Raw genomic sequence first — 553478 nt, forward strand, 5'->3', positions numbered from 1 at the left:
AGGGAAGCTCAAGAATACTGGTGTGGTTAGCCTATCCCTTCTCCAGCAGATCTTCCCAACCCAGGAATCAAACTGGGGTCTCCTTCATTGCAGGCAGATTTTTTACCAACTGAGCTATCAGCGAAGCTTATCCAGGTGAGTCTAGTGTAATTACAGGGATTCTGACAAGTAACAGAGGGAGGCCTCAGAGTCAGAGTCAGAGAAGGAGATGTGATGACAGAAACAGAATTTGGAGTGATGAGCAGAAGGGAACCAGGAACGTGGGCAGCTTCTAGAAGCTGGAAAAGGCAAGGGAATGATTCACCCCAGGAGCCTCCGTAAAGCACACAGCCCTGCCAACCCATCTCAGACTCTGACCTCTGGAACTGTAAGCCACCAAGTTTGTGCTAATTTGTTACAGAAGCCATAGGAAACTAATACAGCCAGCAAGTATTCAGGGGGCAGTTGGAAAACTGGGAGCATTGAACCCCACTTTTCTTTGCTAGTCCTTCCCCCTTTGACTTGTCATCCACCAAAGGCAAATGTTCCAAAGCTGGCAAGACAAGAAAAGCTAACCTATTAGTAAAACCTTTAGCTGTCAGATCTTTTATTTAAATATTTATTTCATCGTTTTAAAAGTTTTCTATCCAAACCGCAGCAGTAACTAGAATCCAGCTGTCCCAGGCAATAGAGATGTCAACTGGAGGTGTCCTGAGAATCGCAGATTGTGGATTGCCAGAGTCAAAAAGAGAGTGTCCAGTCCAACCCACCCACTTGGCAGATGAGGAATTGTGGCTGGAGGGAGGGTGGGTGTCTGAGAATAGGAAGGGTTAGCCAGGTGCCGGGAGCCACTGCACAGGCATGGCCTCCGTGCCTGGCCCCGCCTGGCCACCCCCATCACGGCTGCTGTTGGTACTGGCTCTCGGTGGCCGTGTAGAAGTCATCCAGCACACTCTGGATGTATTCAAAGGTGGGCCGTTCCTCAGGTCGGTTCTTCCAGCAGCGAGTCATGATGTTGTAGAGCTCTTCCGGGCAGTTGTCTGGTCGAGGCATCCGATATCCACGCTCCAGTGCACGGATCACCTCGGGGTTTGACATCCCTGAGAATGAGCCACGGAATTAAAAAGGGAGGGACTGGGGTCGGCCTGGCAGACAGTCACTGCCTCCCCAACAACCATCCCTCCCCACCTCCTCATGGGAGCCGAGCTCCTCCCATGATGCAAGCCAGGCATCTCTTCCCCCACTTCCCCTGCAGTGAGGGCAGGGGCCAGGTGCCCAGTTTTGGCCACACCCTTCCTCCTTTCTTTTTTTTTTTTCTTCTTTTTTTTCTCCTTCCTCCTTTCTTTGGACACTGACACAAAGTGGTCTGTGGAGCTGCAGCAGCCATCTGACCACATGGGGAAGACAATCACAGAGGAACCAACCCAGAGACCTGAGAGTCATTGAGCAGCTGAACTGACCTGTCTCCAGTGTCAGACTCCTTAGTCTGGGTTGTAACAATTTACCTATTGTTTCCACCATTCAGTCTGTTAATTTGTTACTTGCCGCCTGCAGGGTTCCATAACCCCCTGCCTGGTTTTTATCGGTGAAGCCTCAAGATAAAACAAGTCAGGTAGCCGACTCAGTGTCACCCTATGAGTGGGAACATTTCTTTGTTCAATTAAAATTTATGTTAGTTATCCTCAAGAACAACCATTTAAACATCTATGATCCCTCTTTCTTTAAAAAATTACTTGGCCATGCTGTATGGCATGTGGGACCTTAGTTCTCTAGCCAGGGATTGAATCCTTGTCCCTTGTATTGGAAGTGGTATTCTTAATCACTGGACCACCAGGGAAGTCCTATATTACCAGTCTTGAGCTCCAAAAGTATTCATATATTCAAGTGCTTCCTTGACATCTTGGATGCTATGCTAAGTCACTTTAGTCCTGACCAACTCTGTGCGACCCCGTAGACGGCAGCCCACCAGGCTCCCCCGTCCCTGGGATTCTCCAGGCAAGAACACTGGAGTGGGCTGCCATTTCCTTCTCCAATGCATGAAAGTGAAAAGTGAAAGTGAAGTCGCTCAGTCATGTCCGACTCTTAGCAACCCCATGGATAAGCCACCACAAATTTAACAGGGCTAAACAGAACTCTTAAATTTTTATCCGTAGACCATCAGACATCCAGTTGCTCAATCAAAACCAGGAGACTCATCCTTCATTCTTCTCTCTCCCTCGCTTTCCACATCAGCAAGTCACAGCCTTTCTTCTTTTAAAACACAGCACCAGCTCATCAACTTATCAGGTACCATCACCCCTGTCTGTGCCACAGCTGCAGCTCCCACCGTCTCCCCAGCCCTGATCCACTCTCCACACTAAACCAAAGCATCACTTGCATGTGGAAATCAGACGATGCCACTTCCCTGCCTATAATGCTCCAATAGCTTCTTTACACTTAGACTAACACCCACAGTCTTCACCATGACCATGGATCCCGCCTGATTGGGCCCCTGCCAAGCCCTGCTTCACATACCATCTGCTCTTATTTCTTGTCTGCATCTACCTTGCTTGTTTGATATTCTTCAGATACAACTCAGGCCCTAAGAGCTGGCAGTGCCTTCTATCTGGAATCCTTTCCCTAATCCTCACTCTGCTCACTTTCAGCTCAGATATGACCTGCTCTGACAGTGCTCCATGCCCACAGGAGCCCTAGGTCACTCTCTCTCCTACACCCCTGCTTAATTTTCTGTTCCAAGTGATCTCCACTGAGAAGTGCATCTATTTAGTGCATGTTCCTTCAGGCTATAATGTGAGTTCCTGCCAAGCAAGGGCTTTGTCTCCTACTGTATACTTCATGCCTAACACACAGTAGGAATTTGATACATACTGATGAGTGAACCAAGTGTCTGCACCTTTTATTTCTAATTTTCAGAACCATTTCTGCAAGGTGGTTGACTTAATTACCTATATTTTTTACAGAGGAAGACCTGGGGTAGAAGTCAAGTGAATTTCTCAAAGTGTTGATTAAACAGGAACAGGATTAAAGTTCAGGACTATTTACTTATAAAGTCAGAATTCTCTTTATATCCACCTTGCCTCCCGCCCCAGGGTTCTGGCTACAGATACCCTAGGAAACATCCCAACTGAAAAGCAACAGAGAAAAACTTTATCTGCTGAGTCCCAGGCACTCTACATGCCAGATATATCTTTGTATACCCCATGGTCTACTCAGTGTAGAGTGCCGCCCACAGGCATGGGGATGAATTCATCCATTTGACAAATAGTTACTAGGCACCCATTACCAGCCAAGCACAAAGGTAGCAGTCCAGATGCACCAGTAAGGAATACAGACATGATTTCTGGCCTCACAGAGCTCAGAGTTTGATGGAGACAATACCAAACAAATATAGTTATCAATGGTGATGAATGCTGTGAATGAAATGGCATAGGGTATAGCGAACGAGAAGCACAGGGACGTGTATAGTACTTTAGATGACTGGGTGGTGAGGTATAGCATGACATGAAGGGAGAGGAAAGAAATAGGCAGGGGCTGGATCATGCCGGACCTGCAGGCCACAATTAGGAGTTTGGGATTTTGTTCTAATTATGCTGGGAGGCCTTTAAAAATTTAGAGGTGGAGAAGGGAAAAGTTCTGATCCACAATTTTAGAAAAATCCCTCTGGCCTCAGGGAGAGAATGGCCTTTAGGAGAGAGGGCAGACTGCTTAGGAGGCCACTGTACCAGTGAGATGATGGAGGACGTTGGTCTGGTGTGGGTGGAGGCTGTGGAGTTAGAAGTGGACAGACTTGGGATGCTTTGTAGTCCAATGGCTAGAACCCTGTGACTCCTTGAACGTGGAAAGGGATGAGAGAAGAGGAAGGGCCAAGCAGGCTTCCAGATTCCAGGCTTAAGAAATTGGATAGATAATGATGTTATTAACTGAGAGGCTGGGGGTGAGGGTCAAGAACTCACTGAGGGTCAACCAACTCAGGCTGGTGGTTGCCAAGGGGAAGGCAGTTGGGGGAGGGATGGAGTGGAGCAGACATAAACTTTTATGTAGAGAATGGATAAACAATAAGGTCCTACTTTATAGTATAGAGAACTGTCTTCAATATCCTATTAATATGTATATATATATAACCGAATCACTTTGCCATACAGCAGAAATTGACACAACATTGTAAATCAACTGTACTTCATTAAAAATATTGATAAAAAACAAACACAATAACAAACAAACAAAAACTCAGTCTGAATGGACACAATAACAAGAGAAAGGAGCCAGGCTGCCCTGGAAGCAGCCCCAAGCTGATGCCCTCTCTCTTACCTGGGTAAGGGATCCGGCCATAGGTGACAATCTCCATCAGCAGGATACCGAAGGACCAGACATCTGACTTGATGGTGAAGGAGCCAAAGTTGATGGCTTCAGGAGCTGTCCACTTGATGGGGAACTTGGCCCCTGTGGTTTGAACAGAGCAGAGTCAAGGAGAGCCTGGGGAGCAATCAGAGCTAGGTCTCTGCTAGGGGGAGGGAACAGGACATCAGTACAGCTGCCAACATCTGTCCCCTGCAGGACTGTGACTTCCCTCAATCTGGCCCCCATGGAAGCAAGGAGCATCCATTCTGAAGACCAGTGGCTAAAGTAGGGAGGAGTGAGCCCAGGTACCTGGGGTGTGGCAGGGGATTCGCCCTCTTGGGGCCACCTCATTGATTCAGCTGATGTCCTGGTGAACTACAACTCCTGAAGAGTGGAGTCCTAGAGGTCACAGGACCTTTGGGGACAGCAGAAATTCAAGGGACTTTGAGTCCAGGTCATACCTGCTACCTCGACCCCCTAACCCCTGTGAGGGAAGGGAAGATTTCGGTTTCCCCCAGTCACTGGGTGTCTCTCCCTCTAGTCCTCCTCTCCTTCCATCTGGTCTGGGATAGGTTGAGTTAACCTTTAGTGAGTAATTTCTATTGCAATTCCACTGTAGTTGGGAATGCAGTGTAAAGGATACATGTTCTTTGGAATTTGTTGAGACTTGCTTTATCATCTAGTACATAGTCAGGTTTTGAAAATTCTCTATGTGTTTCCTGCTCCCGCCATCCCTTCCTCCCTTGGGACTGAGAGAGTTTTCTTTATTCCTGCTTATCCTCTCCTGGTTTAGAAATTATACATTCTATTCTTACGCTTGTAGTGGTTCCACTTTTACTGTGTCATACGAACGTGAAATAAAATATACAAATCTTTCCTATACAACTAGATGCCTTTTATATATGTATCCCCCCTTGTAATCACCGTTCAGATTAAGATATAGAAAATTTCAGCATCTCAGAAGGCTCCCTCCTGCCTCATCTCAGTCAATACCCCTGCAATCCAGGTTAAGTATTATTCTGACCTTTAGCACAATAAATGAGTTTTGCCTGTTTTTTTAAAAAAGTTTTATTGAGATGCATGCACAGACCATATAATTCAGCCACTTAAAGTATTCAGTTCAATGGTTTTCTTAATATATTCACAAGGTTGTGAATTTTAAAATATTTTCACCCTACGCTTCCCCAGACCATAACAGTCACTACCCATTTTTTTCTAGCTCCCCACTCCAGCCTTGGCTGGAATTAATCTACTTTCTGTCTCTATAGATTTGCTTATTCTGGGAATTTCATATAAATGGAATCATACAATACATGGTCTTTGTGTCTGGCTTCTTTCACTGAACACAGTGTTTGCAAAGTTTGTCCATGTTTAGGGTATATTAGTACTCCATCCCTTTTATGGTCAAATAATATTCCACCACATGTCTAGATCTCATTTTGTGTATTTGTTTATCAGTTGATGGACTTTTGGATTACTTCCACTTTTTGCCTGTTAAGAATAATGCTGCTGTCGACCTTCACATACATGTTTGCCTGTTTCTGAATTTTATATAAGTGGAACTATCCAGCATCTACTTTTTTGGTCTGAGTTCCCTTATTTTGATATTATGTCTGTGAGAGTCATCTATTTTCTTTTGCGTTTGCATGTGTCATTGGTTTGTAACTTCTCATTGCTACATAATATTCTGTGAATAAACCACAATTTAAATATCATTGTACTCTTTATGGACATTTAGATTCTTCCCTGTTTTTGTCTATCACACCTAAAGTCGCTCTTGCCCTTACCCTTAATTCTAACATGACTTGAGTGACCCAATCTACAATTGATCCCACTTACTGGGGGAGACTGGAGGCCAGAACTCAAGATGGAGCCCCTCCAGCTTAATAACACACAGCTGATACTGGGACAAACCTTTGCATTTTGATTAATATCACTTTCACAGGTCCTAATGCTCAGTACACACAACCCACCCCAGTGGGCCCCACAGGGCCCTCGACACCATCCCCTACCTTCCCGAGCTGTGTACTCGTTGTCCTCGATGACCCGTGCCAAACCGAAGTCAGCGATCTTGCACACCAGGGATGCAGACACCAAGATGTTGGCAGCTCGAAGGTCTCGGTGGATGTAGTTCCTCCTCTCGATGAAAGCCATGCCTTCTGCAATCTCCACCCAAAACAGAGACACCCTTACCCTCAGATTTGGCCCAGCCCAAGGTGGGTCTCACCCAAAAGCAGAAGACAACTGTCCAAGTGTGAGAAAACTGGAAAATATGTGCGCTGGCCTGGGTCCTGGTCTCAGATTGGCATTTCTCTGTCTACCTAACCAGGTTGGGGGGATCCTCATAGCCTGGGCCAATCTGTAGCTTCTCTAGGGTTCCAAGACTTCCAGAAAACACTTTAAGGAAAAAGCATTATTTCTCCAAGGACCTACACACACACACACACACACACACACACACACACCAGGATACTTTGAAGGGCTTTCATCCCCAATCCCCTTACTGGGAACAACCTAGGTTCACATCACATTTTGTTGTATCTCTTACGCCTTCTTCACTCCCAAGCCTGGGTAGGGAAAATTCCTTTGCTCATTCAACAAACATCTACTGAGTGTCTTGTGGGCACCAGACATGTTACTTGGACAGGTCGGGAGCCAGGCAAAGCCCCCACAAGGTGGTGATCAGCACCATAAAGAAAGGGGAAAGCAGGTGCTAGGACATGAAGTGTAGAGGGCTGTTTTGGATTGGATGATCAGGAGGTGAAACTTCAGCAAATGCTGTCAAAGAAGAGCATTCCTGGCAGAGAAGATCATGTGCAAAGGCCCGGAGGTAGGAAGCAGCTTGGGTATTCATGGAACAGGAGGCTGAGCAGAAGTTGCCCAAGGGAAAGTGGGGAGGAGAGAGGAGGTTGTGGGAAAGGCTGCTGATGGGGAAGAACCTTGTAAGTTATGAGAGGGGGTTGGGTTGTATTCTGAGCACAAAGGGAAGTGGGAAGTCTTAGAGCAGGAGAGTGACATGGTCTGATGTATATTTTAACGTCATCAGGGCTTCTGAGTGCATAGTGGACTGTGTGGAGAGTTCTTATTCACAATGGGACCTGGGAAGCCTGACAGAAAGATGTGGGATTTTTCTGTAAAGACGTTTTCCTCTTACAATAGTTTGTGCATTACCCCTCATAAAGAGGTTTATGATTAACCCTCAGAAACTCAGAAAATAGCATTTATAGTTCATAAACTGGTCTTTGATGTCCTTGAACCAGGTGTTACCACCGTCTCTTTTGTTCAAAGGAGGGACACCTTTGTCAGATCACACCCCCAGGATTTGAATATCCACCCCCAGGGCCTCCATGCTGCCTTTAATCGCCGAGAACTCCAGCACTTTGGAGGACTGCAGCTGGCTGCAATCTGGTGAGATTATTTGAGGAGGTAGGGTGTCTGGCCAGACTAAATCAAGGTCTGTTTAAGATCTGAGGCAAGTGGATGGTACGCTTGTGGAAAGTGGCCAGCAGGGGGCACCCATGGCCATTGGAACCGAGGTCTGAGCCTCCAGACTTTTCTAACCAAACCAGGAGACTGATTTTGCTTGTCATCGCCTGCCAGGAGTGGGTGAGGCAGTCTTGGCCTCATGGGTGTGGAAAATTTATAAGGAGTTCAGATGAACAGTTAACAACAGCCATAACATTAACTGTAGACGTTGTAGCTTATTCATTAATCGTAATATGATATTTAATACTTAAATACCATTTGCTCTCTACTTTGGGGTAGGTACTATTGCTTCAGCACTATTATTTCACAGGTGATAAAACTGAATCCCAGAGAAGTAACTACCTGGTCCAAGTGGAGACCAGGACTGGAAATCTGACAGCCCTGCTTAGGGTCTGTGTCCATTACCCTACCTGAATTTTTGGCACAGAGCAGGCACTAACGCTGGTAGTTAGCATTTTTCAGTGCTCAGGGCAGACACTCATGTTATGGATTTGCACATGAGCACATGAGCTCAAGGGGGCAAGTGGGACTAACCCCACTTAGAAGACAGCAGATAAGAATGCCTAAGTGACTCCTGGGTTGGGCCAGCTCAACTTGAGCCCCACATCTCTGTGATCTCCAAGCAAACTACTTTACCCTCTGTGCCTCACTTTTCTTCTCTGTAGAATGGGACAATAGAATCTTCTTCTGAGGGTTCATGTGAGGATTAATACTCTAAATCTACATCAAGTGTTTAGAACAGAGTCTGGCATATAAGTATTCACTTCAACAGTCCCTGTTGAGGAAAGTAGCCCTCAGAAAGGTTAAACTATTTGCTCAAGACTACACAGGGAGCCCTGGGCTCAACAGCAAAACTCTGTACGATTCCTAAGTCCATGCGTATACAGTGTTGCTTCTCAAGGGTTTGTCAACTGAACGAATAGTGGATAGGTTGGCTGGGTTCAGGGTTGGTCTATAAATTGGGAGTTGATGAGGTGGTGAGATTTCATGAGCACCAGATGGTCTGCCGTGATGTCAGTCATTGGCACATGGGTTTGCTTCTGAGAGAGTACCAGGGAATCACAGAATCAGCTGGAAGGACCTGTAGGGATATTCCAGCTCAGGGCTCTTCACATTGAATCTAACTGAGGGGCAAAAGAAAGGTCACCCCTTCAATCAGAGCAGCTCTGTTTTAATCTATTTTAAAATGATCAGCTGCTCCATAAGATTCATTTGACCAATATAGTTGTAGCTAAAAAAAAAAAAAAAAGCTTACAAACTTGAAAAGCACAAAGATGGTCCAGTTCCTTCACTGACAAATGGAGGGACCCAGGGACCCAGAGTGGATCTGAGGTTACACAGCCAGGTGGTGACGGGGCAGTCTCTGCTGCGCCCACCCACCTCTCTAGGACCGGAGGTGAAGACCAGGCCCCAGGGTGGCTCCTTTCTGTGCCTGGGCTCTGAGGCCACCTTTGCTCCTGGATGTACAAGGGCCTGGCTCCTCTTTCCCTCCTGTGGTTTCTGTCTTTACCGTTTGTACCACGGGGAGAATTGTTCTTGCCCTGGTCCATGACCCTCCTCCCAGCAAGGCTTCTGCCAGTGTGATGGTTACAATTTAGCAACAGGCCAGACTCCTGTTTCACTAGGAAGAAGGGCTCACTGAAGAGAAAATGCCTCTTCTGGATTTCCCTATGCCTCTGGTATTGGAAGACTCTGAAAGGCAAAGCCTTTTATCATATCTTCCTTTATTATACCCTTCCCAGGATTTGCATATTCAAATGAAAATTGACTGAAATAGCATCTCCTGAAGGCCCTGCCCTGGGCCCAGGTGCCCCTCCCTCTCCCTTAACACCTTCCAGGCTGCAAGCCACACCCCCTTCATTTTTGCCAGGCTCAGGCTCCAACAGACCAGGTTGAGCTCTGGTTTTGTCCTTTAGACTTTGGCATAGACTGTTTCTTCTGCCTGGAATACCCTTCCCTCTCATCTTCACCTGCCCAACTTCTATTCAGGCCTCAGCCCAGTGACAGCTTCCTCTGGGAAGCCTTCTCTGATTGCTCCTGGACTGGGAGAAGTGCTCCAGCCGTGGGTTCCCACCAGTACCCGTTTCCTCCCCTGTTTTCCCACAGACAGGAGACAATGAATGAGAGAAGACAGAAGTGAAAAGCACTCAGGCTGGGAGTGAGAAGAGCTCCATAAAGTGAAGGGAAGATGAGAAAGAAAATGGAGTTTTAAGAAGCGTTTCTGTGATTTCTGGACATTATTAATTTTGCTGGATACTGCATTCTTTTGACACTGAGCCAGGACTACTTGGGTCATGGCTCTCTAAGAGATTTAGTTGTTTAATAAGTGTAAACCCTAGGGGATAGCAGTACTTTCCATTTTGTTCACTACCATATCCCCCCAAAGTAACACAGTCACGTAGGCAAGCTACTTCACCTCCCTGGGCTTCAGTTGCCTCATCTCCTCTTTACTTCCTCTCTAAGCCTTAACTTCCTGTTCTGTAAAATGGGATGACAATTACCCATCTGTGGCCAGACTGTCACATCAGTGGTTCCCTGTGAACCACACCTCCTGGGACTCACGCCTTTTTGCAGTCCCTCCTACACTGACTCTGGGCTAGGTCATGTGACTTGCTTTGACCAACAGGACATTAGCCTGCACAAAGCGAATAGGAGCTTGCTCATGATGGCTTAGTCCCTTGGAAGACTCCCTCTTGGAACCTTTCTGCCATGATGTAAAGGAGCTCAGGTTAGGCTGCTGAATGAGTGATGTGGAGTCACTGGAGACAGACCCAGAGGATGAGCCACCATCCCAGATATTCTAGCCCCAGGGAAGCTCTCAGCAGAATGCATCCTCAAGAGGGGGCTGGGTTTCACCACGCTGAGCAGAGAAATCACCCAACCAACCCCAGTCAACCCCACAGAATCATGGGAAATGATACATTGTTGTTTCAAGCTACTAAACTTTGGAGCAGTTGGTTACAAAGGAAGAGATAACAAAAATCTCACCCTAGAAGGCTGATGTGAAGACTATATGAGTTAGGACTTGTGTGCATGCTTAGTCACTCAGTGGTGTCTTGCAGCCCCAGGGACTGCAGCCCCCCAGGTTCTCCAGGCAAGAATATTGGAGTGGGTTGCCATGCCCTCCTCCAGGAGATCTTACCAACTCAGGGATTGAACCCAGGTCTACCCGCTTTGCTGGTGGATTCTTTACCTTCTGAGCCACCAAGGAAGCCCAAGAATAATGGAGTAGGTATTCTACCCCTTCTCCAGGGGATCTTCCCAACCCAGGAATCGAACTGGGGTCTTCTGCATTGCAGGTGGATTCTTTACCAGCTGAGCTACCAGGAAAGCCCCGAGTTAGGTCATAGAAGGCACAGTTAAAAAGAATACTTTTATCCTGAGCACTCAATATGTGTTAGCTATTATTGTTATTATGATAGCATGTAATCAATAAACACGTGTTGAATAAATAATTGACTTCCCCTTCCCGGACTTCCCCATTAGACTCTCACCTGGGCTGAGAAGTCGATGAGTTTGGGCAGTGGCTGCCTGCTACCTTCTTCACTTTTCAGGAAGTCCAGCAGGCTGCCTGTGTGGGGGTAGGGGGAACAACATTTACTACTCTTATGACTTTAACAAGTGGTTAACACGGTTCATAATAATGAATTTAAATAGAAGTATTTATTTACTGTTCCTAGCATATGAGAAATAGAATCTGAGCATTTTGAGAATGACTTTGTGCTTGCCAGACTGGTTGTTTGATTGAGACAGCTTTCTGAGCCTGGGGGACTGGGGCCATGGTTTTATAAGGCTGGCATAATTGTGTGTTTAGAAAATGATAAAAGCTTTGAGATGTCAAATCCTTCTAAATGGATGTCATGTGAGATGTTTCTGTATGTTGAGAAATGGGCAGGAATTGAACATTATTGAGAAATGATGGCCTAAAAAAATATCCCTGAGACATCCTGGACTGTGTGCCGGCAGGATGGGAGCAGCCTGGAAAGGATGCTTAGCCAATGCATAAGGAATGCTTTGCTGAGTCTCCTGGAGCATTGATCCACCCAGGGAAGATGGCTGGTGGTTGGGGGGGTGGGGGTGGTTGAGGGAGTCTCCCCAGCCTCAAGGGCTCATGGTGAACCCATAGAAGGCTCTTCTCCTATCACCCAGAGGGGTTCTGGCCCCGCCCCCTCTCCTAGAGGTCCATGTGCTCCCCTTCTCCTGGCATCCCCCTAACATGATTTAACTCCCCTTAACCAGGAGAGTGGGGCAGTCAGATACTAAGGTGCTCAGCGAGTTTATGTCAAAAGAGTTCCTGGCCAGGCTGGGGGCATCTTGAAGGGCAAAGAACCATGTCAGAGTCAACTCTGACTCTGCAGGTGACCAGGAGGAGGCATAGTTGGTACCCCAGCTCCCAGCATGTGGCACCTTTGGCCATGAACTCCGTGATGATGTAGATGGGCTCCTCTGTGACCACAGCGTGCAGCTTCACCAGCTTGTCATGCTGCAAAGTCTTCATCAAGTTGGCTTCTGCCAGGAAGGCCTCCACGGACATGCTCCCAGGCTTCATCGTCTTCACGGCCACCTTGGTGTGCTTGTTGTAGGTGGCTGCAGAAGGACAGGAAGCAGAAAATGTGGTTAGGGCCCACTGCTCTTTCCTCACAGGCCCCAAAGACCTGGCTGCAGACCTGCCTCCTCCAGAGAGCCTTTCCTGCCCATCTCAGCCCTTAGAGAAGGAAGGGGAGACATGTGCTTTGCCCTCAGGTAGATGTGGTTTGGAAGGCTGGTCTACCACTTCCTAGCTGTGTGCCCTTGGGCAGGTCACTTAACCTCTCTGAACTATGGTTTCCTCATATGCAAAGGCTCATGTAGGGGTTAAGGGATTAAGACATCATTCTGATTATGCCACTCACTCACACACCTACCTTTGTTTTGTCACACATTCACATACACACCATCTTTGCTTTAAATGTTTATTTAATCTTAACACTGCTCTCAAAATAAATATATCTCATCATGGTCCACAAGGCCCTGCATAAACTGGCCTTGCTCTCTTAGCCTTGTCATCCACCAACACCTCTACCCCTTGCCTTTTGTGCACCAACCCACCTGCATATCATTCAGTCCCTCGAGCAGCCATCTCCCTCTCCCACCACAGGGACTTCGCTCATGCCGTTCCCTCACTTCACCCCACCCCTTCCCTGCTTCATCTTGTTGATCTTGCAAATCTCAGTGTTGCTTGTGTTTCTATTTTTGCCTTGGCTGCCAGGAAGCTCTAACGCAGAGTTGAGGTCTTCCTACAGTAAGAGCCTAAGGCCTTATATAATGTGTGTGTGTGTGTGTGTGTTTTCTAACCCCATCAGTCTGATCTGTCTTGCCTTCCTCACCATACACTTTCTCTGCCTTTTCTTCTTCGGTGCCTGACACACAGCAGGCTCTCAATACATATAGTTGAAGTGAGTGGATTTTAAACTTGTGTTTTTCTGGCTGAATTGTTGGCATCTCTGTAAGCTGTCTTCACTCCCATTTGGAACGTGGTGGAGTATAAACAGTGTGGGGGGCGCCAGGCACTGGGCCAGGCATCGCATCTACCCCCACAGTTCTGCAGGGCAGGCTTTGCTATTCTTAAGTCATTAGAGGCAGCCCAGCAGGGGTGGGATATGTCTTTCTGAAGCCCTACAATGCTCTAGCATGACGCTGGGCACATGGCAGGGGCTTAGAACAGCATGTTCATCAGCTGCCAACATTGAACTCACCTGGAAATCTCCAAGCTACACTTTCCCATTCTTAATTCTCATCATTCTAAGAGATGCTCTGGTTCTCTCAACCCCAGACTGTCCCAGCTCCATGTGAGGAAGCAGATTCCTCACTGAGGACTCCCACTTCTTAGAAGAAAGTTTTTGACCCCAACAGGCCTGACCTCAAAGATTTGCATGGCAGTGTTTGCATGGCAGGACTATTTGCTTTGCTATCAGAGGAATCACTCCTTTACAGTTATTATTCAAATCTCCCCTCTGCCCTGGGTGGCATTCCCATTTGGCCTTGGGCTGTTCTTGGAAGCAAGGACCTCCCTCTCTCCTATCTCCTCTCCTGGCTTTGGCCCTGGGTCCTTACCCATCCAGACTTCCCCAAACTGCCCAGCTCCAAGTTTCTTCTCCATCTTGAGGGACTCCCGGGGGATCTCCCAGGCGTCTTTCTCCCAAGGTTTCTGGGGCTTGGAGGACATGCAGGGCACTGTGAGCTTCTGGCAGAGTCCGTCGCTCGCCTCTGGAACAGAGCCCCCTGGTCAGCCGAGGGCAGGCAGCCCCAAGCCAGCCTCAGGCTTCCCCTCCAGGCCTCCCTTCCTGGTCCACTGCATCTGGCCCCTGTTCCAAAGGGCTGCTCCATTGAAGGTATTCCCAAGAGAACAGAGCATGGTGAGATGGCATCTCTGCCCTCCCGCTCAACAGACCAAAGACTTCAGGAGGATCCAAAGCAACTGTTTGTCTGGGGGGAGGGTCAGGAAGACCTTAGCAGGCCTCAGAGGCAGCAGTGCCCCCTTGACTAGGATTCCCAGGAGAGAGGCCCACCCAGCTGGGCCCCCAGAAGGGAGGCAGCCCCGCAGCACTCACTCTTATAGTGGGCCACCAGTTCCTGCAGGCTGCCGAAGGTGCTCCGGGGCGAGATGTAGAAACCCCCATTGTCCAGCGTGCGGATCTTGTAATGTTTCACCGTGTCCCTGTGCTGGGGGTCGTAGTCTCGCACAGACAAAGAGTAGCTCCCTGTGTGGGCCAGAGAGAAACCACCCGGCGTGAGCACCCTGACAGCCTGTAAGGCCACTGCTGGCACCGTCTTGACATCCGCACAGTGGAGCAGAGGGTAGGAGTGGGCGGTGGAGTCAGGCTGCCTGGGTGCTTGTCAGGCTGTTCCATGTCCTCCTGTGAGACCTTGGACACGTGACCAAGTCACTTTTCTTTGCCTCAGTGTCCTTATCTGTAGAATGGGATTGGTCATCATATCTCCTCCCCTCAGCACACTGCCTGGTGGTAGAAGAAGTAATGCTTGTACTCAGGATGTAAAAGCTCAGCAATGTTGGCTGTCATTGAGTTCATTATTTCTTTTTCTTCCTATTATCTATCTATTTTTCACAAAAACCAAGATACCACACCCAATTTGGTAAAAAAGCAAGGCTGTTTAGTACTATTTACAGTAGCTAGGACATGGAAGTAACCTAGATGTCCATCGGCAGATGAATGGATAAGGAAGTTGTGGTACATATACACAATAGAATATTACTCAGCTATAAAAAGGAAAGCATTTGAGTCAGTTCTAATGAGGTGGATCTGGAGCCTATTATATAGACTGAAGTAAGTCAGAAAGAGAAAGACAAATACTGTATATTAACACATATATATGGAATTTAGAAAAACGGTACTGATGATCCTACATGCAGGGCATCAGAGCAGACACAGATTTAAAGAACAGACTTTAGAACTCAGTGGGAGAAGGTGAGGGTGGGGTGATTTGAGAGACTAGCATTGAAACATGTACATTACCATATGTAAAATAGATGACCAGTGCAAGTTCAACGCATGAAACAGGGCACTCAAGTCCAGGGCTTTGGGACAACCCAAGGAATAGGGTGGAGAGAGAGGTGGGAGGGGGGTTCAGGATGCAGGGACACATGTATACCTGTGACCGATTCATGTTGATGTATGGCAAAAACCATCACAATATTGTAAAGTAACTATCCTCCAATCAAAATAAATTAGTTAATTTAAAAAATAAAAATAGATGATGTTATAGTGAAAGCAGTATGGGTATATCCATAGGTTATTTAAATACAAATACACATTAATTCTGAAAATAAAAGTTAGGCTGTTTAGAAGCAAACAAGCAAAAAGTTTAAACAAACAAACCAATCCAGTTCAACTGTTACAATAGAAACATTGAAATGTAAGTGTCCATATTAAATGTTGTGGCAGGCTGAGTCACTGCTGCTGCTGCTAAGTCACGTTCGACTCTGTGCGACCCCATAGGCAGCAGCCTACGAGGCTCCTCTGTCCATGGGATTTTCCAGGTTAGAGTACTGGAGTGGGGTGCCATTGCCTGCTCCAGACTGAGTCACGGCCCCCCACAATGCCACGTCCTAATCCCTGACACCTGTGTGTGCATCACCTCACGTGGTAAAGGGATTCTGCACATGTGATTCAGTTAAGGAGCTGGCGATGGGGAACTATCCTGGATTCACACAGACCAGAAACACACACATCTTTCAGTCCATGGCCACGGTTCTGCCTTTTGTGAGCTGTGTATCCTTGGGCAAGTTATTCACTTCTCTCCCTCTCAGCTTTCTCCACCACGATAGCACCATGTCATAGGATATGGGGGAGGTTTAAATTGTTGCATGAATTACAGTTGACCATACATGCTGGCGCTTCCCTGGTGCCTCAGATGGTAAAGAATCTGCCTGCAATGGAGGAGACCCAAGTTTGATCCCTGGGTTGGGAAGATCCCCTGGAGAAGGGAATGGGTCCATGGGTCAGAAAGTTGGACACAACTGATCGATTTTCATGCACGCTAGGCTGCTGTGCTTAGTCGCTCAGTCGTGTCCGACTCTTTGTGAACCCATGGGACTGTAGCCCGCCAGGCTCCTCTGTCCATGGGGATTCTCCAGGCAAGAATACTGGAGTGGGTGCCATGCCCTCCTCCAGGGGATCTTCCTGACCCAGAGATCGAATCCAGGTCTCCCGCACTGCAGGTGGATTCCTTCATGTCTGTTGTTTGGTTGCTCAGTCATGTCCAACTCTTTGTAACCCCATGGACTGCAGCCTGCCGGGCTTCCCTGTCCTTCACTATCTCCTGGAGTTTGCTCAAACTCATGTCTATTGAGTTGATGATGACATCCAACTATCTCATCCTCTGTCACCCCCTTCACCTCCTGCCCTCAATCTTTCCCAGCATCAGGATCTTTTCAAATGAGTCAGCTCTTGACAATGAATGAATAGGAATAATAAATAATAAACAATGAATGGATAGGAATAATATTCATTATAATGGACTATAGTTATATGCATTATAATAAGCTATATTGTTCATTACAGTGAATGATTAACCCCACAGGTAGAAGTTTTATATCACCATGTTATGCGTAAGGAAACTGAGGTCCAGGGAGATGAAGTACCTAACCTGCAGTCACACAGCCTGTAAGTAGCAGAGCTGGGCTTCAAACCCAGGCAGCTGGGACCACACTCTTAATCATTCTGCCCAGTCAAGGAGAGGCTGACTTGGCGGGTGCTGGGCGGGGAAGGGCAGAACCCAGGAAGCAGCAGGATGGGACTCAGGGCACTTGTACTACAAGTTTATTAACTCAGTGAGCCCACCTACGCTCACTCTGAGGGCGGTGGGAGTGGCCAGGCTCACCTTCCTGCCCTTGTGTGTAGGATGGCCCAGAGGGAGAAGCCGAGGGCTGTGTATGGCTTTATCTTTTTGCACCATTTCTTTTCCTCTGGGGGCTGGTAGGGAGTTTGTTGGGTGGGAGGAAATAAAGCCCAAACATTCCCTGACCTGAAACACAGATTGTGAGCGCTGTTTCAGCCACATTCAGGCTTCCCCAGTTCAGAAATCAGGGGGCAAGTAGAAGGCCCCCGAACTGATCGTCCAGGGTACTGTGAGGTCATACTCAATATAATGTCCTGATTTCTCTAAACCAGGCAGTTTTGAAGCTAAACCCAGTAGTAAAGGCACACTGTGTGTGAAGTCTGAAATCACAGGACTCCTCCTTACAATCATCCCTTTGGCAAAACTGGCCTTACTTGATACCAGTTTTAGTTATTTGTTGTTTGGGGGCACTACTCTTGCCTCCTATGCAATGACCGGGCACAAAGCCACCCTCACAGCACAGAAGTTTCAGGAAGCAGGTCACTGACATCAAAATATCCAAATACCTCAAAGGAGTTATTTGAAACAGGCCCCAGACAAGGTTGGCTTGGGGTCTCTTCCCACAGCCCGAGCCCATCTCATTTCCTTACGGAAGGAGAGAGGAGTCAGGCTTGTGGACAAGATATATTTTGATGGGTATATAAAAGAATCCAAGCTAATGAAGATCGAGTTCAGCAGGTTGTTGTTCTTCAGGGCAGTAACTACTGCATCTTACTTCCACTGACCTAAGTTGGCAGGTCTGGGGGCTGAGAAGGCTTGAACAAAGAGCAGAAGGAAGCCTGGCAGCCCGGGGAGGGGGGCTGGGTGAGTTGTTCAGACAATGGCATACCCCAAGCGAAGGATGGTGTCCGGTCATGACTGGGACTCCCCTGTGTGGTGGGTGGAAACATGGGGCGAGGGGGACTGGCCTCACCTTTGGTGGTCTCACTGTCCCGGATCATGAAGGAGCCCAGCACGTTGCCAGGGGCCAGGAGTTGGCGCTCTGCATCTTTTCGGCTGATGCCCTTGAAGAACCACCTGGAGGGAAGGGAGGGGGCAGTGTGTAAGCCCGCGGCGGGCAGTCCTGTTTGACTATTGGCACTCTCGCCTGGCATCAGGACTCCAAGGGCCCGGATTCCTCTGGTGTCAGTTTTACTCAGAGATTCTTTGGGGGAAAAGCAGTCATTCCTTTGATACTGACATTTTACCACAAGTGAATCCAGTTCACTGAGGCTGAAACTTGCAATTTAGGGAGCTTTCTTTAAGAAAAATAATAAAGCATTATAAATACTAATACAAAATGTTGCTGGTTATTCCAGTACCACCCAACATGAGGGATAAGGTGATGAGCAAAAAGACTGGGTGGAAAAATACAGCAGTCTTAACCAACTGTGGTCAAAAATCTTCCTTTTGCAGATTTCTCTAGAACGTTTGATCAACCTCTCAGGATCTTAGAGGCCCATATGAGTGAGGGCTGAGCTTTGTCATCACAGTTCATCTTCCTCTGTAGATACAGAGTTGAATATAACATCAGCATGAATTTCTAAGCTCAAATGTGAGATTTCAAATAATTTTATACTTGGCACCACATCCCTGGACCTTTCTTCATCCTCCTTGACTATTTGGGATCTTTAGATCCCCCCCAAAATCTAAGGATAACTTTAAGCAGCAGAAACCAAATTTATTCCCTGAGGAGTGGTTCATGCACTGTGATGGAAAAAGCCCCAGACCAGAGATCAACTGGCCTTGACCCTGCCACAAATCTATGTGTGACTTGGAGCACATTGCTTTCCCTCTCTGGACTTCTGTTTCCTCTGCTATCAACTGGGGAAACAGGCAGTTACCATTTATCAAGCTCTTATTATCCACCCAACAACTCTATGGAATCATTGCCTTTATTATCTCCATTTTACAGATGAGGAAATCGAGAAATAGAAAGAGCAAGTAACTTGCCTGGCATCACACAGCTAGTAAGTGGTGAAGGCAGGATTCAAAGTCAGGCAGTCTAACTCCAGAGCCAAAGATCCTAATCACCCTGCAACACCCCTGCCTTCCTTGCTTTCATTTGGTAAAGTGATTCAAGCCGTGGTAAAATGTTCAAGCAATGTTAAAGGTACACAGTAAGAGCTGTCCTCCTGGCAATCCCACCCCAGGAAGTTATCCTACTGATTTTGCACAGGAAGTAATGACATATACCCAAGGAGACTCAAGGCAGCATGAGACTGGAGACAGTTTAAGAGACCACTGACAAGGGATGGAGGGGCATCTACATGACAGACATGGCAACTGTGAAACGGAGCAACTGTAGGCCCTGCCTGGAAGATCTGAACAAAAGAGGTGGGAGAGTATAGTGTAGAAGCTGCCACTTGCGTAAAACGGAGAGAGACAATCTTCTTTGCAGCATTGTTCACAATAGCCAAGACACAGAAACAAGCTCAACGTCCATCAATAGATGGATGGATCAAGAAGTTGCAGCACTTATATACAATAAATATTGTTGTTTCTGTTTAGTCATTAAGTTGGGTCTGACTCTTGCGACCCCATGGACTGTAGCCCACCAGACTCCTCTGCCCATGGGATTTCTCAGGCACAAATACTGGAGTGGGAAGTTATTTTCTTCTCCAGGGGATTTTCCCAACCTAGGGATCAAACCTGTGTCTCCTGCATTACAGGTGGATTCTTTACTGCTGAGCCACCACAGACATGATAGTGGAATATTAGCCATAAAAAAGAATAACACAATGCCATTTGCAGCAACATGGATGAACCTAGAGATTATCATACTAAGTGAAGTGAGTCAGGAAGGGAAAGACAAATACCAAATGATATCACTTACATGTGAAATCTGAAAAAATTATGCAAGTGAACTTACAAAACAAATAGTGTCACAGATGTAGAAACGAACTTATGGTTAGCAGTGGGGAAAGGGGAGAAGAGGGATAAATTTGGAGACTGAGACTGACACATACATACTACCATACATAGATAACTAATAGGGACCTATAGCACAGGGAATCCGGAGAAGGCAATGGCACCCCACTCCAGTCCTCTTGCCTGGAAAATCCCATGGACGGAGGAGCCTGGTGGGCTGCAGTCCATGGGCTCACTAAGAGTCAGACATGACTGAACGACTTCACTTTCACTTTTCACTTTCATGCATTGGAGAAGGAAATGGCAACCCACTCCAGTGTTCTTGCCTGGAGAATCCTAGGGACGGGGAAGCCTGGTGGGCTGCCGTCTCTGGGGTTGCACAGAGTCGGACACGACGGAAGTGACTTAGCAGTAGCAGCAGCACAGGGAACTATATTTAATATTTATAATGACCTCTATGGGAAAAGAATCTAAAAAAGAGTGGGATATATCTATATGTATAACAGATTCACTTTGCTGTACAGTTGAAACTAACACAACATTCTAAATCAGCTATACTCCAATTTTTTAACAAATTGGAGGAAGATATATGTAGTTTCTTAATCAAGTATAAAGCATTTGGGAGGACTTACAAAAAACTGATTGCTTCTGGAAGGGAAGTAGCTGGCTGGGGATAGGGTGGGGGGAAGACTTTTCACTCTTTAGTCAATGTCCTTCTGCACCATTTGCATTTTGAAACATTTGAGAATACTGCCTATTTCAAGGCAAATGAGGAAGTAAGATTCCGTCCCACGCTGATTTCCAGGCCCCAGCTGCTCTCTTCAGAGGCAGTCTCTGTGAGCAGTCTCTTGATGTGGACACAAGAGCCTGGGAGTGCAAGACTCATATGGGTATTCAGGTCAGTGGTTCTCAAGGTGGGTCCCTGGATCAGCAGCATCCACCTCACCTGAGAACTTGTTAGAAATGCCAATTATGAATTGGACAGTCGAGGAGTGGGGCTCAGAAACCAGCATTTTAACTAACCCTCTAGGTGATGCTGATGCACTCAAGATCGAGAACCAGCCATTAAGTTATCACCCAAATGATAACCCACCATATCTGTCCTCTGCACCTGGCCTTTTCCACTCAGCAGTTATATTGCTTTAAGGAGTAATACCAGCCATGCCTTCTTCAAGGCTGCTGCAAGGTGAGGTATGGTGCAAGAATTGTCTAAGTGTTCAGAGCCTGGAGCAGGGGAGCAGAACACAGATGCCCCAGGAGAAAGCCTGGAAGGACAGAGAAGCAGCCAACCCCGCCCCCCTTCCCGACGCCACAGCATGTGCTGGGGGCATTCCAGGACAGAAGGGTCAGGGCTGGGAGTGAGGGCTTCCTCACAGCCACAGAGGGGAGATTTCACAGGGCAAGGAAAGGGGTGTGCTAGGAAAGGGGTGACTTTAAGATGGGAAGAGCCCGTTTTAACAGGTAAGCATCCCAAACCATTAACACCATCTAGCCAGAGGGAGGAGGCAAAGGAGATAAAACTGTGGTGACCATCAGGTTTCAACTTTTTTACTGGCTGATTCTGAATTGAATCTATTGCCGCCCTGTAGTGTGGCCATCTTCTTACTTGTCAGTGTCACCCTACACACTGTGAACATCTCCAGGGAGGAAGCCTGCCTGAGTCATCTAGTATTCCTGGAATAAGGACTGGGAGTTCAGTGGATGCTCAAGGGTCTGTGGAATGATTGAGTGGATGGATGGATGGATGGATAAAGTACAACTGTCTGTTTTCTGAGTCAGATCAGATCAGTCACTCAGTCGTGTCCAACTCTTTGCGACCCCATGAATCGCAGCACGCCAGGCCTCCCTGTCCAGCACCAACTCCCGGAGTTCACTGAGACTCACGTCCATCGAGTCAGTGATGCCATCCAGCCATCTCATCCTCTGTCGTCCCCTTCTCCTCTTGCCCCCAATCCCTCCCAGCATCAGAGTCTTTTCCAATGAGTCAACTCTTCGCATGAGGTGGCCAAAGTACTGGAGTTTCAGCTTTAGCATCATTCCTTCCAAAGAAATCCCAGGGCTGATCTTCAGAATGGATTGGTTGGATCTCCTTGCAGTCCAAGGGACTCTCAAGTAGACACAAAGAGCCCGCAGTAAAGAATGAGGGGTCACAGTGATCTCCTTGAGGATGGGGGATGTCTCATTGGCTCTGTGGCCCCCAGTTGGCACAGGGCTCAGGGAGGCACAGGCACAGGCAGGCTGAATGAGTCATGTGAGGAGTGACTGGCCAGGTGCGGGCTGGCTTGCCTCTCAGAGGACCCTCCTTGGCACAACTGTTATACTTCACCCAACAAATATGCATTGAGCACCTACTGCATGCCAGCCTGTGTGGAGGGTGCAGGATGCAGTAGAGGACAGACCATGTCCCTACCCTCATGTGCTCCCATTCTAGTGGGGGAAGGCAGACAGTGAACTGGGGACAACCAAAGAAACAAGACTGTTTTTGCTAGTGAGAAGTGTTCAGAAGAAGTAAAGCAGGGAGTCACAGAGTCACAGCAGGGCCCTGCTTGAGACTAAGTGGCCAGGGAAGGCCTCTCTGAGCCCCAAAGGATGAAAAGGAACCAGCCAGGCAAACAGCTCTAGGAAGTGTGTGCCAGGGAGGGGAGACGGTGAGCACAAAGGCCCTGAGGCAGAAGCAAGGCTGGCTCAGCTCATGCTTGCTTCTGGAGGGCAGGGAGATGGCATACTCACTCCTCCGTCTCCAGAGAGTTGACGCGGGCAACGTAGTTGCTTGGGATGTAGCCCTCTTTCCGGGTGGCCAGAGATCGCGCTCTCCACCACTCCCCAGACCTAGGGGGCAGAAGGGAGCAAAGGGGTCAACCCCCCAGCCGTGGCCTAGAATATCCCAACAACAGGAAGCTGGTAAGGTGAAGGGCAGGGCCACTACCGTCCCAGCCCCCAGCCTGCACCCCATGATGAAGGTAAATATCTTTACAACAACCCTGGGGCTAGAATCAAGCCCTGTCCCTACATTCACAGTCCACAGTCCTAGGTCTTTGGCCTCACCCTCATTCCCTGGACTTGTGGCCTTGACCTTATCAACCATATATTAGGCAGGGCCCTGTGCCCATGGCAGATTCACAGTGTGCTGGCCAGAGGGACTGGGCTCAGGAGTCTGACCAAGCATAAGCAGTCCCAGCACATATTAGATACTCCATCTAGTGATGGTGAGGATTATAGGAGATTGGAGGTAGCAAACTCAGAGATCCATGGATCTGAATGCAAAGTCACCTTAACAGGGTCTGTTCCATAGGTAAGCCTGCCACTTAATCATAGGAGTCCAAGAAAGGCTTTCCTAGGAAAGCACTGTCAGCTGTCCATCCTTGCCTGGATGTACACCATTAGCCAGCACACAAGCCCCTTTACTGTGGCTAAAACCTAGATTAACAGCAAACCCTTCTTCCTTTATTATGATCACATTCTCATCAGTCATTTACACTCTAGTATAATATAGCCTATCAGGTTCTTTATTGAAACACAAGAGAGAGCAAAATTGAGTATTAGAGATAGCTATGTCTTAGGGATGGGGACTCACTCCTCCAGGACCACCATCTGGTCCCCCTTTTGGAAACTGAGGTCTTCATGGTGAATGGCATCATAATCATACAGGGCAACCACAATGATATCCTCAGAACCTGTTGGGAAGGGAGACACATGGGATGGTGAGGCTTTATCTGAGCACACCCACAGCCCTGGGTGTTTCCCACCCCAAGACCTGGCACCCAGCCCTGGACCCCTTGATGTGTGTGTTCAGGATACAAGTAAGCACCTTGCCAAAGCGCATTCTTGAGTTCAAAGCTAATGGAGTTATGTTCATGCTGTGAAACAGCGCTATAGAAACACAATGGCCTGTACTAAGTACATTGGGGGCAAATTAGGGGATTTTCAAGGGTGGTTTTGACTGTTCTGGGTTTTTGCCTCAAGCTCTCACCAAGCACCCAACCTAATCCTCTACAATCGCCAGACTCCACTGCACGTGCCTGCCAGTTACTTACCCTCTGTGGACCCTGGCGGGTTGCCGTTGCTGCTGTCAGGCCACTGTGGGGAAGAAACGGGAGAAGAAAATGAATCCAACAGTGTGTGTGGAGCCATGGAAGGTTTGTGTCAAAAAAGGATATCCCAACCCCATGTGTCATGGGGGGAGGCCCAGAGGGGGCTGGGGAAGTGCCCAAGGTAACACAGCACATTAGGGGCACAGCTAGTACAAGGATGCAGATCTCTAGGGTTATAGGCTCTGCCTTAGACATACTGGGGGACACTACTTGTCTCTTCCCCTCAACATACAGTGAGGGGAGTTGGTCCAGATCAGTGTTCTCCAAGCTCTGTTTGAAGAGATCCTAGGTCTACCAGCAAGCCCATGAATAAAGGCTCCACTACATAAAACAACCTAAGTGTCCATCCAAAGGGGAATCGGCACCAAATTAAGGGAGCTGCTCTAAGCAGCTCTAATAGGAAGGAGGCCACTTCATTCCTGACACAGCGAGACCTCAAAGGGACATTGTTGAGTAAACAAAGCTAGTTCTTCAGAATGGTAAAAATGATACGCTGGTATAAAACACATTCTCACACATCCTAAACAGTTTCTGTGGACACATACTGTACTGCTACTGCTGCTAAGTCACTTCAGTCATGTCCGACTCTGTGCGACCCCATAGACGGAAGCCCACCAGGCTCCCCAGTCCCTGGGATTCTCCAGGCAAAAGTACTGGAGTGGGGTGCCATTGCCTTCTCCGACATACTGTACAGGTGTGAGTAAATTCATGGAAAGAGGTTTGCAAGGTTCCCTGCTAACTGACAACAGCTGTCATCTCTGGGCTGGGGTGTGGTATTTCTAGGGAGGAGGGCACTGGTCAGCAGACACTATAGTTTTAACTGTAATTTGTGATTTTTATTTTCAAAGAGAATGAATTTGTGTGTCACACATGTAAGTAAATGCTAATTTAAAGAAATAGCTTTGGGAAACACTAAGTATATCCTTTTTGGGGAGATGCGTAAAGCCCATTACAAAGATTCATAAAGGCTCTGGGAAGTCCTACAGAAAGGAGTGTGTGGCCTGGTGCTTTGCAAGCTGATTTGACCTGGGAATCCTTTCTCAATTACTACATTACTGCTAAATCAAAGTTCTGCATGAGCAGAGCAATGAATGGCTGATAATAATGTCCCTTAAACTTGATGTTCAGAGAGAACGGGCAAAAACTGATGGGAGAAAACCTCTACTTCCCACTACGGACAAGTCAGGGGGCCTCAGAGAACCTGAGACTCTGGAGCCCTGGCCACAGAAAGGGCCCCAGGCCACGCAAGTTAGGAGAGAAGCTGACCTGAGAGTGACTTAGGGTTTAGGATGTCACCTCAGGACATCACCAGTGTGGGAAGTTCTTCTAAACTCAGGCTGTATTAATGGAGGTCAAGTGTCAGAAGATGGGAGGTGCCTATTTCACTCTTCTCCCATTTCTAGAATTAGTCCTGTTCTAGGCATCATGCCTGGAGAAGGGCAAGCAGGTGAAGAGAGACCAGGAACCCATGTTGTGTGAAAAATGATTTGGAAGGAAAGGGTGGATTGGGATGAGATCTTCGCCTTCCATCTCTACAAGCTCTCATGGGGTAAAGGTAGTGGATGTGTTTGGGGCAGGACTGAGAGAGGAGGTATAGGATCCAGGAGTAAGGGTTATGGGGTAATAGGCCTCCCTTCAACACGAGGAAGAACTTTCTAAAGAGCACCAGGAAGAAGTGTACCCCTGTCTCTGGAGGCAGTGCTTGCTGGGATAGCTTCAGATAAGGGGATGGACGAAAGGAACCCAGAGGAGAGAGAACCCCAGCGCTGAGTTTAGAATGACCCAGCTCTGCTGCCTCCCAGCACTATGAGCCCAGGGAGCCTTTTAACTTTGAGCCTCTGTCACCCTGGCCATAAGAAGCATTAACTCCAGCCTCACAGCTTTTGGTGAGAATTAATGGCCACCTCATGCAAAGAGTTGACTCATTGGAAAGGACTCTGATGCTGGGAGGGATTTGGGGGCAGGAAGAGAAGGGGACGACAGAGGATGAGATAGCTGGATGGCATCACTGACTCGATGGACATGAGTTTGAGTGAACTCTGGGAGTTGGTGATGGACAGGCAGGTCTGGCATTCTGCGATTCATAGGGTCGCAACGACTTGGACATGACTGAGCGACTGAACTGAACTGAACTGAACTGAATAGTATAGAAACAGCTCACTCCAGTGCCCAGACCACAGAAGATTTCCAAAGAACAACAATGCTTGTTACAACTGTTACTGCTGCTCTTAACAGCAGTAACAGTACTCTCAGCCCTATTACTAGCACTATTACTGTAACCACCATATGACTATTGTTCTTGCTCTTCGAACCATCACAACTACCATGACTAGCAGGGTGACTTCTGTGGCGACTACCGCCCCCAGGCCCCCACTAATGCCGCATGACTACTGCTCCTGTCACCAGCAGCTGGCGCTGCCTCTGTTACTTTGTTCCTGCCACTGGGACACTGGAACATGCACTGAGTTTGAATCCCTACTAACCATGTAGCGCTCAGCAAGTCATTTAATGTCTGCGTCTCATCTCTAAAATGGGTATAAAACAAGCTGTGGCCCACAAGAGCACTATTGTGCAGATTAAAGGTGTTAATAACCATCATGCACTTAGGATGGTACTTGGCTCATCGTAAGCTCTGTGTAAGTGTAACAGAGGTGAGCAGATACCTCTGCTAGTATTACCACTTCTCTCAGAGACTCTGTGCTGGAATTTCTACCTCCATTGCTATTATATTCCCAGCAGTATTGTTGTTACTCTTACTACTACCATTGTTATTACCGCTATCGCCATGATACTGATGCTGTCTGTCATCAATACCGTCATTTCTTCAACTGCTGTTGTGACTAAGCTGCTCGTTCACTACCTTCAGCACTGATTATGGTACTGGCCCGGTGGGACGGCTGGCTATGCCCCTGGGACCTGGTCACCCAGGCTGAGGGGCCAAGGCGTGTATCCTGGGGAGTCAGGGTGCTGCTGGTGACTGGTCAGCTGCATTTCACCCCAGACTCAACCTGCTCACCCTTGGGATAACAGGGAATGGTGAGAGTAGTTTGGGGCAGCGTGGGGCAGCCCCGGACAGCCGCCAGCGTCCCCTTTCTTCCCCCACTCACCCGCTTGCCCGAGGACGTGGGATCCGGCACGTACAAGGGGCTGTGTGGGTTGGTGTTGGGCTCGGTTTTTGAGACCTTGCCTCCATTCCGGAGGAACTTGGACTTCACGCATCCCATCCTGTGGTAGAGAGAAGGGAGATGAGCCCAGCTTGCTCTGATCCCTGAAAGGGGGAGTCTTTGATGCTGGGCTTGAGACCCTCTGTTGCCAGGCTGGCTCCCGTCCCTGTGTCAGCCCCCCTACCTCACCCTCACCGTACAGAGCTCACTCTGCCCTTGTCATCTCTGGGCTTCCCCATATCCACATCTGCCATGCACCCACACAGAGCTGACAAGTTGTCAAAGTCACGCTACCAAGGACCCTGGCGATGGGAAGTTTATTGAGAGAATAAATCGTGATGATCATTGAAATTCAACACACTCTGGGGTCAGAAAGCCTGAGCTGATACTTGGTCCCTCCCCCCTGCCCCCACACTAACTGCTCACTTATCACTCCCCCTGCTCCCTAGTCTTGGTTCCTCATCAGCGAAATGGGGATAATAATACAGCCTACTCTCAGGGTGTTGGGAGGATGAGAAAGTACGTGGGTGGGGAAATAGTCTAGAGTCAGGCTCTGAGCAAACAGTAAGACTATACTTTCATTATATAATAAGTTAATATTTTATATTAAATGATAGAGATCAGGGCACATAATGTGGCTCAAACAGTCAAGCCACCAGACCCCTCACATCACTTTATAATTGCCTTCTAAAGCTTCCTTCCTTCTTCCCTCCCTCCCTCTTTTTCTTCCTTCCCTTCTTTCTCTCATGGACTTATTTGGTCATTCATTCGTTCATTCATTTACTGGGCAAACATTTACTGAGCACTTTTCTTTCTTTAAATTTTTAGTTATGTATTTATTTTGGCCTCACCACATGGCATGTGGGATCTTAGTTCCCCAGTCAGGGATTGAACCCATCCCCGCTGCAGTGGAGGCATGGGATCAAACCACCAGGAAATTCCCTACTGAGCACTTTGCTAAATCATGACTAAGACAAGCAAGGTCACGGCCCTGTTGGAGCTCACCCTGGAGGTGGATGGGAGACACAGATAAAGATCAGGTAACAAATAATTAACAGGATAAATTTAGCTAGTGAAACGTGGAGGATGCTCAAAGAGGATGTTGATAGGGAACAAGCGCGCGGGGCCTCTCTAGACAGGGTGGTTGGCGAAGGCCTCTCTCAGGAGGAGATGCTGGACCTCAGGCCCAACTGACACAAAGCAGTCAGTTATGTAACACTCTGAGGGAACAGTGTTCCGAGCGAGTGAGGAAAAGGTGAGTGCAAACAGTGAGTGCAGAGGCCCTGAGGCTGGAATGTGCTTGAAGAGAATCAGGTACTGAAAGGAGGCCGGTGTGGCTGGGGTTCACAGGCAGGAGGGAGCAGGTAGTATATGACGAGGCTGCCCCATCTTTACACTGGTGAGGAATCTGGATTGCATTCTAAGGCTGATGGGAAACCAGGGCAAGTTTCATGTAGAAGAATGACAGGATTCAATCTACACTTTAACCCTGTCAGCTATTCAGCTGCTCGGTGGAATATGGCCTTTAGAGAATAGGTCAGAAGTCCAGGCTCAAGATGCTTGATGGTGGCCTGGCCTGGGGTGGTGGTTACTGAGTGGGTAAGCAGCAGAAAGGGTCAGGGGACATTTTGGTATCCCTTGCATTATCAACTTACATATTTTGGAGGTAGAGCTGACAGACTTCGCTGATGGATTAATAAAATTTAAAGAAAACACACTGATCCATCAGAGTCAAAACTTCATCGTTAAAGTGGTGGAAACATTTTATTCTTTTCTCAAAATGTGCACATGTTTGCTGAGAAGTCACACAAGGAAGTAATTGTGTTCCTCATCTCTGCACAATTGCAATTTTCTTCTAAAGCAGTTATACTTATCTTGTTAAAATGAACATGTGTTTGTGGCTTAAGAAAAAAACCCAAACTCCTAGGTTTATGGGAGTTATTTACTTACTTTTTTAAAAAGATTCTTTTCATTTACAAGGATATTTCTGTCTATCCTGGTGGGAATTGGGAACAGTTTACCACCTCAAGACTTAAGTGGTTTCTGCTTCATTCTCCTTTTGTGAATAAAGTCAGTAACTGATCCAAACTTCTGGAGTGCTGGATCATTAATTTGAGAATTTATTGCAATTAATTACTGTTTTATAACATACTCATATGAACTGAAAATGAAAACCAACACCTCTCTGGCTTGTGATAAATATGTATTACAGTTGTGGGAAATAAAACACTTATTGTGAGGTTTTATAGGACAGAAAATCATATTCCTATATATTTTGATTAAGTTAAGGGTGATCTGGGAAGAGGATGTCTGTGGGAGGTAGGGCAGCTCTCTCCACCTCTCTGAGCATGTATTTGGTATTCATCATCAATTTACATATTCAACGTGGCCACAGGGTCTTGAGGAGTAGGTCTCCTAACACAAAAACACGTGATCCAGGGTGGTGGTGAGCACAGAGTGAGTTGAGAAGTCTGAAGGCGTCTGCCACACAGTTAAGTTCTACGGAAGTGCTAATCGTATCATTTCCATTTACTGGCAGACGTAGCCCTGCCCTGGGAGAATACTGTTTGCACGTCCTTTGGCCCTCAAGTTTAGAGATCTCATAACACTTGAGAAGTTAACTTCTTAAAATAGGGAATTCCTGTTAGTTCAGCTTTTGCACAATGAAGTATTTTTTTTAAGTGGTATATGGGCAAGAGTCAAATTTGCATAAAACGTGATTTCCCCCTAAACCAAGAGAACCACGCCACTGCTTGGCCTAGAGTGGCCTCTGAAATGCTCATTTTCATGACCACTAGACACAGCAATGTAATGTGAGCCACGTATATAATTTAAAATTTTCATAGCCGTGTTTTTTTCAAAGTAAAAGAAACAAGGGAATTAATTTTCAGATGTATTTACTTTCCCCAATATGTCAACATTGTTATTAATGTGATCAACATAAAATGATCAATGAGATACTTTATATTCTTTTTTTTTTAAATGTTGAGTCCTTATATCTCAGTGTGTGTGTTACATGTCCAGCCCATTTCAGCTAGGACTTGCCATGCTTCATGTGCTCAAGAGCTGTCTGTGAGGACTTCCCCTGTGGTCCAGGTCCACATTGGCTAAGACACTGTGCTTCTAATGCACAGGGGCCTGGGTTGGAACCTGGCCAGGGAACTAGATCCCACATGCCACAGCTGAAGATCCCCACATGCTACCACTAAGATCCTGCATGCTGCAACTAAGACCCGACCAAAGAAATAATATTAAAAAGAGAGCGAGAGACCTGTCTGTGGCTGAAGCTACTCTACTCAGCAGTGCAGATACAGAACATTGCCATCACAGCAGCACCCCAGAGACTGGTCCTGCTCATGTCTGTGTTCCTTGGTGCTCAGCTCAGCACCTTGCCGGCACACAGTAGGAGTGTAACACATGGTCAGTGAGCAAATGTGTGCCCAAAGCCCATGCTTTCTGTAGTCAGTCCAAGGTAAAGGCATCTGGACCTGGCTCCTGCTCCAGCTGGGATGCAAAGACTGGGCACACAGAATTACATTCCCAAGGAGCTGTTAGGTATTGGCAAAGACAGTCAGAAACATGCAAAGACTTCTAAAATACCTGTTGAGTGAGAAAAACAACCTGCAAGACATATATAATATCAAGCCATTTTGTGAATCTAATATATATTCAGGTTCTTCCACTAACATATATGTTACATTGTTCATAGTAAAAACAACCTGTGTATAATAATTGAACAGCAGAATAATAAATCGAATTTTGAAGAGAGGGAGGGATTTCAATAAAGATTTGGGGAAATTCAAGAATGTTTCATAAAAGCACCGTCTTTCAAAGGGAATTTGAGGGAGTTTATGATAGTAAACCATATACAGAGCACTTCAAGACTCAAAAAGGGTTCTGTTGCACCATTTGAAAGGAAGGATGATTGAATCAGAAGCCTGGGTCCCCGTATTGGAGGCAGATTCTTTACCACCTGAACCACAAGGGAAACCCCTATATATTGACAAGTGGTTCCCAAATGGGCTTCCCAAATGGGCTTCCCAAATGGGCTTCCCAAATGGGCTTCCCTGATAGCTCCATTAGTAAAGAATCCGCCTGCAATGCAGGAGATCCCAGTTCGATTCCTGGGTCAGGAGGATCTGCTGGAGAAGGGATAGGCTACCCACTCCAGGAATTCTGGCCTGGAGAATTCATTCCATGGGCTGTATGGTCCATGGGGCCACAAAGAGTCGGACAGGACTGAGCGACTTTCACTTTTTCCCAAATAGATGATGCTGGTGTTTGGCTGGGTTTTGGAACCATGGGATGAGGTAGGGAGAGGGCGAGGGAAGAAGTTTATATAACCCAGGGCCTCTCTGCAGGATGGAGACCACAGAGTGACTCGAAGTGAGTTAGAAATGTAACAGAGTGCCTGGCTACTTGGAGCATGGCCAGCATGGAAACCAGCAGCATCATCATATTTGAGCTGTTGGAAATGAGGAACCTCAGGCCCCACCTCCCAAATCAGAATGTACGTTTTTACGAGGCCCAGGTGATTCGTGTGATTATTCTAGTTGAGAACTGGGCATGGTGAATATTTTTTGCTCTTGCTTCCTCAGCTGCTGCCGCTGCTGCCAAGTCGCTTCAGTCGTGTCCGACTCTGTGCAACCCCATAGACGGCAGCCCACCAGGCTCCCCCGTCCCTGGGATTCTCCAGGCAAGAACATTGGAGTGGGTTGTCATTTCCTTCTCCAATGCATGAAAGTGAAAAGTGAAAGTGAAGCCACTCAGCCGTGTCTGACTCTTAGCGACCCCATGGACTGACTGCAGCCTACCAGGCTCCTCCATCCATGGGTTTTCCAGGCAAGAGTACTGGAGTGGGTTGCCATTGCCTTCTCCATGCTTCCTCAGCATCCATCCCTTTTCTGATAACCGTGCCTGGATATTCCTTAGGAACCCAGCCTTCAGTGGGGCTTCTGGGGGCTAACCCCTCCCTTGTCTTGAGGGATTGACAACTTGATACAGGACCAGCCCATTAGGGAATTCCATGTCTTCCTGACAACCAACGGTGGTTGGTTCAGTTATAGGTATGTATGTGATTCTATCTGAGGCAGTCTGCCCTGGGGTTTTGCTGGGAAAATTAGGGAAAAGGTACTCTCTTTCTATAAGCATTGTTGTAGATGTGGGTGTGAATGTGGACATAGCTGTTGATGTGGACATAGGTATAGATGTAGGTATAGATGTGGATGTATGCGGCCATGGATATGAAAATGGATGTAGACGTAGGTGTAGATTTGAGTATAGATGATGTAGGTGTGAATGTAGAAAACTGGAGCTCTTGGGAGCCATTCTGACACCATGAAGGGAGGGACTGCCTTAGAGGGAAGCCATCACAGAGGACAGCAGAGCTGAGCAATGGGGACAAAGTGATTCCTGAAGACATGTTTAAACACCTGGATCCAGCTATGCCTAAAACTTTTCAACCTCGGAATTTTTCTAATTCGCGAGCAAGTAAATTCTCAATTTTGCCTAAGGCAGTTTGAGTTGGATTTCTGCCACTTGTACCCAAAGAGTCCTCACTGACTCTTGACTATTCCAGGCAACACTCTGAATTGAATGAACTAGGGTTTCTGGGGATGAAGGCATAGAATCTGCATTTCACACAAATCTTTAGGAGAGTCTTATCACACTGAAATTTGAGACCCACCAATGTATAGTGGAAGGAAGGCCAAGCTTGGAGTCTGAATACTTGGCTTTGGATCCCAGTTCTTCCACTGACTGCTGTGTGACCTTGAGTAAGGCTCTTGCCCTCTCTGAGCCTCATTCTCGCCACCACGACCACCCCCACCCCCACCCCCGCCCCTTTATAATAGGAGGCACTTGTTTCTCAGGCTTGGCCTGAGGTCCTGTGGGACAGGGATTTGAAAGGCTCTTTGAAATTTCTGAAAACACATGTTTCTTGTCTAATTTGACTCAAAACCAGGCTCTGAGAGCAGAAGTGGCTTGCCTGGCCCCACATTAACTTAGAACAGCTGATCCCCAGCAAAGACACTTCCTCAACTCACTGCTGAAACCCCTGGAACCTGGAACCTGAAACCAGCTCCCTGTCCCCTTGGTTTCTGTAGGCACTGCGTGGAAGGGAAACAAGAAAGTTCAGCTTGCTTGGCCTGTCTGCTTCCCATGGTCACCGTGCTGGCCACAGAGGCCTCAGAGACTCCTCCTGAACTCTCAGAACACTGCCTGAGCAGCCTGTGGAGTGGGCGGGAGGTGGTTCACTAGGAGCTTTTAGGCTCAAGCAGTGGCTTCTGGGGGCTGGAGGCAAGGAGCCCTGGAATTTAGTTCCACCTCTGCCACAAACTCACTGTGTGACCTTAGGCAAGGCCCTTTCTCTGGGCCTCAGTTTCCCCAACTATGAGATGAGATGTCGGGTGATTAATTCTCCGAAGGGGACAGCTATAGTTCTTTCTTGTGTAGCAGCTGCTCCTCCTCCTTCTGACAATATCTCCTCGATTTTTTGGGGGGAACTACCCCTCTCCCATTCTCAATTCCTGGACTGTGGCAGAGCTGACTTCAACCTCTGGCTGTAGGGATAGGTCTGCGACGAAGTCTGGCCAATCAGACTTGCAGTAATAGAAGCAGAGGTGGGCATGTGACTCAGTTCTGGCCAATGAGAATCACCCATTTGGCTGGAAAATGGGTGTTGCAAAGCAGAGCCTAGTAATGAAGAAATACAGATTCTTCAACTCTGCATAAAGCAGATATGCTCATGGACTTTCCAATATCCTTCTTTTTCTGCTTGAGCCAGTCTGAGTTGGATTTCTGTGCCTTTGAACCTCAAAGAGCCCTGCTGAGTGCAAAGGAAATTCTTACAAAGGATTGCAATTCATACTCAGGTGTAAATGGTTTACGGCAAAGATTGCCTAAATAGGAAGTTTTGATAGAAGAAAGTAAAGGGGGTACTAGACCCATTAGAGTGGGTGGGGGTGTGTGTGGAGTATGGAGCTGGTGGCACTGAAGCCATGCCTAGAAAGGGCCTGACATGGATTAGGCTGTCCATATACATGAACCCATCTGTCAGATGGGGAAATGGAGGCCCACAGCAGAGAGGATTCCTAGGTGGTCAGTGGCAGGTAGAGCAAGAACCCAGCTCTCCTGCCTCCCATTCTCCACTGGGTCAGGCTCAGAGGCTACAGCAGGGAAAGTGGGAGGAGAGGGGATGAGTAACCCAAACAGGAAGTTTAGGAAAGCAGATCACCAGGGGCCCAGGGCTCAAGATTATCCATTTAGAGGAACTTTCCCTTCTCAGAATAGCTCAGCCATGGAGGCAGGGGACAAACCTTCCACTGTCAGGGACCAAGTCCCTGAAGAGTTTTCAGGAACACATAGCTCCCTCTCTTCGGATTCCTTGACTCTTCTGAATGAACCAGCCAAACCTCCAAGTGACTGCTATCGATGATGGACATTTAGGGGTCACCTCTGACTCTCCATCTCTTCCCTTTTCCAACTGTCAGCTTCTTTCTGATCAAGAGCTCAAAACTTTGATTTTGCAAATACCCAGAGGGAGTGGGTGTCATGCCCTGGTTTACACAACAGCAAGTGACCGAGCAACATAGGAAAGAGGAAGTCAGGTCTTTGGTCATTTGCCTGACTCAGCCAGAAGGTTGACTCTGAGATGTATGTGTTCCAACCACTTGCTCCAAACAAGTAGTAAATTTTTAGCGTGTTCAATGTTACCTCTGGGTCACCTGATCAACTCCAGAACTCAAGGGCACTTGTAAGCCTCCTTAGAATACTTCTATCTTTAAGGTAGGCAGAGGGCAGGGAAGTTTGGAAAAATATAGGGTCCAGAGGATCCTCTGGAGGAGGGCATGGAAACTCACTCCAGTACTTTTGCCTGGAGAATTCCATGGAGAGAGGAGCCTGGTGGGCTACAGTTCATGGGATTGCAAAAAGTTGGACATGACTGAGCAACTAACACTTGAAACCAGAAAAAGCTGGGTTTGAATGCCCTTTCTGCTTCTTACAGATAAGTGAGCTTTTTAAAATATAAGTCAGATCACATCCCTCCTTTGCTCAAAATATCCCGGGGCTGCCATCTCACTTGGAGTAAGAGTCCAAGTCCCCTCTGGCAAGGCTGGCAAGGCTCCATGACCTGGAGTCCCCTCAACCTCACAGTCCTGTCTCCTCCAGCCCTCCCTTGATTTTTTCACTTCAGCCACACTAGCCTCTTGCTATTCCTCAACTCACCAACCATGTTTCTACCTCAGGGCCATTGCACAGGCTGCTTTCTGGAACATTCATCACCCAGAAAGCCTCTTTCTCTTCACCCAGGTCTTCTTGCAGATCTCACTTTCTCAGCAGGGGCTTCTCTTATCACCCTGGCTAAAACAGAAGCACTGTCCCCAACTCCTATCACTTTCTGGCCCCTTCCCAGCTATATTCTTCATGGCTTTAGCCACCACCTAATATGATGACCACAAGGATGAGCCTCTCAGATTTCCAAAGGCAGAGAGCAGAATTGACCAGTGGCCCCAGCTGTCATGCTGTGAAGAACATCACTGTTTCCTTGGGCTGCTCCCACCCAGTGACTGAGAGTGGCAGACATACCAAGGCAGGACCATGCCAGGGGGACCTCTGATGGAACCTCCTTGGCAGCCTTGCCAACCTTCCTTAGAACTGCCCTGCAGTTTAAGACATTTCTACCTTCCTTTCCTTGCTTCTTCCCTTCCTTCCTCTCTCCTTTCATTTGGAGTCAGACATGCCTTGCTAGGTATTCATGTATGGATGTGAGAGCTGGACCATAAAGAAGGCAAGCCCCGTTGGAGAAGACTCCTGAGAATCCCTTGGACAGCAAGGAGATCAAACCAGTCAATCCTAAAGAAAATCAACACTGAATATTCATTGGAAGGACTGATGCTGAAGCTGAAGCTCTAATACTTTGGCCACCTGATGTGAAGAACTGACTCATTGGAAAAGACCCTGATGCTGGGAAAGATTGAAGGCAAAAGGAGAAGGGGACAACAGAGGATGAGATGGTTGGATGGCATCACCGACTCAATGGACATGACTTTGAGCAAGCTCCAGGTGATAGTGAAGGACAGGGAGGCCTGGCGTGCTGCAGTCCATGGGGTCACAAAGAGTCAGACACGACCGAGTGACTGAACAACAGTGCCTTACTATCTTATCTGATGCCTCTCGTAACCTCTCCTAGCTGCTTCTACAGGCATTCCCTCTAATCAGTTTCTGAGAGTCACCTTCTCCAAGGACCTGACTAACTGAATGAAATGCCTTTAGCTGCCAGGGTGCCCTAGATTTCTCCTTTTAAACAATAGTCACAAATGTGTGTTTAAACTGAGAAGGACTGTCCATGTTTGTTTATCTTTGCTTGGAGATGAACAGTCTTTCCTTGATTGGAGCTGAATGAAGGTGACCCCCTTCCAAAAGGACGTGGTGGCCAGTTCGCCCAAGGGACAATTTTTTCACTTCAACCTCCCACCGTGCTCCAAGGTCAGCTGCCCCTAAATCTGACCCCCTCAAGTGGAAACTTCAAAGTTTCCATCGTGTGCTCTGACCCTTTTACACTTTCTTTTTTATTGTTGACAGAGCCAGTTCTTTTCTGTTTTGGAGGGTATGCATTTTTGTTTTTAAAATTACCTTTCATCACCTAGTAAAACACTACATTGTCCTTGTTAAAAATGAAAACAATAAAGCTAAATCTAAGGCACATTTGGAATAAGGCCAGTAAGATACCCTTTCCAGGCCCTCCATGGCCACCCCTCCATTCACCACCCCCTCCCAGGTAGCCTCTTCTTGTACATTTGCATATTATATTAAAGCAGATATGTCAGTGCCCCGCCCCTTGGCCAGCTGTTCACCCTTCTGAACACTCGCTGGACGTCCAACTGCCAGGACCTGCATCTCTTCATCTAGGAGATTTCTCTGTAGTCCTTGGCGCCTCCTCTGCCTACGAGCCTGGTAAGTGGAAGTGCTAGAGGATTGTCAGCCCGCGGGAGCCAATCTCATCCCCATCAGCTGTGACTGACAGGATCAGGCAGATAAGTATCCCAGTTCCTCTGCCTTTTGAGCTGGCTTAGCGGCTCCCAGCACTCCCAGTAGAACTGAGCTCCAGGTGCCGACAATGGGATTGACTTGATCACATCTTTATTGTCTGCTGACCTGGGTTCGATCCCTGGGTTGGGAAGATCTCCTGGAGAAGGGAAAGGCTACCCACTCCAGTATTCTGGCCTGGAGAATTCCATGAACTGTATACATGGGGTTGCAAAGAGTGGAACAGGACTGACGACTTTCACTTTCACTTCTCTTCTCTGTCTTGCTTCCCCACTCTCCTACAGGGTTTTCTGGGATCGAATCCCAAATAAACTAAATAGACATTTGACATGTCTTCTAGGGTCCGCTTCTGGGGAAACTCAGACTGACACATATACACTCATAGAAAATATGGAGTATCACTTTTTTGTGTGTGTTAACATAAAAGGAATACTGTTTTGCACGAATTGTGAGGCAGTAGTCATCTTATCCTCATTTTTTAGATGAGGAAATTGAGACTCAGGGAGTGAAAGAATTTGGTGCGTCACAACTTGTATGAAGCAATGTTGGCACTCACACTCAGGCCTCCCATGCTCTGTCTGCATGCATGTGTGCTGAGTAGCTTTGGTCATGACTGACTCTTTGCAACGCTATACGACCGTAGCCCACCAGGATCCTCTGTCCATAGGATTCTCCAGGCAAGAATACTGGAGTGGGTGGCCATTTTCTTCTCCAGTGCTCTGTCTATGGTTCTTCATTTCTCTGGCAGAGTAGAGGGAGGGTCTTCTATTCTTTTGGCTGCACCTAAGTCTCCTGGACCAAAGGATTTCATGGTGATGGTGGGAGCTCAGGTAGGTGTCGTAGTTCAGGATGAGGACTGTCACAAGGCCCAGTGCAGGGCAGGGCCACCCAGAGGGTGCAGCCTGTGTGGCCACAGCCACTGGCCAAGAACAGGACACATTTTACATTCAAGCAAGGGTTTCTTCTCTGTCATTACCCATGCCTCTGGAATTACACACTAAAACTCCCAGTCCTGGGGTGGAGGAAACTGGAGAAATGGCATGGGGTATCAAAGCGCTGCAGTGGGGGTGGCTTAGACAGGCTAAGAGATTGTACCATTAACTTACTCTGTAACTTTGGGAAAGTTACTTACCCTCTCTGGGCCTGACATTTCTTTTCTATAAAAAGGGAGGCCTTGTCATGATTTTAGGACTGGATTTGAAAACTCAAATAAGCTATAGGGGCCCACAGGGCTATCCACATGGGGCAGGTAGTCCAGGCAAGGGTACTGCAAACTGGACAGTTTGGGGGCAGTCTACAGGGCAACCCCACTCAGCATCACCCACATGAGTGAAGAGCAGCAGAGCACAGGAGACCAAGGTTCTAGTCCCAGCTCTTTCAGTGGTTCAAGAGAAGACAGAAATTCACATTTCTATGAGCTCTCTTGACTTTAAATATTAGCGCATATTTAAGAAGAATCATTGTGTGAGGCCAGAGAAGGCAATGGCACCCCATTCCAGTACTCTTGCCTGGAAAATCCAATGGATGGAGGAGCCTGGTAGGCTGCAGTCCATGGGGTCGTTACAAGTCACACACGTCTGAGCGACTTCACGTTCACTTTTCACTTTCACGCATTGGAGAAGGAAATGGCAACCCACTCCACTGTTCTTGCCTGGAGAATCCCAGGGACGGGGGAGCCTGGTGGGCTGCCATCTATGGGGTCACACAGATTTGGACACGACTGAAGTGACTTAGCAGCAGCATTGTGTGAGGCCAACTGAAACACACATATTTGCTGAAATATCTCAGGCAAAGGAGGGGAGAGAGTGTTCAACACCCCTCAATTCTGTATTTTTGAGGCCCTACTATGTCTCATTCCTATTGGAATGCAAAAGTAGGAAATCAAGAAACACCTGGAATAACAGGCAAATTTGGCCTTGGAATACGGAATGAAGCAGGGCAAAGACTAATAGAGTTTTGTCAAGAGAACGCACTGGTCATAGCAAACACCCTCTTCCAACAACACAAGAAAAGACTCTACACGTGGACATCACCAGATGGTCAACACCGAAATCAGATTGATTATATTCTTTGCAGCCAAAGATGGAGAAGCTCTATATAGTCAGGAAAAATAAGACCAGGAGCTGACTGTGGCTCAGATCATGAACTCCTTATTGCCAAATTCAGACTTAAATTGAAGAAAGTAGGGAAAACCACTAGACCATTCAGGTATGACTTAAATCAAATCCCTTATGATTATACAGTGGAAGTGAGAAATAGGTTTAGGGGACTAGATCTGATAGAGTGCCTGATGAACTATGGACGGAGGTTCATGACATTGTACAGGAGACAGGGATCAAGACCATCCCCATGGAAAAGAAATGCAAAAAAGCAGAATGGCTGTCTGGGGAGGCCTTACAAATAGCTGTGAAAAGAAGAGAAGCGAAAAGCAAAGGAGAAAAGGAAAGATATTCCCATTTGAATCCAGAGTTCCAAAGAATAGCCAGAAGAGATAAGAAAGCCTTCCTCAGTGATCAATGAAAAGAAATAGAGGAAAACAACAGAATGGGAAAGACTAGAGATCTCTTCAAGAAAATCAGAGATACCAAGGGAACATTTCATACAAAGATGGGCTCAATAAAGGACAGAAATGGTATGGACCTAACAGAAGCAGAAGATATTAAGAAGAGATGGCAAGAATACACAGAATAACTGAACAAAAAAGATCTTCATGACCCAGATAATCACAATGGTGTGATCACTGACCTAGAGCCAGACATCCTGGAATGTGAAGTCAAGTGAGCCTTAGAAAGCATCACTACGAACAAAGCTAGTGGAGGTGATGGAATTCCAGTTGAGCTATTTCAAATCCTGAAAGATGATGCTATGAAAGTGCTGCACTCAATATGCCAGCAAATTTGGAAAACTCAGCAGTGGCCACAGGACTGGAAAAAGTCAGTTTTCATTCCAATCCCAAAGAAAGGCAATGCCAAAGAATGCTCAAACTACCGCACAACTGCACTCATCTCACACGCTAGTAAAGTAATGCTCAAAATTTTCCAAGCCAGGCTTCAGCAATACATGAACTGTGAACTTCCAGATGTTCAAGTTTTAGGAAAGGCAGAGGAACCAAAGATCAAATTGCCAACATCTGCTGGATCATCAAAAAAGCAAGAAAGTTCCAGAAAAACATTTATTTCTGCTTTATTGACTATGCCAAAGCCTTTGACTGTGTGGATTACAATAAACTGTGGAAAATTCTGAAAGAGATGGGAATGCCAGACTGCCTGACCTGCCTCTTGAGAGACCTATATGCAGGTCAGGAAGCAACAGTTAGAACTGGACATGGAACAACAGACTGGTTCCAAATAGGAAAAGGAGTACGTCAAGGCTGTATATTGTCACCCTGCTTATTTAACTTATATGCAGAGTACATCATGAGAAACGCTGGACTGGAAGAAGCACAAGCTGGAATCAAGATTGCCGGGAGAAATATCAATAACCTCAGATATGCAGATGACACCACCCTTATGGCAGAAAGGGAAGAGGAACTAAAAAGCCTCTTGATGAAAGTGAAAAAGGAGAGTGAAAAAGTTGGCTTAAAGCTCAACATTCAGAAAACGAAGATCATGGCATCTGGTCCCATCACTTCATGGGAAATAGATGGGGAAACAGTGGAAATAATGTCAAACTTTATTTTTGGGGGCTCCAAAATCACTGCAGATGGTGATTGCAGTCATGAAATTAAAAGACACTTACTCCTTGGAAGGAAAGTTATGACCAACCTAGATAGCATATTCAAAAGCAGAGATATTACTTTGCCAACAAAGGTCCGTCTAGTCAAGGCTATGGTTTTTCCAGTGGTCATGTATGGATGTGAGAGTTGGACTGTGAAGAAAGCTGAGTGCTGTAGAATTGTTGCTTTTGAACTGTGGTGCTGGAGAAGACTCTTGAGAGTCCCTTGGACTGCAAGGAGATCCAACCAGTCCATCCTAAAGGAGACCAGTCCTGGGTGTTCATTGAAAGGACTGATGCTGAGGCTGAAACTCCAATACTTTGGCCACCTCATGCGAAGAGTTGACTCACTGGAAAAGACTCTGATGCTGGGAGGGATTGGGGGCAGGAGGAGAAGGGGACGACAGAGGATGAGATGGCTGGATGGCATCACCGACTCGATGGACATGAGTTTGGGTAAACTCTGGGGGTTGGTGATGGACAGGGAGGCCTGGTGTGCTGCAGTTCATGAGGTTGCAAAGAGTCGGACACGACTGAGCGACTGAACTGAACTGAACTATGTCTCAGGTGCCAGGAGTTAGAGATACAGTAGTTTTGGAGACAGACATGTCTGTGCCCTCATGGGACTTACATTCTAAAAGAGTTTAAAGTTCAAGCCCTGACCAGTCCTCTGAATGCAGACAACTCTCTCCTCACCCTCTGGGGTAAGAGGCCCCCAGAGAGCAGCCTGGTTGAGGTGAGATTGAGACTCATGCTTAATGAATGATGGTTTTAATAATAATTTTTGATAAGGAAAATAGCAAGTGTTGACCACAGGGTGGAGAAACTGGAACTCTTGTACATTGCTGGTGGGAATGTAAAGTAGTGGAATATAATTTGGTGATTCTTCAAAAGTTAAACATGGAGTTACTATATGACCCAGAAATTCTACTCCTAAGTATATACCCAAGGGAACTGAAAACAGGTGCTCAAATACATGCACATGCATGCCCATAGCATTGCCATTCACAGTAGTCAAAAGGTGGAAACAACCTAAATTTCCATCTACAGATGAGTGGATAAACAAATCATAGAATATACATACAATGAAATACTATTCAGCCATAAAAGGAATTAAATGTGTTAGTATTTAATGTGGATGAACCTTGAAAGAAGCCAGTCACAAAAGGTCACATATTATGTAATTCCATTTTTATGAAACATCTAGAATACATTAATCCATTGATACAAAATGCAGGTTGGTGGCTGCCAAGGGCTGAGGGGTGGGAGGAAGGGGAATAACTGACCATGGCGTTTCCTTCTGGGATGATGAAAATGTTTTAGAACTACACAGAGGTGCTGATCACACAACCTCTGAACGTACTGAATGCCCCACTGCATTGTTCACTTAAAAATGCTTCATTTTATAACGTTATATGAATTTCACCTAAAAAAAGTTTTAGAAATTGAAGACTATGGACTTCATAGTGGTTAAAACTTCACTTTCCAATGCAGGGGGTGCAGGTTTGGGAAGCTAAGATCCACATGCCTCGCTGCCAAAAAAACCAAAACACAAAACAGAAGCAATAGTGTAACAAGTTTAATAAAGAATTTTAAAATGGCCCACATCAAAATATTTTTTTAAAAATTGCAAGCTACCTAAAAGTGCTTTGCTAGGATGGTTAAAACAAATTATAGTGTCTCCAAACAGTGGACCATTACTCAGTCATTAAAAATTTGAGGATGTTTTAATGACATGGAAAAATGCTTGCAATGTAACACTGAGCAAATAAGTGGGATAAAAATTGTATATGTAGCATTTTATTAATTATGTTAAATAAAACGTGCACAGAAAAGAAGACAATAAAAATAAACTAAAACATTTGCTACCCAAACATTTTTTTAAAGGATTCATGCTTCTGGGAATTTCCTGGCTATCCATTGATTAGGGCTCTGCGCTTTCACTGTTGAGGGCCCAGGTTCAATACCTGGCTGGGGGACTAAGATTGCTCAAGCTGTGAGGGGAGGCAAAAAGAAAACCAAAAAAACTGAAAAGCGAAACAAAACAAAAAAAGGTGCCTGCTCCTATTGTTGGAGCATATACTAAATGTCAGGCGCAGTGAATAAGGCGGAGGAGAATCTTTGCCCTCCTGCAGCTGAGAACAGGTGACAGGGGCCCTGGATCTAGAGGGAGCTGGAAGGTCAGCAGAGCCGATTCTTTCTTGTCTCTTCTCTGCCCCAGACCCCCGGGTGACATTTCCACGCCTCAGTCCTCCTCATACACAAAAGCTGCCCCTTGGGAGAGCCACTCAGCCTCTCGGTGTTTCCCCCTAGAAACACCTGTACGTGAGCCCAAGACCACACGTCCAGGCTGGCCCCAGCAGTGCTGTTTGTTGTCATGAAGCCCAGGATCAACCTGAATGTTCAACATCGGGGGGAATGAGAAGTAGGGCAGGACGGTACCCTCCTGGAATCCTCCACTTAGAATAAAGTAGAGCTCTGTATCTTATTCTGGCTAGATTCTGACAACTTAATGATAACAAGGCAGGGAAAATGAAACTGCCGCAGAATCTCACAGTTAGACAGCATTTATGTAGATCTTTAAAACACGAAAGACAATTTTATGTATTGTTTATGTACCCACATATATATGTAATGCATTTTTAAAGGCACAGACAGGAAGAGCTACAATTCATGATAGAGATTGTCTCTGGAGAGGGAGAGAAACAAAACTAAGATGGATATCGGGTAGGGAGGCTTCAATGTTATCTGTTACTTTTAGTAATTTTATTTTTCAAAAAATCTGAAACAAACGTGACAAAATGCAAACATTTGTTAATTCTGGGTGCTGGGTTCCTGGGATATTTAGTATATTACTCTCTTCACTTTTCTGTATTTAACGCCTCCCCCCCAAAAAAAGGATAGTGCAGAGAAAGCAATGATGAGAACTGATATCTTTTGAGGCCTTTCTCTGTGCTGGCCAAAGTGGTTCTCAAAGTGTGGCCCTTGAACCAGCAGCAACAGCATCATCTGGGAATAAAAATTCTTTAGGTCCTGTGCCAGATCTATTGAATCACAAACTCTGGGGTCAAGACCCAAAAATCTGTGTTTCAACAAGCTTTCCAGGTGATTCTTATGTACTGTTTAAGTTTGAGAACCACCAGGCTAGACTGTAATAGCTATAGTGAAAGTGAAGTCGCTCAGTCGTGTCCGACCCTCAGCGACCCCATGGACTGCAGCCTTCCAGGCTCCTCTGTCCATGGGATTTTCCAGGCAAGAGTACTGGAGTGGGGTGCCATTGCCTTCTCCGTGTAATAGCTATGACAGTTGTTAATGGATATTAAGCAGTTAGACCTGTTAGGCAATAAGCAGTTAGACCTGTCAGTAACTCAATCTAATCTTCAAAGCAACCCTATGGGGACTTCCCTGGTGATCCAATGGCTAAGACTCTGAGCTCCCGATGCATGGGGCATGGGTTTGATCCTTGGTCAGGGAACTAGATCCCACATGCTGCAACTAAGACCCAGCGCGGTCAAATAAATAAATAAATACATTTTTAAAAAGATCCTCTGAAGTAGCCATTATTTCAAATATCCCCATTCTACAGTTGTGGAAACGGAGGCACAGAATGGCCACATCCTCTGCCCAAGGTCCAACAGGCAGGTTGGCCACCCAAAACCCCTTACTCAGCCACTGCACTAAAGTGTCACTTGAGTGCATGCTCAGTCGCTTCAGTTGTGTCCGGCTCTGTGCGACCCAGTGGACTATAGCCTGCCAGGCCCCTCTGTCCATGTGATTCTCCAGGCAAAAATACTGGAGGGGGTTGCCATGCCCTCCTCCACCCTCCTCCAGGGATCTTCCTGATCCAGGGAGCAAACCCAGGTCTCACATCTCCAGCACTGGCAGGCGGTTCTTTACCACTAGCGCCACCTGGGAGACCCAAACTCAGTCACATGACCTCCAATATACTCTCTCTCACCACAGTCTGGGAAGACAGACCTAAGAGCCTTCTTTGACAGATGAGGCAATTGGAATTTAAAGAGGGAGAGTGAGTGACTTGTCCAAGGTCTCACAGGAGGAAAATGAGGGGCCAGGCATCCTCCTGTAGTCTGTCCAGGAGGTTTCAGGGTCCTACCTAGACCGCCTGGGGATCAGGGCGCAGCTGGGAGGAGGAGGGAACCCAGCGAGCGAACCGACCCAGCTGCAACCTTGCCTGGGTGTGGCTCGCGCTGTCACGCCTACGGCCAGCTGTCCCCTTCCCCACCATGGCTGCCAAGCCGCCGTGACTGTGACCGTCACCCAGCCCCATCAGGAACCGTAAGGGCTTTTCCCCTCTCGGGCTCCTTGAAGCTCCCCACCCCCCTTTTTTTTTTTTGTCTCTTGAAGAAGAGGAACCTGGACGGCCCAGGGAAGTGGCGGCTCAGGCAGAAAGTCACCCTCCGCGTTCCCAGGTTTGCAGCCGGGCCATTCGGCTGTTCATGCGGACATCCTTCCCCGCGGGTCGGTCCCCGCATCCCGCCGCCTGTCCGCCGCTCCCTCGACGGTCCCTTTCCGCTGCGCCCCAGCCTACGCGGCTCACCACCCTGGGTGCCCTCAGCAGCCCGAAGACCCGACCGTCAGGCCGAGTTAGAGGGCCGGTGTCCCCTGACCCCCGGATCCGAAGCACTCACCTGGGCGCCCGCTCCTCTTCCGGCGGGCAGCCCGGATCCTCGCAGCTCGAACGCCCCCCCAGCTCGGCAGCCCCCGGAGTCCCGGGGCGCTCGAGAGCTAGGGGAAAATGGATTGACTTTCAAGAGGAGGCTGGGGATGCGCTCCGAGGGGCTTCGGTGCCGTGCGTCTTTAGGGGAGGGGGCCCTCTGGCGCTGGACTGTCCGCGTCCCCTTCCACTCGCCCCTAGGCCTCGGCGGTGCGTCCCCGCCGGAACCAGGGACTCGGTGGCGCCCACAGACCATCTGGGCGCCTTAGCCGCGCCCGGGGCGATGCTAACCCCGCCCCCAAGTGTCCTAAACCCGCCCCGGAGATTCTGACCCCACCCCAGGGACTCCAATCTCTGTCCCCACCTACCAAGATCCTAATCCCGCTGCCTAAGGATTTTTTTAAACACCGCCCATCCAAGGTTTCTAACTCTGCCTCCAAGAATCCTTACCTCGCCCCCGAAGGGCAACCCGCCCCTAAGAATTTTAACCGGTCCTTCCAAGGTCCTAATCCCCAAATAAACTAACACCTCCTCCAATGTATTCTAATCCCGCCTTCCAGTGCCCTAACCCTGTCCCAAACGATTCTAAACCCCACCCTCCCGAGAACCCCAGCACCCCATCTTCTCCTCCTGAGATCTTAATTCTGCCCCAAAGGATTTTGAATCTCACCTATGAAGGAATTTTAACCTCACCTACCAGAAGTTTCTAATTCTGCCCCCAGGATTTTAATCCAGCAAGTGAAGGATCCTAGTTTCTTTCATAAAAAGATTCTAACCCAGCCCTCAAGATTTGTTACCCTAATCCTAGGGATTCTATTCTAATCTCACTCCTGGGTGATCCCAACCTGTTCACATAGGATTTTAATCCGCCTCTCCCCTCAGGATTCTAATCCAGCCCATTCAGAGATTCAACGCCCGCTTTCCAGGTTTCTGATCCCACAAGTCAAAGGATTCTAAACCGGTTTGGGAGGATCCTAAGCCTACCTTCCCCGTTCTCACAGGACTCTCCCCCTCCTCCCCCAAGCATTCCGATCCATTTCCCCACCATTCTAGTCGCCTCCTTCTAGCCCAGTCCCCTCCCGAGCACCGTGTCCCAAGCCTGCCCGGCCCTTCTGTGGTCTGCGGTTTCCATTCCTCAGGCCCTGGCTATTCAAACTCCATGCAAAGTTTCTGCCCGCAGGAACCAGCCTGACTCACTCCTGGCCGGTTTCCCGGTAGCTCAGAGGAGCTTGAAAATTGAGGGGGCAGTAAATAGCGCTGGAGGGTACAGTTTGAGGCCGCAGATGAATGAGAGGTGCCCAGGGCCAGACAAGGGCAGAGCCCATCTCCTCCTGGAAATGGACTGTCACCCTAAATCCTGCTGAACACACCTCCAAAAATGTACAGAAACACTACAGTGTCTCTGTAGCCCCACCCACTCCCACCATATCCCATTCACTGGTTCATTCACTATGCTGGGGCTGAGCTACATAGAACTTTTCAACCTCAGCACCATTGATTGACATTTGTGTGCCTGCTCAGCCGCTCATTCATGTTCGACTCTTTGCGATCCCATAGACTGTAAGCCTGCCAGACTCCTCTGTCCGTGGGATTATCCAGGCAAGAATACTGGGGTGGGTTGCCATTTCCTCCTCCAGGAGATCTTCCGCACCCAGGGGTGGAACCGGCAGATGGATTTTTTACCACGGAGCCACCTGGGCAGCCCCACTATTGACATTTAGGTCCTGAAATTCTTTGTTGTCGGGATCTGTTCTGTGCATAGCAGGGGTTTCAACAGAATTCCCCGATGTCATCCACTCGATGCCAGTAGCAGCCCCATTCCTCAGCTGTGATAGCCAAAAATGTTTCCAGACATGACCAAAGGTCCCCTGTGGCAGGGAGGGGGGATGGCAGGTGGTGATGGAGGGGGACAGAACCATGAATAAGAAAGAGAATGACCCTGCTCTTATGTGTTTGGTTTATGTGCTTAAATACATGTATGCCTTTTAAAAAGCAGATATTGTTTTAACTGTGTGTTTAATTTTCTTGGATAGCACCTCAATTTTGTACTTTTTTTTTCACTCCATCACTAGATACTATTTATATCTAGCCATGTTCTGAAGGTCATTGTCTATATTCCCCACAGTCTATTTATCCATTCCGCTAGTCACAGACACCCAGATGGCACACAGCTTCACCCTACCATAAGCAGTGCCACTGTGAACATCCGGACATGAGTCCCCTTATGAACCTATGTGAGCATTTTGTTAAGACTTGGCTTTGCCAAGAATGACAGAAACTTACCAAATGGCTGCTGCTTGGATTCCTCTCCACCATTTCCCCGTGTCTTGACTGTACCTTAGGTATCGTCTGCTGGTCTTAATCTGAGTCCCACAGAAGTAGACCCTAGACACAGATTAAAGTGAAAGTTGGTTATTTAGAAGGTGCAGAAAACATGGGTAAAGGAGTGGGTGAATGAGAAGGGAAGAAAGCCACTCAGGAAAGCATTACCAAGCAAGCTCCAACTGGGGGCTCCTGGAGCTCAATCACGCCCGGGGAGTGAACCCACACAGAGTTATCCCACCTGAGACATGAGGCATTCCGGGCATTTATACACCAGCTCCTGTCAGACATTGGATGAGGGCTGCTCCTGCTGCTATTTAGTCACTACCAAGTGTCTGACTCTTTGCAACCCCATGGCTGCTCCGGGTGGGGCTGGATATTAATTCTCCAACATTTCTGGCCTGCCCCATGCATGCTCTAGTCACCAGAGAGAGCCTCTAAGGAGACAGATGCAGGTTCTGGGGATGTTAGAGTGTCATTGCCAGCATCAGCTACATCTTCTGAGTTTGCCACTCTGATGGCAAAGGACCAATGATAGCAGAAACATTCTCCTTTTAATAGCCAATTTCTCCAATTTCCTTTTTTGCTATTAAAGTAATGCTGCAGTGAAAATCACGTATGTGTTCCCAAAGGCCCTATCAACTTTACTGCAGCATAATTTTATAAATAAAATGTGCCATTTAAAATACTCAGCTTGATGAGTTTTGGCAACTGTAGACATCCATGTAACTACCACACTGATCAAGATATAAAGTATTTTTATCACTCCAAGAAGTTCCTTTATACCCTGATACATTCAACTTCCCCACTCATTTCCTCAGGTAACAGTTGTTTGGCTTGTTGTCACTATAGATTAACTTTGTCTTTTCTAGAATTTCACATAAATGCAATCATACAATATGTTTCTTTTTGTGAGTAAAATGGGCCTTCATTTTACTCACATATTGCTTTTAAGACTTTCCACGTTGTTTCGTATTCTAGTATGTTTTCCTTTTACTGTGCTGAGTAGTATTCCATAGTACAAATGTATCACTATTTGTTCATCCATTTACTTGCTGGTGAATATTTGGGTTGCTTCTGTTACATGAATAAAGCTGCTATGAACATTCATGTACAAGTCTTGGCGTGGATACATTTTCATGTCTCTTGGTTAAATGGTTTGGACTGGAATTGCTGTATCATATAGTAAATACATGTTTAACTAAGCTTCCCACTAGGTGGCTCAGACAGTAAAGAATCCACCTGCAATGCAGGAGACCCGGGTTTGATCCCTGGGTCGGTAACTTTATAATACAAAACTAAAGTGTTTTTCAAAGTAATTATACCACCTTGCATTCCCACCAGTGATGGAAATCACTATGGTTTCCAGTTTCACCATGTCCTTGTCAATTTTGTATTGTTGTTCTTTGTGATTAAAAAAATATTTCCCCTCTAACTCATATTAGCATGAAAGAACATTGATACAATTACAAATTTTACCCCAAAACACTGCCTTACTAGTATTTGGGATAGCAAACATTTTGTCTACTCAGGCATTCATTCATTCATTGTCATGGGGAATATAGCTGACCACAAGAAATTGTGCTAAATACTGCATCTTTGAAGTCAGACTAGAGTTCAAACCCTGACACTGCCATTTATCAGCTCAGTGATCTTGCACATACTGAGTTACCTCTTGGAGCCCATCTCCTCATCTGTCAAGTGGGAATAGTAATAGTATTTACATCAGTGAATCATTGTGAGAGTCAACTGACATCTTATGTCTGAGGATGGTAAGGATTATAAGAAAAATAAAGCAAAGCAAGCGGCAAGGTAGCAGGGGTGGGGAAGGAGTGATGGTGTGACCCAAGACGGAGTGGCAGGGAAGCCCTTTCTGAAGAGGGAGCATGTATGCAGATACCTGCTGAATTGGGGGAGTGAGTAACAGAATAGTCTGGGGAAATGTGTTCCAGGCAGAAGGAATAGTAATGGCTAAGGTCCTGAGGTGCGACTGCACTTGATGTGCTTAAGGAACACAAGGAAGTCAGTGTAGTTGGAATAGAATGGGCACAGAAGAGAATGATGGAGAGGATGTTGGAGAGGGTGTGAGGTCAGACTGTAAGGCCATGAACATCCTGATATTAAACTTTAATTGACACAGGTTGGGAGCAATCAGAGGGTTCTGAGCAGAGGAATAAGCCACAACTGGCTTGTATTTTAATGGGATCTCTCTGGCTGCTTGGAGGAGAATGAATTAGAGGGACCGGGGGAAGCAGGGAATCCAGTCAGCAGGCTGAGGCTATGCTCCAAAGGTGAGATGATGGTGGCACGGGCCAGGGTAGTGGCAATCGACAGTTGTAGATATTTTCTCAATCATTTTCAGATGCCTTAAACTTCATGGATATGCACAAGAAAAGTCATTGCAGCACCACTTTTTACCAGGAAAGAATTGGAAATAAGCTAAATGCCTATCATTTGAGGGCTGGGAAAAAATGATAATACAGTAATGGAGTGCCCAGGAATTGTCAAAGGAATAATGATGTTTAAAAACTACACACTGGCAGTGAACAAACTGAAAATAAAGCTAAGAAAACAATTTCACTTACAATATTAATGAAAAGAATAAAATATTTGGGAATCAATTTAACAAAAGAAGTGCAAGATACTTGGAAAACCAAGAAACATTCTGGAAAGAAGCTTAAGAAAACCTAAATAAAGTCATCTCATGGGATGGAAAAGACATCCCTTTGTGGACTAGAAGACTTAATATTAAGATGGTGATACTTCCCCAAATGGTCAACCAAATCCCTATCAAAGCCCCAGGTATCTTTTTAAAAAAATAAAAATAGACAAGTTCACCCTAAAATTTGCATATAAATGCAAGGAACCCAGAACAGCCAAAACAATCTTGAAAAAGTAAACACTGAAGGACTCACTCTTTTTAACTGAAAAATTAACTACAGTAATCAAGATAGTGTGGTTACTGGCATAAAGGTAGAAATATAGATCAATGGAACAGAATTAAGAGTCCAAAAGTAAATCCTCACATTGACTGCCAATTGATTTTCAACAAGGGTACTGAGACAATTCAATGGGAAGAAAGAAAAGTCTTTTCAACAAATGGTTTTGGAACAACTGGATATCCCCATGCAAAATAATTAAGTTGAATCCCTACCTCACACCACCCACAAAATTTAGTTCAAAATGTATCATAGACCTAAGTGTATGAGCCAAAACTATAAAACTCTTAGAATTAAATCTTCATGACCTTAGGTTAGGCAAAGCAATCTTAGATGTGGCAAAAGTGATAAAAGAAAAAATAGATAAACTGGACTTCATCAAAAGTAAAAACTTGTATTGCAAATGATACAACCAAGAAGATGAAAAGACAACACACAGAAAGGGAGAAAATATTTGCAAGTCATACATCTGATAAGGTACTGGTAGCCTAAATATTTAAGCAACATAATTCAATAATAAAAAGACAACATACTTGAAAAGTGGGCAGAAGATCTAAATAGGTATTTCTCCAAAGAAGCTATACAAGTAGCTAATAAGCACATAAAAACACTTAGTAACATTAGCCATTCAGTTCAGTTCAGTCACTCAGTCGTGTCCGACTCTTTGCGACCCCATGAATCGCAGTACGCCAGGCCTCCCTGTCCATCACCAGCTCCCAGAGTTCACTCAGACTCACGTCCATTGAGTCGGTGATGCTATCAGCCATCTCATCCTCTGTCGTCCCCTTCTGCTCCTGCCCCCAATCCCTACATTAGCCATTAGGGAACTACAAATTAAACCACAATGAGATGCCATTTTATATCCATTAGAATGGCTAATAAGAATAAACACATAATAGCAACAGTTGATAAGACCACGAAGAAGTTAGAACCTTTACGTATGTATCATGGTGGAAATGTAAAACGGTGCAGCCCCTTTGGAAAGTGGTGTGGCAGATCCTTAAAAAGTTACCATGGAGTTACCATGGAACCCACTTCCAGGTGGTCCCACTTTCAGGGTGTCTACCAAAAAGTACTGAAATGTATGTCTACACCAAAATTTGTAAATGAAATTTTCATAGCAGTATTATTCATAAAAAATAGCCCCAAAGTGGAAACAACTCTGATGTCCATCAGTGGATAAATAAAATGTGCTATATCCATTCAATGGACTATTATTTGACAATAAAATGGTATGAAGTATTGATAATAAAATGGTATGAAGTATTGATATATGCTACCACATGAACTTTGAATATTTGTTAAATGAAAGAAGTTGGTCACAAAATATCACACATTGTATAATTCCATTTATATGAAATATCCAAAATAGGCAAATTTACAGAAACAGAAAGTAGGTTAATGATTGTCTAGGGCAGGAGTGGAAAGAAACAAGGACTGACTGCTAATGGGTACAGGGCTTTTTGTAGGGGGGGAGTAGGTAATGAAAATGTCTTAATGGCTGCACAACTCTGAGAACATATGAAATATTACTAGATTGTACATTTAAATGGATGACTATGTGGATTTTAATTCAATAATACTTTTTTAAAATGAAGAAAGTTCTATGTACTAATAGGGAACAAGTGTGTAAGTGGAGGGGAGTGAGGTGCACAACAGCTTCTATTATGTTTTTCTATGTGTGTAGAACAAGAAAACAAAGATATGGGAATTTACCAGCACATGCCGGGGCTGAGTCAGGAAGGGCACACGTAAGAAACAGCCCCTGTGGTTTCTTCCAGGGAAGGGAACTATGTAACTGGATGAGAAAGGAGAGAGGGAGGCTTATTGGTCCTAGTATACCCTTGGTACTCTTGAATTTTGAACCACCTGAATATATTAATTATTCAAAAATATTAATTATTCAAAAGTAAAGTCATTTAAAATATCAGAGATTTCATGGACAAGATAGAACTGAGGCTGGGTAGGATTTTTAGGGGATGAAGAGTCCCAAAAGGTTCTGTCTGTGCACTTGACACTGGGGCCAGCAGGGCAGGAATGATGGAAGCAAAGGCACTTGAGACTGGACTGACTGCTTCTCACTAGCTGTGACTTTGGTCAAGTTACGCAACTCCTCTCTGTCCATGCTTCTTCATCTGTGAAGTGGAATGGTAAGAGTGCTGACCTCACCAGGTCACTGAATCATTGCATTTCAAGCTCATTACTGTGCCCTCACTTGCATCATCTCATTTAATCTCTTTGAAACAGGGATGATTATAAGAGGATGGCTCAGAGGGGTAAAGACACTTGTCCAAGGTCACACAGCCAAGAACAAATTCGAACCCAGGTCTTTGAGCCTCCAGTGTGCCTCCAAAAGCTGTGCTTGTAACAACTACACAAACTTAGTAAGTGTGCCCTGGAGACTGAAGAGCAGAGAGAGAGAGACGCTGATGGCAGGACATGACACAGGGCTCAGTCTTAGAGAACAGTGAAGGCTTCACTTTACAGAGGGTCAGAGGGCTGCTCTTTCAGAAATATATTTTCCTATTTCCAGGAATATTTGCATTTTATTTATTTCAGATGCTTTGGGAACTGCTGATTATTCTACATTCAAAGCAGGATAGGGGATGGGGAAGAGAGCCACAATGATTATTTCAGGGCCCAGATATTTCCCCTTTTAGTTGCCAAGTAGCCAGTGTTCATTTCACAGCTACACCCTCCCAGGCAGGAGGTCACTGTTGCCCTCATTTTGCAAGAAAGGCAAATGAAAATCTGAGAAGTTTAGCCCATGAGAACTTCACAACAGCCCCTAGCAGATCCTTGACTTCTCTTCTTAAAAAACTCCTCCAGTCTCCACCTTCTCTAGCTGCCCCCGCCAAGCCCACCTCTTCCCCTGCCCTGGCTTATTTTTCTCCAGGGAACTTGTTGTCACCAGGCACTCTAATACATATCTATGTTAACCTGTTTGTTGTCTATCTCTTCTACATTTTTTTGGCATGTTCCATGCAGATACTATTCATGTACACTGTTTTATAGATGGAGAAACTGAATGAATGAAACAAATAGAATGATGAATGACAGTGCCTAGGATCCAAACCCATTCATTGATTAATTCTATTAATATTTATTAAGGGCTTACTATGTGTAGCTTCCAGGCTTATCTTTACATATTTACATACAAATACAGGTAGGTGGCACACTGGTAAAGAATCTGCCTGCCTACACCGAAGCTGCAGGCGATGTGGATTTGATCCCTGGGTGAGAAATATTCCCCGGAGGAGGAAAAGGCAAGGCACTCCAGTATTCTTGCCTGGAGAATTCCATGGACAGGGGAGCCTGGCGGGCTACAGTCCACAGGGTCATAAAGAGTCACCCACCACTGAGTGACTGAGCATGCACACACACATAGGTAAAAAAAATAACCATGTTATATTTTTAAAAAATTAATGTACTCTCTGTACTATTCTACAAGCTTGTTTTACAGCTCTCTCTATGTTAATTCACCTGAGCAAGGCTGGGGCCCATGTCCTTTAATCTCTCCGAAAGCAGCCAGGAGCTGGGAGGACAAAAATTTACAAGATAGTCTTGGCCCTCAAGCAATTCAGTTAGGGAGACAGAAACTTAGACCAATAACTTAGACACAGAAGTGGAAAATTCTGTGGTAGAGAGGCACATGACGTTGTAGAACCAAGTAGGAGGGACACTGGCTCTGCCTGGGGTGCATCATGGAGAACTTCTTGGAGAAGGTGATCCTTTGAGGTTTAAAGGATAACAGTGGAAGGTCATGGCAAAGGGTCCTCAAGATAGAAACTACAGCCTTTCAAAGACTGGAGACTGGCCTGTTTGAGGAACCACAAACCTTCTTTTTGTTGGTGTCTGAATGAAACTCCAATACTTTGGCCACCTCATGCGAAGAGTTGACTCATTGGAAAAGACTCTGATGTTGGGAGGGATTGGGGGCAGGAGGAGAAGGGGACGACAGAGGATGAGATGGCTGGATGGCATCACCGACTCGATGGACGTGAGTCTGAGTAAACTCCGGGAGTTGGTGATGGACAGGGAGGCCTGACGTGCTGCGATTCATGGGGTGGCAAAGTGTCGGACACGACTGAGCGACTGAACTGAACTGAAGCCCTAGGCAAGACAAGGCACATCCGGAGGCTGGAGATGGCAGCAGCAGCAGCGGATAAGGAGCTGGGACTTTCTCATGAGGGTGACCAGGGAGATTGCCCTATGCGGGTCTTGGAAGCTCACCTACCCCAGGTACTACCCTAGCGGCAGCCGACCTCCTGCTCAGGGGTGTGGCGGAGCAGAACGGGGACGGGGGTGGTGGGGGTGTCCACGGAGTTGTTTTTCTGCCCCCAGCTGCGTGGCCACCTCCAGCTGATGGATCTCCCCCGGGGAGGAGGGGTAGGAGACAGTTCGGTTTCACAACCCTACTCCCTTCCCCCGGTGTCTCCGGAGGCCAACAAAAGAGGAAGCGCTACGTGGACTTCCTCCTGGGTCCGGGTGCGCGGGAGCCCAGGGGGCTCCTTAGGTAGGGCGGAGGGATGGGCGGAGAGATGGGCGGAGGGATGGGAGGGGAGATGGGCGGGGCAGAGCATGACCTGCCCGCCAACCCGCGCTCAGCCTGGTCTAGCCCCGCCCCCTTCACTCGGTGGCCGAGCTACGGCTGGGTGAGTCCAGGCCTGGACCCCGGGCAGGAGGTTCGCCTCCTGGCAGTCTTAACTCACTATTCCTAAAAAAGACCTCTTTTCTAAGACTCACATCTTGAATGAGAGGGCACATCCTACCCAGAAATTTAAAACTGAGGCGTTGTGTATGAATTAACATGGAGATAGCCCCAATATATGCTTTCAGAATAGTATAGAGAGCATTATTCATTAAAAAAACAAAAACAAACGGGAAACACATTGTTTTGTGTCTACCTATATACACAGCCGACAAGAACAGAGATAGTCACTGAAGAAGAGTGTACCATGGGACCAGAGAATTTAACAAATTCCCTCTAGTTGTTAAAAGTAGACTGTATTTGTTTTTATTTGTGTAATTAAAATAATAATAAATGAGAGGATTGGTATGTATGGTTATGGAGGGTCCTTTCCCTAAAGTTTCTTATTGCGAAACTTCCCCCAAATACATCAAAACTGAAAGACTTTTACAACAAAACCCCTATACTCACCACCTGCATCTACCATGAACATTCTACTTGCTTTATCACAAGTCTATCCATCTAGCTGCGCATCAATTCCTCTTTAAAAAGTATTTCAGAGTGAATTAGTTCAATCTTTGTTTACAAATTTTTGATATAAAATATATGTACAACAAACTGCATAAGATTAAGTGTTCATTTGCTGAATTTTTGCAAATGGATTGTACATTTATATAAATTCAACCCCATTAAAATAGACATTGCCATCAATCCTGAGAGTTCCGTTTTGTCCTATTTTAATTGCCAGCATTCTGTGAGTCAGCATTTCACACAGGGCCAGGTATATAGTAAGTGCTCAATAAATGTTGGTTGAAGGATGAATGTGCACATGGCCTTCTCCCCTGAGGCCAGGATCATGTCTTTTTTTCTTGTACTCCCCACAGAATGGATACACAGTGTAGCTCAGATGGTAAAGAATCTGCCTGCAATGCAGGAAACCTGGATTAGATCCCTGGTTGGGAAGATGCCCTGGAGAAGGGAATGCTACCCACTCCAGTATTCTTGCCTGGAGAATTTCCTGGCCAGAGGAGCCTGGCAGGTTACAGTCCAAGGGGTCGCAGAGAGTCAGATACGACTGACATACTTTCTTACCTTCCTAGATGCTTAATGAAGACCATTGACTGTACTATTTACACATTGCTGTGTAAAAAATTGCCCCTAAATTTAGCAGCTTCAAACATTGTAAACAGTTGTCTCATGCAGCTTCTGTGGTCAGGAATCTGGAAGCCGCTTAGCTTAGTGGCTCTGGCTTGGGGTCTCTCTGAAATAGGCAAGGTAAACTTGGTCTACAGTCAAATGAAGGATTGACTGGGGCTGAAGAGCCATTTCCAGGATGATTCACTCATACAGCTATTGGCAGGAGGCCCAGAAGCTCACTACGTGAACCCCCCCATAAGGTTGCCTGAGTGTGCATATGACATGGTGGCTGGCTTCCCCTAGAGCAAGTGATTGGAGAGAGGAGGTGATGCATCACGCTGGTCACACAGGTCATCTCCATTCCATGTGGGAGTGGTCCACACAAGAGCAGGAATGCCAGGAGGTGAAATTACTTGGGGGCTTCTTGGAGAGGGAAGTCATTATGAATATGGATTCAGATTCTCTGAGCCCTTGCTTTGTGTTGGATGCTGTGTTGGGCTCCAGGAGGGAGTATAAGTCACAACCAATTCTTCCCATCCCCCTCACAAGATCAAGATCTGTGTGTGTGTGCATGTGTTGGAGATGGAGATGGGGAGGTCAGGTAGACATTGAAACACATGGGGTTGTAGAGTATGATAAATACTGCAATAACAGGTTTTTACTTGTTTTTCTGTAATTCATATTCATGGCACAATATTTAAGATACATCATGAAAAGAGAGTTTCTTTTCCTCCATATTTTACAACTGTACATTCCTCCAGCTCAGAGACAACAACTATTACCTATCTTGTATATCCTTCCAGAACTATGTATTCCATGCGGAGACACAAAGACATTCTCTGCCCTCTTTAAAGAAAAGGATAGCACCATCCAAAGTGCATTATTCTGTATCTTGCTTTTCTTTTTTCCAGTTACTTTATCCTAGAAACAATTCCACATCAGTACACAGAGAGCTGGGCTTCCCTGGTAGCTCAGCGGTAAAGAATCTGCCTGCCAATGCAGGAGATGCAAATTTGATCCCTGGGCTGGGAAGGAAATGGGAGGAAATGGCAACCCACGCCAGTATTCTTGCCTGGGAAATCCCATGGACAGAGGAACCTGGCAGGCTACAGTCCAGGAGGTCGCAAAGAAGTCAGACATGACTGAGCAACTAAATGACAACACCACTACTACTTCATTCTTATTTATGGCTGCATGGTATTCAGTTGTCTGCACGAGTCCCAGTTTATTTAATCAGTTCTCTATCACTGAACATTCGATTTGTTTCTAATCTCTTGTCCTTAGAAGCAAAGCTGCAGTGATTTTCCTTGTATATTCATCATTTCCATGTTGTGAGTATGAATGCAGGAGACCTTCCTGGCAGTGAAACCATTGCATCGGAGGGTGTGTGCATTTAAAATATTGCTAGATATTGTGAAGTAGGGTTTATACCAACTCGCCCTCCCACCCAAAACATGTGAGTGCCTGTTTCCTCATACCTACCCACACTGTAAGTTGTCAAACTTTCCAAACTCTGCCAGTCTAGTAACTGAAAAAAAAAATGACTTCTCAATGCAGTTTTAATTTGCATTTTTCTTATTAGAGTGAGGTTGAACATTGTGTCACAAGTTTCAGAACCAATTATCTTTTCTGTGAACTGAAAAAAATAATTTGCTTATTTTTCTGTTGGGTTATGGGTCCTTATTATTTATTTGAATGTTCTCTTTATACATCGAAGACACTGTCTGCGTGATAAGCTTCAAAAATAATGTTTTGGAACAATTTGCTTCGAGACAGAAATGAGAAGTTTCTACCCCACGAGCTGCCAGGTTCTTCTGTCCATGGGATTTCCCAGGCAAGAATACCAAATGGGTTGCCGTTTCCTTCTCCAGGAGATCTTCCTGACCCAGGGATCAAACCTGGGTCTCCTGCATTGCAGGCAGGATTTTTTACTGTCTGAGCCACCAGGAAAGCCTGAAGTTTCTACAGGTCACATCATTTTCTGTGCATCACTGCAGGGCCACCTAAGGGTTAAGGGAGCAGCCATGCCATGTAATGTTCTAGAAGGTGATGCTAAGACCCGGTGGTGGGGTTGCGGGGAGAAGGGTGGGCTAGGAGGCAGTTGTGAGCCCTTGTCCTAGATGGAAAGAACTATCTCAGAAGACAGCAAGCTTTCCAATGCAAGAAGTAGACAAGACAGGCTGGCTTGGCTCTAAAACATTTTGCCCTTCATCTGGAATGTCTGCGAATAGGCAAGTCAGAAATAGGAGGACACAACAGTGCGTGCGTATGTGGTAAGTCGCTTCAGTCATGTCCAACTCTTTTTGACCCCATGGACTGTAGCCCGCCAGGCTCCTCTGTCCATGGGATTCTCCAGGCAAGAATATTGGAGTGGTTTGCCATGCTCTCTCCAGGACACAGCAGTGGGGCTGTCAATTTCTGATCATTTGCTGGTTACTGCATCTGGAACATTAATAGCAATATAAACTCCTTAGAGAGGAAGCCCCATGAGGCCAATGTTCAAGTGCTAAATAAGCAGTTGTAAAGAATGAGTGAAGGAGGGAATGAGTGAGTCTAATCAAAGGATATGAGATATTACTGTCTCTCAGCTGATAGGAAGCCCTCTTTCCCTCCCTCCTTTGAACCTGCCCTCCCTTCTTCCTTCCTCTTAGCGCATCTGAGCCAGTTCTTAGCATCTCTCCTCTGGTCCTTGTCCCAGCCCTCTCCCTAGGGCCCCAGGGCCCAGGTTTTTCTCCCCTCTAAGCAGCTAGATTCATTTTGAGAAAATGCAAGCCCATTAGCTCACTCCCCACTGCCTATACTTCCCAGCCTGCCCTTCTAGGGCCATCTCAGCCTGTCCATTTCTCTGATTTCCTCCCCTACAAGCCCTGCCCCTCACTGCACATACCCCATGTACCTCCCAAATAAATCATGGTCACATTGATTAAGCACTTACTAGATGCTTTTGGGGTTTTCCTGATAGCTCAACTGGTAAAGAATCTGCCTGCAATGCGGGAGACCCCAGTTCGATTCCTGGGTTGGAAAGATCCCCTGGAAGAGGGCAAGGCAAACCACTCCAGTATTCTTGCCTAGAGAATCCCATGGACAGAGGAGCCTGGCAGGCTACAGTCCCTGGGGTCACACAGAGTCAGACAGGACTGAGCGACCAAGCAGCAGCCGCAGGTGCACTTTTATGTGGATTATCTTGTTCACGCCTCACAGCAATCTACGAGACCTATGAGGCCAATGCTGTTATTGCCCCACATTATAGATGAGGAAAACAAGACCTTTAGGGGCTTACCCCAAGGTCACCCAACTGCAGATGACAGAGTTGGGACTCAAAACCACAAGTCTGACCCTGGCGCCAGAGTGTTTAAGTGTCTCAGAGGGTGCCACGTTCCCCTGTCTACACTCATGCTGGGCCCACCTGAAGGGCTCTCCCTGCTCTTGTCAACCTGCCAAAACCCACCTTGTCCTTCAAGGTCTCACTTGTAGGTCACCTCCTCCAAGCAGCTTTTTCCAGCTTCCCCAGAAAGAGCCAGTTTTTCACTCTTTGATTTTATAGTTGAGAATTTTGTGTAGTGATCATTTGGGGACCATCAGCCTAGGAGCCCCCAGCAGGCAGAGATTATTCTGTATCTCCCTCTAGTGTCTAGCACAATGCCTGGCACAGAGTGGGGGCTCTCTAAATGACAGTGACTGGATGATAATGGTGCCAGACCCCATCCCCAACATGCAGTTGCAAAGGATTGCTGGGAGTCTCCAGGGCCCCAGGTGGGAGGGACTTCAGTGGCAGTGGCAGTTGGAGACAGTTGGAGTGCCAGGCAGTGGATGAGTGCCTGGCACTCATCCACGGGGCAGGAGTGTCCTCAGGGGATCCAGCTGGTCGGGGAGTTCCATCCTTACACCACCCCTACATGTCTTTGGGAATCAGCTGTCCCTGCCCAGGGGGGTTTCCTGTCTTGCAGTGCCAGGAACTGAACCATGATGGGAAGTGACCCTGGCAGGGTTTCTGAAGGCTACAGGAGGAAGTGTGGCCAGAGTCCCCATGCTCAGAGCCTGGGTCACCACAGCCTTCAGAAACCAAAGGGTTACATGGCTTTAGTAAGAGGATAGTTCCGGGCTGGCTAGGGACTTCCTCAGGGTATGAGGGGAAGTTGCTCCATCCTCAGAGCTGTGGGGTAAGAGCTGTCTCAGTGCCTCTCAGCAGTCCTGACTCTGTGCCAGGCTAAGACTGTGGCCAATTTCCAAGCCTGATCCTTTTGCAAAGCCCTCAGGCCTTTAAGAGGGACCCCTATCTCTTTGGTCTCTGCCCCTTGTCAATGGACTTCCCCCTCGTGGCTGCCTCATTCAGGAACTTACCAGGACACCTCATGGCCTCAGGTCTAAATACCTCAGCCTCTGATCAATGTATCCCAAAAGTAGGTAGACAGGATAGCAGAGCCAGTAGGAGCCTGGGCTCTGGGGTGAGCCGGATATGGGTCCAGATCCCAGCTCGCTGTGGATCTTGGGGGTCATTCACTTCACCACTTTGAGCTCCAGTTCCCTCATCCATAAAATGAAGACAAATAAATTTGAAAATATAAAAATTAAAAATTTGTTCAGAGGAAGATACCACAGACCAGTGGTTCGCAGTATGGTCCTTGAACCATTACCATCATCCGAGTACTTGTTAAAAACAGAAGTTCTTGAACTTCCCTGGTGGTACAGTGGATAAGAATCCGCCTGCCAATGCAGGAGACATGGGTTTGATTCCTGGTCTGAGAAGATTCCACGTTCCACAGAACAACTAAGCCCTTGCACCTTGACTACCGAGCCCCAGCTCTGGAGCCCATGAGCCACAACTCTGAGCCTGTGTATTGCAACTACTGAAGCCCGCGAGGCCTGGAGCCTGTGTTTCACAACAAGAGAAGGCATTCCAATGAGAAGTCTGTGCACAGCAACGAAGAGGAGCCCCCATTTGCCACCACTAGAGTAAGCCCATGCCCACCAACGAAGACCCAGTGCAGTCAAAAATAAATAAATAAATAAATATTTTTAAAAGCCACAAGTTCTTAGGGTGTCCCTGGTGATCCAGTGGTTAAGACTTTGCCTTCCAGTGCACAGGGTGTGAGCTCAATCCCTGGCTGAGAGCTAAGATCCCACAGGCCTCGTGGCCCAAAACCCAAAATGTAAATCAGAAACAATATTGTAAAAAATTCAATAAAGATTAAAAAAATATTAAATAAGTAAATGCTAAAAACACACAAACACACACAAGTACTTGGGCCCCATCTCTGTTCTATTAAGTCAGAAACTCTGGGGTGGGGATCAGCAATCTGTGTTTTATAGAGCCTTCCAGGAGATTCTGATGCATGCTAAAGTTTGGCAACCACTGCCATAAATAAACTTAATAGATGGGCAAGGGACTAGGAAAAGATGTTTATAAAAATATCCAACAAGGGATTAAAACCTAAAAGGTATAAACTACTCCTGCAAATCAACAAGAAAAAGACAGGGAACCCAAATGATAATGGGGAAAAGATATGAGCAGACAATACTGAAGGGGAAGCCTAAATGCCTGACAACTATAGGAGAAGGTTCTGAATCTCAGGGTCAACAGAGAAACGCAACTTAAAGCAACCTGATGCCACCTTACACCCAAATAGGCAAAAGGTTAGAAAGTCAGATGATGGAAAAGTCGCTGATAACATGGGGAGACAGTATCCTTCACACACTACTGGTGTAGTCATTCTAGCGAATTTTAGTGAAAATGAAAACATATATACCCTATGATCTACTCTTGGGTATAGAGCCCAAAGAAATTTTCGCACAGCCCCACAAGGGTCATGCACAAAGATTTTCATCACAGTGTGGTTTATGCTAAGAGGAAATCAGAAACAACCTGAGCGTCCATCAGTGGATGCTCAGCTTGGAATATTTTGCAGTGGTTGGATGTAATAAGTTAGGTTTTTACACAGGAAGGAAACAACAGAATGAGTTTGTTACATAATACCATTTATGTAATGTAAACACACACACAAGACATTATACATTTTGTGTCCGGGGACATATATCAACACATAGAGATGGGTACCCATGGTGGGGAGGAGAAGGATTTCGGGGATGTGTGGATGAAGTCTGGGGAATATAAAACGAAGTAAGACATCAGTTCAGTTCAGTCAGTTGTGTCCGACTCTTTGCGATCCCATGGACTGCAGCACGCCAGGCTTCCCTGTCCATCACCAACTCCTGGAGCTTGCTCAAACTCATGTCCATAGAGTCGGTGATCAGAAGGGCCTTTTGTGGGTCAGTTATGATGGGACAGTCATTTGCCATGAACTGAGAATGAATCAGGGAACTTGCTGAATCCAAGCCCTAGTAATATTAATGATATTACTTTAACAATGGCGATAATAGTACCTACCTCATGGTAAGTACCTTGTGTCTGGCCATGTAAAGTTCTACAGATAAATTTTAGCTCTTCTAGGCAATTCTCTTGCCTCTTCTGAGGGCTTCTTTCAGCCTCTGAGCCTTTCCTGAGGCTGTGCAAGTTCTGTCTTTATGCTGACTTTTCTCCCCCTCCAATTCTGTCTTTGGATTTCTTTGACTACCTGAGATGCGATGGCTGGTCTGCAGAATCTTTTCATTTGAACTTTGAGCATGAATGGAGTCGGGCTGTAATAGAGCTGTGAGGGGCAAGTTCTATTTTCTCCTCCCAAACTGTGAGTTCCCTGAGGGTCTTCCTACATCTCACCCTCACCTCAGTTCGTGTCCCGTTGCACACAGCTAAAGACAGGTTAACTGAGTCAGAAAGTGTTCGATGTGGAAGGGAACAGCATTTATTGATCACTTATCATGTGTTAGACCTAGCACTAAGGTCTTGACCTTCAGTAATCCCTATGACCCCCTTGTGAGGTGGGTGGGGTTAGAAGAAAAAATGGGAGAGGCAGAGAGGCTAGGACACCTATCAGACAGGGAGCCCAGCCTGTCCTGCTCCAATTGCAAGATCTGAACAAGTAACTTGTTCATAGCCTTAGGGTGGGGGCTGGGACCCAGATCACGCACCTCTGGGTCGACTCTTGGTAGAAAGAAACCTCTATTCCACACTAAAGATCTAAGTCCATCTGCAAAGGGGAGACCCTGCCTCTTAGAGCTTCAGAAAGACCCTTTGCACGATTTAGTATGGCCAGCGTGAGGTAATATCTAAGGGGAATCAGGAGACTCCCTCCAGTTTCTTCTCTGGAACCTCAGTTTCTCAAACTGTAAAATAGGAAAAGAGGTCTTCAGGCTCGGGGAATTCTTTTCTCAACCGGCCAGCAGGTGGAGCACACTCTCCATCACTCGCTTGGCCTCCAGAAAGTTGCGGAGTCTCGAGTGTCCGTCCAGAGGCCGAACCTTCGGGCTATCGGGACAGAGAAGTTCGCCGCCCTCCCCGACCGGCAGAGGGAGCTACTGAGCCCCGCTTAGGGTCCCGCCCCTGCAGGACATTCTCCGTCCTGCAGGGACCCGGGGCAGGGGACCGGTAGGGACAGACCCCCGCCCCCGGAGCGCGGAGCCCCGGGTTGGGGTCTGGGGAGGAGATCCTGGGGATGGATCACACAAACGCACAGACAAGGGCGCATGAGACTCAGAGGCGGGAGCGCGGAGCCACCCGCTCGCCCGCCCTCTGCAGGGACGGCGGCACAGGCTACAGGTAGTTGTCCTCGGCCGCGTCGCCCCCGCCCGGGGAGTCCCGGGCCTCTTCATCCGTGCTTTCGTCATCGTCGGGGGCCAGCGCCTCGATGTCGTGCGTTATGTCTGTCAGCAGCCGGTGGAAGGCCTGCGCCTCCGGCCGCTGGGCGCCGTCATAGCTGCGCACCGCTGACGCCGACGTGGAGCTCATGCTGCGCTTGATGCGGCCGAAGCTGTCGGTGAGGATGCCGCCCTCGCGGATGCCCACGCCCTCCAGGAAGCCTTCGAAGTAGCCAATGTCCTGGTCCGGAATGAAGGGCCTCATCCCTGCGGGTCGGGTCGAGGGCCAGGGTGATTCCTCGGGGTCAGCCCTTCCCCTCCCACCTTCGCTGGAGGGCGGAGTTCAGATCCCCGGCCCTGCCACTCGCTGGCTGTGTGGCTTGCACAACTCCTTGACTCTCTGAGCTGGAGAATAATGGTACAGTGCCCCGTACACATTTAAATGCTCACTGCATGTTAGCTTATTCTTGTTATCATTATTATTTCGATGGTTATATTCCTATTTATTCGTTATGTGCTGTGCTTAGTCGCTCGGTTGTGTCCCACTCTTTGTGACCCCATGGACTCAATAAGTAGCCTCAATAAGTATTCTGAGCCTTACTGTCCTCACCTGTAAAGCGGAGGTAATTGCACCTGTTCTCCCGGGCTGTAAGGATTAAATAAGGTTCTTAGCACACACTGGGCAGCCCATTTGACTTCTGTTTTACTTCTGTCACTACTTACTGGCTTTATGACTTATGTACTTTGTTTCTTTCAGCCTCAATTTTCTCATCTGCAAAATGGAGGCAAGTCATAGTTTCAACTTTCAGTACCGAGGGCCTTCAACCAGATGATCCTTTGGCACATGTTAACAGCCAAGTACATGTTAGCTTATTAAGAATCATCATTCCTGGGACTTCCCTGGTAGTCCAGTGGTTAAGGCTTGGCCTTCCAATCAAAGGAGTGCAGATTCAATTCCTGGTCTAGGAGCTAATATCCCATATGCCTCAGGGCCAACAAAACCAAAACATAAAAGAGAAGCAATATTATAACAAGTTGAATAAAAACTTAAAGAAAAAAAGGATTATCATTCCTCTTACTGTTATCATTAGCCCTCTTCACTAGCTCCATGACCTTGGACGAGTTCCTTAGCCTCTCTGAATTTTGGATGCCTCGTGGGGTAAAATGGGAAGTGTCATGCCCTCTTGCAGCTTTGCTGTGAAGGTGAAATGGTTACACCTGTGCTCTCTTTCCCGGCTCCGTGACTGCAGACAAGTCCCTTCCCCTCTCCGCACTTTGGTTTCCTTGTTTGTCTTGTGGATCTCATGATGTGGCTTTCAGTTCAGTTCAGTTCAGTTGCTCAGTCGTGTCCGACTCTTTGCGACCCCATGAATCACAGCACGCCAGGCATCCCTGTCCATCACCAACTCCTGGAGTTCACCCAGACTCACGTCCATCGAGTCAGTGATGCCATCCAGCCATCTCATCCTCTGTTGTCCCCATCTCCTCCTGCCCCCAATCCCTCCCAGCATCAGAGTCTTTTCCAATGAGTCAACTCTTCACATGAGGTGGCCAAAGTACTGGAGTTTCAGCTTTAGCATCATTCCTTCCAAAGAAATCCCAGGGCCGATCTCCTTCAGAATGGACTGGCTGGATCTCCTTGCAGTCCAAGGGACTCTCAAGAGTCTTCTCCAACACCACAGTTCAAAAGCATCAATTCTTCGGCGCTCAGCCTTCTTCACAGTCCAACTCTCACATCCATACATGACCACTGGAAAAACCATAGCCTTGGCTAGACGGACCTTTGTTGGCAAAGTAATGTCTCTGCTTTTCAATATGCTATCTAGGTTGGTCATAACTTTCCTTCCAAGGAGTAAGCGTCTTTTAATTTCACGGCTGCAGTCACCATCTGCAGTGATTTTGGAGCCCAGAAAAATAAAGTCTGACACTATTTCCACTGTTTCCCCATCTATTTCCCATGAAGTGATGGGACCAGATGCCATGATCTTCGTTTTCTGAATGTTGAGCTTTAAGCCAACTTTTTCACTCTCCACTTTCACTTTCATCAGGAGGCTTTTTAGTTCCTCTTCACTTTCTGCCATAAGGGTGGTGTCATCTGCATATCTGAGGTTATTGATATTTCTCCCAGCAATCTTGATTCCAGCTTGTGCTTCTTCCAGCCCAGCATTTCTCATGATGTACTCTGCATAGAAGTTAAATAAGCAGGGTGACAATATACAGCCTTGACGTACTCCTTTTTCTATTTGGAACCAGTCTGTTGTTCCATGTCCAGTTCTAACTGTTGCTTCCTGACCTGCATACAGATTTCTCAAGTGGCAGATCAGGTGGTCTGGTATTTCCATCTCTTTCAGAATTTTCCACAGTTTATTGTGATCCACACAGTCAAAGGCTTTGGCATAGTCAAAAAAGCAGAAATAGATTTTTTCTGGAACTCTCTTGCTTTTTCCATGATCCAGCGGATGTTGGCAACTTGATCTCTGGCTCCTCTGCCTTTTCTAAAACCAGCTTGAATATCAGGAAGTTCATGGTTCACATATTGCTGAAGCCTGGCTTGGAGAATTTTGAGCATTACTTTACTAGCGTGTGAGATGAGTGCAATTGTGCGGTAGTTTGAGCATTCTTTGGCATTGCCTCTCTTTGGGATTGGAATGAAAACTGACCTTTTCCAGTCCTGTGGCCACTGCTGAGTTTTCCAAATTTGCTGGCATATTGAGTGCAGCACTTTCATAGCATCATCTTTCAGGATTTGAAATAGCTCAACTGGATTCCATCACCTCCACTAGCTTTGTTCGTAGTGATGCTAAGGCCCACTTGACTTCACATTCCAGGATGTCTGGCTCTAGGTCAGTGATCACACCATCGTGATTATCTGGGTCATGAAAATCTTTTTTGTACAGTTCTTCTGTGTATTCTTGCCATCTCTTCTTAATATCTTCTGCTTCTGTTAGGTCCATACCATTTCTGTCCTTTATCGAGCCTATCTTTGCATGAAATGTTCCCTTGGTATCTCTCATTTTCTTGAAGAGATCTCTAGTCTTTCCCATTCTGTTGTTTTCCTCTATTTCTTTTCATTGATCACTGAGGAAGGCTTTCTTATCTCTTCTTGCTATTCTTTGGAACTCTGCATTCAGATGCTTATATCTTTCCTTTTTTCCTTTGCTTTTCGCTTCTCTTCTTTTCACAGCTATTTGTAAGGCCTCCCCAGACAGCCATTTTGCTTTTTTGCATTTCTTTTCCATGGGGATGGTCTTGATCCCTGTCTCCTGTACAATGTCATGAACCTCTGTCCATAGTTCATTAGGTACTCTGTCTATCAGATCTAGGCCCTTAAATCTATTTCTCACTTCCACTGTATAATCATAAGGGATTTGATTTAGGTCTTGCCTGAATGATCTAGTGGTTTTCCCTACTTTCTTCAATTTAAGTCTGAATTTGGCAATAAGGAGTTCATGATCTGAGCCACAGTCAGCTCCTGGTCTTGTTTTTGCTGACTATATAGAGCTTCTCCATCTTTGGCTGCAAAGAATATAATCAATCTGATTTTGGTGTTGACCATCTGGTGATGTCCATGTGTAGAGTCTTCTCTTGTGTTGCTGGAAGAGGGTGTTATGACCAGTGCATTTTCTTGGCAAAACTCTATTAGTCTTTGCCCTGCTTCATTCCGTATTCCAAGGCCAAATTTGCCTGTTATTCCAGGTGTTTCTTTGCTTCCTACTTTTGCATTCCAGTCCCCTATAATGAGAAGGACATCTTTTTTGGGTGTTAGTTCTAAAAGGTCTTGTAGGTCTTCATAGAACCGTTCAACTTCAGCTTCTTCAGCGTTACTGGTTGGGGCATAAACTTGGATTACTGTGATATTGAATGGTTTGCCTTGGAAACAAACAGAGATCATTCTGTTGTTTTTGAGACTGCATCCAAGTACTGCATTTCAGACTCTTTTGTTGACCATGATGGCTACTCCATTTCTTCTGAGGGATTCCTGCCCGCAGTAGTAGATATAATGGTCATCTGAGTTAAATTCACCCATTCCAGTCCATTTTAGTTTGCTGATTCCTAGAATGTCGACATTCACTCTTGCCATCTCTTATTTGACCACTTCCAATTTGCCTTGATTCATGGACCTGACATTCCAGGTTCCTATGCAATATTGCTCTTTACAGCATCGGACCTTGCTTCTATCACCAGTCACATCCACAGCTGGGTATTCTTTTTGCTTTGGCTCCATCTCTTCATTCTTTCTGGAGTTATTTCTCCACTGATCTCCAGTAGCATATTGGGCACCTACTGACCTGGGGAGTTCCTCTTTCAGTATCCTATCATTTTGCCTTTTCATACTGTTCATGGGGTTCTCAAGGCAAGAATACTGAAGTGGTTTGCCATTCCCTTCTCCAGTGGACCACATTCTGTCAGATCTCTCCACCATGACCTGCCCATCTTGGGTTGCCCCACGGGCATGGCTTAGTTTCATTGAGTCAGACAAGGCTGTGGTCCTAGTGTGATTAGATTGACTAGTTTTCTGCGTGTATGGTTTCCGTATGTCTGCCCTCTGATGCCCTCTCACAACACCTACCGTCTTACTTGGGTTTCTCTTACCTTGGGCGTGGGGTATCTCTTTACGGCTGCTCCAGCAAAGCGCAGCCGCTGCTCCTTACCTTGGACGAGGGTAGGTACCTCTCCTCACTGCCGCCCTTCCTGACCTTCAACGTGGGATACCTCCTCTAGGCCCTCCTGCGCCCATGCAGCCACGGCTCCTTGGACGTGGGGTTGGTCAAAGGGTAAAGAGTGAACACTCCCAGCCTGGGCAGGGGGCTCACCAAGCAGGAGGAACTTGCGCCGGTCTCCGTAGAGCTTCAGCAGGCCTGCGCAGTAGTCCTGGATGGGCAGACCTAGCCGGTACTCCCGAAGCAGCAGCGCAAACTGCTGGATCTCTGGGGGCCCCAGCTTAGTCCGCAACTGTGGGTGCACCATTTGAAATTACTCCCCTGCCTAAAATACCCAGAGCTGGATGTATCCAGCCCAGCCCTCCTCTGAAAAGCTGGCCTCCTGGGGGACATCCAGACCCCTTGGGCTGCATCTAAGAGTGGGATGTGGACTCAAGCTGCCTAATTTAAAATCCTGGCCCCTTTACTGACCAGCTCTGTGATCATGAGCAGATGATAACCTCCTTAACCCTTGCTTTCCTCATCGCAAAGTGAGAATAATGATGGCACTTCCCTCTTGGGTTGTTGAAAGATGAAAGGAGATGATAGATTATAGGTGCTCAGAACAGTGCCCGGTATAAAGCCAGCACTCACTGCTAGCTGTTCATTAAGGTCTTTCATGGCTGACTCCGTTTATTCTCCGAATGTCATGCCCTGCCCTGACCTCTGAGGTCTTACACTTCAGTTATGCCCCGGATTGTTCATGATTCCTGAAATACCTGGCCACCCTGCCTGCCCCAGCTCACCGTGACCATGTAATCCTGTAACTGCTCGAGGCCCAGGCCGCTGTGGTCGCTGCTGCTGCAGTGGGAGCCATGGAAAGAGGGTGTGGACGTGCCGCTGTAACAGGCTTCAAATGTGTCCTGGGAGCTGTTGCTGCAGGAACAGAGGGAAGGGGCCTCACTCCCTCTCTCCAGCTCCTCACCATGCGGTAGGCTGAAGGTGGGAGGGAACAGCCACCCATACCCTGGGACTGAGCCCTCCTCCTGGACCCCATTTTGGCCCTCGAGGTCTCCTGTGATCTGGCCCTGCACCACCTCTTAAGCCTTGCCTCACCCTTGCTGCTTAGGCTCAGGCCACCTGTCTTCTTGCTTTTCCTCTAATACTCCAAGTACCTCCTCACCTCTGGGCCTTTGGCCATGCTATTACCTCGGCCTGGAATGCCTCTCTTTCCCTGTTGTGTGCTCAGCTAACTCTTCCTCATCATTGCATTTTAAAAGTCACCTCCTCGGGAGAGTTCTCCCTGATCCCTCCTGACCAAGTTAGACCCTCTGTCCAATATGATCACAAAGTCTATAAATCTACCCATGACATGGAGGCCTTTCCAATGCCCCCGCCAAATGTCCTTTCTAGCCACTCTGTCCCTCACATCCTCTGTCGCAGTCTCAGTGGCCTCCTGGCTGCTCCTCAGCCTAGCCAAGCATATCCTGCCTCAGCCTCCTTGCACTTGCTGTTCTCTCTACCTGGAGTGCTCTTCCCCTTTTTATCCATCAGGTCTCAGTTCAAGTGTCGTCACCTTGGAGAGGCCCTCCTGACTCCCCAGATGAGGCAGGGTTTTTGCAGCCACTCTCTGAGCTTCCCGGTCATGTTTCTTACTGTTGATGCTTATTGCTACTAAATAATGATTTCCCTGTCCCTTTGCCACACTTCAAGCATGCATGAGCAGAGACCTTGGTTTTCTCTGTTTGCTGAGTACCTCCTCTGTGCCAAGCACAGGTCTCATTCTTGCCCTGCTCCCCCTGTATCCCTAGCACACAGCACAGCACACAGGGATGCTGAGGCAGGATCTGCACGGTGAGTCTGAGGAGCAGCCAGAAGGCCACTGTGGCTGCGACAGAGGGTATGGGGACAGAGTGGTTAGAGAGGACATTTGGTGGGGGCATCAGAAAAGCCTCTGTGTCATGGGTAGGTACAGAGTAGGTACTCAATAAATATTGCTTAAATAAAAGTCAGCCTTGGGCTCTGCCTCCTGGTCTCTATGTTGTTCCAGAACCATCGTCAATGATTAGCTCTATAGAAGCACTGTACGTTTAGTGTGGATTCTAAGCCTACTTGGGTTCAAACCCCAGGCCAACAACTTACTAGCTTCTTGACCTTGTGTCAAGTTACTTAACTTCTCTATTTTCCAATTTCTCTAGCTATAAAATGGGATGGTAAAAAATTGGTGTCGTGAGAAATAGAGTTTTTAAATGAAGTGCATTATAAAATAGCCCTTGGCACATAGCACATTCAAAAGTTACTCATTGTCCTGACTATTGTCTCTCTAGCATACAGCAGATTGTTTAAGGACTGGCCTAAGGGCACACAGTATTAGGCAAATACATTGCTGCTAAAAAGTTGGTGGGGGGGAAGTAAGGCATATATCACCGGCAGACACTTGCCCTTGTCCAAAGGCCTTAGCAACAGAATTACGGTGACCAACGTGTCTCACTTTTCCTGGGACTTTCCTAGTTTTAGTACTGAAAATTTCATGTCCTGGGGAACATCTAAATCCTGAGCAAACTGGGGTGGTTGATCATCCAAAATAGAACCCTAGACAATGTTCTGCACTGAGACTTTTTTAAAAACCCTGTGTTTTCCAGTCCTGCTTATAGCTAGTTGTGGCTATGAGACCACGTTCTGGCCAACAAGATGTAAGCAGAAGCCATCAGGTGGAAATTTTAGCAAAGAATTAAAGACCTGCTGTGATGGTTGGAGCTATTACCACTATTTTGGCCCATGAGGTGATTTGGAGGATGAAAGCAAGTGTTAGGGAGGCTGGAAAGATACGTCTGGGTCCTTGATGACCACAAGGCCATGAACTCCTGGTCTACTTTATGTAAGAGGGAGGGGGAGGGGGAGGAAACTCTTGTTTAAACGGCTCTTTTTTAGAGTTTTCTATTCCATGAAGCCAAAATGATTTTTTGGCATTATTTGTGATTTTGGCCTCTGCAGGCCATTGAGTGTCTGGATGACTGGGGAAGAGCGGCAGGGTCCTGTGGACCTAGTTCTGGCTTCTGGCTGCCTTGTCTCTCTCTCTGGGGTTTGGATTCTATCAGCTCACTAGAGCCTCAGGCTCAGAGACCAGTGTCTCAGCACAAATCAAAGTGGAGTCACTTTCCCCCATCTTCTCTTGCCCACAGGGTCTCAAGAGTGCCCAGAGGACCAGTCCTGTTTGTGCAGGGACAGAGGGACCAGAGTGGGATCCCTGGCCAGGGCAGTACCCACAAGGAGCTGCAGCAGCTGAAGTCCGCGTCGTAGGCATAGGTCCCGTCAGTGCGGCAGCTCTCACCTGGGGGCAGCAGAGAGAGGGCAGTGAGTGGTGGCAAAGCAGGGACCAATATCCCCGGGTCCCTGAGGCCCCAAGCTCAGCCCCACCCTGGAGTAAAGATGGCGGCTGGAGCAAGGATGGCCTTGTAAGCAATCGTACAGGAGTTAGCTTACGCACTGAGTGAAACGGGCAGCCACTGGAAGATTGTGACCAGGATTCCTGCCCCCACCACCAACACAGAGACAACCTTGGGCAACCCACCTCTTCCTCCTGGCCCTCACCTTCCCCAAGGTTGGGACAACACCACCTTCCTGCCTACTCATGGGGACCTTGGGGAGAGCAAGCCAGGGACCAGTTGCTGTAGGGTTTGTAAGCCATATATGTTTGAGAGAGAGAGACAGAAAAAAAAAGACCTTTGGAGGGAAGGAGGTCAAAATCATGAGGAGAAAGGAGCACCAGGTACAGAGAATTTGCTCTGTACCTGACCCTGGTACAGGTACTGGCCTCCCCCTTGGCTCACTTAGTGGCACTTCCTCAGGATACTCCCCTGACTTTCCAGGTCAGGCTGGTTTCTCATTATATATTTTCCTACAAGAGTGTGTGGTTGCATTTTATTTGTGTAACTATTTCTTTTAAAGTAGGTTATTTTTCTTAAGAAAACAAAAACAGGATTTCCCTGGTAGTCCAGTGGTTGAAAATCCACCTGCCGATACAAGGGACATTGGTTCGATCCCTGGTCCAGCAAGATTCCACATGCTGCGGGGCCACTAAGACCATGCACCTTGAAGCCTGCGCTCTGCAACAAGAGATGTCATCACAATGAGAAGCGTGCGCACCACAACTACGGAGTAGCCCCCGCTTGCTGCAACTAGAGGAGCTCCACAAGCAGCAGTAAAGGCCAGTATGGCCCAAAGAAATATTTTTATTTATTTGAGTACATCGGGTCTTCCTTGTGGCACACGGGATCTTTAGTTAAAGCATGCGAAATTTTGGTTGCAACATGTGGGATCTAGTTCTCTGGCCAAGGATTGAACCGGAACCCCTGGCTTGGGAGCATAAAGTCCTAGCCATTGAATCACCAGGGAAGTCCCTGTGTAACAATTTAATTACTGTCAGCTGATTTCAGCAATGCAAGCCTCCGAGGGAGGACCATGTCTGATTTTAGTCACCAGTGCATCCTGGGGATTAGCAGGATCCAACACTCAGGTGTTCAAGAAATATTTGTTGAATTATCTTATTTATTTCTCCATCATCCCTGGGAGAGTCAATGAACTTTCCCAGATTCTCAACAACCACAGTTGCCACAGATGGGAGTGCCTCCAGGAGGAAAGAGCCCACTCCCTGTTGCTGGAGCTATGCAAACAGGGACCACCCTGAGGGAGCTCTGGCTGAGGAAGTTCACTCTGGGGCCTTGAAGGAGGCATGTTGCAGATGGAAGCTTTAGAATCAGGTGCACTTGGGTTTGAATCCTGACTCTGTCATTTGCCAGCTGTGTGACCTTGAGACATTTATTGACCGCTCTGAGCCTTAATAGCCTCGTCCATTAAAACTGGATTCATAAGGCCTCAGTTCTTTCATCCATTCAGAAAATACACCTTAAGCGTCTGGCCCTGATCCTCCACTAGGAACAGGGGACACAGTGGTAAACAGGACAGATGAGGTTGTTATGAGGATTATAAACATGTGACACGTTGGGTCTGTGCTTGGCACATAGCTGGTGCTCAGCAAATCTCTGTTGATTTCATCTGCATTCCAGCCCTTGACAGCATTCAAGGACCAGTCTTGAAATCTTGGTTTTGACCTAGAGTCCTAGTAGGGCTAGATGGCTCAGTAAACAGACAATGCCCCTGGGATGCCAAAATACAAAAGGGAGAGAGAGTTCACCTCTAAAGGGCTTATTATAAAGCTAGGCTTGAGGTCATTATGAAATTGGACATTTTATTTTAGCTATATATTGGGGGTACACTGTAATTGCTGTAGAAGTCAGGACCCCTAAAGGCTTTTGTTGGCCCCAGTCTTGGGACATATCACCCCCTACCCTGCCCCTGACCCCCACCTCCTCTGGCCTTTCAGGATGATTCGCAGGAAGGTTGGCCAGGAATTGGAATACTCACTGCGGCTACAGAGCCACGGCCGTTCAGGCGTGGATGTGTAGTGGTAACCGGCCCGGTCCACGCACTCAATGCTTTGGTCCCCGTAGATGATCTGGAAGACCTGACAGATGAGGGCACAGGACTCCTCAGCAGCATCCTTGTCCAGAGAGAAGGATAGAGCTCAGTCCCTCTTCTGTGATCAGGATGCCCCTGCTTCCTGAAAACGCAGTGTGAGCGGGCACACAAGGGCACACACTCAACTATGGGCGACTTTAGAGCCACTCTAAGGTCATTTTCCATCAAAATTATCTAGCCATGCTCTGGGTGGCTTCTATAGAAATAGCCGTTTACTGGTCTTTCTAGAATCGTGTGAAAACTGTAACTCTCATGCTCTGAAAAGTACACACAGGTACCCCCAGTTTATGGGAGAATTATGGGCCTTCCTGAAGCTTATGCTAAATTAAACATTAGCATGCTTATGCTAAATTAAATTAAGTTTACACGTAGGAAGCTGAAACCCAGAGACTAAAGTGATTAGCCAGGGCTAGAACCCTGGTCTCCTAATACCTAGTAAGAGGAGGAAGAATTACATGTATGAAAATGTTAGGCTCAACATAGTTATTGTGCCATATTTAGATGTGAGCTTCCTGGCACCCAGGGCAAAAATGGAAGCAGGATGAATATATAAACTTCAGTCCCTGATAGAAGGAAGGTATTTAGCTTCTTGGGTAACACTTTTTTGAGATGGCGAATTTGAAGAGGAATTTGCCTTTTTGGTTTACCTCTTTAGTAAGAGATATAGAAAGACAACTAATAAAGAGTCCATCTTTATGAAGTCATTTCTCATTTTGTGCTTCTAAAAAAGTCAGCCCAGGGTGTAAATTAAAATGTAACCTTAGGACAGGCATCTTGGGATGAGGGAGTAAAGTTATCATTAAACCAGGATTGATCCTTATAATAACCCTATTAAGTGGACAGAGAAGACGGGATCCTTATTTCATGACAGTGGATAAGTGACTCACACAGCAGGCTCATGGCTTTGGTTAATATTGGCACCCAGGTTTTTTGACTCTAACTCCTGTACCCTTCTTGGGACCATGATGCCTCAGATTGGAGGCCAGAGGCTCAGATACTCCCGGAAAAAAGCCTTATTTATTTACTCATTCTACAAATTATTACTTATTTCCACTGTGTGGCAGGCACTGTGCTGGGTTATGGAGTCTCAGAGGTGAATTAGGTAAGGCCTAAAGCCCTCTCAGCCTAGAGGAATAAACAGGGCACACTGGTGCCTATGCCTGGAATGGACTTTCTTGGCTCTTTGCCCTGCTGCTTCCTTCTCTCTTCCACATTTCAGTTTAAAAGGCACAAACTCACTTTCCCTCTGAAAAATGGATCTCCTTCCTCCTTATCATTTCAAGTTGCCTGTTTTTTTCTTGGTCCCTATCACAACATATCCTAATATATTATGAACTAATCCATCTACTCAATATATTTATTGAGCAGCTAGGAAATGGCAACTCACTCCAGTATTCTTGCCTGGAGAATCCCGTGGACAGAGGAGCCTGGTGGGCTATAGTCCATGGGGTTGCAAAGAGTTGGACATGACTGAAGTGACTTAGCATGAACGCATACATATGCCAGGCACTTTTCTAGGTGCCAAGGATAAATGAGAAAGTGTTTCGAGTCAGCTCCATAGCCTGAGTTTACTGGTTACTATCCACCTTTCTTTCTAAAGAGGCACCGTGTCTATTTTGTTCACCACATGGGATTTATACATAGGGGGAGTTCAAGACCCTGGGTCAGAGAAAAAGCTTACAAGTCTCAGGGTTTGAAGGTGTCCGCTAGACAGTGAGCTCCCTAAGAGAGGACACTAATTATGTCTTGTTCATTTCTGTATCCATGGCACCTAGACCAATGCCTAGCAGAAGCTGGTACTCAATGAACATGGTCAAATAAATAAAAGCAAGGGTGAATGTGGAGGATAGAGGGTGGAGCAAGAATGGCGGGAAATCTTATGCTTTGGGTGATAACCGTTGTTACCAAGAACACAGGCTCTGAACTTTTGGGTCCCAGTGTTGAAATCACTGCCTGCTTCCTGTGTGACCTTGCACAAGTTGCTTAGCCTCTGTGTCTGTTTCCTTCTCTGTAGAATAGGAATGATGGTAATATTTGCCTCTAGGGGTTAACGTGAGAAGAAAATGATTAATACTGGTTTCCTGTCTGGCACAGGTCGGGCACTCAATTCGTGCTGGAAATTACTGTCCTCATGATTCTTACTGTGGTAGTGCGGAGACTGACGACTTTGGGGAAAGAGGAGGGCTGGAGGAGAGATTAGATCAAGTCTGGGCCATTTTGAGCTTTCATCCCTCCGGGACAAGTAAGGGGACGGTGTCCCTGAGGTGTCCCGGAGCTGGAGGGTAGAAGCCTTTTGCCGTTATGGGCACACAGTACCTGAAATCCTGGAGAGTAGGGCCAAAAGAGGGAGATGAAAAGGGGCGAGGGGACGGGGGAGTGAGGGCGGAGGGTTGCGGGGGTGGGGGCGGAGGGATAGGGGGAGGGGGTGGCGGGGACAGAGGGATGGGGAGCGGGAGGGGGCGGTGCGGAGGGATGGGGGCGGGGGTGAAGACATGCCCTGGAGGCAGGGTGCAGGGACTCAGGGTGCCCTCGGGCTCACCCTGTTGGCCACAGCCAGAATGACCAAGTTGCAGTAGGCGTCGGGGCTGGGGTCCTGCGGGTCGAGCGGGTTGGGGCCCGGGTGACGCCGCTCCCAGCTGCCACCGCCGCCACCCGCCTGCCTCCGTTCCCAGCTGCCGCCTGGCTTTCCTGTGCCGCCGCCGCCGCCGGCGTGCCGCCGCTCCCAGCTGCCGCTGAACGTCTGCCGCCGCTCCCAGCTGCCCGACGCCCGCGCCCCGGCGCGCTGGCGCTCCAGGCTGCCGCCGCCGCCGCCCCCGGCCCGGGCCTCGGCGCCTGCGCCGCCGCCCCACGCCATCCGCCAGTCCAGGCTGCAGATGGTGTGGCGCCGCTCGGTGGTGCCCACCCGCCGCTTCTCGGGCGACACGCCCGGCGGGCCCGGGTCGCGCCCCGCCCCGCCGGGGCTGGCGTCTACGCCGGCTGGCACCGGATCCACGCCCAGACCTAGGAGAGGTCGTGTGGCAGTCAAAGCAGGAGATCCAGGCTAAGCGCCCCCTCTCCCGAGGCCAGCTGGGGGTCCTGACCCGCCGCTGCGGGATGGGGATTTGGGAGTGAGTCCCCCGGCCCCTGTGCTCAGGACGCACCCCTGGCTTCAAAGTCAGGAGGCCCGACCCCGCCCCATTCCGGGTCCCTGCTTTTGGACCCCGCCCCACCCCTCAGGCTCCACCCCTGCATCTGGCCGTTCCCACCCATCCCACCCCATCCAGACGACCCTCGCCTCGGACCCTGCCGTCTGATCTGAGTAGTGGTCAGGCTATCGCCTCTCTCTTTACTGTTAATCTGACCCTGTTCTTGGTTTCGGGAACCTGTCCTTGGATCCAAGCTTCCCTTCAGCTCCGCCCCTGGCCTCAGGCCCCGCTCCTAGGATACCTCACACCTCCCACCGGGTATCTCAGCCGCGAGCTCCGCCCCCCAGTGTACGGCTCCGCCCCTAAGTGAGACTCCGCCTCTTGCCCCAGGTACCCTCTTAGCCTCAGAATTTTGCTACCCATTAATCACGCATTCGGGCCTCAGGATTCTGGCTTCTCCATCATTTCCGAGATGGTGGGTCAGGCTTCCCTCCTTCAAGCCTCAACACTGGGCTCCCTTTTCTTGCAAACAGCCGTGCCCTATCCCTAGTCTCGGGGTAGTTTGGTCAGGCCTTTCACCCCATCCTCCAGCCTCAGGCCCCGCCCCTGCCCCAGGCCACGCCCATTTCTAGGTGACGGGCGCGTTCTCTACCCCTTCCCCTCCCCGCCCTGCCCCGCCAGGCCCCGCCCACCGTACCGGTCTTCAGCACCAGCAGGTGCAGAGCGTCGTCCTGAAGGTAGGAGGCGGCGGCAATCTCGTGCGTGGGGATACGCAAGATAAGCTCCTCGTTGTCGCGCCAGGTGAGCAGCAGGCAGCGGGCCGACAGGCTCAGGATGCTGTCTTGCTCCGCCGTGGTCTTCAGCGGCAGCTCCTTCAGCTGCTGCAGGGTGGGTCGGATCTCCTGAGTCCCGGTGGCCACGGGTGGGAAACGTAGGGTGGGAAACGTAGGGGACCAGACCCTGTCCTCCCCTCTCCCGGCGCCTCACCCTGGCCGTGTCCAGCAGCTGCAGGAGCTCGTCCCGACTGGAGGGGTTCAGTGAGGAAGTGACCCAGGTGAGGTGGCCCAGGAACTGTATAGAAATGGGACGGGGGTCGGGGGTGTGGGAGAAGGGCAGAGAGAGGTCACCTTGAAGCCGCGGAGGACCCTGACCTCACTGACACCGTAAAGTTAGACTGAGATAGAAATATCTGAATTAATAATAATGGCTTGGTTATAACTGTTATTAAAGCAATCCTAGGAGCCATAGTCCTGCGAGTTTTAGGCACTCATTCATCCTTACTTTGAGGATGAGAAAACTAAGGCACAGTCAAAATAAATAACCTGCCCAGTATTATCTATAACATAAAGGGTGGAGCTGGACTCCACACACCAGAACCCACACTCTCACTGCTCACTTATTTTTGCTAATATAAGCTTACTTTATGAGCATACAGTTATTTAACTATGGCAGAAGCAAAGGTCACTGTAATAGCTTGAAAGAACAGGCCACTTGCAATTTCCCACTTGGCCTGAGTGGCTCCTGTTCATCCCAAGTACCCATGTCAACAGGTCACTGGCCTTCTTTATGATCTTGTTGCAGAAATTAAGTGGGAAGGAAAGAATATTGTATCAAGTTAGTATATAATTTTGTCAGAAAAATAAGTAAATCATTCATTCTTACTTATAGCTTAATGTTATCACACTTAAATGTCATTAAGTGTCTTCTTTCATTATTTTTAGTCTTATTCTTACAGGTGAATTCTACCAATCATATCATTTCTCTTCTTTTTATTCTCTATAAAGTTTCAGTCCCCAGTTTTTTAAGTGACTTTGTTAGCTTTTCCCTTTATAGGGTTGCCAGATAAAATACAAGATGCCAATTAAATTTGGTTTTCATGTAAACAGCTACTTTTTTAGTTTGTTTTTAAAGTAATTTTAGTCTCATGTAACACTGGGTATATATTAATACTAAAAAATACTCATTGCCTACCTGAAATTCAAATTTTTAATAAAAACTTTATTGAAGTATAATTGATTTACAATGCTTCAGGTATACAGCCCAGTGATTCGGCTGTATACATATATAATATATATATATATTCTTTTTCATATTCTTTTCCATCATAGATTATTACAAAATATCAACTATATTTCCCTGTGTTATACAATAGGTCCTTGTTGTGTATCTATTTTATATATAATGGTGTGTGTTAATCCCAAACTCCTAATTTATCCCTCCCCCTACCAACCGGGTGCCTGTTTTTGCTAAATCTGACACTCCTACCCCCATATCGATCTTTGTTGGGTAATGAGGATTCTCCACTGCTCCTTCATGGTGTGCATGAAATAGAAGTAGAGCCCTTGAGTTGGCCCAAGTCCCTGTGACTTGCAGAACTGGCTTCCTTTAATCTGGACACCATCCAAGTAGCAGTAATGTCACTGCAGTAAAATCTCACAAGACGGACTGGCTTTTCGGTGCACAGGGCACCTTCCCATCTGCTTTGCTCTTGGGGTATAGACTTTGAGCCCCGTGTTGAGATGGGAACACTGAGGCTGAGCAGATGGAGGTCACTTGCTGAGGGTTCCCAGCAAAGTGCACGTGCAGGGCTGGGTTGACTCCATGCCTCTTTCCCCTGAGCCTCCCCTGTGTAAGATAAGGCTGGTCATAGGTTGGTGTGTAGGAGAGGTAAAGTCTTTCCTGATGGGGTCCAGAACATGCCACCCTAAAATATGGCACCTCAGCACATTGACTATTTTAAGCTGAGGGAGTCAGAGGAAATGACAGCAGCAGGAAGGTCATTCAGAATTCCCCTGCATCATCCTTCTTCCCTGAAAGCAGGAGATAAATCTCCCTGGTGAAAGGTACCTTCTTTTCAGAGTACTAGCAGGAAGGGAGACCTCCTTATCACCAGAGACAGGGAACTGAGGGCCGAGAAGTCTGTATAAACAAATCTTGTTCCTCCTTTACCATGTACTACCCCTACTCCGAACCCCTCTGCCTTGTCAGTTCTTCACAGATTTATTGTTTCTTTGTCCAAAATGTATTAAAGTTTCCTCTAGTCACTTCTCAGGGTCTTCCATTCTCTCCCTGAACGTTCTCACGTACATGTGAAAATTTAATAAAATGCGTGTGCTTTTCTCCGGTTAATCTTTGTTCAGTTTAAATTTCAGACCAGGGGGAACCTAAGAGGGTCGAGGGAAACTTTCCCCCTAATCTGTTGTCCCCAGATCCTTCCCACCCTTCCCCCCTCATCCCACGCATACCTTGACCTCTTTCTCCAGATAGTCACAGAGCAGAATCTGAGGGTCGATGAGGTAGTCGGGGGGATAGAGGGGCATCGAGTGCAGGGGGCGGCGGCTCACACTGCTCCGACAGGCTGCCCGGCGCGCAGCCTTGGGGAACACCAGCCTCCGGATGGGGGACACAAAGCCCTGGGGGAGGCAAGGGCATGGGGGTAAAAGCCACTGACTTGGTCTTCTCCAGCACCAGCACTTATACGCAGCCTTGTACTTATATTATCTAATTGCATTCTGACAAAAACACTGCAGGGAGGGACAAGTTACCTCTGTGATTTCCATTTTACAGATGGAGAAACTGAGCCTCAGAAAGAGCTAGTAAGGTTACCAGCTAGTGGCTGTAGAACCAATATTCACCCTGGGCAGTCTGGCTCCAAACCTTCATTCTAAATACCCAGGTGAGGGAGTTTGAGGGAGAATGGATACATGTCTATGTATGGCTGGGTCCCTTCCCTGTTTGCCTGAAACTATCACAACATTGTTAATTGGCTAACCCCAATACAAAGTAAAAAGCTAAAAAAAATAAACACCCAGGTGACAGTAGGAACTTACCTAGGCTGGGGCAAGTACAGAAAAATATTAACATCCAATCTGGCTGAATGGTAGGTGCATAGGTATTTATTAAGCTATTTCCTATGCTTTCCTCAATATTAGAAATGATTGATTTCTAACTAATGATACCATAGTATAATCCAGTGGGCACCTGCATTAAAAATGGCCTGAATCTAGATTGAAGGAGCAAATTCTAGGGCTTCAACTCAGCCCAACAGAATTTAAACTCTCAGGAAAGTGTGAGCACTGATCTAGACCAGTGGTTCTCAGTGTGTGGTTCCTGGGTCTCCACCACCAGCAGTAGCAGCATCACCTGGGAATTTAAGAGAAATATACATTCTTGTACTCCATCCCAGACCTATTGGACCAGAAACTGGGATGAGACCCCCATGATCTGTGTTTTAACAAGCACCAGGTGATTCTGATGCCCAGTTCAAGTTTTACAATCAGTATCATGGAGCCTGGATTAAGTACAAGGAAGCTCTGAGGAATGAGATCAAGCAATCTGGGAACAAACATTCCAAGAAGAGGGCACAGCATGTGCAAAATCCTGGGGGCTGCAAGGGCTGGATGAGCACAAGCCTGGAGAAGATATGTTATAGCCATTTTGCTGTAGCCAAATGATGAGCTGAACAAGTCATAGAGGGCTTGAATGTTGGCTATGGAGGCAGGACTTTATCCCATGTATGGAGTATGTGTGTATGCCTAAGTGGACCGGGAAGGTAATTGTTTTGTCTGTGGCCCTGAACGGTCCAGCCTTGACCACTTCTCCAACTTCATCTCACTGCCCCTCACACCTGTCCTCTGGGTCTAGGGCCATATTTCAGTTCTTCCTACTTGCTATATTCCTTCCTCCCATGGAGGGGCTTTGCACACACTGTTTCCCTGCCTGAAACATTCTTTCCTACTCCCTTTCTTTCCACCTATCAGCTCAGGCTGACCAGTCTAAGGTTTAACATTCTCCCAGCACTGCATATGGAGCCTTTTGTACAATTTTACATTAATGGCTTTAAAAAACATTAATAGCTGTCTTCCCCACTAGACTGTGAGCTCCAGGGAGGGGGCAGGGACCTTGTCTGACTTTATTCACAGTGCATCATCACCAGCACCAGGCATGGTGCCTGGTATATAATAGGTACTGAATAAATATCTGTAGAAGAAAGGAACCAAGAAGCAACAAGCACCTATGTCTTGGCTCCCTTTGGAGCCCTCATAAGTCACATGGGAGCCTTTTCAAACAGTTGGATCTTGGTTTCCTGGGGGAAGAGGGCTCGGTGGGGATGGGGGTGGGAGTTGGAAGCCCAGAGGCTTCCTGGACTGCAAAGACAAACAAGTGAGATGCCCAGAGAACCAGACTAGAAAATTTCTGAGAGTCAGGAAGAAGTAAAGATCTAGGGGTTTGGGGAGTGACCCTCAGGCTGAGGCCTTTGGAACAGAACTGGTCCCTGTATAAAGATGGGGAGAGGCCAGGCTCAGCTAGAACCTGGCAGGAGGAGGAGGTAGGTGTCCCAAGCCCAGATAGGCAGCCTTGTAGCACAGACTTCCCCTGCCTGAGGTCCTTCTCCCTGATGAGGCAAGAATCAGGGGAATGGGTTTGCTTGGTGTCTGTTTTTCTGTCTGTCCTTCGGTCTGAGAAACTGCAGAGGGGAACCCCCAGGAACACCAGGGAAGCAGGTTGGGAGTGTCTCCCAGACTAATCTGGCTGGCTGGATTTTCCTGGAAGGTACCTGTCCTTCTGTTCTTTCCTGGGATGGCAGAGGCCACTAAGAGTAGGGAGACTGGTTAGAGAGTTTGAGCCCAAATGTCTGGCTGCCCAAGGGTGGAGAGAAAGGTCTTTCCAAACAAGAAGAAAGGTGCTCCTGAGCACTCACTGCCCATCACCCCACCCCCAGGCTTCTCATTTCTCCAACTCCGGGTACACTTCTCTACCCCGAACCCTTTCCAAACCCCCACCTACCTTTTTCCCTTTCTTGACTTCATATTCCATGGTGAAGCGTCCCCTCCGCTCCTGCCACCCTCCTAGCCACCCCTCCACCTTCTCCCCCCACACAGTTTCTTTGTTCTTTTTCCTGCCTGGTCGGAAACTCCACCAGCCCTGGAGTTCCTGCCCCTCCCATCTGATAGTGAGCGGCCGGGTGAGGGTGGATGAAGGACGCAGCCTTGGAACCCTCCAGCTGAACAGTGGAAGCCCAGTCAGAGCAACAGACCAGGGAGAAAACCCCAAGATCTCCAGCCCGCAGGCTTGCTGCTGAGGGGGCTCGGGAACTGACTAAGGCTGGGAAGTGTCCTCTGAATTTAGAGGCAGAAAATCCCAGATCCACCCACTTCTGCCACTAACCTTGCTGTGTGACCTTGGCAAGGCAGGTGAGTTTCCCCTTTTCACAGCCTGTTTCCCCCTCCATTTTATAAATTAGGGGTAAACATTGCCTTCCTCTCTAGGCTGCTGTGGTGAGAAAAAAATGAAAGAGTGGGTAGGCAAATGCTTCATAAACTATGGAATATTGTGTGAAAGCAAGTTATGATTTTAAGAATTAATCATTACCAATTTTAAGGGAGGCAGTATGCATGGGCTTCAGAGATAGGCCGCTTGAGTTTGAATCCTGGCTTTGCCACTTACTAGGATTATGACCTTGGGTCTGTAACCTCTTGTGCCTCCATTTCCCCATTTGTAAAATGGGTACAATATCAGCCTGGCCCTCAGAGTGAACTTGTAAGAATTAAACTCACTTAGAAAAACTCCTGGAACACGTGAAGTACTCAATAAACATTAACTCTTCACCTATCTGTGTATCTGCGTGTTCTGGGCTGTTTTACTGTCTCTTGAGAGAATACTACTAGGGAAGCGGGGCTCATTTTGTGGTTCTGGACTGAGCCCTTTATGTATTTCATCTCACTTATTCTTCACAATACTGGTGTGCCATTATTATATGTGTTGTGTTTGTATGTATATTAGTCGCTCAGTCATGTCCAAGTCCTTGTGACCCCATAGACTGTAGCCTGCCAGGTTTCTCTGTCCATATAATTTTCCAGGCAAGAATACTGGAGTGGGTCACCATTCCCTTCTCCAGGGGATCTTTTCAACCCAGGGATCGAACCCAGGTCTCCCACATTTCAGGTGGATTCTTTACCATCTGAGCCACCAAGGAAGCCCTATATGTGCTACCCAGATTTTTAAAACAGACTCAAGTGCAGAGGTGAACCCAAGGAGGGCACACAGTAAACGAGACGAGGGCCTGGAGTTTCTGCTTGGTCTGGCTCTGATCTGAAGCCTGGTTACTTACCTCTTGGGCCTATGCCCTCTGCGTGGCCCACCCAGAGCAATGGGAAAGGTTCTGAGTGATCCCTCCTCACCTTGCCCCGACCACTCGGTTCTGGAGAACTAAGTCCTGGAACTGATTTGCTATATGATGCAAGCAGGCTGCTTATTGCAACCTCTCTGGGTCTCAGCTTCCTCATCTTTCCACTGGAAACAATAAGCCCCCAAACTCTGTCCTGCAGTCAGAGGTATGACAGGAGAGATATCAGGCCGTGGATGAGAAGGCAGTCGGAAACTGTGAAGTGCAGGGGCCCATGCATAGGATTGTTTGGGAAGTTTTTTTTAAATACCCCAGTATGCCAGGCCAGTGCCCGTGGGAGCAAAGCTCATAGCTCCCTACTGCCTCTGGGTGTGAGAGCTGCAGAAGACTCTCAGACACCAGCCTTCCCTCTGTCTCTTCCTCCCTCTTTCGGAGGTGGGGAAATGGTCCAGACTGCTCAGTGATAGCTCACACAGCCACCCTCCCTGCTCCCTGACATCCTGCCGGTCATGTCCCTACAGCAGGAAGTGAAAGCCTCTGCCTGCGGGCTAACAGGAAGAGGCCAGGATGTACTAGCCAATCCCTGACCGCCCTGGACATCACCCTCCCAGTTAACCCCTGAGCTGGTCCCAAATTCCCACCCTCAGATGGCAGCTGGGAATGAGATGTGGTCTCTTGCTCTGGCACCTCCATGATGGCTTTTGCAAGCCTTTTCTTCTCTCTGAGCCTCACATTCCCTCTGTGTAAAACAGGGACGTCTCTTATTCCTGGATTAACTCCAAACATCCATGAACTTCTATGGAGCTCGAACATGACCAGTGTTCTGAATGCCACTCAAAACAGCAAACCATCTCTGTGTTCTCTGCAGTCCCAGCCCAGGACCATGAACAGATCAGGTGCTTAGTACAAGTCAGTGGAAAGTGTGTTAGTTGCTCAGTTGTATCTAACTCTTTGTGACCCCATGGACTGTAGCCCACGAGGCTCTTCTGTCCATGGAATTCTCCAGGCAATAATACTGGAATGGGTAGCCATTCCCTTCTCCAGGGGATCTTCCCAACCCAGGGATGGAACCCCTATCTCCTAGATGTTCTCCTACATTGGCAGGTAGATTCTTTACCATCTGAGCCACCAGGGAAACCCAAAGACAGGTGGACCTAGGTTCAAATGTGTATGACCTTGAACAGATAGTTTCTCTCTTGGAGTCCCAGAATCTCACGCATCAAAAGCAGAATAATGATACTTGCCTCAGGAGGCTGCTGCAGGAATTAAATGGGATCAGAAGCATACAATGGTAACACTTAATAATAAAGCTGCTTGTGAATCAAAGAAGAGGCGAGTAAAACAAAGTCTGTGCCCTGAAGACTTGACAGTCTTGGCAAATAGAATTCACGTCTTTTGAGGCACCTCCAATTGATTGGCAGGGGCTGCCCTGGAGTGCTGATTATAAAAACCAAATCTCCCAGTGGAAAGGGGATTGCCAAGGGATGGTGAGTGGGTGGGTGGAGGATGTGGCAGCCAGTGCATATGCTGACCCTTGATCTAGTGAGAAAGAAAGACAGACAGGCAAAGAACTCTGACTCAAGGCAAGCAGCTTGTTTGGGGAAAGCAGAATCGAGAGCCATTCACCAAGCCTGTGGCAAACGGGGTTTGAAGGGAAGCAGGATTTGAAGGGTGTGTGTACAGGAAGGTCACTCCAGGCAGAAGGAATGGTGTGAACAAACAGTCAGTGCCTGAGATGTGATGCTCTGAGCTGCTAAGAATAGACTATCCGATCAAAGGTGGCTTATACATAAAGAACATTTATCATCTCCCAAGACAAAGCCCAATGGTAAGTGATTTCAGGGCTGGTTAATTGAGCAGCTCAAGAATGATTTCAAGTGGGAGGGGAGTTTAGGGGAGTTGAACTGTGGTGTTGGAGAAGACTCTTGAGAGTCCCTTGGACTGCAAGGAGATCCAACCAGTCCATTCTGAAGGAGATCAGCCCTGGGATTTCTTTGGAAGGAATGATGATAAAGCTGAAACTCCAGTACTTTGGCCACCTCATGCGAAGAGTTGACTTATTGGAAAAGACTCTGATGCTGGGAGGGATTGGGGGCAGGAGGAGAAGGGGACAACAGAGGATGAGATGGCTGGATGGCATCACTGACTCGATGGACGTGAGTCTGGGTGAACTCTGGGAGTTGGTGATGGACAGGGAGGCCTGGCGTGCTGCGGTTCATGGGGTCGCAAAGAGTCAGACATGACTGAACGACTGATCTGATCTGATCTGATCTGGGTATAAATATACTTATGGCTGAGTCCCTTCACTCTTCACCTGAAACTATCACAACATTGTTTGTTAATCAGCTATACCCCAATACAAAATTTAAAAAAACAATTTTTTTAAAAAGAAAAGATCAGGCTTAAGAGAGGAAAAAGTAAAATACCATTAACACCAAACCAGTGAGAGAGAAATTCTACCAGGAACGTACACAGCCTCGGAGCTCACTCTGAAAAGGCAGTACACATTATTTCTAAATGGGTTTTTTAAATCCCTTCTTCGGTTTAGTGTTTGTATTACTTTATATAATTAAAAGATTTCCTCATGCGAAAAAAGAAAAAAAAAAAAGAATGGCATCAAGTTTCTTACATCTTCTGCTTTGTTGGTGTTACAGGCTGAATTCTGTCCCTCCCACATTTGTATGTTGAAGCTGTAACACCCGGTACCCCAAGGGTGGCTGTTTGGGGAGATAAGGCTTTTAAAGAGGTGATTAAGTTGAAATGAGGCCACAGTGTGGGTTCTAATCTAATCTGACTGGTGTCCTTATAAGAAGAGGAAATTTGAAGACACAGATACCAGGGGCGCATATACACAGAGGAAAGGCCCCGTGAGGACGCGGTGAGAATGCTGCCATCTGCAAGCCAAGGGGAGAGCTTTAGAAGAAATCAGTCCTGCTGACAGCTTGATGTTGGACTTCTAGTCTCCAGAACTGTGAAAAAATAAGTTTCTATTAAATTGCCCAGTCTATCGTGTCTTGTTACAGGAATCCTAGCAAACTAGCACAGCTGGAGAAAGGGTAGCAATACAGACATCACACTCTTCATCATTATTCTGGTTTTGATGCTATCAACTATTGAGGAGGCCTTCTTTCTGTTGAGAAGGAAACCTTTCCCAGAGATTCTTCAAAAGACTCCCCTTAGAAGTCCAGGGGTCAGATGTATTAGCCAGGATATATTTCTGCTGTCATGAAGACCCCCAAACAGTGGCTTAAAGATGATAGAAGTTGATCCCTTCCATCACATAAGCAGTCTAGGGCAGGTATGGCAGATCCATGTGTCCAGGACCCAGGGGCTTCCTGTCTCACTGCTCCACCATTCTAGGATTTTGCTCTCAACTTTAAGCTGCCAGTAGGAAGGGTAAACTGAGCTAGAGGAGAGCACAGCTCCTCCCTCTAGGGGGATGACCTGGAAGTAGCACAGTTCTACTGCTCATAACCCATTGGCTGGAACTTGTTTCCATGGCAACAACTAATTGCAAAGGAGGCTGGGAAATACAGTCCTCTGCTCTACAGTGGCCATGTGCTCAGCTAAAAAGCCCTTTATAGAGAAAAGGGTGTGTGGATACTGAGGACATACAGCAGACTCTGCCTCACTGAATTGGTCACATGCCCCTGCCCCCATCAATCCTCAATCAGGGGAATTATCTTGGACCAGTGGTTCTCAAACTTGGGTGTGCATCAGAATCACCTGGAAGGCTTATAAAAAAAATGCTGCTCCTCATCCCCACACTGGCTGATTCAGCAGGTCTGGGGTGGGCTCTGAGGATCAGCATTTCTAACAAATTTCCTGGTGATGCTGGTCTGGGGTCCACACTTTGAGATTTCTGTCTTAGGCCAATTCAATCGTGACTTGCATCCTGAGGCCAGGGAGAGGCTCTACGCCCTGAGCACTTGGGCTGTGGGCTCCTAGGAAATGGGGCTGTACCTGAGACCATGGTGAGAAAAGCCGTTGGGTGGCACCCAAGAGAGGCTCATAGAAACAGGAAGGTGGAGGTTTGGAGAAGCTATAAGACTGTGAAGCTATGAGGGCCAGGTATGATAATGTTGGAGACAAGGATCAAGAGATATTTTGGGTCTAGTTATGAAAAGTCAGCATCAGGCAAGGGGTTTGATCTTACCTAAAGAAAGTCACCAGCTATCTGGCAGTACAAAAATTGAGTCATTAGCCAGTGCAGTCACTGACCTTTAATACACCCTGAAATGAGGTTAGGAATGAGGTACTCTATGCTCTGGGAAAACTGGCAAAACAGACTTTAAGATAGTTAGATATTTTCAGGCGAAATTTTTATGAATTTGGATTCTTGCATCTTCTCATACTTAGAAAAGCACTAAGACCGTTAACTAAGATATCTGTTCCTTAAGTCTAACGGCAACATTCTACAGAGTTGTGTACTTGGTTGCACATATCCTCCCAATGCCAAACTAACCCCCAACCCCACTTCTTCGGACAGTTTCTCAGAGCTAGCTAAGGGGCTGTCTCCTGGGCTATAGTCCTCAAAAAGATGCTGAATAAACTTGACTCACAGTTTTTGCCTTGTACATTTTTTCAAAGTTGGCAATCTTTATCCTGAAGGCCCTGGGGAGCCACAGGAGATTAAAAAGTCAGGAAATGTCATAATCAGATTGGAGGGAGAAGGCATTAAAGCAGTGTCCTCAAAGAGAGGTTCTCAGACCCCCTTGCACCAGATCTGCTGGAGAGCCTTTAAAATTCATATTCCCAGGCATGCTGTATCCACCCTCCAATCATGGAGATGGAACTCTGCATTTTATTTATTTTTTATAATAATTTTAATTGCAAACTTTGCCCCATGTTCCTTTTTATTTATTTATTTTTGGCTGCGCTGAGTCGTCATTGCTGTGCCTGGGCTTTCTCTGGAAGCGGTCTGTGGGCTTCTCGCTGAGGCAGCTCCTCTTGTGGAGCACCGGCTCTAGAGCTTGGATTCAGTAGTTGTGATGCACCGGATTAGCTGCCCCGCAGCATGTGGGATCTTTTGGGACCAGGGATCAAACCTGTGTCCTGGAGCACCAAAGAAGTCCAGAAATCTGCATTTTAAATAATCCCCCTCTACTCCAAGCATTTTAAGGTTTGAGAACCACTGGATTAGAGGGTGGAAACACTGGAGGTAAGCAGATCATTTAAGGGCAATACCTTCTAGAATGTAAGCTCCATGAGGGGAGCGATCATGACTGTTTTATATCTTTCTTATTCACTGTGTCTAGAAGAGTGCCTGGAACATAGTAGGTACACAATAAACATTTATTTTAGTGGCATCAGGAACTTCGGTCTAGGTCCTGACTTTGTCCATGGACTCATCCTGTTGCCTCTAGCAAGTCTGTCCCCAGTCTCTTTTTCCCCTTATCTGTAAAATGGGGAGTTTGGTCCCACCCACCATTCTGGATGTATGGATGTGACAGTTGGACTATAAAGAAAGCTGAGTGCCAAAGAATTGATGCTTTTGAACTGCAGTGTTGGAGAAGACTCTTGAGAGTCCCTTGGACTGCAAGGAGATCCAACCAGTCCATCCTAAAGGAAATCAGTCCTGAATATTCATTGGAAGGACTGATGCTGAAGCTGAAACCGCAATACTTTGGCCACCTGATGCAAAGAACCGACTCATTTGAAAAGACCCTGATGTTGGGAAAGATTGAAGGTAGGAGGAGAAGGGGATGACAGAGGATGAGATGGTTGGGTGTCATCACCAACTCAATGGACATGAGTTTGAGTAAACTCCGGGAGTTGGCGATGGACAGGGAGGCCTGGTGTCCTGCAGCCCATGGGGTCACAAAGAGTTAGACTCGACTGAGCAACTGAACTGAACTGAACCATTCTGGTTGAGTGATTGAGGCTTTGTCAAATCAACAGGGAGCTTTGTGGACTGCCACCAAGTGCCTCTGTCTCTTAACAGCCCCAAGAGCCACAGGGGATGTGGCAGAGGGTATCTTTCCTCCCCGCACCCTCCTTCCTCATCTCCTTTCTCTGGCCCAGAATAGCCAAAACAATAGGACACAAACAGCACGTACTGAAATGACTTTTAATATCTCATGTCGCAGCAAAATTAAAAATATACAAAAAGTTTGTGGTGTACAAAAGAGTCTCAGTACAGAAGTCCCAGCTTGGGGTCCCCTCCCCCTCCTAGGGGAAGGGCAGAAGGGTGAGTGGGGTCCAGGACTGAGGATGGCACAGATGTAGTAAATACCAGGAGGTGGGACTGGAATGGGAAGCACAAGTGGGTAAAAGGGTTGGGGGCCGATTAGGAGGGGCAGAAAGAACTTGGAGGGGAGAATCGCCCGGAATTGTGCTGAAGGAGGGAACTCAGCCCCTCAGGCATGGCTAGTGGTTCCTGGAGTTGGCAAAGAAATGGGAGGGGAGGCATCAGGGCTGGGGTGTTCGGATGGGACCTCAAAGAACCTGGGTTCTGGTCCTACCCTGCTATAAACTCACTGACCTTTCCTCTGGCCGTGTCTTCCGGGCCTTCTCCTTTGGTAAAACAGATGCTGGATGAACAAGCCACTAATTCCTAACTTGGGGTCCCAGAGGCAGAAATGAGGGCCCACAAATGCTCTTGAATATTGTATATTAAACATGCCAACAGAAGGCAGCTATTCCTCCCACCTTTAAGCCCTAAAAGGTAACTCAAGGCTGTGGAAGCATTTATCTGCATTCAGAAGCTCAGCTTGAGTTCATTTAATGTGGGAAAATTATTCTTCAAGAAGTGAGGCTCGTTTGGGGGGGGCGGGGTGGATCTCTCGAACTGTAGGATCCTAAGGGGTGAAAATAATAAAGAGGGCTCTGGGAATCATTCGAGTCCCTTCCAGCTAGTTTATGACTGGTTTAAAAAAAAAACAGTGGATTTGGGGGGCTGTTCAGATAGGGTCCCTCCAAGTTTGATTATTTAGCCCAGTGGAGACAGGTCTGTTTTGGATTCTGGGATTGGGGGAAAAGGGAGATGGAAGAACATCCTTTTTCTACCTGGTGCCATTCTCACTCACTTTGTCTCAAGCTACCCACCACTCTGGAATTATTGCAGGTGCTCCAGGGCCCCCATCCCTTCAGCCTGGCCTGGGGGTGCCCTTACAATGATTGTGCATAGAATAAAGGCCAGGATTGCTGGGAAGAAGGCAGCCCGCTTCTTGCTGGGAGAAGGGAAGGGTAAAGGAGGCAGGGCACAGCAGGACTCTGCCCCTCTCCTCTGCGCTCCCTGTTGTGGGGGAGCGGGGTGGGGGGTGGCGGGGGGAAGGTTTCTACTTCCAGGAACCAGGCCATCCCTAGATCAGGACTTCCTTTCCCACTTCCACAGCTTCCTGTCTTCCTCCCCACCTCTACCTGTAGCAACTAAGAACTGGGAATGTCCTAGCCCCTCCCCAACCAGAAGGGCACATCAGCCCAGCCCCAGGGTCTCAGAAGCCCCTCTGGCTGGGAAGTGGCATCACCAGCCCCATCTCCACGGCTGCCCATGTGGCTTGGCACTCATTGTAATCTTTCGTTGACACATCACGAAGCACAGAAGTACAGAAACGGATAGCTCCTCCGCCTGCAGGCCATACCTGGGAGGGGGCCATCCTCAGGGTGCCTGTCAAAGAGTGGCATGGCCCAGCCCAGGATGGGGGCAGTTGGCTCCTGGCCTTCAGTCCTCTCTGCCTATACCCGAACTCTCTCTCAACCCAGAGCACTTTCTTCCTAACTGGGGGCCCCAAACTGGAGATCCTGGGTTTTACACTGCCCCTCTCAGGCTGTGGAGGGGCCTGTAGCCCTTATTGGTGGATAGTTCCCAAACCAGGGACCTCACAGATGCCCAGACTTCCCTGGCCTTTTCAGCTGAGAGGGCACAGGGCCTGCTCTCACGTGGCTAAGCCATGGGGGTTTAGGGTTGGACTAGAAAAGTCTCAAAGGAGTTTCCAGACTCTTCAGGGCTTCCCAGAACCATATCAACATTTTGAACCAGGTTTCAAACTGCTGGCCCATGGGTCATATAAAAGTGTTTCGATTGGCCAGGACTGGATTTTTCAAAATTCTGAATTTTAGTTGCTATAGGCAGGGCCTACACTCTTTGGTTTCCCAGAGTCCTAGGCATGCTTTACTGTCCATCGCCTCTACATCTCTTCTTTTCATTAATGGGAGGGATTTGAATTTGCATCCCATGCACTCCTGCCCCAGAAATCTTCTCCCCACTGCCTGAGGTTTCTATGAATTCTCAGTCCAGGTGATCTCCAAGGGAAGGGACTTGTGGGACTTTAGCCCTTAGGAGGGCACTGGGGCTGCCAGGCAAGACCTTCCCTGGACACTCCTAGTCCTGCTGGCCCTGATCCTGAGACCTGGACCAGGGCTTGCTCTCCCTGCCCTCTGCTTTCATTAACTCTCATGGGTGACATGTCTCTGTAGGACACAGGTATAGCAGGGAGCTAGCTGGAGGTAAAGGAGATTTGGGGGAGACAGGAGGATGAGACAGATGAAAGGAGAAGACCAAGAAAGACTTCCTTGTTGGGGAGCCCCCTGCAGTGGAGGGATGGAGGTCTCTGTGCTGTCCAACCGGGGTGATAGTCACAAGGCACATGGTACATCAGTGCGTGGGGGTGTGATGAGGGGGTGTGCTGCCTGGAGAGGTTTGGGGAGCACAGTCAGCAGCCTGGGGCATCAGTTCCAAACACCTGGGAGCTAGAAGTCTGCCCTGGGAAGGGGGACATGGTCTCCTAGGGGTTGAGATACTGAGGGCAAGGCAGGGCCCAGCATATTCGATACCTAGAGCATCCTGTTCTCTTCTATCCCTGACAAAATTAAGATAGACCCAACTTGGTTGGATAGCGTCACCGACTCAATGGACATGAATTTTAGCAAACTCTGGGAGACAGTGAAGGACAGGGAAGCCTGGGGTGCTGCAGTCCATGGGGTCGCAAAGAGTCGGACATGATGTGGCAACTGAAAATGACTACCTCTCATCCCCAGGAAAAAACTAACTCTACCATGGACTTCCTGTGTGGTCTTGGGCAAGTCCCTGATGCTCTCCGGGCTTCCGTTTCCTTTCTAGTAGATGTGGAGGATAGGTGGCTTAGGGGACCCTAAAGTCCCCTCTGGGCTGTGGTTCTCACTGCAAGCACCCTCTAGAGCTTCTGGGAAGGACTGAGTCAGGCTAGGGTGGAGGACAGGGAATGGGGAGCGGGAGGCAAGGACCCAGGGTGTCCACTTCTGGCAAGGAAGAGAGACTGGCTGAGGTAGACTGTGTCACATAAAGGAAAATAAAACAGCTCGAATGGGATGGTTCGCCTTCTGCACCTACTCCTCCAACCCAATGAAACCAGCAGACCAGCAGGGACGAGATGAAGTAGGTGACAGGTCAGCAGAGAGAGGGACCCCAGGACTGGGAGGGATGGGGTGCTGAGCTCCTAGGTATGGAGGGAGGGGGGAGTCCAAAAGAGGCCTTTCCGAGGATGAGAAGCAAAAGGTGCCTGCAGCCCCCTCCTTTGGGCCCTTTGACTATGACGGCTTCTGATGCTCAGACAGAAGACAAAGACACTTGCAAGCAAATGCCTTTAAGGGAAGATTTTGTAGGACTGAGATGATGTGGGGGTAGGGATGGAGTAAGATCCAAAACTGAGAGCCCGCAGCCACGAGTTAGCACTGCCTGCTTGTCTCGACTCTGGTTCTCTGGGCAGCTCCTGGAGCTGTCAGCTCCCAGAGCCGTCAGCTCCCAGGGAGGGTCGTTTAAACTCTTCTTTCTAGAATGCTGGGGAATGGGGCAGCCAGATGGACCATTCCAGGACATCGGGGAGTAAGGTAACTTGCCAAGGCTCACCCTCATGTCTCCTCTCTGAGGGGACATGTTTCTTCCTCTGTAAGATGGATCGATAACACCTCTGTCGTCAGGATGTTGCCAGCAGGGAGGAGTCAAAGTGAAACAGTCCAGGGTGAAAACTCCTGGCGCAGACAACCCAGGAGAAGCAATCAATCAGATCTGGGTCCACACCCTCAATGTGGGTGGTTCAGAGGTTAAAAAGCGTCTGGGTTCGATCCCTGGGTCGGGAAGATCCCCTGGAGAAGGAAATGGCAACCCACTCCAGTATTCTTGCCTGGAGAATCCCATGGACGGAGGAGCCTGGTGGGCTACAGTCCACGGGGTTGTGAAGAGTCGGACACGACTGAGCAACTTCACTTTCACAAAGGGCCATGGAATTTGATCTCTGAAAACAGTTGGACAGAGGACAAGGAGGATGACGGAAGCCACCAGAAAGAGTCTGAGTCAAACTTGGGCTTCCCCCAACTCCCATCACCTTGAGGCCTGGCCCCTGAGGCATCTTAGGGATCAAGGAAGTAGAAGGAAGAGAGAAGGGAAAGCACTCTTTGTATGTAGATGGGAAGGAGGTATACACCATCCTGGGCTGAAGGGGGGCTCCTGGGCTGAAGGGGGGCTACGGGGGGAGGGGGGTGGAGCTGAGGTGATGTGTCACGGGGGTGCCGTGTGCTTGTGTGTGTGTATACGTGTGTGCAGTCCTGTCTTCTCTGCCTTTGGAGCTACCCTGCACACCCTGAGTGTGGCCCTCTTCCAGTACCTTCAGCAATTTCACCGTCACCCGTCACTATCTGATGGGCCAGCCAGGAATCTCGGACCTTGTGAGACTGGCTGCCACTCTGGGCCTTACTTCCCATCTTTAACCCACGGGAGGCTGAACTATGAAGGGCTAATTTGCCCCTCTAATTTGCATAGTCTAGGATTCTTACATCCACCTCATCCCAGCCTAGGTCTGCATGTGTCCTTAGTATTGCCTGTCAAGCCCTTGCAGTGAACGTGCCTTAGAGGCATGAGGGAGGAGGTTTTGAGGGGAGGGGTTCCAAGCTTCACCTAGAGGCCCTGGGCCCTCACCCCACAAAACTGCCTTCATCTCGGCTCCCATACCCCACCCCCCCCACACTATCCAGGACCGGCTGTCCCAGGTGGAGAGAAAGGACGCTGGGTTAGTGGTCACAAGGATGCCCTGGGGTGTTTGGGCCATGGGAATGAACCATAGGTCCTGGAGGGTTGTCAGATCTGAGGCAAAACAAGTCAGTTTTACAGCTGCCGCTCCAGGGAGCGTCATCTGCAAGGTGGCTAAAAGCCAAGATTCATGTCATGTCCTCATAGCTAATTTTTCCCAGCTGGAAACCAGCTGGCAAATTGAAATGTCTCAGAGGTTCTGAGGACAGTTTCTTCTTGGGAAGATGGCTATGGACCAAGGTTCATAGGGGCATAGAACTCATATAAACCCTAAAATTCTAGAACTGGGGTACCCATTCCTAGAATATTCTACTCACACAGGGGTCTGGAGCCCCCATTCCCCTAGAGTCCCTGCCACAGAGCAGGGGAAGGGTTCCAGTGCCTGCACCCTTTATAACACAATACAGGTCCGAGTGACTCCCTAGGATATTTTATCAGCTACGTGTCCTAGAACTTAGTCTAGAACTAAGAATATCTCTCTAGAAGTTCCTCTGCTGAACGTGCCACCACCTCATCTACAATCAAACCTGAACAGAGTATCTTCCCAGGCAGTTTATCTGTTGTGTTCAAAACCTTTATCTAGACGAAATGTTCCAGAGGCTCACCTAGAATAAAGAATGGCTCCTTGAAACATTTCACCTGAGGTATCTGGAATCTCATCCGTAACAGCGCCCACAACAAAGGGGGTCTGCTGAGGAACATTCTCCACACTCCGGGTCAGGTTCCTCTCCCCCACATCCGCCACCCCTTCATGCTTCTGCCGGTCTGGACCCCTCAGATGCCTCAGGGTTCTTCTTCCTGTTCACCTCCAGCACTGTCAGCCCAGCCCACCCCAACTTCCCAACCCACCCAACTCCCTCCTTTAATTCCCCTCTTGCCCAGGCTCCAGGCTTCGACCCCCCAGGGCTGTACCAACCTTGTTCACCAGACGCTCCCACCTCACCCCACATCTTCGATGGCCTCTTCCATCCTTCTCAGAGGCAGCCCACCCCCACACCCCCTGAAGAGCATAGGGCCTAGGTCATGAACTCCCTCCTCTGCAAGGGCTGCCAGCTGGGCAACTCCAGACAGGGAGAGGGTGTGGGGCCCCTGGCACCAGCCGTGATACAGAGGCCTCCATGAACGTGGGGCAGCTCAAGAGGAGCGTAGCACCAGTTGGTTCCCTGGGCCCTGGTTCCAAAGAGTTTAGGAAATGGGCCGCAGGGTTGAAAACAGGGCCGAGGACTGGGGCTCCACAAGGCTGTCCCTTCCCAAGAAAGAACCCCATGATGGGGGCCGCTCTACCCTTGGATCAACAGATCCACTCGCCCTCAGCCTGATGGCCCTGCAATTCTGGGCTCAACACTGTGGTCGATGTGGGGTCAGCCAAAGTTCATCCCTTTTCACGGGGAAACTCTGGCCTACACCGTGGTCTCATACTCCAGCAGCTCCTGGGAGATCCCGACGCTTCGGTACTGCAGGCGGGGAGTTGTAGGTGAGGAGTACTCCAGCGCCAGGATGGTCTTCCGGAGCCGGCGGTCAATAAAATGAGCATCCCAGGCGGGGTACTTCTTCCGAGGCAGGTCAATCCGAATGACAGGCCCCTCTGTCCGCAAGGTGCGGGCCACAGGTGTGGGAGGCAAGCCAGGCCGCACCTGGAAGACAGGTGGCGTGGGGGTCCCCGCACGCTCGCCTCCCACGGAGGCCCCATCCCGCTCAGGGCCTGTAGTCCTGGGCAGGGACCTTGGGGGACTTGTGACAGCGTCGGCTGGTGGGCCACAGGGCCCTGGGGCCTTACGGAAGATGCAGCCGGGGGCCTGGGGACTCAGCATGGGCCCGTTGGGGTGCAGGAGACAATAGTAGACACACATGAAGAATACGCCCAGCGCGAAGCTGGAGGCCACCACACAGACCAGAATGAGCGAGTGGAAGTCAGTGGAGAAGTTGCGGCTGGAGTACCAGAAGCCGGTGAGCGCGGCGTTCTCCAGCAGAACGATGCAGTAGTAGAGGGTCACACGGTGGCGGCTGCGGCCCTCCTTGACGTTGAACCAGCAGAAGATGTAGATGATGCCCACTACCATGTTGTAGATGATCTCTTCCCACTTGGACATGCAGAAGTCCGTCTCACCCTGGATGACCCAGAAGGTCATGACACACCAGTGGGCCACGATGAAAATGCCAAAGTAGAGCTTGTAGACACTGGCGAAAAGCGCGAAGGCCAGACTGCGGGCCGCGATGGCAAACAGGTGCCACAGCACCTGGGCCACGGCGCCCTTGTAGGACAGCGGCCGCTTGTCATCCCGCGAGTCCCGCAGCACCTTCTGGTAGGAGGCCAGCGTCCAGGCCAGGGACACGAGTGAGGCGGAGATGGAGAGGGCTGTGGAGAGAGGGTGGGGGTGGGGGGGGCTGGGTTAGGGATGGGTCTGGGTTGGGGTCTGGGGAAAGGGGGAGGGGTCTGGGTCAGGAGCAGGGTTCTGAGGAGGTGTGGGGGGCAGGGTCTCTAAATCAAGAGGGGTGTGGGGAGGGTCTGGGTAGGTGGTCTTCCAGAACATGGATGTAGGGCTGAGAGTGGTGGGGTTAGGAGCTTCCACAGGGGTGGGGACATCAAGGCAGAGGGGAGGTGGGTGATTTTGATCTCTGTAAGGGTCAAGTGCGGGTCTCTAGTAGGGGGCTGTTAGGGTGCAGGGGTCTTGGTGGGGGGTGGGAAAATAGGGTCCAGGACTCTGGGAGTGAGAAGGAAGTGAAGAGGCAGGGTCATGATTAGGGAATGGAGAGCCAGAGGGGACTGTTAGAAGCTATAGGCCACCAGGATGAGGCTGGGGCATGGAAAGGAATATCCAAGCTGAGCACAGCTGAGGGCATGGGAAGAAAATGCCAGGTGGGAAGTTTCGATGGGGGCCCGGGACCCTGGGCAAGTAGGATGTCCGGGGCACCTGAGAGATGGTGATAGAGTCTTTTGAAACACTGAGGGTGTGTCAGACAAAGTCTGGGTGGGAGGAGAGAGGGGAGCCCCAGGGAGACAGGGAATATGGTTTTTTCCTCTGACACAGGTGACACAGTGGTAAAGAATCCACCTGCCAATGCAGGAGACTTGGGAGATACCAGTTCAATCCCTGGGTTGGGAAGATCCCCTGCAGAAGGAAATGGCAACCCATTCCGGTATTCTCGCCTGGAAAATTCCACATACAGAGGAGCCTGACGGGCTACAGTCCATGAGGTCTCAAAGGGTCAGACACAACTGACTGAGCACAGCAAGGTGGCTGTGTGGGGTGACTACCTGGGGGCCAGGACAAAACCTGGGAGGAGTCTCCAAGGGGGCTGAAGAGCAGCCAGGGGTGATGGAAAGGCTCTCTGAAAACGGGTGATGACTGAGAGGGTCTGAAGCAGAGCAGTTCCCAGGAGATGCAGGCTGGGATGGGGACAGTCTAGGGAAAGAAACGGACAGGGAACTTCCCTGAGAGCCTGCAGTGTGGTGATGGGGTCAGGGGCCTCTCTCGACTTGGCAGAAGTGGGGGTCTCGTCTGCCCTGGCAATGGGGAAGGGAAGGCGGGAGGGGGCCTGAGAGGAGGCAAGGAGGTGAGGTGGGCGGGGCATAGGTGTCTCCTAACATTGAGAGTAAGTGGGCCATTGCGGGGGACGTGGGGGGTCTCCAGAGGCCTGGAAGATGGGGAGAGAAGGGGCGGGGCCTCTAAAACCCGGACAGTGAGTGGGCCAAGGGTGCGGGAGTGGACAGGGCCTCCCCAAGGGGCCTTAAGCCCGGGCAGCGGACCAGTGGCGCTGTCCTCTGAATCCTGGAGACAGGTGAGCCCCCGGGGGCGGGGCTCCGGGGGCGCGCAGGCGCGGGGCGGGGCTCACCGGGCAGCAGTTTGGGCGCGCCGCCTTCGTGCACCACCAGGCTGAGCTGCAGCACGAGCTGCGGCGCGCTGCGCAGGAAGGTCTCCAGCAGGCGCAGCATGCTCACGTCGGCGCTCTCGAACAGCATCCGCCAGTAGAAGTGGCGCCGCAGCCGCTCCCCGCGCCAGCGGCTCTGCAGCCCCAGGTACATAGCGCGCAGGTACCTATGGGAGGACGCGGTGCTCAGGATCTCGGGCTCGCGTGCGCTCGGCCCCCTCGCCCTCTCCCAACCAGCCCCTCGCCCCCGCCAGCAAGTGCAAAGGGCCGGGGCATAGTATAGCCCTGGGCACGTCACTGCTCTCAGCTTGTTTCCTAGGCTGTGAAACGGACATAGCAAAAGGATAGCCTCTCAGAGCTGTTCCCAATGGGTTCACTAGCTTGAAGCACTGGCACACAGCAAGCCTTTCATACAGCATTATCAACATCACATTATTGCTGTGACGAGTTAGGTCCTGCTTTCTTTGCAGGATTCCTGACACTGTACCCTGAGCTTACACTAGCTCTATTATTGTCCCCATTTTATAGATGAGGAAACTGAGGTCTTGAGAATTACGTCCCTTGTCCAAGGTCACACAACTAGGAAGTAGTGGAACCAGGATTCAAATCTGACCATTAGACAACACTGCCTCTCACTGTAAACCCTAAGGAGTTGCCTACATACAGGTTCAGGCGGCGTTCGGGTACCAGCCTTCAGTTCTGTTGCCAGCTTCCTGGCCTTTCCCCCAACCCCACCTCTGAGTGCCCAGTTCTCCCCATAGGGAAGCTGCTCAGAGATCCCCTGGCATTTGAAACTTGGCTGCTTCCTCTGGTGCCAACTGCTCACAACAAACTTGACAGCTCCACCTGCTTTGCACTCATCACAGATGCTCACGATGCTCACGTTCATCTTCGTGGAACACCTCGCCTTGCCCTTCAATCCCCACCTTAGCCCTAAACCTGGACAGGTCTTGCTTTTCATCCAAGGCTAAGCTATTAGACATGACTTCTTTCAGGCAGCCTCTGCTGACCACCCCCATCTGAGATGAGGGGCTTTCTCTAGCATCCCTCCAAGCATTGCACTTGTCACAGGAGTTGTAACTGCCTAGTTATGCATCCATCTCCCCCAGACTGAACTCCATAAGGATGACTGGTTGGCTTGCTAACTGCTACACCCTCAGTTCTTTGCACATGGTAGGTGCCAATCCATGTTGGCTGCAGTATTGCAAACTTGTTTAACTGAATGGAACTCTGGTGACCCTATAGAAGGTATGGAAGGGAGCCTGAAGACTTGACTTCAATTCCTGACTTTTCTAATTTGCTGGGTGATTTTGAAGAAGACGTTTCTCTGAATCCTAGCTGATCCCATCTAAAGTGGCTGTGAGGATTAAATGGATGAGAGACTTTGCAGCTATAAAGTGCAATCCCCTTTAGGGTCACAAAGGACCTGTCCACACAGATCCTGGCCCTGGTTCCTTGCCCAGCAGATTCACTCCTGGCAAACTCAACTCCCAAATTCTGAAGCACAGGACAGGTGTGCCCTCTGCTGAAACCAGAGAGGGCTCCCCTAGGAGTCATATTCCCCCAGATCAGGGGAGAAAATCCCACCAGATTCAATGGCCATATCACCTGAATCTAGAATCAGGGAGCCAGGGATCTGGGGGTCTATTCCCACATGTGAAGTGCTGACATTTCCAGGATGTTCTGTAGTCAACTATGTGTCACCAGCCCAAGGGAGGAAGCACAGTGCTCCCTGGAATTTGTGCTCAGCTAAAACCCAGAGTTTCCCCAAATGAGTGTCCTGGTCTGAGCAATGGTGTGGCCCTTTCTGGGGCTCAGCATTGCCATCTGCCGACAAGAGGGAAGACGTTGATGACACTGAAGATCCTTTCAGAGCTAATGTTCTGGGACCCAAAGTGTCCCCCCCAAAACATGGCCAGAAACACCCATATAGGGCTCTCCTTCCCATCCCTGGGTCTTTCCAGGACCAATGGGTGGGGTAGACGCACCCTCAGTGTGACACACTAGGGGATGGCAGTAAGGATAGGGAAGAGGGCTGTTCCCTCAGAAGCTGACTCAAGAAATGCAAAGGCCCTGCAGTCTAACTCTCCCGTCCAGTACTGGAATCCCTCTGGCAGTTCCCAGCCTGTGCATTTACCCCTCTGCTCACACACTTCTCAGAACAGGGATACTCTACCTCCTGAGGCAGAGCCTTCGGTTCTGAGCCGCTCAAGAGCCAAATTGAGTTTCTTCTGATTGAGTAGAAATTTGCCTCCCTCTGATTACTATTCTTTGGACCTCTGCCTACCACCACCCGCCCCCCGCAAGGATCTCTGCAACTAGAATATTCACTTACATAGCAAGGGTATCTTGACCTCTTGCTGTGTGCTAGGCCCTGTGCCCTTAAGTATCTCATAGTCACATGAGAGAGAGAGATAAGCTAAGAGCTGAAATAGATGCTCTAAGATGCTGTGGAACTCAGAGAGGAGACGGATAACTTTAGTTGGGGAAGGGGGTCAGGAAAGATGTCCTGGAGGAAGAAACATTTGATCTGTTTTAAAGCAAGCAGGAAGGTATACAGGAAGCACAGAAGGGCATTCCATGTGGAAGATCCAACTGAAGTGAAGGTACAGAGGCACAAGAGAACGTGGCTTTTTAGGGGAATGGCCAGTGTTTTGCCAGGCCTGGAAGTAAGGGTTTTCCTGGGCTTTTGAAAGACTAGAATTGTGAAGGGCATCGAATTTTTGGAATGAAGGGTTCATACTTCATTCTAAATCTGAATTTGGTCCCAGAATCAGGGGTGATATGATCAGCTCGGTGGCTTAGAAAGCTCACTTTGGAAGGTTGGCTTGGAGGACGGCCAGGTGAGCCTGGGGTTTGGTCCAGGCATGAGATGACAGGCCTGAGTTAAAGCAGGGCACAGAGGAAGGGGCTGAGCACAGAGCTGGAGATGCCAGAAGTGGGGGCAACTAAGAGAGAGACCAAGATGACCCCCAGAGCTTCTGAGGCCCCCCAATGCACACCAGGTGTCCCAGCCCCTGTCTCCCTGCTCCCCATTCCCTCTCCCATTGGCTCTGGCTTTGGACAGGAAGGAGAGACCAGCTGGTCCAATGTGAAGGGGCCTGGGGAGTTGGGGGAGGGCAACACCCTGGAAGTTTCCCTCAGGCTGGAAGACCATCTGTTTCCTGGCCTAGGTCAGCATGAGGGAGGCCCCGGCCCGGCCAGCATCCATCACCAACTGACAGGCTGCCTGCCCAATTCCCCGCCCACTCCTGCCCCCTCCCGTGCCAGCTCCCAACACCCATGCCCCAGCGAACCGCAGACAAAGGGCTCACCCAGCCCAGGGCCACTGTGGGCTGGAGTAAGGAAGCAGGAGGGGAAGAGAAAGACTTCTGAGACCCAAGAACACTGGGTCAGCGGGGAGCATGGAAAGATCATGCTACAGTCTGGGGATAAAAGGGTCTCCATTTAGCCTCATTCTGCCCCTTTTGGCAACAGGACCAAAAACCATGGCTGTCCCTTCCAGTCTGCCTAAACACTCATTGCCAAAAGCCTGCAAGGTTTTCATGGGCCTGGGAAAACGTCTGAAGCCAGGGGGAAAAATTGGCTCTAAAACACAGGGAAAAACTGTAGAATCAAAATTAATAAATGTTTAATTAAATGTCTGCAAAACAGAACATCATATCAGCCAGTCAACTGCAATTTGGCTTTCATCTGATTATATATAACTTACACTTGATGTTTGATATGGCTGCATTTTAATATGCTTGATAGATAGATGTAGGGCCCATAAAGGTCTTAAAACAGCCCAGCCCAGGACACGTAACCTAATTTCCCTGGGCCTCAGTTTTACCTTCTCTAGATGGGGCCAGCACTTGCCCTCCTGTCTCCATCATAGCCACTGGGGCGAGGATCAGGAGGCAAGGTGGATATGCTGGGTTTGGGGGTTTGCCCTGGCCCTGGGTGCTGTGTGGCCGTGGATATTCTCTCTCTCTAAGCCTCATTTCACACCCTGTTGTGAACATTTGTAAACTGTAGGGGGATGTGCACATAGTCAGGGGGAGCATATGCTAGGTGGAGGCCTCTGGCTCCTCCTGATCACCAAGCAGCCTCTCTTTTCATTGCAATGTGGTTGACGTACTAGCAGCCTCCCTTAAAACCTCCTCCAGGAAGCCCACCCAATTCCATTCTATGTGGAAGAAGTTCACCACAAATGGGACTGATGCCATCCACACAGGACATCCTGTCTCGGGGAAAGGAATCCAGCCTCGGGGCAGTGCCTCTGGTCTCCTGCAAAACATAGCCTCAGTCTGTCCATTTGCTGCCACCACCCTGGTCCAGGCCATCATTATCCTCTGCTTTCTCAGACCTATATTCATTCCTGCCCCCCACCCCTGCCTCCTGCCCCAACCCTGTTGCCGTAATCCATTATCCACATGGCAACCAATGGAATATTTTAAAAACTAATCATGTCAGATCATGCTATTCCCCATCTCAAACCCTTCCAAGGGCCGCCCTCCCACTTGGAGTAAAATCCAAGCATCTCCCCTTGGCTTGCAGGCCCTAAACCATCTGGTCCTGCCTGTTTCTCTTACCTCATCTCAAACCACTGTTTCATTTGTGCCCTGGAGGTTCCTGGAACCCAGCCCAATTTGTTCCTGACTTCCGACCTTTGCACTTGCTGCCTGCTCTGCCTGGAGCCCCCTTTCCCCAGATCCTCCTATGACTCCCAGGTCACCTTCTCAGAGAGGCGCCCCAGGCCACCCATCCCATGTCGCCCCTCCACTCTTGCTGAATCCCTCTCATCTCTCATGTCACTCTGTCATTTTCTTCTTAACATACCTTATGAAACAATCTTATTTATTAATTTACACTACTGTGGTTCACTGAGGGTTGGGACCTCATCCATCTTGGTCCCCACTATATCCTCAGCATCAGTACGTGTAGTAGGCACTCGATAAATATTTGTTGAATGAATACACGTGCATGAGTGTTTGCAAGCATCTCCATCCTGACCTTGGCAGCCCTGGGGCTTCTTTGCCTGAGTCTGTATAGAGCTGGAATATCTGTCCTTCCTCTTCCAGGAAGCCTTCCCTGATGTTCCTCGCTAACTCTGACATCCCCCCTTCCCCACAGCCTTAAACTGCCTGAGGCTGGTGTGCGCTGAACCTAACAGACAGTTTCTACCACCCTCATTTTACCGGTGAGGAAACAGGTGCTCAGAAGTCTTATTTTAGATCTAATTTGCTGACTCCCAGTCTTGGGCTCAGAGAAGAAGACTGTCTGGGAGGAAATTGGAACAGTAAGTGTTTATAGTTAAGACTGGGGTTGGGAGCAAAACAAGCAAGCCTGGAGAAAAGAGAAATCTGCAGTGGAGGTGTGACATCCCTCCACTCAAGGATCCAAAAGGCTGTCCCCCGCCACGAGCAGGCAGCTGGGCAGGAGATGGACAGAGCTCATTCCCTTCTCCCTAGGCCCAGCATACCCCAGCACTGCGGGCTCCTCTCTAAGAGGCAGAAGGGAGAAGGATGCGGGATCCCACATCCCTGAGAAGCCCGGAAGCTTCTGGGCCCAGTGTCAGGGTCACCCTGTCTGTCTGCTGTGCTCCTGGGTTACCCGAGTCTCTGGCACTAGTCAGGGTTGCCGGCATTGGCCTCGGTCTCCGTGCAGATGGTCAGCCTGGACCCGTCTCTCTGTGGTCCTCAGTCCCACTTCTTTGTGGGTCATTGTCTCCGTCTCTGGCTCAGATCAGCCTGTTGTTGTGTCTGTCCTGTGAATGCAGGGTCAACCATTTATGTGTCTGTTCTTCCATTACCGTCAATCAATCTACTTGCCTGTCAGTCAGTGTCACCCTGGGACCTTGGGTCAGTCCTTGGACTACAGGTCACCTAGTCTTTCAGATACCATGTCCATCTACAGTCAGCCTATCTGTCTTTCTGTCCCTTGGATGTCAGGATAGTCTGTCTGTCCCCTTGGATACCAGGTCTGCTCTTCTGTCTGTCTTTCTGGCTGTTTCGTGGCTACTGCCTGTTTGTCTGTCTGTCTTTCGGTCTCGCCATGGCTTGGTCCATCTGCTGGTCTGTTGCTCAGCTCGTGGCTCGCGTGACTGCCAGTTTTCCGGCCGCCCTCCCCTGCCTGCTCCCCCTCTCCCGGCTCCAAGGCTCTCTCTGTCTGTCTGCGTCTCTCACATCCTCGGCGCCTCCATCTGTCGATCTCGGCGTTTCCGAGTGTGTGTTCTCGTCCCTCTCCACGCCCCCTCACAGCTCTGGGCCAAAAAACACAGCAGCTTCCAGCGGCTCCCCCGCTCCTGCTCCATCCAGGAACAGCCCTGCACCACAGCCAGCTCTCTGGTCTTCAGTGTGGGTCCGGCTTGCAGGCTCTGGAGGGCGACCAGGCAAGGCTGATGGAAGGAACAGGAACGCTGGACCAACTGAGCTCACTGCCGCTCTGGCAGTCTGTATGGGGATAGTGTGCAGGCATTAGTAACAATAATAGCTCACACTTATTGAGCACCAACTGTATGACAGGCTGTGCTTTGTATACATGGTGTCCATTCCTCACAGCAAATCTTTGGAGTGGACACTATTATTATCCTTATTTGATAGTATCCCTATTACTATCCTTATGAAGAAGCTGAGACCCAGAAAGGGATGGCGACTTGTATAAAGTCACCCAGCAAGTTTGCACCAGACCTAGGACTCAGACTTGGCTCTCCATGGGCCCCAGCTCCAGGGAAGGTGCTTCGGTTGCCTGGAGGGTATGCAGAGTGCTGTCCGGGAGGACCCATGTCGGACGGGGCTGGACCTAAAAGCTTTGTCTGGAATTACGTGGGTTTAGAGAAACCTGAGGGGGAAGAAACAATTTTGGTTGGAGAGTCAGGAGACCCAGACTCAAGGCTGGGTCTTTCTGGGAAAGTCCAGCCCCTCTGTGGGCTTTAGTCTTCCTATAAAATAGGTTCCAGAAACCTGATTCTTGCTTGCCCCAGGGAGTTTTCATTAGGCCCATCTCCCCACCAATCTAGTTCTGATAACATTAAGACCCCACTGCTGTGTCCTGAACCCAAGCATTTCTCTCCATTTCTGTTATTTCTCTGGTCCAAGCCACCCAACCCCAAGCAGCGGTAGCCTCTGTCCACCTTGATCTCCTTCCCTCCATCCTTGCCCTCTTAGACCAGATACTTCACACAGCAGCCTGAGGGGTTCTGCAAAACCCTCCATCAGGTCATGTCACTCCCTACTCCCCTTAGAATAAAATCCTCACCATAATCTTTGGGGCCCAGTGTGATCCAGCCCCTGCCCACCTCTAGGACCTCATCTCCCTCTACCCTCCCCATCTCCCCCATCACCAGCTACACTGGTCTTGCTTCTTCGTGAATACCCAAGCTCTTTCCAGCCTCAGGGCCTCTGCCTAAAAAGGGCTTTAACAACACCTGGCAAATTCTATTCTTTCCATCTCAGCTCAGTGTCCCCTCCTCAGAGAGTCCTTCCCAGATCTTCCCTGCCCCGCCTTCCAAAGCACTTCTGCCCCTCTGGCCACTTTCTGGTCAAGTTACCCTATTTTCTTAATAATATACATCACAACTGGAGATGATCTGATTTACTTGTTTACATATTTCTTGTCTGTCTCTCCATGAGTGTGGGCACCATGCTTGTCCTCTGCTATGCCACTAGTGCCTGGCACATTGTTAATTCAGTATATATTTGTTGAATTCTTGAATGGGTGAATAAGGAGTATGAATGTATTTTATAAGCCCCCAATTGAAGGCTGTCAAGTGCAGAGGGAAAGAGTCAACCTTGAGAGTCAGGGAACCCTGGGTTCAGATCCTGATGCCGTCATTTATTGTCTGTGTAGTTTTGGGCAAGTTGTGTCCCTCTCTGAACCCCTCCGCTCAATGCTCACCTTTTCTGGGTAGCTATGAAATCAGAAAATGTTGAGACTTCCATGGTGGCACAGTGGCTAGGAGTCCACTTGCCAACGCAGGGGACATGGGTTCGATCCCTGGTCCGGGAAGATTCCATATGCCTTGGTGAAATTAAGCCCATGTGCCACAACTACTGAAGCCTGCGTGCCTAGAGCCTGTGCTCTGCAACAAGAGAAGTCACCACAATGAAAAGCCCGCACATCACAACCAAGGAGTAGCCCCTGCTTGCCGCAACTAGAGAAAGCCTGCACAAAGCAATGAAGACTCAGGGCAACCAAAAATAAAATAAATAAAAAACATTAAAAAAAAGAAAGAAAGTGGTGATTTGTATAAAATGCCCAACCCAGTGTGGAGCACTCAACCAATAAGAAGTTTTAAGAAGCAGACACTCAGAGGCTCCAGCAAGAAGAGGAGGTCTTGTAGTTTCTGGTGGGACTGAAACCTATTCCTCGCTGACTTTCCCGGGTGCTGACTCAATCTATCCTCAGAAGACAGAGGGCCAGGGAATTTCCTTCAGGACAAGGTATTCTTTGGGGCGTTTGCCCTCCTCCAGAAAATAACAACCACTCACCGAAGACCTTCTGTAGGTACTTTGCTAACATCCTCAGTGCAGCTTATGACATTTTGTGGGCATGATCCCCATTTTCCAGATGAGGAAACTAAGTCTCAGAAAAGAGGAGGTTCACTGACATTTATTCACTCAGCATTTTTGAGTACCTACTGTATGCCAGGAGCTGTACTAAGCACTCTCAGGAGCGAGACAGACCTGATCCAATGGGTGCTGTCTAGTGGGGGACCTGGACGTTAATGAAATCGTCATGTAAACCTGAAACAACAGACATTCTGCGGCTTCTACACGTGCTCCAGCCAGCTTTTGTGCTCCAGCACTGAGGAAGGCAGTGCTATTAGAGAAGGGCCCAGCTGGGGAAGAGCGTGGCAGTCAGGGAAGGCTTTCTGAAGGAGGTGGCTACTGAGCCATGATCTGAAGCAGGCACAGGAGTTAACCAGGTAAAGGGGAGAAAGGGGGTTTCTGGCAGAATAACAACATGGGCAGAGGTCCTGAGTCGGGAGGGAGAAGTAAGTAGTCAGAATGGCCGCCGAAAAGGAGATGAGGAAGCAAGGGATGAGGGGTCCATGGTGAAGCATTTAGTCTTTATCTGAAGTCAAAGAGAGGTTTTAAACAAGAGGATGAAGATCACGTGAGATAGCACTTCTACATTTTAGAGGGAGTACCTAGGCTGTAGGGAGCAGATTGGAGGGAGGCAAGGGTGGAGGTTGGGAGACCAGGTACCAGGTGAGAGGTGAGGATGGCCCAGACAGAAGGGATGAGCCTCAGAAATGTTTAGCAGGCACTTGGAGAAGTGATTTGCCCAGAGTCAATAGCCAGAAGCATCAGAATTGCACCTCAGGTTAGGGATGGACAACTCCCCCGTTTCACTGCCGGACACGGATCAAGCTGAGGACCTAGATGTGATCTGTATGTTCCCTGGGAAACACTGGGCCTCCAATTATATAGCTACCTCACCTGCACTGTGGCCAAGTGCGCTCTTGGGGGGAATGGCCTTGCGGCTCCCTCCCCATCTGTCCACCCGTCAATGCTGTGTGCTCCTGCAAGGATGCAAAATAGGACCTTCCTGGAGCTGGCAGCCAAATGAGTCATAAATGTCAGTAAAGGATGCGATCTTACACGTTTGGCTCCCATTTCGTTTGGTGCTGCGAGCGAGGCTGTCTCCTTCCTCCTTAGCAGCCCCCTACAGAGACACAGCACTTTTTTTTGCTGGGCTAAGGCCAAACATCTCCCTGCCACTAATTTTAGGCTCTGGCTGAAAAGCTGAGACCCTCTCTCAACCCACCCACTGAAGTCAGCTTCCAACCAGTGCTTCTCTCTTTGCCTTGCAGAGAAGCAGGTGGCTCTTCTCCAGCAAAGTGTTTGGGACCAGGTTCCTGCCTCATGTCCTTCACTGTTTGAGCACAGCCAGATCTCCTTCCTTCTTGGGGCCTCACTTTCCCCATCTGTGAAATGGGTGCACAGCAGAGACTAAAACCCAGGACTCCATACTCTAGCCCAAGGCTCTTTCTTCCCCCTTTTCCTGAAATCCTTGTGCAACATTGGGATGATGTGAGCCTGTGAGGGAAAAGGAGTTAGATTCTGGTCTCCTGGTGACATTTGAAGGTGCTTGAAGATCAAGGCAGGGAAAAAAACCACCATTTTGTTTGTCTGGTCTGAGGGATCCTAGATGGTAGATGGGCTGAGCTGATATTATTAGGGACTCTGGGGAATGATAGAGTGGTGTCCTGTCTAAAAAGGCAGCTGTCCCTCAGCTCCAACTGATTGCTGTTGTGGGAAGGGAGAATGTGAGGCCAGTATGGCTGGAATTTCAATTTTTCAAGAAGAGCTGGGAATTAGGATACTTATGCAAAAAAAACAAAAAACGAAACAAAACTCAATTTGGAAATGTTGGCAACTAATTTTAAAGCTACCACATGAATTTAAAAGAAATTATTATTTCTTTTTTAGGTATGGTGACAGTATTACATACTTTAGTTAAATTTTAAAAGTCTATTTTTTAATGTACTGAAATATTTATGGATGCAATGATACCACACACACAAAAAGTTTCCATCACTGCAGAAAGTTCTTTCAGATGGTGCTGGCCAGGAGTTGATCATTCTTGGAACAGGCTGGTGGTACACGGACGAATCATTATCCTGTTCCCTCTGCTTTTATATACTTAAATTATCTCCATAATAAAGTTTCATTAAACAGGAAGGGAAAAAATACCATGTGGGCCAAATGAACACAATCTTAGGCTGGACTTGCTGTTGGGCCACTGATTTGCAACCTGTGGTCTGGCAGATAAGTGTCACAAAGCCCTCAAGTCAGATCCACAGACTCAGAACTGTGAGGGGCTGTAGAGATGACTGGTTTATCCTCCAAACTGAAGACAGGAGGCCCTGCTCAGCTCCCCTGCCAAAGTCAGCCACTTCTGTCTGCATCCATGTCTGGTGATGTGGAGTTCACACCCTTGGGGCAGCTTGATTGTCAAGGTGATCTTCTTTCTTATCAAACATCTTCTGCCTCCCTTTAACCTTCTGTCACCTATCCTCACACTGTCTCTGCGTCACAGCTAAGTCTCCTTCCTTGCAAGAGAGGTCCGGGGGTGAGAGGTAGTGAGCATCAGGTCCCTTGATGCCCTTCTCCCAACCCCTGTCTTGTTACTAAGCAAGTAGGATGGGCTGCTACTTGGGCCAATAATAATTGGTGGTAAATATTTTCTGAGAAAATAGTATGTGAAGGCCCATGCATTTATATTATTTCAAGACATCTTTTTTTAAAATAAGTGAATGTGGTCATTTAAGGTAATGATGGTTCCTTAAAAAAACATTTATTTATTTATTTATTTGGATGCACAGCATGCTTACTCCTTGGAAGGAAAGTAATGACCAACCTAGATAGCATATTCAAAAGCAGAGACATTACTTTGCCAACAAAGGTTGGTCTAGTCAAGGCTATGGTTTTTCCAGCGGTCATGTATGGATGTGAGAGTTGGACTATGAAGAAGGCTGAGCGCCGAAGAATTGATGCTTTTGAACTGTGGTGTTGGAGAAGACTCTTGAGAGTCCCTTGGACTGCAAGGAGATCCAACCAGTCCATTCTGAAGGAGATCGGCCCTGGGAAGGAATGATGCTAAAGCTGAAACTCCAGTACTTTGGCCACCTCATGCGAAGAGTTGACTCATTGGAAAAGACTCTGATGCTGGGAGGGATTGGGGGCAGGAGGAGAAGGGGACGACAGAGGATGAGATGGCTGGATAGCATCACTGACTCGATGGACGTGAGTCTGGGTGAACTCCGGGAGTTGGTGATGGACAGGGATGCCTGGCGTGCTGCGATTCATGGGGTTGCAAAGAGTCAGACATGACTGAGCGACTGAACTGAACTGAAGAGCATGTGGGATCTTAGTTCCCTGACCAGGCATCAAACCTGTGTCCTCTGCTTTGGAAGCGTGGAGTCTTAACCACTGGACCACCAGGGAAGTCCCTCAGAACATCTTCACAAGAACCTTAAGGGGTGGGTTCTATCATCCCATTTCACAATGCAACTAGAGCTCCAGCTGGTGAGGAAACTTGCCCAAGGTCACCTAGTGAGGAAGCCATGGTGCCATGGACTGTACCACTGCTCCAAGCTCTTAGCTACTTTGCTCTCTTGTATGAGTCCTGGGAAAACTCATCCAGGATCCCCAAGGCCCCAGCTGAACTTTACAGATGGGGTAGCTGAATCCCAGGCAGTGAAATGTCTTGCTCAAGATTCTGATTTTAGAAACAGATTCACAGAGTTAGAGAATGAACTTTTGGTTACCAGGGGGTAAAGATGAGGGGAGGGATAGATTGGGAGTGTGAAATTAACATGTACACACCACTATATTTAAACTAGATCATCAACAAGAACCTACTGTATAAGTCAGGGACCTCTCCTCAATATTCTGTAATACCCTAAATGGGAAAAGAAATTGAAAAGGAATAGATACATATATATGTATAACTGAATCACTTTGCTATACTCCTGAAACTAACACAACATTGTTAATCAGCTATATTCCAATGTAAAATAAAATTTTTTTAAAGCCACGTTACTAATAGTACCTTTTAGTCAGAGAAGAAGAACCCAGAATATTAACAGTGGGGGAAAAGTTCTGATTTTCAAGATTCTATTCAGTTCATGTGAAAATTTATTGAGCACTTACTGCATACAAGGAACTTTACTTCTTCTATCTCCTAAGTCAGCCGCTTGCGCATCCTCCTGGGAACTCAGCCTCAGGGTTGCTCCTACTCTATCTTATACTAATACATATGTATTGCCCTGAGCCTGCATTTCTTCACTGACAGTTTGGAGGGCTGCAGCTGCAGATGAAGGCCTAAGCAGACCCCAGTGTCATGTCTGCACAGGGAAGTGCTCCCACATGGCCTTAGTGCTCCCCTCTTCAGCCGCAGATGCAAACCTTGCTTCAACAGACTTCATGTTCTGAGAATCTCCAATGCAGGCTCAGTTGTTTCAGATGTGTCTGACTCTTTGTGGCCTCATGGACCATAGCCTGCCAGGCTCCTCTGTCCATGGGATTTTCCCAGTAAGAATACTGGAGTGGGATGCCATGCCCTCTTCCAGGGGATCTTCCTGACCCAGGGATTGAACTCGCTTCTCCTGCATTGCAGGAGGACTCTGTACCACTGAGCCACCAGGGAAGCCCCAAGAATCTCCTATAGACCTCATCAAAGCTGGCTGGGTACAAGGCCACCAATAGTAACAGAGGGTCTGCTTGGAGTCACTCACCACGGGGGACAGAGAGAAGAATGAACAAGGCTTCAACTCCCCAGGGGCTTGTAATCTGTTAAGAAAACCAACCAGGTGGGCAAGGATTACAACAGAATCTGATCAGGACAGTGGGGCTAAGAGGAATGAGTAATTGTGCCTGGGGGGAAAGTCTAAGAGGAAGAACCCAGAATGTGTTAACAGTAGGTATTTTATACTAAAATAAAATTTAAAAAATACTTTTCTGACTTTTTCTCTTTCCAAAGCAATACATGATTATTTGTTTTCTAAGAATACGCTTAACTAGTAGAAGGCAGAATATTTTGGTAGTTACACATGTGGGCTTGGGAGCCCGACTGCATGGCTCCCCACGCACTGGCTTTCCTACTTATGTACTGAGAGGCTGTTATCTCTCTGTGTCTCAATTTCCACATCTGTAACAATAAGCCAATAACTCTAGCTAACACAAATCGAGAACGTATGATGTTTTGATTACTGTGCAAAGCAAATTCCATATATTAATTCAGTAGCCTTCACAAGGGCCATTTGTATAGGCATGTTATTATTCCACTTCACAGATAAGGAAATAGGCCCAGAGAGGTTAAGTAATTTGCTCAAGGTCACACAGCTAGCTCATAAGTGGCAGAGTCAGAGTTTGGGCTCAACAATCCTTATTCTACATTATCACACTCCCAACCTGACAGGATTGAAGAGGAATGGTTTAATCTAAGTCTCTAAAATTATAGTTATAATTCTTAATAACATCTGATTTTTTACAAACAGATTTTTTTTTACAAACATGTTTTTAAAATGTGTATGGGTAAAATGTATATATGTATTTCTTGGTTAATTAAAAGCCAGAGTAAAACCTTCAAGTGATATAAGAAATACCTAGTTAATAAGGGAAAGTCTCTCCTAACCCCACCTCTCAGCCCCCAGAGATCATGAGCAAGGACAGTCTTCTTTGGACCTCTCATGCGCTGCCTGAAGTTTCAACGAGCACTTACAGTTCCTTTTTAAACAGACAAAATAAGCAAGCAATTTCCATTTTAGATGAAAGAACAAACAACAGTCTGTCTGATTGAGGGGGTGGGTGTTGGGGTCTGAGGGGTAGAAAGTGGCACATGGTGGGTTTGCTCAAGGAAAGCTACTCCGAAGAGGTGGCTCTTTTTTGTTTTTTTTTGGTTGCACCTTGCAGAATGCAGAATCTTCATTCCCCAAAGAGGGATGGAAACTGTGCCCTCTGCAGTAGAAGTGTAGGGCCCTAACCACTGGACTGTCAGGGAATTCCCAGAGGTAGCATTTGAGCTTGGCCTTGAAGGGAGTGCAGAGTTTCACTGGGTGGAAGATGCAGGGCGAGGGAGGTGTTGCTGAAGGAAGGAGAGCAGGCAGCTGCTCAAGGCACGAAGGAAAAGAGCGTGTGGCTTATGGGGGGGGTGGGCATCAGGGGTGGGCAGAGCGCTGAGGAGATGAAAGGGCAGGAGGTAAGGGGCTGACACCAGGCTACAGCTATAGGCTACAGCTATAAGACTCGCTCCATGGACAGAGGGGAGCCAGGGCAGGCCCTCTGGCTACAGTATGGCAGGCTCAGCTCTGAGCTTTCGAATTATCATTCCGGCTGCAGGTGGAGGCAGGATGGGGAGGGGTAGGTTGGGGAGGGGAGGGACTGGAGGCTGATAGGATTTCCCAAGGGAAGAATTCCGAGGCCCTTACAAAGGCTGAGTGGTGAATGGAGAGGCCAGAGTAATCCCAGCCCATCTTCCTTCCTCTCCCTAGGGACCTTCGCCCCAGCAGCCGGGGGTTCAAAGCCATTTCCTGGCAGCCCTCCCTCCTCCCCCAGGGCTTCTCCTGTGTGGTCTTTATAGATCAAACAGGGGACACTGGGCCCAACTGCCGCCACTGTGTCTGTTAGGGGCTGCTCTAATGGCCTGTTGCTGCCAGCTGGGCAGAGAGGGGAGGACGGTGGGGTGGAGAGCATCCTGGAGAGGGGTCTCCCAGGAGGTGGGTGGTGAGGCTCGACTGCCACAACCCTGCAAGGTCAGAGCAGGGAGGGACCTTGCGGATAGTCACAGAGTTCAAGGGGTTGTAAAACATGTTTCAGTTGTAGGGCTGTCAAAACAAAATCTTAGAAATGCAGTCATCATATCAAGAAAAGAGAAACTTGAGATGCTCAGGCTGAAATGATGGTAAGAGGTGAAACACAGTTTGAAAACCACTGTGGAATCCAACTCCTGACCTGTTTTATAATAATACAAATAGTAATGGTTACTGAGAATTGAGCACTTCCTGTGTTCCAGCTCCTGTGCTACACATACATTCTTTAATTCACTCCTCCTCCAGATCACACATGATAGATATTGTTAGGAAGAATGTCCAGTTTGCAGATGAGAAAGTTAAGGCACAGACAAGTTATACCATTTGCCCAAAATCACAGAAATCGGCAGACACAGGTAATAAGGCTGATTCCAGAGTATGAGTTCTTAACTGTTAACTGGCCCCAATGTGGTAACTGACCAAAGAAGAAAAGCTGTCCTGTCTGCTATGCTTGAAACAGGTCCCTCCCTGCTTTGCTACTGCCCAGGTCCAGCTCCCATCTTCTCTCACCTGAATCATTAAGCAGCCTCTTTGTGGGTCTCTGGACTTACCCTGGCCTCCCTCCAGTCCATTTTGCATCCAGCCGCCAGAGTGATCGTTGTAAAACCTAAGTCCAGATCCTGTTCCTCCTCTGCTCAAATCTTCGTGGGCTCCCCACTTTGTGCAGAGTGAAAACCCCAAACCTCCCCTTGGCCCTGCATTGTCCAACCCCAGCGAACCTGCCCCACAATCATTTCTTACACTCTCCCCTCAGCTCTCTCCTCTGCCCCAGCGACTTCTTCCTCTGCTCCTTTCCTATGCCTGGAACACCCATCCCAAGATGTCTACACAGCTCCCCCTCACTCTGTTCAGCCCTCTGCCCATGTGCCCACCCCTCACAGAGGCTGCCCTGACCACCTTATCTTGAAGGACTACCCTCTCACCCATTTCACTTTTTCCCTAGGGCTTACCACTATCTTGACCCATTATATTTTATATTCTGTGTTATATTTTTATTAAATATTATGTTTATATTAGGTAATTTATATTATGTTTATTGGTTTCTCCCACTAGAGTTTTGAGCTCCAAGAGGGCCAAGACTTTGTCTTGTTCACCACTCTGTTTCCAGCACTTAGAGCAGTGCCTGGTAGACAGCTGGTGCTCCATGTGTTTGTGGAATGAATGATTACAGATTAAGTGCACAGCTGCCATGTCCCTATGGCTTCAGGGGCCTTCTAGGCCCTCTTACCTTCCTGCCCACTCCCAGACCACTTACTCAGTGAACAAACCTCTTTCCACAGGGAATAAAGCTCAGGCTGATGGTATGAACCACTGCCAGCGGTTCTGAATACTTAATGATGGGCCAGTTCTTTGCTAAACCCTTGGTATATTATCTCGTGAGACCTCGAAACAACCCAAGAGGTGACACCATTATGGTCTCGTTTATAAAGGATGAAACTCAGGCACAGAGAGATTATGTGTCTTGTCAAGATCACATATATAATGTGGTACAGTCATGATTTGAATCGAGCACATTTGAATCCAGAGTTCATGCTCTTAACCATTATGTGAAAAATAGAGTTTCCCTGAGAGGAAACCCAGAGTCTGGTTTTCACACCAGGGAGGTCACTAATGCATTTCCAAACTTTTCTTGAGTGCAGAGCTTGTGAGGAGGCTGAGGGAGCAATACTGGGACCTAAACATGGAGGAGGTGTTAGAGGGAGGGCTTTCAATGTCCAGTTTGCCTCCTTCCTTCTTCTCCCTCCTGTTTGGGGTCCCCAGATCCCGACAGCCTGGGAGGAATCCCATGCCAGATCGTCTCCCACTAATTGGCTTAACAAACCATGCTTATCTGGGCAAAGCTGGGGCCCAGTGAGTTTAAGATTAGGGAAAGCAGGATTCATGGCTTACTGCTCTGCTGCCCACGGGGTCAGAGGGGACAGGGTTAGGACTTTAATTGGCTTAACAGTGCTGAGTGGCTTAACAGCTCAGAGGGTTGTGCAGGGCGGGGAGGAGCGCTGGGCAGAAAGGGATGAATACACAGGTTGGTGTCCAGCCCACAGCCAGCTTCGTGTCTGACCAGAGGATCTGTGTGTTCTCTCAGGGATCAATCTGTTTCTGTGCTGGGCCATTGCTCTGGAATCTTCTAATGCAGCCAGTGTGATGGTAGCAGGGATAGAGCTTGGGCTTGGGAACTGGACAAAAGCAGGTGGACATCTCACCTCTCCCCTGCTGCCTCGATGGTTAACCTTGGGCAAGTTACTTTACTTCTCCAAGTCTCACTTTTTGTCTTATAAATGGGTAAATCAACTGCCACCAGAGGGAAGGTTTCAGGGCAAAAAAAGGATCACGTTCCTCGAGCACCTCACTTGGGGCCTGCTGAGACTTGGAGGGTGAACAGTGTCTGTGAATTCCTTCCTTTCCTCTCCCACCTCAGAGCCCCATTTTGCATTTAAAATAATAATACCCATTGTTTGAGAACAGAAAAACAAAGGACTTCAATCAACTGTGAGGAGCTGGTCAGAAGTTACAAGGAGGATGGGGCCCACATTTATTTCATGTAGTTAACATTATTTTTAAAAACCTTAATTAGTAGTTAAATACTGGCAGAATTCAGCTCCCCGCGCCACCGCCCAGCCCCCCCCCCCCGCCAAAAAAAGACCCAATTTCTGATTCCTCAAGAGAAATCAAGACAACGCCTGGTCCATGATTTCACATGGCACCATCAGCTGGAGCTGGGTAGTAGCTTCATCTTCTCTAGGCTTGCCTCATACTGTCCCTTGACTGAAACCCATGTACTGACACAGGTCTATGTTATCTAGCTCCATTTTTTTTTTTAATCTAGCTCCTTAAAGTATTCAAATTTCGATTTAGCATTGTATCAGTACAAGCATGAGGAGTTGAAAAACATCTTTAGGTTTCAAAGTAATTTATTTGGATTAATTTATTCAAAATTTCAGGAAGTAAATGACTGGCCAATCCCCAAGCTTTGATTCTGCAGGTCACACACACACATCTCCTTCCTCATTACCCCAGGTTCCACCCGTGAGAACATCTGCACCAAGTCCCACTGAACAGTGAAGTGGTTCTTTGTGGGAACCTTTCACATGGTAAGCGAACACGTTGTGCCCACATTGCTTAGTTTCTAGGAATACTAACCCTGCTGGCTTCTCGTCTGGATTTGCCTCCATTTAGCCATATCCTCCAGAGAAGGCAATGGCACCCCACTCCGGTACTCTTGCCTGGAAAATCCCATGGATGGAGGAGCCTGGTAGGCTGCAGTCCATGGGGTCGCTAAGTTGGACACGACTGAGTGACTTCACTTTCACTTTTCACTTTCATGCCTTGGAGAAGGAAATGGCAACCCACTCCAGTGTTCTTGCCTGGAGAATCCCAGGGACGGGGGAGCCTGGTGGGCTGCCATCTATGCACAGAGTCGGACACGACTGAAGTGACTTAGCAGCAGCAGCCATATCCTCAGTCATTTCAGAATCCAAAGCTTTGGGGACAGGGGCCCAGAGGCTTCAGCCCTGATAACTAGACCCAGAGTCAGAATTCCAGAAAACGGAAGGCTCTTAAGGTCATCAAATCTATTATTTTCATTTTACATACAGGGAAACTGAAGCCCAGAGGTGGGAAAAGCCCTCGCCCAAGGTCACCTAGAAGCTAGTTACAAACCCGCATAAAGTCTCCTGATCCCCACACTACCCCCAATCCAGCACTTTTCTGACAATATGCACTGTCTCCCCATCCTTATCCACATAGTTCAACTCCCTCCCCCTCCTTTCCCATTCGTATCTCAGTCTAGCAGAAGCCCTGACTTTCTATCATCCTGGAATCTTGGGATCTCAGACTCATAATTCTTTGAGCCTGGGGGACACTTTAGTGGCAGAATTGCAGGGTAAATAAATTGAACTTGAGCTTTGAAGGCAGAGAGTCTTGAGTCCCAACGCTTCTACTTACTAGTAGTGTGACCTTGGGCAAGGATGTCCCCTTTCTGAGCCTCCATTCCCTCATCTGCTAAGTAGGAATGATAATACAACCATGTTACAGAATTCCTAGGAGGGATACAGGAGATGAAGCAGGTAAAAAGGCAACCAATAGGCTGATGCAAAGTGAGTGCTTAATAAAACAATTGTTACAGAACTGTAAATTAGGGGTCTCATGTCCAGATGTGATCAAAGAGAATGGAACTGGACAAACTGAAGCACAAATATCCTGTCTAAATTGTTCCAGGCCTAGAACTGCTAGATGCCTTTTTTTCCCAAGGGAAAGTGAAGACTCTAAATTTTTGAAATACTATACAAGCTAGACAAAACACTACTGTAGCCCAGGTTCAATCAAGAGCTATTAGTTTGTCATCCCTGCAAAATCACCTCATCCCAACCCCCTCACTTTACAAATAGGGTTGAGTAGAAATTGCTAGCCCTTTCATCTAAGAAACCATGGAGTTCAATGGACTCTCAGCCATCTGCGGCCACTCTCCTGAGACCCCATCCTCACCCTGTTGTCATTTTTTGCTCTGTTTGAGGGAAATTCAGTTTTATGTTCAATAAAAAACTATTCATTTCTTGTAAGTAGATTCTGAGCATAGGGAGAAGGAGGTTTTGAGGTAGCCAGTGAGTCAAGGGGCAGCTGGCCCACTTTAGGCTGAAGGGAAAGGGGGATGAAGCTTTGGCTACCAAGAATAGGAAGTTACCATTTCAGAATCTAAAAATATCTTTCACCATCTGTCCACTCGGGCACAGAATGATAAATGCAGATTAGTTCCTGGATGTAGACATGAATATTTTTATGTATCAAGCTAATAATAATAACACCACCTTGTGTGGATAGAGTTCCACCCACCTCTTCCCCCAGGGCAAACTAAATGGAATACACAGAACATCTAGGCAAAGCATAGATGGGGAAACCAAGGCAGAGAGCGATTTGGCAACATAACAAGGGTGACACAGCAAGTGAGCAGCTGGGACAAACCCTGGGAGTCCTGTTTCCAACCCTCAGCCCAGAACTGAATCTACTAGTTAAGCAGAACATGTTAACAAGTAGCAGAATAAACTTAACAACAGCAATAATCACCCTTTACTCTGAAGTAGCATTGACTTTTTCCATGTTTTCCCCACATCTGTGATAATCATGATAATCTACTGTATTCCTAAAATACGTTATAGTCTGCAGGGCTTTTACAAAGACCTTTCCTCACTGGACCAACCCAAAGAGGTAACAAAATGTGATGGTAAGTCAATGAGATGAGAAAAAGAGGGAATCTCCCTCATTTCACAGGTAAGGAAACAGGCTTGGAGGGAGGAGGGGTTTGCCTAAGTTCAAATAGTAGGCAAGTTCATTCTGTCAGTATACAGTACAGCCCAACTTACTAGAGAAATACAGACTCAAGGGAAACCCTAGGTTCAGAATTCCCCCTGTCTCCAATTAATTCAGCTCATCTCAGCAGGCACCCTCAGTCCTGGCAGAGGAAGAAGCCTAGAATTAGGCTGCTGTGCAAAGCCTCAGTTTTGTCTTACTGTCCTGAGATGAAAGAACAGCTAGTGGCTATCTAACCTCAGATTTAAGATCCCATATCCCCATGGCCCTGTTTCTTTTGAGGGAAAGGTAGAGACACTGAAGAAATCTTAGGAAGTCGAAAGAGCTAGACACCTTCTCAGCTGGGTCCAGCACACCCTTTCCCATAAGTCCAAAAAGTTTGGGGAGGATATTCATTTAGTTGCCTCAAATTCTGTTTCTCATGGGAGGTTGGGAATGGACTGCAATTCCAAACTGAGAATCTTTGAGAGCAGGGAAGGACTTCTGAGATCTTTCCTAAGCCCAGGCTCAGACTCAGGACTCAGGCAGACTGGAGTAGGACAGGGCTGGATGGAGCTCTGGGGCCCTGTTCCAAGCTTCATATTCATCTCCGTTGGCCCTGGGCCCTCCTCATTCACACACCCCTGATGATCTCTTTCTCTTTCTTCTTGCCCCATTCCCTATCTTTAGTAGCCAGATCCGAGAGGATGGAATTGAAGCTGGTCAGAGTTAGAGGGCAGAGGTCAGTGAAGAGCCGGCAGAGAAGGAATCAGAACTGTAATAGGGTGGGGCGGGGCGGAGGTCAGGACTTAAGGGGGCGTGGAGGGTAATACAAGGACTGGGGCGGTGGGCAGCCCCTTACCACCCCCACTCCTCCAACTCGGTTCTCTCCACCTGAGCTTCTCCTACCTCCAGACCTGGCCGAGCTGCAGGAGGTGGACGAGGGTCTGCAGCAGCCAGATGCAGAGGCGGCAGCAACGGCGGCGGTAGGTGCTGGCTGAGGAGGGCGCGGGTCGGGAGCCCAGCTCAGGACTGCCTTCTTTGGTCCGGAAGGCGACGGCGCTGTCCTTGGTGCTGATGACCGGCCCGCCGGTACCGCTGTCCTTGGTGCTGACGGCGGGTCCCGGGGCCCCCGCGGGCTCCGTATAGTCGTAAACGAACCAGCGAAAGCTGAGCAGTTGCACGACAAGCGAAGGCAGGAGCACAAACAGCAACGTGAGGCCGAAGTAGGTGTGCTGACCCTCCAGGTAATAGGAGGCCGCCAGCCACAGGTCCGTGGCGCCGTCGGAGAAGAACACGAGCAGCGCGCACAGCACCCAGCAGCAGTCCCGCAGCTCGTAGCGCGGCCCCGGGCCCCCAGCCCCCGTCACCCCGGGCCCCTCGGCTACCTCTGCCGCCTCCCCGCGCCCTCCTGCACTGCCCCGGGCTCCTCCGGCCGCCTCCTCCGGCCCCGGGCCGGCCGCGGCCACCGCTCCATCCGACTTCGCGGCCATGTTGGCGGAGCAGGAGGCGGGGAGCGACTTCCGGGCGGCGGAGGGGGGGTGGGGTGCGGATTGGGGAGGACTCTGTGCAGGCGGCTCCCGCCTCCTCTTCTTCTTCCTCTTCTTCTTCCTCCTCCCTAATACTTCAATTATTCATTACCCTCGGCGCCGCCCCTGCCTTCCCCCACCCCGCCTGGGCTGTGGCTGGATGGGGGCAGACCTCCGGGGAATGAAGAGGGGGAGGGGTGGGGAGAGCATCCCAGGTCACCCTCTCCTTCCTTCCTCAGAGGCGTGGGGCTCCAGCCACATGCTTTCTGCCTCTCGGCCCCCCTCCCCACTCCACTTCCTTCATTCCTCTTGTCTTCACCGGTCCTTTCTCCATCCTTTCCTCTTCATCTCCTCTGTTTACCTTTGGTGGTCAGGGTCTGAAGAGGGTAGGGGACCAGGGACTTTGAAAACAAGGGACTTTTTAGGCGGGCACCCCGATAACCCATTAGTAATCACTCCGTGCTCACACACCACTTCCTAGTTTCCAAAGTGTTCACATATTGTTCCATGCCTTTCTTTGATCTTGAGAGGTCTCTTTTCTTATTGTCTTTTTCTTACTGCTTTGAAGCTGAGTAAACTGCAGCTCTGAGACTTGCTGTCTCTTCCCACTCTCCCTTGTCCTCCCCCAGGGACTGCCTTCATCTGGCCACAGCCTTAGTTAAATAGAGGCTGGGAAGGGGGCAAAATCAGAGGGAAAGGGATGGGAGGAAACGCCAGGTGGAGGAAAGAGCAAATGCAAAGGCCTAGAGGCATGAGACTGGAGGGCATGTTTTCAAGGAAGTCTGGGTCACAGATCCGAGGAGGTGGAAAGCTAAGAAAGATGGGGACTAGAGAGTTCCAAGGGATGCAGTCCTAAAAGGCCAGAAGCAATGGGCAACCATTGCAGAATTTGAGCAGAGAAGTAATATGATCAAATCAGTATTTGGAAAAAAACATTTTGCAGCCAGAGGAGAGAATTGCTTAGAGGGAAGCAGCCTGGGGATGGAGAGACCAGAGACAGAGAGAGAGAGGGGTAACAGTAATCCAGGAGAGAAGTAGGGTCCCTCATATGTCCTGGGTATCCCTAGCTCCCCAGCCCATCTCACCCTGCTTTGTTCAGATTGGATGTACCAGGGTATCTATGATACAAAGACTCATGTAGCAGTTTCTCTTTGCTCAGGACCATTCCAAACACTGTACATTTACTAACTCTTTAACCTTACAATTTGTGAGACAGTGTTTGTTTTCCTCCCATTTTACAGATGAAGAAACTGACTCACAGAGAAAGTTATTTGCGTGTGTGGAATCACACAAAGTGCTTACAGTTAGTAAACACCAAGTCAAATTCAAAGCCATCATCCAGTTCCAGAATAAGAACCTTTCTACCTTCCAAGGGGAGGATAAGAATTAGGTGAGAAAGGGAGGAGAGAGGAGGGGAGGAAAGGAGGTTTGACAATTGCCCTGCTTCAGAGTGGCAAGAAAGGGAAGATGAAGGGAAGACAGCTGCCTTGGGCTGGGAAGCCCCAGCCATCTGCAGCCCTTCAGCCCAGCATCCCTTTCACATCCAGGGACTGTTTTGGTCCCAGCAATGTTCAGGAGGTTGGAGTGGCAGCTGTTGTCCAACGCTGAATGTGGAGGAGGAAGAGTTAGGGATTAAGGGAGTTTTTCAAGCTGGATACAAAGCTGACAAACTCCCCATGGGCCTGTGTAGACTGGTAGGAGTTTTGATGGGTTGGGCTGGAGGGGAGTCAGAATCCCAATGTGATTAAACAAGAGCAGTGTCTCTTCCTTTCTCCTCTACGACCCTAGGTAGGGAGATTCATGGGGCGCACAGAACCAAGAGCAGAGGGAAGATCTGACCCCAGACCCAACTGTGGCCCTGGGCCAGTTCTACATGTGTCTGATAGGGCCTGACAAAGTCAGGTTCTTGGCCCCACCCAATGAAGACAGGCCCTCTACCTTCCATGCTTCTCCACATCCCAGGATCAGCCTGTTAAAACAGGCATTAGAAGACACACTTTTGCATCTGAGACTCTAGAGTCAGGAAACCTTGGTTCCAAACCTTCTCACTCCTTCCTGGTTCTGTGACCTTGGGAAAGTCACTCAATTTCTCTTAGCTTCAGAAAAGAAAGTAACATGATAGACATGGGGGATAACCAATGCCTTCCTCCTAGGGCTGTGGTGAAGATAATTAATGCTCATCATTAGTTGGGGTGTTGCCTCCCTCTGGAAGCCCTCCTGAATCTCCCACCCAGCTGTGCCCTGGTCCCTATCCCTCAGAGAAATATCCCTGACCCTCCCTTGTTAAGAGCTTCCATGACACTTTAGTCTTTTCCTTCTTAACACCAGTGCACTGGAAATTTATCTTTTTATGTCTGCCTGTTTGGAATTGCCTGGGAGTCCCACCAGAGTTGGAATAATTCATCTATTTTCTTCACTAACAAATCACTGTTCCTGGCATTCAACAGATATTCTGTAAAAATCATTGAATGAAAGTATGAATGACCAGCCCTGTGAAATAGGTTCTGCTATTCTCTGTATTTTATAAACAAAGTAACTGATTCAGAAAAGGGCAGTGACCTGTGTGACTATAAACCTTTCTGTATGTCAGAAGCTGTGTTAAGAAATCTACCAAAATTACCACATGTTATCTTCAGACCATCCATTTTGGAGGGGGTGAGGAAACTGGGACTCAGGGAGGTCCTGTCATTTACCCAAGACCATTAATTAGGAAGTAGCAGAGTTGGCATTCAAGAACTCTAGTTCAGGTACCTGGAGTGGCATAGGGAACAGGTGGGGTGCCTAGAGTGTGGGTCAGATGGAAGAGACTCACCTGTCGGTGGTGCTATAGTGGGGACGCTGCCCTGAATGAGTTTGGACTGGTGTGTTCTGAGTGGCCTGAGATCAGAGATCAGGGATTCAGACTGAGACCAATAAGGAAGTACAGGGGTGGTGTTCCACTGGGGGCTGAGGCAGAACAGCTTAGGCAAAGGCTCTCCAATGGGACTGAGCCAGGCTCATTCAAGGGCTACAGTGAGGCTGGGCCTGGCTGATGTGGAGGCAGAAGGTGGACCAGAGCTGGTCAGAAGTAGGTAGGTCCTTTGACATCTCACCCAGTTCCCTAAGTTCTTTCATTTTACAGGGACACTGTAAACAGAGAGAGAAGTACACATAACAAGTGGCAGAAGCAAATATGAGAACTTTTTCTTTGTGCCCAAGGACATAGACTCTGGGTTTGGTGGGAATCACTCTTGGGAACAGCTTTTATCACATTTCCTCAATTAGCCAAGAGCTCAGTTCGTGTCAACCACACCCTCTGCTTGGACCAGTTTCTAATACCATTCCTTAGTTCCTGTGCAAATTATGCATGAGATAATTGACACAGCATTGTTTATAACAAGCAAAATTGGGAATGACCCACTTGCCCATCAGTAGGTGGCTGACTAAATAAATTGTGGACTTCCTGACAACAGAATGGCATATGGCAGTAAAGGGGCTTTTTAAGCACTCTGTCTCCTAATATAGAGAGATGTTCATAAGGAAAAGCAATGGACAGAACAGGTGAAAAGTGGGACTAATAATTTATATTTGTAATTGTTTGCATATGCATAAGGAAACTTCGGAAGTCTACAGAAATGAGATTACTGGGGAGCACTGGGCAGAAGGGAAACAAGGATGGGAGGGAGACTTTATTATATAACTATTTATAATTTCTTGAATCATGTGAATGTATTTACCTATTAATAAAATGAAATAATAATGGGGACAGCTGCTAGTCAGCTACTGCTGAGTGCTGTCATATGGGAATAGGCGCCCAGTATGGTCACATTTTCCAATTATTCAAGAGAAGCCAGAAATCCAGATTTTATTGTGAAATCTCTTGATTTTTAAACCTTGGCTCCATTTTTTTCTCAAACACTTTTCAGGCCAAATAAATAGGTCAGTGGGTCAGACACGGCCTGAAAGCCACCAGTTTTCAGCCTCAGCTCAAATGGCTTCCGGCTCCCAGAGCTGGGAGTTCTCAGCACCTGAGGTCCCTGCCCCCACGTGGGTAACTACAGACAGAAACAGAAAAGCGTCTTGTCCTTCCCCTTTTCTGGCACCCTCCAATCTTTGTCCCTTGGGGCTGTGACATTTGGGGCTTTTAACTCAAGATCTGGAAGGCAGAGAGGGGTTATGAACGCTCAGATAAATCCCTCCCCTGGGGCCCTGCAGGCATCGAGGCCCAGCTGCCTCCTGCTGCCCACCCATCTGTCCCTGGGAGGTGGGGATAGGAGTGGGACTGGCAGTGATGGGGGCGGGCAGAAGTCTCTGCTCTGAGCCTCAGATCACGGGGCTCTGTCTAGACTCAGCTTCTAAGAGATTGCAAGAAAAGAAAAACAGGAGCTTCCCTGCACCTAGTCAGTGTATGCTGAGGTAATTTGACCAAATTACAAGATGTCAGCGCCGGAAAGGCCCTAAGGAGACTATCTCATCCAACCCGCTCGTGCAGCTGCAAAGACTGCCTTTTGGTCCCCAACACCCCACCCCAGACTTTTTAGCCTTGTCACCTCTCTCCTGGATACCTGGACCACACCAGCCTTCACTGGGTACCCCACAGCCCTTCTTCCTCCACCTATTGATCAATTTTCACCATTAGCCAGAGGGGCCTTTTTGTTTTATTTTTTAACAGATGTATACATGTGTATATATATATATATTTTTTTTTTTTTGACTGCGCTGGGTCTTAGCTGTGGTAAGCAGGATCTAGTTCCCTGACCAGGGATCAAACTCTAGCCCCTTGCATTGAGAGGGTGGAATCCTAACCACTTGACCATCAGGAAAGTCTCCGGTGGGGGGTGGGGGAAGGGGGCTTTAGAAAAGGGAAATTTCATCAGACCCCATTCTGCTTAGAACTTTCTGACTACTTCCTTCCTCGCTTTGTGTCTGAGTCTTCAGCCCTGCCTACAGTCTTCAGGCCCGCCTCCCTGACCTCACCTCTTTCCTTCCCTCTCACATTCAGTTCCAGCCACACTCTTTGCTATTCCTTTAACATCCACCCTCTCGTTCCCACCCAGCTTTTGTTCCTGCTGCTCCCCTAGGTGTTCACAAGTCTCTATCTCTCTCTTTTCTAAAATACTGCCTCTTCAGAGGGGTTTTCCTCATCATTTCCCCTAACACTCTGTCCCCTCGCCTGCCTTACTTTTCATTCACAGCATTTATCACTACACAACATGTATGTTTCTTATCTAGAGTATAAGACCTGTGGAGGCAGCAGTCACACCCATATTGTTCACCTCTGTATCCTCAGCACTTAGCAGAGTTTGGCACATAAATGCTTAGTGATCCTGAACCAGCTATGACATGAAAGGGCACAGTCTAACAATTCAGGTGACAGCCCATCCTGGTTCTGCCATTACCTGCTTCGTGACCTTAAGGAACTCACCGCACTTCTCTGGGCCTCAGTTTCCTCATTCAGTCACTAAAAGACATCGTCACTTCAACAATCTGTCCCAACATCACTTTCTTCTCCAAAGGAATCTGGAAGTCCTTTAAACAAATGTAATTGTGTTTATTTATTTATCACATAGTTAATACATTCACATGACTCGACATCCAAAGGTACAAAGGAACACATGTCTCTCTCCTATCTTGTGCTCCAAGGTTCTTCCTGGATGCACGCAAGTTTCCCCTTCCTTCCTTCTTTCCTTATTCCAACCCCCCCCAACTTTATCTTTATATTGTCCTTCACCATTTTGAAGCAAATCATAGCTTAATTGTACACAGTTTTGTACTGTGCCTTTTTTCACGACAGTGATTTGGGAGGCTGGCTTACTTCAGTGCACAGAGAGCACGCCTGTTCTTTTTGTGGCATCCCAGTCTTCCATTGCTTTGATGTGCCGTAATCCACTTCACCAACCCCCACGTGGTGGGCAACTGGGTTGTCAGCAGCTTGTAGCAGTACGTCAGTGAACGACGTTGTGGACACACCATTTTGGATATCTGTAGAATAAATGGCCTTGCTGATTGAGCAGTAGGTGTGTTTGTAATTTTGATAGATGCCCCCTGTAGGGACTATACTAATTTATCCCACACACATCAGCATTGAGTAAAAGTGCTCATAAAAGGCCTTTTAAAATGGACTTCAGTAAGTCCTCAAGACACCTTGCAGATGGATAAATTGTTCAGACTTGCTAAGCCTGTTTCCTCATCGATAAAATGTGGTGGTGAAGATCAGTGAGGTAGTGCAGGGGAAGTCCTTAGCACAGCTCTTGGCACATAGTAGGGCCCCTCTGAAGGTTAGCATTTCTCCTCTGCTGGATGCTATCTGCCCCTAGTCTGCGAGCTCTGTGGGAACAAGGGCCTTGTCTGTTTTGTTCGCTGTTAGAGCACAGCCCTGGCAAATGGAAGCTGACCAAATAATTATTAATTAAGTGAATAAGTCCAATTTCCAACTTTGCTTTGCCCACTAGGCCCTGTATTATGACCTAGCTCCTGCCTATCTATTCAGACTCATTCCCTATCCCTTTCTCCCCTTATCCTTGGGCTCCATCCACATTGCCTCCTGCAGGTTCCCTCCTGCCACAGTGCCTTTGCACTCGCTGTTTCCCCTGCTTCAATTGATCTATCCTGCCCCCCACCACAATCTCTCTATTTGCTTAGTTTATTTCTACTCATCCTTAGGCCCAGGTCAAATGTCACTTTTTTAAGAAAGCTTCCTCTACCTCTATTCCCTGATTTAGGTTGAGAGACTCTCTATACAATCTTACTGGACTCTGAGATTTTCATTTGAGTCTCATCACAATTAGGAATGGTACCTGCATGAATGTCAATCTTATCTTTGTGACTGAAAGTCCATGAGACTCACGACTAGGCCTGTCCTCTTAAGAGTTGGATCCATAGGGCCTTGCACAGTGTAGGCACTCAAAAACCATGAACTTGAGGGAAGAGTGAGTGCCAACACCTATTTTACAGAGGGGTTGAGCCACGCATCCCCATGCAAGACAAGGGAAGTCTGGATTCCAAGTTCCACTCTCTTTCCAGTGGAAAGAGCAACTTTCATAAGGTTCTGGTTGGTAAAGAAGAGAGAGATTGGACCCTTAATTACCCGCAAAGCATGATTAAATCATGGTCTCACTCATTCAGCAGACCTTTCCTGAGGCATCCTCTGAGGATCCTGGGCAGGCGAAGCCCACAGAGCCCCTAACCTCAGTAAGAAGAGGAGGACCAGAGTCCTTCTAGAAGACCTGAGGGAGAGCCACCCTTCTGAGGCATCAGGTCAGGGACGGGATGGGGTCTTCTAGGAAGATGGGCCTGAAGAGAACAGTAAGCCTCAACAAGTGGAGAAAGAAAGCAAAGGATATTCCAGGCAGAAAGCACAGCCTGAGTAAAGGCTGTGGGCAAGTCAGGGAGTATTTGGGAACTTGGGTTCAAGGAGAGTAGAGGAAGATGAGACAGAAATTGAACTCACAGACAAGTACCAGGAGATGTGTCTCTGAAGGGTCATTGCAGCACTTCTTTTTTTTAATTTGAAAATGTCTTTAGTTTTTATGTTTTTTTCTACAGTTTCTATTTTTCAGTTGAAGGTTAATTGCTTTACAGTATTGTGTTGGCTTCTGCCATACAACAACATGAATCAGCCTTAAGTATACATATGTCCCCTTCCTCTTGAACCTCCCTCCCACCTCCAGCCCCATCCCTCCCCTCTAGGTTGTCACAGAGGACCATGTTCAGCTTCCTCTGTTACAGAGCAACTTCCCATTTTAGGGTAATGTACACGTTTCAACGCTACTCTCAATTTGGCCCACCCTCTCCTGCACCCACTGTGCCCAAAGTCTGTTCTCTATGTCTGTGTCTCTATTACTGCCCTGCAAATAGATGCATCAGTACCATTTTTCTAGATTCCACATATATGTGTTAATATATGGTGTTTTGTTTTTCTCTTTCTGACTTACTTCACTCTGTATAATAAGCTCTAGGTTCATCCACCTCACTAGAAGTGACTCAAATGTGTTCCTTTTTATGGCTAATATTCTATTGTATATATGTACCACACTTCTTTATCCATTCATTTGTTGATGAATGGTTCCATATCTTAGCTATTGTAAAATAGTGCGGCAGTGAGTACTGGGGTGCGTGCATGTGCTAAGTCACTTCAGTCGTGTCCAACTCTTTGTGACCCCAGGGACTATAGCCCACCAGATTCCTCTGTCCACAGCATTCTCCAGGTAAGAATACTGGAGTGGTTGCCATGCCCTCCTCCAGGGGATCTTCCCAGCTGAAGGATCGAATCAGTGTCTCCTGCATCTCCTGCATTGCAGGCAGATTCTTTACTGCTGAGCCACCAGGGAAGCCCGAATAGTGGGGTACATGTGTCTTTGCCAGTTATGGCCTCCTCGGGGTATATGCCCAGTAGTAGGATTGCTGGGTCATGTGGTAGTTTTATTCCTAGTTTTTTTTAAGGAGTCTCCATCCTGTTCTCCACAGTGGCTGTATCAATTTACATTCCCAGCAACAGTGCAGCACTTCTTCTAAACCCCAAAGATGGAAAACAACTGTGTTTATCCAGAAAAGAAAGGGTCAGTAAACGTGATACTTACGACCGCCACGCTAGCAAGCCTTAGGAAGTTATTTAGTCTCTAATGTTGGGAAGGGTGTGCATCACTGGTAAGAGTGTAAATGGGCACAGCCATTCTGGAAGAGAATGTGGCATTGTTTAGGAAAAAGAAGTGTGTGCACGCTCTCCGTCAAGGCAACAGCACACGAGGGTGTTTCTTGTGGCACTGTGTGGCTGGTGCAGAGAAAAAGGGAACTCAAGCACCCACAGCCAAGGGGGAAGACATATGAAATGTCATGGAAGAAGTCTGGGGTTCTCAGGAACGAGAGATACACAGAGGATGTGGACAGATGGAAGGAACATTGAGATGAGAAAAAAAAAAAAAGTGGAAAATTAACACAACAGCACAATGATATTATGTGGATTATCTGTGTCTACTACCTACTGAAACTAAACATACCCAGCAACCCAATCCTTGGTATTCATGCCACAGGAATGATAAGTATGTGTATGTACCCAAAGGCACACACACGACTGTTCATATCTGCACTCTGTAACAGCCCCACGCTGCACACCACTGCAGGGCCAAAAGCAGACTGGTTTAATTGCAATGTAGTCCTCTGATGGAATATGCTACAGCATTGCGTGTACACCATACACAACTACACCCAACGACAGAGATAAATCCAGGCACAAAAGAGCACACCCAGTGTGATTCCATTTGTATGAAGTCCAAAACCCAGCAAAACCCATGTGCAGTGTTAGACGTCAAGGTGGCGGTTATCTCTGGTGGTGGATGGGAGGGCTTGGAGGATTTCCCTAGGAGGGGGCTGCTGATGTTCTGTTGCTTGATCTGAGTGCTGGATACAACAGTGTGTTCAGTTTTTGAACATTCATAAACTATAAAATACTTAAGATTTGTGTGCTCCTGTATGTGTTATACCTTAATAAGAATTTTTAAAACACATAAACATTTAACAAAACTACTGTGTATTTTACAAGAAACCACAAATATTTTAGGTCATATATCACACACAGTAGAGAAGGCAATGGCACCCCACTCCAGTACTCTTGCCTGGAAAATCCCATGGACGGGGGAGTCTGGTAGGCTGCAGTCCATGGGGTCGCTAAGAGTCGGACACGACTGAGCAACTTTCACTTTCACTTTTCACTTTCATGCATTGGAGAAGGAAATGGCAACTCACTCCCGTGTTCTTGCCTGGAGAATCCCAGGGACGAGGGAGCCTGGTGGGCTGCCGCCTATGGGGTCGCACAGAGTCGGACATGACTGAAGTGACTTAGTAGTAGTAGTAGTAGAGAGGGTGGGCTCAGAATTGAGTGGGGGTGGGGAGAAAAAGAGAAAATCATATAAACGTTTAAGAGAGGGTCTTTGAAGACTAACTCATGACCATGTGCTAAGAGCTGAGCGGTGAGATTAAGTCAACCATCTGTGCTTTAGTGTGTGAAAAGTAAATGTAAAATTTTAATTTAGAAAACTAGATAAACAAATGAACTCTGGTGCTTATACACTGTAGAATACTCTGCAGCTGTCAGGGAATAGGAGAGATCTAAATATACCCATCAAAGATGTCCAAGAGCACACGGGCTGCAGAGTGATCATTTGTGTGTGACGCCCTCCTTCCCATCTTCCTACCCTGCCACGCATGTGATAGTCTTACATATGTTCTCTGGGTTCCTAACTATGTCTTTAAATGAACATCATCACACACCCAAACTGGGACTTCAGAGGGAACTGAGGTGTCGGGGCCAGGGGATGTCAAAACCGAACTTTAGTTTTCTCTTTCGTGTTTTCATTTTCAATAAAAAGAATCTATTCATGGAATTTTAAATGAATGGATTTCGTATTAAAGGTAGTAGTAAAGAGCAGCTCAGGGAGGCCTGGAATGTTCTGGGCTTGTATTCTCTTTGAGGTCATTTAAGATTTTTCAAGTCAAGCCTTGGGACCATCTGTTGCCTGATGAAATCAGGGCGTGTGGATTTAGGACGCAGGTCCCCACCTGGCGTCCCCATCTGGCTGCATGACCTTGGGAGGGTCCCATGCCCTTTTCGGGCCTCAGTGTCCTTAACTGCCCAATGGGAGTCAGATTTCTTCATTCCCTGGGGACATGGGAGGATGGACAGAGGGCAAGAGGAGAATCACATGAATATAAGGGATTATTCTCTGGGTCAGAGGAGAGGGAGTGGCGGCCTCCCCTCCACCTGCCAAGCCCACAAGGCACAAAGGAAGTGGAGGGAGGAGTTGGGGACCACCCTGAAGAGCAAACAACACATCTGTGGGACAGGGGCACATTGTCAGCAGCTGGGAGGCTGGGCCTGGACCACTTACAGACCAGAGCCTGTGGGCCAACCACCCAGGCTGCCTGAAAAATTGGGATATTGAGCCAGCTTCCTGCTGCTCCTAACACCGGTACAGTCACAGCCCTGTCACCTCTCCAAGCCCCATCATTATTCTCCCATCCCCAACACACACACACACACACACACACAGGACCACACCATACTCACCATTTTAATCCCATCCTATCGCTACAGCCAGAGAGGTTTCACAAAGGAAACCCAATCATGTCCCATGCTTGCTCAAAATCCTCCAGTAGCTTCATGCTGACCTGAGAACAAAAGCCAATCCCCTTGCCTTAGTGACAGGCCTGGAATGACCAGCCGCTCCCATTCCACCACTTCCAGCATAGGGGTTAAGAGCCTGGCCTCAGTGAGAATCCGCCTTGCTTAGAATTCTGGCTCTTTTCCTCATTCATTCATTCAGAAACGTTTGTTGAGCACCTACTGTGGGCCAGGTAATGTTCTAGATACTGGGGATCCATCAGTAGCAAACGAGACAAAGATTCCTGCCCTCACAGAACTTCCTTTCTAACAGAGAGAGATTAACAGTAAACATAAGTACATTCAATAGCATGCTGGAAAGTGACAAATGCCGTGGGGGAAAAAACACAGAGCAGAGGAAGTTGATCAAGAGTACTGGGGGAGGGGGCATTTTTAAATAGAATGTTTAAGATAGGCCTTGTTAAGAAGGTGAAATTTAAGCGAAGACTTATAGGACCTGAGGGAGGGAGACAAGAGGACTCAGAGGGAAAGTGCAGAAGGAGCAGCCAATCCACAATACCTGAGGTGGGACCGCACGTGGCTGGTTTCAGGAGCAGCCAGGAGGTGGGGAGAGAGATGGGAGATGCTCAGAGGGGTAAGGCAGATCAGGGAGGGCCTGAAGGGCCTCAGGGAGAAGTTTAGCTTTTTCTGGTGAGATGCAGTGCTGAAGGGTTCTGACCGTAAAGGAGTGGGGGCAGGGGAGGCAGGACAGAGAAGAAGAGGAAGCCCGGGAGGGCTTGTGGACATCATGTGGGTGGCTGCTTCAGCCTGATCCTAAGGGAGAACTCCAGAGCGTTAAGCTATACCTCAGAGTTATCCATCCCCACTTCTGTCAGCATTCCATGCAAAGAAGGTGGGTTTCCATACTCCTGAAATGATGAGCCACAGCTTAAAGGAAAGGTAAGACCCTCCCAGGAGGCCCCAGCAGCCTGAGAGTGGTCCTACCTCAGGAGAGAAGTGGGTGCTGGTCACTGAACCCTTAGCCAAGAAGAGCACACAGAAGCAGAAAAGGGTCTCCAAGGGGAAGGGGTGTAGCGTCGTTCTTACTGCCTCCAAACACCAAAGCCCAGTCGTTACAGTCTTTTTGGCCTGGAAGGAAGGGCTTGCTAAAGATGAGGCACACCCCAGTGTGACCAGGTAGACTTTTCTGGTTAAGAAAGACTTAGGGATCACTCCTACATGAATTGCAGAGGGATTCATGGTCTATAATATCCTGACCATACGGCAGCCCAGCCTGATACACCTTTTGGCATGGGAAGCTAGTTACAGTTGGGTTAGTTCTGTTCACCTTTGGATACTTTGGGTTTTAGAAAGTTCTGCCTCATGTTGAGTCCATGACTGAGTGCATACTGTATGCCAGGCAATATCCTGTGTTCTGGAACCCAGCAGTAAACAAGAGAGACAAGATCCCTGCCACAAGGAGCTCTCAGTTGGAGAGGGAGATAATTAGAGAAAAAGATAGTGTGGTAAGTAGAGAGAGGGTACCCCAGGAAGCTCTGGGGGCTCAGGGAGGGAGGACTCTTGATTTTGGGAGGAGTCGCCAAGCTGATAAGTGGGGGTTGTGTAGTAGTTATACATTTAGAGGTGTGGGAGAAAATGAATCCAGGTTGATAGAAGGGTGTGTGCAAAGGCCCTGAGGATCCTACCAGTGCTATCACTGTGGCTACCCTCTGTCCAGCAACTATCCGCTCCTACGTGGATGACTGTAATAGCCTCTTCATGGGTCTCCCACAGAAAGACAAGCTGGGGTACGCAGCCACTAGCTCTTTTCTCTTCTTGGCTGAGGGCCACTCCTATGTGCATTAACTCACCCACATTCCACGCTCAATCTGTATCCATGAGCAGAGAGAAACTGGAAGCCACAGGCCCCTGCTGCAGTACCTGCTGGCCACCTCAAGGGAGGGCCTTGCCGTGTGAGCAGGGCACCTATAGCCCCTCCGATAGCTCCATAGTTTCAATGCCTCCTTCCCTCTATCGTCCTCACTTCCTGTTTTTCCCTTCTTGCTCATTCTGTTCCATCTACACTGGCCTTGCAACTCGCCAAAATGAAGGCTCATCTCTGGGCCTTTGTTCCCCCTGGGTAGAATGCTTGTCCCCTAGATATCCACATGGCTCAGCCTCTCATCTCCTCCACATCTCTGCATAAATGACACCTTTTCAGAGAAGCCACCCCCCGCCCCCGACCACTTTATCTCACATCACCCCTCATTCGTTCCATCTCTACCTTGACATGGACATGAGTATGAGCAAACTCCAGGAGACAGTGAAGGACAGTAAAGTCAGATGTACTGCAGCCCATGGCACGGCACGGGGTTGCAGAGTCAGACACAGTTTAGCAACTATAAAACAACCTTGCCCTGTTCTTTTCTCCATAGTGCTTACCACCCATCACCTGACGTAAGATGTATTTTATTGTTCACGCATTTATTATGTGTCTCTCCCACCAGACTGAAAGCTTTGGGCAAGGACCAAATCTGGTTTTGCTCATGGTGAGTTCTTATAACAGGGCCAAGGCAGTCAATAAATACTTGTTAAATTGATGGTTCTGAAACATAAGCGGTTCTAAAATAGGAGTCCTTCCAGGTATGACTGTCTCAAAGGCTTATGTCCCTCCCATACAATGCCAGTGCCAGGGGTGCCCTCTGAGGGCCAGTCACAGCCAAGAAGCTGCCAATTTTGGAGCCTCCTTCAACCCTTTCCCATCCAGGCCCATCTGGCAGGGGTCAGGGGTCAGCCTGGTCCAGGCCCCTTTAAGCCCCAAGGTGGAGGGGAGATAATCCTAGGGTCCAGGCCTCAGGGATGCCTGGTGAGCCCTGTTTCTCCTTTGGCAAATGTTCCTCCTTCCTTCACAGGGCCTGTGTCTGTGTTTCTGAACCAGAAGGTATTTACACAAAACATCCCGGGTTTGGCGACAGATTCACCCTTAATGAGGAATCCTTAACGAATCTCCTTCTTTCCCCATGCCAGGTGGCTGCAGGGAAAACTAACTGCCTCATCAGTTGAAGGAAGCCAAAGGCCAGGCAAAGACAAGGTGCTTCGAGGACTTTTGGGGCCACAACTTGGTGGAGGGCCTTTTTTTTTTTTTCCAGGATCCAGAAACAGCTGTGGTTTGGAAGTTTGAGCACTCCTGGACCATGTTTGCTCCTGACTTGCTGTGGGACAAGGAGCAAGCCTCAGTGTGCAGCTGCGAGATGTGTAATAACCCACCCATACAAAGATGGTTGTGAAATTCAAGGAAGGCAAGGGGTGTGAAAGGGCTTGGTTACAGTGGCCAAAAGGAGAGAAATACAAGCTGGACTCAGGGAGACAAGAGGTCAGAGCTCTAGTACTGGGTCTGCTGTTGACTTTTTAAAACCCTCACCACCCTCTGAACCTTGGCTTTTCCAGCTGTACAGTGAAGGGTTTGGGTGTGAAGATCTCTAGGGAATCTTCTGATTCAGAAGGGCAGACACTTTCCACCTGCCTACTTCTTCTTGGAAATCTTCCCAGCTCCTACAGCCCACAATGATTCACTTTCCAGCATTCATACAACTCTTCTGAGCTGGCACTTCATCACTCACCGTCCTTCCTTGGGTCTAGGTCAGCTATTTTTGACACTGGGTCCAACACAGGGGCTCAATGAAAGTAGAAGTCAAACAATTTTAAGACTCCTGCCTCCTTCCAATCCTGCGGAAACACAATGAGAAGCATTTTTATTCACTCTCATTTTATAAATCAGAAACTGCTACACTTGCTTCCTTGGTGCTCCTCAGGCAGGGGAAGAATGATTTGATTTCTCCAAAGCCCTATCACTGCCTGCCATGGTATATAATTATTTGTTTTGTGATCAATTGTTTATGTTACCCACTAGATGAAGTTGCGCGAGGGGCAGGGACTTCGTTTTGTTCACTTCCGCATCCTCAGCGCATAAGAACTAAGGCGAGGGCAAGGTTAAGAACTAAGGGAGGAAAAAAAAAAAAGAACTAAGGGAGGGCGAGGTTAAGAGGTTTGGACCTGCAGGGGGCGCTCCAGCCCCGCCCCCAAGCTAGGCCCCGCCTCTCGCGTCCGCTTTCGCGCGAGCTTTGGAGCCTGCGAGCCTCCGTTCTTCTTTTAACTGCGCATGCGTGCCGGAAGCCCTGTGAGAGCGGCGCGTGCGCGGACGGAGCTGCAGTGCAGCAGAGCCGGAGGTGAGCTCGGTAGGATAGCGGCGTAGCGGAGTCGTGACTGGCAGGCATCATGCTGTCGCCCGAGGCGGAACGGGTGCTGCGGTACCTGGTGGAGGTGGAGGAGCTCGCCGAGGAGGTGCTGGCGGACAAACGGCAGGTAGGAGGCCTGTCCGCGGGGTTGGGGCTCGGGTTTTGCGGTTGGGCCTGCGAGCTCCTGGAGCAGCGCCCAGGGTCCGGAATCCGGCTCCAGCTTGGGCTCGCTGTGAATTGACCTAGTCTTGTGGGCCAAGGGCTGTGACGACAGACCGGGCGGTTGTGAGGTCATGTTGGCCAAATGTCGAATGCGTGGCACAGCGCCGCCGTTGACTCCTGTATTTGGCACATATTAAGCCCTTCTGTGCCAGGCCTTTGCTCTCTTGCCATTCTTCCTCTGCCCTTTGCCCAGCTTTCCGGATCCCGACCCATTACCTCTTTGGGCCTTTGGTTTACCTGAACCGCTTTTTGAAAATGCAGTTTCTGGGCCCTCACACCGACCTGGGCTGCACCGCTCCAGTCCAGGCCAGAAGAGGAACAGGAAAGAAGTCCAGGTGGTCTAGTAATCGCGCAGGAGTCGGGACGTGGGAGAAGTGTGGGGCCCAGGCCACCGGAGGGCCGTGGAGACCTGCACAGGGAGTTTAAGGGAGCTTGTGGTGGGAAGAGAGTGTGATATAATGGATTGAGGCTTTGAAAGATCCCTCTGGCTGCTCTGTAGAGCACAGACTATAAGGGGGCAAGGGGTAAATGAGGGGCCAGTAAGGGATGGGTTTGGGCCTAGGTGGTGGTGATGGGTCATCTCCATTTGGAGATGGCCTCCATGATGCTGAAGTATAGGGGTGAGGGAGTAGGAGGGATCAAGAATGATTCAGACTCCTCATCTCCAGTTAGAATGATTGGATGCTTGGTCAGTTGGGTATTAAGGGAGAGCCTAGTAAACACTGCATCAAGGTGTGCTGGCTGACAAATAGCAGTTAAAGTTGAAAGAGTAGTTACTGTGTATCAAGTACTGTGCCGACTTAGTTCCTAGGTTAATAACCTAGGTGATGGGTCCTCTTCCTGTCCCTGTTTTTCAGAGAGGTGAAGTCACACAGCTCATAGCAAGCTGCAGGATTCAAACCTGGGTGTTCCGCCCCAGAGCCTCCACTGCCCGGCAGTAGTACTGCACTGCCACCTCACTTTCTTAGTAGCCGTTTTGCTGTGACCACCGTCTCAGTGCCAATACCCGTGCCTTTCTGATACAATATTGTCGTTTTTCTCAGGATACTCGGTCAGAATCAGCTGGAGGAGCTTGTTCAGGAAGTGGTTTCCACTCCCCTGGTGATTCTGAAATGCCTTGAAGCTTGAGAACTGGTGCTCCCGTGGATGATAATAAAAACTTATCCATTTAGTCATTAGACATTTCCCCAGCACCTCCTCTGGGGGGGGAGGGGGGAAGACACCTGGATGAAGCATTGTCTTTAAGGAGCTGGAAGCTGAGTAGGGGAAGAAGTACCTTCACACATCTGTCCACTTAGGCAGGACATTAGAATTAACCGAGGAACGATGCCTTGTCGTCTTTGTTAGGTTTTAACATCCCCAACATCTGTTGGGAGTACAGACCAGGGTAGGAGGTAACTGAGTTCCCTCCTGCCCCTGTGCTTTTCAGATTGTGGACCTGGATACCAAAAGGAATCGGAACCGGGAGGGCCTGAGGGCCCTGCAGAAGGATCTCAGCCTCACTGGTAAGCCTAGCTTCATTGCTGCAGCCCAGAGGCCTGTTCAGTTTACCTTCTAATGCCTTTGACTTATTCCTGTTAGAGACCAGGCAGGAGGCCACAGGTGTGTGGCACAGCCCTGGAGACGGGAGAGACAGTATTGCAGGTCTGACGTAGACTGTGGCTCAGGGTTTCAGTTTCTTACCTCAGTGGCAGGTTGTTAGCTGCTAGCTTATCAGTTGACACTGGGAAAGTGCTGGGGGTGTAAAAACAGTGAAGCTCCTGCCCTTGTGCTCTACAGGTAAGTCAACAGCATAAATACAGAACTGAAAATTGTAAGAAAGCCGAAGAAGGAAGTGAACACAGGGTTGATCTTGGATAATGGGATGGCAGCTCTTTAGGTGAGGCTAAGTGGTAGTGATAGAGGAAGCAATAGGGGAGGGGCATGTGATCATGCTGGAGAGATGGGCAGAGGCCAGGCCATGATGAAGGGCCTCAGGAACCAAGCACTTAAAGTGCACTGGAAAGCCTGAAACCTTCCAGTTTCTTGTCTCACCAGAGTAAAATTCCAGAGTCCTACAGGACTCTGTGTTAACTGATTTCCTTGAACTCTCCCCCCTTGTCTCCTCTGCCCTCAATGCTCGCTCATCAGCTGCACCCTCACTGCTCTCCTTGGTGTTCTGACACACCGGCACATTACTGATCCTTGCTGTTCCTGGTTCCTCTGCCTGGCTCGCTCTTTCCCTAGATGTGTGTCTGCAGGGCTTACACTCCTCATTTTCTTCAGGTCTCTGCCGGAATGGCACATAATCTGTAAGACCTTCCCAGACTGCCTGGTATAAATGACAAGCTCCTCCTTTTGGCATTCCCCATCTCTCTTTCCCTGCTTTAGTTTTCTCTAAGATACCTTTCAGGGTCTGATGAATCATATCTGTATTGTCTTGACGTTGTTGTATAGTCTCTCTTCTCCACTCTAACATAAGCTAGGAAGGCAGGAATTTCGTCCTGTTTTGCTGTGTTTTCAGCATCTAAAGCAATGCCTGACATCAAAATATTTGTTGAAGGAATGACTATTTGCCATTTCAGAAGACGTGATGGTTTGCTTTGGGAACATGTTTATCAGGATGCCTCACCCTGAGACAAAGGAAATGATTGAGAAAGGTAAGCCTCCTGGGCAGGGGTCAGGAACAGCACCACCCCCCATGCCACACCCTCTCCACCCCCACCCCGGCTTCTGGCAGCTTGATGCGAGGTGGCTGGTGGCTGTGTGCATTTTCATCTTTGCTGTGCCACTGAGTTGTTTCTTCATCTCTGAAGGGGGGTACGTCTACATAGCACAGTTGTTGTAAAAGTTGAGATAAAATAATATATGTACCTAGCTATGGGGTCGCACAGTCGGACACGACTGAAGTGACGCAGCAGCAGCAGCATAGTGCGTGTTTGTCATTGAGGAATGAGTTGGACTGCAAATAACAGAACTCTAGCAGTTAGTAGGACTTAAGGAAATACAGTTCTGTTCATCTCATGTACGAAGTTGTCCAGAGATGGGCAGTCCAGGACTGGCACAGCTGCTCAGCAGAGTCGATGTATTCTCTTGGTTGTTGTGTCATGATTGCAGGCCTCGTGTCTGAGAGCCAGGCTAGAGGAGATGCAGGAGGGTTTTCTCCATATATGGCCTTGCTCTCTAGTTTGGAAATAAGACCGTCCTCCTCAGGGACTTCTGCTGATACCTCATTGGTCAGATCTAAGGCACGTGCTCATATTTTCACATCCCCGGAGTAGCATCAGGCTTGAAGATGGAGGTTTGAGGAGCATGAAGCTCTTGAGTTTGCCACACTAGGGTACACAACAGATCTCACAACCATGATCCTAGAGGCTCTTTGGAGAAAAGTCATGAAAGCAAAAGGTCAGGCTGCAGATGGGTCCTTGGCTGGGATAAGGGCAGGTTACACGTTTTCTCTTCCTCACCCCTGAAAACATGTGGGCCAAGAGAACCAGCAGCACGGTTGCCACTGCCGCTGAAAACAGGGTAACTCTATCCCTGTTGAAACTGAAATTCTGTCAAAGGAAAGTAGATCAGCTTGGAGGAGAAACTTCTGTTGAAAAACATCCACTAGAGACTTCCTTGGTGGTCCAGTGGTTGAGAGTCCACATTCCAGTGCAGGGGACTCGGGTTGGGTCCCTGGTGGGGACCTAAGGTCCCACATGCCAAAGGACAGCTAAGCTTATGCATTGCAGCTAAGACCCAACACAGTTAAATAAATAAACATTTAAAAAAAAAAAAAAGAAGAAAACATACACTAAAATCATGGTTATAAAATTGAATTGTCATTGTACTTGCAGAGGGACTGGAGGCTGCTTAGAGTAAGCTTCCAGAGGGCCTTGCCTGCCTGGGTTGAGGGTCAGGTCCCCAGCTCTCTTGGCCCATGAGTGTGGTCTTGTCACTGACCTAGAAGGGTTCCAGGGCAGCATCTCTTTCTCAGGGATGGACACAGGCTAAACAAAGATCATGCAAGATGGTGGTTACTCATTTACAACGAGAACCGGAGCGACTGCCCAGGTCAGAATGCTTAGCTGGTCAGGGCTTATCACCATCAGAAAGAATGAAGGTCTGTAGGAAAGGCAAAAATGTCACTCATGTGTGGGTGAAAACAGCAGATGGAGTTGGTTGGGTGTCATCAGTTGGTTGCACTTCTCACGATGCATCTGCCTCTGGGCACAGTCCATTCTGTAAGACAGCCTTCTCTTCCCTGCCATGAATTGGTTAAGTGTGAGCATGAGACAGAATGTTGACTGTTCAGGTCACAGTTACCACAATCCTGCTGTTGTGAAAACTCCTCACCTGGATGGATATGGGTTTGTAAACTTCGTCAACCACCTATTTTCCATCCATCTTCGAATAGGCTGTGTCTTTTTATTCTTAAATCTGAATTTTCCATAATTTCATTGTGAGAGGGTGACCTAAAGTCCTGGTATTGCCTTCCCCATCCACTGCCCAGGGTACTTTGCATAATGAAAACAGGCTGATAAACTGCAAGTTGGGAAACTAGTGTGCTCAGCCCTGTTCTGGGCTCACTCAGTGGTCGGGGTAGGCCATGTCCCTTCTTTAGCCTTTAGTTTCTTCCTCAACTGGTCTCCCAAGTCCCATTTTCACCCCCGCATGCTCAGACCCCTGCCTTCAGTGGGGCTGGGCAGAGGCTGGTATCCTTGGGTGTCTGTAGTGTAACCTCATCTTGTTTGCTTGTCTCATTTTTTCAGATCAGGAACATCTGGATAAAGAAATAGAAAGACTCCGGAAACAACTTAAAGTGAAGGTCAATCGCCTCTTTGAGGCCCAAGGTATTGGCCTGGGGACTAAGCGTGGGGCTGGAAACCAGGAGGGGAGACAGTATGAGCTCAGACTTGGCAGGCTGGGGTGGGCAGCTGGTGAGTGGGAAGTGGGCAGGGTTGTCTTGAGCTGACCAGAGATGGAATGGACAGGAAGTTGGTGGGATCTTATTCCTGTTACAAGTTCTTTTCAGGCACAAGAATGGCATGGAGTGTCTCACATTTTATGCCAGGATGTGACTGTGGGGGCCAAGATACCTCTGACTAAGGGTCAGAAAGCCTCAGTCAGGTGGTCCAGGTTAGAGCTGAATTTCTAGGTAAACCTAACCACTCCAAATTGGTCAGTCTGGCACAAATTAGGAGGGTTCTGCACAGCCGTCATGACTCTGCAGGTTCTTGGTAACTCAGGAACAGGTGTTGATGTTCCTCGTTCTGTGCTTTGCAGAATTTGAGGCCCTTCTCTGTCAGATTTCAAGGCCAAGTTTTTGGCAGCATGAATGCAGTGTAAGCTGCATTGCCAGGCTAGACTCCAGGGCCAGTAGGTTGGACAACGGGAGCCCTGACTCACTGATGAATTCTTCCCCTAGGCAAACCGGAGCTGAAGGGCTTTAACCTGACTCCCCTCAACCAGGATGAGCTTAAAGCTCTCAAGGTCATCTTGAAAGGATGAAACCTAAGAACCCAGGTGGGGGACCTAAGACCAGTATCCTCCCCTGGGTCATGGAGGACCCAGAACTCTCCAGCCTTGAAACCTGCAAGGACAGGATCTACCCTGCAAGGGGACAGGTGTGAGAAGTGCAGCCATAGCCATGTACGAAGCTTCTTTGTCTGTAGCACTTGGCTACTTTTTGACAGCAGGAGGGAACCCTCAGCCTACACCAGTATCTGCCGGCCTGACCACTGGGGCTGGATGGACACAAGGCCCATTGACAGGCCCTGGTAGCCACCAGGAGGTGGGTGGGGGCAGCGCCAATGGGGGTGCGAGAAGGACTGCAGCAGGCACTTCTCAACAATGGCCTGCTGTTGGAATGGGCCCTGGAGGGAGAAGAGTGGGAGCCTCATTCCAGCATTCCTCTCAGAAAGAGAGAGACGTATTTTCAAGCAGTGTGTGTAGCAGAATTGGAATAAAGCAGGAGGCTTACAGGGGGCTCCTGTGCTGGATGAAGGACAGAATGTTAGTGCTCTGTGGTTCAGCACAGGCAGACACATAGGCCCCCGTGCTGCCACTGGGGCCCATTTTCCTGCTCACGCCCGGGATGGAGTCCAGAGCGGGTGCTGCTTGTCATCCCGCCTCGGCTGCTCTGGAGTCAAGAAGGCCTTGCAGAGCCCTGCGCCAGCAATGAATGAGGGCCATCCTGCTGTGTTGTGCTTAGGCGGGACGCGACTCCACGGGCTCTGAAAGCAGAACCCGGGCAGCGCTGCTTAGAGCTCCCGTCTGCCTTCAGGGTCTGCGACCCTAATGTGAATGTGCCGGGAGGGATGTCTTCGGTGTGCCTCAAGGGCTCAATACATGTTACCTAAATGAACGAATAGTAGCTTCTAGTCTTTACCTCACTTGTCCTTAATGGAAGGTATGCCACTCCCTTTGGAGTACTGTCTATGAAGGGGCAGTGGTTCCTCCTTGAAATGACATCAGGGCAGGGTGGAGAGGGCACTCCATTTGGTTCTGGCCGATAGTTAAATGCGGGGACACAGGCTGCCATGGCCAGATCTTGTGCTTTCTTTGAAAACCTAGAAATTTAGATTTTTTAAGTTGAATCCTTTGCTTTTTAAATACTGCTGATTAATTCAGAAAATTGTAAAAAGCTTGAATATTGGCCAAACAAAACACTTTATATAAGCCACATTTGGCCCAAACCTCTGGTTTTGCATCCTTTTGAGTTTTTTTTTTTTTAGTAGAAATTGCTGGGGTTTCTCCAAGGTGGCCCTAGGAAGTAGGGAGGTGGAATCGGAAACTAAATGTCCAGAGTAGATGAAAGGATGTGATAACTCCGAATAGTGGACTATTACACAGCTGTAATCAAGAATAAGGAAGCTGAAAACTGATCTGGAACAAGCTTCAAGATACATCAAAGTGAGAAGCAAAGACAGGTGTCTAATAAGCTCATAATTTGTGTGCAGACAGTTATGTGGTTCCCTCAGAATAGAAACTACATGGTTGGGTGCAAGGGAAGGACATGTTGCTGTTGTATTTTTTAAAATAAAAATGTAAGAAAATGGGGAGTTATGGCATTCACTGGTAGATACTGTCTGGATGACTGCTTGGCTCAAAGTTCTCTCTGAATGTTGACCCTGCCTATCTGGCCAGGTGGATGCTAGGCCAAAGAAGAGCCAATCAGATTCTTTCTCCTGGAGACGTGGACCCCATTCCTAGGGTTGTCTGGGCTTTACCCAGTCACAGGGATGAGGGAAGCCCCCACATTCTGGAGCAGGAGCCCCAGAATGGCCTGGCTTCTGGCCTTCCCAAGGTTGGCTGACCTACTTAGATTTGCCAGTATTTTTCTTTGAAAAGCCCTTCCCTTCCCCCTGCAGTCAGATTCTGCTGTTTTCAGTTAAAAGAACTGTCCTGAAGCAGGCGGAGTGATAGAGGAGCTGCCTGGGATCCCTTGAAAGGTTGTCCTGAAGCAGTTAGCCACCAGCCCACTCTTGGTTCAACTCCTCTTCAACCAAGAGGCGTTGGAATGTGGAAAATGCAGACATTCTTACATGTGCCCAACTCCCCAAGCCATCTCTGCCTGACAGCCCAGGGCTTTCTAATCTAAAAAGCTCAGCTCCCAACCTCAAATAGGAAGGCCCAGAGAGGCACCTAGGTCATCTAGCTGACTTAATAAGTGCACCTTCATGGAGACTCACTAAGCAGCTCTGCCTGCCTGATCCTTGCCTTCTCTACTTGAGAAATGGGGATGCTCTGGCCCACTGGTTTTCAGATGATCAGGGAGCTCCATGGGTCCCCTGACATGCAGTCAGGGTATTGTAAGAAGGGCAGGATGTATTTAAGGCTCAGCCCTTACTCGGACCCCCAGTAAACACACAGTCTTAACAACTGCTTGCTTTGCGAACACAATTTAAGAACTGAGCCCTTGCTCTTGGAGGAGCCTATCAACACATCCCCTGAGAGACATCAAAGGGTCAAAACCAGGAAGATGTGGTTGCGGCAACAGCATTCCCTGAGCCAAACCTGGAGCCCAAAGACTCTCCAAATGAGGGCTGTAATGCTTTATTAGATGTGATCTCCCTCAGGTATAACTTGCTGCATTTCTCCTCTTCACCAAGCTAACCAATCCATCAAGGTTAAAATCTATCCAGTCCCAGAGATTGGTTCTCTTCTGGTGCAAAGATATCCAGGGTAGGGTGGGGTGCTGGGCCAAAGCAGCTGCCAGGCCGGAAGGGAGGGCGACTGAGTGCTCTGAGTGCTGCTGTGCTGAAAAACGGGGAGCAGAGAGAGGGCCGTTGTGGTACCAGTGGTTCTCCATGCTGGGGGTTAGTTGGGCGTTTTCTTCTGGCCTTGAAGGGAGCGGAACAGCTGCCTCAGCTGTTCCTTCCGATCATTGACGCAGCCTGGAAGGGAAGTGGAGAGTTGACTGGCATGGGCTGTCCTTGGTCGAGGGGTCTTAGGGGAGTAGAAGGGGCCGGTGCTCCTACTACCTGCAGAAGGAGGGGCCAGCAGAAGCCGGGCAACCACGGATGGTTTCCCAGGTGGAGCTAGTGGTAAAGAACCCACCTGCCAATGCAGGAGATAGAAGAGATGTGGGTTCGATCCCTGGGTCAGGAAATCCCCTGGAGGAGGGGAAGGCAACCCACTCCAGTATTCATGCCTGAAGAATCCCATGGACAGAGGAGCCTGGTGTATCATAGTCCATAAGGGTTGCAGAGTTGGGCATGACTGATGCGACCTAGCACGTATCCCCTCTCAACCGCCATGGCCTTTAGACAGGTCACTTAACTCTTTGAGCATCAGTTTTCTTATCTGTACATCAGGATACCTGCTTTATGGGGTAAATGGAAGGATCAGGTAGTATTCACTGGGGGCCTACCCCAAATCGGGCTACTTCAGGTGAGGATGTAGATTTGACTTGAGCTTTCACAGGCATAATGTATGCAAGAGAAGAGGAGGCTCGGAGAGGTGAAGTAGTTTGCTCCAAATCGCACAATTAGTAGCAGGACTGAGGCTTGAACCCAGGCTGCCTAGCTCCGGAGGCCAAGCTCTTAACCACTCCCCATATTGCCCTGCCTTCTGGCTTTGCTCCGTGAAAATGCGCTTAAAGCTGGCACAGGGCCTGGTACCTAAATTTCGTGTATCAGGCACATTCAGCTAAGAGGTGGATGGCCCCAGAGGTGGCTCCTACTCTTGTGGGAGGCTGTCCCAGGCAGTTCAGGCTGACTTCACATCCTCTCCTAGTGCATTCACAGTGTTTCCTTTCTTTTGTGCTCAGAGCTGATCCTTGAGGCAACTCCATGGTCATTTAATCTTGTGCCAGGTGCACTAATGGCACCTCACAAACAGTGGTTGAATGACTGAATCCCCCTGGGCACAACTACTGACCTGGAGGTGTCTGCCATGTTTCTCAGCTCCCCAGAGCCCCACCCCTGCCTCCTAGGCACTCAACAGCAATCAAGGCTTCCCTGAGCTGTAAGTCCACTAAATGCCAATCCCAGGGGTTTTCCAAAGTGAGTTCCGTGGAGCCTTAGCCTTAACTAAGGTTCATAATTCATTCATAATTCACAAACCTTCGTGTCCAATTCAAATCTCTTGGAGTTCTAGGCTCATCTCTGGGTTATCTGTTGATCTTTTCACCAGATTGCCAACACATCCCTAATTCATTTCATCAATACTCTTCCCACCCCCGGCCAGCTCCTCTTATATTCAAAATCACCCACCCAGATACTCAACTGGAGAACCACTGTTCTGAGTCTTTGCTGCTTAAATATGGTGCAGGAACCATTGGCACTGATATCTGAGGTGGATTGTTAGCAAAGGTGGCTGTGACAATCCTCTTAGTCCTCTATGGACCTATCTGCAAAGTAACTGCCTCTCCTCCCATCAAGAGATGGAGTCTATTTCCTTGACCCCTGAATCTGGGCTGGACAGGCTTTGGCTAACGGACTGTGGCAGAATGACACGTGGAATTTCTGAGCCTAGGCCTCAAGAGGCTTCACTGTCTTCTCTCGCCTTCTTGGAACCCTGAGACTACTGTGTGAACGAGTGGCCACCTGGAAGAAAAGGCAGCTGACAGCCCGTCTTGACCACCGCACATGTGAATGAAGCTATCCTAGGCCACCATGTCTCAGCACATCTGCTAAGTGCCTGCCCCTGTGAGAGACCCCAAGCCACACCTAAAGAATCATAAGCAAGTAAGACAGTCGTTGCAAGCTGCAAAGCTTCAAGAGAATTTGTTACACAACAATAGTTAACTATTAGGGGGCTTTTAGGTGTGCAGACTCTTAGCCCTCTTCTTCCAGACCTACTGAGTCAGAACAGCATTTTAACAAGATTTCCAGGTGATTGTACAGCTTGAAAGCATTGTATAGCCATCCTCCAACAACGCCATGTGGCAGGCCCTAGGGGTCTGCCGTGGGAGAAGCATTCACAAACCGCCTCTCCTCTGCCTTCCTCAAAGCAAACTGCTTAGAACTTGACTTCCCGGGCCTCCTTGCAGCGGAGGCGCCATGTGACCCAGCTCTAGCGGGTGAGATGTCAGCAGAGTTACCTGCTTTCCTTTGGGAACAGTCAAAGCTTGAAGGAAAGCCTTTGGCCCTTGGGCCTGCCTGGGATAAGGACACAGTGTCTGGAGCTGGAGCAGCCATGAGGCAACAAGCATGAGCATCAGGGCTAACAGGCTGAGTGTGGTAAAGAAAGATCTGGGTCCTTGGTGGCACTGTGCATCTGTCACTTATGGCCTCCCCAATGACTTGTGGTGACTCAAGACAAATCAGTTCCTCTCTGGGTAACTATTAGTTTGTTAGTTGTTTGCAGCCAAACCCAATCCTAAATCATACCAAACCCTAAAAGATACTCAAAACTTTTCATCAGAAAAGAAGGAAGAAAAATGCCACAAACAAAAAGGAAAATGACAAACTCATTTTGTTTGAATGGAAATATTCAAACAAAAGGAAAATATTTACAGTAAGTTTGACAGAGGGAAAATATCCTCCATATATTAATATCCAAGGCCTTTACAAATTTAGAAAAATGGAAACCCACTGGGGGGAAATAAGTATGGACAGCTCACAAAAGAACAACTGCAAATTTTAACTCCGGAGCCTCACACATAATCAATGGAATGCACAGAAAACAAGTAAATATTTTTACCTATGAAGTTGGCAAAGGTTTTTTTGTTGCTGCTGCTGCTGTCATTTTAAATTCAGAGCTTGCAAATTTGTGTAATCTTTCTAAGAAAGCAATTTGACTGTAATAAGTCCATTTTTTTAACCCAGTAGTTCTATTCCTAGGAATCTGTCCTAAAAAAAAATAGCCAGTTTCAGTTGAACTTTATTTGAGAGGATGTCCTCACAGCATTATTTATAAAAGGGAAAAACTGGAGTCATGCCAAATGCTCAATTATGTGAAATTGGTTTCATAAATTTGGGGATGTTTTTGCAGCTGTATGGTGATTTTGTTTCTAATTTTGCCAAGGGACAAGTGCTAGCAGCCTAGCTTTCGGGTTTTGAAGTTGGACAGATTGGGTTCAAGGCCTCTCTCACCACTTATGACCAAGACCGTTGGCGCGTGATCTAACATCTGGAGACCCTTTCCACGTCTGTAAAATAATCAAGGCTGCCTAAAAGTGAAATGAGATAATGTATGTAAAGTAGTCTGGACCTGGCCATAGTGTGTTTCCAAAAGAGAGTGAGTGAAGGTTGCTCAGTCCTGTCTGCCTTTAGTCCATGGAGTCTTCAGGCAAGGATACTGGAGTGGGTAGCCTTTCCCTCCTCCAGGGGATCTTCCCAACCCAGGGATCGAACCCAGGTCTCCCACATTGCAGGTGGATTTTTTACCAGCTGAGCCACCAAGTAAGCCCAAAATAGAGGCTCTTACTAATGTTATTGAATGAGCTGGAAAATGCTATGTGGAAAAGTTAGACTCAAAGCTTCAGCCCAATGCCAATTTTGTAGAAAAAAATATGAATATATGCATTTTTATAAAATTGGAAGGAAATACACCAGATTGTTAAAGATGGTTATGTTTGGATGATTTTTTTCATTTCTTTCTTTAGTTTTCAAATATTCTACAATGAGTGTGAATAATTTTTATAGTCAGGGAAATTTTTCACTTTTTAAAAGCCAAGTTTAAGGTCAAGCCCTGAAGTCCTTAATTTCTTTTAGCAACATATCGTGTTTTTTGTTTATGTGCCACCTAAGCTTTTTGAAATCTGCCTCATAACAGATTAATAATATCCTTCACCACATGCCGTGCAGTATTCTAGGCATATATTGAGATAGAAACTATTGAATTTCTGTTTTACAGATGAGGAACAGGTTAAGTCCCTTGCTCAAGGTCACACAGCTGGTAAATTTTAGACCAAATTAAAACATTCTGGGCTTCCCTGGTGGTTCAGATGGTAAAGAATCCACCTGCAATGTGGGAGACCTAGGTTCAATCCCTGGGTTGGGAAGATCCCCTGGAGGAGGGCATGGCAACCCACTCCAGTATTCTTGCCTGGAGAATCCCCATGGACAGAGGAGCCTGGCAGGCTACAGTTCATGGGATCACAAAGGGTTGGACATCACTGAGTGACTAAGCACAGCACAGCACATTAAGTCAATAAAAGTGTACACAGAGAAAAATACCAAACAATAGAAATCTAGTAAAACATTCTAACCTCCATGAAAAGTTGCCTCTCAGACTACTTGCCACCTCCCATGTACCCACTCCCCATCTAGCCCCACATACCGAGATGTGTGTTGGTCACAAAGTTCCCCATCCCCGATAGGTCAGGACCGCCCTCTTCTCTGCTGACAGGGCCATCGTTCCACATGAGGTCAAAGCCTCCTACTCGCTTCTCCCTTCCTGTGAGCCTGGACAAGCAGGAGGTACAAAGGGTTAATGAAGGTTCACCTGGTGGGGTCCTCAGGCCAGGGCCCTGCACGCTCCCAGCACCCTACTGGTGCCCACCCTGTCCGAGTACCTTTTGTCCATCCAAAGTGGGGGATAACCTGAGGGGGTCATCCCCCGTTTGTCCCCAGGCTTCCACACTTGGCCCCAGTAACGTGCTTTCTGGTTTAAAGTCTGCTGTCCTTCCCAGATCAGACTCCACGAAGGCGGGGACTAGGACTGCCGTGTCCTTTATCTACCGTTCCCCAGTGTTTAGCACCAGGCCTGGCACACAGGAGGGCCTCAAGTGTTTGCTGAAGGAATAAGTGATGGTGGATGAGGGTGGTGGACACCTGAGGTTCTGCCTGCTCAGCATCCATTTCACTTCTTTTAGCCTTTGGGTACCTGGGGTTTCCTTTTTGAAAACCAGCCTCACTCTCTCACTCTCATGGTTCAAGTGGGGCTGACCCCAACCCCTGGGAGAGGGCACAAGACCTAGGCTTGGTCAATCAGAGTCCCAGTAATTGATTCAGGGATGGGCATGTGACTCAATCCCACCAGGGAGCAATGAGAGTCAGCCCTCAAAATTTTGCTGGAATAACTGGGGAGAAACTAACAGAGAGGAAAGAGGTGAGAAAGAGGAAAGTGAGAACAGACAAACCAGCCAACACTGTCTGAGCCATTCCTGAAGTCAAACCCTGGATCTTCCTATTATATATACATCATTATATCAATAAATAGCCTCTTACTGAGTACTTACTGTGAGTTAGACATGTTAAAATAAATTACCTTTGTAAATTAATCTAACAACCCTGAGAGTTAGATATGAAATCTCCCACTTTACAGATGAGGACACTGAGGTTCAGAGAGAAGTGACTGGGTCAGGGTCCCACAGTCAGGAAAGGTTGAGGAAATTCTGCGGGACTGAATCTCAGAAAGCTGTAGTTGGCCCTGCTCTGCTGGGTCAGGGCCGAATCCTTGGGCCAGGACCTGATCCTGTGTGAACATCACAGTTTCCCCACCTGTAGAACAGTGGGGCGGGGGAGGGTGGAGGGGCCAGAGACATCTCTGAGGTCCTCTCAAGTTCCAGGGTTCCAAGTTCTCTCTCCTCAGCGGGAGCCCTGATGGGGAGGTACAGGGGTGTATGAGCGAGGCTGCCCTCTCTCACCTGGCCTCCATGTCCACAATGTGCAGGGTGTCTTCCAGGAGGCAGGTCTTGAGCTCATAGTCCTCCTGGCTGCTGGCTGTCAGTGATGGGGACGCATTGACCTCCAGGAGCCACCTGGGGAGGGAAGGGAATGGAAAATCTTAAGGTTGCCTGGTCCCTGGAATTTCACGAGAGACTAGATGAGGTGCCTGGGCCCCACCCTCAATTCAACCAGCGCTGCTGTCTCTACGTTTCCATCTGAAGAAAGGTTTCAGGGACTAAAACTTTTGAAAACAACTGTCACACCTGAAACCCCCACAGGGTCCAGGTGGTGACTTAAATGAAGCAAGCTGGTGAGGGTAAGAACAATTTTGTGCCCTGTGCTTATTACTCCTTTGGCTTCTTTCAGAAGAGCTGGAGTATGAGAGAAACTTTCCTAGTGAACATTTGTCTATAAATGGTAACCAGGGGACTTCCCTCGTGGTCCAGTGGTTAAGAATCCACCTTCTAATGCAAGGGGCGTGGGTTCAATCCCTAGTGGGGGAATTAAGATCCCACATGCATTCTTAACACCTTTTTTCAAACACTGATATTTGGACTTTTCAAATTTTGGAACTAGGTATTTTTGTCTAGTACTAAAAGTTTAAAAATGTGTATTATCTGTAAAAACTTGATGTTGAAAAATATGTTAAAACGTTACTGGCCAATTAAAAAAACAAGATCCCACATGCATGGGGGCAACTAGCCCATATGCTGCAATGAAGTGCAGTTGCAGCCAAATATATCAATAAAAGTATTAAATAAAAGATGGTTTTTAAAAGATGGTAACCAGCCTGCCAAGTCAGGGGGGTGGGGAGTGGCAGGGAGGGGTAGGCCTGTGGTGGGCTGGGAAGAGCGTTCTACCTCTGAAGGGGTGGCTGTGGCAGCTCAAGCAGAGTGTTGCCCTGTGAGCATATGAACCCAGAATTCTAAGACCCTCTGACTCTTCCAAAACATCCCGATGTTTGTGCAAACATCTTCCAGTTATGGGAAATGGTCGATGAAAATCAACCCAATGAAATAAAAACATTCTGAAGGTCAAACTCAAAGTGTCTGCAGGCCAAAAGCAGCCCAAGGGCTTCCAGCCTGTGACCTCTGGTTTTCTGCAGCTCTGTTAGTTGACAGACAGGAATCTGGGGCACAGAGGGCGGAGGGCTCACCCAGCAGGTCAGTGAGAGACTGGGGCCCCCTTTTCCTATCTACTGCCTCCTTCTAAGCTCATTTCCCCCATCAGTGTCCACATTAATGCCTGTAGCACAGCTTGCATCCCAGAGGGCAAAGGAGAGAGACCTGCTGGGGCCTGGCCCTGGTTTCTCTTGAACTTGGGCCTGACTTAGGTTTTGCTCTAGGGCTCCTACTCCTGGCTCAGAAAGGCCCCCAAGAGCGATACAGTGACCCTGGGGAGGGGGCTGGGTCCAGGACCCATAGTGCTGGTGGAAGCTACTCAGTCCAGGAACGTGGACTCTGGGCCCAGCTCAGCCCTGGACTTACTGCATGACCTCAAGCTGCCTGGACAACCCCACTGGGCTTCTGTGCCCTGTTGTATCACCCAAGGGCCATCAGTGTGTTCCCTGACAGCTCAGGTGTGTTCAACCTCCTCGTGAGCACTGCAGGAAGGCACAAAATTCTGGGAATTGACATGGTAACAATACTCCCTTGCCCAGCCCTTTGCATCCTCAAAGCACCAGGATTCACAGAGGGGAAGTTTCTTGCCTAATGGGAGGGGAGGGTTGCTGACTCAGCAGATGCTTGGGAAAGGCCAGTGTTGGGCATGGGGCTCATTTCTTCCTCATAACATTCCTCTCTGCACAGTGACCATTTTACAGCCAGGCAAGTCAAGGCTCAGAGAAGGGAAGCATGCCCAGCCAGGAAGTTGCAGAGCTGAGCTTAAAGCCAGGCAGTTTGGGTGCAGAGGGTATAAAACATCCCCCCTCCCCCGCAACCCCCGTGCTCTCCGGGCCACCAGCCCATCCACTTACGGCTTGAGGTCCTGGTCTATGAGGATGTCATAGCCGTACAGCTCAAAGCAGTGCTTGTCGCTGATGATCACCTTCTGCACGCTCTGCAGGCTTCTGATGAAGATGTTGTCCATGTCGCTGAAAAGTGTCTCTACTGCCTCGGGCCCGTGCTTGGACGCCAGGTACTGCCGGAAGCGCTGCAGCATCCACTTGCAGCCCTGGGCCCCACCACCAGGTTGAGAGAGGAAACTTTAATCAGCCCAGACCTGGCCAACCAGGACGGCCATTTGCCATCAGCACAGACCCTAGTCTTGGACAAGGGGAGCCCAGCCCTGAGTCCTGTGATGAGCAGAACCCTTACAGGGCAGAGAATCTGCACTCCCAAGGAGGTGTGGCCTACCCAGAGCCTGGGCCTCTCTTTCTAGAGCACCACCTGCTATCCGCCACCCCAGAAGTCTCTGCCCAAATGCCCTGCACCGGCCTCTTCCCTGGGCCTGCCCTTTGAGGACAGATTGCACTGGCCATGTGGGTACTCCAAGACCCAGGGAGTCACCCACAGCTTGCTGTTTTGGGTGTGTGCGTGTTTGCAGGAGGCCCCCACAGGGTGGTGGAGAGCTGGGGACCAGTTTTTTCTGTACTCTTCTGTTCTGGCTCTTAACTCTGAGAAGTCTGAGTATGCTAAATATGAACCTGGTCTTCTGGAAGGTTATTAGGTAGGTAGGTAGTAGATAGATAGATAATATCTGTCCAGGTAGGACGACACAACACATATTGTTAAAGGGCGTACTGGTTTGATTTGTAACTCTTAAACATTTAAACACGTGATCTGTGGGCCTCCATGTATACGCTTACCCTGGGCCCTGAAAACAGGCAGTGACCTGACCTCTCTGGAGAACTCTCCTGGGCTCTCCCTCCTCACCACCCCAGCCCAGTCCCAGAGGCCATATCCGAGGGCAGGAGCCCAGCTTCCTCACCTTCTTTGGGTGGTAGTCGGGAGACGTCTTTTGCACAGCGACATTGGTGAGGTGAACGTCTGCAGAGGTCAGTGGTCAAGGGCCAGTGTGGATAAGAAGGGTAGCCCCCAGGGACCAAACAGAGACCCTTGCTTGGGAATCTCTGAGGAAAGGCTACCAAACAGCCCAGAGCTCAGGTGTGTGGGTCTTGGAGTCAGATGGACTCGGGTCCAAATCATGCCTGCATCTATCTTTACTGGCTGTGGGCTCCTGAGCAAGTCACTTAACCTCTCTGAGCCTGTTTCCCCCCTTATTAAATGCCGGTGCCTAGTAGTATGTTGATCTCCCGGGGTTATCTGAAAGATCAGATAAGATGCTGTGTAGAAGCACCTTTTACAGTGCCTGGCATGGCTGATATTATTAGATTAGTTAGGATTGTCCCACTCTAGAGAACCCTTTCTAACAAGTAGAGACACCAAATACAGAACAGCCTTCTCAGGACGTTCTGAGCTCTCTGTCACTAGAGAGGCTCAGACTAGGTGGCTATTTTGTAGGAATATTGGAGAAATGACCCAGCATTGGGATGGGGTCAAGATGGCCACCTTTGAAGTCCCAAACCTGAGAGTCTGCCTTTTGGTATCATCACCATCACCGGTATCATCACCACCAGTAACATCAGCAACATTTCAAAGCTTATAGAGCATGTTGACACACATCATCTCTTTTCCCCAAATCTCTCCCATCTCACAGAAAGGCTCAGGGAGACAGCCACTTGGCATACCCCACCCTCCCCCACATAGCTAAGTAGGATGGAACCCAAAACCTCACGAAGAGGCAAACATAACTTTCTCCTGGACTTGGTAAAACAGGCGGAGTCCTAGGACCAGGACCCTTTGCTGCAGTGCTTGCACCTGGACAAACATCTCCCCCTCAAGCAAAAATACAAAGAAACTATAAGGGACTAAAAAGAACTGCGTGCATGTGCAACTGGGGAAAATTTTGGACAAGATACAAAGAGACCAAAGAGCCCTATTTCCACTTCTGAAGGGCGGGGAGCAAAAGCAGGAAGTCAGGAGCAAAAGCAGAGTACTGCACACAGCACCACCAAAGGGGTGGGCAAACCACCTAAGCCAAACTTCCAGCTTGACCCTGGACACAGCCCTATCCTCACCCCATAGAAATAACCCACTCCTCACACCTCGGTGAGCCCAGCTAGCAAGGGAACCTGTTATTTGTTCTTGTTCCCCTCTGCTGCTGCAGGGACCCCAATAAAACCTTCCTGTATTTCTTGCCTCTGATCAATTTCTATTGACTGAGGTGGCCGAGAACCCTGGCCGGAAACATTGGACCGTTCACAGATGGGGAGGTAAGAGCGTCTAGGTCACTGATCCAAGTCTGACTCCCCTAACACTTATGTTTCTCCGTGTCTGTGGCACATCCGGCAGGATTGCAGCCTCTCCAGAGGAAGTGGGTATCCTCCCTAGCACCATTTTCCTAGAATGTCTTCTTTAAAACTCTTCAAAGACTTTTTGGTCACACTTGTCTGAGAGTTCTTCTGCCTTAATTTCAAGAGAATAAGCACATAATAAACCACTAAATAAGAAGAGAACCCTTACGTTTTTGGTCTATTGATTTTCGAAAAGGGAGCCAAGGCAATTAAGTGAGGGCAAGCATCATCTTGGGTTTCCCTAGTAGCTCAGTTGGTAAAGAATCCTCCTGCATTGCAGAAGACCCCGGTTCGATTCCTGGGTTGGGAAGATCCCCTGGAGAAGGGATAGGCTACCCACTCCAGTATCCTTGGGCTTCCCTTGTGGCTCAGCTGGTAAAGAATCTGCCTGCAATGTGGGAGACCTGGATTTGATCCCTGGGTTTGGATGATCCCCTGGAGAAGGAAAAGGCTACCCACTTCAGTATTCTGGCGTGGAAGATTCCAGGGACTGTATAGTCCAATGGGTTGCAAAGAGTCGGACACAACTGAGCAACTTTCACTTCACTTCACTTCAACCATCATCTTTCCAACAAATGGGGTGAGGATGCCTGGATATCAGTGTGTGAAAGAATGAAGTTACCATATCACAGGCAAAAATTAACTCCAAACAGACCACAGACCTAAATATAAGAGCCAAAATTATAAAATTCTTAGAATAAAATTCAAGAATAAGTCACTCTGACTTTGGGTTAGGCAGAGCTTCTTAGATGGGACAGCAAAAACACAGATGACAAAAAGTAGATAAATTGGACTTTATCAAAATTAGAAAATTTTATGTTTCAAAGGACACTATAAAGAAAATGAAGAGGAAGTGCACAGAGGACTTTTAGGGTAGTAAAAATACTCTGTATGATACAATAATGATGGACACACACCATTATACATTTGTCCAAACCCACAGAACGTACAACTTTAATATAAACTATGGACATGGGGTCATCAATTGTAGCAAATGTAGCACTCTGGTGAGTGGTGTTGATAATGGGGGAGGCCGTGCACATGTCGGGGCAGGAGGTCTATGGGGAATCTCTACCTTCCTCTCAATTTTGCTGTGAAACCTAAAACTGCTCTAAAAAAATAGTCCTTAAAAGACAAATGACAACTGACAGAATGGGATAAAATATTTGTAAATCATGTATCTGATAAGGAAGCAGTATTGGAAATACATCTAGAAACTTACAGCTCAACAATAACAGGGACAATCCAATGAGAAACTGCGCAAAACTGAGTAGAAATTTCTGCAAAGATTCGCAAATGGCCTCATGAATAACATGAGAAGCTCATGAATAACATTATTAGTCATCAAAGAAATGCACATCAAAACCACTTCACATCCACTAAGGTGGTTATAATTTAAAAGGACAGATAATAACAAGTGTTGGCGAGGATGTGGAGCAATTGGAACCCTCCTACCATGTTGGTGGGAATGTAAAATTGTGCAATACTTTGGAAAATAGTCTAATAGTTGTTCAAAAGGTTAAATACAGAATTACCATGTGACTAGCAACTCAACACCTAGTGTATACCCAAGAGAAATAAAAACATATGTCCAAACAAAAACTTGAGCAGAAATGTTCACAGAAGTATTATTAATAGCCAAAATGTGGAGACAAAAAAGATGAAAAAAACTACTGATACATGGTACAACATGATGAACCTTGAAAACATTAGGCTTTAATACAAGAAGTTAAGAGGACTTCCATTGAGGTCCAGCAGTTAGGACTCTGTGCTTCCACTGCCTGGGGCTCGGTTCCATCCCTAGTCAGGGAAGTAAGATCTCACAAGTCATGCAACACAGCCAAAAAAAAAAAAAGTAAGATACAAAAGGCCACATATTTTATGAATCTGTTTACATGAAATGTCTGGAAAAGACAAATGCGTAGAGACGAAAGTGGTTGCATAGGGCTGGGAAAGGGGGTTATAGGGAAGTGGGAAATGACAGATAATTAGTACTGGGTTTTTTTGGAGTGAGTGAAAGTCACTCAGTCGTGTCCAACTCTTTGGGATCCATGGACTATACAGTCCATGGAATTCTCCAGGACAGAATAATGAAGTGGGTAGACGATTCTCCAGGGGATCGTCCCAACCCAGGGACTGAACCCAGGCCTCCCGCATTGCAGGCAGATTCTTTACCAGCTGAGCCACAAGAGAAGCCCAAGAATACTGGAGTGGGTAGCCTATCCCTTCTCTAAGGGATCTTTCCAACCCAGGAATCAAACCAGGGTCTCCTTCATTGCAGGCAGATTCTTTATCAGCTGAGCTATCAGGGAAGCCCTAGAAAAGCTGATTTGGGGGATGGTGAAGCTGTTCAAAGAGGAGAGTGAAAAGGTTGGCTTAAAGCTCAACATTCAGAAAACAAAGATCATGGTATCTGGTCCCATCACTTCATGGGAAATAGATGGGGAAACAATGGAAACAGTGTCATACTTTATTTTGGGGGGCTCCGATATCACTGTAGATGGTGACTGCAGCCATGAAATTAAAAGACACTTACTCCTTGGAAGGAAAGTAATGACCAACCTAGATAGCATATTCAAAAGCAGAGACATTACTTTGCCAACAAAGGTCCGCCTAGTCAAGGCTATGGTTTTTCCTGTGGTCATGTATGGATGTGAAAGTTGGACTGTGAAGAAAGCTGAGTGCCGAAGAATTGATGCTTTTGAACTGTGGTGTTGGAGAAGACTCTTGAGAGTCCCTTGGACTGCAAGGAGATCCAACCAGTCCATTCTAGAGGAGATCAGCCCTGGGTGTTCTTTGGAAGGAATGATGCTAAAGCTGAAACTCCAGTACTTTGGCCACCTCATGCGAAGAGTTGACTCATTGGAAAAGACTCTGATGCTGGGAGGGATTGGGGGCAGGAGGAAAAGGGGACTACAGAGGATGAGATGGATGGATGGCATCACTGACTCGATGGATGTGAGTTTGAGTGAACTCTGGGAGTTGGTGATGGACAGGGAGGCCTGGAATGCTGCAATTCATGAGGTCGCAAAGAGTCAGACACGACTGAGCAGCTGAACTGAACTGAACTGAAGCTGTTCTAAAACTGTTGGTGGTGATGCTTGTGTGAAGATGCTAAGAAGTATTGAGTTGTATGATTTAACCGGGTGAACTGTGTGGTATGTGAACATACCGCAGTAAGTTATTATTTAAAAAATGGAAAAAGAGGATGTTCAGGCAAAGAGAGTTACTGGTTTTAAGGGGGGGGGAAATTGCTCCCTTTTGTTGGAAGAAGTGCTCACATTTCTCGGCATACTGCTCCTACCCTCAGGAAGGAGAAATCAGGGACTTTCCTAGTTTCTCGGAGCAGAGGCTACAGGAGGAGTGTGGGTCAGCTGATTTCCCAGCCTCCTCTCTCCGCGATGGACCTGAAACCAGGTTCTAATGAACCAACGAGCTAAATGGTGAACAGCAAGCAAACAACTGAAGCAATCCATAAAGAAGCAGAGCTGAGTGAGTAGCTGTGAAATCTTTCAAGGGGAAAATCTTTTCTTAGCTTAGAAACAACAGTAGAAATCACAGAGGAAGTCAGTGAATATAGTCAACTATGTGAAAAGGAAATCAGTCAGACTGAAAAGCCAAAAATGACAAGCAAACACGACTAGAGAAAAGATTTGTAACAAAGATGACAGGCTAATGTTTTTCTGTGTGAAAATCACACATAAATTGTTAACAATAAAATTTTATGACCCTCATAGATAAATAGATAAAGGACATTAAAACAAACAAAAAAAATAAAACTGGTAAAAGGCCATCTGGGAAAGTGCACAAAGTTTCTAGTAGTAAACGATACACAATTTTAAAGGAATGTAAATGGAGGGAAATGCAAATTGGAAGAGATGCAAATTCTAAGGCAAAAATCTGCTTCCCCAGCAAATGAGTTACATTTTTTTTAAAACGTTTTTATTTGGAAAAACTCAAAACCCACAGAATACTCACAAGAATGGTATAATGATGCCCATATACGCTTCACTTAGATGTGACAATTGTTTAGGAAACGTGTTTTGTAATCAGTTTTATTGTCCCCAGTGCTGGGGAGCTGGGGCTAAATGGGCCCTGTCAATGGGAGGGTAAAAATATGGGGAAATCTGGAAAACAATTTGGCTGATTCCCTTGACCCAATAGTTACACCTCTGTGAGGCCATATAAAGGAAAAAATTTTAATATAGTAAAAGATTTATGAAAAAAATGTTTTTTTACAGCATTGTCTGTCATTATAGGAAAAAACGGCTGCTGCTGCTGCTGCTGCTGCTAAGTCACTTCAGTCGTGTCCGACTCTGTGCGACCCCATGGATGGCAGCCCACCAGGCTCCCCCGTCCCTGGGACTCTCCAGGCAAGAACACTAGAGTGGGTTGCCATTTCCTTCTCCAATGCATGAAAGTAAAAAGTGAAAGTGAAGTCACTCAGTTGTGTCCAACTTAGCGACCCCATGGACTGCAGCCTACCAGGCTCCTCTGTCCATGGGATTTTCCAGGCAAGAGTACTGGAGTGGGTTGCCATTGCCTTCTCTGAGAAAAAACTGACTACTTCGCAAATGTCTGCAGCAAGTACAATAGGATTAGTAAACCAGTGAGTTTACTCAGTGGAATACTTGGTAACTAATAAAAAATGTCTATAAGGAAAATATTTAATGTTCAATGAAAAAAAAGGTTATACTTATTTAGTGGGATTGTTGCAGGAAGGGGGACCCCTCCCAGGGCCTGAAACTGAGCTCTTGTCTAACACTCAGAAATGAATCGTCCGAGGAGACACGTGCTGACAAGGCAAGAGATTTTATTGGGAAAGGGCACCGGGGCAGAGAACAGTAGGGTAAGGGAACCCAGGAGAACTGCTCTACCACATGGCTCCCAGTCTCAGGTTTTATGGTGATGGGTTGTCTTTAGCCAATCATTCTGACTCAGAGTCCTTCCTGGTGGTGAACACCTTGTTCAGCTAAGAGGGATGCCAGTGAGGATTCGGGGAGGTGGTTGGACATGTGGGGTCTCCTTTTGACCTTTCCTGAACTCTTCCGGTTGGGGGTGGCTTATAAGTTCTGTGTTCCTTACCAGGACCTCCTGTCATAAAATGCAGATGGTTACTATAGTGCCTAGCCAGGGTGGGCGGTTTCAGTCAGTGTGCTTCCCCTAACAGGATCACTCATATATAAAAGGGTAGGCAACAACAAAAATTTCAGAGGAAATACATCAGAAAGGTTATTTCTAGTGTGACTAGAAAAGGTTTCTCTTCCTCCCTCCTCCTTTTTGTACATTTCTCCTGGATTTTCCGATTTGTCTTCAAAGAGCTATACTTTTATTATGAAGGCTATATCCTTTAAATGTTTTATTATCTTTATTATTAAAGTAATGCATATCGGTTGCAAGAATAGTTCATAATATAGAGAAATATTAAAGTTAAAAATAAATGTTTCTTGACCTGAATCCCAGGGACAGGGGAGCCTGGTGGGCTGCTGTCTATGGGGTCACACAGAGTCGGACACGACTGAAGTGACTTAGCAGCAGCAGCAGCAGCAGACCTGATTTTAATCTTCTAAATTTTTTAAAGTTAATAGATTCGTGAACCTCCTTTCATATTTTCTTCTAAACGGAAATGTAAAAGCAAAAGATGGGATTGTAAACACAGCCCGATTCTACACGCACATGTGGTTTCCACCTCACATTCTACCACAGACACCTTTTTTTTCCCCTGGCCGCACTGTGGGATGCTTGTGGGATATTAGTTCCCCTACCAGGGATCAAACTCTGGTCATCAGCAGTGAAAGCACTAAGTCTTAAACACTGGACTATTAGGGAATTCCTGTAGTTACCTTTCCATGACATTTCAATCACCTCACTGTATTCAACAGCTACACAGGATCACGGAAATGCTTTATCATTCATTTCACCATCCCTCTATGGTGGATTAAGCTGTTTCTGCTTGTTTACTATTAGTGTTGAGGTGAATATTTTTTCATTTTGAGTATGTGTATCTGATTTATGTATTTGAATAATTGTAAGTTATATATATATAATATGTATATTTATTTAAAGTCAGCTAAATAATTTTATATATTAATATTATTATTTTGCAATCCAAAGTTGCTTTATTATTTTAAAAGTTGGTGTGTAATATCTGAAGCGAATAAGGCAAAATATTAATAACTGCTAAATCTGGATGGTAGATGCATAGATTTCTGTTACAGCCTTTCCTGCAGTTTTCTATATAATTTAAATATTTCAATATTTAAAAATTAAAAGCAATTAAACAAAGGGATGAAAACTATGTGTATTCACTCACAGTGAAAACAGCAAAGCCTTGTTAAACAGAAACTAGCCGTGGAGAGTCCTCAATTTAATAAGGCTCTATGGTGCCTAGAGGCAAACAAACATTTTAAAATGAGGGCAGGAGGACCAATAATGTGTACTGAGTAGTCACTCTGGGTTAGGCACTGTCTAAATGCTTTACATGTATCGTTTAACTTTATTTAGTTTTAGGTTTTTTCCTTGGCCACATGGCATGTGCGATCTTAGTTCCCTGGAATCAAACCCGCGCCCTCCACAGTGGAAGCATGGAGTCTTGACCACTGGACTACCCAGGGGAGTCCCTCATCTAACCTTAATAAGAAATGAGGTGGCAAAAAATGAAACTAAAATAAATTCAATGAGTTGCCTATGACAAATTCTTGTTAGAATCACAAAATAAGATATACTGGAAATGCTAAAGTTGGCTAAACAGAAGGAAACAAATTGTAGAAAATACTCAGGAAGGCCTAAGCCCTTCTGACATTCAGGGAATGCAAATGTATTACCTTGGACAGACACTTAATTGAATGATGAGATTAAGGCAGAGCGATGTGAATTGGCTAAAAGCATTAGCTGGATTGCCCAAGCCAGAAGCTTGGCAGCATCACTTGCTACTTCCACCTCTCCCATATGAAGGTAACCTAGTCCTGCTGGTTTATCTCCTAAATATTTATTTCTAGACCATTTACCCCTTTTCCTCTGATGCTCATGTCTAAAAGTCTTAAAAACAACATTTGCTCTTTTTATTTTGACCAGATAATAGACTCACATAGTTCAAAAGTCAAAAGTATAAAAATGTATATAAGGAATATCTCCTTCCCCTAACCCCAACCCTGTCCCCTCCCATTCATTTCTCCTCCAAGTCAAATTCTGTTTCTAGTTTCTTGTCTATCCTTCCAGAGATGTCTATGCACAGATAAATGTATATACAGAGACATACGTTTTAACATGAATGCAAGCGTCCTTTCCACAGAGTTCTACACTTAGTTTTTTTCCAATGAACAATACATCTTGGAGATTATTTCATCAATACATAAGTCACCTCCCCTGGTTCCTTTTTACCAGCTGGATAGTATTCTGTTGTATAAATGAACCATTCATTCGGTTATTTCCCATTATTATTTTTTTCCCTCATAACAAGGCTATGCAGTGGATAATGTTTAAATCTCTCTTTTCCTATCCTATATTGTGAGTGTACCTGGAGGATAAATTCCCAGAAAGGAATTGCTGTGTCTGTGCATTTGTTGTTTGATAGAAATTTGCCAGATTGCCGCCTAAGCAGTTGTACAGTTGACACTTCACCAGCAATGTATATACTCCCCTAGCCTTGCCAATACAGCATGTTATCAAAATTTTCGTATCTGCCAATTTGGTAGAAAAGGCACTGTATTCGAGTGAATGAGTGAGTCAGTGACTAGGCACATAAAGGGATGTGAACATTTTCCAAAGGGGCTCAACAAGTCCAATCCTATGAATCAAATCAATGTGAAATGACGATCAAGCAAGGATGCTTGGGGTGAGTTGCTATGAGCATAGCAGGACTGTTTCCCTCAGGTCACTGGGGGATCTCCCACCCCCTCAAGACTGTAAGTTCCCTGAGGGAAGGGACCAGGGCTGTTTTTTTCACTGCTGTATCTCCTATTCCCTGATGGGAGTTTGGACGGGAAGGGCAGGGTGCCTGGAAGATGCTGGGGGCGGGTGGGGGAATCCTAGGATACACTGGTCATCGATGCTGTTCAGTGTGAAGCGGGTGTTGGAGAATCGGGCGAAGCCATCCCGGTACAGCCAGGCCCGCAGTGGGATGTACTATGGGGGAGGTGGGAATGGAGAGAGAGAAAAGGGAAGGAGGATCAATTCCAGCACTTTCACACCTCCTGGCTTTTGCACCTGCTGTTTCCTCCATCTGAAATGCTCTGCCTTCTTTCCCACATCATCCTGCAAGAATCTGCCCAAATATCAGCCTTCTGATTCGACCCCCTCTTTCCAGCGGGTAGGAGTGGGTATGGAGAGATGCAGAAGGGAACAAAATTAACGGGCCTTTCCTCTGCTCCACCACCACAAGTGACACCCGCCAGACGGTGAGCTCCAGGAGGGCAGGGGCCGAGCCTGTCTTAGACACTCCGATGTCCTGTGCCCAGCATATTGTACCATGAAGGTTTAAGTGTTGAATGCATGGGTGGAGGGAGTACAGCAGCTGTTTGGTTAAGAGAGTCCATTGTCAGGATCCGAATCCCTGCTCTGCCACTCACAGCTGTGTGACCTCGAGCAAGTTGCTCAACCTGTCTGATCTATCTCCTTATCTGTAAAATGAAGCAAACAAAAGAACCTACCTCCCTGGTTAATTAGAAGGACTGAAAGAAAGAAAATCTGCTAAATACTGGGCCTGGTACTTAGTAGGTGCTCAATAAATGTTGGCTGTGGTTACCACGGATGACTGAACGGAGAAGGAAGGCAGAGATGATCCAGATACTGCGGCCTCTGAGATGGCCAAGCTTGGATCGGTTGACCACCCCCTGGGGTCTCCCAGGCAGGTAAAACCAGACAGCTCACACGGGTGCCCCCAGAATGGCTGTCCTGTCCCCTGGGCCAGCTGCCCCGCCCCCGCCCCTAGGAGAGAGCACCTGTCTTGGTCACTCACCGACATCACCAGCACGTAGACACGCAGGTCAAACTTGCGGCCTGTCAAGCAAGGGGAGAATGAATTGGCATAACAAATACCGATGGTGTGTCCAGTGCTGAGCTAGGTTTGTGGGAGATGGCAGTGGACAGGCCAATGTGAATCCCAATAAAACCACAGGAGGTGCCACGTGCCTGCCTAGCCCAGAGTAGGTGGGGCCTTCAGGCGGGAGGCGCTGCCTGAACAGAGTTTCAGAGGGGACAAAGAGGGCTTGGTCCAAGGGCAGAGTGCAAGGAGACAAGGTCAGTGAGGTCAGCAGGGGCCGGTTTCTGAGCAGTTTTGGGGTCTTGTTCCAGCAACCATGGGAAGCCACTGAGGGGTGTCTGACCCCCCTGGCGACTGTGTGTGGAATAGAGCAAAGGGGACCAGAGCCATGGGCGTCAGCGAGGAAGGAGAGGTCAGTGGCCAGAACTGGGTATGGAGCCAGCCAGCCAGGTTCAAGAGCTGCGTGGAGCCTTGATGAAGAACCATATGTGGGAGGAGAAGAGAGGGACGTTTCCAGAATAGTCTCCACCTTCTGGCTTGGTGAGGGGAGGACAGTTCTGTCCCCAGGTAGGGAGGCTGAGGGGTGAGCCAGATGGTAAGGGGAGGACAAGGCTGGATTTTAGTCTTGTTGGGTTTGAGCTGCAGAGAGATGCTCGCAAGGGCATGTCACAGACTGTGGGACATCAGGGTCTGTGGTGTGGAGCAAGGTCTTAGCCGGAGACAGAAATCTGGGAGTCACGGGATCTGGGTGGTGATTAAAGTCATGAAGAGGATGGGGGTCACTGGGGGAGGGAGGGGCGGAGGAGAGACCCACGGAAGTCCCCAAGGAAGGACAATGCCTGAGGAAGTGAGAGGGGGCAAGTGATATTAATGCTATTCCATGGGGCCCCTTCAGAGCACTGGCCCCTCTTGGTCAAGACCCTGCAGGACAGGGTTCCATCTTTGCATCCAATCATGCCTGGCAGCAGGCTGAGCCCATCACTGGCTGCTGATCCAGGCTTGTTGACTGACTAACCAACCAACCATCCTGTAGAAGGGCAGGGAGCAGAGACGCACATCTCACCTCCTATCAAGTAGGGATTTTCGATGTAACGCTGAGCTACATAGTTCTCCACGGGAATTTCATCTTTCTGGTCATCAGAACTTCTTGTGTCCTAGTTGTAACAATAATTGTTATTAACATTTTGGGGGGGGAGCATTTCCTGTGTAAGAGGCACTGTGTTAGGCACTCTACTTTGGGTATATGATCTGATCCTCAGATCAACCCTGTCAGGAAAGTACTAATGTTATCACCATTTTATAGATGAGAAACTGAAGCACAGAGAGGGGGAGTGACTTGCCCAAGGTCACACAGCTGATGGGTGGTACAGCTGGGAAGTCGTCTCACACAGGCTGGGCCCAGAGCCTGGGCATTTAACATCCAAATCTGTGCTGTCCAATAAGGCAGCTACCAGTCACATGTGGCTATGTACATTTATATTTTAAATTGATTAAAAGGAAATGATATTACATGTGACAGTAAGGATGAAATTCGGAGGCATCATGCTAAGTGAAATAAGCCAGACCTAAACGGACAAATCTTGTCTGATTCCACTTCCACGAGGTGAGAGTAGTGAAATTCTGAGACAGAAGGTAGGAAGGCGGCTGTCAGGGGTTGGGGGCAGCGGGGCAGGAGTTAGTGTTTAATGGGTACAAGGTTCAAAGTTCCAGAAATGGAACACAGTTTGCACAAAACTATGAATGTACTTAATGCCATTGAATTGCACACTTAAATAAGGCTAAACTGAAAATTTTTATGTATATTTTATCATAGTCAAAGAGGAAATAAATTAAAAGTCCAGCCTTTCAAGCTACCCTAGCCTCATTTCCATTGTCTGGATATTGACATGTCACTAGTGGTCAGGACATTAGAGAGCACGAGCGTGTGCCATTCCCCCCACTGGAGAAAGTCCCATTGATGGTACTGCTGGAGTACCACCCGGGCCTCCAAGGACATTCCTCTTCCTTCTCTTCCTGCGGATTCTTTGCAGCCAGCCCAATTCAGGCCTTTTCACCTCACCATCTGCAAAGCCCTTTCCCACCCATTGTCCCCTTCACGGTAACCTTGTGAGGCCCCAGGGCAAATGTCACATGCTTGGTGAGGTCATCTGGGCCCAAGGGCAGAATTTTCTACATCTACCATCACCCCCACCCTGAAGATTTGCTTCTCCATCAAAACTGCCAGTTCTTCTCTTTCTGGGGTCCAGGGCCACCCACACCTATACTCACATGGCTTCCAGAGGGGTTGACAGTGTTTCGGGCCGGCTGGGCCTCCAGGCTGGTGAGCTTCTTCCCAGCGGTGCCCTGACAGTTTCATGGGAGGAACAGGGACACACAGTGAGGAGGGGCAATTCATTTATTGTGCCCCTGCTGCGAGCCCACTGGCACAGTAGGCACAGGTGGTGACAGCCTGCTCCTGTCACGCAGCCTGCACCATTACCATCTTTCAGGTTCAGAGGGGTTCGGCGCTTTCCCCAAGACCACAGAGCTGCTGAACGGTGGAGACAGGGTGGGCCAGCATTTCTATTATACAGATTCCTGCACCAAGACAGGCTTGGGTTGGGGGGCAGGGAGAGGGCTGCTTCAGGCTTAGTCCAGGAGCCGGAGGAACAATTAGCCAAACTCCCCCAGCCAGATGAGTCAGAGGCCCAGGAAAAGAGCGTACTGTTCTCTTAGACACACTAACTCATCCTATCTTCAACGGGTACTTTACTATCCTGATTTACTGGGAGCACCAAAAAGTGAAATAACTTGCCCAAGCTCACACAGCTAAGAAGTAGTAAGGTCAGGATTTGAACCCAGGCAATTTGGCTCCAGAGACCCTGCACCCATGGGCAGGCCTGTGGGCAGAGCTCCTTTGCCAGCCCTCCGAGCATTGAGTGTGAGGAGGAGGGGCCCCTGATCCTTGCAAGGGGGCAAAGGAGGGTGTGGGGAGGAAGGGGGAGAGGTAAGCTCACCTTCTTCCAGTCCATGATGTCCTTCAGCCTCCGGAAGAGGAAGATGCCCTTCCCCTGTGACCGGGCTACCTGAGGTGGGGGTGAGGGCAGAAAGATTGGCTCTTAGCTCCATGTGGTTCCCTATGGGCCCCTGGACCTGGGGCCCTTCCCCAGCATTTCTCTGACTCCAACTGCTTTGTGGGCCTCGCAGCTGTCCCCAAGGATTGGCCCAGTGCAGCCTTGAAGGGGTTGGGACAGAGAAGGTGTTAAGTCTGGCGGGTGAGAGGGAGGGAAGTAGGGAAGAAAGTGAGAGACTTGGTTCACAAAGGCACACAATTGCATGAATAATACAAAGGAGCAGACAATTAAAAAGCCATTTCTAACAGTCCTGGGAACATATCATCCAATTCTTTTTTTGGAAATCAATTTGCCTTCCTAATTAGATTTTGCTTCAGCTAATACTGAAGTCAGTCTGCCTTTACTGAATTCCAGTATAGATAATTCAAAGCTTCAGAGTCTCAGGGTTGGGAGTATCTTTAACATCATGCAGAGCAGGAGGCACCAAAGACATTGCCCACTCTGCGACATCCCTCTACAGGTCACCTGCCTGACCTTGCACATTCACAAAGCCAGGGAGCTCACTACCCTCCCCCGCCCCTAGATAGCCCATTCCATGGCAGGATAGCTGTATTAGGCAGTCATCCAACAGGTACGTAATAGGTGTGCTTGGCTTTATGCTATAGCAATAACCTAGACCTCATGGACTTTCACAGCTTAATCTGTGTTGGGCTAAAATCTATCTGCCTGAAAAAAATAAATAAATAAAATAAAATCTATCTGCCTGGTACTGGCCTCAAGGGCCTCCTAGAACAAATCTGACTTCTAGACCCCAGAACAGCCCTTTTTAATTATTTGCAGCCATTGAACAGGTGATCCAGAGTCATTTTTCTCCAGCATAAATGCACCCAGCCTGTGCAAATTCTCATTTCGTTCTCATCTTCTTGGAGCATGGCCCAGCTGGTTAAAGAGAAGCTCTTTATACAGTGTGAGATGGACAGAGCTGTCACTGACATGCCTATTCCAGAAGATATCCTCCTAAGGGAAGAATCCTAAAGAGTGGAGAATAAACTTCCTGCATGGTGATTTATCAGGATGGTTGAGACGGGAAATCATCTAATACCTAGCCTGCCGGACTGTCATTTCCAAAAGCAATCATGATATTCCCAGTCCCATATGTCTTCCACAACCTTATTACCCTCCACCTTCCATCAAGAGCAGAAATAGCTGTCCCTTCTCCTTGAATCTGTGTGAGCCTATAGGACTGTCTCAGCTATTTTTGTGTACAGCAGAAGCGATCCTGTGTGAGTTCCAATATTAGGTCATAAAACGCAGCACAGCTTCCACACGCTTTCTCTTGGAGGATGTTCACCCTGGGAACCCAGCCACCATGCTGTGAGGAAGCTCAGGGCACATGGAGAGGCCCATGTGAAGGGCAACTGAGTCTTCTAGCCCTCAACCCTGGCTGAGCTCCCGGCCAGCAGCCAGTACCAACTTGCCAGCTGAGCTAGTGAGCCAGCTTGGCAGTAAATTCTCCAGCCCTCAGTAAAGCTGCCTTGATAAATGCTGGAGCAGCCACAAGCCCAGCTTGGAGACTTGTGAGCTACATCAGAGATGACTGTTGTTTCAGGCCTCTGAGTTTTGGAATGAAGCAACAGAAACCGAAATTTAGGGGAACAGTTCCTAACAATGATAATGTTAGCAGCTAATATTTCTCAGCGATGAACCAGGCACACAGGTTTCACACTCATGTCCTCATTAAAGCGTTTCAAAAAACTTGTATGTAGGCATTAATATCCCCATTTTGCAGCCAAGGAAACCAAGGGACAGAGAGGCCAAGCCCTCTGCTCAAAGTTACCTAGCTTGTAGGTGACAAATCCAGGCTTGTTAAATCTGTTTCACAAGCCTAGCGCTCACTCAGCTCCTGCAAAATGTGAGGGAGTATGCAGAATTAGGTGATAAACATGGTGTCACTTCTGGGAGCATCAGTGCTACCTGATGAATCGGGAAGAAGATATTTTTATAGTATTTTTATTTAAAGATATGTTATTGATTGGGCTTCCCTTGTGGCTCAGTTGGTAAAAAATCCACCTGCAATGTGGGAGACCTGGGTTCAATCCCTAGGTTGGGAAGATCCCCTGGAGAAGGGAAAGGCTACCCACTCCAGTATTCTGGCCTGGAGAATTCCATGAACTCTACAGTCCATGGGGGTCACAAAGAGTTGGACACGACGGAATGACTTTCACTTTCACTTTCATGTTATTGATTGGAAAACAATACAAGTGGATTATTAAAATGAACCTGTTTGATTTTGTATCACCTGCAGCCACTCACAGACTGGAAAAGGTCAGTTTTCATTCCAATCTCAAAGAAAGGCAATGCCAAAGAATGCTCAAACTACCGCACAATTGCACTCATCTCACACGCTAGCAAAACAATGCTCAAAATTCTCCAAGCCAGGCTTCAGCAGTATGTGAACCGTGAACTTCCTCATGTTCAAGCTGGTTTTAGAAAAGGCAGAGGAGCCAGAGATCAAATTGCCAACATCCGCTGGATCATGGAAAAAGCAAGAGAGTTCCAGAAAAAATCTATTTCTGCTTTATTGACTATGCCAAAGCCTTTGACTGTGTGGATCACAATCAACTGTGGAAAATTCTGAAAGAGATGGGAATACCAGACCACCTGATCTGCCTCTTGAGAAATCTGTATGCAGGTGAGGAAGCAACAGTTAGAACTGGACATGAAACAACAGACTGGTTCCAAATAGGAAAAGGAGTACATCAAGGCTGTATATTGTCACCCTGCTTATTTAACTTATATGCAGAGTACATCATGAGAAACGCTGGACTGGAAGAAACACAAGCTGGAATCAAGATTGCCGGGAGAAATATCAATAACCTCAGATATGCAGATGACACCACCCTTATGGCAGAAAGTGAAGAGGAACTAAAAAGCCTCTTGATGAAAGTGAAAGTGGAGAGTGAAAAAGTTGGCTTAAAGCTCAACATTCAGAAAACAAAGATCATGGCATCCGGTCCCATTACTTCATGGGAAATAGATGGGGAACAGTGGAAACAGTGTCAGACTTTATTTTTCTGGGCGCCAAAATCACTGCAGATGGTGACTGCAGCCATGAAATTAAAAGACGCCTACTCCTTGGAAGGAAAGTTATGACCAACCTAGATAGCATATTAAAAAGCAGAGATATTACTTTGCCAACAAAGGTCCATCTAGCCAAGGCTATGGTTTTTCCTGTGGTCATGTATGGATGTGAGAGTTGGACTGTGAAGAAGGCTGAGCGCCGAAGAATTGATACTTTTGAACTGTGGTGTTGGAGAAGACTCTTGAGAGTCCCTTGGACTGCAAGGAGATCCAACCAGTCCATTCTGAAGGACATCAGCCCTGGGATTTCTTTGGAAGGAATGATGCTGAAGCTGAAACTCCAGTACTTTGGCCACCTCATGCAAAGAGTTGACTCATTGGAAAAGACTGTGATGCTGGGAGGGATTGGGGGCAAGAGGAGAAGGGGACGACAGAGGATGAGATGGCTGGATGGCATCACTGACTCGATGGACATGAGTCTGAGTGAACTCCGGGAGTTGGTGATGGACAGGGAGGCCTGGCATGCTGCGATTCATGGGGTTGCAAAGAGTCGGACATGACTGAGCGACTGATCTGATCTGATCTGCAGCCGCTCACAGCCCTTCACCCCCTTCCTCCCCCTGCTATGCCCCTGGGGGCCATTCATCAGGGGTCATATTCAGTGGGTGTTGCAGATGTGGTTGGTGGTCTCCCCAGCAACCATTCTCTTTCCTTGCCAATGGAACCTCATTTGGGTCTCCTCTTCCCTGTGGCCCTGCCCTCTGGGGAGGTCTGAGCTCTCAGAGTGGTTCCATGCCTCTGCCACATGATTGGTTCAGGTGTGAGCTGGCAAGATGCCAGGGGAAGGAAGTCTGCCATGGTGACTTCTGGGAATTTGTGTCTTCTTCTAAAGGCCACAAAACCAGGGTATTCCCTTATTCCCGTGGCAGGTGGAGATGTGAGGGGGTGGGTTAGGGCTGCAGCAGCCTTGTTGTGACTGAGAGGAGCAGTCAGCCCACTGAACTGGGAATAGATGATAATGTAGAACAGCCTAACGAACCAACTCTGGATTCGACCTTCCATCATCAAAGGAAATTCCCTGGGGTCTGTAAATTTGAATGAGGAAAATTTTTCATCTTTATTTTCATTAACCCATGACTAGATTTTCATGTTTCCTTCCGTTATAAATGCAGGCATGAAATCCTAACAGTGTTAGCCAGGCCTGTGATTTGGGTCTCAAAAGAAATCACAGTTACTTTCATATCGCATTACAACTGTCTCCAAATACTGTTTATACTCGTTACAACCTCGAAATTATGGTAACGATCGGGCCTGCTGCTAGACTCTCTTTAATTGTTAATGGACAACACATATACTCCTGCAGCATAAGGAATGTGTTAATAGTTTGTGGCTGCCCGGTGAGAAGTGCCCACAGGACTCTGACTGCAGGACTGCAGTGAAGCCCAGCCCTGTTGGCCAGGCCAGCGATGAGGATGCAGGGACACGAAGGCTGGCCCACTCCTGGGACACAAGGGACTTCTGACAACAAATTGGGCTTGAGGCCTCACTGAGCTCCCCTCAGCCACCCTTCCTTCACTCTCTCCCTCACTGGGGTCAGACGTGGTGGGGTATCAGCACCCCTAGCCTCTCCCAGCTCCCTCCCCCTTGTCCCACAGGCCACACTCTGGCCTGTTGAATCTTGTCTTGGCGTCTATTTCTCAGAGGACCCAGACTAACACAGTTGGTGACTGTTTTACAGCATAGTTGCTTTCTTTTACAGTCAGACACCCTCTATGCCAGGCTTCTAAAAACCCTGTCCTGTGATGGGGTCCACACACTTCACCAGATGCTAAAGAGACACGAGGCATGAGAACAGTTCAGAACCCGTGCCTCCTTGTCTGAGCTGCTGTGAGTTGGGGCTTTCTGTTACCTGCCATCCCAAACACCCCAACTCTTGGGAGAGTTCAGTGAAAAAGTGTGAGAAGCCCTGGTTGGGGTAAACCCACATAAGAAAATGTTAAAACTCGATTTTTACCATCCTATAGTTTGGACAGAGGCCCCCAAAGCCCAGAACAGCCCAGTGGTCACCCCAGATGCTCACAGCCCTTAGTAAAGTGTCAGACCACTAAGTCTCTTTGTGGACACACAGAGAGACTGACAGACAGGGCCCTGAGTGCTAGCATCTGCCCTCCCAGCCACACAAGGGAGGCTGGAGGAGCAAGCATGGTCCCCATGAGCTGGGTCCTGTTCATTTCCTTGTTAATGCAGAGGGCCTGGGCTGGTGGGAGAGAGAGAGTGCCTAGGTGGAAAAAAGTTTGGATTGAGGTGATTTATACACTAGACTGATGGGATGGGAAGACAGATCCCTGTAAGTGTGCACTAAATCGTGTCCAGTTCTTTGCAACCTCATGGACCTGCAACCCCACCAGCCTCCTCTGTCCATGGGATTCTCCAGGTAAGAATACTGGAGTGGGTTGCCATGCCCTCCTCCAGGGGATCTTCCCAACCCAGGGATCGAACCCATATCTCCTGTGTCTCCTGCATTGGCAGGTGGATGTAGTAGGCTGACACGAGGGGGATGTCTGCTCCCTTTGGACTCAGTTCAACCTTCTCCTTCCAAGCCTGCGCTGCCCCCACTGAAAAGGAAGATGAAGGCTCGCAGGCCCCAGGGAACCATGCACAGGAGACACTGGAAGGAAAGGCAGGCTGGTCGCTGCCCGACCTGGCCTGGCCACAGCAACGATGTGAAAAACCTGGTATATGAGTGGATGACAACTGGCTGGGTCACAAAGGCAGGCCTTGTGAGAACAGAGGGATTCGAGGGGCTTTCTCCCTCTAATTTCCAAATTTAGGGCAATGTCCTATTTTTTAACATTTCTCAACACCAAAGAGATCCAAACAACAGGATCCCAGAACTAATGATCTGGCCCACTGGTTCTCAGAGTGTGGCACCCAGACCAGTAGCACCCTTATAACCAGTGTGATGGTTAATTTCATGTGTCAGCTTGGCTGGGCAACGCTGCCCAGTCGTTCGGTCAAACGTTTGTCTAGATGCTGCTAAGAAGACATTTTTTAGAGGTGATTAATATCTACAATCAGTAAACTTTAAGTACAGAATATCATTCTGGATGATGTGGGTGAGCTTCACTCATTCAGATGAGAACTTAAGAGCAAAACCCGAGGGTTCTGGAAAAAGAACAATTTTGCTGCAGGACTGTAACAGAAATCCTGCCTGAGCTTTCTGTCACCACAGTTTAGATTTACCAGCCCCCACAATATCTCATGAACTAATTCCTTACATACACACACACACACACACACATACACCCTAATGGTTCTATTTCCTTGGCGAGTCCTAACTGCCCCATTTGGGAATTTGTTAGGAATGCAGATTCTCAGGCCCCACACCAGGCCTAACTGAATCCAGTAGAGTGGGTGCTTCAATCAACTCTCCAGAGGATACTCACGTGTGAGAATTACTTCTCTACAGTCTCATTACTCAAAGTGTTGTCTGTGAACCAGCCCCAGTGGCATCACCGTGAGTGGTTAACAATGCAGATTCTGAACTCTCATCCAGACCTGCTGAGAGGGGTTCTGCACTTTAACCAGATCCCCAAGGATTTGTGAGCACATCCAAATTTGGGAAGCATGGACCCAGTGCTCCCCAGGGGCAGGGGGAAGAAATGGTGTTGCCTGGACTCTGTGAAATAACAATAAAATGGTCAATTATTGGGCACCTAAGTGCGAAGCACTTTATACAGCTTATACAATTCATGTATACAACCCATGTAACTTCAATTATCTCATGACCCTGTAAGGCAGGTATGTCCATTAAGGCCATTTTACAGATGAAGAAATGGACTGAGGGGGGTTGAGTCACCTGCTCAGGGTCACACAGCTCCTAAGTGGTGGCTCAGAATTAGAACCCAGGCTTCTGACTAGAAGCACCCACTCTCCACGCCCCACACCCTAGACAGGGAGCCTCAGCGATTCAGGAGAGAGGAGACACACACACACACACACACACACAAACATGAAACCAAGATTCCTCCTCTTAATTACAGCTGTCGTTGTGTCTGCTGCTAACAAAGGCCGGGGGCTGGGAAAGGAATCAACTTAATGTGCAGTTGCTTGTTCCCAATTAGCACAAATTACCATGTGTCTGAGAAGATAATATTGGGAACTGGGATCCGCCCCAGTGGGTTGCAGTGTTTCTCTGCTTAACACCCTTCCAAGCCTTTCTCGCTGGCCTTCCCTTCTCCCAGGCAGGGGGATGGGCCTTCCAGCCACACATCAAGAGGCCTGAGTAAATCCTGGCTCAGTCCCCTTTGGGAGCATCCATTGTTTTTTGTCAGTTTCCCCTCCATTCACGTGTGTGTGCCTATGTCGCTTCAGTCGTGTCCGGCTCTTTGTGACCCCATGGACTGTAGCCTCCAGGCTCCTCTGTCCATGGGATTCTCCAGGCAAGAGTACTGGAGTGAGTTGCCATGCCCTCCTCCAGGGGATCTTCCCAACCCAGCGACTGAACCTGTGTCTCCGGCACTGGCAGGCAGGTTCTTTACCACTAGTGCCGTGTACCTGTGATATTAGCTAAATCTGTATCAGCCAACACTAGCCTGTCCTCAGCCACAAGAAGGACTGCCCCCTCCCTACCCCACCCCCAGCTCCCTTCCTGGGGCCCAGCATGTTCCCAAATCCAGAAAATATTGGGGAGCTCTGATAATGCCATTCAAGGTTATGGTGGCATTGTTTTGAGAGTCCAGCCCTGGTATGAGGAAGGGCTGAGGGGCTGACAGGAGCTCTGGCACCCTTGCCCTCCTCTTTTTTCTTGATGCCCCCAAGGACTCCCTCCAGATGCAAGGCCTTTGTGCTTGCAGTTCCCTCCTCTCGGACTGCTCCGACCTCCGCCCTTCTCCAGGCTGACTCCTCTGTATCCTTCAGATTAAAGCTCAATTCTTTTTCTTTTAAATTTGTTTCCTTTCGTTTTTGAATACTAATTCTTACAAAGACAACAACTATCATTCAGTGAGGACCTAAGATGTGCTGTACTTTTGTTAACCCATTTAGTGACACAACAACATTATGCAATCGATAGGTGCTATAGTGATTCTCACTTTCCAGATGGGGAAACCAGGACTCGGAGAAGTTAAGTAACCTGCCTGAGGTCACACAGCTAGCAGGTGGCACAGCTAATATTTGAACCTAAGGGTTTGGCCTCAGAGCCCAATCTCTCACTTCTTCAGAGAAGCCTGCTGAAGGACTGGAGGAAGTCCTCCTGCTGTTTCCTCTGCTGGCACCATTCTCCTGATCAACACTTGCCACAGCTGTAACCACACATGTGTCCTCTACCTGAGAGCTATCTCCCCACCATCCAGTTCTGTGCCTGGCACATAGCAGGTGCTCAAAGAGCATGTGTGGGATGCCTGAATAAATAGGTCTCAGGCTCCTCATCTTTAAAACAGGGCAGATAATACCTCCTCCCAAAGGCCATCATGAGAACCTGGACAACGCAAGCAAAGCCCTTCTCACGGCCTGGCCATTGTTTTCATTCAAATCAGTAAGCGATTTCTCTGGGTTCCCTGCTTTGGGGTCCTAAGGCTCACTTGTTTATCTAGTGAACATCTGTTGAGCATCTACTATACATTTACTGAGCATATACTGTGTACCAGCAGTCACAGGTGCTGAGTCCACACACTGCAGAGAGGAGATGTTGTCAGCCCTTTAGGGAAAATCAGATGGTGCATCTAAGGCTGAATTCCCAGGCAGAGTCCTGTCCAGACATGTGCCAGTGAAGGAGCCCTGCTCCAGTGCCTAGGATGCCCCGACCCCCAGGCCTCAGCACTGGCACTCACAGGCTTCATGATCCAGGTGATGCCTGGGTTTTTGCGAAACTCCTCCACAAACAGGTGATACTCGCAGGGCATCTCAAAGGTTTTGGGGAAGAAGTCGCACTTGGCTGCCTCCAGCTTTCCTGCCTCACGCTCCAGTTGTTTCCGGAACCGCTTCAGGTTCTTCACCATGTAGTTCTTGCGGGTGAGCTGGGCAGCAAGATTGGCAAGCAGGTCACTGGTGCTCATGCTCACTGCCCTGTCCACCTCCCAACCCCAGCATCCCACCAGCTGTGGCCCTCAGCAGACCCATTCTTTGCAAGGTAAGAATAACAGTAAGAGCAACTTTGACTGAGAGTCTGCCAGTCTATAATGATCCTAACTAGGCAGCCAGAGAAACTGAGGCTCAGAAAAGTTGTCAGTTGCCCAGAGCTATCCAGATAACAGGCAGCACAGGCGGGGTTTGATCTGGGCCTGTCTGACTCCAAAGTTCTTGTTCTAACTGCTAAGCTAAACTAACCTTTTCAAATCTCCCACCTTTGTTCCCCAGCTCCTGCCCGTCCCATCTTTATGGTCTGGTTCCTCCCATTTCTTCCTTCCCATCTCTAGACTCCAAACAGATCAACTTGCCTCATCCTGAAATCACACAATCCCTCAAGCATCCTGCTTGCTCCTCCTTTGCACCAGAGGCCAGCTAGCCCATGACCTCAAGCCCCTCCCCAGGGCAGTCTGTTCCTCAGGTCTGAGATCCCTGCTGCCTCACACTAGCTCATCATGGATCTAGTGCACATACCCCACACCTGGCATGCAGCTCCAAATTCCCTTATACTTCTCCATTCTCGTCCCTGTGTTCCTAGCCAGCCGCTGCTCACTGCCATGCCCAGTCTCCAAGCCCACCCGGCTCACCTCGTAGTGGTTCCGGAAGTGACTGATCCGCACGTGCTCGCCCATGTAGGTATGGTCAAAGTTCTCCCGAAGCCAGCTGACATCACACCAGTAAAAATCCCACTCCCCTTCGCTGGAGGTGGGGGTGGGACAGAAGTTAGGACTGAGGACCTCAGCACTGCAGGGGATCTGGGGTGGGATCTGGGGCCCGGGGAGGTGCACCTGAGGAGTGAGCAGCTGTGTGCCCTTCGGGAGTCTCAAGGAGGTTTTGGGCCGCCGCTGCCCACCATGTACTTGGTGAGGCCTGAGAAAACTACAGGCTTGTGAGAGTGAAAACTACAGAAATGTTCCTACAAAAATCCAGGCTGCTGGCTTCCTTTGAACAATCAGCAGATCTCAGATCTGGCCATACTGATCCCAGATGCCTCTGTCCCCCAGCACTCATCACCATAGACAGGACACACCCTCTCCAGATCACAGTCCCCACTATGCTACATGGTCCACGACAACCTGCCAACCTCACCTGCTTGTGCTAACTGCTGGGGTCCTAGAAGCATCCACATAGCCACCTCTGAATCCACATTACCAAGCAGTGGAATTAGATCACATGTGTAAGCCCTTCCCAGTTCAAAAAGCTGTCCTTTCACTGACTCCTCAAAGCAGTCCACAAAGTGCTGTGATCATGCCTGGAGCCCTAAGATGGGGACAGCCTTGCTCACTGAGGACACGGCAGCCTCGGGACTCACACCCAAGCCTGCCTGCCTCCAAATTCTGACCCATTTCTCACCACCATGCCAGAGAGGGGGACAGGAATCTAGACGGAGCTACCGAATTCACATAGCAGAGCAGGGTACACAGAGGAGATGCCTGAAAAAGGCATAAGTGACAAGAAATAAAACACCTTGGTTACTTTCAAGTTTTTTAGTAAAAAAATTAGATATAACCAGAGCCCCATGTATATCCCTGCTTGATTGTACCTCTTATTCTCTTGTCTCAAAAGAAGCCATTAGCCCGAACTTGGAATCATATCTATGAGTGTCTTCATAGTTTTACTATGGATATATGTGTGTATTCATACATGGCACATGGCATTGTTGGCACATGCCATGTATGAATACACAAATATACACAGTAAATGTATATATACATATTAGGTTCTGTTATTATGTCCATTTTAAAGATGAAGAAACTGAGGCACAGAGAGGTTAAGAAACTAATCTATTAAGTGGCAGAGCAGGATTGGAACTCAGGCCATCATGCTCCAGAGTCCAAACTCTGTGGATAGAACCACTCTTGTCTATTTCCTTTGACAACGTGCTTCCCTTTTTTTCTTACCAATCGTTTGTTTTGGGTGAATGAATAATGGATGAATGAATAAATAATGCATTATTCATTCATTCATGTAACAGACAAGTGTTGAGGTTGTCTTGGTGTCAGAGACAATGTTGGGTGCAATGATATAGGGGGAACAAAAACACCTGGCTAGGTGGTAGGGAAGATAAATAAATAAGGAGACAAATATGCAACTCTCTAATGAGGAATTATGAAACATGCCATGAGTAATCCAGGTGGAGGCCATGAGGCAGGGCAGTTGAGGAACCTATGTTAGGTGGAGGCCACCCTGTGGAGCTGATATGTCAACTTATATCTGAAGAGTAAGGAGGGACAGCCAGATCAAGGGCAGTGGGGAGAGGGTTCCAGGATATAGAAGAGCAGGAACTGAGGTCCTGATGTTGAAAGGGCTCATTCAAGGATATGAAGAAAAGCCAGAGTGGAGGGACAAAGGTCAGGGATGACACTGTAAGTGGAATAGGGCCTAACAAGCAGGGCCTTGTATACCTTGGTGTGGATTTTAGATTCTTTTCTAATCCTAAAAGTTTGTTCATTTGTATACCATCTTCATGCTTATCATAATCAAGTTGTTCTTCAATTCCCCGGGAAGTCATTAAACTGCTCAACAAGGCCAAGAGGGATTGAGGGTCCTCCTACCTTCCCATTCTACCATCCTCAACATGTCTTCATGCTCATCCTCTCAGGGTCACAAGATGGTTGCTGCTATTCCAGGCATCATGGCCACTTTCTTTGTGGGAAGCAAGGGAAGGGACAGCTCTGGCCACGTTTGTTCCAAACTCTGACCTAACAGCCTTGTGGTCTGAACTGGGGCCTCATTCTGTCCGGAAATACCAGACTCCAGCTTAGGTCCTAAGGACAAGACCTCACATTCACTGAGCCATGTCTGATGTAAACACCCTGGCCTCTGGCCCTTGATTTGAGGACTCTTGAGGCTATTTGGGATCAGCCAGGAAACAGCCCGTTTCATGGGCTCACATAGATAGCATCAGCACCAGACAAACCCTCAGACCTTTTCCCACTTGACCATGGAACAAGGCTGAGGAGGGACGGGGGCAGCCTGAGGTCACGTGGAAGGTCAGGACAGTGCCTTTTCTTATACACTTCCCTTGCCTCATTCTCCACTGCACCCAGTCCTTCAGAATCCAGGGAAGGAAAGTTCATTCCAAGATAAGTGTGCTACATGAGAGAACCAAGAAGGAAAATCCACAGCTGGAAAATCCCTGTAGCTGCCATCATCAGCACCATCATCACCACCATCACTATTATCACCATCATAACCATCACTATCATCACCATCATCACCATCACTATCATCACCATCACCACCATCATCACCACCATCACCATCACCACCATCATCACCACCATCACCACCATCATCATCACCATCATCACCACCATCATTATCATCACCACCATCATCACCACCATCACTATTATCATCCTCATCACCACTATCACTATCATCACCATCATCACCATCACCACCACCGTCACCACCATCACCGTCATCACCATCATCACCACCATCACTATCATCACCACCATCACCACTATCACTATCATGACACCATCATCACCATCATCACCATCACCACCATCATCACCACCATCACTATCATGACACCATCAGCACCATCATCACCATCACCACCATCATCACCACCATCACCACCATCACCATCATCACCATCACCACCATCATCACCACCATCGTTATCATCACCACCATCATCACCACCATCACTATTATCATCCTTATCACCACTATCACTATCATCACCATCACCACCGTCACCACCATCACCGTCATCACCATCATCACCACCATCACCACCATCACTATCATGACACCATCATCACCATCACCACCACCATCACCACCATCATCACCACCATCACCATCATCACCATCACCATCATCACCACCATCATCATCATCACCACCATCACCATCATCACCATCACCATCATCACCACCATCATCATCATCACCACCATCACCATCATCACCATCACCATCATCACCACCATCACCATCACCATCATCACCACCATCACCATCACCACCATCATCACCACCATCACTATTATCATCCTCACCACCACTATCACTATCATCACCATCACCACCATCACCATCACCATCATCACCACCATCATTATCATCACCACCATCATCACCACCGTCACTATTATCATCCTCATCACCACTATCACTATCATCACCGTCATCACCATCATCACCACCATCACCACTATCACTATCATGACACCATCATCACCATCATCACCATCACCACCATCATCACCACCATCACTATCATGACACCATCAGCACCATCATCACCATCACCACCATAATCACCACCATCACCACCATCACCATCACCACCATCACCATCACCACCATCATCACCACCATCACCATCATCACCACCATCGTTATCATCACCACCATCATCACCACCATCACTATTATCATTCTTATCACCACTATCACTATCATCACCATCATCACCATCACCACCACCATCACCACCATCACCGTCATCACCATCATCACCACCATCACTATCATCACCATCATCACCACCAATCACTATCATCACCATCATCACCATCATCACCACCATCATTATCATCACCATCATCACCATCACCACCACCATCACCATCACTATCATGACACCATCATCACCACCATCACTATCATGACACCATCATCACCATCACCACCACCATCACCATCACTATCATGACACCATCATCACCACTTTCACTATCATCACCACTATCACTATCACGACACCATCATCACCACTGTAATATTCACCCAAAGCACCAAAGAGAGGACTCTGCCATCTTAGATTACCCACACCACAGCTTGCCACCAACAGCCAATTTCTAAATTTTTTGTGGGGTGATTTAGCCAAAGTCTGTCTCCCCTACTAGACTCCAGCACGAGGAATTAGGAACCATAGATTCACCTATTCACTCATTTGTTTCTTCATTTACCGAGAGGCTGCTAGAACAGGGACGATGAGCCTGGGATTCTACAGACAGTTAGACTAGATGCAAACCTTACAAGATGAATGACCTCATGGTTTGGTTTTTTTTTCCAACTCTTTTTGTCCAATTTTTCTCCTCAAGAAAACAGGGATAATAATAGCACCTACTGGAAGATTTTCTGGGGTTATTAAAGAGGTCGTGCATGTTAAGTGCTGAAGAGTGTCCAGCAGGCTTAGCTACTGTTATACAACAAATATTTATTGAGGACCCTGGCAAGGCAGCTGGTTGCCCTCAGCCCACATAGGTATTCTCTCCTTTTCCTACAGTCATAGGATTCTCAACATTTACCTGGGAAAATGTAAGCTTGCATCTTCCAGATTCCCTTGCAGCTAGTTGTGGCCACATGACTAAGTTCTGGCCAGTAAAATGTGAGAGGCTTCTGAGTTGCATCCTTCAAGAGTAGGACATGCCTTTTCTTGTCTCCTTCTTACCTCCTGCTGCTTGGAATGTGCAGGAGCCTCTCACCTCAGATCATGAGGCTGAAGGCCTCATTCAAAGAATAGCAGAGTGGAAAGACGGAAGCAGATGGGTCCCACATTTCCATACCGTCTCTGAACCTCCTACATCTGGACTTCAGGGTGAGGGGTAAATAAATTCTAGTCAGTCAAAGCCTCTTTCACTTTGTGTCTCTGCTATATGCGTCCACACCTTAACCCTCACTAACATTAGCACCTACTAGGTGCCAGGGGTTGTATGCTTATTCATCTCAGTATCCAGAGGGCTCCATGTAGAAGAAGAAATGTAGGTTTAGGGGTCACAGAATTAGTAAGAGGCCAGGACCTGCTATCATGGGAGAATTCACCCTGTGGGTCTGTGATGGATGCATAGAGATCAATAGGACACTGGCTGTGGAATAGTCTAATTGCACTGGGTTTGAACCCCACACTGACATTTTCTGTGTGACCTTAATCGACTAGCGTAATATCTCTGAACATAATCACTTCTTTATGGATAGTTATGAGGCTTAAATAAGACAGAGATGGCATCATTAATGCCCTTGACACACTGTGGATGCTAAATGAATATTGGCCCCTGTCATAGTCAAATTGGAACAAATCCCAGAGGCCACCCAGGGGAACTGGGAGAAAAACAAAGGGAGACAAGGTCCTCAGAGACAAAGGGAAGGAGAGATGAGGCTGGTGGAGGGGGGGATCTTACTCCTTTACTTCCACCCATCCTGGCCTGTGGCGAAGGACGTCCATGAGAGTATTCATAAGAGTGGTCTTGAACCGGATTGAGGCTCTCTGCTCTCTGCAAGAAAAGGCAAGAGAACATTTGCTCAGAATCAACTATTTCCCTAAGATGGGCCAGGGATAGGAAAAAAGGAAAAGGAAGAAATGTTAATTCCATACCTGGAAATGCCAAAACAGAATTACCAAATTTCAGAATTTAGCATCATAGCATGAAACACTTAAAAAATCAATTTGAGAATTACAGAATCTTTGAATCATTGAAAAATCATAGCAGTCTCTTGCTTCAGTGCTTTCTGTGGTTTGGTGGCTTTACATGTGCCACTGCCAACTCTTATATCGAATGGTGTTTGCTATATGTGTGCTTAGTTGCTCAGTCACGTCTGACTCTTCGAGACCCATTGATTGTAGCCCACCAGGCTCCTCTGTCCATGGAATTCTCCAGGCAAGAATACTGGAGTGGGTGGCTGTTTCCTTCTCCAAAGGATCTTCCCAACGCAGGGACTGAACCATGCCTCCTATGTCTTTTGCATTGGCAGGCAGATTCTTTGCCACTGTGCCACCTGGGAAGCATATTAAGTGATAAGTATTTGCAAATCTCCCTTTCTGTTACTCATCTGAGAAGATGGAATGGGTATACTTTTCCCTCTTCCTCCTACCAGGAAAACTACGACCCCAGGACATTAGATATAAAACAAACATAAGAAGACACTGAAAGGTGGACAGAAGAAGGCAGACTGACTGGCTAAGGATCTCAGGACCCAAAGAATTGCATGTGGTAAATTCCCTGGGTTATCTTTTTGCCTCATAGGTCCCAGATGTGGAGAGGAAGAAGCTGGCAAGTCTGAAACACCAATGGGCACAGACGAAAAAGCTCCAATAAAAGCCCCTCTCTCCAACCAGGAAAGGAAGACTTAGACAATAACTTCTGTACTCTGGCCAACTCTGTGGCTTAGCAAAGGCTGAACGGGGAATCTAGACTTCCCGCCAGGTTGTAACAAGGCATCCAGCATCCCCCCCAACAACCTGGGTAGGTTGGTGTCAGAGAAGGTCAAAGATGGAGCCGGGACTTTCATCACTAGCAGGTGGTAGGAAGACGCCCACACCTGCTGTGACAGCGGAGACCATGTACCTGGACTTCCATCCCCACCTGGCAGTAAGGAGGCACCCCTCTCCCTTGGGTTGACTGTCAACAGAGGCCTGGTAAAGAAGCAGGACTTTCACTACCACCCAGTGGTGATGAGGCTGCACCTCCGGTGGTGTTTGAGTAGGTCAGGTGGGGAGCAGGAACAAGGCACTCCCAGCCAGGGTGAGATCAGCAGAGGCCTAGTGGAGCCAGAACTCCCACTCTACCCAGCAGTAAGAAGGAGCCCCTCTACCCTCAAGTGTCAGTGGAAGCCAAGTGGGGAAACCAGACTACCCTATTATGACAATAATGAGATGGTACCATACCCCCTTCCCTGGCCAGAGCAGGGTGAGAAAATGTCACCTAAAATAGGTTTAAACAAGATCCAGAGTTCTACAGCTTAATATCCCAAATGTTCAAGATTCAATTGGAAATCACTTGTCACACCAAGAATCAGGAAAATCTCAATGTGGCTAATACCCATGCCAAAATGGCAGATGTGTTAGAATTATATGACAAATTTTCTAAAGCAAGCATCATAAAAATGTTTCAGTGAGTGACTAAGGACACATTTGAAGAACATATGAGGAACCCAGGAAAAAAATCAAAGATGTGCACTTTCACTACTCGTATTCAACATAGCACCAGAAGTTCTAGACAATTCAAGAAGGCAAGAAAAGTGATGTAGATCAGGAAGGAAGAAAGAAAACTGTCCCTTTTTGCAGATGACTATGTAAAACTTCCCAAGGAATCTAAGAAACAATTCATGAACTAATAGATGAGATCAGTGAGATCACAGGATATAAAATGAATATTCAAAAATTAGTTATATTTCTATATATTATCAATGAGCACATGAAGACTGAATTTAAAAATACAATTTACAAGTTCTTTTTAAAAAGTCATATTTAGGTGCAAATCTAACAAAACATGCACAGAACTTATGTACTGAAAACTACAAAAGCAAAAATTCAAAGATCTAAATAAATGGAGAACCGTACCATGTACATGGATTGGAAGACTCAGTAGACATGTCAGTTCTTCCCAAATTGGTGTGCAGATTTAATATGATTCCTGGGAGCAGAATCCTAGTGAGATTTTTTTGCAGGATACTTCTAAAATATACGGGAAAGGCAAAGATATTAGAAGGGCTTCCCTGGTGGTTCAGTGGTAAGGAATTCGCCTGCCAATGCAGGAGACACAAGAGATGCAGGTTCAATCCCTAGGTCAGGAAGACCCTTGGAGAAAGAAATGGCAACCCACTCCAGTATTCCTGTCTGAAAAATTCCATGGACAGAGTGGCCTGGCAGGCTACAGTCCATGGGGTTGCAGAGAGTCAGACATGACTAAGCAACTGAGCACACACAAACACACAAAGATATTAGAACTAGAATATCTAAAACAAATTTGAAAACAAGAATAAAGTAGGGTCATTTCAGTTCAGTTCAGTTGCTCAGTCGTGTCCAACTCTTTGAGACCCCATGGACTGCAGCACACCAGGCTTCCCTGTCCATCACCAAGTCCTGGAGCTTGCTCAAACTCATGTCCATCGAGTTGGTGATGCCTTCCAACCATCTCATTCTTTGTCACCCCCTTCTCCTCATGCCTTCAATCTTTCCAGAATCAGGGTCTTTTCCAGTGAGTCAGTTCTTCTCATCAGGTGGCCAAAGTATTGGAACTTCAACTCCAGCATCAGTCCTTCCAATGAATATTCAGGACTGATTTCCTTTAGGATGGATTGGTTTGATCTCCTTGTAGTCCACGGGACTCTCAAGAGTCTTCACCAACATAACAGTTCAAAAGCATCATTTCTTTGGCACTCAGCTTTCTTTATAGTCCAACTCTCACATTCATACATGACTACTGGAAAAACCATAGCCTTGACTAGATGGACCTTTGTCATCAAAGTAATGTCTCTGCTTTTCAATAAGCTGTCTAGGTTGGTCATAGCTTTTCTTCTAAGGAGCAAGCGTCTTTTAATTTCATGGCTGCAGTCATCATCTACAGTGATTTTGGAACCCAAGAAAATAAAGCTTGTCACTTTTTCCATTGTTTCCCCATCTATTTGCCATGAAGTGATGGGACCGGATGCCATGATCTTAGTTTTTGAATGTTGAGTTTTAAGCCAGCTTTTTCACTCTCCTCTTTCACTTTCATCAAGAGGCTTTTTAGCTCTAATTCACTTTCCCCCATAAGGGTGGTGTCATCTGTGTATCTGAGGTTATTGATATTTCTCCTGGCAATCTTGATTCCAGCTTGTGCTTCATCCAGCCCAGCATTTCACATGATGTATTCTGCATAGAAGTTAAATAAGGAGAGTGATAATATACAGCCTTGATGAACTCCTTTCCTGATTTGGAACCGTCTGTTGCTCCATGTCTGGTTCTAACTGTTGCTTCTTGACCTGCATACAGATTTCTCAGGAGGCAGGTAATATGGTCTGGTACTCCAATCACTTTAAGAATTTTTCATGGTTTGTTGTGATCCACACAGTCAAAGACTCTGGCATAGTCAATAAAGCAGAAGTAGATGGTTTTCTGGAACTCTCTTGCTTTTTTGATGATCCAACGGATGTTGGCAATTTGATCGTTGGTTCCTCTGCCTTTTCTAAATCCAGCTTGAACATCTGGAAGTTCTCGGTGCACGTACTGTTGAGGCCCCACTTGGAGAATTTTGAGCATTGTTTTGCTAGTGTGTGAGATGAGTGCAATTGTGCGGTAGTTGGAACATTCTTTGGCATTGCCTTTCTTTGGGATGGGAATGAAAACTGACCTTTTCCAGTCCTGTGGCCACTGCTGAGATTTCCAAATTTGTGGCATATTGAGTGCAACACTTTAACAACATCATATTTTTAGGATTTGAAATAACTCAGCTGGAATTCCATCACCTCCACTAGCTTTGTTTGTAGTAATGAAAGGCAGCCATTTTGCCTTTTTGCAATTCTTTTTCTTGGTCTTGATCACTGCCTCCTGAACAATGTCACAAACCTCCGTCCATAGTTCTTCAGGCACTCTATCAAATCTAATCCCTTGAATATATTTGTCACTTCCACTGTATAATCATAAGGGATTTGATTTAGGTCATACCTGAATGACCTAGTGGTTTCCCTACTTTCTTCAATTTAAGTCTGAATTTTGCAATAAGGAGTTCATGATCTGAGCTTCTCCATCTTCGGCTGCAAAGAATATAATCAATCTGTGGGGTAAATCAGTCTAATAAATTTCAAAACATTATGTAGCTACAATAATCAAGACTGTGGTATTCACAGAAAAAGAGATACAGAGACCTAGAGAAGAGAAAAAAGAACAAGGAAATAGACCCACACAAATATGCCCAAATAAATTTTGACAAATGAACAAAATTAATTCAATGGAGGAAGAATAGCCTTTTCAATAAATGGTGCTGGAGCGATTTAATATGCATAAGCAAAATATGAACCTAGACTTAAGCCTCATACTTTATTGTGTGAACTAGTTTTAAAAATTAATTTTAATTAATTAATTTATTTATTTATTTATTTTTGGCTGTGCTAGGTCTTCGTTGCTGTGTGCAGGCTACTCTATATTGGGGAGCACAGGTTTCTCCTTTCAGAGGCTTCTCTTGTTGTAGAGCTTTGACTTAGTTGCTCCTTGGCATACAGGATCTTTCTAGACCAGGGATCGAACCTGTGTCCTCTGCATTGGCAGGCAAATTCTTAACCACTGGATCACCAGAGAAGTCCCTTAGACCTCATAGTTTATATAAAACTTAACTACAGCCCCACTAGGCTCCTCTGTCCATGGGATTTCCCAGGCAAAAATACAGAAGTGGGTTGCCATTTCCTTCTCCAAAGGAGTTTCCTGACCCAGGGATAGCACCTGCATCTCCTGCATTGCAGATGGATTCTCTACTGCTGAGCCACCAGGGAAGCCCAAATTAATAGCACAGGAAACTTAAATGACCAACAAGCATGTTAAAATATACTCAACCTTATCAATAACCAAGAAATGCAAATTATGATAAAAAGGACTTCTGCTTTTAGTTATGATATAAAAGGATGTGAAAGAGTTTCAATACTATAGTAACAATGAGAAAACAATGAATAGAATAAATGTCCCTGTTCATGATGGAGAGCAATAAACAAAAGAAAACTTGACAAACTCATTCCAGAGAGAAACAAGGCCTTCATGGAGGAGCAGAGAAGATGCAGCAGATTCCAGTTCTGGGTCTGGGTTGGACAAGTGAGGGAGCGATGCCAGCTGCGGAAGATAGACTTTGCGGTGCCAGGAGAAATTGGCTGAGCTTAGACAACATGTGGGCTTCCCTGGTAGCTCAGCTGGTAAAGAATCCGCCTGCAATGCAGGAGACCCTAGTTCGATTCCTGGGTTGAGAAAATCCCCTGGAGAAGAGATAGGGTACCCACTCCAGTATTCTTGGGTTTCCCTGGTGGCTCAGACAGTAAAGAATCCACATGCAATGCAGGAGACCTGGGTTCCATCCCTGGGTCAGGAAGATCCCCTGGAGGAGGGCATGACAACCCACTCCAGTATTCTTACCTAGAGAATCCCCATGGACAGAGGAGACTGGCAGGCTACAGTCCATGGGGGTCACGTAGAGTCAGCCTGAGTGACTAAGCACAGCACAGCACAGACAACATGTAGGGTGGATACAAATCTGGAAGAGTCCTTTCCAAAACCAGATGAAATAAAGCCGGATTCTGGCAAATTTGCTTAAGAAAGGAGCACTAACTGTAGAAAACGGTAAAGCTGAGAGAAAACCCAGACTTCCGCACATGGTGCTTGCATTCTAGCAGCCCTGCCAGAGTTGAATCCCAAAGTAAACAAAAACCATCAAACAAACACCTGCAGTCCAACCTCCTCCCAGGTCAGACACTAACAAGCTCAAAATGGCAGCACAGGAGGCAGGCTCGAGACGAAGTCAGTGTATTACAGCTTTGATCCAACCCACGCTCCCAGTGCATGTAACAAGTTATGTTTATACTGTAGTCTGTTCAGTTCAGTTCAGTTCAGTCACTCAGTCGTGTCCGACTCTTTGCGACCCCATGAATGGCAGCATGCCAGGCCTCCCTGTCCATCACCAACTCCCAGAGTTCGCCCAGACTCACGTCCATGGAGTCAGTGATGCCATCCAGCCATCTCATCCTCTGTGGTTCCCTTCTCCTCCTGCCCCCAATCCCTCCCAGCATCAGAGTCTTTTCCAATGAGTCAACTCTTCGCATGAGGTGGCCAAAGTACTGGAGTTAAGTGTGCAATAGCATTGTGTCTCTTTAAAAATGGACATATCTTAATTTAAAATATTTATTGTCCCATTTTATTTCTGGGACTTCCCTGGTGGTCCAGTGGTTAAGAATCTGCCTACCAATGCAGAGTACACGATTTCGACCCCTGGTCTCAGGAGATCCCACACGCCTTGGAGCAGCTAAGCCCTTGATCCACGACTACTGAGGCGCACGTGCCTAGAGCCTGTGCTCAGCAGCAAGAGAAGCCCGAGCACCACAACGAAGAGTAGTCCCCACTGGCCACAACTAGAGAAAGCCCATGTGCAGCAATGAAGACCTAGCACAACAAAAAATAAAATGAATAAATATGTAAATAAAAAAATTTTTAAATAACTTAATTTTTTAAAAAAAATGCTGTCATTTGAGTCTTCAGTGTGGTGTAGTAGTAACATCAAAATCACTGATCATAGATTCTCATCATAAATATAATAATAATGAAAAAATTTGAAATGTTGAGAATTACCAAAGTGTGACACAAACAAGAGCAGAAAACTCTGCTGGAAAACGGCACAATTAGACTTGGTCAATGTAGGGTTGCCACAAACCTTCAATTTGTAAAAAAAAAAACATAGTATCTGTAAAGTGCAACAAAGCAAAGTATAATAAAAGGATGTATGCTTGTACACAAATACATGTACACAAATATATGTGGGTGTGGAAGTGGGTGTGCATAATTTTTTTGGTCTTCACTGTTTTTTACACACAATATGCAGAAGGGAATATAAAAAATATAAGACATGCAATAAGAAAGCAGAAAAATGTAATGCATAATCAAGAGGAAAAATAGCCAATTGAGATAAACTCATAAATGACCCAATTATTGGAGTTATAAGATTAAGACTTTACACAGATACTATAAATATGTTGAAGAATTTATCTGAAAAGATGGATATAATAAGTAAATATATGAGTTATTGCAGAAAAGATATTGAGAGTCTAAAAAGGAACCAAGATGGAAAAATCTAAAACTGAAAATTACAGTATCTGAAATTAAAAATTCATAGGATAAATTTAACAGGCGATTGGACATTATCGAAAAAGGACAGTAATGTTAGTCAAAGGGTACAAATTTCCAGTTATAAGAGAAATGAGTTCTGAGGATCTAGTGTATAGCATGGTAACTCTACTGTATGATATGCTGGAAAGTTGTTAACAGTAGATCTTAAACCTTCTCACCATAACAACAACAACAAAATGGTAATTATGTGAGGTGAAGGATGTGTTGATTAACCTTATTGTGGTAAACATTTTACAATATATATGTGTATCAAATCATCACATTATACACTTTAAATTTACACAATGCTGCTGCTGCTGCTGCTAAGTCGCTTCAGTCGTGTCCGACTCTGTGCGACCCCATAGATGGCAGCCCACCAGGCTCCCCCGTCCCTGGGATTCTCCAGGCAAGAACACTGGAGTAGGTTGCCATTTCCTTCTCCAATGCATGAAAGTGAAAAGTGAAAGTGAATTCACTCAGTCGTGTCTGACTCTTCATGACCCCATGGACTGCAGCCTACCAGGCTCCTCCGTCCATGGGATTTTCCAGGCAAGAGTACTGGAGTGGGGGGCCATTGCCTTCTCCCAATTTACACAATACTATATGCCAATTACATCTCAGTAAAGCTAGAAAACAATTGAAAGATAGTAAATTTGAAGACAGAACAATAGAAATTATTCAATCTGAGTTAGAGAAAGAAAAAATTTAGAAAAACAGATCTCAGGGCCTTACGGGACAATATCAAACAATATAACATACGTGAAATCCATGGCAACATACATCACCAATGGGAGTTGGTGATGGAAGGGAAGCCTGGCCGTTGGTGATGGACAGGGAAGCCTGGCATGCTGCAGCCCATGGGGTCAGAAAGAGTCAGACACGACTGAGTGACTGAACTGAATAAAACAGATGGATGGGTTCTGTTATCAGAAGTGCTCTTTGTTATGTTGAGGTGGGAGCAGACATGTAAGTTTGGGGCCAGGATCTGGAATATAGTGGAATCGATCTGCGTGCAAGAGTGAAAGGTTTAAAATTGGTGGAAAGGAGTCAGTACATATAGACAGAAAGCAAAGAAGATGGGCGCTGCATGAGATAAAGGTCAGAGACCATGCGTGCCCTGCCCAGTAATGGTGTAGTCAGAAAGGACTTTAGAAAAAATAGAAATATCTAAATGAAATAAGAAAATTCTAAAAGAATTGCCATGGTGTGTGCAATGTAACTACCTCCTTAACTCCCCACAGAAATCTTCAGTAAAGTCTGCATTGCTTACTCCTGCTTTGTGCATGTGGATTCTGTTTAAGAAATCCAAAAAGGTGCTGAGTTCTGCACCCAGGTTACTGTTGCAGAGTGGTGCAGAAGTTTAGAATGGATTTGTCATTTGAGTTATCAAGTCCACTTCACATGGTTGTTGAACGAGGCAAGGGAACACAGATACAACATGGTCTGTGGAGTCCAACAAGCTCTGCCACTAACAGATCCTACAGTCTTGAGCAAGTAACAGCTTCTCTGAGTTTCAGTCTCCCCACCTGTAAAATGGACAGAACAGTAGTATCTACTTCAAAGAACTGTGGTCAGGATTCATTGAGATAAGCAAGTGAAGCAACAAGCCCAGGGCCTGGCAAGTGCTTGCTAATTGTTTATTATCATAATCCTTATCATTATCAAAGTAAAGAAGGGGGAAGGGAGAGGTGGACAAAGGGAAGGAAGGAAGGAAGGCAGTGATTAGTTCTGGGTTTATTGGACTGGGTGGGACCACTCACCGTTCTTTTCCTTTTGGCAGTCCATGGCCCTTGTAATTTTGATTCTGCAATGAGAAAATGAAACTGTTATAATTTTATGCATTTCCATTCTGTTTTTCCAGCTCAACTTACTGCAGATATTAAAATGTTCAAACTATCAGACACAGCACTGCACAGATGCTATGACAAGAAGGTTTAGCCTGGCAAAGTTCTCACTGGTTAGCATGTACCCAGAAACTTGGTCCTTAGAATGAACCCTCAAGGATCCAAGGGTCCACGTCACTCTAGGCTTACTCCAGATATGACCGTATAGTGAATACCCAGTTTCAAGTGTTTCAAATGTCCAACCATGATCCCCAGTATGAGGGCTGAACTCAGTAGGATCTGGACCTTCTGTAACATTGAATGTTTGGTTAGACCCATGATTCAGGAGGAGCTGGGTTAATGACTCAGAGCAATGTTAATTGCTTTGACTCAAAATGGACTTTCCAAATCTTCAAAGGGTATTTGGGGTATTATTCTCCTACAACTATGTCCAAAACAGTTTGATCCTCAGTCCTGGTATGACTGATCCCTAAGGCAGATGTGAAAGGAGAATCAGAAATTGGTCTTATGCAAGATGACCTATGCACCTTGGACAGAAGTATTAGTCTGTATTAGTCTTCTATTGCTTCATAACAAATTACCACAAATATAGTAGCTTAAAGCAGTGCAGATCTATGTCCCACAGCTTCCTTGGACCAGGAGTCAGTCTGGGCACATCTTAGCTGGATCTTTTGCTCAGTTCTTACAAGGCTACCATCAAGGTGATGGCTGTGGTTATGTTTCTCCTCTAGGGCTTGGGGTCCTGTTCCAAGATCATCCAGATTGTTGGCAGAATTGTTATTTGGGGCTGTACAACTGAGGTCCCTGTTTATTTGCTAGTCATTGGTTGGGACTCCTCTCAGCTCCTAGAGGCTGCTTGCAGTTCCTTTTGAAGTGGCCCCCTCAGGCAGTTCAAGACATGGATGCTTACTTTCTTCCAGGCCAACAAAAGCATATCCCTCTGATTCCAACCCTTCTCCCACTCCAAGTTGGCTATGATGGAGGCTCATATAACATGGTAAAGCCACAGGCTCCATGGACACTTAAGGGGAGGGCGTTATACCAAGTGTGTACACCCAAGAATCTTGGGGGCCATCTTAGAATTCTGCCTACCACACAATGCTGTGCTGTGCTGTGCTGTGCTAAGTTGCTCAGTTGTGTCCGACTCTTTGTGACCCCATGGCCTGTAGCCCACCAGGCTCCTCTGTCCATGGGAGATTCTTCAGGAAAGAATACTGGAGTGAGTTGCCATGCCCTCCTCCAGGGGATCTTTCCAACTCAGGGATCGAACCCAGGTCTCCTGCATTCCAGGCAGATTGTTTACCGTATGAGCCACCAGAGAAACCCAAGAATACTGGAGTGGGTAGCTTATCCCTTCTCCAGGGCATCTTTCTGACCCAGGAATCGAACTGGGTCTCCTCCATTGAAGGTGAATTCTTTACCAGCTAAGCTATCAGGGAAGCCCCTACTACACAATGCTACCCCTCAAAAAGACAGTAGAAAGGGCTGGAGGTTACTGTTTTACAAAACCTGCAGAAGTAAGCCCCCCACAAAAGTAAGGGTAATTTTATCCTGTTTCAATCAAGCCCCTCTAATTTCCCTAGTCAAGTGTTCTAATCTTTTTTTCATAATATCTTTTATATCCTCACGTTTATGTATGTTTACACAGTTGCTCCAGAGTCTTTGCTTGAAAAAAATTTCCCATTTCTCACTGAATTGTCTTGCCTCTTCTGTCAAAATTCAATTGGCTATGTATATGTGGGTCTATCTCTAGACTCTATTTTATTCTATTGACTTATTTGTCTACTCTTATGTCCCTACCACACTGCCTTAATTACCATAGTTTTCTAGTAAATCTTGAAATCAAGTAGAGTAAGTCCAATCTTTTCAAGATTGTCTTTACAAGTTAAGGTCCTCTGGACTTCAATATTAATTTTAGGATCCGCTTGCTAACTTCTATCAAAAGAGTATATTGGTATTTTTATTGGGATTATAATGAACATACAGATCATTTTGGGAAGAAGTGACATCATAAATGATTGAGTGCATTATTTCATGAATATGATCTATCTCTATTAATCTTAGTTTTCAACTTCTTTCCACTGTTTTCTAGTTTTAAGTATAGAAGTCTTGAACATGTTTAATTACATTTATTTTTAGACATTTGATTTTATGATGCATTGTAAATTTTCACTTTCCAATTATTTGATGGTAAACAGAATAAAGCTCCCTCAAAATATGTCCATGTCCTAATCCCCAGAACTTGTAAATATGTTAGGTGCCTGTGTGTTCAGTGATGACCAATTCTTTGGGACCCCAGGGATGGTAGCCACCCAGGCTCCTCTGTCTACAGAGCTTCCCAGGCAAGAATACCGGAGTGGGTAGCCATGTCCTACTCCAGGGAATCTTCCTGACCCAAGGATGGAACCCATATCACCAACGTCTCCTGCACTGGCAGGTGGGATTCTTTACCACTGTGCCACTTGGGATTGCATGGCAAAGGGAAATTAAGGTTTCAGGTGGAATTAAGGTTTGGAATCACTGACTTGAAAATAGAGACATTATCCTGGATTATTTGGGTGGGCCCAAGATAATCACTTATTTTTTTGCTCTGAAAGTGAAAGTCTCTCAGTCGTGTCCGACTCTTACAGTCCATGGAATTCTCCAGTCCGTAGGTAGCCATTTCCTTCTCCAGGGCATCTTCCCAACCCTGGGAAGAAATGGAAGTGCCATTCTTCGGAGATGGAACACGGGATAAGAAGCAGGCCGGGGTGGGACAGCTGGATTCTTGAGTTCATTCTTTTCTCTGGGTCTAATCTTTCCCAGATTAGAAATCTCTACCACTTTTGAAATGGGGGCGTTGGTCTGTGCACTCCTAGAGGGCAGGGGTTTGTCCGTTTCACCTCTCCATTGACCAGTATTGGGCTGGCCTCAGAAAAAACAGTAATGAGCGTTTGTGGGGTGGATAGATGAGAGAGTTGCAAGCAGCCGACGGGGTAAATAGATTTCTAAACAGCTTTTCCAGATCAGGAAATCCGTAATTCTGAGCTTTCCACGGAGTCACAGAAATCGCTGACTATAGTTTAGAATCCTAGAGTTTCATAAATTTCTGGCTGGCAAGCCAGGTTTCTTACTCGCGCTGAAACTCCGGCGTTGCGCAGGATGCCGGGACTTGTAGTTTTTTCTCTGAACGCGTCATTTTCTTCCTTGCTAACGGGAATCCCTCCACGAGGACTCCTCAACTTCTGCACCCCTCTGCGATTTCTCTCCCTCTCTAGGGACGATGAACCATCTGGATCGAGGGGCATGCCTACCTTCGGTCGTGACATGATAGGATTCCCCAGGGCGCGATCCACACCGCCACTTTGTCTGGCTAGAGCCTTAGCGTCCCGTTGCCAAGGCGACGGAGGGAGGGCTCTGCCGTTCTGATTGGATGAGGTTAGGAAACTCTTTTCCGCGCAACTCACAGACCCCAGCTCAGAAGCCGTTGCGTGCCAAGGCGGCCCAGACCCCTCTAGTCCCTAAAATTTTCTCCCCCAGCCCTATGCCTCCGCGACCTAGCCGGAGACTGGCTGCCAGCCGAGGGCACTCACGCCTCGTGTCTCCTCCGGCTGCACTTCGGTTGACCTAATAGACCTGCATCTGAAAAGTTGTCAGCTTTTGGTCAATGAGATGGTTCTATGTTTCCTTACTCGGTCCCTCACAGTCACCTGGTCAGTTGCTCACGTGGCCAGTCAGTCACTCTAATTCTTAGGCACCAACTCAATGCCAGGACTCACCTCAACGTCTGCAGGAACCTCCTGACCCTCTAGGATTGCCCACTTTGCCCTATCCATTCCAGTTCATTCTTTGCACTGCTGGCAAAGAGCTCTTTAAAACACAAGCCTGATCTTGTCTCTCCCCTGCCTATAACCGAGCCATTTATTCCTTACTGCATCCTGTACTGGCTCCATGTCCTTCCCTGCCTTACTTCCCACTGCCCGGGGATCTATATACCTATATCTATATAGCTGATTAGAAACTATTTTCAAATTTTTGTTGTTGTTATTTTATAGCACTAAAAATATGTAGGAATATATCTAACAAAATATATGAAAGACATTTCATCAAACAACAAATTTTTATTAAACATCTACTGTTATGTCCTGGCTCATTCTTGACTCTGAGGATACAACAGTGAACAAAACTAATAAAGACAAAATTCTCATAGAGAAATTTACAAAACATTATTGAAGGACATTAAAGAAGGCCTGAATACGTGGAGGGATATACCATGTACATGGATGGGAAGACTCAATATCATAAAGACATGTATTTTCCCAAATCTAATCAGAATTTTTGAGAGCGATTGTCAAACCCAAACAACAAAGTTTATGTGTTGGGGAAGGGAGATATTTCTCTGCTTATCAAGTCACATATGGTGCAAAGAGGCAAATATTAATGGAATACGGTAGGGATCCTAGAAACAGACACAGATTTTTCTGTACTGATGTACAATAGAGGTAGAATCATAAATCCATAGGGAAATGGTGGAGAACTCAATAAATGGCACTGAGAAACTGGCTTTCCATAGGAGTAAAAAATTGATGCCTGATTCAAGTAGATTAAAGAATAAATATGGCAAGCAAATATTTCAGACTACAACTGACCCTTGAATGATGCAGAAGTTAGGGGCACCAACCCCTAAGCAATTGAAAAACCACCTATAACATGACACTTGGCCCTTCTTGTAGACAGTTCCACAACCTTGGATTCAACCAATATCTGATTGTATAGTACTGTATTATGCTTTTATTGAAAAATATCTGCAAACAAGTGGACATGCCCAGTTCAAATTCATATTATTCAAAGATCAACTGTGGAGTATGATTTTTTCAATAAACCACAACTCATAAGGGAAAAACTGATCTGTGACTTTCTCAAAATTTAAACTGCCATATAACACTGCTGTTGCTGCTAAGTCGCTTCAGTTGTTCTGACTCTGTGCGACCCCATAGACGAGAGCCCACCAGGCTTCCCCGTCCCTGGGACTCTCCAGGCAAGAACACTGGAGTGGGTTGCCATTTCCTTCTCCAATGCAGGAAAGTGAAAAGTGATAGTGAAGTCGCTCAGTCGTGTCCGTCTCTTAGTGACCCCATGGACTGCAGCCTACCAGGCTCCTCCGTCCGTGGGGTTTTCCAGGCAAGAGTACTAGAGTACTGGAGTATTGCCTTCTCCGACATATAACACAAGACATTATAAACCAGACCAAAAGACAAGCTACAGATTAGGAGTAAAAATCTTCAACCTGTATAACAAAGGGATAGTATTCAAAGAACTCTTGCAAACTGTTAAGAAAAAGACTCTCTCCCACAACCTGCAAAAGAAAAGTGGATAAAATACACAAATGGGGATTTGCAGTAGAAGAAACTGAAATCACTAATAAGTAATTGAGATATATACATAAAAATAATTATGAGATATGGTTTTAACTACATCAACCAGAAAAATATTAAAACATTTATCAATGCGAAATGTTTGTGAGCATGTTGGGAAACAGGAATCTTTATATGCTGCTGGTACATTCACACTTTGGAAGGCAACTTGGCAATATTTTATACATTGAACAGGCGCACACTTCACAACCCATCAGTTCAACTACTGAACATACGCTCTTTGAATACAGCTGCAAGACCTATGAACTACCTTTCATTTTGCAGCTAATGTGCAAGGTGACAACCTTCCCTAAAGAAGTTCTTACACTTGTGCAAGGGTTGTATGTATAAATATGTTCTTTGCATATAATATAAGCTGTTCTTTGTATTAGTGGAAATATTAGAAATGATTTAAATATCCACTAGTATGGTGATGGATGAATAAAATGTGATATAGTTTAATAATAAGATACTATATAGTGATAAAAATTAATGACTCAGCTCTATATCAATATAAAAATATCCCCCAAACTTATTTTTGAGTCAATAAAAGAAAGTTGTAGAAGGATAAATATTTTTAAAGGCTATGATTTGTGTTAAATATAAACACATACAAAAGTATACTCTATATACTACAAGTATATAGGTATTACAAATTTAAAAACACAGATGAAAGATGTATACCCAATTCATGACAGTATTGTCTGTGGGGAAAGAATTAAAGATGAGGAAAGAGAAGAAGAAATTTCAACTATGTCAAGTTTATTTGGAATTTTTTTAATAACCCAGTTGAAGCAAATATGTCAAAATATTCTTATCTGAATTTGTTTTTCAGGTTTTTTTTCTAAGTGAAAAATAAGCCATAGCAATAACAGAAAATCAGTACTATGAGAGATGACATTTAGGATACTTTGGGAATGCACAATGGTGGGGTCTAACCAACTCTACTGGAGTCAGTAGAGACTTTCAAGAGGAAATGGGAGTTCATCTGGTAAAGAAAATGGGAAGGGCATTCCAGGAAAAGGGAACAGCATGTACAAAATCAGAAGAGAGTGAAAACACGTTTGAGGAAGTGAATGCCGATCAGTGACCAGAAAAGAGCAAAGAGAGGGATGATGAGACGGCCAAACCTGTATGTTTTTGTTTGTTTCCTTTTTCACAGATGTGGAAACAGAGCCCTAGTGAGGGCTGTAGAACCCAGGCCTCCTAACACCCTGTCAATTGTTCTGTGATAATAATAATAACAACAATAATGATGATAATAATGGTGATGTGCTGTGTGCAGTCTCTCTAGTAGATACTTTAAATATGTCCTCGTTTTTAATCTTGCTACACACCTAAAGGGGCTTTTTCCCTCCTTGTTTTTTTTTTTTTATGGACCTAGAGATTATTATATTAAGTCAGACATATGATGTCATATTAAGTCAAATGTTTGATGTCACTTGTATGCAAAATCTAAAATAATGGTACAAATGAACTTACTTACAGAGCAAAAATAGGCTCAGATACTGAAAACAGGCTGATGATTACCAAAGGGGTTAGCAGGGGCAGAGGGATAAATTAGGAGTTCAGGATTGACAGATACACACTACTCTAAATAAAATAGATAATCACGGACTTCCTGATGGTCCAGTGGTTAAGAATCTGTGCTTCCAATGCAGAGGACATGGTTCAATCTCTGGTCCAGAGAACTAAGATCCCACAGTGCTATGAGGTATAGCCAGAACAACAATAATGAAAGGCAAGCTCCAGAATGGTGTATGTAGAATTGAAAGGTTGTTGTTGAATCACGCGAAGACACCGGGATTCTTGGCCCCTGGAGGAGAAGAATTCAATCCGGGGCCAGAGACGAGGCTTGATTGCTCAGAGCTTTTGTGTAATAAAGTTTTATTAAAGTATAAAGGAGATAGAGAAAGCTTCTGACATAGGCATCAGAAGGGGGCAGAAAGAGTACCCCCCCTCCTTGTTTTATAGACAGTAAATCTGAGGCCTGTACAAGTTAAGAAATTTGCTCCAAGTCACAGTGGCAGAAGCCTGATCCCACAAGGCTTTGTGTGCCATGCTAAGCAGGTTGGACTTTTCCCCAAGGACATTGAGTGTATTAGGTTCCTACTGCTGCTGTAATTACCGTAAACTGAGTGACTTAAAACAATACAAATGTATTAGCATATAGTTCTTGAGGTCAGAAGTCTAAAATGAGTCTAAGCTAAAATGAAGGTGTTGGCAGGCTTGAGTTCCTTCTGGAAGCTCTAGGAGAGAGTCTGTTTCCTTGTTTTGTCTTCCTTGGCTCATGGCCCCCTTCCATATTTGAAGCCAGAAATCATACCACTGTGACCTCTGCTACTGTCATCACACCCCTCTGACTCTTACACTCCTGCCTCCCTCTTTCACTTACAAGGATTCACTTATGTGAATCCAAGGTGGCTCCATTGGACCCACCCAAACAATCCAGGCTAATCTCCCCATCTCACAGTCAGCTGATAGCAAATTCAATTCCATCATCAGCCTTAATTCCCTCATAACATAACACGTTCCCAATTTTCAGGAATTAGAGAATGGACATTTTTGTCCATTAATTTGCCTACCATGGTGAACCACCGAATGGTTCTAAGCAAGGAAAGACAAGGTTAGAACTGCATTTTAGCATTTTCACGTTATTATTGGTTTTAGAAAACTGTCACTTAGTGACTCATTTAAGGCAAATTAGGCTTTGTAACAACTAACACTTTCAAAGGCTGAATAGTACATAGATATTAAATGTGTTAACTCTAATAACTACATTTTCCCAGGGTTTTTAATGTGATAGAGTTCTTTCCTACATGTGCTTTGAAAAACTCAAATAGAGGAACAGAGGGCTATGGGGTAATTGATCCCATATGAATGAGAAAACAGACTCTGGGGCATTTGGTCACCTGACCAGGTTCACACAGCTGTTAAGGCCAGGGTCATGAAGAGGAACTGGACTTCAGGCCCCCTTTTAGGCATTCCTTTAAGCTATCTGTGGGGTGGGACATTCTGGGAAACTCAAATCATACATCTTTGGCACAATATTTCACGTGTAACCTGCTACTGCTACTGTTGCTAAGTCATTTCAGTCGTGTCTGACTCTGTATGACCCCATAGACAGCAGCCCACCAGGCTCCCTTGTCCCTGGGATTCTCCAGGCAAAAGCACTGGAGTGGGTTGCCATTTCCTTCTCCAATACATGAAAGTGAAAAGTGAAAGTGAAGTCGCTCAGTCGTGTCAGACTCTTAGTGACCCCGTGGACTGCAGCCTACCAGGCTCCTCTGTCCATGGGGTTTTCCAGGCAAGAGTTCTGGAGTGGGGTGCCATTGCCTTCTCCACATGTGTAACCTAGGGCCCAATAAATAATATTTGTTGAATGGATAAATAGCCATGCTTTTACTTCTGAGGCACAGATAGTGATTTTCAAGGCAGGAAAACTAGGGGTCATCCTAGAATTCCTTCCTGTTCCCCATATCTAGTCTACATGCAAGTCAGCTATGCTTCCAAAATACTCATATGTGCTGCATCTGTCCCCTTCTTTCTGTTGAGTCCTGCCCCAAGGCCACAGAAACAGAGTCCAGAATCAAGATCACCTCCGAAGCTGACTGAGCTCCTTTGTAACCTTGCCCAAAGCCCCCTGATAGTCACTAACAAGCTTCCTGACTCCCAATTAAGCAAAGATGCCCATTCCAGTAAACACCCTATTGCACCTCAGTCAATCACCTAACACCAACCATCCAGCAGGAATTTTCTTTGTCTTGAGACTATAAAAATTGGCTATTAACCCATGAAAACTGTCAACTTTCCCTGGTCTGTCAGGAGGTCGCCCCCCTGAGCTTGCAGTGTCCATTTTATCTCTGCTGTTTGTTCTTAATACACTCACTCCATTCTGAAATGCCCTGTGTCTGAAAATTCTTTTCCAAATTGCTCTTTGACTGCCTCAACACTTTCCAGATTCTCAGCTCCCACTTCTCCCAGGGTACTGTATCTCTCAACATCTCTCCTGAAAACCTCCCTTCTTTGCCTCTCTAATCTACACTCCAGTTAGGGGCCAGGATGATCCATGTAAATCAGATGACATGGCCTCTCAGGTTAAAATTTTACTGTGAGGCTTTCCATCATGCTGAGAAGGAAACTATAAACACCCAATCATGGCCACACGTGTTCTTTCACTCTCTCCTCCTTAGCCTCATACTTACCACCTCCCTCTGGCCTCCTCCCCTCCAGTCCTACTGACTCTTCCCAAAGGCCAAGCTTTCCCACCAAAGAGCCTTTGCTTATGCTGTTCCTTCTGCTGGAAACCACTCTTTAAACATCCATGTCCTTCTTACACGTCAGGTCTTATCTCAAATGTCACCTGTTTAGAGTTCTTCCTGTCCCCCATTTTGTTTCTTCCACAGCAAATTTCCATTGTTTGCAAATGTTTTGTCTATTTGCTTATTTTGTTTGCCTTCCTTCTTAGCCCTGATGTCCAATATGCAGCTACCAACCACATATGGCATTAAGCACTTGACATGTGGCTAATCTGAACTGAGATGTGCTCCAAGTTTAAAATACACACTGGGTTTTGAAGACTGAATACAATTAAAAGAATGTAAAACATGTCATTAATAATGTTTAACTATTAACTACACATCGAAATTATTATATTTTTGCTATCCTGGGTCAAATAAAACCATTAATAACAACCTGCTTCTTTCTACATTTTTAATGTGGCTACTAGAGAATTTATGATAACCCATGTGGCTTGCATTGTATTCATACTGGGCAATGCCAGTCTAGGCCATTAGCTAAAAAGGTAGGAACCACCACCACCTTATCTACCTCTGTGTCACTACCATATAGAGGGTTGCTGCTGCTGCTGCTAAGTCGCTTCAGTCGTGTCCGACTCTGTGCGACCCCATAGATGGCAGCCCACCAGGCTCCGCTGTCCCTGGGATTCTCCAGGCAAGAACACTGGAGTGGGTTGCCATTTCCTTCTCCAGTGCATGAAAGTGAAAAGTGAAAGTGAAGTCACTCAGTCATGTCCGACTCTTCGAGACCCCATGGACTGCAGCCTACCAGGCTCCTCCGTCCATGGGATTTTCCAGGCAAGAGTACTGGAGTGGGTTGCCATTGCCTTCTCCAATATAGACGGTACTAACTATCTGTTGGATAATTTAGTTTTTATGAGAACCCTGGACACACAGCTGAGACAGGCAGTTCTATGTACACTACGAATTTGAGGAAGAAAGAAATACCAAAGAAACACTTTTATTTTCCTCCAGTCACTGTATTTCAAACAGGTTCCGTGGACTCGGTCCCCACCTTCCTGCTGCAGTCACCTACTACTGTAGGTGGAGAAGGGCAGGTGACTGCTGGAGGAGCAGAGCTGGTTTAGCGGTTACTATTTCAGTCCCCTAGGAAGTGTGTGCTCTCAATTATTTCGCATTCTCCAGCTTTAGTAACACACTGAGACATACAGTTAGTAGCTGGGAGCCCAAGGGGATTTGCCCAGGGTCATTGCACAGGTCATAGGTGAATGAATAGGGCCTGGAACCTTGGTCTCCATACCCACCTTTCCAGACTCCTGCCTCTAACTACACCCTGTTGCAGTCTCCTTTACTTCAAAGGACCCAGATGACCATAAGGCTCACTCATCTCCCTCCTCACATGTACCTCTGATTTATGGGAGCTCCTAAGTAGACTTATGCCTGGTCCCAGGAAAGCTGACCCAGATGGTACCCTCCTCAGAGGCCCAAGTGTATGAGAGGAAGAGACGGGAGGATGACTGGATGAATGGACAGACGGACCAGTGAATGGATGGAGTGCAGGAGGGGAGGACGGACCAGCTGCAGGAGACGGGGAGGAGGATGACTGGCGGGTAGGATGCCTGCATGGGGGCGGGGCAGGAGGGTGTACAAAAGGAAGGAATTACCCACTTTGCTTGCCTCACACAGAATCTGAAGATCAGAGGACCCCTAGAAGGAAATGGCAACCCCTCCAGTGTTCTTGCCTGGAGAATCCCAGGGATGGGGAGCCTGGTGGGCTGCCGTCTATGGGGTCGCACAGAGTCGGACACGACTGAAGCGACTCAGCAGCAGCAGCAGCAGCGATCCAAATCCAGCCCCCGTCACGTTTCTACCAGAAAACCGACAAAGCCGAAGAAGCCCGGCGTTTTGCCCCAGGGCCCCACAGGGAGGGCCGGGCCGAGCCGGAACTGGGATCCGAGTCTCTGGGCCCCGCGGCTGGGGGGCTCTCTCCGCCCCCATCCGCCGCCGTCCCCTCCCCGAGCCTGACGGTGCCAGGGTTGGGGGAGCGCCCCCACCCCCTACCTCCGGAGGTGGAGGCCCCACGCGGCCCCAACAAGCTGTCGTTGTCCCGCGGGCCCCGGGCCCGGCACACTGGGGCTTTGTCCAGCCCCCCACCGCGACCCACGGGTTGGGGGGGTGCGGCCCACGTGACCGAGCGGGTAGGAGGAGCCTGTGGCGGCCGAGGCGGCTCCAGCATTTCCCTCCCTGGCCGGGGGGGGCGGCGGCGGCGGCGGCGGCTGGGCAGAGCTGGGCCGAGCTGCGGACGCCGGGCCCCCCGATCCCCGCCAGGCTGCAGGCGCCGGGCCCGGGCCGTCAGGGCAGCTGTTACCCTTGCGTTCAGCGGGTGGCGAGCTGGGGTGCTCCCGGAACCCCGTGCCTGGGATCATGGGGAATGGTATGACCAAGGTAGGGGGCCGAGATGGCGCAGCCCGCCCCTGGCCGCCCCCAGTTCCGGCCGGGCGCCGGCCTCTGACCTTCTGGCTCTGGCTGGCTGTGTGTGTGTGTTTCTCCGTCTCCCCGGGTCTCTACGAGCAGACTTCAATGTCTGTCTCTCTGGGGCTGTATCTCTCTCTCTCTCTCTGACTGTGTCTCCGTGTCTCTGTGACTCTGTATTTCTTGCTGTGTCTTTCTGTGGCTCTCTGTCAACCCTAGGCTCTATCTCTCCCTGAGTCCCTTTCTCTGTCTCCATGTGTCTGTCTGCCTTGTCTCTGTCCCCCTGGACTCTCTAGTGCTGTTTCTCCATCCTTCCCCACCCGGACTCCCACACCCGCATGCCTCTGCCTGACTCCCCACCTGTCCCTACTTCCCACCGCCTCCTCAGAATTCTCCATCACCTACCTGCTACCGGCCAAGTCCACCTCTCCATTCGCCCCTCCCCTGTGCTCCTCCCACTCTCTTTCCCTAGGTCTTTGTGCCCTGCTCCTTCTTCCTCTCCCCCTACCCAAGCTGGCATCCCTTGGTGGCCTGCCTCTGCCGCCCTCCCTAGACCCCTCTCACAGAGAGTCCAGGCCCACAAGAGAGAGGACTCTGCTCCTTGAGTCCTGAGGGTCAGACACTCTTCACGAGTCTAAGGGGAGCTGTCATGCACCCCTACCCGTTTGACGCCCTGCCTGTCTCTCCTGTAGGTACTTCCTGGACTCTACCTCGGAAACTTCATTGGTGAGCACTGCCCACTCTGTCCCAAGGCCCTGGCATGCTCCCTGTCCCAGGCCTGTGTCCACCATTCATGCTCTGGCCCACGCACCCTGGACATGCTCAGGAATGGGGCTGGGGGCAGGGAAGTGATGCCAGGCTGGGAGCAGGGAAGAACTCATGAGGTCTAAGGGGGACGAGGGTGGAGGAGCGGCTCCAGTGCAAAGGGCTCAGAACACTGGACGCTGGGCAGGCCTGCACCTGCTGGGAGCCTCAGCGTCTGCCTCAGCACAAGGCCTACCCCCGCCTCTAAGGGTTTTTTGGGTCTTGAGGTTCTGGGCTGAGGTCTGTTTAGAGGTGCTGCTTCTAGCTGGGAAGCTGGGAACACTTCCCTGCACAACCTCCTCCTCAGAGGAGAGGTCTCTAGAGACTGGAGTCTACCTCAGAAACTTCACTGGTGAGCACTGCCCGCTCTGTCCCAAGGCCACGGCACTCTGCCTGTCCCAGACCTGTGCTAAGACATAGGCTGGTCTGGAGCTGGTGAGACCCGAGGCAGGAGAAGTCACTTCCATCAGTGGAGTCAGAGAAAGCTTCGGGGAGGGAGGGACATCTGCCTGGGACAGAGCTTTCTCCACCTACTCCTGTCCCCCCTGGGCTTAGGGGCTCCCCCTCTCCTAAACCCTAGTCCCTTCCTCCCTGGGAGCTTCCTCAGCAGTTCACACCACATTGACTTCTGAATATTTGGTAAGTAAGGTCTGAATCCTCTTTAAGTATGTAGGCTGATGAGGGCAGGGGTCATGAACTTGACCCCACAGTGCCACGCTCAGCCAAGTGTGCACATAGTCAACAGTCAATGTGGTGGATGATGAAGTGGGCATGGAGCGGAGATAGAGTGTTATTTACTTTGATGATAAAAGATCTTCATACGCTGGGAATCCAGCCCCTAGTGATGGTCACTGAGAGCTGTGGGGAGCATCTCCCTTGGTCATGTTTCATTTAACTTTCTAAATACAGATACACTATTTAAAACAAAAAATGGAAGTCTATTCTGCATGCTATTCTGAAGCCTGTGTTTTGCATTTAATATTTTGTGGACTTCCTTGCACGTCAGCACGTAGAGATCCATTTAGTGGCTGCAGAGTATTCAAGTATGAATATACCATTATTTATCCAGTCCCTTTTTGGGTTGTTCCCATTTTTAACTATTTCTGATGTGTTCACGGTCATAAGAAGAGAACATGGTCTTCTCCCACACAGTTTTCCGTGTGAGTTCATTCTTCTGTAGTCAAGATTCCTAAAAGTAGAATTGCCTGGTCAAGAATATGCCAGGAAAGGGTGTTTGCGATGGGAAGAATGGGGGGACGAGGCTGGGGAGGTGCTGAGCTGTTACCTGTGGGTACCCCAGTGGTAAGACTGAAGCCTAGGGGTATGACAGGGGTATGCCCCTGTCATGCTAGGGGCAAGAGGTGGCGAAGGAGCAGGGTGCTGGCTGAGGGTGGGCAAAGGTGGAGAGGGAGGGACCAGGAGGAGAGCAGGGCGGTGAGCTCCTGCCTCACTTGACCATCGGGAACATATAAATCACACCTGCCAGATTGGCTCAGACATCCTGTTTCTTTCAGATGCCAAAGACACAGATCAGCTAGGCCGGAATAAGATCACACACATCATCTCCATTCATGAGTCACCCCAGCCTCTGTTGCAGGTATGCCTTACCCCCACCCCAGGGCTGTGTGCATAGCGGGGGAGGGGTGCTTTACACCCCCACAGCACCCATTTATCAAGTACCAACTACGTGCCAGGTCCTATTCTGGCACATGGGCCTTCCTGAGCCGTGCTAACTCATTTGGTTAAAAACTGATCTGTTTTCCACTAGCATCCCTACTTGCTCCCTCTTTGGCAACTGAGAACCAGAGTGGTAAAGTACCCTGCCAAAGGCCACACATCCAGGAAGCTTAGCTCCTTGGCTAAGGAGCTGAGTTCTCACAGGGGCTTCCCATTGTCCAGCTGAATAGATGATTCCGGGCTCTGCATCTCACTTGTGACCTGGGGCTATGATTTTACCCATCTGGGTCTCTGATCCCTCAGCCCTGTCTGTCGCCAGGGAGCTGCGAGATGGTGAAGATGTTTTGCACACTGGCCTCCACTGGGAGGGTTGGTGCTAGTATTAAGTCCTGGAAAAAACAGGGTAAGGGTTATGACCTAGAGTAGGAAAGGCAGAAATCCAGGCCACATGTGCTGGAGTCCAGCGGTCTGAATTCATATCTTTACCACATTCTCTCTGGAACCTTGGGCCCGGGACTTCACCTCTCCAGACCTCAGTTGTCTGAAAAAGGGGGATTTTATAACAGTTCCTACCCCCACTGGGTTGTTGAGAGCCACATAATAAGTACTCAATAAATTTTAGCTGATATAATAACAAAGTTAATCATATTCTCAACCTATCAACAGAGCCCCTTCCTTCTTATCTGTTAGCGTCTGGGTCACCCACTGAAGGGAAGGAACACTGGGTGGAAAGGGGCCCTGGAGACCTGAGATCCAGACCAGCTTCTGTCACAGATTTGCTCTGTGACCTTGGGCAGGGTCCTCCCCGTCTCTGGGCCTGAGTTTCCCCTTGTGTCAGATTTGATGGTCTCTAAGAGCAACCTCTGATAATCTTTGGTTCTCAGTGTCATTTGAAGAAGAAATTTCCAGGTCAGTGGAGTCTGCTTTTGCTTTATAGGAGAGGCTTGTTTTGGAGTATTTGGAGAATGCAGTCACTACAGTGCCTGGGGAAGCTGTCTAGGCATGACTATATTTACTAATGAAATGATAGCTGGCAAAATGAGTCCTTGCTCCTACAGCCCTCCCCTCTCCTCACCAGCATCTCCCTCTCCATCCATCACAAAATTTACCAGTCAGGGTTTGATAATGCCCAGGAAGTTCAAGGCCAATTGTGTTGCAAACTGAAATTGCAAACCTTGCAAAAGATGCAGGCTCTAGTGACCTTGGGGAAGATGAGTTATAGAGAAGGGCTGGAATTTCACACAAGCCACTAACAGATGAGGACCTGGCCAGGGGGTCCCTTAGTCACTGGCTGGAGGTGGGCCAGGCCCTTGAAAAGAGCCATTTGAATATCAAAGGACGAAGAGAGGTTCTTGAGAAAAGTGCCTCTTGGAATGTGGGCAGAACTCATCTTTAAGATCTTGTGTGAAGGTTGGGTATGATATCAGAGCACGTTTGTTGGAGAAATTACTGACAATTCATACTTGATTATTTTAATAATTAGTACAGAATTGGGAAGATGCCCTGGAGGAGGGCATGGCAAACTACTCCAGGATTCTTGCCTGGAGAATCCCATAGACAGAGGAGCCTGGTAGGCTACAGTCTATGGGGTCACAAAGAGTCGGACACGACTAAAGTGACTTAGCATGCACAGAGTTTATAACCACAGTTCATGAACTAAAAGCTTATCTTCATAGTTTTTGTTTCTTTTCAAGATAATAAAATCTACTTTGCCCTTCTTACTATGTAATTTTGTAATCCTCACATGGAGGGGAGTCACTTTAAGTGACCCTTTCCCAGCTGTTAAATAAAAAGTCCCTGGGCCCATTTTTGGCAGATGCCCAAGCCACCCATGGGGTTAAGATACTATCTCCTCAGAAGGTTCTGGAACCATAGGTGGTCAGACCTGAGAGGCTCTCAGAGAAGGTGTCTATCCTCTGGGCAGAGACAACAGTGGCCCAGAGAGGGGCAGGAACTGGCCTAGGGTCTCGAGGTGCTTGGGAGGCCCAGGCTGGGGTCAGGGGGTGCAGGCAAGGGCTGCCCACTGCCCATGTGTGTTTTGTGCTTGCAGGACATAACCTACCTTCGCATCTCAGTGGCCGACGCCCCTGAGGTACCCATGTAAGTTCCTCTGGACGGGCTGACAAACAGGACAGCTGCCTCCTGTGGTGGGAGGAGGGGAGGTGGGAGGTGGCCTGAGAGAAGACAGAGAAGACTCAGGCCCCAGAGCTTTTCCTGGGGACCCCAGCACAGGTGGTCTCCCAGACTGCTTTGATTCTCAGCCATGTCCTTGCCTATGCCGCTGGCCAAGCCTTAACCTCCCAGAAGAGCTCAGTGTCCTCACCTATGAATGGAGAAAGCACCCTGTCCCTCAGGCTCAGATGCCCTCATGGGTTGGAAAGGGTCAGGCTCAGCCTGTTCCTGGCCTTGGAGTTAGGAATCTGGGTTCAGGCCAGGCTTTGCCGTTTACTTGCTGTGTGACCTTGGACAAATCACTTCCCCTCTCTGAGAGAGAAAAATGGATGTGTGGGGTGTGGGGATCTATCATCATCAAGGAGACTTTCAAGGATCAGATGGTACAGGTTGAGGCTCTAGGACAGGGCCTGGTGTGTAACGGGGGCTCAAAAAGCAAAGATTGTTTGTGTTATTAGTAGTAGGGGCCCCCAGCCTGCGGGGGACCCAGACAGACACTCCTTACCCTTGGGAATCTTGCTCCCAACCCCACTGCTGGCTGTTGTCCCCAGGTGCTCTGATTGTAGACCCCAGAGGGGTGGGACTCCTCCCGCCCATTTCCTTGAAAGATCAAGATGAATCCTCCATGAAAACAGGATCCACAGGACCCGTTGAGGAGGTGCTCCTGCCTCTGTGGTGGGATTTCATCTAAGGCTTCTCTCACCATCTGAAATGCCACCATTATTGCACACACACTTCTCCACCTGTACTGCAGCATCGGCCCCTAGTCACCTCACGTGTCAGCTGACCTGAGGGCCCAAGGCTCTTTGTCTGTCTCTTGCCATCCCAGAAATGGAGGGTGGGGGGGACAGCTTCTTGGAGACCTGTGCCCCCCGACCCCAACACTCAGTACTTTCTTGCTTTCTTCTCTAGCAAAAAGCACTTCAAGGAATGTATCAACTTCATCCACTGTTGCCGCCTCAATGGGGGAAACTGCCTTGTACACTGGTGAGTTAGGAAGGGCGTGGGGGGAGGGGAAGTGAGTGAGTGTCCTCCATCCTGAACACACCCTCATCCTTCGGGGAGTGCAGCCTGTGATCGGGCTTCTGCAGCCTGTCACCATGCCTGACAGTCCACCATTCATCTGACAGCCTGATGGATGACACTCTCCCCAGCTGTGGCCAGATAGCTGTTTCTCCCTGAGACTCAATTATCTCATCTGTAAAATGGGGGACAGACTGTTGACCTGATGGGTTATTGGGAGGAATAGGTGAAGTCATGCAGGTAGTTCAGCATCCTCCAGTAGTTCCGGCTCTTTCTCCTCCCCTCCAGCCTTGGAGGCTATAGTATAGGGCAGTGAGGAGGCCCAGGCTGGGAGATGGGACCTTTTGAGTTTTCCCAGGACCTCCTGGCCCTGTAGATGTCATTCATCCCATGACTTCTCACCACGCTTGCTTCAGGGAAGGTCTGCCTGAGCCATAGGGACACCTCCTCTAGTCTGTCTCTCCCCCTCTCTCCTTTCCTTGCTTCAGCTTCACTGGTCATCTCTCCATTCTTCAAGTCCATCTGGATCCCACTCACATGGTCTTTGTACACTGCCGGAATATTCTTAACAATCCTTACCCATTTTTCAGAATTCAGCTTGTTGTCACTTCTTTGGGAACCCCTTCCCTAATCCTCCATATCCCTTCCACTAGATGAATCCCTCTTCCTATACCATTTCCTAGCCCCTGGACTCATCTTCAAAGCAATTATCACCACCTGAAATTGTCTCCCTGGTTAGTGTCTGTCTCTCCTAACCATCTTATAAGCCCCAGGCTGGCAGAGACTATGTCTGTTTTATTCCCAACTATATCCCCAGTACCTGAAAAATCACAGATGATCAGGAAACATGTGTTGAATGATTGAGTGAAGTGATGTTTCACTCAGGCCTTTGTTGTGGGTGAATGCCAGGCAGAGGGTACAGCAAAGGCAAAGGCTTGGATGTGAGAAGACAGGTTTTGGCAGGTTCCTTGTAGTTGGAGCTCAGGAGGCAAAGGTGGGAGAGCTGAGTGTGGATTCGGTGCCTGGGGGACACAGAGGAGACTGGGCCTAACCTGAAGTTTTGGGGGTATGGTGTCCCAGCTTTGCAGGCATCTCCCGAAGCACCACCATCGTGACGGCGTATGTGATGACTGTGACGGGGCTAAGCTGGAGGGACGTGCTTGAAGCCATCAAGGCCACCCGGCCCATTGCCAACCCCAACCCAGGCTTTAGGCAGCAGCTTGAGGAGTTTGGCTGGGGCAGTTCCCGGAAGGTAGGGGCTGCAGCTCTGTGGTAAAGAATCCGCCAATGCAGGGGACGCAGTTTCAATCCCTGGGCTGGGAATATACCCTGGAGGAGGATATGGCAACCCACTCCAGTATTCTTGCCTGGGAAACCCCAAGGACAGAGGAGCCTGGCGGGCTACACATGGGGTTCCAAAGAGTTGACACAGCCGAGCAACTGAACAACAACAGGGGCAGGGGCTGGGGCAGGGGTGCGAGACTTCTGACTTGAGCTGAGCACTGACTGGAAAGAATTTTGCCTGTGCTTCAGACCTGGCAGATTTTTCTGAGGTCTTGAACTTGTGGCTCTTGAGCTAACTTAGCCCCTAGGTGTATTTTGTTTGGACAGCCAGAGGTTTCCTTCTCCTTTTTAACTTAGGATGTGTATACCCGCGGGCCAGATTATGGACCCTTCAATTTGGCCAGGTGCCAGCAATGCCCACTCTGCCTGCCTGGAACCTGAAGGCATTTGAGCCTCTGGCTCCTTTGGAGAGACCTGTCCAGTCCCTACTCCACCCCTGGGTCCTTGAGGAGGCCAAAGCAATACCTTCTCCTGTGCCCACTGGGCAGATGACACGTGGAGATGTCAGGGACTGAGCCAACCCTCCCCTCTCCCCGGAACAAGAGATGAGAAAGGGAGAGAGAGAAGCAGCCAGTGTAGGAAGCCAGGCTGGTTCCCAAACTTGTCTGCAAGGCTGTATTAGGAAAGAGGCGAGTTGTGCAGGCTGGGGAGGGCTTAGTGTGGTCCCCACTGTGCAGGTGGAGGGGTCACTTCAGTAGGTCTGGAAGTTGGAGTGTCAAAGGGGAAGAAGGGGATTCAGGGAGAGGGAAGGGACTCGGAGGGAGAGGGGGCTCACTGAGGGGGATGGAGACCCCAAGGGAAGCTAAGAGGACGCTCAGGAAGGGGAGGGGCTTAGCAAGGTGTGGGGAGCTAGTAAAAGAGCGGAAGGTCTAAGGATGGAGAGGGGACCCGGGGCCGGGGACCGACCCCGCCCCTCTTCCCGCCCCTCTTCCCGCCCCAGCTTCGCCGGCAGCTGGAGGAGCGCTTCGGCGAGAGCCCTTTCCGCGACGAGGAGGAGGTGCGCGCGCTGCTGCCGCTGTGCAAGCGCTGCCGGCAGGGCTCGGCGACCGCGGCCGCTTCCCCGGCGCCCAACTCCACGGCCTCGGAGGGGACCTTGCAGCGCCTGGTGCCGCGCTCGCCCCGGGAGGCCCACCGGCCGCTGCCGCTGTTGGCGCGCGTCAAGCAGACTTTCTCCTGCCTCCCGCGGTGTCTGTCCCGCAAAGGCAGCAAGTGAGGATCCCGCCCCCGCCGTGGCGCCCCTCGTCCTCCCGACTGGTCCCCCTTCTGGGATCGTCCGGGCTTCTCACGGCCTTCAGGAGGGGCCCAGCGCCCGTGGGAGCCGCGCGGCGGCCTGATCCCTGCCCCTGCCCCTCTGCCCTCCTGGCTTGTCTGCGTCCGCAGTCCGTGTGTCCTCCATCTGTGTGTGTGGCTCTGTGTCTGGGCTGGCCTGCTGCAGCCACCTGGTGCCTTAGTCCTTGGGCTGGGGGAGGGCGCCTCCCCCCCGCCCCGCCCCATTGAAGGCGGCGGGAGTGGGAATGGGTGAGGGGGAGGGCTGGATGGGCCTGGAGGATATTAAAGAGACGCAGAAGCTGCCGGTCTGATCTCGTCTCCCAGTCATTCAGTCCTTGAGCTAAGGTGAGGGGGCGCTGTTCCTGACGCCTGCAGGAAACAAGAATGGGAGGAAGTTTGCATCCCCTACGGCCTGAGGAGCCTGCCATCTTCCCAGCACTGCAGTGGGCTGGGCTGAATTCCGCTTCCTTTATCCTCACAGCTCTCTCTCCCTGGAGCCCTGGTCTCCTGAAAAGGCCCCCAATTCCTCTTTCTCTTTGAAGCCCCTGACCCCTGGCTGAGCCCCTGTCCTCCCTGAACCCCACCTCTTCCTCCCCAGCTCCCTTCCTTTCCCTATCCACAAATCCTAGCTAGTAAAGGTATAGAAGTAGTACCTCCCTCATGCCTGATTTTTTACTTGAATGAGCTCACTTAATCCTCAGGGAGGAAACAAGTTCAGAGAAGTCGGGCAGCTTGTCCAAGGACACACAGCCAGAGTAGGGGAAGCTGGATGTGACGCTGGACAGTCAGTGTCCCATGACGGTTGTTAAAAAGCAACTCCTTCTGGTCTTGAAGGTTACTGGCCAGGAGGACCCACCCCCGCCTACTGGGAATGACCCTTCCCACTTAGAGTTTAAAGGCCAGGGGAGCACTGAGAAGGGAGGGCCTCAGGGCAGCCCAAGATAGCGGCAGACTGGCTGAGGATGAACAATGGTCACCTGAGCTTATTTTTCCTAAACTAAAATTAACTTAGAGTTAAGAGGGATCTGAAATTTCTGTAATCTAATAATCACCTGTACAGGGGTTCTTAGGATGCTCCGAGACCTGCGGGTGATGGGGGAGGCCTAGATTCCAGGATTGAGTGTGGGAGATGGATGAAATAACCTTCACTTGCTGCCCCACCTCCTCGGCATTCACGCAACAACAGTTCATTGAGTACCTACTGTGTGCCAGGCCATGAGCTGGGCACTGAAGACACAGCAGCGAGCAAGCCTCTGCACTCATGTTGCTGACATTCTGATGGGAAAGACCCTGGATAAACAAATAAACAGCTGCTTTGCTGTGTTGGTGGAAGCATTTCAGGCAGAGGGTACAGTACCTGAAGAGGCCTGAGGTAGGAGGGTGTATGGAGAGCGGGGTGGTAGGACTCACCAGAGTGCAGGGAGCCTGTGGTCCTCCTGGCTGGTTAGTGGTGCCACCACCCGCAGGGTTCAAAACATCTTCGTGATTCTGTTGGTGTAGCGCCCTATTTAAAAGCCCCCATCGCCCTCTGGGGTTCCCTGGTGGCTCAGGGGTGGCGATGCAGGTTGGACCTCTGGGTTGGGAACATCCCCTGGAGGATGGCATGGCAACCCACTCCAATATTCTTGCTAGGAAGAACCAAGTGGGCTGCAGTCCTTGGGGTCACAAAGAGTCAGACACACTGAAACAACTGAGCACACACAATTATCTCTGTCATCTCTAGGAGAAAACAAAACCCCTTGATAGGATATTCCAGGTCCTTCATGATGCTCCCCACCCCCCTCATCATTACCTTCACCACACTCTGGCTCAACAACCGCAATAATATTATCACTCATTTATTGAGCACTCTCTGTGGGTCAGGCAATGTGCTGGACACTGGACCTGCATCTCATGGAATCTGCAAGTGGCCCTATGAAGTAGGCTTTGCTATTTGACAGATGAAGAAACTGACCGTCTTGGTGCCCAAGATAGTCAGCTAGCAAGTTGGGGGTGGGGGGCTGGGATTGGAATCCAGGCTGTGGACCCCATCCTCCTCGTTACTATGACTCTGCCCCCTGCCCTGAAAAAAATGAAGAAATTGCCTGACACAATCGAGACTCCTGTTTAGATGCAAGTATTACTCTTGTATTTAACCATCTGAAATTCTCTGTGCCGCTTTGGAGCCCTGCAGTTCCGAGTTTGAATCCTGGCTGTGACTGTAGAAAGGTCAGAACTGGGTGGCTGCTGCCATATGAGGACAGAGAGTGGGGAGCATGAGGAAAGCTCCCTGGCAGGTACACACAAGGGACAGTGCCCAGCCTCTGGTCAGTGCTGGCCCCCATCTTGCTCAGTGCTGGCTGCAGGGAGGGCTGGTTTCTCCCTCTCAGAGCCTCAGTTTACCCAGGTACACAGCCAGCGTGGAGCAGTCTGAGCTCCTTGACCTTTTTCATATCACAATCCCCCTTTGACAGTTTAATGAAAGATACGTGCGTGCTAAGTCACTTCAGTCATGTCTGACTCGGCGACCCTGTGGGCTATAGCCTGCCAAGCTGCTCTGTCCATGGGATTCTACAAGCAAGAATACTGGAGTGGGTTGCTGTGCCCTCCTCCAGGGGATCTTCCTGACCCAGGGATTGAACCCTTGTCTCTTACATCTCCTGCACTGGCAGGTGAATTCTTTACTACTAGTGCCACCCAGAAAAAATATAGAGATGAAAAAATTGCATATACTTCTGGTGGGGGTGGGGTGGGGTGGGGTGGGGTGGGCGGTTGGTATCACAGACCCCACCAGGAATCTATATAAACTCCAGGTACAGCTGTTGGGAGGCCATGTGGGACACTGTTTAGGCTCCTGGACTCTGGGGGCAGAGAGTCCCGAATTCAGATACTGGCTCCCCCAGGCACTAACTGGGTGACCTCAGTCTTCTAATGACAAAATCAGTAATTTTACACATCTCACATGCTGTTGAGACATGTGAGCAATTGAGACACTGCAGGAAAGCCAGACCAAGCAAGCATATCGGGGAGTGGTCAGAAGAAGGGGACTCCCAGTATTTAAGGAAATATTTCTCCAAGGGTGGCTCATGGATCACCTGGATCAGAATCCCATGGGGGACTTGTTTAAAATTCACGTTCCCTGACTTCTTGCCCAGGAAATCTAATTCTGCAGGTCTAGGTTGGAGGCTGGAAGTGTGCATTTTAAACCAGTCTCTGCCTCCCAGTTTTGCCAGGAGTTAGTTTGGTAGGCACTATGCTTTTCCCACCTCTTCAGTCCTGGTCCTGGAAAGAGACTAAGTTTCCCGGAGGCTGTGAAGAAAGGAAAACAGGTGCAGGGATGGAGCAAGGGACACCCTGGGTGCCCGCGGCCCACCCCCCCCCCCCAGCCCCCCGCCCCCCGCCCCTGTCCGGCTCCAGGGACCGGTAGAACCCGGGGCTACTCCACCCTCTACCCTCCAGTGGGTCTTGGCTTCCCACGGTACTTCAGGCTGCCCGCTGTGTAAGGACTGATGCCCTCCAGGCCAGGCGACACAGGGTGGGGCGAAAGGGCCTCCAGGGAGCAGAAAGGAAAGCGAAACTTCCCACACAGACTTTCGCTTTCGCCGCCTCCGCGCTGTCCAGGTGGCCCCGGAGCGCGATCCCCTGTCGCCCTGGGATTCGGTCACCCGCACGCCCCAGACCTGGTCCCCGGAGCACTGCGTTCCCCTATGGCCGGCGACCCCTGGCGGAGGGACGAAGGGAAGGTCTCCGACAGCCGGCGACCCATGGCGGGGGCCGGGGGTCCCCTGCGCCTCCGAGAATGGCTGGTGGCGCAGATCGAGAGCGGGAGCTATGCGGGGCTGCGCTGGGAGGACGCAGGCAAGACCCTCTTCCGCATCCCCTGGAAGCACGCAGCCAAGCAGGGTTACCAGGTGCGGCAGGACGCTGCGCTCTTCAGGGTAAGGGAGTGGGGGCGGGGGTCCCAGGTTTGGTTCCCGGAGGGCTCTGTATGCACACGGTCCCAGCGCCTGGAGCGACCTGATGCGCTGCCACCTCCGGCCACTCGTTCAGCCCTTAACCTCGGCTGTCTCTAGGTTGATGATAATGTTTTCTACATATGGGAGACCCTCCCCTGGGTGCCTGCTATGTCGCTTCAGTGTGTCCAGCTCTTCGGTGTTGTCACCCCATGGGCTGTAGCCCACCAGGCCCCTCTGTCCATGGGATTCTCCAGGCAAGAATACTGGAGTGGGTTGTCATGCCGTCCTCCAGGGGATCTTCCCAGACCCAGGGATCAATGCAGGAGTCTCTTATGTCTCCTGCATTGACAGGAGGGTTCTCTACCACTAGCACCACCTGGGAAGCCCACCCTCTTAAAAGAGCATTAGCCAAACGCTGCATGACTTGCACCATCCTCACCCGCTAGGGTACTTCACCCTCTTCCTGGGGAAATTAGATACCACTGCCATGGGTGGAAATTCCCTCCACTTCCCACCCCTAAACTGTTAACCCCAGCAACTTCGGGACATTTTCTGTGCTTCCCAACCCCAGCCCTTCTCAGGGACCTCCTCCAGGAATGCCTTATCTTTCTTCAGTCACCATTAACTTCCTCCAAACTGTCTCTTTCCCATCAAGGTTTTAACTCGAATCTCTTCCATGAGCAATAAGCAAACAGCCACATCCCAGACCACTGCCACCATCCCAAACACCACAGCTACCTCCAGCTCCTGCTTCTCTGGTCTCCCCTCTACTTTCACAGAGTGTAAAGCATCTAGAAAGGGCCTTCTGATCATCAACGCCCTCACTCATAACCCCTCAGCTCCTCTTCTCCCCACAGCCTGGCTTCTCTTTCTCCTGCTGATGTCTCTAATTGTCTCTAAGAATGCCATTGCTATCATCTTCTTAGACACCCCCTCCCCTGCCTCAGTTGGTCTGCATCTAGTGGTCCCCTTCTCCTCCTTGAAACAGTCTCCCCTGGTTCCCAGAATCTCTGTGTGCCCACTCCACTCCAACCCTCACCTGTTCTCCTCCTGCCTTCCGGGCCCCTGCTTCTCAGCCTCCATCCCCTCTCCTGCTCTTTCGGTGTTCGCAGCACTCCCTCCTGGGCCTCCCTCCTGGTGTCCCACTCTCCTTACACAGCCTCAGGATGGAGCCCAGTGTTTCCCAGCCTCCCCTCCAAGCCCCAAGCCTGCTAGTCTAGCACTCCCAGATCTCTCAAACTCAGCACCTCCTCGGTACCACACTTGTCAGCTCCCCGCTGCAAAATTGCTTTTCAAAATGGGAGATAGCATCACCCGCCACCCAGACTGCAGAGCCAGGCACCTGAACCCTGGCTGCTCCCCTCTCTTCCAATCTCATTCTAACCCATCACCAAGGTGTTTGGCTCTTCCTGCAGAACCGCTCTTTCAGCCATCTACTTGGATCCATTCCCACCATCTCTCACCAGGACAACTGGGTGCCCTGCTTTCCCGTCCCTTGGCTCTCCCCTCTGTCCTCCAGAGGGATCACTCTAAATGTAAATGTTGCCTCTGCACTCCCCTCCTCAGATTCCTTCCATGGCTCCCTGTTGCTCCTGTAATTAAGTCCCAACTCCTCACCAGGACCTCAAAGCCCTGCACGAACTGCTCCTCTCTGGCCTCTGTCCATCTCTCCCCACTCCCTCCCCAACTTCAGACCCAGCCAGATAGTTCTTTCACTTTCCAAATGGTTCCTGTGTCTCTCACTGGGAGACCTTTGTACATTCCGTTCCCCCTGCCTGGAACACCCTCTCCACCTTTACGGGCCAACTCCCATCATGCTCAGCATAAACATCCCCTACTGAAGACAAGCCTCCCCTGATGTATTCATTTGTTTAAAGCATTGAGGAAGCTCTGATCCCACGTCAGCCCTGATCCCTTCTGTTTCCTCCATTGAACAACTTTCCCTATGAATTACAAGTGCCTTGTATGACTCTGCCTCCTCCAGCTGCCCATGGGTTGTGACCCTGAGCGCAGTGCCCGGCTCACAGAAGGAACTCATTAAGTGTCGAACAGGTGGTTACCTGGCCTGTACCTTAAGGCTGTGTGCTGTTCAGAAGTGGGAGATTCTGTGGACTAGCCCTTCCTGTCCCTCTTTGGGGGTGCTTTGATCTATCCTTCAACCCACTAGTGACACACACATGTGACCCCCTGGCTTCACGCCCTCCCGGTACCTCAAAGCCCACAGGATAATGCTTGGCCTTCATAATCCAGCTTCAGTCTGTCTTCTTCCTTAATTCCTCTTTCTCTTTCCCCCAACACATGCAGTAGATCCTCTTTCTTCACAGATAGCATATTGACAAATTCTCTTACTTGCTGAAATTATGTATAATCCCCCGATTGATATTCAAGGTACTTTTGCAGTCATTCACAGAATGAAAAAAAAACAAAAAACAAAAAACTGGGTCACCAGTATGCACATTTCCAGCAGAAGCTGAACAAGGTGACAATCCTAGTTTCAGCTCTTCTACTGTCCTTTCACAGGTATCCTTTCACAGACAATCTTTAGTACCACATTTTTGATACTTTTTGTACTTTCTGTTGGTGATTTCACTGTCTAAAATGACCCCCAAGCCCACACAGTGCTGAAGCTTTGTTAGGACTCCTGAGCACAGGAAGGCTGTGATATGCCTTTTGGAGAAAATACCTGTATAAAGTAAGTTCCTTTCAGATGTGAGTTATAGTGGTGTTGGCCATAAGTTCACTGTTAATGAATCAACAGTTTATATTCAATAAGGTGTCTTTCAACAGAAATACACATAAAACAAGGTTATGTATTGACTAGTTGATAAACAGGATGTATTGACCAGTTGATGTACCAGAGGCGGACAAGGACTTAGCCTTGTATTTCCTTTAGGAGCGATAGTTCAGTGTTCCCTTACTCAGTGTTTCTGTAAATTTTAGGAAACACAAGTACCATGAGTAATGAGAATCAACTGTATACACACCCTCACATACACACATCAGCTCGTCATACCAGGCTGCTCACTGTCCCTTGCGTGCTTCATGCCACGCTTTTGCTCAAGCTGTTACCCTGCCAGGAATATCACTTCACCTGGCAATTTCCTACTCATCCTTTAAGGCCAAATTCAGTCCATCCCACAAATATTTACTGAGCATCTCTTGTGTGCCAAGCACCACTCTGTGTGCTTGGGGGGGGCACAGCAATGTTCCCAAAGATCCCTCTCTCAGCTTGGTGATAGCTCCCCGAGCCTCCAGCCCAGGTTACCTTTGAGTTAGAGCATCATGAATATAATGAACACGTTCTGCAGTAAACAAGCGCGGACTGTGTGCCAGCTGCTGTGCTAAGCGTCTTACCCAGACCACTCAGCTTACACCTGCCACAACCACGTGAGATTAGGTATTATTAGCACAGTTTACGGACCGCAAAATCAAGCCTTAAAGGTCTCACCACTGGCAAGAGACACCAACATGGGAAGTGTGGCTTTTGTCTGGTGTCCCACTAAGCCTGGGATCTCCAAGAGCAATGACTGAGTGCGATTTATCGGTTAAATCACCCCCCACCCCCGTCCACCACTGATTCCTGAATGTGATCAATTCGAGCAAGACATCTCTTGTCTTCCCCTTTGACTTCTCTGCTCCACACTGGCCTTCCTTGAAATCCAGCTCACCCCCATGACCTTTGCCCTTGCTGTTCTTTCTACCTAGAACAGCCTTCCCCTAGTTCTTTGACAGACTCCTTCCTTCTTTTCAATCAGGCTTCAGCCCAAATGCTGCTTCCTCCAAGAGGCCTTTTCTGATAACCCTCTCTAAAGCAGTCCCTCCTATTTTTTATTTATTTAGTCCCTCTACCATAACAGTCAGGCTTCCCAAGTGCCAAGTAGGAGACAGAGGTTCAGTCCCTGAGTCAGGAAGATCCTCTGGAGAAGGAAATGGCAATCCACTCTAGTATTCTTGCCTGGGGAGTCTCATAGACAGAGGAGCCTGGTGGGCTACAGTGCATGGGGTCGCAAGAGTCAGATACGACTGAGCCACTGAACAGCAAACAACAACCATAACAGTCATTCTAATGTGTTTAATGAGTATCTTTGGTTTATATGTGTTCTTGCAAAGTGGGCATTGCTGTTTGGTGTGTGTCCTTATGTACATCATCTTGTGTTGTAGGTCTCATTCTGTATCTTACTTTGATTTCAAGTACTGTGGGTCAGCTTTGGGTCAGCTCTGAAGATCCATTCTTGTTCTCTGTCCATCTAATTTGTTTCTAGATGTTGTACAGACTCTACAGTGGGTATCTATTACACACACACACACACACACACACACACACCCATCTACTTCCCCAGGGATGGACACAAATTTGCTTTCTGAACCACAAATAACTCTGCAGTGAATCTGGTCCCCTCATGAGCTTCTGTGAGAATTCCTTGAGAACTGAAATTTCTGGTCACAGGCTATGCTTTTACTTAACTGGACTAGGCATGCCTGAGTACCCTCCAGAAACTCTGCCCCCATTCCACTAACAGTGTCCACATCCCAACCAACTCCTGGCTTAGCCAACTGGCTAAATTTTGTAAGCTTACAGGTGATATCTCATACTTTTATCTGCACTTCTGTGGCACTAATGAGTCACAACATCTTCTCCTATGCTCGTGGGCTACTGGTTTCCTCTTCTGTAAACCACTCATTGGTGTTCTTTGATAAGATTTTTTTTTTCTTTTGGGGTTGTTCTCTGTTTCTTCTTGATTTGCAGGAGTTCCCATATGTTCTAGATCTTATCCCCTTGCTGCTGATTCAGACTTTGCAAATTTTTTGCCTTATGGTTCATGCCCTCAAAATTTTGTTTATGAAACATTATCTGCCCCCTAGAAGATTTCTTCCTACATAATCTCCTATTAGGTTTATGGTTTCACCTTACTTTTGTTTTTTTGGTCATCTGGAGTCCACTTTGTATGGTGCAGTAGGTGCAGATTTTATTTATGGCTCTCCAGGTAGCAGGTCCAGAGAAGGCAATGGCACCCCACTCCAGTGCTCTTGCCTGGAAAATCCCATGGATGGAGGAGCCTGGTGGGCTGCAGTCCATGGGGTCGCTAAGAGTCGGACACGACTGAGCAACTTCACTTTCACTTTTCACTTTCATGCATTGGAGAAGGAAATGGCAACCCACTCCAGTGTTCTTGCCTGGAGAATCCCAGAGACGGGGGAGCCTGGTGGGCTGCCATCTATGGGGTGGCAGAGAGTCAGACACAACTGAAGCGACTTAGCAGCAGCAGCAGCAGCTAGCAGATCACTGCCATCATTTTTTGTCCCATTGTATTATTTTTTTATTTCTCACAATCCATAATTTGGAATATAATTATTTCTTTTCAGCTGTTTGCAGCTGCCTTCTCCCATTAGACTTGCATTCCTTGAGAACAGGGATGTCTGTCTTGCTCCCCCTTCAGTCTATAATTTGAGCTTGCTCAAGGAGCAGGAGCTCAAGAAATAAGTGTTGGATGGAGGGAGGGAGGAACAGAGGAGCCTAGGGGCAGAGAAAGAGACAGAAGGGTGGACCAAGGCAGTCCTCATCCCTTTGCATGGCACCAGCCCTGTCTCCCAGGTCATTCCTCCCCTATTCCCCTGCTTATCCTCAGGCCTGGGCCATATACAAGGGCAAGTACCTAGAGGGCATTGACAAGGAGGATCCCTCTACCTGGAAGACACGGCTCCGCTGTGCCCTCAACAAGAGTGCTGACTTCTGTGAAGTACCTGAGCGCAGCCAGCTGGACATCTCCAACCCCTACAAGGTCTACCGGCTCCTGTCTGATGGTGCCCACGAGCCAGGTACCATACTGCTCCCTGGAGGTAGAAGCTTAGAATGGCTCTCTAGGCAATAAGGACTCCACCTTGCCCATCTGTAAAATGGGAAAGAGTGAACTTACTGAGCTTAAAATCATGGGCTGGTAAACACAGAAGGATGCTTACAGTTTACCTCCCCATTCCAAAAGGAGGAAACTGAGGCCCAGAGAGAGGCGGGCCTTGCCTGAAATCATGCAGTGAGCTGGGATCATCTCAGACAAGGTTGAAGGGATTCACCTTGGGGCCCAGGAAACCACAGACTATTTCTTGTGCCATCCAGTTACCAGGGCTTGTGCTCCCGGTAAAGAGGAGGGCATTCTTCAGAGCCAGCAGAAGCCCCCGGGAGGAGTGACAGAGCCAGCCTGCAGGACCGAAGAGCAGGTCAGTGTGTCCTTCTAGCCCCTGCAGCCTTGCCAACCCAGTCACCTCGCACCCGTGCCACCCCCGCTACAATCTCCAGTGCATCACCTCATCCTCTCCATCAGGTCTTGGCCATCGTTGTCCCCATCCCTCGATCAGCTCTGCTTCCTGCCTCTACTCCATCTCTGCTATCACTTTCAGTTCCTTCCTTCTATTCTCCTTAACTCCACCATCTCTGTCCCATTGTCTCCATCACCTTCACCTCCATCCCTCATGTGCATCAATCCTATTTTCTCCCATTTCACCGCCTCTCCCCTGTTATCACTGGGTCTATCAGTATGTCCCCACTCATGCCACCAAATCTAGTTCCCTTGTATTCCCTTCACCTTCATCACTTCTAGCTCTCTATCATCTCCCATCATCTCTGTCTCCATCACTGTCTGCATCAGTCTTACTCCACCCGACACATCTCCTCCTTCACTTATGGTCCATTGCTCCATCCCATCACCCTATTAGCCTGGTTCATCCCACTGTCCCCAGTGCCCCATTCCATCCATCGCTCTGTGCCCCCCATCTCTGTCACTCCATCTCCTAATTCAGTCCTAGCACTTCTCTCCCTACCACAATGAATTTCATCTCTGACCCCATTATCTCCAAAAACCTCATCAACTCTCTTTACCTCTGTGGGGAAAAAGAGTCTTCAGCTCTGAAACCTCAAAGCCCCTATTAACCCCAGCTGCCCTCCATTCTGCCCAGACCTCCATCTGCCCCAGTGCAGACTGTCTGGGAACTCCTGTGGCCCACAGGTCTCATCTCCTACCCTTACCACCCTTCCTCCCAATGCTCAGGATGGATCCGGATTAGTCACAGAGGATAAAGACAAGGAGCAGCCCTCCAGGCTAGCCCAGCAGGACTTCCTGCTCCCAAGCCCTTTGGCTGACCACAGTAAGGACTGGGTCTCCTCACCCAACCCTGCCCCCTCCCTGGCCTCTTCTGTGACCTTGATATAGGGGTAAAGGCACCCAGGGTGAGACAATGCCTTATTGCTTCCTCTCCTTCCCCAGGCTACCAGGCACAGAATCCCGTCCACCCCTGGAGCCCTTTGCCGTCTGAGGATTTCAGCAACCCTGGTAAGGAACTGGAAGGCCCTCTCCTCTGACCACTGTGCAGAACTGAGGAGGGCCTAGGATTGAAGCCAAATAGCCTCTGTCTCCCACCCAAAACACCCATGCAGACTCCAGATAACAAGAGCGAACATTTGTTGAGGGCTTAGCTTATGCCAGGCATCCTTCTAAGTCTCCCCACAGCCCTGTAAGATAGATACTGCCATTCCTGGCATTTTACAGATGCAGAAGCCAGACACAGAGATTAAGAACCCTGCCCAAGGCCACACAGTAACCTTGGGAAAGTTACTAAGAGGCCACAGTTCCTAAGTGGCAGTGAGAGATTAGAATCCAAGGGCCTGGCTGCAGAGCCCACAGCCCTAACCACTGAGCATACTGCTAACTGGAGCCTGCTGTTTTGTTGTTGTTGCTATTATTATTATTTCTTCCAGCACTAAAATCCTTGCTGGGAAGAAGCTCCTAGAATTCCAAAAACTGGGGCTAGGAGGGCAGCAGTATCGTGCCCCCATTGTACTGATGGCTCCAAACTCTGATTTTGAAGCTCAACTACCAGTTCCATCCTGGTAGTTCCAAGTATGTATCCGTTGAAAGTAGTTATACTGGAAGCTGTAACTATACACTACCACCACCACTACTGCTAGAATTATTATCACTTAACGGGAGAGAGTGTCAAAAATTCCTGAGGTGGGGGCCGGGAGGACCGCTGGGTCCCCTGCCCGGTTGTGTGGATGGAGAGGGAGCCAGCGCCCGCTCCCTTTCCCGCAGATTGCTGGCTGCACGTGCGCCTCTTCTACCGCGCGGAGCTGGTGCGCGAAGCCACAGCGCTGGCGGCTGAGGGCTGCAGCCTGAGCCCGCGCGCGGCCACCGCGGCCGCCGAGCGACTCCTGGGGCCGCCGCCGAGGGTCGCGCAGGTTCGCTTCCCGGAGCCGCCGGCCAGCGCCCACGTGCTGCGGCGCCTGCTGCCCCACCTGGAGCGCGGCGTGCTGCTGTGGGTGGCGCCCGAGGGCGTCTTCGCCAAGCGCCTCTGCCAGGGCCGCGTGTACTGGCGCGGCCCGCTTGCCCCGCACCGCGCGCAGCCCAACAAACTGGAGCGCGAGCGCACCTGCCAGCTGCTCGACACGCGCCGCTTCCTCGCGGGTAAGAGCGCGACAGCCGGGCCATGGGTTTGAGAATTCTGGGCCTGGGATGGGCCTGGAAACAAAGGACATGACACAGAAACACCGGGAGTGGGAACGAATACGGACGTGAGCCTGTAGGAGGTGGAGGTGTAGGCTTGTGGCGGGCTTGGGACGCTGGGTGTGGGACAGAAACCTAGGACTTGGGCACGTGTTGTCTTAGGGCATTAAGCATAAGGTGGGCATTGGGGCACTGGGCACAAGATAGGCATAGGTGAGTGGCAGTGGGCATGATAGTGAGCCTAGGGCACAAGGCACAGGGCCTGAGAATTAGAAGTGAGACATGAGACAGGCATAGGGATGTGGAAGTGGGCCTGGGCACGTGGGGGATGTGGATTTACAGGACATGGTCAGGGGATATGAGCACAAAGTGGGCACCAGATGGGATCCCCCGACCCCAGACCCCACCATCTTGGTGCCCATAGAACTGCGAGCCCACCTACAAGATGGTTGCCCGGAGCCCGAATACCAGATCCGGCTGTGCTTTGGTGAGGAGTACCCGGGGCCCCCGGACCAGCCCGAGGAGCGGCTCATTATGGCCCATGTGAGTCACTTTCCGCTCCATCGGAGAACCACCCCCCACCCAGCCCCTCTAAATAGCCTCTCGCTGCTCCCTCCAGTCCCAGCTCTACCCCTGACCTGCCATATGACCTCTGATCTGGAAGACCTCCTGTGTGAAAATGCACGTGGAAATGGGTTGTCACTCCCCGCCCCCCAACAAAGTGGGTGGGTAAGGAGAAGGTTGGCTCATTCCTCCACCTCACTCCCACCCCGCAGGTGGAGCCAGTCTTCGCCAGGGAGCTCCTCCTGCACTCGAAGATCCACGGCCAGGTGCCCGGGTGGCAGGTTCCCAGCCTAGCATCCCTGACAGCATCAATCACCTGCTGACACAGCTGAGTCAGCCCTAAGCGGCTTCTTCCTCCTACCATACCCGCTAAAGCAACTCCCCACAGGGTATAGATCCCACCCTAGTCCTGCACCAACTGAGCCAGGGGATTTAAGATAGGTTGGGACAGTGGAAGCCAGTCACGGCCTTCAACCACTCAGCCACCAAGCTGGAGCCTGGGAACCAGGCGCAGAGATAGACAGCTAGACCTGAGGCATCAGGCTTGGAAATCAAACTCAATCTTGAGGCTCCAGAAATAACAATTAGGACAGAAACAAGGCTTGATCTTTTTGTTAAGAGTCGGACATGCCTACACTGGTTTACCTAAAAGTGAAAAGTGAAAGTGAAGTCGCTCAGTCGTGTCCAACTCTTTGCGACCCCATGGACTGTTGCCTACCAGGCTCCTCTGTCCAGGGGATTTTCCAGGCAAGAATACTGGAGTGGGTTGCCATTTCCTTCTCCAGGAGATCTTCCCAACCCAGGGATTGAACCCGGGTCTCCCGCATTGTAAGCAGACGCTTTACCATCTGAGCCACCAGGGAAGTACCTAAAGTGGACTCTAACTGCACTTGATCCATTATAAAGTTTGCTTAAAGCTGAGTTTACTGGGAGTTCCCTGGTGCTCCAGGGGTTAGGACTCTGCACTTCCACTACTAGGGGCCCAGGTTGGAGGGATCCCTTGTGGGGGAACTAAGATCTTGCAAGCCCCACAGCCTGGCCAAAAAAAAGGAGCGAGGGCTGAGTTTACTAATAATTAGACCCTCGGTATGGTTTAGACTGAAGCCCAACCAGTAACAGAACTGTCCCACTTCTGAGGGGTTCTGAGTTTCCAGACCCTCCTTCCACCTGCCACAAGTCTCTCTTCTTTGGAGGGGGTAAGAAGTAGTGGGGGTCGGGGCTCCCAAAACAGAGGACTTGACCTGAACCTGGGGCTTTGAATGCTAACCACTAGACCGCCACCTGTAGATACTGACTTTGGGGAAACCGAGGCAGGCCTAGGATAGGAACCTAAGTGGGAGCCAGGAGTCCATCCCATCCCCAAGCCCCACCAATTTTTGCAAAATGTGAGTTGTAGGGAGTCCGTGAGAATGGTGGAGGGAGGGAACCCCCTCCACCATGAAGGCAGTGACCCTGCCTTGTCAGTTAAGTCACTGTTTTCTACCCCAGATATCAGACCTTTTACCTTTTCTGATTTCTGACTTTATTTATTGGAGTTCTCCTACAGATGGCAATGTAATAAATTTTTCAGTGATATATAAATAAGCCACTTTTACAGAGGAGAAACTGTGTGACTCCGCAAAGGACAGAAGTCAGTCAAATCACTGTTTTTAAAATTCATTCAACAAATGTTTATTGAGCACCTACTCCATTTCAGGCAAATGCTGCACACTGGGGATAGAGCAAACCATGGTCCCTATTCCCTTGGGGGTCACAAACCTGTTCCCAGTGGTGACCCAGTAACTGTCCTCTACCCCTGCCCCTCACAGAAGGAGTAGTATATTAAGGAGTTCCAGACTTCTGAGTTGAAATCACAGCTTTGGTCTCTCACTAGGTGTCAGGCAAGTCACTTAACTTCTCTGAGCCTCAGATTCCTCATCTACTCAAAAGAACCTATGAGGGCCTCTGGAGCAGAGTTGGTCTGAGAAGTAACTGTCGAGAGGGGAGGGGAGCTGGCCTGGCATGTCAGTGGCGCACAGGAGGTGCCGGCTGACTTGGTTGCTTGGGGCTGGAAGAGAACGGTGGAGGTTGCTTCATCCTTCACAAGCCTTGACTGTCCTGGGCTTCACTGTACCCCCAGCCTAAGGCTGCAGCTATCAGAGAAACTCAGCTCAAGGTGACAGTCCTTGTCATGCCCAAACCCTTACTCGGTGCCAGGCTCTAAAAGAGCACTGGATTCTGTGTAAGCTTTGCCACCGCCTGGACAACTGCAGAGTCATCAGCTCCATTTTAGAGATGGGAAACTGAGGCTCTGCCAGAGAATTGGTTGAGAGCCTCTTGGAAGGGGGATGTCTCTGGCCTGAGGTCTGTCCTCCCCATTCTAGTCACTAGAGGGCGCCAGCGCCCAGCAAGCCGGGTTTGGGCTGGCTCTCATGACCACCCCAGGTGCCCACGTCTTGCAGACCCCAGTGCTAGAAGGGCAGGGAACAGTGTGACCCCGAGTGCTCTGCACTTCGGGGAGGAGAAAGAGAATCACGGGCCTGGGAAGAGGAGGAAAGGAGAAAGAGGAAACCAGAGGTGGGGATTCAAGAGGCCCTGAGGCTCTTCTCACAAAGCTCCCTGTGCTTGAGCTCACAGATCCTACCTCTCCTCTCTCCTGAGAGTGTGTGTGTGTGTGTGTGTGTGTCTCCCTCGTCCTGTCTTTGTGGATTTCTTTCTTTCTCTTGTTCAGTGATTCTTTTTCTGTGCTCTGTGCACGTGTGCACGTGCGCACGTGTATGGGGCTGGCTCTCAGTGTCTCCCCTTTTGCTGTCTACTTGCTGTCTCTTGTCTCTGCCTCTGTCTCCTGTGTGTTCCTGTCTCCCTATTATGTCCCCACCTCTCTTCGTCTCTGTCCTTCCTTTCTTCATTCTCTCTATCTCTGCCTTGATCTCTTTTTATTTGTCTCTGTCTCGCCCAGTTGCACATCCCATCCGTCCTCAACCACCACCACCAGGCAGCACATGTGGGCTGAGGGTCTCAGTCCCTTCCCTCCCATGTCTCCTCACCCTGGGCAGCTGCTCACAGCTTCCCAATCCTGGCCTCTCCTGCCCGCCCCTCTTGGGCCTGGGGGGAGGGGAGCGCGGGAGGAAGGGAGGGCAGCCTGGCGGGCCCACCCCTTTTTGCCTTTCCAGGCTGGGAGGCTGGGCCAGTGGGCCTTTTAACCAGCCTGGGCAGGCTGTGCCGGACACCAGCCCTGGACACCGTGCCTGGCCTCTGCGGTTCCGGCAGCCCGGCCAGCCCGGCCAGCCCGGCCAGCATGCAGCAGCCACCCCCACCCGGGCCCCTGGCCCCTGCGGCCGAGCCAACCAAGCCTCCTTACAGCTACATCGCCCTGATCGCCATGGCCATCCAGAACTCTCCAGGGCAGCGGGCCACACTCAGCGGCATCTACCGCTACATCATGGGCCGCTTCGCCTTCTACCGCCACAACCGGCCGGGATGGCAGAACAGTATCCGCCACAACCTGTCACTCAACGAATGCTTTGTCAAGGTGCCCCGCGATGACCGCAAGCCGGGCAAGGGCAGCTACTGGACGCTGGACCCCGACTGCCATGACATGTTTGAGCATGGAAGCTTTCTGCGCCGCCGCCGGCGCTTCACCCGACGGGCAGGTGCTGAGGGCACCAAGGGCCCCACCAAAGCGCGCCGTGGACCCCTCCGAGCCACCAGCCAGGACCGAGGAGCCCCTGACGTCGCAGCTAGCAGACAGTGCCCATTCCCGCCGGAGCCACTGGAACCCAAGGGCCTAAGCTATGGGGGTCTGGTGGGGGCCTTGCCAGCCAGCATGTGCCCGGCCACCACCGATGCCAGGCCTCAGACACCCTCAGAGGCCAAGGAGATGCCCACTCCCAAGGCTGCAGGCCCAGGGGAGCTCCCTGTGGCCACCTCGTCTTCCTCGTGCCCTGCTTTTGGCTTTCCCACCAGCTTCTCTGAGGCTGAGGGGTTTAGCAAGGCCCCTGCACCCATCTTGACCCCCGAGGCCACCATCGGGAGCAGCTACCAGTGCCGGCTGCAGGCGCTGAATTTCTCCATGGGGACTGACCCAGGACTGGAGCACCTCTTGGCCTCAGCAGCCCCCTCCCCTGCACCATCCACCCCTCCAGCCTCCCTCCGGGCCCCGCTGCCCCTGCCAGCTGACCCCAAGGAACCCTGGGTTGCAGGCAGCTTCCCTGTCCAGGGAAGCTCCAGCTACCCACTGGGGCTGACCCCCTGCCTGTACCGGACGCCAGGAATGTTCTTCTTTGAGTGAAGGCCAGCCGGCCTCAGGCCGTCCCTGCATAGCCCCTGCCAACTACGCCCTCCAGGTTGAGCCTGACTCTGGGATCTGGGGAGCTCTCAAAGGATGCGGGCCTGGCAAGCTCACGACAGCTGGGACAGGAAGCCAAGATTGCAGCGGTGAACACTCAGCCAGCCCTAGGGCCTCTGGACAGACTTGGGGGTGAGGGGAAGCAGGGCCCCCTGGGGATTTACTCTGTGGCTCTCAGGGCCAATAAAGCCAGTGTGATGATGAGGGTCAGTCTGCTGGATGGTTGGCAGCTGAATACCAGGACGCCTGGTTCCATGTAGAGTGGGTGTGGTTGTGGGGTTGAATGGCAGGGGCAGGGGACCCCGGATAAAAATGTCCCACGTGAGGCTCTCTACTGCTGGGGACTTTCTCAGGGGGTTTCCCAGGAAGGCAGAGGAAAGGGGAGCAGGGAGTGGGAGAGAGAGAGAGGAGGGATGTAATCAGGAGAGATGCCCAGCAGGGTTGGGGCTGGGCGGCACTGAGTGGCTGACCCTCCAGCCCCAAAGTCTGTGACTTGGCTCCCTCATGATGAGCAGCCACAATACCTGTGACCATTTGTGGTCTTTATCCTGTCCTGGGCTCATATATATCTTCTCATATATATATCTATCTATCTGTGTGGTACAGAATGTTATCCCCATTTTACAGTGGTGGAAACTTGAGGCTTAAAGAATTCGGGGCTCACTAGCTCTGGCTCCAAATGGAAAATGAGTGGCAGAGAAGAAATCCAAACCAGGTCTGTGTGGTTCTACCTGCCCCGCCCCCCCACAACCAATCCTAACTTGCAGTTTGAGTGAGGCTGCAGGCTGGCACATAGGGTGACCCCCCTCAGGGGGAGGGGGGCATTTTTTGAAGCCTGGTGTGCCAGGTCTAAAAAGCCACCCCTCACCCCTAACACAGACAGGGAGCCCAAGGCTCAAAAGGCAGGCACACTTCCCTTGTCTGGATTTCCCACGTGACTGGGAGACCTCCCTGAGCCAACACCTCTCTGAAGTCTCCTGGTGTCTCTTTAAGAAAACATTTCCCTCTTGGTGGGAGGGGGTGGCTATCTAGGGTACAGCTCAGAAGAGACTGAGCCCTGACCTTTGACCTTCTTCAGCTGCCCCCTTGGGTGGAAGCAGGAGAAGTGGGTATATTCATGTCCCCCATCAGAGGAACAGACTTAGGGACCTGAAACCTCTGTTCCCACACCCTCCAACACCAGGCTTGCTGAAGCAGATGCCTTTCTTCCGGGACCTCAGTCCCCTGTGTAGGGAGAGAAGACGGGAGCCAAGGATTCTTTGCTGGAGGCTCTTGGGTCCCACAAAATGATACCCAAGAGGCTAGAGACCCCTTCATCAGGCAGGCAGCCCAGTTCCCTCCAGAAACCCCCCTCTTGGGCAGGCGGCCACGCTGGCTTCAGTCTCTGTGGCTCCCTCCTCCCTCGGCCAGTCCCCTGAGGCCTGGGAGGAAGCGAGCCCGGCTGGACGGCCCCAGCTGTCTGGTTCCCACAGACTCCAGAGCTGGGGTGGAGGGGGGACCTGCAGGGTAGGGGGCTCTGTGGGGCCACAAGGGGGTGGAAAAATGCCTGGCCAGTATGAGGACCCTCCCCACCGTGTGTGCTGGGCCCCAGCCTGGAACCCATGGAGCAGCAGGGGGACGTCCTGTCCCGTTCGGGCGGCCTTGTGGCTGAAAGGGGACAGGATGGAGCCCCACGAGTGCAGGGCAGGGTGAGAAGAGGTTCACACCACGGGGTGTGCCTGTGTGGGTCAGTATGACTCAGGGTGTATGTGTGAGAGAGAGGAGACAGAGAGATGCTCAGAGACAGGGACAGATTCAGGGCGCGGGGGTCCTATCTCAGCTGGATCAGAGAAAGAGGCCGCTGCCGGGCGCTGTTCCCTGTGGTGCATTCCTGTGGAGACCTGGTGACCCCAGTCCCTTCCCAGCCTGTGTCCTGGAGCTAGTAGGAGGATGGGGAGGCCGGCCCAATGGGAGGAGAGCCCAAGCCTCGGCATCCTGCTCCACCCACCCCTGGAGGAGGTTTAGCATCTAACTGGGGTGGGGGCTTTGGGAGAAGAAACTGCACCCCCTGCCCCCAGTTTGTGGTAGGGGAACAGGCAAAGGGGTCAGCCACACCCAGAGCTGGGCAAGTCCCCTCCATGTCCCTCTCAGGTCCCCTCAAAGAGTCCAGAAGTGAAGATGGGCCCCTCAGCCCCAGTGCCTAAGCAGGACCCTGGGCTCAGAGCCTGCCTTGGACTTGCCATGTGAGCCTGGACCGGTGCCCATCTCTCTGGGCCCTGATTTCATTCCTCTTGCCCGGTGAGGGGGTTGCAGTCAGGAAGGCACAGCCTGATTCTTTGAACCCAAATCCCAGGGTGGGGCTGACCTGGGGGACAAACTGGAAGGGATGCCCTCCCAGAGGCGCTGGACCAGGAAGACCAGACACCATGGTCTCGCGTTACCCTCTGCCTGCCTGCTGCCCAGCCCGGGGACCCCACCCACTGGGCCTCCTGCCCTCACATACTTTCCGTGACCAACAGACACCCTCTGGCTCCTGTCTAGCCACCCCCACCTGACGGGAAGGACCATGCTCGGCAGAGACTTGGAATGCCTAAGCTGGGCCGACCCAGAGAAAGAACCTCAGCACAGATGGAGAGACCAAGGCCAGAGAAGGTAAGTGATGTGCCCAAGGCCACACAGCAGGGCAGGAGTACCCCTCTGCTGCCTTAACTGTATAGCTCTTAGGGGGACAGGAGCCTCTCCTGATTCTCCACACTGGAGGCTGGTCTGTGTCCAGGAGGGGCTCCCAACCTCCACTCCTTCTCCTCAGCAGGTCAGAGTGCAAAAGGGTGCTGAGTGGCCTTGTAGAGTCAGGCTAAATCAAATCTAAAACGGTAGAACCAGTGGTACTTCAGAATATTCCAGACTCAGATTCTTGGACTATCAGAGCTGAAAGGGCGTCTCCCGCCCCACTTCTGAATCCCCTCCACACCAGGCAGTGCGTATCACGTGGGGTGACTTCAGAGCTGGCCTCTTCCCACCCAAGTTTGGCAGCTCTGAAGGGCTGTCAGGAAGTTCTTCACCTGCTGGTCCTTTGGTCTCTGCTCTCTCTGCCTCCAGGGAGGCTGCCCCCACCCACAGGGCTGGGCCTTCCTCAGCTGCTTCTCCACCCTCCACATCTTATCTCCCCCTCGCCTCTCCACCCACCCGCTTCCTTCCCTGGTTTACAGCATTCCACTGCCCAGAGTTCCAGGCTCCTTCCCACACCCCAGACAGCGCCTGGGCCAGGGTGGGGAGACCCTCTCCCTTAGAGCGTGGGCCCTCTGGGGCCACCACAGTGATGAGGAGGACGGGGGAGGCTGTGTCGGCTAGCCTGGCATGTCCGCCTACTGGGAGTGTACAAACCCAAGAATCCAAGCCCCAGCCAAAACATCCCCTCCCATCACTCCTAAGAGGCCAGGCTGCCAGAGGCAGTAGGTATGGCAGCTAAGAGCAAGGGCTCTGGACCCCAGCTGTCTGGCTTCAGGTCCCAGTTTTCCTTTCCCAGCTGTGTGATCTTGAGCAAGTTGCTTCCCCTCTCTGGGTTTCCCTCATCTGAAAAATGTGGATTTACTAACAGTGCCAACCTCCATGGGATTCTTGCTAGGATTACATGAATTAATATTTGCAAAGTGCTTTGAACAGGGTCTGGCCCATGGAAACAGCATTGTATGTGTTTAAGCAAAATAAATACGTGGGTTCTGGGGCTTGTCTTCTTAACCTGGTTTACCCCCCAGGGGAGGCTCTAGCTCCTGTGGAGGTGGGGGGGGGGAGGTGTAGGGAGAGGAGAGATTGTTACAAGATGAAGCTTTGGAGTCAGTTCCTGGCGTCTTCACTTCCTTGCTCTGTGACCTTGAACAAGTAGAGTCACCTCTCTGAGTACTAGTTTCTTCATCTGTAAAATGGAGCAAGATTTCAATTCTCAAGGACTTGTATATGGGAAAATCTCATCTTGCACAATATGCGTACAATTCAGTCAACATGAATGAAACTGGACACCTGAAACTCACATTACATGGCCCGTCAACTAGCAGAACACGAAAGAGCCCCGCCGAAGGGCCCTGTACCCTCGGCCCAGGCCTCTCCGCCCCTTTCACTGGCAAGACTGTCCCTGATGGTCCAGACCCTGAGGTGCCTAATCCCCCGTTCCCACCCTGCTGGTAACTGGGTGGTGACTCAGGGAGGTAGCTGGTGGGGCTAAAGGAAGTGGTTCTGGGCTAAAAACAGACCAGAGGCTCATTTAGTCCCACAGTCAAAGTTCCCAAAGCCAGAACCCTGCCTTTGACCCCCGGAAAGGCTGCCTCCTCCAGACCACAGTCCTCAGGGTGCCCTGATCTCTCTGGGAGACCAAGAGGAGGCTGACTGTCCCAAGCGAGTTAAGGCAGCTGACTCCTCTAAGCCTTTGCACTCGCTGTTCCCTCCGCCTGAAGAGCTCACTCCCCATGGCTGACTTCTTAGCAGCCAGAGCCCAAGTTGAATATCACTTCCTGGGAGAAGGCTCCCCTCACCGCTTGATTTGAATGGATGTCTCTAGATTTTTTCCCCCCATCTCTGCATCCCATGTGTTTCCTCCACCTGGTGCCTATTGTAATGTGGAATTATGCATCTCTGTGTGTATTCACTCTTTCCTACATCTCTGCCTTAGTGTCATAAGCCTCTGGGGCCAGGGGTTGGGTCTGCTTTATCCACTTTATCCACTTCTCCACTGACTGGCATGTAACAGGCCCTCAATAAACGTGTGCTGAGGGGATATATGGATAAGTCCATTTGCCGTGGATTAAATCTCAGAGAATCCTCCAGGGGCTCCTGGTCAGACCCAGAGGCCAAGCTCTCAAAGGCCTGTATGATCTGGCTTTGGTTCCTCTTGCACTCTCTCCCACCCTCACTCCAAACAGGCTTTGCACTCGCTCGTCCTTCTGCCTGGCCCAGTCTTCCACGAACACCCACAGGACTCACTCCCTGACCACCACGTCCCCCATCCACCCCACCAACTCATTTTAAGTTCGTTATTGCTGCCCAGTGTCTATCCCCCAAGAAGGAAGTTCCATGAGGCCAGGAGTTTTTGTCTATTGGTTGCTTGTCCTCTACACCTGGAATAGTGTCCAGAACAGAGTAGTGACTGGAGAGCGTTGTGGAACACACGTCAACTCAGCAGCCTGGCCAGGTGCTTGATCTGTACATCTCAGGTCACTTTTGCTTTGACCCTGGGAGGCAGGTACTATCATCCCATTTTACAGACAGGAAACTGAGGCTCAGAGAGGGTGCACAGGTCCACGTGAACCCCATTCTGCCTGTCTGCAGCTCCCTCTTCCTATCCCCACAGTCCTTACAGCCCCCTCAAGCAGTCATACCCCAACCTCCCTCTGGCCTTTCCCTGCCTCCAGTCTCTCTCTCCCACTCAGTGATGTCCCGGACTGCAGCGATCCTTCTAAATCACAGATCTGATCTTGTCCCTCTTTCATTTGAAACCCTTCCATGGTTCCCTATGGCTGGGGTTCAGCCTGGCATTTGAGGCTCCTGCTAACTTCTCCAGACTTATTTCTTGCTTCCTCGTCTGCAAAAGCCCCTTGGGATGCTTCAAGACTAGCTTGTTCTCAGTTCCAAGTCTTTGGAGCTGCCCGGAACAACCCGCCTCACTCTGTCTGGAAAAGGCCTGCTCCGTGTTTGCTCTCAGCTTGGCTGTCACTCCCACTGGAGAGGAGAGATTGGAAGCAAGTGTCTTCTTCCACGCCCTTCTAGCTTCACTACAATCCCCAACCTCCCACCCCACAGGTTCCAGAGACTGTGAACTCCCCAAAGACCAAGGCCATGACTAATTCTTCTCCAGGCTCTGGCTTAAGGCCAGGCCCAGAAAAGGGTCTCAAGAAATAGCAGTGAAGCGATAGGATGTGTCTGAAGTCAGGCCACCTGCTGTGCATCCTCACCCTACTATGTACTGGCTGGGAACCCATGCACTTGTCCGTCAGCTCCTTGTGCCTCAGTTTCCTCATCCTTGAACTGCTGAAATACACACTCACGGGGTGGGATGAAGTGAATACACACTCATGGGGTGGGATGAAGTGACTGCACACGTGGGAATCACTTGGTACGGTGCCTGGTGCTCAGTAAATAACATCCATTAGAGTGAAGGAAGGAACAGGTGCGGGGGCAGCTGCACGAATGGATGCTTGGTCCAGGTGGGCACATCCCTTAGGACAGCCCTGGCCGCTCCACACCCTCGGGGTGGCCCTGTCACTGGCTGAATCTTTTCCCACAGCTGCCCTGCTGGGTCCAAGGTGGCTGGTGGAATTCAAGGCCACTGGATGCCGACAGGAAAAGGCAGCGTCACCAGCCCTGGAGTAATCCAAACCAGATGTGGCCTCAGACCCATGGGGGTGGTCACTGTGGGCCTGGCCAAGGCCCAGAGGCAGGAAATAGTCTTGAAGAACGCTGCTCTCGGCTCCGCTCTCTGGGACCAGAGAGCTGGGACCAGTCGGGAGGAGCTGTCCTGTTGAGGGTGTTAACCCTTCAGAGTCCACGGTAGGGGGAGGGGTTTGCCTACGATGGTGTGCAGGAGCAACTGGTGGCCCTGGCCCCATGGGGCAACAGAGCTCCTTGCAGAGAAGATTATAGCATCAGCATCATGATGGGCACTGTGCAGGGGGAGCCCACAGCACAGGCAGTGGGGTGGGCAGGGCACGCCAAGCAAGGGGCAGGGTCTGCTGCCGGGACTTGCAGAACCCCAGCCCCAGCCCCGAGCTTTGGGCCTGGCTCTGGCTCCACTCCCTCCATTAGGGCAGCTCTGAGGCTGCTGGGGATGGGAGCGCTAGTGAAGGCCACGGGGCTGGATCCCAGCCTCAGACGGGCAGAGATTCAGTCCCACACCAAGGACTGCCACCCCAGCCTTCTCCTGGGTGTGCTCCGTGGCCCTGGGGGAGCAAAAGCTCTCTGAACCGCCCCCCTTCATTGTTTCCATATTGTCGAGTCCATATCCTTTACCTCCAGGGACCAGGGGAAACCTAAAGGAGGCACCCGATGAATCAGAAAGAGCTTTGTAAGGCGTGCTCCCTGGAGGGAATAGAGACAGGAGAGGCAGTGATCAGCCATGTTCCACGGCTCTGGGTGGGCTTCCTTCTCAGGACACATTCATTCGCTGTGTGGCCTTAGGCAGATCAGTTTCTCTGAACCTGTTTCCTCACCTGTGAAATATGGTGATTGAGCCCCCCTGTCCCATCTCTCGATTGTCACCATGGCCCTTGGGATGGCAGAGGACAGTGGTGCTGAGGCTGTCCTCTGAAACTTTGTCCTTTGTCCTTTGTTTCATAGAGGGGGAAATGAGGCCTGTGCTGGGAGTTGGGGTCCTGGGTTCTAGTCCCAGCTTCTCCTGTCCCTGCTGAGCAGCCTGCTATTTTGGCCTTGGTTTCCCCAGCTGGATCCCAGCCCTGGATCTCGGTGCTGGCTGGACCTCATTTCCTTACCCCTCCACTATGGCGGTGACTCATTCCTCATCATCATGCTGTGTGGCCGAGGCTCAGCCTGGGTGGGGGCCAGCACGGCTGAGAGAACGCGGAGGAAACCACAGGCCTGGCCCAGCTAGCAGGTGGCGGGCAGACAGGCAGGCAAGGGATCCACAGCCCTAGGGTCCCTGCCCATTACACATCTCCCACCAAGAGCCTAAGCCAGGCTCCCCCAGGTGGCCCCCCGAGCCCTGAGTGCAAGCCCAGCAGGCTCAGAGCCCAGAGCCCCCCGATCCTGTCCCACGTGGCACCTGCAGCAGGGGAACTCCACACCCATCTGCTGGAACAGGGCAGGGTCGGGTGAAGACCTGGCCTTGCCCTCCTGGCCAGCGTTCATGGAAGCAGGGGCTGGAAGGCTGAGCGGTCAAGGTCTCCATCCAAGATTTCGCAGAGGCAGATAGTGCAGTGGTTCAGAGTGGGGGCTCTGGTCCCAGACTGTCTGGGTACAAACCCTGGCTCTGCCATGGGCTAGCCGTGTGACCCTGAGCAACTGGCATTGCCTCCCTGAGGCTTGGCTGCTCCATCAAGAGAAATGAACATAATACAGCTGCCCACCATGCGGGGTTGCTGGGACCAGAGTCACGGAACACACAGAGCTGGGTCTGGGCCATGCCCCTCTCGGAGCTCAGTGCATAGGAGCTGCTGTTATTGCCATTCCTGCTGAAGCCCCGCTTAGGCCTCAATTTACTCAAGTGTCCTCACAGCCAGAAAAGCTGTACCCTATTAGCATTAAGCTCTCTTGCCGTCTAGGCTGCTCCCTCCAGCAGAGGCTTGGGATGAGGAGGGCTGACGCCCGTGGGTGAGCTTGGAGAACAGCTCGCTCCCTAGGCCTCCCAGGGGACGGCCATCACTGCAGGCCCGAACTCCTGGCTCCACTTGGAGACTCTGCTATCTGCCTATACCTTGTTCTGGTGAGAAGCAGGGAGGACTTGTGGGCAGAGCCTTGCTGTGGGAAGTGGAATAGTCCATTTCAAGCCCCAGCTTCTGACTTGTTGAAAAGCCTTCAAGTTCCTTCTTCTCTCTAAGCCTCAGTATCCCCCCTCTGTATAATATGAATAATACATACCTCGTAACCTCATAAATGAGTTAACAGACATACAAGCCCTTAAATAGAGCCAGACACACAGTGCTGTGCTGTGCTTAGTCACATCCAACTCTTTGTGACCCCACGGACTGTAGCCCACCAGGCTCCTCTGTCCATGGGGATTCTCCAGGCAAGAATATTGGAGTGGGTTGCCATGCCCTCCTCCAGGGGGATCTTCCTGACCCAGGGATCGAATCCAGGTCTCCCGCATTACACGCCGATTCTTTGCTGTCTGAGCCACCAGGGAAGCCCAAGAATACTGGAGTGGGTAGCCTATCCCTTCTCCAGGGGATCTTCCTGACCCAGGAATCGAATCGGGGTCTCCTGCATTGCAGGTGGATTCTTTACCAGCTGAGCTACCTGGGAAGCCCAGACACACAGTAGTCCTGTATAAATGTTGGCTGGTGCTATGGCCTCTCACAGATGAGCACACTAAGGTACCAAGCGGGCAGCCCCTTGCCCAGATCAAGCACTGGGTAGTCTGGCTCCTGAGGCTGCATCAGTAAGCATCACACCATACTCGTAGTGCTGCTGAAGTGACTGGCCCACGGCAGCGTTCCGTGAATGGTGGCCAGCTGTGACTTCACCCAGGTGCATACACATAGAGGGAGGGGGCCACTTCCAACCTGTACATTTATTTACATGGCACAAGCTGAGAGCAGGTTGGGGGCTGCCCGACAGCCTTCCCACTCCTCTGGGCCTGCCGACACCATCCTCTGAGGCCGTGGGTGACCCCTGGAATGGGGGCCGGAGTGGCTGGGTTAGGCTGGCTTGGCCTTCAGGCAAGCTCGGGGGTGGTCTCCCCTGTCTTCCAGGCCTCTCCCCTCCCCCTCCACCCAGGCCTGGGCTGGGCGTCTTCTCTCTCACACAGAGTTCCTGTATGTTGGTGGTCGCAAGGAAGGTGGGCGGGAGCCGGGCCCTGCACCAGATGGTGTGTGCTAAGCCTTATCTGTTGGGAGTGGGGAGACATGCGGGTGGGGACACGGAGGCCCTCCTTCACAAAGCCTGCTCTGTCTCCCCCGGGCAGCTGCGCCTTAGAAACCGGCCGTCTGCCGTCCTGCCCCACCGAGGCCTCCCACCCACAACTGCAGAAGCCCCACATGCCAGGACCCCCAGCCCTCCCACTCTAGCTAGGAACAAGCCCAGGCCAGGGATGCCCCAGGTGAGGTCAAGCAGGGGTCACCAGAGCAGCAGTTTCAAGAAGGGGAGCCAGGCGGGAACAACAGGGCCCCTGGCGTCCGGGCTGTGCTGGGGGCCAGAGCCCTGTCTGGGGAGGCGCTAGCAGGATGGAGTCAGGCCACATCTGAGGCGGCTCATGTCGGGGAAGCAGTCACCGCGCGGGGGCGTGGGAGCCCCGAGCCTCCCAGCCTGGCGCAGCCTCGTCCTGGCCAGCCTGGCCCGGCGATCTGGCCCGTCTGCTCCGGCCTTCTGGGCTGTGTGGCCTCAGCCCTGGCCACTGCGCGGCTGCATCCAGGCCTCAGCTGCTCCCCGGGGCTCAGACCCCCAGAGCCATGAGTGCCCCCGAGCTGCTGATCTTCTTGAAGCGGTTGGCAGCGCTGACAGCAATGAAGTTTTTCTGAGGGATGAGGGAGAGGGGTCCCGGTCAGCAGCGGGGCAGGGGGGAAGCGCTAGGACAGGCTGTGAGTCTCCTAAGGTCCCCTTCGTCCCAGGAGGGACCCTGGCCAGGGAGGCTGCAGTGCCCAAAATGGCCACAGGAGGCGCCATGACACCACAGCCTCCAGGACGCCCTGCCTCACTCAACAGACCCGTCAGCAAACCTGAGTACCGCTCCCCTGGTGGCGGTCTGTGTGTGCATGCTAAGTCGCTCAGTCGTGTCACCGTGACCCCAGGGGCTGTAGCCCGCCAGGCTCCTCTGTCCGTGGAATTCTCCGAGCAAGAATACTGGAGTGGGTTTCCATGCCCTCCTCCAGGGGATATTCCCGACCCAGGGATCGAACCCTCATCTCTTAAGTCTCCTGTGTTGGCCGGCAGGTTCTTTCCCACTAGCGCTACCCACCTGGGAAGCAGTCTGGTTCCTATTTCATTCCAAGAAAAAGCCCCTCACTGTGGCTGAGTCTCTCCACGCCCTGCCTCCCCATCCTCTCGGACACCTCTCCTGCCGCTTGCTTATTCCACTCAGAGGAACTGGCCTCCTACCTGTTCCTCACACTCCACAACCGTGCTCCTGCCTCAGGGCCTTTGCGCACGCTGTTCCCACTGCCTGGGGCCACTCCCCCTCCATACCAGCCTGACTCAGCCCTCATCTCCTCAGGTTTTTGTTCACAGGCTCCTTCTCAGTGTGCCCTCCCTGGCCACCCTATGTAGAAGCACAGCCTCTCCCCAGCACTCCTGACCATTCTTTTTTTTTTTTTTTCTGACCATTCTTATTTTTTCCTAATAAGTGTAAGTGTTAGTCGCTCAGTCATGTCCGACTCTTTGTGACCCCAAGGACTGTAGCCCACCAGGCTCCTCTGTCCGTGGAATTCTCCAGGCAAGATTACTGGAGTGGGTTGCCATTCCCTTCTCCAGGGGATCTTCAGGGATCGAACCTGGGTTGTCTGCATTGCAGGCAGATTCTTCGTCTGAGCCAACAGAGCCCTTCCTTAATTCCTTTTAATAACTCCCCATCCTCTACCAAAAGTAAGTTCACGAAGAGTGAAATCCATTGCTGTGTCCCCAATGCCCGGAGGTGGTAGATGGTCAAGAAGTATTTATGAAATGAAGGGAAGAAGCCTGACATGGGGATCAGAGACCTTTTCCTGAGCCCAGGCCATAAAAGGATGCCCCTCCCCAGGGTGGAGGGGGTGAGTGGAGGGCCACCACCCAGGGCAGGAGCCAGCCCAGGACAAAGAGAGAAAAGCCAGTTCTGTTTTCCAGACCGAACCGGCCAAGACGGGGCCAGTGGGGCCAGTGCCCTTCCCACCCCATATCCCTCTCTCCTCCCCACCTCAGTCCAGCGGTACCTTCCAGCGCCTCTTCATGAGGTATTTCTTAAGCAAGATCTGGGACTTGAGGCGGCGGTTACAGCGCTTGGCCTTCTCTGCCAGGTTGTTGAGCCAGGGGTGGGCGAGGCACTGGGCAGCGCTCATCCGGGCCCTGTGGAGAGGGGGTGGCGTGGTGAGAGGAGGCGGCAGGCCTGGGAGCCGGCCTCCCAGCCCAGTTCCCACCCGGCACACACACGCACTGGACTTTGCACACATGGGGTTCATGTCCTGGGGGGTGAGCCTCACCGCTGGTCCTTGACGATGAGGTTGGAGACGAAGTCTTTGGCCTCGTCTGACACGGCCTCAAAGGTTTCCTCGTCAAAGTACCAGTTGCTTGATAGAACGTTGTTCAGGGTCTCTGTGTCATCGTCTCCCAGGAAGGGGGAGAGACCACTCAGGCTGGAAGGAGGCGATGGTAGGAGGCAGGGAGGTGAGATTGGGTCGGGGATGCAACGGATCCTGAGAAGCAGCACCGTGAGCTGAAAAGACCCCCAGCCTCTCAAGTGGGACAGACCTGGGTTTGAATCTGGGTGGGTGACCTTGGGCAAGTCACTTCCCCTCTCTGAGCCTCACTCTTCTCATCTGTAAAATGGCCATAATCATCCCAGCTTCCCAGGGTTACCGTGAAGAAGAGGAATGATGAGTGCACCCCCAATGCCCAGTAAACCTCAACTGAGGGAGTGGGGAGGTGGAAGTGATCTTGGCCTCAGCTGCCCACCCATGTGCCCCAACCCCATCAACACTCACAGCATATAGGTGATGACCCCCAGGCTCCACATGTCTGTCTTATCGGAGATTTGGTCATAATTCACCACCTCAGGGGATAGGAACTCTGGGGTCCCAAAATTCACCTTCAGCTTCTCGTTGGGGTTATACCTGGAGGTCAGGCCAAGAGCTCAGAGCACAACTCCCAGCCCATTCCCAGACACCTTCCCACTTTCCCCTAGCCCCACCCACCCCGCCCTCCCAAGGTGGTACCTCCGTGCCAGGCCGAAGTCAATGATCTTCACCAAATGGCCCGTGGTGTTGACGCACAGGATGTTCTCTGGCTGAGGAGAAGGGGGTGGCCTGGACTGACCTCTGACCCAGCTCACCCTCCCTCCCCATCCCAGTCCATCCAAGGCCCAGGCTCCCTGGACCAGAGGCCCAGGCTGCTGGAGTGGATAGCCCCCCATCAGAGACTCTCAGATCTACCTGTTCCAGACACAGAGGGGGATCTGGAGGCCCGAGAGGGGCTCTTCTCTAGGCGTCCCTGCTCCCCACCCTCAACGTCTAACAAAGCACCCAGTAGGTGTTCAGCCAAGACTCCTGGAATCCGGCACCCCAAGCACGGGTGAGCATGTGAGATCACTGAAGGGCTAACCCCTCCTGCGCTGGGCCTCCATCTCCTCCTCATGTAACACAAGGACATAGGACTCATCCGAGGTTGTGGGGCAGAAACGTTGTAAGTCGTTAATGATGGCTAAAAGGCAGGTTTTGCACAAGAACCCTGATTTTCAGCACCACCTGGAACACCGTAAGCCCTGGCCATATGGCCACACACGGCTTGGAGGGACTTGGTGCTGACCGCTGAGATGGGCGGGAGTCTTCCAGTTCCCCCAGGGCCTCCACCTCCTGACCCAGCTGGGTTCTGAAGAACAGGGTTCTGTTCTTCATCTGGGCTTTGCGGTATCTGATCTGAGGCCCCAAACAGGAGGCTTTCTGAAGGTCCTTTCACACTGCTGCGCTCAGAGCAGGATGCTAGTGACTTCAACAGCCCAACAGTGCTCCACTGAAACACGGGAAGGATGCAAAGGCCCCAAGGAGGGCTTCCCTGGTGGTCCAGTGGTCCAGTGGTCCTTGCAATGCAAGGACCTCTAGTCCTGGAAGATCCCACGCGCCTTGGAGCAACTGAGCCCATGTGTCTCAATCAATGAGCCCATGTTCTGGAGCCCATGAGCCACAACTACTAAAACCCATGCGCCTAGAGGCTGGTTCCACAAGAGAAGCCACTGCAATGAGAAGCCCTCACACCGTAACTAGACAGTGACCCCGGATCACCGCAACTAGAGAAAGCCCAAACACAGCAGTGAAGACCCAGCACAGCCAAAAGAAAATTTAAAAAAAGAGAAAAAATATTATTAAAAAAAAAAGGCTCCAAGGACACAATTGGCAGGGGAAACCGGACAGATCCAGATCTCCTTTTGGGGGACGAGGACAGGGGACTTCCTGAAAAGCCCTGCAGCTGGGACCCCCGGAAGGGGATTCAGGCTGCGGTTCACCTAGCCTACTCGACCATGAAACCCTTTACTGATGAAAAACTTATTGCTATCCTGAAAAAAAAAATCACATTTAGGACACAGAGATTTAAGTCGAACTTCTCCCCAGGACACTGCATTTTAATCAGGGACCCTGCTCTACCCCAAGGAAAATGGCTTTTACCGGAGAAGGGCAGCCTCCAGTGCCATCACGCAGGCTTGAGTTCTGCCCAGAAACTCGGGAGGCACCTGTACTCTTTGCATTCCTTCTGCCCTCCCACATCCAAACCATCAGAAATCCGGCTGACTCTATTTTCAGAATGTGTCCATCATCTGACCACTTCCCATTCCTCCCCCACTGCTACGGGTTCCAGCCCCATCATCTCTCCTGGCTTATTATGACCACCTCCTAAATTCCCTGCTGTCAGACTGGCCCCTTTGAAACCCATTCCCTTACCCTCCTCGCTCCCTCACTTGTTAGTGGCAATGATAACAGCACACCTGACCCAAAGGGCTGTCGCACACTCTAGACACACCTTGAGTGCCTCTGACCATTAGTAAGCACAGCGGAGGGGTTAGTTCACAAGAGTACCAGGAGCATCTCCTGTATCGGACCTTGAATGCTCCGGCCTTTACCTTCTTCTTCAGTTCTACCTTGTATGTCTCCCTGTTACACTCATACACTTTTTCATAATGCTTTTAGTGGTTTAAAGTGATCTTAGTGACTTCCCTGGCAGTCCTATGGTTAAGACTCGGCGCTTCCACTGCAGGGGGCGTGGCTTTGATCCCTGGTGGGGGATCCAAGACCCTGCAGGTTGAGTGACACAGTCAAAAATAAAAATTAAGAAAAATTTTAACAAAAAAATAAAACGATCTATTCATCGAGTTATTACGCCTGATTCTACCACTGACCTCATAGGCTCCAGGGGATAGGGTCACGTCCTCACCATCCAGAGGGCAACAACCACGCCCAGCACTGTGCACTGTGCACAGAGGCACAGAAGCAGGTGCTCAGTATGTATTTACCAAATGAATGAATGAAAGTACTGTCCACTTTGCCGATGGGCGTTCACCCGCCTCAGTGTTCAGATTTCATCTTCTCCACTAGCCTTCCCATTAATTCCACAAACATTAACGCCTGCCATAAAGATGGAGCTACCTGGCACTCATGGGGCCCCTGCCCACTCCACACCACAGCCACGGCCAGCTGATCAGACTTGGAGGGATTCATAAAATCTTAGGGAAAAACCCAAACTTTTTTGCCAACCCAGTATTTGCTTTCCCTCACCCGCTATGTGCAAGGTATCGAGCAAGAAGAACATAAACGTTCTCTCAGCACACACTTCTGTTAGTGCCTGCCCCGTGCATGCTGCTGTACCGACACTGCACTTTGCTCTTGTTTTAGTCGCTAAGTCGTGTCCCACTCTTTGTGACCCCAGGGCCTGTAACCCGCCAGGCTCCTCTGTCCATGGGATTCTCCAGGCAAGAATACTGGAGTGGGTTGCCATTCCCTTCTCCAGGGGATCTTCCTAACCCAGGGATTGAAGCCGGGTCTCCTGCTTGGCAGGCAGATTCTTTACCGCTGAGCCACCAGGGAAGCCCAACACTATACTTACTGATGCATCTTCCTGATTCCCCTTTTAGAACGTAAGCTCCACGAGGGCAGGCGTTTTTATCTATTTTGTTCACCAGTGGGTCTCCACCACCAAAACTGCCTGGCATCTAGTGGGCCCTCAACACGTGTTTGTGGGATAAGTGAACAGACATTAGCAGTGCCCATCAGGGGCCTACACAGAGGCAGGTGCTCCTGCAACACTGATCAGCTGGTGTTATATGTGGGGCTCACAGGACGGCAAGAGACCCTTTCAACAAGTACTACAACAACTCCAGACTAGGAGAGGGCTGGGACCAAGTCTTTCTTGCTCTCTGACGTGCCCCCTGTTTTGACTCTTACAGCTGGAAGAACTGGATGGAGGAGGAGAAGGAGTCACGGGGGATGGAGGGATGGTTGGCTGCAGCAGTGACCTCAGGTGGTCCGATGCCACCCCGACCCCTCCCAGGAGGCTGCCCACCCCTAGTACCTTGAGGTCCAGATGCAAAACCCTCATCTTGTGCATGAAGAGGATGCCATCGCAGATCTGCCTGACAAACACCATGGTGTCCACCTCAGTCAGCTGGTAGTCCTCGTCCACAATCCTCTCGAAGAGCTCGCCGCCCTCGATGCTGTGTGCACAGACCCCTCTACAGGCTTGCCTCTGGGCCTGCTGCCTTCTGCTCCCCCCCAACACCAGGCCCCCACCCTGCCGCCGACACTCACTACTCCATGAAGAGGACGATCTCATGCGGGGTCTCGATGGCCGCATAAAGCTGGATCAGGTTGCGGTGGTTCAGCTGGTTCATAACCTCAATCTCCAGCAACACCATTTCCTGGGGCCCAGGAGCATCAGGGGTACCATCTGAGCATCATGATTCCCTGCCCTCCATCCTCTTCGGGTGGGCCTGGCCTGGACCGCTGCCCTCCCCCTCCTCGCTGGTCTCCTTGCCTCCCATCTCTCTCCCGACCCTCCAGCCTGTGTCCTTACCACACAATCATTTCTGCTGAGACATCTTTCCTTTGCTTTGCTGGTTCTTTGCCTCCTGCTGGCTGAATCCTGGGCCCCATCCTTCCCGCTCAGCCCTCCCTGCTCTACACTCTCTCCCAGGGCATTCTCAAGTCCCATGACTGGAAATTCCATCCAGATGTGACTGATTCCCAAATACATATCTCCACCCCTAAGTGCTCCTTTGAACTCCAGACACCAGTCCCTCCCCCTTGGATGCCTAATAGGCATCTCAAATCTCTCATGTCCAAAATTAAACCCTTGATACCACCCTTTCCCCGAAGTTGAGTTGCCCGCAGCATGTCCATCAGCAAAAGGCCGTCATTTTTAACCCCAGTGTGCAGGACAGAAAGTTAGGAGCTTTCCAGGGTTTCTCTCTTCTTCTTGCTTCCTCACACCCCCTCATCCAACCAATCAGTAAATCCTTTGACTCCACCTCCAAAGTAGATTACAAATCCAATCATTTCTCAGCTCCCCCATCACTGCCTTCCTAGTTTCAGCTGCCATTATTTGTCACTTTCAGAAAGTCTGCCAGCCAGTGGTCACATCCGTAGCTTGAAATCAACCACAGTAGGAATATTTACACCAAGGAAATTGGCAAATGATCAGGTCTCTCCCTAGATCTGTTCCCCCAGAGCACTGGATCACTGCCTGAACTGTTCCATTTTCCATTATTCCATTCCTTGGAATATCTCACCTTCCACGCCACTTCCTCAGAGAAGCCTAAGGTCACCTGATCCTATCTGAGCGGCTCCACACACCCTGTTCCTTCCTGGCTTTACTTGTCTTCTTAACACTGTCTTGGCTCCGGACACCACACTTTTTATGTTTCAGCTTGGTTTTAGTTGTCTGTTAGCAGTTTGGTTTTAGTTGTCTCTCTAGCATGTTAGGACTTGTTTGATGCCATTTCCCTAGCACCTGGCACAGTGCACAGCACAGAAAAAGCACCCAATAATTAACCAATCAATAGCTGTCTCCAATTAATTTACACATTACATTTGAACATCTCCGCTGAGCCAGGTCCATGATAGAGGCCTGGGACCCAAGCCCCATTAAGTGGAAGCAATAGAGAAAGAGTCACGAAGAAAATCTTTCTGACTTCCCAGCACTCCTCCGGAGCTGCTTCTCCTGCTCCTTCTGGGCTCCAGGCCTCTGTATGTTCTGTCTCTGCTCCCTTGGTCCTGATCTCAACTCAAGGGTTTCCACCTGCCATTTCTGATCCTCAGGGCTTTCTACCCACAGTCCCCTCTGTCTGAAAATCTCTCCCCTGCCTTTCCCATTGGAAAACAGCTCCTCCTTCTTCAAAGCCTTCATTCAGGAGACCCTTTGCTGACCTGCAGGTGAGTTGGGAGACTCCACTGTGACAACTCCTCTCCCCACCCTCCCGCCTTAGCTTTCATAAGTTATATAGCTCTCACCATGCCAGGCTGCTAGGTTGCCATCACCCCCTCACATACCCGACTCCCTCACTCCATATGAGTCTATGCCTCATTCATTCATTCACTCCTTGAATGAACACTGCTCTGAACCAGGCCCGGACTGGTGTTGAAGCCTGTTTCCCTTGCTGTTCTTGGGGGGCAGGGACCACCTGGCTTCCCTCGGGGACCTCCAGTGCACAGCACAGCATCTGGCCCAGAGCCTGTGCTCATCAGCCCTTACTGACTTGAACCAGAGGGCTTGAAGGGGAAGTCCCCAAGATAAATTCACCAACTGTGGGGTGAAGTTTATGGTCAGGGGCATCAGGCCCCTATGGCAGGACTGTCCGCCTGTCTATCTGTTGATCTGTGTGATGTCTTTGGAGCACCAAGCTTCTCACCCCCGGCTCCTGGTGCAGATGTGTGGATGGCGGGAGGTGAGAGGCACCCGCTCCAAGGATCCCCTCGCCCTCCCCACAGCCAGACTGCACTACCTTGTCTTTGGGTGTCTGTTTCTTGATGACCTTGGCGGCCAGCTTGAGGCCTGTGGCCTTCTCTGTGCAGGTACAGACCGCTCCAAACTTGCCGCTGGAGAGAGAAGAGGCTGAGAGTAAGGGAGTTGCCAAGGCCAAGTGTGGGGGGCCTGTGCTCTGTTCCCTGTGAGATGCGGAAATCCCAGCCAGCTCCAGTACCCTCCCCAAACCTGAGCTCTACTGCAGAGACCACAGCTGACCTGCACAAACCACAGCCTCAGGAAAGGTAGGCTCATCAAAGGACAGCCCCTGATGGGCACCTCACAGGCAGGCGAGGGCACCAGGCCCCGGGGGAGGGAACTTCAGGACTTCTAACAAAACAGAGGATCATCTTGAAGGGGTCAGTGTGGTACTCCAAACTGAGACAGACAGGACGGTATTACGTGCTTCCTATGGGAAACACCTAATGACCAATGGTGTGTTTGTGTGAGTGACTGACACACCAGCCATGTGACAGCCTGCACACAGACACATGAGACCACATGGAAGCAGTTGTGACCCTGCGGCTCACATCTGATCGGAATGTCTGGGCCTCCCATGGGGCAGATGTAAGGCCTGGGGACTTCACGCTCTCCCGCCCATGGGCCAGGGGCTCGGGGCCCCAGTTCTCACCCGCCCAGTGCCTCCTTGGAGTTCAGACTGAATTGACTGTTGATGTTCCCGGGCCTCAGCTCCACAATGCGGTGGGGGAAGGGGGCTGGGGGCGGTGGGCAGTCATCTGTGGAGCAGAGCAGAGCCATTTCGGTCAGTGCTGGGGCTGCTAAGGACTCATCCTGACACCATGCCCTCCTGCCTGGCCTGGGCCCCATCCAGGGGCGTTCACCAAGTGATACCTGGGAGACAGTTGGCTCCAGGATAGGGGCTAGGGGCTCGGGGCCCAGTTTCCAATGTCAGCTCTGCCACCAACACTCACCCTCCTTGGGAGGCCTCTGCCTCTGTCAGAGGGGGGCTCAGCTTCTCCAGGCACAACAGTGGGGATGGCTGATTGGACTCCTCAGACCCTCCCACATTATAAGGTATGAGGACTCCAACCCAAAGTTTTTCATTTCCATTTAAAAAAAGGGCGGAGCAGGGCGGGGCGGGGGTGGGGTGGGGGGTTCCTAACTGTGAGCTCCCTGGTGGCTCAAAGAATCTGTCTGCAATGCAGGAGACCAGGGTTCAATCTCTGGGTCGGAAAGATCCCTTGGAGAAGGGAATGGCAACGCACTCCAGTATTCTGGCCTGGAGAATTCCATGGACTGAGGAGCCTGATGGGCTACGGTCCACAGGGTTGAAGAGAGTTGGGTTTGGCAGGACTGAGCTACTTTCACTTTCAACTATAATGGTGGAGCGCCATGCCAGATAGGCGTTACTGTGTCTGAAGGAGTCGAGGATAGGACCTGCCTACCACCCCCTCTAATAACACCACAAGCTCTCACTACCTGTGGAATGGGTATCCCCCGGCCCTGGCCCAGGGGCAGGGGTGGGCGGGGAGGAGCCGGGGATGGAGCTATTTGGTAGAGACTTGCTGCCACCTAGTGACAACACGGGGAACAGCAGGCCCTGGACGCCGACAGGCTGAGTCACCGGGAATGGAAACCTCTTTATAAATAGCAAGAGGCCGCAGGGGAAGCCGGCTGGTGGTAAATCAGACGGCCCTTGGACGTTGTTCAGGTCCGTCCCTCGAGGATGTGATTGCTGGGCTGAGTGGGCCCTGGAGGTCTGTGCCGCTGCTAAGGGGAGGAGGCAGGGCTCCTGGCTGCCGCCCAGCCGCCAGGCCCTCCCACCCTGTCTGGGTGGCACTATGCCGCTCACCAGGCAGACTGGCAGGTCTCCCAGGGCACCTCGGCCTGGAGGAGGGGGGTTGTCAGGACACTCTGGGCTCTCCTGACCCCATCTCACCCCGCCCCCCAGGCCTGCTGCACCCTTGCCCGGGCCCTTTCCCTATTCACCTACGGGCCAAGCTTGCTCATGCTCAATGGCTCCCTTCTGCTCGCTGAATAAAGCATCAGCACTTGAGGCCACTCCGGTCCTGCCCATCTCATGTGCCCAGCTTCCTTGGTCACCGCCTCCCTCCCCCCTCCACACACACACCTGTGCTCCTCAGTTCACAACCCTCTGTGGCTCCCATGACCCTCCCTACCCGTCCAGGATGCAGTTTAAAAGGGCATTTGAGCCCTTTTATAGAGTAACTTCAAACCCCACCGTCCAGAGAACTGGTGGTGCTCCAACATGTCTGATTTTTTTTTTTTTTACTCCATTTTAGCCAACGTAGAAGAAAGTAAACAAGAGAGCTCTAGAGTCAGGTTCATATCCTGCTCTAGCTGTGGATTTGGGGTGCTCCCTTTCCTGAGTCCCCATTTCCCCATCTCTTGAAGGGGACTAGGAACTCAGACTTCCTGGGGTTGGATGACACTTTGATGAATCACCCGGGGTGAGGTGGCTCAGAAGGGTTTAGTGCTCTAAGCGAGGAGACGGGGGAGACACGGAGAGCCCCTTCCCTCCTCCCTGGGCTCCAGGACAGCCCCGGCCTACCCAAAATCTGGAAGCAGTCCTCCTCCTTGGCTGTGGGACTGAGGGCCTGCCCCACCTCCGATCTCTCCGAGGGAACGGCCTGGAATTCGATCCCCCTCGAGGTGTCCCCTTGCACCCCATCCTGGCCAGCGTGGCCTGCAGCCTTCTCTTCTCCTTCCTTCTGGCTGCCTCCCGGGAGGTTCTTCTCTCCTTCTGCTACCTTGGCTGGCTCAGTTTCTGTGGGGCCAGGGGTCACAGGCACCCCTTCAAAGATAAGCTCTAATGTCTCATCTAGGGGCTTCTCGGCCAGTGGCTTCTCAAGGCTGAAACGTGAGAACACAGATGGGTGACACCTTCAGCAGCCACAGCTCCCCCCACACCGGCAGGCCTCCCAAAACCTAGTCTGCAATCTAGAGCTGATACAGCCTTGCCCCCACCCAAACACGTGGGATGGTGAATCCAAATTCACTTCATATAAAATCCGGGGATTTTAATAACACCGTAAATGTCTGTGGTGGTGGTGGTTGTTTCTTCCCAGCTATGCCATGCGACATACAGGATCTTAGTTCCTCGACCAACAACCAACCCATGCCCCCTGCAGTGGAAGTGCAGAGCCCTAACCACTGGACCACCAGAGAATTCCCATGTCTGTGTTGCTATTTTGAGTATCAATGCACTAAGAGATCATTAACAACTGTTAATAGGATTGCTGATTTGGTTAATCATTAGGTAGTGACAATTAGGGAGGTTATGTAGCTCTTGATTCATAAAATTGTGGTGATACAATTGATAATGTATTAATGATACTAATTTATATTACCACATAGTTTAAACTGGTATGGTAAGTGTTATTATTGTGGTTTACAATAAATATATCATTAATAACCTCACTTATATCATTGGCATTCAGGTAAAGCTAACGAATTGCACCTTGAGACTGGTGCTGTATTATAGTTCTAAGAGTATAGTGGGCTTCCCTGATAGCTCAGTTGGTAAAGAATCCGTCTGCAGTACAGGACACCCCGGTTCGATTCCTGGGTTGGGAAGGTCCCATGGAGAAGGGAAAGGCTACCCACTGCAGTATTCTTGGGCTTCCCTTGTGGCTCAGGTGGTAAGAATCTGTCTGCAATGCAGGAGACCAGGGTTCAATCCCTGGGTTGGAAAGATCCCATGGAGAAGGGAAAGGCTACCCACTCCAGTGTTCTGGCCTGGGGAATTCCATGGGTTGTATAGTCCATGGGGCTGCAGAGTCAGACACAACTGAGTGACTTTCACTTTCACTTCACTTTTCACTTCAAGAGTATTAGTAATGATCTATCAGCCTGATTATTAGTCATATTTTCAGATTATACCAATAACTGTATTAAGAAGATGAGTTTTCTTTTCCTCCTGACATCTCAGTCCTGCCCTTGGTGAGATCCAAGTCCATGGGGTAAGGGGGACTCTGGACTCCAGATGCCTGGAGAAGGGGTCTTTGAGGTCCTCTGCTGCCTGACACTCCAGGCTTCTGTGAACTATCACAGAGTTCTGATCTCTGCAGGAAGACCAGGCGGTCAGGCCAATGCCTAGGACAGAGGGAGCTGAACATTGGAACTGCCCAAGCCAGCACTGCACGTGGTGAGTGCCCAAGACAGACAGTAACGCAGACCCCTCCCCGCTCCCAGGCAGGGCCGTTCACCTCGAGATGGCGGCGGGGCAGCTGGGGCTGTGCAGAAAGGCGGGTGAGCCCTTCTTGCTCGGCGCTTGGCCCTCTGCTACCTTCTTTTGCTCCTTGGCTTCTCCAGGGTCCTGGCTGCCGGGGGTCCCCTGCTCAGCCTCGGGCTTTTTGACGCTGGCCTCGGCTGTCGCTGTCTCCTGGGGCAGGGCTGCCGGCTGCCCAGCCGAGCCCTCCGCAGGCTCTCCCTGCAGGCCTCCTTCTCCCTCAGGGCCCTGGCTGCTGGCTGAGGGTTGGGCTGAGGCCCCGTCCCCTTTCTCTGGGGCCGGGGCTTCAGTATCTTTCGTCGAGTCGGGATCAGGTTCTTTCTTTGGGTCTGGGGACTCAAGTTCTTTCTCTGGGTTTGGGGGACCAGCATCCTTCTCTGGATCTGGGGGCCCAGGATCCTTCTGTGGATCTAGGGGCCCAGGGTCTTTCTCTGCAGCTGGGGGTCCTTCACCTGCTGCAGCCTTTGGTGCTGTGTCTGCAAAGAAGGTGAAACACCAGTCAGGATCCACCCTCCTACCCTTCCTTCCCCAGCCAGGCTGGCCAGGGACCGGTTCTGGGCCCAGGTTCCTACCCAGGCCACAGTTTACAAGCACTTGTCCCGCTGAACTTCTGGGGCCATTCCGTGGGCTCCCAATATGGGCTGTCCGGGCCTCAGAGGCCCTGGGTGCAGGGCTCTGGGCCCCTGGTGGGCCTTGAGCCCACCCCCCAACCCTTGCTCTGAGTGTTCAGGCCTCATCCACGGGGACTTCACATTCTCCCGGTCTCTCTGGGGAAGGCTTCCCGTGGGCCCTTGACCCAGTCCTACCCTATCCAGAGACAATTCTGATTTTTGGGTCCTCCACGTGCCACACAAAGAAGCCTTGGGCACAGAACTCCCACTTCAAATCCAGAGCACCGGCCCAGCTCTGGATTCAAACACCCCTTCCCAAGCTCCTCCCTCCACCTCCGGCCCCCACTTGGCACCTGTTGATGAGCTTGGGATTTCCAGCTCCACTGCTCCGTTTTCCGTCGCCATGAGGTAGGGAGGCGTGTGCTTCTGCTTGTCTAACTCGAGTCTTTCCAGCTGCAGAAAGAAGAGAAAGGTGTGTCGGGCTGCTGGATGCCTCCTCCTGTCTGGCTGAGAGGAGGCGGGGGCTAGCCGGCAGAGGGGACAGAGGCACCTGGAGCGGAGAGGGGCAACCTGGTGTCTGTCTGTCTCACAGCGGCTGCCCGGGAGCCGTCCTGGGCAGTTGTAAGGCCGGCGCCTGGTGGGCAGAGGCGGAGGCAGGGGTGCAGGCAGAGGAGGCGGGGACGGGGGAGAGGATCTCTTACACCAGGGGCCATGCAACTCTGACTGCCACCACCTGTCACTCTTGGCCCCCATTCAGAGGACACGGCATTCTTCCTGTGGACCAACCGAGGGGAGAGTAGTGTTGGAACAAGCAGGAAGAGAAAACAGGAGGGGGCACCTGGGGCCCCGGGGGAGCAGCCTTCTCCCAGACCTTGCCTGGTATCTCTGACTTGGAACAAGATAGATGAGGAAGCTCTCAGACAGGGCTGAAGGGCAAGACTATGCTCAGGCCAGGCTCCGGCTCTGCCAACATCTCTTGGGGTTCCCCAGAGCCTGGTTTGAACCACACAGGCCCAGGCATAGTCACCCTGACCCCAGCACCCAGCTCTGTGTCCACAAGCCTTGCACCTGGCCTCCAGACCAGCGTGGAGCATCTTTGAGTAAGAAAAGGTCTCGGGGGCGCTTGCTCAACTTGCCTATGGGCCTGAAAGCCGTTTCTTTTGAAATGTCTTTTTCCTGGGCTCTTGGGGAGATGGATGCTGTCCCAAACAGCTGTGAGAGATGGTCAGTGTTTTTGCTCCCCTGAGCTGATGCATGGCCCACTGGAAAGTGGGGGGGGCTGACTGGTGGAGAGTCTTTTCCAAGGATCCTCCTCCACAGTGGTGACCCAGGGACCACCAGCCCAAGGTGTTCAAGCAGAGATGGGATGGGGAGAGGTATGATCCAAAGGGCCTTCCATCACCCAGGTGTTGTGCCCAGAGCTTCTCTGCAGGCCACCTTGAGTACTAGCCCCAAGCTGAGTGCGTTGGAAATAGTTATGGAGTGGATTCAGGACTGGGTTCAGGTCCTGACTGTGGTGACCCATCCAGTCATTCCAACCCCACTGCAGGGCCCAGCTCCTCCAATGATCAAATAGAGGAAGCAACTCTTGCCCTCCATGGAGACAGGGAAGGGGGAAATGGCTTGAGAATACAGCACATCTGAACAGTAGGAAATTGTGTAGCTGTAAAAAAGATGGAAGAAGCTGTGAGTGAACTGACAAGAAGCAACCTACAAAATGGGGGGACGAAAAGCAACGTGCAGAACGGCGTGTAGAAGGTGCTATCATTTGTGCAAAAGGGGGTAACATTTATAATAGTGAACATAACATATCTAATCAGAGAAGGCGACGGCACCCCACTCCAGCGCTCTTGCCTGGAAAATCCCATGGATGGAGGAGCCTGGTGGGCTGCCGTCCATGGGGTCGTGAAGAGTTGGACACGACTGAGCGACTTCACTTTCACTTTTCACTTTCATGCATTGGAGAAGGAAATGGCAAACCACTCCAGTGTCCTTGCCTGGAGAATCCCAGGGACGGGGGAGCCTGGTGGGCTGCCGTCTCTGGGGTCGCACAGAGTTGGACACGACTGACGTGACTTAGCAGCAGCAGCAATATATCTAATATATACAATTTCCCTTTACAAGCATGAAGTTTTCTTTGACAGGCTAAGAAACTGGGAGCCAGAGGTGGGAGAAAGATGTCACTGCATACTCTTCTACTTTTTTATTTGAACCTAAAATTATGTGAACGGATTACTATTCAAAATGAATGATGTTTTCTTAGGTGAGAAAGTGTCGGGGTTGTCAGTCCAAGGCTAGCAAACGCCAGAGTTGGAGCCCCTTCCCCAGCTTGCTGCCTTTTATTCAGTCTGTCCTCCTCTTCTGACCTGGCCTCCCCTATTCCATTTCTCTCCTTCCTAGCTGACAGCCTGCCTCTTCTAGGAAGCAAAAATACTAGCAGCTATACAGTACTCACCACGTGTGTTGGCCCTTGTTCCAAGTGCTCCTGTGTGATCTTCGGAACCAGATCTTTGGAATCTTCAGTGAGGTAGGTACCATTACAGATGGTGGAACTGAAGCACAGAGAAGTTAAGCAGCTGACCCAGAGCCATTGGGCTTGGAAGGGGCCGAGCTGGGATCTGAACCCAGGCTCCCTGAAAAGATGGGAACTCCCATTTTCTGAGTGCCTCCTATTAGCTTTATCCTTACTGTCTTAAAACATCACCTTGATAATAACTCTGTGAAGGATCTCAACCTGTCTTCTAGGTGAAGACGGCAGAATCCAAAGAGTAACTTGCCAAAAGTCACTCTTCAGGGAAGGGAGCTGGGCCAGAAATGTGCTTCTTTATGGCTCAGAGTTCTCTTTCTTGCCTAAAACTTCCCAGACTGTGTCTCACCCTGGTTCCCTGCCGGGTACTGGTTTTATGGGCCTCCTAACATTCTGAAGGTTGAAATCTTCTTGTCTGTGCCCATAATACGGACCCCTGGCCCTCTGTTTGGTTGTCCCCACAGCATGTTCTGGTTTAGCTCGAAGTGCTGGACTCCCTCCTCTGGTTCCTTCCCGTTCTGGGCTGATCCCACCACCGACACTGTCCGAGCCCCTCGAGGGCAGGGGCTGCATGATGCTCACACATGTCCCTGGCACAAAGTGCACTTGCCAACCGGTGCCTGATGAGTAACCGGGTCCAGGCTCTGGACCACGTTCGTGGGATTACTCTATCATAATGGCCCTTGCTGATGTCTTCTCGTTATGGTCGTGGTTATCAGTACTGACCGTTTAGTGAGTGAGTGCCTGTGAAGGGCCACTAGGGGCTCTGCCAGGGGCTTTGCTCAGTCTGTTGGATCTTCACAAGGGACTCCAGGTGCCAAGTGCTAGACTCTCTTAACGATGCGGAAACTGATGCTGAGAGAGGGTAAGAGGTTTATCCCTAGTCACACAGCTATCGAAGAACTTCAAATCACCCAGATTCAGATCTACAGCCACCTTTTGAGACCAAAATCCAGGCTGGGACAACATAAGGGGCTTTCATTGCTACATTTGTTACTGTTACGATTCCCAAATAATAACTCTTACCAAGTGGGCCAGGCCCCGTCCTCATTCCATCCTTACCACAGTCCTGCCGAGCAGTGGCTGAGGAGGTTGGGCAGTGACACTCTCAGATTAATGACTGTAAATCTCAGGCAAATGCCTTCTCTTGTCTTTCATTTATAGGACGAGCCCCTTCATCACAGGGGAAGTATGTACATAAAGCATTAGAACAGCGCGTGGGTACTTAAGTGCCATATAAACATCAGCTGTTTCATCCCCATTTCACAGATGTGACAGGAAAACTGGGTCACAGGGCTAAGTCACAGGGTTGGGTTTGAACCAGCTAACACAACGCCCAGCTCATAACTACTCTGTCCCATTGCTTCTCTCCCAGGGACAGCTGGGAGCATTTAGCAAGCACGTGGATGTAGAGTGGTTGGCCCAGTGCCTGCCGCCCTATGGGGTCTCCATCATGTGGACACCCCAGGTGGAGGCTTATCTGTCCCTGGAGGGTTCTCCATACTCACTCCTACTGAGACGAGAGCCTGGCCTCTTCTGGATCCACAGGGTTGCCTGCAGCTTGCTCGCCCATCCACCCGCCGGGGCTGAGCTCAGCTTGGCCAGCTGCTCCCTGGGAGGCACAGGGCTGGGGCACGGGGAAACCTCCTCCACCTGCCTGGGGGCTGCCAGAGCCCCTGCCCACCCTTAAGAAGGGGCTTTCCCACCCTGCACCAGCTGTGCAGCCATGCACCCCCAACCCCCACCCCCGCCTCTACAGCGGCAGGACAGGAAGTGGGGCAATGCCAGGGCCAATTAAACCCGCCAGGGGAATTAAGGTCAGGAGGATGCAATTATGCCTGCTGGATTTAACAAGGCCAGAGAGAAGGTTTCTCCAGCCAGAGTTCACGGCTCCTTAGGCCTCTTGCCCTGGAAGGCTCTGCATTCCAGAAGTCTGGGCTCCCAGGCTCAACCATCCCTGGGAGAATTCCTTGGGTGTGGAGGGGTTAACTCCACTTGGGCACTGCTTCCCTGGCTCCTGGAGGAAACAGATTTAGCCAAGAGGCTTTAAAAGGACCGGCTCAGAGGAGACATTTCCCGGCCTGACCCTCTGCCTGCTCGGCTGTGATGGAAAATCCAGGGAGTTGAGCAACGACCTTTCTGACTCCAAAGAGCGCAGCCAACTCTCCTCACGACTTTCCCTCCAGTCCTGATATGGGAGCAACGAAGGGCTGTTTTCTTCTGCCCTCTCCCATCTTGGGTCCCTGAGCCTGGGGCTTTGGCAGTACCTCTCAGCCCCAGGGACAGTCCTGGTAAGGCTGCTGTCCTTACCGCAGACCCAGTCCTTTCCTCCAAGGAGGGTAAGCAGAGATCTATGGACATTCTGTGTGACCAACTAGACGTAGATTTCTCTGAAAGTTTAAATGACACTCATTGTTCAACCCAGAACTGTAGAGTTTTATTGCCAAGATTATTACTAAGTGCTCTACTCTGTGAGTGTTAGTCACTCAGTCCTGTCAGACTCTTTGAGACCCCCATGGACCTTAGCCCCCCAGGCTCCTCTGTCCTAGGATACTCCAGGGCAAGAATACTGGAGTGGGTTGTCATGCCCTCCTCCAGGGGATCTTCCTGACCCAGGAACGGAATCCAGGTCTCCTGCACTGTAGGCAGATTCTTTACCGTCTGAGCCACCAGGGAAGCCCTACTCTGTGGCAAGAACTGAATTGGTCACTTTGGGGACACAGAGATGAAGGTGAGGAAAAGCTCTAGAATCACCATATAGTACATTTTTTGGGAAAAAAAAAAAAGACTGCAAAATTCTTCATGAAGTGGGTTCTTTTTGTTGCTAAAAATATTTGTAGAGAAAATATCTGGGGGGATATGTATGCATATACACATATATACATGCAGGTGTGGGAGGAGAGATTATTTTTATGCTTTGTCTGGATTTTGAGACATTTTTGAAATGACTATTTGTAACTCTTAGGCGATAAATAATTCAAGATATCAATATACACATTTCTACAACTCAACACAGAAAATGGTTAGAGCTACACATGAGATATGAAACACCGTGGGGTCTCAGAGGTACAGTTTTGGGGACTGAGGACAAGTGACTTCTCAGCTAAAGGTATGGCTGCGGCAGGCTTTCTCGGTGCCTAGGCCCTAGAGTTTGTTTAAAATGAAGCCTCCTTCAAATGGGGCCCCAGGAATCTGTCTTTATAACCAGCATTTCAGGGGGCGTTCATGCACTCCTGAAATTTGAGAACCCACGAGTCAGAGGCCACCTTTGAGGCAGTCCTGAGGTGGTCAGCAGGGTATTCCCAGGACACACAACCTTCTAGCCTGGGCTGTATTCTCAACCCTGATGCGCGTGGGAAAGTCTGGAGAACTTTCATGACTTCTAAAGTCTGAGCCCCTCTTGAGCTCAAACCACTGAAGCAGCACATTTGGAGGAGGGGCTCAGTCTTATTTTTCAAACCTGCCTAGAGGATTCCCATGTGCTGTCAGAGTTAAAAACCACTGCTCTGAGGCTCTCCCAGGGCAAGAACTTCACCTGTTTCCCTGGAATGCTTCCACAAGCTAGGGTCTCGCAGTACTCACGGCAGGTATTCTCTTCTGACTTGTATTGGCTGCATGCACTGCCCTAGTACCTGGGGCTCTAGGGATCAGGTGCCAGCTCAGAACAGATCAGGACCATGTCAGTCAACCTTATATCCCAAGGACTCAGTACAAACAGTGGTGCTTCTGTCATTAATAATAATAGCCCCTAATATTTATTGTGCATTTACCCTGTGCCAGACGCAGATGTGAACTCCTCTATCTTCATGGTAACGTTATGAGGTAGATACTATTATCAGTCCTGTTTCCAAGAGGAAACTGAGTCAGAGAGAGGAGTAACTTGCCCAAGGTTTCAGATGTGGGATTCCACTGGGACTAGAATTCAAACCCAAGCCATCAGGCTCGGAGCCCTCACTCATCGTCACTGTTCCACACCACCAAGTAAACGCCTGCTGAACAGTGAATTTGTGGGCGAGTGAAGAATATTTAGATTATGTCACAACTTGGTAGCTGCGGGGCCTGACATTCAGTAGGTGCTCTGTGAACGTTGAAATATAAATGCTCCTATTTTGGTAGGGCCCTGGGACGATGAGAAACCAAGACCGAACCCTCTTTCATGCTTTCTCCCTCTCGCCCATCCCAGCCCAACTTCTCTCCAGCACAAACAGCAAAGCCAAAAATAGCCATCTAATGACGTCAGAGGAACAAGGTCATCTGAAAACTGCCCATGGCCACTGGATACCTCCCTATAGGATCATGTAGCAGGAGGGTACCCCAGGCTGGTGCAGCTGTTCCAAGAACAGGAAATGTCCCAGAAGCAGACTTGGAAGCACCGCCTTCCAAAGGCAGGGCCCGTGGGGGCAGGGGGACAAACAGAAAGAAGCAAGACTAAAGGGCAGAGTGCAGACCCTGGAGAGGAGAGGAATCGGAGTTTACCTGCAGTAAGAGTCACTCCCGGCACACAATCCCAGGAAATGGCTCCAAAAGCGGGGAATGCATGTTCTGTCCTGGTGCACCGGTTGGCTTCCTGGCCTACCCCTAAGCTATTTATAACTCTCCAGGCCCGTCTGCTGAACTGGGTTACCACATGAGCCAGGGGGTGCGTGACAAGCTCTGAGAGACTGCTGCAAGAAGAGGGTCGCATCTGGGATGGTAATGGGGGTTTCAAATAAAGGATGAGTGGCCTGGGACAAAGCACCTTCAGGCTGCACTCACTTGGCACTTCGACCACTCTGGCTATCATTCAGGTCTGCTGAGGCTTGTGACTTAATTGACCGGCAGCTGCCGCATCCCGGACAGGAACGCAAGCATCCAGCTTGGTCTGAGAAGCCTGCTGGGTGAAACTGAGGAGAGAGAACCCCGCCTGCTCCCAGTCTCTGGGAAGCGTAGCAGGAGGTTCCCACAAGCAACATCAAGAGTTCAATGAGGGCTCCAGCCCACAAGCTTGCTCCAAAGTCCTCAGTTGCTGGCCATGGTGGGTGATAGAAACAATCTCTTCTTCACCCATGGGGCTCTTGATCAAGTGTCACTCGGCTCCCAAAAGAGCTAGGCCCTGTCCTCCAGGAGCTCCTGAAATTGTCCATCCATCCTCTCATGGGATGTAACTGGTGTGGTGCAAAAGGCACTTGAGGGCACAGACCTGGGTCAAATTCTGACTCTGCCACTTACCAGCAGTGTGACTTTGGGATAGTAACTTAAACTCAGAGCCTCAGTTTTCCTCATCTGTCTTATGACTTGTTGGAAGGACATATGGAAAAGCATTCTTCCATCTTCTGGTAATGGAGCCTTGGCTAAGGAGATAAACACTCAAACTCAGCAGCTCTCCTGGGTAACATGAACAGGCTGCACAAATGTGACTCTCCAGGGAGCTCAGAGGGGAGGCATGTTCCTACTGTCCACATGGGCTCTAGGTTTGACCTGGATACTGAGGGTCACAGGAGAGAATGGCTGCAGATTTCCTGATTCATAGGGAGCATTGAGTTGGGAGTCCTGTTGTCCACTAGGACATCTCCTGACACAGTGGTCCTCACCCATGGGGGTACCTCACAGCTCTCTGCAGGGCTTGTTAAAACACAGTGCTGGGCTCCATGTCCATAGTGTCTAATTCAGGGGGCTGGAGAATTTGCATTTGTAGTACCAGTGATGCTGATCTGCTGGTCTCCAGGCCAGCCTGAGGACCACCACCCTAAAGAAAAGTTCCCCAACTCTAGTGGCTGAGCTTTCAAGCCTGCCAATTCCTACCCATTTTCCTGGGGCTGAGTAGGAGTGTTTTGGTTTGTGTGTGAGGAAAACACAAAGACCCTGTGGTCAGTATAGCTGCTGCTGCTGCTGCTGCTGAGTCGCTTCAGTTGTGTCCGACTCTGTGCGACCTGAGACGGCAGCCCACCAGATATAGCTAGGGAAATGAACAAAAAGTTGTTTAGTGAAGGTGGGAAGATACTGACAACCCCTCCCAACTCCTACCTGCTATGTTGCTTCACGTATTAGTTTTCTATAATTGTAGTAACAAATTACAAGAGAGAAAATGGCTCATGTGCAAATAAGAGTCACAGAGGCTACAGTATAGACATCAACCTCCAAACCAGTGAGAATGGGATTCTACAAGCTCGACTAAACTTCCTTGCCTCTCTTGCTTATGGCTGACTAGTAGCTGCTGGCCCTGTCCTGTCAGGCTGCTAGCTTCAGGTAAACTGCAGGGGCCTCTGGTGACACATACTGACAATTAATATTGAATATACAACTCAAGCAGGGTCACACTGAATCACGCTGGCCAACACAGGGATGAATGAGTGCCCAATGTGCCAGTCACTATGACGGCCCAGAGTGCTTTCTGGTCATTTTCTAGCTAGGAGCAAATTCTCATTCATGGAGCCGGAGAAGAGGTCCTTTCTAGAAACACTGTTTTAAACTTCTAAGATGGAGAATTGAGACCCACAAAATGCAAATGATACGCTCAAGACCACAAAACCAGAAGCTGTTCTCCCAATCCCCAATCTAGGATTCACTCCACTAAACAATTTTGTACTCCTCCAGAATTCTGTGATAGTTATCTCAAATCCATCCAAGGTCCCTTTGATCACAAACATTATAAAAACTGAATTGCAGCAGAGAGAAATAGAAGAGCAGCAAGGCAAGGTGATATCCTTAAACTGCCTCTAACAATTCAAGAAGCTTACGTCTTGGAAAAGCCAAGGGTGGGAGGGACTTCCTTGTTGTAGTCTGTTAGAATTCATTGAGCATTCTGTGCTGTCTCTAACCAGTTCCAAGGTCAAGAGAAACATCAGAAAATATGTGTGTGTGTCAGAGGACATTATTCAGAGATTAGTCCCCTGGTGTGATCTGGGCTAGATTTCCGCTTCCAGAACAACCCTTGGAAAGTCCTCAACGAGTTAGTGCACTGGTCTGCAACATACTTCACTCAAGTCCAAATGAAATCTAGGGGCAGGGAGCTTGCTAGAAGAGCCCTCTTGCAGTGACTGAGCAGCTGACTATAGAAAAATATAAATGTGAAAGCAGGGCTATTGTGATTAAAACAAATTGCCTAGGAAAAAAATCTGAAAATATTCAAGCTGGGAAGAACCTTATTTTTCTAATTCAATCTCGTCTTTGACGATATGGAAACTGAAGTAATGTGGAAACTGAGGTCCAGAAAAGCAGAATGCCTTTTTAAAGGTCACCCAGTGTGCCTGTGCCAGCAGAGAGATTATATTCCCTGCCTCTACTCTTCCTAAAAGACACCTCATAGCCCAGCTAGTTAAGAAAGACAAAGGCGGTCCTAAGACAAATCTCAACAGCTTTGAGACAATCTACTGGGTAAATCTGTCTTAAGACACAGAGTTCCAAAACTTTAAAATAGCATAACTAGAATTCTCTTGAGAAAGGCTTTGCTAAGGGCCAATAAACTTTTTCACTGGCACCAGGGCCAGTAACATGGACATGTCAGCCAAAAGGAGCTTTCCAATTTGCAAACGTGTGTGCCAGAATGATGTCATTAACTATGCTTTTGGGAGAGACTTATATTTCCTTTGAACATTTTAATTACAAAGACTAAGTGGTTTGAAACAGCCATTTAAATTTTAGAGACAGATATAATACATTAGGGGGACAGAGAAATCTGTCTTATAAATAGCCTAGAAAAATCTTTTGCAAAACAAACATTTTCAATGGGGAGAAGTAAACTCAAGACAATGGAACAGCATGCTGCTATTACGATTGGTATTTATAGAGTATGCAGTAATACAGGAAAAATATTTGAGCTACACTGAAAAAAAAATCAGAATACAAAAAATACATATAAACAGAAAACCACTACAATGTAGAAAAAAATTTTTGTAAGAGAAGATTATACATAGAAACACCAGTGTTGAACATGGGTGATGGGACCACGGATTTTTTTCTTCTGCCATTACCAGGTATTTTCTGAACTGTATATAATTAACAATAAATCCCAATTTTAAAAACACTGCAAAACCCAGGTGAGATTTTTGCATAGAGCAAATTCAAAGAGTAAGTAAGAGAGTACACTGGAACACTGTGAGTGGAGTTTGTCAGTGTCAGGTCAGACTCAGGCTCTTCATCGCTCCTTACCAGCAAAACTTGATAATGCTGCCCCAAAATGCTTTTCAAATAACAATTTATAACCACTGACTATATATTTGACCCACTGAAAAACACCCACCTTGGCTCCTGAAAGAAGCCCTGAGAACAGTGTGTGTGTGCTTAGTCACTTAGCTGTGTCCGACTCTTGGACCCCATAGACTGTAGCCTGCCAGGCTCCTCTGTCCACGAATTCTCCAGGCAAAAATACTGGAGTGGGATGCCATTTCCTTCTCCAGAATACTACCAGTGCTGAAACAAGCTGATGAACAATTCTTAACCCGTTCACACACCTGCCTATGAGGTTCTGGGATACTAGTCCCATAACTACTTGGGTTTTGGCACATCAGACAGGTCAGTTTTTATTTCTCATTTAATAAAATTTTAAGAAAAAGAAAGAAGGTAATTGATGCCCTCAGGCTAGGCTTAATCTGGCAAAATAATTCCTGATAAAATTTAGGATTTTCCTAAGCCCTTCCAACCATGGTTTCTTGGAGTATGTTAGCATTTGTCAAGCCCTTTCAAGAAGCTGATACTTTCAGCACATAAGAGCCATGTTTTGACCAGAGCCCTGCCTCTTATTCTCTTGCAAGAAAGAGAATAGCAAACAGCATCAGACATTGTTTTTGATGTCAGCAATCTTTACCATAGCACTAGAGAACAGAATGGATATGCAGGAAGACAAAAACAAGGAAAAGATATGTCCCCAGGCTTCTTTTTTGTAGCAACTACACAGGCTTTGGTTGAATAACAAATTGTCCTGGAATTCTTGGCATTGAAGCAAACACGTCAGCTCCCTGGTTACGCCCTCGTCACTGCTCAAAGTACCACACACTTTAACCTTCCTGCTCTGTCCATAGGCCTGGGTTTGTCCTGTATCCAGGAAACTTTATATGTTGTCTAAACTGAGCATCCCAGCAGGCTGCAAGGCAGATTCAGAACGCTGGCCAGTTTCTACCTGGATCCACACCACCAAGTTGTTACTCAGCCTGCCTGTGCAGAAGCAGGAGCCCAGCCACGTGTCTGACAGCTTTTTTAACTGCTACTCTCAGCAATGAGGAACTTCCCCAGCAGGCAAGACTCAGAAGGGAACTGAAAAGGAAGCGTATCAAGATTTACCAGAGAGGATACACAGGTTTAACCAGATACTCAGGCCAATAAGCCGTCAAGGTTTCAGCGAAGCCATGAAGAGCTAAAAGGGCAAGTGTTGCTGACCTGACCTCAAGCCCTTGGGACATCAGGTCACTTGGCCAGGATGTCACACAGAACTAGACCCCACTCCAGGTGTGCCTCCTCATCACACTAGATTCTCCTAAGAAGGTTCATACTTTCGCCAGGGAGAAAGCTAGCGCAATGCCCAAGGTAGTCACATCACCCAATGCAAGATACGTATGAGAAGAGCAAGGTGCAGAGTGTAAATTATGATACTATGTGTGGAAAAATAAGAGAGAGCAGGTAGGAATACATCCATGCTGAAGCCATCTCTGCAAGGAAACAAACCTGGAGTACCACCTATACCTGGAGTGGGGAACTAAACACTTTCGCAGCTTTTGAATTTTGATTAATGTGACCTTCAAAGAATAAATTAAAGGCAAATGCATAATGCTATCACCTTATTATTAAAAAAATGCTCTGTGACTGTGTGTGTATATAAAAAACATTCTGGAAGAATACACACCTGTTAATAATGGGTAACTCTCGGGGAGCGGGAGGAGGGACAGTGAGGGAGACTGTCATGCTTCACACAGTTTGTACCTTTTTGTTTCCAAAAGGCAGTCCAGTCAGCCCTCCTTAACTACAGGCTCCATATCTGCAGAGTCAACCAATCACAGATCAAAAATTAAAAAAAAAAAAAAATTTCCAGACGTTCCAGAAAACAAAACTTGAATTTGCTGTATAGGGACAACTTTTTACATACCATTTACATTGTATTTACAACCACTTACATTGTATTAGGTACTGTAAGTAATCTAGGGATGATTTCAAGTACATGGGAGGCTGCACATAGGTTACACCCACTTCATATGAGACTTGAGCATCTGTGGACTTTGGTACCACAGGTCCTGGGACCCATCCCTTGTGGATACTGAGGGATGACTGTGCTACTTTCATAATTTTTACTTAAAAAAGAGACATCTTTAAGGACGGCAATCTCACCTCAAACAAGAATTTCTAAATTCCTGCAGCATTTTTTCTGTTTCCTGTTACTCAGTCACATCCTATCTTGTATGACGTCTATTTGTGTACAAGACTTATCTCTATTAAATGCTGGAGCAAATGCCACCGCAGCCTGTCTACCACTTAAGCTCCACTTTCCAAGGACAAAATTCTGTGGAAAAGAACTGGTAAGGAATGACACAGGAGTCAAAATGGCAATAAAGCAATTACACAAGGACAAAATGATCAAATTAAGAGTGAACAATAATTTTGTATTAATTAGTATAAAACACTATGTAAATGGGGAACCATGACCAAGTCAAAACAACACTGAAAACGAAGAGTCCTTCCCAGAAGGTGTGGGAATTCCAATAATCTGCATGTACACATGGGCTACGAGTTTTACAAAATTGCCAAGCCAAGTATGGCCACCAGATTTCTCAGAAGAATTCAGTACATTCCTATTAGAGGTCCAGTTCTTTGTTTAGGAAAATTCCAGGGTAGCTTGAGTATTAAAAGCAAAGCTCCCTCTTGGACAAGTCTTGAAGGATAAAATAGAACCTGAATTTCTCTGTAAAATAAAAGCAGTTTGACTTTCAGGGAAAATGGGAGCCTTTACTAGAAAAATGAAGGTCACATGAGGTGGTCCAAAAGAAAGGATTCAATACTAGACAGAGAAGAGATAGCGATAGACAGCCACCCAGAAATTCTGGGAAGCAAGGCCATCTTAATTTGAAAAGCTATTTGCTCTGAAGTAATATAATCCCTCCTTGTTGTCTCTAAGGCTGTCACACATTACCACCCTGATGTGGGTTATGTCCACAGGGGGTAATCCAGGCTGGAGCAAATGGGGTGAAAAATCCCATAGGTCCACAATTCTTGATAACACTCTAAAATTCTCAACTTGAGGGCCAGATTTAGTCTTCTATCTGAAACTGAAACAATAAATGGACAAAATATATGAAAAAATGGTTTTAGATGGTACTCTACGAACGATAGCGAACTGTTAAGAGAACTGCTGATACACGGGAAGGAGAAAAGTCGAAAAGAACACAGACAGGGGACCAATATATGAAGAGAGGTAGAAAAACCAGAGAGGTGACAAGAAACAAATGCAAGTCCTCCTCACCCCCTGAGAATCCACAAGAGACACAAGGACTGGGGTAGACCTGATTTTTCACAGCACAAGGCCTGGAGAACTCTATCTCTGTTTCAGGCTGATACCTGAATGCCCTTCTCTACCCTCTCTCCCTCTCCAAGTCCAGTCAGTCAGCAAGTCTTGTCAGTTACAGCTTCAAAATCCATTCAGAATCCAACCGTTTCTCATCACCTCCACTGCTACCGCTCTAGCCCAAGCCACTACCAGTCTCACCTGGACAACAGCAAGAACCTCCTTTCCTTCCTGTTCAATCTCACATGCCCCCCAGATCCCCATCTCAGTCTATTTTCCACACAGCAGTCAGTCAGAGAAACATTTATCACCTGACAGAAGAGGACAGTTACTTGTTTATTGTCTGTCTCCCTTCTAAAAGGTAATCTCCATAAAGTCAAGGTCTTCTATTTCTGTTCATTGCTTATATGCCCAGAGACTAGAACAATGCCAACATATATATAACCAGCACCAAATCAATCTTTTGTAAAGCAACTACGCAAGTTGTTATGGAACTACACACCACATATCTCTAGGAAATAAGCAAAAGAACTGCCCTTTGGATCAGCCTGTGGGCCTTTAGGAGACGAAGGGATCTGCAAATCACACGTCGCTCTGTTGCCCATCACTAAATCTGCAATGGACTGTAAATAATGCTCACCAAATGAATAAACAAAAGGAATATAAAATAGATCCAACATCATATATACTGCTTAGGACTGACTGGCCTCGGCAGAATATGGATACAGTCTTTAACTCGTGGCACAGAATTAAGACTGGTACAGAGTAAGAGTTCATAAACGATATCAAGTCTAAAAGAAAATAAACTATTTCACATGAACCTAGCAAATTCTGTGCCAACAGAATACAAGGAGCACGGATATGATTACCCTAATTTTTATCTTCAAGGAATAACAATTTTAGTTATCTACATCTCTACTAGTTTGTAAACAAGTCCAAGAAACTCAGTGGTTTACCTGTTCTACTAGAGACATATACATTAAGAAACATCTGGGAGGCACAAAGAAGTAAGTTACCATCCTTACCGGATGAGACCACATGGTCAAGGAAAGATTTATGAGAACGATTTCATAAGGAAGAGTTTACCGGATGAGAAAAAACACATTTGGAGAAGAAGGCACAGTCCGTTTTGAAGGAATAACAGTTTTCCAGAGTCGTTCCTAGGAGGGAGTTCAAACAATGGAAGGATTCTGACACAGGACAGAAAAGAGCACTTTCCTTTAAGGACAGAGCCTATACTTTTAAAAGCTCCTGGACTCTTGTCTCAAAGTAGCCACTTCCCCAATAAGATGTGACCTCTAAAGGGGCTCAACAGATGTAGAAACATCAAATAACAAAAAATTGGGGCTGGGGGGAGGGAGGGGAAAAACAAATTTTATTCCAGTCCAGGTCACTGGAAGACTTAACACATGTACTGCTCAGCGTTCCGTTATCATAGGCACCAGCAAGGGAAGAATTTGCCTGAATAGCAGACCTGCCTGAAGCCGGCTGATGGCCGCTTTGAGATTCTGGTCAGTCAAGTCTCTTCCTCGTCAGGCAGTTCATGAGGCCTCCCCACTCATAGTGATGGGCTCCTTAACTCTAACTTCATTTTGCACAGAGAAGAAGAATCTGATGGTTCCATTTAATCCATGACTTAAATCTATCAGTATTTAACTATGTTTATTTTATGATTAAAATAGAAAAAGAGAGGTGGGATAAGGGCAATAGAAATTACACTGCGCTGATACAGAGGCTTAAATTCTAGTCAGAATTAAGGTCCATACTGAAGGTCAACCATCATACTGATGGTTCCAAAGAGTCTGGTTGAGACATACACGAGTTGAGTCTCATTATTAGCCACAATAATATAGGAAAACAACTCTCAATGAAATCGGGAGTCCATACTTGTCAGGCATGCTCTGTAAGGCATGGGTAGGAAAAAACCTTGGAGAAATGGATTCTCTCTATGCCCCCAGGACAAAGGTGGCTCCTGGTTTGATGGAAAAAGCAGCTCAGGTTCCCAGATGGTGTCTGCAGCTCAAAGCCAAGTTTAGCAGTGGAATCGGGTAGAGAACTTGGGTGAGACGGGCACGGTCAGGGGCTGGTCACTGGACTTGACTTCCACACCCTGGTATCTTCGTATTGGATTTGCTTTGTGCACCTGCAGAGAAAAATGTAATTCCCATTGATAAGAAGGTTAGAGAACTACACTTACAGGTGTTTTTATTTTTCTTGAGGACATTTTTGTATAGTATTGCACATCCCAGTCACTAATTAAGAGAAGGGGGAAAAAGGCAACACAGTCTAGCAGCAAAGCATTAAGAACTCTGGAGCCCAAGTAGATTTCATTTCTATTATTCTAAAGTGTTGTTTTTTTTTTTTTTAAATGTGGACCATTTTTTGAATTTGTTACAATGTTGCTTCTGTTTTTCATGCTCTGGTTTTTTGGCCATGAGGCATGCCGGATCTTAGCTCCCCAACCAGGAACTGACCCCTCACCCCCCGCACTGGAGGGCACTGGACCACCAGGGACGTCCCCCAAGTAGATTTCTATTCTGGTCTTGCTGGACTCCTCAGAGTGCACCTATCTCCAGTCTGACTGTTCAGTACTGGGGTATAATGGGGGTGTACTCAATTACATCAGAGGAGAGTTACACCTTAACAATCTGTCAGAGTACAATCTTAAGCTTACTGAGTCTTAATATTCACCTAAAGTATGGACTTTAAAGCAAACAAACAAGCAAACAAAAAACCAGGAAGTGTTGCTGGGAGAAGGCATGGTCCCATCGGTTCTTAACCCTGAATCAAACCAGATTACTAAAGAGCTCTACAATATGGATAAACACAAGAGGCAGGACTCAAGCAATGAAGAAAAGTCAAAACATTTGAGGCTAGCTTTCTGAGTGTATCTGGACTGAGGATTATATCTATGTATTTTTTCATCTAATCAGCACATGGTAGCTTGGTTTTGTCAAGAAGCTATTCCCTTTAATAGTTTGGACTCTCTAGAGTCCTCCTTGGCATTGTCACCTCTACCAACAGCTATATCAACTGCTGGCTTAGCTATTTTCGACAGAATCTCAATAACATGTATTTCCACAGTCATCCTTTTATTACACTAAGCATTTGAAGTTCCATCTAAAATGTTCCTCATTAATGCAGTTCATGTGACTTGCTACTGTTTTAGTGAAAGGGTCCTTAAGGTGAATTAAGCTTTCTTTTTGGATAACTAATATTTAAGTCATTATCTAGTGATAGCATGGAACGTCACCTGGACTGATATGCACTATAACTCCAAGGAATCTGAATCAAGTATTATGAGGAAAATGAAAATACACTTGTCACACAATTCCCATGCCCTTCCTTACCTATATATTCTAATTGTAAAACACATTGGTTTCCTTATTATTCCTTAAGCCTTAAGGCAATAATAAAAATAAGTTAAATAAAGACTCCTGGGACTTCCTTGGTGGTATAGTGGATAGAAGTCCCCCTGCCAATGCAGGGGACACAGGTTTGATCCCTGGTCTGGGAAGATTCCACATACTGTGGAGCACAACTACTGAAGCCCATGGGCCTAGAGCCCATGCTCTGCAACAAGAGATGCCGCCATGATAAGAAGCCTGCACACAGCAATGAAGACCCAGCACAACCAAAAGTATGTATTTTTTAAAGTCCTACAAATGTGTTACTGTGCACTGGCATAGCATGTGATGTTCTCTTCAGGAAGAAATTCTGACTGAATCTAGGATCAAAGATAAATGTACATCTCTCGACCATGGTAAGTTTTGCAACTGACAGGTTGGTTCCCATAAAGGGCCAAAATTATGGTATAAACTTAGGAGATCCATGGATCATAATATATACATCTTCAGCCTCGTTGACTTGTCAACTTTGTCACCACCCTTGGTTTGTGTGACTTCTCATCTTCAATGCATCCTTGGAGGCTGCCTTAGATCCCTCTGGAACAAGGCAAGGTATAGATAAACAAAACAGATGCAATCGTGGGTTAGTCAGTATGTAGGCTGCCCAGTTACCAGTTCTTTTCGTAGTCTGGCCAACTCCTCCTTCTGCTGCTCTTCCTCCTGCTGCCTGGCTTCCTCTAGCTGCTGGGCTTTCAGGGCCTCCACCTCAGCCATTCTTTTCTCCAGCTCCTGCCGCTCCTTGGCTCTCTTCTCTGTTGCCAGCTGAAAAGGTTCCTGAACTAGAGAACCAGAAAGGCCCTCTGAGTACAGAAACAGAGAAAATATTGGTGCACAAGCATAACTTGCGGAACCCTAGCCCCACAGACCCAGCAAGTGTACAGAGATGCGTGGCAACAGAAAGGCGGAGCTCAAAGGAGGCCCAAGGGGGAGAAAGGTGAAGCGTGCCACATACAAAAAGTCCTCAAGTTTTCAGGGTTGTAAGGACCCCTATAAATCATCTATTTAGAAGAAAAGCAAGACCCATACAGATAGTGGCTTGCTCAAAACTACATAGTGACCGTGAGACAGATTTAGGAGAAGAATCCCACTGTACTAGAAACGCAGCTCAGTTCTTAAAGGAATCAAATGTTTTCTATCTAAGACTAGCTTTAGGGTGAAGTCCAGAAAGAAGTCCTGGCTCTTCCCTCCTTACTTGCTACTCTTTGAGCTGGGAAGTAAAATTGTTGAAATGCCAGCTGCCTCCATCCAGACGCTGTTCTGCTACATTCAACAAAGATCTAAGGAAGAAACGCTAGATCTCTACACGCAAATGCTTCTGGTTGACACAGCACTGTACTGACACAACTCAGTTCTAGGAAGTCTCACAATTCTTCCCCAATCCCTCAAGAACACATAAAATACTACCGATAACGGATTTTTTCTCTCGCTTAGGAACAAAGGGCTCCTGGGAGACGACAGTGTTTGGACGAGCCTTGAAACAAGCTGCTTCTTTCTGCTGTTTTAGTTCTTCGTCCAGCTGTAAGAAAGAAAATCTGTCAGCCAAGCAACCACCAACTCTCCATAACTACCACCTCAATTACTCAAGTTCGAATGTTTCTGAACTGTTTCATCTATAAAGACACCAGGTGATTATTAATCAATACCATGGGAACACAATGACCTAAATCCAGATTGTAAAACCTAGATAGGACAAACAATCCCATTTATTCAACATACAAAATGCACATAGAGCAGCCTATAGGTGAAAAGGGATTTAGAGATTTATCAAACCAATATAAAATATGGACCTTTTCTTGATCCTGATTTGAACAATTCAACTGTTTTAAAAATGAGAGATAGGGGATATATGAATGCTATTTGTCACTATTAAGAAATTACTATTAATCTTTTTAAGTGTGATAATAGCACTGGAGTTATGAAATTCTTTTAATCCTTGCATTTTAAAGTTACACATTGAAGTATTTTTGAATAAAATGAGATAGCACCTAGGATTTGCTTCAAAATAATCTTGTGTAGGCAGAAATATCCAGTATAGAGATGAGTAGGTAGAAAGTTAGATGAAGTAAGATTTTCCATGTTTTGAGCACTAGAAAACACGGTGCCAGGTTCATGGAAGTTCATTATACTATTCTTTCTTTTATATAAGTCTGAAAAACTTAAAAAAATCTTTTTATTTTGGAAAATACCCCCCACATTCTATGTCATGACTGCTTTCAAAGCAACAGTCCTAAGTTCTCCTAGAGAACAGTGCCAACAAGGGGCCTAGATTTAGTAACGTAGTCAATCATATCTCTTGGGCTTCAACAGTGGTGACTTTCTATAAAGATCAAGCCTGAGCCCCTTTTGGACAGATTCCAAAATAAGAGATAATATTAATACTGACAAACTTAGGGATTCAGATTTTTTTTCCAGACAAGGCAGAATTAGATCCCAACTAAACCAGCCAACAACCGATTAACTGTTTTAAATCACCTATCATCTATAAAGAGCAAATAGCACACAGTGTGTTGAGAAAACATACTCTATTGAGAATTTATTTTTATCACATAGTTGCTTATTAAAGCAGCAACAGAAAAAAGTGAATATTTAATGAGCAGGTCTAGTAGATGAAATAAATGAGATCTTTAAGAATCTCCTGTCACAAAAAGAGTCTATCAGCTCTCATATTCTCCAGATGATCACTTACAAACTTAAGCTTATAGACCAAATCCAGCTTGCAATGTCTTTTTGTACAGCCCTTAGGCTAAAGATGGTCTTTATATTTTTAAAGAGTTGAAACACACAACATGTGACAGAGACCATATGTAACCGATACAATCTATAATACTTAATATATGGTATTTTATAGAAAAAGTTTTCTGACCCCTGACTACAGTAAGAGTCCCTAAAACAATCTGGTATGTTAGTTCCCAGATGAAGCCTGGTGTAGCGGGTCTACCTACTGCAACAAACCAACAGTCGAGCAATTCACATTTTAACTGCTCTCCCCATCCCCACCTGGTGCTTCCAAGTCTGTGCCTTCAGGGCACCTCTTCTGTCTGTCTCCAAGCAGAATGGCTCAACCTGGGTGGTATTCTTCACCTTCTTTTCTGGCAGGTTAATGGTGTCAAAGTGAGGCAAAGGATGTGCCTTGAACTTGGGCACCTAACAGAAAAGAAAATGTAAGATTTAAGATAAGGTCTTTCTAGTCAGAAAGCCACAGCTGCTCCAGAATATTTGGATGAATCTGAAAAATATGAAAGGCAAGTTTTTCAAACCAGCATGGTACAGAAAACTAATAAGCTCAAAAGGAAATTGAGGTTTTCCTCCCAATTTTGCCAATAACTACCAGCATGATCCTGGGCAAGTCACTTAACTTCCTTGTGCTTAACTTCCAGAATGGCTATTTAAATTACTTGCCCTATTTATACTTCATAAGGTTCTTAGAGGAATCAAAGGAAGTTAGTGATTATACAGTTAAAAGTACAACATAAGGAAGTTCCCTGGTGGTCCAGTGGTTAAGAACTGCCTTCCCTGCAGGAAACACAGGGAACTAACATGTCATGGGGCAACTAGAGAGCCCACATGCTCTGGGGCCCATGACCCACAACTAGAGAGTCCATGTGCTGCGATGAAGATCCCGCAAGGTGCAACTAAGACCTGATGCAGCCAAATAAATATACTTTTTAAAAAGTGCAAGATAAAAGATTACCTTTGAGGGATTAAAGACTAGTATTAATATTATGCTACTTATAGAAATGGAACACCCACCTCTCCTTTCTGGAGTTCTTTTATTTTCTTCTCTTTCTGTAACTGACGTTCTTTGTCCCGGGAATCAAAAGAAAAAGGGCATACTTCCACAGTTCTCCCCACTGGGATCTGGGGCTTAAAAGGCATTCCAAAATATGGCACAGGTTGAGCTCTTATCATTACTGGCTCCTCCTCTTCCTAAGGGAAAAAATTGCAGTTTAGAGACAAGATTTCTCACTCTCTCGCCTCCTCTGAATGTGAAGTCAGAAGACAATATATGAAAGAAGTCATTAAGGCAAGTCACTCAACCTCTCAGGTGTCTTAGCTTCCTTTTCTATCAAAGAGGGATACCTACCAACTCACCAACCTAAGTCATTTATTAACTCACAGGGGTACGATCAACGTGAAAGCATTTTCACAAAAAGTAACACAATTACTTTTAAAGGATCTAAAATTTTTCACAGGAAGGTTGGAAAAACTAAATGAGCTCAAACAGTGTGAGTAAAATGAAGAACAGAAGAAAAGTACTAACCAAGCATATATCCTGGCCTCTTTTTTGACCCAGCCTCCAGACTCTGCTAAAACATGTGACTGGGAGTATTTCCAGTTGCCAAACCCAGAATAGGATCAAGTAAGTTGACTGGGTTCAAGCTGGTAACATAAGATTACTGTGTATTCTAGTTTCAAATGAATCTATAAAAAGGTTTATGCTTGAGATATGCTATAAAATTACCCTAACTCTGGATATTTATAGATAAAAAGGGAGATGTAATAAGAAACTAGCCTGATCAATGACAGTTTATATATTCCAGCTTCATGAACCATCACCACATAGTCACCTCTTTACCCCTTGGGTCAATGGAGATAGGATAGGGCAGATGTAACTACTTAGTGTGAATTTTAAAAGTCCTTCACTGAATGATGACAATAGCTCAGGCAAAATAGAGTATAGGTCTTAAAAAAAGACTGATTTTTCAATCCAATGGAAACAAACATGTTACAACCAGTTACCACTGAAAGCCAAGATGACTCATCATTGTCATTCAGTTGCTAAGCCATGTCCAACTCTTTGAGACCCCATGGACTGCAGCACACCAGGCTTCCCTGTCCTTCACTGTGCCCCAGAGTTTGCTAAGATTCATGTCCATTGAGTTGGTGATGCCGTCCAACCATATCATCCTCTGTTGCCCTCTTTTCCTCCTGCCCTCAATCTCCCAGCATCAGGGTCTTGTCCAATGCATCAGCTCTTTGTATCAGATGGCCAAAGTATCAGAGTTTCCACTTCAACATCAGTCCTTCCAATGAATATTCAGGGTTGATTTCCTTTAGGACTGACTGGCTTGAACTCCTTGCTGTCTAAGGGACTTTTAAGAGTCTTCTCCAGCACCATAATTCTAAAGCATTAATTCTTCGGCACTCAGCTTTCTTTATGGTCCAAGTCTCACATCCGTATATGACTACTGGAAAAACCATAGCTTTGACTAGACGGACCTTTGTTGGCAAAGAGCCTCATACACTTACTACTTTGTTCTTGGAAGAGGAAAAATAGATGACCAATCATTCATACCCACTGTTAAGACAACTTCAGGCAAGAATGACTGCCTTTGAATTCCTCTATGTTTAAGAAACAGTAACATTTAGATTTGGAGAAGGGCATGGCAACCCTCTCCAGTATTCCTGCCTGGAGACCCATGAACAGAGGAGCCTAGTGGGCTACAGTCCATAGGATCACAGAGTCGGACACAACTGAAGTGATTTAGCATGCACGCAATGCTTAAATTGATTATGCAGAAGGAGTAGAGATCCCATCCTAGGGAATCACCTCATCTTCTTTGGTGGGCATTCTGATTCTGTTCTTCAGAGCAAAGGCTGGTGACTTTGGAACAGTGATTGGAAGCTCTTTCTTTTCAGGAACACCCTGAAGGGAGTAAGCAACTCAATTAGATATCCCAGAACAATCTCAACTAGGTTATGTGATGAAATTAATACCTTTCTTAGAAGTTCATGTATCAGAAATCAAAAAAGGCTAGTTGTTATTTATCCACCTAACACTGGTATGTATTAGTACTCAAAAGGTGTATTAACATGATAGAAGATCAACAAAAAACATAGTTTGAGTTGTATATTCAATAAAAAATAAAACTCATCAAAATATTTTTTGGTATTTTTGAAAAACACCACAAAATAAACTAACGTCAATATTTTATTGCTTCTCTCCCTTTTATATCCCAATCCCTTAAAAAAAAAAAAATCAAAAAGGATTTCCAAATGTTAACTAGGGACAGAATATGGTCCATTCTGCTAAACCTATTTCACATACAGCTCTACAATAAGAATTTATATTTTAAAATGTTACAACGGCACCCCACTCCAGTGCTCTTGCCTGGAAAACCCCATGGATGGAGGAGCCTGGTGGGCTGCAGTCCATGGGGTCGCTGAGTCGGACACGACTGAGCGACTTCACTTTCCCTTTTCACTTTCATGCACTGGAGAAGGAAATGGCAACCCACTCCAGTGTTCTTGCCTGGAGAATCCCAGGGACGGGGGAGCCTGGTGGGCTGCCGTCTCTGGGGTCGCACAGAGTCGGACACAACTGACGTGACTTAGCACGCACGCACGTACCCTCAAAAGGTGAATGGAAAAAAGCACTGGGCAAGGTCTAGCTTAATTTCCTTTTGCCAAATAACTGGACAAAGAGCAAGAAGTTAACAAAAATACACAAGAGGCTTAATCTCAAGAATTTTAGAAACTATAATCAGGCATTTTTCATCTAAAAGACTGAGTAATACACTTTAAAGACTAATTAATACCAGTGTTGGTTGGCATGTGACGAGAAGTTGGCAGTCACATACAGTTGGGTGAGGTATAGGACATAAGCTGGTACAATCTTTAGGAATTAGCTATTAAACCTTTAAATGGTCATTCTCTTTCACCCAATATTACACCCTAATATTTGACCTCTAGTTTAGTTTTTAGGTATATTTCAATATAACATTTTTAAAAAGAATAAAAACTGGTTAAATCCTTTCTTAAACTGTGGTGTATATCCACACAATAGAATATTATACGTCATCAAAAAGAATAAAATAAATCTTTATTACTGACATAGAACAGTATTCATAATATTGAGAGAGGAGGGACAAGTGGCTGAAACAAAATATTTTGTGTTTTTAAAATGTACATGTAGGAAGACAAATACATGGTATCACTCACATGTGGAATCAAAAATTTTTAAATAATATAAATGAACTTATTCACAAACAGAAACAGACTCACAGATCTCAAAAATAAACTTATGGTTACCAAAGGGGAAATAGGAGCAAGGGGATGGGGGGTGGACAGGGATAAATTAGGAGCTTGGGATTAACACACACACTACTATATACAAAACAGAAAATCAACAAGGACCTACTATATGGCACAGAAAACTCTATTCAATATTCTAAAATAACCTACATGAGAAAAGAATCTGAAAAAAATGACTATATGTGTATGTATATAACAGAATCACTTTGCTGTACATCTGAAACTAACACACTGTAAATCAACTATACTCCAAAAAAATTTTAATAAGTCAAATCAAAAGATATCTGCATATACACTAAAAATAAAACAAAAAATATATATAATTAATCTAAGCATAGAAAATAAAATTCGAAAAGAACACCAAACTATCAACTCTCACATCTCTTTGGGAGCAGATTAAAAGAGGCATTTAATCTCTATATTCCTTTATTCTTACACATTCAACTCCTTCAAAGATTTTCCTGCTTTGTGATTCCAAAACACTGCCAACATTTCAAATCCTTTCTGACTGAATTATGTGTATCATCATACTATGCACGTGATTCAAACGAATATATTTTAGAAAGCTGTTCCAGAAGTATTTTCTAACTCTGCTAGAGTTTACCCTCTATCATGAATCTGGCAATCTCTAGGGCTGTTGTTCTGCGTATAGTGTATGACCAGATCAATTTCTTAAATATCTTAAAGACATCCTCAGTAACTCCTTATTTGTTACACCCATATCCATATGCTTCCCCCATCAGCTCTCTATTCCACTTCTGTAACTCTTCATTGTTATGCCATAGGCCACACCGTCTATTGCCTGTACCGTTCCACTAGCCCACTAACAACTTTCAGCTTCTCATCTCATTCTGCGAGTCCATCTTCTTATACAGTCAAAAGATCTGATCATCTTACTTCCTGGTTTAAAATTCTTTAATGGCTCCTAATGTCTACTTCGGAGAAGGCAATGGCACCTCACTCCAGTACTCTTGCCTGGCAAATCCCATGGACGGAGGAGCCTGGTAGGCTGCAGTCCATGGGGTCGCTGAGGGTCAGACACGACTGAGCAACTTCACTTTCACTTTCATGCATTGGAGAAGGAAATGGCAACCCACTCCAGTGTTCTTGCCTGGAGAATCCCAGGGACGGGGGAGCCTGGTGGGCTGCCGTCTATGGGGTCACACAGAGTCGGACACGACTAAAGCGACTTAGCAGCAGCAGCAGCAATGTCTACTTAGAACAGTATAACATATTCCTTAGCATGAAGGACTGCTGCTGCTAAGTCACTTCAGTCGTGTCCGACTCTGTGTGACCCCATAGACGGCAGCCCACCAGGCTCTCCCATCCCTGGGATTCTCCAGGCAAGAACACTGGAGTGGGTTGCCATTTCCTTCTCCAATGCATGAAAGTGAAAAGGGAAAGTGAAGTCGCTCAGTCGTGTCCAACTCTTAGCGACCCCATGGACTGCAGCCTACCAGGCTCCTCCATCCATGGGATTTTCCAGGCAAGAGTACTGGAGTGGGGTGCCATTGCCTTCTCCAGCGTGAAGGACAAGATGCTTCATAATTTGATACCCTGACTGACTCTCCAGGCATGTCTCCTGTCCCTCTTTAGACATCACCTTCTAGCCACAATGAACTACTGGCAACTGCCAAAATTTAACACTGGTTCTCATCTCAATACCTTTGCCTATGCTCTCTCTGAAATGCTCCAGCTGCTAGGAAGTATCTAATCTTTCTTTTCAAGCCTCCACTAAAGCATCTCCTCTTTTATAAAACCCGTCAGTAGATCACTCCCTGAACCTACTGACCCCACTCTCCCTTGTACATAGTTTATTATGGTACATACAAAAACTTCATTGCAGGACTTCCCTGGTCGTCCAGTGGTTGAGAATCCACCTGCCAATGCAGGGGACACAGGTTTGATCCCTGGTCTGGGATGATCCCACATGCCACTGGGTAACTAAGCCTAGAGGCCACAACTAGTGATGAACCAGAGCTCCTCAGAGCCCGTGCACGGCTAGAGAAGAGCCCCCATTCACATCAACTAGAGAAAGCCTGTGCACAGCAACAATAAATAAATTTATTAAAAAAAAAAAACCTTCATTGCCCTTGTTGATTTAAGATATTCATCTCCTCCTGTTATGAGTGCTTTGAGAGTACGGACTGTTATTCCATCAGTCCCTAATACCTAACACAGATCTTGGCAAGTATCAGGCATTCAGTAAATGTTTGTTGAATGAATACTGTAAGCATGAATAACAGAATTTATACCTTGAAGACTCTTGGACTCTAATTTGTACCTTGGGAGACTTCTTAATCCCAACAATGCTGCAACTGCTCCAAACATGTTTGGAATGCCTTTCTTGGAGTGGCCTTCAAAGCCAGTTTTAGGGCCATGCAAGGCAGTTGCTCACTCTTTAGTTTTAATTAAGCAATACTGTTTCCAGCTTTACTACTTTGGACTACTCTGAAGTTTTAGTTCTGAATGACTTTAGACCGACTCCTAAAAGCTAATTATCTTTAAAGTATCAAGACCTGGTATTGTTGAAGAGATCCAAAAAACTGTCACAACATCCAAGACAAGTGGCTTTTCCAAAATGCTTTGTACACACTATCAATCTTTGGAAAGAATACATACTCTCTCAAGGTGACTACTGTAAAGGGGAGCTTCAATCTGCTGTGAAAAGTTGTCACACACTTTCCAAAGAAAATCAGAATCACTAATATAGTAAAATTTAATACAGAACTTATAACCAGACTGACAAAAGTTTATGAAATGGGTTTTCATCTAATGCTTACCAGAAAACAACAAAAATCTCTTGTTCTACATCCTGGACAGGTGGACACTAGCCTGGAGCTTGAACACAGCCAGGACAGGTGGAAATGGAAAGAACACTGAACAAGAAGTCAAAGGTCTTATCTAGCCCAGCTTTCATTCTAATCTGTATAATGTATCCTTGGTTTTTTTTTTCTTTTCATAAAAATAATTGAAATAAATATCTGAGAACTCATTTAGTTCTAAAATAATTCCTCATTTCCTACTTTTCCCCTCTGTCTGCATCCTCCCAGCAGAGAGATGTGCATTTTAAAAGAAATCTCTAATAAGTAAGCCAGGAAAAAGATATTTATATGAGTGGGATCAATCCTCATATTACTTGAGGGAGAAGGAATGGTGATTTATGAAAATCAACTTTGCAGCAACTATTTATCCATACCCCATCTCCACTGCAATCAAAGCCAATAGGGGGCTCATTCAGAAATAGAGATAAAGAAACAGAGAAAGCTTCTGTTTTACTGTTTTAAAGTTGTTTTTAGTTATAAGCTCCTTGAGGGTAGAGATACTGCCATTTGCATTCCTCTAGAGCACCTACAAGTAGTAGTAATTGTTCAGGGAACATATGTTGATTAGTATCACTGTCCTTATTTGTCTACATGCCAATCTGCTCTTCTAGACTGTGAAAGCTTTGAGGATGAAGGCTGTTTCTGATTTCATTCGAATTCCCAGTGTCTAACACAGGCTGATGGGTTTCAGCTTATATGGTCTCTCACACAGTTGTTCAATACCCCAGTGTCTATGCTATGCTTAGATGTTGGGGAAGCAGGAGTGAACAATACAGACAGACATAGTCCTTGCTATCTGGGAGCTCACATTCTAGTGGAGGAAAGAAAAGACAATGAAAGAGTAACAAACCAAGTATTTTTTGATTTTCACAAGTGCTCTGAAGAAACCCAACAGAATATGTAGCTGAAGGAATGGGGAAGCTTTGAAAGGAAGCTGAGGGAGGGTATTTCTAAAGAGCTGATAAATCAGTATAAGCAGGCAACGTGGATGGATAAAAGACACATTTAGGAAAAGCAGCCCGGGATGGCATGTAAGGGGTGAGCACGTCTCCCTAAGGCCGATATGCCCCCAAGTGCCCTGGGACAAGTTATCAGGCCTGTCCCAGAGCAATTAGGAAATTACCATGAAGCAATGTTATCTCAGGGACTATGAAAAAAAATTTTCTAAAGCCTGCTGGTGTCCCCAAGTCCCTAAAATATCACTGCTAAAATTACTCACTGGCCTCACTGATATCATATCCACCTCTGTGGAGCCCCAACTCCCCACTGGATGTCGGCACCAAGTTCACATTTCACACCCTGGAGCTCAAGGCTTTCATCACTCCACCTCGGCCCCAAAAGCCCTTTTCTCATCCCTGCCTCAAGGCCCACTGCTGCCCAAGCCCATCTCTCATCAGCCCCGTTGTCTCCTTGCCACCTATCAACAAGTGGGAGAGCGCAAGAAACGCTGTAAGGACACAGGAAAGAGAGCTTCAGCATCAAGGGGACAGAGATGGAGACAACAGTCGCAGACAGACAGCTGCACTCAGGCTCTGGAGGCGTGTTTTTTTGCTTTAAGAGTCCAGCACTAAAAGTTAAGACACCTAACTTCAGTTCTGCCATCAACTTTTAAAAATGTTCCTATGGGCAAGCCATGTTGTTCCTTCAAAGAAAGCCCCCCTTTTCTAAAAAATGAAGAGAGTAGAAGGAATAAATATATCTATGACTCCTTCTATGCTTTGTTTTCTCTAGAATCCAAAAGTTGACGTCCCTGGAAATTTCAGTAGAGAAAGAGCTGAAAACAAACTCAAAACTGCACTTCTCAGAATAAACAATGATAACAGCATTGTGAGGTAGAGAAACACAGTGTTTAAGGAGATGACGGTTCAAATCCTGGTTCTGCATACTAGACACCTCTTAGCATCTCTTTGCTAATCTGAAAAGTAGGGATAAAAATAGAACCTATTTCTTAAGAGTTGTTATGAGAAATCAATAATATAATTATGTAAAACGCTGCACAATGTAAGCATGCAACAGTTATTACTATTAACAGCACAATTGCATACTCTGTGTCAGACGCTAAGGTCTTCATCGGGGCTCTCTAATCTATGCTGCACCTGACAATCAAAACTCCAGGGGTGGGGCCCAGGAACCTGTTTATGTAACAAAATCCCAGAGGACTCTGAGACCCAGGTGATTTGGCAATGACTACCCTACAGCATACCATATCAGTTCAGTAGGTTCTTACTTACTCACCTAGTGTTTTGCTGATCCATTTATCCAGAACTCTCAACAACATATTACCCAGTACAATACTACTCTATGATCTCACTTAACTAACTCCTAATGAACTCTAGCCACCCATCCCCACTTACCACTTCACCACAACATTTCCAAAGTACAACAAACTGCCAAACCAATTTCCTCCATCAGTGTTTCTAAAAATGGAGCTCAGGTAATACTGGTGATATTTAGGTAGGATGTAGACAGCTTTTTAAAAAATAATCATACATTTTCCTAAGAACCTTTCATTTTAAAAGGTACGTCCTATTTTAATACAATAGCATGGACCTTTGAACCACATTACCTAAATCCATATCCCAGCTCTGCCACTGGCTACTTTATGATCCCATACTGGACTTTAAGTTTCCTAAGAGCAAAATCCACCTCTGCCATGTCTCTTTTTCACCCAGAGCGCCTAATACGATGTCCTGATCACAGTATCCAAACATGTGTGACTGGGGGGGATATGTGGTTGTGAACATGACACTTCTACCAGCTCGCAGGGCTTCCCCACTCTTACCACAACATCTTCCAAGATCTTAGTAGGGCAGGGCCTGGAATGAAATTCATAGTGTTCCTCTTCCAATTTCTTCTTTGACTCCCGCTCCTGGATCCTTTTCTCAATTTCTAAATCAAAGCCAACAGGCTGAGTAGGTGGCTTCACAGGCGGTTTCTTAGGCAAGATGGGCCCACCTTCAAGAATTCTGGGATCAAGTTCCTGTGCTTTGAATTTGTATCTGTAAGGCGAGAATTTAAGTGATAACCACAAAAAAAGATTTTTTTAATAAAATGAAAACTAAACAACAAAGTAGGCCAAAACCAGGAAAAAAAAAAAGTAATCATTAAGATTATCCATCATGTGCAACAAAAATTCAACTCTCTCCATAGCCATTATCCCTGCCTCGAGAGCAAAGAAAAAACAAGACAGTCTAACATCCCCACCACTCTAAAGATTGGGGTTTCTCTTGTACTTCTTTTGAGAAAAGAAACTCCCCCTTCCGAAAAGAAGTACAAGAAGGGAGAAAGAAGGCCACAGGAGACAACCCCCAGACTTAACTCACATTAAATTCCAGTTCTCTCCACTGGTAAGAGTTTTAACAATCCCTTGGGTAGCCATAAAAGGGTGAGATTTATCTAAACCTCAAAGGGCCCTCTTTATTGTAATCGTAAATTCTCCCACCCCAACCTCTGATTATTTTTTTTTTTACCAGTTTACACTCCAGGACAGCTCCCTACTCCCACTTTCAATCCTTTCATCACAGAGGCAAGGCAGAGCCTGTAGCTCAAATACCATAATTTCCAAGGCAAGAAAAACAGTAACTGTCCCCCTTACAGAAGTGAAAAGGAAGCAGGCAGGTTTTTGGAACTCTCCCTCAAATACTGCCAGTGGAACTTACTGTTGCTGCTTCTCAAGCTCCTCGGCCTCCAGATCCGCTGCACTCTTGCAGGTCACAGGCCTTGTACGATGTTTGGTTTGCAGCACAGGAGTCTGTGGGTCTCTGCATATTCTGACCACAGATTTGGAGGGTAATGGCACTGTAAACCAAGAGCACAGACATTCACCTAGCTAAGACCCCGTTTACCTGTAGGTGCTGAACTCAGCTAGGCAGCCCAGAGATGCTAAGCCAGAGAGTGGCTGGCCCCTCACACTCAGCTCAGCTCAGCTCACAACAGTCAGTCTGACAAACATTCAGTCCCTTCTCCCCTATCACTCTTTATTGAGAGGTGATGATAAAGGTAGCCTGTGGGTAAACTCTGCTATCATCTTCTGAATCTAAAATCCATTTGTGTCTGATGGATTTCTTATCACTGCCGAGGCCTGCACTGCCTTTCTACTGACAGTGCCAACTATTTTGCATGTTATTGACAAATAATAAAATAAGGCATTTCTGAAGACCAAGTAACAATTTCCACTATTATGAACTCCTTAAAAGCATCTATATCGAAACATCAAGACTATCTCCCACAGAAAGTCAAATGAAAAAAGTAAAAAAAAAAAAAAAAAGCTATGTCAAAGCATCAATATTAAGATCACCATCACCATTCACAGGAAACACTCACAGAAAATACTATTTACCTGGCCAGAAGCAACCTTGTCAATTTTCATAATTACCCAGAATGAATTTTCTAATTTAGACCTTACCACCTAACAATTGGAGATGGAAAACAAATCTACTTATTTTAGAAATAAGCCAGGCTTCAAGTATACATGTAACTATTATTGAGCTATAATAGTCCAAAATTTTAAATAAAAATCGCAGAAAATAATTTTTCTTTCTATTTGCTAGGATCAAGATTCTAAGAGCAGAATACCAGACTCTAATAAGAGTCACATATATTTGGAAAGTCATGGTTAATACTTACATTTCCATCAGAATAAAAAAGATTATTTTCACGATATAAAATTTGACAAATGGGTACTAGAACATGGTAACATTAGGAAATGCTGTCCTTAAAGGAACTAACTCATCTGACTGCCTAAAATAGCACTAAACAGTGCCTAGGCAAAGGCAGGAAAAATTCAGAAACCTTCAAAGTCAAACAACCAGATTTTGCTTTATCCAGAATACTACCCTGCACGGTTGACAACTAGTTTACACCACACCTCCAATCCTCAAACTTCTTTTAGGAGTTATTTTCATAAAGATACACACTGTCAGATTAGCTTCCTCTCGTCGGTTCACCACCAAATCTACAAACTAACCAACATTTGCACTCATTCCTCTCTTCTACTCCCCTTTCAAAGAACAATCACGCCACCTGTGCTAAGTATCCCTCTCCTACCTGTACAGGGTCTTAACCATTGGTTATCTCTTTTCTCTCCTGTATTTCCCTGCCTGGACTTCTCAGCACACAGACCTGCTCTCCCTATCTTGCAGTTCCTTTGATTCTTATATTTCCTTCCACATTCACAGCACTCACAATAATCTGTGATGACCTGTTTATCTCTCTCACTGAATTACAAACTTGATGTTGAGCACCAAGTCTGTTTTGCTCACTTCTATACTGCCTACATCACACAGAGTGTCTGCTTTGTAGCAGTCAACATTTATTGAACCAATGAACAAAAAGCACACAACAGTAAGTGAATAGAAAGCTTTCATTTTCTGTAGGTAAGTGTGCACCTTGACACATGGCAAAGACAGCCTTGATGTGTCATGACATCTCGTGTTACCTTAATTCCCCTCAGCCAATTACTGACCAGGAGGATCAAGGTGGTTGATGGGTATGAGTGGACAGATAGCCAGGTGGTTTGAGAAATGCTCAACTATGGGTACATTTGTTGTCTGCATACAACATATGCCATGCTTTAGTTCAAAAACTAGGATTTCAACTAAAGACAAATTTGTACCTAAGATGCAAGCACAGGGAATTCTAGGGGAGGCTCCAGCCAAGTATGATACTAGAAAGAAACTTACTAATATCATCCTTCCTGTTCCTCAGGTGGTATCTGGTAGGGGTTCGTTTATGGAATGCTTCGACCTGCTGTGCAAGGGGGACATATGTAGAAGCCGTCTCATCAAATGTTCTTTTCTTTCCTTGTGACAGGTTGAAAGGCATAACAATGGTGCATCCCTTAGTCACTCGGGCCTGAAAAGAAAGAATTAATTCCCTAAATGAAATGTTATGGAAGAGCTCAGATCCACCTCAAGCCTCAAACTCAGCACAGAAGATTAAAAGGAAAAGAATCCATGGAAAGCCAAGATGATTATTCTTCTTGTCGGTCCTTAAGCATGGGTTATAATCTGTATACTCCCATCTTTTAAAAAGGGGGAGAAAGCATCTAGCACTTAACAAACTGTCTATTCTGTTACATAAAGTGATTTTTCCAAGCATGCTCATGTTTTGAAGCAATCAAGAGCAAGTTTTCTTAGAATTAGAAGGGGAAAAAAGCTGTACAGGTATCCCACCCCAAGTCATTTAAAAATTTTAACTGGGCTTCTGGATCAGCTCAGGCAGCTACCTGAATCAAATTCTCTTCTCATATCCTACCCCAAAACTGACTAATGAAGAAGCCCACTCCTTGGGTCACTAATTTTTATAAAATTAGTTTCTGACTGGAAGTAAAACTCAAGGACCTACATCTCAAACGAAGAATCACAACTCCAGGATTTAAGTCTGCAAAGGACTGACTTAAACAAGTAATGCTGGTGATTTCCCTGGTGGTACAGTGGGTAAGAGTCTTCCTGCCAATGCAGGGAACCTGGGTTTGATCCCTGGCCCGGGAATATTTCACACGTTGTGGAGCAACCACAACTACTGAAACCCGTGCACACTAGGGCCCAAGAGCCCCAGCTACTGAGTTCATGTACTGCAGCTACTGAAGCCCGTATGCCTAGAGCCTGTGCTCTGCAACAAGAGAAGCCACTGCAACGAGCAGCTCATGCACCACAACAAAGAGTAACCCCTGCTCGCCACAACTAGATAAAGCCACACACAATGATAAAGGCCCAGTGCAACCAAAAACTAATTTTTTAAAAAGAGATTAACCTACTTAAAAAAAATGATGCTGGTGACTGCAAATGCAAGTAGAAATTCTTAGTGCTAGATTTTTAATTTAGGATTATTACTGCTTTTGTTAGCGCTCTGGTAACAAAACTGTATAGGATTTGAGTGGTCTGCCCCAACTTGACTTTCCCCATAAACCCATTATAGTTTGCACAAAACTTTGCAGACACAAGATTTTTTTAAACAAATGTTTAATAGCACAAGCCATAACAAGCCTGTACCTACAATTTGCCACATGTAATTCTATGTGTTTTATGTACATTCTCAATTCAGTTTTCACAGTAATTTGATAAGATGCTTCCCAGAGAAAGTGATTTATTCAAGATCACACAGCTAACAGGGGGCAAAGTGAGGATTTAGATATATTTTAACTGAAAGACACATGCTTCTCTCAATTACATTATCAACAGTGACCATAAATACTACACCAGAATCTTCGCTGAATAACTAACAAGAATATTAACTTAGACAGTCAACTTACAGGAGATGGAGGATGCTTTCGCAGTTCCGATGTAAAGTTCACTTCCTTATACTCCTCCTGGTTTTTAGGATGCTGTTTGACCCGCTCATCTGTGCGGAAGTGGAAGTCAACTGCTTTGGTTACCTGGCTCACTGATTTCTTCACAGGTTGTCCTGAGTAAAAAGTACAGTAAAACATACAGGTAACACGAATAATACAGAACATACATACAGTAAGTCCCTTTTTAGTCAGTCCTTTTGTTATTTCTATTACCATGGATCTAACTTTATTTACTCTCTGCATATAACCCAATTTGAAACAGTCCTCAAGGACACCAAAATATGTGCCTTATTCATTTAGTACTATTGAGTTTGAGGGCCTTCAGTCAGATGCAAATTGTAATAAGGTAGCAGAGGGGAGAAGAATCCCATCTCCCAGGTGTGTTCATAGCTCTGGAGACACAGAGAAACTGGAATACTTTTGACAAGAAAAGCTATGAAATGACTTTAGAAACACACTTAACTAAGCATCTCTAAAAGGGAGACCCCATAAACTCCAAAGATGCTTTTCAACCCAGTAAGCAGAGCTTTACAGCTTTGACTTCACCAATATAATTATGCTAAAGCAAAAAAGAATTCCGATCCTTTCAGCTCCCCCAGTCATACTTTCCTCCCCAGCTACAAGTAGATTCACTCAACTTTCTTCTCCTCTGCTTAGGATAAAATAGGGAAAAAAAAAAAAAAATTGGTCTGTCCAACTGCTCTATCTTCTGTCTTAATCCTAGTTCCTTCTTTTTCTAATACAAAGAAAAAGAATTAGGAGGTAAAAAGAGGAAGAGATTAATTCTACTTGGGAAAACGAGGTAAGAACTCATGGAAAAGACCTCAAAAGATGGGTGTCAAAAAAAAAAAAAAGATGGGTGTGACTTCTACAGTTAGAGATGGAGAGGAACGACAACATGCTCTAAGAAAGGACCAATGTACATAAAACATTCTAGGGAATGATCATTGGGATATGAATGGCACCCATGTCCAGCCTCCTAAATAAACACATCTTTTTACACTGACTACTGACCAAGAAAGACATTTTTGCTTTTGAGACTTTAAAAACTACCAAGGGTATGAGAAGCACCACCTCATAAATCAGACTCAATCAGAACCAAACTGACCTGCTCCTGCAAGAGCAAACTTTTTGAATTCTTCATTCCTTTTCCGCATCTCTACCACTTCCTGCTGCATTTTCATTCTCTTTTCCAACTCTTGCTCCTCAGTACTTTTTAGAATCTTCTGCCTAAAGGGCAAATAAGTAAAGGAGATGAGAGAGGAGAGAAGAAAGAGATTTAATGGTAAAAAAAAAAAAAAATCTAAAGCCATTATATAGATTAGATTTTTAACATGGGATAAAATAACCATCAAAACCAAAAAGTATTATCCAAGAAATCAATACTAACCTAGATAACACTATGAAAAAAAAAGATGCAAAATTTATTCCAAAATATTGAAAAAATTTCAGAAAAAAAGTTAAAATAGACTACAGAGGATTTTACAAAATATCCACAAATTTGACTGTATAATGATTAATTTTCATGCCACAAGAAAAACCAAAAAACCAGTAGTAATATTTTCAATAAACACAGCAAAAGGTTAATATACATAAAATATATACTATGATAAAGAGAAAAGCCTTTGGAGTAGAGCCAACCAGAGTTCAAATCACAACCCTGTTGTTTCATTTCCTTCCTATGTAATCTTGAGAAAACTATTTGACCTCTATGAACCTCAGTGTTCCCCAGTTTAAATGGGTAATACAAATACTCATTTTCACAGAATACTTGTGACTATTAAAAACCAGACAGTTTCTGAAATAATTGACATAGTATAAGTTCAATTTAAAATAGCCATTCTTAAGAAAAACCAATAATCAAGTAGTCATTCTTAGTAATGAAACATCACTAAGACCACTTACAGATAAATAAAAAGGAAACAACTCTGGAAAAGATGTTTACAGCAACAGTAATACAATCCTGTTAGCAAACAAATAAAAATTAAAATAATTTGATGCCATCAACATTACATCAGTGAAATTTGAAACAATTTTAAAGTAAAAAATTCAATACAGGTGAGACTACAAGGAAATAAAAATATTCAAAGTTGATGGCACTAAAAATTCACACATTTATTTCAGAAATAAAACTGACAATATCAATAGCCATAAAAAGGATCATACTCATAGACCAAGGAATTTCTCTTTCCTTATCTTGAGGAGACTATTCAAAGAAAAGAATCTCTCTATAAAGATGTTCACTGATTCCTTGTAACAGTGAAAAATTTGAAACAGTGTTTTTAACAGGAAATTTTCCAATTAATATAAAGAATGTAAACCATCAACCAAAAGGAAAGATAAATGTGAAGATTTTGTAGCAGTACAGAAAATAAGAGTTTCATAGTGAGTGAATAAAGCAAAATCCAAAGACTGCTTAAATACTGACTGTAAAAATAGGTATTTTACTTGAGTAAAGTCCAGAATGGAGCTTGAAAAAGTAAATACTGTTCAATTTAGGTAATTGGCCACGTGATATGAAGAGAGGACTCAGAGGAAAGACCCTGACGCTGGGAAAGAATGAAGGCAGGAGGAGGACACAACAGAGGATGAGAGGGTTGGATGGAATCACTGATTCAACAGACATGAGTTTGGGCAAGTTCCAGGAGACTGTGAAGGACAGGGAAGCCTGGCAAGCTGCAGTTCACAGGGTTGCAAAGAGTCAGACATGACTGAGCGACTAAACAAGAACTTTTACTAACTTTTTTCTATTTCTTTTACATTTGTTTTAATAGTTTATTTTTTTTCAATGTATAAAACTCAAGCACCCACTAGGACATAAACAATGTACCTTACCATGGTGACAGCCTTTAGAGTTTCCCAGGCTCCATGTGCTTCAAACAGACTATAGTTGTACACATTTGTAATTTTACTCTGATTCTAAAGCTGAAATTCAGCAAAATATCATACCTTACAGGTGGGATACAAGGCGCAGTATGTCTGCCCTTGGCTTTTTCAGGGGAAGATTCATTCTTTTCAGAAATATCTTGACAAGCATTGCCTTCTTCCTCTTCTTCTAAATTCTTTTTATTGTGAGAACTTGAGTTGAAAAGGACAAAAAATATCTCAATCCCCTATAGCATACAAATATCTCAATCTCCTCCCCAGATCTACTACTACACATGGCTTAAGTTTTTTCATTCTTTAGGACAACAGCCATACTTCAACAGCCAAGGTTCTTTCAACAGTATCATCAGTTTATATATAACAATAGCTACAACAAGCAAACTTTGCGAACACCAACAGAAGTCAGGTAAGAGTTGTCTGGTGATGGTTCAGGAAGGTGGGAAGAGATTCCAACTGCTCATCATCAAATGAACAAATGCAAGATAGTTTCCTTTCCAAAATTTATGTCGCTTTAAATGGCAACCCACTCGGTATTCTTGCCTGGAAAATCCCATGGACGGAGAAGCCTGGTAGGCTACAGTCCATGGGGTCACAAAGAGTCAGACACCACTGAGAGATTTCACTTTCACTTCTTATTGACAGAACTCTAATTTTGTTTGGGGCAGCCAACATATGACGGTAAAAATATTGTACTTGCTTCAACAATCTCTACTGCAACTAGAGGGGATCTAATTTACAGTTCAGTCAACTACTGTATAAACATAAGCATTACTGGAAAATATTTTACTTTCCTATTATGGATGCTACCCCTCTTTCTTCGCCAGACCCTTCTCTTGAACATGGATATAATACCTAGAGATAGAGAAGCTATCTTGTGATAATGAGGCAACAAGCACAAGGAAGAAGCTAAGAAACACAGAGCAGCCGTCTTGAGCAGCAAGTATGGGGGGAAAAAAAAAACCACTAAGACTCAGAAATGTCATCGAACCAAAGCTAGCAGCAAACTACTTTCAGAATTCTATGAAGCAAATAAATCACTGTTCTTTAAACTTCTCTAATTAAATTGGCTACCATATTACCTTCAACAAAACGCACTCCTAACTGACAAAAATAAGAACAAGCACCGTGTATTCTGCTTGCTATTACCATAGGAGCAAACAGGGGTAAAATCTATGCCAACTGACAGAAGCTGTGGCTACTTACACTTTCATTTTTTTGGAGGGTGGAAATTCATTGATGATTACAGGAGTACCACATCTCTTGGCTTTCATTTTTACATGCTGCTTTTCTTTCTGTTCCAAATTCTTCTTAGCAGAGAGTCTGAGAGATCTTCTATGGTAGAAGAATTGACAAAACTTATCTGTAATGAATACATCTACTAGATATGTTGCAGAAATGTGAAAATACGTCAAACTACAAAGGCTATTTGTACAAACTACAAAAATGGTATTATTTCCACTCTAAAAATCTAATGTCTTATTGATAGCTTTTGAAAATTCACCATAAAATGTTGGTACTTTAAGTGCACTGGTATTTGTAAATCAAACCTCAATAAAGTTGATTTAATTTTGTAAAAAGGCACTGGTACAACTCCTTCCTTTTGAAGGTATCAGTAAAAGTAAAAAAAAAGATGAGGTGACTTGACCCTGTTACACAGCTAACTAGTCAGCCTTGAAGTTAGAAGATCTCCTGGAAATTTACTGAAGTGTTTATTTTCTCCTCTTTTAGTCATGACCCCCAATTTTTCTTAAAATATGTAACACATAACAAAAAGTACACAAAAACCAAGTTAAGTTAATGATTATAAAGTGAAGACTCATGAAATCACCACCCAAACTAAGAAACAAAACACTGGCAGCAGGTGCTACCTTGAATTTTACAGTAATGACTACTTTGGCTTTATCTTTTTTACCATATAGACATGCATTCCATAAACACTGTATGTTGGTTTGAAAAGAAAATAAAAACTTTATACATTTTTGTCTTGCTTTCTGTCTCAATATTATGTTTGTGAGATTCAACCACATTTATTCACGGAGTTCTAATTCACGAATTTTCAATGCCCTGTAACATTCATTATAGGAACATACCACTATTTATCCAATCAACTGTTGATTCTCACATATGTCTCCTGATATACACATTGTTGTTGTAAGACTGCTAAGTCACAGGACTTTGGTTTATTAACTAAAGTTATTTTCCAAGGTGTTTTTACCAACTTATGCTTACACTGGCAAATTTATAAGAGTCTGTATTGCTCTACATTCTCCTAAACACTTGGTATTGTCAATGACTTAATTTCAGTCATACAGATTGGTATATATTAATCATAGAGCCTCACTGTGGTTTTAGTTTGCTTTTCCCAGGGAGATTGAGCACCTTTTCACATGTTTATTGGCCATTTGGTTATCATATTTCATTAAGTACTAGTTAAGTGTCCTGGTTTTCTACTGCATTGTGAATCTTTTTCTGATTAGTAGGAATTCTTTATATACTGTGCATATGAGCCCATTGTAGGTTTTAAGTGTTACAAATATCTCCCGCCAATCTAGGGGTTGGCTTCTCACTCCTTTTTTTGGGGGGTGTGGGGGCGTGGGGCTTCTCACTCTTTATGGTATCATTTGATTAGATAGTAAGTTCAAAAAGCACTTCTTCCTAAAAAGCATGTCAGTGCTTTTCTGTGTGGATTCTATTTAAGAAGTCTTTCCCTATTCCAAGGTCATGAAGATATTCTCCTGTATTTCCTTACTTGAGCTATGTTTTCACATTTAGATCTACAATTCACCTAGTACTGACTGTTTTATATGGAGTGAGATAGATGACAACTCCCATTTTGTTCTATTTGGCTACCCATTGTCCAGTCATTGTTTACTGAAGGGGAAAAATAAAAACATCCTCTCCTCATAGGCATGCAATACCACTTTTGTATATATTGTGTCCATATATGTCCATATATGACAGAGTAAGCTTCTATATGATTCCATTGGTCTCATCATTGGGCAATACCCAAATTAATACAAAGCATTAATTATTGTAGCTTTATAATATGACTTGCTATCTACAAAATACTTTAAAAGTATTTTGACTACTCTTGGACCTTTGCATTTCTGTACAACTTTTAGCATCAACTTATCAATGTCCAAAATGAAAACCTTTGGGACTTTTGTAGAGATAGCATTGAATCTATAGGTTGGGTAAGGAGACTTGATATTTATAGTATTGAGTCTCTCAAAGCATTAACAAGGGGGCTTCTCTGGTGTCTCAGTGGTAAAGAATCTGCCTGTCAATGCAGCAGACAAGCATTCAATCCCTGACTTGGAAAGATTCCACATGCTGCAGGGCAATAGGCTCATGAGCCATAACTATTGAGCCTGTGTTCTAGAGCCAGGAACCACAACTATTGAGTCCACGTGCTGCAACTACCGAAGCCCACATGCCTAGAGCCCAGGGTCTGCAACAAGAGAAGCCTGCACCACAACTAGAGCAGCCTCTACTTGCTGCAATCAGAGAAAAGCCCGCACAGCAAAGAAGACTCAGCATAGCCAGAACAAATAAAACATGAATGTAGTATGTCCTGCCATTTATTTAGATGTTGTTTAATTTTTCTCAACACTCTCAAGATTTATTAGTATATATTCAAATTTTTATGAGTGCATAGAGCACCTAATTTAAAAATCTTTATCACAAAGAATTTAAAACATATTAAAAATGGAGAATAACATAAAGAACCAATAGGTATTCATCATTCAGCTTTATAAGTTATCAACTTATAGAAAAAAAAAAATTACCAACTTATAGCCAATCACATTGTTAACTTTCTTTTCATCTACCCATCTTAGATTTTGAAGCAAATCCCAAATTTCATATCTTTCATCTGCAAGTATTTTCATATTAATCTCTAAAGGGACTCATAAAAACAAAAACATGGAGTAATGTACAGTATATTTATCATGCAAATCTTCTTGCATATTATTACAAAATGTACACAATATACAAAAATACGACTATTTGAGTACACTGGAAAAGTGACCAAAAGCAGGCAGAAAACAGGAATATTTATCCATGAATAGTAACTACAAAGGTTAAGAGTTATGAGTTTTTTGCCTGCAGGCATGCCCCAAATGTGGCAGCTCCAACAGCAGAAAACTACTCTCACTGGCTTTAGATAACAGAAGATAGAATTCAGGCTAGTACAGGAGCTAGAAACCTCAGAGGAAAGTCCTAGAAGAAAAAGAGCTACAAGTCACTCAAAATCTGAGCCAAAACTCTCCACAAGTTTCCTGTTACTATATATGCTAACTATGTGTATTTGGACTTCCCTGGTAGCTCAGACAGTAAAGCGTCTGCCTACAATGTGGAAGACCCGGGTTCAATCCCTGGGTCGGGAAGATCCTCTGGAGAAGGAAATGTGTATTTAGGGGAGACCAAACATGCCCAGTGAAGAAAGCAGAAACTGGTGAGGTGTCCATCCTTAAAAGACAAGTGCAGTAGGTAAGACTGGTGAGTTTGCTGGATTTTTTTTGATTCAGTGCATTACCCAGTGTGCATATAGTAGGACAGCACACAACTCAAGTCTTACTAGCTTGAGGCGTCTGAAGCAAAGCAGCTGGAAATTTAGAGGCAATACTCCAGAAGTTAAGAGAACCACACAGAGGATGAAAACTTAAGCCTGAGTATAAACTCTACTTGGTTTTGGCTGACCACTAAGATCTTCAGGCATAGGGGAGACTCCAAGAAGGCAGATTTAAAAAGCAATTATCAGTTCAGTTCAGTCGCTCAGTCGTGTCCGACTCCTTGCGACCCCATGAACCGTAGCACCCCAGGTCTCCCTGTCTATCACCAACTCCCAGAGTCCACCCAAACCCATGTGCATTGAGTCGGTGATACCACCCAACCATCTCATCCTCTGTCGTCCCCTTCTTCTCCTGCCCTCAATCTTTCCCAGCATCAAGGTCTTTAGCAATTATATATGTAGACATATGAATGGCCAGAAACCACATGAAAATGTGATCAACATCATTAGTCATCAAGAAAATGCAAATTATAAATACAATGAAGTATCAGTAAAAAGACTGATACCAAGTGTCGGCCAAGATATGGAGCAACTGATACTCTCATACTATCCTGCTTATGGAAACGTAAAATGGTACAGTCACTTTGGAAAAATTCTAGCTGTTTCTTATAAACAGTTTGAATCCTGTCTCTGAAATAAATCTGCCCCAGACAAGCAACTTTAGCACCTCTGAGCTCTTATCTATATAAAATAAGTATATTACCTACAACTCATTAATGTTATGAAGATTAAATAAGGTAACATGAAAAGTCTAATGTACTATGGGACACATAACCCTTCTCTGAACATTATTAATATAACCGCCACTTTTGAACACCTCTTACCTCTGAGGCTGAACTGGATTATTTCTTGATGTGGTTTCTTTGACTTTCATAGAGGGACATTCATTTGATGGAATGGACTCTTCCACCAGATTTTCTTTTTCTGCTTGTTTGTTGTAAGTATTATCAACTGCAAGAGAACAAAAACTAGTCTATACTCAAATCCCAAGGAAATACATGTCTATATATACATATGACTTAATACAGAAAATTCTAGATTGAAATATGTGTGTGTGTATCCTCCTAAGCAGTGGAACCTTTTGTTCCAGTGAAATCTTGTGCAGAAGACCAATTTATAAAAGCTACTTTATAGTTGAAGCAGAAATGAAATATCCAGGGCCCTGCCTATTTACTAGTCTAAGGCACCTCAGAAAAAAGTGTCCTAAACCCCTCATGACACTTTTTCATTATTTATTTATCTGGCTGTACTGAGTCTCAGTTGCAGCATGTGGAATTGCTGACCTTTGTCATGGCATGTGGGATCTTTAGTTGTGGCATATGAACTCTTAGTTGCAACATGTGGAATCTGGTTCCCTGACCAGGGATCAAACCTAGGCATCCTGCACTGAGACCAGAGTCTTAGCCATCAGACCACCAAGTAAGTCCCTCTCATGACATTTCAAAAAGATAAAAATTCTGAAACCTTCTGTGAAAAAATGAAATTACCTAAGTAAGGAAAACAGGATAAGCTGAATTTCTCATCAGCAACAAAGGAAGATAAAAGATAATGGAACAATGCCTTCAGAGAAATCAAGAAAAAAATCTTTTAAACTGCAGTTCTATATTAAATCCAACTTTCAATAGTAAACGAAGGTGGAACAATGACATTTTTAGACATGTGAGAACTCCAAGTTCTCTTCCTGCACCTTATCTTAGGAAGTTCCTCGGGGACGTATCCCTGCCTAATGAAGTACAAATGAAAGAATACAAGAAAGAGGACATAAGACCCAGGAAACAAGACGCCAAGAAGAAACTAAGAAAAATAATGCCGCCCTCAAATAAAGCAGTATAGCTTCCAAGGATCATTGTTCAATATGTAGCAAGCTCAAATGTGACAAAATTTTAAGTAATTGATCAAGTTTAAAAATCTACCTGACCCTGATGTCAAGATCATCTTTATGTGGTCAAGGGATTGTGACAAATAACACCAAGAAGAACCAAGAAGAAATGTAGCTGCATCACAGTAACTGACCTGGCATTGAGTAATATTTACATAATCAAAATAATGTAAATATTTCTGTAGTAATCATATGACCAGACATTATAAATACAACCCCCTGCTGCTGCTAAGTCGCTTCAGTCGTGTCCAACTGTGCGACCCCATAGACGGCAGCCCACCAGGCTCCCCCGTCCCTGGGATTCTCCAGGCAAGAATACTGGAGTGGGTTGCCATTTCCTTCTCCAATGCATGAAAGTGAAAAGTGAAAGTGAAGTCGCTCAGTTGTGCCCGACTCTTCGCGACCCCATGGACTGCAGCCTTCCAGGCTCCTCCATCAATGGGATTTTCTAGGCAAGAGTACTGCCAATTAAATTTAAAACAATAAGAATTTTAAAATGTAGCATCTAAGAAAAGGGACTGTGTATGGGGTGGGAAGAAGAAGGAGATATTTTATCAAAGTATTCTGATGTTACTATGGACATCATAAAACAGAAGCAGAAAAAAAGTGCTGAGAATAATGAAAAAGAAACAATCAAGTAACGGCTTCATGGAAAAAATAGCATTTGATAGTACAGCTTATGAATTGAGCCTTGATTAAAGTTCACTTCAACCAGATGACAGGGAATAAAAGTCAGGCCAAGAAAACACATTTCACACAATATTTATTCCAGAGAACAATTATTTAGCTCATTTCCTAAAGAACTTTCTTTCTCGAGGGGAGAAAAAGACATAGGAAAAAAAAAATAGTATGCCATGTCAAAGCTTCAATAATATCTTACCCAATTAAAAGACACAGATGATTAAATTTTAAAAAAGACCTAACTATATGCTGCCTGTAAAAAATGCATTTATAATAATCATGTAAGTGAAAGAGTGAGTTGCTCAGTTTGTCCAACTCTTTGCAACCCCATGGACTGTAGCCCGCCAGGCTTCTCTGTCCACGGAATTCTCCAGGCAAGAATACTAGAGAGGGTAACCATTCCCTTCTCCAGGGGATCTTCCTAACCCAGGGACTGAACCCAGGTCTCCCGCATTGCAGGAGGATTCTTTACCGTCTGAGCCACCAGAGAAAGAATACTGGAATATTCACCAAGAACACTGGAGTGGGTAGCCTATCCCTTCTCCAGGGGATCTTCCCAACCCAGGAATCACACCAGGGTCTCCTGCATTGCATGTGGATTCTTTACTAGCTGAGCTACCAGGGAAGCCTGCCCATAAGGTTATCCACTGACTTTTCAGTAAGCATATGTTAAAGACAGTAATCATAAGGGGAGGAGAGTACAAATTCAGGGCTGTTAAAATTCATTTGAAATTATGAGATCAGCAACATAAAATAATCATGGAGATATAGATACATATATATAAACCTCATGGTAATCACAAACCAAAAAAAATCTATAATAGATATACAGACACATAAAAAAGAGAAAGGAATACAAATATAGAACTACAGATAGTCATCAAACCATAAGGGAAGAGAACAAAGGAACAAAAGCAGATATATAAAAACAACACTCAAACAATTAAAATGGCAATAAGTAGATATATATCAGTAATTAGTCTAAATGCAAATGGATTAAATGCTCCAATCAAAAGACACCAAGTAGTTGAATGGATACAAAACAAGACCCATATATATGCTGCCTACAAGAGACTGACTTCAGATCTAAAGACACACACAAACAGAAGTGAGAGGATGGTAAAAGGCATTCTATGCAAATACAAATCAAAGAAAAGCAGGGGTAGCAATAATTATATCAGACAAAATGGACTTTAAAACAAAGACTGTTACAAAGACAAAGGATATTACTTATGATCAAGGAATCAATTCAAAAAGAAGACATAGCAATTATAAATATATATGTATCCAACATAGGACCACCTAAACATATAAAACAAATATTAACAATCATAAAGGGAGAAACTGACAGTTACACAACAACAGAGAACTTTAACACCTCACTTACCTCAGTGGACAGATTATCCACAGAAAACTCAGGAAGGAAACACTGGCCTTAAAGGACACAGTAGACCAGATACATAGAGAGAGAACACTTCATCCAAAAGCAGCAAAACACATCATTTTCAAGTGCACAGGGAACATTCTCCAGGACAGATCACATTCTACGCCACAATACAAACTTCTGTAAATTTCAGAAAACTGAAATCATATTAAGCATCTTTTCTGACCACAACACTATGACACTAGCAGCCAACCACAAGAAAAAAACTGCAAAAACACAAAAACACTTGGAGGTTAACCGATATGCTACTAAACAACCAATGGATCACTGAAGGAATCAAAGAAATCAAAAAAATACCTGGAGACAAATGAAAAAACACAACAGTCCAAAACCTATGGGATGCAGCAAAAGTGGTTCTAAGACGGAAGTTTACAGCAATACAAGCTTACCTTAGGAAACAAGAAAAATCTCAATCAACCTAAACTTACACCTAAATCAACCAAAGAAAGAACAAACAAAACCCAGTTAGCAGAATGAAAAAAAAAAAAAAAAATCATAAAGATCAGAACAGAAAGAAGTAAATAAATGGAAATAAATGAAATAGTGACTAAAAGAAAAATAGAAAAGATCAATGAAACTAAGAGCTGGTCCTTTGAAAAGATAAAATTGATAAACATTTTAGCTAGACTCATTAAGAAGAGAGAAAGGCCAAATCAATAAAGTCAGAAATGAAAAAGGAGAAGCTGCAAACAACACCACAAAAATACAAAAGATCACAGGAGATTATTACAAACATCTATATGCCAATAAAATGGACAACCTAGAAGAAATGGAAAAATTCCTAGAAATGTACTAATGTCCTAAGACTGAATCAGGAAGTAATAGAAAAGATTAAGAAACCAATTACTAGTAATGAATTTGAATCATTAATTTAAAAAAACTCCCAACAAACAGAAGTCCAGAAACAGATGACTTCACAGGTAAATTCTACCAAACATTTAGAATAGTTAACACCTATCCTTTTCAAGCTATTTAAAAAAACTGCAGAGAAAGGAACTCTTCCAAACTCATTCCATGGGGCCAGCATCACCCTGATATCAAAACCAGACACAGATACTACAGAAAAAGGTCAATGTCACTGATGAACATAGATGCAAACATTCTCAACCAAAAAAGGATCATACACCATAATCAAGTGGGATACTGTATCATCTGTATTCATACCAGATACTTAAGGAGAAATAAACAATCCACAATCATAGTCTGAAATTTCAAAACCTGTCCCTAACTGATGGAACAAGTTGACAGAAAAATCAGCAAGACTATAATAGCCATGCATACGTGTATGTGCTAAGTCACTTCAGTCGTGTTCAACTCTTTGCGACGCTATGGACTGTAGGCTCCTCAGGCTCCTCTGTCCATTGGGAATCTCCAGGCAAGAATACTGGAGAGGTGTTAGATTGGTAACTCTGATAAGCTGGCTCTTTGAGAAGATTAATAACACTGCTAAATCTTTAGCCACACTGATTAGAAAATTAGAGAGAGATGACACAAATTGCTAATATAGGGAATGAGAGAGATGATATCACTACAGAATTTATAAGTATCAAAAGGATAATAAGGAAACATTATGACAACTTTTTGCCTATAAATTAAACAACTTAGATGACATTGATAAATTACTTGAAGGACAAACTACCAAAGCTCATTCAAGAAGCAACAGATAATCTATATCTGCTAAAGAAATTGAATTTTTAGTTAAAAACCTCTCTGCAAAGAAAACTGCAGAGCCAGATGGCTTGAATGGTGAATTCTATAATATTAATTTTACAAAAATTCTTCCCGAGATATGGAAAGGGAGTATTTATATAGTAAGGTGAACATTTACTCTATCAAAACCAAACAAATGCATCACAAGAAAGGAAAACTACAGATTATTCCCCATGAACACAGATGAAGAAAATTTTAAACAAAATAATGTAACAAACTAAACCTAAAATATAAATATAAAGAAAAATACCATCCTGACCAATTGGGATTCATTCCAGAAAACAAAGATTGGCTTAAAATTGGAAAAGCAGAGTAACTAAGCAATTTAAACACTAAAAAGAAAGGGAAGAAAATCATATAAACATCCTAATATATGCAGACAAAGCATCTAAGAAAATTTAGCATATATTACTATAAACATTATCAGCAAAATAGGAATAGAAGAGAAATTCCTCAACCTGATAAAGGACATCTATAAAAAAACTACATCAGGATTGAAATCAAAATAAGAACTGAGGCCTCCAAAAAAAAAGGACTACAGTTAACATTATACTTAATGGTAAAAGCCTGCATGCTTTCCCCTAAAGTTAGGAATAAAACAAGCATGTCTACTTCTCTCCTATTCAACGTCACATTAAAGGCTCTAGGCACTGCAATATGCAAGAAAAACAAAAGGCTTATTTGCAGATGACATAATCACTAAGGTAGAAATCTGATGAAATCTACAAAAAAGGTACTAAAACTAATAAGTGAGTTTAGAAGGTTGTAGGATAAAAGATCAATATAGAAAAATTTATCACAATTATTTGTACTAGCAACACAATAAAAGCTGAAATTAAAATAGAGGTCTAGGGACTTCCCTGATAGTCCAGTAGTGAAGACCGTGCTCCCATTGCAAGGGGGAGTAGGTGTGATCCCTGGTTGGAGAACTAAGATCCCACATGCTGAGAGGCCAAAAAAAACCCCCAAAAAACCAGAGCTCTAAAAAGTGCTTTGTGAACACAAATAAGGGGAATCAGTTAGAGAAAAAAAGATATTTAAGTTGGAAACTGAATGATGTATAAGAATTTTTCAGTTAGATTAAGGGTAGAATAGCACTGATGAGACAGGTGAGAATGTGTACTAAGAAAGAACAAAAACCCTGTGACCGAGGGGTATGCACGAGTGGAATTAATGTACGTGGTTTTTGACACATGATGGGCCAAGCAGAGGCGTCCAGCTCTGGGGCTCACTGTTGACAAATAATTTTAAACTGAAAGTGGTCCAGACAAACAAGGTACCATCACATCCTCTTTCAGTTCAAGAAGAGCACAAAGACCATCAAAGCAACAGAAAAATCTTCGACACTTCTAAGCACCTCAAGTGAAATATGTATACATGGTGATAACCTCTTATGCAAGAAAGATGGATACGTGTCCAAACCCCAAATTCAGTAAGATATCACCTGTGTTTGAAAGACAGCCTAGCAACTGAGACTCTGCAAACTAAACAAGTTCACTGAAAATACAGCGACTGTCTATGGCCCTTTAGTTAGTGCTGCAATTGGGGCGAGTTTCAGATTAACCCATAAGATTAATTCTCAAATGTTCTAAATTGATTATGGTGATTGCGCAACTATTCCATGAGCATATGAAAGAAGACTGAAATATAAACTTTAAGCAAGTGAATTGTATGACATGTGAATTATATCTAAATATAGCTACTATTTCAAAACAATCATTTTTGAGGATTTATGACCTCTTAAAAGAATACTTTTTGTTCTAATCAAACAGACAGTATTTTTTTATATTTAGTAACTATTAGTTAAATGTCAATCATCTTTTAAAATCAGATACAAGACTCAAAGAATTCTTGCATAATTATCAAGCAGTACATTCTTCTTTCCTGCTGTTTTGTTTCCCAGCCAGACTCGGGTTAGGTTACATTAAATCTAGTCAAAAAAGAAAATAGTTATATATCTGGCAATAAAATTCTATGTTAGCTTAATTTCTCAAAGGTTGAAAAATGAAAAGAACATAGCACATCATTAGTTTTCAACTTACCATGAAATGAATAAATGAATTAGCCCATTTCACCAATTAAAAACAAAGGAATACATCATTTAGGTAATTTCCCCAGGTCCCTTGGGTTCCTAATATACTGCTCCACCATTCTGCCAAGGAGCTTTTTTCTAAGATGTTCTTTCTTACCTGGCCTCAAAGGTGTGACATCTCGATGAAGATTAGCCTTCCTCAGAGGTGTTTTGCCCTGATAAAGCCCTCCTGTACCATCCTTCCCAGTAAACTTATTCTCCAGATTAGCCTTCTCATCTGTGAAAAGGTAAAATCATGATCATCTAAACAACCAGCAAGGAAGCAAACAAAAGAGTGTCATACACTTAAAATGAGGCCTAAAGCCTCCTACTGGTACACTTCGAACTCATTTGGCAAGTACCAGCAAAGTTTCAGTGATTAAAAAAAATAAGTACAGGTTATATAACAGAGACAGTAACTGCAAAAACTTATCACTAAAACACTGGTAACACTGAACAAAGTATTACAGAAAAGGAGAAGTGCAGACTCTGCATTGTGAATAGCTCTTTATCTTTGCTTGATACACATTTAGGAACACATAATCATAAACTGGCCTTATCTACTACCTAAATACATCATGTTCCTTTTAAAGAAAACTGTAATCAGTGCGATTGGTAAGGCTTACAAGTGACATCTTGTAGTCTAATTGAGTTGAGGTTCTTCCTCAATTAAGACAGTGTGGAGTGCAAGAGGATGGAATAGAGCTAGGTTCTCTCAGGGAATTATATCTTAGGTTTTGCCATGACCAAAGCCAGTACAAACAGTGAAAAGTGTGTTCTATCAACAGCCTACTGATACAAGTTTTAGGAATGTGCTGAGTCCCACTGTGAATGTATACTCTGACTGCAACTGTGTAACAAGACGTAATTATCTGGAAGAAAATTAAAAAGGAATACATTAGAACTTGTGTGGACCACAACAAACTCTGGAAAATTCTGAAAGAAATAGGAATACCAGACCACCAGACCTGTTTTTTGAGAAATCTATATGCAGGTCAGAAAACAACAGTTAGAACCGGACATGGAACAGACTGGTTCCAAATACGGAAAGGAGTACATCAAGGCCATATATTGTCACCCTGTTTATTTAACTTATATGCAGAGTACATCATGAGAAACGTTGGGCTGGATGAAGCATAAGCTGGAATCAAGACTGCCGGGAGAAATATCAATAACCCCAGATACGCAGATGCCACCACCCTTATGGCAGAAAGCGAAGAACTAAAGAGCCTCTTGATGAAAGTGAAAGAGGAGAGTGAAAAAGTTGGCTTCAAGCTCAACATTCAAAAAACTAAGATCATGGCATCTGGTCCTATCACTTTATGGCAAATAGGTGGGGAAACTGTGGAAACAGTGACAGACTTTATTTTCCTGGGGTTCAAAATCACGGCAGATGGTGACTGCAGCCATGAAATTAAAAGATGCTCACTCCTTGGAAGAAAAGTTATGACCAACCTAGACAGCATATTAAAAAGCAGAGACATTACTTGGCCAAGAAAGGTCCGTCTAGTCAAAGCTATGGTTTTTCCAGTATTCATGTATAGATTTCATGAAATTAAAAGACGCTCACTCCTTGGAAGAAAAGTTATGACCAACCTAGACAGCATATTCAAAAACAGAGATATTACTTTGCCAACAAAGGTTCGTCTAGTCAAGGCTATGGTTTTTCCTGTGGTCATGTATGGATGTGAGAGTTGGACTGTGAAGAAGGCTGAGCACCAAAGAATTGATGCTTTTGAACTGTGGTGTTGGAGAAGACTCTTGAGAGTCCCTTGGACTGCAAGGAGATCCAACCAGTCCATTCTAAAGGAGATCAGCCCTGGGATTTCTTTGGAAGGAATGATGCTAAAGCTGAAACTCCAGTACTTTGGCCACCTCATGCGAAGAATTGACTCATTAGAAAAGACTCTGATGCTGGGAGGGATGGGGGGCAGGAGGAGAAGGGGACGACAGAGGATGAGATGGCTGGATGGCATCACTGACTCGATGGATGTGAGTCTGAGTGAACTCCAGGAGTTGGTGATGGACAGGGAGGCCTGGCGTGCTGCGATTCATGGGGTCCCAAAGAGTTGGACACGACTGAGAGACTGATCTGATCTGATAAAGAAAACTGAGTGCCAAAGAACTGATGCTTTTGAACTGTGGTGTTGAAGAAGACTCTTGAGAATCCCTTGGACTGCAAGGAGATCCAACCAGTCTATCCTAAAGGAAATCAGTCCTGAATATTCATTGGAAGGACTGATGCTGAAGCTGAAACTCTAATACTTGGCTACCTGATGTGAAGAACTGACTTATTTGAAAAGACCCTGATGCTGGGAAAGACTGAAGGCGGGAGGAGAAGGGGACGACAGAGGATGAGATGGTTGGATGGCATCACTTGACTCAATGGACATGAGTTTGAGTAAATTCCGGGAGTTGGCGATGGACAGGGAGGCCTGGCGTGCTGCAGTCCATGGGATCGCAAAGAGTCAGACACAACTGAGCAACTGAACTGAACTGAACATTAGAACTAAGATGATTTTGAAAAAACAGTGGGATCCATTTTTTGCTTCCAAAGTATACTTAAAACTACTGTTGTACTAATATTTCCTTTCCTGTTTTCAAGAAAAAAACTTGGAAAAAGAGAGACAGCCAGCTATTTCCTCAGGGTTTCAGTGGACCAAGGGCATGGAGAAGACCTTCTGTACGGCAGCAGGCTTTCTTATCCACCCTTCCTCCTATACACACCCGACAGACCCACTGGATTTCATTAGAGTCCTTTTCCAAGAGAATGGCATATGCTATCACATCTGGACACTGCACTGTAAGTGTGAAGTACAGCTGCAATGGACTCATTTCTACCCCCCTCACATACTGATTTCTCTTAATGAGAAAGAAGAAAATGAAGAAGACCCAGCAATAACTAGCATGACATATCACTGGTCTCACATACTATCCCAAAGTAATATAAAAACAGAGAACACTTATGGACATGGGGAGAGGGGAGGAGAGGGTGAGATGTATGCAAAGAGTAACATGGAAACTTACATTACAATATGTAAAATAGATAGCCAAAGGGAATTTGCTGTATGGCTCAGGAAACTCAAACAGGAGCTCTGTGTCAACCTAGAGGGGTAGGATGGGGAAGGAGATGGGAGGGAGGTTCAAAAGAGAGAAGATATATGTACACCTATGGCTGATTCATGTTGAAGTTTGACAGAAAAAAAACAAATTTCTGTAAAGCAATTATCCTTCAATAAAAAAATAAATTAAAAAAACCCCTCACATCCTTATTTGTTGACAATATCAAAGTTTGTGTCATATCACCTGACCCAATATCAGGGAATCCTATCTCTATTTGGAGACTGGGTTCTGAGTAGCACAATCCCTCCATTTAAAAATGGCAACCCACTCCAGTATTTTTGCCTAGAGAATTTCATGGACAGAGGATCCTGAGGGGCTACAGTTCATGGGGTCCCAAAGAGTCGGACAAGACGGAGTGACTAACACTTTCACTTTCACTGTGACTTTGGGCTAATTTCATAAATCCCAGAAGCCTGAATTTTAATAACCAAAGCAGTCTTGAGAAAGAAGAATGGAGTTGGAGGAATCAATCTTCCTTACTTCAGATTACACTACAAAGCTACAGTCATCAAGACAGTATGGTACAAAAAGAAACACAGACTAGTGGAACAAGATAGAAAGCCTAGAAATAAATCCATGCATTTATGGGTACCTTATTTTTGACAAAGGAGGCAAGAATATACAATGGGGCAAAGACAGCCTCTTCAATAAATGGTGCTGGGAAAACTGGACAGCTATATGTAAAAGAATGAAATTAGAACACTGCCTAACACCATACACAAAGACAAACTCAAAATGGATTAAAGACCTAAATGTAAGACCAGAAACTATAAAACTCTGAGAGGAAAACATAGGCAAAACACTTGATGACATAAAACAAAGCAAGATCCTCTATGACCCACCTCCTAGGGAAATGGAAATAAAAGAAAAGTAAACAAGAGGGACCTGATTAAACTTAAAAGCTTTTGCACAGCAAAGGAAACTATAAGCAAGGTGAAAAGACAACCTCAGAATGGGAGAAAATAATAGCAAATGAAACAACTGACAAAGGATTAACTTTCAAAATATCAAGCAGTTCATATAACTCAATAACAGAAAAGCAAACAACCCAATCAAAAAGTGGGGAAAAGACCTAAACAGACATTTCTCCAAAGAAGACATACAGATGGCTAACACATGAAAAGATGCCCATCTTCACTCATTATTTGAGAAATGCAAATCAAAGCTACAATGAGATATCACCTCACACCAGTCAGAATGGCCCTCATCAAAAAGTCTACAAACAATAAATGCTAGAGAGGGTGTGGAGAAAAGGGTACACTCTTGCACTGTTGGTGGGAATGTAAATTGATACAGCCACTATGGAAGACAGTATGGAGATTTCTTTAAAAACTAGAAAAAAACCCACCATATGACCCAGCAATCCCACTCCTAGGCATATAGCCTGAGGAAACCAAAATTGAAAGAGACACATGTATCCCTTTGTTCACTGCAGCACTATCTGCAATAGCTAGAACATGGAGTCAACGTAGATGTCCATCAACAGATGAATGGATAAAGAAGTTGTGGAACATATACACAAAGGAATAATCAGATCAGATCAGATCAGTCCGACTCTTTGCGACCCCATGAATCGCAACACGCCAGGCCTCCCTGTCCATCACCAACTCCAGGAGCTCACTCAGACTCACGTCCATCGAGTCAGTGATGCCATCCAGCCATCTCATCCTCTGTCGTCCCCTTCTCCTCTTGCCCCCAATCCCTCCCAGCATCAGAGTCTTTTCTAATGAGTCAATTCTTCGCATGAGGTGGCCAAAGTACTGGAGTTTCAGCTTTAGCATCATTCCTTCCAAAGAAATCCCAGGGCTGATCTCCTTCAGAATGGACTGGTTGGATCTCCTTGCAGTCCAAGGGACTCTCAAGAGTCTTCTTCAACACCACAGTTCAAAAGCATCAATTCTTTGGTGCTCAGCCTTCTTCACAGTCCAACTCTCACATCCATACACGACCACAGGAAAAACCATAGCCTTGACTAGACGAACCTTTGTTGGCAAAGTAATATCTCTGCTTTTGAATACGCTATCTAGGTTAGTCATAATTTTCCTTCCAAGGAGTAAGTGTCTTTTAATTTCATGGCTGCAGTCACCACCTGCAGTGATTTTGGAGCCCAGAAAAATAAAGTCTGACACTGTTTCCACTGTTTCCCCATCTATTTCCCATGAAGTGATGGGACTGGATGCCATGATCTTCATTTTCTGAATGTTGAGCTTTAAGCCAACTTTTTCACTCTCCACTTTCACTTTCATCAAGAGGCTTTTTAGTTCCTCTTCACTTTCTGCCATAAGGGTGGTGTCATCTGCATATCTGAGGTTATTGATATTTCTCCCGGCAATCTTGATTCCAGCTTGTGTTTCTTCCAGTCCAGCGTTTCTCATGATGTACTCTGCATATAAGTTAAATAAGCAGGGTGACAATATACAGCCTTGACGTACTCCTTTTCCTATTTGGAACCAGTCTGTTGTTCCATGTCCAGTTCTAACTGTTGCTTCCTGACCTGCATACAGATTTCTCAAGAGGCAGATCAGGTGGTCTGATATTCCCATCTCGTTCAGAATTTTCCACAGTTGATTGTGATCCACACAGTCAAAGGCTTTGGCATAGTCAATAAAGCAGAAATAGATGTTTTTCTGGAACTCTCTTGCTTTTTCCATGATCCAGCGGATGTTGGCAATTTGATCTCTGGTTCCTCTGCCTTCTAAAACCAGCTTGAACATCAGGAAGTTCACGGTTCACGTACTGCTGAAGCCTGGCTTGGAGAATTTTGAGCATTACTTTAAGGAACACATTTGAGTCAATTCTAACGAGGTGGATGAACTTAGAATCTATTATACAGAGTGAAATGAGTCAGAAAGAGAAAGATAAATACCGTATTCTAAAACATATATACAGAATCTAGAAAAATGATAATGAAGGATTTATTTACAGGGCAACAATGGAGAAACAAACATAGAGAATAGACTTATGGACATGGGCAGAGAGGAAGAGAGGGTGAGATGTATGGAAAGAGTAACATGGAAACTTACATTACCGTACGTAAAATAGATAGCCAACAGTAATTTGTTGTAAGGCTCAGGAAACTCAAACAGGGGCTCTGTAACCTAGAGGGGTGGGATGGGGAGGGAGATAGGAGGGAGTTTCAAAAGGGAGGGGATATATGTATACCTATGGCTGATTCATGTTGAGATTTGACAGAAAACAGGAAAATTCTGTAAAACAATTATCCTTCAATTAAAAAAAAAAAAAAAAGAGCTGGGGAGAGGTAGCAAGAGGGAGGTGCATATAGTTCTAAAAGGGGAACACAAGGATCCTCATGATGTTAGAACGGTTTGATATCTTGACTGTGGTAGTAAATCAATGAACCAACGCAGGTGATAAAATCACATAGAACTTAATACACATGAAAATAAGTACAAGTGAAACTGGGGAAATCTGAGTAAGACTGGTGGAGTGTATCACTGTCAACATTCCAGCTGTGATGTTATACTCTATGCTCAGTGACAACAAAGCAAGTTTTTATGTGACTGCCCTCACTATAGACATGTAGTTGAATTTCAGTCAACTTTTTTCAACCGGATTTTACCATATGTTCATAAAACTTAAATATTCATCATTTTTAACTGCAAAACTTTGATTTCTACTGATAGTCCATTTCCAAAATAGTGGACATTTCAACTATTTCTATCATATTATGATGACAAAGTCTCTGAGTACAGAAAGGAATTTATGTTTTAGCTATCTACAATCCATTCTTCTGAAAGGTGCTCAGCACAAAGCAAGTCACTATCCCTTAAAACAACTAGAAAAGCAGACACTTACCAAACCAGGAATCTATGTGTTGCGTATCTTCCTCATCAGTCAAAGATGAAAAATTGATGAAGTCCGTTGGAGCATCATAGGAATAAGAGGTTGTGACTTGTGACATTGTGTTCCACCCTTGGTGCAAAACAGTAGGTTACTTCCAACGTTTGTGTCACTTTTCTCAACAGGTCACTTCCTAAGGAGATAAATGGTTCAGAAACTTGACTGCACATTTATCTAAGGTATTGGTACCCTATTTTGCTTTTACAATCACATATGCAATTCTGAAAATAACCTGGGCAATAGGCCTTACTTTTCAAATCACACTAAAAGTAAAGTTTACTTTTTCAGTAACTTAACACTCCTTGAAGTAATACATTGGAATTAGAAAGAGGCCAAATTTAATGAATACCTACAAAATGTCATGTACTGTGCTAAGTCTTTTACATTCATTATCTTATTTTCCTCAATCTACCGTTTTCTCATTTCCAGTCTCATCCATATCCAATGCATTTTCTCTTTGCCCTGAATAACCCAATTTCTGAAACACATCATAGCTACCAGCCAAAATCTTACTCATCATTCAAAGTCCAATTCAATCATCTCTAAAATCTTTCCCAATTTTTACCTACTGTTGCCCCTCCAAAGCCATTGTGCTTTTATACCATCTAATTTTATATTAGTTAACTATGCAGATCTCTCTCCTAGTAAACGCTAAGTTCCTGTAGACAAGGATGAATTCTACTCACTTGTGTATAACTCATCCATTAAGGTGCTCAGAACAGTATCTTATACATAGTAAAAAAATCTCAATAGTGTTTTGCCAAGTACAGGTTTCTTCTTTAAAAATACTTTTGTAAAAAATACTACTCCTGGGCATAAAGACAAATATCTTTAAAAATACATAAAAGGGACAACATGCAGATTAGGTTAAAAAAAAAAGATGTGGGCCCATCCTTACTTCTGCATACTTTGTACAGAAGAGCTGCCATGTGTCCTGTGTCCTCTGTCCTGTGGAAACCTGTGTAGGCGTGTCAGCCCCCCACTCCAACCCAATGTGGTTAAAAAAACAGCTGAAAGTAATAGCCTAAAGGCTATACTCACTTGGCAAATAATTTCCCTACGAAACCCAATGAATCATTTGTCTTCATTATGGAATGACATGGACTTAAAGTATTCTGTATCATGGAAGAGAAGTAGACATCAGTTAATGACTTACATACACATTTGCTAATTTAAGTACTTTCTTTAAGCCTTTATAAATACATGCTCATTTTTTAAATGAGATTACAAAAACAGCTTTCATAAAAATCCACAATGCCATATTACTTCACACACCCACACAATTTCTCTCAATCTCTCTCTACACACACAACAAATACACACACTTAACTTTTACTTTTTTTTTTTCCAATGAGATCATTGACATTTTGAATCTGCTTCACATATCGCAAGCATCTTCCATGTCAATATAGATATATCAGCAACTAATGACTGTGTTCTAATTTACTTATCCCCTATATTAGGACTGTCCCGATACTTTCACTTTAAAGATACTAATAAAAGAATATCCATGAAGCTAAGTTTCTGTATATATATACTTAATTCTTCCCTGAAGACAAATTCTTAAAGACAGAATCACTGGCTATTGACACATACTGTGAAAACGTTCCTCAGGAGAGTAATATTCCCTTGCGTTACAGAGAGGTGTGCCAGTTCTCTTCCAGGTACTAATAGCCCTCAGTATTCATTTTCTCTATATTATACCACTATACTTATGCTCTGAGATAAATTATGAGATTAGGTCCACCCAACAATGGCACCCCACTCCAGTACTCTTGCCTGGGAAATCCCATGGACGGAGAAGCCTGGTAGGCTGCAGTCCATGGGGTCGCTAGGAGTTGGGCACGACTGAGCAACTTCACTTTCACTTTTCACTTTCATGCAAGGAAATGGCAACCCACTCCAGTGTTCTTGCCTGGAGAATCCCAGGGACAGGGGAGCCTGGCGGGCTGCCATCCATGGGGTCACACAGAGTCGGACACGACTGAAATGACTTAGCAGTAGCAGCAACCTCATTGTTGCTCGGTGGTTTGGCCAGTGGACTTGGGTAATTTCTCTCAGTGGACTTGGGTAATTCAGAAGGAATTTGTTCTATTTGGTTTACATGGTGAAATCAATCTACGCACCAAAGAACATCATCTTCCCATGGTCTCCCCTATGAACTCACTGAAGCTATACCTCCACAGGTATCTTTACAACAATGCTCCAATTGAAGTACTTAGTGTAGAAATATGACATTTTGGAGTTGGGAGGAGTTTTAAACAACACCTATATTTTTCAGTTTATAGATAAAGATTAAATAAAGCAAAATGAGGTCCTCTAGGATCATACAACACTACTACTAATGATCATGGTAAAAACAAGGTACCAAAGGTGCTTACACATGCCAAGCACCATGAAATAACAATACTAAATACATACAATTTTAATACCCTCAACAATCCTCTAAAGCATCAATCATTCCCATCCTAGAAGAAGAAGCTGAAAGTAAGGGAAATTGAAAAAGACTTGCCCAATATCATAAAGTTATATAAAGGAAGAATCTGATCTAGAACTGAGGCGCCTGACTTTAGTATAATATGTTTTCTACATCATCTGCCCTCACCCTATGAATTAGAGAAGCATGTTAATGTAGTTATGGTCTATATTTGCATAGGAAACAGTACTGTATTTCTTTCCAAGTAGAGACAGTCTTCATAGTCTTTTACCCTGAATAGAGGATTCTTTATTATCCTCAATTCTTAAGTTTTCACACTTCCCAATTTCTACTTTCATTATTCAATTTAACTCAGTAAGCTATGTGTTAGCAGTTCACTCATACTTGCTAGTGGCCATAAATCTGGGCTTGATAATACTGGAGCTCCTTTCTCACTAATATAAGGATGAGACACTGTCTCACACAAAAAGTACAAGATTTAGTCTCAGACACAAAGGAATTCAAAATCTAGACAGGAGGCCTATCAGACTTAAAAGATGTGCTGTGAGTAGTCACTCAGTCGTGTCAGACTCTTTATGACCCCATGGACTGTAGCCTGTCAGGCTCCTCTGTCCATGAGATTCTCCAGGCAAGAATACTGGAGTGGGTTGCTATGCCCTCCTCCAGGGAATCTTCCCAACCCAGGAATCAAATCCAGGTCTCCTGCATTGCAGGTGGATTCTTTACCATTTGAGCCATCAGGGACACCTAGACTTATTTTAAGACTATTAATCAGACTTAAAGATAAGATGGTATAAATATTTAAATCATATAGTATGAACTATAAGCATAAAGAAAATTGGAGGTTAACATGGCTTAAGTCAAGCTATGATTAAATGTTTTTCATTGAACACCATCAAAACAGTAAAAAGTGCTCTAAGACAGAAATCACCCCCTTGATCACCAAGTTTCCAAGCCTGGAGTAGCAGCCATGGGACAGTTTGGCCAATAAGAACAAAGTAGGAATCTGCTGAGGGATTCATAAGAAAACTCATACTTTCCTAATATAGATATACTACAGCCCTTGCTCCTCCCCTTTTCCTTTACCTTGCTTCTTGCCTGAATGCAGATGTAATGGCTAGAACTACAGCAGTCATCATATACACAGGAGTAAATGGCCGAGAGTAACAGATATTACTGAGCTACTGATCAGTGATGATAAAATATCAGCAACCACCTACCTTCAGACAATAAAATTCTCTTCATATAGGTCCTTACTAAGCAATCCCAACATGGAAATACAGAATTCTAGGCCTCTCCCGGGCATTACTTGATGTATATGACAATGGGGAAGTTACTCCACTTTTCTGCCTACCTACTTCCCATAAACAAGAAAGAAAGTATTTTGAGTGCTATGATATGATCACTGCCTTTTGACCTTCTGATACCTTTCCTCTCCTTGACCATATTTCTACTCAAAGGACCCTATTGGAAGATTCTCCAGCAACTGACAGTGGCTAAAATTCCTCTGCTGTAAGAAGAAAGTTTTTCTATTCTTTGAACAAACATCCTAGAAGACATGGGAAAATCTTGGATTCCCATGATCTTAATGCCTAACCCAGGTCACTGGGAAGACTTCCCAGGCAGGAATGTTACAAAGACAAGTAAAGCTAGGGGGAGGGAAGAGGCAGGAATGTAATTGCAGCAATCCCACTTAGTCTTCTAAAAATCATGATTCCACCAAAGCATGCTGCTGAAAACTACCTGGAAAGAATTCAAATTTAACCCCTCACAGCCTTTTTTCTTTTTAAATTATGGAGCTACACTGCTAGGCTCTTTGGAAAATAATTTGCATTTTTCTTTGATAGTTCTTGCCAAAAGTAGAAATTTATCTTATAAACATGTATCTATGCATATATAGGAATATTCACAAAGCATTGTTCATAAAAGCCAAAAAACTGAATATGTGAATTTTACCAATAGATTAGTTGAATAAATTATGGCACAACCACATGTTGAGATATTAAGTAACTTTAATATTAAATAATGTTACATATGTGATTTCTACAGAATGAGCTCCAAGAACTATTAAATAAGAAAAGCAAAATGCACAAGTGTATGCTCTCATTCAAGTTAAAGAGGAAAGAGGTAATGTACACTCATGAATAGAAGACACAAAAGTGTTAACAGCATTTGGGACTGGGAAGAAAGCTGAGAGGTCTGGGTCAGGGGAACACTTTTCACTATATTAACTTTCGTATTCTATTATTTCAATGCATATCTTTGCAGTTTAAAGAGCTAGTTAAGCAGTATTATTATCCCCCAAAATCCATGGTGACAGTCCAGAAGTCATTAGGTTTTCTGGGATTTGTATTATTCTTATAATCCAGCAATAACTGTTAAACCTTTTGATTTTTGGAAATAATGCTTCCCATTTACACGGTCTATAAACTGGATACTAACTTCACATATCCAAATGATAAATATTTTCTTTGTTAATGTTTCTGTATAAAATCCTTTGTATTGACCTAGTAAAAACTTGGAAAGCAAAGTTAAAAATAGTAATAACTATTAATTACTGAATACTTATGACAAGCAGACACTGTGTAGTGTTTTCATGTATTAACTCCACTAAATTCTCACAGTAATTCTATAAAGTGGTTACTATTATTAATTTCACAGATGAGAAAACTGAGGCACAGAGAGATTTACTATTTGTTCATGGTCATACACATAAGTAGCAGAGCCAGGATTTGAACTCAGACAAGCCCTAAAGGGAGTGTCCTTATCCACCACACTATCCACTGCCTCTCCTATCTGCTTAAAGATAGATATTTATGTAGATCAATATCAAATGTCAAGGAGTGAGAGACAATATTATTTAGATAATAACTTCCAAATACTGATTGTGTACTACAGGCCAAGCACAAGCACTTTACTAGGCACTTCATATAAATTATCTCATTTAAACTGTATTAACAAAATAGAAAGTAAATATCATCATCACTGTTTTACAAATAAGGAACTGACTCAGCTACTCCCTGGTGGCTCAGACAGTAAAGAGCCCACCTGTAATGCGGGAGACCCAGGTTTGATCTCTGGAAAATCCCCTGGAGAAGGAAATGACAACCCACTTCAGTATTCTTGCCTGGAAAATCCCACAGATGGAGGATCCTGGCAGGCTATAGTCCACGGGGTCACAAAAAGTCGGATACAACTTAGCGACTTCACTCAGTTCCTCCAGGATCCAAGCTACTGCAGGATCACAAACTGGCAGGTAGCAGTACTGAGTTATAAGACTTGGTCTATAGGATTACAAAATCTGAGGTCACTATAATATACAGGGTTTTCCTATCAATATTCCTTCAAAAATGAGGAGCCTGTTAGACAAATGCAAAAATAAACTATTCTCTACAGAAAAATTAAGCATTTTTAACAAGTTTTGCAAAAAGAACACCCTGGTAAATTAAAAACCCTATTCTAAGTATACCAAGAAAGCTCGGAGCTGAATCTTCTCATAAACTAAAACATCACCCCTTAATTTCTCTTTTTCTAAGTTTGTACTCTTGCATATAAATTTTTGCTATAAACAGATGGAGGTTTGTCTGAATCTCTCAGTTCAGAGTAAAAGGGACTACTCAAGCATCACAAGGAGGGATGTGCTCTGAAGTCTAGAACTGCATTTGATCAGTGTGGGTTAAAAGGCAAAGGGGGCTCAAACTTAAATATGCCTAATTTTTATGTAGGTTAAAAATTTAAAACTAAAATACTAATTTTTAAAATGATCTCTTTTTCAAAAAATCTTCTTTTGAGTCATCTTTTAGTCTAGTACACCCCTCTACCCTACTACCAAAAAAAAGGAACAAATAAATATATATCCATTGAGAAGTTTGACTCTCCTCAATAGAGAGTGACTGCACAAATACATGAACAAAACCAAAAGTAACTACTGGCAACTGCTTGCTTCATTACAGCACCTCTCCCACAAATATTAGGATGTAAAACCTTCAAAAACTAAAAGCCTTGTGGGAAATGAAACAGGCCAAAGCCAACTGTTTAAATGAGAGCCCCAAGCAGGGTGGAACTGGATGCTTTCCTGCACCCCTTAATCAAGATTGAATTTCTGTCAACAGGTTTCACTGAAAAAAAAAAAAAAAGCACATGCGTCAACCACATTCCCCAACACAAATCAAGCTGCCACAAGAGAATCGGCTTCACATTTCAAAATTACCTGAATCCACCACAGCTTCAGACTCCTGTAAAACTAAATATTCTGTGTGAAGAAATAGCTCTTCCTGACCAATAATCCTATGACAGACCTGAGGCTAAGGCTTCTCCTACATTATGAACTAGTTAGGTTCCTTTTAAAACTGCCTATTGAGTGCCATCCATCATATCACATAGCTTATTCTTGTTTCCAAAAAACAAAGTCTGAAAAGATACATATAATCCTTCCCCATAAGGAACTCACAGTTAATTGTGATACAGGGTGAACTGTGCAGTAATGAGGGCTAAACAAACAGCATTGTGGAAGTGCAGAAAAGGGTAATAGACGAAGGAGGGTCAGAGAAGGTTTGCTGGTGGAAGTGATACATAAAAGATACAGACAGACATGCAGAGTTCTGCAGGCTAAAGATGAATACTAAAAGGGAACCCTCTTACACTGTTGGTGGGAATGCAAACTAGTACAACCACTATGGAGAACAGTGTGGAGATTCCTTAAAAACCTGGAAATAGAACTGCCATACAACCCAGCAATCCCACTGCTAGGCATACACACCGAGGAAACCAGAATTGAAAGAGACACGTGTACCCCAATGTTCATCGCAGCACTGTTTATAATAGCCAGGACATGGAAGCAACCTAGATGTCCATCAGAAGATGAATGGATAAGAAAGCTGTGGTACATATACACAATGGAGTATTACTCAGCCATTAAAAAGAATACATTTAAATCAGTTCTATTGAGGTGCCTATTATACAGAGTGAAGTAAGCCAGAAAGAAAAACACCAATACAGTATAATAATGCTTATATATGGAATTTAGAAAGATGGTAATGATAACTCTGTATGCGAGACAGCAAAAGAGACACAGATGTCTAGAACAGTCTTTTGGACTCTGTGGGAGAGGGTGAGGGTGGGATGATTTGGGAGAACGGCACTGAAACATGTATAATATCATATGTGAAATGAATCACCAGGCCAGGTTTGATGCATGATACAGGGTGCTCGGGGCTGGTGCACTGGGATGACCCAGAGGGATGGTATAGGGAGGGAGGTGGGAGGGGGGGTTCAGGATGGGGAACACGTGTACACCCGTAGCGGATTCATGTCAATGTATGGCAAAACCAACACAATATTGTAAAGTAATTTAGCCTCCAATTAAAATAAATAAATTTACATTTTAAAAAAAAATAATAAAATACTAAAAAAAAAAAAAAAATAGGTTAGAATCACCAGAGAGAAATGGGAGGGTAGCTTAACAAAACCTTATTTTCAGACTTCAAGTGAACCAATAAAGACTGTTAATTAAAGATGTGCTATCAAAAATTTTACTCTATTGATCTAGTACGAAATGTTCACTGAATAAATTCTTACAGGATTAAAAAAAAAAAAAAGATGAATACTGACTTTTTCTAGCAGAAGAAATAAATGGAAAAGGAAAACACATACCGGGAAGCATGCAATTGAGAAAGATTATAAAAGAAACAATGTAACATATTTCCACATTCAACTGAAATTAACCTCCATGGCTCCCTGTCTCTCTTCACTCTCCAACCAAAAATAACCAGCCATGACAAGCTCTATAAATCAATAGGTGCAGGTTCAGAGCAGGGTGGAGGAAAGCTGGAAAAGGATGCATTCTAAGCAAGGCTGAAATAGCAGACCAGCAGCTCCTGAGCAAAACAAAGACTTTGGTGTGATAGATGATCTCAAGTACCTCAGAGTTCACTTGTGAACTGTCTTGCCTCGTTATTTTGGAGGAAAATCATGAGTTAAATAAATGGTAATACAACAGAATAAACAGAGGAAGTAAGGACCTCATTAGAAGTGTAGTTAAGTTAAAATGGTCCCATCCCAGGCAGTGCCATTTCCCCAGGGACACCCTCTCCTATTTCCACAAGGGATAAGAGATCTTGTTACACTACCACAAGTTAGAGTTGAGTTATTTTCATCTTACCCAGGGAGAAAATACCTACATTCTTTTTTTCTTTTTTTCCTATACATAGGATTAGCAAGAGACAGCAAATGCCAACACAATCCAGGCTGCAATTTTAATTGTTAATCAAAGTCACAAACCAAGTCTGAAGGAAGTTAATGGACTTTGTGTTTCCACATTTGTTTGCTAACTTCTATGTTGAAATCAGATCTGTTTACAGAAACAGATCTATGAAGCTTCCAAAATTGGGTCAATTTAAAATCCAATGACAATCTCTCACTGTCCAAGCACTTAGAAGTCAGCACAGGACACAAGGACATTTGTTCTAATTCATCACTGTCCAAAAATCTCAAGCAAACACACTTTTCTATCACTTTCCTTCCAAACTTTCATATTTCATTTTTGAATGATTACAAATTCAGTTCCACTTTTTTTATTCATCCACAGAACTCTATAAACCATAATTCACTCTTACATGACTAATAGAACCTGGATAGAAATCAAAGATGCCGTTTACCTCTAGGCCAATTAACAACTCTTACCTTTACCAAAGTGTTCTGATGTTCCAAAAGTAAGTAGCTAAGAGACTTTGTAAGGGCTGACAGTCAGTGGGGCTATAGGAGGTTACAATCCTAGTCAAATCTCACTCAGTCTTACAGAGAATGATATCCCTCAAAAGGTGTCTGGTTTGGAAAGCAGAAGTGAAGTGAAGTGAAGTCGCTCAGTCGTGTCCGACTCTTTGCGACCCCATGGACAGTAGCCTACCAGGCTCCACCGTCCATGGGATTTTCCAAGCAAGAATACTGGAGTGGGCTGCCGTTTCCTTCTCCAGATTGGAAAGCAGACACCTCAAAAAGTGATTACCAATGAGGTGGCAAGGGGTGAGATAGACAGTGACAGAGTTGGAAGATTTTGAATGCTAAATTTTTTTATATTACTTTTATTTTTGCACCTCGTGAATCTAAATATTAAATATTTTAGAAATATAAAATTGTGCCTGTGTGATGTACACTGTCAGTGGATAGGTCAATTTGTTGTTTTGTACGAAGTCTTAAAAACATCCATTCTTTTTGACCAGTGATTCCACTGGATAAAATACTACAGCAGAACCATATAATGAAATAATATATTAGCCATTAAAATTATGTTACAGAAAATTTTAATGAAATGACAAAATTTTCATAGCCTAATTATAAAGTGGAAAAAAATGATAGTTATTAGTGCATGATTTCTTAAAACCAAATATACGTTACCCACCCTGCCCCCCCCAAATTGGAAGGAAATCTACCAAAATGTTAGCCATAATTTATCTGAGAAGCAGGATAGTGGGTGACATTATTTTCTTTTCCATATTAAATAAATTTTCTTCCAAAATGTTATTATAAAGATGAATTAAAATTATTTAAATAATTTTTAAGCTATTAGCGGTCCCCTTATTTTTCAATGTAACACTGTGAACACAGCCTTACCTGTGGTTTAATCTGGTCAGTACCCCTGACTACAGACTTTATTCAAAGATGCAATATACTCTTTCACCTCTCTTCTGAAATTCTGAAGTCCAGAAAATACTTCTTTTCCAGAATCTGAAAGAAGCAGAAAGATGATGAAACAGGTTTAAGTTCTTTGTAGCAAAAAAGGTTAGCAGAGAACAGAAGGGGTGGTATAAAACACCAAGGATAACCATGCTTAAAACCAGAGTACTTCCGAGAGCTAAGGTCTAAATAGCATGATGCCCCCTAAACACCAAACTTAACTATTATTGTTTCTTTAGTGTAAAAGTGTTCTTAAAGTTTTTTAGGATATATGTGCTATGTCCCTGTGTTTTTGCTGTTACATACTTCCACTTCAGAGCAACCTCTCCACAGTCTGCAACTGAGGAACACTAACATCAAGGGGTCATTAGTGTGTGTCCTATTCAAATATCAGGACAAAGTGTAGGCATACTGTATATGAAAAAAATTTACTACCTTTTTAAATTTAAAAAAGTAGAAACAGCATTTTATTTAAAAAATTTCTAAAGTTTGCTCCTACATACAATTTTATACCTTTCTCACTAACCTTTAATTTCCCCCAATCAAGTTTCTTTAAGCAAACAAACAAAAACAGAACCCCTTCCAGTTACCTATACTTTCTTCACAAAGTACCTTGGCAGGTGAACTGTCTCAAACACAGATCTATTCACAGAACTGACTGGGTTGTTCAATGTCCCTGGAGTAAATTCTGCTTCCTACCTTTACCCATGGCAAAGAAAATTCGTTTGCCAAAGGACAATTAAATCTCTCCTCCTGGGGACTTCCCTGGTGGTCCAGAGGTTGGGAATCTGCCTGTCAATGCAGGGAACATGGTTTAATCCCTGGTCCGGGACCTAGGATGCCACATGCCATGGAGCAACGAAGCCTACAAGCCACAACTACTGAAGCTTGCATGCCTTAAGGTCCGCAAGAGAAGACACTCGCACACCACAACCAGAGAAAGCCTAAGCACAGCAAAATGAAGAGCACATGTGCCGCAATGAAGACCCAGTTCAGCCATAAACTAAAGACTTGAAAAAAAAAAAACTCAAAACTTTCTAAAAAAATAAAAAACCATAAAACTCTCCTCCTCCTTTCCTCCCCAACAATTCCAAAAGAATTAGGGAAAGGCTAAAGAAAAAATACACATAGGAAATATGGGAGAACTCTGACCCTCTCCTGGTGCCTAAGAAATAAAGGACCCTTCCACTAATCTTGTCACCTATTGAAACTTATTTGCAGCTACAGGATAAGGTAACTTTATTAAGGTCAGAATGCACAGACTTAAGCATAAGGCTGGCCAAAATAACTGTTTTATTTAAATGACTTGAAGGTTTAAACAAATTTATCAACCTAATTCAATATACTCAGTTTTTCATACCTGAAATTTTGTAGTCAATTTAAGATAACACCTTCTTGCCTTTCCAATTCAACAGATATTGAATTGGTGGTTTCCATGCACCAAGACTGCCCTGGTTCCTAACTGAACTCTATCAAGAGCAGTTTGTGTCCCTCCTGCTCCCCAAAGCTACCTTTGCCTGTTTTAAGCCTCAACAATCTCCCTTACCTCTAAACTGCCAGGTGCTTACAATACAAAAACTAGAATATGCAGATGCTATCTTGTCTTGTTCTAATTGTCACTTGTCAACTTGAATCAGACTTTTGTCCTCAAGCATACCAGAAACCCTTTGACTGTACACACACAGTATCTTACACCAATCTGAGCACAGAGTATAACCTCAAAGATCAATTAGCTAAGTGAGCTAGGAGTCACAATAATTTTTATCCCAAGACTGACAACCTAATACTGAATTGACACGCCCACAGTACAAAACCAAAACAACCAACCAAAGGGACTCAAGTTTGATTTAGGGGTGGCTTGACAGGGGGTGTGATACACTGAGGCTGCAACACAAAAATATCCTTAGTATTGCAGCAAATAGTTCGAATTTTGACATCTCATGAGACAATTTCAAAGACAGGCCATAGATTATCAAGACAAGGTAAGGCTGAATCAGGGCAAACTCCAAGTGATGATCTTAAAGCAAAATCTGTAGAGCACTCAGATGCTATCTTGTCCTAAGCAGGACTGATTGGAAGTTCTTGGTACCTAAGTACTAGAAAATTGTGAGAAAAAGAAACCACTAATGAAGAAAACCGGGGAAGGAAATGGCAACCCACTCCAGTATTCTTGCCTGGAGAATCCCGTGGACAAAGGAGCCTGGTGGGCTGCCGTCTACGGGGTCGCACAGAGCCGGACACGACGAAGCGACTTAGCAGCAGCAGCAGCAGCAGCAATGAAGAAAACAGGGAGAAAAACAATCCTACAATATTATAATCTGGTTCACTTTTTCTTTCCACTCCAATCTGTTAAGTGTTTTAGGACAGGAAATCAGAAAGGCAATAATACCCCGTGATGCACACAAAGGGGGAGAACTGATAAAACCGAATGAATTTTAAATCCCCCAACAGGAAGTTAACTCCAAGTCGAATTACACGCCTTCAATTATGTTCTCACTTCCTTTACTTCTATTTTACAAAATAGTTATGAGATGCAGTTGTTTCGTGGCCACACCTGTTTTCCTCCACCAAACGCCACACGTCTTGAGGGCGGGCTACTGTATCACCCATTTCTAGAAATTTATCTAGATTACGGGCCTCATTTCCCCTCCTATAAAAGAGTGCTAAGACTAGCACCGACTTCACTGGCTTGGGAAGAAAATTAAATGAAAAAACACACAGTGCTGAGTCCAGTAAACTCTAATTGCCTGTGTGCTGGGTAATAATATAATTGTCATTACCCTTAGCCCACAGCCTCGCCCTAATTCCTCCATTTCCCACGCTGGCCTCCGCCTCTACCTGCTAACACAGCCTGCTAGACCCGGTCCGCCGAACTTCACGGGGAAATCCTGTCGCGAAGGGAAGGGAGGCCGGAAGCTCCGCTCCTGCACCGCGGGTCAGGGCGGCACCCCCGCAGTACACGTCCCAGGAGCTGCGCCCTCCACGCGGAGACCTCCAGTCGCTTGAAATTAGGGTGAAGACCGCCGGGCGCCCCAATTGCTCCTCTTCCCTCCTCACTGCTCACCTCAGCCCAGCGCTGTCAACCGACCGCCGCGAAAACCCGCCGCGGGACTCATTCAGTACCGTTGAAAAATTTGAACGCAGACTCTGCACAAATGCACCAATCAGCGTGCCGGGAACCGGCAATCCCAGCCTTCCGATTGGCCCCTTAGATCCTGGCGACGCCGGAAGTCAGGGTGAGGGACAAGCAAACAACCGGCCCCGAAGGCTTCTGGGAAATGTAGTGTAACTGCGAGAGCCGGTTGCAACAACTCGACGAACGAAGTTACTACAAAGCCCAGAATGCTCCGCTACAAACTATTTGGGATAGGTGGTTAAAAATCCCCCTGCGGGAGACAGAAGAGACACGGGTTCGATCTCTGGGTTGGAAAGATCCTCTTGAAGAGGCTTCCCTGGTGGCTCAAACGGTAAAACGTCTGCCCGCAATGCGGGAAACCCGGATTTGATTCCTGGGTCGGGAACATCCCCCGGATAAGGAAATGGCAATCCACTCCAGCACTCTTGCCTGGAAAATCCCATAGATGGAGGAGCCTGATAGGCTACAGTAAGAGTCGGACACGTCCTTTCCTTTCTTTCTTTTTTTTCCCTTCCTTTTTTTTTTTTTCCTTTCCTTCCTTGAAGAGAGCTTGGCAACCCACTCCAGTAGTCTTGCTGGAGAATCCCATGGACAGAGGAGCCTGGAGGGCTAACGTCCATAGGTCGCAAAGAGTAGGACACGACTGAAGCGACTTAGCACGCTCCCTGCAATGCGGCATAGACTGGCCCTTAGATTCTTTGCCAACTGTGGAGTCTCTCAAACTTTTCATCCAAGTCCACGCCCGGATGTTAGTGCCTGAAGCCACGGTTTTTAGAGGATTGTTCTTTTCTCCTTTAATTCCAACATCCTTGGTTGTATTACCCTCGTATTGTAGAAGAGAAAACAAAGGCTTAGAGAAGTTGAGTAAACTTGTTTGAAATCACGTTTTTTTTTAAGTGGAGAAGATGGGATTTGCATTAAGAACATCTAGTCCTATTTATCATCAATAATCACTTAGGAGGTAATAGCAGCAACAAGAACAAAAAGATCAACCTTCACCCCACACACACCCCCCTCGGAATTTTGTTTTAGTCTGTGGCACTTTCAAGTGCCCAGGCAATTCTCATATGCAGCCGGGATTGAGAAGCATTACTCCAAACCAGTAGTTCTCAAAGAACTAGATGATCAGTATAGTTGGAAACTTGTTAGAAATGTAAATTTTAGGTCCCACGTGAGACTTATTGAATCAGAAACTCTGAGAGTGGGCACAGCAATCTGTGTTTTCTATCAGCCCCTCAGGTGATACTGATGCCCACTGAGTTTTGAGACCCCTGCTCTAAACCAAGTGACACTAACAAAATCTCAGGCCTCGGGACCTATTTGTGTTGACAAGAAGGGTTTGAGCCGGATGGTCTTGGCTCTAGATTCTCCCAGGACCCCTGTTATTCCACCCAGCATTCTGTGAGGCTGAGATGCCTGCTGCAGATTCTGGCGCCACGTTACCCGAGTGGCCCAGGAATCCTAGGTGCAGAGGGATGTCCACTCTGTTGCAGCGTGTTACTTCTCCTTCAAGTCGTCTGCGCCCTCCTGGATATTCTCCGTCTGCAACAAGAGCCCGGTGCGTTTTCCAGGAGCCCCTCGCCCACCTAGAACGACCACACACCAAAGGACAATGTCACTGCAACACCTTCCGACTTCACACTGCGCCTCACACTGAGCACAGAGGCTCTGGGGCGCCAAGAACACCTTTCTCATGGCAAATATTATTAGAATTCAGATGTCCCTCTCTAAGAAAAAAGGGAGGAGATGGTCACTAAAGCATAAAATCTGGATATATTTTAACGGCTTTTAGGGCTGGACTTTTGGAGCAAAAAGATTACTCATGGCAGACCATAGCCTCTGTCACAACCATGAGCTTTGGGCTCTCCAGAGAAATTTCTGGCTCCTTAAAGAAAAGTTTCACTGACTTGACCTAGTGTCTCAACATTTTCTGGTCATGGATGCTTTTGCGAAGCTAATGAATTCTCTGGATCAGTGCTGCCCCATAGAACTTTCTGTGGTAATGGAACTCTTCTACCCTGTGTGGGCCAACACAGTGACACCACATGGCTAGTGAACATTCAAAATGTGGAAAAGGCAACTGCAGAAGGGAACATATAATTTTATTTAAACTTAACTAATTTGCATTTAAATACTGTATTGGATAGCTTGGGTCTAGAATTCCATGCACCCTCAAAATATTCATGTGAATATAAACACATATTTTTTAAAATATGTTTTGAGGGGGTTGTGGAGAAGAATGGATTATCAAACTTGGCCTCCAACACCCCTCAGGGTTCTGCACAAGTAGGGAGCGGGGCGGGTGGGAGGAGGGGTCCTCTTCTCAACCTGAGAAATTTCTTTTTTTTAAATATGTTTTTTTAATATATTGGATTTTGTATAATCTTCAGTTTGGAATGGGGATAAACTAACTTTTTCTTCAAAAGGACACAAATCTGAGGAACTTTCTGGAGTGATACAGATGTTCCATATCTGGATCTGATGGTTACACTGATGTATAATAGGTAAAATTTGGTAAGTTGTACCTTTAAGATTTGTGTATTTTACTATATGTAAATTATGCTTAGTAAAAATACATAAAATTTTTTTAAAAGATCAGTGTTCATAATTTTAAAAAGCTACAAAAGTTTTAACAAATAAGCCTAAAACTTTTACAGGAAATTTTAAAACTGAAACTTTGTTGAATAACTATAAAAATAATTAAATAAGGCTTGGGTGTCCCTGGTGACTCAGGCTGTACAGAATCTGCCTGCAGTACAGGAGACCTGGGTTCGATCCTTGAGTTGGAAAGATCTCCTGGAAAAGGGAATGTCTGCCTACTCCAGTATTCTTGCCTGGAGAATACCATGGACAGAGGAGCCTGGTGGGCTACAGTCCATGGGGTTGCAAAGAGTCAGATGTGACTGGGTGACTCACGCTTTCATATATGTTATTAATGAATGGTGCGATCTAATACTGTAAATTCTCCATATTAACAGTTAAATACAATTCTAATGAAAATCCAATACATGTTTGTCATGGAATTTGCCAAATTGACTTTAAAATTCACATGGAAGAAAAAAATAGAAGAATTGGCATCTGAATTTTGAAAAATAATAGGGGGAATTGCCATACCAGATCTCATAAATATTAACATATTACAAAATTATAATTTTTAAAGTATCATTAATTGATTCCATGAGGATACAATCAGCAAAATCCAGTTGGGACAACTAGACAACAAGAAAACAAAAGATCTAGTTTTTTCAAAAAATAAACAGAAAAAAAAAAAAACAAGCAAAATACAGCAAGAGTAGAGTTTTTTGGTTTGTTTTTGTTTTTCAATATTCCTTATTTCTAGAGATACAAATAGAAAGGGTAAGGATGAAATAACTCTAGAATTTGCTTCAAAATAATCTGGAGTATGCCAAGAAGAGAAGATGGGAATATAGCTGAAACAAGGTTAGCCACAAATTGATAATTGTTAAAACTGAGTAACAGGAGGTTTTCCCTAGTGGTCCAGTGGCTGAAGACTCCATGCTCCCAATGCAGGGATCCCAGTTCAATTCCTGGTAAGGGAACTAGATCCCACATGCTGCAACTAAAGATGCCGCATGCTGCAATGAAGATCAAAGATCCCATTTGCCCCAACTAAGACCTAGTGCAGCCAAATAAATAAGTAAAACATTTTTAAAAAACCTGACTGACAGGTTCATGATACATATATACATGCATGCATGCGTGCCAAGTCACTTCGTGCCTGATTCTTTGCGACCCAATGAACTATAGCCCACCAGGCCCCTCTCTCCATGGGAATTTCCAAGTTAAGAACACTGGAGTGGGTTGCCATGCCCTCCTCCAGGGGATCTTCCTGACCCGGGGGTCAAAGTTGCATCTCTTATGTCTCCTGCGTTGGTGGGAGAGTTCTTTACCACTAGCACCACCTGGGAAGCCCACGTATATACATATTCAAACATAAATGCATTTGAAATTTTCCACAGTTTTTTAAAGTAGGATACTGGCATAGAAATTTTGTTAACAACAGCAAAAGATCAGTAGAAGAATTTAAGAGTGCAGACACAGACCCATGGATATCAGAATTTAGTAAATGCTGAGTAGAATTTCAAATCAAATGGAACAAATAATGGATTTGGGACATTTGCTTTTCATTTGGGGAAAATATTATGTTAGATTTTTATCCAGTACTATTTACAAAAACAAATTTCAGATGAATTAAAACCCTAAAGATATAAAATAATTAAAATTTTTACAGCTAAAAATATGACATCATATAGGAAATTTTAAAGTAAGATAAAAGAAAAAAACTGAGACACAAAGGAAAAGACTGACCAAATCAAAACTTTAAAATTCTGTTTGACAAAAGAAAAACAAACAGGGACTTCCCTCCTGGTCTCGTGGTTAAGAATCCACCTGCCAGTGTACAGGACGCCAGTTCAATCCCTGGTCCAGGAACTAAGATCCCACATGCCTCAAGGCAACAAACCCCACTGAGCTCATGAGCTCTAAAGCCCCCTGTTCTGCAACCAGAGAGGCCACCACAGCGAGAAGCCCTTGCACCACAACTAGAGAGTAGCAATGAAGACCCAACACAGCCATAAATAAATAAATAATAAAATTATTTTTAAAAAAGAAAAACAACAAAATCAAATATTTCCAAAACATCTAACAAAATGCAAACAACAACAACAAAAACCCTCCTAAGAATCAGTGATAGGAGAAGGCAATGGCACCCCACTCCAGTACTCTTGCCTGGAAAATCCCATGGATGGAGGAGCCTGGTAGGCTGAAGTCCATGGGGTCGCTAAGAGACGGACACGCCTGAGCGACTTCACTTTCACTTTTCACTTTTATGCATTGGAGAAGGAAATGGCAACCCACTCCAGTGTTCTTGCCTGGAGAATCCCAGGGACCTGGGAGCCTGGTGGGCTGCCGTCTCTGGGGTCACACAGAGTTGGACACGACTGAAGCGACTTAGCAGCAGCAAGAATCAGTGATAAGAGGACAAAAGTTCCATAGGCGTGGGAGTGGGAGGGAAGGCAATTCGTAGAAGAAGTAACAAAACTGGCCATTAAGACATGAAAAGATGCTTGGTCTCAGCAGTAATGCTGAAATTTAATTTTAAGTTTAATGAAACAAACAAGTATTGTCTTTCACCTATCAGATTGACCAAAATTAAAAGTGTGATGATATCAATAATTTACAAGGTAACTCAGAAGATGGGCGAATGGATGGGCTCAGCTGTTTTAAAGGGCAACTTGGCAACATCTATTTAAAATGTCAAACATGTGTGCCCTGCAACCTAGAACTTCTATTTCTAGATTTAGTTCCAAGAGACACACTTATCATCTTTCACATGAAGACACAGTCTCTGCAACATTTATGGAGCGCCTACTATGTGTCAGTCGCTATGCTAAGTGAGGGGATGCAGTAGTGAAAAGACAGACAAAAATCTCTGTCTTCAGGGAGCTGACATACTAGTGGAGAAGACAGACACTAAACAAGGTAAATAAATAAGTATCTCATAAATGAGATCTCATAATATAAATGATATCTCATAATAGGTAATAAATGCAAAGCTGTCTGCTCACCAGGCCCCTAAGGGTAGATGAAAAGAAGAGGAGAAACAGAGGGCTGGACAGAGACAAAGGGAGGACAGGGCTTGCCTAGGCTTTGGCAGTTCACTGACCTCCAGGTACATGCAGGGCCATGGGCAGGGAAGGTAAATGTGCTTGTTTTATATTAGAAGAGAAGGGGTATCAAAGCTGTGCTGTGTTCAGGGCCTACTAGGCAGAAAGTGCTCAGTGAATGAATGAACCAATGCCAGAAGGCTGTGTGCAAGAACTTCCCAAGTCCTCCCAAATTAACAAGAGGTAAGCCTGGCCCCAGAGAGTCCTTCTGCATCCATTAATATGGTATGATGGGTCTCAAGTTCCCATTATTTATGAATAGGAGACATCAAGGTCTGAAATCACCAAAGAATTTTAGACCTGAAAGAAACACAGATACATCCGGTTAGCTTCATCCATAATTTCAGTCATGACTGTTTTGGCCTTATCCATGTAAAAGGGTAAATATAAATAGGGTAGTTCAGGGACATTTGGATGAAGACTTGAAGAAGGAGGAGTAAGTTATGCAGATATCTTAAGGAAGAGTGTTCTAGGCAGAAGGAACAGCCAGTGCAAAGGCAGGAGCAGAGAGGAATGTTTTAGAAATAGCTAGGAAGTCAGGGTGGTTGGTGGTGAAGGGAATGGCAATCCACTCCAGTATTCTTGCCTGGAGAATTCCATGGATAGAGGATCCTGGCAGGCTACAGTCCATGGGTCAAAAAGAGTCAGACAGGATTAAGCGACTAACACACACACAGGGTGGCTGGATCAAACAGAAAGGAGGAGAGTTTCAGGAAATGAGGCCAGAGATATTCCCAGGCAGGATGTAGATCAAGTGGGCCTTAGTAAGGAAATTCATTTTTACTCTGAATAAGGTGGGAGTCCTGGGAGGGTTTTGAGCATTGATTTACTCTCTACTTCTAATGGGATAACTCTGGCTACTATGCTGAAAACAGGGGGATGGGGAACGAGAGTAGAAATAGGGATATCAATTAGTAGGCTGTTGCATTGTAGTTGTGAGAAATTGGAAACTCCCTAACTGTCCATTAGTAGGGGGGCTGTTTCAGTAAACTGTCTATAAGATGGAACACTAAGCATCAGTTCAAAAAGAGTTCGATAGATCTGGACCAATAGGGAGCTATCTTTGAAGCACATTATTGAGTTAAAACACAAAGTGCTGATTGTGGGTTTGTTTTTTCATTATGAAACCATTATGTTTTTTTTTTTCTGGACCTTAAGTATTTTTTTTATTGTAGTATAATTGATCATTATTTTTTTAATATGCAAAACAGTGCAACACTTTTCCCACAGGTGTGAAGAAGTAATAACAGCTAGCACTTACCTGGCACTTACCACATACCAAGCACTCTTTGAAGTACTTTGCGCATAACTCATTTCATCCTAACAATAACCCTGTAATGTAAGTGATGTTGTATTTCCATTTTATAGATTGAGGAAATTGAGACTCAGAGAGTGGGAACTTCAGAGGGAAGGAACTAAACAGGACACATGGATAGAAACAATAATTGGAGATTTATCTTTAATTGGTTAAAAAGAATATATCCATGTATTATTAATATTTGTGTACTTTGAGTTTATTATTTCTTATAATGGAAGAGGAAAGATGTCTGCAAAGGAGAAGTGCAGGAAGCCAAGCTCTGTATTTAAAAAGTGAGAAGGAAAGACCCAACTTTTACTCCTACCCCTTCCAAATCTTCTTCATTCCATGTCTGTCACTCCCTCCACCATCCAACCGGTGGTCACCAGGCTAGAAATCCAGACCTGCCTTTCAGCTCAGTGGAGACCACCTACTTCAAGAATAAACAACAGCTAGTCACTGGCTCTAGGTGGCGGCATAACCCTCAGACACCTGTAGGCGAGTTGGTTGTGATCACCCAGTGACACCCCCTGGAGAAGTTTGCAAGTGTGAGCCATTGGTGACAGTCATCAAAAGGATCTGTCTTCTACAGTTCCCATCCAACCAAACACGGAGCTCTGTGGGTGTCCTGGTCTCTTCCTGGCTGATGTGGAATCCATTCTGGAGGAAGAATTACAGATACCTTGTTGTTATTGTTCAGCTGCTAAGTTGTGTCTGACTCTTTTCAACCCCATGGACTGTAGTCCACCAGGCTCCTCTATCCTCCACTGTCTCCTGGAGTTTGCTCAAATTCATGTCTGTTGAGTCAGCCCATCTTGGGTGGCCCTGCACACCATGGATTATAACTTCGAGTTACACAAGCCCCTTCACCATGACAAGGCTGTGATCCATGAAGACACTTTGTGCGTTAGTCACTCGATCGAGTATGACTCTCTGTGATCCCATGGACTGTAGCCCACCAGGCTCCTCTGTCCATGGAATTTTCCAGTCAAGAATACTGGAGTGGGTAGCCATTCCCTTCTCCAGGGGATCTTCCCTACCCAGGGATCGAACCTGGATTTCCCACGTTACTTGGGGATTTACCATCTGAGCCACAAGGGATGACACCTTGGCACACAGCAAATAAATTAGCACACAGTAATTAAAAGCGATGAACTATAGGAAACAACCAAGCATCCATCAACTGATGAATGGATAAATAAAATGTGGTAAATCCATACAGTGGCATAGTATTCTTTAATAAAAGGAATAAAATACTGATATATACAACAAAATAGATGAACCAGAAACATTATACTAAATAAAAGAAGCCAGACTCAAAAGGACAAATACTGTATAATTCCATCCATATGAAATTTCCAGACTAGGCAAATTCAGAGACAGAGGAAAATGAGTGGTGCCTTTGTATTCTTCACTTCCCTTGTGGCTCAGCTGGTAAAGAATCTGCCTGTGATGTGGGAGACCTGGGTTCGATCCCTGGGTTGAGAAGATCCCCTGAAGAAGGGAAAGGCTACCCACTCCAGTATTCTGGCCTGGATAGTCCATGAGGTCGCAAAGAGTTGGACAAAACTGAGCGACTTTCACTTCACTTTCACTTTTGTATTCTTCTCGAAGTTGGAAAAGGGAAATCACTTGAAATTCCATCCTGTGCATTTGCAGTGGACCCTGGCCTAGGTCAAGGCTTTAATATTGGAGACTTTTTCTATTTTAAAAAAAACTTTCTAAATTACAAAAATTATATATGCTTATGCATCTCTTCAGAGAAGGCAATGGCACCCCACTCCAGTACTCTTGCCTGGAAAATCCCATGGGTGGAGGAGCCTGGTGGGCTGCCGTCTATGGGGTCGCACAGAGTCGGACAGGACTGAGCGACTTCACTTTTACTTTTCACTTTTATGCATTGGAGGAGGAAATGGCAACCCACTCCAGTGTTCTAGCCTGGAGAATCCCAGGGACAGGGGGGCCTGGTGGGCTGCCGTCTATGGGGTCACCCAGAGTTGGACACGACTGAAGCGACTTAGCAGCAGCAGCAGCATGCATCTCTTACGTCTCCTGCACTGGCAGGCAGGTTCTTTACCACTAGCGCCACCTGGGAAGCCCATAAACATACTACTATTTTGTTAATTGTCTGCTATAATGAACAACTGGATAGTTTCCATATTTTTGCTATAACAAGTAGTACTGCTAGAAACATCCTTATACCTGCATGTCACACATGTGTTAAGAGTTATTTTAGAACATATATAAAAAAATAGAATTGCTGGGTCATATGTTGTGGCATCTTCAATTCTACTCTGTAACAATAAATTTTTTTCCCAAAGTTATTCTGTATTCTTTTTTTTTTTAGATTACTTTTTTATTTATTTTTGACTGTGCTGGGTCTTTGTTGCTGTGCAGCCTTTCTCTAGTTGGAGCGAGCAGGGGCTACTCTCTAGTAGAGGTGCATGGGCTTCTCATTGTGGTGGCTTCTCTTGTTGCAGAATACAGGTTCTAGGCACACCGGCTTCATTAGTTGTGGCACACAAGCATAGCTGCCCCATGGCATGTGGAATCTTCCCAGACCAGGGATCGAACTGATGTCCCCTGCATTGGCAGGCGGATTCTTTACCACTGGACCACCAGGGAAGTCTCTATTCCATATTCTTGAATGGAATATTCAAAAATATTCCTGAACCATATTCCTTCCATATTCCTGAACCATACTTGATTTTATCCAATTTTCCTCTGCCAAGGTGAGGGAGATGCTGGCAAGCAGGCAGCACCATTCCCTCCAGTTCCTGCACTGGATTGATGGTTTGCTTTCTGAGAGTTGATTGAAAGGAGCTCTAGAAGTCAGTCAAAGGCAAGATATTTACCAAAATTTAGGACATCATTAAAATAATCTGGAGGGAGGAAACAAGATGGCAAATTAGAAGGACTTGAACTCACTGACTCTCATGAAAACACCAAAAATAAGAACTGGTGTTGGAGAAGACTCTTGAGAGTCCCTTGGACTGCAAGGAGATCCAACCAGTCCATTCTGAAGGACCATCAGCCCTGGGATTTCTTTGGAAGGAATGATGCTGAAGCTGAAACTCCAGTACTTTGGCCACCTCATGCGAAGAGTTGACTCATTGGAAAAGACTCTGATGCTGGGAGGGATTGGGGGCAGGAGGAGAAGGGGACGACAGAGGATGAGATGGCTGGATGGCATCACTGACTCGATGGACGTGAGTCTCAGTGAACTCCAGGAGTTGGTGATGGACAGGGAGGCCTGGTGTGCTGCGATTCATGCGGTTGCAAAGAGTCGGACATGACTGAGCGACTGATCTGATCTGATCTGATCTGATCTGAACAATCATAGACCAAAAAGAAGACAGATTTTCTCATTTGCCAATCTGATGGAATTTCAGATTTGCCAATCTGATGAATGTGAAATGGTATCTCACTGAGGTTTTCATCTGCATTTTCCCTGATAACTATTGGGGTTGAGCATCTACCTCAGTCTCTGTGGTTTATTGGCCACTCGTTTCTGTTCCTCTTTAGTGTCTGCACAAGGGCTTTCTCCATTTTTCTTTTGTCTTTATCATATTGACTTCCCAGCCTTTTTTCTTATGTATGGTATTTAGAGTTGAGATGTCACAAATCTAATTTTGTGTATCTTTATCTTCATTTAACATTATACCATAAGCATCTCATCATCTAAATCTCAGCAAACATGTTTTTATAAACAGTATTTCTCAACTTTACAAAATATAGTCATGTTTAGATAATACAAAAAGTATAAAAAAGAAAATCAAATTATCCATAATTTGACTATGTAGCAATAACCACCTTTTTGCATGCTGGTATAATCTTTTCTACTATATGTTGCATGTAATGTACATTTTTAAATAAATTAGAATAATTCTCAGAATAGCTTTGTAACCTTTTTTCAAACTTCTATGGTTTGAATATTTTTCCACATCATGAAGTATGGTGTGAACTTAATCTATTTAAAGCATCACTCTTTTTACTGAACTTCTCAGTTTTTTCTATCCTGTGTTATAACATTGTATAAATATTTCCGTGGATAAACTTTGGTTGCACTTCATGTTTTTTCTTAAATTCAATTCCAATCAAAGATTATTTTTCAATGATCTTTCCAGAGTCTTTTTTTTTTTTTTTTGATCATGTCATGCAGCGTGTGGGATCTCAGTTTCTTGTTCCCTAACCAAATATTGAACCCTCACCCCCTACATTGGAAGTGTGGAGTCTTAACTACTGGACCACCAGCGAAGTCCCTCCAGAACCATTTTTAAGGATCTTAATAAATTTTGGCAAAGTTCCCTTCCCCAAATGCTCTATCTTCCCCAAATATAAATCTCTTCATGCCTTTCTGTTCAAAAAGGATGGCTGGCTCCTCCAGTGCCTATTTAGTGTCCAGCACCCTCGGAAACACATTTGCATTGCTTCCTCTGCCACCACTTCCTCTCAGTCATCTTGGTTTATTTCTAAGACACATCTGCATCCTCTTGTTAACACTCCACACCTCTGCTCAGGCAGCACCTTCCACCTAAAATGCCCCTCAGCTACTCTGCCCTCTGCTGGGCTCCCAAAGCCCATCGTAGACCTTCAGAACAAAAGTTTCCACGTTGAAATGATTGTGACATCACAAGTTTTAATAAAGGAAATCAGATCATGTCCTGTGCCAGTTTAAAACCTTTCCCTGGAACATAATGAAAAGTTCAGAAATTGACACAAATACACTTGGGAATATAGACAATGGTAATGAGATATTTCAGGTGAGTTGGGAAAAGATAATGATACTGGGGTAACTGGATAGTTATTTGGAAAAAAATTTATGGATTCCTGCCTCACATCTTACACTGAAGGGAATTTATGATGGAACAAAGATTGAAATGTAAAATATGAAACCAAGTAGAAGAAAACAGAGAATTATTTTTAGAGTATCAAGCTGGAAAAAATCTTCATAAGAATGACATAGAACCTGGAAACCACAAAGGAAAAGACTCATACATTTAATTATATAGAAAATAAAAGTTTTCCCATGGCAATAAATAATACGTTGGGAAACTATTGATAACTTATATGTAGGGGAGAAAAAAAAAGGATAAACATTCTACAAATCAATGAGAAAAAAGTTCAACAGAAATACCAACTGAAAAAAAGGGCGAGCAAAATAAACAGAGAATTCATCAGAACAAAACCTCACCCCCCAAAAAGTCTCATATAAATATGAAAAATTGCTCAACTTCACTCAATAAAAAGAAATGAAAAATAAAAGTGCCTCTCAGTTTTTACCTATCAGATTGGTGAAGATAAAAAAGTTTGATAACACTCTGTGTAGCTCAGGATGTGAGGCAATAATCAGTCTCATGCTTTAATGGTGGGGACCAACTGGTGCAGCTGCTATGTAGAGCATGTTGCCAATATCCATTAAAACAAAACAAAAACAAATTCATATATTCAGTTACCGGCAATTCCACTTCCAGGAATTTACTTAACAGATAAACTCCCACATATGCAAAATAACCAATGAACAAGTTATACCTTTATTTATAATAAGATAAGACTGGAAACTACCTAATTGTCCCTAAATAGGGGATTGGGCAAGTGCATTACGGCATATCTTTATAAAGTGTTAGTGTCCTACTCTTCACGACCCCATGGACTATAGCCCACTGTCCATGGACTTCTCCAGGCAAGAATATTGGAGTCAGTAGCCATTCCCTTCCCCAAGGACTCTTCCCTATCCAGAGATCGAACCTGGATCTTCTGCATTGCAGGTGGATTCCTTACCGTCTGAGTCACCAGGGAAGCCCATATTTTTATGAAGTTGTGTGTTAATTTAAAAAATTAAGGGAGAGTTATATGGGAAAAGAATCCAAAAAAGAATGGATATATGTATAACTTTTTTTTTTGCTGTACATCTGAAATTAACACAACATAGTAAATCAATTATACTTAAATATTTAAGAAATAAAACAAAAAATCAGGGTAGACTGAAAACATAGCGCTCAGCAAAAAAAAGCAAGATGTAGAAGTGTTTATAGCAAGTTACCAGTTGTGTAAAACATTTTTACGTATACATTTGCTTGTGAATACAGTGACTGTCTCTGAAAGACTCCAGAAGAAAGGCTTAAGAGTGATGATCTCTGAGACTTGCCTGATGGTCCAGTGGTTAAGACTCTGTGCTCCCATTGCACGGAGCATGGGTTCAACCCCTGGTTGGGGAACTAAGATCCCACATGTCACACAGTCAGCAGAAAAATTAATTAATTAATTGTGATGATCTCTGTGAGGGGAATCAGGGATTAGAAAGCAGGAGCGGGAAGAGGACTTTCTATGCTCTTCGGTATATTTTAATATTCTATTTTCAATCAACTAAATTACCACAAAATAAAACTTTTCAATGTTTAGAATCAATTCCAACTCATTCCCACAGTCAACTTCTCAACATCCTTTCACATAGCATTTGCCCTCCCTCAGTCACAGTGCTTTTCCTTCAGTTTCTGGGACATGCCAGAAGCTTCCTCCCTCAGGACACGTTGTACAAGCCATTTCCTCTGCTAAGTCTGATGTTCTCTACACTCTTTCAACGGGTTGGCATATTCTTACACTTCTGGTCTTGGGTTCTATGTCATTTCTTCAAAGAGGCCATCTCTGGCACCCTACACAAACAATTAAAAAAACCGTTTAAAAAAATGTCTGTTTCCCTCACTGGTCCATTTTAATGGACCACCTATTCCTTCACCCTCTTTATGAAAATACCCTGATTTGTTTTCTTCAGAGCCATAGTCACTATTTGAAATTACCTTGTTTTCTCAGTCGGAGAAGGCAATAGCACCCCACTCCAGTACTCTTGCCTGGAAAATCCCATGAACGGAGGAGCCCGGCTCAGTTATTTACTATCTCTCTCCATCTCAAGGGTTTTAGTCTCTATGAAAGCATGGGTCATGTCTTGTCTTGTTCCTAAGTCTATTTTCAGCAACCCAAACAATAAATATTTGCCGAATGTATTTATGCAGCAAAGACTATGGACTTCACAAATAACTCTAAAATCACCACAATAACTCAAGGAGGGAGGCTGGTTTTTACTCTATTTTTAGAGTTAAGGATAACTGAGGCGCGCAGCAGTTGAGTAACTTGCCAAATCGGCAAGACTAGAATCCCAAACACAAGGTTCTTAGCCACAAGGCAACACTTTTTCGATATACAAACTGATCGGTGGATTAAACTGACCAAAAGAATGAATGGAAATGTGAATGTTTCCCTTGTGTGTCCGGAATCCTCAGATCTATCGCCAGGGGGCGCTCTCGCCCAGTTCTTGACGCCAGTCCTCCAGGCGCGCACTCCCTCTGCGTCTCGGGCTCGCGCGCGCTGCCGCGGCACCGGAAGTGACTGAGCTTGCAAGTTCCCCCGGCCTCTTCAGGGAAACTGAGGCCGGCTCGTTCGGAAGAGAGAGCGCGAGCCGTCAGCCAGGTAGGCCGGCCCCGGTCCGCAGCGCGGAACTTGGCCGCGAAGAGCACTCGCGCCCGGAAACGACCTGGCCGATGAAGGGGGTATGTGGCCCCCCACGGCTCGCGGGGCTCGCAGGTGAGAGCGCCGCCTCTCCTGTGCGTGGCAGGCGCTGCGCCCAATGGGAGCCCTCGCCGTTCTGCTTCCGTGCTACCTGGGCTCATTGATTGGCTACGCCTGGGCGGGCCGCCGGGGGCGAGACCCCACCTCCCAGAAAGGTCTAGGGGGCGCCCCTGAGGGAGAGCGGTTGCCTAGCAACGGGGCGGTGGCCAGGCGGGTACCCGGCCTAGCGCGCGGAGGAAGCCGCGAGGCCGCAGCCCACCCACCCCGGGCTCTAGAAAGGTGCAACCCCGGGCCCCTAAGCCCTCCCGGGGGTGCCAAGAAGCCGACCTGGGCCTGTCCCCAGGAAAACGTAGTCTCAGCTGTGGGGGCTCTCGAGCAGGCCTCGATCCTTGTCTCTGACCGGTGGAGAGGCTCGGCGCCTCACCCTCGCCGGGTCTTTGTGCAGGGCGCCGGCGGCCATTGTGTCCGTGCGGGGAATGGAGGACCCGGCAATCCCCCACCGCCACCGCCACGACCAGGGCCTTTGGGGAATTCAAAGAAAGCCAGCGGCGTTTCTGGGGGGTCTCCGGCTTTCAGCCTCCCAGAAAGACCCGGGGATGGCCTTTCCAAACTCAGACCGCAGATCTAAGGCAGTGTTCCCCTCCCTCTGTTTCTCATCGAAACCTTGAGCCCCATCGAGAAGTCCCTTCAGGGTTTCTTCGGAAGCCTCACCCAGGGCTGATACTGAAATAGAAAAAAAACAAAAACTAAACCTCACACCAGCCACCTCCGAGAGAGTTCTCCTAGCTCCCAGTAGGAGGCGGAGAGCCAAGGGGCGTGCAAGAGCGAGGGGGCTGGGCTCCCGGGTGGCAGGAGGCCGCGGCTGCTAAGCGGCCGCCCTCGATCGGGGCGATGGAGGAGGAAGCAAGCGAGGGGGCCGGTTCTTGAGCTTCGTAATTCCTGTGTCGCCTCCTGAGCTCTCAGTCCGCCGGGTCGCATGATCCCTCCAGCCGGAGCTGCTTTTTTTGCCAGCCGCCGCCGCGAGGCCGGTTGACTTACCGGCATCCCCGCTGCCACCTCCTCTCCCACCTATGATACAAAAGATCTTCCGGGGGCTGCACCTGCCTGCCGTCGCCTGAGACGGATTTGAATGTAGGTGGTGAGGGGGTATGGGGGTGGGGGGCAGACTGCCCATGGGGGTGACTTTTCGAGGAAGACATTTCAGAGAAAAGGGGGTGGCTGGGATAAAAGGGGAGGGGAAAAAAAAGGTCAGTGTGATGATTCAGAGCCCACTGGTGCTTTCAAATTGACTTCATCGAAGTACCTGGGAAGCTAGACCCAGATCTTCATAAGAGCGGCAAAGAACCCAGTTCAAGTACCTGGAGTGGGGAATGGGATGTTGTAGGTAAATGGCTTGCATATTCATTTTTTTACCCCTGAAGCTCTTTCTCTCCCTTCAGAACCTTGTCTTGGCTTTGGATCTTCGAAGAGAACCACTAAGCAGAGACCAGACCCAGTGAGTGAGCAGGTGTTTTGGACAATGGACTGGCGGAGCCCATCCTTATTATAAAAATGTCTCAGAGTAACCGGGAGCTGGTGGTTGACTTTCTCTCTTACAAGCTTTCCCAGAAAGGATACAGCTGGAGTCAGTTTAGTGATGTGGAAGAGAACAGAACTGAGGCCCCAGAAGGGACAGAATCAGATATGGAAACCCCCAGTGCCATCAATGGCAACGCATCCTGGCACCTGGCGGATAGCCCTGCTGTGAATGGAGCCACTGGCCACAGCAGAAGCTCGGATGCCCGGGAAGTGATCCCCATGGCAGCGGTGAAGCAAGCCCTGAGGGAGGCAGGCGATGAGTTTGAACTGAGGTACCGACGGGCATTCAGCGACCTGACGTCCCAGCTCCACATCACCCCAGGGACAGCATATCAGAGCTTTGAACAGGTAGTGAATGAACTCTTCCGGGACGGGGTGAACTGGGGTCGCATTGTGGCCTTTTTCTCCTTCGGTGGGGCACTGTGCGTGGAAAGCGTAGACAAGGAGATGCAGGTATTGGTGAGTCGGATCGCAACTTGGATGGCCACTTACCTGAATGACCACCTAGAGCCTTGGATCCAGGAGAACGGCGGCTGGGTAAGAACCACGCCCCTTACATATTCATTTTCCTTGGCTTCTGGTCAAATCCCCAACAACCTTTCCCCCTGTGTCTGTTGTGCTGGGTGATTATTATTGTTTGTTAAGGAGACATAATTGGCCTCATTGTATCACAGAGATTAACTTCTGAAATACAGATAACCTAGTTCTGTGAGGACCAGACATCTTCATTCTGTCTTCCTCGTGACCCTACTCTGTCATACTTGTGTTCCAGTTTCTCTGCAGAAGATAACATAGCCTGTGTGTTCATTTGGCCCCAAACCTTTGAGAATGCAAAGGTAACAGGTTACCCCTCACCCTGACATAATGGCTCATGATGTTAAGGGGGTGATGAGTGGAATGCCTGGAGAAGATAGTGAGTATCAGTGACCCACCAGCCCCTTCAGTCTTACTCCCTTGAGATGTCAATCCTGTCCTGGGCTTCCCTCCTCTAAATCAGGTTCCCTTTATTTCAGAGTTTGCATGGCCTGGCTTTGCATCCCTCTGGCTTGGATGGCTGAGGATTGATTTTAGGTTGTAAGCTGCGCCAGTGGGCCAGTTGTGTTTGTCCTATGGCCCATGTTTATTGGCTCTAAAGTATGTGACTTTTCTGTGTGGTTGGCCAGTTTGCGGAGCGCTTGCTGTGTCACGCATAAGCCCAGGGACTTTGCACCTCACTGCCTGGGTTGGTTGGGGAGCTCCAGCTGTTATGCTTGTCACTTTTCTGCCACGGCCCTGGGGCCTCTTCACTGAGCACTGTTTGCTGGCAATGCAAGAACCTGGTCTTTGGGGCTCCTTGGCACATTGAGATTCAGTGACAGACTTCAGAAACAAACTGACACGGGTGTGAGTCCCAGCCCCGTCACTTAACTAGGTGTGTGACCTTGGACAGGCCAGTTTACCTTGAGCCTCAGGTTCTTCCACTAAAAAAATGTGGCCAACCCTCCTTGCCTTGCAGTCCTTGTAAATCTTGGAGCTGATGTGAGCATAGCGACAGGAAGTTTGCTCTAGTAGTTATTGTCAGATCCAGGTACACTTTCTGAACCCGAGTCGTGCCTCATTCCTTTGCCAGGGAAGAGAATTCCCTTGCCCTGATATCACCAAGTCAGGATGAGCTGGTGTGGAGGGATTCTTTACCTGTGGTCACTGTCAGCAGCTTTTGCTCTTTTGCAGTGAACTCAGTCATATCTCCCCGCTTATCTCCCTGCCTCAGGGAGGTGTAGGGCTTATGAGAGGTATTCATTCTGTCCTTCAGAAATTGAGCAGGCTGTGGAAAATAAGTCATCTATTGAAGGAGCTGAGGTGGAAAGGGCCACGCACCATGGACTCAGGAATGTTGAGAATGCAATTATCCAGAGGCTGGGCCTAGGGTGTGGCAGCCACTTCAGTTTACCACTGAGCAAGGGACCTCCAGGTACACCACCCCCTGTCTTATTTCCCATTTCTTTGCAACTTCATCAACTCTTCCTACTGCCAGTTCTTATAAAAAGCAGAGTAGAGGTCAGATGACCGGGGTGGGGCTGGGAAGGTAAAGGTGGAGGTCTTTCTTTGGCTAAGACTGACCCGACTTGAAAGCCTTTCAGTAAATGAACTCCCTGGGGGAATAAATGATTAAATAGTTCCTGTTGGTTTGTGTGATGACCTCTCTTATTCCTGCCTGCTTTGATTTTCTTTAGGGGCAAATATTTGTTTAACTTACTACAGGAGGGACAGGATTCCAGTGTTTCCGACGCACCCTCTGAGGCCTAAGTAGGGACTTGGGCCATTTGCCCCTCACTGTTATCTCTGGCTGGTGGTCCTAATACCATGTGGGTTGTGGCCAACTGTTAACAAAAGGCAACATGGGAGAGGTTCCTGGCCTGCCAGCCAGTGTCTAAGAGTGCCACCTGGACCAGAGAGTTGTTAGTCACCCAGTGTTACGTGTGGAAAGAGGTCTTCGACACAGCAACACTGGGCAAGATCATTAGATCACCACTGGATTGACATTCCATCTTCTGCTGTCTCTTTGCCCAAGAGTTACCAGAGCCCGTTGGACAGCATACCATATGTTACTTCCTCTTGGTGGACAGAGAGGATATGTGCAGAAGAGCCAGTTATGTCAGAACCATTTCTGGGCACGTGTTCTTCCCAAGGCCAAGAGATAGAGAACATGTGACATTGGGATCCTTTGGGTAGAAGGTACCCGCCCACTTCCTCTCAGGGACCATTCTATTTGAGCTGCACACTGGCTGCTGCAGTGGCATCTCATAACCTTCCTGGAGGCTGTGCCTGGGGAATCCATGAATGTCAGAATTATGGGCCATTCCACTCTGGGATATGCTCTAAATTTAGCATCCTTGCAGGAAAGGAAAAGGAAATGTGCTTTTATGGAGTATATCTTATGCATGAGGCATTGTATTAGGTCTTTTACTTATGCAGCCAAAATTCACTGAGCATCTTCTGTGAAGCAGGCATGTGCTAGGTATTGGCTATAAGCCAAATATGGTACTTTATCTCATGGAAATAACATGCTATTTCATATACTCCACACAATAACTTTCTAAGATAGGTAGGTTTATTCTCAGTTTATATATGAAGCTCCTGGTAGCTTAAATGACTGGCCCCAAGTATTCCTCAGCCAGTTAGGTGACTGAGTGAGAATTTACCCCAGGTGGGCCTAATTCCAAAGCCTATAATCTCTTCCCCTCCATATCACATTGTCTTAGGAGTAATAATGTGAGCCAGAGACGCTGTTGGGCCAAGCAAAACATGCCTGTGGAGGTGTTCACTTGAGTCTGTGATGCTGGCCTTGTTCAGGAACTGCAGGAAGAACAGCACCTGTGTTGGCAGTAGCAGGCTGCCAGAGGCATGTATGCAGCTTCTAGATTCTGTCACTGGTAAAACTCAAGTCAGTATCAGGATTTTGCCCAGTGAGAGTGGGCTTCTTGTTAATTTTTTGTTAAAACCGTCTCTGGCCCTCCCGGCAGGTAAGAATTACGTGCATAAAGGGAGAAGATGGCCTACTCCAAGTATGTCTGCTTAATTGTGGGTGATGCCCCAAGGACTGGAATTCCTCATCTATATAGCCACACCACTGCCTACCTAGAGTCCCCTGGCGAGGTGCTGAACCTGTTTGTCTCTCTTGTCCATTCATCTCTCCCACCTGTAAAGTGAACTAATGATAGCCACCTGCCATAGCTTGACTCTAGTAAATGATGTAGAACAAAGGCTCTCCTGGGCCCTAATTGTATGGTGGAGGCACTTCTTTTAATGAGTGGGCTACCTGGCTCCAAAAACTGAACTTTGACCCCAGAGTTTCTTGAGACACAAAGCCAGCCCTTGAGGTACTCAACCAGAACAGCAGAGATTGAATGTTTCTGGGGCTTTCCAATGGGAATGTGGACAGTTGGGTGGTCGGACCCAGGTGGGCCAGGCCATTTTGGGATCACTGTCCCTGGGAAACCCCTTAGCTTGATGGAAACACATTGTTGAACAGTTTTTGGGGGGTGGGGGAAGAAAACATCATTTGGCCTTTCCCCAGGCTGCATGGCTCTGTGGTCTTCTAGTTTCTGTAGGTTTCTTCTTGACTGTTCTGGCTTCATTGGCACTGATGTATGCTTTGCTGAAGCACCTCAGCGACCTTTGCAGATCTCAGCAGCTGTTGGCAATTCTGCGGTTTTCTTGGGGAAACCCCATTAGAAACCCCAAACGTGGAAATTTTTAGTAATCTCATTCAGGTCCCAAAGTGAGGTAGAAGTGTCTCAGGGGCTCCCCCTCAAAACACTCGGTTCTTCTGGAGGTACATTTGAAGTTGCCCTTAAAACTCCATCACCATCATAGGGTTTTCCAGGCTTCCTAGGATTGATTTCCGCAGTAGCCCCACAGAGCCCTTCAGCTTCTGGTAGAAAATCACCCCAGGTTTTTTCAGGGGCCTTCAGTGGAACCTGCAGGGTTTTCTCGGTTTTTGTGTGGGCTACCGGAAGGTGCAGTTGTTAGTTATCCCTTCCCCAGCAGGTATCTGTCCTGAGGCTAGAGGCTTGAGCATCCTTCCTGGTTTTTTCCAGTGCCCTCAGCCTTCCATCACAGGGCTTTCTTTCAGCAGCCATGATTTTGTCTGGGTTTACCATGGATAGATTTAGGGGTAATTCCCAGTGAGCTGCTCTTCTACGGAAACATAATCTCCTACTGCCTTAATTAGCCGGGCTCTCTCCCCGCCCCCAACCTAATTCCGTGGAGTCCTCCCCAAGGACTCCCTCTCTTTTCTTTGAAGGAGTCAGTCTGCTCCTGGATCCACTTCTCTTCTGTCTCCCTGGCCGACAGTCTGTCTTCCCTGTTCCCAGTTGGCAGATCTGAGTCAGACAGTCCCAGTGGGTTTTTTTGTTTAGCCTGGGGACAAGAAGACCCAGGAGACCAGGATCACTGGTTTCAAATATCTGCAGGAAGAGGGGCTAAGCCTTTTTTTAGTATGGTACAGGAGAGCTTGGGTAGGTTAATCACACTGATAGAGTTTAAATTAGTATAAAGACATTTCTGACACTACCACACCTCTATTAGGTTTAGGAATTTCCTGAGAGTAGAGTTCCACGTCTTGTCAATACTTGTTTAATTGACATGGAGCAGAGGCCTTAGGCATAGCAGGTATGTAATGAAAGAGAAGCTCACTAAATTTCTGAAGAAACAGACACTTATCAAACCAGAATAATAGTAATGGGAATTGCCCTTTATCTAATTATTTATGCATTGATTCAGATAGTATTAATTGAGCTCCTGTTGTGTGTCAGGCTGTCCTAGGCACTAGTGGTACAGCATTACATAAAATTACATTTCTATGTCGGGAGCTCATATTCTAATGGGGAGAAACAGACAACATGTAATTGTTGTTGTTTAGTCTCTAAGTTGTGTCCAACTCTTTGCGACTCCGTGGACTGTAACCCTCCAGGCTCCTCTGTCCATGGCATTTCCCAAGCAAGAATACTGGAGTGGGTTGCCATTTCCTTCTCCAGGGTGTCTTCCCAACCCAGGGATCCAACCCAGATCTCCTGCATTGGCAGGCAGATTCTTTACTTCTCAGGCACCTGCTGCTGCTGCTGCTGCTGCTAAGTCGCTTCAGTCATGTCCGACTCTGCGACCCCATAGATGGCAGCCCACCAGGCTCCCCCGTCCCTGGGATTCTCCAGGCAAGAACACTGGAGTGGGTTGCCATTTCCTTCTCCAATGCATGAAAGAGAAAAGTGAAAGTGAAGTTGCTCAGTCGTGTCTGACTCTTAGCGACCCCATGGACTGCAGCCTACCAGGCTCCTCCGTCCATGGGATTTTCCAGGCAAGAGTACTGGAGTGCGTCGCCAGTGCCTTCTCCTGTCAGCCAACTGGGAAGCCCCAATTATATACATATGTAACATATATCAGTTGAGACTAAGTGCTATGAAGAAAATAAAGTACATTGAGGCATGCCTAGCAAAGGAGATAAGGCTGCAGTTTTAAAAGAGTGTCTAGGGAAGGCATCACTGAAAGGTAATATTTCAGCCAAGACTTGAAGAAGGTAAGTTGGTGGTTAATGTGGGTTCCTTTAGAGAGTGTGTTATAAGCAGAGGGATGGACTCAGAAGGGAGTGTGCTGGCCAGGCTCAAGGATGAAAGAGAAGGCCAGTGCAGCTGGGGAGAATACAGCAAGAGAAAGAGTGGTCAGAGGGGAGAGGGAAGAGGGGAGAGTGGGTGGAATTGAGGGGGCAGAGTAGCCAGGGGCCAGTCTCTTAGCGTATCACAGGCCGTGATGAGGACTCGACTTTGGCTGAATGAGAGCCCAGGAAAAGATCAGGAGCAGGGATGAGCTCCACAAGTTCTGAATTCCACAGGGGAACCCAGCAAAGAGGCTGGCGCAGCAGTCAAGTGAGAAAGAAGAGTGGCTTGAATCAGGAGGTAGAGGTGGAAATGGTGAAAAGGGACTAAGGAACAAGACCAGACTCACATGGCGTATTGATGGGTCCGACCACCTTGAAAGCCACATTTTTTAACCACTTAGCTTAGCAGTCATAGAATCAGGTTTAAGTATGCTAGATGTTCTTTGGAGATAGTCTCTCCAAATGTGGTATCCTGAATGGCCCTTCCCTCTAGCACTCTTGCTTCTGAATAATTGCACCGCGTCTGGATTGAGGTCCCAGTTCACTTGTGTCTAGCTCTGTGACCTTGGGCAAGCTTCTTGAACTCTCTGAACCTTAGGGCAGGTATTATCTGCTTCACAAAGACCTAACGAGATCTGCCTGAGACGCATAGAGTCTGACAGTAGTTGGTATCGTAATTCTGACCATTTTTGCACAGAGCTTGTGTCAGAGACCTATTCACAGAATCTGCAATATCTGTTCTCCCTTGTTTGGACTCCACAGTGACCTGGCACACCCTTAGGGCAGGCAGGCAGGCCCCGGCAGTGTTCCTGTCCTGCCAGGAGCTCTGTAGTGCTGCTTTGCCATGTTAGTCAAATGCTGGTCTTTGTTAGGATCCCAGTTCTAGTCTCAAATCTGCCTCAGCTCACTGTTTCACCTTGGCTACATCACTTCTAGGCCCCAGTTTCCCATCTATAAGATGGAGGTTTGAAGTTGAGTCTAGGAATCCTGCTTCTCAATGGCCCTAGGCCTTGTGGTGGGTTCCACCATTGTGGCATATTTCATGATAGTTATGCTGTAGGATGGCTCTTTCCAGGGATCAAACCCATGGCCCCTGCAGTGGAAGCTCGGGGCCTAACCACTGGACTGCCAGTAATTCCCCCCACCTTGCCTTTTTGATGCTTATAACCGACAACCCGGGAGGTGAGCAGAGGGAAATCAGGCTGAGAAAGATGAAGTGACTTGCCCATCAGGAGGAAGATGCAGGGTTTGGGCTTTCAGATCTAGATTTGATCACTTGTATGCTGTGTGACCTAGGGCAAGTCTTTTACCTTGTAAATGGCTGTAATAATGGTGCCGTGTTCTGAAGATTTAGTGAGTTAATTCCTGTCGTATGGCTCTGCATAGTGACGGTTAGTATCAGCAGTCACATCCTAGGGTTCCTTCAATCACATTTATTACATACTGATTTTTGTAAATAGTATTTTTGCAGAAAGAAACTGCCTTTGGGACCTTCTGCCTCATGGTTTCACCCCTGATGAGACTCAGGCCAAGCCAGAGCTTTGAGACTGGCTCCCCACTGCAGCACTTTTTGGTCAGACTCCAGAGCTCCCCTCGGAACTAGAGGTTTTTTTCTCCCTCTTCAGGAAATGCCATTGCAGTGACTTCCATGGACTGCTTCCTGTCCCAGCCCTGCAGCCGGATTCTTGCTTGCTAGAGTGTGGAAATTGGAAAGTAATATTCCTAAAGGCTCTCCCCACGCACAGACTCCTTTTTTGCCCATGTCTCTCCCTTTCCTCTTGTCAGTTTCTTTGTTCCCTCCCCTTTGACCCTTCACCGTCTTCTCTCTCCAGCTCACGATCATCCCTTTCAGATTTAGAAAATGCTTTCCACTGAGTTCTGTCACACCTTTCCACCCACCCTTCGAAGGGGGTTGTCCAAACTCCTGGATTCTCTCCTGGCTCCACACTAAGTAGCAGTTAGTAGTAGTCTTGAACTTCCCCTAGAGGGACATGAAACCTGTCACTTGCGGTGCCCTATGTCATCCATTAACCCTCAGGGGTCCCCACCCCACCCCCTGCACAGGCCTGGGACTCCTCAGAGGTTTGGCAGGTAGAAATCCTACCTCTTGGAGACGATTGATGGAGGGTCGAGTGGAGCCTGCCACCCCCTCCCCGCGGTCACCTTTCAGGAGGAAGCTAAAAGATTGAAAACCTTGTTGGACAATCATCTGAGGAATAGAAGCTAGCCTGGGAGGGAATTGGAAGGCAGTCAACTATGCCTCAGATCCTTTGTTCCGCTCTTGAAAGGGAAACATTCCCCTCCCTCCTCCCTGGCCACACACACGTGCCTTTGTTCCCCCGAGTCAGGCGGGGCCGGGAACACTGTGTCCTTCCAAGGAGCCTGACTGGCCTCCCCAGAGGCTGGCCTCTTGGTCAGCAGGACTGAAGTTTTTGCTCAGGAACCCTCAGCCTCATGTCCTTTCTATAGAAGAGTCTTTCTGCCAGAGGCTGAGAACTTGCCTACAAACAGCTGCCCAGGGACTTCCCTGGAACTCTTCCACAGGATGCCCGTGTCCCAGGATTATACAGTCCCTCCCTCTTATTCCACTTGGTGATTAATATTATTGTTAATGTTACTATTAATAGCACCTAACATTTATCAAGTGCTTATTGTATGCCAGGCATTGTTCACAATGCTTTACATGTACTAATTTATTCCATTCGTAGACAATATTCTGAAGTTGTTGCTATTATTATCCCTGTTTTTCAAACAAGGCAACTGAGGTACAGAGATGTTAAGTAGCTTATGCAGGGTAGCACGGTTAGTAAGTGGCAAAGCCTACAAGGGTAATTTCCAAGCTCCCCCTTTTAAACACTGCACTGCACCCCCTTCCCCGAAGGTGTCTGAATGGTTGTTGGCGTTTATCCAGTGCTTACTATGTGGCAGGGCTTTCCCCAGCTTCATTTCTGTGTTACTGTCCAACAACCTCAGCATTACTGGACAGTGAGATTTGGGGGGACTCAGCTAGTAAGAAGCAGAGTTAAGATTTGAAACCACGTCTGGCTTACTCGAAGCCTGTGTTCTTTATCTCTAAACCATCTTAAAAACCCTGCCAGGTTGGTAGTGTCATCTTCACGGTAGAGTTGAGAAGACTGAGTCTCAGAGAAAAGTGGCATGCTCGGAGCCTCGCAGACTATTGTTACCAGGATGACCGGGGATTCAAACCTGAGGTGCTTGTCTTCACGACACTTTACTGCCTTAGTGGTCTGTAGCATGATGATAACCGTTTTTATGTGCATGATAACACTTTATAATTTACGTCTTTGTATAAAGATGATGTGTATACATCATTTCATAGTGAAGTGAGTGATGTGGGTATGTTCAGTTCCATTTCAGGGAGGAAACTACAGCAGGAGTCTTATCCCACAGTAAATGGCTTAGAATTCTTTTAACTCACTCTTATCGATGTTGCTTTTAGTAAGTCTGGATTCATTGCTCAGAGCTGTCCTGAGTTTTGTTTCATTTGTTAAATCAGCAAATACTGGTGCATGCTTTATTTGTGCTGAGTGCTGGGCATGCTGTGGGTACTGCAGTGAGGGGCCTGGGTGCCCTTCCTCAATGATCTGTTTCCATGCCCCACACCCTGGGCCATGCTGGTGTGTTCTTCTGCCATCTGAGTCAGTCTGTGTGCGGCACCCAGCTGTTCCCTCAGCTCCCAGACACACCAGGCAAGGCTCGTTACAGGATGTATTGATCACTTTCTACAAAACCTTAGATAAAACTCTGCACTCAGATTTGAAGCTTAGCTTAATTTCTCGCTGGTGGTGCTGCTGCACTATCCGAATCAGCTTTCCAGCCTCATCCACACATCTGAGAGAATAGTACCAGCCCGAAGAGTAAGCAAGGCTCAAATGAGAAAGTAAAATGCATAAGTGTTCCTTAGTAATAACGACAGACGCTGTGTGTTGAGTGCTTGCTCTGTGCCAGGTTCTATGTTTATGCCCTGACATAATCATCCTCTTTGGTCCTCACAACTGCTTTGGTATGAAGATGGAGAATTCAGAGCTTCAAGAGGCCCTATAGCATGTCCAGAGTGACTCACCTTGTAAGAGGCAGAGCTGGGTCTTGCACTCAGCTGTATCTGATACCAAAGCCTACCCTCAAACCACAGCGTCATTGTTTCTCTGCAGGCCCAGACTGGCTTATTTCACCCCTGAGTACCTGGCACAGGGCCTAGGGTTGGGCACAGGCTTGGCCAGGATTTGCTCAATGAACATGAAGGGTTGTTATTATTAGATGCAGGTTAGGCTACAAACAGAGAAGGCGATGGCACCCCACTCCAGCACTTTCGCCTGGAAAATCCCATGGACGGAGGAGCCTGGTAGGCTGCAGTCCATGGGGTCGCTAGGAGTCGGACAGGACTGAGCGGCTTCACTTTCACTTTTCACTTTCATGCATTGGAGAAGGAAATGGCAACCCACTCCAGTGTTCTTGCCTGGAGAATCCCAGGGACAGGGGAGCCTGGTGGGCTGCCGTCTATGGGGTCGCACAGAGTCGGACACTGAAGCGACTTAGCAACAGGCTAAAAAATGTCCTTAAGGGAGCAAACTCATTTAAAGCAGTAGGAATACACTCACAGCCCTTGGTGAACGGCTCCAGGCAAACGATGCCAAATCTGTAGTGTAGGCTCCAGAAATGGAAGAGGACAGACCCGCTGGCCACATCCCACGGGTACCTGGACCTCCGCCAAACCAGCCCACTCCCACCATCAGCTACTCAGTTGGTGACTCGGCCCAGTGGCCTCCACCCTCAGCCTGCATCATCCTGTGCTCCTTCTCCGTCGCCAGCTGCACTGCCAGCTCAGACCCTCTTCTGTGCCGATAGTGGAAAGTGTCAGGAAGGAGAAAGTTCACTAGAGGCTTGAATGATAGCTTTCCCAGCAGTAGGACTTTTGTGCAGTTCACACCAAGTCCTCGGTTTCCTCGTCCATAAAATGAAAGGTAGTAGTCATCCCTTAATGAAGATAGCAGTGGTGATCTTTTTTGCTCGGGCTTGCATGGATCACTCTTTCCCTAGATCTGATCAGGGCTGTCTTAGCATTTAGGTCTCAACTCAAATGTCACCTCTCCAGAGGCCACCTGTGTTTACCTCCTTACTGTCTGTCTCCTTTTGTAAAACCTAAGCTCCCAGAGTGCAGGAGTTTTGTCTCATGTTTCCTTCATCCCCAGCATCTCTCATAATGCTTGGCACAAGGGGTCCACTCAGCAAATACTTACTGAAGGAGTGAGTGACTAGCCCACCTAGCATGGTGCCTGAATACAGTATGCTCAGTTAGGCGTCGTTACTACCTCCGAGGAAGATGTGGAGCATGAAGGCTTACAGTAGGTGAAAAGAATGTGGCAAGGGCAGCTTTGGTAGGTAAGAGCAGTGCAGACAGAAGTGGAGGCTGAAATGTGTAGGAAGCATTTGGGCGACAGTGAGGGGGCAGACCGGCAGAAGAGGGTCTGGGTTGTCATAAAGCCGGTAAGGGAGAAGGGAATGGTGACTGATGGTGGGAGCCTGTGGACAGAGGGACGGGATAGTTGGCAGTAGAGGTGGGCCAGCTGGGGAGAGGCCCAGCACCAGAGTGATGCAGCCAGGTCCCTAGTCATCACTGGAACAGGATCCCTTGCCAGCCAGGGCTCAGCAGACAGAGCTGCAGGGAGAAAAAAAGCCAGAGGCACCTGCGACCTGTGGATCAGGTAGGCAGTGCTGGTTGTTATTTTGGGGCTCTGGGCCAGGTGCAGATTCAAAGGCTTGATTGAAGCCTTTTGGCAACTCTGGTCTTAGCCGGGTAAACATCACCTGTCTTCTGCCACCTGCGACAGCAATGCCAGGAAGGTACCCTGGGCAGGCCCAAATGGGCCCAGCTTTCTTACTGCCCTCGTGGCAGAAGAAATCCCCCCCGGGAGAGGCCACTCCTTCCCTGCCCCACAGCTTCCTTTCCAAAGGGCTCAGGTAGCAATAAGGTACCTCCTGTCCAAGAGGCCCCTGTGGTTCCGGCCCCTGGAAGGCAGGGGTGGGGCATTGGGAACCGTTGACAGCTGGGCCCAGCTGGGGGGAGGGGTCAGTTTGGGAGCAGGTGCAGATTTCAGGGAGGGCGGGGCCTGAAGGGAAGTAGGGATCTTGGTAGGCTGCAAAATTTCCCTCCCATCCCCCACCTCCCAGTCACAGCTGGCTTCTCCAGGAACCTGATGACCTAGTTACAGTGCTTAGAAATTGTTCACTTAGCTTGCAGTTCAGAGCTGTGCCAGTCTCTCCTCTCTGAGGCTTCTTGGGTCCGAAAGGTAGCCTGGCATTTCCCCTGAGGGGTGTCCATGTGCACCGTATCACATGTGCAGACTTCTTGTCCAAGAGAGGAGAGAACCAGTCAGGCTTCTTCCTAGGTGGGCCTCACCCTTCCCCAAGCCAGGGAAAGGACTCCCCTGCCCCTTCCTCCCCGCCACCCCTGCTTCTGTCTCTCTCTGAGGGGTTAGTGAGTGGCAAATAAAGGTCACAGACTTCTTTCCTGGAGGTTCAGCAGAGACTCATGTTGCCCTAGGGATAGCTTGAGCATACCTAACCTAACGTTACCTGCTTACCTTTCCTCCTTGTACTGATGTTCAGACCTGATAAAAGAGGGTGAGGAAGAATCTGTTGGGGGCTCTTGAGGCCCCAGCCCTTCTAGGAAGCAGCTGCTCTTGGTATTCTTGATGTTTGCCTCTCTATTGCTTCCCTGGGAGAAATTCTATCCCTGTTAAGAGTCAGATACAAAATGTGACAAACCAGTGCTGCATCCTGCTTGCTCTATAGTTAGTTACCCTTGGACAAATTACTTAATCTCTCTCAGCCTTAGTTTCTTCGTCTATAAAGAGGCTAAAATAATGTAGTACTTTTCTTGAAAGACTCTTTTGATCATGAAAATATGTGATAAGATACATGGAGCACTTAGCATGGAGCACGTGTAGTTACTCAGTATGACAGCTACTATTACAGCTGTTACTAGCAGATTGCCATCACAGGTGATCAAGAAGTTGTGATCACAATTGGAGCTACTCTCCAAGAGCAAACTTTTAGGCTAACAGAGTGTGTGGATATGCTTTGAAGCAAGAGCTTGGAGATTTTAAGGTTCCTGAAGCTGGGGACTGCAGCTCCTAACCTTGTTCCTCATATCCTCCACGAGGGCCCCTAGTCATGCTGTACACTGTGGGGGTTTGGCCAGTGTTGCTGACTGGGCATTTGGTAATGGGGCTTATTTTTTTCGATCTTTGCCAAGTATCTCCAGGAAGGCAGGGATCTCCTCCTCTGCTTTATTTACTGCTCTGTCCCTAGATCCTGCCACAGAACCTGAAACATAGAAGACAGGCATCTGTTGACTGAGGCAAGACTTAATGAGTTGAATATTTAAAGAGCATAGGAGCTTGCCTAGCACATAGTAGGTGCCTGACTTGCATCTGAATGATTAAACAGTGTTGTGGGGACTCTGGCATTTTCGAGTGGCCTCACTCCTTATTTGCTGTGTGGTTGTAAGCCTGTTGCCTCATCTGCTAGAGAAAGATAACACCCACCCTGCCTCATTCTCGTGCTAGCTGAGAGGCCCAAGGAGATGATAGATGAAAAAGCACTTTGAGAACTATAAATGTTTGGTCTTGTTGCTGCTCCTTCCTTGACTGAGGTCAAACCATAACTGTCATTCATTCATTCCTTCAACCACCAAGCACTTTTTGGGTGGAAGCAATATCCTAGCTGTTTGGCTTATCTAACTTCATGAATTTGGACAAGTTACTTTACTTCTCTAAGCTTGGACATCTATAAAGTGGAATTAATAATCATTTCACAGGATTGTTGGGAGAAAGATTAAGCCAGGTACTCTGAGCTGATTGAGGGTGGAAACCACATCCCATTCACTGCCATCAGCTACTGCCAGGCTGTGTGTTTAGTGTCCAAGTTGATGAACATTCCTGATGATGAGCAGTGTATATAAAGTGCCCTGGCACAGAGCCTGGTGTGGAGTAAAAGCTCCCCAAATACAGGGTCTTTGCTTTTCCTCTCACTGTGAAGTTTGGTCATTCATTGATTCAGCCATTGGTTGCCTTCTGCAGTCTAACTACGCAGCAAAGCCAGACCTCTGAGTAATAACTCAAATGGGAAGGTGAAATGACTACTAATTCCTCACCCCTGGATGTCCTCACCCACCTTGGCCAGACTGCTGAATGGGAACTCTGACTGGCCAGGATCAGTACTGCTTAAATATAAAACTGGGAGGCACCAGTGTGCCTCACCCCACGCTCACCTCTGATTCAAAACAAGAACAACCACCCCTTGTTCTACCCACTCCCTGTCTGCTACTCAGTGAGAAAAAATTTCCCTTTGCTCACAACACCCACATTCATATGGAACCCTAGGGATTACCATATCAAGGAAGTCCCCAGGGAGTCACTGAGAAATGGCCCTTCGGGGCAGGGTCCCCTGGGACTGGGTCCAGCAGCAGGTGCAGGCAGAGGCCCCAGGCTGGTGGCTAAGTGATGAAACTGAGAGACAAGTAGGGCCAGACAAGAAGTCAGCCCAGAGAAAACTGCCTGCCTGTCCACGCAGGTGTCCAGGCACCTGGGAGCAGTTTCTGGGTCTGATTTAGTGGTGGAAGATAGGGTTCCAAATTAGTACCCCAAGCTTCAGTATGGAGAACCCGTACAACTCCAGAGCAAAGTCTACACTTGGCGCCCAGGTTAGTGTCCTTTGAGCCCTTCTCAAACCCCTTCAAGGTGAAAGAAGTGCTTCCGCTGGGCATCACAGCACCTCCTGCTGGAAGATCTTCAGGAATGATGGAATGGTAACCAGAGACCTCTGCTATGTTCGGGGCACTGTACTGTGTTGGGGGCTTTTGAAGAGAGTGAGATCATTTCATTATCGGAAGTATGGGCTCTAGAGTGGGGCAGAGCTGAGTTTGAATCTGGCTTCTTCACATACCAGCTGTTTGATTTTGGACTCATTCTTCTTTCTGAGCCTCAGTTCCCATCTCAACAATGAAGACGATAATACCTGATTTGTAGGGTTTTTGTAGGATGAAATGAGATCATGTTGAGCTTGGCACAGATGTTACAGTAATTTTAATAATGAAAAAGTGAAAGTCGCTCAGTAGTGTCTGACTCTTTGCGACCCCGTGGACTATAGCCCTCCAGGCGCCTCTGTCTATGGAATTCTCTAGGCAAGAATACTGGAGTGAATAGCCATTCCCTTCTCCAGGGAATCTCCCCAACCCAATGATCAAACCCAGGTCTCCTGCATTGCAGGCAGTTTCTTTACCATCTGAGCCACCAGGGAAGCCCAATTTTAATAATAGCTAACATTTACAGAGCACTTATCCTTAAGTGTTTCGTATGTATTCATTGAATTCTCAAACAATACCATTGAAGTAGGCATTCTTACTATAATTCTCATTTTACAGAGGAGAAAAGTGAGACATGGGGAAGTTAAGGGGTTTGTAGAAAGATGCTAGGTTGGTAAGTGGTGATTGGAACTTCCGTCTGGCAGCAGAGCCCAGTGTTCTACTTCTGGATAAAGAGGGCCTCATCAGTGTTGCTGCTGTTACTCATTGTAGCTGTCTGTGGTTTTGGTCCATCTGCTGAATTCTGAACTCAGTGAAGGCAAGAAATTCATCTTAATCACCTTGTATCCCCAGAGACCCAACATAGTACTCATAATGCTCATTAATATTTGCCTAATGGCTGGGAATATTCCCTTTCATCATTAATCAATCAGTAGCTCTTTATCGACCATTTCCTGTAGGCTAGATTTGAGCTAAATCCTGGGAGGAATGCAAAGTACAATTCTGGCCTCTGTAAACGGAAGATTGGGTGTGGGGGGGTGGGGAGAGCATTCCACAGCACTGTGTCATTGGGCAGAAACTTCCACACAGGAGGCAGAAACAATAAAGGTGGCTTGGCGATGCTGTTTTCCAAGCTGGGATTCCCACCCCTCCCTGATTGGGCCACTCCCTCCATCTGCGGAACAAGGTGACACATATTCTTTGCTTCTGCCCCAGGGCTGAAACTGCTCCTCCTCTTTGCTCCTCTTTGTTGAGGAGGATCAGGCAACCAATTCATGGGAGCCTAGAATGACAGGGGAATCAGATATTGGAGCTAAAAGAGTACCTTAAAAAAAGCACTTCTTCCCAAACCTTGCAGGCAGAATGGTCTTTTGGAAACCAAATTCAGATCTTGTCACATTCTTGCTTACAACCCTCCACCCACTTGGAATAAAACCCAGAGTCCTTACTGAGGCCTTCCTAAGGCCTGCACGATCTGATACTGGCTGCCTCTCCATCCTTTACCACTTCTTTTCCCTCTCTGCTCGCCTAGCTTAGGGGCTCCTGCTGTTCCAGGCTCACCTGTCCCTGCTGGAGGGTCGTTGTAGTTGCTGTTGGGTCTGCCTGGAGTGCTCTGCCCTTGGTGTTTGCCTGCTGGTTCTTCAGGTGACTCAGCTCACAGGTCATCTCCTCTGAGGGTTCTCTTTGACCTTTGATCTAAAGTAGCCAAGCTTTGTACTACTTAATTACTCTCTTCTCTTTTACCTTGTATTTTTATCACAGCACCAACCTCTGTCTGAAATTTTCTTTCTGTTTACTTGATTTTTTTGTCACCCTTCTAGAATATATAAGCCCCATGATTACAAGGACTTTAGTTTGGTCATCATTTTATCTCTAGTACCTAGAACTGTTCCTTACAGGTAGTAAGCATTCAGTGAATGATTTTGGAATGAATGATTGAACAAATGAACAAACCTAAGACATTGTTTTTATTTTACACATGAGAAAACTGAGTCAGCCCAGAGAAAAGAAGCTAGTAAGAATTGTGAGGTTCTTTGAACTTAACCTTTTGAATGCTCACTAAGTGCCACGCACTCTGCTTAGTGATTCAGGCATTATTTTTGTCACTGAGCTGTGTCATAATGAAGTGTTTGGGATGTTGTTTTTGTGTACCATTGTAGCATTTAAAAGAGAAATGGACCAAGTCATATTTTATTAGAGCCTTACTCTGTTTTACAAAAAAGTTGGAAACTTAGTTGGCAACTTAGGAAAATTCATATGATCAAAAGGATAAAATAGTGAGTGGAGTCAAGGGAAAGGAAAGTATAGATAAGATGAGGGCCAGGACTAAGCTTATCTTAGTTCACAGAAGCAGATACCACTAAGTCCTTGGAACTGAGCAAAGTTTCTCTATCATTCTTTATGATTGGTAAGTAAATTATGCCCAGACTTGTGAAAACGATGGTATATTTTAAAACTCCAGTCATGTGCATGACCTTGGGATCATCCCAGACTCCATGTGATTGTCCAGGGTTTATTGGCTCCCTTGCTCCTGGACTAAGGCAGCATGATGATCTCTTCCGCTTCCTTCACCAAAGGGGCCTGGCCAGCAGGCCCTTTCTGGACCCAGCCAGCTTTGTTTCAAAGAGAGGCTTTTCCCCAGATTTATTAATTGAGATATCACCATTTGAAGAGCCAGTTCTACCCTTGAAGTACTTCCAGTTGAATTAGAAAAGATGTTATGAACATGACAGGGACATCTTGAGAAAACCAATAATAAATGCTAAATGCCAAATAAGAGCAATACTTCACAGAAGAGGTGAGTTTGTGCAGGGACTTACTGCAGAGACAGGGAAAAAAGGGGCTTGTGCTCCACCTGACCTCAGTTGTGCAAATTGGGATGGACTCTCAAGGAGGGAGAGACCCATAGGAGTGGCAGTCTGTTTTGGAATGTGTCTGGAAGGGTCGCTTATTAGGTAATAAAGACCGAAAGGTCAGCTGAAGCTAGACTTGCAGGAGAGTCTGAGGCCCTCCTCAGCAGTCCTGGTATCCCAACATATGAGTTATTACCAGGTATGGATGCCCATCCTGGCCACCTGTTGGTCCACTCACTGATTCCCAGGTAGCAATGCCAGCATCTGGAATGAGAGCCAGGACCTGACAGCAGAGGAATAAGTGTGGGGTCCTTGTCAGTTTAGCCTTTGGCCATTGCAGGTACATTCATTCATTTGTTGATTCAGCAGATGTTTGTTGAGCACCAGTACGTGCCAGACCTCTGCTGAGGGCCAGGGATGCTGTGATGAACAGGACAGTCAAGGACACTGCTTTCACAGAACTACTATATTAGCTGGGGAGCCAGCTACCCCAAGAAATAAGATGATCTCAGATGAAAATGAGACTGAGTAATGCAGTCTCAGGGAATCTAGGGAAGCAACATTAGATGAGGAGGTCAAGAAGGCCTCTCTGAGAAGGTGACTTTTGACCAGAGTGTAGATGAAGGAGAAAGCCAGCCTGAGAAGATCTGAAGCAAAGATTTTTGCAAACAGAAAAGCAAGGCTCGTCCAGGCTTGGGGCCCACGTATATATTCGGCTCTCACACTAGTGGGTCTAGTGTGGGCATTGGTTTCCCTTTGTGGTATTGGTATTTCACTCTGACCCAAAGGGAGTAATGGCGACCACCACTTACTATGCATCTTTCCCCAATCAGACACTTTATGTCCATTGTCTTGTTTATTCTCCTACCCGGCCTGTGTGATGAGTGGGCTGTTAGCCCCTGTTTCTTTTCCATGAGGAAGCTGAGGTTGAGAGAGATGACGTTCCATGCCCAGGGTCCTGCAGCTTGGACATGGTGGAACCTGGGTTCAGTTCCAGCATGGTCTGGCTCCAAACCCAGGCTTCTTTCCAGGGCTCCAACCTCGAATAAGTGTTAGTTTGGGATGTGCAGAAAGCTGCTGAGCAAAAGGAGAGTTAGGGTAGTATCCTGGCATGACGGTCTTGAAGGACACCTACTATCCTGTCATCTGTGAGGACTCTTTTTGCTCAACTGCAGGAGGATGCCTCCAGAGCCTGGGGTTACTGTTGGCCTTTGCCAGAAGCATGTTCGGGCTTAGCCAGCTGAGTAGCCTCCAGTTTCCTGCTTTTACCATCTCAGCTGCTGGTCAGGAGGTTTGGGAAGGTGACATCATCTAGCTGAATCAGCTGCTGCTTCTAGACACATTAACGGGAACTGAAAGTCATTGCCCCTTCCTTCCCACTCCGCAAGTCTCTTCAGAATGAGACTGGGGTACGGACATTCCACCTGTCTGCAGGGTGTTAGCTGAAACAGTGCTCCCCATAAAGAGTTGGAAGGTGCATTTTCCCAGATAAAAGTGTCCTCAAGGCTTCTCAAGCTAAAGGAACTGTGCCATCCAGGTGTAGGATTCATAGGAGGGCCCCTCTCCTCCACCTTCATTTAGCCCTGTGACTTTGACAAGAACTCCTGACCCTTCTCATCTCCTTTGCCCAAGTCGAAGGCTCAGGTCCAGTGCTGTAGGATGGGCAAACAAATGTTATTTGTGGGCTTTGACCTTAAGGCATTTAACATCAGGTCAAGGGGACAAAAGACAGCTGATACTTTAGAGCAGAGCATCCACCACACTATGATCTGTTGGGTATCTTCCATTGACCCAGTGACTGAAAAGGAAGAAAATAGAGAAAAAGAAAAATAGTAAAAAGATGGCTCAGTGGCAGGTGAGTAGGACAATAAGCTTACCTGTTCTATGACTTTTGCCTCTCTAAGCTTTGCTGTTCTCATGTGTAGAATGGAAGTCACCAGGGTATGTGACTCCTTTGATCATTGGAATATTACATAACACAGGTACAGCGTTCAGCAATGCACTTAGCGCCCAGGGAGTACTCAGTGAATGGTAGCACTGTAGACAGGTCCTCAAAAGAAGGCCATTGAGCAAGTCTGGGAACTGGGCTTTGGAGTCTGGCTAGGCTATGGATGGATGCTGGCTGGAAGCGGACTGCTGTAGAATCTTGACAGGTGACTTTACCTCTTCGTGCCTTCGTTTTCTTCTCTGTAAATCTTGGGTATTGCTAGAATCTGCTTTACTAGGACTGTTGAGGGGGTTAATGAGGTGCTTTATTCATAAGGGAAATTGCTGAGGAAGTCCCCAGCATGTGCTGTCACTGTTTCTCATTTGGCAGGAGAACTTAGCCTGGTTAAAGGCCGGCAGTGGGAGGTGAGAGGGCAAAGCTATTGCTCATTCCCTCTCCCACCTGGACAGCTCTACAGCCGCCTCCCTGCTTCTGCCCTTGTGTTCCCCCCCCCGACCCCCCCAACCATCTATTATCCAAATAGCGGCCATGATCCTTCTAAAGTAGAGATCAGACCCTGTCATCCTTCAGTTCAGAATCCTCCATTCTGAACCGATGAGTGACTCTTCATTCATGAGAATGAAAACCACCATGTATATAGTGCAGGGACAGTCCCCTAGACACATCCTAATCAGAAGTGGCTCTTCTCCAGCTCCTGTGGCCCAGTGTGTATGTGCATGTGTGCAGGCACAAGCAGATGACACAGCGGTGATGCTCTGCACCCAGGGCATTTCCTAATAGGGAAGGACCTTGACCACTGCCTTGGGGTACCAAAGGTCATCTTGGCTGAGAAAACTAAGGACACTCAGGCCTTCCTCCCTTCTGAATCTGAGTCATTTCCTAAGAGAGGTTGGTCGAGAGGTTGGTCATTCATTCATTTGTTCATTAAATATTTTTGAGTGGCTGCCATGTGTTAGGCATTGCGTAATAGGTTGGGCATACGGCATTAAACAAACCAAAGTCCCTATATTCACTGCATGAGCAAGACGGGGAGCATGAGCCTAGTGAGAAGCTGGGCAGGTGATGAGGGTGGTTTGTATGAGGGTGGAGGCGTGGTCAAAGTGGTGAGCTGTAGTCAGTGCATCAGTATAATTTGAAAGTCAGGTCCAGTGGATCTGCTAAGATTGGATAAGGGGTGTGTGAGAGAGAAAAGAGTCTGGGTTTTTGGCCTGAGTAACTGGAAGAAGCTTGCTGCTATTTATTGAGAAGGCGAAGATATCATCATGGCCAGTAGTTTCTTGCGAGGGCTGCCTGCATGCAAGGCCTCATTTGTTTACTGTTTGACTTTTGGGCAAGTGTTTAAGTTTACCAAGCCTGTACTTGGCATATAGTAGGGCCTCAGTAAGAGCTCTGATCATTATTATTGTGGAAGACAGGGAATCCCATGACCAAGCAGGCATCAGCTCCCACCTCACCTCCACCACCCTCTCAAGGAGCCCACCCTCCAAAAGACAGCTCAGACACCATCTGTCCAGCAGAGAAAAGCCACAGGGAGACAGCTTTTTTTTTGGGGGGGGTGGTGGGGGGAGACATTAGAGAGATGAGCCTGTCCCAAGAAACCTAATCTCATTCTCAGCAGGTGCTAATCCCAGCAGCCTCCGGTGATATCTGAGCCCAGCCCACCCAGTTCCTTGCCCACCCCCACCCTGAGTCCCAGACCCTCGTCCCCTCCTCACCAACTCCGAACTGCCACCAGCATACTTTCTTACCAGCTGGAGGGGCTCCTAGAGGAGGAGGAGGCTACCATCCCTCTAACTGGGCCCAGTTCTTTACATGGACAGGTCATCAAGGGCTTCAGGTGCCACCTGTCCGGAGGCCGTCCCCCCCAACACACACACACACACACAGGTGCCAGTTCCTGGGCGTGGTGCTTGATCCAAGCAGATCTAAGCTGGAGCCAGCTGGAGCCAGGGACTCCCACTGTGCCCCAGCTGCTGCCTGCCCTCCCACTGGCAGGCCAGAAACAGGCTTAACTCTTTGGACACCACACATGTAGTCAGAGCAAATGGTTGCAGTTCTGACTCCAACTATTGCACTGTTTCAGCATACCTTTTTTCTTTTTTAAAAAAGAAATTTATCATAAATACAACAGAAAATATCTTATGCATATGTAAAGTTTCAGTAGGAAAATGATCACCTGTAAACTGGTAACCGAGTTTAAGAAATCAAACTTTTATGAGTACCTCAGAAGCTCCCTCCAGTTACAGCTACCCCCTGCCCATTTTCCTGAGATTTGTGTTTACCATTCCCTTGCCTTTTTTTAAAGTTTGAATGTGTATGTGTGTGTGTGTGTATGTGTGTGTGCTTCTGCATGCTTTTAAATTTCATTTAAATATCATAGTGTGTGTATTCATCTGCAGTTTACTTTTTTCATTCAATATTGTGAGATCCGTCAATGTTACGTGTATAGCTGTAGTTCATTTATTTTCATGTCCCTTTGTATGATTATGTCTCAAATTATCCATTCTATTGTCAGTGGTTATTTGGGTTGTTCCCTTGTTTTTGCAGTTTCAAATAGTGTGATTTTGAACAACATCTGTGTGTGTCTCCCCCTCACATGCACGTGTTCAAGCATCTCTCTTGGGCAGTGGTTCCTACCCCTTAGCTGCTCATCAGAGTCAACTGGAGGGCTGGTTAAACCACAGATTGCTGGACTCCACCCCTGCAGTGTTTCTGTCTGCCTGGACTGGGGCCTGAGAATTTGCGTTTCTAACAAGTCCCCAGGCCATACTGCTGCTGCGGGTCTTTGGACCACAGTGGGAAACGTTGCTCTAAGGATTGGAATTGCTTGATGGAAGATGATGCCCAAATGTTACCCTATGTGTTTGTAAGAATTTATGCTGCAAGCAGAAGCATATGAGTTTCCATTGCTTTACATCTTAATAATACTTGATACAGTCAGACTTCAAAATTTTTATATAGCTGGTGGGTGTGAGATGGTGTCTTGGGGTTTTAATTTGCATTTCTCAGATTACAGGTGGAGTGGAGAATCTTTCCTTACATCTATTGACCTTTCATGTTTCCTCTTTTGTAAAATATCTATACAATTCTTTGCTCTGTTTAGTGTTGATACGCCTTTTTCTTATGGATTTGTAGGCATTCTCTACATATTCTGAACATTAATCTTTTGTCTGCATGTGTTGTGAATGTAGGCTCTCAGTTTTGCATTTTGCCTTTTCACCTTATATGTGATATCTTTTAATGACTGAAATTTCTTTTTTTTTTTTTTTAAAGTCTATTGTATTTGTTACAACACTGCTTCTGTTTTGTGTTTTGGTTTGGTTTTTTGGCCCCGAGGCATGTGGGGTCTTAGCTGCCTGACCAGGGATTGAACCTGTACCCTTTGGACTGGAAGGTAAAATCTAACCACTGGACCATCAGGGAGGCCCCCTAAAATGTCTTAATTTTAGTGTAGTTGAATCTTTTCTTCCACAATTTACACATTTTGTGTTATGTTGAAGAAATCCTTCCTTAATCTGTAGTCCTAAAGACAGTTGTATTTTCTCCTTAAAGTTTTGAAGTTTTGCCTTTCACATTTAAGTCTTTAATAGATCTAGAATTGACTTTCATGTCATCTTAGTATTTTTGTTGGTGGAATACCTTTATTTCAATAGGCTTTAAACATCTATAAATCTGAATTATTTATAACTTCAGTTGTACCTAGAGCTTATTATATACACTGCATTAATATTTCATGTTGAACAAAGGTGCCCTCTTTGGGAGTTTTGATCACATTTAAAACCCTTCCATGACTTTTGTTGGATTTCTTCAAATTTTAGATACAATAATGGTATTGCAATTATGGAATTTTTTTTTCCTTTTTTAGAAGCACATATTAAACTATGTCTAGAATTTGCTTCAGAATAATACAGGGGTAAGGGAGAGTGGGTTTTCCAGGTGGCGCTAGTGGTAAAGAACCTGCCTACGAATTTAGGAGACACGGACAGGTTTGATCCCTGAGTTGGGAAAATCCTCTGTAGGAGGGCATGGCAGCCCACTCCAGTATTTTTTGCCTGGAGAATCCCATGGACTGAGGAGCCTGGCGGGCTACAGTCCATAGATCCTCAGCCCATAGAGTCACAGAGTTGGGCGCAACTGAAACAAACGACTTAGCACGCATGCGTGCAAGGGAGAGTGGAAACACGTAAAATCCGATCGGTATGAAGTTGATAATTGTTGAAGCTGAGTGGGGGTGGTTCATTTTATCATTCTGTCTACTTTTGTACACGTTTAAATATTCTCATAATCAAAAGTTAAAAATATTCAAGGACTATTTTCAGGGTTACTTAGGAAGTAAAGCATCTTTGCTTACATTTGATTAGCCATGTATATTTCTTCCAGAGCCAGTTGGGTCTCCATTTACTTCTAGGAGTCCCTATCTGATAGAGTGTTTTTTAGCATGCAGGCAGATTGTTAAGGAAAACAGGAGGAGAAGGAGTGGTTGGGGGCTTAGGGGAAGAAAGGTGGGAGGAGGAGGGGGTTTTCAGGCCTGCTTGCCAGCCCTCCCCCTAGAGCCTGACTGCCCATGTTCCTCCAGAGCTAGGTCCCCACTTTTTCGTTTTTTCTCCTGAGACTATCAGGGATAATTTTTACTTTAACTAGAACCTTCTTTTCCCCTGGACAAACTTAACCTAGAGGACAGAGAAACTTCATCATGGCTCCTGGTCCTTGCCTGGGGCCAAAGGGTCAGCGATGGGGGCAGCCCCAGTGTAGCTGGTCATACAGTAGTGGTACTATTTTGGTGTCACAGGATGCAAATACCAGAGTTGTCTTTTTTTTCTGATAGTGTGATAACTGGCCACAGGGTCTGTCTTTGGGCAGTCCCAACTGCTGCTTTTTTTTTTTTTTCTTTTTTTTTTTCCAACTGCTTCTTATGGGAGAATTCATTTCTCTTTTTCTCTTCTGTCCTCTCTCAAACCACCCTGCCCTTAACTTTTTATTAGTTTTCTTGGAATAGATAATATATTCATGGGGTTCCAATTTTGAAAGGAACAAATGTCTCCTTCCCACTTTTTTCTCCTAGCTACCCAGTTCCCTTCCTGGGAGAGTGGACTCTGTAGACATAAGCAATCACATATATTTCCCATGATATACAAACAGTTATGTGCTATAAATACTGTTTGGTACCTTGATTTTCTCACTTAACAGTATCTCTCAGAGATCATTCCATATCAGTCCATCAAGAACTTTCTCATTCTTAATAGCTGCAGTGTATTCCGTACACAATACTGTCCTTTATTGAACCAGTTCCTGCTGCTGCTGCTAAGTCGCTTCAGTCGTGTCCAATTCTGTGCGACCCCATAGACGGCAGCCCACCAGGCTCCCCCGCCCCTGGGATTCTCCAGGCAAGAACACTGGAGTGGGTTGCCATTTCCTTCTCCAATGCGTAAAAGTGAAAAGTGAAAGTGAAGTTGCTCAGTCATGTCCGACTCTTCGCGACCCCATGGACTGCAGCCTCCCAGGCTCCTCCGCCCATGGGATTTTCCAGGCAAGAGTACTGGAGTGGGGTGCAGTGGTAGACATTTGGGAGGCAGTTTTTTAGCCCCATTAGGGCTGCTCACTGAACAGCCCTCTATATTTCGTTTGGCCCACGTGTGACTACAGGCTGGCTGTGGAGGATCAATCCCTCAAAGTGCAGTTGCAGGGTCAAAGGGTGTATGCTCTTGTGATTTGATAGACATCACCAACGTGGGCCATTAGCAGCAGTGCCAGCTCACAGGAGCATCTTCCTCCCTGCACCCTCCCACCGGGGCAGTCAGGGCCTGATTCAGCATACTTACTGAGTGCTTTCCCATGGCAGGCTCTAGCTACAAAGATCACACTTTCGTGTATCAAGTGATACTGTTACTATGTGCCAGACCCAGTAATACAGCCAGCCAACACGGAACATTTTTAGATAAAAAAAGCACAGGAAGGTTTAACAGTGTACTATGGTCAGTGACCCAAGCTGTTAGGTTGGTGCAAGTGTAATTGTGGTTTTGGACCATGTATTTTAAATCATTATAAGTAGGCTCAAACATGTCCTTATTAGTCAAAATAGGAACCATTACAATCAACACATTTTTGCCAATGAGAAATAACTTTGTTTATTCCTGTAGCATAAAAATCCATGCTTTGGGATTCCACGAACTCTTAGAAAGCGTTTTCTGCCTCCTGCTGGTTGTGGAAGTGTTTTCCCTGCAAAAAGTTGTCAAGATGCTTGAAGAAGTGGTAGTCGGTTGGCGAGAGGTCAGGTGAATATGGCAGATGAGGCAAAACATCATAGCCCAATTCGTTCAACCTTTGAAGCACTGGTTGTGCAGCATGCGGTTGGGAGTTGTGGAGAAGAATTGGGCTCTTTCTGTTGACCAGTGCTGGCTGCAGTTGCAACTTTTGGTGCATCTCATCGATTTTCTGAGCATACTTCTCAGATGTAATGGTTTCACTGGGATTCAGAAAGCTGTAGTGGATCAGACCGGCAGCAGAACATCAGTGACCATGATCTTTTTTGGTGCAAGTTTGGCTTTGGGAAGTGCTTTGGAGCTTTTTCTCAGTCCAGGCACTGAGCTGGTCATTGTCAGTTGTTGTACAAAATCCACTTTTCTTCACACACCACGATCTGATTAAGAAATGGCTCGTTGTTGTGTGGCATAAGAGAAGACAGCACTTCAGTATGATGGTTTTTTTGATTTGCGGACAGCTGATGAGGAACCTGCTTCTTGAGCTTTTTCACCTTTTCAGTTTGCTTCAAATGTCAAATGACTGTAGAATGGTCAACATTTGAGTTCTTTGGCCACTTCTTGTGTAGTTATAAGAGGATCAGCTTCAGTGATGCTCTCAGTTATCATTGTCAGCTTCCGATGGTTGGCCACCGCGCTCATCGTCAAGGCTCTCATCTCCTTTGCAAAACTTCTTGAACCATACTGCACTGTGCGTTCGTTTGCAGTTTCTGGATCAAATGTGTTGTTGATGTTTCGAGTTGTCTCCACTGCTTTACAACCCATTTTGAACTCAAATAAGGAAATCGCTCAAATTGGCTTTTTGTCTAATATCATTTCCATAGTCTAAAATAAATATAAAATAAATAGCAAGTGATAAGTCTTTAGTGGTGGTGGTGGTAGTTTAGTTGCTAAGTCATGTCCCACTCTTGCAACCCCATGGACTAGCCCACCAGGCTCCTCTGTCCTTGGGATTCTCCAGGCAAGAATACTGGAGTGGGTCGCCATTTCCTTCTCCAATAAGTCATTAGCAAAAAAATAAACAAAGCGCGAAATGCACATTAAAATGATGTATAACATAACCACATTTATTTAGAATGTATTCCAATATTAAAAGGTAAATTTCCATAATGCAAAAACCACAGTTACTTTTGCACCAACCTAATAGTAAGTTGCAGAGCTGGGATTCAAACACAGGTTTAAATTCTCTAACACTTATGCTCTTAAATAACATGCTGACTGCCCCTCAGGAGGAATAACACATGGTCTCAGAGTCTAATACAGATGAGGAATCAGGCTCAGAGTAACTGGCCTGAAGAACACACAGCCAGGAAGCTGTGGAGTCCCCAGAGGGAACTCACATATGTCTGAGCTGAGGTCTCTGGTCTGTTTTGAGCTGAGAGTTCTATAGTTTCCAAATCTAATCAGGATTCTGTCGAGAGAATTTTCTCCATCCAGAGCTCCAGTTGCTATAGAGAGCCGTAAGTCTTACTGGTTCTTGGTGTGCAGTCTCTTGGCTGGAAGAGGGGCCCAATGACATAAGCCATCTATGATGAATGTACTAATGAAACCTAATTGCGGACATTTATTGAGTACCTCTTACGTGCAGGGTGCTTTAAAGTGCACTGTGTTGTATTTTTAAACCCTCACAGTAATCCTGCTTGGGAAACATACTGTCCCTGTTGTCCAGAGTAGTGAACCGAGAGTAAGACAGGTCAGATACTACTAAGGACAGAATCCAAGTGCAATCTAGTAGACTCGGATACCCTCACTCACGCACTCTAGTGTCCATGGATATCCCTTGGCTCTCTGCCTCTTCCGCTTTTCTGTATTGTTTGATGCCCTCTCAGATGGAGAATCTGGCTTCTCCACCTCACAGTGACTGCTCTAGAGGAGAGGGTCTACAGCTCCCCTTTACCTCATACTCCCCACCCCTGTCCCCACCATTCAGGACAGGGTGGCAAAGAGTGGGCTGCAGTGTGATGCCCGAGGATTGGTGAGTGGTCATTGGCGATGGTCTCCCACTGATGTTGCCTCAGAAAGGACCCTTCTCCCAGTCATTTAACAGGTGCTCTTTGCACACCTTTGAGGTGCTCACTGCTCCCATGGGAGAGAAGAGATGTATAAAGTATAGGCATATAGGCATACCTCTTAACAACTTAGGTCATGAGACTGTAGGTACCTATAAGTAAGGACCCTGAGACTCAGAGTTTAAGTGATCAGCCCAGAGTGCACAGCAAGTTAGCGTCAGATTCAGGACTCAGCCCTTCCATAGCCTCTCAGGGAGAGCACTGTGGACTCTGTGCTGGGTGGCCTGGAGACTCCAGGTAAAGGGAGTCTGGAAGGATGGACAGATACAGCTAAGAAGAGAGAGGCCAAGGTGTTCAGGACAGAAGACTTAAAAGTGGAGCTGTTACACCCCTAAGATATTACAGCTGTTCCTTCTGCTTTCCTTCATGCTGTGGGGAAACCCAGGCTTGGGTCACAGCGTAATAGCACAGGGTCATTGACTGAATTTTGTCCAGTGCTGCTTTGCATCCATATATTATCTCACAGGGGCTTCCAGGTGGCTCAGCGGTAAAGAATCCACCTGCCAGTGCAAGAGATGCAGGTTCGATCCGTGGGCCAGGACAATCCCCAGGAGGAGGATATGACAACCCACTTCAGTATCCTTGCCTGGAAAATTCCATGGATAAAGGAGCCTGGCAGGCTATAGTCCAAAGGGTCACAATGAGTCAGACACGACTGAGAACTGAGCGCACATGCGTTATCTCACTGAGCCTCTGATTGTGCCGGGAGGTGTAGAGGAGGTCTTCCTCTCAACCATGAAGGGAACTGAGGTCTTCTGACTCCAAATCCCAAGTCCTTTCCACCATCCATGCCACCTCCACATTTTTGTAGTCGGAGAACACAAGCTCTGCAGTCAGATAGAAGGGGGTTTAGAGGGGAGTTCTCACACCTTCCCTCTGTTTTGTCTCTACGGTCTTATGATTTGCAGGTTGAGGCAATTGCAGGTGAAGAACATGCCCTTTAGGAGGCAGGTGTATGCTAAGGGGTCAGTGACATAAGGGAGGCACAGTAACACTGGAGTTCCTGTAGAGCTTTTTTCAACCCACTTTCAAGTCTTTGATTTACATGTGAAAAAAGTGATGTGCCCCCAGAGTTGCAGTGACTTGCCCAAGACTACACAGTGAGTTAATAAATTGCAACACTGGGTTAGAACTCTGGTCTCTTGTCACCAAAGAGAGCTTACTTTTTTCTTACACAATGTTGCGCCCCTGCCCTAATGGGGGTGGGGTGCAATTCTGCCAGAGGAAGGCCTCGGGGATCGGATCAAAGCACTTTGAAGCTGTAGAGAGAGCCTTAGAGATCCTCTGGTCCCTCCTCCACACTTGACAGATGAGAAGAGCGAGGCCAGGGTGCTTAACTGACTTCTCCACAGCCAGATAGGTCTCTGCCCACCACAAAGCAGTAATAAACACAGCATCCTGACACTGAGGTCCCAGGTTGTTTTCATACTACCTTGCAAAACTGGATTCCAAATTGTCTTTTTTTCTATGCAAACCTAAAGCCTCCTTCCAGATGCCAACAGTTTACAGTTAGAACAAATGTTTAGTTTGGGCAGTTTTTTCCCAAATATAATTTCATTCTCATTTTCTCTTTCTCTCTCAATTCTTATTAAGGGTGATATACTAAAAGGGGGCGCAGGGGGAGCTTCAGTAGATGACCTTGGTAGAAAGAAGGTAAACATTTGATAGATTCTCTGAAAACTAAGGAGGTCCTCAAAACCAGGAAATAATTCAGAGGCCAGCCCCTAGCCTGTGTCAGCCAGCTTACCACTTGTTCCACCCCACTCACAACAGGCCTTCAAAAGGCCCAGCCTTCCCTTGGCAGCTGCATTGGGTGAACACCAACGGAAATCCCTGGTATTTTTCTTTGCATGACCAACCATGGAGATGTAGGTCAGGCGTTGCTGGCCTGGCAGTTATAACAGCTCTCGATCTACCCCCTGCACCTGCAGCCATGTGTGCTCAGCCCTGTGGGGATGGGAAAAGAAAGTTCCCCTCCAAACAGGGGTCCAGTCCTCAAGGGCCCAGGTAGATGGAGCTGGCTAGGACTTAGGAGGGTGCTGGGAGAGACCATCTGGATGTGGGGACTAGGAGGGTGTCCCTGTCTCTTTCCCCCCTAATGTCTAATGCCTGCTGTGGTTAATAGTAGCAGGGTTGGCAGTGCTCTCCTCAGGGCAGCTTGGCCTCATCATTGCTGTTGGAGGAGACTGGGAAGGTCTTGTCTTCCCCCTGGGCTCAGTTGGGCCCCTAGGCCTGCACCCGAACCCCCACGCCTGTCTGGTGTTTACGGGATTGAAGCTACCACCCTTTGGGACCTAGCCTGTTTTCCTTTCTGCTCTCAGCTGTCTGGTCTCCATGGACCTTGCCTACAGGTTTATGCATGCCCGTCCCCCACGGTGCAGCCCCACGAGCCTCCTCTAGCTTGGCCTTTGTTCTCTTCAGCAGAGCTGCCAGTTCTGTGCCTGTGCAAGGGGTGAGCTTTCCTGGCCCTTCAGATAGGCTCCATTGGTCCAGCCTAGCTGTGCCCATCCCAAGATTCAGTCTCTTCGCCTGCAGTCTGGAGGGCAGGGCCATGGTTCCAAGCCAGGGAAAGGGCACCTGTGTGGCTGCTCTGAACTGGCCTCTAATTGACTGGCTGATTTCTTCCTGAGCTTTCTCCACCAGAGACCTCATGTATCTCCTTTATAAAGATGTGGGACCAGGATCGGTACCAATTACCTTCAAGATAACTTACAGATGATATGCAAATAAACATTAAAAATTTTTAATAGTGTTTTTATTTTATGTTGATTGTCATTTGTGGCAAATGATATTAGTTTTCTGTTTATATCAATAATAATATGTTGCCTTTTCATCCGAGTTTTTCATTTAGCAAATACTTACTGAGTGTCTGCCTATGCCAGGCACCATTCTAACTACTGGGAGATATGCCTTCATGGAGTTTTTACATTCAGAAGAGACAGGGAATGGTGGTTGGGATGGACAGTGGCTAGGTAACACTTGGTATTTGTTTGTTTTAATAAAGAGTGATTGGGAAAGGCTTCTCTGAGGAGGAGCCATGCGAGCAGAGATCTGCGTGACCTGAGGGAGTAAACCATGTGACAGTCTGTGGTAAGAACATTCTAGACGGAGGGAACAGGTGCAGAAGCCCCAAGGTAAGAAGGGTGTGCTTGGCATGTTTGAGGAAGACTAGAGATGAGTGTGGCTAGAACAGAGGGCACAAAGGAGGGTGGTAGAAGACAGAGGTTTGTGTAAGCCCTGGTGAGACACAGTGGCTTTTCCTCTGAGTGATATGGGAAGGGTAGGCAGTGGAGTGTTTTAAGCAGACAGGTTCGGATCCTACTGCCTTTAGAGGACTCTTATGCTGGCTCCAGTGTGAAGGACCAGAGAGGGAAGAAACAGAGAAATCAGGAAGGATGTGGTTATAACAACACAGGCAGAAAAATGATGTTGGTTTGGACGGTGGGGGTGGTAAGAAGTGGTGAAATTCTGGATAAATTTTGAATATATATTCAGAGGAATTTTCTGACAGATCAGAGCTAGAGAAGACTTAAGGATGACTGCAAGGTGTTCCAGACTTCCATACCGGGACAGATGAAACCACTATCATTCAGTAAAAGGAGGAAAGATGCAGAAAGAACAAGCTGGGGAGCAGGTTAAGACTTTTCTGTACATCTAAGTGTGTACGGAAAAAAGTACTTTAAAAAATGAATCAAACTTGTGGATACAGCGGGGGAAGGAGAGGGTGGGACGAATGGACAGAGTAGCATGGAAACAAATACACTATCATATGTAAAACAGATAGGCAGTGGGAATTTGCTGTATGACTCAGGGAGCTCAAACCGGTGCTTTGCGACCACGTCGAGGGGTGGGAGGGAGGTTCAAGAGGGAGGGGACATATGTATAACCTATGACCAATTCATGTTGATACATGGCAGAAACCAACACAATGTTGTGAAGCAACTATCTCCATTTAAAAATTTTTTTAAAAGAGTGAACTCTAATGAAAATAAAAATAAAAAGCAAGTCAATTGATAGGAAAATGTTCATAATGATCATGACACATAAATAAAACTCAAACAGTGATGGCTGAAATTGTGTTTAGAGGGGGTCAGACGTGTCTCTGCTTCCTTCCAGCCCTGAAATTCTACTTTGGTGATTTCAGATATCGAAGTCTCCCATTCATGAAGAACGGGAACTTGAGACTCAGCCCATGTAATGGATGCAGAAGGAAAGCCGGGAGAGGAATCCCTTGGGCCAGGCTTCTTTTGTTAACTTAGAAGGACCTGGAACGTTCTTGCACACATCCTGACCTCCCAGCGTTGCCTCATTCACTCACACTGAGCACTTTCTGCCTAGCAGGCCCTAGATACACATAGCACAGCTCTGATGCCCCACCCCTCCCCTTATCAATAAAGCTATGCCCACCCCTACCTGGGTCTGGCTACTCCATGATCCTGCATGTGCCTAGAGGTCAGGTGAGCAAATGGCTTTGACAGCAGAAGTGGTTTTATCTCTTTTTTCCTCCCACAGGGTTCGCGTAGTTATCAAGCTGGGAAAAAAATCCTCAAAGGCCTTTTACCCTGCCTTTTGTAGATGAGAAACAGGGCCAGAGAAGCAAGCAACTCGCGTGGTCCATATCCAATCCATTAGGAAATCCCTTCAGCTTTACTGTTACGAAATAAATTCTGAATCTGACTGCTTCTCTCCAGCTTCCCTGGCACCATCCTGATTAAGCCACCCTCATGTTCTTCCCGGATGGCTGCATCAGGTCATCACCAGTCCCTTACGCCTGCAGGTCTCTACCCAGGAACCGGAGGGCCTTTGTTAAAATCAAAGTCAGATCATGTCTCTCCCCTGCTCAAAACCCTGCAGTGTTCACTCAAAGGACAGGCTCAAGTCTTTAAATGGCCTTCAAGGCCCTGCACATTCTGACCCTTGGCTACTACCAGACCCCGCGCTGTCATTCTCCCCTCATTCACTCAGCTTCAGCCACACTGGGGTCTTCCCTGTTCTCGGAGTGCCCTGAGTGTGTTCCTGCCTCGGGGCCTGGCCCTTGCTCTTCCCCTGCCTTTCCTCAGATCCTTGTAGTGCCTGTTTCCTCACTTCATTCAGGACTCTGACCAGATGTCACCTCCTAAGGAAGCTTTCCCTGACCAGGTTTTAATTCTGCCCTCTTCAGTGTTTCTTTTTAACCCCTTCTCTCATTTAGTTTTCTTTTTAGCACTTAACCACCATCTGACATTTATTTCCTGTCTTGTCCCATTAAATTATAAACTTACACAGGTAGGAATTTTCTTCTAATTTAGTCACTGTTTTATCTCTAGCATTTAACATGGTGCCTGGCATTCAGTGGGCTCTTAATAAAGATTTGTGAAATGAATGAGTGTCCAGAGCTAAGTAGGTAATCCTCCTACAGCCCCACAGGTCAACCCACAAAGAGGTCATGGTCTATCTTGGACCTCAGGTAACAGCTCCACCAAAGCTACTAGGCATGCTTTTGTTTCCAAGATAATGACCAGATGGAGGGAGGGGGTCTCTTCAAGGACTGGCCTTGCAGGGGCTGGGTTAGGAGACAATAGGGAAGCACAGAGCAGCTATCTGCATACTTCTCTTCTTGCCACCAAGAAACCCAGGGGGGCTACCAAGGAACATGCCTCTGCCCTGGCCTCAAAATGGTCTCTGATCCAAGGCTCAAGATCCTCAGCAAGTAGTGGGCACTGGGTGGGTAAGAGGGGAAGGAAGGAAGAGCTTAGTCACATCCTTCTGCATCTGTCCTATTGCACTGGCAGACTTAACGTGCGGTGGAGTCAGACACCCTCACTGGGTAACCAGATCTCAGACAAAGTTTCCTCACCTCTCTGAGTCTTAGTTTCTTCTTTGGTAAAATGGGGACAACACCTACTTGGAAGATTTTGAGAATTCAAGTAGGGGCTAAGGCAGTATGAGCTGTGGGCGTTTTGTTGTTGTTGTTATTTGTTTGTAGCTATAAGTAATGAGACTACAATATGAGAAGCACAAATGGGGACATTCATTTTTAGCTATAAAAAACAACAGCTAACAATTATTGAGCACTTGCCATGGACCTTTTAATCCTTGCTGCTAAGGCTGTGATGGCAGTATTCTCACTTTGTAGACAGTACCCTGGGCTTGGAGAGATAAAGGATCTTGCCCCAGGTCCGGCAGTCACAGAGCTGGGGTTTAGAACCCACACTTGTGTGTGTTAGAACCCACACTGTTGGACTCTAGGAGTCAAGAGGCCTTGCGAGGAGGGGGGTCCCTTTGCCTCCTCAGGTCTCAGTTTCCTGTCTGTTTAGAGGTTGAACATGCTGGTGGTGGTGGTCTTCTGCAGTTTGTTGGTGCTGTGGGCATTGACTGTGAACAGCAAACCTCCAGGTGGCCCCTCCCTCAGTATCATGGCTACAGAATCCTCCAGCTTTCCTGACACCAGTCTCAGGCACCTTGCTATTCTGCACCTTGAGGGGGCTGGTGGGCTGCAATGAAGATGAAATAGGGAGGCTGCAGCCTGAGGGAGCCTTCAGCACTGAGGTTTTGGTTACAAGGCTGTACGCGAGGGGCTTCCCTGGTGGTTCAGACAGTAAAGAATCCGCCTGCAGTGTGGGAGACCTGGATTTGATCCCTGGCTTGGGAAGATCCCCTGGAGAAGGGAATGGCTATCCACTCCAGCATTCTTGCCTGGAGAATCCCATGGGCAGAGGAGTCCATGGGGTCGCAAAGTGTCGGACGCGACTGAACAACTTTCACACGCTGTATGTGAGAGCATTCTTATGTGGTGGGGGGCAGGGAGGGGTTGCAGGGATTTGCTCTGTCCCCAAGTCCTCCAGAGCTGTTGCCTTCTGCTGTGGAATTCCAAACATTTCCGATCAGATAAAGGTGGCTGAAAATACCCGGACTTGTCTGGACTAGTTGGAGGCGGTGCTGGGGTGAGGAGGTTGAGGCCACTGGGGCAGAGCCTGGCAAGATCTGGCCCTCTGAGGAGCTGACCCTGGTCATAGATATGCCCAATGCCCTTTGCCCTGGAATCTGCAGGTTGGACGGCAAGGCTCAGCAGGCTTTGAAGTGGAGGCAACAAGTCCTTCTTGGAGAGAATGTTGCCTCTCACCTTCCACACTAAATGACTGGATCTTTCAAATACACCTGAGAGAGAACACAGGTAGTCAGTTATTTGCCCATGTGTGAGTTATTTTCATCTTCTTCATGCTACAGCACTAATGAGAGCCCTTTGAGATGATCGCCTTCATTGTACAGACGAGGAAAGTCCCAGACTTTCCCAGCATCCCAGACAGCGGAATGGACTCACCCCCAAGCAAGCCAGTGACAGCGCTGGGACACAAAACCCACACCTGCTGACGCCCAGCCCATTGCACTTCACAGCACGCAGCATTGATGGTGTCAGAGTAGGGCAGCCCTGGGCAGAAGGGAGGAGAGAGTGGCTGCTTTGGACCGTGGAGTACTTGGAGGTGCAGACCCCAGAAGGCAGAGGAGAATTAGGAAGGGGGTTGGCCCCAGAGATCAAACCTCTGTTCCTTATAGATTGCTACCCTAGTCCCTCCTGCCTGTTGTGTCAACACAGTGCAGAAGATGTCTTTTCCAGAACTTTCTCCTGAGCCTGGGAGAACTTGGTGTCTGGGGAGCCCCAGGTACCTGCCCAGTCACCTGGTATCTTGGGGCCTCCTCCTAGTTTTTGCAGGCGATGAAGGTGGGGCTTAAGAGAGAGAGGGAACTGGCCTTCTTTCCTTCCCACCACTCGGCCTACTCATCAGCACCTTCTCTGGGCCCAGAACTAGGCTCTCAGCCTAGGAGACAGAGCTCATGGTCAGAAATGGGCAGCTCAGCAAATGGGTGAGAGCTCAAGGAGACTTGGAGCAGGAGAGCAGAAGGCCTCCTTAAGGCCTGCAGGTTGAGCCCTAGGAGATAAGTAGGAGAGAGCTCAGCATAGGGACCAATGTGAGCAAAGATCTTGAGGCTGAACAGATCATGGTGTGTGAGGAGTAAGCAGCCTGGCCCTAGACAAAGCTGAAGAAACCCTGCAGACCATGGAGAAAGGTCTAAGACTCAAGTTGAGCCTTGGTCTAATAATAAGAACAGTAATAATTACTTAAATTACTGCAAATCTACTAGGTGTCACATATAGTTCTAAGTCCTTTATATGAATTACTATTGAATTTTCACAATGTTCTTGTGAAATGAGTACATCTTTAATTCCCATATTATTAATGAGGTCCAAAGCTAAACATCTGAGTCTAATTGCAAGACTTATTGGGTCCCTGCCTGTTCTTTGCTGTAGAAGCCCACCTTGGTGGAGAAAAAGAAGATAACTTGTCACCAGCCTTGGCCTCATCTAGATGGCACTCCTATTTTATAAATGAGGAAGCTGATACTCAGAGAGCAGCAGGACCTGGCTCAGGGCCTTAACCTTTCTCTGCTAGCTCGTGTTACCTTCTTGGTTAGCCCTTGGGAGAGTTGGAAGAGAGCAGCAGAGGAGAGAGAACCGGAACTAAGGCCAGCTAGGACAGGCGGTAGAGGGAAAGAGGCAAAAAATTTTCCATTAGAGCCGATCAAAGGGAAAAGTTTTCCAAAAGAGCTGCTCAAAAATGAAATGATCCACACAGGACGAAGGGAGCCCCTTCTCACAAGTGCGTATGTGTTGTTGTTTAGTCACTAAGTCTCATCCGACTCTTGCGACCCCATGGACTGTAGCCTGCCGGGCTCCTCTGTCCATGGGGTTTCCCAGGCAAGAATGCTGGAGTCGGTTGCCATTCCCTTCTCCAGGGCATCATCCTGACCCAGGGATGGAACCCGCGTCTCCTGCATTGGCAGGCGGATTCTTTACTGCAAGTGTGTAAGCAGACAATGCCCTGTCGATAACTCCATGGTTCTGGACCATCTGGAGTGAAACAGACCTACTGTGTAATCAGGGCGCTCCAGCTTTCCTTTTGTTTTTTTTTTGTCCTTTCAGTTTTATTGAAATGTATTTGACATACGTACTGTAAAAGTTTAAGGTTTACAGCATAAAGATTTGATTTCCGTACATCATGAAGTGATGACCACAGGAAGTTTAGGGAGAATCTGTCATCTCATAGAGGTACAAAATCAAGTAGAAAAAAATTTTTCTTCTTATGAGAACTCTTAGGATATATTCTCTTAAAACCTTTTATATATAACATACAGCAGTGTTAATTGTATTTATTTCGTACATTACATCCCTAGTATCAATTTATAACTGGAAGTTTCTACCTTTTGGCCACTTTCTTCCTCCCCGCTCCTCCCATCCCCCCAAACCCTGCCTCTGGTAACCACAAATCTGCTCTCTTTTTCTTTCTTTTTTTAAAAAACATTTATTTGGCTGCACTGGGGTACGCAGGATCTTTAGTTGTGGCATGTGGGATCTAATTCCCTGACTAGGGATTGAACCCCAGCCCCCCAGTCCTCCACATTAGGAGCATGAAGTCTTGGCCACTGGACCACCAAGGAAGTCCCTATTTGATTTTTTAAATATAATTGACCTACAACATTATGTTAGTTCCTGTTATACAGCGTAGTGATTCAATAATTCTATACAGTGCAAACTGATCACCACAATACGTGTAGTTAAGGTAAGTCACCATACAAAGATGTTACATAATTATTGACTATGTTCCCCACACTGTACATTTCATACTCATGAAGACTCATATATTTTGCAACTGAAAGTTTATGTCTCTTCATCTCCCTCACCTATTTCTTTCCAGTCCCTACCCCTCTCCCTCTGTTAAACACCTGTTTGTTCTCTGTATCTGTGTCTCTGTTTTTGTTTGTTTGTTTTGAATTAGAGTCCACATATAAGTGAAACCATACTGTGTTTGTCTTTCTCTGTCTGACTTATTTCACTAAGCATAATACTCTCTAGGTCCCTCCATGTTGTCACACATGGCAAGATTTCATCCTTTTTAATGGCTAGTATTTAGTGTTGTATATTTGTATTATATTTTCTTTATCCATTCATCTGTTGATGGGCACTTAGGTTGTTTCTGTATCTTGGCTGTTGCAAATAATGCTTCAGTGAACATAGAGGTGCCTTTATGTTTTCTAATTAGCGTGTTTGTTTTCTTCACGTAAATATACAGAGAGTGATATTGCTAGATTCTGTGGTATGTGTGTGTCCGTGCGCACGCTTAATCATGTCCAACTCTTTGTGACCCCATGGAATGTAGCCCACCAGGCTCCTCTGTCCATGGGATTTTACAGGTGAGAATACTGGAGTGGGTTGCCAAGATCCCTTCTCTCGGGGATCTTCCTGACCCAGAGATCGAACTTGCATCCCCTGCATTAGCAGGCAGGCTAGATCATATAGTAGTTCTATTTTTAATTTTCTAAGGAATCTCCATGCTGTTTCCATTCCATAATGGTTGCACCAATTTACATTCCCACCAATAATACATGAGGATTCCCTTTTTTCCACATCCCCATCAGTGATTGTTATTTGTTGTCTTTTTGATAACAGCCATTCTGACAGGTGTGAGGTGTTAGCCGATTGTGGTTTTGATTTGCCTTTTCCTAATGTTTCTTGATGTTGAGCATCTTTTCATGTACCTGTTGGCTATCCGTATGGCTTCCTTGGAAAAATGTCTGTTCAGATCCTCTGCCCATTTTGTAATCTGGTTATTTGTTTTTTGATGTTGCATTGTATGAATTCTTTGTATATGTTGGATATTAACCCATTATCGGCTATATCATTTGCAGATATCTTCTGCCTTTTAGCTTCTAAAAGGCACCTTCTGCCTTTTAGTAGGTGGCCTTTTAGCTTTGTTGATAGTTTCCTTCTCCATGCAAAAGCTTTTTAGTCTAATGTGGTCACATTTGTTTATTTTTTCTTTTGTTTCTTTTGCCTCTGGAGATGTATCCAAAAAATATCGTATTACAAATCAAAGAACATACTGCCTGTGTTTTCTTCTAGGAATTTTATGGTTTGGGGTCTTAATTTAAGCCTTTAATCCATTTAAAATTTATCTTTGTGCATGGTGTGAGAGAAGTGTCCAGTTTGAGTCTTTTGCGTGTAGCTGTCTGTGTAAGTGTGGGTTCACTTCTGGTCTCTCTGTTCCACTCATCTATGTTTCTGTTTTTTCTGCTGGTACCAACCTGTTTTGATTACTGTAGCTTTGTAGTATAGTTTCAGATCAGAGAGCATGATGCTTCTAAGCTTTCTTCTTTTTTCTCAAGATTATTTTGGCTATTGGAGGTCTTTTGTATTTCCATACAACTTTTATGATTATTTGTTCTAATTCTGTGGAAAATGACATTAATATTTTGGTAGGGATTGCACTGAATCTATAGATTTGTTCTCCATCTTTCTGAACCTCAACTGGGAAGTGAGGATGTTAGGGCTGAGCTTGAGCATCACATGGAAGGTTGCTTGGGCATCTTTTAAGGTCACTTTTGAGTTTCTGATTCTGTTTCGAGGCTGAGCCTTGGTCCTTCTCACCCTGGACACTGGGAGAAGAACGAAAGGCTGTGGCCATCTACTCATGAAAGATAGGGAGTTCATACTGAAGCCTGCATACCCTGGAGCCCATGAGCCACAACTACTGAGCTGTGTGCCACAACACCTAAAGCCCACGCACCTAGAGCCTATGCTTCGCAGCAAGAGAAGCCACTGCAGTAAGAAAACTGTGCACCGCAACTAGAGTAGCCCCACTCTCTGCAACTAGAGAAAGCCTGAACACAGCAGTGAAGACCCAGAGCAACCAAAAATAAAATAAGTAATAAATAAAAATACCTAGAAAAAAGTGAATAGGGAGTTAGTTACCAAGGGTAAAATAAGATTGAGATGAGGGGAGTTTCAGACTTCCAGGGAATGAATGCATATGAGCAGGTAGCAGCTGCCCAGGAGCCATTAAGCCTTTGGGCTCTGGAGCCAGACTGCCTGGATTCAGATCCCTGCTCTGCCATTTATGAACTGGATGGCCTTGGGAGGTCACTTGACCTCTCCGTGCCTGTTTCCTCATCTGTAACATGGTGAGTAATGATAGCACTTACTTCATGGGGTTCTTATAAGGATTCGGTGAATTTACATACACAACGAAGCTCTTAGCACCATGCCTGGTGCTTGGTAAGTGCTCAGTAAATCTCAGCTATCACTCCCTGGGAAGGAGATTGAGAGCCCCTAAATGAGCATCTGTGCCCCCAGTAAATGCTTTTCTGAATTACCTCTCTCTTCCTCCAAGACTGGTACCCCGCTTCTGAGCTGAGGTGGTGGAGAGCCTGCGCTACACTGCTGGGCCTGATAGCTTTCTCAATTCCCTAGCGGAGGTGTTATCTCCTCCCGGCACAACCACTTCCTTTTCTGAGAAATGAGCACATCTATCAGGCTTAGCTTCTTAGAACTAATGGAGGGGGAGGAGGCGGGGCGGGGGGGGGCGCGGGGGGCCAGAGAGGCTGGCAGCTGACAAGGGCAGACTTAAAGAAAGATTACCAAGAAGTTTGCTGTGAGGATGCCTCCGAATAGCCCTGACAGCCCAAATGGCTTGGGCTCCGCATGCCACCCTCTTCCACCATAACACCAAGGTCACTTTGCTTTACCAGTGCTTTCATCCCCTTTTCTCACCATCACTGCCTGTGAGGTCAAAGCAGGAGAAACTGAGGTTCAGAAGTAGAGAGGCCCGCTGTGCCACCCACCAGCTGGGCTGACTCAGCTGAGGTGTCAGCCCAGCTGTCTAGCCACCCATCTCTTTGTCCCTGCCCCATGGAGTCACCTCTCTGAGTTGCCTGCATCCAGGCCTGTGGTCCCCAGGGTGGAGGAGAGAGGCTGTGTTCCTCTCATTTTGCTGAACCCCACACACAACCCCTGCCCTCCGCCTCCCACCCCCCTAGGAAAGCCAAGGGAAGTGGATTCCAACCACAAACCTCGCTTCTTCCGAGTCTCCGCCTGCAGCTCCCTGCTGAGCGAGTGATAAGGCCTCTTCGTTTGCCCCACTGCCCACTTGCCTGCCATCTCTGTGAGATCTCCTAGCAAGGCCTCATTTGTCTATTTAGTTGGCATTTGTCAGCCTCTCCCTCAGGGAAACTGAGTCCAAGAGCAGAAAGTGACTCATGGCCTGCCTGTGCAGGGCTTTGATGAGGCCGGGTCAGGTACATTCTTGATGTTCGTGGCACTTTCCCTGGGCTGCTAGGAGCCCCTTCCTCTTCTCCACCTACCTCTTTCCAGAAATAACCAAGCAGGAAGGAAGCAGTGGGCCTGGGCTCTCCAGAGTCACACTAGAGGAAGGAAGGGCCCGTCTGGCAGCGGTGCTTGTTCTCCGCTAAAGCCAGGACGGAAGGGTTTCACTTTCTCTCCTGGCCTTCGTCACATCCTTTTCCTGTGGCACCCAGTTCCCCTCAGCTGGCCTGGGGCCAGAACTCATTCATTCAGCTGGTGCTTCAGGCCACCTTCCTCCTCCAAGAGGGACCCAGGGCTATAGGCCTGGCCCCAGAATATGAACTGGTTCTTCAGTTACCCACTTGAGACAGGTCTCTCAGTATCTCTGAGCCTCAGCCTACCTGAGCTTAGAGTGAGGCCCTCCTTCAGTAATAGTGCATGCACCTGGCCCATGATAGGGCCTTGAGAACAGTTGTCCTTTTGTAAGTGAGCAGAGTCCTGGGTAGAGGTTAGGAGCAAAGGCACTGGAGCCAGATTGTTGGTGCAGGCAACCCAGTCATGTCACCAGACCATTGTGTGACCTTGGGCAAGTCGCACATTATCTGAGGGTCTCGGGTCTATCAGCTGTATAGCAGGTTAACAGTAGAACCCACTGGCCCACAGAGCATAGAGACAGTTTAAAGAACCAATCCATAGAAAGGACCAAGGAGAGGGTCTTGCAAGGTAAGTGCTCTGGAAATGTCAGCTGCTGCTGCCGCCGCTGAGGAGCCTAATTCTCTGTGGGTGGAGACAGCAGGGACCCAAGATGGCAGGATTGGACCTCAGCATGAGCAAGAGGCCAGAACTCAGACAAATCCCAGTCCTCCCGCTTGCTGGACAGAGACTATGGGAGAACACTGAAGCTGCCATCTTGACATCTGTAGAATGAGGCTCCGATAAAAATGTTCTGAGGGCTGACTGGACGTAGTCATTTGTTCATCTCAAATGGATTCATCTAGAACAGCACCTGCTGTGTTCTAGGTACAGCACCAGCTTCTTGAGGTACAAGTGACAAAAACCACACACAGTCTAGTTGGGGAGACAGGACCAAAAACACTCACTCGCGAACGTGACTGTGCATGTGCCCCGGGAATAAGCCCTCCTTGGAGTAAAGTGCTTCAGCTCAGTGCCTAGAGCAGGCAAAACATTCACTTCTGTGATACAAAGGAATATGCCATCATAACATATTATGTGTTTTGGTTTTTTCCTTTTTGGCTGCACTGGGTCTTCGTTGCTTTTTCTTAGACTTTCTCTGTCTGTGGTGATCTAGGCCTGCTCTCTAGTCGCAGTGTATGGGCTTCTCATTGTGGTGGCTTCCCCTGTTGCAGAGCACAGGGGAAGCCACCACAGGACTCCTGGGTCACGGGCTCCAGTGGTTGCGGCTCCCAGGCTCTAGAGCACAGGTTCAGTAGTTGTGGCGCACGGGCTTAGTTGCTCCACAGCATGTGGGATATTCCCAGACCAGGGAGCAAACCCATGTCCCCTGCATTGGCAGGCGGATTTCTATCCACTGCACCACCAGGGATGTCCTGGATATTATACTGTTATTTAGAAAGTCGAGGACACTATGGCTCAAGAAGCGAAGTAACCTGCTCAAAGCCACGCCTCTCAGAAGCATGGAGATGGGGGAGGTGAGAGGGAAGGGTGAATAGTGGAGAACTGACTGGGTTCAAGCAGGAAGTGCGCTCCAGTCCCTGGCAAGGCAGGTGGTCCACTGGCACTTGGACCGCTGCCCAAGGACAATGCTGTGCCAGCCTTTCTCCTGACTTCTGCAGGATTGCAGGTGGCTGCAAGGTAACCTTCATCGTGCAGTTGACTTTCTCTGGGCAGAGATCTAGCTGAAGCCAGTCTGTGCCTGTCTGGATGAGCCCCTGGCTTCAGACACGTCAGTCTTGATCCCTGCCTGTACCGAGTCCCCGGACTGACAGGCGAGACCACCATACAGACAGCCTCAACCTGGGGACGCTGCTGCCTCTCCTTCTCACCTCAGGGTATTGGCACTTGGTACTTCTGCTGGAACGTGCTCTTTTTCACCCAAGAGTTTGTTTGTTTGTTTGTTTGTTTGTTTTTTTCTTTGCATTTGGCTTCACTGGCTCTTAGTTGTGGCATGTGGGATCTAGTTCCCCAAACAGGGATCAAACCTGGGCCCCCTGTGTCGGGACTGCAGACTTAGCCACTGGCCCACCAGGGAAATCTCATCACCCAAGATTTTTGATCCTCCCTTGGCCACTGCCACCTAGTTATTCAGGACTCAGTTTCCCCACCCTCCCCCAGAGAGACCTTCTCTGACCACTCCACCTGTGTCAGTCCACTGGTGTTCTTTACCACCTGCCTAGGATTTACTCTCTTCAAAACCCCATCATATCTGAAATTGTCTTGCTTCTTATTCTTTTTGCTTCTCTCTAGGACTGTGTTTCTCAACCTTACTTTCTCCTCACCACTCCCTACTAAGGAGTCTTTTTAGTTTTTAGACATGTTTATCTTAATTGCTCTGGCATAAGTTTGAATACCACAGCTGTGCTGTGTATCTCTTTCTATGCTATGTCTTCACCCCACCCCCATGGAGAATGCATGGACTAGAACATAAGCTCTGTGAGAGCAGGGACCTTATTTGTCCTGTTCAGTACTGGGCCCAGGGCATGGTAGACACCGAGTAGTTACGGTATGAACGAAGGTCCAAAATCTCTGGGAGTACAAAGGAGATGTTCCTGCTGGAGTTGAAGGAAGGATAAGTAGGAAAGTCTTGGAAGACAGAACTCCAAAGTGGTCACATAAGCTGGGTAGGGTTGGCTGACTAAGGCGGAGGTGGGGAGGGTTACCAGTTAGAGGGCTCAGAGCTGGCAGGCTCAGGGGCCTGAAGCACTCTGGGCTGTGGGGCTGTGGCCATCCCATGCGGGTGGCCGGGACTGATGGAGGTAGGACCTTGAAAGTGGTCCCAGCCTTACTTGTCCTGGGGACCCTGGTTCTTGTCTAATCACTCTGAAGGGCCCCAATGCTAGATGATAGAGCCCAAGCTCTCCCACAGACTGGCTCTTTGAAACTGTAGAGTGGGTGAGTAGGTGGGCCTTGTTGACTGGCGAGTCTCTAGCCTAGGAATCCATGGTTCTCCCATGGAGGTCATTAGCCACCCCTGTCCCCAGTGGTCCTGAAAAGCCCTACGTGGATCCCATGGTAGCGATCACAGCTGCAAAGAGAAGCTCACCCCATTTTGCCCTGCCCCACACTGAGAATGCACACAGTCCCTTAGGCTGGGTCTCCTGAAAGCCTCTGGGACATCAGAGGCTGACCTCCCTGCTGCCCACCTTACATCTGACCCCCTGTCTACCACGGCAGCTCTGGCTCAAACCAGTGGGAGCCACTGAGCAGCAGTGGGGGCTTATCTCTGCTTTTCCAGACCAGGGCAGCTCCGCAATCCTGTTTGTTTACCCAGAGCAGCCGCCTGCCGAGAAAATGGCTGTGTTTGTTTCCAAGTGTGTCGTGTGAACCGTGGGCTAAATATACCCTCACCGCTGCCTCCCCGGCACCCGCCCTGGAACAGCACACCCCGTTTTGCTCCTGCTCTCTCTGTGAAAGCAATCCCCAGGATCCTCTCCTCCTCCCTAGGAGGAGCTTCTGAAATGGAGATGAAGATTGTCCAAGCGCGTTAATGCACGGTGGGGGCTGGGCCGATCAGAGACTTGTCTCCGTGGCACCCACAGGAGAATGTTCCCTCCACCCTGGAATGACTGTTCCTGGACAGTGAGTGCTTTGTGCCCTTGCAGGAACGGGGCCTGTTTATTCCAGCTCAGCCCAGAGCCGAAAATTTCCTGTGGCTGCCAGCCCTCTACTTCAGGAAAGTTCCCATCGAGGGAGGCCTCTCCCACTTTGGCTGCAGCCCAGTGTCCCTGGTTTCTTGTGGGACATTTGGCCCCTTGGGATAATTTCTGGCCATGGCTCCCTCTCCCATGCGCCTCACGGCCCAGGACTCCCTCATCACAGATCAGTCTTTTTTGTGACTTAAACTGGGGCCTCCTTCGCTTACGACCAGAAAAATTTCAGTTCTTGTAAGAATTTTCTGGTCCAACAAGAAACCCATGGAGGCTAAGCAGGATGAAGGCCAAAGATTAAGGACTCTGGCTGCTGCCACTGCCCTTCTCTTCCCAGGCCCAAGGCCCCCTCTACCCCAGGCCCCACATAGGGAATAGTCCTGCTGTAGCAGCACCCCCTGTGGCTCAGCTGGTAAAGAATTCCCCTGCAGTGCAGGAGACCTGGGTTGGGCAGATCCCCTGGAGAAGGGAAAGGCTACCCACTCCAGTATTCTGGCCTAGAGAATTCCATGGACTGTGCATAGCCCATGGGGTCGCAGAGCGACTTTCACTTTCACAGCAGCACCCAGGTTGGGACCAGGCAGTCCTGGGCTTTGATCCTGGCTCTGCCCCCTGTTAACTGAGTGACCCCAGGCAAGGTCTGTCCGACTGTCTACCTCAGTTGTTTCATCTGTGACATGGGGCTCAGATTGCTACATCTGAGGATTCTGATGAAGGTGAAGGGGATGACAGTGTCTGGAACTTAGGAGGCATGTAAAACCTTTGTTCTCCTCATGTATTTATTGATCACTGACTCTGTGCCAGACACTGTTTTGGGTTCTGGACATATAGAAACAGGACAGCCTCTATGCCTCGTCAAACCATGACTACTGCAGGAGATCAATCAAAACAAAGACCCAAAAGAGCAGGCTCTGCTTCCAGAAAGTGCTAAGAAGAAAAATAGAGCAAGTTGAGGGGATAGGTAGCAAGAGATCAGGGTAGGGGGTACCATATTAGACAAGGTGGCCAGGGAAGGTGTCCCTGAGGAGATGGCATTTGAACAGAGTTAGGAGTGAAATGAGGGAGCCTGGGGTCGAGTGCTCCAGGCCACAAGGGCAGTAGGTGCTGCGCTCAGCAGATGTTGCAGCAACAGCCCAGTCAACTAGAGTAGAGTGTGCAGTGTGGAGGGGCTGGGGCCTACTGGGCCTCACTGGCCTTGGTGAAGACTCGATTCTGTGTGTGATGGGGAGCCTTGGAGAGCTTGAGAGCATGGAGTGACAGGGGCTCAGTGGTGGGGTTTTCCCCACCTGCCTGCCTTCCCTTCCCAATGCCTTTTCCCCTTTCTAGAAGGACTCTGCTCTGGCTCACACATCACTGCTGCCTCCTTAATGGCTTAATAAGTATAGAGGATTCTTTGAGTCAGGTTGTCAGTTCAGTTTGTATGACCCTCTGCTGGGTACCAGGGACATGAACGGACATGACACTGGCATTCTAAGTCCGAGGAAAAGCTGTGGGTGTGCCACACTCTGACCTGTGTTTTAAAAAATCTTGGCATGGAGTGAGGGGGTGTCGTCAAGACTAGAAGTAGGGGCTGGCACATATCATAGTGAGCAAACTGTCTGGGTGGGACGTGGAGACAACCAGAAATGGCAGGCATGGTCTGAGGGGGCCACCCCACAGCTCAGCCACTCTGGCCCAGGTAGCGTGTGGGCCCACAGTGTGAGTTCATGGTGGAGAAGCAAGAACACAGTCTCTGGAACCAGCCAGTGGTCTGTTCCCTCCCGGGGGAGTCGAAGCACACTGATCCTAGATGCCAGACACCAGCTTTAGATTCCGGCTCCTCCACAAAGCTGGGTGACCTGATCAAGTTCCTCTGCACTCAGAGGCTGGGCTTCCTGGTCTGCCAGTAGGGAGAGACAGCCCACACTGCAGCATTGTTGAGAGGATTAAAGGACAAATGGGGTGCAAGGCGCCCTCCTTAAAGGGTGCTCCAAGCTCCCCTCCGCCTGCCCCACAGATTGGTTCCACCCTAGGTTGGGTCATTCAGCCCGCAGCCCCTCCTTTGTGGTATCATGTGCTTCCCTCCTGACTAGCTTCAGGGCAGAGGACTGTTGCTCACCTCCTCCTGGGCCCCGGGTCATGCCCCCTGGGGTGGGGGACAGGGCCTCATGGACCCCATCCCAGTCCTGCACTGCTGTTGCCCTCTCTGTTCCACCCTGCTCTGCCCACCCATCAGCCTGCCCTGGTCAGAGGCTTCCTCCAGACCTGCCCTGACCCGGAATCACTCTGGAGTTTCCCCTGTCTCTTTTCTCCCCCTTCCTCCCTCTCTCCCTCCTTTGCAGCAGTGGAAAGGCTGAGGCCTGGAGTTCTGCACTGCCCTCAGGCTCAACTCCCGCTTCCTCCAAGCTTCCAGACCACAGTGGTCCAGCTCTCACTCACCCCTTCAGGCTCATCTCCTCCCCTCTCCTCCTCTCCTGCTCCAGCCCCTTGGCCTCCCTCAGTTCCCTGCCCATCTCTTTCCCATCAGGTTCTGAAGGACCACTTCCTAGCTGGCTGACCTTGGACAGAACTCTACCCCCACTTTGCACCTGTTTTCTCAGCAGTAAAATGGGTTGGTTATCCCCAGCTGGGGGTCAGGAGGAAGAGCCGCCCTTAACCCTTTATCTGGCCTAAAGGGGGCATGGACAGCTGCAGTTTTTCAGCTCAGCAAGGTCATCACACGCCGACCACCCGCTTTGTCCCAGCCACATTCCTGTTTGAGAACTCACACAGTTCCCTTCTCTTCTGTCTCCTGGCAGGACACTTTTGTGGAACTCTACGGGAACAATGCAGCAGCCGAGAGCCGGAAGGGCCAGGAGCGCTTCAACCGCTGGTTCCTGACGGGCATGACTGTGGCTGGTGTGGTTCTGCTGGGCTCGCTCTTCAGTCGGAAATGACCAGACACTGACCACCAACTCACCCACACACCCCCGTCCTGCCCCCACCACATCTCTCCGTCCAGCCACCATTGCCACCAGGAGAACCACTCCATGGAGCCCACAGCCACCCACACATCACAGGGTTGGGCCTAGACCTGGTCCCCCGCAATTAGTTTTCTAGAATTTACATGCTTCTGTGAGAGCCACCTTCCTCAATTGTCGTGGCATCAAAACCCACAAAATTCCCTAGAACCTGCCCCGGTGGAAGCTAACAGGTGTCGGGGGTTGTGACTGGGGGCCGGAGTGCCCCACCCGATTGGTGGGTCCCCTTCCGCATTTGGGGTCCCTGAGCATGCTTTCTTGCCAGGGAGCTGGAAAGTTTTCTGACCCTTTTCCCCAGAAAGAGAGACAATAGATTGCCTTCATTTTGATGTCTGTGGCCTCAGAATTGATCATTTCCTGTCTCCTCCCTCCTCCCGGCCCTGGGCCCCCCGTCCATTCATCCCCACCCTCCAAGAGCCACTTAGGACCCACTTCTGACTAATTAGGGATTCAGGATGCTTGGGATAAAGAAATAAGGACCAGGACCCCCTCCCCCTCTCTGACCTGGCCAAAGTCCCTCCCCCCAATCCCAGTGTCCTCTGGAGGTCTCTGGCTAGAGGCCGGCCTCACCCGAGATGGAGGGACTGTAGCTGTAGGAAGCACCCCATGCCAAAGCTGGGGTGGCCTTGCAGTTTAGCACCACCCCAGTTCTTCCCCTTCCCTGGCTCCATGACCATGACTGAGGGACCAACTGGGCTTGAGATAGGTGCCGCAGAGCCGTTCATGGCCTCAGCTGCCTCACTTCCTGCAAGAAGATGAGCCTGTGGCGTCTTTGCCTTGGGCTGCTGCCCATGGGGTTCAGGGGCCATGGTCCAGAGGTGAGGGGGAGCTACAGGGAGCAGCTGTGGGAGCCCTAGGGTCTTCCTACCTCAGGCAGGAAGGGCAGGAAGGAGAGCCTTGTGCGTGGGGTGGAGCTGGGACTGGCCGGAGGGGCCAGCCCTGCCTGGCCTGAACAATTGGTACCCCACCCCCATTCAGCCTGAGCAGCCGGGCTGCCAAGGTCAGGATGGCCTGGCCAGGAGCTCTTCTGACCTCCCTCTCTCTCCTCTGCTCCACCCACGGCCTGTCTCATCCCTGGGGGTCCAGGCCTAGCCCTGGCCACCCCGGGCTCTCTGCTGTACATATTTGAAACTAGTTTTTATTCCTTGTGAAGATGATATACTATTTTTGTTAAGCGTGTCTGTATTTATGTGTGAGGAGCTGCTGGCTTGCAGTGCGTGTGCACGTGGAGAGCTGGTGCCCGGAGATCGAACAGCCTGATGCTCCCTGCACCCCCACCCCACCCCACCCCCCGCCCTGGTCTGGGGAAGCCAGCCGGGGGTCCTGGCTCCTGAGAGGCACCTGTCCCTCCCCCAACCCCCAGCCCACACTTTTTCCAGCTCTTTGAAATAGTCTGTGTGAAAGTAAAGGTGCAGTTCAGTAATAAAATGTGTTCTTCGTGAGCAAAGGGCCTGGGCTCTTGTGTGCTCTGGGAGGGGACGCTTGGCTAGCAGAAGAGGTGCAGGAGAGCTGGGTACCTGTGCTGACTCTGCTGCCCTAACCTTGGACAAGTCACTTCTTCCTCTATCTGGTCCTGAATTTCTCCACCTGTGCACTGGGTTTTTTTGAGCACCTGCTATGTGCTGGGCACTGACTATGTGTGAACATGACAGACACAGTTCCTGCCCTCAGGAGTTGATATTCTAGTGGGAGGAACAGTCAAGTGGCCACCTGGCAAGTGTTTACTGGGCCCTGCTCTGTGTAGGCACAGTCCTGAATGAAAGTGAAAGTGTTAGTCTCACTCAGTTTTGTCCAACTCTTTACAACTTCATGGACTATAGCCCGCCAGGCTTCTCGTCCATGGAATTCTCCAGGCAAGAATACTGGAGTGGGTTGCCATTCTCTTCTCCAGGGGATCTTCCTGACCCAGGGATTGAACCCACGTCTCCTGCATTGTAGGCAGATTCTCTATCTCAGGCACCAGGCAATCCCAGCCCTGCTGCTGCTGCTGCTAAGTTGTGTCAGTCGTGTCCGACTCTGTGTGACCCCATAGACGGCAGCCCACCAGGCTCCTCTGTCCCTGGGATTCTCCAGGCAAGAACACTGGAGTGGGTTGCCATTTCCTTCTCCAATGCATGAAAGAGAAAAGTGAAAGTGAAGTTGCTCAGTTGTGTCTGACTCTTAGCAACCCCATGGCTGCAGCCTACCAGGCTTGTCCGTCCATGGGATTCTCCAGACGAGAGTACTGGAGTGGGGTGCCATTGCCTTCTCCGATCCCAGCCCTAGGCACCGGGAATTCTGCCGAGAAGCCCTTTCCTTTATGGACCTTCCATTCTGGTCGGGGAGACAGGGAGATGAATATAAGGATGGCTCTGACTGTTGCAGGGCAAAGGTGGAAACAGAATGACTCTGAGGAAGCATGGCAAGACACGAAAGACCTAGTGGGGAAGGAGATAAGAAGGGGTCAGATAACATTTTAAAGATAATCCCAGAAGATCAGCTGATGGATTGGAGAGCTCTAGAGAGAAAGGAACCATGGGTGATTCCAGGTTTTGAAATAGTGACACCATTATAATCCCGAAGTGAAGCACCCATCTGAGGCCAAGAAGTTCACAGTGAATGCTCTAACAGCATGTAATATGGAACCTGAGCTTGTCTGGGAGTCAGGGAGGGCTCCCTGGAGGAAATGATACCAGAACCAGAGCCTTCAAGTCTGTAAGAGTTCTCCAAAAGAAGCGGGGAGGCAGGAAGAGTGGTCCTGCTGAAGAAGCAAATGCTAGGACAAGCAAGAATTCTCTTCAGACTGAAGGAAAGTTGGTGTGTCTGGGGGCTCCTGGGTCAATATGACGCTAGAGAGGTGGGATAGGGGTACTGGATTTGATCCTGAGGGCAGTGAGAGCCAGAGGAAGGTTGTTAGGGAGTGATATACCACTTCGACCCCAAAGCGCCCTCTGGCTGCTATGTGAAGAAGGCTCTGGAAGGAGAGCAGAGTGGAGAAGCCATGGCTCAGTTAACGCTCCAGTTCTGAGGGTGGTCAGCCAGGTGTGTATCCTGGGTCGCCATTCCTGGTCTTTGGTCAAGTAACCTAGTCCTAGCTTTCCCATCTGTGAAATGGGTAGGATTGCAGTACCCATCTCAAGGCTTGGATGAACTGGAAGTTGAGGGGGTATGCAGTGATGACCCTGCCATCAGGAAGACCCTCAAAAGGAAGAAGGAGGTGCTCCTCGGGGTGTTCAACTGGCTGTGGCCGGAGATCCCGGAAGGGTCTGGGAAAAGGAGCAGGACTCCAGAGGCAGGCCCTCCAGATAGGAAGGCAGGCTCTCCAGCTGGCGGGTGAGGGGGCGCTCCTCCCCGTCTGCTTTCAGGAGTGAGCTTAACTGCCCCCTGGTGGCCAGGGGTTTCCACCTGAAAGCCACTCCCACCCCAGATGCCTCCCAGTGCTTCAGAGGATCTGTCATCTGACTGGCCAGCTTTCCACTGTGTCCCCATCTTCTGCCCTGTTCACCAGAAGGACGTCTACACTTCCAACCTTTAGGTACCGAATTCATAGCTTTTCACGGCTCCTGGCTCAGTGTCACCATTCTCCAAAGCCTCCAGGCTTCTATATCTTTAGGCCCAGGATATGCCCGTGGCCGGTAACCTAACCACTCAAGTCCCCTCTCCAGATTCTTGAGATTCTTCCAGAAACGTCTTTTTACATAATTTTGTTGTAAAGCTGCTAAGTCGTATTCAACTCTTTGCAACTCCAGGAACTGTAGCATGCCAGGGTCCTCTGTCCTCCACTATCTCCCAGAGTTTGCTCAAATTCATGTCCCTTGAGTCAGTGATGCTATCTAACCATCTCATCCTCTGCTGCCCTCTTTTTGTTTTGCCTTCAGTCTTTCCCAGCATCTTTTCCAGTGAGTCACCTCTTCACATCAGGTGGCCAAAATATTGGAGCTTCAGCTTCAGCAACAGTCCTTCCGATGAATATTCAGGGTTGATTTCCTTTAGGACTGACTGATCTCCTTGCAGTCCTAGGGACTCTCAAAAGAGCCTTCTCCAGCACCACAATTTGAAAGCATCACTTCTTTCACATAATACGTAACTATATTCTGATCTGTTTTTTTACACAAAGAGTAACAGACACACTGTGCCTGTTTTTTTTTCTGCCTACATAGTTTATCTTATAGAAGTTTCCATGTTCCTACATGAATCCCTGATTGTTATACAGCTTCATCAATTAACTCATGGCAGATTAATTCTTTTTTCTAGCTGTATAATATTCTACAAATGTTTTAACCAGACCCAGAACTCAGTGATTCCAACCTTAAACATGGCGTGAAAAGTGAAAGTGAAGTCGCTCAGTCCTATCTGACTCTTTGCGACCCTATGGACTGTAGCCCGCCAGGCTCCTTGGTCCATGGAATTTTCCAGGCAAGAATAGTGGAGTGGGTTGCCATTTTCTTCTCCAGGGGGTCTTCCTGACCCAGGGATCGAACTCAGGTCTCCTGCATTTCAGGCAGACTCTTTACCCTCTGAGCCACCAGGGAATCCCAAACATGGCATGGCACACACATAAAATATTGGAATTGCACACTGAGGAAAAGCTGGAAGGGATTTTGGACGTCTATGTGGGTCCTGGGGAAAAATTCATTTCCATATATTTTTATGATGAGAAAAATATAGCAATATGACATGTCCTAGGATATGAAGAATTAATTTTGACTACTAATCTAAATATATTATTTAAAATATATTCCTTAAAAAACTTGATCTTATTCCTGTGAATGCAAGTTTTTTTTGTCTAATTCATTTTTTTAAATTTTTTGCAACTTTTATATATAAGAGGTTTTATGATCAAAATGGTTTACACAATTCCTGATCAAGATTAATGATAATCTCTTCAAATTCTTGGTAGTCAGCACTACCAGACTTTGTCACCTCAGGTAAGTGATAAAAGAAAATGTTAAACTATTCCAGAACAATTGAAATTATATTTTTAATGTTCCAATTGTTCTTCCCTTTTTAAAATTGACAAATACAATGTTGTAATCAAGTGAATTTCAAATCCAAATGAACTTTTTCATTCTGGGTATTTAGCAATATAACTGTGAGTTCTAGAACACAGGAAATGACCTAAAGCTTTCAAAGTCTTTTTTTTTTAATTATATAACTTATTAAAACTGAGCAAGGCTGTACAGCACAAAGGAAGAGAAGGAAGAAAGGGAAAGAAGGAAAGGAAAGCAAATTCTAAACCAATTCACTCATGAGCATGCAAGCCAAAGGTCTAAGTATAATATTAACAAATGGAATCCAACAAAATATAAAAAGAATACCTCATGACCTAGTAGGGCTTATTCCAGGTAAATAAGATTGCCTCAGTATAAGAAATCTTTCAGTGTAATTGTACTGAAGCATTAATAAAGAAAATCGTTATGGTATTTTAGAAGATATCAAAATAGTATTTTGTAAAATTCAACACCTATTTATTGCTTTAAAAAATCTTTTATCAAGCTAAGAGTTGAAAGTTAGCTTTCACTTTTTTATACCCTTCTGAATTTCTTAAAGTTTAAGATAATGATTGCGTGCTTTGCTTGTGTAATTTTTTAAAGTTAACAAATCTTAGAAAAATCATCAACTTATGATCAAATTCATTACATAATATCCAGCTCTCCATTTTTCTGTCTCCACCATCACAGCCTTTGTCATGAATCAGGGGGGAAAAAAAAAACAAGAATTTTTTCTTAATCTATAATAAATAATAGAAATGAACATATATGATCCCTACTGATTTGTCTTCTTTGATTTTTAATAGATATCCATGTACTAATGTTAGAATTCAGGGCATATGGAGTATTAATTTCCTCCTAAATTATTTAAACCATCCCATTTCAGTAGGTTCACACATGAATAATTAACTTGAATAATTTCATGATAAAGAGTGTTGTGAATTCTTATCAACTTAAATGGTCTTTTCACAGAGTTTTAACAACTCCGTCTTGAAGTTGGAGGGAGTCAATCTTGAAACACTAAGGTACCGAGAATATGGACATTAAGTTAAGAAAACAGTCTTCTAAGAGTAAAATTTTAAAGTATAACAATGTAGTGGCCTAGTCCACTACATTTGTCTTACATGTTTTTCATGGTTTGTAAATTTGCTGCCGAGTGGGAAATGACCAGTGCCCATATCAGCTTGGCTTAAATTGTGCTGATGTGAAAATGCTGCCCTCAAACCTCAACCCCCTGCACTCACCGAAGGAAAAGAAAACAGCTGTGCCCCCATCCAGTTGCACTGTAAAAATAATAACAACAACAACAATAATAAGGCCCTTATCTGCAAACCATTGATACGGTGGAATATTCCCCAACAGCTAGCTGGCCATCACTTTTATGAACAACAAGCTCCCCCAGGCTTCATGCCAAGCTCCCTGTGCACCTGGAAAGCAGACTCCTCCAGTGGCTCCATGACCTTTGTGAAGGGTGCTTGTGGAGGTTAGGCGGTCCTCCCAGATGGGTGGTTGTGTGCTGTGCAGGTGACCATTGCAGTTAGATGTCCAAGAAAGAAGAGCCCAAACTTGGCCAGGCTCATCTCATTCTGGTGGAGCAGCAGGGGTGGGAGGAGAGACGGGCTGTATAGCCATTAGCAGCAAGACTATAGGAGAAGGCAGCGGCACCCCACTCCAGTACTCTTGCCTGGAAAATCCCATGGATGGAGGAGCCTGGTAGGCTGCAGTCCATGGGGTCGCTAAAAGTCGGACACGACTGCGCGACTGCACTCCATTAGCAGCAAGACTATAGGAGAAGGAAATGGCAACCCATTCCAGTGTTCTTGCCTGGAGAATCCCAGGGACGGAGGAGCCTGGTGGGCTGCCGTCTATGGGGTCACACAGAGTCGGACACGACCAAAGCAACTTAGCAGCAGCAGCAAGACTATAAAACCAGACTGCCAGGGCTAGCTGGGAGCCCTGGGACAAGTGACTTAACCTCTCTGTGCCTGAGTTTCCTCATCTGTAAAATTATAATTATACCTATCTGAAAAGGAGTTTGTCAAGGCTATATATTATCACCCTGTTTATTTAACTTATATGCAGAGTACAGCATGAGAAACGCCGGACTGGAAGAAACACAAGCTGGAATCAAGATTGCTGGGAGCAATATCAATAACCTCAGATATGCAGATGACACCACCCTTATGGCAGAAAGTGAAGAGGAACTAAAAAGCCTCTTGATGAAAGTGAAAGTGGAGAGTGAAAAAGTTGGCTTAAAGCTCAACATTCAGGAAACGAAGATCATGGCATCTGGTCCCATCACTTCATGGGAAATAGATGGAGAAACAGTGGAAACAGTGTCAGACTTTATTTTTGGGGGCTCCAAAATCACTACAGATGGTGACTGCAGCCATGAAATTAAAAGACACTTACTCCTTGGAAGGAAAGTTATGACCAACCTAGATAGCATATTGAAAAGCAGAGACATTACTGTGCCAACAAAGCTTCGTCTAGTCAAGGCTATGGTTTTTCCAGTGATCATGTATGGATGTGAGAGTTGGACTGTGAAGAAGGCTGAGCACCAAAGAATTGATGCTTTTGAACTGTGGTGTTGGAGAAGACTCTTGAGAGTCCCTTGGACTGCAAAGAGATCCAACCAGTCCATTCTGAAGGAGATCAGCTCTGGGATTTCTTTGGAAGGAATGATGCTGAAGCTGAAACTCCAGTACTTTGGCCACCTCATGTGAAGAATTGACTCATTGGAAAAGACTGTGATGCTGGGAGGGATTGGGGGCAAGAGGAGAAGGGGATGACAGAGGATGAGATGGCTGGATGGCATCACTGACTCGATGGATGTGAGTCTGAGTGAACTCCGGGAGTTGGTGATGGACAGGGAGGCCTGGCGTGCTGCAATTCATGGAGTCGCAAAGAGTCGGACACGACTGAGCGACTGATCTGATCTGATCTGATGGGTAGTTATGCAGATTTCATGCAAATTTTTATGCTTGTAAAGTGCTTAAGAAGGGTTTCTGGCACCATAAATATTATATAGACTTTATCAGGCTATGTTGTCAGACCTCCCACCCCTTACCGCCAGTGCTCTAGGGACTGGTGAGAGGACTAGTTTTGGGGCTAAGCTCTAACCTTATCATGGATACCTCCCAAAGGCAAAGCCTAAAATAAGGATTCAGATAGGCTTGGTGGTAAAGGCTCTGCCTGCCAGTACAGGAGGCAAAAGAGGCATGGGTTCGATCCCTGGGTCAGGAAGATCCCCTGAAGTAGGAAATGGCAACCCACTCCAATATTCTTGCCGAGATAATCTCATGGACTTATAGTCCGTGGGGTCGCAAAAAGTCGGACATGACTGAGCATGCAGACTAAGTTAAGTCTAAGTGGTTTAAATGGTGATCCCAGGGCAGTGGGGACAGTGAATCAGGGGGTGATCAGGGAGGGACTTTGGAAATCAACAGAAGATGCAATGATGAGTAACCTGCCACTTCAGGCAATGGGGCTCCTTCTCAGAGGATCCATTGATAGACCCATGGAGCATTCTAGAGGCAAGAACACAAGGTATTTATACACTAACTCCCATCCCTCATCTGCCTAGGGCAGCTCCTAGGTCATTTCTCCTTGGTACTTGGCACTTCCTACTTGCCAAGCATACACCTATGATGAAGAAGACCCAGGTACCTGTTTCTTAAATGAAAACTGTCCACCAAAGCTGCACATGACCTTTCAGGGTGGTCTGAAGACACATGGTGGGACACCATCACATCTACCACAACTTATGAAAAACTTGGTAGCACGTCAGTTGGAAAATTCAGCTTGAGGGAGGCACCACTGGTAGTTCTCCACTTTTGCTAATCCAAACCATACTGCAGTGAACAACGGATCCATCATTTTATACATGTACATGCATAGTAGTAGTAGTAGTGTTAGTTGCTCAGTTGTGTCTGACTCTTTGTGACCCCATGGATTGTAGCCCCCCAGGCTCCTCTGTCCATGGGATTCTCCAGGTAAGAATATTGGAGTGGGTTGCCATGCCCTCCTCCAGGGAATATTCCTGACCCAGGGATTGAATTCAGGTCTCCTGCATTGCAGGCAGATTCTTTACTGTCTGAGCTACCTCACAGATCCATCATTTTGCACACGTGCATGTGTATCCACAGGCTATTTATAGAAGTAGTATTACCAGGCCTTTTGTCACTTTGATGGAGACACCCAAAACTGGCATCCTGTGACTGCCTGTCTTCTGAACCCTTGCCAATATCCTTGTTAACACTCCTTGATCTTTGTCAATCTGGCCGATGGAAAAATAGTATCCCATACTTTAAAATTTCATTTTCAAGCCTCTAATTGAGGTTGACATCTTTTGATAATGTGGAAGCCATCTGTACCCCTAATGAGCTAATGAATCTACACAATGACCAATGAAGGCTGCAAATGGCACACAAAGACGGCGAGGCATCACGTGTGCCTCCTGGCAAAAGAACATTCACGGAATACTCTTGCCAAAAAGTTAAATCTGAATCTGACCAAAGCCTCTAAATGTGACCAGCCCTGAATGGAAGATATAGGGGACAGAGGAGCACAGTGAGTGATACATGGGCAAGCAGACAGTACAATGCAACCTGGAGGACACTCCTCAGGACAGATGACGCCTCTTCTGTACTTCCACTTCCGGGAAGATGGAGAGGCTGCGCTTCCCTCTATTTCTCCTGAGAAGTAAAACTAAAATCCCTGGAAGTTGTATATGCAACAAGCGTAAGAAAGCCCTGAAAGGTAAAAAGAAGGCAGGTTGGATGAGGACCTGAGAACCTGAGGAACAACACAGCGGTGAGTTCTCTGGGTTTTCTGTCTCAGAGATCCCAGACTTAGGGTTGAAGAAGTTGTAGCAGGCTACTCAAAAAAGCCAGTGGGCACAGAAAAGAAAAAACAGCCCCAACTGAAGCCAGCTCTGTCTATTCAAATGATTAGGAGAGGAACATCCTAGGAAGATAGACGTTTTAGATGATTGCAGCTCTACTCCAGCCAAATGCCACTGGGAAAAGAAAAAAACTATGAAAATTATGGCCAACTAGATCAACAAAGGGTGAGTGGGGACCCTAGGCTTCCTCCCTGATTCAAGGTGCCCCGACTACCCACTAGCAATGTGGGGTGTTATGAGATAAGGCCAAGGGAGCAGGACTTTTCATCTCAGCTGGCCAGTTAATGAGCCCTCTCCTACCACCCCTTCTCCCCGCAGTGTCAGTGGAGACCACATTGGGAGCCTGGAATTCCACACCTACCTGGCAATAATGAAAGTTTTGCAACCCCATGGACTGTAGCCTGCCAGTCTCCTCTGTTCATGGGATTCTCCAAGCAAGTATACTAGAGTGGGTTGCCATGCCCTCCTCCAAGGGATCTTCCCAACCCAGGGATCAAACCTGTGTCTCCTGTATTGCAGGAGGATTTTTTACCCACTGAGCCACCTGGGAAGCCCAGTTTCCAGTGTGCCCTGCCTGAACTAACCTACAGAATTGGTGAGCCTAAGGAAATGGTTGTTTCATGCTTTTGAGTTTTAAGGGGGGTTGGAATGTAGCAGTTGGAACAGATGCACCACAGGACTTGCTTTAGCCACTGGAATGTGGTGCTGGCTCTTTGTGTGTGGTTCTGAGCCTGGGCTTTCAGAGTACCATGAGTCCCCACTGTCTCTCTGCCCCTTCAGGAGTCTCTGAGTTCTGTCATGAGAAGAACACATGCTGGGAGCCTGCTGGTGTCAGAACAATAAGACACATGAAAAACCCTAAACCCAAGTGTTATGGGCTGGCTTGTGTTTCCTGCAAATTCATATGTCAAAGCTCTAACTCCCAATACATCCAATGTAGCAGTATTGAGATGAAAGTGAAAGTCACTCAGTCATGTCCGACTCTTTGCAATCCCACGAACTGTACAGTCCATGGAATTCTCCAAGCCAGAATACTGGAATGGGTGGCCTTTCCCTTCTCTACGGGATCTTCCCAGCCCAGGGATTGAACCCAGGTCCCCTGCATTGCAGGCAGATTCTTTACCAGCTGAGCCTTTAAAAAGGTGATAAACTTAAATGACATCATTGGGGAAGGCCTTCACTGATCTCCCTGGTGTCCTTATAAGAAAAGGAAATCTGGGAACTTCCCTGGTGGTCCGCTGGCTCAGGCTCTGCAGTCCGAATGCAGGGGGCTCAGGTTTGATCCATGGTCAGGAAACTAGATCCCACATGCCTCGGCTAAGAGTTTGCATGCTACAACTAAAAGGTCCCACGTGCAATAATGAAGATCAAAGATCCTACATGCTGCGACTAACACCTGGTGCAGCCAAATAAGTAAATAGTTTCAAAAGAAGGAGAGGGAAAAAAAAAAAAAAAGAAGGAGAGGAAATCTGGGCACACGTGGAGACGCCATGGATATGCACACAGAGGAATGACCACGTGAGGACACCGTGAGAAGGAACCCATCTGCACACCAAGGAGTCAGTTCAGTTTGGTTGCTCAGTCGTGTCGGATTCTTTGAGACTCCATGAACCACAGCATGCCAGGCCTCCCTGTCCATCACCAAATCCTGGAGTTTACCCAAACTCACGTCCATTGAGTCGGTGATGCCATCCACCCATCTCATCCTCTGTCATCCCCTTTCCCTCCTGCCCCCAATCTTTCCCAGCATCAGGGTCTTTTCCAGTGAGTCAGCTCTTCGCATCAGGTGGCCAAAGTATTGGAGTTTCAGCTTCAACGTGAGTCCTTCCAATGAACACCCAGGACTGATCTCCTTTAGAATGGACTGGTTGGATCTCCTTGCAGTCCAAGGGACTCTCAAGAGTCTTCTCCAACATCACAGTTCAAAAGCATGAATTCTTCTGTGTTCAGCTTTCTTTATAGTCCGAATCTCACATCCAACATGACCACTGGAAAAACCAAGGAGAGAGGCATCCAAAGAAGCCAGTCCTACCAACGCTTCAATCTTGGACTTCTTTTCCTTTTTATTTATTTTCATTTTTGACCACCCTGCGTGGCATGTAGGATCTTAGTTCCCCAACCAGGGATTGAACCTGTGCGCCCTATGTTGGGGTCTTAACCACTGGACCACCAGAGAATTCCTCAGTCTTGGACTTCTATCCTCCAGAATCATGAGAAAGTACACTTTTGTTGCTTAAGCCACCCAGTCTGTGACTGTGTTACGGCAGCCCTAGGAAGCTAAAATACCAACGGAGAGCCTGGAACTAAACCTGGCAGATCCCAGCAGAGCTTCTGCCAACCCACAAGCCCAGGAAAGACAGAAGTAAATGCTCAAAGTTATAAGCCACCAAGTTTTGGAGGTGTTTGTTACACAGTATTATTGTAGAGGAAAAAATGACTAGGGAAAAAAAATTTTCCCCTAGGCCCATTTTGACAATGTTATTTATTACCCATGACATAATTCCTTAGCAATTTATTAATCTATACAAAGTTTACCACTTGCGTAGTTCAACATCTTCAGTTATGTCCAAACCGCTCCTGCTGCTAGCAAAAGGACAAAACAATGGGTTCAAAACATTCCATCAGAAATTTCTATAGCTCTTATTCCCTTAGTCTCTGATTGGCCAAGTTTATGCCAGTCCTGCCCACAGGCCAGGAGACCAGAAGGCCAAGGCTCCTGTCTGCTCCATGTCTGCATCCCCAGCATCTCTCATGATAAATGACTAAAAGATGAATCCCTCATGCCAGACAGAAACTGGTGGGAAGGCAGATGCCTTTCTCAGATAAAAATTAAATAGATGGGGACTTCCCTGGTGGTTCAGTAGCTAGGACTCTTGTGTTCCCAATGTGGGGGGTGGGGGAGCTGGGGAGAGCATTCAATCCCTGGTCAGGAACTAGATCCCACATGTTGCAGCAAAGACTGGCACAGTCAAATAGAATAAATAAATAAATATAAATATCAAAAAAATCATATGGTACTTCCCTGGTGGTTCAGTGGCAAAGAATCTGCCTGCCAATGCAGGAGACACGGGATCAAGCCCTGATCAGAAAGATCCCACATGCCGAGGAGCAACTAAGCCTGTGCACGACAACTACTGAGCCTGTGCTCTAGAGCTCAGGAGCCGAAACTACTGAAGCCCACACACCCTAGAGCCTGTGCTCTGCAACAAGAGAAGCCGCCAACAGTGAGAAACCCACTCACTGCAACTAGAGAGTAGCCCCCACTTGCCGCAACTAGAGAAAAGCTCCCGTAGCAACTAAGACCCAACACAGTCAAAAATAAATAAATAAATAAGATCATTTTAAAATATAGATGTTCAGGGCTTCCCATACTCTGACCCCCACATATTCCCTCAGCTCCATCCCTTCCTGCTTTCCCCCAGATTTGTCTCTTCAGAAGAGGAAGCAGAGACTCCAGGGCTCCAGGTGAGTCTTCTCCCTCCCTGTCTCCCCTTGTCCATCTCTTCCTTCTCCTCCACCTGGCTTCTTTTATTTCTTCTTCCAAGCCGTGGTCCTCACTAGCACAGGGCATTTGCACGTGCTTTTCTCTGCCTAAAATGCTGATCCACACCCCTTTCACCTAGTTTATACCTAGTCATCTTTCATATTGTAATCAAACAGGATCCCATGAGGCCCTCCCAGAACAGACGCCTGCCTGTGTCCTCCACCTGCCTTTTTTCTGTGGAAAAACTTTAGTCCAAGAGTAAATTTAATCAGAGAAGTGAGAAAATGCAGAAAGAAAAGTCAAGCAAGACAAAATAATAATACTTTATCCATTAAACAAAGTCAAGGACTTTTAGTCCTTCCTCAAGGACTTTAGGGAGAAGGCAATGGCACCCCACTCCAGTACTCTTGTCTGGAAAATCCCATGGATGGAGGAGCCTGGTAGGCTGCAGTCCATGAGGTCTCGAAGAGTCAGACACGACTGCGTGACTTCACTTTCACTTTTCACTTTCGTGCATTGGAGAAGGAAATGGCAACCCACTCCAGTGTTCTTGCCTGGAGAATATCAGGGACAGGGGAGACTGGTGGGCTGCCATCTATGGGGTTGCACAGAGTTGGACACGACTGAAGCGACTTAGCAGCAGCAGCAGCAGCAAGGACTTTAGGTAATATTCTGATCCATGTCCTTCGAGCTGTTTTGCAGACACTGAAACACCCATCAGGTGGAAAAGTTGACTCTGTGCTACCCATAAGCATGTAGATCCCAGACGGGTTGGCATTGGAAGGTTGATGCTGCTGCCTCCCAATTACCTCACCACCAACCAATCAGAACAATGTCCACGAGCACTCCTCACCATCCCCTTCAGGGCAGGTCACAGTCTTGAGAGCATTAGTCCACTGTGGCCCCCCTTTGCCTGTGGAAGCAATAAAGCTATTTCTTCCTACTTCTCTCAAAACTCTGTCTCTGAGGCTTAATCCAGCACCAGTGTACAGGGGCTGAATTTTGGCAACAACATCTCAACATGAAGACATTTCTTCAGGGACGCCCACCCTGACTTCTGTAGATTAGGTCAGTCCAAGTATCAGTACCACATAGCTCCCCTTCTTAGCATTCATTTGTTCTGTAATTGATTAGGGTGACAATTACAGACTTCCAGATTCATGAGGACTGGAACTCATAACACCGGAATGAGGTCTCATTCACTCTGTCCCCCAGAGTCTGCATGTGGTGGATGCAAGTATTCGTTGATTGAATGAATATTGTCCCAGCTGCTCTGCTGAGTCCCTCCATCCACATCCAGGGTGTCCATGGAGGTGTGCTGCTCAGATGTCTCTCAAGAGAACCTGCTGTGAGGAGGGTAGGTGTATGACCATCTCTGGCTGCTACCCTTTCAGAGCTCCTGAGTGTTCCTGCCAAGGCCGGAGTCCCCCAGGCTGCGCCTACCTAGCCAAGGACTGAGCACAAGGGGGCTCTAGGGATGGGTCCATTTTTCCCAATACAAGACTCCTCCTTTTTTGGTCTAAAGCTCCCTATTGACCTGGTCAAGACTTTCTCAAAGATGCTGTGCCAGTTATCAATGTATTGTCTCTCCACCCCAAACTCACCCCTCAGTGCCTGCTCTAAGATAATGAGCCTGACTCAGCGTTGTCCCCTGTACAGTGAGATGCTGAACTTTGCCAGCAGAGGGTGCTGGAGGGGACAAACCAAGAAGAAAGGAGTCTTCTCTTCTTGGTTCTGGGGGGTGTGTGTGTGTGTTTGTGTGTGTGTATTCCTATATAATCTGCTTTTTGCCCCAAGACCAGCCCTCTCCCTCAGCACACCCCTTCTTACAATATTCCAAATCATTCTGCTCCAATCACTGTGGCCTCCTTGATGTTCCGCAGACAAACTAAAATCCTATCTCAAGATCTTTTCACTTGCTGTTTTGTTTTCTCATTTGCCACCTCGTCTAAGAAGCTTCACCTGCTGCTAAGTCGCTTCAGTCGTGTCCGACTCCGTGCGACCCCATAGATGGAAGCCCACCAGGCTCCCCCGTCCCTGGGATTCTCCAGGCAAGAACACTGGAGTGGGTTGCCATTTCCTTCTCCAGTGCATGAAAGTGAAAAGTGAAAGGGAAGTCGCTCAGTTATGTCCGACTCTGAGCGACCCCATGGACTGCAGCCTACCAGGCTCCTCCATCCATGGGATTTTCCAGGCAAGAGTACTGGAGTGGGGTGCCATTGCCTTCTCTGAGAAGCTTCACCTACCACCCTCCAAACCCCTTTTAACTCTGTCCTTTATTCTGCTGTTTTGTTCCTTCATAGCACTGCCTACAGTGTAACACGCTGTGTACTGTACTGACTTATTCCCTTTTCTGTCTCCCCCACCACGTGCACGCGCGCGCGCGCACACACACACACACACACACACACACACATAAAGAAACGCCTCCTCCAGGAGGCCAGACACTGTGTGTTGTGTTCACTGCTGCATCCCCAGGGCCTGGATTAGTACCTGGGACACAGCAGATACCCAGAAAGTATTTGCTAATTGACAGAATAAAGGAATGTCTTTACCTCTGCTCAAGCCATTCCCTCCACCTGGAATGCCTTCCCTCTCCCTCCTGCCATTCCAAATCCCACCTATCACTAAAGGCTCAACCCCAACCCCTTCTCCTCCAGGAAGCCCTCACTGATAAGTGGGGTCCTGGCAAGTGGCTTATTGCCCCTCACTTACTGTCCTGCCTAATCTTAGGTATAATGTAGGCTTTATGGCAGGTAGAGACTGTGGTGGAGACTAAAGGCAGATGAGAGCCACCAGCTTTATTGGGGTTAAGGGAGGGGAGGGGCCTCCACAGGCTCTGGACGAGGGCGGAGCTGCAGGGGGAGCCACCGGGATTCCATGTCACTTCTTCCACTCCTTCCTCTCATAGTCCCACCGGGAGGCCAGACCTTGCACGGGGTTGCCCTTCATGTCCAGGATGCGCTGGAGCTGCTGGGCCTTCCACTCATCCGTCAGGGTGATGGGCTTCTTACGGAACACTGCAGGGAAGGAACCAGGTAGGACCCAGGGCATATGGGACCCTGCCAAGCCCACCCCCTCCCACTGAGTCAGGGTGTCCAGGCATGGGGTGGAGATGCCCTGCACTGAGGACCCCTCTCCACTCTCTCCATCCCCCACTAGACTCCCCACTAAAGCTGCACTCCAGGTTCTGTCCCCAGCTTCACCTTGGACTCACTGGGGGAACTGGGCGAGGTCCTTCCTCTTTCTCAGGCTCAGTTTCCTCATCTACTCTGGGACCCAAGGATAGGAGGAGCACTGGCTTGAAGTCTTTTTGGGTCCAAATCTCAGTTCCACCATTCCCTCACTGCGTTACCTTGAATAAATCACTTCATCTCTGAGCCCCAGTTTCCTAACCTGTCAAAAACAAATCCTGTCCACTAGGCTTGTGGAGACTGAATTTGTTAATATTTATAATGCAATTAGCAGAATGCGGGACAGATATTAAGCTCCTAATACATGATAGCTACCATAGCTTCCCTGGTAGCTCAGTTGGTAAAGAATCTGCCTGTAGTGCAGGAGACCTAGGTTCGATCCCTGGGTCATGAAGATCTCCTGGAGAAGGAAATGGCAACCCACTCCAGTATTCTTGCCTGGAGAATCCCACGGACAGAGGAACCTGGCAGGCTACAGTCCATGGGGTCGCAAGAATCTGACACAACATAGCGACTAAACCACCACCACCATAGTTATAATTACTGAGTTTGTTCCAACTTATTGGGAAGCGTCCAGCATGAAATAGTTTCTTATGCTTCCTCTCAAGAAGAAGAAGATGAGAGCGGCCAGTTTTATTGGGGTTAAGTAAGAGGGAAGCATAAGAAACCATCTTCTATGTTGTTTAAGCTCTTGAATATTGGAGACTCTTTGTTACAGCAGCTGAAACAATATGTTGAAAAGTTCATGGCTAATAACAACAATCAGTAACAACACCGTTCATAACTGTGTGCCTGGCACTAGCCAACAGCTCTCTCATTAAATCCTCACAAGAACCCTGAGATATAGGCACTATTATTCCCATTTTACGGATGAGGGAGTTGAGACCCAGAGAGGCAGAGTCCCTACATTCCAACCCAGGCAGCCATGCTCTGCCCTTTACCCTACATCACTCTGGAGGACTTTTCAAAAACTCTTCAGATGAGTACTAGCTTAGTTCACTTATCAAAACTTGGCTGATGGTTATGACCACAAGGGCATGGCTGAGGACTGTGGCTGGGTGAGGCACTGCCACTCACCATAGACCCGCTGCCACCAAATCAGCAGACCTGTGAATCCACAGAAGAAAAAGACACAGCCCATCACTGTCTTCCACTCGTTGGAGCGTCGGTTCATCTCTGCGAAGGTCTGATGGAACTGGAGCCGGTACACTGGAGGCAGGTGGGCGGAGGGCGGGGGAGGTGCCTCAGATACATCCAATTCTTGGGCCAACTCTTGGCCTCGGGGACTTCCAGCCACCCCCTCCCTGCAGCAGAAGCTGTCCATTCAGCAAATTCCTACTGAGCATCTACTGTGTGCAAAGCATGGCTAGGAGCTGATGATGAGGCTCGAAGCTCCCGGGGGCACTTCTGGTGGGCAGCACTTGGTATCACACATCCTTCCTGCTTCCGAGAGCCAGACCCCTGCTCTCCCATCCAACTCACCTGCCTCTTTCTGCTCCATCCCCCCAACACCACTCAGTGAAGCCCAGGACTCTCCATGCTCTCCAGCTCCCATATCCTTCCCCATGCTGTTTCCACTGCCTGGCAGCCCCTCCCCCTCACCATCCAAGGCCAGCTGGAACAACCCTTCTTGGGAAAGCCTACCAGGATGCATCTCACTCTCTCCTTTGGGTTCTCACAGCCCCATGAACACACCTCACCCAGCAGCATATCCTCTATTACAGCTTTCTGGGTTTGCATTGGTTCCCCCACTGGACTGGGAGCACCCTAGGGGCAGGAACCCTCCCCATGATTCACTTCTGTGTCCCCAGCATCACCTAGCATCAGGCTGTGCTCAAACAGTTGTGTGAATTAAAAACTGAATGAACAAAAGAATGAATTTCACCACTCAGGTATGCATTTGAGTATTTGGGTGAGGGGGTTCTAGCTGTCTTGGCCAGGGTTTCTCCCTGCCGGCTGCTCCCTAACAGGTCAGGCCCTTCTTTGCAAAATCACTCCCATCCCCACCCTGAGACCTACGGGCCACCTTCTCGGCGTGGCTCAGCTGGGTCCAGCTGCCCTTCTCCTTCTCCTTGAGGGCCCGCTGGTCAGCGTTGAGTTCCATGCAGAAGGGCTCCTCGGGCATGGGGTAGGAGCGCTGGGCATGGTAGTTAGTGTAGGGGGGAATCTTCTCCTTGCCGTGGGCTGTGGGCACAGGAAGGAGCTGAGATGAGGCTGCCCCTGAGACATCCCAGCACCAACCGTAAGATTAACAAAGAGGGTAGCACTTATTGCCGGAGAAGGCAATGGCACCCCACTCCAGTACTCTTGCCTGGAAAATCCCATGGGCTGAGGAGCCTGGTGGGCTGCAGTCCATGGGGTCGTTGAGGGTTGGACACGACTGAGCAACTTCACTTTCACTTTTCACTTTCATGCCTTGGAGAAGGAAATGGCAACCCACTCCAGTGTTCTTGCCTGGAGAATCCCAGGGATGGGGAGCCTGGTGGGCTGCCGTCTATGGGGTCGCACAGAGTCGGACACGACTGAAGCGACGCAGCAGCAGCTGCAGCACTTATTGAGCACTTAAACTGTGTGCCAGGAACCATGCCAAGGCCTTTGGGCAGGTTGACTCTGGCTTGGCATGGCTCTGAGACAGTGATATTAGTCTCATCTTACAGAGGAAGAAACTGAGTAGCTAAGGGACTTACTGAAGTTTGCAGAGCAAGAGGGAGCTGGGCCAGGGTGGCAGTTCAGCCCCTCTGGCTCCAGACCCTGTGTCCTCTGGGAAGATCTGGGGTGGGGATGGCACATCAGGCAAAGGCAATGGGCGGGGAAAGGCTCGAAGAGATGAACCTGGGATGGCAGTTGGGAAACTGCTCCGCAAACTGGAAAGTACTAGACCTCTGCCCTTAATGAGTGGTCACGGGCATGGCTTTGGAGTCGTGAGACCCCAGGTCCACCCCGCCCCAGCTCCGACAAGCCCGCTTTACCTCACTGTGTTCCACGTCCTCACCTGGAAAGTGGGGATAGTAAGTAATCCTATCTCACACTGTTGTGGAAGCTTCAAGTTCATGCCCGGGGCCCGAAACACAAAAGTTACACTAATAGAGGTTGGTTTCACGTCTCACTTCCATGCCTGGAAGCTCTCCCTGATAGCCTAGTCCTCAAGGGCTCCGTGTGAGTGTCCAGAACAAGGCTGGGCCCTAGAAGAGTCTCAGGAAAGCTTCTTCTGTTTACTGTCACCTGGGATGCCCTCCAGGAGGGCATTGGTACCACCTTGCCCAGAGAGCATGGGAACTGCTTTGGGAAAAAGAGTCCCAGGTCTGGGACCGTTTGATCATCTGAAAAAAGGAGATAACGGCACAGTGTCCACTTCACGTGGCTGCTATGAAATCCAAATGTGTTAATCTGTGCAAAACATCGATCCCAGCTCAGGGCACACAGTAAGGGCTCAATAAATGTTATCTGTTATTCTCCAGAGGATCAAGAAGGCCCGTCTAAAAAAAAGAAGGCCCGTCTATCTGGCTCAAGTCTCCCCTTCTTTAGGCCTCTTTCTTCCAACTGGCTTGGACACAAAGGTCTGGAAGGTTCTGTCAGCACCCTCTGCCTCCGGACACAATGGCCTTAGGAACCTGAGGTACAGGCGTCAGGCCCTGAGAACACTTCGGGGGAGGGGGCTGCTGTCTATATCCTGGATGAACGTGGCCCCCCACCAAGGACCAGGATTATGGGAAATGGTTCAGGACAGGCCCAGACCAGCATGGAAGGGAGCAGGAGCAGCCTGCACACAGGACCCCTGCCCCAAGCCCCAGAGCTAGGCAAAGGAGGACATGTCCACGTCTTACCGGTGCTTCCTGGGCTGTGGATCCCTCGAATTCCAAGGCCCCCTTGCCTCAGGGTCAAGCTCCAGGCAGCTCTGAAGGTCATCTGGGACGTGGTTTGGGGTGAGTCTTGCCCCCACACTGCCCTCTGCCCTTCCCCTCAGGACCAGACAGAGACACAAGGTTTACACAGGTGTGGTGACTGGGAAAGGCATGGTCTCCAGGATATCAAGGTCATCTCCAGCCCCTGCCCCCTTCTAAGTTTGTATGATGGGGGGTTGATGGGGCTTCTAGACATTGGGAGCCCCCTCCTGGGGCCTCAGTTTGTCATCTGAGAAGTGGGACGAGGCCAAACTCTTGAATCAGGGCCTGAACAGTTTGGATCTGGGAGCCTCAGTTCTAGTTCCAGCCTCAGCTCACAGTGGGTGGCTAGCTTAGACAAGCTCTCTCAGCTGTTTGCCCCCCAGAGGAAACAGGGTGGGAGTCCAGGTCGGGAGGGAGCAGTTCCTGGGATAACTGTCTTGCTACAGGGCCATCTGCCAAGGTCTCCTGCAGATGGCTTGCCCTCCCCCTCTCCTCCCGCTGTAATTGGTTGCCTACGTGCCTGGAAAGCCTGCTCTGCTGGACCTGGTGGGAGAGAGGGACAGGCGAACCCAACCCCCCCATCCCCAGGGAAAATCAGGATTTGGCAATCTGGGGTGGCAGGGGGTGAGGGGGCTGTGAGGAGGAGATTCAGAGGGGGATAAAGACCAACTTGGTCAGAGATAGGAAGAGGGGGCACACATCTGGGGAGAAGAAGAGGGTACCCCACTTCTGGAAACTGAAAGGACCCCTACATCTAGAGAGAGAGAGAAGGGCACCCAATAATTAGATAGAAGGTAGGGTGTACCATATGTGGAAAGTGGACAGACACCCCACATTTGGAAAGGAAAGGGTCCCCATCAGTGATAAGTGGGTGACAGAGCCCCACCTGTGGGGAGAGGGAAGGAGTAATCTACATTTGAGGAAAGAGATAGTGTCCCATATGTGGACAGAGGAAAATTCCCCTCACCCTTGAGCTGCCAGTAGCCCTCAGCCCCCAGATCATCCTCCACAGCAGTGACCCCACAGGTCCTGACGGGGTGATGAAAGCCAGATTCCCAGCCGCATCCCCCACTGGCCGGTGTTTGGGCAGCTGAGGCTCTCCCCAGCCACTCACTCACCTTGCGGCTTGGAGAGAGCCAGAACGCGACCCAGGTCTGCAGAGCAAGCAACAGAGAACAGGCTGCAGAGGGACTGGATCGCTGGCGCCTGCCCGGGGCCCGCCCCACAGCCTTCCCCAGGGCCGCCCCTGCGTGGGAACGTCCTGCCTGTGAGCGCCCAGCCCGCGTCCCTGGGGGCTCCCACCCACAGCCTGGGGAGAGGGATTGCACAGTGACATTGACACCATGCCTCAATTTCCCTGCCCATCCAGGTCTGGCCTCTGGAGACCACCAGCTGATAGAGCCCTGGGTCCAGGCAACTGTGTGTCCTGGACTGGCCCAGCCCTCTGAGCTGGTTGTCCCAGGAACTGGATCTTCTTGCCTTCACACTTCTGCTCACTGCTGTTTCTTCTACCTGGAATACTCTCAGAGGGCTTTTGAGGACCCAAGTCTTGCCAGCTTTCGAGCGCAGACCCAATGCTTCCTGCTGCAGGAAGCTACAAGGATAGAATTTGGGGATGGCCTGTGGTATACCACCTGGCATTCATGCCCCCAATCACAATGACAGGTGAAAATGCCTCCCTCTGGGGTTCAGCTCTTAGCTGTGTGACCTTTAACAAATGGCTAAACCTCCCTGAGTCTCTTTGTGTAAAGATTAACTATGTCAATAGAAAAGCATCAGGCACATTTATTCCAGGACTGTTTATTAAGACCTGTTAGAGCTGGCATTATTGTCTATTGTTTAAACGTGTGAGGATTTAGAGATAAACAAAAGTGAACACAGTCCTTGCCATTACAGGGCTTACAATCTAGTTCCAAGTAGAGAGAGTCCTGGACAAAGACCCAAAGGCAGAAAAACACAGATGTGTTCATAGAATAGAGAGAGAACATCTTGGTCAGATTGTAATGGGTAAAGGAGAAAGTTGGAGAGAGACTAGAACACCAAGCAGGGCTTTGGAAGTCATGGTGTGGATCTCAGATTTTATTTTAAAGACGGGAGGCCAATAAAGGTAAAAGGGGGAATGATGTGGTTACTGGAGCAGAACATGAGTTCAGTAAATGTGGCTTGAGATTGTTAGAATACTGATGCTGGACTGATGGATGAAGGCTGTGAGTCCCTTCTGTGGCCTGGGGCCAAAGCTTTCTAGGTGTCCAAGCTCTGGTCCAGTGAGGTGTGTGGAGGACCCACCCATCCATCAGGGTTCCTGTAGCCCAGTGAGGCCATAGCGACCCACTCTATCCACTGCCTGGAAGAAGGGGCTTACTGCTCCAGAGGCAGATGAGCCTTGAAGAGAGAGATCCTCCAGTGGGCAGGATGCAGGCCCCCTCCATTCTGGGAGATGAGAAGGCAGTGTGGGAGTCTCCTGGATGTCTGCGACCCCAGTGCCCAGGATTGGCCCTGCTTACTCCTGGAGACTGCTGCTCCCCCTTCCCCTTGATCAAGGGGATTCCAGAGTTGAGAGAACCCCAAGAGGATCACCTCACCTCTTGGATGCTGTCAGGATGTCCTGAAGAGTAAGCCTAAGGACAGAAGAAGAGGGAAGACCCGCCTTCAGGCAGCCTGGGGAGGATACACTTGGTGTCTCATCAGAACTTTCCAGGCTGGTTGCACTGGAGTGAGTGGCTGATGTGTGAGTGGCAGCTCTATTGCTGCCTCAATGGCAACCAAGCAGCGCCATTTCTGAGCCTGTTTCCCCAGAGCTCACAAGCCTCCCAAGAGAAGTCATCTAGAGAACTTGACCCTCTGTTCTCCTCTACCATCTCCCACTCCTGCCTCTATGGGAACTCCAGTCTCCAGATGTGGGGTAATGTTGTGACAAAGAACATCTGTTTGGGAAGCTGGCCCCAGGGCTGAGGGTGATGGGGTGATGGCAGGCTCCAGGCGGCTCAAGGTTGACATAGGGCAGCAGGACCTTCTGGGGGGTGATGCCCAGCAGTGTCTCAAGGCCTGGAACCTGGGAATAGTCAGACTCTTCTGTAAAACAGATCTCTTGGAGGTGTCAGGGCCAGGGAGTAGGAGTCCTCCCTGGGAACCTTGGTGGGCACAAGGCGGGCTCCAGGTAGAGTATTACAGCCCACTCAGGGCAAGGGGTCCTCTATGTAAATGCAGGCTGAGATTTCGGAAACAGCTGGAATGGGAGGTGAGAGGCTCTGCGGCTCCAACCCTCCCGGGGGGAGCCCATATTACAGAAAGGAACAGCTCTCACTCGATCAGATTCAGGGAGCCCCTGAGATTCTGCCCAGACACAAAGACCTGAGCCACGACCTCAGTATCCCATTGGTACGACCTTCTCCCCTCACCCAATTCAGACTTCATGTAGGACCACCTTCATTCTCCCAGCTTGGAGGAGATACAGAGAAAGCACCCGAAGGCGAAAATAAGGAGGGCTGTTGCGTTGGACAAAGCGTCGCAGACTCGTATTCCCAGCCCCATTGGGAGCTCCTGGAGCCGATTGAAAATGGGGAGCCTGAGACGAGGAAGGGCGCGGGACGAGGCCAAGGACTGGGCGGGATATGGCGGGTAGCCGGAGCCTGAGAGTAGGAGTGGACCGGGTTTATCCTTAGGGGCGGGGACTGAGAATTAGAGGGGGGCCAGGGAAGAGCAGGGGCGGAGGCACTAGGTGGGTGGGGCCAGCCGGGTGGGGGAGGGGCCAGTGAATAGAGAGGCGTGGTCACGACAAAGAGCCTATCCCTCTCCTTCTCTCCAGCTGGAATGCCGGCTGACGTGCCAACTCCCAGCAGACACTGTAATTCAGGAACTCTGAGGCCTTCAGGGCCCCAGGCGGCTCCGGGCAGCAGCTCAGGCCCGGAGATCGTCGATCGAAGACCCGGAGATACACCAGGAAGCAGTCTAGACAGCGCTTCTGCAACTGTGGACAGGCGGGCCGGGTCTGAACCGACGCCGAACCAGGGCTACCACGGGGACAATCGCTAGTGGCGGGTTTCCTGGCCCTAGGAAAGACCCACGTGGTGCAATCGGAAGCAGGTGAACGCCCTTGGCTGGATTTCATTGGGACCGGTGGCCTGGAAGATCGAAACCTCCTTCCGGCAGGTCTGATGTCTCTGCACTACACCTGGTGCATGAAATACACGAAGCCCTATATGTTCAGCCGGAAGAGCAATTCCTCTCAGAGTTGCTGGGAAGATGTTTGAGGCCGACCCCAAGGGACCATGAGGTTGTCACTCATGGCCTCTTGGCCCCACCCACAAGCGGCCTTTATTCCAGGTCCCGCCATCTGTCTTGTCACTCACACTGCTCACCTACGCCCGTCGTCTCCTCCCTCCTTCCTCGTCCTGGAGCTGCCAGTCATCCTTCCCCGGTCCCTCGAGCAGTCTTCAGGCCCGCTCTTCTGGACTCTACCTCGTAGGCTAGCATTCCACCAAATGACGCCCTGTCCCAGCCGCGTCATTTATCCCTGGCGGTGCCCGGCTCGCCTAGCTTAGCCCGCCCGCCGACCCCGCCCCTACCCTGAGGCTCGTCCTCAATCGCTCAGCCCGGGCCACCCCCTTGCCCAGTCCGTCATTCTGGCACTGCCTTCCCAAGACTCGATAAACCCTCGCCCTGGCTCCTGCCTGGTTCTTTCGGTCATTTGTGGTACCGCCCCCTCCCTAGCCCTTCCCTCACTGCAGTCTCCTCAGCACGCGCCAGCCACGCCCCTACCCTGTCAGTCACTCAAACCCCGCCCCTCAATGCCCCTCCTCCTTCCCCTAGATCCGCCCCCGAGGCCCTGCCAGGTCTGCCACTCCCCTCCAGTGCGCGCCCGCTCGCGCTGACTGTCCCACCGGCTCACCCCGTTGATCCCCGAGGCCCCGCCCCCTCCAGCCTACTCAGGTCCTTCCCCCAACCAGGTGGTCCTTGAGGTGCAAGCTGGAGACCCCACGTTGCAGGCGATCGCAGAAGCAGAGTAGGTGAAGGCGTTTCCCTATCCCGGCACCGAGGCCCTCACACTCTGACCGCAGGAAGGGCATCCGAACTCGCCTTGGGCCAGGAGATGGGGCGCGGGGGTGGGGTTTAGTCAGAACTTGCTGCATTGGAATCCCGGGGCCTAGGGTCCTGAGTCCTCATCACCACCACCTGTGAGCTGGGCAGGTGTATACAAACGACATGCAAAGGACCCTGTGGTTAATATTAGGGGCGGTGAAACTGAGCGCTTGGGAGGCCCACTTCTGGGCTTCTAGTCTCAGATCCATTCTCTGCTGGTTTCAGCCCCTCTTCCTGACTGCCTCCATGGCCTTGGTTTCCATATTTCTGTAATGCCAATCACACCCAAGCTCTGCTTGGGGACCAGGAGGGTGAATGAGATGGTCTAAGTGGGAGCTTCTCTGAGAGGCACCCATGGCAGTGACAAATATAAACAGCATACTAAAAAGCAGATATTACTTTGCCAACAAAGGTCTGTATAGTCAAAGGTATGGTTTTCCAGTAGTCATGTATGGATGTGAGAGCTGGACCATAAAGAAAGCTGAGATGCTTTTGAACTGTGGTGTTGGAGGAGACTCTTGAGGGTCCCTTGGACTGCAAGGAGATCAAACCAGTAAATCCTAAAGGAAACCAGTCCTGAATATTCTTTGAAAGGACTGATGCTGAATCTGAAACGCCAATAACTTAGGCCACTTGATGCGAAGAACTGACTCACTGGGAAAGATCCTGATGATGGGAAAGATTGAAGGCAGGAAGAGAAAGGGACAACAGAGGACGTGATGGTTGGATGGCATCACCGACTCGATGGACATGAGTTTGAGCAAGCTCTGGGAGTTGCTGATGGACAGGACAGCCTGGCAAGCTGCAGTCCATGGGGTCACAAAGAGTCAGACATGATGGGTGGCTGAACTGAACTGAAAGCAGGGTTTTTCTGAGAGGCACCCATGGCTGTGACATATAAGCCAAGCTCTGGATGGAGCTATGGGCAGTGTGGACATTGGCTTGAGGTCCAGCCCAGTGCTCTGCTCTGACCATCAGAGAACAGTCCAACTTGGCAAAGGGCTGCAGCAGTGGGATCCTGGTGGTGCAGGGCGTCAAATCAACTCCAGGGTAGGCATTGGTCCCTTCAGATCCCAGTGGATCTGGGACCCACACTAACGTGGGCTCCACACTAACGTGGAATGGCCTTCAGCTTCTGTTCCTGATCTTCCAGGGCCAAAAGGAGGGTGCACAGGTCAGGCCGTAAGGGCCCCTGGCCATGTCCTGAACTCAAACTCACCAGTCTCACGGTCATGGGAATAAGCCCCCTCGTGTGGGCCGGCCTTTGTGGGGACAGCCTCTTGGCATCCTTTAACCTCCATTACCACCCACTGGCCTTCCAGTAATCTCCTTAACCTGATATTTAAGGCTCCCTCTGCCAAACTCCACACATGGAGCCTCCTCATCAACTTCCCCTCCTCTCCCTTCACACTCCAGGCATGCTGGCCTTCAGTTCTCAGAACACACTCCACTCTTGCCCACGGCAGGGCCTTTGTAACTGTGCCTCCCTCTGCCGAAATGCTCCTCTCAAGAACAAGACTCATTTATTCCCACGTGCCTGTTTCCACGCAGGAAGGCCTTACTGGAGCAACACATCTCACTTCTCACCCGCAGACTTAGACTATGGCCTACAAACAAGCGTCTCGATTATTGTGGCTTTAACAGTATCTCCAATGCCACATGCTCTCTTTACAATGTGACCTGGACCCTCTTGCCATCAAATGGTGGCATCTGTGTCCCCATCCCCTGAAGCTGAATGCACCTTTTTGACAGCCTTAAACATAGGACATGGTAAAAGTGATGCTGTGTGACTTCCAAAGCTGGATCATAAGATGCCATGGACTCTCTCAGGATACTCTGTCTTAAAACCTAGCCACCATGCCATGAGGAAGCCAAATTAATCCATGTGGAGAGAACATAGGGAGAAGTCATATGTCGGTGCTGAGGTGCCAGCCTACAGCCTTCTAGCCATGTACATTTTCAGACAATCCCAGTCCCTAGCCACCAAGTCCCGTTCAGCCATTGCGTCTTCCCAGCTAAGGTCCCAGACATTATGGGACACCTCTGCTGTGACCTTTCTGAATTCCTGACCCACAGAATCCATTAACGTCAGACAGCTGTTTTACACACTGTTTTCAGGTGGCTTGTCATGCAACAGTAGTAACTGGAACCGTAACCAAGTGTTATTTGGAATCAATATTTGCTGTTCAGTCTCTAAGTCGTGTCTGACTCTTTGCGACCCCATGGACTGTAGCGCACCAGGCTCCTCTGTCCAGGGGATTTCCCAGGCAAGAATACTGGAGTAGATTGCCATTCCCTTCTCCAGGGGATCTTCCAGACCCAGGGATCGAACCCGGATCTCCTGCATTGCAGGCAGATTCTTTAACTGTGTGAGCGACCACGGTTTCTTGAATCTGTAAATTTAAGTTTTTCACCAAATTTGAGAAATTTTAAGGCATCTTTAAAATTTTTTTTTGCATCTTTAAGGGTACAGAAATGACATGCATATTAAATCTTTTGATATTTCCCCACATGTCCGTAAGTCTGTTCAGTTTTTAAAATATTCACTCCTCTTTAGATTGGACCACTTCTGTTGATCTAGCTTCAGGTTTACTGAGTCTTTGCTTTGTCATCTCTCTTTACTATTGAGACTATCTTGTGCATTTTTAAGATCTGAGATATTGTATTTCTTACATTTTAAAATTGTCATTTGGTCATTTGATCCTTTTGGGGGTTTTTTAGTATAATTCAATGATTCTTTTGAAAATCGTTTTGTTAAGGTATAATTGACATACAGAAAGCTACAGATATTTAGTGTATACGATTTGATGAGTTTGAAGGTAAGTATGCACCCCTGAAACCTTCACCACAGTAATCAAGGCCATAAATTTATCCATCACCTCCAAAAGTTTCCTCCTGCCCTCCCCCCCCAAAATATTGATTTCCTCTTTGTGGTAAGAGCGATTAACATAAGATCTACCCTTTCAGCAAGTTTTTAAGTATACAAAACAACATTAACTACAGGTCCTGTGCTGTACAGCTCTCCAGAACTTGTTGGTCTTGTGTTATGGAGGCTTTGTACATTTGACCAACACCGTCTGTTTTTTGGTCTTTTTAAATGTCTTTTATTTCTCTGCTGAGAACGTCTGTTTTCCCATTCATTCTAAAGTATCCATTTTCCCTTCACAGTGTGCTCTTATAATAGCTGCTTTGAAGTCTCTGTCTGACAATCCCAACATCTGGGTCTTTTCATGGTTGGAATCTACTGATTGTCTTTTGCTTTGAGAATTGGTTGGATGTGCCTTACTTTGTATTGTATCCTGAACATTTTCAATATTATGAGACTCTAGATACTGGTAAAAGTCTCTGGATTTTTTTTTTTTTTTTTTTTTAGTAGTACGCAAAATCGGATAGGTTCGGACTACGTGTTCTTTATCACCTTCTACTGGCAGTGATTCTAATATCAGTTTTACTTTCAAAGCTTTCCTATGTGGTTTGGTTCTGCCTGATGTAAAGGTTAGTCTGGGACTTGGGCAATGGTTTACATGGTGTCAATACTCAAAAGATTTTCTCACTCTTCTTAGGGTGTCTTCCACATAGGCTCAGCTTGGGGTTGAGCCCAGGACTTGTGCTGGTTCAACATAGAATTGGAGGATTTCCTTTATCCATTCTCTCGTCACCAGGATTATACGTACATTCTCTGGCTCCACAGACCTGTTTTTCTGGTCCTCTGGTCAGAAATATAAAGTTCTCTCAGAATGCTAACCACCAGCACTGTCATACAATTCCTCACCGCTGGGCTTACCTTCGGAGCAAAGCACCAAAAAACCAAAAGACAAAAAAAATGAAGATTTGCCCCACACTATTTACACTCAGCGGTTCTTTTCCAAGTTCTTTTCTCCAGAGGGTGGGTTTTCTCAGACTTTTCTCTCAAAGGCATTGGAACTGTAAAGCAGACTGGGGCTGCCCTGCAGCAGGGCCAGTTGAGAGCAGTGATTAAACAAAAGTAATAACAAGGAGTTTCATTACACCCTCCAGCTTCTGGAGGCCCATTTTTCCTCTTCTCTGACCAGAGTGCTGGGCTTCTCTGTGGGAGTGTGTGCTGCCTGTATCAGATGTGGGGTTTTCTGATTTAAAGTATCCTGGGTCTAAGCAAGAAGATACAGGAAAAAAATTTACCAGGAAACTCACCTGGTAGTGAGTTTTCACTCACCTGCTTTGTGGGTTATTCTTCGGATTTTGACTTTTCACTCCAATCTGCTTTTATTTACTTTACCATGTTCTCTTAAGTAGTTGCTTTTTAAAAATTTGTCCAAAAAAAAAAAAAAAAAGAAAAAAATTTGTCCAGAGTTTTTAGTTGTAACCAGTGGGAGAGATGGGCTGTAGGAGGCTTATTTTAGCTTAGCCTTCATTCTCCCTCTTTATTTTAAGGTGTTTTTTTTCCCTTCCTTTTGAGGTAATTTTAGACTTACAGAAGTTGCAAAAATAGTACAGAGTTCCCGTATGTCCTTCTCCCAGCTTTCCCTTTTGTCAACGTCTTACATAATGATAGAACCCTTATCAGAACTAAGAAATTAACCTCGGTTCATTACTATTAACTAAAGTTATAACAACAGAAGTCATTTAGGTTTCATCCATTTGCCTGTTAATGTCCTTTTTCTGTCCTGGAATTCAGTGCAGGAAGAATCCCATTCAATTGTCGTGTCTCCTTAGTCCCCTCTGTGATCTGTGACAGTTCCTCCTCCCTTCCATCTCTTTTATGGTCTTAACACATCTGAAGAGTACTAGCCAGCTCTTTTATAGAATGTCCATCAGCGTGGGCTTCTCTGAGGTTTTCTCATGATCATATTGAGGTTATGCATTTTCAGGGGGGAAACACCAGAGAACTGACATATGCTTTCCTCTATGCACTGCCCTCCCCCAGGACTTCATGAGGTTGATATGTTTAACTGGTAATGTCACCTTGACCACTGTCTAGGGTAGTATCTGTTGGATTGATACTAAAATTAATATTTTACTCTTTGTAATTGTTAAATACATTAAGGGAGATACTCTGAAACTGTGAAAATATCCCATTTCTGCTTAAATTTGACCCATTAAATTTAGCATCCTTCAGTGGATCATTAGGGCTTCCCTTGTGGCTCAGATGGTAAAGAATCTGCTTACGTTACAGTCAGTACTTTAAGAAATTATAGTCACGATGATGACGGTGATGAAGTGGATCCCAGAAGAGTACTTGCCAGTCATGTACCTGGAACCCGCTTTTCCTCTTGGAATCCCAGCTTTCTTCTTCATAAAGTGAGATGATTATGAATCTGACCTCACTGGATTGTGGAGGCGTTGAAATGAGATCCTGGCAGCAAAACAGCCAGCTGAGGTGTCTTGGGATGGGGCTGACATCAGAGGACTGAACTGTGGGAGAGAGGGCTGTGAGTGCTCCTTGGGAGATGACAATATAGAGCAAGGAGGTGCTCTGCAGGCACAGGGCGGGAATGATCCTAAGAGAAATTCCTGGAATTGTCTGTGATCAATAAGCAGTTGAGGGTACTTGTTTCTGTAGGTCAGGTAGACAGCCTGAGGAGAGTTCCCAAACTGGACCAATTTCGGGAGGAGGTGACTTCAGATGAAGGAGGCTTGGAAGATATATTGGAAGGAACTTACGCAAAGTCCAGAGGCTGGACCACAGAAGAGAGGTCAAGGTGGGTGAGCACTTAATGGAGAGGCCCTGATGCCCTAGTGGGCTTTGGTGACCAAAGCAACTCTCAGTACCCCCTTCCAGAGCTAGGAAGTGGGCTGCCAGGGGATGGTAGGAGCTTGGGTACCCCCTTCCCAATGCCAAGATATCCGTAGGATTGTCCCCAAAACCCCAGCCAGCAGGGTGAATGGAGCTCGAGCTGAGTGTACTGTGCATACATCTATTCATCCATGCTGTCATTTATTCAACAAGTATTTACTGAGCACCACTCTTTGCCAGGCTTTGTGCTGGACAATGGTCACACAGCAGAGAACAAAGCAGCCCATGGAACACCCATCCTAGAGAAAGGAGACACAATAAACAAGGAAACAAACACACAAGATTGCTCTGGTTTTATATTGTTTGGTAACAAATACTCCAAAACTTTGTGACTTAAAAACAATAGCCATTTTCTTACCTCTCACAGATTCTGTGGATCAGGAATTAAGCCACGACTTGGCTTGGCAACTGGGCAATTCTTCTGCTCCCTGTGGCATCATCAGTGGTCACTCAGTGGGACTCAGCTGACCGACAGATTAGTCCAGAGGATCCAAGACAGCTTCACACAGACCTGAATGACTGGCTGAGCTCAGCTAGAAGTGTCTTCAGGAGTACCTGCGCATGGCCTTGCCAGCTGGCCAGTCTCACGGCAGGCTTACCTGGCGGCTGCTCCCTCCAGAGTGAGCGCTGCAGGAGAACCAGACAGAAGCTGGCCTTTCGTGATACAGCCGCTGAAGCCATGTAGCATTACTTCCTATAAAATGTTGGTCGAAACAGCCACAGCATCCCATCTGGAGTCACAGGGAGGGGACAGAGACCCACCTTTCGATGGAAGGAATAACAGTGACCATTTAAAAAAAATGCCACAAGGATAAGTTGTTCTCAGTGCAACAAGTCCAGAGAGGTTCAGCAACTTTCCCCAAGGACAGTTACGGATATGAACGGTGCTAGGAAGGAAACAAAAAACAGGGTGAAAGGCAGAGAATGAAAGGAGATGGTGGGAAACCAGGACCTGCTGTATAGCAGAGGGAACTATATTCAGTATCCTGTGATAAACCATATGGAAAAGGATATTAAAAAATGAATGTACATATGTGTGTGACTCAGTCACTTTGCTGTACAACCGATATTGGCACAACTTTGTAAATCAACTGTACTTCAATAAAAAAAAAAAAAAGGAGATGGTGGAAATTCCCTGGCAGTCCGATGATCAGGGCGCTGTACTTCCACTGCCAAGGGCCCGGCGGGTTCAGTCTCTGGTCAGGGAACAAAGATCCTGTAAGTGGAGCGGCCAAAAAACAGAAAGAAAGGAAGGAGGTGGTATGGTCAGGGAAGAAACGTCCTCTGAGGGACGTTTGGGCTGAGGCCTGAGTAACAAGAAGGCTTATTTGCAGGGCACAGAATTACAGGCAGCAGGCAAGCACATGCAAAGGCCTCCTAGATGGGGAAGAGTAACTGGAAGGTTACCAAGGTGACAGGGTGACTGTGAGGCGAGTGCAGGTGAGTAGCAGGGTGGATGCAGACAGGAGCCAGGCCTCACTGTGCCTTACGAGCCGTGGTACCAGGTTAGGATCTTATTTTAAGAGCAACTGGAAGGCACAGGAGACTTTTAAGCAGGGAAGTAACGTGTTCTGCCTACACTTTAGAATGATGTCTCTGCCTGCCATGTGGAGAATGGGTTTGGAGTTGGGGGCACAATGCTAGAAGCAGGGAAACCAATGAAGAGGTTACTGCAATGTCCAGGTGACAGATGATGGAAACCAGGGGGATGGGCAGAAGTGCAGGGATTGGGGATACATTCAGGAGTTAGAATTGGCAGTGCTTGGACATGGAGTAAATGTGTATATGCGTGTGTATCTGTGGAACAGTTTTCAAGGAGTATCCTTGTCTCTACTTTGTCCAGAATTCTAAAACCAGGCCAGAGGACAATTTTAAAGGTAAATGAATTTTGCTAATCCTCAAAATGGGAAGGAAATATGTTCTCCTCGCCCACGCCCAAAATTACTTCCTAAGTTGTGATCTTAGCCTGAGAGACCAAGGTCGGGGACTCTGGGCAAGTCACTTAAGGTCTCTGGGTTTTCCTTTTCTTATCTCTTACAGTGAGTGTGTTGGGTTAAGTGATAAGTAAGGGACCTCCAGGTCTGGACTCCTCTATTTAATCAGAATAGACTCCAGTCCAACCTAGCAGCATTTAAACTACACGCCCCGTGATGCAGCCATCTCACTGCTCCACACACAGCTTCCCTGGGAGACATGCACAAGGGCACTCAGAACAGTCCTGCTGATAACAGCAAAAACCATGAACCAACCCACAGGTCCATCAGTAGGGGACTGGGTACATAAGTCACATTACAGAGCACTGTATGCAGTGAGAAATGAGCGACCTCAGACCACACATCACTATGGATGGCGCTAATGAAATTTATGTTACCTGCGAAAAGCAAGTGCAGAAAACTGCACACAGTATGATCCCATGCATTTATTTTTTAGTATGATTCTATTTATATAAAATACAAATGATTAAATAACACAAAGTTCTGAATAGTGATAACATCTTACAAGGAGAGGGGGGATTCTACTCAGAAGGGCACGGAAAGATTTAATATTCTATTTCTTACGCAGGGTGGCTGGTACCTGTGTTTACTATTGTCTTTAAACTGTATGCATTTGTGATATGTACCCTTTTGTGTGTAAAATACATTTTGCAATTTTTTTAAAGGTCAAAAATTTGCCTAAAATCTCCTCCTCTTGTGGACGAGGTCACGAGGCTCGGAGGGGGCTGTCATACAGCAAACGAAGATGAGACAATAGGGGAAAGAGTAGCTAAGGCCCTGATCAGAGCAGGAGCTGAGGGTGGTGATTTTTTTGATTCGTTGCTGTATACACATATACAGACATACAGTCACGTACCAGATACAGAAATAACTCATCCAGGACACTCAGGGTCTTCCCTGGTGGCTCAGAAAGTAAAGAATCTGCCTGTAATACAGGACAACCACGTTGACTCCCTGGGTCGGGAAGATTCCCTGAAGAAGGAAATGGCAACCCACTCCAGTATTCTTTCCTGGAGAATCCCATGGACAGAGGAGCCTGGTGGGTTACAGCCCATGGGATCTGAGTCGGACACAGCTGAGAGACTTTTAAGACACTCACAGCCCTGGGTGCAGTTCCCAGACAGTCCACTAGAGGCCGCAAAGGCACCAGCCTTCGCCGCCCTCAGGAATAAGGCCTGATTTCTCGCGGGCGCTAGCGCAGTTCCAAATCTCCCGGAAGGGGGCGCCAGTGGTCCGAGGAAGGCTGGAGATCGGCAGGGCGCCCAGGTTCGCTGTGCACAGAGTGAACTCAGCTGCACTGGAGCGCACTGATCCACAAAGCTCTTCCCTGCCGCTCAGAGCTGGGGCGTCTCATGCTGAAAAAACGAACAGCTGAGTATATATGATTCTGCACCCCTTCCAGCAGCCCTATCTTCAAGCTTGAATCTTATACAGGGGAGACTAAGTGTCAAGGGGCCTAGACCTTTGCAATCTAGGCACATCTTGCACATTTTACAAAAATAGTGGCTCAGACCATAGTCTACCAGCTATGCAGGAGACCTGGGTTCAATCCCTGGGTCAGGAAGATCCCTAGAGAAGGGAATGGCTACCCATTCCAGTATTCTTACCTGGAGAACTCCATGACCAGAGAAGCCTGGACAGAGAAGTCCAAGAAGTCCATGGGGTGTCAAGAGTCTGAAACAATTGAGCAACTAATACTTACACTTTTTCACACACACACACACACACACACACGAAACCACCTCATTGCTGGAGATCTTTGGCTTGAAGTTTAAGCTTAAATTTTTTCAGGGTAAATCCACCTCTGATTATGCTTATGCATATTTATTTACTGTCTTCTTCTACTAGGAATGTATGTTTCAAGAGGGCATGGATTTTTATTTAAATTCTTAGCTTTTGCAACCCGCTCCTAGCATATGTAGAAATTTTGTAACTACAGTTGACCCTTTGAACAATGCATAGGTTAGGGACACTGACCCTATGCAGTGAAAACTTGCATAAAATTTATAGTCAGGCCATCTTATCCTGGGTTCTGATCCATGCTTCTGCATCAGTGGTTTCAGCCAACCCCACATCCATGTGGTCCTATGCATTTGTGTGTGTGTGTGCTCAGTTGGGTCCGACTCTTCACGACCCCATGCACTGTAGCCCACCAGGCTCCTCTGTCCATGGGGTTTCTCAGGCAAGAATACTGGAGTGGGTTGCCATGCTCTCCTCCAGGGGATCTTCCAGACCCAGGGATCAAACCTTCCTCTCCTGCACTGGCAGGCATGATTCTTTACCACTAGCGCCACCTGGGAAACCCAGTCCTACAGTATTTACTATTGAAAAACATCCACTTATAAGTGAACCCAGTGCAGTTCAAACCCATGTTGTTCAAGAGCCAATTGTGTTTGCTGAATGAACTAGTTAGGGCTGGTACAGTTTTCCAGGTAGGGGTGACTGAGGCCTGGCCTGGGTGGGGCTTGAGGAGTGGATGGGCCAAGGATGATGTCACTGAAACCTCAGAACAGTGGCTGTGACGACCCATTTTAAAGCTAAAGATGCTGAGGTCCAGGGAGGTGGCAAGTGTCCGTGAGATGTGGCACTGGGCCTAGAATCTGAGTCTGCCTTCCCTTGCCCGCTCTTGGCCTGCAGCCACCACCCTCCCCGTCAGCTAGCCCTTGCACAAGGCTCTGATGCAACCCTGTAAGGCCCATGGCGCCTCTCTTGGGGGCATCGCTGGGAAACTGATTTTGCAAGAGTTGGGTCAGGAAGCACCAGCCAGGGTGGGTCCCGGGAAGATAAGAACGGCCCACCCCCTTGTGTGCCTCCAGGCCTTTTGATTTCCTCTCTTCCCTTCCCTTCCCTTTCCCGGAAAGCAGAGCCCAGACCCTGGCCCGGCCATGACTCACCTCCTTTCCCTCTGGCAGCCAGGCTGGGCTCCCAGGCCCGCCTGTCATTGGAAAGCCTTGCAGCCTGTGACCTGGACAGTGGGGAGCCCTCCCTGGGCGCAGTCCCTGGGCCTCAATAAGAGTAGCTGGTATGAAGAAAGGTTTCACCCTTGAGTCTTAGTCTCAGGAGGCAATGGGGTGGGGGAAAGGGGCTCCAGGAGCACTCTGAGGTCTGGGTGACTCAGATCGGCAGGTGTAAGGTTGGTGTTTGCCCATGAAGTCCCCTTGCCCCTTGTGGAGAGGGGCTTGTGCACCCAGAGGTCAGAGCCTAGTGATCCCTCAGCCACAGGTGTCCCTCAAGCAGATGTAGCCACAGTTCAGTTGGTCTCTACCTGCTTCAAGACCTGTGCCCGCTGTGCCACCTGACGTCTCAGAGCCAGGTCACATGGGACCTGGCCTAGGACCTCTTAGAGGACAAGAGAGCCTGGGCGAGTTCTATCTTTCTAGGCTCTTGCTAAGATTTTTTAAAGTTAAGAAAAATGTAAATTGCAAAAATTGGGATATACATCGTGCCTTGCATTTTCCCAGTTTATGCATTTAAAACAAGCATACATAATGACCTGGTGTGATTTAAATTGGAAATAAGATGAAAAAGCTAGATTGGACCTCTTGTGGGAAGGTGCAACCCCTCAGAAGCTTAGTTTCCAGAAAGTTTAAGTCAGAGTTCCCACGTGGCCTTGTGTGGGTCACTTCACCTCTCCAAGGTCTCCCTTTTCTCATCTGAAAAGTAGGACTAGCAGTGGGTTTACACACCGAACGGGCTCATGAGCCAGTCCCCTTGGTGAGGGCTCAAACACTTTGCACAAACACGTAACCTAGAGTCTACACGGAGCCAGTCCAGGTGCCAAGCTTCCCATTTGCAGCCCTTCAATGGATCCCTGAGGCTGAGCTTCTGGAGCCCATTTCCCAGATGAAAAAGTGGAGGCTAAGACAGGCAAAGCCTCCAGGGAAGGGCCTCCCTTCCCAGCCTTCTCCTTCCCAGCCTGGGAAGCCTCCAGGCTGCTTCAGAGGCTGTGTTCTACCAGCCTGCCTACTAAAACGTTTATCTTCCCATTACTATTGTGCTGCTGTCGTTGCTATTATTAAAATGAGCATATGATAGCACTGCCCCCATACAGCTGTGAGTAGGCTTAACCAAATTAATTTTAAGAGTTTAGTATAGTACCCGGCACATAATAAGCGCTCTAGAAGTGTCTGTTAAAGAAAAAAGAAAAAAAATCCTTTAGGTCTTGGGGCCCACAGTCTTGGAGAGGCAAGGTCCAGTGTGCAAGGAACTTTGTCCCGGTTTTTCTCTGCGGCCTTCCCCCCACCCAGCTCCTGCCGCGCCCGGTCCAACACAGTTAAGGAGTTAATGATTTCCCAAGCGGCGGCCCAAAAGGAGCAGGGTCTTGTGTGCAGCACACACGCACGCACACACGTGCACACACACCCTCTAGCTCTCACAACCCCCCACCCCGCGGCGGCCCCGTTCCCCCCTCGCCCCCTCCCTGCGCGGGGCCCGAGCCTCTTATGCAAGCCGCCGGCGCCCGCCCGTTCCCAGGCCCGGCTGCAGCTGCGGGCGGAGGGGCAGGGCGGGGGCGGCGCGCTGTTTGTCTAGCGCGGCCGTGCCAAAGGCGGCGGGCCCCAGACAGCCAGGCGCCTCCGTACACCTGGGGATGCTCAGGTTAAATAGCTCCGCATTCCTCGGGCCCAGCTGATGGAAACGCTCCCAGGCCGCCGCCGAGCCGGCCTCCAGATGGGCTGGGCCTGGGCCAAAGGGGAAAAGAGGGAAACGTGGAAGCCAGAGTGTGCCTGCACTGGGGAGGAGGTGGCCCGCCTACCCCCGGCTCGGCACAGCCCCTTCCTCCCCTGGAAAAGGGCCCTGCCGTGAGCGGGTCCTCGCGGGGACACGCCCACGGCCCGGTGGGTGGGCGGCTGGGAAGGGGGCTCGAGGGAGGGAGTGCACACGTGTGACTCTGAGGACACTCCAAGGACGTACAGGCGACAATTAATAATGATAATTTATAGCTATCAAACACTGCGTGCTAAGTGCTCTATTTCATTTATTCTCTACAGCAGTTCTGTGAAGTTGATGCTGTCAAACAGCAGCCCGTGGTGAGCTGAGGGGGCAGTAGCAAAGCACACGATTTACCTTCAAATACTGTTCCCTTTGATAAAGTCTAGAATGTGCTCTGGGAGGAGGTGGTACCTGGCTTAGTGTTAGTGCTCAATAGGCAGTCTTCATTGTTATTGTTATTCGCAATCCTGCTGTTAGCTCCACAAGGATCCACAAAATCCTTTATGTAAACGGCTGGGCGTACAGTCAGGCTCATGGTGCTAGGTGCTATTTATTTTATTGACAAAACATATTAACAGTCCTTGCCCTCTCTGGGACAGGTTCTTTGCCCTTTCTGGGGCTGTTTCTCCCTGTGTAATGCCTGGCAGCTGCCTGGTAGGGGTACTGACTGTTGGTGTCCCCACGGGTCTAACAATTGCCCAGAAAGTTGGTACTTAAACTTCTGAGGAAGCGTTTGCCTATGAAAAGCTCCCCCTCACCGCTATCCCCAGATCAGCAGAGACCCAGGAATGCCAGCCGATCTACAGAACACATTTAGACACCCCATGCGGTTCTTCAGTCCCCGGACGCTCACACCCAACCATCAAGCCGGATCCAGGCAGAGGTGCCACCATGCATTCCAGCAGAGCCCACAAGCCCAAACAGCTGGAGTTGGCTCACTTATCTGCAGAACACATGCGCTCACATTTGCCCTTCTGCACACATCCCCACGTGTATCTTCATCCACACCCCCAAGCCTGCACACCAACAGATGACCCAGCCCCACAGGGTAACTACCAGTTCACTCATGTCACACAGGCCCAGACACTCATGTGCACTCCCCCGTGAGTACAAACCCACACACATGTCCAGGCAGATAGGCCCTTGCCAACGACACCATTTTCTGGCTCAGGAGCTGTGGACTTACTCGCCCACTCCTCCTCAGAGCCCACACAGGAGCCCTGGGCTGCTGGCACAGCCTGGCCAGGGTGAGGGGGCAGAGTCCAGACCCGAGAGCAGGTGGCCCAGCAGCTGTGACTGGTCTGGTTCTGCCAACTTGCTCACCCACTTGGACAAAGCTGAAGCCCTGGGGCAGCCTGCTGGGATCCAGGGTTTGGTGGCCCAGGGGGGAGGCGCCTCCTCCTGGGGAATGGGGCAAGTTGGAAGTCTTGTCCCCGACAAGCTGAGGTTCTCACTATCTCCATTTAAGCCAACATGCAGGTCCAGTGACCTGGTTCTCCCAAGTAACCGACTTGTTGATACTCTTCAACCCAAAGAGGGCCTTGGTAGGTTGATCTGCATTTGACAACCTCCCCAGGTGACCCAGATGGCCCCAGGACCACTTTGAGAAACCCTAAAAGTCTGAAGGATTTAATTTTATGACACTGGGGAGCGGGGAAATAGCCAGGGATGGGGCGGGGTGGGGGGGAAGAATAGATTTTAAAGACACCGGAAACACTCATTTCAGGTCGGTAAAAGCGACGGTCCAGATGTGGCCTTCCCGTCCCCTCCCCCAGCAGCAGCTGTGAAAAGGGTCAGGGGTCACCGCCAGCCCAGGTCCCTCCCATCAATCCAAGAAGTCACTGCAGCTTTATCACCATCTAAAGTATTTGTTTAATAACAACAACCAAAAAAGAAAACACCCCACAGAACTATTGTAAAACAATATTCTCAGTCGGTGATCATTGTAATATACAATACAAAGCAATTAATTTCCTCAGAAATCTGAGAAGCACCAAACGTGACCATTTTTTAAATGTCCGCTTTTCAAAAAATAGAAACACACGAGGGGGACTCCCCCACGTCTCTGGTGGCTGGTGGGTGAGGAGGGAGGGTCAGCCTGCCCTGTCAGTCCCCCAGACCCGGGCTGGATCCTGCAAGCGCCCCGGTGGCCGCCAATCGTTCTTGTTCCTCCCCAGCTCCGGCGAGGCGCCTGGAAGGACCAGAGAGCACTTATTCCTCTCGCCCCCTGGAGGGCTGGGGTCTGCCGGCTCCCAAGGGCGGCGCTTCAGCGACACAGGATACGATCGTCCGCTGGAACACACGCCGCCTGTGAAAAGAGAGAGAAGAGTTGTTGTCGTTTTTTTAACTATCTATTTGGGCATCCTTGAGCACCTAGGTGCCCGAAAGGATGGGGCGAATATAGGGTCAAGCACTCCCTCCCGCTCTGAGCCTCAAGTGTCCCCTTCCGTAGAAGAAAAGTGATCTCCTACTCCAACTCGGACCTCACCTCTGCCGCCAGGGCGCCGATTTCGCCGTTGAGAGTGCTGAGCGGAGCCCGGGCGGGGAGCCCCCGGCCCCCGGGGGTCCCGACGTGGGATTCCGAGTTGAGCTCCAACTCCAGATCCCAGATGTAGTCGATGACGTGCTGGAGGATCTCCACCCTGCTCACCTTGCGGTTCTGGGGCAGGGTGGGCACCAGCTCCTTGAGGCGCGAGTAGCAGCCGTTCATGTCGTAGAGTAGCACGTTCACCGGCTGCTCCTCCAGCAGGGCCGGCAGGCGCGCCCCGGGGCCGCCCGCGCAGCGCGAGATGGCCACGCTCTGCTCGGACAGGCAGCGCACCACCTCGCCCGCGCCGCCCGCCGCCTTGCCGGCCTTCAGCGCGCAGCTGGGGCCCGCGGCGGCCGCGGCACTACCACTGGCGACCTTCATGATGCCGGCGTCGGGAGAAAACGAAGCGGACGGAGGAGGAAGAGGACGCCGGTAGTGGGGAAAAAAAGCCGCGGACGCGAAAAAGACTGCAGTGCAAAAGCGCAACTCGAGTTCCCCAACCCGACTTTTATAAAGATACCGCGCGCCTCCCCGCCCCTTGCTGGGGGGGCGGGCTCAGATGTTCAAAAACAGCCAATGGAAGGCTTAAGGGCGTGGCCTGGAGGGCTTCTGCGTCCCGCCTCCAGCTCCCCTAGAGCACCCTCACCCGCGTGGAAAAGCGACTTGAGTCGCAAGAACAGAGAGAGTGGGAGGCGGGGGACAAGATGGCTAGTGGAGGCGAGGGCTGCCCAGAAGGCGAAACCGGTTATTACTGATCACGAAAAGATTCCAAGAATCAGTTTTCTCAGGGATATGTTTTCATTTCTCCAGCCCCATTTTACAGATGAGGGAAACTGAGGTCCCGATGGAGAAGCAGCCTGGGCTTCTGGACCCTATTGGAAGATTACCTCTGGGACTCTGATCTTCCCAATATTTGAGCTGATATTTAAAGCTGGCCGTCTACACTCTGCCCACCCCCGGGAGGGGTTGGGGGCGTTCTCCTTTCCCAATTCCCAGAGAACGCTGCTGGTGACTGTTCCTGGGACCGGGCAGTCTTACCCAGGCACCTCAGGATGGAAGCAATTAATTCTGGAAAATCTTCCTCTACTACTGGAAGCTTGGGCCCCTGGGACCTGAGCAAGAAAAAGGCACCCAGAGTGGGCTGTCTTCCCTGATTTCTCCCCTGAATTTGCAGCCCCAAATCTGCATCATTAAGTGATTAATTCCCCCCCCCCTTTTTGGTTTTTTTCCCCCAAAGACCGCTGGGATCAGGGTCTCCCTCCCACGGCGCGGCAGCTGCGGAGCTCTCGTCGTCCCCCTCCCACTCTTCCCCAACCCCCCACTCCCGGGGCTGCTCTGTGTCAGCGTCTGAACAAGCTGCTCAGACCGTTAGACGCCAGGCCCGTGACGTCACCCATTCATAAAACCCGGACGGGCTGTCAGGCTGGCGCCTTGAGGGCGGTCGCCATGGAGACGGCAAACCGGGCCTCAGAGCTCCCTAGCTACCCCAGCCCGGCCAGTCACCTGCAGACCTCGGGTGGGAAGCCTGGGAATGCGCTCCTCGCGGGCGCGGTCGCTGAGCAAGGGTCACCTTACCTCCCGGCCCCACACCTGGGAATCTCTCCACCAGGCCCACAGCTCGGGCCGCTTGAGAGGTTTCTTCACCACCCCTCTTTCCACCTCTCTAGTTCCCCGCTCCCGCCTGGGGAAAGACTTCGGATTCCAACTTTGCTGCTGGGTGAATTTAGCTGAGTAACCCTCTCCGGCCCTCTCTGAGCCCTAATGTCTGCCTGGTATTTCGGTAATGATAAAGGTGATGAATTATTCCGTTCGTAAGAATAATATTCCCTTCCAGCCAGGCACTGGGTGAAGAGTTTGCTTTATCAAACTTACCCGATCCCGGCATCTTTATGTTGTTGTTGCTAAGTCGTGTCGGACTCTTTGTGACCCCATGAGCTGTAGCCCGCCAGGCTCCTCTGCCCATGGGGTTTCTCAGGCAAGAATACTGGAGTGGATTGCCATTTCCTTCTCCAGAGGATCTTCCCCATCCAGGGATGGAACTGGGGTCTCCTGCATGGCAGGCGGATTCTTTATGGCTGAGCTACCAGAGACACCTTTGGTTTCTTTATACAAAGAAGGAAACTGAGCTCAAAAAGCTTCCCAGGACCCTGAGCTGTTGTAATGGCTGCATTATGATAACAAGGGCACTTGATTGCCATGCAGTGCTTTCCTGCCAGGGTAGGCAGTCGGCCTCAAGAACCGTAAGTAGGCTAGAGGAGGAGAAACTGAGGCTTAGAATAGCCCTCCTAAGTCACACAGCATTAGCCAGGCTAAAATACTGTGCTCACAAAGGAGAGGATGATGTTATGGCCCCTTCTCCCCCTGCAATTAATTCACTAAGTATCAGCAAGTTTCCTCTTCCCACTGTTTTGGGGGGAGGGGCCGATAAACCAGCTCCCTGCCTCCACATCTGGAAACCAGGAAAACTGATCCCCGAGACCAGCTTCAAAGGAGAGAGATCACTAATTAATTAACTGGACCCCTCCATCCATCCCCTTAACACCCCACCACCACCACCACCACCGCCAAACTCTCCCAACTCCCTAGGTCTTGTTTGTGTGTGTGCGCTCAGTGATTCAGTCCTATCTGACTGTTTGTGACCCCACAGACTGTAGCCGACCAGGCTCCTCTGTCCATGGGGTTTTCTGGGCAAGAATACTGGACCTGGTTGCCATTTCCTACTCCAGGGCACCTTCCCCAACCCGGGGATCAAACTGTGTCTCCTGCATTGGCAGACAGATTCTTTATCACTGTGCCACCTGGAACCCCCTCTAATGATTGGAGAGAACATTTTGCTATGCAAAAGAATTGCTAAAGAATTGGAAGGACCAACCAGAGGAAATTAGAATATTTATTCATTCAGTTCAGGTCAGTCGTTCAGTCGTGTCCGACTCTTTGCGACCCCACGAATTGCAGCACGCCAGGCCTCCCTGTCCACCACCAAGTCCCGGAGTTTACCCAAACTCAAGTGCATCGAGTCGGTGATGCCATCCCACCATCTCATCCTCTGTGGTCCCCTTCTCCTCCTGCCCCCAATCCCTCGAAGCATCAGGGTCTTTCCCAATGAGTCAACTCTTCACATGAGGTGGGCAGAGTACTGGAGTTTCAGCTTCAGCATCAGTCCTTCCATTGAACACCCAGGACTGATCTCCTTTAGGATGGACTGGTTGGATCTCCTTGCTGTCCAAGGGACTCTCAAGAGTCTTCTCCAACACCACAGTTCAAAAGCATTAATTCTTTAGTGCTAAGCTTTCTTCACAGTCTAACTCTCACATCCATACATGACCACTGGAAAAACCATAGCCTTGACTAGACGGACTTCTGTTGGCAAAGTAATGTCTCTGCTTTTTAATATGCTGTCTAGGTTGGTCATAACTTTCCTTCCAAGGAGTAAGGCATCTTTTAATTTCATGGCTGCAATCACCATCTGCAGTGATTTTGGAGCCCCCCAACATAAAGTCTGACACTGTTTCCACTGTTTCCCCATCTATCATGAAGTGATGGGACCAGATGCCATGATCTTCGTTTTCTGAATGTTGAGCTTTAAGCCAACCTTTTCACTCTCCTCTTTCACTTTCATCAAGAGGCTTTTTAGTTCCTCTTCACTTTCTGCCATAAGGGTGGTGTCATCTGCATATCTGAGGTTATTGACACTTCTCCCAGAAATCTTGATTCTAGCTTGTGCTTCTTCCAGCCCAGCGTTTCTCATGATGTACTCTGCATATAAGTTAAATAAGCAGGGTGACAATATACAGCCTTGACGTACTCCTTTTCCTATTTGGAACTAGTCTGTTGTTCCATGTCAAGTTCTAACTATTGCTTCCTGACCTGCATATAGGTTTCTCAAGAGGCAGGTCAGGTGGGCTGGTATTTCTATCTCTTTCAGAATTTTCCACAGTTTATTGTGATCCACACAGTCAAAAGCTTTGGCATAGTCAATAAAGCAGAAATAGATGTTTTTCTGGAACTCTCTTGCTTTTTCCATGATCCAGCGGATGCTGGCAATTTGATCTCTGGTTCCTCTGCCTTTTCTAAAACCAGCTTGAACACCTGGAAGTTCACGGTTCACGTATTGCTGATGCCTGGCTTGGAGAATTTTGAGCATTACTTTACTAGCGTGTGAGATGAGTGCAATTGTGCAGTAGTTTGAGCATTCTTTGGCATTGCCTTTATTTGGGATTGGAATGAAAACCGACCTTTTCCAGTACTGTGGCCACTGCTGAGTTTTCCAAATTTGCTGGCATATTGGGTGCAGCACTTTCACAGCATCATCTTTCGGGATTTGAAATAGCTCAACTGGAATTCCATCACCTCCACTAGCTTTGTTCGTAGTTATGCTTTCTAAGGCCCACTTGACTTCACATTCCAGGATGTCTGGCTCTATGTGAGTGATCACACCATCTTGATTATCTGGGCCATGAAGATCTGTTTTGTACAGTTCTTCTGTGTATTCTTGCTACCTCTTCTTAATATCTTCTGCTTCTGTTAGATCCATACCGTTTCTGTCCTTTATCGAGCCCATCTTTGCATGAAATGTTCCCTTGGTATCTCTGATTTTCTTGAAGAGATCTCTAGTCTTTCCCATTCTGTTGTTTTCCTCTATTTCTTTGCATTGATCTCTGAGGGAGGCTTTCTTATCTCTCCTTGTTATTCTTTGGAACTCTGCATTCAGATTCTTATATCTTTCCTTTTCTCCTTTGCTTTTTGCTTCCCTTCTTTTCACAGCTATTTGTAAGGCCTCCTCACACAGCCATTTTGCTTTTTTTGCATTTCTTTTCCATGGGGATGGTCTTGATCCCTGTCTCCTGTACAACGTCATGAACCTCCATCCATAGTTCATCAGGCACTCTGTCTATCAGATCTAGTCCCTTAAATCTATTTCTCACTTCTACTGTATAATCATGAGGGATTTGATTTAGGTCATACCGGTTTAGTGGTTTTCCCTACTTTCTTCAATTTAAGTCTGAATTTGGCAATAAGGAGTTCATGATCTGAGCCACAGTCAGCTCCTGGTCTTGTTTTTGCTGACTGTATAGAGCTTCTCCATCTTTGGCTGCAAAGAATTTATTCATTACCTAGTAGAAGGCAATGGCACCCCACTCCAGTACTCTTGCCTGGAAAATCCCATGGGTGGAGGAGCCTGAAAGGCTGCAGTCCATGAGGTCGATGAGGGTCGGACACAACCGAGCGACTTCACTTTCACTTTTCACTTTCATGCATTGGAGAAGGAAATGGCAGCCCATTCCAGTGTTCTTGCCTGGAGAATCCCAGGGATGGGGGAGCCTGGTGGGCTGCCGTCTATGGGGTCGCACAGAGTCAGACACGACTGAAGTGACTTAGCAGCAGTGTTTATTAATTGATCCAGCAATTCCACTTGCTGGAATCAATTCCAGAGAAACCTACACACAGGGGCACAAAGGATGTCTGTTGAACATGTTTCACTGAGGTGCTACTTGCAAGGGGGGAAGCTGAAACAATGTAAATGTCCATCAACATGATACAAATTATGAATGAGACATCAAAGCAGTGACCTGGCTGTGCAGCAGGTGGGAAGCATCTAGAAATGTCTGAGACATTTCTAGATCTTACTGTTGGTGGAGAAAGCAAGTTTTAGACCAAGGGTCAAGGCAGGACCTCTTACTGATCCCAAGTACATGAGGATCTGGAAATGAATTTAGAACAAGAGAGAAAATTATGCTATAGAAAAAAAATTCAAACACAACATTGTGTGATTTCTTTTACATGAAGAATAGAATGGAATTGGCACAGTTAATCTAGAGGAAAGAAATCAGAACGGTGGTTGCCTCTGGGAGTGGAAAGTGAGAGATGCCAGGAATTTAGGGAATCTTTCTAGAGGAATGGAAATGGTCCATGTCATGCTGGTTACAGGTATAGGTTACACAGTGTATGTGTTAGTCAAAATACGTTAAATTATATACTTCTATGCATTTCACTCAATCCACCTCAATTAAAAAAATAAGAAAGTTAAAAAAATATATACTAAGGTAGACACTAAATTATTAAGATTACCTGAGAAGGGAAGGGAAGGGAAGCAATATGAAGTCAAAATTTCACTGTAACCTTCACAGAGATATTTCATCCTTTTTTGAATAAAATTAAAAAAAAAATGTTTTTTGCTTGTTGTTTATTTGTGGTGTAGCACTCGGTTCGTGGGTCTTAGTTCCCCAACCAGGGCTTGATCCTGCAGCCTTGGCAGTGAAAGCGCCAGTCTTGACCACTGGACCTTCAAGAAATTCCCTAAAACAGTGGTGTTGAAGTATAACTGACATACCCAAACTGCAAATATTTAAAGTATCCAATCTGATAAAGTCTGACATACACATACATAAACCCATGCATCATCACCACATTTAGGAAAATTATATGCTTCATCCCCCCTAAAAGTTTTAATCTGCCGCTTGAAATCCCTCCCTCCTGCCTCTTCCACTCAGTGCCCAAGCACTCTATAGATCAGTTTGCATTTTCTAAATTTTATATACCCAAGTACAGTATATAATGTACACAGTATATACTCTAATTTCTTAAAGTGTTTTCAGCCCAGTTTCTTTAACTTGGCATAATTACTCTGAGAATGTTTATTGCTTCTTATTGCTGAGTAGTAAGTAGGCTGTGGATATACCAAATACTCCCCTGTTGATGAGCATTTGAGTTGTTTACAATTTGGGGGGTTTGGCTGCTTCTAGTCTTAGTTGCGGCAGGCAGGAATCTTCGATGGATTTTTCTTGTATTAATGCGGTTGTGGACTCTAATTGTGCGAGGGTTCAGTCCCTGTGGGGAGCTGCTGGCCTAGTTGCTCTGAAGCATGTGGGATCTTAGTTCCCTAACCAGGGGTCCAACCTGTGCCCCCTGCATTGCAAGGCGGATTCTTAACCACTGGACCACCAGGGAGGTCCCTGTTTACAGTTTTTGGTTAGTACAAATAAAGTGGCAATGAACTCTTATATACATGTATTTCTATGAATCTATGCTTTCATTTCTTCTAGGTAGACACTTAGTAGTGAAATTAATGGGTTACATAGTAGATATTTATTTAATTTCATAAGAAGCTGCTGGGAATTCCTTGGCAGTCCAGTGTTAGGACTCTGCAGTTTTACTGCTGAGGGCATGAATTCAGTCCCTGGTCCAGGAACTAAGATCCTGCAAGCCTTGTAGCCAAAAAAAGAAAAGCAAAGATACTGCTAAACTCCATAGTGGTTGCATCATTTTATATTCCCATCAGTATCCCATTCCATTCATTTTCCTCCACATCTTCTCTAACAGTTGTATGCTTGTCCATGAGAATGGTTAATAAAAGCTAAAAGCCATTCCAAAAGATGAATTGTGGTGTTTCACTGTGGTATTAATTTGTATTTTCCTAATGACTAAAGATATTGAGCATCTTTTCATATGCCTATATGCTACCCATATATCTCCTTTGATGAAGATATTCATTTCTTTTGCTCATATAAATTATTTTTAGGTAAATGTAGATTCACATGCAATTGTAAGAAATAACAGAGACACCTTATATCCTTTACCCAGTTTCCCTAATGGGAAACTTGCCTACCTACAGTACAATATCACAACAAGATTTCACCTTATTTCTGGTGAGATTCAGATTTTACCTGATTTACATGTGCTGCGGCCATGAAATTAAAAGATGCTTGCTCCTTGGAAGAAACACTATGACCAACCTAGATAGCATATTAAAAGCGGAGACATTCAGTTCAGTTCAGTTGCTCAGTCATGTCCGACTCTTTTCGACCCCATGAATTGCAGCACGCCAGGCCTCCCTGACCATCACCAACTCCCGGAGTTCACTCAAACTCACGTCCATCGAGTCGGTGATGCCATCCAGCCATCTCATCCTCTGTCGTCCCCTTTTCCTCCTGCCCCCAATCCTTCCCAGAATCAGAGTCTTTTCCAATGAGTCAACTCTTCACATGAGGTGGCCAAAGTACTGGAGTTTCGGCTTTAGCATCATTCCTTTCAAAGAACACTCAGGACTGATCTCCTTTAGAATGGACTGGTTGGATCTCCTTGCAGTCCATGGGACTCTCAAGAGTCTTCACTTTGCCAACAAAAGTCCATCTAGTCAAAGCTATGGTTTTTCCAGTAGTCATGTATGGATGTGAGAGTTGGACCATAAAGAAAGCCTAGCACTGAAAAATTGATGCTTTTGAACTGTGGTGCTCGAGAAGACTCTTGAGAGTCCCTTGAACCAGTCAGTCCTGAATATTCATTGGAAAGACTGATGCTGAAGCTGAAACTCCAATACTTTGGCCACCTGATGCAAAGAACTGACTTATCTGAAAAGACCCTGATGAAAATATTAAAGGCCAGAGGAGAAAGGGATGATAGAGGATGAAATTGTTGGATGGCATCACTGACTCAATGGACATGAATTTGAGTAAGCTCTGAGAGTTGGTGGTGGACAGGGAAGCCTGGCGTGCTGCAGTCCATGGGGTCGCAAAGAGTCGAACATGACTGAGCGACTGGACTGAACATGCACTAATGTGTGTGTATTTAGTTCTGTGCATTTTTATTACATGTGTAGACTTGTGTGACCATCACCAGAGTGAATACACAGAGCAGTTCCATCATAAGGCTCCCTCATGCCACCCTTTCATTTTTGTCCATTTCTTTTAATTTGGTTGGTTGTTTTCATATTGTAGACTTTTGAGACTTCTTCATAAATTTTGAACACAGATTGTTTGTCAGATAAATGATTTATGAATGTTTTCTCCAGTGTGTGTCAAGGTTTTTCTATCCTCTTAATAATGTTTTTGGAAGAGCAGAAGTTTTAAATTTGATGTTCAATTTATCAATTTTTAATTATATGAGTCATGCATTTTTGTCTATTTTTTTAAAAATCTCTGCCTAATCGAAGATCACAAAGCTTTTCTCTTTTGTTTTCCCAGAAGTTTTATAGCTTTAGGTCTATGTATCCATTATACCAGGTATGTCTTATATTGGCTTCCCTGGGGGCACAGATGGTAAAGAAACTGCCTGAAATGTGAGAGACCCAGGTCGGATCCCTGGGTCGGGAAGATCCCCTGGAGAAGGAAATGCTAACCCACTTCAGTCTTCTTGCCTGGAGAATTCCATGGACAGAGAGCCTGTCAGCCTACAGTCCACAGGGTTGCAAAGAGTTGGACATGACTAAGTGACTATCACTTTCACATATATGATTTTTTTTGGCTGGGTTGGGTCTTCCTTGTGGCATGTGGGCTTAGTTGCCTCATGGCATATAGGACCTTAGTTCCTTGACCAGGGATTGAACCCACATCCCCTGCATTGGAAGGTGGATTCTAAACCACTGGATCACTGGGGAAGTTCCCTTGAATATATTTTTAAACAGAAGTGTATTCATGTACTACTTTATGTAAGAAAAAAGCCAACTCCAAATGTTTAGTATATCTCCCTCTGACCTGACTGCTGATTAGGACGAGGTAGAATCTCAAAGATCCTTTGCAGACAAACAGAGGAGAGAAAGTCAAGAGACCATTAGGACTCCCAGTAGTTAAGTGTACCTCACATTCACGAGCGTCCTCCTCCTGCCAGGTTCTGTGTTAGCTGTATGGAGACTATATTATGCAAATTGCCTGCTATGTGCATTAGCTACACAAAGAAAGGATGAGTCCTATTTTGGAGGAAATCAGGGAGGTTTCCTAAAGGAGGTGACTTATCCTCTAGGCACTTTATGAGGGAAAAGCACAAGGAGATAAGGCCTGAATGAAGACGTGTAAGGGGCCTGTAAAGGTCTGATCACTTGAGGAGAGACAGTTGGCTACAGAATAGTGTAAAGGGCTAGGGCTTGGGGTCCAGCAGTTTAAGATTTAAAACCTCGTTACACTGTGTGACCCGGACCAAGACATTTCACCTCTCTGAGCCTTTGCTTCCTCATTGGCAAAATGATAGAAGTTCCTAACTCCTTAGGCTATTTCTAGGACTCACTGAGATTAAGCTTTGCAAAGCTCCTACTGTGGTCTTGGTACAGAGCAGATGCTTACTATACAGTAGACAGTAATAGCATATTTTCAAGTCTAGGCCTGGCCTTCGGAACCGTTTGGCTGCAATTATGCTCCCAATTTTTTTATTTTTATTTTTTAATGTTTTGGCCATGCTAAAGGGCATGTGGGATCTTAGTTCCCTGACCAGGGATTGAACCCATGCCTCCTGCATTAGAAGCATGGAATCTTAACTGCTGGACCGCCAAGGAAGTCCTAGCTCCCAGCAGTTTTTAGTGAACTCTGGAAGATGGGCTTTCAGATCCCCCGAAATGTCCCCTTCACTGTGCTCCCTTCAGACTTGCCAGTTGAAATAATGACACTTCCCTATACACACACCTAGGCCTGTGGGGGCAAAAAAATCTGGCTTCATTTCACTCCAGAAAATTTTCAGTACTTCCAGACTTTGGTTTTTATCTCCAGCATTTTTAAGGTCTGACAAGGAGTTGGAATAAAGACTGCTTGTTTATATTTTTGCCAAATGGGCATTTTTTTGTCCCTCTCCTTGGTAGTGTGAATTAAGGGAGTATTTGCCTCCCAACCCCACTACCAAGCCAGCTCAGGAAAACAGACCCAGACCACTCTTTTGGCCAGAAAGCTTGGAGGACTCATTAAATGACCCCCCAACAGTCCCACCCCAGGGTTCCGCTACTAGTCCTTCAGTTCATTTCAGTTGCTCCGTGTGTCTCACTCTTTGAGACTCCATGGACTGCAGCACGCCAGGCTTCCCTGTCTATCACCAATTACTGAAGCTTGCTCAAACTCATGTCCATCAAGTCAATGATGCCATCCAACCATCTCATCCTCTGTCATCCCCTTCTCCTCCTGACTTCAATCTTCCCCAGAATTGGGGTCTTTTCAAATAAGTCAGTTCTTAGCATCAAGTGGCCAAAGTATTGGAGCTTCAGCTTCAACAACAGTCCTTCCAATGAATATTCAGGACTGATTTCCTTTAAGATTGACTGGTTTGATCTCCTTGCAGTCCAAGAGACTCTCAAGAGTTTTCTCCAGAACCACAGTTCAAAAGCATCAATTCTTCAGTGCTAGGCTTTCTTTCAGAGAAGGCAATGGCACCCCACTCCAGTACTCTTGCCTGGAAAATCCCATGGATGGAGGAGCCTAGTAGGCTGCAGTCCATGGGGTCACTAAGAGTCGGACACGACTGAGAGACTTCATTTTCACTTTTCACTTTCATGCATTGGAGAAGGAAATGGCAACCCACTCCAGTGTTTTTGCCTGGAGAATCCCAGGGATGGCGGAGTCTGGTGGGCTGCCGTCTATAGAGTCGCACAGAGTTGGACATGACTAAAGCGACTTAGCAGCAGCAGCAGCAGCAGGCTTTCTTTATGGTCCAACTCTCATATCCATACATGACTACTGGAAAAACCATAGATTAGACTAGATGGACTTTCGTTGGCAAAGTAGTGTCTCTGCTTTTTAATATGCTGTCTAGGTTGATCATGGCTTTTCTTCCAAAGAGCAAGTGTCTTTTGATTTCATGGCTGCAGTCATGATCTGCAGTGCTTTTGGAGCCCCCCAAAATAAAGTCTGTCACTAGTCCCTCAGAAAGCCTTTACACACACCTCTGAGTTTCACAGCTGCTCTCTGGGACTGGCAGCAGCTGTGTGAATATAGTACTCCATTTCACAGATGGGCATACTGGGGCCCAGAGAGGAGACGGGCCCAGCCCTTCACACCTTCAAATCTTGGCTCTTCCATTGATAAACTGTGCCTCAGTTTCCCCAAGTGTAAACTGGATCTAACCCTTGTCTCTGTGGAGCGATTATGAGAATGAAACAAGCTATTCCAGGAAGTGATGAATGGCGAGATCTTTTGTTATTATGTCTCTGTCACCACGGCTCCTTTTGTGCCTTTACTATCCTTCCTCTGGGTTCCAGGGCTCAAGGCAAATGGCTCCCATTTCTTAAGTGCTCACTCTGGGTGAGGACTGGTTCCAAGTTTAATCTGAGAGAGGGAGCTCAGGAGGGCAGGGACCACAGCTGTCACTGTCACTGCTGCAACCCAAAGCAGAGCGCAGTGCCTGGCACACAGGAGGCACTCACTGAGTATTTGTTGATGAGAGAAAAACAACTCATGATTTAGGTGGTAATACTATGTCCCCTTTATAGCTGAGGTCACTGGGGCCCAGAGAAGTTGAGTGCTTTGGATCACACAGCTGGGATGTGGCATTGAACCTAAGTGGTCTGGTTCCTAAAAGAGTGGCTGTGAGGGACTGAGGGACTTGTGTGCGTGTGTGTCTACACTGCCTGCGTGTCTACACTGCAGGGTAACTCCTCAGGGATTTGTGTACAAGTCCGGCACATTCCCCACTGCCCCTCCCAGGAGTCTTGGCCTTGTAGGCTCCAGGGCGGGCCTGCCTGGGCCACGTGACCTGCTCTGGCCCTGGCCCGGCAGCTGTTCCCCAGATGTGCCCGCAGCACAGTCTTCCAGCCGCCAGGCCGGCGCCTCTGGGCTGGGGCTGCCGGAGCTGCGGGGGAGAGACCTTTGGCTCTGGTTGTCCCCGCCCCCCCGTAATGGGAGACTACAACCGTCCCCTGCACACTCTACCCCCAGAACCGTGTGCTCAGCCCACACTTCTCTCTGCCCATCATGCTGAGAAGAGAATCCAAGCTCCTCCTGGCCCGCAGCCCCTGACAGCACCACCAGCCCCACCAACGCATCTCTTGCCCCTCCCTTTGTCTCACCAGCCCCAGGGCCTCCTTTACTACCTAGTGTGGTCCTGCCTCAGGGCCTTTGCCTTTGCTCTTCCCTCTCACTTGAAGGCCCATCTAGATCTTTATAAGACTGCTCGTTCGTCAAGTCTCAGGTCAGAAGTCTCCTCTTGAGAGACCTTCTTAAAACCTCCCTGGGCTATTCACTTTCTTTCCTGTTCACCCGGTCTTCATCATTCATAGAACTTATTACCATCTGAAATGATCATTCTTTTCTTGGTAATTGTCCATCTTCTCCACACCCTTTCCAGGCTGTGAGCTCCTTCAGTCACTGCTGTGTCCCTAGAGCTGAGCACAGGGCCTAACCCAGAGAGGGCAAGCGACTTGCTCAAGGTCACACAGCATAGTACTTAGAATAGCGTAATATTTAGAGTAATATCTGTCAAATGAATGGTTACCTTACAGTCCTCAGTTACCATGTGTGCAAAATGGAGACAAAAGTTGAACTTAGTCTACAAGGTTACGACATGTCAGTTGGAAAGCATTCAGAAATGGGAGCCAGAACACAGCTTTGTGTCTTTCCAGGGTCCTCAAGTTTTCAACCCTTCAAACCAGCAGGAGGCTGTGGATGGGTGCATGAGGGTGTGGGGACTTCGAGCTATCTGTCCTTAATAGCTGTGGAAGCCTCTGCCAGGTCCCGGTCCCACTCTGGACCTCAGTTTCCACATCTATAAAATGAGGCCTGTTGCCACCCCTCCATCCTAGAGGTTTTGTGCTGGACTCCTGGGTCATGTTGGAGAGGACAGGGGTCCAGGCTTGAGTCCACCTTTTGCTTTTCATTCTGTTTTCCAAAGAGGCCCCAGAACAATGAACAGGCGGCTGGAGCCTTTCAGTCTGGGCACCTCCCTGGGTCCCCTGCAGTTGAGGAGTGAGGTGGGGCCTTCCTGTGGCCTGACAAAGGACCACTGCTGCTCTGGAGACTTAGGACCGAAGGGAGGGGCAGAATCAGGTCCCAGGGACCTCCCACTTAGGTCACTTAGCACAGGCCAAACCTGCAGAGCTGACAAGTACACTGCTAACACACACTGAATGACATATGACAAACACAGCACATGTGTGCAAACTGACACCATGACTGACACATTGACAACAACACCTCAACACACAACCAACAGAGCAACCTGCCAAATGCATAACATAGTACCATGTGATAAGAACAATTCGCACGCTGGCCTCAGAGCACACAACCAAAACCCAAACCTGTACAACCAACACATCAGTAAACACACGGAGACCAAGGAGGCAACACACTGAAACACCCAATTGTCACGCCTAACAGAACCACATCAAAGCAACACACTACAACAGCACCCTCAACAGCACAACCCAGACACATACCCTACAGTGCAACACACATTCACCAAACACAATAGACACTTACACCCAGATCAATATTGCTCACATCAAGATGCTGACACACAGCTCCCACAGTGCCCACATCTTACAGAAAACAATCCAATGCAAATCCACAAGCCAGCTTCCCCAGGCACTGATTCCCCGCAGGGTACATGCCCGACCAGCACCACCTTCACCAGTTCAAAGGCCCCATACTGCCTCCCACCACTCCTAAAGTCTTTTTTTTTTTTTAATTTGGCTGCACCAGGTCTCAGTTGAGGCACATGGCATCTTTAGCTGCAGCATGCAGGATCTTTTAGTCGGGCAAGTGAACTCTCAGTTGTGGTGGCTCGTGGGACCTACTTCCCTGATTGAAACTGGGCCCCCTGCCTTGGGAGCATGGAGTCTTAACTGCTGGACCACCAGGGAAGTCCCCCAAAGCCTTTTAAATTGTATTTATTTATTTATTTGGCTGCACCGGGTGGCTTGAGGGATCTTAATTCCCTGAACAAGGGTTGAACCTGCGTCCTTGGCAGTGAAAGCGTGGAGTCCTAAACACTGGAAAGAAGGTGTTAATCGCTCAGTCGTGTCCAACTCTTTGCAACCCCATGGGCTGTAGTCTGCCAGGCTGCTCTGTCCATGGACTTCTCCAGGCAAGAATACTGGAGTGGGTTGCCATTTCCTTCGCCAGAGGATCTTTCTGACCCAGGGATCAAACCCAGGTCTCTTGCATTGCAGGCAGATTCTTTACCGTCTGAGCCAACAAGAAGTGAAGTGGACTGCCAGGGGAATTCCCCCATAGTCTTTGTAGATGTAGATACCTCCCCCAACAGAACTTGCCAGGTAGCTCAGTGGGTAAAGAATCTGCTTGCAATGCAGGAGACACAGATTCAATCTCTGGGTGGGAAGATCCCTTGGAGCAAAGCATGGCAACCCACTCCAATATTCTTGCCTGGAGAATCCCATCGACAGAGGAGCCTGATGGATTACAGTCCATTGGGTTGCAAAGAGTCAGACACGACTGAAGCCACTGAGCATGGAGGTATCTCCTGCAACACACACATATACACACAGACACTTCAGTATTGTGCATAAGCCCTGAGGACACACAAGCACTCAACCATGCCCACCCAGTGCCCAGGAATTCATGCCTCAGAATGTAGAACTGGGCTCTGCCAAGGGCAGATGCATGGGAGCTGGTCTGATCCTGTCAGCCATAGAAGCTGATGCCACCCGCCAGGGATACCCCAAGTCAGGCACCGTCTGCAGAACTTGCAGATACCGCCCCTCCTGCTGCAAGGCCCAGGCCATGGAGGTGGAAGGAGGGAGACTGGGCAAGGACCTTCTGGCGCTGGGCTTTAGTAAGTTCCCCCTGTGCCCACTGGGGCTCCACTGGTGGCCCCAGAGCTTCCCTTCCCGGAAGCAGAAATCCCCGCTCCTGCCTGGTGCCTAGCAGAGGGCCCTCCCTTGACTCACCTGCCCCGTACACCTGGTGCCCCCTCCTACCCTGGGGCCCGGAACCCGGAAACGGCTGAGGGTGTGTCTCTCAGGGCCTGCCCAGGTGCCTCCCCACCCCAAAAGCCTAAGGCAGTTCCACCCTCTCCACTCACCCCAACCCTAAGTACCCTCCAACTGCACCCTTGCCTCAGGTCATGGGTGGGGCTATACACCTCAAATACTGTGACTCAGGTCAGTCTCTCAGGTCTTTTAAAAAGTCTCATTAGTTTTTGCTGATGCAAAAGCAGAACTGTTCTGGTTAAAAAGAAGTTGACATCTCAGAAACACTTAAGGGAGAAAGGGGCCCTTTTCCTAGGTGAAAAGAGGTCTGGATTCACATCTTTGTTTACTGCTTATAAGCTATGAGTCTGTACGTCACTTCATTTTTTCTGTGTCTGTTTCCCCATATGTGAAACTGGGGACAGGAGGAGTTCCCCTCTCTATGAGGATTCAGTGAGTTAAGTCGCATAAAGAGCTTAGAACAGTGCCTAGCAAAGTTGGCATTCAGTAGACACTAGTTATTATTATTATCACCGACTCAATGGACATGAATTTGAGCAAACTCCAGGAGATAGTGGAGGATAGAAGAGCTTGGTGTGCTGCAGTCCATGGGGTCGCATGAAATGCCAACCACTCATTCTGTAATTGGCACACACCAACTCTAGGCACAGCATTGAAAGAACAAGGTGCAAGTTGATGCCATCAGGGAGCCAGGTGGTTGGTTCCTGGCTGCTGTGTCCACATGCTGGTGACCCAGATGCCACCAATAAGTTAACTACTGCCCTTCCAAAGGGGGCACTTTGGAGAGGAATGAACCTTCCAGGAGTGCTCTCGGTAGCACTTGCAGGGTCCTCGCAGTCTGCTCAATGGCCCTGCAAACCTGATCCCTGCCTGGAGATCAGGCAGACACTCCCCAGTTCCCAGGGCTATGATGGGGAAGCACAAAGTGCTGTAGAAGGCGTGGCCTGGGAGATACCCCAGTCAACTAAGGGAGATCAGAGAGGACTTCTTGTAGGAAGAGGTAATATGCCAGCTGAGATGGAAAAAAGCGAGGAAGAGTGAGGCAGAGGCTCCTGAGCCTGAACATCTGTACATCTGGGATGTACACAGGAGACAACTGCCACATCAAATTGCAAAAACTTCAAAGTCTGATAATGTAAATTTGTGAGGGTGTGGGAAAACAAAAATCCTCAACCGCCGCTGGTATGTAAACTGGTACGATCACTTGAGAGCTCAGTTTGGCAATATTGAGTAAAAGTGAACACGGGAACTCCCTTTGACCCAGCAGTTCACTCCCACGGACATACCCTGAAAATCCTGCCCTCAAGATGCCAAAGGCATGGGGCAGGAACACGGCAGCTATGCTGACAGCAGAGCAGATTGAAAACTACCCATCCGTTCAACAACAGGAGAACAGGGAAATGAAATAATGGTGGCGTGGTGGTTGTTGTTCAATTGCTAAGTCGTGTCAGACTGTTTGCAACCCTATGGACTGCAGCACATCAGGCTCCTCTGTCCTCCACTATCTCCTGGAGTTTGCTCAAATTCATTCCCATTGAGTGGAGTGGTGAAAGTGAAGTGAAGTCGCTCAGTCGTGTCTGACTCTTTTCCACCCCATGGACTGTAGCCTATCAGGCTCCTCCGTCCATGGGACTTTCTAGGCAAGAGTGCTGGAGTGCATTGCCATTTCCTTCTCCAGGGGATCTTCCTGACCCAGGAATCGAACCCAGGTCTCCTGCATTGCAGGCAGACACTTTACCGTCAGCTAGACCTGTATGTATTCTGCTGGATACCTGCAAAAATATGATGCTGCTTAGGGGGAAATACAGAAGGATTTGTTTTTTAAGTGTAAATTTAAAAAGCCACAAACAACGTTAATAAATTTCTTTGTATTAAAAGTATAAGAGGGCTCCCCTGGTGGTCGAGTGGTTAAGAATCCACCTGCCAGTGCAGGGGACATGGGTTTGATCCCTGGTTCAGGAAGATCCCACAGGCCCTGGAGAAAATGAACTCTGTGCACTGCAATTACTGAAGCCCCCACGCCTAAAGCCTGTGCCCCACAAGAAGATAAGCCATTGGAATGGGCAGCCCGGCAGGGCAAGGAAAGAATAGCCCCCACTTGTGGCAACTAGAGAAAGCCCAGGTACATGACAGCCAGAAGACCCAGAGCAGCCAAAAATAATAAATCTTAAAAAAAATATACATGGCCTGGAAGAAACATGGCCACTTTGTGATGTTACCTGGGAAGTGGAGAGGGTGGCAAGTAGTCTTGGAGAAAAGGGCAGAGGCACTGACTACAGGGGAAAGCTAGCAGCATCTGTAAAGTTTTATTCTTTAAAGAATATGGGAGGGGGAATTCCCTGGCGTCCAGTGGTTAGGACTCCACCTGTTCACTGGAGGGGACGCGGGTTCCATCCCAGGTCAGATCTTGCAAGCTGTGGAATGGAGAGGGGGAAAAAACCTAAAAGATGTGAGGGGAACAATGATAGCAAACTGCTGGGTTGTTAGCTCCTGGTGGTGGGAATACAAATCGCTGTATTTCTCCGTCATTTCTACACCACACTAAGTAAAACGTTAGGCAAGCAAGAAGGGCAAAAGGCATTTCCAAGCAGAAGGGCCAGTCCAGTTAAAGGTTGGGGGCTGGAGGTGGAGAGTTGCGCGGGGGACCCCGGGCGTCCAGGGTTAGCGGGAGGTCAGCAAGGGAGCGCTTTGCAAAGAGGCGGGGTGCCCGAGCGCCCTTCATCTCCGCAGGCCCGGCAGTGACTTCGGGGTGAGCAGGAGGGGAGAGGCGCCGCACCCCGGCTTTTGTTGGGGCGCGCACCTGCCTGAAAGAGGGCGATCCGCCCCTCGGGGCCGCCTGGCGGCAGGACCCGCCGCGCCGGGCAGATGGGCCGCCCGCTTCCTGCGCTCGCCCCGTGGGAACCGACCGGGCGGGCGGGGGCGGGGACGCCGGGAGCCGCGCACAGATGGGCGGGGGCCGCGGGCGGCGGCAGATGGGTGCGAGCCCGGCCTGGGCCCGGAGACAAAGGCTAAGGGCAGATGTTCGCGGCCAGATGTTCGCGGGATAGGGGGGCTACTCTGGGAAAAACCGACTTGCCTTCCCGCCGCCCTCCCCCTAAAGTGGCTCCGGGCGGGCGGTGGGCTAAGTGAAGCTGGTGTAGCCAACGGCAGGGGCAGCTGGGAAGCGGGGAGCACACGACAGGGGCTAAGGGGCTCTCTGGTGGAAGCATTTTACCCCTAGCTTCCCCCAACCCCGACCCCGAAAGTTCCATCTTCTTTCTGCAAAGTACCAGTAAGACAGCTCAGGAATCTGGTCTGAACTTCCCTCCCCTATGTGACCTCCTTCCCCAGGCCTCCGGTATTAGGGGGCGAGGTGTCAGCACACACCCCTGTCTGCATCACCACACCTCCACCATCATCATCATGAAGAAGGGAAGTGAAGGTCGCTCAGTCGCAGACGGATTCTTCACCAACTGAGCTATCAGGGAAGCCTAATGAAAACACCCCATGGCAGTCCATGGCATTCTCCAGGCCAGAATACTGGAGTGGGTAGTGGTTCCCTTCTTCAGGGGATCTTCCCAACCCAGGGACCGAATCCAGGTCTCCAGCATTGCAGGTGGATTCTTTACCAGCTGAGCCACAAGGGAAGCCCAAGAATACTGGAGTGGGTAGCCTATCTCTTCTCCAGCGGATCTTCCCGACCCATGGTCCAACCGGGTCTCCTGCATTGCAGGCGGATTTGTTACCAACTAAGCTATCAGGGAAGCCTTGTCATCATCCTAGCGGCAGCAATGCTGGCTGACATTTATTAAACACTTATCAGGGCTTTAAATCATTCAGTTCAGTTCAGTTCAGTTGCTCAATAATGTCCGACTCTTTTTGACCCCATGGACTGCAACACGCCAGGCTTCTCTGTCCATCACTAACTCCTGGAGCTTGCTCAAACTCATGTCCATTGAGTCGGTAATGCCATCCAACCATCTCATCGTCTGTCATTCCCTTCTCCTCCTGCCTTCAATCTTTACTAGCATCAGGGCCTTTTCAAATGAGTCAGTTCTTCTCATCACATGGCCAAAGTACTGAAGTTTCAGTTTCAGCATCAGTCCTTCCAGTGAATATTCAGGATTGATTTCCTTTAGGATGGACTGGTTGGATCTTCTTGCAGTCCAAGGGACTCAAGAGTCTTCTCCAACATCACAGTTCAAAAGCATCAATTCTTCGGTGCTCAGCTTTCTTTATAGTCCAACTCTCACATCCATTCATGACTACTGGAAAAACCATAGCCTTGACTAGACGGACCTTTGTTGGTAAAGTAATGTCTCTGCTTTTTAATATGCGCTCTAGGTTAGTCATAGCTTTTCTTCCAAGGAGCAAGTGTCTTTTAATTTCATAGCATCAGTCACCATCTGCAGTGATTTTGGAGCCCCCCAAAATAAAGTCTCTCACTGTTTTAATTGTTTCCCCATCTATTTGCCCTGAAGTGATGGGACTGGATGCCATGATCTTAGTTTTCTGAATGTTGAGTTTTAAGCCAACTTTTTCACTCTCATCTTTCATTTTCATCAAGATGCTCTTTAGTTCTTCTTTGCTTTCTGCCATAACGGTGCTGTCGTCTGTGTATCTGAGGTTGTTGATATTTGTCCCAGCAATCGTGATTCCAGCCTGTGCTTCATCCAGCCTGGCATTTTGCATGAAGTACTCTATATATAAGTTTAATAAGCAGGGTGACAATATACAGCCTTGATGTACTCCTTTCCTGATTTGGAACCAATATGTTGTTCCATGTCCAGTTCTAACTGTTGCTTCTTGACCTGCATACAGATTTCTCAGGAGCTCATTAATTCTCACAGCCACTCCGAGTAGAGATGCTCTAACCATCAACTCCAGTTGAGGGATGATGAACACAGAGGTCCTGAATGACTGGTGACTTAGTGAAGGTCAAAGAAGAATTTAGCAAGGCTAGGGTTGAAGTCTGGGTTTCTCAAAGCCTATGGGTTCCCAGGTATCATGCCTCCTTTACCCTCCTGTGTGCTAAGTGCTTTACCAACCTAATTTCTTCATTTAATCAACAATATTTGTGAAGCACCTACTGCACCTCTGGCTCTGGGCCCACACTGGGATATTAGAGTGAACAGAACAGAGGGAAGTCACTATTTCGTGGAGTTTATATTTAGGGGAGAAGGGCACACAAAGAGCAGGGTAAGTGCAGTATATATTATCTCTTCTGCTGATAAATATTATGGAGGAAATAAGTCAGAAAAGGGGGGGTTAGGGAGGGCTGGGGTTAGGATAGGTTGAAATCTCAGGGGCTGGGAAAAGTCTTCTCTGGGAAGGTGGGTAGCTCAGTAAAGAACTTGTTTTTGCACTTCCTTCAGCTACTGGGGACAAAACATTCCAGGCAGAAGTCAAAATCAGTGCAGAGGTCCTGAGGCAGAAAGGTGCCTGGTATGTTCAAGAGGCTAATGTGACTCTGGTCGAGTGAGCAAGGAGAAGGCTGCTAGGTGAAAGTCATGAAGATATGGGGGCAGAGACATAGCTGGATCTCAGAGGCCACAGTGAGGAGTTTGGTAAGGCAAGATCCTGGGATGGTTTTAAGCAGAGGAGGATGGTGGTCTGACTCCTTGAGCAGAATCTCAATGACTCTGATCCAGCTGCTGTAGGGTTCCTATCCCTGTACTGCAGGGTGGCCCCTGCTCATCTCCACCCTTGTGTTTCTCTGCTTGGATGACAGCAGTTGGTTTAGATCAGAGTGTCTTAATTTGAGGCGCCTAGATGGGTTTCATTGTTGGGTAAATTTACTGTATTTTTTTGTGGGGAAAAGATCCACAGCTTTTAACACATTGCCAAAGGGGTCTGTGAGGAATATAAAGTGTTCATAGATGTCTTGCTCATAAGAGCACCCAATTGGAAACAGTTTAAATATCCATCAAAAGGAGAATAGCTAAATGCACTGTGAAATACTATGGGGCTCTGGGAAATTATGAGACAGCACTTCCACTTTCAGGAATGTATACTAAGGAAAAACTCAATGTGTGAAACAAGGTATGTCCAGGAAGAAGAGTCAACTGGAAAAAAACCCATTTGTCCATCACTAGGGGATTGAATCGGAGAAGGCAATGGCACCCCACTCCAGTACTCTTGCTGGAAAATCCCATGGACGGAGGAGCCTGGTAGGCTGCAGTCCATGGGGTCACTAAGAGTCGGACACGACTGAGAGACTTCACTTTCACTTTTCACTTTCATGCATTGGAGAAGGAAATGGCAACCCACTCCAGTGTTCTTGCCTGGAGAATCTCAGGGACGGGGGAGCCTGGTGGGCAGCCGCCTATGGGGTCGCACAGAGTCGGACACGACTGAAGCGACTTAGCAGCAGCAGCAGCAGCGGATTGAATAAAGACCATTCTCTCCATATAATAGAATACATACATGCAGCTGTGAAAAAAACAAGAAAGCTGCCTTTATCCTGAAATACTAAGGTTTCCTAGTACTTTGTTAAGTGGAAAAACAAAACAAGTTGTAAGGTAGTATGCAAAGACTGCCACCACTTTTGTTTAAAAAGAAAGAAAAACAAAATATTCATATTTGCATGTAACTCACTAGGAAACTGCCTCTGGGGTGAAAAGAGAGATGTGTCTACTTTTTAAATTGTGTACCATGAGGATGCATTACCTATTTAAAAATGAAATAAAATTAAAATGTAAAAGGGGGGACTTTCCTGGCAGTCCAGTGGTTAAGACTGTGCTTCCACTGTAGGGGGCATGGGTTTGATTCCTAGTCAGGGAACTAAGACCCAACATTCTGAACAGTGTGTCCAAAAAACAAAAAACACAAAAAATGTAAAAGGGAAAGGTTTGGACCCAGCAAAGATTAAGGGAGAGTGCTTTGCCTCTGGGGCTTCCTCCCCGTCTGAGATTGTGTGTTATGTGGTTAGGAGATATCTGTGAACAACCTGAGAAACTCAGCTGGACCTGTGACGGGACCTGAGACTCGCTCAGAGTCACGTCCACCTGGAGGTGGGACCCAGGGCTTGGAGGTGGGAAATACCCTGTCAGTGGGCTGAGGGCTCCAAGATAGGAGCATTTATAGAATTTACTTTTTTTTTTTAAAACAACTGGGAAAGTGTTGATCACTCAGTCGTGGCTGACTCTTTGTGACCCCATGGACTGTAACTGGTAGCCCATCAGGCTCCTCTGTCTGTGGAATTCTCCAGGCAAGAATATCGGAGTAGATTGGCATTCCCTTCTCCAGGGGATCTTCCCAACCCAGGGATCGAACTGGGGTCTCCTGCATTACAGGCAGACTCTTCACCATCTGAGCCATCAAGAAAGCTTTATTTAACAGCTTTATTGAGATATAATTCATATATCATACAATTCACTCATTTGAAGTATATAACTTGGGGGTTCCCTTGTGGATCAGTGGTAAAGAGAGACAAGGATTCAATCCCGGATCTGGGAAGATCCCAGATGGTGTGGAGCAACTAAGCCTGTGTGCCACAACTATTGACCCCGTGCTTTCGAGTCTGGGAGCCACAATTACTGAGCCCACGTGCCTCAACTACTGAAATCTGGGTGCCCTAGGGCCCATGCTCTGCAGCAAGAGAAGCCAGGGCAATGAGAAGCCCAAGCGAGCACCACAACTACACAGTAGACCCCACTCTCCACACCTAAAGGAAAGCAATGAAGAATGCAGCAACGAAGACCCATCGCAGCCTAGAATAAATAAAGTCAAATTACAGAGTGTGTAACTCCATGGTTTTTAATATATCATAGAGTTGTGCAGTGATCACCACAATTAATTTTATAACATCTTCATTATCCCCAAAGAAATCTATTGGCGAGTCACTTCCTATTCCCCCCGCTACCTCTCAGACCCTGGCAGCCACTAACCCACCTTCTGTCTCTATAGATTTACCTGTCCTGGTTATTTCCTATCAGTGGAATCATACATATGTAGTCTTTTGTGACTGGTCTCTTTTACGCAGCATAATGTTTTCAGGGTTTCCCTAGAGTATACTTTTAAATGCCCAGAGAGGGACTTTCCTGATGGTCCAGTGGTTAAGACTCCAAGCTTCCACTGCAGGGACCATGGGTTCAATCCCAGCTTCCCTCATGTTGCTCAGTGCAGCCAAAGATAAATAAATAAAATAAAATGCCCAGTTACTCCAGCAGACTGTATAGGGGTTGTCTCTGGGGTTGGGATGTGGGATCAGGTCTCTGGCTCAGGTTGAAAGTGGACCTTCCTCTTTCTCTGACATGTACCTCTACATGATTTGCTTTTTCATAATAATGTATTTCATGTATTAAGGCTGGTTAAAATGATAGTTCATTGGAAGGACTGATGCTGAAGCTGAAGCTTCAGTACTTTGGCAACCTGAAGCTGAAGCTTCAATACTTTGGTTGGGATGTGAAGAGTCGACTCATTAGATGCTGGTAAAGACTAAAGGCAAAAAGAGAAGGGGTTGGCAGAGGATGAGATGGTTAGATAGCATCACTGACTTGAATGTGAGCAAACTGTAGGAGAGTGGATGATGGGAGAGCCTGGCATACTGCAGTCAGTGAGGTCGCAAAGAGTTGGACACAACTTAGGGACTGAACAACAAAAATGATATTTACGTGGTGCAAAAATAATTGCAGTTATGGACAATGAATTTTAAATCATTATAACTAGGCTCAAACACATCTTTATTAATCAAAACAGGAACCTTTACAATCAACACATTTTTGCCAACTAGAAATAAGTTTGCTTACTCCTGTAGCATAAAAATCAATGCTTCAGAAATCAACGAACTCTTGGAAAGCATTTTCTGTATCCTGCTGGTTGTGGAAGTGTTTTTCCTGCAAAAAGTTGTCAAGATGATTGAAGAAGTAGTAGTTGGTTGGCCGAGGTCAGGTGAATATGGCGGATGAGGCGAAACATCGTAGCCCGATTCCTTCAACTTTTGGTTGTGCGACCTTTCGTCAGGCCCTTTCTGTTGACTGATACCGGCTGCAGTTTTTGGTGATTTCACTGATTTGCTGAGCATACTTCTCAGATATAATGGTTTCACCAGGATTCAGAAAGCTGCAGTGGATCAGACCAGCAGCAGGCCACCAAACAGTGACCATGACCTTTTTTTGGCGCAAGTTTGGCTTTGGTAAGTGCTTTGGAGCTTCTTCTCACTCCATCCACTGAGCTGGTCATTGCTGGTTGTTGTATGCAGTTCACTATTCATTGCAGGTCACAATCCCAATTGAGAAATGGTTGGTTGTTGTTGCATAGAATAAGAAAAGATGACACTTCAACATGATGATTTTTTTGATTTGCAGTCAGCTCATGAGGCACCCACTTACCAAGCCTTTTCACCTTTCCAATTTACTTTAAATGCCGAACAACTGTAGAATAGCTGACACTGAGTTCTTTGGCAACTTTTGGTGTAGTTGTAAGAGGATCAGCCTCAGTGACTGCTCTCAATTGGTTGTTGTCACCTTCCGATGGCCAGCCACTGCACTCCTCATCTTCAAGCCTCTCATCTCCTTTGCAAAACTTCTTGAATCACCATTGCACTGTGCATTCCTGGGCCAGATGTGTTGTTGATGTTGCCAATTGTCTCTGCTGCTTTACGACCCATTTTGTACTCAAGTAAGAAAATTGCTCGGATTTGCTTTTTGTCTAACATCATTTCCATAGTCTAAAATAAATAAAAACAAACAGTAATAAGTTATTAGCAAAAAACCAAGTGAGAAATGTGTATTAAGATGATGTATAACATAACCACGTTTATTGAAAATGTATTCCAATATCAAGTGGAAAATTTCAATAATGCAAAAACTGCAATTTTGTTTGCACCAACCTAAATAATACATATTCATTATAGAGAAGTTGGACAGACATACAGTTCAACTTAAGCAAGATAAAGTCATCCTTAATTCTGTCCTTCTACCTGTAAATACATACAGACATTCCTTCTGAATGTTTACGAAGTGGGGATGGGATCTGGGCAGGGTACAGGAGAGGCAGTTTCTGCATTGGGGAGCAGTAACTGGGGGGTGGGAAGGAGGTGCTGTGGTCCAGGGATTTCTAGGATTCTGCTTACAGAGGCAGTGATTTTTATTTTCTGTTACTTGCTCTGAATGCCCTCCTCCTCTTTGCCCTAGCCTCTATTACCGCAAGGTGGAATTATGCATTTATTTGAGGAAATCATTTATTCATGAGCATTTTGTAGTAGATGCTCAAGAGAAAGTAAAAGATAATGAAACCGACTCCATGATCCAGAATATAAAGCTGTGCGTTTTGTTTCTCAGTTATGTCACTCAGGCAGGCCTCAGTTATTAATCACCTACTGTGTGCCAGGCTCTGGCCAAGTCCTGGGGAGACACAGATGAGTAATATTTAGGTCTCCCACTCTTCCTAGCTTCCCTAGGGACTTTCAGGTGGCCTTTGCCAGGATTACCACCTAAGTCAATAACTGTGATGATAATGATGATGGTGATGATCTAAAGTAGTGGTTAGCATTTTAGGCTCTGGGGTGAGGCAAACTCGATACATGGCTCTGTGGCTTTGGGAACTGTGGTGCTCCTGGCATGAAGCCCATCTTCCTGGGCCTCAGTGTCCTCTTCTATAAATGGTCTTAGCTGTTCTACCTGCAGGATTGCGATGCTCTGTGACAGTACTGCAATATGCTTCATCCCGCCTGGTCCCAGGTAAAGTGGTAGTGATCACTGAGCGTTTATCACTGACCCCACTCCCCACTTGTCTGCATTTCACATCACACCGTTCCCAACGGAATCCTTCCAGCCACACTGTGACTTGAGTACCACCACCTCCATTTTGCAGATGAGGTAACTGAGGATGCAGTTAGCTCAGGGGGTGACGAGGACGTGAGTTCTCTCACTGTCTGACTCCCAGGTCCAGGGGGCCAGTAGACTGGGGGCTGGGAGCAAGAGGCTCTTCTCCACTCTCTCCCACACTTCCCTGGGAAAATCCAACAGGTGGTGGGGCCTCTGCACTGGGGACCATTGTGCAGGGGCCTGGGAGGGTCGGAGGGCCCAGTGTGTGTCTGGGAGAAGATGGATGCCTTCATTACCATGTGAATCCTGGGAAACTGCTTCCCTGGCTGGGTGGTGGGTGGGCGTGGGCCGCAGGGGGTGGGTGGGGGAGCTGGGTGTTCTCAGGCCTGGACCACACAGTGACTGGGAAGGGAGTCCTTATGGAATCCTGAGGGACCCATTAAGAAGACAGATAATGGGATTTCCCTTCTTGCTTAATTTCTTATTTTAGGATATCTCCATCCTGTGAGGCTTAAAAGAGACACAGATTGAACACAAAATGTTGTTTTTAAGGAGGAAAAAAAACCTTCCCCCCCCTCACCGCCCCCCACCCCGCCAGTTGCAACTTTCCCACTGACTGTGCTGCACGTTTGGGTCTCAACACTTAGAGCTGGAGCCTTTCACAAAGTGCGCATGGGTCAGCATCTCATGGGGGCATTTCCCCGCGCCAGTCCCTGAATAGCTCTTTCATTCATGGAAAATATGTCCTGGGGGAATCCAGGGTGATTAGCAAATATTAATAGCTGCTGAGCAAATTAGGAGAAGCAGGTTTTAGACTTAAAAATCAAGGTATTGTCAATTTTTTAAAAAACATTTTAAATTGAAGGATAATTACAATATTGTGTTGGTGTCTGCCGTGCATCAATATGGATCAGCCATAGGTATACATATGTTCCCCAGGGTGTTGTCAGATTGATTGGAGCAGAAATGACTGGCCAGTGTTTGGACAAAAGGTCAGTAGTAGAGAGGGAATAAGGTAATCGGAATCACAATGGTACCCAGTGACCTGGTGTCCCCATTTTACAGATGAGGAAGCGAAGGCTTCAGAGGGACCCAGGCAGAGGGGTGCACAGACCATAGCAGGAAACCTGGAGCACACGCGGACTCACATACATGCATGTGCAGAAATACATCTGCAGCCCTGCCCCATGTAAGGTTTCCGTGCCCTCACATTTATACAAACCCCAAAGTCATACAGATTCCACAAGAAAACACATTCTTACTCTTGCTGACACGTGTAATTGCACAGAGAACCTCTAAGGCAGGAAGGGGCCCGGACCCTCCCCTGGACTCTGCACCATGGCAGCTAGCTCTATGGCCTTGAGCTCAGGTTTTTTCTACTTCCCCCGGACCACCTACCACCTTTGACACATATGTCTCCACCTCCTCTCCCCTCCCCCCTCCAGGGCCCCCAGGGTATTAGGGGGGTAACTCAGGTCTTAGCAGCAAGAGAGGTGCCTACTTTCGGGGCACAAACATGTGGAGGGGCCTTGAATGCAGCGCCCAGGGGCTCAGCCTTCTCTGTGTCCCCGCTGCCTTCACCCTCCCCCAAGGCTTAGTCCCAGGAGGGCAAGGGGCCAGGCCCCACCACCGCTTTGTAGAGGGCAGGGTGCCCTGGGGAGGAAGGGCCCATTACAGACCCCGGAGGGGCTCATCCGCCTCACAGGGATCTGCCTTCACATGCAGATGGCCTGTTTGTCTCACCTGGTCTGCCTTAAAATGACAAAGAGGTTGGAGGCTGTCTGGGTATTACAGGAGATGACACCTGACCAAAATGAGAAGAGGAAGGTTGTTAACTACAGTAACACAATAGATATCAAAATTGTTTGCACTGTATATATGATTTGTGTTAAAAAATACATACTACAAAAAAAAATCTGAAATTTACGTTTAGCTGTTAACAGTAATCTCTGGGTGGCAGGAAAACGCTGGTTTATTTTCTCATTTTTTAACATATATGCTAATTTTCTACAAAGCATGGCTATAACTTCTGGATAATAAAAGTTTTTTAAATTAAATTGATGTTTTTGAATTGTGGCATTGGAGAAGACTCTTGAGGGTCCCTTGGACAGCAAGGAGATTCAACCAGTCCATCCTAAAGGAAATCAGTTCTGAATATTCATTGGAAGGAGTGATCTGAAGCTGAAACTCCAATACTTTGGCCACCTGATGCAAAGAACTGACTCATTGGAAAAGACCCTGATGCTAGGAAAGACTGAAGGCGGGAGGAGGAGGGGACGATAGAGGATGAGATGGTTGGATGGCATCACCGACTTGATGGACAAGAGTTTGAGTAAGCTCTGGGAGTTGGTGATGGACAGAGAAGCCTGATGTGCTGCAGTCCATGGGGTCGCATAGAGCCAGATTCGACTGAGTGACTGAACTGATCTATTTGTTTAATTTATTTTTGGTCGTGCTGGATCTTCGTTGTGCGTTGGCTTTTCTCTAGTTGAGGCGAATGGAGGCTCTTCTCCAGTTGCAGTGTGCGGGCTTCTATTACAATGGCTTCCTTGTTGCCGAGCATAGTCTCCGCAGTGTGTGGGCTTCAGTGGTTGTGAGCACAGCTTCAGTAGTTGCGGCACATGGGCTTAGTTGCTCCACGGCATGTGGATCTTCCTAAATTAGGTAATGTCTCCTGCATTGGCTGGTGGATTCTTTATCATGGAGCCCCCAGGGAAGCCCAATAAAAGGTTTTTAAAAATGAATACTGAATGACATGAAAAATTACAAGGGAGTGGTGTCCTCACATGAGTTCACAGGTCTTTTTTTTTTTTATTAATTGTGTATTTATTTGTCTGTGCTGGGTCTTAGTTGCAGAATGTGGAATCTTTACTTGCAGTATGCAAACTCTTAGTTGCAGCATATGGGATCTAGTTCCCTGACCAGGGATCGAACCCAAGCCTCCTGCACTGGAAGCTTGGAGTCTTAGCCACTGGTCCACCAGGGAAGTCCCGAGTTCAGGGCTCTTGATTGCTGTGTGGGCAGCTTCCTTCTCTGTGCCTTTATTTCCTCATCCCTACGATGGAGACTCAGCACATGGAGGATGTGAACACTTGGGATGGTGCTTGGCACACAAGAAGTGCTCAGTAATGGCAGCTGCTATTCTTCTTCCAGGAAGGTTTCTGTTAACGCTTCCCAGTACAGATTGGATGCCACCTGGCTGCCTGCAAGGATGGGTGTGCACAAGTTCCCTAGGCTGGGTCATGTACAGGTTCACCTGCATATAGGTTTGCCCACGCACTTACGTGTCCCTCGAGCATTGAAGTCCATACATTGTGTGCGAGGAGTCCATACATGTTCACCCATGGGGTATCAGGGACAAGCACTGTGCTTGCAAACAAGATCACAGGTCCTTTGCTTCTGATCGCTGGGGTGGAGGAAATGCTCTTTCAGTTTTCTACCTCAGCACACTCATCCCTTGTTTCCTTTCAGCTCAAAACTGCTGGGAATTTAGGCTTCTTCCTGGCATTGGCCTAGACTCAGGGCTCTTTTAGGGGTCTTAGGACATTTGTAAGGTTGTATGTAGTATGGGCTGAACAACCTCCAAGGAAGAGGAAGTTGGTAAGAAGGGTTGGGACATGTGGATTCACGGTCCTGCCATGGTGCTGAGGAATATCTGTATGACCGTCCACCTTCTGGATTGCTTCGAGTTCTTAAATCTTTCTTATTCATCTGTCCCCGTGGACGGTTTCATCCACTCATCACTCATAGTGTTATCATTACCGTCCTGGAGCCCCACCCCTGGCTTCCAGGCCTTCCCCAATGTAATGTTTAGAAAGGACTATGTCACCCCCCTGCTCAGAAACCTTCCTTGGCTCCCACTGCCTCCAGGATAAGGCCTAAGCTCCATGGCCTGGCCTTGTGGGATCTGCTCACCTTTCCTTATACCTCAGTCTTTCCCACTCTGCCAGCCTCTTCCTTCTCCTCGGACTGGGATCTCTCCTGGAAACAGCAATGAAAGCTAAATGAGCTTCCTTTCCTCCTTTTTGTTTCTAATGTGGAGTCTAAGAGATTTGCGTTCAAATCTCATCTTGCCATTTCCCAGCTCCCTTGTGACTAAGAAAGTTTTCAGATCCTTTCTGAGTTTTAGGGGCTTCCTTTGCCAGATGGAGATAATAGCTGATATTTCTTTTTTTCTTTTTCTTTTTTTTGCTGGGGATGGATTTAGTTTTACTTTCAGTTCTATTTGGTTTTGAAAAACTCAAGATTTGGAAAATACAAAGTATACAAAAGATTACAAGCCACCCAGATCTTCACATCTTTCCTGCCCTCAAATTTCCTCAAATTACTATCTCTTTTTCACATCTTAGAGACTCTTCCATAAATATTATCTATTGAAGATGTGCTGTGTGTTTTCCATGGATTATTTCACTTAAATCCTCACAGCCACCTGTGGGCAGACTGAGGCTCAGAGACCAGAGCCTCACGGTTGGTAAGCAGTAGATCCGAGACAACGTGTCCATTTATGAAGTGCTTTCTATGTGCCCTAGGATTGTCCCAGAGCTGGGACATTCAACACATACTGAGTGCCACTCTAGGTCACTGGGCCGGGGGCTAGGTTACTCTGGTGGGGAGGAGGGCAGAGGCTCAACCTTCCCACAGTTTATCAGTGGAGATGGCCTGTCGCTGTTGCCCCCTTTCTCTGAGTAGGAAAACCAAGGAACAGACGCGAAAGAAACAGACCTGAGGTCATACAGTGGTAAGAAAAGAGCTGGGATAAGCAGACTTACTTTACTATTGGGGAAGCTGGGGCACGGAGACGGAAACAGACTTGCCTAAGGAAACATGGCAGGCGGCAGAGCCGGGATTCCCAGGCTCACAAGGTCTCGGCCTTACCGGCCCTCCCCTCGGGGGGCGGGCCCACTGTGGGCCCCGCCCCACCGCTCGCGCCCGCCTTCCTGGCAGCCTTGGCGGCTGTTTCCTGCCCGCGTAGCTGGGCGGGCGGGCGGCCGGCCCATCTGGCGGCCCCCACGGGGAGGCGGCCCAGACTCGCTGGAGCCAGGCGCCGGCCTGGGCCCCCATGCCCGCCTGGAGAGCCCAGGTGTGGCCGCGGCGGGGGTGGGGGTGGTGCCTTCCTTCCCGCTCGGCCCTTCCTGACGCACCCGGGCAGGATGCTGCCTCCTCCCCAACCTCCGCCTCCCACGACCTGGCCTGGAACGGGGAGGGAACGCTAGCGGTGGGAGAGCGGGCTGGGCAGGGAGCAGCAGGCCCCGCCTCTGGTCTCCACTCCTTAGGAGACCTCGGGCAAGTCTGGCCCTTTTTTTTGGCGTGGGTGGGACGGGAGTAGAGAGCACTCCGTTTTCCCATTTGTGCGAGAACGGCTGAACTCTGACCGGATCACCCAGGATCCTACCTTGCCACTCAGGGTCCGACCCCAGACAGGATTGTGGGAGCGGGAGGCACCTCTTCTGCCTGAGGATCGTGACATGATCATTGACTTGACATTATCCATTCGTTCATCCATTTAAAGTCTGTCTGCCTGATCACAACGTCAGCCGGGAAGCCCGCGCTTGACCTGTGTTCGCTGCCGTGCCCAGCGGCTTGACCTGTGCCCAACTCATACCTGGTGCTGAAAACCCAAAAGGGCATGTCAAGGCTTTACCCCCTCCCCCTTAAACTGGAGCCACCCCTCCAAATTGGAGCTTACTCATTTTACAGCTGAGCAAACAGGACAGAGTGGGCAGCCAGCCCTGCTGTCGATGCTGACCCTCTTCTCCAGCGCCACTCCAAGACGGAACCCAGAATTGAGCATCTTGATTTATGTCAGCAGCACCTGCGGTGAACATCCCCCAAACCAGCCATCCTAGGTTCAAATCTCTCTGGGGCCCTTAATGTCTCTCTACTTCAGTTTCCTTTATCTGTAAAAATGATGCCACCTCCCTCACAGGGGTGTTATAACCATTACATGAGTATTTCTAAAATGGGTTATCATAATGCTGGACACGTTAAATACAGATGACATAGTGTACTGGAGCTCTCCACAGGGCTGGCCTCCCTCTTCCCCTACAGTAGCCCCCTCCCACTCAACCGTAGTCAGGGGAGAGGGAGGCCACTGAAAGGGACACCTAACACATCAGGGGCGAACTTGGGGCTTTTGGAGCTGTTTCCCAAGAATCCACTCCCACCCCAGGGTGAGGCTGGCAGTAGGCCCACCAGGGGCCCTGCCCAGCCACCCACCCCCGCCTCTCCGGCGTGCAGACTCGATCCGTGCCCGGCCTGGTGCCATTTTTCCATGGGACTCTGGCTGTGGTGGTTCACATCTGGAGTCTAGACTCGGAGGCTCTGCAGGCCGGGCCTACCGCCCGGGCTGGGCCACCACTGCCCGCTGTTTGCTCAGCTGAAGCTGGTTAATTGGAATTAGAGTGGCCTCTGCGGTGCCGGCTGGCCGGGCGGGCCCTGGACGGCCGCTGCCGAGGTCTGTGGAGCATCTGGCGGGGCCAGGACGGTCATTAGGTGGCAGGCGCCCGGCGCCACTGCCACCTCAGCCTCTGCCGGGGGCCGGCGGTGACTCAATGAGGGCTTTGTAGGCTATGGACCGCAGAACCAACTGTGCTGTGTGCCTGGGCTGCCTGCCCCATCTGCCGCCCTCAGAGAGGCCTTGTTCCAGGACCACACGGCCTCCCCTCTGGAGGTGGCTGGAGTCGGCAGAGATCCGAGAAGCCCCTGAAAGGAACCCTCTTGGCTGGGGGAAGCTTTTGAGATTTCCCATCCTTCTTTTCCAGAAAGCCCAGAGAAGTCAGCAGTGACTCAGGCCCAGGGGTCTGCAGAGGAGTTGCAACGTCCTTAGGAACTCTGGAATTTGATTCAGATTGCTCAAGGTCAAATCCCTGTCTAGGGGTAGGTAAGCTGCCTTAGTTCTCTCACTTGTACATGGGGCTAATATTACAGAAGGAGAGTATGAGAATTAAGTAAATCCTGTATTGAGGTGCTTGGTACTTGCAGCAGCTCCCCTTATCTGCTCCCACTTGTTCTTTAGCTCCAAACTGGAAGCCCTGTCATTTTCAGCCTTTAAACCTGGAAGCTTAGGCAGAGATTTCTGGGCTGTTGAAAGTCTGAGTCTCAGGCCAGTGGCCACCCTCCCCGACCTTAGTTTCTCTATCCAGTGACCCCATACCAGGCAGGTAAATGAAGGCTGTGCCCACCCCTTGCCTGGTCCACTGGGGGTTCTCCTTCGGGCCAGGGCTGCTGTCTTTGGCAAACTGTGGAGAAACCCTGGCTCTGGGATCTCCAGTTCTTGGGCCTGGATGGCCTCCCAGAAGCCCCCTCCCCAGCCTCTCCAGGGGCACTGGGGATGGCTCCGAGGATCAGGATCCTTCTAGCTTTGCAGCAGTAGTTTTGGGAAGAAGCCCAGGAACAGGCAGAAGGGGAGTGGTGGGTCCTCCATGTCTAGGGTGATCTAGAGTCCCAGGCTCCCCAGCTGAAGCCATGTGAACGTTGAAACCACGGAGGATGGGTTCTGCCAGCCTGGGAATAAAATCCACTCTTTCCTGGGGCCTACGTGGCCCTGCTGCTTCCCTGGCTTCACAGATAATGGCCCTCTTGCTGAGTCAGGCCAGACTTTGGATACCATAGCCTCTTCCCCACAGGCCTTTCCTCCAGAATGTGATGTAGCCGGTACCTGTCCAACACCCTCACTGCCCCCAAGTACTGGGAGGAGCATGGCAGGAGAACTGGAGGGCTGGGCACAGGGCTCGAGGGCCCCCTCTGCTGGTCAGAGGGCATCTGGGGGTGCTAAGCTGGCACACTGGCCACACGCTGGGTGGGCAACCAGGATGGAGGGGCCAGAAGGTCAGGGCCTCACCGCAGGTTGCGACAGTCCCCCATCCCCAGGAAGGGGCTTACATGAAAGTCTCTGGGGGGGAGGGTGAGTAGTAAACCCACTCTAAGGTACTGGGTGAGAACGTTCTCAAAGTGCAGTGGCCTGCCCAGGCAACGGGATGAGTTTTTAATGTGAGGCAAAGTCAGTCCACAATACAAAAGTCTAAAAATCAGACCCACTTTTCCCACCTGGCACCCAGGGATTGGGGGGGTGGGGACAGTTGGGGGCTTCCTTTGCAGGCAGGAGATGGGGAGGAGCAGAGAAAGGCCAGAGAAGGGGGAGAGGGAACCAGGCCCTGGAGGCCCCGCTGGAGGGAGCTTGCTGCCCCTGCCCTTCTCTGGGAGCTGCCTGCCTCAGCGGCAGATCCACACTGTGCGGGCTGGTGTGCGGCCAGCCCGCCCGGGTGTCTGGCCCTTGCAGGGTCAGGCACCAGCTCCATCACTTCTCCTTCTTCTCCAGCCCCTTCGATGTGGTGGCCTCTGTTCCCTCTCTGGTTTCTGTCACTGCTGCTGGATCCTTAGGATTTGACTCCTCATAACTGACCGGAAAAACAAGACAGAACAAGGACGACACACTTAGAGGAGGGAAGGGCAGAATCTTTGTGCCCACCTCCCACCATCACAGGAAAACCCTGGGCACAAACATCCTTGGCCCAGCACCTTCCAGGACTTGGCCCGGCCCCGCCGTGCGCCCTCCTCAGACCGGCTGCTGGTTCCACTTTCTCTGTGCCTGGTGGTGCCAAGAGGTGGCAGGGCAGCAGCAAATGGAGGAGAGGTTGGGCTTGTGCAGACCCATTTTAAGCTTCCTGGACCTCCCACTGGGGAAAGAGAGTGGGGAAAAACAGGGACAGCCAGGATGAGGCTACAGGACGAATGGCTGCCTCCCAGGGCACATAACAGGAGTCGGAAAGCTCAGCCCCAGGGGCGCGGGCGGGTGGGCAGGGGGGCTGCTCTACTGACAAATGGCAAGGTGCCACTCTCGCAGGCAGACACCCTGGCTTAGCTCTTCCTTTGGGCTCCATTCACTGAGCAAGTGAGTTCATGCCAAAGATAATGCTCACATTTCCTCACCACATCAACCCTGTGAGGCAGGTATGTGCCCACTTCTATATGAACAAAGAGAGGTTCCGAAAGGGGAAAGTGAAGGTTATACACTTGCTCCAGGTTATGTATATGCAGAGCGGTAACAGTGTCCACGGCTGTGTGACCAGGGCTGCTGACCACCACTCTCAGGTGAGCCCCACAGTACTGGTGAGGCCGCTGGGGTTCTGGGGCCCTGCTCCCCCGCCCCTCGACTGGGCACTGTGGCTGCCTGGTGGTGGTGGAGCTGCCTCTTGCTGCCTGCCCCAGCAATGCTCCCTGCCCCGTACACTGGAGTGGGGGTGTCTGCCCTACCTTGGGCCCCGGGGCAGTAGGGGGAAGTGGGCAGGTGGGCACCCGCTGGGTATTACATGGCGCTGGGATTCTGCGGGCGCCGGCGGCGAGGGCCAGCTAGCTTCTGCTGCATGGAGTCCGCCAGGCTGGCTGGGGAGCCCGAGACTGTGGGGAAGTGGGTGAGCCTCGGGGTGTGAGGCAGGATTTCCGCTGAGGACTCGTAGCTGTGTGAGAGACAGACAGAGACAGAAAAAAAGAGATGGAGAGGAAAAGACTAACGAGGACAGAGATTTCTCTTCCAGGGAGCAGAAGTGGGTCTTACTTTTATCTATCTCTGCACTTTCGAACTCTGTGGAAAGAAGCCAGTATTACTTGGAGGATAAAAAAGAAAAGGTGCACCTACACAGGAACACACTCTGCAGAAGAACAGGGAGGCCCTAGATGTATCTGTACGTGTCTCAGGTGGTGCTAGTGGTAGAGAACCTGCCTGCCAATGCAGGAGACATAAGCGACGTGGGTTCCATCTCTGGGTGGGGAAGATCCCTAGAGAAGGGAATGGCAACCCACTCCAGTATTCTTGCCTGGAGAATCCCATGGTCAGAGGAGCCTGGCGGGCTACAGTCCATGGGGTCGCAGAGAGCCGGACACGACTGAGCGACTGAGCACACACGGAGATGTTCTGCTGCTGTGAAACATCTCTCAGACACACCCTTGTGTGAAGAATCAGGACGCAGAATGCCCCAAGAACGCCACCGCCTGCGTGAGGACGTGTACACACATTCACGCTTTCAGGTGCAGAGACACCTCTGGATGGCCAGGGACGGGGCTGGCTGCGTGGGCGGCTGGGCTATGAGGGGGCTGGTTGTCCCTCCCCTGCTATGGAATTTGCAACCACGTGAATGTGTTATCATTTAAAAAGTAAATGAATAAAAAAAGGAGAGTGCCACTAAAGGGAAAAGTAAAACCAAAGATAAGGTGGAGAATTAGGGAGAGAGATGGGCAGAAGAGAAGAGAGACTATTTGCTTTTTCACCTCAATCTAAAAACCTCCTGGGGGGGGTGGGGGGCAGAAAGGTGGGGCACCCATGTGGGCAAACTTTTACAGAAACCAAGCACCAAGTGGGTGAAGGCAGGCACCCTCTGTCCTGGCTGGGGAGGTCAGCCCCAGTAGGTGCTGGGGGCTGAGGCTGGCTGAGAGCCGAGGGTGAGGGTAGGGACTGAGCTCAGGGCCCAGGTCCCATTCCTGCCCCCAGATCTGCCCCCTGGTTCACCCCCAGCCTTGCCTCAGAGTCCACAGAGCTTTGCCAGGTCAGCAGCCCTGGGCAGGCAGGTTGGGAGCCTGGGGCTCTGAGGCAGGGCAGGGAGGGCAGGGGCAGGTATGGGGGAGGGGTGAGTCACAGGCTCCCCTACAGGCAGCCAGGTGCACAGAAAGCTCTGGCAGGCACTCGAGGGACAACCTGGAGGCCAGGCAGGTGGAGCTGGTGGAAGGCCCCAGAGTGGGCAGCTTCAGCTGCAGCTGGCAGCTATTTCTGGGTCCCTGGCGGGTGGGGCTGGTGCTGCTGGGGTGTAGACACCTGTCGGAGTCACGCAGGCCTGGGGGTCAGGGTGGGGCTGATCACGGGTGTGGCAGGTGTGTGGACAGCCACAGAGAAGGGGTATGTGTGTGACTAAGATGGAGAGAAAGCAGCCGGCTCTGGGTTACAGCCACAGCGGCAACTGGACATAGACTGACGCTGGAGTTCTAACCAAGCATTTCCATCACACTAGAGTCCCCCTGCGGAGAAGGCAATGGCACCCCACTCCAGTACTCTTACTTGGAAAATCCCATGGACGGAGGAGCCTGTTAGGCTGCAATCCATGGGGTCGCTAAGAGTCGGACATGACTGAGCGACTTCACTTTCATTTTTCACTTTCATGCATTGGAGAAGGAAATGGCAGCCCACTCCAGTGTTCTTGCCTGGAGAATCCCAGGGATGGGGGAGCCTGGTGGGCTGCCGTCTATGGGGTCGCACAGAGTCGGACACGACTTAAGTGACTTAGCATAGTGTAGAGTCCCCTGTGTCACTCACGTGTGGACACTGAGGCTGGGGGCGGGGAAAGACCTGCCTGAAGTCATATGGTGGCAGGGTCGGGATGGGAACCCAGGGCTCCCGACAGTGGGGCAGCCTGCGGTAGGGAGTCTACACAAGCCAGTCCCCTTTCATGACTCAGCTGGCATCTGGTGTGGGGGCTGCCTTGAAAGCCCAAAGGCCATTCCCACCCCTGGCTACTGGCCCACGGAAGGGTTCTGCTGGTGCCCACGGGCACCCACGTGCTGATGCAAAGGGCAAGGCTGGTGGCATGAACAGTGTTCCCCCGGAGGCACGTACCCACAGCCCTCAGAGGCTCCGCCAGCTGCCTGCAGTGCTAGGCAGACCCCTGCTCCCTGCCCCCTCTTACCTGAACATTTCGGTCACTTCTCCCTTGGCCAGTGCCACCAGGACAGGAAAGCCGATACATGCAGGGACCAGGTACAGGAGGGCAGGCTGTGAGAGGACAAAGGCTGGTGATGCAATGCTGGGCAGGGCACCCACTCAGGGCCGGGCCTATCACCCCAACTCTCTTCTGGGTGTGACTGAGGGACAGGTTCTCGAAGCAAGTCAGTGGCTGTGCCTGCACTGGGGCTCCTGACTTCCCTAGAAGCAGCAGCAAGAAGCCCAAATAAACTCAAGTACGCAGGGCTTTCAGGGCGTCCTGGAGTCTGGCTGGCAGCATCCCACTGCCCAGGACACCAGGTTCCTGGTGAGTTGGTCCTACTCCCAGAGACCCTGACTGCCTAGGTCTGGGGCTGGAAGTCTGCACTTTTAAAGACACTCCAGGAGATGCTGTTATAATGACAATGATGATGACACAGCTGCTATGAATGGAGCACCTGCTGTGTCCTGGGATCAAGGTCACCCAGCTGGTCAGGGCCCAGAGCCTGTGAGGACACTCCTGGTGAAGCTGGGTTTGGAGGACAGGACAATTATACCGGCCGGCACTGTTCCTGGAGAACCTACTCTGTGCCCTGAACACAGGCTCTGGCGAGTACTTCAGTCCACCTCCATAACCCCATGACCCTCCTCCTTCTGTACAAGCGGAAGGCTCATGCTTTGGGAGTGGGGAGTGGGCAGCTCAGGCCTTGGAGAGCCTAAGTGGTAAACTGAGGGTTGAACTCGGGTACCCCTAGACTCCAAAGCCATTCTTCTGCTCACAGTGTCTGAAAGCTGGACCTCATGCTACTGCTCAGCCTTCCACGGCCCCTACTGCTCCCAGTGGCCTGACGTCCTCAGGAGATGTGACCCTTGTTTCCCTCTCCAACCTCACCCGCCCTGCCCTGCTCTGGCCACATTGGTCTCGTTTTGGTCCTCTTTGTCACCTGCAGCCACAGGATCTCGGCACGTGCCATTTCTAGGATGTTTTTCCCATCTGTGCCTACTTTGCTTCTCCTTCAGACTTCAGCTCAGCAGTCACTTCTGTGGGGAAGCCTTTGCTCGCACTGAGTTAGGCCCTCTTGCTGCACACTCAGGGCCCCTGCAATTCTTCACGGCATTCTCCAGCAACTTGGAATGAAACATCCCTGGGCTGTTACAGGCTGGAGATTCTCTCCTGTTAGGCTGTTAACTCTGTGAGGGCAGGCTCCACAGTTATCTTGTTCACTGCTGTCTTCCTACTACTCAGAAGAGGGCCTGGTGAATACTAAGCTAATGGCTCCCTCACAAAATACAGAGGGTGCCCTGGAGATGACTTGGGTAAGAGTGAAGGAGACATTGTTCCTAAAGCCAAGCCTCGTTCCTAAAGCCAAGCCAGCCCCTGGCTAGAGGACAGGGCTCCACAGTCCCCGAAAGCTGACCATCAGACCATTTTCAGACTCTTGCCATGGATAGGCTGTGAACTACCCCACTTCACACAGGTTAACCTGGAACCTAATTACACCCTGAGCACTTGGATCTGAGTTTTATAGATGCTGCTACTGAGGTTCAGACAGAGGGAAATGACCTGCCTGCAGTCACACAGGGTGTGTAAGTGGCTGAGTTGGGATTTAAACTCAGGCAGCTGAGCTTCTTCCCCTGCATCAAGTCTTTGCTATGAGATCAGCTTTGGGCCAGGAACGACAGAAATCATGACAAAAGCCTGCATCAGGACTCAAGATGGGCAGCCAAAGCAGTACTCAGGGAAAAGTTTATAACTCTAAATGCATTTATGAGAAGACTAGAAATAAACAATGCAAGTTTTCAAATCAGGAAGCCCCAAAGAAGGAGGAAAAGAATGAAGGCAAAACAAAAATTAATGAAATAAAGCAAATACAAACTTAATACAATTTAATTTCTGAAAAGCAGAACACTTAAGAGATGATGAAATTGAGATCAGAGGAGAAAAAAGGATCTGCCCTAAATCACATAGTTGGTCAGGATACAGACACGGATTCCCTGTCACTTAAATCCAGTGTCTTCTTCATCAAGGCCAGGCTGGGCAAAATAGAGGGTTCCTGGGAGGAAGGTGGGTAGATATTTGGCCCCACCAAGGTCTTCCTCACTTAAGAGCCAACAGCAATTGAGGTGCTCCTTTGGGAAGAAGTGTTTGCTTAGTATCAGAGGGATACAAACCTATTCTTTTCTTTCCTCTCAAGGCACCAGGGAACCTCTCCAAAGAAATTCAGTGCTAAGGAGAGGATGGGATGTACAGCTTGGGGCAGTGAGCTGGGGGTCAGGACTCCTGGGTCTCCATCAGGCCTTGGCTTGCTCTGTGACCACAGATAGTCCGTTTTCCTGTCTGGGCTTCCCTCTCCGTCTGTACAGTGAGGGCACCTGATGATCATTAAGGACCTTTCTTTGGAGGTTGCTAGTCTTGGCCTGGAGTACATTTTTGATAGAGGTTAAAAGACACACAGGCAGAGGTGACACCCTCCCTAGGGAACTGCTGGCATAGGGACTGCCTATGTCTTGGTGAGGGAGGAGGAGCTCAAAGAACAGGTTCCCCTTGTGTCCAGAGCCCACCTCAATGAAGACTTTCAGGGAGATACCCATGTGGATGATCAGGGAGAATAGGTGGCTGCTGCTAGGCAATAGGGTCGGCTTGTGGTCAGGAGTCTAGGGCTCCAGCCAGGGCCGAGCTTGACTTGCTGTGTCACGTAGGGAAGGCTCCTTTTCTCTCATGTAGAGGACCACCTCTCCCACCTCTGCCCCCAGCCTGTGTGAGAGCTCCCAATGGAGCCTTCTGAGTCTAAGGCAGAAGGCAAGCCTGCCACCTGGTGGCCACCTAGGGGATAGCTCTGGGCTTGGAATCTGCTGGGGCTGACAGCTGGAGAAGACACCTCCCAAGACAAGGCCCAAGTACTCCTAAGTGCATGTCCCTCTCAACTTGCACAGCTCCTGAGGTCATCTGGAGCAGATGTGAATGAAAGGGGCTTCCTCACTGGTTCTTGGTTTCTCTACTGATGAGGACCTTGAACTTTCTGTATAGTGTTAGTATCAATTTCACAGTGTCTGTAAGGACTCAATGAGTTAATGAGCGAAAGGTTAGTTTGCACAGTGCCTGGCAAACTAACAGACTAACTGGGTCAGCAGCTTTTGTGATTAACTCAAAGGTGGCTTCTCTGTGGCCGGTGCCCAGGGAAGGGAGAAAGGAGGAGGGGGAAGGATGGAGGGAGCACAGCAATACCAATTGGGTCAGACGTGGATCTGAGCACTTCACTTACATTAACTCATTTCACTCTCAAATAACCCCAAGGTGGCTACTACTATTTATCCTCATTTTCTGTTTTCATGAATCAATGAGGAATCCTAAGTGTAACTTCAGACAGTAGAGCCTGGATGGCCACCAGGGCTCTCTTAGACTCCATTCCACACGGCCTTTCCCATGGCTGGGGGTTCATAACCTGGGCTTGGTCTTCGTGTGACACAGGTTTGAATTCTGGGTCCATCACACTTTCCACGGAGCACCTGAACTGCAGCTCCTCATCTGTTCACAGAACCCTCACGAAGCACCGAGCAGAGCCTGGCACAAAGGAAGTACTCTGATTTCCAGCAGAGAGCAACCCTGTCTGCTGGCTTCCCCTCCCGACTCCTCCTCTCCAGGCCACACTGACAGCTCCTGGCCTGGTCCACTTGGCAGCTCAGCACCCATCTAGGAGAAGGCAGAGCCTGGCTGGCTTGGGGGATGATGGGAGGGAGATCCTGACATCCTATCACTTGCCTGGGGGGCAGGCAATGGGCTGAGACCGCAACAAACACCCACCCGATTCCGTTCTTCTGTCTGCCACCACTACTGAGGCTGAGAAGCCACAGCTGGGGCCACGCAACACTCATCTGGCCCAGATGTGGGCAAAAATCTGCTGAGAGGGCTCAGGGAAAGGTTTTGCCTTCCTTGAAGGTCACAGGCTCGGCTGGCAGCCTTCCTCCTCCCCCTCCTCACCACTAGCGTGCATGTACTACCTGAAGCCGGGCTGCCATCTTGCACCAACTATGGGTGAAAGCCCGAGAGAATCACAGACACGGCTGCTCTGCACCCCTGGGTCGCCTGCACGTGTGACATGGGAGTCCTGGTCACCTGCAGTGAAAGCACGCCCTGTACACGGAGGACAGTCATGCTCACCTGGGCGTGCTTGAAGATGTGCATGATGAAAATGGTAAGGCCCAGGCCGAAGATGTAGGCTGCAAAGCTGGTGTAGAAGTAGGTGTGGGTGTTCTTCTTCAAGCTTCAGCGACGGCATGGGGTAGAGAGAGAAAGTGAGACACAAGCACTGCAGAGCCACATGCCCTCTTAGGAGAGTAGCTGGGGAGACCCTGGAAGCTGTGTGGGGCTGAGGTTATGGGCTGTGGGGTGTGGAGATGGGCGTGCACTCTGGTTCTGCCCCATCTAAGCATCTCTGGACCAATCACTTTCCTTCGCTCAGCCTCAGTTTAATCATCTGCAAAACAGGAATGCCACGCGCCATCTCCCTGATGGTTGCTGAATATCAAATGCTATAATCGAGAACAGCGGCTATGAAGCTCAGGTCAGCATAAAAATCACCTGGACAGCATGTTAAAAAATAAAGAACTGTGTGGGAATTCCGTGGTGGCCTAGCGGTTAGGATTCCAGGCTTTCAATGCCATGGCCTGGGTTCAACCCCTGGTCAAGGGACTGATATCCCACAAGCTGAGCAGCATGGTCCAAAAAACAAACAAACAAACAAAAAAAAAAAACACACAGAACCAAAACCCCCCCAAAACAGAACAGAGTGCTAGGCCTAGTTCCCAGGGAGTCTAATCTAATGGGTATGGGGATCTGCATTTTGGTATTTGTGTGTATGTGTGTTTTATAACTTTATTTTTGGCTTTTTAAAAATGTGTAGCTGATTTATAACATCATGTTAGTTTCAGGTGTATAACACTGTGATTCAGATATTCATATATTCTTCAGATTCTCTTCCCTTATAGGTGATTACAAAGTATTAAGTACAGTTCCTTGTGCTAAACTGTAGGTCCTTGCTGGTTTGGGGCTCATGTTTTGAGGAACTAAGATGCAGAAACTTAAGTTAAGTTCTTACTTTTAAGTGCAGTGGAGCTAATAGTTCAGTAACCCATTATGGATACTAAAAAGATGCTGATTACGAGGATAAAACGCCAGTGGCTTCCTGGGCAATTCGCCTAAGGTCAGCTTCAGAAGAGCTGACCCACAAGCATCCTGGCACTGCCATCACTTGATGCCCTTTCACGAAGCCAGCTCAGGACCTTTGTGTGTGTCTAGCAACATCTGTGGAATGAAGGGGGACCGACTCCCTTCCCTTTGCCCTGGCGGCTTCCAAGCTGGGAGCCGCAGTCCACTGAGAACAGTCCTGCTGTGCAGCCTGGAATACAAGAGACTCCCTTTGGGAACGGTGCAGATTCTGGAACAAGCTCCCAAGGACCTGCAGGACAAGGATTCTTCCTTGGAGGGTGCTGCCAGCTGAACCTGGTTCTCTAGCAAATGGCCTGGAGACTCCTATAGGTTTCTCTTTGTATGACCTCTGGAAACCTAGCAGTAGAGCAGCCAGCACAGCACAGACGTGTTTCTACTTAGAGACCGGCCAGGTCCCTTCCAAAGGCTCCACAGTGGCCCTACCCAAACAACCCAGAGTGATGTGAGCAGCGGAAAAGTTCGGTTCTGCATGCAGCCTGGACTTCCATGATGCTGGCAATGGGTTTCTCACTACCACTTTCAACATTATTACTGTTTTTGCAACTACTGGACATAAGGAGATTAAGGAATAGTCCATAAACCAGCTCAAAATTAAGCATATACATGCAGAAAGCCCTCCTCTAGGAAGACTGGGCGCCTCCTGCTGGTGGCAGGCCCAGCTTTGCCCAGGTGCATTCACCCACCTGAAAAGGTGCAACCTTTTCTGAGTTTCAAGTGGTGGCTCAGCTTGGCCCCCTTCCCTCTCCCTTGTGCTCACTTTCTACAAGGGACTGAAGAATGTCTGAGTAAGGAGAGGGTGGGTAACAGCGAGAGCAGCTGGGATACGGAGACCTGACCCGTGGCTGATAAAAGTCGGTGGCAATGAGGGCTGCACCTGCTGCTGGATGCCCTGGGAGCCACCGAGGCCAGCCGGTCTCAGCACTCCCTCCACACTGTCCCCGTCAGCCCCAGGCAGGAACGACCACTAGCTTCAGGATGAGAAACCTTGCCTGGAAAGGTCAGTTTCCTTGCCAAGACCACTCAGTGAGAAAGCACTAGGGGCGCCACCAGGACCTTCTGGGATTCCACCTCAGCCTGTGAGTCACACCTTCCCCACCCTCTCCAGGCTCTCTGGGCACTTAGAATCTCAGAATGTACAATGCAGATAAAATCAGAATTGTTCCGGCTGCTGTTGGGTGGAGGGTCTGTGACCTGAGGTACCCTCTTTGGGCTCCTCCAAATGGAGGAGCCCTAGAGAATCTCCTGCCTGGGTCAGGGAAGGCCTCACTTGTAGAACCTGAGGACTAGGGTTCCTAAGTGGCTTACCTGATGTCGAAACGCAGCAGCAAGGCAATGAAGATTCCTGCGGGGAGAAAACCAGGGTTAGATGGAGATAGGGAAGAAGCATACAACTGACAGCTGGGTCCCAGCCTGCCATTCTCAGCCACAGAGCAATCATCAGGGGACAAGGTGTGGCTGAGACTGCCAACTGCCAGCAGAAATCCTGTTTCTCTACCTTCAGTCCACCTGGAACAATGGGGGAGCCTCACTGGAAGAGGGAGGAAGTGGCAGAACTGTTCCAGGTAGACTGTTTTGGCCTGGGACCACACTGACTGGCACCTCACAGCACCATTTGCTGTACCACCCGGGGTGCAACCAAACATTTACAGGATGCTTAGGCACTAGATGCTGTAGGAATACAGTGGGAGCAAAACCTGGGGCGGGCATGCTGATCAAATGTTAACAAAGACCAGTGTGAGACTGTAACTGTGAAAGGGTGCTCCTGTGTCATGGCAAGGTCTATCATGGGATGAGACCCAAGCTGGGGGTGCTGGGTGGGGAGGAAAGAGGGCTTTTTTGAGGAAGTGACACTTGCCAGGGAGAGGGAAGACCATGTGCAAAGGTCTTGAGGAAACAGAGCTCAGGAGGTGTGGCAGGACAGGCTGCAGCCCAGAGTAGGAGATGCTGGGGGCCGGATCTGCCAGGCAGGGCCCCGTGGGGGCGAGAAGAGTTGGGTCTTTATTCTAGGAGTAAGGGGACACTTCTGGAAGTGTTCTAAGCGGGAGAATAACATAAAAGATTTCGAAAAAGACCCATGTGGCAGCTGTTTGGTGGGTGGGAGAGCGCAGAAGCGGACACTAGGAGGCTCTGCAGGAGCTCAGGTGGGGACAGTGAACTCTGTCCACCCACTGCACTCCTATTTGCACTTTGAAATCTGGCCTAGTCATCCCCAGAAACCTGAGTCCCTGAGACACAGCCACCCAGTCCAGCCTCGGTATGTTGCACACACATGGCCATCCCTGTGTCTCTCCCTGACTTGTCTTTGGGCTCAGACACAGCAGGGCTGAACCTCATTTGGTTGAGAGCAAGCTCTTAGGAAGCAAACATTCTATGCTGATGAGAAGCACCGACTGGCAACATGTGATTCATTTCAAAGAAGAAAATGATTTAGTCCCCAGCGAAGACTACAGCTGGGAGCTGGTGGGTGGTGAGAACAGACAAATGCTGCCTTTCTGGAAACAAAACTAGGAATTCAGTGGCCCCTGGCAGCTGAATTCTACAACTGCTCTTCAACTAATCCACAGGTCAGAGCTCCCAAGAGCTTCTTCTACTCATAATACTGCATTTGATCCTTAAAATAACACCCCGCAACCTATTCTTCCTTCAAGATTATCCCTGAGGCTCTGAGAGGATGCAACTGTCACACCAACGGTGACTGTTGGAAGACTTCTGATACATACAGGCATTTGTGGATATGCAGAGATGTCCTGTGCAGGCCTGGAGCCCAGCACCGCCCAACAAGGACGCCTGGGGAAGTCTGTGGGTGCCTGGACAGACCCTGCTCTGCAGGGCGAACCGAACACACTTCATCCCTGATGGGGCTTCTTCCCTGCCTCCCAGCACCATAAGCTATGGGACACCTGGATTCAGGACCATGCATGACCTCTTAGGCAAGTCTCTCTTAACCTCAGTTTCTTCATCAGCAAAATGGAAATACTCTCTACCTCATCGGGCTGCTAAAAGTAGCAAAGATAATATATAAAAAAACACTGAGCATACTGCTTGGCAAACACCAGGTGCTTAACAAACGACGGCTCCAGGATCGTGATCTTACTATGGTTGTTACTGCCATAAAAGCAGTTTTGACAACATCACCTTTCTTTGCAGTCACATAGACCTGGTCTGAGTCCTGTCCCTCTTGCCGGCTAGTGTGTGAATTTACGTTAAGTCCCTTCACCTCTGAGCCTCAGGTTGCTCACTGCTACGAGAGAGAAAGCCTCTGCTTCACCACCATACGTATCATAAAAGGAAAGTGTCACAGAGAAGTGCCTGTATACTCCCGCTCACTAGCAGGATGGCTATTACTTCCCACACTGGAAAACAAACTGGCTTTTAATTTGTTCCAAGCTTTCTTCTTTTAAGCAAACACCAGGGGTGCTTCTAACCCTCTGACCCGAGCCTCTGTGACTAGGGAGTAAGAATGCTCTTTGGGTGCGCAGCACCTCTGTCACCGGGCCTAGGTCTTCCAGGCACACAGCATCCAAGTCTCAGCCGTTTTAGCTGCCCTGAGAGAGGCAGCTCAGCTTTGCCCAGTTTCTTGACCAGCAGTTTGGGCTGCAGGCCCCCAGGATGCGTGCCCATGCTCAGGCCCATACACAGGCGTACCTGTGCCCATATCCACAGGCGTGCTGACTAGCACCCACACACATATAATGGACCCAGAGGCCAGGTCGTGTGGTCAGGCAGGTGCAGGCCACTGGTCCCTCTGCTAAAACTGCAGACACAGGAGCACAGCTGTGTGCCCCGTGTCCACGCACAGTGCGTGCTCTCCCTGGTGTCCTCCCAGCACTGGGGAGAGGGGGGCCAAGGAGACTGTGGCAGTTCTAGCACACCTGTGTCACCTGTAAACGCTGGGAAGGGTGTGTGTATGTGCAAATGTGAGGGGCCCAGATTCCTTTAAGACTGCCACTGAATGTGCTTATATTTCAATCTGTCATATACATTTATTTCTGCAGCTCTCGAGTAATGTCTGTTCACCCAGCCAAGCTCCATGAGGGCAGTCTTGCTCACCACCATTCCTCCGAGGGTCCAGCCCACGCCTCTGCTCCATGTGTGCTGAGGTGGACCCCCTTCACCAAACCCTGGGCAGGTGATGATGGGGGAATCGTACAGCCTAACCCTTCCTTCTTCCCTCTCCTGGTGAGTGAGACTGTTGTTTCACAGGACGACTCCTTCTCCATGGAATCCCCTTCCACCCCCTGCACTTTGGCCCCTGCCCTGGCCCCGTCACCTGGAATGACGATGTCTCCGAGTCCCAGCATGGCAAAGTTGTCCGCTTCCAGGCCCTTCTCCAGCAGGTCCTGGGGAAACACCACTGGAGGGGGAGGCAGGGATGTGAGGAGCTGGTGAGAGCCAGCTCATGCACTCCTAGCCTCCATCTCTGGTGTATGGAACTTACACACTTGCGTTGCTGGGTGGGAGGATGGGAATGGGGAGTCAAGAGGATGCTGACGAGCTGAAGGGGGGTGTGTCCATCTGGAATCACAGCTAGTTAGAGCAGGAAGAATCTAGAATCATCTAGGCTAAAGGTTTAATGCCTTTACTGAGCTATAACTCACATGTCATACAATTTCAATGCCTTTTAATAGCCAGAACTCTTTGGTTAAATGGGACTGACCCCAAAGCCCAGCATATAAAAGATGAAAGAGCCCACACAGTGCTGGCATCTAATAGGCTTTCCATCTCACCACAGGACATGTGGACAGAGCCTTGTTCTGAAGAAGGAAGAGCTTGGGCTACAGGCTTTCTGTACCTGTTGATGAGGAGGAGGCTGCTGCTGCTAAGTCACTTCAGTCGAGGAGGAGGCTACATACCTACAAATCCCTTGCTTATAGCCCCTTACTCAGAAATCCTGCTGGCCAACTTGTTTGGATAAATACAGATTGAGGAAAACGCCTCCCTGTATGTCCAGTTATGGCAAGGGGCAGCTGTAACTGGATTTCACCCAGACAGCCTTGGAGCAGAAGTTCACCAGTTATGTGTGGGCTTCAGGGTCAGACTGTGTGGGTCTGAATCCTGGATCTGCTGTGTGACTTTGTACAGTTTACTTAACTACTCTGGGCCTTAATTGTCTCACCTGTAAAATGGGTATAACAACCGAACTGACCCTATAGTGTTGTGATGAAGATTAGGTTATTTGAACACACTGTTAACTTTAACTGTTACGTCTTTACCAACCCAGTCCTGCTTCTGTGTGAGGCTGCCCTCCTAGGTGATGAATCAAGCGTGGTATAAGGCTAAGACAGTCAGGACAATCTGGTCTCCGAATTCCTGACTTCCCTTCAGCTAGGGGTGGTCATGTGACCCAGCTCCAGCCAATGGCATATAAACAGAGGTAAGACGGGTGGGTTCTGGGCCAAGATTGTGCTTCCCTAATGAATCGGACAGAGTCCTTCCCTGTCCTCTTTTTCCTGCCTTGAATACAGTCACAGCGATTTACAGCCCTCCTTGTCTGAGCCTCCTAAACCTGCTATCATTCAATCCTGAGTGGCAGATCTGGAAACCTACAGAGGTGAAGTCTCCCCACTCAGGCCACACAGCCAGCACGTATCAAATATGGGATTCAAATCCAGACTTTCTGACTTCACTAACTGTCCACTTAACCACTCTGCTAGACTACTCCTAGCAGTAGAGGGCAACAAGCTTTCCCCCTAAGACAAAATCCCCAATTCCAAACACCAGAAACCAGAGGGGACTGTCATTTCCCTGTCCAGAGTCTTCCAATGGCTTATTCACTGCCCACTGGGCAGCAGCCGGGCTCCCTGACATGCCATCCTCGGCTTCCTCAAATCTGGCCTCTTTTCTGCTGCTCCCCTAAAGTCACCATGCTCCTTCTCCGATTCTCTGCTCCTTTCACGCATTCTTCTGCTTGCAGCGCTGGCCTGAAGCTGTTCTCTCTTTCAAATGCCCCTACTGCCCCTTCACGCTTGCTAAACGCATATGCATTCTTTGGGACCCAGGAAAGCTTTCCTGACCTGTTGGCTGGGTTCATCCATCACAGCATGTGAGGCACAGTTGCTCTTCTGGCTTGGCCAGCATCTGTTCTCTTGCTCTGCACGACTGCCCTCACCTTACACCCTTGGTTCTGGGAGGCTGCCAACTCAAAACACTGCCCCCAAGCACTGCAGAAGGCGGTGACCCTGTCCTCTGTACCACTCCCAATGGGAGAACCTAGTTCCTGGGCCCGGAGAGGCCCCATGGGTTCATCCAAGCCAAAGCTGGGAGGAACTTTCCTCTGGGGTCACTGAGCCGTGACCCTGTGCAGCATCTAGGAGCAGCCGTGTGACCGTGAGCCTCTCTCCGGCTCACGGAGAGGACCCGTGTGCAGCTGTGGAGTCAGACCATGAGGAGCACAGCTGTTGCTTGGCTCTTGGGGCCGGCTCCATCCTGACTGCCCAACAGGATCCCCCTTCCTCCTTCCATCATGTCTGATGGATTCCGTCCTCCTCTTTGGGTCTCGCAATGCCAGGGAGTGGTTCTTGATAGTCTAAGGCTTAAACCCCAAGCTCATCATGCTTTTCTCATCCCCCTCTGATGAGGAACAATGAACTTGGGCCTGTGACCTGATTCTGGCCTGTGAAATATGAGAGAGGCTGCAGGGAGAATTCAGGAAAAAACATCCCTCTCTGATGAAAGGGAGACATAAAGTTCCCCTTTTCTGCCCCTGAACATGCTGAGAATGGTGGGGTGGAGGGCTGAGGTGACCCTGGCTCTTGGCGATGCCACCGATGGTCATAAACCCAACTCTAGATGCTCCGCCACCGGGCTTGTTGCCGAGTGAAAGGACAACATTTCCACATTACAGAGGTCTGTAGGTGAGGTTTCTAATATTTCTAACAATGGATACACTGAAGAACACAACCAGGGAAGTGTGAGAGGAGTGGGGCAGACAACACCTGCTGGTTATGTGTTACAGGGATCCAGGGAGGGGGCTCCAGGTCTTGATGTGGGGGTGTCCTCCTCTGGAGGCCCCGCGTGCCTTGCCACAGGCTGTTTTAGACACCGCTCTCTATGACCAGGTGGCCAGAGGATGGCTGTGTGGGAATACAGCCGACAAATCAAAGAGAAGGAAACCAGGCCCTAGACACCAGGGAACTTGGAGAAGAAACAGCTGAGGGAGGGTATTAACTGAATCAGGGACCATGCGGGAATGCGACACCAGGGTGGGGGCAGACAGGCTCCCCATGGTGGGGTGGTCACTTACATTTTATTGGTGCCTCAAAGGACTTTGCCACTGTCACCATCACATTGGTGCCAAATACCTAAAAGGAGAAGAGAGGAGTCTGGAGGGAAATGTGTGCAGATGGGAAGGAATGGCTGTGCGTGGCTTTTCAACAAGGGGCTGCCTGCGATGGGCGGGAGAGGGACAGGGAGCCAAGAAGGGTTCCAGAGCAGATGTAAAGTTGAGATGAGGCAGCCAACGACATGGCTAAATGGACACTTCCTGGGGCTCCTTGTCTGGACAGCAATGAGGGGCAAGTCCAAGGAGTTAGGAAAGGATCTCTGATGCCCTGCCTGGGCATCCTGTCAGGTCAGGGCTCTGTCCTTCCCAAGAGAGGAAGTCCTCCAGCACCACTCATTCAGGGGTGCCTCTCAGCAAGGGTGGCAGGTCCCTTAGCCCAGCGCACAGTCTCTGTCCTTACGGTCAGTGTCTTGCTCAACAGTGTCCACTCTTCTGCTTTAACCACCCCTGCCTCAGCTGTTCTGAGCCTCAACTTGCTTGCTGGAGAGACATGGGATAAGCAATCCCCTGCCGGGCTCACTGTGAGGGAGAGAGGACGGCTGGCAGGCACAGGGCAAAGAAAGGTGAGCTCTCGGTGAGCAGGGGTGGGACTCTGCTCTGTCATCTACTTCACAGCCGAGGGCACTGCCCCAGAAGGGACCTGATCCAGGGCCTTACCTGCAGGTCAAGGTGGCTGCCCTCCACCGGACCTCCCGCGCGTCCCTGCCCGACTCACCCAGAAGATGTCGTAGATGAAGAGCCCGCCCAGCAGGATGCAGCCGGTGCTGACGTTGTTCAGGTGCAGGAGCTCCACCCCGTTAAGGGAGAAGGCCAGGCCGAAGAGGTTGTTGGCAATCCAGTGCTGGGGGAAGGAGAGAGTGAGGCCACCTCACCGGTCACCACCTTGCCCCTCCAGCGCTCCAGCACCCCCCGCAACTGCCTAGGCCCTGGCTACTCACCTTCCTCAGCAGGTACCAGACACCAACGATGCTGCTCAGGCCCAGGCACACCAGGTCCTTGGTGTCAAACTCATAATTGATGATCTCTGGGCAGAGAGGCCGGGTAAGTCCACTCCCCGGGGCGGGGCTGCCCCTCCCACCTGTCAGCCCCTGGACGGAGGAGGGCATGGCTGTGGGCTCCGTCAGAGACCCACAGGCTGGGGGTGCTCACTGGAGCCCTCCCCAACCCCAGACGCTCCAATTTCCTAGAGGAGGGAATGGAGGCCCGGAGGGAACCCAGGCCTGACGCAGGGTCAGTGGGAGGTGGTCCACGGTGCTGGAAGCCCACGCTCTGCACTAGCAGCTGGGCAGCCAGCTGGGGAGGCGGCTCCCTCTTCGAGTTTTAGTTTCCTCATCTGTAACAAGGGGATCACAGGGCTTCCCTGGTGGTCCAGGGGTTAAGACTCCACCTTTCCACTGCAGGGGGCGTGGGTTTGATCCCTGGTTGGGGAAGGTTCACATGCCAAGAGGTGTGACCAAAGAAATAAACACAAAACAAAAAAATGGGGGTCACAGCACCTCCCTGATAGGACTGCCATGGGGAGCAAGTGAGGTGGTCCTTACAAAGCACTCAGCACAGAGCCTGCATACAGTGGGTGCTCAACCAATGCTGACTGCACTGAGCCCAAGGCCCTTGCAAGGTCTCAGTTCATTCAGGAATCTTTCTACTCTGCTGCCAAAGGAGTCAAGAAGGTTGCTGGTTAGCCCTGTGTCACCAGTAGAGGAGGAAGCAGGTGAGAGAGAGAGGCCTGGAGAAGCGGCAAGCGGGAGGCCCTGAGCCTGCTCTGTTGGGGAACCTGTGGCAGACATCCTGACGTTAGACCCCTTCTCCATCATCTCCGAGTGTCCTACTGAGGAGGCCCAGAGAGGTGGTGGAGCCTGCCCAGGGTTACAGAGCGCAGGCTTTCCTTTCAGATTCCAGACTGTAGTGGACTGCTGGTTGACCCCAACCGTTGTTCACCCCTCTGTGGTGACAATACCCTGATGGAAACGAGGCCAACTAGCTCTCAGCCACATTTTCCAGCTTCCCCTGCAGCTAAATGGGCCTGCGGAACAGCTGCCTCTCCGTCCTTTGGGACAGCCTGCAAAGCAATGGTGTGCTACCCTGGACCCGCTGACCCGAGTGCAGCAGAGCACAAGACAGGTGAAAACCCCCATGGTCACTGACTGGGCACAGATGCCTACAGATGCACAAAGGAATCATATAAAATCGCTGCTCTCCAGGGACAAGGCAGCGTGTGCTGGGCACATCCCCAACAAGTATGACATTCACAAGCTCAGACTTGTACACAAAAGAGAAATACCTTCCACCTGTCCAAGCTGTTGATAATCCTGTTACAGCAGTCAAACCCACACCCTAACTCACTCACAGGACCCAGGCTTTCCCCAATTCCCTGTGGCTTTCATTTTTTTCAAAAGCCATGGAACCTCCTTTTCAAATCATAGCTAGGGAAGTAATCACACTAAAAACAGACATGATAAAAATAGCTTCAGGAGCCGACTGTTTACTGTTTACTGAGCCAGGCGCTGTGCTGAATGCTTTCCACTCATCACTTACTCACAGTCCTAACAACATGCTTATAAGGGAGGTACTACATTATGATGCTCATTTTACAGATGAAAAAACAAAACAAAACCAAAAAAGCCCAACAAACCCCCCCAAAGCTCAGAGAGGTAACAGTGTGCACCCAGCGGCAGAGTGGGGATGTCATCCCAGAGCCCACCTTGCCCATCACTCGCTGTACCGGGGAGTCCCGGTATCGGAGAGACAAAGGGGAGGGGAGGGAGCGGGAAGAAATCCAAGGTACGGCCAAGGCAGGGGGTGGCGGCAGCACTGACCTTCCTTGTTCTCCCCAGAGCCCTGTGTGAACAGCAGCTGGTACTGTCGGTTTGGGAAGTTGGCTGGAAAAAACTTATTCATGAGAGGGCTGAAAGGAAAGATAAAGCAGGTTGGCAAACAGAGCCCCTGTGGGGGTCCCACAACCCCAGACATTTGTTTACAAGCTGTTATCTCCCAACAACCTCACAGCTGCCCTGAGAGGTAGGTGTTATTGTGCCCATTGTAGAGATGTGAAAACAGGCCCTCAGAGGGCAAGTGACTGCCCAGGGTTACATGGGAAATCAGTATCTTGAGCTGATTTGAGACCTGAACCTAGCTTCTTAGTTATTACCCAAGAAACACAAAAGAGGCAGACTTTCACATAAAACAGTTTTTAGGACAGCAATGGATTCCAAAATCTGGTTTATCCACAATCTGTATCAAAGTCCCATCAAGAATGCATATTCTGGCTTAAGCCTGCATAGGGTAAGTCCTGACTCTTCAAGGAGACCCGCTGAGTCTAGGCAGACAGCAGAGCTGAAATAAGGGGCCGACTAGTAGCCCGGTGAGATCTGACTCTTTAGAGTGAGAATGCCTGGGCCCATATTGCTGAGGCGGCTAGAAGGCCAGCAGCTGAGAGGGGACCATTAACTGCAAATAGCCCCAGATAAACCACATCCTTGCCAGCTCCCTGCCCAGCCAGAGGCAGTGGACCTAGCCTGGTCCACAGTAAAGCCATGATGCACAAACTGTGGGCAGACTCATAAGGGAAATGAGATGCATAGCCCTTTCTCCTGGGCTCAAGGCAGAGAGGTAGATGGTGAGGTGGCGTGAGTTTTGCTGTTGACTCTAGAAGCAAAAAGGTAAACCCTCTGTCCCAATTTCTCAGAAGTCTGTTTATTTCAAGCGCAATCCAGGTGTGTGCAGTGTGACAAATCAAAGCTGCAGTTTCCTTTGTGTTCTGAGGCTACTGGAGACTTCCCATTAAAATGGCTATCTAATCACTCTTTCACAGGTAGCCTCTTGTGTGTGTGCTTGGAACTCAGTGACTCTTTGCGACCCTTTGGACTGCTGCCCCAGGCTCCTCTGTCCACGGGATTTTTTCAGGCAAGAATACTGGAGTGGGTTGCCACTTCCTTCCCCAGGGGATCTTCCTGACTCAGGGATCAAACCCCCCCAAAAAAATCCTTCTAAGTGTCTGAAACTACTTTAATATGTTTTTTAAATCCTGCAAAAATCTAGCACACTTTAGCAGTTAGCAGACCCGAAGCAAGCCTGAGTTGACTAGTATTCTTCTTGAGGGGATTTGTTTTGACCATTTCCTTTAATTATCAGTTTCCCAGAACACTTAGAGATGCTGGCAAGCAGCAATTCCTTCTGGATGATTCCTTAACTATTATATAAACTGTGCCAACACAGATAAAGCGGAAACAGTATAAGCTGAATTATTGTCACCTCTAATTTGAGTAATAACCATGCTGTCAGTTTCGTAATACAAATAAAAGGAATTAAACATGGGAAGAAAAAAGACTGCATACTCCTGGATTCCCTTCCAGATCTATTAAGTCAGATGACCTGATGGTCACCCCACTCCATAATTTGCCAGGCCTGTGATTTTTACAAACTCGGCTGGACTTGATAAGTGAGATGAATCACAGCCCCTTGGGCGAGAGCGGGCTCACATTCACTCCTTCCATGGGGCCTGTTTGTGGCTCAGGATGGGCTTGGCCTCGTCTCTGGTAGCATTCTGATTACTCAGCATGGTCTACTTCCTGGCCTGGCAGGGAGCAGAGACTTTCTTTTTTGGATTGCCTTCAGAACAGAACAGAAAACCAGGGCTTTTGGCTCAGTCTGGGTCTGGATACTAAGCAGTATCGTGGAGCAGACACAAACCGGGGTGGCCCAGCCCTGATGCCTGCTCTGCCACATGAGGCCCTGGGCTCACTTCAGTGCATCAGTCTCTCTGCTGAATGTGGGGATAATACCACCTGATTCAAAGAGCTGCTGTGAAAGTAGGGGAGAGGGAGAAGTTTAGCCCAGCGTTAGATCCTCAACAGGGGTCATAAGTACTCAATGTCTATCATCGCAGGTGGTTGAACTTGAAAGCATTCAGCAATACCAGATCAGACTGATGACTGATGAGGCAGGCAAATCCACAATGGTGCTCCCAGCTAAAGGAAAATGGACCCAGGCCAAGGGGTACCCAGGGCACAGAGGTAAAGGCAGGGAAAAGGGAGCTCTCTAAGACCCTGGAGCTTGGAGGAAGAAAATGTGGATTAAGAACTATCTCTGGGCCTTAAGTTTCCATTCAACACATAGCCAATCCCTTCCCGTCTACAGAGGTATGACATGAATGATGACAAGGCTTTGTGATTATGTAGACACGACTGATACAAGATGCAATTGGGAGTGGGTTTCCACAAACAGGCTCTGAGCAGGTGGGAGGCAGCAGCTGGGAGGGATGAGGCTGGAAGCCAGTTTCAGCTCTGTTCACTGAATCACGTTTCAGGAGCATGAAGCCAGAGGGTGTGTGTAGAGGCAGAGAGAAGGCCTGAGGCGCTAAACTTAGGAGCCCTACAAGCAGAGGGAAAGGGGTTGAGAGCATGGACTCTGGAGCCAGGTTTCCTGGATTCAAATCCTGGCTCTGCCATTGAGCTGTGTGACCTTGGCAAAGTTACTTAACTGTTCCTGCAACTGTCTCCTCATTTGGAACACTGTAACAATACCTTTCTCATTGGATTATTAAGAGGATTACATGAATGTTTGGCACCCTGTAAGCTTAACTGCAGCTTCAACTCCAAGTATGAAGTCTCTAGACAGATGTCTTTGTTATCCCAAGAAGAGGGGCTGCTGGATAATACGGGGCAAGAGACAAGCAACCTGGCTGGTGTGAGCTTGCCTTAAGGGCAAGGGTCCTGAGAGGCAGCTGGTAAATGCTTGCTGAATGCAGGTTTTTGTAGCAGGCAGAGACTCACTCCTTCCAGCCCTTGATGGCTCACGTCAAGCCTAAAGGTCACTGCTTTCTGCTGGGAAACCACATCCTGCTGCCCTTCTCCCCTGGGGGTGAAGGCAAAGGGCAAACTGGTGTGTGGCCTCTCCCTCCTGGGGTTGCAGATCGTGGTCTTAGGGACCTTATCCTCTAAAGGTCAGCTAGGTGGGATATGAGCTCAGAGGTGGTAAAAATAAGCTGCACGGTTCCCTTGGCAGGAAGGGTACTGGCACAGGCATGAGTCTTGGTGGCTGTAGAGGGTGAAGGCAGGCTGTGGGCCCTCACTTTGCTGTAACACTCCAGGCTGTGGTTTCTTCCCTGGGAGGCTCACGGCAGCTGGGGAAGTGGAAGGAATCCCACAAACACCGCCGCCTGGACTCCCTGGCTTGGGGCTCAGCCCCCACAGCCTCTCAGCAGACAGAACCCTCCTCTGGCTGTCCTCAGGAGACTACAGGCCCATCGGAGAGCGCGTGCCCAGGCCCCATCTTTAAGCTCCTTTTCTCCTTCATTTTCGCCAAAACTACAAAAAATACGTGGCTGCACAGTTAGACCCGTGCTCAAAACCACTCTGCTCCTGAAGGCTGTGACACTCTCTGAGCCTCAGTTTTCCTGTCTTGAACCTGCAGTCCTTGTTTGGATTCTGAGGAAGGTCTACGTTTGGGGATACATACAAACAACTAACCAAAATTTTAACAGTACTGTAGACTTCTAGGAGAAAATGCTTAAGAAAACTCCATTCGATCAAAGGAAGGTAAACTTAATTCTTAGATCAACTATCTAAATAGCAGAATTAAATTATGCCCTCCCCCTTTTCTGCTAACATTATTTTTATCTGATTCAGTTCTTTTCCCTGTACATTTTATAGTAAGGCTTTCTTTAATCCCATTCATCCCAGTTTTTCAGTCTGTATCAATTTCTGTTTCAGAGGATAGCTTGGACCCTGAATGGTGAGTACCCGTTATGCCCACGGCCAGTCATCATTTTCACAAGGTCTCACCTTCCCAAGTCACACTGTGTGCTCTAAATCGTCTCAAGAAAATGACAGTCACTGACAAATTTTACCATGTGCAGTTTTAGTGGCTTCGGTTCTATTTTCTGCTGATAATTTCTATCAATAAAAACTATGAACTAGTTAAAAGACAGACAACTCTTTCTTGGTTAATCCATGAGAAATTTTGGACAATGTTTCTCAGTTACTGTCCTAAAAGGAAAAAAGAAAGATCTGGGGTGTCAAAATGACACAGGTTCAAAATAGCCTGCTGGGCAGTGGCTGGTGATCTCTCTTGCAGGACTGTTGAAATAAAGTGAAATAATCAACTCCTCAGCACCTGGTCAAACAAAATATATTTTTTCATGCTAAGGCAGTGCTTGGGCTGTGCTAACGACTCTTGCAGATGCTGAGGAGGGTGGGATGCGCTAGAACTGGGGAGCTCCTAACCAGCATGGGATTCCCTGGTAGGTCAGCTGGTAAAGAATCCGCCTGCAATGCAGCAGACCCTGGTCCAATTCCTGGGTTGGGAAGATCTACTGGAGAAGGGATAGGGTACCCACTCCAGTATTCTTGAGCTTCCCTGGTGCTCAGACGGTAAAGAATCCACCTGCAACATGGGATCAAACCCAGGTCAGGAAGATCCCCTGGAGGAGGGCACAGCAACCCACTCCAGCATTCTGTCCTGGAGAATCCCCATGGATAGAGGAACCTGGTGGGCTACAGTTCAGGGGTCGCAGAGCTGGACACAACTGAGTTACTGGCACAACCAGCATGGGAAATGACCTCCCTCACTTGGTCCACCAGGAGAGAAGAGGTCTGTTCACTGGGGAAGGGTGACTAGGTCTGCCACTGTCTTGCTGGGCTCATCAGTCTGGATCTCCACAAGGATTGGGGGGCTGGGGTGTGGCCCTAGAACACGGCCTTGTGGGTGAAGGTGGGTGAAGTTGAAGACAACACTGACCTCGGTCCCATATGTCTGTGTGAACTCGAGCCAGTTGCTCTCACTCTCGGTGGAATCTGGACATACCCCCTTGCTCTGGGCATGTCACAGACATGCTGACTTGAACCTTCCCACGCCCCTCCAAGGAGGTACTCCCCGTATCTCCATTTCACAGGTGAAGAAACTGATGCTCAGAGAGCTTGAGTAACTTGAGCCTCGGTTCCAGGTCTGACTGTCTCTTGGGCCCACATTCTTGACTCCCAGATCCTGCCTCGAGGAACCAGGCCAAGCTCCGCCCACTCCCAGGGCTTCCCTGAGGATCCCGCTCTTCCTCTCTGACTGCACCTACAATGTGCACAGACCTTCTGGCTCCCGGCCCGGCCTCTCCCTCCTACACCCTCTTCCAGGTTTCCTGCCCTTCGGAGCCGAGTTCAAATTGCGTTCCTGACTTCCGGGAACTTTTCCTGGTCTGCTGACCACCTCCATGGTTGTCAGCCTGAGGCTGTACCTCTTCAAGGGGCCAGATGGAAGCAGGTTGGGGTGCTCGTGCAGTCACAGCCAGGGGATGGGCTGGGGACACCACTCCTGTTGGGTAAGCAGCCCCACCTGAGGACTCCTGGTTTAGTTCCTTCAACCCCCACTGAACTGACACAGCACGTGACGATCTGAACAGGGTGGCAGTGAAAAGAGGATGGGCTCTGCGGCCACAGAAACTTAGATTTGAATCTTTGTTCTGCTGCTTATCAGCTGTATCATCCTAGCAAATTTCTTAACCTCTCTGAGCTTCAATTTCTGAATGTGTCACAGGATTAAAAGCAACAGATTACAATGATTACAACAACGGCTAACAGCTACTGAACACACCGAGTGTCAGATACTGTCCTAAAAGTTTCTATGTGACCAATGAGAAAGGTATGATCATTTTCCTTCACATTCAGGTGAGGAAATTGAGGACAGAGAGATTAAGTAACCTGCCCAAAGTCACAGGGCTATTAAGTGGCAGAGTCTGGATTCCAAGTCAGGTAGTCAAATTCCAGAGCCTGTGCTCCTAACTTCTCTCAATACTGCCTTGCTCTCTTATGAGCTGAGACCACAAGTGAGAAGCCAGCTTAGCGCGTGCGCAGCAGCCACCACACGCAGCAGGTGGCACCGGCATCACTCATTTCAGTACTGTGACAACTACCACGACACTACTGTTCACAGATAATTTCCCTAACAACTGTGGTGGCCAACGCCCACCGGACAGTCTTATCCTTCCTTGGAAAGAAACCGGGGCCCAGAGAGGCTCCGGTTCTTGTGCAGGGTCACCCACGGTATAACACAGGGGAAAAGTTCCCTTGGGTTTTTACAGCCAGGACTCAAACCTGGCTCTGAATGACGCCAAAGGTCATGTTCTCATCCGAGACCCTGTACTGGCTCTTGAGAAAGCTGCTTCAAAGGTCGCAGAGATGCCTTCTGACCTGATGGTGTGGGACAGGGCCAGGATTCCCAGCACGAAGAAATACATGGACAGCAAGAGGTTGATGTACTCCTGGGAGAATATCTGAGGCAGAGATACAAAGAGAAACAGGACGTCAGGGTTGTTGGAGGCTATGAGGAAACCAGACTCCCTGCTTTTCTTCTGGAGATGGTCTCCCCGCTCTGGAGATGGGGAACAGTGTCAGGAAGAATCTCAAATGGTACTGGGAAGGGGGGCTTCCAGTTTCTATGGCAACAGGAAAAAGGGAAGGACCCTCAAGCCCTCAGATATGCCTCCCCAAGTGGTCGCCAAGAGTCGGACACAACTGAGTGACTGAACTGAACTGACTAAAGCAGTCTGTAGGTTTGCCCTTGGTGGCTCCACTTGGAGACAGGCAATGGGGTGTGTGTGGGGGGGGCAGACACAGGGGAGGGGAGCCTGATGTTCAAAGTCCCAAGAGAGCCGTCTGAACCCCAGAACAAACTCTTTCAAGCTTCCTCCTCTCTGCTCAACGGCTGAGGGAGCCTGTGGGTGGCCACCCGGTTATGAGTCACCTGCACCCCGTCCCCTCTCCATCCTTTCCTGGGCCGCCTCTCCCACAACGATGCCTGAAGCTCTGACGCAGGCCCTGACAGCTGCTTCGGGGTCTTATTTTGGGTGAACCTGAGGAACATTCTCTCTCACAGGGCTCCAGAGCCAGTGGTCACATGTTGTTAACTCTGGACTTTAGAAAGGCTGTGTTATATGGCTCCACGGACACAGTATCATATTGTCTTTTGTTAGCATGAGGCCCTCTTACTGGGGGGGAAATAATGTGCTGTGGAGTGGGACACAGGGCCACTGATGACTGTCAAACAAGGCTGTTCTTGGATCTGTTTAAACGCCTGTCTGATCACCTTGCTCCCCTGCTTAACACCTCTCAGCAGGTTCCCTGCTTGAGCTTCCCTGCTCAAGTCCACACCCTCTCCTTGGCTTCTCGTGTCCTCGTGGTGACCACCGCAGGCCTCTCTGGCTGCAGCTCGCGCCACACTGGCCTTGGTGTGCTATGTTCCCACCCGCGGGCGGCCCGCGCACATGCCCCTCTGTCTGGGAAGCTCTCTTCTCCTCACTTGGGCTTCTGAGAAGCTTTCCTCGACATGACCTTCATTATTTCAGCTCATGTTTACTGTCTGCTACGTGCCGTACGCCGTGCTCAGTGCTGGAATAGGCAGAAAAGCCCCTGCTCTCACGGAGTTCAGGCTCCAGAGGGGGAGAATCTCGAGAGATGAAAGTGTAACACACTGTCAGATGGAGACGGGTGCTAAGAAAAGCACAGCAGTGTAAGCAGAGTGGGGTGGGACTGTCACCCAGGTGGCCCAGGAAAGCCTCCGACACTTCACCTAGGAGTAGATCTGAAGGCAGAACGGTAGCGGCTGTGAGGAGGTCTGGGGGAAGAGCCCTGGAGGCGGCGGGAAGGGTCCCCAGGGGGCCTTGTGTGCCCGTGTGCAGGGAACAGTGAGGATCTGCAGGCCTGGAGCGGAGGGAGGAAGCAGAGTGCCAGGAGACGAGGCCGGGACGGCAGGAGGGAGACAGAAGCTGCAGAGCTGTGAAAAAGGCTTTAGCTTCGTCTGGGTAAGACACGCTGGTGTTGCAGGGCTGAGGGCAAGGCTGTGACCTAGTCTGATGGCCTGAGAGGATTCCTCTGCAGTTGTGGGGAAGGCACACCCCACAGGGCAGAAGTCCAAGGTGACAGCCCAGCGAGAAGGGCACTGCGTGTGGGAGGATGGAGGACATGGCGAGAAGGGGGTCAGACTCCAGCTCTCTGAGCTAGAGAAGCAGGACGTGCCCAGGGCTGCGGGCTGCGGGGGGAGGGCATGTCTAGGGTTCTCGGCTGAGCAGCAAGGCAGGTAAGGGGCCGCTGTCTGCGGTGGGGGCTTGGGCAGGGGCGGGTCCTTCCGTGCTGTTCTGGTGCTACAGGCCTCGACTCCACAGCGCTTCCTAGGACTCTCACTGCATGTTTACCTACTGATTGCGAGACTGGTGTCTGTCTCCACCACTTAACAAGCTCCTAGAGGGCAGGGGTGGGCCAGCAGTTTTCCCCACTGCAGTGCCAGCACCCAGCACAGCACCTGTGTGTGAGTTCTCAACAGAGACTTGTAGACTGACTGAACATCAGTGGGCACAGGGCGAACGCTCCGACCCGCACAGGCGTGTGGACCGAGTTAACTCGCAAGGATGTGTTTCCCCACTACACAGTGCTCTTTCAACACGGGCCGGGGGAAGAAATTTCCCTCTGGCCATGTCTTTGAGTTTCTGGTCAGCTTGACTGTGTGGCCTACGAATTGTGCGCCAATTCTGAACTTTTAGAAGTCAGGGCTATACCCGTGTCCGGGGTACTTCTGGCAGAAGCACAAGTCTGCAGAGTCTAGAGCACAGGGTCTGGGTAGGGTCCTCACCCAAAGCTTCCTTGCTTTCTACTATTTTATTCTTTTTTCTCCTTTACCCCAATTTCTTCATTTTCCTTATGCTACTGGATTTAATTTTCATAAGCTGCCTCAAAGCAATCAGGTTTAAATGAGGTGCGATAAGGTAAATTTTATGATCTTGAGAAATGCAACAAACTCCAGTGCCCTAACCAGGAGGAGGAAAGGGGCCTAGTGAGAAAGTGAGAGCCACTGTTATGCAAACTATATCCAGTGGTCAGTTTGGAATTTGGGAAGAAACTGGTGCCTGTGTTATCCAGGCAGCTGCCTTTCAGAAATCACAACATGACACTCTTGTGACTTGGTGGGGATGGACACTGTGTCTTCTGGCGCAAGGCAGGCTGGGGCTTACCTGCCTGGAGAGGACAAGCTGAGCAACAGGTGTCTGGAGCCTTAAATAAAAATGTTCACACCCTCTGCTGCCAGAAATTCCTTTCTAGGGAATCTAACCTAAGGAGAGAATCCTAAATACTGAAAATATTAGATGGTCCTGAGGCAAAGGCCTGGGTGTGTATTCCTAGCACTCAGTACAGTAGAGACTTGAGAAATATCTGCCAAAAGCCAAGTCGGATGCACCGCGCTCATGTACACGGAGCCACGGAGAGATCGCAAGAGTACAGGGGAAAGGGAAAGGGACACAGTGCCACGTATGGAGACAAGACTCTCACCAAAGACACACAGATACACTCAGACCATATGCCTTTGAAAAAGACTCACATCCAACGACACAAACGCCTGAGGGCAGGTGCGTCCGGTGAAGGGAAATGAAGGTGGAAGATGGAGATGGGCGTCAGGGGTGAAGAAAACAAGCAGGGCAGCCCGGCATGGCTGATGGCGGTGTGCTGTGAACCAAAGCACGTGAGAAATCCACCTCTTCTCCCGAGGTCCAGGAAAAGAGGAAAAGGAAAAACGGTGAACACCTAATGTGACCTGATGTCTTCTCACTGACAGGAGTGAAAATCACAACTACGTTTTCTGTGTGAAGTGAGGCGGATGCTGTCAGTCAGCCGTGGTGTATCTGCTTGGGAGGGATATTCTGAAATCATTAAAAGGGGTGGTTCTGATCCAATAATGAGGGAGCGATGGAACTGCGAACAGGCGCTGTTTTTGACTCATCCACAGACTGGTAAGAGTCAAGGATTTTGACGGTGCTCGGTGTAGGTGGGAGTACAGGGAAGCCAGCACACTCGTAACTGCTGGGAGGGCATTTAAACTGGTAAAATCAGAAGGATGTGGCACAGTCTGTTCCGATTGCCACGTGGAGATGCTGTCTGAGCGGGCAGTCCTACTGCAGATACACCTGACAACACGTGACTGTGCTGAGGCGCCCACGACGATGCCCACGGCTACAGTGCTGGGACTTCCCACCGCTGGATGCCCCCTCAGGGTGCATCCGGGAAACAGAACCACAGGCAGCTGTTACAGGGAACGAGGCAGAGCTGATGGTGCTCATACAAAAATATCTCCCTGGAAAGAACGGTATGTTTGATATATATATAGCTGTTTGAAAATTTTTACATAAATGTGGATCTATGCATAACGGAATAACTCACAAGAAACTATGCTGGGGAGAGTATTATGGTTTATTTGCATCTCCTCTTAGATTGAAACAAAAATTTTTTTTAAACTACACACATGTGTTTTTAAAACGTAAATGAAAAGTGTTCCTTAAGGAAGGACTTTCCTTGTGGCCCAGTGGTTAGGACTTTGCACGTCCACTGCAGGGAGCACAGGTTCAGTCCCTGGTCAGGGAAGGCCACGAAGGGTGGCAAAGAAAAAAAAAAGTCCTTGAAAAGTTTTCAATGACCAGGAAAAAAGTGCTTGTACTGTGTTATTTAAAAAAAAAAAGTGATAAAATGACTATAATTACGTTAAAAACATGCTTATGAAAAGTCTGAGAGGAGATATGCCAAGGTGCTAATGGTGATGACCTGCGTGTTTTTCTCCTCTCTGTTTTCTGCATAAATTACTTTTGTCATCAGAAAACAGTACATGTTAGACTAAGATAAAAAGTTTGTGAGTCTGCAGTACATGAGAAAATGCTTATGATGCTATCAATGTGAAGTGAGGGAAGCGGCTACAGGACTGAACACGCCACGTGGTCACAGCTACGGAGGAACCATGCACGGGAGCAGCAGGGGAAGGACACACCTCCAAAGGGGCTCTGTGACTGTCTCTGGCAGGGGGGTTTTGGATGGCTGCTGTTTTCCCCTTTTTACTTTTCTGTGTTTTCCAGGTTTTCAACACTGAGCCTGTGTAACTTTTATTGGGAAAATAAACCTCGATAAATTAAAAAAAAAAAAAGAAAAGCAATTAGTATGGTAGAGGTATGTCCGAGACACAGCTATACCCCACCCCAACAGGAGAGTACAAAAACAGAAACCAGAACAGAACAGAAAGCTCCACGGAGAAGGGAAGTAAAGTCTGGTGGGAAGGAGCCCCCCGACATCACAGCAGGGAAGGGGGGCGAGGGGTGAATTGTTATTACTTTTCCTGCTCTTTATTTTCTATAAATGAACATGCATGCCTCCTGTGATGGGAAAAACAGAACAAAATAAAATATTTAAACCAAATGACACACCAGGTGACAAAGGACTTACTTTGAAAAAGAGGTAGAGTCCCAAGAGCGTGCAGCTGGCGATGATGGGGAACCGGGCGGCGTCCCGACTGGTGATCGTCTCGGGCATGTCCGAGGCGTTCTAGATGAAAAAAGGCCGTGCTGAGAGGGGACTGGTTCTGGCCTGCAAGGGTTGGACACTGGTGGGAACTTGGTGCCACGACAGCTCATTCATCTCCCCGCTTTATGCCTGGTCACTGAGGTGCCTCAGGGGTCCCCATGTTTTCCTGACTCAAGGCTTTGCTAGTGCTGTTCCCTCTGCCAGGGCTATGGTCTATCCACCCCGGGGCAGGATGCTCTGATCCCACCGACTTGCTATTGACGAGACCGGGACCCCGACAGGGACAGTCCTGGAGGACCCAGTGCGTGTGCGGCAGAAGCAGTGGGTACCTAACAACTGCAAGAGAAAACACTGGACACTGGCGACAGGAGAGCAGCCCTCGGCCTCATGAGGGCTACTTCCAGTTTCCTTACAGATTAGCTGAGGTGTCAAGATAGCCAGTCTTTTATTCAGTAGGTAGTGAATATTCTAAGTGGAAACAGACCAACCACAAAACAAAACTAACAATGGTTAAAACTGAGCATTGGGAAGACAACAACTGCAAGGAGAAGCAAATCTTGACAAAACTCAGACTCAAGTGACTGGGAAAATGAATCTGGTCAGAGTACAAGCCACAGTTAAACTCACAATGGCAGATAGCAGGAATGGGATCTGGGTATAGAGCTGACGGAGGATAAATACTTACATGAAACAACTGAATGCAAGCAAAATCACTTCAGTATTATTAAAATAAAAAAAAAAAAAAAGGAAATGGAATTAACAGTACAACACAGAAAGTTAAATCAGCTCCATGGAATTCATGACAAAAAGATTTCCTAATGAAAATCTATATTGGTGTAATTCTGGTTGTTGTTTAGTCGTTAAGGCGTGTTTGACTCTGTGCAGCCCCATGAACTGTAGCCCACCAGGCTCCTCTGACGTGGGATTTTCCAGGCAAGAATACTGGAGTGGGTTGCCATTTTCTTCTCCAATAATTCTGTTTAAATTTATATTAAAAAACATTTTAAATATAAATCTAAAGGTCAAAAGCTTTCAGGACCACGAGGCTCCCCACCCACTTCTGTGCTCACAGTCCACAAGGACCCAGCAACCGTTACTGCACGACGATGCCCCTAGAGTGACCACCCTAACAATGGCTTGCTGGGTGACTCAGGCAGATCGTGTGCTCTCTAAGCCTGTTCACTTATCTGTCAAACAGACCGACAATGTCTATAGCCTTCCCTGGTGGCTCAGACCAGGGAAAGGGCCTGCCTGCAAGGTGGGAGACCTGGGTTCGATCTCTGAGTTGGGAAGATCCCCTGGAGAAGGAAATGGCAACCCACTCCAGTACTCTTGCCTAGAAAATTCCATGGATGGAGGAGTCTGGTGGGCTACAGTCCATGGGGTCACAAAGAGTCAGACACGACTGAGCGACTTCACTTAAAAGGGCCAAGAGGCTTAAATCAAATGAGATGTCCAAGAGCCTGGCAAACTGTCAAGTACTGTGGCTGTCCAAGGAGCTGTGATTATCAGGGAGGGGCAGGTGGGAGGCCCTAAGCCAAATCCCAACATAGGTATGGCTACATTACAGCCCTGCAGCCCAGGCAGGGCTGAGGGAGATCCTCCCCCCTGGAAGGACCAGGTAGCTGTGTGAGTCACTCTCTGGCAGCTCCACTAGGAGCAGATGAGCAATAATGACATGGAGAGGTAGGCCCATCTTCCTTCCTTCCTCCCAGCCCTTGATTTCTGCATTTGGCAGCACTGTGTGGTAGGGTGTGGGCAAATTCATGGCCCTCTCAGTGGACCTCCACACAGTCACTGTATTTCCTGTGTAGCAGCAGGGTGGGCACAAAACTAAATGAGCTCCCGACTCTAAAAGTGTTCACAGGCAGGCAGGCCAAGGCTTTGACGTGTAAACAGAATATCCCCGGGTAGCGTGACCCGTGGTAGAACTGCCTCGATACGTGGCACGAGCAGCCCGTGGTGGAAGGAGGGCTCTGACGTCAGCGGGCCCAGCCCCATTGCCAGCTCTGCTTCTTCCCAGCGGTGGGACCTTGGGCAAGTTATTTTCTTTCTCAGAGCCTCAATTTCCTCAGCTGTAAAACGGGTCGCCAGGATTCAATAATTTTTGCATTGGAAGTACTTAAGTGTTGTGCCTTGAGCTTCCCACAAGTTGTACAAACTATCATTATTATGTACAAGGGAGTCACGTGAAAGTGGACAGGATACTACTTCTGCAAGGAAGCAGGGAGTGTCAGAGGTGGTTAGAGCAGGTATTACTTAAGCAAAGCTGTGAAGGCCAAGCACAGGGTCTGGATGCAGCAGGAGCCAGATAAATGCTGACTGAGTTGAGGAGTCTGCTTTGTGTACAAGGAAGGGAAGCATTTACAGGCAGAGGGACTTGCAGATGCAGGGCACGTGGTGTGAAAGGACCCACAGACTCTGGCATCACCTGCAAACCAGAGTGACTGCTCATTTCCACACATTCACTTCAATTCAGCCCAGGATCCTGGGTGGGAAGAGGCTCAGTATTATTTGATGGCAAACCAGGTTGGACAGATGCTCCACCACACAGTTAAATCCGGTCTTCTGTGGGTGACTGTTAGAAACACCCCACGTGCAATGTTGAGTCAGCACGGAAGACTTAAAATCTGACTGACCAGGATGGTAACACGGGAGCATTTACTGAGGGCTTTCTAGGTGCCAAGCATTCTAGGTACTTTACATGATTTCATCCTCACAATAACCCCAGGCAGCAGGGACTTTTAATACCTCCATTTTACAGATAAGGAAACCGAGGCTCAGAGAGGTGATGTAACTCGCTCTAAGGTCACACAGCTGGCCAAGTGGCAGAGCCAGGAGGCATGCTGAGGCAGTCTGGTTCCAGAGCCCAGACTCTTGGCTATCACCCCCTAGAAGTCCTCTGCCTTTCCTATCTGGAAATTTCTGCTGCCAAGTTATGTCAAAATGCTCAGGGGGCCTGTGACCTTTCTGAGGAACAGAATCCTGACAGCAACAGAATCTCTGTAGTTACAAAAATACTAGAAGTTGGCCAGATTCTCCACTGATTCAATTTAGATTTTTAAACTAGATGTTCGTATGCAAATGCAATGGCTCCTGGGGTGGGTTTGAGTGGCTGGGAGCTGACAGAAAGAGCAGAAATAAATTTAGCTTCCAGTGACACTGTGGACGCTTAGTTATCAGAGCGGAAGCAAAAGCAGCAAAGGAAGAAGGATGCCAACTTCATCGAAGTCGTTGGCTCTGCTGGAGCTCTGGGAGTTCTGCTTCCAGGCCATGCCCTACAAAGGATCTGGGATTCACGGACCATTCTGGCACCCCAGGTCTCCTCTCCTCACTGCACGTGCACTCACTCACCCAAGCATCTCCCAAACTACCCCCACCCGAGTCCTTCACCCTCCACTGCAGGCTCCATGAGCACCACCTCACCAGCCCCCTTCCTGCCTGCCCCCTCCTCTATTAGGAGCTCTTTCTGAAGGACCTGATCGCATCACACAACAGCTCAGAAACCTCTGGAGAATGGACTACCAAGCAGCCATTAAATGAGAATCAAGGTCACTGAGGGTGGGAGTTATCAACTGGTACAACCTCTGCACTAGATAATTTGATGAAATCCATCTAAATTAAACATGCACAGAGCCTCTGACCCAGCAAATCGATTTCAAGGAATCTATCCTACAAATACACAGAGAAGCGTGAAGTAACAAATGTATAATGAGATTAATTTCAGCATGGCTTATGATAGCAGAAGATTGACACAAACTAACTGACCAGGGGAGGACTCCAAATTAGGGGTCCTCACACTTGAGCACATGTCAGAATTGGCAGTAGGGCTTGTGAACAGATACGTGTTTCTAACAAGTTTCCAGGTGATGCTGATGCTGCTGGTACAGGGATTGCTGCTAAGTCGCTTCAGTCGTGTCCGACTCTGTGTGACCCCATAGACGGCAGCCCACCAGGCTCCCCCGTCCCTGGGATTCTCCAGGCAAGAACACTGGAGTGGGTTGCCATTTCCTTCTCCAGTGCATGAAAGTGAAAAGTGAAAGAAGTCGCTCAGTCGTGTCCGACCCTCAGTGACCCCATGGACTGCAGCCTTCCAGGCTCCTCCGTCCATGGGATTTTCCAGGCAGGAGTACTGGAGTGGGGTGCCATTGCCTTCTCCTGGTACAGGGATTACACTTTGAGAATCATGGCTGTGGGGTACAGGGGGACACCATACAGCTATTAAAGAACAGAACTTCTCCATGGGTACTGGTGTCTTAGATTTGAAGCATATTAAGTGGTGGAGACAGCAAGGTGCAAAAAAGAGTGTGTCTACAACAAAATGTGCGCTTCCCCAGTAACAAATCTGCTTGGAATGCAGGAGACACGCCAGGAGCCATGGGTTCGATCCCCGGGTTGGGAAGATTCCCTGGAAAAGGAAATGGCAACCCACTCTAATATTCCTGCCTGGAAAATCCCATGGAGAAGTCTGGTGGGCTACAGTCCATTGGGTCTCAAAGATTCGGACACCACTGAGCGACTAAACCACAGAAATAACAAAATGCAACAGTTATATAGCAAAGGTGGGGGAAGCATGTGCTTATTTACTTGCAAAGGCACAGACACCTCTTGATGGATATCCAAGAAAAAGGCAGTAGGGGATGCCCCTGGGGAGGGAAACTGGGCAGCTGGGGTGGGAGGGAGATTTTGCTCAGTCCTTCTGGAATTCTATACCACGGGTGTGCATAACCTACCCTCCCCACCATAAAACAATACGATAGGTCTACATGTACTGACACACGGGAATGACCAAGACATACTGCTTTGGAAAAAAAAAAGAAGAATCAGGTTGCAGAGCAGTATGTACTGCAAAATCTCATTTTTATAAACATAAATTTACATATGTATACATACACGGGCACGTACATGTCTGTATACGCACAGAAAAAGATGGGGAAGGACGCACACCAAACAGCTCACTGGGTACTTCCAAGGAAGTGGTATGGGGCGGGGATTTCCTTCATGCTTCTGTGTTGCTTGAACTTTTGCAAACACAAAACATGTAGTGGCTATGAAGATTGGCTGTTGTATTGCCTTCCGGATTCCCTACCTCAGAAAGGCTGCAGGTTTCTGGAGCATCTTCTTGTTACCTCACCCCAGCACCTGTACTGGACTCGCATCAAACTGCTCACCGCCTCCCAGAACACACCTGTGGTCCTACATCTCCCTTTCATGTCCTGCCCGCTGAGCTCTTGCCCACCCTGGCAAAGATCATGGCGGCCTCCTTGAGCAGTCAGCTGGTCACGTGGCTATTTCTCGTTGGGGACTGAGCTCTGTGAGGGCAAGGCTTGGCCTCTTCGTCCGGCACTCCTGGTAGCCAGCCAGGGCCTGGCATAGAGCAGGAGCCCAGTCCGGCTGGCTGGGGGCCTCCTCTGAGTTACCAGCCAAAGGCCTTTGAATCAATCTGATGAGTAGCTGTTCCTGGGACCTGCTCCCTTTTGGGAACACAGGTCTCAGACAGGGATAGGCACTGCTCTTGGATGGCTCCGCCCATGGCTACTTCCTCCCAACACACTCCAGGACGCTTCACCTTCTCCTCCCACGATTTCACAACTCACTCTGTCACGGACAACTTGGCTCCAGGGAGAATTCTGTCCTCACATGCTCTCTCTCAGCTGGCGGTGGGGGTCCAACCCTACTGTGAAATCAAAATTCCTGGGCCCCCAAGCTAACTTTTCTCCCCTTGCCAAATGATCACAGAAACATGACTCAGGGTAGAAAACGGGAGTCATTTAGCCTCTCCTCTCCCCAGGCCAAAATGCCACTTGTGTGATGCAGGCAACTGCATCCAGGAGAGAGCCCAGGACTAGGAACATCTGGTTCTGCCCCTACCTGGCAGAGAAATCCTTTCTTTGCCTCCCAGTTTCTCTATACAATGGTAATAATAAAACTGGCTCTGCCTGCCTCAGTCAGTAGCTGGGAGAATCAGAGTGAAGGTTTGTAAGCTTTAGGATACCCTGGTGATTGGAGGCTACTAATGGTCAAGCTGTTTGTAATTCCATACAGTCTTCAAGTCCACCTGTCTCTCAGGAGATGCTGGGGAGAGGTATTTAGATGCTACAGTAGATCTAAAGCTCTCTTCTATTACCCTCTGCTCCAGCCACTCCAGACCTTCCACCAACTCCTGAACTGCCGTGTGCAGCTACTTCGCTAGTTTCCTTTGCTTCGAATGTCTTCTGGCTGAAATTCAACCTCTACATGAAGGCTCGAGTCCACCTCCAGCACAAAGCTGCCCTGCCCAGCCCCAGGCGCGCTCAATCTTCTCCCTAAACCCAGCAGCACTACTTGTATTACAATCTCAGATCTAGTTATTCCTCGCTCATCCACACACCCAAACTCCGTGGTGATAGGGCTCTGACCCACTCATCTTTGCAGCATTCCTCTGTCCTGGACAACAGTGGAGGTTCAGGAAATTCTGTTGTTTGGAAGATGTTTTCTAAAGAGATTAGTAATCCATGTGTAGAAGGTGCTATGGAGAATTACTCAAGTTTGGGGAGCCCCTCACATCAAGTGCCTAGCTCATTCCATGCTGCCCTTAACCTCCTTTGTCCTGATCTATTTCAGAATTTCTCCCTGCACCAAGTGTTTGCGTGTATGGCATGACAGGGAGGCTGAAAGCCACCTGAACTCTGCTTAGAACAGGCAGAACAATAAGGCAAACGGGGCCATCTAAGCCCTGCCTGACCAATCCCCTCTGCATTTGACCTAGAGGGAACCAGCAGCAAGTTCTCCGATCTTGGGAAAGAAAGGTGGCAGGCCCCAGTCACTGCTCAAGTTGGGTAATGTTTCGAGAACCTGGGTTAGAGCAGTTTCAAAAGCGGCAGCTGTTTTGTGGGTCTGCCCTCCTTGGGCAAGAGAGCTTCCGCTAAGGTTCAACTTCAGGTTTGCGTGGGGAGGAACAGCAGGGAGCCCGCGCAGATCAGGAGCTGGAGGACGACTGACAGGCTGACAGGAAGTGAGAAGCCATTGGCGTAAAAGGCTAGAAAGAGCTTCTTATAGAGAAGGAGGGTGGGAAGGAGGAAGTCTGGAGGTGGAAGGCCCTGGGATCCTCTTAGGTATACAACGGGACAGATGTTGAAGACCAGGGATGGAGTCTGGCCCAGTCTTACAAGAGAGGCCAATGGCAGCTCACTAACTCAGCTGAGTTACTCCAATTTGGTGGAAGGACTGTCTTAAGGGGCATGAAGAGAGGAGCTACTTTGAGGTAGGGTCAGGGTCTTGGGTGGGAACAGGGTTAGGAATAGCATCTGGACTCAGGCTAGGATAGGTCCAAGCTTGGGTGTTAGGCAGGGAAGAGGAAACCAGCAAACTTGGGGTCTATGACTGGTTAAAAAAGAGAGGCACCAAAGTGCCAAGTTTTGAGGAGCTGGCTGACTGGAACTGGTTCCACAAAGTGATACAAAAAAACTGGGGCCTGAGCTAGGGGTTCTAGGAGTTAATATTTCTGTGTTACTTTTTTTTTTTTTTTGAGGTGGGGCAAGACTCTATGGGTCACAGATTCCAGCCGGACAGGTGTGAGAGCCTGGGTTCCAGAACTTACCCGGGGAGGGGGGTAGGGTGAGGAATGACAAGAGACTGTACCATTCAGGAGGTGTTAGGACCAGCGACCCAGCAGGTACAGAGGGATGCTGACCCAGAGCCTGGGATGCGGCGAGTGTCCCAGGTGGAATGAGCAGCGAGAGCCGAGGGTGAAGCTGGTCTGGCCGGGACCAGGAGGCTCGAAACAGTGCTCAATCATAGTGTGAGGGTCTGCCAACGGTGCTTCCAGCACGACGCACAGAGGGAGGGCGCAGTCCCTATTTGAGGAAGGGGTCAGTTCGGGAACCTGGTTCGCGGATGGGTGCCCACATCCTCAGGCACCTAAGGTCAGCCCCGGGATGTGAACCTGGCGTGGGGAAGCCGTGGTGGGCGATAATGGGAAGGGCCAGTGTCCGGACAGAAGAGGTGTCTGTCCCGTCTAGAGCGGGGGTAGGGGGAGGGTCCGTGTCAGCCGTGTCAGGGTGGGAGGTGGACAGCGCCCGGTTTTGCCGCGGACCCTACCTTGCCGCGGGCGCAGCGCACGGAACGCAGGGCGCCGAAGAAGATGGGCAGTAGCGCCATGAGCAGGAGGCTGCCGTAGGCCAGCGCGATGCCCTCTGGCGTGGAAGGTGGCCGCGTCGTGCCGTTGGTTGGGCCGCCTGCCTCGGCGCTGCCGTTATGCGGGTCGCTGACGGCCGAGTCCATGGCGAAGCTGCGCTCGGGGTCCGACTCCAGCTCCAGCCGCTGCAGCGGAGACGCAGACAGAAAGATACGGCGCTGTGGGGAAAGCCACGTTCCCCTAAAGAAACAGGAAGTGACGTGCCTCCCTCGCCGGCCCGCGCCGCGCACGCGTGCGCGTTCATGTCTCCACGCCCGCGCGCCCTCTAGCGGAGGCGGAGGGCCAGGAGGCCGGTTGCTAAGCAACATGCTGGTGGTAGGGAAAGTAGCGCTGGACCACTGCAGGGGGCATCCACTCCGAGGGAGACCCGAGGACCCCATTCTCCATTCCCAGTCAATCTCCTTAATCCCGGGATGCCCCACTCCCCGAAATTCCTAATAACTAACGATTTGTTTACACATGCATGCATTCATCCAATATTTAATCATCCCCTCATTCCTTAAATACTGAGTATCCCATTACATTACAGGCACTGTCCTAGGCTCTGGAGACACAGAAGGGAACAAAATAGGCAAAAGTCAGCCCCTGCTCTCATGAAGCTTGCATTTTTAGTGTGGTGGGAGGGGGTGTTGGGAGGACAATAAATTAAATGAATAAAAATAAAAATCGATGTAACTGTGTAGTTATATGTTATATAGCATGTTAAGAGCGATTAATAATTTAGAGAGACCTCTCTCTTTAGGAATCTAGTGAATTTTTGTATATGGCTTGGGCCAGAGTGGTTCCAGCCGGTTCCAGGGGACAAAGGTCAGGAGGCTTGCTTTGCTGGTGGCCAGGCCTGTGGGGGTCCCAGTGTCATGTGTGTTCAGAGGTGAGGAGAGGGTGTGGAGAGGAATGCCTCGGGCTTGGGTGCATGCCTGGACTGTTTGAGGTTCCTGGCGCTGCTTCTGATGCCCTAGTTAAGAGCTGGAGAAAGTAGGTGGCAGATAAACTGAAGAAAGCTGCACCCTGCAGGCACCAAGCACCAGAGAAACTCTGGACCAAGCAGTGGGAAAAGAGCATGCTCTCCAGGAACCCAGGAAGTGAGCCAACCTCGAGCCAGGAAGGGAAGATCTATTCTCTTCCAGTATTCCTCTAGCACACTCTACTGAAAAGACTTAACATGTCAGATGCTAAGGGAGAAATATTGACAGGGTCCAGCTCCATTATCACAGAGCTGGCAAAAATAGTAGATTTAGAGCAGTAAGTTGATTAGTGATACAGATAGTGTAAAAATCAAACAGCCTGGGTCAAAGCTGGACAGGTGGTGAGGTGGGGTTGGAGTATAGGGTTCATAGTGAGAGGAGACAAAGGCAAGGAGTCACACTAAAAAAATTGAATAATAGAGTTGTTTGCCTAATTAGTGCCAGGCACTGTACTAGTAACTTTAAGACTGTTTTGTTTGATCTCAGTAACACTGCTGAGATACGATTAGTCCCATTTTGCAGATGATGAAGCAGGCTCACAAAGATAAACTAGCCAGCCAAGTCACACAGTTCAGCAGAGGAAGAGGAGAGACGTGAAGTCTGGTCTAGAGGGCTCCAAAGTCTCTGCTTTTTCTAATATTTCAGCTACAAAGAAGGCTAAGAAGTTTTTCCCAGAGTGACTTAGTTCTGGGCAGATGGTGTACAGTTTCAGGCTCTGTTTTTCAGAAGCTGGACATGACCTGAGTGGATGGGTGAAGGCAGTGTGCCTGATGAATTCATCCATCAATAATTCAGGCCACAGGATTTGCCCAGCAGCTGGGCCTCATGGCTCCAGGCTCTTCATCTGAGAGTGTACAATTGGAAATCAGAGACACTCTCGCTTCGTGCTAGGCTGAGCACTTGATTTAGTTTGGCCCGGGGCAGATCTGGCCATCTACCTTTACCCTCGTGGGAGACTGTGAATATGACCCAGGGAACTGAGGGGTCGATTCAAGTTCAGAAAGCTCCTGTCAAGGCTTCTGAAGGGTTGGATTTCTGGCTTGGAGCTAGCCTGTCTTGATAGTCTCTGGAGACAGGGATAAGACAATCTTGAGGAGGCGGGGTGGTGCCCTGAGGCTTTATCTGCTGGAACCTCCTGTATGGTGTTACTTTCCCAGAGGAGATTTGAGCCAAGGTCAAGAACAGAGCCTGTCTAGTTAGCCTGGAATAGGTAAATTACCAAACACTTGCTCCAAAGAAAAATGTAGATCCTACTCCCTCCCCTTTTACTTATTACTGTGTTTGGTCACTGTGAAAGTATTTCAGATTTTCCAGTTTTTTTCTCATACATGCTCTCTCTCTCTCTCTCATACACACACTTGCACACCTATTATATGCTTAAATAATTCTGAAAATACTAAGCAAGGATCATTATTGGATGGTAAGCTGTGGGAGAAAGGTTTTTAAGGTGCAGGATAGTCACACAATAACAGATGACTTGTTATTTATAAAAGGAAAAACTTGCCTTTATAGTGGAGTGACCTGGTGGACACTCCCTTATCCAAGTGATCAAACTTAGCCATTACTGGATGGGATGGGACAAAAGGACTTAGATGTGATGCAATGTGGGGGACACATCACCTGAGCAGTCTTCTTGCCAAACATGTTTAATCTGTATCTACTGATGAGGAAACATCAGGAAAAATCTGAAGATGTCAGACTGTGGCGTATTCAGGACAGCTAGCCAGAACTCTTCAAAAATGCCAGTGCTGTGAAAGAAAAAAAAATCATGGTGTAGATGAACAGAGACTGAAGAGAGGTAAAAAGCAAATGTAATGTATCATCCTTGATCGGATCTTGGATCACAGCATTTTCAAGAAGGCTATAAAGGTAATTTTCAGACGCTTGGGAAAACTGGAATGTAGATTGTTTGGGTGTGATAATGGTATTGTGGTTCAGTCGGACCTTGCTGATCAGGGTGTGATTCCTGGACTAGCAGCATTGGCTGGAAGCTATAAGAAATGCAGATCCTCAGGCTCCACCAGACCTACTAGATCTCCAGGTGATCCAAATGCACATTTTGTGTGACAAATGCTGGTGTAGGAGACCTCTTGCATTTGTAGGAGGTATATTCCTGCCTCAGGAGCCCAGGGGATCCTGTCCTCTTGATCCCGGAGAGAACAGGCAGGAAAACAGTGTAACTCTGTGTAAATGTTTGCTGTTATATTATCTGCTGAGGTCACAGGGCCTTTAAATATATGTGCTCAATAAATATTTGTACGCGAATGAATGAGTATATTGTTCCCTCCACCTAACCTACTTTATCTTTCCCCACAACCCTGCTTAACCCCTGCGCATCCCTCAAAGCTTGAGTCACATGTGATTTCCTCAGAGAACCTCAGGGAACTCCTGTTACTTCTAGCAGCACAGAGCCAGCAGTAAGTGCCACCGATGTTTTACTAAGATAAAAGAAACAGGGAGAAGCATTCTCTGTGCCCCATACCTCCTTACAGTAAGGCCGGAATCCTCATTTGCGAAGATCTTCTTGGAGGCCCAAACTGCTCATGTGGCTATGTTTTCAGTTCTATTATCCTAGAGAAGTTCTCACCCAGCTCTATTAGGGAACTTGTCTGAGAATTTTCCTGCAGGGTTTTTTTGTTTGTTTGTTTTTCTCTTTTGCCCTGGTGGTAGCAGGAAGTCAGAGTGAACCTAGGTGTGTGCCCCTGGGGAACAAATAGACAAAATGTGTTGGGTGTATACCATGGCCAAGTACCTGCTCGGTTAGCGCGTGTCCTGGTTTGGGCAGGACAGGCATGGTTTCTGCCTTTTGCCATGGCTTATTATTATTATTTTAAAATATTCTTATTTATTTATTGCCCACGCTGGGTCTTAGTTATGGCACACAGGATCTTTGATCTTCGTTGTGGCATGCTAACTCTTAGTTGCAGCGTGTGGAATCTAGTTCCCTCACCAGGGATCAAACCTAGGCCCATGCGTTGGAAGCACGGAGTCTTAGCCACCGGACCACAGGGAATTCCCTGATTGTTATTATTATTAATTTATTTTTAATTGAAGGATAATTGCTTTACAGAATTTTGTTGTTTTCTGTCAAACCTCAACATGAATCAGCCATAGGTGTACATTTGTCCCCTCCTTCTTGAACCTCCCTGATTATTACCATTTAAAGAAAATATTTACTTATTCGGCTGTGCCAGGTCTTAATTGTGACATATGGACTCTTTGGTGAGCATACTGACTTTTAGCTGCGGCATGTGGGATCTAGTTCCGCAACCAGGGATCGATACCAGACCTCCTGCATGGGGGGCCCAGAGTCTTAGCCACTGGACCATCAGGGAAGTCCCTGGCCGACTAGTAATACAAATAGAACCCCTTGCATTCTCAAGGTATACTAGTTTGGATGATAATGTATGGTCACCCTCATAGGTCAGAGGGCCTAAGATGAGAATTCTTGTTTTAGTGCCTTTGGTGGGGAGTGTCCTTAGGAGGAAGGGGAGGAAGGAAGGAAGGGGAGAAAAGGCCAAGTGAGAATGGGGTCTCAGCTGGGGATTTGCTCCACATTGGTTCCAAGGGGACCTCTGGGGCACACCTACTGCACAAATTTGAGGCCTCCTGTGCCCTGTGTCTGTCAGTCACTGGCCACAGTCTAGGGGTGAGGGAGGGAAGGGAAGTCTCCCTGTCTAGTTGGCTTCTGTTTGACCAAGGGCAATTCTCCAGAGAAGGTGGCAGCTGAGTGTTTCTTAGCCAAAACTCACAACAAGTAGGGGTCAGGTCACTATGTCTGGTAAAGAGCATCTGAATGGGGTTCCAACTACATCCCTTACAATACCCCTGCCCTCCTCAGCATGTGTCGATCTTTAAAACATAGAGCTGAGCATTAAGAAAAATGTGTGATACAGTTTATGTAAATTAAAAGTACATATCACATTGATAAACCCTATGGAAAAGAATATGAAAAAGAATGCATAACTTAATCACTTTGCTGTACAATATAAATTAATGTGCACGCATGCTAAGGTCGCTTCAGTTGTGTCCAACTCTTTGTGACCCCATGGACTCTAACTCACCAGGCTCCTCTGTCCATAGGCATTCTCCAGGCAAGAATGCTGGAGTGGGTTGCCATGCCCTCCTCCAGGGGATCTTTCTGACCCAGGGATGGGACCCATGCCTCCTGTACTGCAGGTGGATTATTTACCGCTGGGCCACTGGGGAAGCCCCCATGTAAATTAACACAACACTGTAAATCAATTATACTTCAATGAAATAAATTTTAAAAGTACATATTACATAGCAACATTGCAAACCTAACAAGGATATTTACATATTAAAGAACACACATTGAGCACATTAGAATGGCTGCATACAGAGGGATGGGAATAAGAGTGGGTGTTGGTAATGAAAACAAGCAAAAAAAACCCATACGAAAGTAAAGTAGGGACCTTGTGGAAAATAGTGAAGGTAGTCTACTATGAAGGAAAGAGTATGATGAACTCATCCCTCTACTCCTGACATTCAAATAGGAAATAAAAGATCTTTGAAGACTTTAAGAAAAAGTCATCACTTTGAACTCCCTGTCTTCCTTGTTGGTTTGGGGACAGATGCTGGGTTTGCCAAGGGAAAGACAGTCCTGTTCTGACAGCAGCGAGGCAGGGTGACATGGTTGGTGAGGGCTAGAAGACCAGCCGGCTGCACTTTAGGCAAAGGTAGGAATGTACGGGTTCTAGAACTCCTAGGAAGAGGTGAAAAACCAACCCCTGGCTGGGACAGGCAGGGACAGAGCTGGGCTTCAGTTACCCACTTAATACCGGAATGTCTGTATTGTCAGGATCTTTTCTTGGCTTTTCTCTGCACAGTGTCTTTATTTTCTTCCCTAGCAAACCTGTGTGTGACAATGGCTTGAGTTAATATGCTGTGTTTGCCTCAGGAAACTGTAGGCTCTCTCGACTCAGTGTGGTCAGGGTGTCCAGCTGTACTGACACGAGTCCTCTTTTTTGGGGGGGTGGGTGGATGAAGCTTATATTACATGGTCTGAGTTTGGGGTCAGTGGGGATTTACATAATCTCGGGCCATACCATAAGATGTTGGAATGATGGAAAGTTAGTCATAGAATGTTAGCACTGCACTGCACTCAGGTAAAAATGTTACTGTCTTGGCATTGGTATTTTTCCTGGGGACGGAACTGTATACATATATATATATATATATATATATAGTGTGGGGAGAAAAGATTTCCCAGGTGGTGCCAGTGGTAAAGAACCCGCCTGCCAATGCAGGAGACATAAAGACATGGGTTCGATCCCTGGGTCAGGAAGATCCCCTGGAGGAGGGCATGGCAACCCGCTCCAGTATTCTTGCCTGGAGAATCCCATGGACAGAGGAGCCTGGCAGGCTGCAGTCCATGGGGTGGCAAAGAGACAGACATGACTGAAGCGACTTAGCATGCATACATGCATGGGAAGAGAACCTTGACAATCTGCTTGAGAGAATGTGAGACCCCAAGAACCCTCTCTGGCAGGTGCCAAAGAAACAGAGATGGCAAATATGCTTTGCATTAGAAATGATCAGGTATTTGTGGGAAGAAGAGAACAAGACAGACAGAAATGAAAGGGAGGATGGATAAAGGAGAGGAGCCAGTGAGATGGTGAGGCTGGGACGCCGTGTGGAGAGAGGGGATACATGCCAGCTGTGGGCATGCACATGCATTTGTAGGGCTTTGATGTGAGCATCTCTTTTCTCCTGAATCTTCATACAGTTTTCCACACCTGCAGTATGCCCTGGGTGGATGGGGCTGTGTGTACATCGGGGATTTTCCCATTGGTTCAACACTGAATGGCATGGGGGGCTTCCCTGGTGGCTCAGCTGGTAAAGAATCTGCCTGCTATGCGGGAGACTTGGATTTGATCCCTGGGTTGGGAAGATTCCCTGGAGAAGTGAATGTCCACCCACTCTAGTATTCTGGCCCGGAGAATTCCATGGACTGTATAGTCCATGGGGTTACAAAGGGTCAGACATGACTTTCACTTCACTTTACTTCATTGGTATGGGGAAATATACACTAAGGAGAAAGGATTTTGGAGTCGGAATATACCATGAGCACTCTTCCTGCTGAGTAGGAAATGGATTAGCCAGGACAAGAATGAAAGTGAACAAACAGACCAAAGAAGAGATGGTGGTGGATTTGGCTAGGGTGTGGCTGATGAAGTTGGAGAGAAGTGGACATGATTAGATATAAAGACATTCCTGATTTAGGATTTTATTTAGAAAATAGGATCAACAGGACTCCCTGGTGGGGACTGAGGGAAAGCTACTGGATGATAGAGATTCTATTAACTCAAAGGGGGAAGATTGGATGCCAGCCAGATATCCTCTCTTTATCTTAATTGTGCTGCTTCAGGAGGCAGCTGCTCCCCTTGCGCTAGTCCACTCCTCTGCCAGCAGAGGGCAGCCGAGGCCAGTTTACAGATTGGGCCCCGGGTGAAATGGGGATGTCCAAAGCCGGCCTGGCTATGGGAAAGGCCACTGCCTGGCTGATGTAAAAACAGCAGGTCTGCTCTGAGGCTTAAATCCAGACTTTGATTTTGAGGCCAATTCAGATGCAGAAATCTGGGCTGTCCATGTCCAAGGCAGCTGGCCAATCCAGGACACATCACCTCTTCCAGGCTATTTTAACAACTTCCTTATTTGTTTCCTGAAGTCACCTGTACATCACGCCTCCTTGCTTGAGACTCTTCAGTGTCTCCCATATGCCCTTGAAATGACCTTATGCTCCTCACTATGGGCTCTGAGGCCCTGCTTGTACTGCCCCTGCCCTCATGCCCAACTCATCCATGACTCCTCTCCTCTTTTGCATTAAGCTCTTTTCTGCCTCAGGCTATTTGCATAAGTTTCTGCCCTTGCCAGATCTTCTCTCTCCCTGACGGTTTGTTAAGCTAGTTCCTTCTCATGGATTTCAGCTTACATCACCTTCCCTGACCACTTTCCTATTCTTTCTCAGCTATTAAAAAAAAAGTCCTCATAGCACATCGCCCTTCCATTAGCAATGTGCTATCTACCAGGATTGGAGAAGGCAATGGCACCTCACTCCAGCACCCTTACCTGGAAAATCCCATGGACGGAGGAGCCTGGTGGGCTACAGTCCATGGGGCCGCTAGGAGTCAGACACGACTTCACTTTTCACTTTTCACTTTCATGGATTGGAGAAGGAAATGGCAACCCACTCCAGTGTTCTTGCCTGGAGAATCCCAGGGACGGGGGACCCTGGTGGGCTGCCGTCTATGGGGTCGCACAGAGTTGGACACGACTGAAGCGACTTAGCAGCAGCAGCAGCAGCAGCAGCATCTACCAGGATAACCTGATATGTTAATTTGTTTTTTTTTTTGCTCCCTCTATTTTCTCCTCCCCTTTCTGTATCCCCTTTCTGCAAACCCTTGGAGGCTTCCCTGGTGGCTCAGATGGTAAAGAATCTGCCTGCAATGTAGGCGACCTGGGTTTGATCCCTGGGTCAGGATGATCCCCTGGAGAAGGGAATGGCAACCCACTCCAGCCTGAAGTGGGTTGCCTGAAGAATCCCATGAACAGAAGAGCTTGGTGACCTGCAGTCCATGGGGTTGCACAGAATCGGACACGACTGAGTGACTAGTACTCTCAAGGGAGGCTGTGTCATAGGATTCACAGCAGAAGTTGCCTCCAAGACTTTTTCCTTTCTGGCTTCATTTTCCACATGTTTAAACATCATAGAGCAGATACTGCGAACTGAGTTTCCTAGGCCCTACCCTGCTCCCAGATGTGTTCTGTACGACCTTCACCAAGGTCTAACAACTGTGTTCACTCAGTTGCCAAAGTAAAAAAACAGAGCAATTTCGAAATAAAAATTTGGGTATTTGGTTTTCTTGACTATTTAGAAGATCTGGCAGGCTCAGCCCTGCATTTTCATGCGATGGGCACTAATAGTTACTGAGTACCTACTAATGTCACTGTTCAAAGTGCTTTCTCACTTGAAGTTGCTGTACAGGAGGTATGAGTAGTATTCTTTCTCATGGTTAGGAAAACAGGCACAGAGTGGTTAAGTGACTTGCCTAAAAACCCACGGACGCTAAACAGCAGCATCAGAATTTGAACCTAGGCAACACAGCTCTAGAATGTGGGCTCCTAACCACCAGGCAAAGCTGCCTTTTGGCAATTTGGTGAGCTGAACTGCATTGCCCTCTTTAGGTGGGACATGTGCTCTCTGATCACCAAGTCTCACACTTTTTTTTGGTTGCCTGTTTGGTCCCTGGAGTCTTAAAGACTTTGTAAACCTTTGGTGTAGACAGGGGGCTCATTTCTTTGGAGGTCTAGTATGGGGGACAGCAAGGGGCTCTTGGAGGTTGTGAAGTGAAGGAATGTCAGTGGAGTCTGGGATCAGGGGATCCTCTCCATTCTTGGCAGGGCCACAAGAGGTGGTCAGACTGTGGGGATTAATGGACAGTGTGCTGCTGAGAGGCTGGACCCAGCCCTAGTGATCCCAGCCTCCATCAAGACTCCCAGTCCCTCCTTGGCTTGGAAGTAGGGGCTGCTGGACCTCAGGCTCTTGGGTACTGTACTTAGAAGTGGTCCAGTGCCAGGGAGAGTCCCCTTGCTTCCCTCCTTGTCCCCTGGCAAGAAGTAGCCTCTGGTAAGGATGAAGATTGAATTTCCTTTCAATCCAGAGGATTAGGGAATAGGAGTAGAATTTAATTTGGTTTTTGAGAAAACAGGGAAATGAATATTTCTTGCCCACCTGAGTTTGGGGGTTAAGATTTACATCTGATGCAGTGATTCGTAATTATTATTATTTTTCAGTGGAGCACAGCATGCAGGGTCTTATCTCCCTGACTAGGGATTGAACCTGTGCCTCCTAAAGTGGAAGCCTGGAGTCTTAACCACAGGATCACCAGGGAGGTCCCTGCAATTATTTTTACTGTTTCCATTTTTATGAAGTTTTTGGCTTTCAGCTTGTTTCCCCCATTAGACTGTGAGCCCCTTGAGGGCAGAATAATGTACTGTGTTTACCAAGGTCCACACTGTACATCTACTGTCTGGAGGGTGCCAAGCACATAGTAAAAGAAAAAGTGTTAGCACATAGTGGAAAGTATCAGTTGCTCAGCCATGTTCTACTCTTTGCGACCCCATGTACTGTAGCCCATCAGGCTCCTCTGTCCATAGAATCCTCTATGCAAGAATACTGAAGTGGGTTGCTATTTCCTCCTCCAGGGGATTTTCCTGACCCAGGGATCGAACCTGGATCTCCTGCATTGCAGGCATATTCTTTACCATCTGAGCCACCAGGGAAGCCTGCCATAAAGCACATGCTCAGTAATCATAACATGCATTTATGGAGCACTTGTTTTCATTCATTGTGGTTAACAATTACATGTATGTATTAACTGACTCATTTGAGCTTCACACCACCTATCTATGGGCAGGCATCTTCATACAAGTGGAATCTGAAATACAGAGGCCAAATAATTCACCCAAGGTCACACAGCTTGACTGTGTCTAACAGACATTCATTGAATCAATGGATGAGTGATTCCCTGGCATGCACCTTGCTCTCTTTGCCTCCAGGCTGTCCCTCATCTCACATAGTAGTATCCACAATATTGTAATTAAGTGGGTCAGACCCTGGAAGGGGACTGTCTCAGAGCCTTCAGTGAGTGCCTGAGGCCCACGGGCCAATGTCTTCACCCTTGGGGCTAATGTGACTGATCCTTTTTAATCACCTTTGACACCTCCTGTAGTCTCCTCTCTTCATTCCCAGCTTTACACCCTGCACTTCCACAAGTGAACTACTCACAGGTTCCTAGATTCTTTCCAGCCCCCTGCTTTTGCTCAAGCTTTTCCCTATATGGGGACCATCCTTCCAAACCAGAGGTTGGAAGAGATAAATAATGAGATTCCATTATTCTGGAAGATGCTAACGGGAAGGTGGGTCAGTTCTTTAAGCCACACCACCCCATTTCTGGTGATACTCCAATGCCAGATTGTATCTGGTCTCCAGCCACCTTATGATGGTGATGGTGAGGGAGGTGCTTATAGAACACCGTATGCTCATCCCCATTTCTCTGGTGGGACACAAAGTCCCAGAGAAGAGAAGGAACTTGATAAAAGCAAAACAGGAGATGAGATTCGGAGTGGGGCTAGAATGCAGGTTGCTGGCCTCCCAGCCCAGAGTACTTTCTGCAATGAGGCAGCTCTGTCTGGCATCACAGAGGGTCTGACCACCCAGAAAGAGCACCTCGATTCTGAGCTAACAGTGCCTGAAGTTCCGCCACTGGAGATCTTTTCCTCTGGGGTGCTTAGGGTGTTGAAGGCTTCTCAGTCTTCAGGGAGCCCCAGCTAATGATGAAAGCCCCTGTGATGAATCCTCCACTAAGCTTATGTCAGCCAGTTCCCAGGAAGATGAGTAGCTGACAGGCAGCCAAGGGTGAGATGCCGTGGGAAGGAGACCTTGACTGAGAGCAGGAGGAATATGGGAAGCACGAAGGCAAGCATAAAAACGGGGGTGGGGCGGGGGTGTCAGCCACGGAAAGGGCGGGGCTACTGTGACCTTGGGCTCGGGACTCAGGAAACTTGGCTTCACCAGAAACTTGCTCTGTGATGCTGGACAAATTTCTTTCCTATGCCGAGCTCTGATCTAGGTCAGTGCTGTGGAACAAACTTGCTTCAGGGTTTATCTTAGGGCTCTTGGTGTCAGGAAGTTGGGGCTCTGGGTGGTAATTGCCATGACAACTATCTCTGAGGTGATGGTGACCAAGGAGACTGTTGCCAAGTCTATGATTACCAGGTACAAGAACCAAGTGATTGGCTCTCAGTTCTGTCTTGGGACAGGTTGCTCCCTGCCACCTCCTACCATCACCTGCTAAAGTTTAGTGTTTGTGGGGCCAGACAAGTTGACCCAGGGATTTGTCAGGAGTCATTGTGATCTAGCGCCCTTGCTTATGCTGACAGGCTGTGTGACCTTGGGCAAGTCTCTGCTTTTCTCTCCGCCTTAGTTTCCTCATCTGGAAAATGAAGGATTTGCGTAAGGCCCTTTCATCTCTAAATTTCTATCAATTTGCTTTTAAACAAGAGCCAAAGTGAAAGTGAAAGTGGCTCAGTCGTGTCCGACTCTTTACAGTCCATAGCATTCTCCAGGTCAGAATACTGGAGTGGGTAGCCTTTCCCTTCTCCAGGGGATCTTCCCAACCCAGGGATCAAACCCAGGTCTCCTGCATTGCAGGTGGATTCTTTACCAGCTGAGCCACAAGCGAAGCCCAAGCAAGGGGGTCATTTCCAGGAATGATATGAAAAGTGTTAACTGTGATGACTGCCACTCATTAATGTATCCACACATTATGGGCAGCTACTAAGTCTTCAGTGGCTGTAAGTGGGGAGGTCTGTGTGGTTCCAGGGGAGGGTCTGGGGTGGCCATTACTCGGGGTGGGGTACTTGGGGGCATTCAAGGCAGGGGTTCTTAACAGCTAGTCGCAATGTATCTAAATCTTTTTCACAACCAATACGACCATACTTTGCATCCTGGCTGAACACCAGCCCCAATCATATCTATGATAGTGGAATTGCAGGCATTGTGAGCAGCAAAGAGAGATTTTCCAGGCAAAGGGGCCGCACTGGTGAAACCAATGACTCTCAAGCCCAGCCCTGGTCAACATCTCTGAGAGTAGAATCAGTCCCTCTTCCTGGCCAGGGCACCTCCCTGAGTCAGCTGTGCACAGTCCCCAGAGACTCGGGTTTGCCAGTGTCTCAGTTTCAGGATGGCTGATGCCCAAACAGGCGGGCAAGGCACAGCAGGAGCTGGCAGAGCGGGAGAGCCCAAGGAGGAAGCAGGGAGCTCGGGGGACGCCTGCTCCTCCTCTCCCGAGAGACCAAGCCTTGGGCCGATGCCAGACCCTTGGCCTCCCGGATCTGGTCCCCTCCCCTCTGCTTTCACCTCCTTGCCTCTCCCAGCAGGACTTTGCAAACAGCCTCTCCGGATGGGGGTGGACAAGGCTGCCGCCTCCTCCCCGCGCACTTTCCATTCCCAGCCCTGAGCCTCAGCCAGGGTTTCTCAGGAAAATTGGCTGAAAGAGACATTTTCCATGCTCTTGACTCCTCTGCTGGGTGGCTGTCCCTGCCTCCACTCTCTTGTCTCTTCTGCAGCTGGTCACCCAGACCCAGCAGGAGGGGAAATATTTGGTCAACGGGTTGCTGCTCACTCACAATTTAATTTTATATGTTATTTTATCTCCCTGGACCTCAGTTTCCTATTCAATGAGATGAGCTAGCTACCCTGGGAAGCAGGTTTGGGAGTCAGACATTGTTGATTTAATCCTTAGCTCTGCAGGTTCCTAACTGGGTGACTTCGGACAAGATACTTAGTCTCTTGGAGCCTCGGTTTTCCTCACCTGTAAGATGGTGTTGTCTCTTACTGTTGTGAAGATGACTGAAACAGCTCTGGTAACTAGAAGAAAGAACACCCCTCTACTCCAGGCAGAAAAGTATGAAGAATGGAGTAGCCCAGGCTAAGATTTCACTCCAGGACTTGGAAGCTGCAATTTCAAAGCTTTACTGGGATTTTGGGCAGTGAATAGGTACAATCGTTGAAATATTGCTCAACTTTGGAAGAATCGGAGAAATGCAAGTCAACAGTGAGACACCTTTTCTCCCAAACTTCTTTCACCCTGTGCCTGAGAGAGAGAGTGTGTGTGTGTGTGTGTGTATGTGTGTGTGGTGTGTAGTGTCTGTGTTTGTGTGTGCTTCCTCATACCAACAAGCAATTCTTGGACACCTTGCTGGTATCAATTCTGACACCATCTACCCAGAGATAGCATCCAATCATGCAGGCAAAGGGCTCAGTCCCAACAGACCGTCCTCCATTTTGGATGCCAATTGCCAGTCTGGGTTGTTACCTATACTTCTGGCTGACTGGCTATAAATTAAAGGTTCCCACGATCCCCTTGGGTTTGGTGAATGGCGCACAGAACTCAGGAAACCCTTTTACTCACTAGCTTACTGATATATTACAAAAATATTAAAAGGACATGGAATCAACAGCCAGATGAAGGGTACGTAGGGTGAGGTCCTTGGAGTCTGCCAGGGAGATACATGGAAACGGTCTGGTTTCCCCAAACTGGAAGCTCTCTGAATACCCTCTGTTGGGTTTTCCCCTGGGCGTGATGGATTAACCCATTGGCCGTTGGTGACTGATTGAACCTTCAGCCCCTTACCCCTCCCTGGAAATCACAGGGTGGAAACAAAAGTTCCACCCCTCTATTCAGGGTTGGTTCCCCTGGCAACCAGGCCCCATCCTTAGATGCCTTCCAAAAGTCATCTTCATGAACATGTTGTGGTGACACAGGGTTTATGAATAACAAGAAACTCGTTTCATCTTTATGGTCTTGAAGCTAGTTTTCAAGAAACGAGGACAAGAGACCAAATATTATAACAAAACATTCTCCCATTGCTCTTATGACTTATCCCAAGAGTTTTGGGATCTGTGAGGCAAGAACAGTGGATGAAGACCCAATATATATGAAGAATGTATTTTGGTTGTCTGAATGACCAAATATATATTTTCTATAAATTACATTATAGCAACTGGTAAAATTTAGTGTGGGGAATTGGGCAGTGTTGATATGAATATAAATAAAAAGACCTCTCTTGGAGGGCAAGCTGGCAGTCTGTCAAAATGTAAATGTACATGCCCTCTGACTTAGTGAATGTGGATTGGGTAATTTCTCCTCTAAGTGCAAGAATATTTACTGCCACACTACAAAACAGTTACATTAACCTAAATTCACTCACCTTCGATTGGTAAAATATGTACATCCATATTGTAGAATATTTTGCAGCAATGAAAGAGAATAAGTTAAAGAAAAATGGACGGACTGAAAGGAGAAAAAGACCCATCACAGTCAGAAGATTTCAACACTCCTTTCTCACAAATTGGTAAAACAAGTAGACATAAAATCACTGAGTATGTAGACGACTTGAACAGCATGTTCAATCACTTAGACCTAATTGACATTTTAAGAAGACTACACCCAACAATGGCAGAGTGCATACTATTTTCATGCACACATGGAACATGAATTGTGATAGACCCTATATATAAAACAAATCTAAAATTCTCAGTTGGATTAAATTAGAAATCAATAACAAAAAGGCATATAAAAACCTTTCAAATACTTAGAAATTAATATATTTCTGCATAACCTATGGGAAGAAGAAATCACAGAGAAAAGGGAAAATATTTTGAACTGAGTAATAAAAACACAACATACTACAATTTGTAGGATGCATCTAGAGCACTGCTTAGAGGAAAATTTATAGTTGATAGCTTTTTTTTTCCAATATAGCTTTATGTGCTTATATTATAAACGAAGAAAGGTCCCCCCAAATAATCTAAGTTTCTATGTTAAGAAGCTAGAAAAAGAAGGACAAAATAAATCTCCAGATAATAAGGTTCATCTATATGTACTGGCATGGATAGAAGGGTGGGATAAATTAAGTGAATAAAGCAAATTATAAGGACTTCCCTGGTGGTCCAGTGGCTAAAACTCTGCACTTCCAATGCCGGGGGCCTGGATTCGATCCCTGGTCAGGGAACTAGATCCCACAAGCCATAACTGAGTTCACATACTGCGACTCACGCCACAGCTAAAGATCCTGCATGCCACAACGAAGTTCAAAGATCCCAAGTGCTGCCAACTAAGACCTGGTGCAGCCAAATAAATAAATATGAAAAATAAAAGCAGATTATACATAATATGTATAGTATCAGGGGAGAAATATCAATAACCTCATACATCCCTGGAGAAGGAAATGGCAACCCACTCCAGTATTCTTGCTGGAGAACCCCATGGATAGAGGATCCTGGTGGGCAAAGAGTCAGACACGACTGAGTGATTAAACAAATGCAGATGACACCACCCTTACGGCAGAAAGTGAAGAGGAACTAAAGAGCCTCTTGATGAAGGTGAAAGAAGAGAGTGCAAAAGCTGGCTTAAGACTCAAAATTCACAAAACTAAGATCATGGCATCCGGTCCCATCACTTCATGGCAAATAGATGGGGAAACAATGGAACCAGTGACAGACTTTATTTTCTTGGGCTCCAAAATCACAGCAGATAGTGACTGTAATCACGAAATTAAAAGACACTGTTCCTTGGAAGAAAAGCTATGACAAACCTAGACAGTGTATTAAAAGCAGAGACATTACTTTGCTGACAAAGGTCTGTATAGTCAAGGCTATGATTTTTTCAGTAGTCATGTGTAGATGTGAGAGATAGACCGTAAAGAAGGCTGAATGCCAAAGAATGGATTTTGAACTGTGGTATTGGAGAAGACTCTTGAGAGTCCCTTGGACTGCAAGGAGCTCAAACAAGTCAATCCTAAAGGAAATCAATCCTGAATATTCACTGGAAGGACTGATGCTGAAGCTGAAGCTCCAATACTTTGGCCACCTGATGTGACTAGCTGACTCATTAGAAAAGATGCTGGGACAGATTGAAGGGAGGAGAAGGGGATGACAGAGGACAAGATGGTTAAATGGCATCACTGACTAAATGGACGTGAGTTTGAGCAAGCTCTGGGAGATGGTGAAGGACAGGGAAGCCTAGCATGCTACAGTCCATGGGGTCACAAAGAGTCAGACACAACTGAGCAACTGAACAACAACATCAAGGCAGCAATAGCTTGCTGCCCCTTGCTGTCCCTTCTTTCTTTAAAACATAGAATCCCTGATATTCCCTGATTTTGAGCTGGTATATGGCTATTCAGAAATAAAGTATCCTAGACTTCTTTGCAATTAAGTATGGTGATGTGACTAAGCTCTGGTCAATAATAGGATATAAGCAAAAGTGATACATACATTTTCTGAGAGGCAGTGTTTTTTTTTGAGCTCCTAACTACTTCTTGTTGGCTGAAATGTGGATGTGACTACTGCAGTATAATAGGTCAAAGATGGTGGAGTCACAAGATAGAAGGAGCCATGCCAGCCTTGGACTGTCTGCTTCTGGATTTCTTTTCTATGAGAGAGACACATACTTCTATCTTGTTTCCATCACTGCTATTTTGGATTTCATCTCTTCCAACTTTTCAGTCCCTTGTAGCTTTCATCCCTATGCAACTAAACACATATTACTATGACCCCATTTATGTGGGGAAAAATAGCAAACAAACGTATATATGTGTGCTAGATGGTTGATTTTTGACTTCGACACAGAAATCCCCAAGGTAATTTGCAAGATAATACATTATCTTACATAACAGTAAGTCCAGAGGCGAGACAGCTTCATAGTTGGCTCATTCAGTGGCTCAACTTCATCACCAAGGGCTCAGGGGCTTCCCATCTTTCAGCTTTGCCACCTTCTGACTAGATGCCATCATAATTGCAAGATGGGATCAAGCTCTGGGAAACATGTTCATACACTTCAATGACCAGAAGACAAAGGACTTCCCCTTTTTGCTGCAACTCTTTGTTTGCTTGCTTGTTTTTCATCTCTTTTTCAAAGGCAAAGAAACTTCTTCAAAAACCCTCCAAGTCTGTAGGTCCATCTTTAATTTAAATTAATTAATTAAGCTGTGTTGTGGGGCTTGTGGTCTATTAGTTTCCTGACCAGGGATTGAACCTGGGCCCTTGGCAATGTGAATGCTGAGTCCTAAACACTGGACCACGAGGGAATTACCAGGATTTGTTCTTTATTTCAAGGTGGAAAAGGAGAACAACAGGGCAAAATGTGACTCTTGACAGTGTGGAAGAAAAGAAATATGGCCAAATGTCTGCTACAGTGTATATCTAAGCGGGCTGTAAAATCACAATGGATACACCCCAAATTGCTAACAGTAGGTACTTTTGGGCAGAGGAGTGGGATGGGGGGAGAATGAAAGGAGTCATGTAGAAAGTACTAAAACTGTTATCCAATAAACCTGACCCGCTTCTCTGTTGCTTGCAAAAGGGATGACTCATTGGCTCAAGCCAGGTATGGTGATCTCATGCCTTTTTGACTGATAGTTGCTTTCTCAAAGTCCCTTGCAGTTAGCGATGGCTATGAGACTCAGTCTTGTAAGTGAAGATACAAAAGGAAACTGTCAAGGGAATAACTTTCTCCTTAATTTAATAAAAAGAAAACCTCTTTCTGTCCTTTCCCCGTCCATTCTTGCTTGAAATACTGGTGTGAGGATGTGATGCTTGGAGTTGTGGCAGCCATATTGCAACCATGAAGGAAATGCCTAGAGGTTTACGGGGATGCAGACCCAGTGTCCTGATATTATAAGGTGGGTGAATCAACCTTAGAATTGCTTACTTCTGGACATTCTATAAGAAAATATCCTTATAAGGATTTGTATCATGTGCAATTGAGGGCAGCTTAACAGATAAATGCATTTTTATTTTTACCGTATCTTTTATGTGGTTCTGATTTATCTTTATAATTAAAATGTATTATTTATGTAATTCAAAGTTCAATTTAAAAAATGTACCACTTGGCATTGGGCACCTTTGGAATCCCAATAAGTCTGAAGAGGCACTCTTGAACAAAAAGAACAAACTGTTCTTTATAATTAAGTACTAACTTCATGGTATGAGGGGTGGCCTTGCAGACTAGGGGGTGGCTTAAAATACATTTCTCTATCGCTATTTGGGTTTAGACCAGAGGTTACAAACTCTCAGCCTCTGGTCAGAATCCTTCTGGGGGACATGTTTTATTTTTCCTGTCTAGGGCTTAAAAAAAATTGGAATTAGCAGTAATTATTTAGGAATTGGGATACTTCACATAAATATCTGGCTTGTTGCCTTTCTTAGAAAAACTGAAATATCTGGTAACAATGGGTTCACATCCTAACAGGACTAACAGGAAGCTTAGTTCTGTCTCTCTAGGCAAGGCAGGACTTCAGTTTGCCACGGAACTTGATGCTTCCTAATGCTGTTACCCTGTTGACTTCACTGATTTATATTCTCTGATTCTGTGAGCACTTGCATTAGTGACCCTTTTTGGTTTTGGAGTCACTGTGCACATGTGCGTACATACACACGTGTATATAAGATGCAACTGTTTCCTAGACAACAGACTGTGAGAAAAGGCATGGAAACTTATTCACACAGGTGGGCAGACCTTAAAAAGGACTAAGTTTGGAGTGGTCACATTTACTGTGGGCTGTTTTGTAAGACTAGAAGCGGTAAAAAAGAGCCAAGAGCACCCTTGACTGCCCTGCTGGAACACCCGGGGTCTTAAGTGAAAGTTGCTCAGTCGTGTCCGACTCTTTGCAACCCCTTGGACTGTAGCCCACGAAGCTCCTATGTCCATAGGGATTCTCCAGGCACGAATACTGGAGTAGTTTGCCATGCCCTCCTCTAGGAGACCTTCCAAACCCAGGTCTCCCACATTGCAGGCAGATTCTTTACCGTCTGAGCCACCAGGGAAGCCCAAGAATACTGGAGTAGGTAGCCTATCCCTTTGCCAAGGGATCTTCCAGACCTAGGACTCGACCCCAGGTCTCCAGCATTGCAGGCAGATTCTTTACCGTCTGAGCTACCAGGGAAGCCCAGTAACTGGGATCTTAATACAACCCCAATAACTCAGACTTCTGAAGATTACTGCTGAGGGAGGGGGATAATTCTGAAGAAAGGCTTACATCTGTCAGTAGGGAGTAGGGTTTTCCGAAAGGTGAATGGAGATTTCCTCAGGGTAGGCTTGAAAAAGCTGGTGCTTTTGGAGAGAAGCATGGGCTTGAAAAAGGAAGACAAGCTCAGACTCTGGGGACAGTGTCCTATGTCCCTGACATCCCACTAGGAAGGAACCCCTTTACCTTAGGGCCTTCCTTGTGTATTCATTAGAATAAGACTGAGTTTGTGTGCTGGGAGAGAGTAAAAACCTAGCCACAGTCTTCCTACAGCCTCCACTTTATCCTGCCATGGGTTGGCTCCCCGCTCCCCTCAAATGTCCATGTCCTAGTCTTTGGAACCTGTGAATATGTTACACAGAAGAGGGAAATTGAGGTCACAGATGGAATTTCAGGTTGCTTATCATCTGACTTTAAGCCAGGAAGGTTATTCAGGATTGTCGGGGTGAGCTCGGTGTAATCACAAAGGTGGAAGTGTGAGGCAGGAGAGAGAGAACCAGAGAGATGGCAGCGTGAGATGGACGTGGCTCCACGATGCTGGCTTTGAAGACGGAGCAAGGGGTCACAAGCCAAGGAAAGCAGCTGACTTCTAGCAGCTGAGAAAGGCAAGGAAACAGTCTTCTCTAGAACCTCCAGAAAGTAATGCAGCACTGCAGACACCTTGGTTTTAGTCCAGTGAGACTCAAGTTGGACTTTTATTCAATGGAACTATAATAGGGCTCCCCAGTTAGCTCAGCTGGTAAAGAATCCTTCTGCAATGCAGAATGGGTTTGATCCCTAGATTGGGAAAATCCACTGGAGGAGGGGATGGCAACCCACTTCAGTATTCTTGCCTGGAGAATCCCCATGGACAGAGGAGTCTGGCCGGCTATAGTCCATGGGATCACGGAGTTGGACACGACTGAGCAACTAAGGATCCACGTAAGAAAATAAGTTTGTGCTGTTTTAAACCATTAAGTTTGTGGTAATTTGTTACAGCACCAACAGGTAACAAAAGCACCAGGCCACCGGGAGAGGCCACGTGTAGGTGAGACTCCACTTTACTGTCAGGATCAACCTCCTCCAACGTGAATGATTCCAGCTCCAGACGTGTGAGATCATTCTAGTCACTCTGGTCTTTGTCAGTTTCCCAGTTGAGGTCTCAGAGAAGAGCCGTACCCACTTTGCTCTGCCCAAATTCCTGACTCACAAAATCTACGAGTATAATAAAACGATTGTTTTTATGCCACCAACCTTTGGGTGGTTTGTTATGCAGCATAGAAACTAGAAGAGTGATCCATCTTAGCCTTGAACTTGAATCAGGTGGAACTGGGGAAAATGACACATACTGCTGAACCCAGAGCTCCCATCCCATCGTTAATATTATTTTTCACTAAATCCTGAGCTGAACAGAAGGAAACAGGGCCGAAATTGAAACTGAACTTGTATATTTCTTCAAGCTGTTCCAACTAGAATATTCAAATATTCTTGAGACAGAATTCTGAGAAAGAATTCTACCCTAACCCCTTCACTCCATATATTTTGATTTGCCTAAGGTTACCCAGTCATGGCACAGCTGAGAGATTCTTAATTTTTAAAAACAATTGAAAAAAAAACAACAACACAGCAGCCAATTGTGTCTTAACCCTCCTTAACTTCCTTCAGAGTACACAGTCTTGTCAAAGTTTGAATAAAGGAAGGACTGAACCGTGCCTGTGAGATCCCACCATCCAAAAATGAGGGAGTTCCAGCCTGAACCTGATTCCTTCCTTGGGGGTCCCTGAGTGGAAGCTCCATGCCCTTGGCTGAGAAGCTGGAACTTTCCATCCAGGCCAGGATCAAATACGGACCCTCAGTGTTTGAGCAGCCAGGCTGGGGTGTGTAGGGATCCAGGTGGCCCTCATCTCATCTGAATCGGGCCAGCACAGCTTGTGGCCCTCCCCTAAAGCAAAAGGAGGGGGGGAGACTCTGAGGAGACTTGGGGCCCCTGGGGAGACATTCATCTTTCCAGAGCTTTATCACTTTTTCCATAACAGTACCCTCCCTTCAAGGTGGAAAGTCCCAGCTGGCGGCTAAGGATACTCTCAATACGCTTTTGTTCTTCACCCTGCTCCCAGCCAAGGCAGCAGGGTGCTGGGCAGACACCAGCTGCGCTGAACTTTCTGCACCACTGAACAGTACCATATAGATGGCCCATCACAGCATGGGACTAGACTGCCTTGACTCCAATCTTGGCTCTGCTATTTGCTAACTATTTAATCCTGGCAGGGTTTGAACCTCTCTCTGCTATACTTTCTCCATCTGAAAACTGGCATGGTGATATGACCCGTTTTGAGGATTTAATATATGAAAAGCACTTAGCACAGTACCCGATACATGATAAGAGTGAAGGAACTGTTTTCTGTTTTTATTACGTAACCTTGGGCAATCCTCCTTTCTCTGGGCCTCTGTTTCCCCATATGTACAATGAAGATGGCAGTTCCTACCTGCCTCTTGACAACTTATCTGGTTGTGAATCCTGACTACCCTTTCTTGCTGTGTGGCCTTGGACAAATTTCTTTGGCTCTCTTAGCCTCAATGTGCTCATCTGTTATGTTACTTAATGATAACTATTAAGTAGATGGTGATGATGAAATGAGAAAATGCATACCAAATATGGAACATGGGGCCTACTACATAGAAAGAGCTAAAACAAAGTTAGCTTTCGGGTTTTTGTTTTTGTTTTTGTTTTTTGGTTTGTTTTTATGTCTGAGAAAGAACTTTCTAAACTGTCATAGGCTATGTCCCTGGGAGGAATATTGTGGCTTTCTGGCATGCTTTCCCAGCCATGCCTTATTCATAGACTCCTAGAATCCGAGAGATTGGGATTGGAAGGGCCCCTTTACAGATTGGTTAATAAATCGATTCAGCAAGTATTTACTACGATGAGTAGTAATCTCCTACGATGACACAGGTTTTTTCCCTAAGGTTTTAAGATATGATAGTAAGAACCAGCATTTACTGAATCTTCCTAGACACAGGAACTGTTATAAGTCCTTTACACATCTTAAGTCATTTAATCCGCCCATCAATCCTGAGGGAAGGAACTGGCATGAATCTCATTTTATGGATGGGAAAACTAAGGCACAGAGAGATGGAGGGGGGCAGGGGCTGAACACCGACCCCTGGTTTAGGGTCCATGCCCTCCCGCACTGGGTTGTCTGGCCGTGTTGACTGCATACCCAACCTTGTATGCAGTCTGCACTGTTTTATTTTTCCCTCCACTTCCTCCCCCTAATCCTGGTCTCAACAATTTTTCTCCACAATCTGAGTAGCTTCCCTTTGCTTTCTGGCCCTCAGTTTCCCCATCTGTGAATTGAGAGAATAGGATTATTTTCATGACCACCCTGATTTTTGGTGCCTTATCAGTTTGTAATTATTTTAAACGTATACTTGTTTTCTGCGCGTTCCAGGGAGTAACACCCTAGTCCTTCTGTTCACCACCGTCTCCCTACAATCTGGCACTCTGCCCTGTACCTAGTAGGCCCTCAATTAATATCTGTGGATGAAGAAAAGAAGGAATCGTGGTGACTGTCCCCAGATTTTCCCAAACCAGTTCCTGTGTTCTCTCCCCGGCCCCTCTTCTTTTCTCCGTGGGGCCTCCTCCTTCCCTCCCTCCCTCCCACCTCCCAGGGCCGGCTTGGGCCCTCCATCCGGCCTGCATTTTTCCGGGTTTGATATCATTTTTTCCACTCTCCCGCCTGCTGCCGGCTGCCTCTGCCAACTTTCCACAAGGATAGCCCCTCCCCCATGACCACAGGCCTCCAGAGACCGCTTGGGGTGGGGGAAGACCCTCCTCCTTTTCCCTTCCCCAGGCTGAGGTTGGGACAGGAAAGTGTGCCATCACTGCCCACCGGCAAGATTGGGGTGGGGGCAGGTCATAGCTGGAGGACATGGTGGCTCGCCTCCCTGTGCTTTGGTGTCCTGGCAGCAGGGACTTGGCCCACATGTGGGGCTGAGGCATCTGAGCAGGCAGCTGGACGGGGGCAGGGGGTGTCAGGCATCAGGGACACAATGGTCCAAACCGTTTGCATCTTGTTCTCCTCTCAAAGTAGTGTGACACCACTTCCCCTTAGGCTGGAAACTCCTGACCTGACCCCCAAGGCCCAGCCCCAGCCAGACTGGACACCTCATTCCCTCCTACTTGTCACACAGACGTAGGAGAAGGCTGGGCTCTGGGGTCTGGTCCTTACTCTCACTGGCTGGATGGCTCCGGGGCACTCACTTCCCCTCTCTGGGCTTCAATTTCCACAGCTGCAAAAATGAGTGAGTGGGATTACATTGGGGATTAATGGATTGAATTTCATGGAGTCCACCCACCCCCTTTATATTGTATGCAAAACTTGTGTCTGAAAGTCCATTTCCCTGAGAGTCTATAGTTTTTTGTCACATTCTCCAAGAGAACAGTGGGAGAGGTGAGGGACAAGGAAGCCTGGTGTGCTGCAGTCTATGGGGTCACAGAGAGTTGAACATGATTTAGTGACTGAACACCACCACCACCAAGAGAACTATGGATAAGCTGGGCCCAGCCTTGTAGTCTCACAAGCCTGGACTGAATTCTGGCAACTTCACTTACAGCAGCTGCGTGATCTGCAGCATAAGCCTTCAGTTTGTTCCTCTGTTTTCTAACTAGTTAAACATGGGTTGTGAAGATTAATTGTTGTGACAGCTTAGTATCCAGTCAGCTCCCAACAAACACCAGCTATTATATTGCTAGGGTGCAGGCTAAAATTCCTTTCAGAGAATATTTTGTGGATTTAAACTAAAAAATGGATTAATGAGAAAATAGGAGGTTATCACACTGAACTGTGGGTGTTTGTACTCTACTAGGTCTCCCTCAGAGTTGTGGGGCAGGGGCTGTGCCCAGCAGTTCCGGGAGGAGCCTGAATATACAATTTGTCCAGTGATCTTACTGACTAACCCTGACACCCAGAAAGTGAAAGTTAGTCCTTCAGTCCTGTCCATTTGGATCATTCGGATACCATGGGTGGAAATCTCCAGGCAAGAAAACTGGAGTGAGTTGCCACTCCCCTCTCCAGGGGATCTTCCTGACCCAAGGATCGAACCCGGGTCTCCTGCATTGCATGCAGATTCTGGGCCACCAGGGAAGCCCCTACCCTGACACCCAGATCAGCAGGCTAACCCAGTCTGCAGCCCTGTGTACATGGGCAAGCAGGACATGGAGACACCTGGAAGAGCCCCAAAGAAGAGGTCTGGGCACTCAGACAGGAGATCCTTTTGGTCTGGTTTATTGTGGGGGGCATTTCTGAGGGTTGGCCAGAGCCCAAGGACAAAAACAATTTTTGTTTTTTGCCTTTTTTTTTTTTTTTTACAAAAAGATACCCACCGCATAAAAAACCCAATTTAGGCTTTGGCCCCCTAGTCTGTCCATCACTTCCCTAGGGCAGAGAGGTCCGTGAAGCTGTGGCTGGGGTGACGCTCTGTCCCTTGGGGCAGCGGGCGGCCAAGACCCACGATACACACTCTAACCACCAAGTCTCTCCCCTCGGTGGTGCTAGTGGAGCCTAGAACGCACCCCAGTGTCTCGTCACCTCTTGGAGGGCGGGTGGGCGGCCTCAGAGCACGGCCAGGTTGTGGCAGGACTTGGAGCGGGCCTTGAGAGCCCGGCGGCGTGCGCTACGGGCTGTCAAGCGAGCCAGGAAGCGTCGAGCACGCTGCCCTAGGCTCGCCCTTCGTCTGGGCGCGGGCGGCTCCCCGACTGCGCAGTCCCGGCGGCGCAAGCGCAGTTGGCGCACCACGCCTTCGAAGAGCTCCGCTACGTTGTGCTGCAGCGTGGCTGACGTCTCGATGAACTTGCAGTCGAATACCACAGCGCAGGCGCGGCCCTCTGAGGGGGCGGGGTCAGATAAGCCGTGATAGAGCCACAACCGGAAAAAGGAGATAAAGGTAGCAGAAGGTGTGGTCAATTTCAACCAGGAAGCACAGTTTTTCCTTTCCCCATACCTCGTGCTCCATGCCAGGGGACTCAGACATAAATCTGGCTTTGAGGAGTTAGTTCACAGGCTAGTGATTGATACTGGTGGCAGAGATTAGGCTGGGAAGACAGGGAGGTTGGGAGCAGTTAGGTCCCACAAGTCTTGAATGCCAGAGAAGGGTCTAATCTGTGCATCAGAATTATCTGGGGGAGCTTGTTAAAATGCAAGTTTGCTGAGCCCAGCCACGGAGATTCTGATTCTGTAGGTGAGGCTTGGAACCTGCAATTTAACAGTCTCCCGGGGGGCATGTTGCAGAATTTTGGGATGTCTGCTTATAAAGCATATGGTCTTCCAGCTGCAGGATGCCACTGGACTGGATGTAGGGCCCTGGGGTCTAGTTCTCAGTGGCTGGTGACCTTGTGGAACTGGCTTCCCTGCTCTGGGTCTGTTTCCATAGTTTTTAGATTTTGCCCTATGAATAGGGCCATTTTAAGATCTGTATCTTGGGATATTCCCAAAGTGACACAGGGAATTATGGCAGCATTTGCCCCCCAATCTGTCTAAAGTATAAACCTCATTCCCATCCTACTAGTTAGATCATCCCAGCCCTTCTTCCTCAGCCAGGGTCTCAGTACCCTGAGAAAGACCTGTATCTGTCTCATCTGATACATCAATCATATTAAAATATTCTCCATCCCACTTTAAATACAATTTAAATATAACTTTAAACATTTTGGTTTGCAGTTGCTGGCTGACAAATATTATGTTTTGCAGACAAAGCTCTGTTAAATTTGAATTTGTAATTTTCTAACTATTTTGGAACCAATAATTGTCTTTTTCAGGTCTCAGATGTAAGTCCCTGAAAGCTTACAGGCACTGGGCCTGTCATGCCTGGTGAACTGTGTCTCTGACTAAGGGCACTGGGGCACACAGGGGAACTTTTAGGCAGAGAAGTGACAAAGTCCGCTCTAGTCCTGGAGAACTCTGGCAACTGGTGAGGAGAACCCATGGAATGGGGACAGAGAAGTATAGGGGTTGGCCCAGGCTAGAGTGGAGATGCCAGGATGGGGCAGAGGCTGTGGGCATGGCAGGGAGAGGGAATGTGGGGTTAAGGGAAGTGGACTTGACAGGATTTGGGGACTGGTTAGAGGGAGTGAGAGAAGAGGCAAAAATGGTTTCTAGCTTTCAGGTTTAGGCAAATAGATGTGGTGGCCAGGGGATGGGGTGGGGTGGGATGGAGGTAGGGGCTGGAGCACGAGTTACTGAGAGGAAGATCACTGGAGGAGACAGTGACAGTGGGGCTGAGAGAAAGGCGGAGAAGGAGGGTGGAGGGCTCACCTTCCACGGAGACTTCTCGGCAGCGTGCCAGATCTGCCTTGTTGCCCACCAGGATGATGGGCACGTGGTCCGCCTGGTGTGTGCGCCGCAGCTGGATGCGGAGCTCAGAGGCACTCTCGAAGCTGCCCCTGTCTGCGATGGAGTACACGATGACGTAGGCACTGCCCACCTGCAGGCATGACTCCTGGCTCCAGCTTTCATCCTGCAGGGCAGGGAATCAGAGGGTACTGAGGCCCTAGCTGAGAAAGGAAGGCTGGGATGGTCTAACGGGTGGGATGGGGCTGAGGTTTATACTTTGGACAGATTGGGGGGCAAATTCTGCCATGATTTCCTGAGTCACCATGGGAAACCACCAATCCTCTCTGAGCTGCAGTCTCTCTGCTTGAAACATCTGGCTAATGGCACTACTTCGCTTCATTCTCTCATTCATCGATTCCTTCTTCAGGCGGGACAGAGGGGCTTCCCTGGTAGCTCAGCTGGTAAAGAATCTGCCTGCAATGCAGGAGACCCTGGTTTGATTCCTGGGTCAGGAAGACCCGCTGGAGAAGGGATAGGCTACCCACTCCAGTATTCTTGGGATTCACTAGTGGCTCAGATGGTAAAGAATCCACCTGCAAATCGGGAGACCTGGGTTCGATCTCTGGGTTGAGAAGATCCCCTGGAGAAGGGAAAGGCTACCCACTCCAGGATTCTGGCCTGGAGAATTCCATGGACAGAGAAGCCTGGCTACAGTCCATGGGGTCACAAAGAGTAGGACATGACTGAGAGACTTTCACACACACATAGGCAGAACATTGGAGACAAAAGATCTATTTGGTTCCTGTTCCTTCTAAGGAGCATTCTGGCTTTGCCTGTTCAGCTCTTTTGTCTGGTTTGAGGAGGGGCTGGTCTTGGTGGACAGTTCTTTTGACCTTTTGCAGTCCAGAGTTAAGAGAGAAAGGAAGGGAGAGAAGTGAGGACAGAAGGCTGTTTTCCGGGGGAGGACTTTTTCTGGATAGTCTTGGAGAGTTGGAGGAGCAACGGTGGGTGTGAGGAAAGGGGGTGGGTGAGAGGCAAGTGGCCTTTTAAAAAGTGGAATCCTTTCAAGATGTTTGACAAGGAAAGGGAAGAACTGAAATAATTTTGATATTCTGTTTTGGATGATGGTCTTTTGACAGGGACAGCACTCAGACTGAACCACCTGGGTACGAGCTTTCTAAGTGTTTAATAAGACACAGTTCCTGCCCTCCAAAAGCTCATGATCAGGAAGGGATGCTATGGAAATGGAGATATAATGCAGTGTGATAAGTACCATTAAGAGAGGCATAGGCAAGTGGCTGCAGGAACCATGGGGCTTGAGGCAGGGGTAGACCAGAAGAGCTCAACTGGGCAGAGTTGAGAGGGCTTCCAAGCAGACTGGTAAGTGGGGTTAGAAAGGATGAGCAGGCTGAGCAGGAGGGGAGACAGCAGGCAGGAGTGGGAGATGCAGAGTGTGGTGGAAGCCTTGTTTGTTAGGGGCAAAGAAGCCAGGAAAGTTTTCTGATAACCAAATAAGGTAGATAAGTAGGGAGGCATTGCTATCCATTATTCTCAAAGTGGGTAAGTTCTCAACAGTCATACTGATCCTTCCCAGATAACTCTGAACTGAGTCAGACAGATGTGGGTTCTCATTCTCGGTTCTTAGCTTTGACTATGGACAGGTTCATTTCTCTCTCTGAGTCTGTTTTTTCATCTGTAGAATAAGAGGGTGGGTCTCGACCATTCACTCATTCATTGCACATATTTATTTGTGAAGGATTTGCTATGTGTTAGGATCACAAAAGCTGGTTGGTACATGGATTGGTAGGTAAGAACCCCTTGAGGGTTGATTAAAAATGTAGATTCAGAACTCTACTTTTATAGGTTCTATTTCATTAGGTCTGGGGTGAGACTTGAGACTCTGATTTTTAATACCCTCCAGGTGACCCTGATGGACAGCAAGGCTAAAGTACTACTGGTTGAACCAACAGCCCTCCCAATCCTGTCAGATTTTGCCTCTCTGATATAAAAAAATATCATCTAGCCCAAGGATGGAAAGAATGGATGCTTATTTCAGTAAGGCTGCTGCTGCATGGACCCTCTTTGGGAAATGCCTTCACAGACACTGGCCAGGGAATCTGCAGGGAAACCAAGGGCCAGACAAGAAGAAAACACTTTCTTAGGCCACACAACAGTTGGGCAATTCCTGCCACCTAGTCCAGTATTCTTCCTACTCTGTCTCCCACATGGGACTCTTAGTCTGATCACTCTTCTTAAGTCCCTGGACTCTGCCCCATAGGATTCTCAACTGTATCCAAAAAGTGATACCAGACCCCAGACCCCAGTCTGTGAGCTCCATGAGGCCAGAGGACACGTCTGCTTTATTCACTCCTGGGTCTTCAGTGTCCTGGTCCATGGTATGTATCCACCAAGGTTTCTTTCTTTCTCCCTCCTTCCCTCCCTCTCTCTTCCCTCTTTCCTTCCCTCCCTCTATTCTTTATTTAATAAAAAGCTTGGGGGTATGAATCAGTCATTGGATCCCCAAGGCTTTCCACTGGGGCAGAAGTACGTGGGACCCAGAAGGCTGCTGCCATGTGGATGACCCCAAGGGTGGCCATGTGCAATGCGGCTGCAGGGACCCAAGATCAGACCCTGGGGTGGGCCTTGCACACCTGGCCCTCCCCTTGCCTTGGCTGAGGTGTGGACCAGCCAGTATTTCTTAATGAACAAGTGAAGGAGTAGAACCTTGGATGGAGGTTCAGAAGGTGATGCTCCCAGTGGGGATAGAAAGGGGCAGTCCTAATGCATAAGAGCGCAAACTTGGATTTCCCTGGTGGTCCAGTGGTTAAGAATCCACCTGCTAATGCAGGGGACACAGGTTTGGTCCCTAATCTGGGAAGATCCCACAGGCCTAAGGGCAGCTGAGCCTGTGTACTACAACTACTGAAGCCCTTGCAAACTAGAGCCTGTGCTCCACAAGAGAAGCCACCACAATAAGAAGCCCACTCACTGCAATGAAGAGTAGCCCTATTCGCTGTGACTAGAGAAAGCCATTGCACAGTCAAATAAATAAACAAATATTTTTAAAAAGAGTGCAAACTTTGGGGTCTTATAGATCTGAATTTGAATCCTACTTGCTATCTGAGAACTTTGGACATGTTACTTAACCTCTCTGAGCTTTTGATTTCCTCATCAATAGAATGAGAATCAGAAGTACACTCACTCAAGTTTTTGTCTTGACCGAATATCATAATATATATGTCTAGTGCTTAGCACTTGGGGCTGACACTCAGGAAGAGGGTACTCCATCAGTATCAGCTGCTCTTAAGAGAATCATCATCATTCTTATGATGTTCATTTGGACCTGGGTTTCCTTTTATGCTGGTGAAAAGGAATTGGTCCCATAGCTCCTTCATCCCTAAATTTGGGCCTATCACTGGAGCTGTCAGCCATTCTTGTTAATGACCCGACACTGTCCCTCTAAAGCCCCACTCTGTGGACAGGGCCTCCCTGAGTGTTGGGGGAGGGGCCTACCCCTTAGAGAGATGGGATCCAGGTGATTTTTGGATCCTTCTCTTTGCTTAGTTGTATTTCTTCAGGGTTCTACAGTGAGCATACCTGTACAGCAAGCAGAAAAGAACTCCAACAAGTTAAGGAAAGCGTACTGGGGACATGTCCTTGGCTGATGCTTGCTAGTCCATTCCTGCTTTGGAATGGGCAAGCAAGGGACATCCTTGGTGTCCTTTTTTTCACTAGCTACCAAGTTATGATTAATAAGAATTATCTTTATTGCCAATTCTTCACTCGTGTTCACCAATTTTTTCATGCTCCAAACTGTGCTTACCTCTGTGAAACTGCATAAGAATGTTTAAAAAAAAAAAAACTAGCTGGTAAGGAAGGCAGGAATGATCCACCCATTTATCAGGTGAGAAAACTGAAGCTCAGAGAGGGTAAGCCAATTGCAGAAAGCCTATATGTAAGACAAAGGAACGGCGGTGTGGGCAGGTGTTCCCTCCTCTGTGCAATGTGAGTGGGTGAAGTGGGATGACGGTGCTCATGAGAGGAGGTTTGCAGGGTTAGAAGCACATCCTGGGATGCTATCAGGAGGGGGTGAATAGACTGGGAAGACAGGGTCAGGGTCATTAGGTTCTTCTGGCTTCGGTGCTGCTGAGGAGCTGTGGTTTAATGGGCCTTGCCCTGTCCCTGCTCTGTGGTGTCCTACGAGAAGACAGGAGTCTGGTACTAGCCTTAGCGCTGCTGCTGTGCTTAGTCGCTCAGTTGTGTCGGACTCTGTGTGACCCAGGGACTGTAGCCCACCAGGCTCCTCTGTCCATGGGATTCTCCCAGGCAAGAATACTGGAGTGGGTTGCCATATCTCCAGGAGATCTTCCTCAGCACCCCTCCCCCCCATCCTGCCTGCTGTGCCATACCAGCTTCTCAGCCTCCCAGGTGTCCATGACCAGCAGCGTGGTGTCCTCTCCATCCACTGTGAGTGTCCTCTCGTACACATCTTCTGCAAAAGAAGAAAGCCGGGTTTCAGGGAGGAGACGCAGGCCTGGGGAAGGGTGTAGCCCTTCCTAACCCCTCTTTTGGGTCACATCGCGCCCTCCACTTCTCTTTGAAGTGTTCACTATACTTGTTTGACATCTGTTCCTCCTGATGGGTCAACAAGCCCAGGAGGAGTCCTGGCTCCCCAGCTCCCAGTACAGTACCTGGCACACAGTCGGTGCTGAGAAAGCTTTTGTTGGTTGGTTTGACTGAACGGATCTGGAGCCGTGGGGTTAAAGTGGGGCTGGGAATTCTCCCAGTCCTGCTCTGTCCCTGGCTTAGAGTGTGCTTCAAGAAAAGATCACGTCACCCTCTCTAGACCTCCATCTCCCCATCTGTTATACATACCAGTGTACATGTATAGACCTTTCATATAGGTTTTCATTCTGTGCGACCGAGGCTGGAGAAAGAGCCTGGTCAGAGTATCTCCACCTCATCTCTGCCGTTAGGCCTCCCTTCCCCCTGCCCACTCCACACACACACTCATCCTGGGTCCTTTCCACCAGCCCTGAAGGGACCCATCTTCATTTCCTCTGTCCTGTCCCTGATCCCCATTATCCTGGGACCCCCAGCCCTCTCAGGTCACTGTGCCTCTTGGGAATAGAGGAACCCAGGGCCCCAAACTTAGAATTTGGGAGTTTCCATTTTGGGCAGGATTTCAGTTTGGCTGCAGGTCATGGTGGACATGGATGGTTGTCTGTGGGGCTGGTAGGGTCTGAGAATTGGGAGAGTCCACTGTTTCTTTATAACTGGGACTTGTGGAACTCAGAATTGCTTCCCTTATGACAGGAAAATGAAGCACACACCTCTCGTCCATGAGAAACTAGCAAACTTCTCAGCCACTATTCAAGGAATTCCCCCTCCTATATATCTTTGTGCGGGTTATGCCCTGTACAGCTCTAGGGGGCCTCATTCACTTCACAGCCTGGTTGAATGACGCCCCTTAGGGTTGAGCAGGGCAGGAGTTGTACAAAGGTTCTTGGCAGCCCTATGTCCCAGATGACAGGGATTTGACTCCTTCAACCACAGCCCAGCCCAGCCCACAGGGTCCCTACCTCCCAGCTGTTCGTGGAGGTCCCTCTCTTGCCTCCCTGCAAAGAGACTGGCCAGACTGGTCTTCCCGACACCAGGATCTCCGAGCAGGACCACGCGATAGAGGGCCTCCCAAGAGCTTTCAGAGTCGCTGGATTCAGAGGACCAGCCGTTGGGGGCAGGTGAAGGTTGCCGGGTAGGGGCGTTGAGGGAGACTGACTGGCCGAGTCGGGGATGCTGGGTCTGTGTAGAAGGTGCTGTGCCCAGAAGGCCAGGCTGGTGGCCCCGGGCGGACAGGGGCAGTGGAGTGCTGGCTCGGCGACGCAGGGGGGTCTTTGCTTCTTGCTGAGTATTTAGGGTCATCCTTGGGAAGGGGAGTTTCCTTCCTTCCTTCCTTCTGCAAGAAGTGGGAGTGGGTGGTGAGCCAGGTGAGGTGCTCTGAGCCCCTTCTGTAGTGTCCTGATGAACTGCTGCTCAGGCTTCCTCCAGAGGCCTTTCTTGATCAGATGGGAGGAGGCAGCACTTCAGATCCTCTAGATGGGGGCTTTCTGGCTTCAGGCCCAGAGTGAACTTGGGTCAGGCTAGGAGGGGTGAGTACGCATGAACACACACATGCATACACACCCAGAGGTCACTTCCTATGCTTTGAGGACGATCCACTCCCCCCAGACACACAGGCAGAAGGGCAGCAGGGAGACAGGATGTCCACACAAGCATGCACACAGAGCTACCCCCTGCATTCAGAACGGGAGACCCATGTTCATGAAAGACACCTGAATTGCCCCCTCCTCCGCTTCCCCACGGTTGGATTGGGGATGGGGAGTACAAGGAGGGTTGAGAGCCCCTTGGTTGGGGGCGGGGGTGGGGTGGGGAATTCACTTCTGCTGCATCCCAGGAGAGCTGAGGAAGAGGCCCGGGAGGACAAATCCGTACTGCCAAAGACTGGGGGTCGGGGTGGGGGGTTTCCCTCCGGCTGAAACATGAGAGCCCCGGTGCCATGGGAACAGCGTGTCCGGCCCGCCCCCTCCGTGAAAAATTCAGGAGCGACTGGCACGACGGCCTCCAGCTGCTGTAGGAGGGCGGGGCTCGGAGGCAGCCAGACCCCAGGTCTGGTGACAAGAAGGGGTCCCGGAGGGGAGGGGGGGTGGAGAGGAGACCCACAAAGCCCAGGAGGGCATAGCATTCCCAGAGTCCGAGCTTCCCTAGTCCCGAGGATCCTGGGTGTGAGTCCCCAGATCCCTGGAGGGTTCCCAGGCTATCTAGCTCTCCCGACCCCAGATCCGGGGACCTTCACCCGGGGGGGTGGGTTCGAGGGCCCCCTCCTCCTCCCAGCTTGCTCGGCAGAACCCTTCCGCCCTTCTCCCCCCGCCAACAGACGCCTTGGAGAACTCCGCTCCAACTCGACTAAGTTGGTGGCGGGCTGGGTGGGCCTTTACCTTGGAGTGGGGAGGGATCCAGGGTCCTCGGCGGCCGCAGCTGCCCGGTGCTCCAGGCTGTACCACTGCCTCGCCGCGCAGCCCCTCGGCCGGGTCCCGCCCAGCTCCCCGGGCCGGGGAGGAGCCGCGACCCCGCCCCGTCCAGCCCCGCCCCATTAGGGCAGCCCCGGGGTCTCCGCCCCAAGGCTTTGGCTGCTGAATGAGTTTTTGCAGAACTCCGCTGACCCATCGCTTTAAGTTCTTTGCCAGGGAGGGGGGAATAAGAGAGTGGAATGACACGGGTCCCAGATTCCTGATCCTGGATCCGCTTTGCATCCACATCTATCCACTCCAGCAATGGGGCGACCAACTCTTTGTTGTTCTTGTTCAGTTGCTAAGTCATGCGGGACTCTTTGCGACCTCATGTACTGTAGCACGCCAGGCCCCCCTGTCCTTCACAATCTCCCAGAGTTTGCTCAAATTCATGTCCAGTCTGATGATGCTATCTAACCAGCTCATCCTCTGCTGCCCCCTTCTCCTTTTGCGTTCAGTCTTTTCCAGCATCAGAGTCTTTTTCCTATGAGTCCACTCTTCATATCAGGTGAGCAAAGTATTGGAGCTTCAGCTTCAGCATCAGTCCTTCCAGTGAGTAATCAGGGTTGATTTCCTTTGGATTGACTGGTTTGATCTCCTTGCAGTCCAAGGGACTCTCTTGAGTCTTCTCCAGGGCTACCCTGATGACTCAGTAGTAAAGCATCTGCCTGCCAAGGCAGGAGACTTGGGTTTGATCCCTGATCTGGGAAGATCCCACTTGGTGTGGAGCAGCTAAGCCCATGCACCGTAACTACTGAGCCAGCATGCTAGAGCTCGGAAGGCACTGACTCCTGATGCTCTCCTGCCCTGGAGCTCATACTCTGGAACAAGAGAAGCCACCACAATGAGAAGCCCGTGCACTGCAACTGGAGAGTAGCTCCTGGCCACTGCAACTAGAGAAAAGCCCTTGCAGCAACTAAGACAAAGCACAGCCAAAAAAAAAGTCTTCTCCAACACCACAATTCAAAAGCATCGATTCTTCAGCTCAGCCTTCATTATGGTCCAACTCACATCCGTACATGATTACTGGAAAACCCATAGCTTTGGCTATACAGTCGTTTAGCTTTCACAAAAACCCCTTGGGAAACTTGTTAAATATTCGGATTCCTGGCCCCACTATGTAAGAAAGACAGATTCAGCAGTCCTGTAGAGAGGTTTGAACATCTGCATTTTAAACAGAAGGCTAACTGATCCTGATGCAGAGTTCATAGACCCCACTTTGAGTAACTGCTTTGGATGGAGAATTAATTTTGGAAGGGGGTTTGGGGGGCAGAGGGAGCCCAAGAATTCTGCCCTGCAGGGTTCTGAATGTCTTGTTTTGATCATTCATTCATTCAACAAATTCTAAAGTAAGCGCCCCTTATGCAACTAGGGCTGTCCTGTGCCTGGAAGAATGGCTGTCCCCTACTTGATGAATATTTACTGAACCTTTAAAAAAAAGTATTTATTTATTTTTGGTTTTGCTGGGTCTTCGTTGCTGTATGTGGGCTTTCTCTAGTTATGGAGAGTGGGGCAACTCTAGTTGCAGTGGCTTCTCTTGGAGAGCATGGGCTCTAGATTCCCAGGCTTCAGGAGTCGCAGCTTGAGGACCCTAGAGCTCTGACTCTAGAGCTGTAGTTGAGATGCAGCTCAGATTTAGTTGCTCTGCGGCATGTGGAATATTCCTGGACTAGTGATCTGACCTGTGTTGCCTGCACTGGCAGGCAGATTGCTAACCACTGGTCCACCAGGGAAGTCCTTACTGAACTCTTGTTCTGTGCCTAGCATAGTTTGATCACGTTGCCTAGATTATTAACTCATTTAATCCTGATACCACACTACAAGGATTAACATAGTGTGGCTTACCTGAGCCTGGCACTCAGATCTCTGTGTACTGTCCCTTTCTATCATGGTCTGTGCTCCTCCTCACCCCTTCCAGTTTTCCTAGGCCTGTAGGAGGAGAAAAGTGACATTGTGAACTTCATATAGAAGAGAAGTTGGCTGTAGGAAACTTGTGGTTTGGCCATCCATGGGTCTTTGAGCAGGATGCTTCCTTTTAGGTCGTGATGGACTAGGGTAGGTATGCTTGTGGACCCCATACGGACCAGGCTGTGCCTGTAGGTAGGCCTCATCGTCATGGCTGAGGGGGTCCAGGCGTCCAGCTCAAGGCAGCCCCCACAGCAGCCTGGCAGACTTGCTCAGTCCCTGCAGGGCTTTGGGCAGATGCTGAACCCCCCTGCCCCCCATGCCTGGTTTCCTTCTGTGGTATGGCCCTCTAAACTTCCATTTGCTACCTACAAGATGGGCTGTGAGTGGTGCAGCATTGTTTGGGAGTGACACAACTTTTAAAACACTTATTTATATATTTGGCTGTTCTAGGTCTTAGTTGTGGCCTGCAGAATCTTCCATCTTCATTCCTTGTGCCATTTGGGATCTTTAGTTGGGTCCAAATGCTAAAGATCCCGAGCGGCACAAGGAATGACAGTATTCTGGCTTGGAGAATTCCACAGACTGTATAGTCAGTCCATGGGGTGGCAAAATCGGATACAACTGAGCAACTTTCACTCCCTGGCCAGGGAATTTTTTCTTTAATTGGAGTAAAACTCATTTATTTATTTTTAATTGGAGGATAATTGCCATACAATGTTGTATTGGTTTCTGCCGTACAACATGAATCAGTCATAATTATATATATGCCCTCCCTCCTGAACCTCCCTCCCACCCCTAAACTAGGTCATCACAGAGCACCAGGCTGGCTTCCCTGTGTTATATAGCAACTTCCCACTAGCTATCTATTTACACATAGCAGTGTATATATGTCAATGCTACTTTGTCAATTCGTCCCATCCTCTGCTTCCCCTGCTGTGTCCACAACTGACCAGGGATTGAACCTGGGCCCCTTGCAATGGGAGTTCGGAGTGTTAGCCACTAGACCACCAGTGAGACTAGACCAGTGGGAGTGAGACAACTTTGAGTCCCATCTCTGCAACTCTATTGCTGTATGCCTTAGGCAAGTCACTTCCCTTCTTTGGGTTTCAGTTTCTTTATTCAAGGGCTTCCCTGATAGCTCAGTTGGTAAAGAATCTGCCTGCAATGCAGGAGACCCCAGTTCGATCCCTGAGTCGGGAAGATTCACTGGAGTAGGGGATAGGCTACCCACTCTGATATTCTTGGGCTTCCCTTGTGGCTCAGCTGGTAAAGAATCTGCTTGCAATGAGGGAGAGCTGGGTTCAATCCCTGGGTTGGGAAGAACTCCTGGAGAAGGGAACGTCTACCCACTCCAGCATTCTGACCTGGAGAATTCCACAGACTGTATAGTCTATGGGGTCACAAAGAGTCGGATATGAGCAAGCAAAGTTGCAACTGAGTCTTTATTCAAAACTACAGTCCGAACAGGTCACATTGTTGCTACAAAACTTAGAGTTGCCTACCAAATAAAAGCCTGAACTTGGCATTCAAGGCCCATTGTGCTCTGGCTCCAGTCCTCTGCAGCGCCATTTCTGGTCTCTCCGAACAAACCCTTCGCTCTAGTTAATACTCTTTTAACCACATTCTGTTCCTTCAGACTGGAATGCCCTTCCCTCTACTCATCTTTCAAGATGCAACTCAGGTGCCTAGGTACCAGACATTGTTATGAGCTCTGTACATGTATTATCTCAGTGGTCCTCAAGCTTTAGTGGTGTGTAAATTCACCTGGAAGACTTGTTAAACTGTAGCTTGCTAGGATTCACCCCCAGAACTTTTGATTCACTGAATTTGGATTGACCTTGAGAATTTGCATTTCTAACAAGCTCTGGTTATTGGACCACCTCTCAGGTGGGGAAGCTGTCCAGGTTCTGACCCCAGGACATTGCTTCAAGACATTCTGTCCCCAGCTTCAGAGCTCAGCAACCTGCAGATGGTATGGTTGATCAGTTCCCCACATAGCTGGCTAAGATCCAGCTACATCCTTGGGCCCACAAGGCCTCAGACTCCCACTTAGGTCCCCTGCTGCCCACACCCCTGCCTTGATCTGCAGCCCGATAAAGGCTGATCCACAGGCAACAAGACTCAGTGTGCTTGGTTCCTTTTCTCTTGTGCTCTCCCCAGTGGTTCCCTGCCCCCTCCAGAGCCCTGTGGCCATGACACAGCTGCTTCTGCTTCTTGTGGCTCTCCTGGTCCTGGGTCATGTGCCAACAGGTAACATCACTTGTGTGTGTGTGTGTGTATGTGTGTATAGAAATGAAGGACAGATTCTCAGCTGCTGGGGGATAGAGGAGGCCTGGATCAGTGTTTAAGTTCTGGCCTCACCACTGACTTTGCTGGGCAGTTTAGAGCGAGTTGCTAAATCAGACTGCACTTCAGTTTCCTCAGTTTAAAAATGGGATTCACTCAACAAATATTCATTATGAAAATATTTACTGTGTGCCAGGCACTATTACAATTTCTGGGAATCAAGCAGTGAAAGCAAACAAGGTTCTTGCTTTCATGGAGCTGATATTTTAGTCAGTAGAGACAGAAAATAACCAAATAAACATATAATATGTTAGGTAGAGATAAGTACTATGAAGAATAAAAGAGAGACAAGGGGCTAGTGTGTCAGGTGCATGGGGAGAGTGATGAAGAGCTGATGGGGTGGTGAGAAAGGGCTCCGATCCTTTTTTTTTTTAAAAAAAAGCTTTTTATTTTGGAACATTTCAAGCTTACACGAAAGTAGAGAGAGTGATACAATGAACAAGGCAAGTTAAAAATCTGTTTATTATGGAAAAATTTAAACTTATACAAAAATAGAAAATAATGTAGTGTTTTTAAAAGAACCCTTTTTATTTTTAGAAACTTTCAAGCATAAAAAAAAATAGTATAAAAACTCACATGTATCTATCACCCAACTTCAACAGTTATCAACTTGAACCAGCGCTGTTTTGTTATTCATCTGCTGCTTCTTCCTCAGTGAACTATTTTGAAGTGAATTTCAGATCTTTTATATGAGGGAAGCATGAGCAGAGATCTGACTACAGTGAGAATACAAAGGAGATCATTGCAGGCAGAAGGAGCAGCAAGAACCAGGGAGGCAGGAGGCGATAGGTGTGCTGGAGGAGAGGTGAGGAGGCCAGGGAGGCCAGGGCGAGGGGCACAAGGAGAGTGGAGAGGGGTGAAGTCCAAGATATGAGGAGGGGACAGCAGATCATAGAGCAGAAAATAATAACCTCTGTATCTCAGGATTGTTGGAAGGTTGAAATGCAATGATATACGAAGAGCAGTTGTTGTAGGAACTGCCTTCCCTTGAGAGTCAAGGTGTTGCATTCTGGTTCCAGACTCACCACTTACTGGTGAGGAGTCTGGAAAATCCCTCCCCTTCTTTATCTGGAACCAGAAGGGTTGGCCAGAGTGAGCCCTGGGTGCTCCAACTCTCTAAGCTGTCATTCTGATAAACCTTTCCATTTATTGAACATGTACTGTGTGCCTGGCACTGTGCCCTCTGAAAGAGAGGTGTACAGATGAGGAATCTGAGGCCAAGGTCACTTATCTGGGAAATGGCAGAGCTAGTATTTGGACCCAGGGAGTCTGAGCTGGGTTCACACCAAACTGTTAACCATTGCACTGCATGCCCCCTTCGGAGTGTGGGTTCTTTGCCTCATAGAAATTTTGATACCAGCTCTGTATCATTGTAAAATTCTCTACCTTGGCAGGACGTGATGGGCTAAATAACACTTATGGGTAGACCCAGGGGATCATGGGAGGATTCCTTGGGATGTCTTTTAATCCAGAGACAGGCAGGCAAGCTTTCCCCCTCCACCTCCCACTCAACCTCAGTTCTTCTGAGTTTCTGGGTCATATATCTGGAAATAGCGCTGTAACAGGCCCATCTAAGTGGTCCTCCTCTCTCCTCCCTTCCCACACCTGTCCTAATTGCATCACAGCACCCTGATCACTTATTTCAGAACACTTACTGCAACCCTCCTTATTGTATATATTTGCTTGAGTTTTCATCCCCTTTTCCCAGTTGACTGACAGTTCCTTGAGGGCATGGCCACGTTGTCCCTGTACTCCCAATGCCCCATGTTTGTTGAATGAATAAACGAAGGAGCTGCCCCTCATCCCCCATGCTATGATCAAAAACCCTTGGAAGGGATATTGACCCAGTCTTAACTTTCTCATGGCCTATTTTTTTTGGAAATTTCTTCACTAAATCCTAACATTAAAAAGGTCCCTATGTATAAAATACAGTTTGAATAATGGTTACAAATGTGGACTCTGGAGCCAGACGGCTGTGTGACCTGGGACAAAGTTGTTAACCTTTCTGTGCCTCAATTTCCTTACTCATATACTGGGAATATAACAAGACAAACTGTAATCTAATACTGCTGTTATGAAAAGTGCTTAGAGTGTATTTGGGGTGTGGGTTAACGTGGACGAGAAATTCGTCTTTGACTTGTAACCAGTGGTCTAAATTGTGACGAATGGGTTAAACTGGACTGAGATTGTGGTTTAAATTGTAACAGGTTGTCTTATCTATGACTCATGGTCTAGCCTGTTACCTGTAGTCTGACCCTTGACCTGTGGTCACAGCTCAACTTATGACCTGAAGGCTGCTCTATGAGCACAGTCTAAGAGCTAACAGTGGGCATGTGTTCTACCTTGTGGTCGGTGGTCTAATCGGTGACCCTGTTCTGTAGTAACATCTGCAACCAGTGATCTAACCTGCACCCCCTGGGTGGCTCTGTGACTCTGGGCCTTCCTCTGCACAGGGAGAAGTGAATTCAAACGATGCTGGAACGGCCAAGGGGCCTGCCGGGCTTACTGCACGAAGTACGAAGCCTACATGCACCTGTGCTCGGATGCCACCTTGTGCTGTCTGCCTTACGGACTCAAGCCTGTCAAGACTGAAAAGGTCTAGCTGGTTCTGGGACTGACACCCTTGCCCTCCAGTAAAATGCAAGCTGCCAGCTGTGTCCTCTTGTCATTGCCTCACCACCCTCAGGGCTGGAGTGAGGGGTGTGGGAGGTCCAGAGTGTGGGAGGGATGGAAGGATGGTTGATGGAAGGAAGTGTATTGCCCAAGGAGAGTGGGCACTAATAGCCACTGTAAATGGTTCTGGTCCAGCCTGTAACACTTTCACTCTAACTCTGGAAAAATTACTCAGCTTCCATAAGCCTTTCCAGACTCCTCATCTGTAAAATGGGGATAATGATACTATCAGGAGGTTAGGAGTTTATAGAAGGGATGCAAAAAAGAAAGGTAGAGTTAATAGTAATGATAACAAGAGTTAAGTAATGGGAATAATTAGTAAATAATAGAGTTAACAACAAGCTTCTGTTGTTCAGAATGGGATAGTACATTTGGGTTGAAGGGCGGAGCCTGCTGAGAGCGAAAGGATTTTTCTATGTTTGTTTATCTTCTATGTTAATATTTCAAGAGTCTGCTCAGATGGAAAGGACCATGAGGATTTTCTGAAAGCAAAGTCCAATGCAGGGGACACGGGTTCAATCCCTGGTCAGGGAACTAAGACCCCACATGCTGCAGGGCAACAAAGCCCAGTGAGCTGCAACTAGAGAAGCCTGAGTGCCATGTGCAGGGAAGACTCAGAACAACCAAAAACAATAATAATAATAATAATAATAAAAACCAAGACCTGCCCCCTCCTGCCCCCAAACCCCTAAAGTACTTAACCTCAGAAGACATTTGAAGCCTGGAGCCTGAGCATAGTCTTGGCGGCTTCCTGCTGTGCCAGGTGTTAACTCTTTAATTTCTGGTATGAGAGGGATCTGGGAATCCCTGGACCAGACACAGGAAGCTGCAAGTGAAGGGGGAGACACTCGAGGGCTTGGGATGGTAGCTTTTACCAACCAACCAGGAGGGAAGCAATGCGTTATTTAATAACAAATCATACCAACAGAACATCAGTCCTCGCCCTGCACCTTCCTTAGTTTCTGGGTGGTCCAGACCAGAGGTCCCCAACCTCATTGGCACCAGGGCCCAGATTCACAGAAGACTAGGTTTTCCATGCATGACGAAAGGGCTGGTTTCGGGATGGTTCAAGTGAATTACATTTATTATGCCGCTGAAGATCTGCCAGGAGGTGGGGCTCTGGCAGTGTTGTGAGCGATGCAGGGGTAGCTGTAAACACAGATGAAACTTGCTAGCCCGTTGCTCACCTCCTGCTGTGTGACCCGGTTCCTGAAAGGCCACGGACTGGTACCAGCGCGAATCTCTGGCCCCGGGAATCAGGGACCCGTGCTCTAGACATTGAACCTATTGCCAGTGGGCCTGTTTTAGAACCCAGTGTGGTAGAGGTGAGGTGGGCATGGTGTCTAGAGCCTAGAAAGAGGATAAGAATCCCAGACATGGCCACAGGACCACAGAGATCTGACATGGAATGGGGGTCAGTCTCCTGTTCTGCCCCCAGGCCTCAGTGAGTCTGAGAGAGGCCAGAACAGTTCACCAGCAACTTGACTTAAGTGGGAAGCAGTGGATGTTTTCGATGACAGGCCCAAACTCTCCAGACTCCAGCGAATGCCGGCCAGCACCAGACCAGAGAACCTCCTCGCTCTTACCCCGCCATTGTGTTTGGGAGGAGCAGGGAGACAGAGGAAGAATCCAAAACCCCGAGAAATTTTACCAAAGAGACTAAGTCCCTAAGAACTCAAGAAACCTCAGGAGACTATTTAAATTGTTGAATTAAACTGGATTGAACTAAATTTAGATCTGCACTCAGACTCCCCGGCCCTCCCTCTCACCCTCCCCGAGTTGTTTTACAAAGAATACAGAAGCTGTGTTTTCTTTGTACACTCTCAGACATAGTACAAGGGAATTTGTAACTTTTCTTGGAGGGAAGATGGTGATGATTTCTAAGTGAGGAGTCAGACAGACTCAAGTTCATACTCTGCCATGTATAGGCCACAGGCTGTGCCAGTGGGGCGAGTCACTTCCCCTGTCTGATACCAGGGACCTTCCATGCAAGATGGGCATAATGACAGCTTTTTGTGGGGTAGCTGTGGGGTCAGAGTGGATTGTCTGGCCCTTCATAAGTGCTCAGCAAATGAAAGCTGCAGCAACCACTATTGCTTCTACGGAGCGAGAGACACGGCACTGGCCTTCTCCGTTGAATTTCAGACCTACCGAAAATCTGCAAGAACAGTACAAAGAATTCCCATAGATCTTTCACCCAGATTTCCCAAATATGAATATTTTACCACTGTAACCTTTTCATTTCCTCCTCTATATATACACGTATATATATGTATAAATATAGGCGGGCATGCTAAGTCCCAACTCCTTGAGACCGCATGGACTGTAGCCCTCCAGGCTCCTCTGTCTATGGGATTCTTCAGCAAGAATATAAGAGTGGGTTGCTATGCCCTCCTCCAGGGAATCTTCCTGACCCAGGGATCGAACCCATGTCTTTATGTCTCCTGCATTGGCAGGTGGATTCCCTACAGCTGAGGCACCAGGGAAGTCCTATGTTGAGTCTTTTTGTTGAATCATGTAGGATCTTTCATTGAGGTGCATGGACTCTTGGGTTTATTTGTGGGTTTATTTGCTCTGTGGCATGTGTGATCTTAGTTTCCCAACCAGAGATCAAACCTGTGTCCCCTGCATTGCAATGTGAACTCTTAACCACTGGACCACCAGGGAAGCCCCACAAATATAGTTTATATAAGTGTGTGTATGTGTGTGTGTGTATATATATATATATATATCAGATATGACAGCCTTTTATAGAGAAATAGTTTTGGATTTTTCCTAGAAGCCAAAGGCATTTTCTTACATAACCACAGTACAATTATAAAAATCAGGCCATTAACATTCACAAATTTCTGTTGTCTAATCTTGATCTACAGAAAACCCCTGGATCACACATTCCATTCAGTTGTCATGTTTCTTTGATCTCTTTTAATCTGGAACAGTTCTTCATTCTTTCATGACATTGATGGTTTTGAGGCATCCAGGCCGGTTGTTTTGTGAAATGTCCCTCAGTTTGAGTTTGTCTGATGTTTCCTTATGATTGGCTTCAGCTTTGGCAGTTTTGGTGGGAATTCTACTGAAGTGATGCTGTGGGTCTTTCAGTCATGTCAGAGGGCAGCCATTGTCCTTCCAAGACTGAAACAGGACAAAACAGATGAGACGTTTCTGAAGTTTACACACGTGCAGGGCTATTTCCCACCTGGTATCCTAACAGACCCTTATTTAAGCCTACATTCGACCTCCTAAATCCCAAGGATGCATCTAACAAGCCAAGGAAACAGGGCAATTCTAGGGCAGAAGATTCCTCAAGATACTTTATGAATGAGGTTCCAAGCCCAGAGAGACAAAGTGACTTGTCTAAGGCCACACAGTTCCCAAGGCACACAGCTAGAGCTCGGACTTAAAGCTTTGGACTTCAAGTCAAGACTAGTTTTGAAGTAAAATAGGAGCCACCCATTGGTAGGACGGGCCAGTGTGAAGGGGAAACGTTGGGAGGAAGGGAGCTCCATGGCACTGGAGATGTGCAAGGTGAGCCAAGTAGGTGGGGGATGTTAGAGAGGAAGTTTTGCTTTGACATAGGTGCTTAGACATACTATTCAGAGCATAGACATTCCCAAAGAGTCACTGAATAGCTGAGTTAAGGATAATACTAGTATCAGTTAGCCTTTAGCAAGTACCAACTGCTTTATATATATCATCTCACTTAATTTTCACAGTTGTTTGATATTATTAATAGTTGTGGCACTCGGGATCTTGGTTGTGGCATGTGAACTCTTAGTTGGAGCATGTGGGATCTAGTTCCCTGACCAGGGAATGAACCTGGGCCCCTGCATTGGAATCTCAGTGTCTTAGACACTGAAACACCAGGTAGTCCCCTTTTTGTACTTTTTAAATAACATTTTTTCTTATTGTAAAAATGATACATGTCCACTGGAGAAAAGTTAGAAAACAGAGAAGCACAAATAAGAAGGCAAAAGTCAATATTTTCACTATACATATATATCCAAAATTAAAAAAAATCCATAAAAATGTGATTTACAGATAAAATGGAGTCAAATTGTACATTTTTTGTGTGTCTTGGTTTTTTTAAACTTGTCTAAGTATCATGAACATTTTCATTTGTGCTTTGTCTTCCAAAACAAGATTTTTAGCACTAAAATGCCTCTGGAAATTTCTTTAAAAATTTCGAACTTTCATAACTTGAATAATATGCTTAGAACACATTGTGGAAAAATAAAACATAGATGAGCTTCAAAATATTCACCACTTTTTCATAATCCTTGTTAGCTTTTGTTACATACTTTGTCAGAATGGATATATACATTTTATATAATCACTAAAAAGTATATATATATTTTAAAAGTTACATGATATATATAGTGCACATATACAAAATATGTAATATTCATATATATGTATTTTCACATGCATCAGAGTTTAGAGTAGAGTTCAGTTAGAATGGAGGTTAGAGGAGTTTCTCATCCTGCTGATCAGATGGATCCCTTAGGGCTTACAAGAAAGGAAAAGAACAAAGTTAAAATGATGGATGCTGTAGGAGGTTCAGGGTGGGATTGGGGGACACCCCACCCCCTTCCCCACCTGGGTTTTTGATGGCAGAATTGTTGAGTGGACTTTTTGTACTGGGCCAGGGCTACATTTAAGTCTGAAAGCCAGGTGACAATCACATTTGGCCCAAATAATTCTTTTAAAAAAATTTTGTGTATTTATTTTAGTTGGAGGATATTTACTTTACAATACTGTGATGGTTTTTGCCATACATCAATATGAATCAGCCATAGGCATACATGTGTCCTCTCTATCCTGAAACGCACCACTCCCACACACACCCTTCTTTTCCCTGCCCACCCCATCCCTCAACTTACTCTTGAATCAGGACATTGCCTTTCAGGAGACTGACAGAGATAGTGAGGTTTCCTCCATCAGTGGAGCACATCGTGTTTCCCTGGTAATAACATCAAAGTAAGTGATTGTTTATCTTTAGGGGCCATTTTAATGAAAGATAAATATCTCTATGCAGTGGAATTACACAGTGCAGTGTGATGTCTTCAATGACAGATATTTTCTGTGTGTAGGGATTGGGAGAAACCCCTTCTCCTGTTCAGGCAGCCACTGGCTCAAGGAGGGATTCTCCTGGCTTATTTAAACTGCTATTGTTCATATTTGCAAGACATTTATCTGACAAAGGACTCATTTCCAGAATACACAAAGAAAGCTTACAAGTCAGTAAGAAAAGGCAATGTAATAACGGAGCGGGCAATATTTAAATAGACATTTTACAAAAGAAGGTGTATAGATGGCCAATAAGCCCGTGAAAGATGCTCAAAATCATTAGGCATCAGGGAAATGCAAATTAAATTCATAGTAGGATGTCATTACCTACCACCAGCATGATTAATATAAAAAAGACTGACCATAATGAGTGTTGGTAAGGATATGGAGCAACTGGAATGCTAATACATTGTTGATGGGAATGTAACATGGACAACCACTTTGGAAAAACAGTTGCAGAATTACTTACAAGAATAGAAATATGTACATATGAAGACTTCCCTAGTGTTTGTGGCAGTTTTATTCATAGTATCTCATAACTGGAAACAACATGTGAATGGATAAATTGAGTTACATCCATATAATACAATAATAATAAACAACAATAACAATATACTGAAGCACACAGCATGAATTAACCACAAAAAAACATTATGTTAAACAAAAGAAGCCAGATACAAAGGTGTACACACTAAATGATTCCATTTACGTGAATATTTGAAAAGGCAAACCTTCCAAATGCCTATCAACAAATAATTGGATTAGGAAGATACAATGTCTGTCAAAGGATTACTACCCAGTCATAAAAAAGACAAAATACTGCCATTTGCAGCAACATGGGTGAACCTAGAGAATATTATGCTTAGTGAAATAAGTCCAATAGAGAAAACAAATACATGGTATCACTTGCATGTGAAATCTAAAAAGTAATAAACATGAATGTATATACTAAACAGAAACAGACTCAGACGTAAAAAACAAACTTATGATTACTTAAGGGGAGAATGGAGGGGAAGGGATAAATTAGGGATATTGGATGGACAGATACAGACAGTCATATATTAATATAACATAGATAAGCAACAAGGATTCACTGTACAACACAGGGAATTATACCCATTATCTTGTACCAACCTATGATGGAATTTAATATGCAAAAATTCTGAATCACTATACTGTACACCTGAAACTACAATATTGATTATCAATTATACTTGATTATCAATTATACTTGATAATTGATTATACTTGATAATCAATTAGAATTAATATTGTGATCAATTATACTTCAATTAAAAAAAATTCCACTTGAAGAGTCAGATCAGTTCAGTTCAGTTGCTCAGTCGTGTCCAACTCTTCACGACCCCATGAACTGCACCATGCCAGGCTTCCCTGTCCATCACCAACCACCGGAGTCTACCCAAACCCATGTCCATTGAGTCAGTGATGCCATCCAACCATCTCATCTTCTGTTGTCCCCTTCTCCTCCTGCCCTCAATCTTTCCCAGCATCAGGGTCTTTTCAAATGAGTCAGCTCTTTGCATCAGGTGGCCAAAGTATTGGAGCTTCAGCTTCAACATCAGTCCTTCCAATTAACACCCAGGACTGATCTCCTTTAGGATGGACTGGTTGGATTTCCTTGCAGTCCAAGGGACACTCAAGAGTCTTCTCCAACACCACAGTTCAAAAGCATCAATCAGATAGATAAAGGAAAAAAAAAAGTAAAAACTAAGTTGATGCTGAAGCTCCAATACTTTGGCCACTTGATGCGGAGCCAACTCACGGGAAAAGACCCTGATGCTGGGAAAGATTGAAAGCAGGAGGAGAAGGGGGAAGAGAGGATGAGATGGTTGGGTGACATCACCGACTCAATGGACATAACTTTGAGCAAACTCCCAGAGATGGTGAAGGACAGGGAAGCCTGGCAAAATGGAGTTGCAAAGAGTCTGACACAACTGAGCGACTGAACAATAACAATCAAGTTGATTTAAAAAGTAAGAAAATAAGTTGAATACAAAACCAAAGCCCCACTATCTCTCTCTCAGCACATGTAGTTCAATTTGGGTAAATTATTTTGCTTGTGATGCAGCTCCATTTGTCTCAAAAAAATTGAGAATCCAGGGAGAGACTTAATGGCTAGATCAGATTCTCAAAGGGGAGATACTGCCCTCTAGGGGTTACTTTGGGAATTTTCTGGAGGCATTTTTTGATCAAAGTGACTGCGACCCCTGCTGGAATTTGTATATTGAGCACCTGGGAAGCCCCCGGCATCAACATGAGTGACTGTCCTGGAAAGTGAAATATTGACCCATTTCCCAAACAAAATTCAAATGTCCTGCTAGATCATTTACTTAGGTGAGAACTCGTCTGTAGTTCTCTAAGTCCAGAATCTAAGACTGTTTTGCAAGTATTTTTTGCCCATTGAGTTTTCCTGGAATGAAACTACCACGTAAATCAAGGAATGATTATATTTTGTTTTGGTTAGCACTTTATCCAAGTTGTTTACCATTTTGCAAATTCAGGACACAGATTGCAGGCACTTTAGTTTGTATTTGAATTTGCGTATGTAACACATTCATTCCTTGGGGCCTGCTCCGGGAGTTGGTGATGGACAGGGAGGCCTGGCGTGCTGTGATTCATGGGGTCGCAAAGAGTCGGACACGACTGAGCGACTGAACTGAACTGAATTGAACTGCAGTGAGAAGGTGATATATGAACAAAGACCCAAAGGATGTTAGAGACGAGTAGAGGATTGGGGATGACAGTTTCAGTCAGAAGGAACAGCAGCTGCAGAGGCCTCGAGTTGATGAAACAGAGCAGGAGCCTACACATAGTCTTTGCCTCCCATATCTTCAGCCTGTTTTCGTCTATGGAAAAAACTTCAGCCAAAGAATAAGTTTAATCAGAGAAGTGAGAAAATTCAGAAATAAAGAAAAAGAGTCCAACAAGACTAAATAGTCATTTAAGCAAAATCAAGGACCTCCTTCTCAAGGGCTATCGATAATATTCTAAGCCACAGCCTGTGAGCTACCTTGTTTTACTGAACTCCCCTTCTGCCACCTGCCACCACCATTGCCAACATCCAAAATAAAACAAACTTTCTTTTCTGCCATCCTTGCCTTCATATTGGCATTTGAGTGGCGAGCAGCTGGCCCGCACTTTCAGTTACATTGGGATGATGCCTGGTGTGTCTGAGGACTCGCAAGGAGGCCAGGATGACTTGAGTGGAGTGAACCAGCTGAAGAGTAACTGAAGATGAGATCAGAGAAATAAGGATCCAGACTGCATGGAAAGGAGGGCACCCAATAATCAAATGGACAAAAGCAGTCAGGGGAGACTGGACTGAAAGAACAATAAAGGTTTGGGGATTGATGTGCTGCCTGAAATGGATTCCCTGCCATTAGTATCTACATTTGCAAAACAATTTTTAAACTTGGAAAGTCCTTCACGATCTAGCCCTTGTCCACCTCTTTGGTTTCATCACATACTATTCACTTACTCTCTTTTAAATAGCATCTATTTTCCTTTAGTCTTTTTTTCTCCTAAAAAGCATTGCTTATTTACTTTATTGAGGTATAACTGATATATAATAAACTGTACTAAAGTGTGCAATTTGATGTCATACATGGCATCCATATGAAATTATCACCAAAAATCAAGATAATGAACTTATCACACCATCCCCCCAAATTTCCTTGTGCCTCTTTGTAATCTCTTAATACTCCTCTGTTTCTCCTCCTCTTACCCTCTGTCTAGTACTGATGTACTCTTACTATAGATTAATAGTTTCTAGAACCTTTTACTTAGAGAAGGCAATGGCACCCCACTCCAGTATTCTTGCCTGGAAACTCCCATGGACGGAGGAGCCTGGTGGGCTGCAGTCCATGGGGTCGCTAAGAGTCAGACATGACTGAGCGACTTCACTTTTACTTTTCACTTTCATGCATTGGAGAAGGAAATGGCAGCCCACTCCAGTGTTCTTGCCTGGAGAATCCCAGGGACAGGGGAGCCCGGTGGACTGCTGTCTATGGGGTCGTGCAGAGTCGGACACGACTGAAGTGACTTAGCAGCAGCAGCAGCAGCGGAGCCTTTTACTACTGGAGTCATACAATATATTTATTTTTGTGTGTTTTATTTGGCATTATTATTTGGAGAGTCATCCACGGTTTTCTGAGATTTAAAAGTTAATTGCTTTTATTGCTGGGTATTCTGCTATACAGATAAACCACAATTTGTTTATCCATTCACTTGTTGATGGACATTTGGATTGTTTCCCTTTTGGGTTACCACAAATTAGGCTGCTGTTCACATTTATGTGTAAAGTCTTCATGTAGACCTATGTTTATACTTCTTCTGGGTAAATACCTAGGTATGGAGTGGTTGGATCTTGTGGTTCATCAGACTTTTAAAGAAACTGCCCAACTGTACAAATAGTGTAACTCCAAAGCGGTTGTACTATTTTACTTTCCCACCAGCAGTATATAAGTGCTTCCGCTGCTAATGCTTGTTCCTCATCAGCAATCATTATGATCAATTATTTTAATTTTGGACACTCTGCTATATGTGTAGTAGTATTTTATTGTGATTTTAATGTGCATTTCTCTAATATCTATCCATTTTCATGTGCTTATTTCTTACATGTGTAATTTTTTCAGTGGTGTCAGTTCAAATATTTAGCTCATTTTGTTATCCAATTTTGTTTCCTTATATTGAGCTTTGAGAGTTCTTTACATAATCTGGAAAAAACATTTTATAGGACATGTAATTTTCAAATATTTTATTTTCTGGGACTTTTAGCTGATTTAGCTTTTTCATTTTTTTGTGTTCATAGCTTTTATCTCCTTTTGGAAAAACCTGATTTTTATTATACATTGAGAAAGCAAAGTAATATTTTAAAAAATATAAAAAGTAAAAAACAAGAAGACAAGAAACATCTCTATAACTACCACCCAGATAAAAAATTAGAATATCAGCATTACTTCTTGCAATTCCTATATTCTTAGAATTAACCATCATCTTATATTTGTGCTTTACAGATAGTTTTGTCATCTGTCTATGTCCCCAACAAAATATTTGTTTATCTCTACACAATTTTCAACAGATACTGGAAAAAATTCTGTTAGTTTTTTGATTGGAATTTCAATGAATCTAGGAAACGGTGTAGAATTGACATCTTTAGAAAATTGTTTTAAAAGTCCTTATTGAAATTGTTACAATATTGCTTCTGTTTTTATGTTTCGGTTTTTTGGCTATGAGGAATGCCGGATCTTAGTTTCCCAACAAAGGATCGAACCTGCACCCTCTGCATAGGAAAAAGTGAAAGTGAAAGTCACTCAGTCATGTCCTATTCTTTGCAACCTCGTGGACTACACAGTCCATGGAATTCTCTAGGCCAGAATACTGAAGTGGGTAGCCTTTCCCTTCTCCAGGGGATCTTCCCAATCCAGGGATCAAATCCAGGAGATATATATATATATATATAGGAAGGTGAAGTCTTAATCACTGGACTGCTAAGGGAGTCCCAGAATTGACATCTTGAAGATACTGAGTTATCTAAGTCACGAAATATTATGTCTTTATTAATTTAGGCTTTTTATAGTGTCCTTCAATAAGGGCTTCTGATATGCTCCATAAAAATTCTTGAACATGTTTTGTTTGAAATGTTCACAGTTATCAGGAAATACTTTTTCTTTTGGTTGTTACTAGTTTGATTATGTTATGTTATTTTGATTCTCTTTGTGTCTATCTTGCTTGGAGTTCACTAAATTTTGTGAGTGTGTGGATTAATATCTTTCCACAATTTTGGAAAATTTTCAGCCATTGTCTTTAAAAAACATTTCTTCCCAATTCTCTTTCTTCTCCTTCTGAGACTCCAGTTACCTATATGTTAGACCATTTGGTATTCTCCCATAAGTTTCTCATGTTCTGCCCTATTTGTTCTGCATTTTTTTCTCTCTGTGCTTTGATTGCATTTCCTATTCATCTGTTTTTGAGTTACTGGTTCTTTCTTCTACTCTGTTCAATCTGCTGTTAAATGCAACCAATAAATCCTTAATTTTAGATTTTGTATCTTTTAGTTTAGAATGCCCAGTTTATTCTTAGAGATCCCATTCGTGATATATTGATACATTGATGATCACGAGTGGAATCATTCCTCCAGTATTCATGTCCTTGTGTAGTTTTTCCTATATTGACCTCAGGTCACATGACTTCCTTTGCCCAATGGGTCTTATAAAAACATAACATCACAAGTTTGATAAATGATGCATATTGGGGCTTACCTTCTTAGACCTAGCCATTGTGTTAGAAGCCAAAGTTAACTTCCTTGAGATGGGGAGGCCATATGGAGAGACA

At 47.6% G+C, this 553478-nt stretch overlaps 17 protein-coding genes and 10 long non-coding RNA genes across 157 annotated transcripts; 11 read left to right on the plus strand and 16 right to left on the minus strand.

Annotated features, from left to right (window-relative positions):
• Nucleotides 1–569: 569 nt before the first annotated feature.
• Nucleotides 570–46047, minus strand: HCK (HCK proto-oncogene, Src family tyrosine kinase). 3 transcript variants are annotated; one of them, XM_086332437.1, is made up of 13 exons: nt 45718–46047; nt 27251–27368; nt 24087–24129; nt 23627–23726; nt 22783–22881; nt 18116–18219; nt 14394–14543; nt 13897–14049; nt 12211–12390; nt 11298–11374; nt 6330–6483; nt 4288–4419; nt 570–1079 (listed from the first exon to the last, which is right to left on the minus strand). In XM_086332437.1, the coding sequence occupies exons 2-13, from the start codon at nt 27365–27367 to the stop codon at nt 877–879; spliced, it is 1512 nt and encodes a 503-aa protein (XP_086188563.1). In that variant the 5' UTR covers nt 27368; nt 45718–46047; the 3' UTR covers nt 570–876. The 3 variants fall into 3 exon arrangements, with proteins under 3 accessions (XP_086188563.1, XP_086188566.1, XP_086188565.1); XM_086332440.1 differs by lacking the exon at nt 27251–27368 and having other exon boundaries at nt 45718–46031; XM_086332439.1 differs by lacking the exon at nt 13897–14049 and having other exon boundaries at nt 45718–46002.
• Nucleotides 46048–62786: 16739 nt separating this feature from the next.
• CCM2L (CCM2 like scaffold protein) lies at nt 62787–83708 on the minus strand. Of its 4 annotated transcripts, none has more exons than XM_086332505.1 (10): nt 83614–83708; nt 81072–81239; nt 78814–78897; nt 78524–78704; nt 77241–77701; nt 74588–74723; nt 72431–72494; nt 69970–70099; nt 69338–69476; nt 62787–64790 (listed from the first exon to the last, which is right to left on the minus strand). In XM_086332505.1, the coding sequence occupies exons 1-10, from the start codon at nt 83641–83643 to the stop codon at nt 64480–64482; spliced, it is 1704 nt and encodes a 567-aa protein (XP_086188631.1). In that variant the 5' UTR covers nt 83644–83708; the 3' UTR covers nt 62787–64479. The 4 variants fall into 4 exon arrangements, with proteins under 4 accessions (XP_086188631.1, XP_086188630.1, XP_086188632.1 ...); XM_086332504.1 differs by having other exon boundaries at nt 78524–78707; XM_086332506.1 differs by lacking the exon at nt 83614–83708 and adding an exon at nt 81657–81776 and having other exon boundaries at nt 78524–78707.
• A 98-nt stretch (nt 83709–83806) lies between these two features.
• Nucleotides 83807–136558, plus strand: LOC147360424 (uncharacterized). Its single transcript, XR_015139157.1, has 2 exons — nt 83807–84020; nt 136036–136558. It is a non-coding gene; the product is annotated as an uncharacterized LOC147360424 (long non-coding RNA).
• Nucleotides 96507–122018, minus strand: XKR7 (XK related 7). The gene is made up of 3 exons (XM_086332526.1): nt 121315–122018; nt 99789–99991; nt 96507–98310 (listed from the first exon to the last, which is right to left on the minus strand). The coding sequence occupies exons 1-3, from the start codon at nt 121896–121898 to the stop codon at nt 97355–97357; spliced, it is 1743 nt and encodes a 580-aa protein (XP_086188652.1). The 5' UTR covers nt 121899–122018; the 3' UTR covers nt 96507–97354.
• LOC147360426 (uncharacterized) lies at nt 127444–136801 on the minus strand. The gene is made up of 2 exons (XR_015139154.1): nt 136629–136801; nt 127444–127895 (listed from the first exon to the last, which is right to left on the minus strand). It is a non-coding gene; the product is annotated as an uncharacterized LOC147360426 (long non-coding RNA).
• A 415-nt stretch (nt 136802–137216) lies between these two features.
• Nucleotides 137217–160510, plus strand: PDRG1 (p53 and DNA damage regulated 1). Of its 4 annotated transcripts, none has more exons than XR_015139149.1 (6): nt 137217–137370; nt 138895–138970; nt 140030–140104; nt 142202–142282; nt 153557–153628; nt 160106–160510. XR_015139149.1 is itself a non-coding variant. In XM_086332554.1 (5 exons), the coding sequence occupies exons 1-5, from the start codon at nt 137284–137286 to the stop codon at nt 153562–153564; spliced, it is 327 nt and encodes a 108-aa protein (XP_086188680.1). In that variant the 5' UTR covers nt 137217–137283; the 3' UTR covers nt 153565–154132. The 4 variants fall into 4 exon arrangements, 2 of the variants coding, with proteins under 2 accessions (XP_086188680.1, XP_086188679.1); XR_015139148.1 differs by lacking the exon at nt 160106–160510 and adding an exon at nt 155269–156008; XM_086332554.1 differs by lacking the exon at nt 160106–160510 and having other exon boundaries at nt 153557–154132.
• On the minus strand, nt 145472–204346 carry TTLL9 (tubulin tyrosine ligase like 9). Of its 7 annotated transcripts, none has more exons than XM_086332516.1 (17): nt 204226–204346; nt 192429–192472; nt 185395–185508; nt 183236–183328; nt 177674–177785; nt 176792–176977; nt 167823–167891; nt 167095–167169; nt 165890–165980; nt 164803–164843; nt 163883–163970; nt 154421–154479; nt 153468–153664; nt 151471–151584; nt 150162–150286; nt 148581–148729; nt 145472–145828 (listed from the first exon to the last, which is right to left on the minus strand). In XM_086332516.1, the coding sequence occupies exons 4-16, from the start codon at nt 183289–183291 to the stop codon at nt 148581–148583; spliced, it is 1362 nt and encodes a 453-aa protein (XP_086188642.1). In that variant the 5' UTR covers nt 183292–183328; nt 185395–185508; nt 192429–192472; nt 204226–204346; the 3' UTR covers nt 145472–145828. The 7 variants fall into 7 exon arrangements, with proteins under 7 accessions (XP_086188642.1, XP_086188641.1, XP_086188644.1 ...); XM_086332515.1 differs by lacking the exon at nt 204226–204346 and adding an exon at nt 195806–195877; XM_086332518.1 differs by lacking the exon at nt 148581–148729 and having other exon boundaries at nt 204226–204338.
• DUSP15 (dual specificity phosphatase 15) lies at nt 203839–213236 on the plus strand. Of its 4 annotated transcripts, none has more exons than XM_086332522.1 (7): nt 203839–204598; nt 205329–205362; nt 206955–207037; nt 209168–209217; nt 210202–210276; nt 211393–211564; nt 212597–213236. In XM_086332522.1, the coding sequence occupies exons 1-7, from the start codon at nt 203882–203884 to the stop codon at nt 212867–212869; spliced, it is 1404 nt and encodes a 467-aa protein (XP_086188648.1). In that variant the 5' UTR covers nt 203839–203881; the 3' UTR covers nt 212870–213236. The 4 variants fall into 4 exon arrangements, with proteins under 4 accessions (XP_086188648.1, XP_086188649.1, XP_086188650.1 ...); XM_086332523.1 differs by having other exon boundaries at nt 204421–204609; XM_086332524.1 differs by lacking the exon at nt 209168–209217 and having other exon boundaries at nt 204421–204609.
• Nucleotides 213237–216396: 3160 nt separating this feature from the next.
• On the plus strand, nt 216397–230447 carry LOC147360430 (interferon regulatory factor 4-like). 6 transcript variants are annotated; one of them, XM_086332510.1, is made up of 8 exons: nt 216406–216815; nt 222488–222677; nt 222973–223073; nt 223901–223997; nt 224117–224182; nt 224942–225313; nt 225777–225895; nt 226129–227500. In XM_086332510.1, exons 1-8 carry the CDS (start codon nt 216414–216416, stop codon nt 226237–226239), a joined length of 1458 nt encoding a protein of 485 aa, XP_086188636.1. In that variant the 5' UTR covers nt 216406–216413; the 3' UTR covers nt 226240–227500. The 6 variants fall into 6 exon arrangements, 5 of the variants coding, with proteins under 5 accessions (XP_086188634.1, XP_086188636.1, XP_086188638.1 ...); XM_086332509.1 differs by having other exon boundaries at nt 216413–216842; nt 226129–230447; XM_086332508.1 differs by having other exon boundaries at nt 216397–216842; nt 225777–227500.
• FOXS1 (forkhead box S1) lies at nt 227502–230447 on the plus strand. Its single transcript, XM_086332521.1, has one exon. The coding sequence runs from the start codon at nt 229194–229196 to the stop codon at nt 230184–230186; it is 993 nt and encodes a 330-aa protein (XP_086188647.1). The 5' UTR covers nt 227502–229193; the 3' UTR covers nt 230187–230447.
• Nucleotides 230448–232467: 2020 nt separating this feature from the next.
• Nucleotides 232468–246071, plus strand: LOC147360432 (uncharacterized). The gene is made up of 2 exons (XR_015139156.1): nt 232468–232874; nt 245998–246071. It is a non-coding gene; the product is annotated as an uncharacterized LOC147360432 (long non-coding RNA).
• On the minus strand, nt 239440–260496 carry MYLK2 (myosin light chain kinase 2). 7 transcript variants are annotated; one of them, XM_086332500.1, is made up of 14 exons: nt 260398–260431; nt 255850–255946; nt 253748–253847; nt 252761–253259; nt 251104–251405; nt 249202–249307; nt 248551–248644; nt 246359–246468; nt 246123–246264; nt 242783–242853; nt 242552–242680; nt 242051–242203; nt 241784–241916; nt 239440–240396 (listed from the first exon to the last, which is right to left on the minus strand). In XM_086332500.1, the coding sequence occupies exons 3-14, from the start codon at nt 253797–253799 to the stop codon at nt 240316–240318; spliced, it is 1872 nt and encodes a 623-aa protein (XP_086188626.1). In that variant the 5' UTR covers nt 253800–253847; nt 255850–255946; nt 260398–260431; the 3' UTR covers nt 239440–240315. The 7 variants fall into 7 exon arrangements, with proteins under 7 accessions (XP_086188626.1, XP_086188623.1, XP_086188625.1 ...); XM_086332497.1 differs by lacking the exon at nt 260398–260431 and adding an exon at nt 257430–257569; XM_086332499.1 differs by lacking the exon at nt 260398–260431 and adding an exon at nt 256648–256664.
• On the plus strand, nt 254094–255922 carry LOC147360434 (uncharacterized). The gene is made up of 2 exons (XR_015139152.1): nt 254094–254494; nt 255795–255922. It is a non-coding gene; the product is annotated as an uncharacterized LOC147360434 (long non-coding RNA).
• An 8532-nt stretch (nt 260497–269028) lies between the features above and the next one.
• On the minus strand, nt 269029–323392 carry TPX2 (TPX2 microtubule nucleation factor). Of its 47 annotated transcripts, none has more exons than XM_086332449.1 (20): nt 323344–323392; nt 322454–322530; nt 320217–320330; nt 311213–311286; nt 310127–310304; nt 303306–303425; nt 296227–296353; nt 292033–292161; nt 290893–291021; nt 289052–289173; nt 287905–288056; nt 286334–286505; nt 284312–284450; nt 283435–283651; nt 276344–276439; nt 274543–274719; nt 273790–273936; nt 272197–272308; nt 271405–271592; nt 269029–269528 (listed from the first exon to the last, which is right to left on the minus strand). In XM_086332449.1, exons 5-20 carry the CDS (start codon nt 310230–310232, stop codon nt 269418–269420), a joined length of 2244 nt encoding a protein of 747 aa, XP_086188575.1. In that variant the 5' UTR covers nt 310233–310304; nt 311213–311286; nt 320217–320330; nt 322454–322530; nt 323344–323392; the 3' UTR covers nt 269029–269417. The 47 variants fall into 47 exon arrangements, with proteins under 47 accessions (XP_086188575.1, XP_086188586.1, XP_086188581.1 ...); XM_086332460.1 differs by having other exon boundaries at nt 310127–310328; XM_086332455.1 differs by having other exon boundaries at nt 322440–322530.
• LOC147360436 (uncharacterized) lies at nt 272224–280822 on the plus strand. The gene is made up of 2 exons (XR_015139150.1): nt 272224–272417; nt 280651–280822. It is a non-coding gene; the product is annotated as an uncharacterized LOC147360436 (long non-coding RNA).
• A 13329-nt stretch (nt 323393–336721) lies between the features above and the next one.
• LOC147360437 (uncharacterized) lies at nt 336722–338182 on the minus strand. The gene is made up of 2 exons (XM_086332552.1): nt 337624–338182; nt 336722–337052 (listed from the first exon to the last, which is right to left on the minus strand). The coding sequence occupies exons 1-2, from the start codon at nt 338061–338063 to the stop codon at nt 337022–337024; spliced, it is 471 nt and encodes a 156-aa protein (XP_086188678.1). The 5' UTR covers nt 338064–338182; the 3' UTR covers nt 336722–337021.
• BCL2L1 (BCL2 like 1) lies at nt 337764–389031 on the plus strand. Of its 12 annotated transcripts, none has more exons than XM_086332540.1 (3): nt 337764–337977; nt 339402–340077; nt 387363–389031. In XM_086332540.1, exons 2-3 carry the CDS (start codon nt 339514–339516, stop codon nt 387498–387500), a joined length of 702 nt encoding a protein of 233 aa, XP_086188666.1. In that variant the 5' UTR covers nt 337764–337977; nt 339402–339513; the 3' UTR covers nt 387501–389031. The 12 variants fall into 12 exon arrangements, with proteins under 12 accessions (XP_086188666.1, XP_086188675.1, XP_086188667.1 ...); XM_086332549.1 differs by having other exon boundaries at nt 339402–339888; XM_086332541.1 differs by having other exon boundaries at nt 337764–337863.
• LOC147360439 (uncharacterized) lies at nt 347089–347889 on the minus strand. The gene is made up of 2 exons (XR_015139155.1): nt 347778–347889; nt 347089–347365 (listed from the first exon to the last, which is right to left on the minus strand). It is a non-coding gene; the product is annotated as an uncharacterized LOC147360439 (long non-coding RNA).
• Nucleotides 389032–403725: 14694 nt separating the features above from the next.
• Nucleotides 403726–409396, minus strand: COX4I2 (cytochrome c oxidase subunit 4I2). Of its 10 annotated transcripts, none has more exons than XM_086332531.1 (5): nt 409141–409396; nt 407963–408091; nt 406158–406322; nt 405216–405245; nt 403726–403964 (listed from the first exon to the last, which is right to left on the minus strand). In XM_086332531.1, exons 1-5 carry the CDS (start codon nt 409385–409387, stop codon nt 403828–403830), a joined length of 708 nt encoding a protein of 235 aa, XP_086188657.1. In that variant the 5' UTR covers nt 409388–409396; the 3' UTR covers nt 403726–403827. The 10 variants fall into 10 exon arrangements, with proteins under 10 accessions (XP_086188657.1, XP_086188656.1, XP_086188653.1 ...); XM_086332530.1 differs by having other exon boundaries at nt 407963–408097; XM_086332527.1 differs by having other exon boundaries at nt 405216–405347; nt 407963–408097.
• Nucleotides 409397–409806: 410 nt separating this feature from the next.
• Nucleotides 409807–412513, minus strand: LOC147360441 (uncharacterized). Its single transcript, XR_015139151.1, has 2 exons — nt 412381–412513; nt 409807–412193 (listed from the first exon to the last, which is right to left on the minus strand). It is a non-coding gene; the product is annotated as an uncharacterized LOC147360441 (long non-coding RNA).
• A 5417-nt stretch (nt 412514–417930) lies between these two features.
• On the plus strand, nt 417931–419905 carry LOC147360442 (uncharacterized). The gene is made up of 2 exons (XR_015139153.1): nt 417931–418779; nt 419242–419905. It is a non-coding gene; the product is annotated as an uncharacterized LOC147360442 (long non-coding RNA).
• Nucleotides 419906–427426: 7521 nt separating this feature from the next.
• ID1 (inhibitor of DNA binding 1) lies at nt 427427–428592 on the minus strand. The gene is made up of 2 exons (XM_086332556.1): nt 428067–428592; nt 427427–427886 (listed from the first exon to the last, which is right to left on the minus strand). Exons 1-2 carry the CDS (start codon nt 428487–428489, stop codon nt 427845–427847), a joined length of 465 nt encoding a protein of 154 aa, XP_086188682.1. The 5' UTR covers nt 428490–428592; the 3' UTR covers nt 427427–427844.
• Nucleotides 428593–452388: 23796 nt separating this feature from the next.
• On the minus strand, nt 452389–460520 carry LOC147360444 (uncharacterized). 8 transcript variants are annotated; one of them, XR_015139171.1, is made up of 6 exons: nt 460177–460313; nt 459883–459941; nt 458406–458471; nt 457775–457896; nt 456234–456294; nt 452389–453391 (listed from the first exon to the last, which is right to left on the minus strand). It is a non-coding gene; the product is annotated as an uncharacterized LOC147360444 (long non-coding RNA). The 8 variants fall into 8 exon arrangements; XR_015139169.1 differs by lacking the exon at nt 457775–457896 and having other exon boundaries at nt 459883–460098; nt 460177–460520; XR_015139170.1 differs by lacking the exons at nt 459883–459941; nt 460177–460313 and adding an exon at nt 459260–459396.
• Nucleotides 460521–462441: 1921 nt separating this feature from the next.
• HM13 (histocompatibility minor 13) lies at nt 462442–501363 on the minus strand. Of its 25 annotated transcripts, none has more exons than XR_015139160.1 (13): nt 501077–501363; nt 492920–493018; nt 487859–487941; nt 481499–481587; nt 479621–479706; nt 479398–479523; nt 478644–478701; nt 475671–475754; nt 472706–472742; nt 470333–470435; nt 466160–466245; nt 463743–463945; nt 462442–462886 (listed from the first exon to the last, which is right to left on the minus strand). XR_015139160.1 is itself a non-coding variant. In XM_086332573.1 (13 exons), the coding sequence occupies exons 1-13, from the start codon at nt 501257–501259 to the stop codon at nt 462787–462789; spliced, it is 1281 nt and encodes a 426-aa protein (XP_086188699.1). In that variant the 5' UTR covers nt 501260–501363; the 3' UTR covers nt 462442–462786. The 25 variants fall into 25 exon arrangements, 16 of the variants coding, with proteins under 16 accessions (XP_086188699.1, XP_086188698.1, XP_086188700.1 ...); XR_015139161.1 differs by having other exon boundaries at nt 462442–463165; XR_015139166.1 differs by having other exon boundaries at nt 479083–479523.
• Nucleotides 501364–503618: 2255 nt separating this feature from the next.
• Nucleotides 503619–535149, minus strand: REM1 (RRAD and GEM like GTPase 1). 6 transcript variants are annotated; one of them, XM_086332581.1, is made up of 5 exons: nt 535059–535149; nt 533646–534019; nt 532473–532555; nt 528046–528247; nt 503619–503886 (listed from the first exon to the last, which is right to left on the minus strand). In XM_086332581.1, the coding sequence occupies exons 2-5, from the start codon at nt 533983–533985 to the stop codon at nt 503858–503860; spliced, it is 654 nt and encodes a 217-aa protein (XP_086188707.1). In that variant the 5' UTR covers nt 533986–534019; nt 535059–535149; the 3' UTR covers nt 503619–503857. The 6 variants fall into 6 exon arrangements, with proteins under 6 accessions (XP_086188707.1, XP_086188706.1, XP_086188705.1 ...); XM_086332580.1 differs by having other exon boundaries at nt 533646–534174; XM_086332579.1 differs by having other exon boundaries at nt 533646–534203.
• A 4012-nt stretch (nt 535150–539161) lies between these two features.
• On the plus strand, nt 539162–542035 carry DEFB124 (defensin beta 124). The gene is made up of 2 exons (XM_086332582.1): nt 539162–539288; nt 541838–542035. The coding sequence occupies exons 1-2, from the start codon at nt 539231–539233 to the stop codon at nt 541984–541986; spliced, it is 207 nt and encodes a 68-aa protein (XP_086188708.1). The 5' UTR covers nt 539162–539230; the 3' UTR covers nt 541987–542035.
• Nucleotides 542036–544803: 2768 nt separating this feature from the next.
• On the minus strand, nt 544804–548479 carry LOC147360448 (uncharacterized). Its single transcript, XR_015139175.1, has 2 exons — nt 546938–548479; nt 544804–545189 (listed from the first exon to the last, which is right to left on the minus strand). It is a non-coding gene; the product is annotated as an uncharacterized LOC147360448 (long non-coding RNA).
• Between the last annotated feature and the right edge of the window lie 4999 nt (nt 548480–553478).

The sequence above is a fragment of the Bos grunniens genome, chromosome 13 (genome assembly GCF_055505025.1).
Source record: "Bos grunniens cultivar Pamir isolate PY7600 chromosome 13, Bosgru_T2T1.0, whole genome shotgun sequence".
NCBI classification, from domain to species: domain Eukaryota; kingdom Metazoa; phylum Chordata; class Mammalia; order Artiodactyla; family Bovidae; genus Bos; species Bos grunniens.

Coding starts and splice junctions, on each gene's coding strand:
- COX4I2 (XM_086332527.1), bottom strand. CDS start 409,387: ATGGGCAGGGAAATTGAGGCATGGTGTCAATGTCACTGTGCAATCCCT. Junction 408,098..409,140: donor GGCTCTCTCCAAGCCGCAAG/GTGAGTGAGTGG, acceptor TCTGGTCCTGAG/GGGAAGGGCAGAGGGCAGTG. Junction 405,348..406,157: donor CCACGCCGAGAAGGTGGCCC/GTAGGTCTCAGG, acceptor ACCTGCCTCCAG/TGTACCGGCTCCAGTTCCAT.
- TPX2 (XM_086332473.1), bottom strand. CDS start 310,232: ATGTCACAAGTCACAACCTCTTATTCCTATGATGCTCCAACGGACTTC. Junction 283,652..284,311: donor GAGCTTGAGAAGCAGCAACA/GTAAGTTCCACT, acceptor CTCGCCTTACAG/ATACAAATTCAAAGCACAGG. Junction 272,309..273,789: donor CACAGACTTGGAAGCACCAG/GTGGGGATGGGG, acceptor TCTTTCTTACAG/CTGGACGAAGAACTAAAACA.
- DUSP15 (XM_086332522.1), top strand. CDS start 203,882: ATGGCAACCCCTCCAGTGTTCTTGCCTGGAGAATCCCAGGGATGGGGA. Junction 207,038..209,167: donor CACCCCAGCCTCTGTTGCAG/GTATGCCTTACC, acceptor TTGTGCTTGCAG/GACATAACCTACCTTCGCAT. Junction 209,218..210,201: donor GACGCCCCTGAGGTACCCAT/GTAAGTTCCTCT, acceptor TTTCTTCTCTAG/CAAAAAGCACTTCAAGGAAT.
- REM1 (XM_086332577.1), bottom strand. CDS start 533,985: ATGACCCTAAATACTCAGCAAGAAGCAAAGACCCCCCTGCGTCGCCGA. Junction 532,556..533,645: donor CCTCCACGAACAGCTGGGAG/GTAGGGACCCTG, acceptor CTTCTTTTGCAG/AAGATGTGTACGAGAGGACA. Junction 528,248..532,472: donor CCTGGGAGGCTGAGAAGCTG/GTATGGCACAGC, acceptor CCTGCCCTGCAG/GATGAAAGCTGGAGCCAGGA.
- HCK (XM_086332440.1), bottom strand. CDS start 45,999: ATGGTCTGTGGGCGCCACCGAGTCCCTGGTTCCGGCGGGGACGCACCG. Junction 24,130..45,717: donor GAAGAGGAGCGGGCGCCCAG/GTGAGTGCTTCG, acceptor TCTTCCCCACAG/TGGCCTGACAGCAGCAACGG. Junction 1,080..4,287: donor TGGCCGGATCCCTTACCCAG/GTAAGAGAGAGG, acceptor GCTCATTCTCAG/GGATGTCAAACCCCGAGGTG.
- PDRG1 (XM_086332553.1), top strand. CDS start 137,284: ATGCTGTCGCCCGAGGCGGAACGGGTGCTGCGGTACCTGGTGGAGGTG. Junction 137,371..138,894: donor TGCTGGCGGACAAACGGCAG/GTAGGAGGCCTG, acceptor TGTGCTTTTCAG/ATTGTGGACCTGGATACCAA. Junction 142,283..142,857: donor TCGCCTCTTTGAGGCCCAAG/GTATTGGCCTGG, acceptor TTCTTCCCCTAG/GCAAACCGGAGCTGAAGGGC.
- CCM2L (XM_086332504.1), bottom strand. CDS start 83,643: ATGGAATATGAAGTCAAGAAAGGGAAAAAG. Junction 70,100..72,430: donor TTCAGCTGCTGCAGCTCCTT/GTGGGTACTGCC, acceptor CTGTTCCTGCAG/CAACAGCTCCCAGGACACAT. Junction 69,477..69,969: donor TACAGGATTACATGGTCACG/GTGAGCTGGGGC, acceptor GTGCACCCACAG/TTGCGGACTAAGCTGGGGCC.
- XKR7 (XM_086332526.1), bottom strand. CDS start 121,898: ATGGCCGCGAAGTCGGATGGAGCGGTGGCCGCGGCCGGCCCGGGGCCG. Junction 99,992..121,314: donor CAGCTCGGCCAGGTCTGGAG/GTAGGAGAAGCT, acceptor GTCCTCCCATAG/GTACCTGCGCGCTATGTACC. Junction 98,311..99,788: donor CGCGCCCAAACTGCTGCCCG/GTGAGCCCCGCC, acceptor CTCTCTCCACAG/CCCTCTCCATCTCCGCCTCA.
- LOC147360430 (XM_086332508.1), top strand. CDS start 216,414: ATGCCCTCCAGGCCAGGCGACACAGGGTGGGGCGAAAGGGCCTCCAGG. Junction 216,843..222,487: donor AGGACGCTGCGCTCTTCAGG/GTAAGGGAGTGG, acceptor GCTTATCCTCAG/GCCTGGGCCATATACAAGGG. Junction 223,998..224,116: donor AAGCCCTTTGGCTGACCACA/GTAAGGACTGGG, acceptor CTCCTTCCCCAG/GCTACCAGGCACAGAATCCC.
- TTLL9 (XM_086332513.1), bottom strand. Junction 183,329..192,428: donor CTGCCAAAAGGAAAAGAACG/GTGAGTGGTCCC, acceptor CTTTTCTTGCAG/AGAGCAGAGAGCCTCAATCC. Junction 176,978..177,673: donor ACTTCCGGAACCACTACGAG/GTGAGCCGGGTG, acceptor CTTGCTGCCCAG/CTCACCCGCAAGAACTACAT.
- LOC147360437 (XM_086332552.1), bottom strand. CDS start 338,063: ATGAGCCCAGGTAGCACGGAAGCAGAACGGCGAGGGCTCCCATTGGGC. Junction 337,053..337,623: donor CATTTCCATTCATTCTTTTG/GTCAGTTTAATC, acceptor TTGTTTGTGTAG/GGTGCCAGAGATGGCCTCTT.
- MYLK2 (XM_086332501.1), bottom strand. CDS start 253,799: ATGGCGACGGAAAACGGAGCAGTGGAGCTGGAAATCCCAAGCTCATCA. Junction 253,260..253,747: donor AATCCCAAGCTCATCAACAG/GTGCCAAGTGGG, acceptor CCTTCTTTGCAG/ACACAGCACCAAAGGCTGCA. Junction 246,469..248,550: donor AACAGACACCCAAAGACAAG/GTAGTGCAGTCT, acceptor CCTGGGCCCCAG/GAAATGGTGTTGCTGGAGAT.
- DEFB124 (XM_086332582.1), top strand. CDS start 539,231: ATGACACAGCTGCTTCTGCTTCTTGTGGCTCTCCTGGTCCTGGGTCAT. Junction 539,289..541,837: donor CCTGGGTCATGTGCCAACAG/GTAACATCACTT, acceptor TCCTCTGCACAG/GGAGAAGTGAATTCAAACGA.
- FOXS1 (XM_086332521.1), top strand. CDS start 229,194: ATGCAGCAGCCACCCCCACCCGGGCCCCTGGCCCCTGCGGCCGAGCCA.
- HM13 (XM_086332557.1), bottom strand. CDS start 501,259: ATGGACTCGGCCGTCAGCGACCCGCATAACGGCAGCGCCGAGGCAGGC. Junction 479,524..479,620: donor TCTGGTACCTGCTGAGGAAG/GTGAGTAGCCAG, acceptor TCCTTCCCCCAG/CACTGGATTGCCAACAACCT. Junction 470,436..472,705: donor CTGCTGCGTTTCGACATCAG/GTAAGCCACTTA, acceptor CCGTCGCTGAAG/CTTGAAGAAGAACACCCACA.
- BCL2L1 (XM_086332540.1), top strand. CDS start 339,514: ATGTCTCAGAGTAACCGGGAGCTGGTGGTTGACTTTCTCTCTTACAAG. Junction 340,078..387,362: donor TCCAGGAGAACGGCGGCTGG/GTAAGAACCACG, acceptor GTCTCCTGGCAG/GACACTTTTGTGGAACTCTA.
- ID1 (XM_086332556.1), bottom strand. CDS start 428,489: ATGAAGGTCGCCAGTGGTAGTGCCGCGGCCGCCGCGGGCCCCAGCTGC. Junction 427,887..428,066: donor TCGGCGCCCTGGCGGCAGAG/GTGAGGTCCGAG, acceptor CTCTTTTCACAG/GCGGCGTGTGTTCCAGCGGA.